Here is a 576,716-nt window from a genome sequence, read left to right as displayed (position 1 = left end):
AGTGCATTGCTGTATTCCAGTTTGCTGGTGATGAGTGCATGGGAGACTGTCTTCTTCATATTGGGGGGAATCCATTTGAAAATCTTCTGCAGGAGACTGAGGGTGTGGAAGCTTGATGAGGAGTCGGCATTAACTTGGCAGGTCAGCGATATAGAGGAGTCTAGGATGATGCCCAGGTTGCGCGCATGAACAAAACAAGCATTGGCGGGTAGAGACAGATTTAACCTAAGTTATAAGCACAGTCTTGAATTCTGTTACTATTGAGTTTATTTCTTACTCAGAATTATTTCAAAACCAATTATAATAGTCAAAAAACGATAGAGAAATTAGAAAAATGAAAAGGCTTGTATGCAATACAATGACTGAAAACACATAACAAATTGTACTTTACTAGGTATAACAATCGACCTACACAAACACAGGACTTATACAATCACAATTAATGGTATTACAGGAGGACAGAAACACAAACATAAGCCCTATACATTTGAATAGTGGTCACCGTTAACATTTCACATGTAATCCACTTCTGCATGCTAAGGTACTGGGCTTCTACGTACACTTACTAATCTAGTGTTAAATATTGCTTTCACACTAGTGTATTCTAGTGTACCTACACTCTTTATATTCTCATCAATTATTTAATGAACCCAGTGCTCTTGCACTCTATAAAGTCAACGCGTTTCGGCCTTTCAATTTAAGGCCTCATCAGGACTGGAAAAGGGCAGAAGGAATTCTTAGTTCTTATAGCCCGCATCTGGGGAACCGAACTTGTTTAAAATCAATTCCTGTTCAGAGCCGACTGAAGATGCTTCTAGTCGCCTTTCTCGTGACCGGCGTCTAAATTGGGAACGCTCGCGTTTAGGAACACGTGCAATTTTGAAGCCGTGTTCCGTGCAGCACTCGCTACTCGGCGGCAGGCTGCTCGCGTCCTTAGCTGGCGTCTTTCCGAATGCTGTCTGGTTGCCTTGGCGACCCCATCAGGTTGCGCGCATGGCCAGGAGTCATTCCAGGTCAAAGGGGTGGAGCCGATCACGAGGATCTCTGTCTTGTCCGAGTTGAGCTTGAGGCAGCTGGCCTCCATTCAGGCGGTGACTGCTCTCCTCCCGTTGTGGAAATTCCTCTTGGCTTGCGCAGAGTCCTCGGACAGGGAGAGGATCAGTTGGGTGTCATCGCCGTAGGAGACTATGTTTAGCTTGTGTTGTTTGGTGATCTTAGCAAGTGGTGCCATGTAGATGTTGAAAAGAGGTGGGCTGAGTGAGGATCCTTGGGGCATTACACAGTAAGTGTCTTTAGGTTCTGATGTGAATGGTGGTAGTCTGACCCTCTGTGTTCTTCCAGTGAGGAAGGACCTGATCCAGTTCAGGGCTTTGTCTCGGATGCCAGCATTGTGCAGTCTGTCGCAGAGGGCGTAGTGGGAGACGGTGTCAAATGCAGCAGAGAAGTTGAGAAGAATGAGTGCGGCAGTGCCTCCGTGGTCCAGTATGAGGTGTATGTCATTGGTGGCTGCTAAGAATGTGGTTCTGGTGCAGTGGTTGCTTCTGAATCTGGACTGGGAACAATCTAGGATACGGTGTGTCTTGAGGAACTCGGTGAGTTGCTAGTTGATGGTTTTCTCCGTTACCTTGGCTGGGAAAGGGAGCAGAGAGATGGGTCTGTAGTTGTTCAGCTCCCTAGGGTCGGTGGTGGGCTTCTTGAGTAGCGGGCTGATTGCGGCTTGTTTCCAGTCTGAGGGGATTGTGGCTGTCTTGAAAGATAGGTTGATGGTTTGGCAGAGCTCTGAAACTATGGTGGCGCTGGCCAGGTTGAGGATGTGATGAGGACATGGATCAATGGGTGCTCCTGAGTGGAAGGAGTCTATCAGTCTTTGGGTGTCCTCTATGGTGATGGGGGTCCAGGAGCCCAGGAGTTCAGTATCTGGTGGGGTGCTAGGTCCGTGGTGGTGAGCGGTGCTGCTGGGCTTTGGTTTATGAAGCCTTCGTAGATGTCCTGGATCTTAGGGTGAAAGAAGGTGGCAAGGTCGTTGCAGAGGTCTTGGGAGGGAGGGATGGATGAGGTGTCTGCTCTGGGGTTCATGAATTCGTTGACTGTGGTCGAAGAGCTCTTTGCTGTTGTGAGTGCTGGTGTTGAGGCGTTCTTGAAAGGAGGCTTTTTTGGCGGCTCTGATGTTCTGGTGGTGTGTGGTGACTGCATTTTTGTAGGCTGTGCGGTCTTCGGTGGATTTGCTGAGCCTCCATTTACTTACCAATCGTCTGCAGGCGCACTTGGATTCCTGTAGGCCTGGCATAAACCACTTGGGTGTTTTGCTCTGTCGATTCCCTGCTGATATCCTTAGGGGGGCTACGTTGTTGGCAGAGTTTGAGAGCCAGTGATGTAGTTTGCTTGCAGCTTCATTAGCGTCCGCTGCTTCCGGTGGGAGGGAGTAGGAGGGAGTCATGACTTGGACACTCCATCCACCTGGTGACCAATGTGCTTGATTTGACTCTCATGTGTTTTGAGCGAAGGCTTAGCTCTCCGTAGCAATTGCATAAGCATCTTCAGGTAGGCCAAGTGGTATACCTAGCTTTTACAGATGATTGCTGTAGAAAGCTGGCTCTGCATATACTATATCAAAATGAGATATCGTGTGCACAGAGTTCAGGGGTTCCCCAGAGGCTTGACAGAGGCAATAATAGATAATACTAATGCTCTATTTGTGGTAGTGTGGTCGAGCAGTTAGGCTTATCAGAGGGTAGTACTAAGCATTTGTTGTACACACACACAAGCAAGCAATAGGAGAAACACACACTCAATGACAACTCCAGACCAATGGGTTTTTATATGGAAAAATATATTTTGTTAATTTATTTCTAGAACCACAAGACTCAGTTTGCAGGTAAGTAGATTAAATGAAATGTACTTTGCATAGGTAAGTTTAGAACTTTGAATCAAATCGACAATACATACAGTTTTCTTTAAAATGGCAAAAAGCTATTTTAAAAGTGGACACTGCACTTTTCAACAGTTCCTGGGGGAGACAAGTAAAGTACAGTTACTGAGGTAAGTAACAAACTTACAGGTTTAGTCTCTGGGGCATAGGAAGCCCACTGTTGGGGGTTCAAGATAACCCCAAGCACCCAGCACCAGCAACTCAGGGCCAGTTAGGTGCAGAGGCCAAACAAGAGCCAAAATAACATGGGCCCCTATGGAGACAGGGGGTAATCCGGTTCTGGTCTGCTTGCAGGTAAGTACCCGCGTTGTCAGAGGGCAGACCAGGGGGGTTTAGAGGAACACTGGAGGGGCCCCAAGTAGCCACCAGTCCCACACCTTCAGCAGCACAGGGGTGGCCGGGTGCAGGGAGCAAACAGGGCATCGGGTTCCCAATGGTACTTTATGAGGGGACCCCAGGGGTCACTTAGGCGCTGCAAGCAAGGCACAGGGGGGCTTCTCAGGCAAGCACTGACTGGATAGGGAGGAGGGTCGTCTGCTGGTTGTAGCTGCACCAGTGGTCGGTTTCTCTTGAGTCTGGGGGCTGCGGGTGCCGTGCTTCTCCAGGCATCGGATATCTCTGTCCCGGGCAGTCGCAGTCAGGGGGGTCCTCGGGATTCCCTCTGCAGGCATCGTCGTGGAGTGGTCAGCCCAGGGTGGACACTCAGTCCGAATCGCCTAGGGGACCTCTCTGGCTAGTTGAGCCACTTGGACACAGGCCGTGGGTGACGGGTGCAGAGTAGTTTAGGACTCACGCTTCTGGAGTCCTATAGGAGCAGTTTCTTCTTCTTTCTTGTTGGACAAGTCCAGGAGTTTCTTGGTCCTCTGTGATGTAGGCAGTCCCCTGGAGGCTTTTCAGGGGTAGCTGGACCTGCAGAACACGTCGCTCCTTTTTTTGCAGCTTTTTGAAGGTGAAGACAGGGTGGTAGGGCTGGGGCCTAGTCAGTTGTTGTCTCCTTCTCTTCTCTGCTGGGTTTTAATCTCAGCTTCTTATTCTTGTGAGGTCATCAGGAATCTGGTGAGCTGGGTTCAGGGAGGGCCCTAAATTCTAAATTTAGGGGTGTGTTAGGGTCAGGGGGCAGTAGCCAATGGCTACTGTCCCTGAGGGTGGATACACCCTCCTTGTGCCCACTCCCTTTGGGGAGGGGGCACATTCCTATCCCTATTGGTCCCTGTCCTCCAAACCAAGATGGAAGATTCTGCAGGGAGGGGTCACCTCAGCTCTGAATACCTAAGGGGTGGTCCTGGCTGAGGTGGTCACACCTCCCTGTTTTCCTAATTTTCCCGCCGGACTTGCCACCAAAAGTGGGGCTTTGTCAAGGGGCGGGCATCTCCACTAGCTGGAGTGCCCGGGGGGCACTGTAATCTGAGGCTTGAGCCTTTCAGGCTCACCGCCAGGTGTTACAGTTCCTGCAGGGGGACGTGTGAAGCATTGTTTCTGACCACAGAGTGCACAAAGGTCCTCACCCCATGTGGTCAGAAACTCATCTGAAAGTGGCAGGCTGTCACAGACCGTTCAGTCGTACACTAGCAGTTGGGCTAACATACAGGGGACATCTCTCAGATACCCTCTGTGTGCATTTTTCAGTAAATCCCACACTGGCATCCATTTGGGCTTATTGTGCTGAGCAGTTTGATACCAAACTTCCCAGTATTCAGTGAAGCCATGGTGCTGTGGAGTTTGTAATGACAAATTCCCAGACCATATACTTAATATGGCTACACTGCATTTACAATGTCTAAGCGTGGACTTAGACACTGTAGGGGCATATTGCTCATGCAGCTATGCCCTCATCTGTGGTATAGTGCACCCAGCCTTTGGGCTGTAAGGCCTGCTAGAGGGGTGACTTACCTATGCCACAGGCAGTGGTTTGTGGGCATGGTACCCTGAGAAGGGTGCCATGTCGACTTAGCCTTTTTCTCCCCATCAGCACACACAAGCTGCAAGGCAGTGTGCATGTGCTGAGTGAGAGGTCCCCATGGTGGCATAATACCTGCTGCAGCCCTTCGAGACCTTTCCTTGCCACAGGGCTCTTGGTACCATCGGTACCTTTTACCAGGGGCTTAACTGTGTGCCAGGGCTGTGCCAATTGTGGGATCAAAGGTACAGTTTTAGGGAAATAACACTGGTGCTGGGGCCTGGTTAGCAGAGTCCCAGCCCACTTTCAATCAAAGTTGGCAGCAACACTAGGCAAAAAGTGTGGGGGGGGGTAACCATGCCAACAGTGCCATTTTCCTACAATTGCTATGATGTATAGGTGCCACAATAGATCTCTGTTCCTGCAAGGATGCCACGCACAAATATTTCAAACATGACATGGGTATTTTTGCAGCCCAAGAGTACGAGCTGGAATTGGTAGGCCCAACAGAGACACAAATACCTTTTTCTTAGTGCAAGGGATCACCTAAATGGTCAGATCAAAGGTGCTCTAAACTTTGCTGCAGCAACCTTGTCCACAAGCTCATCTGTTCTTAGGACTGGGTAGTGGGCAGTGGATTAATTCAAAATGATGCTCCTCCCTTGCAGAATGTGAAGTGGGGCTCTTGGGTTTCCCGTAGCTCACAGATTTTCCTTGGCTTTGGTTTGAAGAGGCCCCCATGAAGGGTTGGTGGCCCCTGAAAGCTTGCACTGCATCTACATCCTACATCCCTGTCTGGGATATAGCCCAATAGCACTTGTTCCTGGGCTCTGACTTCCCAATCACACCCAGGGCCAGCATCTTAGCCTGCACTTTCTTGATGAAACCTTGTACTTTATCCAGCATTCTGTAAATTCAGCTGTTCGCAGAGGATTGTCTCCACTGTTGATGCCCATGCACAGTAATGCCTGACGGGACACTGAGAGGAGAACAGATATGAAAATAGTCCCAGCACTGCCCCGCACTCCTCCTTTTGTGAATGATCATGAGACAGATTGACTCTCTCCAGTGAACCATCATTGGTTTCTCTTTGCAGCAAGTGAGAAAGGTAAGCATTGTCCTCCTCACTGTTTCTCAGGCTACAAGAATGGTAGCCACCTCCATCATGCAGTGGAATATTCACATGATAATATGTGAAGGGATTCACAGTCAAAGTCAAATTAAACAAATTACTTGAAATCATTGATTTTTTTAGGTCAGTGCAGGGCCCGGTCCACCTGTTTTCCAGAAGTAAAGGACTCACAGGTTTTTATTATCAAGACGTCTTATTCTTTATTGTAGCGCGCCAGCCTTACTTTCTGGACATTTCACATGTTCAGCTGCCCTTGGCTCACATCATTGTTGCTCATCACGTTGTCCTTCAATTGAGCCATCTGAGACCCAGCACATATTCAACTGCATAAAATGTGGGGGACCTCAGGTTCCTTTTCTACCTTTCTATCGCCAAAGTTAGAGGGCCGTAGCACCAGTAAAAAAGGTGAAATAAGCCAAAGCTCACATTTTTCTGTGTCACTTCCTAATTTGTGAAAAGTAATTATGGAAGAAGAATGGACCGCTCCCTCAGCAGTGGTTGCTACTAAACACCATCATGCTTTTGAGATTTTTGTTGAACCTTTCAGCTATTCCTTTTCTTTGGGGTTCATAAGAGGTGTTACATTCATAAGCTATTCCAACCTTATCCCGAAGTGTCTTCATGTAGGTTAACTTGACTTTTATTCCAAAAGCCTGAAACCACCTGTCTAAGGAAGTCAATCTATGAAGAGATGCAAATCATAGCCGTGCATACCAAAATTAAATTTGTGCTCTTCAACGCAATTGCCTATGGTATCATGAGAAAACAAAAAGCGATGCTTGACTTAATCCCAACTGCTAAATATTGCTCTGTGGGTGGCATGACAATACATGTGTTTTTGATCACTATGCTACTAAAGACAGGGATTCGCTAATGCAAATAAGCTTTTGTCCTTCCCCTACAGGAATAGTTCAGCCCAACTACTCTCCTCTGAACAGGAACACAAGCAACTGTACTATGGATTCAACTTTGTTGGGCCTGGTCAGTAAGGTGCAGGTTGAGTCCTATGTAACGGTAAGCTATGGGATTCATGTCTAGGCATATCCATTACAATTACGAAATCTAACAGAGTAAAAAAACATGATGGGCTGAATGCTTAAATTAATCTTAGCTACCAACTGCATTCTAGTCCATCATCTTTTGCTGTTAGTGCCACTCCAGACAGGGACCAGCTTTATGCAAGTCTGCCTTGTGATAAATTGCCATATGTGTACAAGAGGTGAATTCCCTCATCAGAACTGAACAGGTCTGAGGAATAATTTCCTTTGAGAGGTGATATGGGCCACCACCTATACTGATTTAATTCCCTTTAACACCTGGGGCTATCAGGCATAGTTTTCACTTACTTTCTTGAAGCGTCTACTTTTCTCTACGTTCCATATTTGTGATTTTTTTTGCTATTCTGTCTTCTGGAATGTGACCATTGGCTTGATTGTTTGAGCAATTCCAACAATTTCATATAAGTCTGATTGGAACAACGAATATTTTCATGCTAATCTTATGCTCTGCATGAGTTAGCTGCACCTAAGGTGACTCTGATAGCACTGCTAATCGCACAGTATCAGAAGCGGTAAGTGCTTTACACAGACTACGACTACTAAGCCCTTGTCCAACTGACCTCTTCCTTATGATTTATACCTAAGTTCCAATCCATCAAAAATATGTTGCTCTGATAGTATTCCTGCTCATTATGAGAGGATTCGTGGATCCACACACTTACCAACTTGGTCAAGCTACCAACTGTGGGACTGTAATGAACATCACATAACAGGAAATACCCTAATAATGCAACTCTATAAAGCTAAGTAATATAAACTAAGATTTGCATCTGGGCGGAAGAAAATTAGGCCCTCATTATGTCATTGGTGGTAATGACCTCCTACCACCGCAGCGAAGGCCGCCAAAACACCGTCGCTGCGGCTACCTACCGTCTGCCATATTATGACCGTAGCTGAAATTCCGGCAGAAGGCTGGTGGAATTCCGGTTACGGTCATGGCAGCGGACGGCGGTAAGGTGGCGCTGCTGCCAGCAGCTGCGCCACAACAGTAGACCCCTGCAGACCACATCATGACCCATGAAATGGCCTGGCGATGTTCTGCTGGCAGACCCTGCTGCTGGCAGCAGCGCCACATCCCATCTCCTGCCAGAGTACCCCCTGCAAGCAGGTAAGCTGGGTGCTCCCACAGGGGAAGGGGGTGTTGTGTGTGTGGGTGTATGTTTGTGAGTGCGTGCATGAGGGTGTGTGGCATGTGGAATGCATGTGTGCATGAATGGGTGTGAGTGTGCGTGTATGTGGTGTGTGAATGCGTGGGTGCTTGTATGTATGTCAGTGTGTGTGGATGTGTGTGTGAATGTATGTATGCATGCATGGGTGAATGTGGGTATGATTGTATGCGTGTGTATGTTGGTGCGTGAATGTGCGTGTATGTCGTGGGGGGGATTGGGAGGGGGGGTTGGGGGAGGACTCTGGGGATGGGGCTTGAGCCAAATTGCGTATGTCATATTTTGGGGAGAGGTACCGCCAGCCTGTTGGCAGTACCTTTCTCCAAAACACCGTCGCCGAGGCTACCTACAGTCTGCCATATTATGACTGTAGCTGGAATTCCGCCAGAAGGCTGGTGGAATTCCAGCTACGGTCATGGCAGCGGATGGCAGTAAGGTGGCGCTGCTGCCAGCAGCAGCGCCACAACAGTAGACCCCTGCAGACCACATCATGACCCATGATATGGCCTGGTGGTGTTCTGCTGGTGGACCCTGCTGCTGGCAGCAGCGCCACATTCCATCTCCTGCCAGAGGACCCCCTGCAAGCAGGTAAGCTGGGTGCTCCGACGGGGGGGGTTGTTGTGTGTGTGTGTGCGGGGGTGTGGGTGTATGTTTGTGAGTGCGTGCATGAGGGTGTATGGCATAAGGAATGCGTGTGTGCATGAATGGGTGTGAGTGTGCGTGTATGTGGTGTGTGAATGCATGGGTGCTTGGATGTATGTCAGTGTGTGTGGAAGTGTGTGTGAATGTATGTATGCATGCGTGGGTGAATGTGGGTATGATTGTTTGTATGCGTGTGTATGTTGGTGCTGAATGTGCGTGTATGTCGTGGGGGGATTGGGGAGGACTCTGGGGATGGGGCTTGAGCCAAACCACGTATTTCAAATTTTGGGGAGAGGTACCGCCAGCCTGTTGGCAGTACCTTTCTCCAAAATACCGCCGTCCGCCAGGGTTGTAATGAGGGCCTTAGTGTCTTGGTCTTTCTTGCATCAATTCTACAGCAATATGTTTGCTAAATATTTGCCGTGAGGCAAATTTTCATGAGACCATTTACACCAGAACATCATAGTTAGAAGAACAAAAGTAATTGCTAGGGTAATCAGCTTTTGGGTATACCCTTGGGTATTTTTGTCCTTTACACCTGCACCTCTGCATGTGTCCTGTAAAACAAATTAAGAACTCACTCAATAGTTGAGTCCACCAAAGTGACATTGTTCTACTCTGGTGTGGGGGGCCACCAAGGATGAAGCATGCCACAATAAGTTGTAGGTGAGGCAACCTCTCAAAATATCTTGTTTGATCCCTCAAACGATTGTGTGCTGTGACCTGCTTGTGAGTTTCACTGCTGGCTTTTCTTCACTCAAGCACCAGTTGTGATATTATGTGAGACGTTAAGAGGACTTTCTTGTTTTTTTCTCCTTTTCTCTCATTGTGATTGTGATTAACTTGCCAGATTTCATTTGGTGGAAGTGCAGTATTACGTTCGGGAATATAACACATGCATCTCTGAATGCCAGCTCAGAGAGGCTTGACAGTGTCTCATTGTCATTTGGCAGCTCCTGGTCCCAAATCTTAATGTTTCTGTTCATGCCCCCTTAGCAGGGTTAGTGAAGATATTTTGAATTAGGTGTAAGATGTAGGCAGCCCTCTATAGAATGCAAGATGTCTATGTCTACCTATTAAATAGAGGTGGCATTTATACATTGAAGAAATGGAGAGTAAAGATGCACCTTCCAGCTCCACTACAGTTCATGTCACTCAGCCTTTCCACTAAAGGTTTCCTTGGTGTGCGTCTCTCCCCTCTCATGCTCCGATTTGCTCTCTCTTATCCACATGATACCTCCGCTACTGTCTTTTGTTTCTTTTTTACTTAAGCACTCCACAAGTGTATGTGTTTTCCAGCTGTCTTAGTTATGTTTTTCTCTCCTCCATCTGGTGCCATGCTGCTGTCTCTCTCACTATCCTGCTCTTTTTCATCCATGTGCTCTCTTCCCCACCCTAATGCTCAATTATGCTGCTTTTCGCCTCTGTGCTTCAGTGGTGTTCTCTACCTCTTCTCCAAGCTCTCCATGTGCTGCTCTTCCCTTTCCCTCAATGCATCATCAATTATCCCCACCACCCCAACATCCGTGGTAATTTTTTAGGTTGAGCGTAAGGGTACGACCTCTTGTATACTTTTAGGTATACTTCTTCTATGGGCTTAAAGCTATTTCATTTGTTCATTTCAGTGTCCTTTAAAAATCCTTGCTTGCTAGTGGTCAGTCATGCCCTTTTGTCCCTCCTTTTACTCTTTGGGAGCAGGGACCCACTGCTGTATAATTACGCTTTGTCGTGTTTATCTGTTCTTTGGGGGACTTTTTTTCCTTCGTTTCCTGCTCATGTTTTGCACAAGTCTAACACACATTCCGGCTATAGTTTGCTTTCTGTAAATAAATATTGCACCACATTCGTCCTTTAATCATCTTCTTGGACATGAATTACAGAACGACAATGGCCAGACCGGATGCTTCGGAACTGTGGCGGACATCTTGAAACTCTGGGTTAAGTAGTAGGTCTGGTCCAAACGCAGACAGAACAATGAAAACAGGCACACAAAAACAGGCGCAGTCCTACCCTTTGTATTGGAACTAGCTTTATTTTACCTCCATCCTGTGGTAAACATCGCGCTGATACATGATGCAAGGCAGTTTGTGAATGCCAATTCCAAGCCTGACCCATACAAATTTCCATGTTAACATGGAGGCTATTTTCAGTTGTGGTTTTCTCGAGTTGTTTAAAAGCTGCATTGTTTACACACAAATTAACCTGTGGGGACGGAAGGTGCAAAAAGTATTTTTGGGAACAGAGCAAAATAATTATTTACCATGTATCAAATACAAGCGTTATTCTCTGAGCCTTCAGAAACAAACTGATTTCATTATCTGTTGTGTTTTCTACAAATAATTACTTTCAAGTATCTAGAACAATCACCATTTTCAAGATGGCTGCTGTTCCTACTTGTGCCTAGTGATTTCTGTGGCCTGCACACATTCTCTTATTAACAACCTTGGAGCAGTCTCAGGCTCCATTCCATTCCTTATTCTATTGCCGTTGATGCTACGAGGGACTCTAAGAAACAAATTATCCAATGGATGGCTGAAGCAGAGGCTGAAATGCTGGTGGGTGTTGGCTTAAGTCTTGCTTCTGATTGACTGGTGTCCTCCCCATCCATAAATGGATAATTACACTGGGTTGAGGAAGTGTCAGAAATAGAAGGCACAGAAGGAGGCAGCGTAGATAGAGCTCGAGTACGCTCCCAGTAGGAAACACGGTTTGATTGTACTCCACTGCGGACTTTACACCATTTGCAGAACACAGAGGGGCAACCGTGTACGTGTCATATCTGTGATCTGTCATTTAATAAAATAACTGGAAATAAATAAATAAACCCCTTATTTACTGTTTTATCAGCTTTGTGACCCTCAGGAATGAGTGTTGCAAGACCTTAGTAAGTAATTATCACATAACTTGTAATTCCAGTCCCATATATATATATATATATATATATATATATATATCACAAAAGCAATGTGGTTGAAATGGAGGCGCGCTCTTCAGCTGGTGCGGAGCCTAAGGGCAGACCGTCCCCTCAATTAAAATAAACATTTTTAAATTTTGGAACTTGGAAGAAGACCGTTTGGTGGAAACGCGTTGCTTTGTTTTGTTGCACTGATTAAAGTGGAAGAACAAGTCATAAACCTCAACGGAGTGCGTTGCCATTATTTTGTTTTATATATATATATATATATATATATATATATATATATATATATATATATATGTGTGCGTGAGAAAACAGGGCTGATTGCAGAGGCCCCCTAACTTTTTGCCCCCATTTTCCACTTTCTGCTGGTGTTTTCCTGACTCTGATGGTGCCCTTGGTACTGCTAACCAGTCCCAGGGCCTGTGCTCTGTGAAAAATCAATATGTAAATTAGGCTAATTATAATTGGCCAAGTCAACCTACCTATAAGTCCCTAGTATATGGTAGGGCATGTAGGTTTAGGGACCACAGCATAGGTAGTGCACCCATAGGTGCACTGCTGAGGTGCCCAGTGTCATTTTAAAGGCAGGCCTGCCTTGCTGGCTGCTTTTAAATTAAAGTTTTATACAAATTCGACTTTGGAATTAAAAGTAGTTCCAAATTCTTAAACTACCTTATTTTTACATATAAGTCACCCCTAAGGTGTGCCCTATGTGCCCCTAGGGCTGGGTGCCATGTAACTATAAACAGGGACCTTATAAAAATAGTTGTATAAGCCCTGGTGAGGTAAAAACAGCCACATTCGTTTTCCCTCATTGTAGTGAATGGCCTCCATAGGCTAGATTGGGGAAACTTTATTTTAATTTTGAAAGTCCCCTTAAGTAATGGATACCAAGAGTTTGGTATCAAATTAATTGTTATAATAAATCCCACAACTTCCAGTTGTGGGATTTAATATAACTTGTTCAGGTAAAGAGTTTTAAACTTTAGCCGAAAAGTTGCCAATTTCAGTCCTCCATTGTTTTTGCTGCTGTGCTCTGATTGACCAGTCTCTGGCAGCCTGGCCAGGCTGCCTTGATGAGGTGTGAAGTGGTGTGACTTCACACAAAGAGATGTGCCTGTGGGAGGGGATCTCCCCTCAGCAGATGGTGAGGCAGGAAGGGGGAGGGCTGCCAAACTGGACTTCAAAGGCAGAGAAGGACATTTGGAGCAACCCAGCAACACCCCCACATCCTGCAACCCCAGACAACTAGGTGCCCCCTTGATTAGATTAGGAGAGGGCAGGAGAGGGGTGTGTTTATGAGTTTTAGCCACACCAGTGGGTGAGCTCAGCCAGATGTAACCTCCAAAAATCAGATTCAGCCATGATGGATTTTTGAAGAATGTTGCCTCCTGAGATTGATTTTTGCCACACTTCCCAGGGAGTGGTCATCACAGGGGGAAGGACCCTGCTCCTGATTGGAGAATCAGGACCCCCTTGTTTTTCACCTAGGAGCAAAGGATAAAACTGACAGACCTGCACCCACACCTCAGTTCCCTACCACATCCCTACCAGGAAGAACTACAGAAGAAGAAGGTCTGCCCTGCTGGACCCCGGGCCTGCACCTGGAACCTGCACTCAGAAGGACTGCACCAGCTGCACACTTGGGCTTCACCACAAGAAGGACTTTGCCTGGCTTCAACTGGTTCAAGGAGGGACTCCCTGTTTGCTACAGGTAAAAAATTGCTAACCAGAGTCCCCTGCACCAACTCCTGAAGAAATCAACGAGCTGACCACTGCCCAGTGGCCAAAAAAGAGTTTGTGCCAGGTGCATTCTGGGAGTTGTAGTCCGCACCCCCAAGGATCATCTCAGAGCTTCTGGACCGTTGGGGTGAGCTGTGGACCCCAAAAGAACCTTAAAAGAACATCTGGGAGAAGACCCTGAAGTTTGGAGAAGTTTGGAGAACTTTTGAAAAAAAGCTCCATAGAGGGACCGACCCTCCGCGGCAACTCTAGCCGGCTTGCCTCAACCGTGACCCGGCCTGATTTGCAGGTTCGTCCCGGTAAAGAACATCTCCGAAAAAGAGACTAAGTCCGAAGGCAAAAAGTTGACTGGGGCCTCCCAGCCAGCGTATCCGAGGAGGGCTCCAAGGACGTCGGATCAAGATCCAGTTTTACCCCGGTCGAAGGATTTTCACCTCAAAAAAATGACTAAGTCCAAAGGTAAAAATATCCAACGAGGATACCCGCGACGCGAATCCGGAGAAGAGTTCCAGGAGGTCGGATTGGACTGGTAGGTTCGTCCCGCTGAAGAAAATCTTCAGAAAAGAGACTCAGGGCCTCATTATGACCCTGGCGGGCGGCGGAGGCCGCCCGCCAGGATGCCGCCCTCCAAAATACCGCGCCGTGGTCAAAAGACCGCGGCGGGTATTACAAGTTTTCCCCTGGGCTGGCGGGCGGTTGCTGAAAAACCGCCCGCCAGCCCAGGGGAAAACGACCTTCCCACGAGGATGCCGGCTCGTAATCGAGCCGGCGGAGTGGGAAGGTGCGACGGGTGCAGTGGCACCCGTCGCGTATTTCAGTGTCTGCAAGGCAGACACTGAAATACTTTGCGGGGCCCTCTTACGGGGGCCCCTGCCGTGCCCATGCCATTGGCATGGGCACGGCAGGGGCCCCCAGGGGCCCCGCGACCCCCCCTACCGCCATCCTGTTCATGGCGGCTTTCCCGCCATGAACAGGATGGCGGTAGGGGGGGTCAGAATCCTCATGGCTGCGGAGCGCGCTCCGCAGCCATGGAGGATTCCCCCGAGCAGCGGAAAGTCAGCGGGAGACTGCTGACTTTCCGCTTCTGACCGCGGCTGAACCGCCGCGGTCAGAATGCTCGTTGGAGCACCGCCAGCCTGTTGGCGGTGCTCCCGTGGTCGGTGGCCCTGGCGGCCACCGGCCGCCAGGGTCAGAATGACCCTCTAAGTCCGAAGGTAAACTTTTGACAAGGCCTCCCGTGAGCTGTAGCCGAGCAGGGCTCCATTGTGGTCGGCCTTAAACTTTGACTTTGCCCCGGTCGAGGTGCAACCAGATGACCCGATTGGCGCTTTTTGTTTCTAGGCGCTAAAAAACTATAATTCTTAAAAAATTCATATCTCCGGTTCCCCTTATGCGATTTTATTCGGTTTTGTGTCATTTTAAAGATAAAAATATAATCTATTTTTCTAAATTGGTTTTGGATTTATAAACTGTTTCTGTGTTTTATTTAATTACTGTTTTGTGATATTTGAATGCTTTACACTATCCGCCACAGTCCCGCCGACAAATGACCGCACCGCGGTCAAAAGACCGCAGCGGCCATTCTTACATTTCCGCTGGGCCGGCGGGTGCTCTCCAAAAGAGCGCCCGCTGGCCCAGCGGAAATGCCCCTGCAACGAGGATGCCGGCTCCGAATGGAGCCGGCGGAGTTGCAGGGGTGCGACGGGTGCAGTGGCACCCGTCGCGTATTTCAGTGTCTGCTTTGCAGACACTGAAATACTTTGCGGGGCCCTCTTACGGGGGCCCCTGCGGCACCCCCTACCGCCATCCTGTTCCTGGCAGGAGACCCGCCAGGAACAGGATGGCGGTAGGGGGTGTCAGAATCCCCATGGCGGCGGAGCGCGCTCCGCCGCCATGGAGGATTCTCCCGAGCAGCGGAAAGTCGGCGGGAGACCGCCGACTTTCCGTTTCTGACCGCGGCTGAACCGTCGCGGTCAGAATGCTCGAGGGAGCACCGCCAGCCTGTTGGCGGTGCTCCCGTGGTCGGTGACCCTGGCGGTCACCGGCCGCCAGGGTCAGAATGACCCCCTATGTCTCCTAAAGTTAAGCCTTGTCGCTTGTTGCCAAGCTACCAAGGGTTGAGCTGGGTTTAATTTACTGAGACCTAACTGCACCTAAGTGGAGGTTAGTGGCCTATTGCTAAGTGTAGGTACCTACCTGCCCTTACCAATTACCCATTTTCCAACAATATATATATACACATATATCTATATATATATATGTGTATATATATATATATATATATTTATACACACACTGGAATTTAAATTTGCGCTTTTAAGGAGGGTGTAAGTGTAAGACTTGCTGGCGATCAACTTGTATTGGGCGATTGAGCGTCTGGAAATGTTTCTCTGTTCAGCTTGGCACGGTATGTTAGATCACATAGTATCCTTAAACACCATTTATACTTTTTTAGGGCTGCATTTGCGTCCTTTTTTGACCCAAAAGCAGCGCAAACTTACAAAATTCAAATATTATAAATATTGTAAAAAGTATAAATCAGGCCCTATGTCTTCTATTATAATGAATATATTTCACCCAGGAATATATAAATACCTCCCTTGCTGTAAAATAATATGCTCAGAAATATTTAGTTAAGAAAAAACCTTTCCATTCTGCCTAATATTAGCCTAGATCTTGAATAAGATGGTTTATTTTGGTGTGCATTGTACACAAAAAGATAATGATTAAGTTGTGCTTGAAATCCAGTATATGTCAACATCTCTTGGTCTGGTTATACCACCCACATCTGAGTTTCTGTATTTCGACTCCTGTGGGTTTGTCACAGATTGACTGTATCAGAAAGAAGAGAACTGTATGTTTTTTAATTGTTATGTTTCAGGTCTCACTCAAACAAACCTCGGTTTTTATTGGATTTACATGATGATTGTAAATGTTTTATTAATCTCTACTTATTGCAGTTAGGACCATTTTTCAGGCCAATGTAACATCCTTATTACACTATGACTGTTTGAACACACTTCATATGTTTGGGTGACCATTCTTGTTTATTTCTATTGTTACTTCTCTGTGTCTTGTGTCTTTTTTGGGGGAATTGTGTTCGCCAGCGAGCTACTCTGATGGTGGAGTGGTGAAAGTGAGATTCTATTGTAATTAGCATGACAAATTTAAATTAGGATGCTAAATGGTAACATTTTCAATTTTTGCTGCAGATAGACGAAGAAGGTAAATGGAAGTGCTTTAGTTATATACAGGGCCAGTGGAATTATGTGGCAGGAAAGGACAAAGTTATGAAGCAGGGTTGACCAGTTTCTGTGGCAAGAAACGTCAAATTAGGTATTTACAATACCAACAGCACTAACTCTTGCAAATGCGAGACCTATTGCATTACAAATGCTTGTTTTTTTTAATTAGTGCTTTTGCCTTAAACACTCTCAATTTTTTAGTTACTGATCCAAATGGCAGCCACGATCTTGGATCTGTAAATAAAAAATGAAAGCACGTGGGACCTGTGTCATTCTGATGGCTCACGCATGCACTGTGATGCATACAGGCATCACTGGAATGACACGAACACCAGTGTGTCTTTTAAAAAATATATAAATATATGTTTTGAGTGCTAGACAGGGTCCCAACGCGGTGTATCACCAACAAAAGCAATTCACGAAACCAATGGCCCCAAAGGAAAGACCCGTTAGCTTTGCAAATGCTTGTTCTTTGTTTAATGTCTGCTTTGAAATGTATTGGTTTAAAGTAATTTCATATTGAATGTAAAATACCACATTGTTTGTTTAGAGTTAAAAAGAAAGGTTGCTTTGCTGAAGCACTTCCACTTATGGACAGATCCATGCCTGATTATTATTTTCAAGTTTAACTTAAAATACACTGAGAATTTTGTTTTAAGTATAATGAACGCTGTCTTTCATCCTTGTATACTGGGTAACTATTTTCAAGTATCTGTATATTATGTCTATGTGAAATGTCACAGCACAAATTGTACGGTTGTTCGGTGTCACATTGGGAGGCGTTTAAATCTGCAGTTGCATAGCAGAGAGTGTCTCTAGATGTATCATTAGTGCAGTCTCATGATGGTGTGTAGTTTCAGATGGCAGTGTCAACTTCTGCAGTGTCAGTAAGCGTTATCAGAATGTCAGTATTAGACTGTATTCACAGGGGCTGATGTGTCAGTCGATGGTATTTGAAAGTAAAGTGATGGTGCATACTTATGGTATTAAGAATGCCTGAGGTCAAGGGAGCAGGCATGTTCTGAGAGCTTTACCCTGTTCTAAAAGTAAAGGTTCTGCGCATAAAAGATTTCCTGTAGAGAGAAGAGGGATACGTTATCACACACTTATTTTTGTGAGGGCAGGCTGAGAGCCCAGCTGGGTAACAGACAATTGTGAAAAATATATATACATATAAACACCCTGGTCCTAATGAAAACACTATACCATGTGTGAAAACATGAAGGTAAGGTACAAAATCATAATAAATAGTTATTTGCCTTCAATTATTTACCTTCTGTAACGCTCTTTCTTGCAGTTACAGATTGCTCACTGTAGGAAAGTGCCACTGTTGGCATGGTTACCCTCCCACCTTTTGCCTAGTGCTGATGCCAACTTTAATTGAAAGTGTGCTTGGACCCTGCTAACCAGGCCTCAGCACCAGTGTTCTTTCCCTAAAACTCTATCTTTGTTTCCACAATTGGCACAGCCCTGGCACACAGTTAAGTCCCTTGTAAAAGGTACCCATGTTACCAAGGGCCCTGTGGCCAGAGAAGATCTCTAAGGGCTGCAGCATGTATTATGCCGCCCTAGAGGACCCCTCACTCAGCACATGTTGAGAAAAAAGACAAAGTCGACATGGCACTCCTTTCAGGGTTCCATGCCCACAAACTACTGCCTGTGGCACAGGTAAGTTACCCTCTAGCAGGCCTTACATCCCTAAGGCAGGGTGCACTATACCACAGGTGAGGGCATAGCTGCATGAGAAATATGCCCCTACAATGTCTAAGTCCATTCTTAGACATTGTAAGTGCAGTGTAGCCATATTATGTATATGGTCTGGGAGTTTGTCAGTACAAACTCCACAGCACCAAATGGCTTCACTGAATACTGGGAAGTTTGGTATTAAACTACTCAGCACAATAAACCTACATGGATGCCGGTGTGGGATTTATTGAAAAATGCACCCAGAGGGTATCTGAGAGCTGGCCCCTGTATGTTAGCCAAACTACTAGTGTAGGACTGACCGGTCTGTGCCAGCCTGCCACTTTCAGACAAGTTTCTGACCACTTGGGGTGAGTGCCTTTGTGCAGAAACAAAGCTTCACACCTCCCCCTTGTGATGCTATTAATTGTATTTGAGCAATGACTTTGTGTTTCACCACTGCGCATATTAGTTGCTCAATGTTCACGATGTGGCACATTACATGTTGTGTTCAGTTTAGCTGCTTATTGGCTTTAACGTGGCATTAGACATTACATTTGGTATTTGGGTTAGCTGCCTATTGGCTTTAACATGGCATTAGCCATTACATTCTGTATTCAGTTTAGCTGCCTATTGGCTTTGACATGGTATTAGACATTACATTTGGTATTTAGGTTAGCTGCCTATTGGCTTTAACGTGGAGTTAGACATTGCAGTTGAGACATTGCAGATGAGCTGTGTTTTTCCAAGCTGTTTTTTTCCACATGGTAGACCAAGCTGTGTTTTTCACACCAAAGTCTAGCTGATAAGAGAGCGTACATTTGGTGTTTTCCTTTCTGCTCAGCCTTGGGAAGAGGAGGGGTCTAGGAGAGCTGGCCAGTCTCCAAAGACTTGCCTTCCTTTCCCGAGTCTGAGAGGAGGGGGCATGCTTTTGGAACGATGGCCCTGGGCAACAGCGAGAGGAGAAATATCTTGACTTCAGACAGGAACGGACGTCTGTTGCCTGTCCCCGTTTGGGTAGAAAATCTCTTTCTCGCAGTTGAAGCGGAGTCATCAACTTGCAGGTCCCAGAAAGATGAAGCAGTGATAGACCCTACGGTGATGCAATTTTGACTTTTATGCTTTGCTTTGAAGTTATGCTATAATATAATCATATGTATTTGCTGTGTACATTGCAACTGAGAAGTACTTTGATATATTTTGCTTTCATTGCTGCGACTACTTTTGAACGTGTGCTTCCAACCTACTAATTTCGTCTTTCAGGAACCTCGTGGTGAAGTAATAATAACAATAAATGTCTTCTTTAAACTGAGAAGTGCATTCCAGAGAGGTTTTGTAAGGTCGGTCATAAGATAAGAGAAGGAAAGCAGGACACCCCTATAGGAACTGTAACAGCTGGCGGTGAGCCAAAAAGGCTCAAGCCTCTGGTTACAGTTCCCCAGGGCACTCCAGCTAGTAGAGATGTCCACCCCATGGAGAAAGCTCCACTTTTGGAGGCAAGTCCGGTGGGAAAATTAGGGAAAACAGGGAGGAGTGACCACCATAGCCAGGACCACCCCTAAGGTGTCCAGAGCTGAGGTGACCCCCTCCCTGCAGAATCCTCAATCCTGGTTCGGAGGACAGGGACCAATAGGGATAAGAATGTCCCCCCTCCCCAAAGGAAGTGGACACAAGGAGGGTGTTGCCACCCTCAGGGACAGTAGCCATTGAAATGTCCCTAAATCTAGGATTTAAGGGCCTCCCTGAACCCAGCTTACCAGATTCCTGGTGACCTATAAGAAGAAGAAGGACTGCTAAATTGAAACCCCCATCAGAGAAGAAGGAAGACGACAACTGCTTTGGCCCCAGCCCTACCTGCCTGCCTCCTGCTTCAAAGAACCTGTAAAAAGACCACGACATGTCCAGCGGGACCAGAGTCCTCTGCCAACTCCAGAGGACTGCCCTGCACTGAAGAGGACCAAGAACTCCTGAGGACAGTGGCTCTGTCTAACGAAACTAACAACTAAGGACTCTCACCTCACTCCAGATGCATGAGTCTTGATCCCTGTGCACCCCACGCCAACGGTCCATGTCCAGGTGGTCCATTCAGCAAGAGAGGGTTCCCAGGTGATTGCTAGCCAGTGCCCTGCTTAGGTTGACCTCTCCACCCCTCCACGATGAGGCCTGCAGAGGGAATCCCAAGGACCCCCATGACCGTGAAGCTCTGGCGCCTAGAACACACTTCACCCGCAGCCCCGAGGCCTTGGAGAAACCAGCCCCCGGTGCCTCAACATCCAAAAGGTGGCTCTCTTCCCTGTCCAACTGGTGGTGTGCCTGAGACACCACCCTGGACCTGCATTGGATACCCGACGTCCTGTCGAGGCTCACTCAGGGGAGGTGGTATGGGCTAGTAATCCCCATGGCATGCAATAAATGATTGTCAAGTCTGTGATTTTTCTTTTGATATAGTAAAAGTACATTTATTACACACACTACCCAATACTATTCAACAATTTACAAATATACACAAATGGATGGAATTACCCTGGGATGACATTGAGTAATCTCTCATGCCTCCCCCTAGGGGAAATATAATCCAACCACCTACATGCCAAAGCAGTCCCTGGTATCCCAATGCAACATTTGCCTGTTATATAGATTAAACGCGCCAAAGCCTGACAATGAGCATAAAAGTTTTAATTACTGTACAAGAGAGCAGGTATCAACAATTGCTGTACAGGAACGTGGGTATTAGTCTTATTACACAGCTCAACATTATTAGGAACACCTAAAGACATGATTAAAAACTTTAAACCATAAAGATTATTGTTGAACTAGTTTTAAATTATTTCTGGATTACACTGGTATAACCTCATACATTTGATCATTTTTGTCTAATACTAATTTACAACCCTAGAAAATGCAATTATACAAGCTAAGAACAAAAGTTCTAACATACTAGTGATTTACATTTGCTTGTAACCCTTGGGGGGTTATATTTCCTTGGTCCCACCTAACCTAGGGTGGGGGCCATAAGCTTGGCATTGGGGGGAATGCTGCGCTGTTCCTGCAGCTCCCCCTGACAATGGGCACTTGGTTTATGGTGGCCCCATATTCCACAAGCTGAACAAGGTGTCCTGGAGGCCTTAGGCCCACAAGGCTGTATGGGCCATATGCATTTTTAATGAGTGGCTCTCCCGCTGTGCCTGGGAGTGCCTCTTCATATTTCCTGTTCTGCGTTCCTGGGGGAGAGGGCAGCGTGGGGAGCCCACCCCTGGCTGTCCTCATCATTGGGGGGGGGTCCGGTCCCACCTGGACACCCTCATCATGCTGCCTGCTCGTTGGAGGGCAGCGCGCGGAGCCCACATCCGCCTGCCCTCATCGGTTGGGGGTGCCTGGTCCAGTCCAGTGATAGGGGGCCAGTCCCACTGGCTCCCTGCGCCAGCCTTTTCTCAGTCTTTCCCCCAACTAGTCCTCAGGAGGATTAAGGGGGCCATCTTACCTGGCCCTGGTCTGCGCCTCGCTGGGACTGAAGTCCTTCAGGGTCAGAGTCCCTGCCCCAGGGGGAAGTCAGGGGGTTCTTCTTTCCAGTTGTCCATGACGCAGTCCCAGTGTGAAGCACAGCCAAGAGAGAGAGCTCTCCCCTGTGCAGGACCTTTTAAGTGGGGGCGGAAGTGTCCAGCAGACCTGCACCTCTGGCCCATCCAGACGTGCCACATTGCTGCCTTGCCCCTGTCCCCTCCTTCCTGCACAGTCTTCTGGGATAGGCTAAAAAATGGTGCCATCCAGGAGCTTGGGCCACATGTGCTCTGAAACTCAGCCCCTTCTACTTAGCATTCCTTTCAGGGCTTTTCCGCCCATTTCCTGGCAGGGGCTGACAGCTGGCTGATTGATGCAAGGCCCTGCTCAGGTAGCTGGGCATAGCAGTAATTGACCCTAATCCTGAGCTGAGTCAGAGAAAGACGACATTCCTGGATGACCCATAAATTGTACAACTATGCTTTTGTAACCTCATGTATCATTCCTTTCATACAGGTTACAGCATACATTGGTGCAACTCTAGTCTCTGTGGGCCCTAGGGGACCTGAATTATGCCCTAGGCCACTCTTTCCTATTGATATTGAATGGAGTGTCCCTACAGTGAAAAGACAGTAAGCACACGGATGTTGACATATACGGGAGTGTCCCTACGATAAAAATACAGTAAGCACACTGACTATCCCTCCCTTGGGTACACCCATCTCACGAGGCCTACTCCAGGTTACCACCCACTCTGCATAGTTCCTTCTGCGCCAGGATACCTGAGCGCAGTTCTGGGGCTGCGCACACCAGGATCCCTCACTGCACAGCCCTTATATGTGCACACATGATCCTGTGTAGCCCACCTGGAGACTCCTACTCTTGCGGCGCCACAGCAGCCTTGCTTTAACAAGGCAGCACTGGGGATCACACACGCAGTCCATATTACCATGAACTTACTGTAGGTGAGTCCCTGACTAGGAGGCTCCCTCACAGTAAAAGGTCAGAAACCAGGTGGTCAAAAAGCGAAAACAATCAGAGCAGACCAGATGGTCAGAACCGTCTTCTCACAATGCCATAGCAGTACCTCCCAAACATGGAGGATCTGTGGATTGGGCTCAGTCCAAAAACTCAGAGAGGGCAAAGTAATTTTATCACCATACCTGATGTCAAGGCAGAAATATTTTGTGAATATATGCAGCAACGCCCATGTCACAGCCTAGCAGATGTGTAGCATAGGCACTCCTCACTACTCATCGGAACAGCTTTGCCCTTGGTGAAATGGTCCCTCAGACCTTCATGGGGTTGAATCTTTGCCAGAGTGTAGAATATTTTGATGAAGAAGACTATGGGGGTCATTCTGACCCTGGCGGCCGGTGACCGCCAGGGTCACCGACCACGGGAGCACCGCCAACAGGCTGGCGGTGCTCCCAAGGGCATTCTGACCGCGGCGGTTCAGCCGCGGCCAGAAAGGGTAAACCGGCGGTCTCCCACCGGTTTACCACTGCCCTACAGAATCCTCCATGGCGGCGGAGCGCGCTCCGCCGCCATGGGGATTCTGACACCCCCTACTGCCATCCTGTTCCTGGCGGGTCTCCCGCCAGGAACAGGATGGCGGTAGGGGGTGCCGCGGGGCCCCTGGGGGCCCCTGCAGTGCCCATGCCAATGGCATGGGCACTGCAGGGGCCCCCGTAAGAGGGCCCCACAAAGTATTTCAGTGTCTGCTGTGCAGACACTGAAATACGCGATGGGTGCAACTGCACCCGTCGCACCTTCCCACTACGCCGGCTCAATTCTGAGCCGGCGTCCTCGTGGGAAGGTAGATTTGCCCTGGGCTGGCGGGCGGCCTTTTGGCGGCCACCCGCCCGCCAGCCCAGGACAAATCTCAAAATACCCTCAGCGGTCTTGCGACCGCGGAGCGGTATTTTGACGGGGAAACATTGGCGGGCGGCCTCCGCCGCCCGCCACTGTTAGAATCACCCCCTATGCTCCTTAACAGGTACCTCCTTTACATTTCTTTGCACCTGAGAATCCAATGAAAAGTTAATTATACATGTGAAAGTCTTTCATGTAGTCAACGTAAAAGCTCAATGCTCTACTCAAGGGGTAAGACAGAGCAAAAATCACTGGCAGAGTTATCAATTGGCCAAATTGGAAAGGAGTCACAGCCTATGGTAGCAAGGCCTCCTGAGTTCTTCCTACCAATTTGTCTGGAAAGATGGTGGTGTAAGGCGGTTGCACCAAAAACACTTGCAGTTCACTCACCTAGCATGCTGCCTTATTCTCAGTGAGAAAGATGTGTTTAGTGGGAAAAGTTGCACAGAGCTGCTGTGAAGAGATTTGAAGTCCTTGCACATGATAAATAATAAGATCAAGTTTAAGTCTCATTGTGACATAACAAATGGCGTGGGGCGAAACACATGAGTCAACCCTTTTACAAAACTCATTAGAATTGGAGACTTAAACAGAGATGATTGATCAGGTAAGCACAGAAAGGAAATGAGGGAGTGAAAAAAGGAGGGTGGTAGGGATGAAAGGATGGACGTATGAAGGATGGAGAGAAGGTAATGGGAGATGTATATATGGATGCAGAAATAGATGGATGGAAGAATGGCTGGATTTAGAGAATGATGGATCGAGGGTGAATGGGGATATGATAGATGGATGATTAGACATTTTTAAGAGTAGATGAGAGAAGGATAAAAGGATGACTGGACAGAAAGAAGGGTAGGGAAGCTAGATGAAGAGAAGGTCGAATGGATGGAAAGGGTGCAGTAAAGAAGGAAAATAGGATGGAGACAGAAAGAAGTATGAATAAGAAAGTATGAATGAAAAATTATGGAAAGAAAGATTTAAAGACAGACAAAAGGAAATAAAGATGGCAAAATGGAAAGATGGAAAGAAAGGACAAAATGATTAAACAAGGATAGAGAGAGGAAAGGAGTTTCTGAATTCCTTCAGAAAGAACAGTCTCCTGATGGCTGGGTTCACATGCTAAGTGCCATTTGAGATAGGGTCAAAAGTGCATTATTTTCCTTGCTATTCCCTTGCTGCAGATAACACCTGTGCAACTGCAGGATGGGGGACGATATCCAGTCACTTGTGTCCAGAGCTGGAACGATCTGAGCCAGAGTGAACATTTGGATTTGTTCTTCTTTAAAAATGCATTCAGCTGGTGAAGGTCCAACAAGGGTTTGAGACCTTCGACGAAGGAAATAGAGCCAGTAGCATCCATCTCCCTTTCCTGAGTCTGACACCTGCTCAGTGGCACCAGTGGACAGCATAAGGTTGACTTCCTGCATCAGGACTGCTGACTGCTCTTCCGAAATTTGCTCTGTTGGAGGAGGACATATATGGGAAGAGATAAAAGGCAGTTTGTAACCCCTTTGAACAATCTGCAAGACCCTACAACCTGATGTGATGGATCTTCAGCCACAGCGTGAATGCCATATTCTTCCTTATAAAGGCCGGGCATGGGCTTTTGATAGCAAACTAAAGCAGCATGTCAACCACTGCAGTAAGAGGATTGCTGCCCCTAGTGGTGCACACAGTTTAATTTGTTGCCACACACTCGGCCTCAAAAAGGCTAGGTAAATTGTTGTAGTACAGGCAGTGATGGTTGTCATTGTCTCTTAGCTACCCCCCTGAAAAAACCACACAGCTTCCTGTATTTTTGCGAAACTGCTTAGCTGACCTAAGCAGTGAACTGTGGGGTTTGTGTCTTCAAATCATTTTAGTACCAAACAAGCCTTTTTTTCGAATAGCCTGGCACCATCACAAGGCATGTCCATTAAGGATGCCTGCACATACCCTGAAACAATAGTTGATATCATATAGGTGTGCAGTCTGAACATGACACCGGATCCAAAAGCTCTGCCTACATAATTATAGTGTCCCTGCCAGTTTGGAGAACACACTTTTCATCATTGTAGGAGGCTTGCCTGGTTTGTAGTGGGTACCTAAGGTACTTACACCTTATACTAGGTCCAGTTATCCCTTATTAGTGAAATGTAAACAGTGTAATGCAGCTTAGGCTGTCTAGGGGTAGCTGTAGCAGGGCAGCCAAGGCTGAATTATGAGACATGCAAATCTCATGTAATACCACTATAGTTACAAAGTATGTATACACAATAAAAGACAAAACTCAGTGTTACCAAAAATAAAGGTACTTTATTTTAGTGACACAAGGCCAAAAATATCTTAGAGGCAATACTCCTTCTGGAGGTAAGTATTATACACAATATATACACCACTAACCAAAATCAGGTAAGTAAACAGTCATAGAATAGTGCAAACAGTAGAAAATAGAATAGATTGCAATAGGCCTAGGGTCAACACAAACCATACACTATAATGGTGGAATGCGAATGTCGAATTCCCCCCTAGGCAAGTGTAGTGTGGAGATGGGCGCTTGGAGTGTAGGAAAACACCAAAGGTAAGTAAAGTACCCCACCCCAGAGCCCAGGAAAACAGGAATAAAGTACAGCAAGTTTCCTCAAAACACTCTACAAGTGGTGATGAAGAATTATGCAAGAACCAAGCAAGACTGCAAGCAAGCCAACGGTGGATTCCTGGACCTGAAGACCTGTGGAGAGAGGAGACCAAGTCCAGAAGTTGAAGAAGAGTCCAGGAAGAACCGGAGCCACTGTCCACCTGGAAGAAAGTGCAAAAGTGGATTCCCCGGTTGGAAGAAAAGTACAGAAATGCACCAGAGAAGACAGCTGCGAGTTCCTGCTTGGTACAAGAGATGTCCCATGTTGATTTGTTGGATGCAGGCTGTTTGTGTTGCTCGATTCTGCCAACAAGCCTTGGATCACGCAAGTACACGGTTTGCGTCAAAGAGGAGATGCCTGGGCCCACGAGGGACCTGGGGGTCTCAACTCAGACTGAGGAGACAGAGGGGACTCTCAGCAGTTCAGAGAACCCTCAGAAGGCCAGGCAGCGCCCACGGGAGTCCCAGAACATGGGGACAAAGGAGTTGCAAAGTGCGGTCATCACAGCACTACACAGGAGGGTCCCACGCCGCCGGAGAACAACTCAGAGAGCTGTGCGTCTCAAGATGGAGTGCTTGGGACCTGGGCTACGCTGTGCATGAAGAACTTTTGGAAGAAGTGCACAGAAGCCCAAGGAGCTGCAGAAGATGCGGTGCACAGTGGTACTGTCGCTGCACAGGGAGGCAAGCTCTTACCTCCACCAAGTTTGGACAGCTGGACCTTTGCACAGTCTGGGTGACTTCGGTGACATATGTTGCCTCCAGCACTGCATCTGAATCTGATCCAAAGAGAACCTCAAGCCTCTGTTAGTACTGGTGTCGCAGCAGAGATGTTTCATTAGAGTCTGGTTGTAGAATAATGTGGTTGCACTTTTGTGATTTCATAGGTTGACTCTGAGGGGTGTATTTATACTCTGTTTGCGCCGGAATTGCATCATTTTTTTTTTAACGCAAATCCAGCACAAACTTAACTCCATATTTATCGTTTGACCCTAGACCCATCTAGCGTCAAAAATATGGAGTTAATGTCACTTTAAGGATGCATGAAACAAGCTTGCATCAATGAGATGCAAGTTAGGCGTTGCCATCCAAAAAATGACTCAAATCCCCTAGCGCAATATTTATCCAACAAAGCAAAATGATGCACGGGTGGGAGGCGGCCCCAAAAAATGACGTTAACTCTGATTTGTGTAAAATGTTAACACCTGGGTCAGGGCAGGCGTTAAAATGAGGCAAACACACCACTACTTAAGGAAAACATACACAAGCAACATTACAGACCAACAGGACAACATGGAGGTGCTACTGATGCAGCTTGTAAGACACCGCTGAGCACAGGACAAATGGCAGCAACCACCACTACCTCAACACGGCCCACAAAGGCAACACAGAAGGCAGGAGAGACTTTTCAGAAACAGGATAACCCTCATTGGCCTCAGGGAACAGGACATCATTTGGAGCTATCGACTCAACTGGCAAGCCATACTGCAGCTGCTGCGCCATATTGAGCCACAACTAACAGCTAGCCTGCAGACACCACACAATATAACACCTGTGACCAAGCTGCTAGCTGTCCTGCGTATGTTGGCAAGTGGCTCCTTCCAGACAACGGGTGCCGTGGTCACTGGGGTATCACAGCCCTCTTTCTCGGCTTTCCTGCCGAAGGTGTTAGATGCTAAAATCCCCCGCCACATCAGCTTCCCCAACACCCAGCAGAAGCACCACAAGATAATAGAGGGGTTTACCAAATCCATGGCTTCTTGCATGTGCTCGGTACAATTGACTGCACCGATGTCTGGTTCGTCCCACCTGCAGCAACAGAGCACCTATTCAGGAACAGAAAGCACACGTATTCTATCAATGTGCAGGCCATATTTAACCACCAGGAACTGTTCACAAACATCTTGGCCAAGTATCCTGGGAGTGTCCATGACTCCTTCATGTTCCGGCACAGTAGGATCAAAGAGCACTTCCAGGATGAACAATATGGCAATGGCCTACTTGTTGGTAAGTCAACAAACCTAGCAATATACACACAGCACAACAACCCTGTAGGACACCCAAGACATGCACCACTACGTTTACACGTTGGCAGGGTGACACTCAGGTGTGAAACTGGTAGTTACGTTGTACACCCTGACACAATGGGATACACACCTCTGGACAACTGACGGCTGTTACAAACATTAGCTGCCACTTTAGAGCACCAAGGGACCAATGTTAAATCCCACAGTGACAATGACATGGCCTGCACGGTAAGTACAACTTGGAAGATGAACTATTTACAATTACTTTAGGCCACATAGTCAACTGGCCACCCTCCCAAGCAGTATGTAGCGTGGAAGGGTTGTGCAATGTGTGTTGCAGCAGGTCTAACACCATGAGACACATAGCATGCTGATGCTGACTCAGATGTAGGTGACACGGAAATACTGAAGCAGTGCCAACATCAAACACCACTCCTGGGGTGCCATTTGCAGGTTGCAATAAGTAAGTATACTGTGGAAATATTGATGGGCCACCAATGCAAACTGCACATTGCTGCACACACTGAAAGAGCCAATTGTCAATTAAAACAGCATTTGTAGAGGGAGATGGCCCTTCCTGTACAGATACATCCACCTCCACAAGGCAGTTAGCCAGGTTCCCTGGTGCAAGGTCAGTAGTATAGGTGCACGGTTACACATGAGCAACTGGCAGAGGGAACAACAAAGGGTTTCCTATAAACAAGTCACACATGGGACAGTCGTGCATTGTCAATACTGAACAGCTCAGTGCTGCCAACTTCTGGAGATGTGTTGTGCATTGTCACCTACCCAATTCAAAGGGCCTCACTGTCGCATTTCATCTGCAATGATACATGTCTAAATGGATGGGATGTCCAGGCCATGTAGTGCAACCATGTTACCACCACATCTGAACCCTTTGTGTGTGTGGATGTATCATGTCCCCTCCAGAGAAAGCACACTGATACATATGGGACACTACACAACGCATGGTACATACATACTGACCAACAGTTAGGAAACCAAATCATATATCCCAGGTCCATGAGCCAAAAACAAGTTGTCAACGCCAACAACCCAGTGCTGAGAAGACCTCACAGAAGCCCAGTAACTCACACCATACCACAAACCCATATGAGTCACAGACAACATAAGATATCAACTGCCATGCTACATGACAATCGTGTTGCAAGCACTAACAAAATAGTCACTCCTATTATCTTTTGCAGCGGATCAGGGTTATGGGATCCAGCCACGGATCATGACCCCATTCCTCAACCCAATCACAGCAGCAGAGCATGCTTATAATGAGGCACATCGAAGGACATGCACCAGGTGGAAAGGACTTTTGGCATCCTGAAGTCCAGATTCAGGTACCTGGATATCACAGGAGGCAGCCTCCTATATGCCCCATACATTGTGTGTAAAATTATACTGACCTGTGCTATCCTGCACAACATTTGTGTGAGGATGAACATCCCATTATATGAGCCGGACCAAGAACTGCCTGAGGTGGAGGTGGATGGTGGCAGGGAAAATGAGGGGGAACAGCAGAACACAGCTGCAGGAATGCGCCGCAGACAGCAAATCGTACACAACTTTTTCACTTTATAGTCACTCTACACACCTTGTTAAGATATGTAAATAAACACCTTACTTGGTCACACAATCCTGCTCTGGTGTCTTCATTCTCCATCACATGTAACTTAGGAATGTGAGTATTACCTCAGGGAGCATGTCACAAATAGAAATATGACAACTTCTGATGCAACATCACATGTGATGCGTATGATTGTACAACAACCATCACACACATAACAAAAAGACTCATCACTTGAATGTCACAAATGAAGGACACAATCAATGGACCACAACATGGGTCACATCCATTTTGCTAACATGTTCAATTGTAGCACATGACGCACAACTTTGACATCTCCAATTATAAGGTAAACAAGGGCCCCATACATGAGGAAGTGGATGTGAAATATCAGAAGGACAGGAATGTGTGAATAGACCACTGACATTATGTCTGCAAGAAGCTTGTGTGATAAGGGGGAAGCATCATTTGTGACAATGGATAGCATGATTGTCCCAGGTATGACAAGCAATGTTCACAACACTTGCCCTGCACAGTCCATCCCTGGAAATCAGTCCTGCCACTGCCATGGAGCCCAATCCTGACACAGTAATGTCCTGTAAGTCAAACACCTACACACATCACATGAGTCAACACATTTCACAAACACATACCATGACTGTTGAAGATCACTGAATGCCATCAAATGTGGATACACAGTTGGCACACATTCATACATATGTATGACGTCCAAAGTATTGCATGCCATTCATTCAGAAATACACACATTGTTGTAACAGATCATACACACCCAAATCACAAAGTTGCATGCTCTACCATATGTGGCCATACACAATATTACACACTGCAGCCCATAACATCCCATTTGCATGTTGATACAGGGTGCATCCATGGTAAATAGAACAAAATGTCTCCATCACAGATATAGTCTAAAATGTTGACGCTAATGTGTTGAAAAGACCCGCAAACGCAAACTACTGATACATGGGCCCTTATCGTGAATTCCACCCTCACACTACACTCACTCGAATATCCTGTGAAATCAGAGTCTACAGGTAATGTGTTGTATATTGCCGTACACGTAGGTAATGCATCGAAAATAGTCACGCAAACATCTTATGTGTCAAAAAAATACACACATGATGTAAAACGTGTCACAAGGGGACAGGAATTGATGTAATAGGAAATCTTGTTTACAGGCATGGGACAGTGGGTGTACTTTCACTTTCACTTTACAGTCTGCATTTGTTGACTGTGTGGCTGTGGCTTGGTGTTGCTGGTGTGTTGTAGGCGATTTTTGTATCTTGTGGTGTCTCTCTTGTCGTGTCTATTGTGAAATCTGATTATTACTTGTACCAGTGTCTGTGATTTTGTGTAGTTTACTGTATTTCACTTTGTACTTGTACTGTGGGGTGTCTGTCTGGGTATTAGATGAGTTGGGTTAGTTGGGGTTCATAAGTTTAGGCTGTAAGTTTCCTTTTTTGTCATTTTTTTTTTTTTTTTTACTATTTACTCTTTCATATTGTGCATGAGGGACATGTCAGGAAGGGAGAGGCTGACACGGATGGAGAGGAGGAGCTTGGGGGCCTCATGTGGCTGGTGTGCCGCTTCTTACCTATGATGCTTGGGATGGGTAGCAGAGTGATACAGGGGTATCAGACAGAGGGGAAGTGGGTGCGGTGGGGTAAGGTGCTCCACCACCTGAAGAGGGTGACCGTACCAGCTGTAATGAACACCAGCTAAAGCACCGCTGGCCTGACCTAGTGGCTAGAGAGCAGAATCTGCTTAACCACCTGGGTGTGGTGATTGGTGGCCCAGTTGGTGAGTATCCCATTGACATACATGTACAGTAGAATGCTCCTGAGTGACAGTAGGAGATGTGTTGGTGTGCTGCATGCAATGCTTGTGGATAGGTTGAATGCAACTGTCCCAGTACTGAGATGGAGTCCACATGTCTATACATGTTAACAATGCAGGTCAGAGGTTTGTTGAGTCATGTACGACTATCACTTACTCACACATTTCAGGGGCCATGGCAACACCTGTGCCCGTGCATTCTGGCTATGATGATAAGGCAAGACACCGGCAGCATACCATATTTCACTGGATCCTGACAGAAAAGTGGGCAATCCATGTATAGCACTACATTGTCATCATTACACACATATGTTCCCTGCCATTATGTTGGCATAGGGGGCATACCCGCCTTAGGGGACACTGGCAATGGGGCATTTCTTACCAACATAAAACAGTGCCACATCAGTCATGGACCACTGAATGCATGATGATTGCAGACTAAAAATTGAGCCCGATGTCCATCAAACAGTTACTCAGTGTGCCTTGATGCACAAGCCACAAAACCTGAGTCATTTCTATTGCAGTGCACCAGGGAAGTGCCATGGATTGTTCACCCAAATACAAATCATGCCATGGAGTACCATCTTAAATAGATTGGCCACACATGGTTGTTGTAGGGTATAGTACTACATGAGTCTTAGGCCCAATGCATAAGTGACCGGAGTGTCAGTGTCAATGTGAGTTTGCAGTGGTATGTCTGTTGTACTGTGTTCAAGCAGGATCACTAGCTCACTCATCTAAAATGTTACACACTGTGATATGTTGTCCACTAGTAGTGACAGTGATATGACACTGAGCATGTTTTTCCATCCATGTCTTACAGGTGGACCTTCCCCCTACACCATTGGAGAAGTTGCAAGATTTCAGGACTCAGATATATCCAGTAAGTGTGATAATGTCTGTCCTGTGTAGTGATTGCGGCTGTTGTGTGAGTGACTCTTGTCTGTTGCACTCAAAGCTAGATATGATAAGCTGGCACATAAGATTTCAACGTAGGCTGCATGGTGACATTGTGTCCAATGCAGGGTTACTTATTCACAAGCAGAAAATCATATCTTGGAAGTGCACCACTGGCAGTATATTGGCACTCGGTCATACCTCATACCGTCATTCTCACAACACAGTGATGCACCAATTTTCCACACAAATTGGTGCATCCCTGTATTGTAATGTACATGTAGGACTGGGTGGGTAACTGTCCCCCAGCATGGTGCCCCACAAGTTGTACTCCATTTACGTAACACTTATGTGGAATGTAATGTGCACTGGCATCAATGTGGGTGTTTAGAGAATTGTGTTGGCAGATCAGTTGTTGATGGGTGTCCACACCTGGACACATGAATGTAGATGTGAATGACCTACGGGTACCTGCTTCCTAGGTGGCAGCCCTACTCACATGTGATCCACTCCCTAACTCCATGTATAAGTGGACATGCCTTAGTGGTTGACCTCAACAGTTATGATGATGGATTGCATGCCCATCCCCCCAAGGCACAGGGGTAGGGGAACAACGCATATGTAGGTAGATGTGATCGTCACAGTATAACTGACAGTCATCTCAATCAGGCTTGCATGTGTCCCAATCGACACTGACCCCTTATGATTACCAACTGCATACCATACTCCCAATGACATTTACTAGTTACTGGTATTACGTGGTTTAAAGTTGACTCAGATGATGAAGGTGAGTGGGCCTGGCCCATGTGAAGTTGTTGCTGCTTTTGCATTGTGACACATTGCACTAAATCAATGCACAGATTCTTTTTTTTGGTTCCAACTCTTATTGTGCATTGCTTTGGTGTCAATGACATGATGGGTAGGCAGCGTTGCCGTTACATTCATCAGGGACATTGTATTATCTGGAATGTGATTCGGAGTGCATATGCAAATCCAGGTAGAGTATTATCTGTACATACATCACGCAATGCTGACACTGATGATTGACTGTCTCAATTTAACAGCTGCCAACATGGACAGTGAGGAACTCAGGGTCTTCCAGAAGAGGGCAGTGCGCTATTGCCACATATTGGATGTGGAGTCTGCGTACCGCAGGATGACATGACGCTATCGAAAGGAGCGAGCCACTGGGGAATGGTGGGCATTCAGCCAGGGGGGACCCGCACTTCCCACAAAGAGTGGACCGAGCACCACAGCTACACAGGGAGCCACAGCCGCCACCATCACTTCTGCCCCACCTTCAACACCCTCTACATCGGCACCACAGTCCACCACGCCTACTGCAATGGACATGTCGGCAATAAAGGACCTACAGAGGGACATGAAACGTGTCCTCAAGAAACTGGACAGCCTAAAGAACGAGGTTGACCGCAACACAAAGAGACCGGAGGCCATCAAGAGGACACTCAAGAGGGCCAACCTCTGAACTGATGCGTCCTGTTCACCTTCAGTTCAGTCCCCTCCCTTCTCATATTTTGTAGTGGGCTTTAGGGGGTTAGTGATAGGTTAGATTAGGTTGGGTTTTTAGATAGGATGAGTATGGCTGGGGGTGGGTTTTCAAAATATTACATGTTAGTTTGTGGGTGGGTGGGTGGGGGGTAATGTTGGGGCAATTGTGTTTAAAAAAAAAAACTAATTACAAAATATGATAAAATATACAAAAAAATATATATTTGTTTAGGATTAGATAGTATATGTTTAGGTTAGTATATGTTGTCCTGCATGTGCCTCATGATATAAGTGGGTGGGGGGGCAATGTTTAAAGTGTGTTGTTAAATGTAAGTAAGTTTAGCATGGGCAGTTAGGGACAGTTGTGGGTAATGTATAAGTATGATATATTAGGTTAGGATAGGCGTTTAACATAGTTTTCAGTTCACTTTTCTACATATATAATAAATGTTTGGGTACTCCCTTACTGCATGTGTCATATGCTTGAGTCTCATGGTCTTCCCGTGAGTGTGCAGTGCCAATTGTCTGTTGGCCTTGGGATTCCGTCCTGCATCCAGATCCCTCTCTTGAGATGTTCATTCCCACTTCCAACTGAGCTGTCACATTGGCAGCTACAACACATCTACTTCTCAATGCATCTGCCATCCAATGTACCCACCACTCAAGGTGACTAAGGTTTCCATGTATTGGACAGGTAGGTGTGTTTTTTAAGCTGTCATTCTTTGGGTCCTGTGTCAGAATGTTGTGCACTGTGGGACATCTGCCTGCAGCATGACGTTCATGTCAGCACTGCTAAACTGAGCAGTGCCAATTTCAGATGAGGTTAAGTATAGCTATTTCACATCAATGTGTTTCACTGGTACTCCCAGCTGACGATATTGCCCGAGCATTCTTACACAGCCATTCCTACTGTATGTAGTGGGTGAGGCATATATGTGTTAAACATATTTCACATACACAGTGACTTGCTTGTAGGGGATATGGGCAGCATTGACGTTCATCATGTAGGTAACTTGTGCGTAGATATGTGCCCCCAATATTTCCGCACTCTTGTACAGACACTCTGTGACTATAGACATGTAACCTGCATCACAAATCAACAGCAAGGTAGATGTGTCACATTACACAGAGACAATGTGGTTGTGTAGGTGCTGTTTATTTCAAAGTGCTGTAGTGCAATATTTACATTGTCCAGGTCTGTGACCCCATTAGTGAAAACCATGCTATTGTGACACAACATAAGTCAAGGGTTGAGGGACATGTCATTGAACATGCTGGGGTGAAGTGCCATTCAATGCAGGGGAAAATGAATTGCCAATTGAGTTGTGAGAGACAATTGCAGTCCATAGTGGAAAGGTTAACAGTGTGTCAGTGAAGAGTGCATGTCACCAACTGTAACAACACTGGCATGATGTCAAGCACAGGATTAAGGGAAATCACTGCCCATGTGGCATGGCCTGGTGCTACCGGGTACTCCTACGGGTGAAGATGATCTGTTCCACATCATCCTCTGATGTGTGTGTTGTCTCCTCTGTTCTTGATGGTGGTGGTGGTGAGGTAGAGGGAGCCACCCACACTTCAATGGTTGGAGAAGTGGACACCAAATTCCCGGCAGCTGCCATCTGTGGAACTACATATGGCATCACTGCAGCAAGGAGGAGCTGCTTATTATTGAGTATGGCAGCAACATCCTTGTGGTAGGCAGCCATGTTGTCATGAGGGAGGCCAGTTCCCAGTCCATGGAGTCCAGCTTGGTGTCATGCATGCAGCAGCGAGATTGGGAGGGCAGGTGTTGTGTCAACTCCCGCGCGCCAGTGGTTAGGTCCTTCACACACTGTTGGACTCCATGCAGTGGGGATTGTGTGCCTTGTTTGGCTGCTGTCTGTTCAGTGGCTGTTATGATGTACATGCGCATACCCTCAAGGCTGGCTGCCATACTTTTGCATCAACACCGGCACCTCCTTGGCCAGCTCCCACTGGACTCCGACTACTGTCCTCTCAAAGGTGGTCCCTATGTCCTCGGAGTCTTCAGCTGTGTTGGAGCTGGCAGGTCGTACTATTGGGGAGCTGGATGGGGCCTCTGGGATGGCTGCCCCATGAATGCTCCTACTGGAGGTGGTGTCTGGAGGGTTCCCAGGACATCTTGGAGGGTGTCCTGGCCAATGGTTGTCAGCTGGTCATCTAAGTCATCAGGGTAGTCCAGGACAGGCAGATCCACAGGAGAGCCATCGTCCTCTGCAATGAGATATTGTACAATTAGTGTCTCTGTGTTGTGGCAGTTGATATGTAAAGTCACTGACTTTCTATTGGTGGCACATTGTCATCTTGGTTCCCATACATTGTTCCTGTACTTAATGTTTGCAGTCTCTCAGCCCTATGCCCCACCTGCATGTCACATGTAGGAAAGGGCGGTTTGCACAATTGTCTGAGTCACATCTTCTAGGTGTGGGTTATGTCCTAATTGTGGCTTGCCACATTCTTGTCCTCACCAACCCTCCCTATGCTTCCATTTGCACAGTGAGGCCTTGCAATGGGTGTTGCTGTGCTGATGCCACAGCACCACACATGACAATATGGCCCTGTCCCAGTCGTTCATGTTTCACATACACCTATGCGGTGCTGAGACCTAGCACCATCCGATGCATCGCATTGCCAAGACACCATGCACTTGTTACCATTGCTAGTTTCTCATGTTGATGTTTGCGTATGTGTGCTACATTGCATTGTACTGATGGATCTGGCAGAGATCCATTTCCTCTTGTGACTGTGCGGGTGTGTTCACCTTCCTACACACATCTTTCCTCCCCCTCAATGCAGTCATCCTTGCACTATGATACCTGAGATGCTGCATGGTGGCATTGCTGCTAATGTGACACAGGCACAGGGATAAACCCAGGGATGGCCAGCATGAGTATGTGATTACTGCTGTGTACATCATTATGTATGTGACAGTGCCTGATGGTTATTGAGTCTATGGACATGACCAGTTGACAGGAGTTGCACTTGGATAGGGATTGATGGGGATTGATCACGTAGTAAAACTGAACCCACATTTCGGGTGTGTTTGTTCTATGGGCACCTAACTGCCATTTCCTAAATGACCAGCGCCAACAGCACAGGTTGTAGTGGCAACTGTTGTCAATGGGAAATGCCCCTTGGGCCAATGGCCTGACACTGGGCAGTTTCCTGCAGTTTACATTCTGGCACTACCAGCTGTCCTGTGATACCAGACCAGTTTGACGTTCAAGGCTACCCTCCTGGTCTGTTTCAGCATTGCCACCAGCCTTGGCATGGCGGTAAACCCCCAAGCAGAGGTTGTTGGTGTTGTGTTGTCCCCCTGGGTGCCCCTGCACAGCCCATGCCCTGGCTCTTTGCCCTTTCCACTGCCTGATTTGCAGGGCTAACATGCATTGTGAACGAGCTATGTGCCTTCCTCTTCTTGCACTTGACATTTTGGCATATTTTTCCCTCATGCAACCTACCCTGAATATGTGTTGTATCCAGTAGTCAGCACTGTCCTGCGATACCAGTGACAATTTCTTCCAGGATGACCACTGCAACCATCTCGTCCAGGTCCTCTTGTGGTGCTGAACTCCCACCTCCGGTCTGCAGTGCTGCCTTCCTGTTCCTTGCCATTTTTTCCTTTGGCCTCTGTCTGCATTCATGCCAGCGTTTTTTGCTCTCAGTGACAGTTCCCCTGACCTCTGCCACAGTGTTAATCTTGTCCACTATCTGCTGCCAAATTGACTCTCTCCTTCCAATTGGCAATTTAGAGGTAATGAAGAGTTGATGTTGGTGCTCCGTCACCTCTCTCACCAGTATTTCATGCTCCTCTTCACTGAAACAACACTTCATCTTTTTCTTGTCTCTCCCCTGGGTTTTGTCAATGTCCTCCTGGCTGGTTCCTAGTTGTCTGGGGTCTCCCTGGGGTCTGTCCTGGCTTTGTAGGTCCATCTTGCCTTTCCTTTGCACTGTTTGCTCCGTTAGCATCACTTTTTGATGCTATTGCAGGCAAAAATGGTGCATTTCCATTTTGCAACATGTATACGTCTTAAATGGATTAGATTCATTTTTCCCGCGTTAACGTCATTTTGCTTTACAACAAGGCGCAATGGTTAGCGTCAGGAAAAATGACTCTAACCTATTCTTTGCGCCACCCAGCATCATAGTATAAATATGACGCCCGGGTGGCGTTAAGTAATAGCACTCGTCAGCGCTAAACTTTTTCACACTGAGTTAGCGCAGGTTTGCGTCAAAAAGTATAAATATGGGCCTGAGTGGGTTGCAGTCGGTTTAGGGTCAGAAATCTGCATCTGAATCAGAACTTGGGCTGGCTCCAGCAGATTCAAAACCAGTGTAAATGAGACAAGCATTGGCCTTGGTTCCAGTGTAGAATTCAAAACTGGATTCAGTGCAGACCTTGTATTGGATTCCCATGGGCCAGATGGCATTGGGGGAAAACCCAGTGGAGGATGTCAGGCTCAAGGCACCGGTAGCCCAAAGGCACCTCAAAGGGAGCAAAAATCACACTAAAGGTCTGCAACATAGTCTTTTAGTAGGCCACTATTTGCTGCAGGGTCACAGGCTTGTGAAATTCAGGGCATGCCGGGACTAGTTGTGGAATTGGGTCAGATTTGGCTACACAGGAGGAGGGCAATATTTATATTGATGCTCTTACACATTCTTGCTAGATTCGCAGTGGTGGGATGGGGTCAAGTCCCATTTGGCCTTCTTGTGCTTATGACTACACTTTGACTTACCAGAAGACTTTAACTTGGAAGTGGACTTTTCATAGGAGTGATCTTGTGATCAGGAACGAGATCGGACCTGTGACTTGGAGTGGGACTTTTGCTTCAACCAAGACAACCATGTTCAGCGGCATCGAGTTTCACCTCCCACTCCTGGATCACCTTTAATTGCATAAGCACACTTTTGTCCTTCAATTTGAAATCATGTTTGGAGACCACTGAGGTAAACAAAAAAAGCAATGGTTGGAATGCTTGAATTAATCTCAGCCAGTGGTAATTATTCAAGTCTGCGTCCCTGTGCACTTATATTTTGTTTGCATGCCACCTCAGACTAGGCCCAGCTATGTACAAATCAGCCAATCCAAGCCCTCTCGGACCCAGATCACAAGGAAACCATGACCTGTTTTGCCCTGATCTAGGCTTGTCAGTTGGGTGCAGCTTGGCTCCAGTTGTACAGTGAGCACAGGATCCAGGTCAGAGCTTACCCATCACATTTCGGGCGTCACACTGTAGTAAACAGAACAGCAACAAGTTGAATGTTTGAATTATTCTCAGTAACTGGTAATTACTTAGGGCCGCATTCCAGCCCATCATTATTTTGCTCATCATGTCTCTTATCATGTCACCTCAGATTAAACCGCGATATATGAAAATCAGCATGTGTCCTCCTTCAAAAGGAACAGTTCAGCCCAAAATGCCAAGTCTGACCCTTTCAAAATTTGAACACAAGCAAACCAAGCCTAGCTTTGCCATGATTGGGGCTGGTCAGTCAGGTGCAACCTTGGCTCCTGTGGCACATTGAGCATGGGACCCATGTCTGAGCATATACTTCACACTCAGGGCATTGCACTTAAGTAAACAAAACAGAGATGGGTGGAATAGTTGAACTAATCTCAGTCACTGGTAATTACTCCGCATCACAGGCCATGATTATTTTGCTCAGCATGCCACCTCAGAATATGCCCAGCTATATGCAAATCAGCCTAGGTCCTGTGTCAATAGGATCAGACCAGCCTGAACTGCCAAGCCAGGCCCTCTCCGAACCAGAACATAAGCGACCCAAGACCACTTTTGCCCTGATAGTGTTTCATTAGTCAGTGAAGTTTGTTCTAGTGGCACAGTGAGCACATGATACACATCTGGGCATACCCGTTGCACTTAGGGTATCCCACTGTACATCGTTTTACTCAGTCTTCTTACTCTAAATGTCCTACAAATGCCTGGGACTGGCTGCGCCTCACTTCTCCTGAACAGAAACCCCTCCTGTCGGGTTGGTACCCTTTGTTGGCAGAGATTCAGGAATATAGGTGCTTCAGTTCAGGTATACAACTTTTCCATCAAGGGATCAGACTTGGTGATGACCCCTCACCTCTGGGAAGCTAGCAATGAGGCAGACAACATATATAACATGTACATATAGCATCAAGGTACATAGATGTGGAGTTAATAAGAGTAAATCTATACTTACCAATATGTATTGACCCTGTTGTGCTAAGCTGTTTTGGTAGTACATTAATAAGTACTAGATAGACTAACATACCAACAATGGAGTTTCATTCTGATTACTAAGAAAATCATTTTTAGGGTGTGAAAATCGAAACATTGACATCAAATTGAAAGCTGTCTGCATTAGACGTGTGTACCCACACCATTAGAGAAACTCCTGTTTACCAGAAGGCACTATGTTTATAAATTTGATGAGACATGAAATAAATTTTTGGATCTCTATATTGTTGTATAAGTTTGTACAACTTTGGTGTAACTCTACAAGCTGGGCTTTCCCACCTATGGGTGACACAAGTGAACTTGGTTCAATGCACCAGTGATGAATGTGAAAGACAAATTATTGTAGTCCCACAAAACGCTATTTAATGTGTAATTGACATAGAAGCATTGCTTTTGGGTTACTAACAATCCCATAAAGGGATCTGGGGCACAGTAGAAACAGCAACAAACCTTATTTTGTTATTCACTGAATCACACACATTGCACTGAGAAGCCTGAAAGTTAAAAATATTTATTACTGCAGGAACAATCTGTTTCTCAGTACATCTAAAATAACTATACAGAATATTATAAAAGCAGCAAGAAGGCATGTTATGAATACAGAATTGACATTTCCAGCATTTTTAAAATGTGATTAAATATGTAATCTAGAATTGTCGCGTAGGTTCTCATTATTCTAATGAGACTACTGGATTTTGAGAGGCAGACTCGCTCGCGGAGTGGGAGACTAAGTCTGACCCACTGTGGGTGACGCCTGTCGCTCCAATCCGGGTGTTGCTCCGGCCAACTAGCTGTGCCTCATCTCCACCCAAGGGCAGGGATGACTGGGCAGCCGAGCGCATGACATAATTGGTTTCTCAGGGAAGCCGTGGTCACTCAGGTCTTATCCGTTTCTCTCAGTTACCTTAGTCTCATATATAAATGACAAACAGAGGCAGTATATGTTTTAGTAAAGATTTGAATAAAATGACTGCATCTTAGATAGCAAAGCGTGAGCTGCAATAACCAGGAGGACACAGCATTACAGTAGTAAAATTGTGACGAGTAGAGTGAAGCATAGAAATAACGCTAGCATATTGTCACTATAGTCAATAGACTAAATCCTACCTAGGCTATAAGAGAGCACAGCATGTTAAGCTCTAATTCTGCCCTTCAGGTTCCCCTGGGAAGACATCATCCCCCATACCTGAGCAAAGGCCTGCAGTCTGCGTTAGCATCTGTAGCTAAGCATTCATTAATCAGCATACAGTTGTCGTTCCCTGGCTGGAATCTCCCTCTTAACGTGTAAGGGACAGAGAAGTGTTTTATAATAAAACAGCTGATGTTCTAAGAAAATGTCCCTACGTAAGTGTGCAAGAATGTCTTGTTTGAGAACAGAGTGCTGGCCTAGGCAAAAACAGTTAGATAAACAGAAAATAAAACAAGACCGTAAAAGCGGCTATTGTAACAATAATGAAATAAAGCCAAATAAAATATATCTAGGTTAGAGTGCACAGCGGCTTGGCCCAGTGTGTTAAAATAACGTGCATGGAGCTATAGCTAAAATGGCTACACAGCAGAATCTGACACCCCAAAGCTTACTTCTATGTGCTGTTCTAAGAGAACATGGAAGGCAGAGCAACTTGCAGTCTAGAGTTTCTTAGATAGAAGAACACACTGCTTATCTTGTTCATAGCAAAGGCTGTCTTTATCGGGGAGGTGCAAAGACAGTGTTCCCCACGAAGGGCAAACACATGCTGCGGTAGCAGTAAGTGATTCTTTCTCCGGGACTCAGAGTTACCAGCTTCAGGTGAGATATGGCATCTGTGAAGTGCGATGTGCGCTGGTGAGATTGTCTCTGGCAGAATCTTGGGCGATATTCTGGACAAAAGACCTCTTCTGGCAAGTGGTCAAGTGGTCGCCCTTATATACCAAGGCCCATATTTATACTTTTTCACGCAAAACTGCACTTACCCAGTTTTGTGTGAAAACGTTTACCGCCAGCTAGCGCGATTACAGGGCGCCAGCCGAGCGGCATATTCAAGGAATGGTGCAAGCCGGTGCTGAGGGTGGGCTAACATCAAGGAAAATTACGTTGGCTGGGTGAAGGTGGCGGAATGGGGAAAGGGGGTTTTGCACTGAAGAATGACGTTAGGCTGGTTAGAGTAAAAAAATAAAATGACTCTAACCAGTCAAGCATCATTTCTCAACACAAAACCTACCATACCACATGACTCCTGTCTTAGAAAAGACAGGAGTCATGCCCACCACCCCATTGGCCAGCTCAGGGGACAAGGGTCCCCTGGGCATGGCCATTGCACCCGGAGCCGTGTAGGGGGGCCAGTTTCAGGGCCCCCAATGGCACTTTTAAAAATCAAACCAAATACTTACCTCTACTTACCTGGGATGGGGTCCCTCATTCTCCTCTGTCCCTCTGGTGTGGGTGGGGGTGCCCCTGGGGCCTGTGGAGAGCACCTGTGGGCTTATTCCATGGTGTTAAAATAACATGCATGGAGCTATAGCTAAAATGGCTACACAACACCCTCCCCTTGTCGGTTGAAGGTGGTTCAAAGCCTAAGGACATATAAAATTGCTTCCAAAAGCTCAACCTAAGAAATATATTTAAAAATTAGCGTCAATTATGACAAGTCGAAAGGACACGTGAGCATATAAAGGGACAATTTAAAATATGAAAATGTGGCATAAAAAGACCGAATTTCAAAAGGCAAAGTTATTTTTGAAAAGTTCCAATCGATTCCGGGACCATAGAGGACAGGAAATCTTCCACTTCGGCAGATGTTAAAGTTGGAAAGGCATCGCCTAGATGGATCAAGGAGCACTCGTGTTCCATAGCCTCAGCTTCAGCCAAGGCGGCATTCCATGGTGTATCCAAAGATGTGTTGAGAGCCACATCCTCCAGAAAGGGCAAGTAGCTTCCTGTAGCAAACGCCACCTCAACGCGCATGTCCGGTAATAAGCCCTCAGTGAGCACATCAACAGATCAGCATCCAATGAAGCAAGCGCTGCGTAGAAAGACAGACTTCCAGTGCTTGTTCGAAAGAGCACCAGAGGCACCAAAACACGGGCTGCACACAATGTAGAACTGGTCTGAATGACAGAGACCAGCAACACTCCAATTGCTTCAGGAGTGTTGCTCCAAAATACTGCATCATGCGTTCACAACACAGCTGCGCTGATGGGAACGCTTTCATTCCTCCTTATTGTGGCGGGACAGCCATTGCGCATAAAAAATAGCAACAGCAAAATGCCAGCTAATGAAGCCAAAGTTATTGGAAATCCCCCGAAAATGCTAAATAAAATTGAGTGGATGGCTGATGGTATCAAACCGAATATGGAGGTGAAGGTGTGAATGAAACCAGAACCAACAGCCTTAAAGAAATGTGCAATTGCAGTTGTACTGGACGCATTAAATATCCGTCCCACAAGTTCACCAAAGTGTCTCGGAAAGTTTGTACTTAAAATGGACTGTATTTCTGCTGTCGACCTTGCAACCTGAAGTGCGTAGGTCTTGCGTGCAGATGTAAGGGAAATATGCTTTTGAAACAATAAAGCCTTGAGTCTGCTCAACTTGTCAAAATTCACGTTCGGAGTAGCAATATGAGGCCAAATGTCAGCTACCTCTTTTATCTTAGTGGGGGGAAAAAGTACGTTCCCGCAGCATGTAACGATCTTAGAGACCGAGACAACATAAACTATTCCGGCTCGCATCCCACAACAGTCTCTACTGTTGAGGAGGACATAGCTGCTGTTTGAAAGCACCTGGAACATAGGTCTAATCAAGGGGACTGGAACTCCCTTCAGATAACAAGCCAAGTTCGCTGCAGACGCGTTACACGCCCCATGCAAGGACAGCTGTTTAAAAACCATTGAATGGATGAATGAAGTCTTGCATTCACTACCGCTAAGAAAGACTTCTTTCATGCCACTGAGACTTTTATATGAGAAGGGAAGCTCCCACACCTCATGGATGTAACTATCTTCCAGCCTTTCATATCTGCCTACCGGAATGTGTTTTAAACAGGAGGTGAATTGAAGTGTAGAAATAGGCAGATTGATGACCCCATGTATTAGCCACTCAGCAGATGGTATTTCAGCCACAGAAAAAGGCAACTTTTCTAATTTCTCAATGTTTAGCATGATATAAGTTGCTTCTTTCTTAGCCATTAGTTGTTGTTGTCGCGTTAGATTAAAGGAAGAAAATATTTACCTTGCGCTGACATGCTGCCAGGGACTGTGACCCGCCTTCAATGTTTGAAGTGTCCAACCCAACTGCATAATGGACCTTAGCTGACTCTGTCCATGGTGTAAAGAAGACATATCTGTTTGTATAATGTCTATAGCAGAAAAGACGGTGTTATTTAAGGTGTATATTCGGTCAGACAGGGTATTGATCCCATTATCCACAACAGCTAATGCCTTTTGTAGATTTTCCTGGTCTATTTGCCTTAACCGGGCAGCTGCTTCTTGTTGGGAAAGCTTCTAAATTTAATTATATACTTCATATAAGAAACGCTTTCTGCAGTGTTTTCTGGGGCCTAACAGGAAATCCTGTAAGTCAGTATTATTAGACAGGAGACTGAGATGTTCTCTAACCACATCTAGTGAGGAAGTTCTTAACCATTGCTGGCATAGTTTCCCTACACTGTATGTTGTAACTATACTTGCATGTTCAGCTGATATATAGCGAGGGTCCGGCCTATTAGTTCTAAAACCCCCCAAGGACTTGATAAAACATTAGTGACACCCATTGGTATCTATTGGCCACAATAACCACCCACCAGGACATGTCAGTGAAACATTAAATGTACCATTTTGGAAGCATTCATCGAGCTGATCTTCAGTTGTATTTGTATATTTTTGCCATTTATAAAATTTTGCAGGGGCAGGTATACTCGGCCTGTTTAATTCCTTAATCTTTGCTAAGCCTAAACAACTTGTTTGTTGTACTGTTTCATTTAAAAATATCATTTGTAGCGAGGAGAGAACGGAGAGCAAGATGGCGGCCGCGTAACGCAGCCGCGAAGCGTCTGCTCCGACCAAGGAAACCTCCCAGTGTTGCGGCAGCTCTCCCGCGGGTCGGAGCTTTCTTCGGCAGTCGCGCTTAGAGGAAAACAATGTAGCGGCATTTTAGCAACATTGTGCTGACTCGCGTTGCTTCACCTGCTCCCTCTTTTTTTTGGGGATGACTGTCCCAGGACTCTCAGGAGGGGCGGCACAGGGGAAATATTGCGGGTGACATTGCTTTTTGAAGGACTGCTTTTCATGTGAGGATTGTTCTAGGCTACTTGGCTCTTGGTTTCTGCGGGGCCTTTTTTTTTCCCCTGGGAGAAGTAAAACTACGTGGATTTGCTGACGGAGGCTAAAAGGATTGCAAAGTGTTTTCCCGGGATGCGGTCTGGACTGCTCCTGCTCCTACCTGAAGACAACTACAGGTCTGTGCTCACGGGTCCCAATTGGGGGCAATTTTCGACGTGGACTCAAAAAACGGTCAGAGTTTCTTTATTTTATTACAAGTATTTGACACTGGGCGTATATTATAATAACGCATTTTGCATTAAAAAGCAAAAAAAAAAGGTAAAAATGCCACCTAAAGGAGTGAAAAATGTGACTCTGTCTGGACGAGGCAAGCCGGTAAGAGTAAGCCTGTCGGCACGGCAGGGGGGGGGGTACGGATATAAAACAAGGCTTAGGTGAGAAGGTTGTCTCCAAAAACAAGAGTGCTTCACTGGACAGGTATTTTGAGAAAGGGAAGGACATACTGGTGGGGGGCATAGATACCCCCCCCCGCCGCCGTGGAGGAGGCTGATCCTCTAGTAAACGAACAGATGAGGGCTATAGATGTGCCCCCCCGCATGAAAGTGGGCAGAGTGATGCTGAAGATGTGGCAACTTTACAAAAACAAGCTACCGGGAGTCAGATGGAGCAGAGGGAGCAGAGGGAGGGCGCACAAGGCGCTAGGTCATTATTACAGGTGGAGCGGAGGCCAGTGGAATTACGCGATAATGAGACAATACAAGGAGACAAGTTTTTCTCACTATCAGATCATTCAAGTTGGTCAAGCAACGAGCAGCTGGATTTGGAGGCGGATAAAACTTCTTCTGAATTCGAATCTGAGGTGTCCTCTTTGGCACTGGGAAAGGAATTACAGGAGAGTGGCAGGAGTGCCACTGTTAGGAAAAAACAGAGGAAGAGAAGTGAGCAAGTAGGACCTAATAAGCACTCCACTAACCCATTGGACACTAAGGGTCTTCAGGGGCTTCAGTGGGAGTATTCCAAGGATGATTTAACTCTATATGATAATGGTGAAAAACAGCCTAATCCTGTGTCACTGGAAACCATATATCAAAGCATTATGGAACATCGAGAGGAATCTAAATTAGAGAGCCGTAGGACTCAAATGGCTTGCCGCAAGATGCAAATCCAAATTCGTCGAGTAGCTAAGACATGTTCAGAGTTTACTACACGGATGGAAGAAGCAGAGACCCGGATCTCGCGTCTGGAGGATGAGGCTGGAGCTCGCCAGTCATCTCGAGAAATGATGGAGAAACAACTTGAGGACACTCAGTGGAAATTGACAGATTTAGAGGACAGAATGAGGAGGAATAATCTGCGCGTCCTGGGTGTACCAGAAGGACTTGAAGGATCAGATATACATAGCTTTATGGTCGCACTTTTTAAGGAAGCTTTTCCGGACTTACACCAGTGGGACTGGGACAAAGAGGTTCAAAGAGCCCATCGATTTCCTTTTAGCAAAATAGGACCAAACTCAGAAGGAGGAAGTGGTAGACCTAGAGCAATATTAATCTCTTTGCTTAATTATCAGGCAAGGCAGGCTATATACGATTGAGCTCGACCCAATGCTAGAAGTAAGGCTAAGGGATGTGAGTTTTTTGTGAGACCAGACTATTGCCATATTACTGTTGAAAAAAGGTGGAGGCTCCGGCAGTTAATTCAGCCACTTCAAAGTAAGGGGGCACAGGTTTTTTTATTAAATCCGGCTAAACTGAAAGTAGTAATGGATAATAGGACTTACTTCTTCACGACAGAGGAGAAAGCAAGGGCTTTTTTGGGTGGACTTAACGGTCCGGTTCCCTAAGATAGATTTTCTGGACTGGGACAAAGGGGTGGGGGTAAAGTAGAGAGGGTTAGGAGTTAAGCCCGGAGAAGTCGAGCCGGGGGTAAGATATTGTTTTGGCTGAAACAGGGTTAGATAGAGAGAGATAAAGACAAAGAAAGGGAGAAAAGGTAAAAGAAAAAAAGAAAAAGAAAATCATGCACTGGGTAGGGACGGTCGGAGCGGAAGCTTTACCATCATTAGGGACAGTGAGATCCCATACTCTCCATAAATTGGGTGTAAGGGTAGGGGTAAGGGGTGTAGGGGGGTGGGTGGTTGGTAGCAGGGTTGGGGTACAAGGGGTGGGAGGATGGGAGAGGGGGGAGAGGGGGGAGAGGGGTGGTGGGGAGTGGGGGGGGCACTAATATAGGTAGAAATGTTCAGAACAATTTAATGAAGACATATCAAAAGAAGAGGATGTATAGGATTCAATATCAACAAGTTAGTTTCTTTAAGGGAGAAAGTATTGACGTGAGTTTGGTACATCAAACTGAGTGATATGGCAAATAGATTAAGGATTTGTACACTGAATATTTGCGGTCTAAATAGCCCCCAGAAAAGGAAAAGAGTGGCAGCTGGTCTTAAACTAATTAAATCAGATTTATATTGCTTGCAGGAAACACACATTGCATGGAGTAAGCGAGAGCTCATACGAGAGCTTGGGTTGACGCCTCTTGTTTGTACCAGACAGGAGGTTTCGACACGTGGGGTGACGATACTTGCCAGAAATAACAATGTACAAGTTTGTAGATCTCGAGCAAGTAACGATGGGCGGTGGGCTCTCTTAGAATTATCCGTGAATACATTTAAATTTACCCTCTGCACTATATATGGATCAGTTTTGGACGAGGCTGAGCCTCTGGATACGTTGAATATGGAACTAGTTGGATGGCCCTTACCAATAATTATTTGTGGCGACTTAAATATTCATTTAGAGGTAGGTAGCAGGAGCATGGACACCCAGAGTTTATATCAGGGACGAAAGCCTAATGTATGGAAAGCTCTAAGGAGGTTAGTAAGGGAACATGGGTTGAGAGATGTCTGGGAAAATATTAAAACTGTAGATCCAGGGTATACCTATTACTCGTTCCTACATGCTAAATTGGTAAGGTTGGATTATTTTTTCGTATCACAAAACTTAATCCATGGGGCTGAAATAGAATGCAAACCCAGATTCTTATCAGATCATAATCCATTAATATTGTCCATAACAATTAAGGGACCATCTAATCCGCGTCGTGTATGGACATTTGATAGGAAATTGTTGGTTGACCCAGGATATATATCCCATATGAAAGAGTGGATTCACCACTTTTTTTATATCAATAGGAATACGGCAGATCCGGGGATGGTATGGGATTCATTTAAAGCTGCAGTGAGAGGTGAAACTCTTAGCTATAGTTTGGGAATACAGAAAATTAGGGGGAAGGAAATTGTAGAACTTCAAGAAAGATTAATAACAAAAGAGAGGGAATTAGCTAGTAAAATTACTAGTAGAGAAGACATTACTCTCACTCAGACCCAAATGGTGATTCTTAAGGCTAAAATAAATGCTTACTTGAATAAAACAGTGGCAGCCGTCTATCAAAGTCACCGATTGGAGTGTTATGAATATGGTGAATCCACAGGAAAAGTCTTAGCTAGACGGGTCAGACAAAAGGCAGTTAAACAGAATGTTTTGAATATAATTGATGGTAATGGGCGGAAACATACAGAGTTAGAAGGAATTCTAGAGGTTTTTAAGGGTTACTATCAGGAGCTGTATAGTGAAGATATAGTGTATTCTGAACAGCTACAAAAAAAGGTTAGTGAATTTCTGGGGGGATTAAAGAGTACAAGGCTCTCTTCTGAGGAACAAATTACATTAGATGCACCAATTCGTATTGATGAGATAATTGAGGCAGTAAGCTCCCTGGCAACAGGGAAAGCTGCTGGACCGGATGCAATACCACTTGAATTTTACAAGACCTTCCTGATAGACATTAAAAAGGATATGCATAGCATTTTTTGTATAGCGCAGGCAGGTCAGGCACCCTTGTCGTGGGAATGTGCAAGTATTATAGTGCTAAAAAAAAAGGATAAATCAACAGAGTTCCCCAGTTCATATAGACCCATATCTTTGTTAAACGTAGATGGAAAGATTTATGCAAAGATTTTGGCCAGTAGATTGGCAAATGTGATAGTCAGGCTGGTTAGAAAACAACAACATGGGTTTATTCCGGGTAGAGATACAATAGATCATATAAGAAGAATAATAGCCATGTTTGATCTTGCAGAACTATATCAAACAAATTTAGGATTATTACTTTTGGATGCCGAGAAGGCATTTGATCGTGTATCGTGGAAGTTTCTATGGGAAGTCATGCGCTGGAAAGGTATAGGGAGTGGATATATCACAGCTATAAAAACTTTATATGTAGCCCCAAAAGCTAGAATTTGCATTGCTGGTTTGGAATCAGATACTATCTTAATCTCTAGGGGGACTAGACAAGGGTGTCCATGTTCCCCCTTGCTCTTTGCTCTATATATTGATTCTTTCTTGCTGAGATTAGAAGAATGCAAAAATATTCAACCTCTATTATATCATGGAGAAACATATAAGGTGTTTGCATATGCTGATGATGTAGCTATAGTGACAAGCAACACGGAGGAAGCTATTAAGGCAATAGAAATAGAGGCAAGAGAGTTCGGAAAATACTCCGGATATAAGCTGAACTCAGATAAAACACAAATAGTATGTTCTGGGCACGTTTCACTAGTAGATAGACGATTGGTATCTGAAGCAGTGTATTTGGGGGTGAAGATTACATCAGTGGTTAATCGGTTGGTGGAAATTAATTTTATCCCATTATTAAATAGAATAAAGAGGGATTTAGACCGAATGCATAATTTGCACTTATCGCTAGAGGGTCGCTGCAATGTATTGAAAATGATGGTTCTGCCAAAAATCCTATATTTATTTCGGGCTATTCCCCTTGAGGTTGATAAAAAAATGGCTTAAAAGATTGGAAAAGATGGGGAATAATTTTTTATGGGGATATGCTAAAACGAGAAGGGCAATGAAGTATATGACACTTCCCAAAGATCGAGGCGGGTGGTCAGTCCCTAATTTTACACTGTATTACTACGCCTGTTGCCTTCAACATATGGATGAACTTATAAGGGGAAGTTTTAAGGGTAATGAAGAAGTAAAATCAACCCCTATTTATACTATGATGGCGGGTGGGGAGGCAAGTGGTTGGTTATCAAAATTTGAGGAACCAAGTTACTTTAAAAAAGTAAGATTTAAGCCTTTTTTGTCCGCCTTCAAGGTTTGGGCTCAGATAAAACAGAGTATGGGACTGGGAAAGATTACGGCTTATACACCAGTGAAATTTTCAGCTATCCCAAATCATATCTTTAGGGATCCCATACTAGATTTTTGGCGTTCTAGGGGAATAAATAAAGTCGGAGACTTGTATTGTAAATCCGGTTATAAATCATTTACGGATCTGCAGTCTCAATTTGGCTTACCTAAGACCCATTTTTTTAAATTTTTGCAAATACGAAATTTTTTACAGTCTCAGAAGTGCGTTACAGTACAGTTGTCGGAGATCCCGGTAGTTGAGGCTGTTAAAAATGGGGCAAAGATTGGCAAGTTATATAAGTTATTAACAGAGTTACAAGTAGATGATATGGCACAACAGAATGAGAGATGGATTGCACGATTTGGGGTGGCTGGAGAGTGGGTGGACCAATCCTTAGCCATGGCTGAGACAACATTTCTATCAGCTAATTTGAAAACCCAGCATTACAAAACACTGATGGATTTATATTATACTCCAGCAAAACTGAAAAAGTGGGGGATATCCTCTGGAAGCTGCAATCGATGTGGGGAAGTTGAAGCTGAGATAATGCATATGTTTTTTGTATGCCCAATGTTGCAGGGAATATTAAATGAGATAGAGGTATTCCTTAAGAAGATCACGCATTGCAATATTCAGGTTACTGTTATGCTGGTAGTATTGGGAGTCGTGGACTCACCTGAAAGTACGGAACCTGCACTGTATAAAATAAGGCGATTTTTATTTTTGTCCATGGCAATATACCGCTTATGTATTGCTACAGATTGGCTCAAAAAAGAACCCCCCACGTTTGAGAATTGGCGCTCTAGATTACTTACCATCTATAATACTGAATTAAGTCTTTATAAGTTAAAGGGTCATAAGAAGAGACATAGAGGAGAACGAATGTGGGCACCACTGACTAGATGGTTGGAATATCAAGACACAGTTTAAACAAAAAAAAAAAAAAAAAAGCTAATTGTTTCGATATGTGATATATATAACTGAGGTTTTTTTAAAGGTCTTCTTTCTCCCGTTGTTTTGTTTACTTTACTTTCTTCGCACGGATATAAAATGAAAAAAAAATAAAATATCATTTGTACAAGTATCACGCATGCTCTGAATAAAGCTTCATTCCCCCTTATTTGCCAATGTCTAGTTCCCCATACACTTTTTAAGTCAATAGACTTCAGCCAATATTCATAGCCTTCTATAGTCAACCAGGAAACAAAGGATTCCGAATATATACATTTTGTATTCGTCAATAATATGTGTATATCTTTAGTTGGTGGCAATTTAAAATAATACGATTCAGCATTTTTTACATCATGCCCAGAAAAATACGTAAACTTTTCAGAATAAGTTTTAGAACTCCCTTGTGGTGGAGTCGGACAATGTTCCTATTGTGTATAATTAAATCAGTTTTTGGGCTACTTGTTCTGTGTATGAAATGGTGCCCATAATAATTATAGCAAAACATATCACCATCATTTCCTTTAGATTGATAAACATCTTCGTTTTCAAATACACTATAATACTGCAATTCAGTCATCATAGAATCAACTGTTTTCACATCCCAATCATCAGAATCAATGCCTGGTATTATTATATCATTCATTGATAGTTTGAATACATATGGTATTTGAATAACCTTCGTGGGACCGTATATGTCAAATATTACTTTATCCCAAACAATCCCATCAGGAATTGGTATTGCGGAAATGTTCACAAAAGATAAGTCTCTTCGGACCTTGTGTGATGAAAAATGTGGTTTTAGGACCTCATACACCAATTCAACTGTTGATTTTTCCGGAAGAAAATGACCATGTATTAGTAAAAAGGAAGTGATGACAAAACCAATCTAAAGTGGGAAAGCTAGTACAGTCAAGGAAAGCCATAGATAGTTCCATGGAAAAATAAAGTATGTTATTTTAAGCAAGTTCATTAGCTTACGTGCGTTTGACAGTTCAGGTGTCGAAGAGGCGAATGAGTCTGAGACGTCATCATTGATGTCGGCAAAATATCCTGAAGTAGTTTGTGCAAAAACTGGAGCTGTGGTAATTGGTGGAGTTGGTGTTTCTCGTGGTGGCACAGAATAAATATCATCACCCGTTTGTGTTAAAGCTGTATCGAATCGATCAATCATTTCTGTATTATTTTATGTTAGTGGAGCCAATGCAAGATCATTTTCCACCCTCCCCAAGCTCGGATAGGTGTCAGTGTTGCTGCTTACAACTGGTAGAGGGACTTATTGACCAGGAGTGAGAGGGATTCTGGAACTACTGGTTGTTCCTCTTGGTCTGCTGTGCAGGATCGGCCACATTGTGTAGTTTGACATTGTCGATGGAGACAAAATGATCTTCTTTGGCACCTGCCAACAGCGGTAGAATTACAGTTCTGGTACCATGTATCCCCAAGACTGGGACTGCTGCTCGATAAGAAGGCCCAAATTCCTTTTCCACAGCAACCTTTTCACATAATAGATCCCCGATTCTAGGAATCCAGCCGGTAGGCGTTACAGGCACATCCTTGATTCCTGTGGAGGCAGCATTTATAGAAGAATTGTCGTCAGTGAACTGTTGTAATTCCTGTAAGACAGTGACACGTTCATTTATGTCAAAAGGTGTTTCTGCCACCTCCACGCCAGGACCATCAAGATCTGGAACATACATTTGAGTTCCGAACAGGCACTCATATGAAGTACGATCCCCCAGGGACCTTCTAGGCAGATTGTTAGGTGCTCTCTGAACTCCATACAGGTGATTAAGCCAACTACGACCTGTACCTAAGTCTCTTTCTGTTAAGGATTGCTTTAAATCACGGTTTAATCGCTCCACTACGCTATTTCCCTTGGGATGAAAAGGAGACGAGTACTGGAGATGGACCCCCAACGAAGCCATGGCGTCCCTGAATGTCTGAGTGGGAAGCCGCAACCGCGCATGTACCGATAAAGACTCGCAAATCTTTAATAACAGTCTGAGCGTCAGCCGAGCATTGTGGCCACACCCATAAAAATCTGGAGCAAGAATCAACAGCGACTAATATATACTTGTATGCACTATCCGTTGTTAGGGGACCGCAATGGTCCAAGTACACACATTGTAAGGGTTTGTTTGAAATCAAGAGGGGTGTCTGCGGCGGGCATTTGGCAGTTGAAACTTTAATTTGTTGGCAGATGTCACAACAAAGGACATACTGCTTGGTCTCTTTGTAGAGGCCTGGCCACCAATAACGGGCTTGTAAAATTGAGATTGTAGCCGCCACACCAGCATGGGTAGATGCTACCCCTTCAGGCGCTGCTTTGATCAATTGTGGTTTCGTATCTCTGTTGGGAATATCTCATAGCCTTATGCCTGGTATCTTAACTTCAGTGTTCTGCATACCTCCCATTTGGTAGGAATATTTGTCAGGAAATACTTTTGGATAGGGCGTACAATCCACCATAGCTGTCACGGCAGCCCATCTGTCTGCGTCCAAACGAGTTACTGCAGCAACAGCAGCCACAGCCACTGCTGACTTTGCGGCTTCATCAGCCAATGTATTCCCAGCAACGTATATTCCAACGCGCTGGTGTCCAAGTGTGTGTACAACATGGACATTTGGTAGCATTTCTTTCAGATCTGCTACTTTCCCCCACAGAAGTCTGTGTTTAATGGTGTTGCCTTTAGAATCTCTGAACCCATTCTGGCGCCAGTAATGCAGGGATTCAGTGAAGGACTGGACACAATAGTACGAATCACAAACAATCAGCGTTGGCTGAACAGGATCCGTATGTTCCAGCGCCATCAACAGAGCTTTTAGCTCTGCCAGCTGTGCTGTGCAATCTCCTAGGGTTTGCGTGAAGGTGTGTAGAGGACAAAATGTATTGTCCTCCATATACCCGCTTACGACTGCGCACACAGCGGAATATTGGGGCTTTGTTCCAATTGCAGGTTGTGCAGAGCCATCGGTATACATAACTCTATGGCATTGTTTAATAGGTAGTGTATTTGCTGTAACTGGGTATTCTAGTTCATACTGCAAAAAATCTTGAGATTGTAATTTTGGGTCAAAAATGTAGTCTACATCAGTGGCTGTCAAAGACGTGGCCCATTGTATCCAGCGTGGATGTAATGCTTTTGCATTTGAAACGCTGGCTTTTGTAACAGCCTCTAGGGCTGGGATTGGGGAAACAACAATTATGCGTTTGCCCTGAGCTAGAGGTCTTTCTTTAATGACTGCCATCTGTACAGCAGTGAGTATTTTCTCAGTGGGAGCAAAGTGTTGTTCTGCTGCTGAGTACAAGTGTGATTTGTATGCAATCGGGACTGTCTCACCTTCATTAAATGTCACATAGGTGAAACCGATGGCACCAGCAATTACTCTGATGACCAAATGTGTTTTGTTGTCCCTTGTGTGTAAATGTTGTGCTTCAAGCATGTCTGTCTGCAGTTCTCTGAGAATGCATGTATGTTCACTTGTCCAAAATTTACTTGAAAAATCAGGACGTATAAAATCATATAAAGGTTTTATGCATGAAGCATAATCTGGAATGTAAGTTCTGCCAAAATTTAGGAAACCCAATAAAGATTGGAGTTTTTTTTCGTGCTTGGGGGTTGTAGTTGTGCGCATTTTTCTAAGAATTGTAGCGCTAGGCTCTTTCCTTCACTTGACAGCTCATATCCCAGAAACAGGACCCTGAGGACGGCAATTTTTGTTTATTTGAAGTTGAATTTGTAGCCAAATTCAGCAAATCCAACAACAATGCGGGCAACCCGTCTTAAATGTTGTAGCAATTCATCATCCATAAGATAAATATCATCTATATTGGACAATGCTTCAGGGTCAATATCGTGCAAAATTGCAGTAACACGAGCTGCGAACAGTCCTGGGCTGTTCTTATATCCCTGGGGTAAACAACATAATTTTTTCTGGGAGCCCAGTGCACTGAAACTTGTTAAGTCTCTACTCTCAGGTGCTATATTCTGGCAGAAGAAACCATTGGAAATGTCCAGTGTTGTTTTGTATTTTTTACGCACTGTATAGTTCATTAGTGCTGTGCTATGTGAGTTTTGTATAGCATATGTGCATGTATGACTGTTTAAGTGTCTGTAGTCTAAGACTATTCTCTATGAATGGTCTGGTTTAGCTACTGGGAATAATGGATTATTCAATGGGGGAGACATAGGGTTCAATTACGCCCTGGTACTCTAGTCGTGTGAGTATTTCCCTCACAGGTGCTTTAGCATCATGTTTTATTGGATACTGAGGTTGTGGTTGGGGTTGATTTTTAATAGGAATGGTTTCGACCGCCGTGTTCATAATGAGGGCCTATGGAACTGAACATGATTTATTTTTATGTGCGAGACTGCTACCACTAAAGATTGCTGGGGCTATTGTGACTGCGTATTTCATCCTCTGTTTCATCCTGTTTTGTGTATGTGCCACAGATTAAATCACCCTGTGCATGTGTGATTTTCCTGTATGATTTGTTGGCTTTTACTTTACTTTATAGTATGGTGTCTGGAGATATATAGGTATATGTAGTTCTGACATGTGTGCTTGTGAGTATGCGGTTGTCAAATTGCAGATTATGAGTAGTATGTGAGTGTAATTAAATATACTTGATGTAACGGCTTGCCTCCATGATATTAACATGTGAGCCCTTCAGAGTCCTTTTATTTTTTTTAAATAAAAATTAAATACAAAGTATAATCCAAAAACAACATTTGGGCAATATGTAGTGACCAGGATTCCCTATGGATTCTTCGTCTGCTACAGTCACAGCTGAAGTCACTTTGGCAGTGGTGTTTAGAGTTGGAGTAATGGTATAAATGGTGGAAAAGAACAAAGAAGTGGAATGCTATGTCCACGATAGTGAAGGCTTTAGTGAGATTAAAGCTAATCATCAAGCTGCTACAGGATTACTTTCACTTCCAGTACTGCTGTTTACCCAGTAGGCAGCAGGCTAGTGGTTTCCTTTCAGAGTAGGATGGGCTGCCATGACCCAGTCATGAAAACCCCTATGGCCCTTTTAAGGTCGAGCCTAGGCAGCATGCATACGCTGTCTGCAAGACCTGCTGCTTTCAGTGAAAGGACTTTGATCCCACCTGCTGTTTTCCATGGGTTGACTGCAGTGTTGCTCTTCTTTGCTGCCTCCTAACAGCCACCCAGCCAATACATTACTTCCGTTCTTGGCTGAGGAGCACTGGCCAAATACAGTTTCCTTATGCTTTGAGCTGTTTATCTGTTGTTTGGGGGAACCCTTTTTTTTATTGTTTCCTGCCTCGGCTCATGTTCTGATTTCGAAATGTCATTTTACTTCCTTTACGTGTATACCTAAAGGAAGTACTTGTATTTATATTTATTAAAACATTTTTTAGGCACAAGAGAACCGATGCCAAGACTCAAACCTGGCTCCCAGTTCTAAAGTCGGCAGCTCTGGATGTTACATCACGTATTCTCTCTAAATATTGCTGATAAAAAAAACACTCACATAACGGAGAGTAATGTCGAAGGCTTGGCTTGTGCTAAACTGTTCCAGGCTATTGTGTCCTGCAAACCACACCGTATTTTTGTTTTATGTTTGCCATTTATTTTTTATTAATTAATATTTGTGGTCCCTTCTTCAGTTTCCTCACCAGTGCGTCTTTCTGCAGTCCTTTGTTTGTTTGTTCCTTTTCTTACTCTGTGCTCTATTTCCATCTCCCGGCAGTGCGAAGTAGCCGATGTGGGTCCAGTTTCAGGTGAATTCCAAAGACTGAACATATTTATTTATAGTGATTCTGTGGTGCAAACTTTTTTGCACGCAATTAGAAATGTATGTGCGCTCCAGGAAATATAAGCCAATGCAAATAAGTAATAAAATAGGTTTTGTGTAATGCTGCACACTGAACTGAATGGCCTTCCTCACTTCCCACAATGTTTGTTTGCCCCGGACGCTTTCCTTCCAGTTCCGCCCCCGCAATGTTTTATTTTATGTTTGTGACCCCTTCTTCCATTTCCTCACCCGTATGTCCTTCTGTAGTTCTTTGTTTGCTGGCTCCTTTTCTTACTCTCTCCTCTATTTCCAGCTCCGAGAGGTGCGGAGCAGCTGATGCAGGACCGATTTCAGGTAAGAGAGTCCCAAAGACAGAACATAATTCTTTATGATGATTCTGTGGTGCATGTTTTTTTGTACGCATACTGCACCGAGCACATACCAGTCGGACATGCCTGAGCGTTAGTGGTGCCCTTGTGTTTGGCAGCGGGAGATGTGGTTAATTTAACTCACACTTCAGAGGGAAAGCCAACATAATTAGAAATGTATGTGTGCTCTAGGAAATATGTGTTAGAAATGGGGTCCCTAATTGTTAGTGGTGTGTACCCTGTCCAAGTAGGGACCCTCACTCTAGTCAGGGTAAGGGAGTCACACACCTAAGATAACCCTTCCTCACCCCCTTGGTAGCTTCGCATGAGCAGTCAGGCTTATATCAGAGGCAATGTGTAAATTATTTGTACACACACGCACAGTAACACAGTGAAAACACTACATAAGGACTCCACACAATTTTAAAAAAGTAGCCAATATTTATATGAATAAAACAAGATCAAAACAACAAAAATCAAACATACAGAAGTTAAGAAATCACTTTTTAAAAGTTGAGAAGAGTCATAATCCAGAGAAACCAATGATTGTCTCTTTTTAACACACAGTACCTGGGATGTATCAAAAACAAAGACGATGCAGGCCGCAGAGGAGGTGAGGTGCCAGAAACAAAGTGATGCATCGGTTCCTTACAGTGCAGGGGAGGTGATGCATTGGTTACTTACTGGCAGGGGAGATGATGCATCAAATCTCTCCTCGCATAATGTTTGTAAGAAAAAAACAGCATGTGGTTGAATAATGGTGTGCAACATGGAAGTAGTGTACACCAATCATTGTATGTCAAGTACAAATACAAGTCTTATCCCACTGCTCCCACCAATGTTAGAAATGGGGTCATTAATTGGTAGTGGTTTGTACCCTGTCCAAGTAGTGACCCTCACTCTAGTCTAAGTAAGAGAGTCACACACCTAAGGTAACTCCTGATCACTCACTTGGTAGCTTAGCACGAGTAGTCAGGCTTATCTGAGGCAATGTGTAAAGTATTTGTATATACACACACACACTCACACAGTAACACAGTGAAAACACTACAAAAGGACTCCATACCAGTTTAGAGAAGTAGCCAATATATATCTGAATAAAAAAAAGACCTAAATGGCAAAAATCCAACATACAAAAGTAAAGAAATCACTTTTTAAAAGTTGGAAAGAGTCTTAATTCAGAGAAATCAATGATTGTCTCTTTTTAACACACAGTACTTGGGATGCGTCAAAAACAAAGACAATGTGGGCTGCAGAGCAGGTGAGGCGCTGAAAAACAAAGTGATGTGTCGGTTCCTTTCTGCGCAGGGCAGGTGACACGTCAGTTCCTTACTGGCAGGGGAGGTGATGTGTTGATTATCTCCTTGCAGGAGAGATGACGCCTCGGTTTCCAGTTACACAGCCTCGGTTCCTTGCTGCCATGCGGGGTCGATGCGAAAGTGATGACCAGGAACAATGCATGGGAAAATTCAGACACACTGTGATGATAGAGCCGGAGTAGAACAGGTGCTGCATCATTTCTTCCACTGCAAGACAGGTGCTGCATCGATTTTCAGCCGCCACGGTCTTATGCATAGATTGTCTTTCTCAGGACACCAGTTTCCACTTCCAAGGGCCCAGGGACTGGATTTGGCACCACTTGGCAAGTCAGGACTCTCAGCAGAAGAGTCCAGGCACTGGCAGATGAAGTCTTTGATTTCCCTGAGACATGAGGCAAGCTCAGTTCAAGCCCTTGGAGTACCTTGGAGAGCAGGATGTAGAAAGCAAAGACCAGTCCTTTCTCTCCCAGGACAGAAGCAGCAGGCTAGCACAACAAAGCAACTGGCAAAGTGCAGTTCCTCCTACAGCATCCAGGTCTTCTTCCTGGCAGAATGTCCTCAGTCTATAAGCATTCTGAAGTTGTGGTCTCAGAGGCCCAATACTTATCCTCATTTCTGCCTTTGAAGTAGACAAACTTCAAAGGAAAGTATTTGTAATGCACAAGACCCTGCCTTTCCTGCCCTGGCCACAGACACACTCCACAGGGTTGGAGACTGCTTTGTGTAAGGACAGGCACAGCCATATTGGGGTGCAAGTGTCAGCTTCTCCCAGCACTCTAGGTCAGGGAGACCCATCAGGATATGCAGGGCACACCTCAGCCACCTTTGTGTGACTGTCTAGAGTGAATTCACTAACAGCCCAATGGTCATCCTTGCCCAGATGCCTATTCCATAGCCAGGCAGAGGCACAGAATGGTTAAGCAAGAAAATGGCCACTTCCTGAAAGTTCATTAAAAGAATGTCCTCTCCTGTTGGGAGAGTTTTCTATCCTCCAGGTATTTTAGGTCCTTTGTAGAAGGGTGTTAGAACTATTGAGTAGACAGTGGGTACTTCATTAATATTATAAGTGATGAGTACATATTGTTTTGTTGTCTTTTGTTTCTTCTTTTTTTTGTTTTAGTGACATCAATGTGTTCTGTGTCCTGAGAAGAACCCTTCAGTTGTGTTGGTTTGAAATGCGTTGACATCACTGAGCATATGGAGAGTGATTGTGAAGATGGATGGGCCTTCAGGGGGAATTTAAAAGCAATGCTTTTTAATATACAATACCCCTGTTTTGGTCAGGCATGAAAACACTTGCAATTAACGCCTCCATTTCCAGTTCATGAGTGTGGAGCTTATAAATGTTTGAGAATCATTTCTGCTCTGTTCCTCTCTTATAGATTTGGTTCAGAACCTGGATTCTTGTTTTTAGAAATGTGTGTTATTTTATGCATGTGTTTTGATTGTCACAAACGTCGTTGTACATTGCTTGCTTATCTTTTTGTGTATGGCAGTTTACTGTATGTATTGGATTAAATTCCTATGACTGCCTTGCTTTGTCGTGGCTTTTGACAAACATCATTATTGCAAAAGCTGCTGGGTTTTCATCAGTCTAAAAGATTGATAAGGGCCCAGTGTTTTGGTGTTGAAAAAATGCACCTATTGCCATAATAGTCCCTGCACTTAAGGGAGCTACGTTGCATGAATGTGCTCCTTGTGAAAAGGTAGAATGCTAGTATGGTTTCATTTTATGGTAAAAAGGTATTTACATAGCACTTGTTAACCCCTTTGTGTGGTGTTAATGCGCTTGTCAATGAGGTTAGTTTGCTACACCATGTGGGTGTGGGGTTGAAAGAGTGTGGTCTGTCTTTTGAACCATTTTTGGAAGTGTTTCCATTTTGAGTGTGATGACCACAGATGTGTGGTTATCATGTAATGGGATGCAGTGTGATGGATGAGGAAGTGTGAAAGACAGAGTTGCATTTTTATATAAATGTTATGCCAGAGGCTCTAATTAGCTCTAAGGTCCCTTTATAGTATTGATATTTAATGTTCTTGAGCCTATTTCTGGTGCTGACTAGGGCAGTAGCTTATTTATGCTGTGATGTTATGGATCCTGCCAAAGGTAACAAGCGTTGATAGACAGTGAGGCAGGATCTGAGATCTGCTTGGATAAACTGCATTATAATGCTATTTCTTATGAGTACTATTAGTAGGTGTCATTTAAAGAGATTTGATAGACTGTCTTACTGTCATTTCTAAATGTTTTTGTCATAAAAGGATATCCTTGCTCATAGTACTGAATGTTTGGGACCTGCAGGGCAGACAATGTCCATCATTTGTTGGCCAGCAATTTAATCTCTTTGGTCTCAGCAGGACCCCGAGTTAGTATTGATTGGTTATTTAAGCGTGTTTATATAGCCTGAATCTGTGCCGTGCCGTTGCCAGCCAGGTTCCACAGGACCGTTCATGCCTCTTCTTAGTTGTTGGTTGTTAGAAATGAAGTCTTTGGTTGGCAGTCAGGTTACCCCCTGTCCAAGCAAGGACCCTCACTCTAGTCAGGGAAAGGAGAAACACACCTGGTTAACCACCACTCACCCCCTCCATAGCTTGGCATGAGCAGGCAGGCTTAACTCAGAAGCATTGTGTAAAGTATTTGTACCAACACACACAGTAATACAGTGAAAACACTACAAAATATACACCACACCAATTTAGAAAAATAGGCAATATGTATCTAAATCAAACAAGACCAAAACAACAAAAACCCAACACACACTAGTTAAAATATGAATTTTCAAAACAATAAGAGTCTTACTCCATAGAAAACAATGGAAACGTTGATTTATACAAAGTACCTGGTTAGCGTAAAAAATAAAGCCGCACGGGTGATCGTGCATCCGAAAGGGCAGCGATGTGTCAATTCCTTCCTGGCAAGGGAGGCTGTGCATCATTTCTTCTCCCTCACAAGACAGCGAGGTGTCAATTTCCGGATAGGGCACATCGGATCCGCACAGAGTCGGGTTGACTTTGATGCCCTGGGACGATGTGTGGAAAATACGGTTGCACGGTGTTATAAAACCGAGGGGTTTGCATCGTTATCAGCAGCCGCAGGCAGGTGTTGCGTGTCGTTTCTCCAGCTGCGATACTTCGATCTCCCAGCAGCGATGTAGGTGGAGTGTTGATTTTAGCCTCAAAGCCGGCGGTGCATCATTTATCAGCCGCATTGCAGATAGTGCATTGAAAATTTCCCTGCACGGCGTTCTATGCATGGATTTTCAACTCTTGGTCTGCCAGCTTCACCTTTCAAGGGCCCAGGGACTGGATAGGGCACCAACTGGCAGGGCAGGAGTCTCAGCAGAAAGTCCAGGTGCTGGCAGAGGAAATCTTTGATGGACAAAAGACTTCAAAACAGAAGGCAAGCTCAGTTCAAGCACCTGGAGATTCTTCCCAAGCAGGAATATACCACAAAGTCCAGTCTTTGTCCACTTTCACAGGCAGAAGCAGAAACTGCAGGCTAGCCCAACAAAGCACAGTCACAGGCAGGGGCAGCACTTCTCAGCTCTTCAGCTCTTCTCCTTGGCAGAGGTTCCTCTTGGTTCCAGAAATGATGTAATTTTCAGGGGCTTGGGTCCAGTACTTATACCTGTTTCTGCTTTTGAAGTTGGTAAACTTCAAAGGGAAGTCTCTCTTGTTTGCAATATCCTGCCATGCCCAGGTCAGGCCCCAGGCACACACCAGGGGGTTGGAAACTGCATTGTGAGAGGGCAGGACCAGCCCATTCAGGTGTAAGTGACCACTCCTCCCTCCACTCTAGCACAGATAGCTCATTAGGATATTCAGGCTACACCCCAGCTCCCTTTGTCTCACTTTCTATACGGGATTCACAAACAGCCCAACTGTCAAACTGACCCAGACAGAGAATCCACAAACAGGCAGAGTTACAGAATAGTAAAAGCAAGAAAATGCCTTCTTTCTAAAAGTGGCATTTTCAAACTAACAATCTAAAAACCAACTTTACCAAAAGATGTATTTTTAAATTGTGAGTTTGGAGACCCCGATCTCCATATGTCTTTCTGCTCTTAAAGGGAATCTGAACTTTAATAATATGTAAAGGCAGCCCCCATGTTAACTTATGAGAGAGATAGTCCTTGCAACAGTGAAGACTGAATTTAGCAGTATTTCACTGTCAGGACATGTAACAACACATCAGTATACATCCCACCTTTAACATACACTGCTTCCTGCCCATGGGGCTACTTAGGGCCTACCTTAGGAGTGTCTTACATGTATGAAAAGAGAAGGTTTAGGCCTGGCAAGTCAGTACACTTGCCATGTCGAATGGGCAGTTTAAAATTGCACACACCGACACTGCAGTGGCAGGTCTGAGCCATGTTTACAGGGCTACTAATGTGGGTGGCACAACCAGTACTGCAGGCCCACTAGTAGCATTTAATTTACAGGCCCTTGGCACCTCTTGTGCACTTTAGTAGGGACTTACTAGTAAATCAGATATGCCAATCATGGATAAGCCAATTCACACATACACTTTACACAGGAGCACTTGCACTTTAGCACTGGTTAGCAGTGGTAAACTGCCCAGAGTATTAAAAAACAGCATAAACAGAGTCCAGCACACATCAACAACCTGGGAAGCAGAGGCAAAATGTAAGGGGTGACCATGCCAAGGATGCCAAGTCTAACACATGCCCCCCCCCAGCTGAAAGTGGGGAGCACCTACCCAACCTCATGGGAGTTCTCATCACTAAGGCAGAAGAATCTGGTCAGACTATCAGCATTGGCGTGTTCTGTGTCAGGGCAGTGTTCCACTGTAAAGTCCATTCCCTGTAGGGAATTAGACGGCCTCAACAGTTTTGGATTCTCAACCCTCAACTACATTAACCATCTGAAGGGCCTGTGGTCTGTCTGAACCCGGAAGTGAATCCCAAACAAGTAGGGTCTTATCTTCTTCAGCGTCCAGACAACAGCAAAAGCTTCATGCTCAATTGCACTCCATGTACGTTCCCTGGGAAGTAACCTCCTGCTTATGAAGGCTACAGGTTGATCTAGGCCCTCTTCATTTAGCTGTGATAACACTGCTCTAATACCATGCTCTGAAGCATCAGTTTGCACAACAGGTGCTGTGCACATGGCAGCCTTCAGGGCATCAAAAGCTGCCTGGCAAGTCTCAGTCCAGATCACCTTCTTTAGTTGCTTGTTGGAAGTCAACTCATTCAAGGGAGCAGCAATGGTGCCATACCCCTTGACAAACCTCCTATGATAGCCAGTGAGGCCTAAAAAGGCCATCACCTCTGTCTGGGTCTTGGAAGGTTCCCAAGCCAGAATAGTGCCAATATTTGGATTTAGGGGTGCCACCTGAACACTCCCCATCTGGTGTCCCAAGTACACCTCAGAACCCTGCCCTATTTGGCACTTCCTAGCCTTAATAGTGAGGCCTGCCTTTTGCAGGACCACCAACATTTTACAGAGGCGCTGCAAGTGTTCCTCCCAAGTAGAACTGAACACAGCAAGGTCGTTCAGGTAGGCTGCACTGAAATCATCCAGTCCAACCAACACCTGGTTGACCAACCTCTGAAAGGTGGCAGGGGCATTTTTTTATCCCAAAAGGCATCACTTTAAACTGATAGTGCCTATCTAGGGAAGAAAATGCTGACCTCTCCTTTGCCCCCTCAGTTAGCTCAATCTACCAATACCCAGACGTCAAGTCAAAGGTGCTAAGGTATTGGCCAGCTCCTAACCGATCAATGAGCTCATCAGCTCAGAGGATTGGGTGAGCATCTGTCATAGTGACCGCATTGAGACCCCAGTAATCCACACAGAACCAGACTTCTGATATGGCAACAGGAGCAGCAACCTTTGGGACAAAGACCACTGGGCTGGCCAAAGGACTACTGGAAAACTCAATTACTCCTAGAGTTAACATCTTTGATACCTCAACTTTGATGCTAGCCCTGACCTTGTCAGTCACTCTGTAAACCTTCTGTTTAACAGGTGAACGGTCCCAAATGTCCACATCATGTGTTCACAAGTGCGTGACCCCTGGGATTAAGGAGAACAGGGAGGCAAACTGACCCAACACCTGGCAACAGTCCCTCTGTTGTTTTGGGGTCGAGGGGGAGAGGTTCACACCCTCCACAGACCCATCCTTCTCTCCAGTAGACAGGAGACCAGGAACAGGCTCACTCACTTCCTCCACCCCATCATCTGTTGCTAGGAGCATAGACAATTCAGTTTGCTCAAAGTGCGGCTTGAGGCGTTTCACATGCAGGGCCCTCAAGGGGTTCCTGGGAGTCCGCAAGTTCACCAGGTAGGTGACTTTGCTCTTGCGCTCCACCACTTCGAATCACTTGTCCTGGAGCACCCTAGGCTCCACTGGTGCCATCACCCACACTTTCTGACTAGGTTGAAGCTCAACCTGAGCCGCATTGTGGTCATACCGGCGTTTCATGTCTTCCTGGCTTGCTTCTAGGTTCTCTTGTGCGAGAGTTCTGAAGCTGCAGTCTTGTTCCTAAAAGCCAGCTTGTAACTGAAGACATCCTGGGGGTGTTTATTGGCTACTTCCTCCAAGCCCTCCTTTACCAGACTCAAAGGTCCTCTGACAGGGTGGCCATACAGTAACTCAAAAGGACTACATCCAAGTCATTTTTCGAGGCCTCTCCCTGTAGGCGAACAGGAGACACGGCAAGAGGACGTTCCACTTACGTCTCAAGGCCTCTGACATGCCCATGATCATGCCTTTTAAGGTGCAGTTGAACCTTTCAACCAGACCATTGCTTTGGGTGTAGTAAGGAATGGTGAACTTATACGTTACCCCACACTCCTGCCACAGAGACTTCATATAAGTAGATATTAAGTTGGTACCCCTATCAGATTCTACTTCCTTGGGGAACCCCACGCGGGTAAAATCCCCTATCAAAGCACATCCCACCACAGGGGAAGTGATTGACCTCTGAGGAATGGCTTCTGGGTTCTGGGTGGCATGGTACACCAAGACCCAGATAAACCTGTTGCCCATGGCTGTCTTGGGATCCAAAGGCCCCACAATGTCAATACCAACCCTTTCAAAGGGGGTACTAACTGCAGGAAAAGGTTAGAGGGGAGCCTTGCATTTCCCTCCACTCTTGCCACTTGCCTAACAAGTCTGGCAAGACCTACAATGTGCATTTGAGTGCCTGCCCATTAGGGGCCAGTAAAGGTGGGAGACAAGACTGCCAAAGGTCTAGTCTTTCCCAAAATGTTCAGGTAAAGGCCCATCATGAGCCACACCCAGTAGGAAGGCTATGAAGCACTGGGGTACTACTCACACATGGGCTGACCCAGCCTCAGCAACCTTAGGCTCACTATATGGGAGGCCATCCTCCAAATAGATCAGGTGTGATCCTGGCTCCTTGCCAGCCGCCTGATCTGTAGCCTGCTGCCGCAAACCCTCCAAAGTAGGGGATACTTTCTGTGCCTCACAGAATGCCTCCCTGGTGGGCCCCCCTTCCTGCTCCCACTGTGACAGCTCAGGGACCTCCCGCAGCTCAGCCATCTGTTCCCCTGTAGGTTTTGGGGTGTCACCCTCAGGTTCAGCCTCCTCCCAGACCGTGGAAACTTCTGGGGCCGGTTTCCCGTGCCCCTTGCACATATTCCTTTTGGTGGACCCCTGGGCCACTGTTTCAGGCTCCGGGGCCTTCTGACCTCCCTGGTGGCTTCCATTAACAGGGTAGACACACACACCCACCCAGGCAGACCCAACATCTCCAAATGTGCCCTGTGTACCACCTCCGTCCAAGGGGAATCCTCCAGGTCATTGCCAATCAAACAATCTACAGGCCTGGCTAGACTCACAGCTACTTTCAAGGAAATGGACCCCCCCCTCCATTCAAAGGGAACTTGCACCACTCTGCACAGGTGCTCTGAGTTGTCCACTGCAACTACTTGGTGAAGTACACAGGGGTCTATCTGCTCTTCAGACACCAGGTGACTCCTCACCGTAGTCACACTGGCTTCCCTGTTTCTCAGAGCCTCCACCCTCTGTCCATTGATGGTCACCCACTGCCTGTACATCTTAGTGTTCCGAGGCATGAGGGTTCTCTGGACCATCTCACTGCTGTCCCCTAGTGAGGCAAGGGTGATTTCAGCTGGCTCCCACCCACCTAGAACCAACTCCTCCCCAAGAGCTACACTGGCCAAACACTGTGACTGAGCACCATTGGGTGCCGGTGTCCCCTTGGGTAATTTGGGATCCCCTCTCACATGACCCACCTGGTCATATGCATAACACTTGCAGGGATCCCCCTCTGTAGGTTTCCCTTTGGAGAACCATAGCTTTTTCTCACTGTGGGGCTGGGAATCCTTACTCTGTAAACTAGGTTGGGGCCCTTTAGAGAACTTCCCCTGTTTACCCTTACTCCCCCCTTTCTTCTGAGAGGGACTCTGCCCACCCTTGGCGTGGTCTACCCATATCTCTTGTGGACCCTGCTGCTCTCCCAATGGTCCGCTTCATGCGCAAGCTTCCTGGGGTCAGTCTACTTGCTGTCAATCAGGTGCTGGCGCAGCTCTGGAAAACAAAGACTGTGCAAGTGCTCCCAAGCAATCAAATTGTAAAGCCCTCATAAGTTGTTACCTTACTGCCCTTCACCCAACCATTCAGTGACCTGCAAAAGGAATCTACACACTCCAACAAAGTTTAGGACTCTTTCTTTTTGTAGGACCTAAAATTGTTCTTATACTGCTCAGGGGTCAGACGATATCTTGTGAGTAGGGCATCCTCTGTTATGGTGTAGGCGAGACCCTGAAGATCCCCTAAGGATGTCAGAGTGTCCCTCCACTCTACCTCAAAGTGCTTCCACAGACCTGCCCCTCAATGTGCCTCATGGGACTAGGTTCATATGAAGAGCAGACTCATACCCCTTGAACCACAAATATATGTCATCCTCCCTCTTATAGTCCTTCACTAAGTCCTTCGGAATGTGTATCTTTCTCTCAGTCTGCACTAAGGTACTGCTGCCACCATCCCTACTGGATTGGCTCCTCCGATCTAGCTCCCTCAAGCTGAGCTCATGAGCCAGCAGTAACTTTTTCTCTTCTATAGCTAACCTCCTCCCTTCCATCTCCATTTTGAGCCTCTCCAGTTCCATCTGGTGACTCCTCTCTGTCTGTCTGTTCTGTAACTTTACAGAGGTCAGACCCTTGGATGACACACTGCTACCTGCCCTGGAGACCCTCCCTCCAGGCATAACAGGTCCATCCACTACACCATTGTGTGTATACTCTGCACCTCCTCCTCATCCTCCTCCTCTCTGTGCCCCCCAGCCTACTTGGCTTACACCCAGGCCCTCAGTGCCTTTTGCAGCTCCTCCTTCCTACTGGAGCTCTTAATGGGACAGGAAGGATCCTTACAGAACTGTTTCAACTGAGCAACTGTGTAACTTTCCAGTTTTCCTAATTCATAAACAGCTCTAGCTGGTGCATCTCCACATTGGGACATGATGGCAAATCAAAAGTGCAAAGTTCCTAGGCAGAAAAAGAGTCCCCAAAGAGAAGTTCAAGAATCAAGACAACATCACAAAAAATATGAAGTAGAAAAAAGAAGTCCAAAAAGAGCAAAAAGAGCAAAAGAGCAAAACAAGTAGAATGTGGTCACGTAATGGTCTGCACTGAAAACAGTAGTGTACACTTAATCACTGTATGTCAAGTACGGAATAGAAGTCTAATCCTCACCGCTGATCACCAAAGTTAGAAATGGGGTCTTTGGTTGGCAGTCAGGTTACCCCCTGTCCAGGCAAGGACCCTCACTCTAGTGAGGGCAAAGCAGAAACACACATGGTTAACCCTGACTCATCCCCTTTGTAGCTTGGCACAAGCAGGCAGGCTTAACTGTATTTGCCACATAATCCTTCATATGCTGCATAATCTGTAGATTTTAACAAAAAAGGTTTTGTTTCAAGCTCATGTAGATCAAATGTTACTAAAACATGGCATCACATGTTTCTGAGTGTTGAAAGACCCTTTGCAAAGATTGACTGACCATCTTTCAGTTGCTTATTGCTGTGTTTGCATAAACTGGCACCAATATGGTGAAATCTGTGCCCAGGTTGTGCTAATATTTATAAAAATGACAAATTAATAACTAATACCATCACAAAATGTGTTGCATTATTCCACCTAACTTGCCTTTTCTTGTCCCATTATTTAGTCAATGCTACCATATATTCTGCCCTCTCCTGCTGCATAATTCCAGTGACCCTGGTCTTTGGCCCCAGAGAATCCATCAGTATGTCTACTGCGACTTTTACTCCCCCTGCGGTCCTGGTAGTAACAGTCTAGCGACTTCATTGTGGGAGAAAACAAGGGCCACATGTATGAACGATTTGTGACTTGCAAATCGGTGGCAAATCGTTTTGTGAATGCTAAAACTGCTACATGCGATGTACAACAGCCATTCGCAAAACGAAAATAGCGATGCCACCGAATTGTGAATTGGTTTTTTTTGCAACCAGGATTTGTGAGTCTCAATTAGGAAATCCCTAATTTCGAGTAGCAAACAGTATATTCCAGCGAGTCACATATAGCGAATAGTCACAAAATGACGTGTTTGCACAAGTAATTTACCACCAATTCAATTCAGGTGGTAACTGGTTCAAAACTATAACATCTGTCCCAGAATGCATCAGGGGCTTCTACAATGGCTGCCCTGTATGTGATAGTGAGGAGGTTGCACATACTGGCTCCTCAGCAGAAGAGCAGGTGGAGACAGGAGAGGATATTCAGAGTCAGGCTGACTATGTTTGCAAAGACAGAGGAAGAAATCTATGAAAAATACGTGCTGAGTAGCAATGTAATTGTGGAGTTAATAGCCCTCTTAAAGCCTCACATTGAAAGCAGTATGCAGCGCAGCAATTCAATCCCCACCCATCTTCATGTATTGTGCTCGCTTCACCTATTGGCCAGCGGCAGTTACCAAAATGTGTTAGCTCTGACTGAAGGGGTGTCGCAGAGTGTGCTCTCACGATTTTTTCACACTTTCATAGATGCCATGCTCCCCAACATACATCCCCACATTAACCTGCCCTGGAATTCTGGTGAAATGCAAACTACAAAACTGCAATTATACCAGATAGCCAGATTGCCACAGGTCGTAAGGTGTATAGATGGGATCCATATGCCCATATGGCCCAATCCCATCTGGAATACCTATTCAGGAAACGCAGGAACACCCATTTCCTGAACATCCAAGTGGTCTGCAATGCCCACAATATCACCACAGATATTGTGGTACAATATCCAGGAAGCACACATGACTCCTACATGTTCAAGTACAGTGGGATTTACAGACGTCTGAAAAGAGGGGAGTTTGATTAAGGTTACCTATTGGGTGGTGTAAGATAATGATAACACATATATGTTATGTCATCAATATTTGTATGTTCTTTCACACAGATATTTGCTTTGTCTGGTGACAATCCAGTCTGGATGCCCTGCTTGTCTCCCACCAACCCACATGAAAGGAGATATAACATGGCAAATAGGCGCATCAGGTCAGTGATCGAGCAGACATTCGGGCTCCTCAAGTCCCACTTTAGGTGCCTGCACAAGACTGGAGGTGCCTTGCAGTATGCGCCAGACACATCTTGCAAGATTGAGGCAACCTGTGCCACACAACATTACTTGCAGGGGAGGCCTACCTATTGAAGTGTCCGGAAGTGACTCCAAAGAAGAGGATCCTAGGCCACCTGCCCAGCAGCCAACCAAGGCAAGCAGAGCAGCGGAGGGGAGAAGGTACAGGGACCACATAGACAGACATTATTTTGCACAGTAAGTCATGTTCATATACACAATACTGTAACAAAATGCAATAACAAATGATTGATTGCTTAAATAAAGCTACTTTTAATGGAAGGTGTTAACAAACATTGACAGATAACCTGTCCTTCTCAAAAAAGCATTAGCCTAAGTAAACATGTATGTCAGTTACATCACTAACACTAAAGTAATGAACAAATATCCCCAATTTGCACCCATCATTTATTTTTGGGAAATGCATCCAGTATGTGAGGGGGCACCAAGTTGAGGTGCAAGAGTGAGGCTTCTACTGGGTCGCAGCACATGGTCATCTGAGGCAGAAATGCTCCTGACGCTGGACAACTCACTGTCCGGAGCCTCTGCACCTACACCACTAGCAATGTGGGCTGTTTGAATTGCTTCCACTGCTGAAGTTATCTGGCAAAGCCCCGTGAGACATCCCTACTGAAGTGGCCCATCTCCACCTGTAGCGCTACAGAACTCTTGGATAGTGTAATCGTGGCCTATGCAAGTCTTCCAACAGCCCTAGCCATCGCATCCATGCGCATAGCACTGCTCCTCTCCCTACGTTGTTGCATGCGCCTGTCCTGTAAGTTTGGTTGTGGCACCTTTTAGTTGATCAATTTTTGTGTCCACGTGGGTCTGCTTTTCTGCCAACTGCTTTCACAATGTGATGAGCCCCACTGTCAATTTGTGGTTTATCATCCTCATCTGTTTGTGCTGTGGGGCTGAGCTTGCAGCATCACTTCTTCAAGCCTGCCATACAAAGCATGTTGGTCAGAAGTCACCTGGGACCCAGAAGCTTGCCTTGAGTGATTGGGCCTATGCCCATGCAGATTGGAGCATTGCTGTTGGGACCTTGTGCTTAGCAGCTGGTGACACCTGCTCCACCTGCATCTAGAAAGCTAGATAATACCTGGCAGAGGTCTGCTCCAAGTTGGCATGCAGCACACTGATGGTTGTGAAGTGGGTAGGAGGGTGCGTTCACTCCCATCATCTACACCGAGTCCAAAGAGTTGAACTCCACCCTTTTACATATCTTGCCTCTCGCTAGTTTTCGTGGTGTAAAGAAGTCATCTTCCCAGATACATTTTAAGGCATGGGTAAAGTGGGCAGTTATGCAGGGCCTCCACATTCCAAGGGCCCCCTGGGAAAGTCAACTTTCTGTCTCGCTCACTTCTGTGTATTTTTGCATCTTGATATTTAATTTTTAATTCAATATTGGTAGGAAACGTAAGGCTTGAATTAGCATTAAATGGGTAATAAAGTTCAAAGTTGCTCCAAACAGGATCACCAAAATATTTCTTGAATGGGCCCCCTAAAATCCTAAAAATGACACTGCATCTTCCTAATTCTGTTTGCTGGTGGTGTCTTGATTTGTGCAAGGAGCCACTTGGGGATCTGTTTAGTTCAGGCCCCACACCAGTGTCTACTCATGGGTCTTAGACCTTGAATGGTAGAGAGAGTTATTTCTTGAGCTTCTCCTTCTCCACGCTGTTGTTGACTCATTCCAGAATCTATGATAGAGGAGGTGGCACCTGCTGTCCTAGAGGCAGGAGAGTCCCCAAAGGAACCGGTGAGAGTGTGTTCATGACACCAGTCACCATTCACATGGCATTTCTCTGCCTGCTGCACTACTTGGTGCCAAGGAATATTATCACAGTAGCTCTGGTCTCATTGCAGGGGTGACAAGTAGTGCACTTCTCATAATACATCATCAGATGCCAGGTCTTTTGGTGTGACTCTGCATCCATCCAAGTAGTGCCCGCCAGACCCCGGAGCTCGCCATTGCAGGCACAGTATTGATAGGTATGCAGCCACCTCAGAATTCCTGCCAGTGGAGGTGGAGGAAGGTTCATATTAAGATTACCCATCCTGGATTCACTTCAAATTTCTTTCTCATCAGATTCTCCAGTGCCTTCACTCCACTACACCAGGTCAGGACCCTTCAGAAAGTGATTACCGACAGGATGGAGCCGTGCCATGAATACCAAAGAAGCTTGGCCATCTTGAGTCACGTCCCCTCCTGTATAGCTGAATTTAAACAAATAAACAGCCATCAGAATAAAACTCTATTTCGATCACAAGGACCTTAAAAAGTACATTGTACACAAATACATAATATAAATAACAGTTGTAGAGAAAGAATAAAACGAAAAAGAGCTCAAGAAACAAAATAATACATCAACAACTAAAAACAAAAACAAAATATACAAACTCACTCTGTTGTGAGTGTTTTAACAGCATGAGGGTTGATGCCTATAGCATAAAAACCATAAAAGCAATAATTACAATAATAAAACCATCACATGATATTAGATAATAATGTCACTTAATAGACTTCAAATGTCTTATCCAAAGGGCTATCATAAATATTGCTATTCCAAACACCACAACATTCCTTGTGTCAATGCTCAGAATTCTGAACACCTCAAGATGGTGTCTGGAGCCAATGGACCTACATAAGGAGACTATCCACTTAGACCTCAGGTGCTTATAATACGGAGAGAAAAAAAGTAAGCGCACCAAGGATTCAAGTCCTCCTTCACAATCTGGACACTGGTCATCAGAGGGAATCTGGGTGTGCCATTTACTACAGAATAATTTTGTAGGAAGTGTTCTGTATTTGAATTGGAGGAATAGGTTCCTCACCATGGGTGGAACAATCTCGACAATTGTATGTTCATATTGGGGGTGGGGTTTATGATCCATAAACGCTAAGGTAAGCGATCCCATGGATTTGGTTACACTTTCCACCATGGTTGATTCCTAATAAATTTGGTCAAGATGTACTCTAGATATCTGGGACAACTTCACTGAGTCTTTCCAGTACCTTTTTAGCTCCAGTCTCCACAAAAGCATCCTAAGAGAGATCAGCCAGGGGATATTACTAGCTCACGGGGATAGGATAAGATCATTTAACCCCCACCCAATAGGAGGCCAGTGCATCTACGGACCACAGCTGATGCCAGAACGTTAGGAGTCTACACTCAATTTTATGTGGTGATTTAACTATCGTCCAGATCTAAAAAAAACAGGAGTTAAGTAAGTGTTCACCGGGAGATTTAGTAAAGATCTTATGACGCGATGCTCATTTGCTGATAGACCAGTGGTATTCCCGCAACCCCACAGATGTGCTCCATACATGACTGATCCCTGGGCATTAGTGTTACAGGTTTCAAGTGCTGGGGCTACTTTCCTTGAAACTGCCTTACTTTGAATGTTTATTATATTGGTGGTTTGCTGGAATGCGAGTAGATGCGCTTTCTCGACATGTGGTGACCAACGCAAACTTGGGGTGAACCTCACACCTAAATAATCAAAAGAAGAAACCAGTTCAATAGGGTTCTCCTCAACATGCATACATCTCGTAGTTGACTTCACTGCACCATTTGTAAATACCATATACTTAGCCTTGGTGTCATTGAATCCCAGTCCACACTCATCGCAGAAAGACTTAAAGTCATTCAATAGATGTTGGAGCTCTTGAGGTGATTTTGATAGCAATAAGGTGTTGTCGGCAAAGAGTAGGGCCAGGGTCCTTTCCCCCTACCTTAGGAGCACTGCACCCATTCTCTGTCCAAATAGCTCACAACCCTATTAATGAATAACAAAAACAGGGTGGGGTATAGAACACACCCCTGTCTAACTCCACGTTGGATCTTAAAAGGCTCAGTGAGCTGCCCATACTCCCCCACCTAACCTGGGCCAAGTTGCCTGCATGACTTCTCCTTAAAATTTCCAACAGGTTAGCAGGGATTGCCATCTCGACCAACACTTTCTAGAGTTTGTCCCTAGGCACCAGATCAAATGCTGTTTGCAGGTCCACAAACTCTACAAACAGTTTACCTCTATTTAATATCACTTCCTTCCAATAAATACAAATGAGGCGAAAGCCCTGGGTCCAAAGTACTAACATTGGCACAAAACCCTGCTTGAAAATCAGAAAGAATATTTTCTTTTGAAATTCACTCCTGGAGTTGTGCCAGTGTTTGCTAGCAAAAAATGTCTTCACAAAATCTATTAAACTAATGGACCTGTAGCACCCACGGAGGGCCCTGTCCCCCTTCTTAAAAGTTGGTATGATTGCCACTAACTTCCAGGAAGCAGGGATCTCTATGCAGAAGAACTGCGTTGAACAAATGATTAGTATAGGCTCCCCACATTTCTAAATCTTCCATACATAAATCATTAGGAATCCTATCTGGGCCTGGGGATCTAGCTGGAATACATGAACTAATTGCTCCTTGGGTTTCTCTGAAGGAATATACAAGAGCATGTTGCTTATAGATTCTGGCCATTTCCAGTGTCTTGTAATCTTCCTAATTTTCACCACTTACAAATAAATAAGTAAATACCCACTGGTGATTCAGATGTGAACGTGATGTCGGCAATGCACGGCTGCCACATCCAATCCGCATTCAATTTAAGACGTAGAATGTTTTTATCATTTGACCCTGGCAAGTCGACTGTTAGGTTCATCCAACCATTTTTCGCAGGACCAGGACTCACTGTTCTTCCGATTGTTAAAAGCCAAAGAGATCTGTCTTCAAGTTCTACATTAGCAAAATAAAACCATTCAAAGTCATGACAGATTAATTCCCTGGAATGGATCCATAATCAGTTAAAGTGTATAGTGCTGTAAGGACTTTACTGCATCCTATTCAACCAAAATAAACAGTATCTAGATAAGTTAATTCCTTTAGGAGAACTGTGCAAATACTGTCTATTAATAGATCAATCACCATCCCTTTCTATTTTCCAAGGTTTGAAGAATAGTCATATTTCAACACATGACATGATGTTACTGATTTGAAGCACACGCAAACCCAACAAAGCGGATGAATTAAAGTAGGGTACTCTGTCAAAGACTAGAGATGTGCGTTGGGCCAGTAAACATCACTTAAATCCGGAGTACGGGTCCTCCATGAGAGAAATGAAGTATTTTACTCCATCGCCCTGATGGAGTAGAAGCCGTACTCCAAACCTTAAATCAGGCACAAAGTCTTAACTATCCTCCAGTGCTTTCACTCAAGACCCCTAGCTCTCTGATACAATCTTATAAGTGACCACTACAACTCCCCTCCCTCCCCACACACACACACAGACGTACTGGGCAATTCCATTGGCACAACACCGCTTGCAAGGTATCTTCCTACACAAAACATATGCCATGAAAGAAGCAGCTTCCCAATGATACCCAATGCATGTTAGTATGTGGCAATTTACATGTCATGTAAGCCTACTCCCTGCCTCTATAGGTGCCTGCATTACAATATTTGTTATCATGTACAGCATAGATGATACTCGTACCACTTACATACACAAACCTACCTGAACCTAATGCCTGGTCATAATACACTACGTGCAATCCACCCAAGCGTCTGAATAGCTGATGTTATACCACCCAAGAAAGCACGTGAATAATTGATGCTATGTAATTCACCAAGCCACACGAATGTCTGGTGCAAAACAATCCACGCAAACACAGGGATAACAGATACAACACATAACCAAAGTCTGACAGGATTAACAAAAGAGACGTTAAAAGTCTGTGAAACACATATTCTGTCGGTTAGAGAGTCTCCCCTACAGTGTGCTGGCGCAGGCTTGACAAATAAAGGCAAAGAACAACTTTCTCGAAGTGCACACACGGGTCTGTCATGGAGGCAAGTGATGCATTAACACGAAGAGAACATGTGGAGGCCTGAGGCTAATATTATTAGAAATGAAGAAGGCACCCTTCGGATTGCCAACAAGTATGTAAACAGATCGGCTGAGCAAGCTAATCAATACTTTATTTCCCTGGAGCCAAGCTGTGGAAAAGAGGCTGGAGACCTAATAATCAGACACTTCATTTAGGCAGTTCTTAGGGAGAGCAGAAAACAGACCTGAATCGATTTACAGTTATGCTAATGAAAATTATACTCCACACACATCCGATACACACTCCTGCAATCTCTCCGACCCCCAATACAATACACAGAAACATGAACTTGATTGCCTAATACAATGCAAGCAAAAGCGTGAATATCTGAACTCAGCTGCATATCACTTGAGGCAAAATAAAAACTTTATTAGTGTTTTTCTTTTATAGTCTCAAGCCTGTGGCTGCAAAATCTAAGAAAACTGCAAAGACAATCTATGGAATTTGAATTCTGAAAGCCTCTTTTTTTTAAGCTAGTCTCTAGTATAGCTGCCTTCATGAAAACACCAAGGGCTCACTTATTCAGAACTACTGTTTAACTTGGCTGCTCTTTCTTGAAATGTGATCATCCTCAATATCTCCTCAGCCTTCCCAATCTGACACGTCCATCCTTTTCCCTTCTGCCCTGGTTGGTGCTATCTTCCGGTAGCACTTTGAAACAATGTTGCTTTGGCATGAAGTATTACTAAGCGAGCGAATAAATACATAAATAAATGAAATGCATATTATTAGTATGATGGAAATATCTCCTTCGCCCCTTGTCTGTTATCACCACAATTTAGAGCTCTTTGACGCCCAAGAGGTTCTGATTCTCATTCCATAAAACTACAGAAACAAAGGGACAGATTTACAATGTTTTTGCGCAGGGCAGCTCCGCAAGCCTTCTTACTGCGCTGCCCTGCGTCAAAACAAAAGGGCAGGAATGTGCCATATCTATACGGTGTGTTCTTCTCCTTTTCCTCTGCGCTGTCGCACAAATTATTGCAGCGCAACAACATTGGCACCCTTGGACCCTGGTGCAAGGGTGCCTGCGTTGCAGGGATGTTTGTTTTTGAGAAGGAAGGAGCGCCTCCCTGCTCAAAAACAATCCCAAGAGGATTTTTCATTTTTCTTTGTGTGCTGCAAACTGCAGCACACATAGAAAGAGGAAAAAACGGGGAGAAAACAAGATATTTCTCCCCGCTGCGGCACTTCAACACTACCCCTGGGGTGGCATAGGTTTTTGACGCATTCCTAGGTTTACAAAACCTTGTAAATCTGGGAATGCGTCAAAATCCATGGGTGTTAAGTAGGAACACCCATGGAAATGCCCCCTGACTCAAAGTAAGGCAATTCAGCGATTGTGCTGCGTTGCCTTACTCCATATCTACAAGGGCATGTAACGCCATGCAAAGCAGCTTAGCGTAACCTTATCGATATAGGTCAGCAGCCTGCTCCGCCAATGCATCAAAAAAATGAGGCATTAGGGGCGCGTGCCACTTGTAAATCAGGGCCAAAGTTAAAGTAAAAGTGTAATTTTCTTCAGCAGAAAACTATATTATTTTTAAGCAACCGAAATGTAGCTAATCCACAATACCACAGCTAATTACTGAGGCAGTTCTATAAGTAACATTAGTAAAACAGACCGCTTTCAGCTGCGCTTTCGTGATCTGGTCGCAGGCATCTGATCTCTATGGATTTGTGTACCAGATGTACTCGTGTGACAATCTGTTTCAAGCCGGTGTAGCAGCTTTTATTGTGTGACTTAAACGGCTGGGCCATACCTCATGTTACTCTAACCCACTTTGTGAATTAGTTGTACTGCGCTTCCTATTACTAGGTATCTTGGGTTTTACTTTCCTCTTTACTTCTTTACTTTGTTTCTATTTCATACTCTTTTTATGCACGTACAGAGCATTTATGGGCAACTTTGTGGTCTGTTTTTTGTGATCTGTTTTTTTGTGGTCACAAGGTTTTGTCACAATCATTAATAGCAACCATACTAGAAAGAAATCCACAAGGCAAAGTGACCAAGAATCTGCGCTCTTGCTCTCACCTGGCCTTCATTTCCCTTCGTGAGAACTGACAATACATGGAGCTCCAGCAGCGGAAGGAATAATGCTGACAGTTATGTCTTTGCCTGCTTTACCTACTCATGTACACAAATGATCATATAAGACTTCATCGTGGATCGTAGCCGTACAGCTTTAGCTTCCCATCTTTCAATTATGGTAATCTGAGCCGTGCTTGCAAGATAATGCACTTTCATAACCACATGGGCGGAGAAAAGAAGAGGAGTAGGGCTTTAAATGGGATGAAAAAGGCGGGGGTCTCTAAAGAGGATGTGGACAAATAAGCGTAACATTGAATCATTTCCAGAATTATTATTAATATTGCATATAAGGGCATGTTTTAAACATGTAAACACAATTATTGTGCTTCACACAGCATGCCATCTGATTAGTACTCTAGGCGCTCTCTGTGAGCGTTGTGTTATTGCATTCAAATCCATCCCACAATAACAGACGTGTGCCTGGAACGAGTCAAAACTAATGGTTTTGCCAAAGCTTGTTAACAGTACCAGATACACGAGTAATGCTAATGATATTATTCAGAAAAATAAGAAATAAAATGTTTCAGTTCTGAAAATATTAGACTATCAACTAACCCTTGCGGAGGTCTTTGGAAGGGGTAGGAGGCCTCACTCAGTGTGTCTCAGTCACTCCTGGTCTCCCCTTCACACCACTTTCCTCTGCAGTCTCTCTGGAAGACACTTATGTTCTTTTTATCTCCACATCTTTATGCTATCCTCCATCTACATTTTCCACCTCATCTGTTTCATCTTTTGCATCAAGTCGTTCTCTTATTTAGCAGATATTTACTTGCATTTCCTTTACTTGTCCGTCTCCCCCATACAAATGAAACACACCAATTCAACCTGTAAACAATGTATTTTCCTCATGCTCATGACAATATTTCAACAGGTTTGTACCTGGTTGGTACTCACGTATAATCACAATTACAATTGGCACATTTTACTATTGCTGTCTGTACTGTGCAGAGGCCAAGGATTGGATGAGCAGATATTTTGAACACCTTTAAGACCCACTGCAGGCACTGTTAGAGCGTTCCACTGCCTCTAGCTTCGTAGATGTCTTGGTAAACACAGCTTTGGAAACATCAGCGGTGGGCAGATTTTTTAACTCCACTGGCAGAATTGAAGGAATTTAGAAATCCTGCGCTGCTCTTGTGACGCGGAATTACTAATAAATTCTGCCGCTTCTCTTCACAAGGGGAGGTCCATTAATCTGCACTGTTTTTGTCCTGCACTGACAGTAACACCCACTGCTGGCACATACTTGTAGCTGGGCCAGCATACTAGAGCCCTAGTCTCTGATCAGTGTACACAGGCTGAGAGGAGCAGTCTGTTGTCTCTGCCTATGTATACAGTTTACCTTTTGTCTGTTGTTTGCGTCCTAACTCCCTACTAGCTTTCCGGAAAGTGAAGGTTGGTGGAGTCCCTATTGAGCCGGGGCCGGTCGCAACTCAAGAAAGAGTAAGGGGCATATTTATACCCCATTTGTGCCGAATTTGTGTAATTTGTTTTAATGCAAATTTGGCGCTAAACTAGCTCCATATTTATATTTTGACGTTAGACATGTCTAACGTCAAATTACTGGAGTTTGCACCATTTTTTAGATGCGTGAACCTATTTTGCGTCAATGAGATGCAAGGCAGAAGTTCCCATCTAAAAAATGGTGCTAACCTGATAGCCCCATATTTATACCCTCATGCTAAAATGACACACGGGTGGGAGGAGGGGATAAATAATGGTGCATTATTTAACACCTAGGTCAGAACAGGCGTTAAGGGATCTGTGGACCCATTTCCATGGTTAAACACCTTCTCAAGCCCCAGGAAACTCCCACCCACACCAGGGGGGCATCCAGAGGATGGGGGCCCCATTCCAGCTAATTAGGGTAAGTATAGGTAAATATTTTTTTAAAAAAATTAAATTGCCATCGGGGGCCCAACTTTGGGCCCCCTGCATGGCACAGAGTGCAATGGCCATGCCCAGGGACACTGGTCCCATGTGCTGGCCATTGGGGTGGTGGACACGACCCCTGTCTTTTCTAAGACAGGAGTCATGTGGTATTGATGGTTTTGCGTCAGAAAATTACGCTAGGCTGGTAAGAGTCATCTTTTTTAACTTTAACCAGCCTAACGTTATTTTTGGTGCAAACCCCCCTTCTTCCATACCGCCAGCCCCACCCGGCTATGGTCATTTTTTTTACGCTAGCCTACCCTTTGCACCGGCTTGCACCATTCCATAAATATGGTGCCAGGCTGGTGCTCAGAAGTGGTGCAAGCCGGTGCTAAACTTTTTGGTGCAAAACTGCGTTAGTGCAGATTTGCACCAAAAAGTATAAATTAGGGCCTCAGTGAAATCGCTGAGCGCAAACTCTTCCTGGCTGCAAAACTAATGGGCGGACGAGCGATGTTTATCCACTGTGTACACAGGAACAGGCCAGGCACAGGAAAGGTGGCCATACACCTTCTGGGGTTCTTAAATACTGAAGGAAATGTTGTCTTTCGATCCAACCGGATGCTAAATTGTACAGGCAGTGTGCGTGTAACATGGTGTGCCTCCCGCCAGTGAGTTAGCGGTTACCCTGACTAGTAGGTTATAGGCGCTGCAGAATTTCTTCACACAGAGCAGACTCAGCAGGACACTGGATTAATGGAGGAATTAACTATGATTTCAAAAGAGCAGCATTAATTCACTTGGACTAATTGAATAGTGATGTTAAATATGGTATATTAAGCTTACTGCACCTTTAAAACTATTTTGCTACTTTTTAGAGGCATTGCCGCAGTGAAAATGTAGTAAAATAGCATTTGTACATATAAAACCATGCCCGTTCGCACAAGCAAAAGGTGTGTGCTAACACTACAGATTTAAATGCAGAACAATAAAATAAAACACTGTTCCCGAATGTTATTCGTAATTTAAAGCTACATTTTCAGTACCATCATCATTATCTCGACTTGCAACTCAATTACCTCTCTGTTGTATTACAGCAAAAAGCTCCAACCATTCATTGATGAAGTGCTGTAGGAGCATTGGTTTATGGTAACATAGCAGAAGAATCCTCTTTCGATCACTGGTCAACCAGCTTTGATATTGAAACCCATGTCCCGAAATATATTTTTCAAAATTGCCTGATTTGTTTATTTCAATATGTGTTGGGTTGCAGGGGTGACATCTGCCCCACTCACATGCAAGAGAGCCACATTCGAGGTTATATGGGCCTTATATGGGCATTCTGGCGCCCGCTGCTGATGGTGCGCTAGTATTGACTTGCCCTGGGTCTGTTATAGCCCTCCCAGACTAGTTACACTGGCCTGATCGTGTCCCAGACACCTGGTGCCGGGCAGTGAGAGCTCGGCCTTGTCCTGCCAGCTCAGAGAGACCATTAAACATGTACAAGTGACTGAACCTGACATTGAGCAGTTTAATCTTGTTATCGAGGCTCATAGGAGGCACTGGTCCCCTGAATAGCATGCAAGCCTACAGGGCATGCCGGTGACCTCAGATAGAGATTCGCAATATCTTTGCCTATGGTTTAACTGAATAACACATGAGTGAAATGCATAGATGAAACACGTCTGTATGCATGGGATTCCAGCTAGGTCGTTCCCGGCAATGCTGTTTAATCGTTTTCACCTAGCAGTTCTATGTGAAGATGCAGGGAAAAGAGGGAGGGCAGTGGAGTTATTCAACTTGTTGCCGCTCGATTTTTCAGTCTCACCTAGAAACAACGCTGTTATTTTTGCCTGTTTCAAGCGGGCCGAAAAATCATAAAAATCAGCTCCACTCGCCCACGGAACTCTTCAGAATTTCATGGAATTTTTCGGTAACTGTGGAATTCCGGTGAGTGAAACTCTGCCAACTCCATCCAGGCCTGGTAAACAACCATCCACAAACTGAACTGGTAGACTCCTACAGGCGACCCAGAACGCAGTATGCACAATACAAGATTAGTATGCTGCATGATTTTTTTTTACAAAACATAATGAAAAGATCAAATACTCTTAGGAACGCAAATTAAGTAAAATGTATGAAATATAGACATGAGTTACCCCACTTACATGGATTATCTCAATGATTTTTACTGCTACTGATGAGGCAATGATGTTAGGATATCTAGCAGTGTTTTCCCCTGGAAACAACATCAATATAGGGCAGTGCTTAATTTGTAAATGAAAGCGTTCTGGTGCTCAAAGCTCTCCTCTGAAACACGTGGCTGCTGCAATTACGTGTGCGAGCACAGAATACTGAGGCAGTGTAATCCTGAAGCCATCTCGGGCCTCTATAATCTATTTACAGCCACTCCCTGCCACTCCAGCTCACTCTTGCATCTTTCTACTTTATCCCTTTGTGACGCTTTTTTGTTTTTCCCTTCCTCCGTCTTTCCCAAATGTGTCTTTTGCTTGCAGCAAATGCTTGAAGCAGAAGAATAAGCTTCGGCCTGCAAATATAAGTGCCAGTGCTCAGCACCGGAAACAACAAGCACAAATTAAGCACTGATATAGGGGCTGGAAGGGACCCGTTCGAAAGTCAGTTCTTAATTACTGCTTGGTCTGAGACTTGGAGGGACATGCTCCACTGAAAGCCCTAGAGATAAGTTGGGTGGAAGGTGTAGCGTCCTACCTAGCCCAGGAGCATACAAAAGAACGAATCACACTTAGATCTTCATTAGACATCTTTATTATTCAGAATACAATCACACACTATTCACTGATCACATTATAACCCTTAATAACCACACCTTAATACCTCCCAGCAAGTTATTTGGTCTCTCTGTTGAGCCTGTCCAGAACAGCAAGAGTCCTAGCACACCTTGGCCCAGATTTACAAGTGGCCTGCACTCCAGATGCATCACTTTTTTTGACGCATTGGCGGTGCAGGCTTCTGATCCATATCTACAAGGCCACTCAAAGCCATTTTGCGTGGCTTTATGTTGCCTTGTAGATATGGAGTAAGGCAACGCAGCACAAGTCGCTGCATTGTCTTACTTTGTGTCTGGGTGGAGTTTTCATGGTTGTTGCCTGGGTGTTCCCACACGAGACCTTTGGATTTTGACGTATTCCCAGATTTACCGGGTTTTATAAATCAGGAAATGTGTCGAAAGTCTATGTCACCCCAGGGGTGCTGTAGAAGTGACACAACGGGGAAACATATCTTTATTTCTCACTATTTTTTCCTCTATCTATGTGTGCTGCAATTTGCAGCACACAAAGAAAAAGGAAAACTCCTCCTTGGATTGTTTTTGTGCAGGAAGGTACCTCTTCCTGCACAAAAACAATCATTCCTGCAACAAAACACACCCTTGCACCATGGTGCATGGGTGCCTGCGTTGGCGCACAGGAGCAACTTGTGCACCAGTGCAGGGGAAAAGGACAGGAATGTGCTGTATATCTTAGATATGGCACCTTCCACCACTTTTTTTTTTACGCAGGGCAGTGCAGCAAGAAGGCTTGCGGCGCTGATCTGTGCCAAAACATTGTAAATCTGGCCCCTAGTCTCATGGCACGACACTTTCCCTTTCTTAAAGAAACAGTACAAACAACAGTTACATCATATCTTTTCAATAAGTGGTTGAGGTACTGGCACTAGTCGGCCAGATCAAGTTGTATAGAGTAGTTGAGTTGCACTCTAGTTGTACACTGATGACACAGGTTCTGCTGCTTGATTTGGACTGTCAGGCGGGATCACTTTATTCCTAATTGCGGGAGCTGACGAACGTCGAGGTAGGTGCTTAAAATATGACGAGTCCCATGTGATGGGCCTTCTAGGATGATGTGCTGTCACGACGTGTCCTTTGCACGTCACCACCTTCAGAGTATCGACAGCAAACGGAGTGTCTGTTTTCCGCTTTTGTTTCTGCATGACCAGGACCCAGTCACCTTCATCAAAGATTGTTTCCTGAGCTCATCTTTGCTGATTGGCGTATGTTTTCATCTTGCAATTTTGAGACGTGTCCAGGAAACAAATCTTATCAGCATTTAAGGATTGGTCCACTGTCTACTGTGGCGATTTGGTTCTGATGGCTCGCCCAAATAGCAAAGTGGCAGGGTTCTCATCAGTTGTGGAGTGAGGAGTTGAGCAATAAGCACAGAGAGCTTGACACACAGCTTGTCTTAGCTCGATACCGTTCATCAATGCCAGTTGAATTACCCTCTTGAAGGTACCTATGAATCACTCAACAACGCCATTGGCTTAGGGCCACAGAAGGGTATTCTTCTGGTGCTTGACATTTGGTTTGATTAGAAACTCCTTTAATTTTCTGCTATTAAACAGTGGGTCATTGTCAGATTTGAGAATAGAGGGATACCCCCAGAGTGAAAAGATGTCCAGCTGCTCGATGACCTTGTCATTGGTGGCTAATGACAATTCCTCCACTAAAGGAAAGCATGAGTACTCATCAGTGATTACCATGAGATGATGTCCTTTTCCTAAAGCCCCAAAGAAATTAACTGCAATTCTTCCCCAAGCCTATGTAGGAAGATCAGCCATTGTCAATGGGTGTTGCGTCAGTTTAGGCAAAAAGCAGTTGCAAAGATGGCACTCCTTTATTTCCTTCTCAACTTGCTCGTCTAGGCACATCAACCACACTCAGGGGGTCATTCTGACCTCAGCGGTAAAAGGCCCTTACCGCCGGCCAGAAGACCGCCATAACGCCGCCGCGGTAAACCGCCACAGTCATTCTGACCCGCAACTGGCAAACCGCCAAAAACCCGACATCCACAAAAGTCCGCCACACCCAAGGTCAGCGAAAAAATGGCGATGACCAAACCTCCACTGTCACGCCAACAGAAATACGCCCATACCATTCCGACCCACAAATCCACGCGGCGCTCTTTCAAACGCGGTATTCCATTGGTGGTACACACCGCCGCGGTCAAAATACACACACACATAGAAAACTCAGCCACATTGGTCAGTTTGAAATACACACACCTGATACACATACTAACACCACTCCCACACACCCAACACAATATAAAACACACACCCACATCACCCACAAGCCCCTACGACCCGAAATCATTAACGAAGGCTAGAGAGAGAGCACAGAATAGACAATCCCACAACACAGAGGCACACAACACCATCACCCACACAGAATCCACGCACCAAACACCACACACCACCACACGCACCACACTCATCACCACAAACGCCACCCCACACCTCAACCACACCACCCCATGGCACCCCAAAGACACCCCAGGTTCAGTGACGCCGAACTCAGGGTCATGGTGGAGGAAATAGTCCGTGTAGAGCCCCAGCTCTTCGGGGCACAGGTGCAGCACACCACAATTGCCAGGAAGATGGAGCTATGGCAAAGGATAGTGGACAGGGTTAACGCGGTGGGACAGCATCCACGCAATCGGGAGGACATCAGGAAGAGATGGAACGACCTACGGGGGAAGGTGCGTTCCATGGTATCAAGGGACAACATTGCGGTGCAGAAGACTGGCGGCGGACCCCCACCTACTCCCCCCGAATTTACCGCATGGGAGGAGGAAGTCTTGCACATCCTGCATCCTGAGGGCCTCGCAGGAGTAGGCGGAGGAATGGACTCTGGTAAGTCAAATCTTCACTACTGCTTCCCACCCCCACCCCACCTGCATACCAAATCATACCCCCACCCTCACCCCCACCCCCATCACACCAACTCCTTGCAAATGGCTCACCATCACAACCCACCCATCCCAACACCAAGCCCTGCATGCGACCACAAAGCATGGACACCCATCACCAAAGCATGCCCACTGCACACACACATCACCCCCACAAGCCACCCTCACAAAAGCCCCCACAAGGGAATGCCTACACTTGGGTACACGGACACCCACCCATCACACAAAATGCCACACACAGAAGCAATAACCATACCTTTATACCCCTGCAGGACCCGAACGCCACCACACCGCCACGGAGGGTCCAGAGATGTCCATCCCACCCCCAGAAGAGGCCCCCAGCGATGACAGCAGCTCTGTCTCCCTGGAGCCAGATGACCAGCCCGGCCCATCGGGGACCTCTGGACAGTTGGTTCCCCACAGACAGCCACAGGCTACACCAGATTCAACCCCCTCTGGGAACACCAGCACAGCTCCCACCCAGCGGGCCCATGCCTCTGTCTCCAGGACACGTAAATCAGCGGTGTGTCCACCACTACAGGGCACCCAGGTTGACCCACCACCCCAACAACAACAGGGACCTGGGGGCAGTGGTAGTGGGCACACCGTCCAGGGGACAGAGGCCCAGGAACACAGGGGAACTGGGAGGGCTGCTGTGCGACAGGGGGGGGACAGGCCCGGGGAACCGACTCTCCAAGAGGCCCTCTCCTCCATCATGGGAGCATACCACCGCTCCCAGGAGACGATGGCGACGGTACTGGCCCGGTTCCAGGAGATCCAGGAACTGCAGGAGGAACGGTACATGGGGTTCAGGGAGGAACTGAGGAACATCGGTTCCGCAATGGGGACCATCGTCGTGGCCCTTACCCAGATCGTCACCACATTGCGGGACCATGTGGCACCCCAAAGGGCCCCTGTCACTAGCCCAGGCCAGGAACAGCCTACCACCTCCGCCGGCGCTAGTGGACAGGAGGCCCCCACACAACGACAGGCCACCAGAATCCCACCTCCTGCAGAAGAAGAACCACCCCGCAAGCGGAACCTGAGATCTCACAAGAAGACAGAGTAGGATTGCAAGACCCCCGCCAGCCTAAGATACCCCCTGATGTCATCCCACTGTCCCACATTGTCACCCTGTCCAACCTTGAACTGTCCCTGCTCCATCCTTCCCCAGGCATATGGACAATGCACCTGTGCGACTGAGAACTGGACTCTGCCATGGACATTACTCCACCCCCACCAATCACCGTTTCCCAATCATGAACCTATATGTAGCACTTAAAATAAATCACTTATTGCACTTAAAATAACAGGAGTCTGCTTGTATTCTTAACAAATGTATTACACATAACGGTGCAATAATGTCCAGTTACTTTGTGATGACAACATACCAATTTCAATAAGCTTTAGTCCATGGGCAAACAAAGCTGAAGTCAGGCAGTGGGTCATACAGCTCTGAAAAGGGAAGGGAAAGTCACAAATCAGTTAACAGGAACTGGGGGGAAACACAGACAGTGGAGACGCATGAGGCCTTAAGTAAATGTAAAATGGCGTGGCTGATTCTTACCTGTGTGCTACTGAAAATATTGTTGTATGACTGTCTCCCTGTTGTCCGTGTCGTCCCCGTCGTCTTCCTCCTCTTCACTCTCCACAGGCTCCACAGCTGCTACAACACCACCATCTGGACCATCCTCCTGCAGAAAAGGCACCTGGCGTCGCAAAGCAAGATTGTGAAGCATACAGCAGGCCACGATGATCTGGCACACCTTCTTTGGTGAGTACATTAGGGATCCCCCTGTTATATGCAGGCACCTAAACCTGGCCTTCAGGACCCCGAAGGTCCTTTCTATGATCCTCCTAGTGCGCCCATGGGCCTCATTGTACTGTTCCTCTGCCCTGGTCTGGGGATTCCTCACTGGGGTCAGTAGCCACGACAGGTTGGGGTAACCAGAGTCACCAATTAGCCACACACGGTGTCTCTGTAGCTGTTCCATCACATAAGGGATGCTGCTATTTCGCATGACATACGCGTCATGCACTGACCCAGGGAACTTGGCATTTACATGGGAGATGTACTGGTCAGCCAAACAGACCACCTGGACATTCATCAAATGATAACATTTTCTGTTTCTGTACACTTGCTCACTTTCTTTGGGGGGAACCAAAGCCACATGGGTCCCATCAATGGCACCAATGATGTTGGGGATATGTCCAAGGGCATAGAAATCACCCTTCACTGTAGCCAATTCGCCCACCTCAGGGAAAATAATGTAGCTCCGCATGTATTTCATCAGGGCAGACAACACTCTGGACAAAACCTTAGAAAACATAGGCTGATACATCCCAGATGATATGGCCACTGTTGTCTGAAAAGACCCACTTGCCAAAAAATGGAGTACTGACAGAACCTGCACCAGAGGGGGAATCCCTGTGGGTTGGCGGATGGGGGACATCAGGTCTGGCTCCAGCTGGGCACATAGTTCATGTATAGTTGCTCTGTCAAGCCTGTATGTAAGTATGATATGTCGTTCTTCCATTGTCGACAGGTCCACCAGCGGTCGGTACACGAGAGGATTCATCCTTCTCCTCGCAAGTCCCAGCGGACGGTGCCTAGGAAGGACAACATGGAGCACAGAGTCAAGCAACCCACAGGTTCGTTCACACAGCTTGCACAGTACACGAATCGCTATGCATTGAAAGGCTTGTATGAGTGGCAATGCAAGGCCTAGGCCTGTGTGACGCAGTAGAAATCATGCCATGTGGGCCCTTGAAATGGCGGCTGCCTGACCTGTGAAGTGTGACAGTGGGATGTGAGGTCACTGCGCTGGCGTGGCACACCGTGGCGGTAGGCGGTCGAAGACCGCGGCGCAAAGCAGCATTGGTTAACATTGAACCCTATGGGTCTCAAGAGCCAATGACGATGTGCGCCGGCGGTCGCGGCACGCACCGCCGCGGTACGCACCGCCGCGGGCGTGACCGCCATTTTCTATCTGATTATTCACTCGAGACCTGATCATCCACAGGAGAGGACCTATACTGCAAGTGCTGCTGTGACCTCGGTCTGGGAGATACAATGGCTGCTGCGACCGGGGAAAGGGCCCCTGCCTTCACTTCCGAAGAATTGGAGAAACTTGTTGATGGGGTCCTCCCCCAGTATGCGCTACTCTACGGTCCTCCAGACCAACAGGTTAGTACACACGGTGCACGTTGAATGGGCTATGCCTGTGTTGAGTGGGGTGTATGTAAGATGGTGGGGAGGGGAGCGAATGAGGAGTGCAACGCACAAAAGATGAGAGCATGTGCCACATGGCAAGGTTGGGGAGGGGGGGGCACTCACATTGACCAGGCAGAAAACTGATGCGATTTCCTTTACCACCCTGTACATGTCACATAGGTCAGCGCCCATCAGAAGATCGACATTTGACGTGCCATCGCCAAGGACATCCGGGCCCTGGGGGTCCACAACAGACGGGGCACCCACTGCCGAAAGAGGTGGGAGGACATCCGCCGCGGGACCAGAAAGACCGCCGAGTCTCTGCTGGGGATGGCCTCCCAACGTAGGAGGGGTGCCAGCCGCCAATTGACCCCCCTGATGTCCCGGATCCTGGCGGTGGCCTACCCCGATTTGGATGGGCGCGTGAGGACATCACAGCAGACACAAGGGGGTGAGTATCAGCACATTCTGCTATCTTTGCGTGCAGTGAAGGTGTCTGGGTGGGGGAGGAGGGCTGTGGCTATCTCCAGGCCAGGGCGCATTCTGTAGGCTAGGCCCCTCCGTTAGACACGGCCCTGTGCCCCCGCCCCCCCACCTCTGTAGGATGCCAAGTACAGCTATCCATGGTCCGGCCTCACCCATGTGTGCATTTGTCGTCCATAGACCTGTAGGCCTAGTCACAATAACTGAGTAGTGTACTCCGATTCCGCGGCCTAGTTCAGGGGGCTTCTGTGTCTGTCCTCTCCGACAACGGTGTTGCCAATGCATGCACTCAACCTGTCTTCATTTCTCCCCCCCTCCCCCATTTTCTTTGTCTTCCTGTTCATGTGTGCATTAGCATCATCAGGCGGAGGAGAAGTGGCATCGGCGCACGAGGGAGCTGCATCTCACATGGCCCCGGAGGGCCATACAACAGACTCCGAGTACACCAGTGAGACGGAGGGCGAGTGGAGCTCCACAACGGGGACCCGTGGAGACGTCAGCGACACCGACACGTCCTCGGAAGGGAGCTCCCTAGCGGTGGCGGCAACATCCGTGCCCACCGCCACAACAGGTACAGCCGCCACCCAGCGCACCAGCCCCGCCCTCCCAGCAGCCCCTCAGCCTTCGCTCCGTGCCCGCTCGCCCAGGAAGGCGGGCATCTCCTTCGCCCTAGGCACCTCAGGCCCTGCCCCAGTTACCCCTGCTGCCCTCAGTGAGGAGGTCATTGACCTCCTCAGGACACTCATTGTTGGGCAGTCTACCCTTTTGAATGCCATCCAGGGTGTAGAAAGGGAGGTGCATCGGAGCAATGCATACCTGGAGGGCATTCATTCGGGTCAGGCTGCCCATCAGCGATCGTTCAACGCTCTGGCCTCAGCACTGACGGCAGCCATTGTCCCTGTCTCCAGCCTCCCTCTTCTGACTCCCTCCACCCAGTCCCAGTCTCCTGTTCCTCTGCCTATCCCATCCACACCATCAGACCAGCCTGCACACACCTCTACACCCAAGGGCAGCTCATCCAGACATAAGCACCACAGATCCCACAAGCATTCACCCAAGCAACATCCAGATGCAGACATGCCAACAGTCACTACCACCTCTGTGTCCCCCACCTCCTCATCTCCCTCCTCCCTCCCTGTGACGTCTCCACTCACACCTGCATGCACACCACCATCAGCCAGTACTTCCATCACCAGCACACCCTCCATTACAGTCCGCACACGTGCAGTCACCACCCCCACTGCCATTTACACGACCCCTGTGTCCTCTCCCAGTGTGTCTGTCACCCCCTCTTCCAAACCACACAAACGCAGGCAGCCACCCACCCAACAGCCATCCACCTCACGACAGCCTCCGTCACAAGCACCTGCACCCAAAGACAGCACACTTGACTCTCCTACAACCACATCCTCTTCCTCCACTCCCATACCCACTACACCTACCCGTCCCTGTCCTTCCCAAGTCGTTTTCCTTTCCAACCTTGAGCTCGTTCCAATCACTGACCCACCCCCTCCATCTGGTAAGAGTAAAAAAAGCACCTCAGCCACCACCAGCCCTGCATCTACTGTGACCATAGTGCAGGGCTATTGGAGTCCACCAGCTCCTAGGGCAGGAACATCGGCCAGCAGCAAGGGGACAGCCAGCCCACACCCTGGGAAGAGGACAAAAAAAAAAAGGCCCGGCGCGACAAGACTGAGACGGCTGCCACCAAGGACAGTAGCCTTGCCCCGTCACCTGCCACATCATCCAAGGGAGGCAAGGGCCACAGAGCTTCAGCGAAGGTCTCGCGGTTTTCAATGGTCTTACCGTCGAAGCTGAGAGGCGTAGGGGAACGACCCTTGTTCCGGCAGGTTCTGCTCTGGCCGAGGTAGGGGCGACCCCTTCCAGTAGCCACGGTGCTGTTGGGTATGAGCAAACCACTACAGTCCGTGCCCTCCAGAAGGAGTCCCAGAGGAAAAACCCCCGTATGTAAAAAACCTCCACAGGAACTCCCTGAAATGAAAGGAGGACACCAGGGCGTTAGGACCAAGGATCAGGAAGACTGGAAAACAAGGCAGGACAGGAACAGACAGGATTCGCAGGAGGAGATCAATCGGAGCGTGACTACCACCAAGGAGTGTTGCAACGCAATGGACAAGCAGTTGGAATCCCCTTATATACCCCTGGACAGGAAATAGAAAACAGGAAGTAGAACACCACCATCTTGGATTGGGAAAAAGAAAACAATAATTAATTAGATATGTGTGTTTAAAAATGCATGCTGGGCAGAGAGGAAGTGGTAAGCATGCTGGGAAGAGAAAAAGGCGAGTATAAAGAACCCCAAGTGTAAGGGTTCGGTTTGTCCTAGGAACATCGGTAAGTGGTGGGCAGGAAATGACATGCAAGAAAATAAATGTTAAGCGCATGATGCGCTGTGTGCGGCCATGCCTGAAACCCCCTCGGGGCTTCAGGCTCTGCCGCGTCTGCCTTTATGGCAGAACTTGAAAAAAGGAAAGCGGCGAGCGCCGCGGCCCCCAGACCGGCTCTCTGGAGCCTCCATGGCTCTCGCCGGAGCCGCGGCAACCCCCGCGACCTGGGCGTCCGCCGCGGCGTCTACCGCGACCCGGGCGCCGGCCGTGGCAGATTTAACGTGCCGCACCGCGGCAACCTGAGCCCGCGGACGCGGCGAGTGCCGCGGCATAACAGAAGGAGGGCAAGGGCAGCAGGGCGGAGAAGTCAGGCAGCAAGCGAGCTGCCCAGGAGGGCCCCACCAGCCCCATTCCGGTTGTGACGGACGACACCCACGGGCCCAGGACTCCATCACAGGAGGGCCCCGCGACCGCAAGGTCGGATGGCGAATGAGCGGGAAGTCTTGCCCAGGTCTGGCTCCCTAGACACACAGGACAAGCACCGCCGAACAGGGCCCCGCCGGGAGGAGCAAAGCTGAACAGGGCCCCGCCGGGAGGAGCACCGCTGAACAGGGCCCCACCGGGAGAAGCACCGCTGAACAGGGGCCCGCCGGGACAACATCCGCTGAACAGGGGCCCGCCGGGACAAGAACCGCTGAACAGGGGCCCGCCGGGAAGAGCACCGCTGAACAGGACCCCGCCGGGAGGAGCACCGCTGAACAGGGGCCCGCCGGGACAACATCCGCTGAACAGGGGCCCGCCGGGACAAGAACTGCTGAACAGGGGCCCGCCGGGACAAGAACCGCTGAACATGGGCCCGCCGGGACAAGAACCGCTGAACAGGGGCCCGCCGGGACAAGAACCGCTGAACAGGGCCCCGCCGGGAGGAGCACCGCTGAACAGGGGCCCGCCGGGACAAGAACCGCTGAACAGGGCCCCGCCGGGAGGAGCACTGCTGAACAGGGGCCCGCCGGGACAACATCTGCTGAACAGGGGCCCGCCGGGACAAGAACCGCTCAACAGGGGCCAGCCGGGACAAGAAATGCTGAACAGGGGCCCGCCGGGACAAGAACCGCTGAACAGGGCCCCGCCGGGAGGAGCACCGCTGAACAGGGGCCCCCCGGGACAACAACGGCTGAACAGGGGCCTGCCGGGACAAGAACCGCTGAACAGGGGCCCGCCGGGACAAGAACCGCTGTACAGGGGCCCGCCGGGACAAGAACCGCTGAACAGGGCCCCGCCGGGAGGAGCACCGCTGAACAGGGGCCCGCCGGGACAAGAACTGCTGAACAGGGGCCCGCCGGGACAAGAACCGCTCCGCTGGGGCCTTCATCTCAAGCACCGCTCCGCTGGGCCCTTCCTGTCAAGCACCGCTCTGCTGGGCCCGCCGTCTCTGCACCGCTCCGCTGGGCCCCACTGTCTCTGCACCGCTCCGCTGGGCCCTTCCTGTCAAGCACCGCGCCGCTGGGCCCCGCCGTCTCTGCACCGCTCCGCAGGGCCCTTCATCTCAAGCCCCGCTCCGCTGGGCCCTTCATCTCAAGCACCGCTCCGCTGGGGCCTTCATCTCAAGCACCGCTCCGCTGGGGCCTTCATCTCAAGCACCGCTCCGCTGGGGCCTTTATCTCAAGCACCGCTCCGCTGGGGCCTTCATCTCAAGCACCGCTCCGCTGGGCCCTTCATCTCAAGCACCGCTCCGCTGGGCCCCGCGGTCTCTGCACCGCTCCGCTGGGCCCCGCCGTCTCTGCACCGCTCCGCTGGGCCCTTCCTGTCAAGCACCGCTCCGCTGGGCCCCGCCGTCTCTGCACCGCTCCACTGGGCCCCGCCGTCTCTGCACCTCTCCGCTGGGCCCTTCCTGTCAAGCACCGCTCCGCTGGGCCCTGCCGTCTCTGCACCGCTCCGCTGGGCCCCGCCGTCTCTGCACCGCTTCGCTGGGGCCTTCATCTCAAGCACCGCTGGCCCATTGACAGTGCCGGTTCTGTGTTGAGCAGGGCTTCAGGAAGCACTCTGGGCACCATGCCTCCTCCATTAACAGTGGAGTCGGTAATCCATCTGATGGACTGTGGCTTGGCACTTCCCAGGATGGAACAGTGGGCAAGCCACCCACTGTAGAGACTTGAGAGACTGTGGCTTTGCACTCCCCAGGATGGAACAGTGGGCAAGCCACCCACTGTAGAGACTTGAGAGACTGTGGCTTTGCACTCCCCAGGATGGAACAGTGGGCAAGCCACCCACTGTAGAGACTTGTGAGACTGTGGCTTTGCACTCCCCAGGATGGGACAGTGGGCAAGCCACCCACTGTAGGGACTTGAGAGACTGTGGCTTTGCACTCCCCAGGATGGGACAGTGGGCAACCCACCCACTGTAGAGACTTGTAAGACTGTGGCTTTGCACTCCCCAGGATGGGACAGTGGGCATGGAGGCCCCTCGTGAATCTGGCGTCAAGGACTCATGTGGCTGAGGTGCCCCCCCTTCCCTTCCCCCTGAGGTGCCTGTAGTTTTATCATCTGATGCCCCAGCAGTGTTCTCTCCAATGGTATCTGGTCTCCTGTGTGGGCTTTGCCCATGTGTTTGTGCACATTGGCCCACGGACTATGGAACTTTGAGGGAATGTGCAGGACTTATTGCCTATGTATATATTGTTGACTATGTTCATTCCTTATTTTTGTATCTTTTATATGGCATATTTCCCATACCTTTAATGGAGCTATTTCTACATATATTTTATAGATCATTTTAATTGTGTCTTTGCATTATTCCGGTGGGTTTGGGGGGTGTCACTCTGACTTGTTGCTCGGCATTGGGGTGTAGGTATTTGTGGTGGGGGGTGGGTGTATGGCGCATGTGTGTGCGCGTAAGCTTTCCTCCTCCCCCCTCCCCTGTGTCGTAGGTGCAGTACTCACCGTTGTCGTCTGCGCCGGCGTTCGTACTCCTGGTAGATGAGCAGGTAGACAATAGCTGGTAGGATGTTTAATTCGGGTTCCATGCTGTCCTCCTTCCTCGTGGAGTGTGTATAGGTGAGCGTTTTCCCGTTCGTAGTCTGTTTCCGCTGTGTTCTTATCGGCGGGGCTCCCGCCCCGGAAAAGGTGGCGGATTGGTGAGTTGTGATAGGGTGGGCGGTACATTGTCTGCCGCCTGCCTGTTGGCGGTGACCGCCACGCTGTTTGTCTGTCCCGCCGTGGCGGTCGGAGTGTTAAAGTAGCGGGCTGTGTTGGCGGTTCCCGCCAGGGTCAGAATTCCTTTTTTTGGACCGCCTGCCTGTTGGCGGGTTGGCCGCCGCTTTATCACCGCCCGCCAGGGTCAGAATGACCCCCTCAGTCTCTTAGGGCTTTTATGGTGCCTACAATGTCACAATGTCCTTCATGGGCTAGTTCAGTGATTTGTTGTCTTAGGCTCTCAGGTATGATGATTCTTGCGCATATCAATACAATGCCTTCCTTGGTCACAGACAGTTCGTCCTGTAAAGTTTAAATTTTTTTAATTCAATATCGTCAGCAAGAGGTTAAACACTCTTCTTCCACTAATGAGTTGAAATGAGATCTTGAAAAATGAGCGTGTGCTTAATAGCGTTAGTAGCAGGAATAATCTGATTGATGGATAGGGCTGCCGGTGTGCTGGACCTCACAATGAATTTAATGTACTCTTCAGCTGTTTTGGATGTCAAACTGTGTCTGTGTAGAGGTACTTGTGAAAAGTAATCAACAGGGTTCTGATATTTACTCAGCTTCTGTACAACCTTTACCTCTTCAATGTGAGGGGGCATCTTGGCTTTCAGTTTCCCAAAAATAGTGAGCTACACTTGGTGGTATGTAATGAAAATGAAACAGTTTCAGAATAGAAACACAGGAAAATGTTTGCAGACCTGTACTACAGCTTGTGTCAGACAGGCTTCGACTGGCATAGGCCACAATGTGTCTCTGAGCATTCGGATACCTATTATATTGAGCAAGGATTGCCCTTAGCCCCACCGGTCTCGCTTCCACAGTGATCTCAGTATGTAACTTGGGGTCAAAATAGGCCACCTCAGTAGCATTTTCAATTGCATCTTTTATTTTTTTGAAACTCTGGTCACATTTACCAGAACATCAAAAAGGGACATTTCATTTTGTCAACTCTCAATGGGGCACTCACTGCAGCAAAGTCACAAATGTACCTTGAGCAATAACTGGCCATAGCTAAGGAGGATCGCAGCATGGTGACGTCTTGTGGTGGCAAGTAGCTGACAGTGTTTGTACTTTATCTGGGTCAGGAGTCATTCTCCCATCAGAGAATATGTGCCCAAAGAATTTAAGCTTATTCTTGTGAAACTCATACTTTGCTGCGTTTAGAATGAGACCTGCATCAACAAGTAATTGGTACGCTTGTGTAAGGGCTTTGTCATGCTCCCCTAGTGTTGCTCCAAATATCAGTATGTCATCACTGTAAATAAAAACATGCATGACAGGTTGAATTAATAATTCAACGTATAACATCCTGAAATATTTCTGCAGCTGACAACACTCCAAACCTCAACCTTTTATGTCTGAGCAAACCAACATGAGTCAAAAAAGTAGTGCTTTACCTGTGATTCTCTTTCAGTTCAATTTGGTGATATCCCTTGTTCAGATCAAGATGGGAGAAAACTTTGGCACTGTTCATTTATATGATCATTTCCACTATGTGTGAACCAGGTTGTGTTTCTCTCTCAATTGCTTTGTTGGCCTGGTGCACATCAACACAGATGTGCATTACACCTCCACTGTCCTTTTTGGCACCACCACTATGGGCAAAACCCATGGTGTAGGACCGGTGGAGCACTCAATGATGTCTTGCTTCACAACATTTTCAGTTCTTTTTCAATAGCTTCTTACAAGTGAAAGGCAATTCTATGTGCCACTGGGCAACATGGCCATTGTCCTCATTAATGTGAATTTATACTTTTTGGTGCAAAACTGCACTAAGGCAGTTTTGCCCCAAAAAGTTTTGCACCGGCTTGCACCGTTTTTTAGCACCAGCTGGGCACCATATTTATGGAATGGTGCAAGCCGGTGCAAAGGGTAGGCTAGCTTAAAAAGAAATGACGTTAGGCAGTTTTGAGTTAAAATAAATGATTTTGACCAGATTAGCATCATTTTTTGACGCTAAGGGGCATGTTTATACTCTGTTTGCACTGAATTAGCGTAATTTTTTTTTACTCTAATTCAGTGCAAAACTAACTCCATATTTATACTTTGGTGCTAGACCCGTCTAGCACCAAATTTATGGAGTTAAAGTCATTTTTTGGAAGTGGAAACCTACATTGCCTTAATAAGATGCAAGGTAGGCGTTCCCGTGCAAAAAAATTACTCTATGGCCTTAACACCATATTTATACTCCCTTGTAAAAATGGTGCAAGGGAGGGAGGACGGGTCAAAAAATGGGGCAAAGCTTGCTTTTCCCCATTTTTTAAGACCAGGGTCAGGGCAGGCGTTAGGGGACCTGTGGCCCTATTTCCATGGTGGAATACCATGGAATAAGCCCAGAGGTGCCGTCCCTAGGCCCTAGGGGCACCCCCACCCACACTAGAGGGACTGCAAGGATGGGGGACCCCATCCCAGGTAAGTACAGGTAAGTGCATTTTATTTTTTAAAGTGCCAAAGGAGGCCCTGAAATGGGCCCCCATACATGGCACAGGGTGCAATGGCCATGCCCAGGGGACCCCTGTCCTCTGTGCTGGCCACTGGGGTGGTGGGCATGACTCCTGCCTTTTCTAAGGCAGGAGTCATGTGGCATGGTAGGTTTAGCACCATAAAATGACGCTAATCTGGTTAGAGTAATTTTTTTTTACTCTAACCTGCCTAAAGCCATTTTTTGGTGCTAAACCCTCTTCTTCTATACTGCCAGCCCCACCCGACTAAAGTCATTTTTTTTAACTCTAGCCTACCCTTTGCACCGGCTTGCACCATTCCATAAATATGGTGCCCGGCTGGTGCACAGAAATGGTGCAAGCCGGTGCTAAACTTTTTGGTGCAAAACTGAGTTAGTGCAGTTTTGCAGCAAAAAGTATAAATAAGGGCCAATATTTTGTAAGTTTGCGCCACTTTTGCATCATAAAATGACGTTAATGCGGTGCAAAAAAAGTTTAAATTAGGGCCTTGGTGCTAGATGGGTCTAGCACCAAAGTATAAATATGGAGTTAGTTTTGCACCGAATTAGAGTAAAAAAAAATGACACTAATTCGGTGCAAACAGAGTATAAATATGCCGCAGAGTATAAATATGCCCCTAAAGATGGCGTTAAGGCCATAGAGTCATTTTTTACACGGGAACGCCTACCTTGCATCTCATTAAGGCAAAGTAGGTCTGCACTTTCAAAAAATGACTTTAACTCCATAAATTTGGTGCTAGAGGGGTCTAGCACCAAAGTATAAATATGGAGTTAGTTTTGCACCGAATTAGAGTTAAAAAAAATGACACTAATTCGGTGCAAAGAGAGTATAAATATGCCCCTCATTGTCTTGAGTCGCCTAGGCCATGAAACAACCACTGAAAATGATTTACAATTTTGGAATGAGTGTGTAGGTTGTAATTGAGAGATATCAGTCCCATGTCAGCAGCAGTGGCAAAACTGAGTTGGCATACTGGATGAAGTTACTTGAAGAACGTGAATTGGCACCTGCACGGACACTGCCATGTATCACATTGTCGCTGTGAGTGACCCTTGACTTTTCATCAGTTTAGAAGCAGCCCATGTATGTACCTTCATGTTTGATGGGTTGAGGCCTGGACACAAGTCCGGTTATTAAACTTTTCAGCTGGCAAGATGTTAATGACGCACCACTGTTTATGATGAAGGTTATGGGGTAACCGTTGAACTTTATTGTAATCTTGGGGCAGTGTCCAAATGAACCTGGTTGTTTTGTCCTATTGCTAGACATTTACATTCGTGGAGATGTGAAAACCGACATCGGAAACAACCTTTCTTTCTTTAAAGATGTCGACTTGCATGCATCTTACTGGTACTTGTGCTTGCTTTTCATGACCAACGCTGATTCACTTTTTGCTGTTCCAGTTTCCATATGAGCAGCTTGTCAGTCTGCTCTTTCATCGGCTCTTGCAGCCATTAGTATTTTTTTCTAAATTGAGCATTTTCTGAAAGAGCCTTACAGATAGCTATCAATTACTCTAAGGCATATGGCTTCTTCATCATTAAGTTCAGTAAATTTACAGCGTTTGATGAGCACATTAAGGGCCTGATTTAGATACTAGCAGATGTGTTACTCCGTCATAATGGTGACGGATATCCTGTCCACAGAAATCTGAATCCCATAGGATAAAATGAGATTTATATTTTGGCTGAGGAGATATTTCTCACCATTGTGATGGAGTAACCCATCTGCCAATATCTAAATCAGGCCCTAACTCTTTCACCAAATTTATCCATTGTTTCTCCAGCTTGCTGTCTTTCATAGTCAACATTCGGCAGTGGATTGAACTTGGTGTTAAATGTTTCTTTTATTTGACGGTACAATATTGCATCAGTCTGGAAGATTTTCTTCAATACTTCTAACACTCCATCACCGGCAAGGTTCTTTAAATACTTACTGATTTTCTAATCATCTACTTCTTCTAGGGTCCACCTGGCACCAATATTATGTTTCTTGACAGTGTCAAATGGCAGTAGTAGTTTCAGAAACACAGCTGCAGTGTACTTCATGCTCTTTTCTACTGCAGTTGAGAGCATATGGTGTTCAGAAGGCAGCCACTATTCACCCGGAGCTGCAATTTCTGCAAGTACTAGCCTATGCCTACGCTTGCACTTGATCATCGCAACCAAACTGAGGTTGTAGATCACCGACCTCTTTTATGACGGTGAGTAACGGTTCTGTTTCTCGCACTTGATCACTGTTGCATTTAGCTTTTTGCATCGTATCTGGTTGTCACTGCCTTTAGCATTTCACTTTGTATCGATGATGGCTCTGTTTTATGGGGCGACACAGTCTTTCTTCTCTAAGCTTACCAATGGACTCTGGGGTGCCTTTTAAATGCTGTTCTCTCCTGAACCTTCAACTCCTTTGAGGACTGTATAAGAGCTGGAGAGGGGCTTCAACCCTATATACACAAACTGCTTCTCAATGACTTGAAGCATGTGGCACGCACAAGCAGTTCGCATTGTTGTCGCAAACTCTGAGGGAGAGCACTCTTGTTCCTTCAGGACATACATCCCATCCACGTCACCCATTGTAGCATCCTCCCCAGCCCGGGAGCATAGAAAAGAACACACCACACATGGAGCTTCAGATTAGACTTCTTTATTGTTCAGCATACGATCACATGCTATTCACTGATTTTATCAGAACCATTAATAACCACACCTTAACACCTCCCAGCACATTACGTGATCTCTCAGTTGAGTCTGCCCAGAACCACAAGGGTCCTAGCACACTTAGGGGGTCATTACAAGCATGGAGCCATGCTGTAACCGCAATGCGGCCGCACTCCCGCGGTCGCCAATGTGGCCGCACTCCCGCGGTCCCCATTACAACATCCCCGCTGGGCCGGCGGGCGCAAACCTAGTTTACGCCCGCCGGCCCAGCGGGGATGCGGCCGCAACATAGGAGCCGGCTCCTAATGGAGCCGGCGGTGTTGCGGCCGTGCAACGGGTGCAGTAGCACCCGTCGCGCTTTTCACTGTCTGCTAAGCTGTTAGGGGGCCCCTGCACTGCCCATGCCAGTGCAAACCGCCAGAAACAGGCTGGCGGTAGGGGAGTCATAATCCCCAGGGCAGCGCTGCTTGCAGCGCTGCCCTGGCGGATTATCACCGCCGGGGCTAAAACGGCAGGAAACCGCCGGCCCCGGCGGTGCGACCGCGGCGCTACCGCTGCGGTCAAAATATGGGTATCCGTACCGCCAGCCTGTTGGCGGTACAGATGCCACTTTAGCCCTGGCGGTCTCCGACCGCCAGGGTTAAAATGACCACCTTAGTCTCACGTCACTACATAAGGGAGGTTCTGGCATCAATATGCCCTCTCTCCTTCCACCCACATGCGAATAAGCACACACTCAGGAGGCATGCACTGGCTACTTTGGAATTCATGGAGGGTGGGGTTACAAATTAATGTGCAGCACTTGCACTGCAGCTGTCCACCTCCATGCAGGCTCCTTTTGTGATTCAACATCTGCAGCCTGATAGAAGGTCAGTGTACCTTTGGGAAAAGAGGAGCATCCGGAGAGGCGCAATTAGACCATGGAGGTGCCGTGGCTAACATGTCCCACGAACTAGGTGGTGGTATAGGCAGGCTCTGTCCTTTGCATGCAGAGGTGGGGGGAGGGGCAGGCCTGGAACCATTTCTGCCCTTCCCTGCACAGAAATGGTGACTTGACTCAGTGGGGAAAACGTGACCGTGCCATTGATCAGAATCTGTTTGAATGGGCCAATTAGAGGCAGGAAGGAAGGGCCTCCCGACTTATTTGAGGCAGCGTACAGGTTGAGCAGCATTTGTGTTGCTGTTTGCCTTGTAATTGTCCACATTGTCACTATGCTCATACCTTCATCAGAGAAGAGTTTCCCTCTAATCACAGTGGCACTTGGACCCGAAGCGGGTAGTAACAACAGGTACCGAGGCAGTAGGGGAGCACTGTGAGCCACTCTGAGCGTGTGAGCAGGAGTTAATTAAATAGCATAGGGACTCAAGGCTAAGCAGAGACCCAGCACAGCCTTTCCTGCCTGATTGGGCGGTGGCTAAGAACTGTAACTGGTGGGAAACTGGCAAACATATTGCCTCTCAGCAAAGACATTGAGTGCAGTGGCGCTAACAGGGAGCGTGAGCTGAAGCAAGGCATTTGAGCAGCAGATCCAAACCCCCTTTTCCTGCCAATGAGGCGCAGCCATGAGAGGTGGTGATAGACCCAAAAATGGGATGTGCAGTGTGTGGACCACAAGGAGGCAGCAGCGGAAACCCGTGCAGTATTGGATGGATGAGGAGGAGGCTGAAGGTAGCCACGGGGCAGACCAGACAGTGCACAGGGACCGGAGTTGGGAGGATGATGAGCTTCAGCTTCTGAGTCAGAAAGCCAGGAAGGCAGCTGTGAACCACAGACAGGACTGATTCCTGAGCCAAGTGCTTGGGAAACAGCAAGAGGATTGCACTGTTGTTGGAGCATAACATTTTAGTAATGCTTTTAGTGACCCAGACGTCTGCATTAGGTGAATTTATATTCACATTTTAAAAGCCTAATGGTGAAAAAAGTTGCACTGACACGGATTTCAAAAGTGCTTTGTGGCGGCCATTGTGCCTACCAGAATTGACAATGTGTGAACAAGATTAGAATAATTTCGAAGTATGTTTTATACATTAGAGTAACTGCTAGTAGTGAAATGAGTTTGGTTTATAATGTTTAGTATGATTTATTAGTATAGTCATGTGTGCAGAAAAATAAATGTACTTCTCTTATACTTAATGTGATGCTTTAACAAAGATTGCAATTATTAATGAAATGCTTTTACATATTCTGGTGATATTATTAAAGCTGAATTTATATGTTTGCATATATAGTGTGTTTTATTAATAACAATAATAATGCATTGTATTAGCCTAACTAGACTTGAAGACTTCGTATTTGCAGTCATGCAAAAGTGATGAATCATTTCTTTCCTCTAACATGTTTTTTTCCATTAGGTTGTTTCTCAGGAATAGTAAAGGGTCCCATTTTTCAGTGTCAAAGACTTGTTACCCAATGACCTTGATTCTGGAACATTTAGGACTGTGGACTGAACGCTAAAGCAATTGATACTGGTAAACTGAACATTTCTCACAAGAATTGTTAACATCGTCTTACACCATGGGAAGAATGTGCAATGTATTAAGTGATACACAAAATTGTATTAAACTACTGGATTCACAGGGAAAGAAGAAACAACTTCGTACCAAACATGAGACTTTTCTATCTTGTTGCAAGTTCGATTTGTGCTCAAATTCTAAATGTCCATTGCCCCTTTTGTATGATATGGACTCATCAATCTGACCAATAAAGCTGTTTTGACTATTTCTAATTAGGGAAAGACTTCCTAGGTCTCAGTCAGTCCCCCTTAGAGTCTTGTTCTGTTTCTTGCCCCTTGGATGTTTCCTGATTATTTCCCTGTGCAGCCCATGCTCTACATTTCCCCTGATGGTGCTCCTAGTGGACTTTGCTGATGATCTACATGCTTTGATAACAAAACTAAATTGAATGCTGACCCTCGGATAGGTATTTTCTATTGAAAATGTCATTTTCCCCATACCTGCGTTTCTTTAGTAGAAGTTAGCATGCTGACACCTGCCTATTTTATGTTGCTAGTTATTTTTACTCAGCCCAAGGTAGATGATTTTCCAAATTATTTTGCCTTTCTTTTTGGCTTTTGGCAGCACATGTTAGCTCGTTCCCAGACACGCTTGTACTAATTTGGCTAGAAGTAGGGATAACCTATATTCAAACTCCTGATTTCTCAGTCTTTTGATTTCACTAAAATATTCACAGTCTGATTTAAAGCATGTTTCTGTCTCTCAAGTGATCTCATTATTAATATGCATTACTTTTCTTGAATGTCTGATGGTGTTGCTGTTGAACAGATTAAACTTGTTTCGTATATTTAGTCACCGCATGTTTTTTATTTATCTTTACAATCTGATTTTGTGCGCTATTTATATGACTTTTGCTTTGTGGTTATAAAATAAAGCTTTGAAACATTTATTGATTGGAGTTTTCTTCCGTGACCACATAGGTCATGGTGTTTAAATTTATTGTTGCGTTTGAATTGATTGTGTATGGTTAAGCACACTCTTCACTGGGTCCAAAGATTCCTCGGCCTCAGAGAAGCATTTTCGAATCATGTGAAGGATGAGAAAAATGCATTAACACTGTTTGTGATGAGCAGGGTATAGTGGACAAGGTTAGGAGACATACGAAATCTCATGCTAAGTCGGTGGGAGGTCTGAGCACAAACAGAACAACAGCCCGCTCCTGCAGCACCTGTAACTTGGATGGCAATGTGGGCAAAAAAAGGCAGAGGCCCCCAGCAACACCAGCAGCAGAGCTGGCAGCGATTCAGAGGACCAGTTGCCAGTTCCTGGGGTAGCACCCAAAGCTAGCTTGGCAGCACCTGCTCCACACAAACCCACAATAGGAGGCTGGTGAGCAACAGGGCATGGGAGTGTTGAGAAGTGAGGGTAGAAATGCTGCAGCTGGTCTTGAGGCGTCAGGGGCGGAGCAACCCCTGGCAGGTGGCGGGGTCTTTAAAGGTATCCTTAACTGCGGCACAAAAGTAGAGGTATTAAATAACGTTGCAACTACTCCATTTTGGCCACCAAGCATGCATGTGGAAGCAGTAGGCTTTCATGGCTGGGGCAGCAGACTATGGCATGGCACCTCTGTATGAAAGTACCATCTTGCCTGGCATGTTACCCCCATATTTCAATGTATATATGTTCTTTTAGTTGTATGTGTCACTGGGACCCTGCCAGCCAGGGCCCCAGTGCTCATAAGTGTGCCCTGTATGTGTTCCCTGTGTGATGACTAACTGTATCACTGAGGCTCTGCTAACCAGAACCTCAGTGGTTATGCTCTCTCTTTGCTTTCCAAATTGTCCCTAACAGGCTAGTGACCAATTTCACCAATTCACATTGGCATACTGGAACACCCTTATAATTCCCTAGTATATGGTACTGAGGTACCCAGGGTATTGGGGTTCCAGGAGATCCCTATGGGCTGCAGCATTTCTTTTGCCACCCATAGGGAGCTCTGACAATTCTTACACAGGCCTGCCACTGCAGCCTGAGTGAAATAACGTCCACGTTATTTCACAGCCATTTACCACTGCACTTAAGTAACTTATAAGTCACCTATATGTCTAACCTTTACCTGGTAAAGGTTGGGTGCTACGTTACTTAGTGTGTAGGCACCCTGGCACTAGCCAAGGTGCCCCCACATTGTTCAGGGCAAATTTCCCAGACTTTGTGAGTGCGGGGACACCTTTACACGCGTGCACTATACATAGGTCACTACCTATATATAGCGTCACAATGGTAACTCCGAACATGGCCATGTAACATGTCTAAGATCATGGAATTGTCACCCCAATGCCACCCTGGCATTGGGGAGACAATTCCATGATCCCTTGAGTCTCTAGCACAGACCCGGGTACTGCCAAACTGCCTTTCCTGGGGTTTCACTGCAGCTGCTGCTGCTGCCAACCCCTCAGACAGGTTTCTGCCCCCCTGGGGTCCAGCAAGGCTTGGCCCAGGAAGGCAGAACAAAGGACTTCCTCAGAGAGAGGGTGTTACACCCTCTCCCTTTGGAAAAGGTGTCAGGGCTGGGGAGGAGTAGACTCCCCCAGCCTCTAGAAATGCTTTGATGGGCACAGATGGTGCCCATCTCTGTATACGCCAGTCTACACCGGTTCAGGGATCCTCCAGCCATGCTCTGGGGCGAAACTGGACAAAGGAAAGGGGAGTGACCACTCCCCTGACCTGCACCTCCCCTGGGAGGTGCCCAGAGCTCCTCCAGTGTGCTCCAGACCTCTGCCATCTTGGAAATAGAGGTGCTGCTGGCACACTGGACTGCTCTGAGTGGCCAGTGCCAGCAGGTGATGTCAGAGACTCCTCCTGATAGGCTCTTACCTGTGTTGCTAGCCTATCCTCCTTCCTAATTAGCCAAACCTCCTTTTCTGGCTATTTAGGTTCTCTGCTTTGGGGAATTCTTCAGATAACGAATGCAAGAGCTCATCAGAGTTCCTCTGCATCTCTCTCTTCACCTTCTGCCACGGAATCGACCGCTGACTGCTCAGGACTCCTGCAAAACCGCAACAAAGTAGCAAAGACGACTACTGCAACCTTGTATCGCTGATCCTGCCGCCTTCTCGACTGTTTTTCTGGTGGTGCATGCTGTGGGGGTAGTCTGCCTCCTCTCTGCACTAGAAGCTCCGAAGAAATCTCCTGTGGGTCGACAGAATCTTCCCCCTGCAACCGCAGACAACAAAAGACTGCATCACCGGTCCTCTGGGTCCCCTCTCAGCACGACGAGCGTGGTCCCTGGAACTCAGCAACTCTGTCCAAGAGACTCCCACAGTCCAGTGACTCTTCAGTCCAAGTTTGGTGGCGGTAAGTCCTTGCCTCCCCACACTAGACTGCATTGCTGGGTACCGCGTGATTTGCAGCTGCTCCGGCTCCTGTGCACTCTTCCAGGATTTCCTTTGTGCACAGCCAAGCCTGGGTCCCCGACACTCTAACCTGCAGTGCACAACCTCCTGAGTTGTCCTCCGGCGTCGTGGGATCTTCTTTTGTGACTTTGGGTGAGCTCCAGTTCACTCCTCTTTGTAGTGCCTGTTCTGGCACTTCTGCGGGTGCTGCCTGCTTCTGAGAGGGTTCCTTGTCTTGCTGGACGCCCCCTCTGTCTCCTCACGCAATTGGCGACATCCTGGTCCCTCCTGGACCACAGCAGCATTCAAAATCCCTAACCGTGACCCTTGCAGCTAGCAAGGCTTGTTTGCGGTATTTCTGCATGGGAACACCTCTGCAAGCTTCTTCACAACGTGGGACATCTATCCTCCGAAGGGGAAGTTCCTAGTCCTCTTCGTTCTTGCAGAATCCACAGCTTCTACCATCCGGTGGCAGCTTCTTTGCACCCTCAGCTGGCATTTCCTGGGCATCTGCCCAATCTCGACTTTGTCGCGACTCTTGGACTTGGTCCCCTTATTCCACAGGTACTCTCGTCTGGAAATCCACTTTGGTTGCATTGCTGGTCTTGTTCTTTCTTGCAGAATTCCCCTATCACGACTTCTGTGCTCTCTGGGGAATATAGGTGCACTTTACACCTACTTTTCAGGGTCTTGGGGTGGGCTATTTTTCTAACCCTCACTGTTTTCTTACAGTCCCAGCGACCCTCTACAAGCTCACATAGGTTTGGGGTCCATACGTGATCCGCATTCCACTTTTGGAGTATATGGTTTGTGTTGCCCCTATACCTATGTGCTCTCATTGCAATCTATTGTGACTGTACATTGCTTGCATTGCTTTCTATTTGCTATTACTGCATATTTTTGGTATTGTGTACATATATCTTGTGTATATTTGGCATCCTCATACTGAGGGTACTCACTGAGATACTTTTGGCCTATTGTCATAAAAATAAAGTACCGTTATTTTTAGTATATCTGTGTATTGTGTTTTCTTATGATATTGTGCATATGACACCAGTGGTATAGTAGGAGCTTTGCATGTCTCCTAGTTCAGCCTAAGCTGCTCTGCTAAGCTACCTTTTCTATCAGCCTAAGCTGCTAAACACCTCTTCTACACTAATAAGGGATAAGTGGACCTGTTACAAAGTGTAAGTACCCCTTGGTACCCACTACAAGCCAGGCCAGCCTCCTACATTGGTTGTGCAGCGGTGGGATAAGTACTTGCAACTACTTACCACTTTGTCATATTGTACTTTTCATAAGAGAAAAATATACAAAACAAGTTCAGTGTGTGTACACCTAACTAAAAAGTTTTGCTTTTCTCCTCTTACTCTATTTGCTAAGTGCTGAAAAGTACCTCTAAACTTTCTAAAAAGTTCTAAAAAGTTGAAAAAGTTTTTTTTCTGTTTCCTTAAAAAGTTCTGAAACTTTTTCTTTCTTTTTCTGTCCCTGAAACCCTTTTCTATCATGTCTGGTACAGGTCCTACTCTTAACCTGGCCAGCACAGCTTATGATCTCCTTAGCTGGAAAATTTTGAGGAGTCTCTGCATTGATAGAGGTTTAGGGGTAGGGAAGAATCCCTCTAGAGAACTGTTGATTAACATGCTCATTGAAAATGATAAGGCCTTAGCTGGCACATCAGGTGAGAGGTTAGCAGATGGTTCACACTCTGATTCTGGGGTAACCCCAGCAAGAATGTTAGATGGTATTCTTTCCAACCTGCCCCTTAGCAGACCCCCTAGCATAACTGGTACTAATGTGAGCTCTCATCACAGTAGGGATGGCATTCCTTTAGGCTAGGTTGTTAGGGTGCTAACTGTTAGGGACAGGTCTCCTTCTGTTGTTTCAAATCATTCTTCTGTGTCAAAGCATACCCAACCCACCCACCCTGATGACAGAATGTTAGAAAGGGAGCTCAATAGATTGAGAGTGGAAGAGACCAGGCTGAAGCTTAAACGGCAACAGCTGGTTCTAGACAGGGAATCTTTAGACTTAGAAAAAGAAAGACAGAAGTTGGGGTTTGGACCCCATGGTGGCAGCAGCAGTATTACAGATAGTAATCCTGTGAAAGAGCATGATTCTAGGAATCTGCATAAGATAGTTCCCCCTTACAAGGAGGGGGATGACATTAATAAGTGGTTTGCTGCACTTGAGAGGGCCTGTGTTGTACAGGGGGTCCATCAAAGGCAGTGGGCTGCTATCCTATGGCTATCTTTCAGTGGAAAGGGTAGGGATAGACTCCTTACTGTGAAGGAAAGTGATGCCAATAATTTTACAGTTTTGAAGAATGCACTCTTGGATGGATTTGGCTTAACCACTGAACAATACAGGATTAAGTTCAGAGAAACCAGAAAAGAGTCGTTGACTATGCAGTGAAGGCATTGGAGGGGTGGTTACATGGCAGTAAAGTTTCTGACTATGAAAGCCTGTATAATCTGATCCTGAGAGAGCATTTTCTTAATAACTGTACGTCTGATTTGTTATACCAATATCTAGTGGACTCAGATCTGACCTCTCCCTAAGAATTGGGAAAGAAGGCAGACAAATGGGTCAGAACAAGAGTGAACAGCAAAGTTCATACAGGGGGTGACAAGGATGGCAAGAAGAAGGATGGTAAGTCTTCTGACAAGGGTGGGGACAAATCTAAAAATGAGTCTTCATCAGGCCCATAAAAACACTCTGGTGGGGGGTGGTGGGCCCAAATCCTCTTCAAATCAACTAAAGAAACCATGGTGCTATTTATGTAAAATAAAAGGCCATTGGACAACTGATCCCAGTTGTCCAAAGAAAAGCACCAAGCCTCCCACTACCACAACCCCTACTGCTACACCTAGTGCCCCTAGTAATAGCAGTGGTGGTGGGAGCAAACCTACTAATAGCCAATCCAAGGGAGTAGCTGGGCTCACTTTTGGTAATTTAGTTGGGGTTGGTCTTGTTAGGGAGACCACAGAGGCTGTGTTAGTCTCTGAGGGTGCCATTGATTTGGCCACCTTGGTTGCTTGTCCCCTTAATATGGATAAGTACAAGCAACTTCCCCTAATAAATGGTGTTGAGGTTCAGGCCTACAGGGACACAGGTGCCAGTGTTACCATGGTAATAGAGAAACTGGTACACCCTGAACAACACCTACTTGGTCACCAGTACCAAGTGACTGATGCTCATAACAACACTCTTAGCCACCCCATGGCTGTTGTGAATCTCAACTGGGGGGGGGGTTACTGGTCCAAAGAAAGTTGTGGTTGCCTCAGATTTACCTGTAGACTGTCTACTAGGGAACGATTTAGAGACATCAGCTTGGGCAGAAGTGGAGTTGGAGGCTCATGCAGCAATGCTGGGCATTCCTGGGCATATTTTTGCTTTAACCAGGGCTCAGGCCAAAAAGCAAAAAGGACAGGGTGACTTGGATCCTGGAATAATGGACCAAGTGCTCCCTAAAGCTAGGGTTAGTAAAGGTAAATCCCTACCTACTATCCCTCCCTCTACAGTGGATTCAACTTCTGAGGAAGACGAATTCCCCCCCTGTGCAGAACCTTCACCAGAGGAGCTGGAAGCAGACACTGCTGAGATTTTGGGTGGAGGGGGGCTGGCAGGGAGGAGCTGAGTGTGGCACAGCAGACCTGTCCCACACTAGAGGGTCTAAGACAGCAAGCTGTCAAACAGCAAAATGGGGATGTCAGTCACTCTCACAGAGTTTACTGGGAGGACAACCTCTTGTATACTGAAGCAAGGGATCCAAACCCTGGAGCAGCCAGGAGATTGGTGACCCCCCTGCAATACAGAGAGTTCCTCCTAACTCTAGCTCACGACATTCCTTTGGCTGGACATCTTGGGCAAATTAAAACGTACGAAAGGCTTGTCCCCCTGTTTCATTGGCCTAGGATGTCAGAGGACACAAAAGATTTTTGTAAGTCCTGTCTCACCTGTCAAGCTAGTGGCAAGACTGGTGGCACCCCAAAGGCTCCCCTTATTCCACTGCCTGTGGTTGGGGTTCCCTTTGAAAAGGTAGGGGTTGACATAGTTGGCCCCCTTGACCCTCCTACTGCTTCAGGCAATAGGTTTATCTTGGTGGTAGTGGACCATGCCACAAGATATCCTGAAGCAATTCCTCTTAGGACCACTACAGCACCTGCAGTGGCAAAGGCCCTCCTGGGAATCTTTTCCAGGGTGGGTTTCCCAAAAGAGGTGGCATCAGACAGGGGTAGCAACTTTATGTCTGCATACTTAAAGGCCATGTGGAAGGAATGTGGTGTAACATACAAATTCACCACACCTTATCATCCACAAACAAATGGACTGGTTGAGCGGTTTAACAAAACTCTCAAAGGAATGATAATCGGACTCCCTGAAAAACTCAGGAGGAGATGGGATGTCCTGTTACCTTGCCTCCTTTTTGCTTACAGGGAGGTACCCCAGAAAGGAGTGGGCTTCAGCCCCTTTGAACTCCTATTTGGGCACCCTGTAAGAGGTCCTCTAACACTTGTAAAGGAGGGTTGGGAACAACCTTTAAAAGCTCCTAAGCAAGACATAGTGGACTATGTACTTGGCCTAAGATCCAGAATGGCTGAGTATATGAAAAAGGCCAGTAAAAACCTTCAGGCCAGCCAAGAGCTCCAAAAGCAATGGCATGACCAGAAGGCTGTTCTGATTCAGTACCATTCAGGGCAGAAAGTGTGGGTCTTGGAGCCTGTGGCCCCAAGAGCACTCCAAGACAAATGGAGTGGACCCCACATTATTGTTGAAAGGAAGGGAGAAGTCACCTACTTGGTTGACTTGGGCACTGTCAGGAGTCCCCTTAGGATGCTCCATGTCAATCGCCTAAAACCCTACTATGAAAGGGCTGATCTCACCCTGCTCATGGCAACATATGAAGGACAAGAAGAAGAGAGTGACCCTCTCCCTGATCTCTTCTCTTCCACAGAACAAGATGCTCTAGTGGAAGGTGTAGTTTTGGCAGATTGTCTTACTGCTGAGCAGAAAGACCACTGCATAAATCTCCTGGGTCCGTTTTCTAAACTCTTTTCTACTGTGCCAGGCACCACTTCTTGGTGTGAGCACACTATAGATTCTGGAGACAGCATGCCTGTCAAAAGTAAGATCTATAGGCAGCCTGACCATGTCAGAGACTGCATAAAACAAGAGGTCCAGAAAATGCTTGAACTGGGAGTGGTTGAGCACTCTGAAAGTCCATGGGCCTCTCCTGTGGTACTTGTACCAAAGCCTCATTCCAAAGATGGAAAGAAGGAAATGAGGTTTTGTGTAGATTACAGAGGTCTCAACCAGGTAACTAAAACTGATGCTCACCCTATACCCAGGGCAGATGAGCTAATAGATACACTGGCATCTGCCAAGTATCTAAGCACCTTTGATTTGACTGCAGGGTATTGGCAGATCAAGTTATCACAGGATGCTAAAGCAAAAACTGCATTTTTGACTATTGGAGGACACTACCAATTCACAGTAATGCCCTTTGGTTTGAAAAATGCACCTGCCACTTTTCAGAGGTTGGTGAATACAGTCCTGCAAGGGTTGGAGGCTTTTAGTGCAGCATATCTAGATGATATAGCTGTCTTTAGCTCCACCTGGGATGATCACCTGGTCCACCTATGGAAAGTTTTGGAGGCCCTGCAAAAGGCAGGCCTCACTATCAAGGCTTCAAAGTGCCAGATAGGGCAGGGGAAAGTGGTTTATCTGGGACACCTGGTAGGTGGAGAACAGATTGCACCACTTCAGGGGAAAATCCAAACTATCATAGATTGGGTTCCCCCTACAACTCAGACCCAGGTGAGAGCCTTCTTAGGCCTCACTGGGTATTACAGGAGGTTCATAAAGAACTATGGCTCCATAGCAGCCCCTCTTAATGACCTCACTTCAAAGAAAATGCCTAAAAAGGTATTGTGGACAGCTAACTGTCAGAAAGCTTTTGAGGAGCTGAAACAGGCCATGTGCTCTGCACCTGTCCTAAAAAGCCCATGTTACTCCAAGAAATTCATTGTTCAAACTGATGCATCTCAATTAGGGGTAGGGGCAGTCTTATCACAACTCAATTCTGAGGGCCAGGATCAACCTGTTGCTTTTATCAGCAGGAGGTTGACCCCTAGAGAAAAGTGTTGGTCTGCCATAGAGAGGGAGGCCTTTGCTGTGGTCTGGGCACTGAAGAAGTTGAGGCTATACCTGTTTGGCACTCACTTCATTGTTCAGACAGACCACAAACCTCTACTTTGGCTAAAACAAATGAAAGGTGAAAACCCTAAATTGTTCAGGTGGTCCATATCTCTACAGGGAATGGACTATACAGTGGAACATAGACCTGGGAGTACCCACTCCAATGCAGATGGACTCTCCAGATATTTCCACTTAGACAATGAAGACTCATCAGGTCATGGCTAGTCTTATTGTCCTTCGTTTGGGGGTGGGGGGTTGTGTAGGAAAGTACCATCTTGCCTGGCATGTTACCCCCATATTTCACTGTATATATGTTGTTTTAGTCTATGTGTCACTGGGACCCTGCCAGGCAGGGCCTCAGTGCTCATAAGTATGTGCCCTGTTTGTGTTCCCTGTGTGATGCCTAACTGTCTCACTGAGGCTCTGCTAACCAGAACCTCAGTGGTTATGCTCTCTCTGCTTTCCAGATTTGTCACTAACAGGCTAGTGACTAAATTTACCAATTCACATTTGCATACTGGTACACCCATATAATTCCCTTGTATATGGTACTGAGGTACCCAGGGTATTGGGGTTCCAGGAGATCCCTATGGGCTGCAGCATTTCTTTTGCCACCCATGGGAAGCTCTGACAATTCTTACACAGGCCTGCCAGTGCAGCCTGCGTGAAATAACGTCCACGTTATTTCACAGCCATTTACCACTGCACTTAAGCAACTTATAAGTCACCTATATGTCTAACCTTCACCTGGTGAAGGTTGGGTGCAAAGTTACTTAGTGTGTGGGCACCCTGGCACTATCCAAGGTGCCCCACATCGCTCAGGGCAAATTCCCCGGACTTTGTGAGTGCGGGGACACCATTACATGCGTGCACTATACATAGGTCTCTATCTATGTGTAGCATCACAATGGTAACTCCGAACATGGCCATGTAACATGTCTAAGATCATGGAATTGTCACCCCAATACCATTCTGGTATTTGGGGGACAATTCCATGATCCCCCGGGTCTCTAGCACAGAACCCGGGTACTGTCAAACTGCCTTTCCGGGGTCTCCACTGCAGATGCTGCTGCTGCCAACCCCTCAGACAGGTTTCTGCCCTCCTGGGTTCCAGGCAGCCCTGGCCCAGGAAGGCAGAATAGAGGATTTCCTCTGAGAGAGGGTGTTACACCCTCTCCCTTTGGAAATAGGTGTGAAGGGCTGGGGAGGAGTAGCCTCCTCCAGCCTCTGGGAATGCTTTGATGGGCACAGATGTTGCCCATCTCTGCATAAGCCAGTCTACACCGGTTCAGGGATCCCCCAGCCTGCTCTGTCGCGAAACTGGACAAAGGAAAGGGGAGTGACCACTCCCCTGACCAGTACCTCCCAAGGGAGGTGCCCAGAGCTCCTCCAGTGTGCTCCAGACCTCTGCCATCTTGGAAACAGAGGTGCTGCTGGCACACTGGACTGCTCTGAGTGGCCAGTGCCAGCAGGTGACGTCAGAGACTCCTGATAGGCTCTTACCTGTGTTGCTAGCCTATCCTCCTTCCTAAGTAGCCAAACCTCCTTTTCTGGCTATTTAGGGTCTCTGCTTTGGGGAATTCTTCAGATAACGAATGCAAGAGCTCATCAGAGTTCCTCTGCATCTCTCTCTTCACCTTCTGCCACAGAATCGACCGCTGACTGCTCAGGACTCCTGCAGAACCGCAACAAAGTAGCACAGACGACTACTGCAACCTTGTATCGCTGATCCTGCCGCCTTCTCGACTGTTTTCCTGGTGGTGCATGCTGTGGGGGTAGTCTGCCTCCTCTCTGCACTAGAAGCTCCAAAGAAATCTCCAGTGGGTCGACGGAATCTTCCCCCTGCAACTGCAGGCAACAAAAGACTGTATCACCGGTCCTCTGGGTCCCCTCTCAGCACAACGGACATGGTCCCTGGAACTCAGCAACTCTGTCCAAGTGACTCACACAGTCCAGTGACTCTTCAGTCCAAGTTTGGTGGAGGTAAGTCCTTGCCTCCCCACGCTAGACTGCATTGCTGGGTACCGCGTGATTTGCAGCTGCTCCGGCTCCTGTGCACTCTTCCAGGATTTCCTTTGTGCACACCCAAGCCTGGGTCCCCGACACTCTAACCTGCAGTGCACAACCTCCTGAGTTGACCTCCGGCGTCGTGGGATCTTCTTTTGTGACTTTGGGTGAGCTCCGGTTCACTCCTCTTTGTAGTGCCTGTTCCGGCACTTCTGCGGGTGCTGCCTGCTTCTGAGAGGGCTCTTTGTCTTACTGGATGCCCCCTCTGTCTCCTCACGCAATTGGCGACATCCTGGTCCCTCCTGGGCCACAGCAGCATCCAAAAACCCTAACCGTGACCCTTGCAGCTAGCAAGGCTTGTTTGCGGTCTTTCTGCGTGGGAACACCTCTGCAAGCTTCTTCACGACGTGGGACATCCATCCTCCAAAGGGGAAGTTCCTAGTCTTCTTCATTCTTGCAGAATCCACAGCTTCTACCATCCAGTGGCAGCTTCTTTGCACCCTCAGCTGGCATTTCCTGGGCATCTGCCCAATCTCGACTTTGTCGCGACTCTTGGACTTGGTCCCCTTGTTCCACAGGTACTCTCGTCCGGAAATCCACTTTGGTTGCATTGCTGGTCTTGTTCTTTCTTGCAGAATTCCCCTATCACGACTTCTGTGCTCTCTGGGGAACATAGGTGCACTTTACACCTACTTTTCAGGGTCTTGGGGTGGGCTATTTTTCTAACCCTCACTGTTTTCTTACAGTCCCAGCGACCCTCTACAAGCTCACATAGGTTTGGGGTCCATACGTGATTCGCATTCCACTTTTGGAGTATATGGTTTGTGTTGCCCCTATACCTATGTGCTCTCATTGCAATCTATTGTGACTGTACATTGCTTGCATTGCTTTCTACTTGCTATTACTGCATATTTTTGGTTTTGTGTACATATATCTTGTGTATATTTGGCATCCTCATACTGAGGGTACTCACTGAGATACTTTTGGCATATTGTCATAAAAATAAAGTACCTTTATTTTTAGTATATCTGTGTATTGTGTTTTCTTATGATATTGTGCATATGACATCAGTGGTATAGTAGGAGCTTTGCATGTCTCCTAGTTCAGCCTAAGCTGCTCTGCTAAGCTACCTTTTCTATCAGCCTAAGTTGCTAGACACCTCTTCTACACTAATAAGGGATAACTGGACCTGGTACAAAGTGTAAGTACCCCTTGGTACCCACTACAAGCCAGGCCAGCCTCCTACAACCTCCCTATATGGAACCTCAGGCTGGCACCGCCAACAGCACACTAGCAGCAGTGTATGCTCATAGAATGCACAATTTGTGCTGTTATTGGCCACATATGCAAGGTTGGTGGCCAGTCCCATGGCAAATGCAACACCCGCAGCCACAAGATCAGACACCTATCACAAGCCAGGGTGTGAGGCAGAACACCAACTTAGCAGAAAAAGTGTGTGTGGTAGGGGCAAAGAGGAAGGCACCAGATGCTCGTCTGGCTGCACGGTAATCACAATGTTCAGGTCAGAACAGGCAGGGGTAAAGCAAGGAAGTTCTGGACATATAGCACAGTAACAGCTGACCACACTACAGCATCGGGGATGATGTGATGCAGGAAATGCTGGTGGGTAAACCAGCTAGGACAAGTGAGGGCATCCCACGTCAACCCACCTAAGTTCACCAAGGAAACTGGAATGGCCACCCTTGTCTCCATGAGAGTCAAAAAAAGAGGATATGGAGAAAGGAGTTTATAGATAGCTTTTCACTACTGGAGATCAAGAGGGGGACCTACATCTGGTTGCCTTAGGCGAAGAAGGATGAGGATAAGAGGGAGTGACACAAACCTAGGGTAGAGTGCACCATAGAGAACTGGCTGCATACTTTTAGGACCCTGGATTGTGTAGTAGTAGAGAAGTTCTTGCAAAGAACAGCAGTGTTATTCCTGTGTGAGCAGAAGATTCATAAAGCACAGTGCAAATATTAAGTCAATGCCTGGCTTAGCTATGACAAGGGATTAAGAGAAAAGATGCAAGCATGGCCTCTAATTGAATGGGACAGTCAGGATGTGGCTGGATACACCAAAATAATAGTGGCAGCAAGGGAAGGCGTGAACAAGGAAGAATATCCTTTTTGTGCATCATGAAGTACATAGAAGTAGGAGGGTGTCCAGCAATGGTGGAAATCAAAGACCTATGAGGGACCTAAGCCAGCTAGAGGTGGGGCAGCCATATGCTGGACATTTTACAAGGGAGAGTGCAGGTGGGTCCCCATATGGAAGTTCAGACATGCCTGTGGAAACTGTGGGGCAGCACATGCAGCAAGAAAATGCATGACAGGGAAGCCTGCAGAGAAAAAAATAGCGTAGAGGTGACAAGCTTGGAGACCATCTGGGAATGGGAGAGGGACATGTTCAAAGCACCAACACCCATTAACATTGTCAGGCTTCTGTAGATGTTTAATGGGTACCACGTGGCATGGAGGGTCCATTTCACGGGCCCCTTCTGGAGCATTTCAAGGGTTTCAGGGTTTCTCCTCTGGAGTTGAGCCCATAGAAGAGGCCAGGACTTTCAGATGTATTCACCATCTGTCGCAACCATATGGGCCCTCAGTCAATGAAAGTGTTAGAAATTGGGTTTCTGGTTAGCAGAGGTATGCAACCTGTCCAAGCAGGAACCACAATCCTAGTCAGGGTAAGTCGCTAACACACCCTAAATTAGCCTATGCTCACCCCTTGATAGCTTGGCACAGACCAGTCAGACCTAGATTTAGAGTCAATGTGTAAAATATTTGTGCAACACTTCAAACAGTAAAACACCACATAAAAAAGATATCACTCCTGGCTAGAAAAATAGGGTTTTATTTAGTAAACATAATAAAATCCAATGAGAAGTGGAGATATACATTTTTAAAGATTAAATTGTGGTATAGGGCCTAAAAACATAAAGCACCAACCAGGGATATCTGGCTGTACTAGACTGTGTTAAATCCAAAAGTTCAGGTTGACTGTGATAGAGTGCAGTTTAGAAACAGTCCCAGGCACGTTCTGCTGAAGTTTTACCTTCTCAGAGTTAAGGCAAGATTCCCATTCTTGGGGAAGAAGTTTGCCGAGAGCAAGGAAAGCATCGCTGTGGTGGCCCACAGGCACCAAGAGTCGGCCGGGTGTCGCACACAGGCGGACTGGAGCCTCGTTGTCGCAGGTGGTGATGCTTGCTGTGCAAACTTGCGGCAGCTCAAGCTTATTTTTCATGTTAGCAGTGCAGTTCTGGTGTGAGCGGGCCCATTCGTGGTCACGAACAGCCCAAAAGCTTGCTTTCAAGGGCCAAAAAAACACTTCCAAGGCCTAGGACTTGAGAGACGCCTCTTGGGGGTCAAGAGCTCATTGAGGATGGGTCCAAGAGCTGTGGGCAGCTTGTTATGTCCCTGAGGTTCAGATGAGGAGGCCAGCAGACTAGCCTTTTGCATTACTCTGGGGCCCTGGGAGCAAGATGGAGATGCAGGTCGGGTTCTTCTTCCCCAGGCAGGAAGGCAGCAGGTTAACACAGCAAGGCAGCAGCACTTTCAGGGTATCAGTCCAGCAAAGTAGCATCTCTTGTGGAGCACGGGTCCAGATATGTACTGAAGTGGTGGTGACTGTGGTCCAGTATTTATACTTTGATGCCCTGGTTCTGGAAGGTAGGAGAAGCTTCTAGGCGGTGGCTTTGAAGTGCAAAGACTTCCAATTCCTCCCTTGCCCTGGCTCCAAGCCAGCTGGAGTGACAATACTCAGTTGTTAAGCCCTTTGTGTGTGTGCAGGACGCAGCCTAATCAGGTGTAAGTGTGAGGCTGGGGCAACTCCTCTCTCCCTTCCTGTCCAGGTTGGCCCATCAGGATGTTGGTGGCCGATCAGTCACACCTAAGCTCCTTTGTGTCTGTCTCTCTGGAGAGAACACAAAAGCTCAGCTACCACCCCACCCTGGATGTTTATTGGAGACAGGCACAAGACTCACAGGTCTTAGTGGTAGGAAATGCCAACTTTCTAAAAGTGGCATTTTCAAAATTGTAATAAGTAAATTCGACTTTACCATTAAAGAGGATTTATCACTACAATCCTATAGGCACTAAATATCACAGGTCTACCCCTTCCCAATCAGGAATTGCAGCTTATTAAATGTAATAAGGAATCCCCAATGTTATCCTATGGCAGGGGTAGGCTTCAGACACAAGCAGTGCTTACAGGCCCTGGGCACATCTAGTGCACATTACTAGGGACTTATGAGTCAATTAAGTATGCCAATCAGGTATATACCAATTAGACTGTGTTTTAGGGAGAGAGCACATGCAATTCAGCACTAGTTAGTTGTGGTAAAGTGCTCATAGTCCTAAGGCCAACGGAAAGAAAATAGGCAAAAATGGAGGAGGAGAGGCAAAAAGTCTGAGGAAAAGACCACCTTAAGGCTGACAGGTCTAACAGACAGCAAAACAAACGACCAATGCTTGTTGCAGATGTGTCCAGAGATGAATCAGTGGACCACATGAAAATAAGGGGCAAGGCAGCCCTCATAGCAAAGGTCGACTTTGAATCTGCCTTTAGGTTGGTGCCTGGTCATCCTAAGAGCTTCCACTTGCTGGATTTCCAGCTGGGTGGCCAGTACTATTTTGGCAAGTGCTGTCCATGGGCTGGGCCATAGCCTGCTCTTACTTTGAGGTGTTCAGCATGTTTACAGAGTAGGCTGTCAGCGAGTTGTACCTGGCCAGAGGAAAATAGGGCAACTGATGGAAGTCTTAGGCCTTCAGGATTTACATCAGGCCAGATGTATGCTAAGGTTTGGTTGTTGATCCCTGCTTACAGGATCCGTAAATTTCAAGGGCCCAGTGTTGGACAAATGGGAGGAGACAATACAAGGGGATATGGCTGAAGAACACTAATATAGCTTGGCTGGGCATACCAGGAATGAAATAGGCACAGCTATTACCTGCAGTGGCAGCAGCTTTAGAAGCACAAGGCCTTCTGGATGTCATAGTAATTTACCTGGGGGGAGTTGTAATGGCCTCATGACCCCAGGCAGGAGATCACTGCTGGCTGAACTGAAAAAAGGCCTGATGGAGGTGGTCAGAATGGTGTGACCTCTGGATGTGCTGTGGCTGGAGATCACAGCTCATGTGGAATCGAGGGGTCTGAGAACCATTGCATGGTAAAGCATTGAAGGAGGAAGCTTAGCATAGTGATGAGCAAGTCTTGCAGGTGAATTGGCTGGGAATTCATCAGACAAGGGCTGATTAACTTGAGAGTGCCTGGTTACTAAATGCATGAGTGAGTCCACCTTTCAGGTATGGGTATGTTAGTCCTGGTGGGATTAACATAGTGGGGGCAATGGGTCCAGTAAGAAAGGGAGGAGCTGGAGCTGCCATAGGTTGTGAAACCATCAACAGTGAGGGGAGCCGGGAAACATCCTTTTTTACTACTTTTTTTTCCCGAAAGTCGTGGTTAACGAAAGCACAACAACGCTTTTTTTAACCACGACTCCGGTTTTTTGTGCCTTAACTACGTATGTTCTGAACAACGAACATGCATGGTTAAGGTACAAAGAAGGGAGTTGGCGAAGGTAAGTGGTGGGTTTAGGTTTTGGGGAGGGGGTGGGGGGTTAGGGGGTTTTAGGATTCGGGGTGGGGTTGGGGGGGTGGGGCGTTTTTGGTTTTGGGGAGTGGGTGGGGGGTCAGGGGGTTTTAGGTTTTAGGGTGGGGTTGGGCGATTTTGGTTTTGTGGAGTGGGTGGGGGGTCAGGGGGTTTTAGGTTTTGGGGTGGGGTTGGGGGGGTGGGGCGTTTTTGGTTTTGGGGAGGGGGTGGGGGGTCAGGGGGTTTTAGGTTTTGGGGTGGGGTTGGGGGGGTGGGGCGTTTTGGTTTTGGGGAGTGGGTGGGAGGTCAGGGGGTTTTAGGTTTTAGGGTGGGGTTGGGGGGTGGGGCGTTTTTGGTTTTGGGGAGTGGGTGGGGGTCAGGGGCTTTTAGGTTTTGGGGTGGGGTTGGGGGGTGGGGCGTTTTTGGTTTTGGGGAGGGGGTGGGGGTCAGGGGAGTTAGGTTTTGGGGTGGGGTTGGTGGGGTGGGGCGTTTTTGGTTTTGGGGAGTGGGTGGGGGGTCAGGGGGTTTTAGGTTTTAGGGTGGGGTTGGGGGGTGGGGCGTTTTTGGTTTTGGGGAGTGGGTGGGGGGTCAGGGGTTTTTAGGTTTTAGGGTGGGGTTGGGGGGGTGGGGCGTTTTTGGTTTTGGGGAGTGGGTGGGGGGGTCAGGGGTTTTCAGGTTTTGGGGTGGGGTTGGAGGGGTGGGTGAGGGATGTAGGGTGAATGGTGCCTATTGCTAATGATTTTATCAGGAATGCCTTTACAACTAAATATCGTTGTTAAGGCATTCGTGGTAAAATCATTAGTAGTAGCAACGAGGTCGGTGTTCCGACCTCGTTGTTAAGGCAGTAGTTGTTTTTTAATTCGTTGTTTCGTCGTACAATCAGGGGAGTCAGCATCAGTTATCTTGCATCAAGTAACCTCGGAGGGCAGCTGATAGGCTGATGGAGGATAAGGAGTTGCCAGATAGGTAGTATTTAGGATACCCCATGGCAGGGACACTGAGGGGCAAGAAAGTGACCAAAGGGAGAGTGGAAGGGTAGACACAGCACTTGCAGCCCGGGCGCTGCCACAGAAAGGAGACAATGCTGCAAATATGTAGCAAAAGAAGCCTAGATCTGTGGTATGCCAGATGACCAAAATGATGATTGATAGCTTGATAACTTATGTTTTTGCTGTAAACAGCACTGACTGGTGTTTTAGGGCCTGAAGAATAACAGCAATGTACTATGTATGTCTGGTTGATGACTGATTATTATTTGCTGATTTAATAATTTGATTGAACACATTGCTGAGTGTAAACAAACTCTGACCTTTTACCACCACCCCCTTGTCCATGCTCTGTCTGAGGGGAGGGCAGGGGGAAGTGGTGGGTAAAAGGGCAAGTTGTAGCCTGGGAAGCAGCAGTTAGCCTAGCTGGGGCATGCTGAAGAGTAGCTGGGGAGGCGTAGTCAGACCATCGAGGGGCCTCTGCTAACATGTTCAGTGAGCTAAAATGTGAGACAGCCAGCTCTTTCCTTCACGTGTGAAGGTGGGGGAAGGGGCAGGCCTGGAACCGCTTCCGCTCTTCCTCATAGCAGCAGCCAATTTGGAAAACCTGAGCGTGCCCTTAGTAAGAGCGCATTTGAACAGGCCAATCCTTGTAAACTTGTGAGCGGAGAGTTTTGGATTTTTTGGGAATCAGGCCTTTTATGTTTGTAAATATATAGTAGTTATTACATTGCTAGCATTGATCATATATAGAATATAGAAAATGCATTGATAGATGTTAACTGTACATTTCATTCCACATTAATTATTGTTTTACAGGTCACCACTTTCTAAATAATTCCTGTGAATACTGCAGGGTTTGGTGCACTTCACTGCTCTCCCTGCAAAATTTACATCAGGTTTATTTAGATGTAAACTAAGTGCTCAGCTAAGTGTGGAGACTGCATTCCAAAAACGTAAATTTCCCAAAAGCCTATTGGAGGGGAAAAAGAAGGTCCCATGAACCACACACGCTCCCCTTTCAGCTGGGAGCAGTCACTCACTGCATTCGCCTGCAAGGGGATCTCTCTCTCCTCTTGAAAGTGCATGCAGGTTGCCACCTGCACTGTGAAACATGGAGCATATTTCAATTGAATGCGCTGCCCCAAGGGCAGCACGAGGTTGTGACTTCCCTAGGGTCACCACATTATTTCTAATAAGGCGCACTGTCCCTGTTTGCAACGGTGAAGCTTTTGAAAGATGCGCCACAGTGCAAACAGAGAAAGTGAGCGATATTCATAATATCGCTCCTGATGTGTTCTGGATGTGTTGCTGGAAGAGTGCCACATAGACACTGTTAGAGACAACACAGCTCCAGCTATAGACCTCTTCCAGCACCCTCTGAGAAGTACACCTCCATGATGTTTCACTAAAGTCCATGTTATACATTGTAACTAAAAAATACACCCTCCTCATTACACAATGATAGTCCCTCTGGTCACCTGCTCATCATCTCATCACAATTGGTTGTTTGGAGAAAGATGACTGCATCCAGTATCTTGTTTTGTAACACTTTTCCTATCTACACTGTTCCTCTTTGTGAATATTGATCAATTATTGGCTAAATGAACATAAAAATGTAATCTTGAAATTTCAGTTTTGAGAGATGACTGTTGACCATTGAAACTGTGAAATGAAATGCTGAATTTTCACTGCTTGAACTCGGCAACATGACTTAGCATGCTGATAACATTGTGAGGTGCAGACACATCACAGCTTATCCGTTATTTCCAAATTTAGGGTTTACAATCGGCTATGAGTTAACTGCTCAGAACGTATATTAATTAAAGCACAAAGTAGCTCCAACCAACCCCGAATGCCTCATCCATGAATTTTAATACTACTTAAGCTGACCAAATAAGAAGATTTTTGCGTGAGGAACCGACCTGGGCAATGAGTTGGTTCCCTCTCATAACAGAGAAGAGCGAGTTGTACGCTTGAGGTATCTGGATTGACATGGCGAGTTACCCTCCATCTGAAGAGATCTGGTGGGGAGAATGTAAAATACCACGATACTTCACCACTTCATTACAGATTTTTTCCCATTTAAGCCGTCAGAGAATTTTTGATGGCATGAACATGTACTGCTTTTTTCAAACCCATGAAAGAAGGAAAGTGCTCAATTTAATGGCAGATTCCTAAATGTTATATGTCTCTAATGTATCTATGTATGGATAGATCTTCAGTTTCTTTCTGAGTTCGCGAAAGTGGTGGGCTGTTTTGATGCTGACTGGGATGTTGTTTCACATCCTGGGAGCACAGATGGAGCAGTCTGGTTTTCTGTTTTTTGCTGTTTTTGTTTGCAGACTGGCGATGTCTTTGCTTCTGGTATGATATTGTCTTGGACATCAATTCATCAAAATGCCAGGGTAGCAGAAAGTGACATCACACGCCCTTTGACCTTCTCTTTTACTCACGCACACACATGCTTACACCCACATACACACACATTCACACGTCTGTCACATAAACACTCTCACCGTCAAGCCCCCACACAACATACATACAAAAGCAAATTTCACTTACCTCAGCTACTAGGGAAGACCAGATTCCAGCTAATTGTACTTCATTTTTTATTACATTAATAGTGAATTAAGTAATATTATCCACTATAAGCGTAATAAAATAAATTGCTGAAAAAGAAGGAGACGACCCCTGTGATCGTGGCACCGCTTTTGCCACCTCGGAGGCCAGGGGTGTCAAAAGCAGTGCAAGTGGTCGCAAAGGGCAAAACAGGGGTTGCAGCTGCAATCCCATTAGGACCCTTAAATTACATCATGGGCACTGCCCATCTGAGGTAGTTAATTTCTGAGTCAGGTATGGAGGGGGTCAGTTCTGGCAGCTCTTAATGCAGCTCTTTATGCAGTGCTGCTTATACTGAAGATGATCCTTGCTTGGACGGGGAGCCAGTCAGTTACATACAAGTTGAAGTGGTATGCTCGAACTTTGTTAGGCCTTTGAAGAGCTGTACTGCTTCATGAGGTGTTGTCCAGGATACCCTCCCGGTGATAACGCATGCCTAGCAGATTGTTCATCGCTTCCTTCTAGGTGCCAATGGGCTAAGGTTTAAATTTGTTCTGAAGCCTGATTTGCCAAAGACCCTTTTACTTTCTTTGGTAGAGAAAATTGGGAATTGCTGAGGAAAACTCTGGGCCACTCCAGTCTTCTGCTGCTGGCCCTATTACGACTTTCCCGCTGGGCCAGCCGGAAACTCACCACAACATTGACGCTGACTAATAATTGAGCCGGCGGCAATGTTGCGGTGCGTCGGGTGTGAGAGCACCCATCACACTTTTTACTGCCTGTAAATCAGGCAGTGAAAAGCGTGACAGGGCTGTCCCTGGAGCCCCCCTGCACCCTGTCTCCGCCAGCATTTGCATGGTGGTAGAATCTGGCAGACACGGCAGTCATAATCCCCAGGGCAGCACTGCTAAAAGTGGCAGTGCCGACGGTCCGACCATGACGCTTTCACCACAGTGGTAATGTGGAGGTCGGACCACTACTTTGTCAGCAGTCCAACCACCACTGCAAGTGTGGCGGTCTTAAGACCGCCACACTCGTAATAAGGGCCCCTGTGTCCAGTGTGAAACAAAGTGATTTTGCATGCAGTGTCGGGGGTGGCGGCTGTACCTGTAGCTGGGGTGGGCACAGAGGTGTCTGCCACCACCGGGGAGCTTCCATTGGAGGAGGAATTCGTGTCCAAACTGTCCCCTCCTGTCTCCCCCGTGGTGCTCCCCTCGCCCTCTGTCCCACTGGTGCCCTCACCGTCGGTGGATTCGGCCTCCTGGGCCCTGTGGGATGCAGCTCCCTCCGTTGCCGGTGCCTCAGCTAGTCTGCCAGATGATGCCAATGCACATAAGGACAGGGTGACAAAACAAAGAGGGTGGGAAGAGACAAAGGATACACTTGGTCGATGGCGGCATCAAAACCACCGTTGGGGTACACGACACACACACACACAGGGAACAGCCCTATGCACTAGGCAATGCACTACCAGTCACAATGCTAGTCACCAGCCCATGAATAGGGACACCTAACGCCAATTGCAGCCTACCTGAGACACACAGACCCCTGCCCAGTAGTGGATGCCTACTAGCTTGGTTGGAGGTATTTTACATCAGAACCCTGCCCAACATGGGACCTACTCTGCAATGTCAGGCCTGGCTTAGAGGCACCCATAGGCCCACATCCCCCACCCGGATACCACCCCACCAGGTGCAAGTTGTATATTGGGGCACTGTACTCACCCCCTTGTGGCTGCTGTGATGCCCCCAAGCGCCCATCCAGCTCCGGATAGGCCACCACCAGTATGTGGGCCATCAGGGTGTTCAGGGTTCGACGGGCACGCCTTCCTCATTGGGTGGCCATCCCGAGCTGGGCCTCCGCCATCTTCCGTGCCCAGCGTCTCAGGTCCTCCCACTGTTTGCGACAGTGGGTGTTCCTCCTGCCGTAGACCCCCAGGGTTCGCACATCCTTGGCGATGGCACGCCATATACCCTTTTTCTGATGGGCGCTGACCTGCAGGGAAATGGACACAGGGGAAGATATTAGCTGACTGTCCTGCCTGTTACACTCATGGACCACCATGCCCCTTCCCATTAGCACAGACATGGCCCACCATACATGCAGCACGCTGCCCAGGGCCCACCCACCAACCCCCCCCTACATGAGGCCTTCGCACACAGCACTCCATGCATTCACGCCCCATGCATCGTACTCACGGTGTACTCACCTGTTGGTCTCGAGGCCCATACAGCATTCGGGACTGGGGTAGGACCCCATCCACCAGTCGCTCCAACTCCGCCAAGGTGAAGGCAGGGGCCCTTTCCCCAGTGACACGAGCCAAGGTCAGTTCCAGACACAGGTCACAGCAGCACTTGCAGTGTAGGTCCTCTCCTGTTGAAGGTCAGGTAGCAAGTGAGTGAACAGATAGAAAATGGCGGTGATGTCCGTGGCGGTGCATACTGTCACCGCCGGCATACATCACCATTGGCCACTTTACCCCATAGGGTCCAATGTTAACCAATGAGGAGTTGCACGGCGGTTTTCGACCGCCTCCCGCTATGGCGTACAACGTCAGCGGAATTACCTCATTTCCACCTGTCCCTCCAAACAGGACAGGCGGATGCCATTTTGGGGGGAGGGGTGAGCAGGACATGGCTCCTAACTGCTTCACAGTACACATATGTACCATTTGGACCTCTCCAACAAAATACTGTTGCAATCACGACATGCATATAAGTGTAGTGGTTGGAAATAAGAGATACTGACCAGCTGTTCAACATTTTGCCCTATAGATTGCAACCGCTGCGGTTGAATATGAGATGGAGACACACTCCCGTGTACAGACTCCTGGTGGACTTGACAACAATGGAGGACAGGCACATTATCCTCACCTATAGACTGGACAGGGCCACAATCACAGAGCTGTGCGCCCAATTGGAGCCTGACCTAATATCTGATATCCATCACCCACCCCCCCCGGGGCCCGCCCTCTTGTGTAAATGCTATAAGTGCTCCATTTCCTGGCAACTGGCTCCTTCCAAGTGACAGTGGGCTTGGCAGCAGGAATGTATCAGCCAGTGTTCTCAATAGTGCTGACCAGAGTGTTGTCTGCCCTGATTAAACACATGCGCAGCTACATCATTTTCCCCCAGGTGGAGGATTTGGCCACAGTGAAAGCTGATTTCTATGCAATGGGACATATCCCCAACATTATTGGGGCAATTGATGGCACACATATAGCACTTGTTCACCCCCCCCCGGTGAAATGAACAGGTGTTCAGAAATCGAAAGAGCTTTCACTTGATGAATGTGCAGATGGTGTACCTGGCGGACCAGTACATCTCCCACATCAATGCAAAATATCATGGGTCTGTGAATGATGCCTTTATCCTGAAGAATAGCAGCATCCCAACTGTGATGGCTCAACTCCAGAGGCACAGGGTGTGGCTAATAGGTGAGCCCTGGTCCCCACCCAGTGGATGTTGGTCTATGGGTATGGCGTAGGCTCTAAGGGTTGGTGTGTGGCTAACAGTTGTCCCACGATATTTGCAGGTGACTCTGGTTACCCCAACCTCTCATGGCTACTGACCCCTGTGAGGAATCCCAGGACAAGGGCAGAGGAATGTTACAATGAGGCACATGGGCGAACAAGAAGAATTATAGAGAGGACCTTTGGCCTCCTGAAGGCCAGGTTACGTTGCCTCCACCTAACAGGTGGATCCCTGTACTACTCACCCAAGAAGGTCTGCCAGATCATCGAGGCCTGCTGTATGTTGCACAACCTTGCCTTACATCGCCAGGTGCCTTTTCTGCAGGAGGATGAGGCTGGAGATGGCCGTGTGGAAGCAGTGGACCCTGTGGACAGTGAAGATGAGGAGGCAAAGGATGTGGATGAGGACAACAGAAGTGCTATAATTAGTCAATACTTCCAATGACACACAGGTAAGACAGTGTAACTTCACATTTAATTGACAGTTTTGTGTTTGACATTGTCACTGGCAGTCTGATTTTCCCACTTCTTTGGCCACTCACTGTAGCCTTTAGCATCTCTATTTTCAGATATTTGTGCCCCACTATCGCTCCTGGTGTGTTGACTGCATCCAACTACAGGTCATTCCTATGTATACATTTCTGTACAGTTGATTTTCAATGTTTAAACCTTGCTTCACGAATACATACTTAAATCATTTGACATACTCCATACTTGCATTTTTTCAAAGGGTGTTTATTTAAGTGCTAAGAGGTAGAGGGAGATGTGCAATGGGCTGGGGGGATGATGGAGGAAAGTCCAGGTTGGAGTCCAGTCTATTTGTATCACAAGTGCATTGCCCAAGGGGGCACGGGAAGGGGAGAAATGGCAGTTCAAGTTGGACAGGGTGACAGTCAGGAGAGTCTTATTTCCTGACAGGGGTCTTGGCAATAGTCTCTATTCTCCTGGATCACAGGGAACGTTTGTGGGGTGGTTCACCTTCTGCAGGGGGAGGGGTGCTGGTGGCCTGTTGTTCCTGTGGCGGGGCCTCCTGTCCACTAGCGGCAGTGGAGGTGGAGGGCTGTTCATCGGTTTAGCTAGTGGCAGAGGCCCAGTGGGGTGCCACTGGCTCCCTCATAATGTTGGCCATGTCTGCCAGCACACCTGCAATGGAGACCAGGGTGGTGTTGATGTCCTTCAAGTCCTCCCTGATCCTCAGGTACTGTCCCTCCTGCAGCCGCATTTTCTCCTACAACTTGTCCAGTATCTGGCCCATAGTCTCCTGGGAATGGTGGTATGCTCCCAGGATCGCGGTGAGTGCCTCCTGGACAGTCGGTTCCCTGGGCCTGTCCCCCCCCTGTCGCACAGCACTCCTCCCAGCTTCCCTGTTGTCCTTTGCCTCTGTCCCCTGAACCGTGTGCCCACGGCCACTGACCCCAGATCCCTGATCGTCCTGTTTTTGTGGGGTGGCCTGGGGTCTCTGTAGTGGTGGGCACACTGCTGATTGACGTGTCCTGGGGACAGAGGTATGTGCCTGCAGTGTGGGTGCTGTGGTGGTGTTTCCTGAGAGGGGAGGCTCTGTGGTGGTGTGAGAGTGTGCCTGGGTAACCGACTGTCCAGAGGTCCCTGATAGGCCAGGTTGGTCATCCAGATCCAGGCGAGCAGAGCTGCTGTCATCACTGTGGGCCTCTTATGTGGGGGGACTGGATGTTGCTGGCACCTCTTCTCCGGTGACATTGGCTGGGGGGCCTGTGGGGATGTAAATGCAGTGTTATTGTTTCTGCGTGTGACATTTTGTGCATGGGTGTGTTGCCCTCTATGGTTGTTGTTGCCCTGGCAGATTTGCCTTTGAGTGAGTAGCTATTTGGTGGGCTAGGTGATTCTCTCTGATGTGCATGCTTTAGTGATGGGTGTCCATGCAGGTCTGTCAGTGGTGTCCATGCAATGGTGTTACATGCAGGGCTTTCTATTGGGATGAGTGGGTTGTGATGGTGGGGTATGTGGGAGGTGGTGAAGTGATGGGAGTGAGGGTGAGGGTAGGGGTTTGTGATGGCATGCAGGTAGGGGGGGGTGTTAGTAAAAGAGATTTGACTTACCAGAGTCCAGTCCTCCTCCTACTCCTGCCAGGCCCTCAGGAGGCATGATTGCCAAGACATGCTCCTCCCATGTTGTTAGTTGTGGGGGAGGAGGTGGGGATCCACCGCCAATCCTCTGTACAGCTAGTTGGTGTCTTGCTGCTGTGGAACATACCTTCCCCCGTAGGTCGTTCCACCTCTTCCTGATGTCGTCCCTTGTTCTGGGGTGCTGTCCCACGGCGTTGACCCTGTCCACGATTCTCTGCCATAGCTCCATCTTCCTAGCAATGGATGTCTGCTACACCTGTGCTCCAAATAGCAGTGGCTCTACCCTGATGATTTCCTCCACCATGACCCTCAGCTCCTCCTCAGAGAATCTGGGGTGTTGTTGTGGTGCCATGGGTGAGGTGTGAGTGGTGTGGGTGAGGGTGTGTGGGGCGATGTGTTGGGGTGTGTGATGCAAGGTGCGTGGATGGTGTATAGGTGATGATGTTATGTGGCTCTGGTTGTTGTGTGCTCTTGCTGTCTCTCTCTGGTGGCAATTCTTTCTAGTCGTAAAGGGTTGTGGGTAGTGTGGGTGTGTGTTTTATAGTGGTGTGGTGTGTGTATGAGTGTCAGGTGTGTGTAGTTTGAACTGTTCAATGTGGTGTAGTTTTGTTTGAGTGTGTGTATTTTGAGCGCAGCGGTATGTACCCCCAATGGTTTTGTGCCATTGAATGTCCGCCACGGTAATTCGTGGGTCATAATGCTGTGGGCGTAGTTCTGTTTGCGTAACGGTGTGGGTTTGGATACCACCAGTTTTTCACTGACCTTTGGACTGGCGGACTTGTGTGTGGTTGTATAGTGACGGATTGGTATGTGTGTGTCATAATATGGTTTTCCGCTGCAGCGGCGTTATGTTGGCAGAAGTCGGCATGGCGGTTAGTGGGCTTTACCACCAATGTCATAATGAGGGCCATAGTTTGCAAAAGCCTCCAGCACTCTCTGCATGCCAACTAGGGTAAGATCCATAATGACTGCATCATTGCACAAAATAGGTATGGTATTTCAGCAAGCCCCAGCTTTGGTGGAAAAGGCTCATCAATGCGCTTGGGATGTCTGCTATATTTAAAAAAACAGAAGAGGGTAAGCATACAGCCATGCCAAAGGCTATATGGGGGTTTAAAAAAAATTATACAGAGCTCCGCTACTCCACAGCTCTATTTGTGTCCGTGGACACTCGAGTAGTTCACCTAGCAGGGCCAGTAACCCATTCCCCTAAAAATACCCCAGCTTTCCACTTTTTTCCTCAGCCTTGGCCGATTAATGGTATTGAAGGTGGATGTCAAATCAATGTATGTCATATATACCTCTTGATGCCCCAGTCCAAGATCATTTCAAAGACCTATACTAGTATGGATATTATTTGCATCGTCTATTGGCAAGAGAGAAAGGTTCAAGAACGTCGCAAAGCTTACAACAGCCCCTTTGCACATTCAAGCCAAAATCCCCAGAAGAAGCCTGAACTATTTGTTGCCCTTAAATACTTAAACGTTGTCCTTTATCCATTTCATACCATCAGAAAATTCATTCAGTTACATTGTTCCCAGAACCACTGTCATCAGCCAGTCCTGCCAAGTACTAACCAGCACACTTTAGTTTAACACATTTTAGTGTTGGTGTCCACATTACTGCACTAGAATTCTAATGTCACATTATAATCACATTACATTACATTCATATCCTGTGTGACAAGGAGCTTCAGCTAACTTAGTTGATGGTCTGCTGTAGCAAATACTCTCAGGACCAGATTTACCAACGCTTTACGTCATGGTTACACCACTTTTGTGGTGCAGCTACAATGCAAAATGGTAATAGATATGTAAAAGGCCACACACAAGAGGCAATTTGTGCCACCTTGTGTGGCATTGTAAAGAAATGTAACCCAGTGCAGTGGCTTGTGCTGCATTTCGTTACATTTCGTTTTGGGAGGCATTCCATAAGCAGAGCTTGGGTGTATCTGTGCATCCACCCATGAGTTTGTATACACAGGACCGTGTGAAATCGCTACACTGCCCATTGAATGCGTGACAAGGAGAAAAATCTTTTTGTTCTACTCTTTGTTTCCCTATTCTGCAGCACAAATAGAAAGAGGGAAAATGCCTCAAGGGATTGTTTTTGTGCAATAAGGTATTCTTTCCTGCACAAACAACATTTTCCTTGTAGCGCAGGCATCCTTGCACTGTAGTGCAAGGGTACCTGTGTTGGCGCTAGGCTATCTGAAGTGAATCACCACTATGAGGGAGCAGATGTGTGTCGTATCTTAGTAGATATGGTGTATTTCTGCATTATCCCTTTCACGTAACACAGCACAGCAAGTTGCCTTGCCGCACTGCATTGTGTGAAAGGTTAGTAAATCTGGCCCTCAGTGTGAGCCAGTCCCAGATCGAGCAGAGGCGAGTTGCTAGAAAAACATCTCAACCTAGGATGAGCTAAGTTTTTTACTTTAAAGTAATTATTTTTGTAGTAACAGGAGGTGCCTCCAGACATAGCCCACCCTCGTCTCCTGACATGACACTACACATTCATAACCATCTTGTTCTGGTCCAGCCCACACAGTGCTCTGCTTGGGCTTGAAAACCTGTTTTCGCCTGCTACCATGTCCAAACAGGGAGGTATCATGTGGTCCTGGCCCTGCAGGTGATCTGAAATTATTGGGTGCACCAAACAGGTGAGGTCTCCTCTCCCTGACTGTGTGCATGCCAGAGCTGGTGTGGTGGGTGCAGAAATTGATGGATGTTTTCAAACATCTTCTTCCTCACGCAAGCGGCCAGCAATAGGGTTGGGATGTTGCATCCTAACACCCTGATCAGCCATACCATAGCAGCACCCACTAATCCTACTTTGGAAAGATATTTGTGTGTAACTTTTACTGCAGCCAACAAGATCACCAACAAACTAAAAGCTGCTGCCTACCTTCTGATGCTTGTGATATAAACAATATGAAATGTTGCCAGCTTGCTATTACCTAGTTCATTTTAAGGTTTGTCAACATATCCCTGTTTCTGGAGTTGTCCGTCTTAAACACAAAGCATGTCACTCTAATTAAGTTTCTTACCAAATTGACCATCAACAAAGTGACCCTGTCTAATTATAGACCAATCTCTAGCCACTCATCTGTTACCAAAATCCTCAAACTGTGGTTAACTCACAATTCTCCAATGACCTTGAATTGAACAACCCCCTATAACAGAGTGATACTGAAACCACTTTAATGGAAATCAAAGACTGTGTCCCAATTGCAAAGATTGATGACTCCCAATGTCCATTGCATCAGTGGAGAAAATGCAGAGATCCTGTTCTTCTGCCTAGGAATTTGTTGAGCTCTTTCCGTGTCATGGCCCCACATATCTCCTCTAATACTTCAAATGTTCTCACAAATATCTGGGCCATTTGAGACATCATCTTTTTCACATAACTTAATACCATGACCAGGAATGTGTTCTGAAATCCCTCTTGCATCTTTGGATTAACAACCTACTGTAGATAGATGGCCCATCTGCCCTTTTCCTTGCTGTGGCTCAAGCATCAACCATTGAAATGTAGTGTATGAAGTCCTTCAAATACATGTCTGGGGAAGATCACATTATGTTGCACCATCCTTGAAGTCTCTTAATTTCCTTCCTTTCCAACAAAGGGTCAAGTTTAACATTTTCTGCTCAATTTGGGGGAAGGCTCTTCCCTCTGAATGTCATCCCTTTAATTCTTTGTTTTCAACAGACCTCAGACAATCCCATAAACATGCGAAAACCCACATCTTCTGGCAAAAGTGTAAACTAGAATTGCTTTAATGGTCATTTCAGCCAAGTCAACGTTATCAGCTGTATTACTTTTTAGTTCATTGTTGAACCAGTGCTCTAAAGCATACTCTGGTCACCTTAGAATTTTATTAAAGTAAATATAGAAAATAAATATGAGGTTGTAGTCTAGGGGGCCTATCCACAAACTGAATTTTGTAGTTTGTGAACAGGGGTGTATCTTGGTCAGTAAGACTGGGGTGTGTGAGCTTCATGTTTTCCAACAATCACACTTTCATATAAAGTTTAAAAAAACATTATCCGGCAAGCAGGGTGCATGAGAGGGGCTTAAGAGGCAATGGAAAGGGAGAAGAATGCAGATTGGTAGGAGTACTAAGTGACAGAAAACACATTATTTTGTAAAATAGTCAACACTTTTGAGGACTTCAAAAACAAGTGTGTGTGTGTGCCTTTTTTGTCTGTGTGTATGTAACGCATGTAAAATTTCCTGGTGAAATCTGACAGAGCTCACCACACCCAACTGAACCAAACTATTTACCAGAAAAATAATATATTAGGGGTGTAACTCCCAAACACCCCTCCCTTAAACTACACCCCTGATGATGGAGTAGTAGAAGAGTAGTACTACTCACATATATCAAAATGTTATTTAATAACTTATGGGCATAGACGTCCACCTCTGCCTTTCATATGTTTTCTATGTCGAGAACTCAACCACAGATGTGGGGATCTCTGCCTAAGAGATCAAAGCCTATGTTTTAGTAAATTTGGGAGGAATAAGGGAGAATTGCTGGATAATGAGGTATACTTATTGCAAAATTGGAAGGGTTTAGGGAAAAGGAAGGAGGATTTTAGGGAGGAACAGGCTTTACAAATACCAACCCACAAAAGAGTAACTCCATTGCTGTTTACAAACTACATTCCTCATGTTAGTAAGTGTACTTCAGCCCCTCCTTGGATTAATTAAAGGACCATACATGGCAACTCACAGATACTGCAACAAACTACCACAGAAAATTATTGATTCTTACATTTATGGAGTTATGCTATCCTATAGAGTCTCCTTCCAGTGTAGCCAAATAATTTTTCTATTTTAATCTATGCATATTGGTGACGTTTAGGGTGAAGAGGGGTGGTTGTTCACCCCTGGTGGTCTGTGTTGACAAAGTAAGCACTACCAGAGCAGTTATAATTTGATATATTGTACATATAGGCACTGTTCCTGATGTCCTGAGGAGGCCAGATTTATCAAGACAGAAACACGTCGACTACAACTGTGGAGGAATGGATGTGGGAATTTTCGAAAAATTGGATGATAAAAACATTGGATCGTATCGGATATTTACACCAGCGATAGACGTTTGGCTGACGGACGATACGCTCTTTTCATTATTTGCATTACCTCGATTAAATACTGCTCGCCACCGAATGGCTAAGCAGCTTCTAGGCTAAAATACAACTATGCTTAAAGGAACTATTCGCTCGTATGTTTTTAATATTGTTTTGTTGTGTATAGCACTTCTATATTGGTTTTTGTCATTTTAGCTTCTTGTTTGTATAATACACTTGGTGATTACATTGTTTGTTAGTGCGTTACACAGTTCCAAGAGTGTGACTTGTAGACACTAAGCATAATTTAATTTAATTGATTTAATTCAAATAAAGAAATATTTTTTTCAGTAAATAATTCATGTTTTCACTGCGGTATTTGGTTGTGTATCTATCCCTACTGGATATTTGTATTTTGGTTTTGCCCCTGATCCAGTGGGGTTAATGGGTTTCCCCTCTTTGTTTATTCTTTTCATGGTGCTCAAGATCGCCACCTATGTGTCAAAAGTTACTAGTATTAATTTCACACTCATAAATCCTGTTGTAGGAGGCTTCACCAGGGGTAGAGACATCTAAGTCTATACTTTGGTGTAAACCTGCACTCGTAAATAGTAAATAGCAAAACAGTGTAGATTTGCATCTAGATGCATTCGTAGATGTATACATAAATAAGTTTACACGTGAATTTAACTTTATTTAGAGACCTACTAGTCTGCATCTTGCTCAATGCCAAAGGAGTCAAAAGCGAATCAAATATATTTACAAACTCTTCTCTGTGTATAAGAAAACACTGACATAATTACTGGGGGCCCGGCACAATTATTTTGCTGATTTCGACCAGATTAATAGGTAATAAAGAGGATTAAATCATCGATTGAATGGGAGGTCCCAATGATGTCCTTGCCCTACTATAGATTTATGTTGCAAAAATATGTTCCCATTGTGTGCCACATTTATACCCAACTACAGAAGCAGTGTGTGCTCCCATTTCAAAGACAATTTAGGTAAGTTCCCACCGTCACGTTTTACGATGCTGCTTATCTGGAATAGGGACAATGGACAACCTTAAACAATTCGAATGTTATTTTTTCCTTGACCTGGTGTGTGAAAAGAGCTTATAATAAAGAACGAGGATTCAAGCTGGGTTTTTGTGCTGAAGTTAATTGTCTCTAATGTGAAAAACACATTCTTCCAGCCAACAGAGTCAAAAGCCTTTAAAGCAACCAATGAGAAAGCAGCTACGTTGAAATTAGACTCAAACATCTGATGTAGGAGATGGAAAAACACGCAAGACTAATACTAGTGGTCTGCCTGGGATAAAGCCCTTCTGCCTACTTGTACTAGACCTATTAGCAACCTTTGTATTTTGGCCACTAGTATTCATGAATGCAAAGGAAATGGATTCCCTATATCGCTTAACAATTTGAACTACAACTAGTCATTTTGATTTCCCCTTCTTCAGTGCTTCACTGGACACTGCTAGCATTGGGCCTGAGTGCATAATCTCCTTTTCCAAGGAGTGAACCTTAGTGGAATAGTTATTCCAGTCTCTTCCAAGTAATGAATGCAGCCCCTGTAAGTATCACCTTAAAAACCTACCATTGAAGGGACTACTTCCTACTCTGCTGTTCCCTAATGCAGCATCTTGCAAGGTCTGATCCTTTATTCTCATTAGAAGGGGTAAAGATGGGAACCCTAACCATTCTCATAATACAGATGAACGAAGAGTGATTGAATAGTGCCCTTGACAGACTTTTAACCTCAGCGAGGTCGTGCTGTATAACTCATTGTGATCAGACAATAATCCAGCCAAACACAGATTCAGTACACCCTCCGGGTCCTCAAGTCACTTCCTCCAACGGCCTACAAGGTTCCGTTTTGGGTCAGCTCATTAAGTTGAGTACATTATTCTTTTCTAACGTGAAGAGGAGAGCTTACTCTATTTTAAGATAAATTAAAGGATCAACTGAGATTACCTCCTAATATGAACTGATTTTCCCTGAATTCTACACTTTTTGATATCAAATGCGGAAAATAGGCTCTATCATTATTTTAGGTGCTTACACATTTACTACCTGAAGTGTTCTTTACCACCAGGCTCTCTATCCAAGAAGATATATCTACCTACCTCATTTGCATTTACTAATAGCATCCTAAATGTGGTCTCTTGTGCAGTTCGTGTTGCTGCCACTTAGAGCTCTGTTTCTTACTGAATGTAGTGGTATCCTGTTGGAGCGTGATGTGTACATTGTGTCTGTAAGATACACATCACCTCTACTCCGTTTTAATGGGGTTAATCATGCCTCCTGGTTTCCCCGTGATTCCTTTATATTCTTCCGTGTTCACCACTGCAGGTTTCGCCTAACATTCCCCAAGACTGTGGATCTCACCAACCAGTTGTGCTTTGTAATCAAGGCTTAAATCCTCGATGAAAGACTGGAATGGCTATAGCCCTGGTAATTTGACATCACATCAGTGGTTTTCTAGATGGTGAAATGTATTCCTAGAGGAAACCCGGCCTGGCCCTTTAATTCTACACCTTCACGGAACATTCTATGGCTGCCAAGGGAAACACTGTAAACATCAATTGGAACGCTTTTATGTTCTTTGGACTTTCAGATCAACTGTAAGTAATGAAAATAATGAGTGCTTTTGTCACTAAGAAATGAAAGGAAGTAGATACCGGCCGTGGTTTTGGTGTGTGAAATACAAAATCTGAGTTGAGTTCATGGACTTTAATTTATTTTAAACTATAACGTAGCGCATTTTTAGAGACTAGTAAAACGCTCATTGAAACACCTTTATTGCTCCACTGTTTCAGAAGCATCGTTTGTCCTTCATACTTAATTGACTTGGTTTAGAATATAGAGCCTGTGCCATTCAATTGATCTGAAAGGCATTTCACATGAGATTTGATGGACACACATTCCTCTTTCGCGTTGCCAAAACTGAGACCTGATAATGTGGTTGTTCAATTGAGTCAAAAATATACTCTTGCCATTCTTAGTTTGCATTTAACCTTCATTTTTCTTGTCACTATCCTGAGTTGTTGTGTACGGTGTTCTGTGTAGAGGTTACGTCACCCCCTTCTTCATAAGGCAAGGTAGATAACTTATAAAACAGTTTGGTGTCTTTGCTCTGGTCACACGTGTAGTATGGGAGTGTGGCATCAAGTGGCCAGAACCTCTAGAGGGTAGAGCTGTTCCCAGCCTGTGTTACCCATGGAGCCAATGCATCCCTGAATCAACACATTCCAACTGGACAGTTGGGCCAAATGGTCCATACAGTGGCATAACACAAAATAAGGGCCCCACCTGCAGAATGTGATGAGGGGCCCTTGAGTCTCCCATGTCTCATAGATATTCATTTGCCTTTGGTTCAATGGGGGCCTGTGAAGAGTTTGCCTCCCCCGACCACAGGGGCTACACAGGCCCGCGGTATACCCCAGGTCCATGCTTCTCAGTGCCTTTAGACCTACTTGCACCCATGCTTCAGTCGTTCCCCTGCTTAGGACATTTCTTCTTGGATGGCTGCTGCTTTATGCTTCACATTCTTCCAATCACGTAAAGCCGCTTTTCTCCAGATCCTAAATGTAGTCTTAGCCTTGAGGAAATCATCAACCATGAGGCTCCTGCTTACATTAGAAATAGTGCACATAGTCTCAATGTAAACTTCCCAGGCACACCTGCTATTGGGCCAACTGATGGCAGATGTGGAGAGTGCAGGCCTGAGATGGTGGCAGGTTGTTTGCGGTCCACTTCCTGGCTGAAGTCTGCATCCCTGTGCAGGGCCACCAAGGGGAAGCCCCACCCGAGGATTTGCATCCTGGGAAAATGGAGTGACTGAAGTAGGGACTGTGAATCTGTGGCAAGACCATATCCCACACTGCATTCCTGTTTGTGTTTGCTCAAGAAAATATCAGGCTTGCCCTTGGCTGCTGCCGACCTTACTAACTTTTGCTGCCCAGAAGGACAAGCTTCTGAGGAAGATCAGATTGGTGGTGTTGCAAGTGGAGTTGTCGAAATGGGTTGGATCCCTGTCTTTGTCATTGCTATGATAGTTGTCTGGGCTGTCTGGCAGAATCCCAAAATTACTCCAGAGGGGCGTGCTCCATCGCAGCAGGAGCAAGACCTTGCTGGTTAAAAGTACAGTCGATAATGTGAAATTGAGGAGCTATGACCATCCCTCTTAACCCATTGAGTCCCGCATTTCTGAGAGTAAACCGGACAGGAGCCCACAACAATACTGACCCTCAGTTAGAATTTGGTGGGCTAGCTCACAAGTCTCTGAGGCGGTGGTCGCACCCCCGGAATAGCAGAACATCGCTTTTCAACAACTGTTTGCATTATCATTCTCTACGAGTACCAACTTGTGCTCAGAATAGTGAATAGATGGTGCACATTGCTCACTGGCACTGGTGAAAATCTGGATAGGGTATGAGATGTGGTATCACAGCAAGAGGTGCCAACTTTGGCACTGGCGAACCAGATTTTAGTCTTGGCATTGGCTCAACATCCTGTGATTCTGAGAAAATCAACTAATCTTCCCAGGCCCAAAAACATTAATGTGACCTTGTGTAGTGGAACTGGTACTCATGTAAAACATCCAGTAACTTCAAGTTGAGTTTGTGCTATATAAAACTGTGAAGAAAAAGAGTTAGGGTCACAGGCAGCACCACTGGAATTATGCAGCAGGAGAGGATCAAATTATGCTGCAGGGTTGAGTAAAATATGCAGCAAGAAAAGGCAAATTATGCAGCCGATTTTGTGATAGTATTGCTTCATTATTTTGTCATTTTCAAACTAGTTAACACTGTCTGAGCACTAGTTGCACCTCGTTACTACCTGTTTAACACCCAAATATGACAATAAGCTACAGAAGGGTGACCAGTCGACCTTTGCAAAGGGCCATCCACTGTCTGGTAACATGTGTCTCTGCATATTTACACATTTTTAAACCTTTTGAGTTAGAACCATTTTTTTTTTTAAATCTACAGATTATGCGGCAGATGATGGATTATGTGGCAAATGCTGCAAATCTACAATTATGCAAAAATCGCCACGGCCACGTAATCGCATAATTCCGGTGGCCCTGGACATAGGGTGGAGCTACACTGACCCAAAATAATATTTTCTCCAACAGTATCTACTGGATATATGTTTGTATGTTAACACCAATCAACCTTTAAAAATGACAGCTAGGGCAAAACCTCAGTGCATATACTCTTAATCAGGTGCATGTATTCATGGCTCCGTGTAATCCCTTCCACAGATCACATAACCACATGCATGAAATGGGTTTGAGTCCCTCAGCCTTCATACTCTCGTCATCATTTGACTTCTGAATCTCCCGATGTTTGTATCCCAGAAATTAATGTCTATCAATTTGCCTTTCTCGCAGAACTTTCTTTATGATGAATGCTTCAAGGCTTTGTTTGTTATAAGTGCCCAATAAATGTCAAGATGACTATGAGCAATAGTATAATAATAATCATTATAATTATAATAAACTGGTGTGATAATTTAGGAAAATTCCAAGTGAAATTATCTTCCTTATGTACTTGTTTACTGTGAGTATGCTTTTGATGGTGTCTCCTATTTTCAAACACCTACCGTATTCTCACTTATTTACTATTTCTATTTCTTTGCATAACAGGCACCTGAAAAGGGTAATTGTGAGTGTTTGTCCCGATCATGTGAGCGATTCTAGGTCTCACTCACATCCCCGCAAGAGCACTGAATATTGGCAATGAGAAGCAAGCATCCTCTGCACCTGGCTGGACCTTGCTTCTTTCTCCTTGGATGCAATGGTTTATTTCCATGACGTCAGCTACTCAGCTTGCCCATTCATGACCATGTCTACAAGCGACGTCGTCTCTCTGAAGCTGCCCCCACTGGTGAAGTTACATCTTCCACGACCATGTGAGAACAAAACGGAGGTGTGCGAGGTGTTCAGAAAGCTCTCAAAACTACACAACAGGCTGCAGGATCCGTTGAAAAAACTACTTTATCAATGTGCCAAGTATGAAGGTGACTTGGAAAGTAAAACAGGTATATATTTTGTCCCGTCCTCCAATATCATACGTTCTGCTTTTCTGCCACTTCACCATAAATGTAAATACGGTTGCTAAATAATAGATAAATAACACCTTAAAATACTATTAATATCTCCGTATTCCTAGGACATTAAAGGACCTACTATTATAACGTGTTAGAGTTGAAATCTTACTCATGCCACTCACAGGAGGTTCGGATGGCTCTTTACCTCCGTACACTATTCTCAGACTTAAAAACAGGACCGTGGCCTCATTAACACAAGTGTGGCCTCAACACTAATGGCATTTGCATTGCATGGGGCGCATATTAATATTTTAGAAGTAGGCACAAGGGCCATTGCCATTTGCTACATAGAAGAAAGATAACCTGCGCACCAGGTAAGTTCAGCAACAAGCTTATGAGATATCACTTCACAACAGGAGGTTGCGGAGTCTTATTGCAGTAAGTTGCTTCACCAGTTCACTCCTCAGCAATTACCACTTCAAACTAAATTTAATTCTTCTCCCCTTTCAGTTCTTCACTTTATCTTCCAGCCACCTAGAATTTCACCTCATAAACCGAAGATACGATACACCATCCCTCTTCATAATCTAGCAAAATAAAGAATAAGGAAATATAAGGAAACTAAGACAAAAAGATTTACTTCAACACATGATCATTACATTTGGCTAGAAGCACTCTACGCCATTCGTTAACCCTCAAGTTAGAATCTACTGAGGACAAGCACCCATGCCCCTCTTACATGGAAGCACCCTGAGTCACCATAATCCTCACTCTCTTAGGGTTCGCAGTCTTGTAACTAACTAATACATCAGTATGAGAAAGTCATCCTTTTAGCATGTTTACTCTGATCTTTCAGACTGATACTTGTGGTAGCTGACCCGACTGTACCCTGGGCTCTGCTAAACAGGCCCAGGACCAGAGCTCTGAATGAAAGGTATATAGTACAGTGGCAGAATTACAATTGGTAATGGCCATGGAAGTCCCTAGTAGATAATATGGCAAGGGGAATTCAAACTACCTACAGCTCTCTAATATATAATAGGGCAGGGAAGCTTAGAGGCCCAGTAGATTTCTTGCACTGGAGTGTTCACTGATGTGTTGCTGCTGTTATTTTTAAAGGCAGCCCTGCCTTGCAGACTGTTTTTTAAAAAGTAAAATGTGTTCAAATTCGACTGTAATTAAAGGTACTTCTAAAGTGATAATCTACCTTATTTTTACATATGTCACCCCTAAGGTCTCCCCTAGGTGCCCCAGGGGTCAGGTGCCATGTAACTATAAGCAGGGACAGTATCAACGATGATTTATATCCCCTGGTGAGGGAAAAAACGTACTCTTCATTTTTCCTCATTGTAGAAACTTAGCTCCATAGACTAACATGGAAGTATTGCTAGGAAGGAGCTCAAAGTGTTATGAAAGGACTCAAAATAATGGTAATGATAGATTAAACAGCCTGCCAGTCTTGAGTTTATCATAACTAATACAGAAAATAAGTTATAAGCAAAATTCCAGCCTGCTGGGGAATTCTCCTGATTGGTCAGCCTTTAGAGGATTAGGCAGGCTGCTTTGATGAGGTGATAAGGGGCCTGCAATGAGCATAGATTACCTTATGGGGGAGGTTGGCAGATGCTGAGGCCCCAGGCCAGAAAGGGGGCTCTGTAAATCAAACTGGGTTTCAAAGGAAGCAGGACAGAAAGGAATGCCAGCCAGGCCTGCCCTCTCACCCTATACCCAATGGATAGATAGCAGGCCCAGGAAAGGAATTTGCAGATGTCCAGAGGGGGAGTGTTAATGGAAATGAGCCCCATCAATAGGTTGGTTTAGCCAGGTCTTGCTCCTCTGGAGGAAAGTCGTCCAACTTGGAATTTTAAAGTGAGGTGCTTTATGGGACAAGAAATTGCCAAACTTTGGAGAAAGCTGTTGTGCTTTTGGGTGGCACCCTGCAGCTCATTAGACAAGGGTGCCCCTTTCCTTTTTCCCCCAAGATGACTGAATAAAAGTGATTGATATGCATTTCAACTCAGATCTGCTGCCTGAAAGAAGAAGGAGGACTGCCTGCTGGAGCCCTGGTCTGCAATCCAGAGGGCTGCACAGTGAAGTACTGCTCCTGTTGCACAGTAGAACACCCCGCTAAGGACTTTGCCTTGCCTCAAGAAGGACTCAGGAGTGTACTCTCTGAAAGCAACAGGTTCACAGAGCTTCCCTGCACCAATTGTTACAAACGTCCCCAGCCTGGAATGTGTCTAGTAGACTTTTAAGGATTTGGCCAGGTACATTGTGGTCCTATACTTCCAAGGACCATCTCAGAGCTTCTAGACCTTTGGATGTGCTTTAGACACCTCAAACCCTCAAGAGGAACTTCAGGAAGAAGTTCTAAAAGTTTGGAGACGTTTGGGGCAACTTTTGAAAAAAGCTTCACAAGTAGACCGACTCGCCATCGTGAGTCAAGCCGACTCCCTCCAACCGTGACCCAGCCAGGATTTCCGGTTCATCCTGCTGATAGCTCTGGAGCTTTAAACTTCCAGGATTTGACTGGGGCCCTGGAAAAAAGAAGTCCAATGACGTTGGATTGAAATCGGCCTGCTGAGGAGGACCGCATAATGCCAAGAGAGAAAAACACCCAGAAACTTTCTAAGTGTGGAGGCACAATTTTGACCAAGACCTCCCGCTCAGAGTATCAGAGCAGGGTCTCATTGTGGTTGGCCTCAAACTTTGACTTTGTCCTGGTCACGCGCGACCAGACGTCCCTGGTTGGTACTATTGAGTGGTAAGAACTAGAAAGCAATTTTTTTTATTTAATCTTCGAAAATGTATAACTTGAGTTCCCTATGAGTTTTATCATTTTGGTGTCATTTTAAAGATAAAAATACTTATTATTTTTCTAAATTAGTATGGGATTTCTATTGTGTGTCGTGTCTTACTTATTTACTGAATTGGTGTATTTAAATGCTTTACATACCTGTCTCCTAAGTTAAGACTGCCTGCTCGTTGCCAGACTACTAGGGGTTGAGCCAGGGGCTAATGTTTTGAGACCTTGACTGGACCTAACAGAGGCTTTTGGGTATTATTGATAGTGGTAGGTGTGTACTTACCTTTACTAATAACCAGCATCCAACATAGTTGATGTTTAGCGTTGTGGTTGTGGACTTGTGTATGAATTACACCATACAGTAAAGTGAATGAAGATCAGCAAAACTCTGCTAAATTGACTTAGAACACAGTTTGATTTCGAATTTTTGAAATTTGGACTAAAACTGATTTTTAATCCAGTCTTTTGAATTTTCAAAATTTGTTCTATTTCTGATTGTGTGACCCAAAACTATGGCTACCATGGAGCTGGCTAAACTGAGCTTAGGGTTCAGTGTAGGTCCAGGGGGTTACCTAACAACAACAAGATCAGAAAGGCAGAGTTGATCAGGTCCCTAAAGGCCTGTGCACAGACAGCTCCAGATAATGAAGGGGAAAGGGATAGTAGCCCCTCCAACAACCTCCCCCAGGAGGAGGAGGAGGAGGAGGATGACACCCTGTCCACAACTTCCTGTAATAGATTCATGCTCCCAGCTAGGAGAGAGAGGTAAGGCTCTTTCAGAGGGGAACCAAAACTGTCTCTTGAAGAAAGAATGCTTCAGGCCCAGTTGGAAGCCTTAACTATAGAGAACGAGAAGCTAGAGCTGGAGAAGAAGTGGGCAAGGGAAGAAGAGAGAAGAAATGGTGGCAGCAACAGTAAAGAAAGTGCTGAGACGTCCAATGGGAAAGGGGTAATTCCAGGCTTCCCAATGGAATAATTCCCATGTACACACAGGGGGATGATATTGACAAATGGTTGACTGTATTTGAGAGGGCCCTTGAGATGAGAGAGGTCCACTCCAAGTATTGGGATTCACCCCTGTGAGAAATGATTCCAATAGCTGGAAGGGATAGGCTCCTGACCCTACAGTGTGATGAGGCAAACTATTATTCCCACATGAAGCAATGTTTAATCAACAAATTTGGTGGAACCCCAGAACAGTACAGGGTGAAGTTCAGGGACACCCAGAAGGTGAGCACACAGTCCTGGATGGACTTTGTAGACGTTGGAAATGTCCCCTTTTGCAGGGTTATCCCCAAACATTTTGCCTTCTTCCTCCTATTTTGCAGGTCTGTTTTTGCTGGTTTATTGTCTCTGTACACTTTACCACTGCTAATCAGTGCTAAAGTGCAAGTGCTCCTTAGGTAAATTGCATTGGTGATTGGTTTATCCATGATTGGCATACTTGATTTACTGGTAAGTTCCTAGTACAGTGCACTAGAGATGCCCAGGGCCTGTAAATCAAAAGCTACTAGTGGGCCTGCAGCACTGGTTGTGCCACCCACATTAGCAGCCCTGTAAACATGGCTCAGACCTGCCACTGCAGTGTCTGTGTGTGCAGTTTTAAACTGCCAATTCGACTTGACAAGTGAACCCACCCGCCAGGCCTAAACCATTCCTTTTTACACATATAAGGCACCCATAAGGTAGACCCTAGGTAGCCCCATTGGCAGGGTACAGTGTATTTAAAAGGTGGAACATGTACCGGTGTGGTCTACATGTCCTAACAGTGAAATACGGCCAAATACGGGTTTCACTGTTGCAAGGCCTATCTCTCTCATAGGTTAACATGGAGGCTGCCTAAGAAATCTTAAAGCGCAGATTCCCTTTGACAGCAGATAGAAATATGGAGTTTAGGGTCTCTGAACTCACAATTAAAAAATATAACTTTTAGGGAAGTTGGTTTCTGGATTGTGAGTTTGAAAGGCCACTTTTAGAAAGTAGGCATTTTCTTGCTTAAACCATTCAGTGACTCTGCCTGTTTGTGGATTCCCCATCTGGGTCAGTTTGACAGTTGGGCTGTTTATACCTCTCCTCTAGACAGTGACACAAAAGGAGCTGGTATGTAGCCTGCATATCCTGATGCGCCATCTGAGCTGGAGTGGAGGGAGAATTGGTCACTTGTACCTGAAAGGACTGTGCCTGCCCTCACACAATGCAGACTCCAACCCCCCTGGTGTGTGTCTGGGGCCTGGCCTGGCCAAGGAAGGATTTTGCAAACACTTGAGAGTTTGCTTTGAAGTTTGCCAACTTCAAAGGCAGAAAGGGGTATAAGAAGAGGACCCAAAACCCTAGACATTTAGAATATTTCTGGAACCAAGAGGAACCTCTGCCCAGGAGAAAAGTTGACGAGCTGGAGGAGGAGTATTGTCCCTTTGCTGTGTTGCTTTGCTGGATTGGCCTACAGTTGCTGCTTCTGCCTGAAAAGAGTGCAAAGGATTAACTTTGCTGCGTGTCCTGCTTGAGAAAGTTCTCCAAGGGCTTGGAGTAGAGCTTGCCTACTGTTGGAAGTCTCAGGGACACCAAAGACTTCAGTTTCCTCTACCTGCAGCACTGGGAATTGTGTGGTTTGTGCTGTTCAAGAGGAGAAACCACTGCGATGCCACCAATGACACCGCTGGCCTGCACCGTGACCTGCTGATGTTGCACGGAGCTGCACTGCCCTGCTTCGCACAGCGACTTTGGTCTCACCGACGTCATAATTGGACGACTTCACTGAGCTGCTGCTCACACCGCAACCGGTGGGCCCCGCACTCCAGCATCACCGGCTCACACCGCAGCCTGGGCATCCCCGATGATGACATTCCTGCTGACACCAGCGCCATTGCCTGCATGTGGCCTGGGGACACCGCTCGTGAGGGTACACAAAGCACCGTCCGGTCACCCACCGCCGGCTTGGGCCTATCGATGACAGCGCTTCAGCAACGCCACCGCCGCTGCCTGCACCGTGACCTTGTGACACCGCACGTCGCACTGCCCTGCTTCACAAAGCAGCCCTGGTCTCACTGACGCCGCTGGATGCCGTCACCGAGCCGCTGACTGCACCATGACCTGTGGGCACCGCACGTCGCATCATCATGCTTCGCACCACAGTCCCGACGCCATCCACGGCAATGCTGACTTCATCAGCCTGGAATTCAATTTGCAACACGTGTGACTTCAAGGGCCGATGACCTCCGCACCAACTCTGGAATCGACACTGCGACGCCAGCAACGCCGCTCTCTGGAGCTCACTGCGAGGATCATGACGCCTTGCAATTTCAAAGGTACTGATTGTGGGTCTCCCCAACACCCAACACCATAGCTGGCCTGAACTGTTGGTTTTGTTGATCACGACGCCGTGATAGCCCCAGGAGGAGCTATCGACTTCAAGGAACTGTATTTTTGAATAAATCATATTTTTTATTGCTATATGTTGGATTTTTTGTCATATTGGGTCTTGTTTTATATAGATAAATATTGGCTATTTTTTCTAAAACTGCTATGGTGTCCTTTTGTAGTGTTTTCATCTATTACTGCGTGTTATGTGCAAATGCTTTACAAATTGCTTCTGAGATAAGCCTGACTGCTTGTGCCAAACTACCAAGGGGGTGAGCAGGGGTTATCTGAGTGGGTACCTCCCTTATCCTGACTAGAGTGAGGGTCCCTACTTGAACTGGGTGCAAACCAACTGCTAACTAGAGACCCCATTTCTAACAGTAGACATCTCAGTGAAGGCACTAGAGGGCTGGATTAAGGGTAACAAAGTGAGTACCTATGAGGGGTTGTATAATTTACACCAGTATCTAGTGGACTCAAAGTTGTCTGGTCCTAAGGAACTGGGGGAGACAAATGAGTGGGTGAGAACCCAGGTTTCTAATCAACACCAGGGAGATGACCAAAAGAAAGGAGGATAGGTCCCATAGGAAGGAAGGTCAAAAAGAGAAATAGTCCTCACAAGGCCCACAAACATCTGCATAAGGGGTTGGGACCCCAGGCCATGCTACTTTTGAGAAAATTGGGTATTTGGGAAATAATTGAGATCCTACAAAGGCAGGAAAGTTTTATGACCTGATGTAGACAAGACAGCATTTTGACTGTTATCAGCCAGCACACAAAAGAGGGGATGTTGTGTGCACAAAGAAGCTCCCAACTGGTGGGCAGTCCACAAGGATTGCTAGTGTAGGTTTGGGGGTGGAGATTGTCCCAGAGATGGGGAAGGGGTTAACAGAGGCAGCCTTGGTGTCTTTGAGTGTGATGGAAATTGCAGCACTGACCCCCTTGCCTCCCAGCATGGAAAGGTATAGGCAGAGGCCTAAAATCAACGGGAATTAGGTTGAGGCTCTGAGGGATACAGAAGCCAGTGTGAATATGGTAACAGAGAAACTGGTTTCTCCAGAGCAGATCATACCCGATGTGTACCACCAGGTAACCTACGCAGACAGCAAAGCCAAACTCCATCCCATGGCAGTGGTGAGTTTGGAATGGGCAGGTGTGACAGGCCCTAAGCAGGTAATTGTGTCTACTGCGCTCCAAGTGGAGTGGCTATTGAGAAATGATCTTGAAGCTTTTGACTGGTCAGGAATGGAGAGAATGGCCCATGCAAGGATGCTGGATCTCCCCGAGTAGGTATGTGCTGTGACCAGGTCACAGGCTGCTCAGCAGGTAAAGGTTGGACACTTGGACTCTGGAATAATGGGCTAAGCATCCAATTACAAGAGTAAGGGCACTGGGTCTGGTGAGCCAACCCAGAGAACTCCAGAGGTGCAGGAATCTAACCAAGTTAGATGATCTGACCTCTGAGGGTGGAATTCCACCCCTGCAAGATCTGTCTGACTTGTCAGAATTGACAGGAGCTGGTGGATCTACCAGAGAGGAGTTTTGCCACGAACAGAGTGAGTGTCCCACTCTTAAGAGCGTGAGGCAGACTGCTTCTGAGCAAGAGGAGGCTGATGTTATTGGATCACATAAAGTTTACTGGGATGAGGGAGTCCTATACACTGAGGACAGAGACCTCAGGGAGGGAGCCACCAGGAGATTGGTGAAACCTTCAAAGTATAGAGAATCCCTCCTCATACTGAACCATGACATTCCCTTGGCAGATCATTTAGGTCAGAATAATACTTGGAACTGGTTGGTAAACCGTTTCTATTGGCCTAACATGTCTGCCAAAGTGAAGGAGTTTTGTAGCTCATGTGCCACCCGTCAGGGCAGCGGAAAGACAGGGGGAAAACCAAAGGCTTCCTTGATGCCACTGCCAGTGGTTGGGACTCCCTTTGAGAGAGTGGGGATAGACACTGCTCGTCCCCTGGACCCAACAACTGCATCAGGGAACAGGTACATCTTGGTGGTAGTGGACCATGCCACAAGGTACCCTGAGGCAATTCCCCTCAGAATAGTCACTGCACCTTCAGTGGGTATGGCCCTACTTGGTGTGTTCACCAGAGAGGATTTCCCAAAGGAGGTTGTTTCATATGGGCACGCATTTCATGTCCAACTATCTGAAGGCAATGTGGGAAGAATGCAGTGTTACCTACAAGTTCACCACCCCATATCACCCCCAGACTAATGGTCAGGTAGAAAGGTTCAATAAGACCCTGAAGGGCATGATCAATGGTTTGTCTGACAATTCAGGAGGAGATGGGATGCTCTCCTACCATGCCTACTGTTTGCATACAGGGAGGCTCCACAAAAAGGGATTGGCTTTAGTCTCTTTGAATTGTTTTTTGGCTACCCTGTAGAGACCCATTGTACCTGGTGAAAGAGCCTTGGGAAAAGCCTCTCAAAGAAATCAAGGACAATGTGCTGGACTATGTACTAGCCCTGGGATCTTGCATGGCAGAGTACATGTACAAAGCAAACAGGAACTTGGAGGCCAACCAAGAGCTCATGAAGCTCTGGTATGACCAGAAGACTACCATGCCTGAGTACAAACCAGGACAATTGGTGTGGGTGTTAGAGTTTGTGGCGCGTAGAACCCTCCAGGGCAGGTGAACTGGGCCCTATCCAAACCTAGAGAAGAAGGGTGAAGTTACCTATTTGGTAGACTTAACACCCCCAGGAACCCTCACAGGGTCCTGCATGTCAATAGGTTGAAACCCCTCCAAGACAGGGTAGACATGACCACGCTGATGGTCACAGATGAAGGAGGAGAAGAGGAAAATGAGCCACTGCCAGACCTCCTCTTCCATGATGTGCAAGATGGATCAGTGGAGGGAGTTGTACTCTATCTAAAATTGACAGCCCAATAGCACAGAGACTGCAAGCAGGTGCTGGAGCAGTTTGCTGGCCTGTTCTCCCTGAACCCTGGATCCAGCTCTTTGTGTGTCTATAACATTGACACTGGTGACAGCCTACCTGTCAAAGGCAAGCTGTACAGGTTGTCTGATCAAGTCAGAGCCAGTATCAATGCTGAGGTAGCTAAGATGGTGGAAGTGATAATGAGGTGCATAGAAGGGTGTGGGAAGGTGTGGGAAGTGGGGATAATTGAGCCTTATGACTGTCCATGGGCCAGTCCAGTGGTGTTGGTATTCATAACTAATCCCCAGGGTGAAAAGAAAACGTTGAGGGTCTGTGTGGATTACAGGAGACTGAATGCAGTCACAAAGACTGATGCTCAGCCTATACCTAGAACTGAAAGCTCAATGAAAGGTTAGGGGCTGCTAAATACCTAAGAACATTTGATTTGACTTACAACTACTGGCAGATTGTTCTAAGTAAAGTAGCAAAGGAAAGTTCAGCATTCTCCAACCCAGAGAGACATTACCAGTTTAAAGTACTGCCTTTTGGCTTAAAGGATCTCCCTGCCACCTTCCAAACGTTGGTGAACAGGGCCCTGTCTGGACTGGAGCAGTTCAGTGCAGCTGGTTTTGATGATGTAGCTGTCTACAGTTCCACCTGGGAGGATCACCTGACCCACCTGAAGGAAGTGCTTCAGGACCTGCAGCAGACTTTTGAGGCCAATAAGTGTCAAATAGGGCAGAGATCAGTTGTGTACCTGGGTCACCTTATAGGTGGAGGCCATGTACAACCTCTCCAGGCTAGAATCCAAACCATATTGGACAGGACTGCTCCTACAACCCAGACACAGGTCAGCACCTTCCTTAGTCTGACCGGGTATTATAGAAGATTTGTTCAGAACTATGGGACCATTGTGGCTCCCCTGACTCAAATAATTTCTTAAAAGAGGCCAAAGAGAGTCATACGGACTTCAGAGTATCAGGAGGCCTTTGACACTTTGAAATAAGCTATGTGTTAAGCACCAGTGTTGCTGGCCCCTGATCACACAAAGGAATTTGTGGTTTAGACAGATGCTTCAGATCATGGGATTGGGGTAGTGTTGGCACAGGTAAGAAGAAAGCCTTGATCAGCCAGTTGCCTGCATCAGCAGCCGACTGCTCCCCAGAAAGCAAAGATGGAGTGCCACTGAGAGGGAAGCATTTTCTGTGGTTTGGACCCTGAAAAAGCCGAGACCATACTTGTTTGGTACTCACATTCATGTTCAAACTGACCACAGACCTCTCAGATGACTCTTGCAGACGAGGGGGCAGAATCGTACATTTTTTAGGTGGTCCATTTCCCAACAGAGGATGGACTTCACAGTGAAACACAGACCAGGGGTGGCCCATGCTAATGCAGAAGACTTTCCAGATTTTTCCACTTAGCTGATGAGGACTACCAGGGTGTAGGTTAGGTATCCATCACCTTTTGTTAGGGAGGGGGCCATGTGAGAAAGTCATCCTTTCAGCATGTTCACCCCAGTGTTTCTGCCTGATCCTTGTGGTGACCAACCCTGATTGTGCCCTGGGCTCTGCAAAACAGGCCCAGGGCCAGTGCTCTGAATTCAAGATATATGGTAAAGTGGCAAAATTACAATTAGCAATGACAAACTCCTTTAAGTCCCTAGTAGATAATAAGGCAAGGGGGGGGGGGTTACAATGACTTATAACTCCCTAGTATATACTAGACGAGGCAGATTGAGAGTTTATCAAAGGCTGCCCTGCCTTGCAGACTATCTTTAAAAAGTAAAATGTGTACATATTTGACTTTGGAATTAAAGGTACTTCCAAAGTGATAATCTACCTTATTTTGACATATACGTCACCCCTAAGATCCCCCCCCCAGGTGCCCCAGGTGTGGGCGCCATGTAACTATAAGCGGGGACATTATGAAAGATGGTTTATATGCCCTGGTGAGGGAAAAACTGTGCCTTTCATGTTTGCTCATTGTAGATACTTAGCTCCTTAGACTAACAATAGAATATATTCCATAAACTAAGTATTGCTAGGAAGGAGCTAAATGTCATGAAAGGACTCAAAAGAATGGTAGTCCTAAATCCAACAACATGCCACTATTGAATTTATCATAATGAATACACAAAAGAAGTTATAAGACTTTATTTTCTGTAAGCCAAATTCCAGCCTGATTGGTCAGCCTTAACAGGCTGCTTTGATGAGGTGATAAGTGGCCTGCGTCGATCAAAGGTTATTTGATAGAGGAGGTTGGCAGATGCTAAGGCGAGGCCAGGAAAGGGGCTGGGTAAATCAAACTAGGCTTCAAAGGAAGTAGGACAGAAAGGAATGCCAGCCAGGCCTGCGATCTCCACCCAGTACCCCCACTGATAGGTAGCAGACCCAGGACTGCTTGTCCCCCAAGGTGATTGAGTAAAAGTGGGTGCTCTGCATTGCAACTCAGATCTGCTGCCTGAAGCCAAAAGAAGAAGAAGGACTGCCCTGCTGGAACCCTGGTCTGCAACCCAGAGGACTGCACACTGCAGTACTGCTCCTGTTGCACACTGAAACAACTGTCCTAAGGACTTTGCCTTAGAGTGGACTCCCTGTAAGCAACGGGTTAACAGATCTTGCCTGCACCAACTATCACAAAATTCCCCAGCCTGGAGCATGTTCCATGCACTTTTAAGGATTTGGCCATTTGCATTGTGGGAATATATGGTCCTAAACCATTAGACCCTTGGATTTTTGTTTTGGACACTTTGAACCTTCACGAGGAACTTCAGGAAGAAGCTCCAGAAGTTTGGAGCAACTTTTGGAAAAACCTCCATAAGTGGACCGACTCACTGTTGTGAGTCAGGCCAACTACCATCAACAGTGACCTGGCCAGGATTTCAGGTTTGCCCTGCTGAAAGCTCTGAAGCTCTAGAGTTCCAGGATTTGACCGTGTCCCTGCTGAAAAGCAGTCTGATGATGTTGTACCGAAATTGGCTTGCTGAGGAGGACTGCACAACGTTGAGAGAGAAAAGTTCAAGAAAAGTTTCTCAGTTCGAAGGTAAAATTTTCACTTTGACCAAGGCCTCAGCTCAGTGAATCCAAGAAGGGCTCCATCGCGGTCAGCCTCAAACTTTGACTTTGTCCCAATCAAGAGCGACCAGATGTCCCCGGTTAGCGCTATTGATTTCTAGAAAGCATATTTTTAAAATTTATTCTTTAAAATTCATAACTCTGGTTCCCTATATTGGATTTTTGACGTTTTGGTGTAATTTTAAAGTTTTACAAATTGGTGTGTGATGTTTGTTATTGTGTGTTGTGTCTTACTTATTTACTGTATTGGTGTATTTAAAAGCTTTACATACCTGTCTACGAAGTTAAGCTTTCATACTTGTTGCCAAGCTACTAGGGGTTGAGCCAGGGGCTAATGTTTTGAAACTTTGACTGGACCTAATATTGGCTTGGGGGTTCCAAATCTAGTCGGTGTGTACTTACATCTACTAATAATCAGCTTCCAACATACAGTCACAGACACATCAAGAAACAAACATGCTCCTTTCACCAAATAGCACATTCCTCTTTTCCTTATCATGCCCCTTTCTTCTAAGATCATCTTGAGACCCTCGAACACTCCGTTTCCACAGCCTACCTCCGTCACCTAGCACCTCATTCCCAAACACCTCCTCAACTCTCTCAGAATCTAACCAAATAGAAGAACCTTTCCCAGAATTAGATGCCTGTCAACTTTGACAATTTCACACTTCCCAAGAAACAACTGGCTACATTTTCCTCTCCTAAAATGTATGCTCTTGTTTGTCTTACATTTGTACACCTCCATCTCTTTCACTATTCTACACTTGGATCTTTTCCACATTTCATTTTTGAACCATCAAGGTACCAATTTTGAACCCAGTTTGCGTCCTCTTAGGAGTTCAAACACAGGCACTAACGATTTACTTTGCCATTCATTCTTTATCGAGAATTTGACATATATTGCTCATGCTCCTCTTTTGCTGACATGATATTGCAAATACTGTTAAGGCATGTTTGACCAACAATGCTTGTTGTCAGGCCATTGAGTTCTAATACTTTGCCATCCTCCTGCTTGTGTAGGTATCACTATCTATTCGGTTTGTAAATGCCAACACTTGCCATTTGAATATTTTTGTTGTTGACTAGACCTGTTTACATGGGCATTTATGATTGACAGCTCACGGGCAGTCATGTGGCATATTATGTTGCCTATAATTACAGGCTGCATATGTGTGGTGTATCCCTCACAAATATATATATATATATCATGTTAACACTCGCTTCATCCAAGAAATTAGGTCTATATTAGATCGAAGGGAAACATTTTCTTGGGTCTGTCGCCTCAATGGGCAGCTTGACCTTTACTATTTTTGAAGAACCTAATTAATATTTGTGTTTTTTTAACAATAATGATAACATGTATTTTCCATTTTAATGACTCATTCTTTTATATTGATCGCTATTCTTTACCAATGCCCCTCTGAGATGCCCAGTACTGTGGGATGGTGATTTTCTCGTATACACTAGGGCTTTGTTAAGTAGCATGAACTGAATAAGATTCTGTTCATGATTTTCATCTGGATGAGATAATGTTTTTTGTTAGATTTAGCTTTCAATTATTTTATTATCCATCTTTTCACAGAAATTACTCCTTGTTTGTGCTACAATGCACAATGTAGGATGCACACCCCTACCTAATAGTGATTTGCAAACCCTATCTAGCAAGTCAGTGAAAGGTGACAGACTTGCAAAATAGGGTTTGTACATGTCAAAAAGCATTTTGCTGGTGGCTATTTGCCCGATGGGCCATCTCCGACCGGTAAAAAGCATCATACATCTGGGGCCAGATGTAGCAAAGGGTTTTTCCCATTCTGTGTCAATGGGAAAATGTGTTCCTACATATGGCCCCTGGTCCCTAAAGCTTGCAATTTCTGTATCACAGAAAAAGGGACAATATTGTAAATTCTCAATTGCCTCCATGAATCTTCTGATAGATGCATTTGTTGAATTACCATAACACATGCTTTAGTCTATTTGTCTCTTCTCATACTCAAGTCACACTCCCTAACCCATATGTCTATCATACTAACCATCGCCAACAGGTAAAACTACTTGCGTACCTGCCTTCTGGAATTCTGATATACTCAATTGGATTCTGTCTCCATTTCTGAAATCCACACTTCCTCATAAATAACTTGCATGCAGCCACTTTTTCCCTCTGATTGTCCACGTCTGCATGCATTGCTACACACACCACACCAAAATCATCACATTCCTAAGGTAATCTGGACATGCAGTCGGCATGAATATTAGTCTTCCCGAGCACATACTCTATGTTGTACTGAAACACTTAAACTTTTGATGCAAGTCTCGCTAATATCTGCATCATAATTCTCTCACCACCAGGAAACAATATATTAATGAGAAGCTTATAATCAGTACTCAAAATTAATTTCGACCTGCACTGAAAAATTAGGTTCAGCCCCTCACCACACATACAATAAATACATTATTTCTCATTAACTGCGTATTTCCTTTTTGCCTGTCTCGAAGCCCTGGCAATATCAGGCACAAACCACCGTTTTTTTGCACACACGTTGCTTCAACACGCAACGCTGCTAGCAGATGCTAGCATCCACTTCGACAATGCATTCCTTTCCCTCAATAAATGGTTTTAGACTTGACACACTGATTATTTTGTCCTTGAGTAACTTAAATATCTGCACTCGAGCTTCCTCACAAAACAGACTATGCATGCTTCTTCATGAAGGCTGTGAAACGTTCCAATTTAGTTGATTAACCAGCAACAAATCTGGAATAGAATTCCGCTAGCCTTGAGAAAGCAATACGTTGTTATTTGGATTCAGGACTGGTCCATCCATAATGGCATTAAGATGACAATTGTCCCCAAGTTACATATAGAGTACCCATGATATTTGACCTAATGACATCGAAACGTGTACTTGCTGAGTTTTAGAGATAATCCCTTATCAGCTAGAACATTCAACACTTTTTCAAGATTGCGGTCACATTCTTCCAGATCTTTACCAGGCACCAACATATCATCTTGGAAAGCTACAGGGATCCCGTGAGGTGAAGGTGTGTTGATCCAGGGTGATAGTGAGTTGGTCAAGTCAAGTCAAGTCATTAACATTTATAAAGCGCGCTACTCACCCGTGCGGGTCTCAAGGCGCTAGGGGGGAAAGGGGGGGTTATCGCTGCTCGAACAGCCAAGTCTTTAGGAGTCTCCGGAAAGCGGAGTGGTCCTGGGTGATCCTGAGGCTGGTGGGGAGGGAGTTCCAGGTCTTGGCCGCCAGGAAGGAGAAAGATCTCCCACCCGCCGTTGGTGACGGGTAAAAGTGTGGTGGAATGGTTCTTTTGTGAGTTGGTAATTTGCAGAATCAGAGGTGATACGGCAGTGCTGGTTAGTAGGTTGTAAGTAATGTGAGGTGATAGTACATTAATGTAACGTTGCAGTAGAGAGGTGCATGTGTCAGTTAAGTGGTGGTGGCTGGTAGTACAGTTGTGTGCCTTCGTGTAGGAATGAGATGCAGTGTGATGGGGGTCTAGAGCAAGGCTGGGCTGGTATTGCTGTGATGGACCATTGCAGTGTGTGGTGGTAAGTATGGAAGGGTGCATCTGGCTGTATCTGTGTCATAGGGTGTGGTAATGTGGTCCTGGACAGCAGTTGTTAAGCTCTATGTGGTGTTAAAGTGATGATGGGCTGGTAGCACAGTGGTGATAGCTATGAGGGTGTACATTTGAAGCAAGTGTGCTGTGGGAGCTCATCTGAAATTGTAGAGCTCAGCTGTGGGGTGTCTCAGGGCTCTGTCATTGTCTTCTTACTGTTCAATTCGTAAATGTTGCCTCTGGTGGGATAGGCTATTTGTGTGGAATGGATTTCCTAATACCTAATTAATGGTTTACCTGGAGGATGAAAGCAAGAAGTGAATCCATTACTGCATGACTGTGACTAATTGGTGAATGTGAGCTATTAAGCTATCCTTTAATGGTAGTAAAACTGACATTTTATATAGGGCTGGCTTCTCTTTCCCTACCTCCTGTTTCCTGGCTATATGTACTGGGGCTGCACTGCTGATTTTTTCTACTATAAAAAACCTAACCTGAGCATCCACGTGGATCACCAATTCTCAGAGTGCTCACAATTCAAGCTAGTGGTGTAAAACCTCAGTTTCCAGCTAAGTTATCAAAAAAGCATTATCATTTATAGGCCTGGCTAACACAGCTATGCTCATTTGGCTGGTTATTTGCTTTCCTCTGGACTATGTAAGTGTCCTGTGTATAGTGATACTGATGATACTATTCTAAATACTCCAAACATAACAAAATAGGGCTATTCAGCTTGTTTACATATTCCAGAAAGGTGCCTAGGATACTTCTTTTCATAAACACCTGCACCGAACTTCTGTGAAATGGTGCTTTGAGTTCAGGCCATCAAATTCCATTTTAGTTTTAATAATAAACTGGCTATCTACGACAGTCTATGGGTAGTCTTAGTAATCCTTTCGAGCATGGCCGTGCTTCGACGTGCTAGAAATAATACCTAACTGGTTTGAAAGAGCTGCCATGGGGAAACTGACAATGTGGGGTACAAATTTTAGAGATCCAGGGTTGTCAATGCTTTAATTCCCAAGGAGCCCCTCATATGCAGAGGTAGGCCCTTAGGGGACAATTAGAAGTTAGATGCAATGGTATCTCTGGGTGGAATACTGCTTCATTCAATTATAACTTGTCAAGTATTCTAGGGTGCGGTAACATTGGGCCCAATTTTAGCAGACAATCTATTTGGTAAAATCTCTTTAGGCTGTGTAGTAGCCACCCCCAAAAATTCATCTGAACCCCATTATTTAATCGTCCAGATATTTTACCAAAATAATTTGTCTCCAGAGTCTCCAGTTGATCTAGTGATTAGAGACTACACTCCTCATCAAGTAAACACAATTTAGTGGCAAATTAGTTAAATAGAATAAATGCATTAATTTCTAGCTAGGCAGAATCTAAGCAAAAAAATTAAGTGTCAAACACATAAAGAGCACTAACAGCATCCCAATGCCAAGTTTTAAAGGGCAAAAGAGGAGCACTGCAAGTCAACTGCAAGTGGTAAAACAAGAAAAATCTCCAGTGAAAGACAGAAATGTAAAGGTTTCATAGACATATTACACTATCTATTAATAGATTATGCAAATTCAGCATGGTAAGATCATTGTTAGGGTTGCACTGGCAAATCAGAAACAACAAAAATATTTTGTTAATTATTATCACTAACCCATTTCTTAAGGTAAGAGAAATCTTCTGCTTGCTCCCTCATCAAATGAACTCCACAATTGTACTGCACAAATGTAACATTTCTTAAACAATGCCCCACAGAATTAACACAACTAAACTAATACTTTGCGCAAACGTCCTTAAAACTGAAACTTCAAGCACAATGATGAAAGCTCCATTCACAGTATATGTTTTCAAACAATGTTGTATATCGCTATTACATTGATGTCATACACTTGAAGCTCCACGGAAACAGGAGGGATGCCTTTGCAGCGGGACACTGATTTTGAGGGGGAAGTTCAGGAGAAAGTTGAGTAGAACACCAGAAACGACATACATTTTAAGAATAATGATGTGTTACACAAACATGTGGCATAAATATTCATGGCATTGTTTGCACTTCTAAGTGACTCTATGCGTGAGTGAAAACACTCATTATAAGAAACAATTTTCATGACATTTGAACATTTTGCATATTTTGAAAATGCTTCAACAGTTGTAAGTACTCCCCAGCCACTGTCCAGAGCCCCCACCCAACTGCCTCATATGGCACAGATGCCAGGCCTCAATTTCCACTGCCCCTTCACCCTACCGCCCCCTTTCATTTAAGGCCAGTTCAGAGCAGGAATTTGACATTTGTGCAGAATATGGCATGGGAAAATGTGTGTGCAGCTATTCCCCATTCATGCAATTAGTAACAGCCAGACTGATGTGGAGGAATATTAGCAAGAAACTTTATTTCCAGCCAAGTCATAACCCCACATACAAATCTGAGGTGTGTGTAAAAAGGGCTTTTGTAGAAAAACTTTCTCTTGCAGTTGCGGAGTTCCTAAATAGGTCAGAATTTCCTTTTTCAGTGGGGCGTAAGTTAATTATGCAATTAGAGCACTGAATAAGGCCATGCATCTCCCTTTCTTGGTGTCCTTTTATAGGCACCATCAGAAAGACTACGCCTACAGAATAATTTATGGAGTTACCTTTTCACCCTTGAAACACAGCCCTAAATGTACACGATGGCCAAGTCCAAAGACTGTGCAATGCTCTGAAAGCTTTTTAGGGTATTATAGGAATGAGGTATAGGCTATGGGTGTTTTGCTTCACTATGGACCTAGATGAAACACTCATGCACTGACAAAAATCTCTGGAATGTGCTTCTTAGTCTAAAGAAGACATTTATTAAATCCCTCTGCAAGGTTCGTAGAGGAGATTAGCATGCTGAAAGCACACATTTAAAAATGCTCACAGCAGTGAAATAAAAACATGTACAAATGATTCTCCACTGCAGTATACACAGGAAACCTATATATATATATAAGTATGTATATATGTCACAATGCAAAGCAGATAACAAGAATTAAAAAATGCATCACCATGAGGCACAGGCAAATCTGCATCATCTCCCTCCTTATCAGCATTAGACCGCCAGATCCCAGAATCAATAGTGGAGAGAGAGATCAATTATCCTCACAGGAAGGATGACACATCTTTGCGTCCTGAGCATGTCCGAGATCTGAGTCACTCCCCGGTCCATCCTGATCTCGGTCTCTTATATACTTTAAACAAACAAGAGAGGAGAATTATAGAAACCTCCTCCCACTCTATACCTTTATTATTAAAAAAATACTGGCTACATCAGGTCAGTTTTGAAAGGAACACGTCCGGAATTGGCCAAGATCCAAAGGTGCCCTCTCTCAAAACAAAAGCGTTCCCTGCTGTACCATAAACATCATTCTAGTGCATTCTTATCAGCCTAAGCCCTTGGTGAGAAAGAACACGCAAACACGCAGAATAAAAACATGAGCACATTGTATAACGTGAACATAGAAAAATACTTGCAGCTTTTAACGTGACGGTGGCTAATGCTAAAATAAAGTCAATAGGCAAAATGAAGTTTGTGGGCACCAATGTGATGATGTGCTGCTAGGCTAAGTGCAACGTGGAGTCAGTGGTCAAAACACAAATATCATTACAATGGGTCCCCAGTCCTAATATGGCATGGGCAATACATTGTGGAAGTGTATTTCTTACCCCTGATCATTTACAGGTGCTGCAGTCACGGGTACTCAAGTTTAGGGAGACTATGTGCCTGATTTAGATGTTGATGGTAATGGTCGCGCCGTGGACTTTTGAAGGGAAACCCGCCCGTCGTATTTAGATGTCAGCAGGAGAATAGGGGAAAGACTGCCGATGGTCCACCGTCACGACCATGAATCTTCCCCTACATCAACGGCGCCATAGGCTAAAGCGGCTGGTGGCAGGATGACAGCCCCTTGTACTGCTGAGGCAATCACGATGTGAAGTCTTGCCGACTCAACTGTCACGGCTAAACCTCCACACCTGAATTTGCGGTTTGGGAGCAATATAAACACAAAGCTCACCTTTTTAATGCTTTCTACGTATCCTGCACCATGATCCTGCTGCTATAAGTCCTCCTGTTGCTCCTGGGCCAGCTCCAAGATGGAAATCAACCACATCTTCACCGGAACAGAAGGAAAATCACAGGTATTCCTGTTACCCTACCAGTTGTAGCTTCACAGTACTACTGGACTCATGCATGGCTCATTAATTTATGTAAACACGACCATAATGTTGCACAGTGCTGAAGTTTGTAATGTTGAAGTCTGAAAATATATCAGAACAGAGGTCGAGATATAAGTAGCACTCACCAATCTGGTATGGACTGCCTTAATGGCAATGGATACCTACACAAAAAGTCTCAAAAATCAAAATAGATATGTGTCTGTAAAGGTATGTGGAATAATGTCCCCAAAATATTGTAAGTATCAACTTAAACAGTATCCCCATTTTGAAGCAAACAATCCCATGATAATGGAGCAATTACACTAGAACATGCTACAGGTGAGTGTACACAGAATGTAATACAATTTTTACTGGTGAACTGCAAACATGGCAGAGATGTATGAATGTCACATGTCCCCTTGGTGTGTGAAATATATCACAAACAAAAGATCCCATTCAACTGTAAAGTGCCAGTTTATCTGTGTAAGGCATATGTGCATAGTATTGACATACCATGTCAAAATAAACACTCATGCATTCTCCACTCACAAAAACAGAAACACATATAATTTGGTGTACGTGTCAGTAACAACATGAATGCCTGCACCAAAATTAATATGTCCATCACTAATGTACAACACTAATGTATGCATTAATAAACTAAAATATACAACCTGTGTTTGTCACTGTTACAAAGGAGAGTAAGTGCATGGCACACCCATAAGCAGAAAGAACATCATCAGCAAACATTTAGCAACAATAAAAAAAATAAGGCGAGGACAAAGGTATTTTCAAAATATTTTTTTTTAATAAGAATGAGATAAGTCTCTCTGTGAGAAATAAGAAAAGTCCACCTGGACAAATGAAAAAATATATATACAAAGGTATTATCCCATGCGGGCCGTAATGGCCGTCAGGCCCATCACTTGCCCCCTAAATTCACTACCAGAATATACCCCCTCTGGAATGGGCATCAGAGAGCAGGCACCTCAATGATCTTAGGGGGATGGGAGTCCTTGGGTTTTAATGGGAGGGTTTGGGTTTCAAAGGGGAGGATTTGGGATTGGTGGGTTTGGGAGGGGTGGGTTTGGTACAGGTGGTTTGGGATTTGGAAGGGGTACATTTATGGTTGGTAGGGGTGGGGCGGGATGTGTAAGGGGTCAGGGCCAGGGAAAAAAAGTTTGCTCTTCATAGGAAAATGGGTAGGGTGTTCAGGACAGAGTTGGGTTTGGAAGGTAGAGGGAGTATCTGTGTCTGTTGTGCATGTGTGTGTTGAAGGTATGGGTGCTTGAGGGTCTGGTGTATATGCTGTAATTTTAGATTTGTGTCTAGTGTGGATGTGGTATGTGTTGGTGTGGTGTCTGTGGGTGTACTTGTGCATGCGTGTGTGGTAGTGGGCATGCTTAAGGTGGGTGTGCTTGTGGTGTGTGGGTGTTGCTGAAGTGGTGTGCATTGTGTTGGTGGGTGTGCTAGTGGCGGGGGGTGTGGTTGTGTCATGGTGGTAGAACTAACTGGGGGGGTGTTTGTGGTGTGTGGGGGTGTTGCTGCAGTGGTGGGTGTTGTGTATGTGGAAGGAGTGTGTGGTTGTGTTGTGGTAGGTGCACTGGCTGGGGTGTGACTGTGGTGGTGGGATATCATGTTTGCTTGAGTGTCTGTGTTTGTAGTTTTTGCTGTGTTGGAATGTGCTGCTTGTGGTTGTTGTGGGTGTGTGTACATGTTTGTGTGTGCTTTGGACAGGGCTGGGTTGAGGGATTTGGGGTGGGAAAGGGGTGGGAGTCAGGGCATGAGGTTGGGGTGGCATCTCACTGCAGCCAGTGAGAAGGCCAGAACCTGGAATGACCGCAGTGGGCCAGAAAGGGCACCACCAGTTAAGCCAGCATCTGGGTGTTCTAGCCAGCCAGCCCCTGGATGGCATTCAAGAGTGTGGTCTGGCCTACAGTGATCATTCTTAAAAGATCAACAGCCTTCTCAGTGAGGGCAGCCTGGGACACCGGGGCAGGGGCACAGGTGGCTGCAGCAAAAGTGAGGCCACCCTGTTTAGAAGGGCAGCTATGGTCAACTGGGGGTGGAGATTGGAATGGGGGTGGACAAAGATGCAGGAGTCACAGTCTTTCCAGGGTCCGGTCCTACTAGGGACTGGTCTTCTTTGGATGTCTCCGAGGAAGATGTAGAGTCACTGGTGGCCTTCCGTGCCAGTTTCCTCACCCTCAATGCCACTGAGTCCCTCAGTGTCTGTGGTGTCCACACCTGATCCCCAGTAGGCAGCTTCATTCCCGCTGATGTGGTCGCTGTCACTTTCACCTTGCCTAGTTGATGGTAAAAATACAGTTATAGTGTATCTGTGAGAATACAATTGGACATCAATGTACATCACACAACATTTGCAACAAGTTCAGAAATCCTGCATCTCAGCTCCCATATCATATATGACTTTGTCACTTATACACTCATAGATCACTCTATAACAAAGGATTTCAACAGCATTAGTAAACACATAGGCCTGGTTACATCGCTGAACCACTGCAGTACAGAGCTAAATTTGGTTCACTTCTCTCAAAGGGTAAGATTTTTGGATGGAAATTGACTGCTCAAGATGGGACACCACAACATCTATGCAATGTTACCTTCCATATGCAAATGTCCCTTTCAGTATTACATTGCTGTCTATCATCAATTTATCCTATGGGCAGGAATAAGGACACCAAAATGTTGTCTATGGGATGCACAGCTCCCTCACCAATGTGGACACATTCCTGTCTGTTGCAAACAATATCGTTTGGCACAGAAATTCACGTTGGCAATCACAGACTGGCTTACATGCACATTTTCTGAATGACTAAGGGCCTAGGTCCACCTGCTACTGTCCATTTTAACTTACTAGACGTTTGCTGGACGAACATGAGTCAGATAAGGAATGATGCCACTGTACACAGAATACCAATATTTGTGGTGCAGATGCACATTCACATATTGTCATAGCTCCAACTTAGCAGTGTCATGACTGATATATCAGCTACATCATAATTGTGTAGCTTTCCAGAGTTACCAGTAATGAAACCTACATTCACTACACACATTTGTGACGTACCACCCCACCTTACCCAATCATGACATGGGACATGTTTTGTGAAACTGTCCCTCATGTCATTGTGAAATGCTGGCAATCCCTTTGTTTGCATGCAGCCATGTGTCTGCCTACAACAGTACTTGCCTTGTAAGGAGGAATCTAGTGGCATCCTTCAACACAAAGCAGTACACCACATACAGCATCAGACAATGTCTGATCAACTTACATCTCGAGAATTCCTCATGGGCTTTGGATGTCTGTCAGCCTCAAAGTTGATGGCATACAACATTGCTGGAAAGTAAATATGTTAAACCACAACAATATCTACAGACAATGACTTACCCCCTTGGTTGCTGGTGCTGGGCCCTCAACTGCCCATCAAGCTCTGGGTAAGCCACAGCAAGGATGTGGGCCATTAGGGGGTTTAGGGTGCAGTGCACCCACCTAGATCACTGGGAGGACTACCCAATTTGGCTCTCGGTTGACTTTCTTGTTGCCCGATGCTGGTCCTCCTACCTCTTCCAACAGTGCAGGCTACGCCACTTGTGAACCCCCAGGGCCTGCCACCTTCTTGCCAATGACCTTCCAGGTATCCTGCTTCTGATGGGCATTGACCTGTACAGATGACATAAAAGAACAAGAAAAGAAAATTCTGTGTTACTGTTGGGCAGTACTGCTGTGAGATTACATTTTGGATTTTCACACGTATATTGACCAAACAGTTACTATATTTTTTTTTACCAGCAAATTGTTACAGGTAGAGCGGAAATACTGATTTGCAGTGATCTCATGTGCACCATCAATACTTGCTAGCTTCTCATGATACCTAATCAGGCCTACAACATCATTTTGGCCAGAGCTATGCAACCAATCCTGTTGTGGTTACAATCATTGTGTACTACTAAAGGCCAAACTACCTGTACAATCATTGCACATAATCATTCTCACAGCTACATTGGCTTCCTGCCCAAACTCCCAAGAGTCAGAACCCACTGTCTGCATCACATACAGTGACGGAGGGCAGGATAAAAAGACTGCTCTGTGTCAATGAGAGCAGGGATTTGTGGGTTGTTTGAGCTAGTGTTTTGGAATGGGACAGACTGGGATCGATGATGGTGAACCAGTGTCATCTGAGCTTGCTGCACCTAAAATAAGGGTATCTATATGTGGCCCCATGACAGGTTTAAACCATACAAAGCAACCTAATAAACATTATGTGCTGGAATCCAACGTAACAGTACAGCATCAGACAACTCCAGACCCTCTACATTTTTCCCTCAACATCATTATCATTTAAACATTGGCTGTATGTTGTCAGTCATACTACAGGTACAATGTTTATTGTCCACTGGTAGTCAGTGGCCTGCAGTTTGTGTGATGAGTTAGGATTTGTGTGTTACATGGACATACATTACAATCTCTACTTTCAGGTGACTTAACATTGCTATGCACAGACATTTCAGACATTGGTCAAAAAAGTCTCTCCCAACTACATCATTCTGGCAACTCCAATCACAACACTACCCACGTTACCAAAAAAGGAACCAAATAGCCTGTGAATCAGAAAGGAAGTGGTTACTCAGTCAGACATTCCCCAATTAGACATGTACCTCTTCCTCTGGGGTCCCATAGAGCTGGCTGTACAAGGACAGAACCTCCCTGGCAAGGAGTTCCAGCTCCTCAGGGGAGAGGGTAGGGGCCTGTAACAGCAGCAAAAAACAAAGAGGTATTTATGGCTACAGTGCTCGGGGGCGAGTGAGTTTTTTTTCACAATGTGATGTACATGCGATCTGTGACAGAGACGGACACAGCCATTGGCTTTCTTGTGTAGCCGTCACACACGTTAGCCTATGGCATGGCCCGTTGTGAAGGCTACCACCTACTACGTGGTCAACTTCCACTGATGGCTGTCATGTAGCGAAGGCCCTGGCGGAAAGGTCAGGCAGTCGTCATTGAAGGCTGTGAAGCTGCACATTTTTCAATTTAGTGCATCACCAGCACTATAAATGGAGGCTAATGCAATTCTAAATGTCAGATATGAACAACACTTTCCTTGGAAATATATGACACAATAAAATGTTAACCTTGACAGTGTTTGACTACAAAAGTGCCACAGGGGAAGTACTAGCTCCGTTGATGGTATTAATTAAAAAATATATATATGTGTAAACAATACGATTCAAATGTATTACTTGGACATAAAAACAAAAAACTATATAAAAAAGCTTTAATTCAGATTTTTTAAGTCCAAATAGTCGGTGTCAATGTGTGTACATGTATTACCTAATGACATTTCTACTGTTACCAAAATGTCAGATGTGTTTTCACATTAAAATTATGATGTGTCCATTTCATCTGATCTTTTCTTTTCCATGCATACAGACAGACAGCCATGTGTAGGAGGTGACAGCCTCAGCTTTTTCTGACCCTTTCCAGACCTTGCCACTATGGAGGAAAGGGATGTCATCAAGCAAAATCGTCTAAATAGGCAAACTATCCTGGATTTGTGTCAACAGTTGGAGCCCGATCTCTGCCTCACAATATGATTCCAACAGCCATAACACTAATAGTAAAACTCATGGCAGTACTGCATTTTGTAGCCACTGGCACCTTTTAATACATTGTGGCAGTATTTGGGGACATCTCCCAACCAACTTTCAGTAGTATGCTACAAGAAGTCTTTGCTTCTTTGATGAAAACCATCAACAGCTACATCCAATTCCCACACCCACAGGATTTGACCACAGTGAAGCCGGAATTGTATTCTTTGGGTGGACTCCCACATGTTGTTGGAGCAATAGATAGCACACATATTGCTTTGTTGCCACCAAACTAAATTAAACAAGTCTACCACAACCAGAAGAACTTCCATTCTATCAATGTGCAAGTTGTCTGCTTACCAGACTTATACATCTCAAGTGTGTATGCCCTCTTCCCTGAGTCAACACATGATTCATTCATACTACAGAACAGCAATGTACCCATGCAGATGTCACAACTTGGACCAGAGAGGTCCTGGCTTGTTGGTAAATACAATATGATTTATTGATCTTTCGCATGAATCCTAGTTTAGGAAGGGATAATGGCTTGATATGTGAGTAATCTGTTGATGTGTTGCTTCCGTGTAACAGACTCAGTGTGTCCTAACCAAACCTAGGTTATTGGCATCGCTGAGGAATCCAACAACACCAGGAGAAGTTTGCTTCAGTGAGGCCCATGGAAGAACATAAGGCCTGATTTATACTTTTTTAGTGCCGCATTTGAGTAATTTCTTGATGCAAAAGCGGAGCAAACATACAAAATCTAATAGAATTTTGTAAGTTTGCGCTGCTTTCGCTTCAAAAAATGACACAAATGCGGTGCTAAAAAAGTATAAACCAGGCCCAGAGGCCAGTGGAGTGGGCTTTTGGGCTCCTGACAGCTAGGTTTAGGTTCATGGACAAGACCAGTGTAACCTTCCATTACTCACACAATTAGGTGTGCCAAATCACGGTTGCCTGGTGCATTCTCCAAAACATCAGCCTGAGGAGAGGCATCCCTATAATTACAGAGAAGGGAGACCGTGATGAGCCCTCGGGTGAGGATGTTGAAATGACCAATGAAGATGACAGTGGTGAAGAAGAAGGAGTTGACTTACGTCAAGATGTGGTTGACCACTTTTTCACCTAAGTTTACCTTTAGAAATTGTAACCTCCAACGTTAGTACAACCTGTAACCCAGGGAACATATATGTCTGCTATGGTAATTTGTTAGGAATGGTTAGTGCAGGAAAGTTCAAGGCAAAGATGTTAATGGGTCAGAGTTTCCCTATTGTGGGTAATTTGGTCATTGACAAAGATGAAATGTGCTTGTGCTAAGTATGTGTGTCCTCATGACTTGTCAATTGAGTTTGTTTTAATAGGTGGTAAAATTATTTTCCCCTTGTTATTGTGTTTTAGGGTCCTTCACTATGTCATCTTCATTTGGACATTCCAAAGTTGTGACATTTGCTGTGATATGCTGCTGTCTGGAAGTACAAAGTGAACATGTGTTGATCCTAGGACAGACACTCACTTGGGATGGACAAATCTTTTACAGAGACAACTTGCACTCCGGTAGTATGGAAGTTCAGAAGATTGTATCTGACCTGTTTTCTGTGTGATGCTGCCATCAAGGCAATGTGTGCCACTTGAGTTGCTCAAACTACATGTGGATGTAAAGCCCTAGCATACTGTTCTTCCTTCACATTGGCTAATTATTCAATTTGTGGACAGTGGTGGTAGGTGTTAATGTGTTTCATCATAGGTGATTGAACTTTTTGTTAGCACACCACTGAATGGTGAATGTGTCATTGCATCAGATACTGCCACAGTGTCCTGTACTGGTCATGTGGCCTCAAATGTTGTTACTGCGATGTTGTAGAATATTGGTGTTATTGATCTAGGATTCCTATTGTGAGGGCAGGATGTAGGGCTCAAACTGAGGCCATGCATCAATGATAGTTTGCCTATTTAATTTATTCCCTTTCCTACATGGTTTCAAGGTTGTGGAACATATAACCATGAATGGCACAGAATATTGGGGTTAGGACTGTTTTTTGTAACCCAGGTTCCATTTCTATAAGGACCTGTTGCTAAAATTTGAATGTTCCAAATATATTCTGAGTTGACTTTATTTTCTTTTAATAAATTGGTTAACGCTTTGTAATTGCAAAATTTTTTCCCTACTGAATGCTCAAACGATTTGGCACCATTATAGTGAAAGATGGACATTATAAAGTAAATGCCACAAATAATCCAACAAGAGTCTTGAGCTCTGTGTCCATTACATTTATTTTCATTACATAAAAACAAGAGTGAGGTGTATTATAGAAAATGAAATAAACAAAAAAGACTATCATGGTGGACGGAAACATGGTAGTAGAGTCAAAACAGTTTGAAGCAAAATGTCCAAAATACAGATGTCCTCAGAAAAAGTAAATGTGTCCATGAAATTGTCCACAGACACAAAAGGAGGAAATTAGGTTCTGTGTCTCTCAGAGGTGATGATGTTGGTCTTGCCATCCTCTCCTGCTGGTCCAGATGACCATCCCCTTCAGGGAGAAAGGGGAGATGCAGAGGGGATGGAACTGGGGTGGTAGGAGCAGGCTCCTCATGTGGCCGGGCCTCCCTGTCTGTGGCTGGCAGTGGTGTAATTTGCCCAGGTGTGGAGGGATCACAGACAGGGGCAGATGGTACAGGAAAAGCCCTGCACATATGTTGGTAAATGTCATATAGCACACCAGTCAGGGAGCTTAATTTTTCATTTTGGTTCTGTAGTTCCAACCAATGCTCCCTCTGCACTTCTTTGATTTCCTGGAGGTTATAACCTGGTCCATTGTGTCTTGGAAATGTTGGGCTGAAATGTTGGGCTGATCCCAAGACTTGTTCAGTGGTGGACTGGCTAATAAAAACCCCAGTGGCCTCCCTTGGCTGGCCCACAGATTCCCTCCCATTAGCCCTATCCACACTAGCCTGTGCCCCAAACCACTGTGTCCTAGCAGAACTGGAGGTTGTCTTGTTGGTGTCTTAACAGGACCCTGGACTGGGGGGCACAGGATTGGTGTGTAGGTTCTCAGTGCACAGGAAGTGGAGGTGTCCTCATGCTGAGGTGTTGTTGCAGATGTGATGGGAGGTGTAGGTATAGGCTGCGTTCGACTCACTGGAGGTGTCCAGCCAGACAGACCAAATGAACCAGCTGGCTTGTGGTCATCCTGACTTGCAGCATTGGAGTTCTCACTGAAGGCTTGCTCCTGGGCTGATGTGGAGGTGCCTTGGCTGACAGACGGTGGTGCACTGGGCCGGGTGTTTGTACCTGTCAAGGTTACAGAGGATATGTAATTAAAATATAGTTGTGCATGTCATGTGTCTTTGTCTACAAAAGGGCCAACCTAAAAACTAGAAAGAAAGTGATAGACTGATTAGGCCTTTGTGTTTTCATTATTTTACCCAGTGTTGGCCTTGGAGAGATGTCCTGAAATACGTGATTTCATATTTGTAGGTTACACATGACAGACATTGAACCAGACACAGAGGTAGGAAGATTGGAGTACTAGACCATTCCAAGGCTTACTAGGATGCAAATCATTGGATAAAAAGTGGTTCATAATGCACATAAAACGGTAATTGGTCATCATATGGACAGTGAAATTTGGCGTGTGTGGCTACTAATGCTATTCAGCATGCCACAACACATTTTTGGATATCTTGGATTCAAAAGACAATGAATAATGTAAGCATTTTAATCACTTCAATGTAGCTATGAGCAGGTGCCAAGATGGTTGAGATACATAAGAAGTGATATTTAAATCTATAGCATAACACGGTGACTGTCAAATGCACTGGTTTTGAAATGTGTGCTCATATGGGAGTAACAGACCGTGGAACAACATTATATTCTGGAATTGTTTTTCAGATCCAAAAACAGAGCATCATGGTAGTTGCAGTCAAGTTACATATACCACTTTCAATGACTATATTGAAGATAAACACACATTTGCAATAGTACACACATTTAGATATGATGTGACTAGGAGAAAATACAACTTAGAAACACCATAGTTTCCTGTGAAAATGGATGTAGTGTTGCACCGTTTTTTGGAAGAACAACAACATACATTGATAGACAGGAATGGACAGAGCCCATGCAAGGGATGATCCATGGGGAACTACACACAATCTGACTATACACATTGCATTATGTTAGAAGACGAGCTACAACTATGCTGCTAGTAATTGTATGACAACATATTTTGTTTAGTGAAAAATAGTTATATCTGTGTTGCTAAGGCTGTTGCAGAATTCTAAATGTCTAACTTAGGGGCAGGACTTCATTAGTGATTAAAGAGACATACATGGGTTGAACTTACCAGTCTGCACTCCACCAGGGATTCCAGTCAAGCCTTCAGGATGGAGGATTTGCAAAACCTTCTCTTCCCAGGGAAAGAGTTGTAACGGGGGGAGAAGAGAACCAGCACCAGTCCCCTGGGCCCCCAGGTGATGCTTGGAGGCTAGTGATGAATTTTCCCCAGCAGGTAGTTCCACCTCTTCCTAATCTGCTATGTGTGCAGGTTCTTAGTTACAGCATTCACTCTGTCAGCTATTCTGGACTACATCTGCCTTTTTTGGAAAATGATAATATGTTGGACTTGTGCTTCAAACAATTGTGGCTCTACTCTAATGATTTCATCCACCATGACAGACAATTCTCCCTCCTTGAAATGGGGATTCCTCCTCTCTGCCATTGTGAATTTTAGCAAAATGAAAAAAATACAGTCCTCAAAAAATTAAGGGTGCTGAAATAAGGTCAATTTTAACAAAAAACACAGAGGAAGAGGAAAACAGAAAAAACTGTATCCTGTGCTGAGAAATCTGGTGCCTGTCTGGTCTACTGCAGTGTGATGGCAAAGGATCCTGGTCTGAAATGGTGAGTTTCATAGTGTGTTTAGCAGGTGTTCACAACTGTACAATTTACAACAGGTGTGGGCTACTTACATCCAACCAAAGGCCACAGCCATAGTACTATACTGAACGGGTCCCTTGACAGACTCTGCCATCATGGGCCCGCCCCTGACACACCACCACCATCGTCGGTATTGGAGTCTGCCACGTGGGCTGCGAGATGCCGCTGGCGCGATGGAGTACACTCAGTTGTGGCAGTCTTTGGCTTAGCCGCAATACATCTAAACACGGATGGCAAGAGACCGTCGACGTGACCGTCTTTTTGGGCCCACTACTGACATGGCTTGTCGGTAATACCACCAAGATCTAAATCGGACCCTTATATGTCTTAAATACCCTTCCTAGAACATTCTGTTTCCTGTACCCATGGCTGCTGCCAGGAACATTGTATTGTGTTTGGCCATGTCATTATCTTCCTAATTGTTTTAGAACCAGCTTTTTTTACTTTCGACAGAGACCAAAAGAAGTAAATAGACGTAAATGTTCCACTCCATTACTCTCATAGCATCACTATATCATAGGTCTATCGGGCATCATTGCCATAATGATGGACATCTCCATATCAAAGTTACATAATGTGATATGACATTACCCTCCATTAGCAGTTGTTCCCTTTTCTACCTGCTCTGAAAGCACGGGGAGAAATGTTTTGTTTTGGTTCGTGGGATCCGTCAAATCTCTTGATGACCGAGCATCTCGAAGGGTGCCAAGAATCGCTTTAAAACATGGTGAAACTTTAAATGGAAATGCTGAAATTCCTTTCCGAGTTTTGAGCAAGCGCCCAGAATTGTCCAATTTGTGTGATAAATTTGAGCGTGCGCAGGCAAGAAGCACGGTTGGCATGTAGTCTCCATTTTCATAGGTCGGAAGCAAGAGGAAAGATTTGATGTAAAATAATTTTTAATGGAAAATAAAGTGGAACAAAAGCTCATTTTTTAAACATTCCTCCACTTTGTCAATGCAGGTGCATTAAGCCATTCTTCTTTTTTAGAGGGGTATGAAGGAAATGATTTCCCATCAACATTACTTTTCAAAAAGAGGACCTAAAATATAAAGCTTAAGTTTCTCTAATTCGTTAACCATGTAAGTGTAAGAGCAGTAAGTGAGGGAGAATGTACCATTCTTCTTTATTCGCATATGCGGTGCTGGGGAGGAATGTGTTAATTTCAAAAGCTCTTTTACATGAAAGGATAAATTAACAAGGCATATATGGATTTTTAAAATTAACTTCTTAACCCAGCAACTTAAACAGAGACCTCCTGTTTTTACCGAGGGTATTATTTTTAACGTATATCCTTTGTGTGGTCGACAAAAAAAGAATGTTTACGTTACTCGGTATACACAAAATAAACCCAGTAGTCTATAATTATAACCAATTTAGGCCATACAGACTCCTTTAATTGTATTTTATATTACATTTACAGAAAGACAGATAAAAGCACCCACAGACACTAGTTGATGGAAGTGTTATTCACATATTCAGCAGTAATCATCTGATTTTAACTCTCGATTTGGAATAAGAGAGTTTTCCTCTTCACAGCCATACCACAATTTAATTGGAACAGTAGTTGTTTAAGTCCTTTTGGGGAGCGGCATCAATTTTTTCTGTGCAAGCGGGACACCATAGGCGAAATACAGCAAACCATAATACCAATACAAAGCAGTGGTGCAGGAATTTTCTATATTGCGTAGGTGCTTTTTACTACCTCCTGGGATGAGGAAATGACGGGAAACTCAGGTAAAAATTAGTTTAAAAAGTTGTCAATCTCCCTTGTCATGGTCCCGCCAGAGTAATTGATGTTACTTGGCATGTGAGACATTGGTTTGGGATATCCGATCCCTGGAACTAGCCGACACCACAGACAGCATTGTTCTCTTGTAACATAGGGAGAAGCTGTTTGGGGCATTAGAGTTTGGAGTTATTGCAAAAAAACAAGCATTTGCAATGCAATGGGTCTTGCGTTTGCTCAAGTTAGAGCTATTAGCGTTGTAAGCTCCTAGCCAGACTTTTCTTGCCACATAAACTGAAAATGAAAAGTGAACCAGTTTCACATAAGCGAGCCGAGGGCTGCCTTGAGCATGAAGTAGACAAACAAAGGAAAACAGAGGTTTGCTTGCAGTGAAACGTTACGGCAAAAGTGCAATTATCCATGTAAGTGGCAAAAGTGCAATTATCCATGTAACAGGGTCGATGTCATGCAAAGTGCTCGACTACTGGCCAGCGAGACTGCGCTGCCTATGAAATAAAAAGAAAAAGCATGGGACATTAGCCCAATAATTTACGGAAAACATGGAGCCTCATATGTTTTCAGTAGTTGGCCAGTGCACTCGAGAAGGGCTTAACACCGGAAAAGGCATGACGTATGTATGCCTTTCTCTAATGAAATCAAGCGAATTTTAAAAGGCAAGCCCACAAACCAATCAACCTGATGGGCGTGACATAGGCATGGTTAAAAACCCACAGAGAGATTACACCAGGGACAGAGTGCTTTGCGCGCTCAACCCTAAAACCAGAACTGGGGATACATGAAAAAACTGCTATCACAAACAGTACTAATTTGGGTCAAAAAGCATGGGACATTACCCCAATAATTTTAACTGAGAGGCATGAAATGATTTCTATAAAACACTAAAAAAGACACAATCTAAAGACTCAAAGGCTTTGAGTAAACGGAAACACAACACTACAAAATATGATATGTTTGATTTGAAAGTGAGTCTAATATTTTTTTTATTTTTTTTACAGAAAATCAAAAAAATACCTAATGAAAAAGTGATTTAAATTCAATTTAAAGATAATCTTTGGAAGAGGGAAACTGAAGAAATGTGTTGACTAAACATTGACAAGGGAGATAGTATACATATGAGTAAGTTAACAACATTACAAATTGAGTTGAAGATTACAAATAACATTATTTTGATGAAAAGGGTCCAAGATATTTGGAAGTGAAATGGATAGACAATCCATCAAGAGTGTAGCTGGTGGACTGGGAGTAATCCAAACTTCTAGCAGATTTTAACACTGCAGTGGTGTGAGGTTGTAGGAGAGAGGACTCTCAAATGTTAATTAGGTTCTTGGCCTTGTCTGTTACATTGAAGGCAGCAGTTTCTGTCAGTGACCTGATCTGAAACATGATTGGAGTTCTTCAATTAAAATATTTTACTAGATGCAGTTTTTCAGTTGATCAGCTACACATTTTGGCCATATATGGTATATAGGTGATGGTGGCTCTGTAGTTTTAGTATGTGAGTTTAGTATTCATTATTACTTTGTGGAGCTACAGTGTGCTAATAGGTGTCAATGCTGACCATCTGGCATTGGATTTCCCTTTGGCCTCATACACAAGAAATCAACTTTCTTTGATTAAAAAATGTGCCTAATGTATGGAGACCATTTCAGTGAAAAGTTCAGCTGGGTTGATGGAGCTGTAACCTGATGCTATATGATTATCATGCAACTGTGTAATTGCAATTTTTACACAAACTGAACATTTTCTGTTTTCCCTTGGTTGCTCTGGGTGCTGAAGCACCTGGTCTTTGCATTTTACATGTTGTTTTTATATAGTTGTCTTCTCTGTTTTATGGAGTGCGGTAGCAGGTGCAAATGTTTCTGCTTTATTCTTTCAAGTTGCCAAATGCCTTTCCTGTGGTTATTTTATTTTTTTCTTATTTGCGTCTGGGCTAGAAGATCTAAGGCGCCTGGCGCGTCTTGTGATAAATAGACACTAGGTATATGTGGTATCTTGGAATGTGGGCTGGAACTGAGGAAATCATACAGTTCTTAATGACTGTGGGTTCCACACTCTGTGGCAGTTGAGCCAGAGAGCCAGAGCTGGTGGACGGATAAAGCATTATTGTAGATTAAGACAAATAAAACACCTTGTTTAAACCGGAGTTTGAACCTTCCTACATTAGCTATGATCTAAGCATTAAAGCTCAGTAGTCAAGGCCTCAACACCCTGATTAGTCACTGGCTGTCTGTGGAGCAGTAAGGACTCGGCTGGGAGTAAGGATTCTACCAACTACAGTCCTTGGGCCAGAGCTGTGTGCAGGGCAGCGTGGCAGGGAAAGTCGACTAAGCGGAACAGAAAGGGTGAGAGTCGTAGACACACGGGCCCTGGGTTATTTGAATGACCGGCCATAGGCCCCGGGGTATTTGAAGGACTGCCTGCTATGGCTCGAGCTGAATTCATACCAGGAACATTGCAGCTCCGTGCACAAGACTACAGCGCAGCACAGGACAGGAGCATGCTTCTTCTCGGTACGCAGGTAGCAGCTAGCGTCATCGCAGGGTCGATTGCTTCAGGTGGGATCAGACTGGAAGTTTCTTGCAGCAGGGCAGCAGTGCTTTCCCCATAAACGTTGCTATGGCCCTGGAGCCATTTGAAGTAATTGGGAGTCGGCGTATGGCAGGAGCAGAGTGAGCTGGGGTTATGCCATAATACTACTGGTCAAGTGAGCTGGGTGTGAGCCAAAATGCTATTGGTCCAGCCAGATTAGAGGAAAGTCCCCAAGAAATAGGCCTATCCTAGTTAGAAGAATATCCTTGTACTCTCTGGCTTTGCTTGTTTTGTTTGCCAGCGTGTTATTTGTTCAGCCTGAGTAGTGCATTTTTCTGAACTAGCGCTCAGGCTCCTCGATCATACTTGAAAGATATTTTTGATGCTGTAGAAAGTGAAGGCTCAATTGCGTTTTGTGGCAATTTAAGGAGTTCTAGTCCTGTGCAACATATGGCACACTGCAGATCAGTGTAGTGGGCCTGGGATTTTCAGCTACTAAGCCAAGTACAGGTGAGTATTTGTTGGGCTAAACACAATTGGAGAGTGGTAAGCCTCCTGTTCAGCATAGTGGGTGTTCACAGCAGAACCCAGGTGCCTAATTGGGTACTGGTGAGTTTCAAACAACACATTTGGAAGTCATTTGGAGCATATTTGGAAGGCATAGATAGACTAATAGTACAGTCTGAAGAATATTGAACCACCTCTGTTTTTTTTGTGTCACCTGGGGAACATGTTTTGAAATGGGCAAACTGAAAAAGGTGTTTATACATTACTTAAGAGTTTGTGGAACATCTTTGCGTGGCAAAATGAGGACCTCTCTGCATCTTCACTGCCTGGGTCCTGAAGGGCAAGAGTTGTTCGAACATCTTCTGGACTTGAATAATGCATAAGTTGAAGGTCTGAATGAGTTTGAAGTGTACATAAAAGGTCAATGGATAATGTGTTAGAGGGTCTGGTGGGTGTCTAGATCTATCAAGATGATGTGTTGGTCTTTGGTAGTACACAGGAGTAAAATGTCAATCGCTTGAGGTGGTACTGGAAAGATTTAGAGACAGATGGTTATCTAGAGATAGATTAAAAGATGGTAAATGCAAATTGAACAGTGTTGGGACATAGGCTGTCAGAGGAAGGTGTAAAACCTAATGAGGAGTTTGTGGATGCCAATAGCAATTAGACAGTCTCAGAGAATGAGGAGGGCTAGGTCAAATTTTTAAGAATGGCCAAGTACTATCATAAGTTTATTCTTCACTTTGCTACTCGGACCTAAAGCATGAGGAAACTTTTAAAAAAGGGGGTGTAAATTGGTTGGTCTGCACAGTGTGACATGGAATTTAAGGATCTGAAAGAGGCATTGTCTTATGCACCCTCATCAAAAAGTTTTAGGCTGCTGGAAAGTTCCATTTTGATCACAGACGCAAGTGCTGAGGGACTGGGAGCAGTCTTAAAACAAGGGGAAGGTAATGATAAAAAAAACTATCATGTTTATTACAAAGAGTTTTAACGGTCCGGAACACTGGTATCCTATGATAGAAAGGGAGGCCCTTTGCATCATTTGGGCTTTAAAGAAATCACAAAACATTTGTGGGGCACCAACTTTGTAGTGAGAACAGATCACAACCACTTAGATATTTTTTTGATAAGAATGGCTTGGATGCTGTCTCAAGCAGGGTTGCAGATTACCTTTCAAGGATGGTAGATATGAAAGAAAGGAACATGAAATGTGGATGGAAGAGGATCCATGGGAATTGGATGAGTTTAGTGACTGTAAGCTCATGGAGGGTGTTGTAAGTGGAAAAGAGTGGAAGGATCAGATCCTAAAAGATTAGGAATTGAGGCAATTGACTAAGCTGGTCAAAGGTGTGTGGAGTGAGCGCAATATATATATATATATTTAAAAACCTTTATTTTTTAAATTTTTGATTAAACAAACAAACAGTAGTGAAAAAAGTATCAGATACATATTTCTGCATGCAAGTACGGGATAGTACCTTAGTAGGTAATTATTGATCATACAAGTTGCAATAACCTAGCCAAAGGCCAAGCCCTCCCCACATTTTGACACATTAGTCTCATACATGCCCCTATGTTGAGTCTCCCCTCACTCCCCCATGGCATTCCAACCAACCTCCCCATCATCCATCATGCTGTTGCTATCGGAGGCACTTGTAGAGTCCTCTGGATTCAGATATTTGTCACAGAGGGCTTGCCAAACCTCGAGGTTCTCCACCACCTTTTCGACTTCATATGTGATCCTTCTGCTAAAGCCCATTCCTTAATGTCACCTTGCCAACAATTTCTATCAGGTAATGTTTGTCTCATCCAAGAGATGGCGACCCGACGCTTAGCTAGCACCAGGGCCAATTGCGGAAATTTGTATGCTATCTTCCTCCCTTTCGAGTGCTGTATGTTCCCAGAAGGCAAGACAGTGGCATGAGGTCCAGATTAATTTTCACAGTCCTTTTTAAGTCAGTTACAACTTGTTCCCAATACCTATGTGCCTCCCAGCATTCCCATGCCAGATGTAAAAAAAACACATTATTATTCCCTCATCTAGGACAGCTGTCCGATCGGGAGGCAGACATTCTGTGGAGGTCCCTGGGGGTAAGGTAAGCTCTGTGCAGGTAATTATAGTGGATTAACTTTAAACAGGCATTACAGGAGACGGAGTGGGTGAGGGTATTAATATGTATCCAGTCCACGTACCCCAGTTGCTCATCCAGGTCATGTTCCCAGGTGACCCAGGACTGTGGATAAGGTCCTCCCCTGTCTATTCTCATTGCCTTATATAACATTGTGATCAGGTGGCGCCCGTCCCCACAGGATAAGAGTATTCACAGGGTGTGCGTGATTCCAGGGCCCTCAGGGAAAGTAGGCCAGGTTCATCTCCCTATATCGGCCAATCTTGCATTATGTAAGAAATGGCCCTGACCCAGTGTGAATGTGCTGCATGCCTCCTTAAATGATATAAGGGTCTCCCCAGTGTATAGGTCTCCGAGATTGTTACAGCCACCCATGCTCAAATCCTGAAAGGACACTTTTTCTATCAATTGTCGGACGGGTTTCAATATCCAGAACGGGAGCTCCTGATGGAATGGGGCTCTCTTTAGCTCTTTTTGGGCAAACAGTTAACAGATGGAGGCTGTATGCGGGCTATCTGGTGGGAGTCCTGCCCCCCTTCATCAGGAACTCGGGTAGGTGCTCTACCACCACTCTTCCCAACAGTAGGCACTTCTCCCATTTATTGTTGGGATCCAGCCAATGGGCCACATGGTGTAGATGCACTGCATGGTAATACAAGTCAAGGCTCAGGGCATCCTGTTGCCCCTCTTTATAAGTGTTCCCTGCATCGCTTACGAGCCCACAGGAGAGTTACGAGTAGAAAGTACAGTTGTTTGAAGACCCTTACTGGAAGTGGACATAGCAAATTCTGCAGCACATACAGACACCTTGGAAGCAGCACCATCTTGGAGACAGCTAAATGACCCATCAGAGAGAGGAGCAGAGTGTTCCAGAAAAGGATGGAGGATCTAACGCCATTTAGAACCCTGTCGACATTAAGGCTAAGCTGTTGGGCCGCCGTATGTGCTACTTTGATGCCAGGTATCTAAATTGAACCATTTCCCAATGCAGGTTCAGCGGTGGCAACACTTCTGTTAAGTCGAAGTCCCAAAAGACCTCCAAAACCCTCCAACAACCGAGGCAGTGGTATGGAAATCCGAGGAGAAAACATATAGAACAGGGCATCATCAGCGTACAGTGAAACTAAATGTTAGACAACCTCCAGTTGTATGGTCCAGACATGCATCTCCTGGCACGTCCAAATCGCCAATGGCTCTATTAAGATCACAAACAGGAGCAGCAAGAGTGGGCAACCCTGTCTTGTTCTGTGTCCCGGTAGCCACACCTCTGAGTAAGTATTCCCCACCCTAACTCTTGCCCTTTGCTCAGAGTAGAGAAGACAAACCCAGCTGTAGAACTGAGGACCAAACCCCATGACCGTAGCACTGCAAGCAAATAACCCCAGTCCACTGTATCAAATGCTTTTTTCAAGTCAATAGCGACTATCACCATCTCTTTTTTGAAGCCCTGGAGCTCATGCAGTATATGGATTAGACATCTCAGGTTCATCCTGGAATGAAACTGCACTGGCCTTCATGCACCAGAAGAGGAATGTGTGTGATCAAGCATGAAGCAAGCATTTTTCAGACCACCTTCATATCTGAATTAATTACTGTCATGGGCCTATATGCGGCTGGGTCTGCCTGTGGCCGCCCCTCTTCAAGAGCATGCAAGTCACCCCCTCTCTCGTGGTTGGTGGCAAAATGCCCTCACCCTTGGCCTCCAGGAACACCTTTCAAGAGCCTCTGCGTCAGTGATGATGAGAATATCTGATAAAATTCAAGCGGGAAGCTTTTACCCCAGGGGCTTCCTGGAGCACGTTTAATGCTGACCAAACCTCTTTCACATTTAGGGGGGCTTCTAAAGCTTCTACTGCCAGTGGACTAAGTTTTGGGATGTCTAAACATTCCTGGAACCTTGTCTATTGCTGTGCCTCAATACCTGGATCAAGAGCATAAACTTGCTGTTGGTGCTGTTTGAAAGTTTGCACTATATTCACCTTTGAGGTGACCCTATTTCCCTCGGGAGTCATTAGATGTGTCATGAGTGAAAGGGCAGTCTCCCGGTGCAGTATCCAGGCTACCAGTTTGCTCGATTGTTCCCCTTTCCAGTGCAGTCTTTGTCGGTATTTTTATAAAGTATACTTATCTAGCTGGTCCCAAATATCTGCAATTCGATGACGGATGAGGTATTCCCGATCATGTGCATTGGGGCGACTAGGTCCTTGAGCCTGTGTTTGTGCAGAGTGTAAGAACTTGACCTTGAAATGCTTAACGTTTTAGGAAGTGAGGAATGAACTGTTGTTACATCATGGACTGTTGTGGAGAGCCACAAAACTGATTCCCCTTGGAAAGTATGATGTAAACTGGATGACTTGGCACATCAAGGACACTTGGGCATCAGTACGACAAAAGAGAGGATCAGACTGAGTATTTGGTGGTTGGGATTAAACAGACAGGTGGAAAGGGTAATTACAGAATGTTTAGATTGCAAGAACAGTGATAAGGTCTGCAAGGCAAGGACACAACCCATGGGGGTGAGGAAACAACCAGAAAGGCCATGGGAACAAGTAGCCCTAGACATTTTAGGATCTGTAACAAATAAAACTGGGCAATATGTACTGGTATTAAGTGATTTGTTTTCTAGGTGGCTGAAGATTTGGGTCACTCAGGGGGTGAAGACTAGGACAGTGGTGAGATTTTTAAAAGAAGTATTTTCCAGAGAGAGTGTTCCGGATTCAATACTGCCAGATAATGGGGTACAGTTAGTTTCCAAGGAGATGGAAAATTTCCTATCACTAAAAGGGATTCAGCATAAAAAATGTTCCCTGTACCTCCCAGAATCCAATTGGGTCATTGGAGATTTATAAGGTGCTGAAGGAGGCTATAGACTGCAGGAGACTGGCAGAATAAATTCACCCAAGATTGGAGATTTATCGCCTCACTCCACATTTGGTCACAGAGGGTTATGTTTGAACATTTTACAGGGAGGGGAACTTAACTCGCTGATGTGTCCTCCTTGGATCATTCACCTTAAAGAAATAACTGTGGAGGAGGTCAATGACTGGAGAGTGAAACAGCAAGGGAAGTTGCTTCACAGAAAAGAGCTTTATGACCTCAGGCATGCTATAAGACGAGCTCTGGGTGATTGGGTCAGAATAAAATTACCACAGGATTGATCAAGTTGGGGTACTTCTGAAGGTGTTCAAACTAGTTAAGAATTCAGTAAAACTCGAGGACAATAGTATTTGGAATCGGAGTAGGGTGGCTGTGGTGAAGCGTGGCCAGAAGGAGGTGCTGGTGAAGCAGGGAGAAGAGAAGGATGATGGGGAGGTGCGAAAGAAAACACGTGAAAACAAATGACCCACAGGATGTACAGTTATCATTTTCAAAGTTACAAATTTGGTTTTCTCGCACAGGTTACACTCCAATTCAAGATGTCATTGGTATCTGTAGGCCAAGGAGAAGTGAAACTACATTCTAAGGCAGTTCACTCCCTATGTGTATAATGGAGTGTCACTACAGTTAAAACAGTAAAGCACACTGACTTTTCCTAATAGCATACACTACCCTCATCAGGCCTATCCCAGGTGAATACCAAACACTGCAGAGTACCAATTGTGCCAGGCTACCTGTGTGCTGTTACCGGCCTGTGTACAACAGTAGTTCCCACGCAAAGTCCACACACATGTGCCCACAGGTAAGTGTAACTAGCCAAGTGCCCCTTACCCTTGCTGCATCACAGCAGCCTTATCTTAAAAGGCGGACACTGGTATTAAACATGTGCAGTCGGTTTACCATGTGATTACAGTGGATGAGACTGCGGTAGTGAGGTTCACCCACATTGGAAAGTATAAAAACCGTGTGATGAGAAAAACAAAAGATCCAGGTGTACCTTAGGGGCAGAACCCAGTGCAACAGGAACCTATCACCCTCCCTGTTCCAAGAAGAAGGCTCTTCCCTTTTGCAGCTTTTGGTTTTAGCACAGAGAAGCTCCATCCATACATGTATCAACATGCACCAAAAGAGGTCATTTACAGCACAGTTTTAGACTGTGCCAGATTGAGCTCTGTGCAGTCTGTTGTCCGAAACGTGCAGTGGCATCATCAAAGTCTCATTTCTTGTACAGGATGCAAACAGGCAGTGCTACGGGATAAAGGCGCTAGCACACTGGTGTCCAGATGTTTAATAGAGGCAACTGTTGCAAAAGATACCAATTTACATAAAGCTTGTGGTAAGCAAATACATTTCTCAAGTAATAAGGTCCAGAGATATGCAACAGATGCCAACGCATGGAAATTACCCTATATTTAAGAAGTTGGAAACATGTAAGATGGTGCACAAATACACTATAAGGGATATCAATGACTTCTTAGCTATTTAAGAGGATTCAATTTCATCTGTTTTAATAAGATGCACTTGAATAGATTTTGAAGACTCCTGTACAGGTTCAGAATCATGTTTTGAGATGTTTTGCACAACTGTGTGTTTGTGGCGTCTGTAGATCAGTCATATTATTACAAGTCAAGTAATCAAAGGCAGTTGTCAACAAAGATGTCAAATTATAACAATGGAGCTATCCTAATATTTTATGCATTTATCAGCAGGATCCCTGGTTTCTTGCACTGAAAACCTTATGGCTCGAGAGGCGCTGCCATGTGAAGTGTATTCTTCCCCACCACCAGAGCATGGCTCATTTGGGTCAAGAAGCATCTTCAGGCAAAAAAGCAAAGCATGTCACGACGGCAGTGTAAGGGCAACTCCAATGACAACTGTCCTTGTGAGGTACTGGATCATTGTTATTTTTGGGGCAACTTCAATCAATAAGTCCAGTGAGTTGAAGGTAGGATTACAAGAAAAATAATCAAATCAAAACAATATTTATAAATCAAATATAGATCAAGGGCATCAGGGCGCTGGAGTACTTCTTATTCAAACAAATAAACCATTAATGCTCTCCAGAATGGGAAAATCTGTTGCAAATGTATAAAGCAATCTGGAAGAGAACTCCACAGAAACCAAGTGACAGACGAAAAAAACCTCCTTCCAGATGCTTTCCTAGGGCTCTTCTAGGGAAACAAAAGCTGCTTCCCAACAGATGGTAGGCCTCTTTTGGGGTGGTAGGCAGTAAAACTTTATTATGCTGGGGCACTGCCGTGTAAAATGTTATGTTCCCATGTGAGCATTTTACACATGATCTCAAAGGCCACTGGCTACCAATATAACTTATGGCGGGGTTCAGAGAGATGAATAGGGTTGAGAAGACTGAATACTCCTCTTACTGCAAAGTTTTGCAACATTTGCGTTTTTTTTTTTTAGGTCAAGTGTAAGCGTACAACCTCTTGTATACTTTTAAGTATACTTCTGTGGGCTTAAGCCTTTTTATTTGTTCGTTTCAGTGTCATTTATAAATTCTTGCTTGCTAGTGGTCAGTCATGCCTCTTTGTCCCTCCTTTTTCTCTTTGGGAGCAGGGACCAACTACTGTATAATTATGCTTTGTTGTGTTCACCTATTCTTTAGGGGACTTTTTTTCTCTTCGTTTACTGCTCATGTTCGGTGAAGCTTCCCTTTTCATTTAGAGAGCATTCTTGCACACAGCTTATCTTCGCTGTAAACAGGGATGTAAATTAGGCTTTTCTCTTGGTCACATTTCCTCTTTGTCAGCTCTCTGCGTCCTCTCTCACTGCTTTCTCTCAGCTGCCTGGCTCCCACCCTTCTTTGGCTTCGATTCTCTTTACCAAGTGTGCCTTCATGTGGTCCCCAGTGGTGGGAGTGGGGGCGTAAGCCTGCTTATTTAATAGTATTGTTCTTTCTGTGGCTTGCAGAGCAGCTATGTTATGCTGGGAAGCCTGAAACACGCTATTGTGTTCCAGCTGTGTTTCATGACCCGGTGCTTGACACATTAGCTCGATTTTTTATTGTTATAGCTATGGAATGCATGTCTGTGAATGACGCAGCTACACCGCCTAACACACATGTGGCTGGGAGCCATGTTGGGTACGTATAAGACTACATTAATGTTTAGTTCAACTTACTTACTTCAGAGTCAAAACTTTGCACATTAGGTTCCAGGGTATGACAATTAGCAAAGGCATTGGGACTTTAAAGGAACCTTACTGTGCCGGGTAAAAACTTGTCTGCTCATTAGTTTTCAGAGCCGCCATTACCACACGGGTCCCAAGTCCTACTTAAATGCAATTTCAAATCAACTCACCTAGAAATGATCTGCATGTTCATTTCTAGAGCCTGACCTTTTGAACCAGTGGCAGAACTACAAAAGAACCAGAGTGTGCCCAGTCACAATTGGCCATCACACTGAATTTTGACACTGGTGATATAAAAGAGCCCCTTGTTTGCAAATATGCGAACAGTTAAAGTGCATGAAGCGGTCAGCATGCGGCCTTCTGCTACAGGAGCGGAATGTTAATGCCTAGTTTCCTGGCATACCCTCCCATAATGTGTTGGCAAATTTTCGGGCCCCCATTGTCACCACCCACTGTCCCAGTCCTTTAATTGAATCAGAAACATATTCTACTGTATCACTTCAAAGAAACCCATACATTGCAGACAGGACCCCCGTCATGTTATCCCATTAGCACTTGTGCATGCAAACAGTGATGGACACTCATTGCCTCCCGGACCTTGCTCCAGGATCAGCTCGCAGATGGGGGTCCTGCACCCCTTTACAATTCTGAGACCTTTTGATATCGGCTTCAGGTGCTAACCCTGCTTCATATTGCATTATGGGACTTGTAGTCCTCGACTACTTATGTAAATGCAAGTACCAGAATGCAAAGAAGAAAAAAAATAATTGCTTTGTTTACTGCTAACACCTGGAATGGGGGAAGGTTAGTGATCTGACAGTGCTTAGCATTCCCACACCCCATCACGTGAAATGCCTTGCTAATGAGAGATTAAATACTTCAGACTGTCACACTGTACTTTCCGATTCACCATAACTTTCTCCTCTTTATCGACTCCCCATCACCTAGGTGCAAAGAGGGCCAACAGCATGTTAAACTACAGGAATCCCTGGGTTTGCAGAGTGCCACTATGTGAGCAGGAATACACACCATAAACAAAGGCTCACCACATGCCCTGAGAGGGGGACAAAGGCTAACACTACACACAGTCTGAGACACCACAGGCTACCTACGCAGAGAATGAATAAGGGAGCACAGGCTCGCCTCACACACAGACTTGTATGGCAGCACTACAGACATGCTGAGGGTGCAAAGGCTAACCACCCCATGACTAACAAAAGGCTCACCTGGGTTACTCGTATGAGTTCAACTGAAACAAGACAAGGGTACAACACCCACAATGCATCAGGCTATCACACATACGCCCAGGGCTAGAAACAGCACCTGTAATTATCTACAAGGAGATAGTTGCACTCATCACTGAGGTACAACAGGCTGCACTACACCCTCTAGAGGCTAAATATATGGTTACACTGCATTAAATGCTGCCGTTGTTTTCATGTGGTTATGCACTGTAGGGGCTGAGTATATGGTTACATGACCATGTTTCTTACATATGTTATTTTTTATAAAGGTGCCCTCTAGGGGCTCTTCTGAGCATTACAGTCAAGATATCACAATATTTGCGGCACCCGGAAAATTGTCCCATTCCTTTTACAAAACATTTTTGCCCATAACTCACCGCACAATGTGCTCTTTCTGTCTAGGTCATCTGTGGGTCCCCACACTAGGTTAGGGGGACCCCAAAATAATAATATAAAAAATATAATAAATTATGGCAATATTTTCATTTTTTTGCTGCAGATAGAGGAATAAAGTAAATAGAAGTGCTTTAATTATATGCAGGGACACTGGAATTATGTGGGAGAGGGGATCAAATTATGGAGCAGGGTTGACTAATTTATGTGGCAGGAAAAGTCCAGTTATGAATTTACAATGCCAATAGCTCTAACTCAAGCAAATGCTTTACCTATTGCATTGCAAATGCTTGTTAACATATGCTTTCCAACTACAAACCAATAAAGCATTATCTTAGTCACCTTTAGGGCACATTACAACATTACAGTGGTCGCATGATTTTCCTTTAAAAGCAGATCTTTAATTTTTCACAATAGTTTAAGAGGATAATAAGCAGACCAGATGATCCTGTCCTATATTTCAACCTCAGAGGTTTCCCCAGATATGGAGAAGTATTCAGCTGTGAATAATGTCGTAGACCCAACCTGGCCACTATCCTGAACAATTTGCAAGACAACCTGAGGGGCTGCCATATAAGCTTTCATCAAAATTATCGTGCTTTCAAGACTGTTTTCCACACTCCAAAATTACCCCTTCGAGATAGATGTGTGTTTGTTTTATATAATACCCAGACATGGCTGGACAAATAGCCCAGAGTGTCCTCCCTTAAATGTGTCCCGTCAAATTAAAGTGGTGGATTGGCCATAAATAACTTCAATCTCTACTATTGGGTCATCAAGCTCACCATGGCCAATGACCGCCTTTTTGGTTGGAGAGTGGACCCTGCAATGACGTTACACCTCTACTTGTTTTTTGGGCTCACTACTTCTGGGGTTCATGTATGGTGCCACCATTCCTCAGGGACTTCCTGTGGTGCGAGTATACCCTGTGCAGCTGGCAATGGCCTCTCTGGTGGAAGGACTAAGGAACAAACTCATGCTGGAGACCACCTTTTGTTATGCTACATGACTAGCCCATGTGGACTCGGTGAAGGGCTTTAGAGCCTGGTATCTCATTGGATTCTTCAATCTTGGGGCTATACGAGTACTACAAGATGACTTTCAGCTTCACAACTCGCAGTTCTATGAATACAATTACGACATGCATTAGGACGTTACAAATCAGAATGGCCATTTTTCCCAAAGTTTAGCCTTCCTGAAGTGAAAATTACACTAGAAGCTATGAATGGAATATCTCTTGTTTATATTGCTCTGGTAATAAATGTGCCAGACACGACCAGTCAATGGAGGCCAAGCTGGCCTCCTGCGTGTTAGGAATAGCTACCCACTTTTGTCTGATCCAATTAACCTTTCCCCATAGGGTGTAATATACACAACATGCAAAGCTATGAAAAACGGTAGGAGGTTGATCCCGTGGTTGTGAATGGTGCCAGCCTGCTATTATGAACTTTATCCATATGGTATGGAAATACCTGATTATCTCAGCAGGCCTGGGAAAAGATGTGAAAACGAATCACACACCTGCCCCTTTACTCCCTAAAGCAACCATTGATCCCCATCCCACTGACTCTGCTAACCCAGACTGCAACCCTTCTGAGATGTTTGAACAGATGAGGCACATACACCATGGGGGATCTCTTCCCATCTGCCCACTTTCTGTACTATCCTACTGAGGAGGAGGATGATGATGCAATCACCCCAATGGACACATTTACATATTAATGATTTCTGGCAGTGTGTAGACACCACTATCCGACCTTCCATCAAGAACCTCCAGAATCGAACATATTGACGATGTTTCTGACCACCCCAACCGTCAAACGTTTGGTGACTACCCTATACTTCAGTGTACAGACTGGGATTCCCTCACCAACCACTAGTGCCAGATGACAATGTGAAGTAGACCTGGAACCGATCTTTCAGAGAAAATATGGGCTTATTTCTGTGGCCAACAGGGAACACTCACCCCCAATGGCAGGCACTGGCTAATCCACTTCAAATACATTTATCAAGTCTGCCACTGTTGTAGGGCCCACCGCTTAGTCTCCATTTTAGATTTCAGTTTTATCTTGACATCCTTTTCTAATGGTAACTTTTTACATATTTCTTAACTAACACGATAACGTGCTACATACACATTTATTCTTGGTAGGCATTGTTGCCCTTTAGTCTGCACATTTAGTCAAGAGATGTACAATCAGAATGCAATACCATTGTTTTGTTTTCCTGTGTGCTCATTAGGAGACAACCTGCGTATGTATGCTTCATAAACCAAAGTAGCTGTTCTGCGCCTCTGACATTGTGCGATAAGGACAGTGTATTATTATATAAAAAGCAGCACTGCTATACTCGGTGAGAGGAGAACCTTATGCTGGATTATCATGGAACCCTGTGAACTGTGACTGAGATGCATCCCTACTGATTCTGAATGTCATTCTGGGAGGGAAGATAGCCTGTCACTTAGACTGATTTCCTGACATCTAAGACCCAGGTATGGGGGTCAGACTATCCCAGATGATCAGGTAGTGGGTACTCCTGCTATCCTCTCTTTAGTATAGTATTAGTAACAGATAGGAGTCAGATAACATTAGTAACAATTAAGCATGGCTGAATTTTTTGTATTTTTCACCATTCTAATAATGATGATTAAAGTAGAATCTCATCCTTGTAATAGCAGCAGCTCATGCTTTCTTCGCAAGAAAACATTAAATGTATTTTCATATCTTTCTTGTGTATACCTTGGGCATGCAAGAATAACACGACATAAGGACTAGACCTGTTTCCATGATTTCCTTGGGAATCCGAGTGGTCATGCTTGAGGTTGCCATTGACATCTATTACCCTGGTCAGTTTAGGGGTTTGGATGTGGTACTGTGAGCTAGCCAAAACAAACCAACATTTACTGATATATGTAGATTAAGGGACTGATTTAGATATTGGTGGACAAGTTACTCTGTCACAACGATGACAGATATCCCGTCCTCCAATATCTAAATTCTGTAGGATATAATGGGATTAAGATGTTGGGTGGGATTCCATCACCGTTGTGACGGAGTAACTTATCCGCCAATATATAAATCAAGCCCCAAGTCTTTATATTGTGAAGTTCTTGTTGATGCATACACAGACCTACTAAACTCGTAGGAATCGTATACCACCACCCTCCCCTAAAACTCTTCTCACACAAAATACGCGTGCACACCCAATGTGCTAGATGCAGCGCACCGGAGGCTGGTTTTCAGCACGTTATGTGGCAATGTCCTATAATAGCTACATTTTGGCACGATGTGAGCCGGGTGCTGTCTGACATGGTAGTGGGAGTTTCAGCACTGACCTCAAAGGTTGCCTTGTTGGACTACACTGAGGTAGTACCACGCACAATGCACCGCTTCATCTTGGTGGCACGGTCATTGGGAAAGCAACATGAGTCCATGGTGTGGGGCTGGGACTATAGACCCAGGGTTTGAGACTGGCTACAAGATATGTTGGTTTGTAATGATTAACTGAAGCTCTACTACACCATGCTACCTCCGACCCAACACCCAATAAAACATTTGGGACCCACTGCAAGCATATTTAATAAGTTATCATACCAGTGACACTGTAGTGGACCGATCTGTTGAGTGCTAAGAACAGAGAATGATACTTGGGAAAGGCGATACTGCATCGCTATGGACAACTGGGCGAGAGACTGATGAAACAGTTGAAGGAGTAGATATATGTGATATTAAGGACCAAAAGGCCGCTGCTAGAATCAAGTCTTTATAGATATCATTTTGTGTGCACCCCATAGCTAGGCAAGAACACAGGATTATGTTGGTATTGTCGAACTCTGCCGATAACATATTGCCGAGCTGTGCCAGTTTGATTGCTATTTTTAAATCAATTCTTTCTCCTTCACATCTGTGTTGTGTTATTGATGGAAATCAATAAAAAGAATAAACAAAAAGAAATACCTGATAATCCAAGCATATTGAGGTAGCATCCAGAAAACATTATCAATAACAAGTAATGGTCGGCCAGTAGAATTAGTTCTGAAAATGGGATTTCTGGGGATTATGAAGGATCTGGGGAGGGGAACTGCATGGAGGGGCACATCTCCCTGATATGGAAGTCCTTTCTACTAGTAAATGGAGAACAGCAAGATATTGGTGCATAGCTGGATCCTCCAGCTCCCTTTGGATGGTTACATGAGAATAATGGATCACTTCTCCACTGTAGAGGAAAAATATATCAGAGCATGGATTGCCCTGGGAAACATAAGAAAATGTGGGAGCAATGGTGCAATCACTTCCACAATATCAATCTCTGAATCACATTAGACAGCAAACAGCCCTAGGTATGGGTACGAAATTAAGGTGTACATGGTACAACATCCTTATGTTTACTCCACAGTCTCTGTACTGTAACAAATTCTAATTCTGTATTTTATGACCTGATCTACATACTGCTTTTCGATTGAAACCTCATAAAAAAGAATGTTATAAAAAGAATAATGTCAGAGTCTAGCTAGTCTGTCTGAACTATAGGCTTTGGACAATTGAAACACAAATTCAGTGTAATCTGCATCTGAGTGAAAATTCACTCTGAGATTAAATAGTAGTTCCTGGATTGGTTGTATCTAGTGACATCAAAGGAAAGTGGGGATGAAAAGCAGTTGTAAGGTACCTCAGAGGTAATCGTTATAATGTTGGCAAGGTACTGATCCACCACCACTCTAACCTTCTGGTTAGACAGAAAATAGTTTAGCTATCTTGGCACACTCCCCCCCCAGCACTTGCCATTCTAACTAGTCTCTCAAGCAAGTTAAAGTAGTCAAGGATGTCAAAAGCCACAGAGAAGTCCAGCAATATCAAGAAATCCTAGTCCCCAGAATCTACAATGTTGACAATAGTTGACTGAACATAAATCAAAGAAGACTCCATACACCTACGTGGATGGAAACCTGAATGACTGTCCCTAAGAATACTGAATTTTCCTGTATGCTCTTGGAGTTGCAGTTGCCAAAATGTTAAGAAACCTAGGGATATTATAGATAGGACAATAGCGGAAGGGCGCCTAAGCATCTGCACAATCTTTCTTCAGAACTGGACAATCCAATCTTCCTTTTGGGTCACAGGTATTAAGTCTTCCTTTAGCGAGCAATCTTCTGTATGCAAGAGGTAACATCAACTGACATTGTTAAACCACATGAGAAAAGCATGATAAACTGGGCATGAAGTAGGTTTAGAGATGGTTTCGCTAGAGAGTTATGACTCAGAAGGCAAAGCTTATAGGGGATATACTAGTGTGTCCCTATAGATGCAGTTGTCTCTTCTGTTGCAGACTTTTTTTTCAGAAACAAAAGTCAGCAGGGTAAGGTGGGGGAGCAGAGAGACACAGGCATGCAGTTAAGTCTAGTACTGGAGGGTTAAATCATGTTAGAACCTCATATACAGAAGAACACATGTATAACATACTACAGTGGTTAAAGTCCACAAAGAGCTATGTCTTTGGAAAGAGGAATAAGTCCTTACAACAGTGATGAATAGAGCAGTAAAGTGAGGAACACTGCAAGAAAAAACAGAAATGTGATGGGCATTGCACCTCCTGCAGTCGAGATGTGATCACAAACAGGTTAAAATAATGACCAATGCTGCTAAGTGCAAGCAAAATAAACACATCATGGTACCTTATGGCCAAATTAAGTGTTGCCTGTCGCTGGCAACATTTAGAGCAATACTTTTGTGCAGTAATACTAGAGAAGAGTCTTATTGTAGTCAATGAAACTGGATGTCATGTTTTGTGTAGTAATACCATAGTCTTACTGTAGTCATTAAAACTGTGGTCGCTATCTCAAGCACAGATCTACCCTACTTTAGGGTAGCACAGTGATTTCAGTTAATGATAGCCTGAAGTAAATGGCTTCATTAGCTATCTTGGCAGTTAAAGCACCAAAACTACAAAACCCGAGTTCGTTAAACATTAAACCAACACCTTTCAAAACTACGATCAAAAGAAAAAATTGGTCTGGGTACTGAGAGTCAACAGCCTTCTGTTAGGAGGAGTTATTGCCAGGCAGATTTGCATTCCCACACAGAAAGAAGTAACATAAAGGGGCCTTCCTTATGCAGAAATGTGAATGTTCCTAATGGAAATGACAGCACACCAACTACACTTCTGACCTGTTATATCTTAATTACCATGAAGGTCTATGCACTACGGAAACCCATTTCCTTCTGGTCTTTAGAAAACAAAGGGCTACCTCACTCAGCCATACCTTCAGTCCCAATGAAACTCAGACATGAGATAAAGAACATAAAGAACTTTGATGAGGCAACAAAGCAAAGGTGCACAAAAGGGCAAAAAAGTGTAGCTGTTGTAAAAGGCCTACTGTCTTCGAGGGAAACCACCATTTTGGTTCTGATCACTGCATAAGGTAGCGTGTATGTGCACACATACAGTCTTCACGAGTCTGACCATTTGTCTCTCTCATTTGTCCACCTTTCTTCTCTTTCTCAGTTTCTTTCTCCTGCCACTAACTTTAAACTCCATCTAGGATTCCCTAACGACCACTGTCAAACTGAGTAGATACATTCCCGCTACTGGATCCCTCATCAACTATTGGGTGTTGTGCATTATCCTAAAATACTTAGATAGACTTAACGGCTGTCTTAGACTGGATTTTCACTTGAGTCAAGTAAAGATATAACATTGTCTCCATTCCTCCTTCTGCTTGGCACCTTTTATCTCTGTCGCCCGCATTCCACAAAGATCCTCCATTTATTCTCTTGTCTTCATCAAATAGGTTGACTCCCCCAAATCTCATCAAACACTTCAATCTTAACTGCTACAAACATGTTGACTCTTGGCAACACTCTGGTATTCCCTTTTGAGTGCCCTGCCACCAACCACCTGCACTCCTTCTCTCTAATAGGTAAGTGCATGTAGTGAGATAAAGATTTACATCTACGTAACTTGAAGATACATACATCAACAAGGTATGTATATGTGGAGCTTGGTTTAGGTAATGTACAGAAATGTACTTTTCAAAATCTTGGCCTTTGATATTGTTGTCATGAAATTGTGACTCGTCAATATTTTCAATTTGATATTCCCACCCACACCCTGTGGGTCTACAGGCCTTGGGACCTCCCATCTGCTTAGTGAGAACCTTTAGAGTGTCTCCTGTTGAACAGCAATGAGAGAGAATTTAGAACATAGAATCCTAAGTTTAAATGCTCTTTACTATAAGGGTGGCTATTTTTTCTTTAAAAAGATTTAATGTTACCAAATGGCAGTCGCCACTGGGTAGTAACATTCAACACCATGCTTTTTGTTATTTGGGATAAAACTGTTTAATAGTTTTTGAAAAATAAATGTTCAAAAAGTATGTATATTTCAAGCTGTGGAGGATCTGTGGACCCATTAGATTGAAAGATAAGATCTGATTGGCTACCAAGATGTAGTGGTGGACATTTTAGGATTTGGGGGCCTGCAAACAGAAAGAAAAAAAAACATATGGGGTACCGTAGGGCTACGCCAACTCCCTAGGCCTGGTACAGGGGGTGGGGGGCCCTTGGGCAAAAAACACATTTCTTTTAACAATATTGTGGACCTGCAGTAAAGTCACAAAAGACAAAAGGCAGGCCGATGCCCTTTTGAAATAAATGCCCTCCCACTGGGTGGTCAGAAGAAACGTCATTTTTGGGGAGGGGGCATTTGGTCTGCATTCTGGAGCCATTTTAAGGCCCCATGGACCCCACTGCCCTGGGCCACTTCCATTTTAATAAGTGGGATTGGGGTGGGGGGATGGGGAGTGCCCTGTCACAGAGCCATTTAAATGCCCAGGGACCCAATCCTTCAGGTACAATTTGCTTTTTATGCACCCCCCCTCACCCACCCACCCACGGTACGGCCCCAGGGACCAAATCCCCTGGGGCCTGCTGTGGTTTTTGTTTGGGAAGTGGGTTGGTTTTCAAACATCCTGATGAAAGCCAACAATGAACGCAGGTGTAAGGATACTAATCACATTAGAACACCTTTGAACCATGCCTATGATTTCCAATGATAAAGGGATCCCAGGGTATCTCAAGGCATCTTTATCTTTCTCATTCCTCATTTCACAATATCTAAAAGTGCTCCCTGGAATATGGTTGAGTCCATCCTGGGTTTTAGGGTCCAGTATGAGACCCGATAATGAAGCATGATACCAATATAGCATGTGAGGGTGTTACAAACAACTTATCAACTGATCCTGGAACTTGGCTGTTCCTGTTAAATAACAGAGTAAAACTGGGGGTGCAGGATAAATTAGAGTATGGAGTTCTAGACTGAAAGGGAGAATTTGTCATGCTCCCTAAGTAAAGATTAGAGAAAGCTTTCTCTCCCCTGCTTCCTGAATTCATGCAACCCAGGAATGTTTAGTGAGATATATGTATGAGCAGCGTGCAGCTGTGGGGCTGAATAATATAGTTCAAATTGAACACATACAGAAATAATTGTGTTCAAAGATCCAGCTAAAACGTGTCTATCACCTAGAGTCATCAAACACCATGACAGAGCAGCTTGGTTTATGCTTCTTGGATCAGATAGTATCATTAATATTGTCAGAACTACCACTCTCATTAATGACACCAACACCACCCAAGTCTTAGCACAGTTGGAAGGGTGGGAGTCATTACCAAAGCTTAAAAAAGAACAAGTAAAGACACTATAACACTGGATTATTATGATAAAATATTTAGGGGCCAAAGTGCCACCAGTAGGACTAAGAGTAAATAATGACTTTGTTGCTCGAATGTGAATTTACCTTGAAAAAACAAAAGACAAGAGGTGTTTAAAAAAAGAGGAATGGTTTGTTTAATTAAACATTACGGCAGGAGAACAGTTACGGAACCAGGGTGTGAGGACTGTCTCAAGGTACATGTGTTCTGCGCGATGTTTTATAAATTTATTTCGGTACAATAAAACAATAACAGCATTCTTTTTGGGGTGAAGAATGTGAACAGTTGTCATGGAGTCATAAATAAGGTCCTGATGATAAATGTAGGTGGGCCTCAACCTTGCTTGGACACTATGTGGGCCCGCTGGTAACGTGTCCAGATGTCCAGCCTGAGGGTGTTTGACTGCTGTGTGTTACTGTGCTCTAATTGGCTGTGTTCCTAATTTCATGTGACATTTGACTTTATGGTGTATGGGAATGCCTGCACCCCTCTGGCCATCTGTGTTTTATGAAGGTTAATCTCCTGAGAACATTGTGGTGTCGCTGCCTATCTATGATCTGAGTTTCCTGTTTGCACGTTTGTCTGACAGGTATGTGCTGCCCCACCTGTGACCTATCAGTCAGTAACCTCAGGCCTAGGTCTCAGAGACTGCCTGACCATGTATCTTGGAGTTGGGGTTGATGGAGAGTTCATGCCAGGTGGATTAACTAATAGTGATGAGATTTGTTTTGGTATATGTGATCGTATCATAGTTCACATTGACATTGACTTTCCCAATATTAACAAGCCTTGCAACTTCCTAGATGGCAAACAGTTTAAAAAAATGACTGGTCACTGATAGCTTAGAGATACTCAAGAGACTGGCTCATCCTAATACTCAACACTGCAAGGCGACTGTCAGAAACAACCTTGAACAAAATTAAGACTAGTGAAGATAATCTGAAAACTAGGGGTGGGAGAGGAGCTTCACTCCACTGGCGGAGCTAAAGGAATTTTTGGTATTCAAGCATGGAGTTCGCCAAAAACTCCACTGGCCCCGCTAGTGGAGCAGAGCTCGCCCGGTGCGCACTGCAGCCCAGTTATGGGCTACACAGCGCAAGCACAGACAGTCTGCGCTTGTGCTGTGTAGCCCACAACTGGGCTGCAGTGCTCACTGGCAACGGTTCCAGGGCCTGTCCTCCCTCTGCCAGCAGCCCAAGAGCAGGGGGCAGAGGGAGTCAGAAAGCCAGGCCACTGGGAAGGATGACATGGACCCCCTGGAGGACCAAGGTAAGTCCTTGTATCTTTTCTTTCTTTTTCTTGTTTGTGCACACTGGTGCATTAACATGGACCGAAACAGCAGTTTATACTGCCTACTGCCCTGGCCTGAATTCAGGCCAGGGCCGTAGCTAGTGAAAGCTGCAGTTTCAGGCCTCTTGTGCACCATCCTGACCTGTGTACAGTGCACACAGGCCGGCCGTTGCACAAGCGGCCTGGCAGCTTTTGCAGCCTACGGCCCTGGCTTGAATTCAGGCCAGGGCCACAGGCAGTGAAGAAAGGTGCCATTTCAGGCCTCTTGTGCACTGGTCTGCTTCGTGCGCAGTCCACACTGGACAGGCCAGTAGCTAACCCGGCCCGAACCAGCTTAGCGCTTCCGAGATCAGGCGCATTCAGTACTCTGCGGGTCATGGAACTCCGCTACCGTGGAATTCCACTGAGTTTTTAATCAGTTCCGCGGAATTCCGCAGAGTGGAACTCTGCCAAGGCCTACTTGAAACACAATTACCAATCACAGCATTTATGAAAAAAAAATGGAAGAAGTTAATAGAGAGGTCCGTGACCTGAAGGACTTTCTCACTTAGAGTACGATTAACAAACTGCAAAAGGACAGCAAAACATTTAGTTAAGATAAGATCAAGCCCTACATTAATGATGCCTATTTCAATGGGTTTTATGTAAATCTGGGCACACTGAACAAGAACAACTTGGTTTCTGGTTCAGATTCAGAGAGTTGGTCCAGCGATAACTCTGGGAGCAGTGCAAAACTCAAGGCAAACATCAGAAGAGTGAGAAAGTTCAAAAACTGCTATTACCAGCAGATGCTGCCACAAAGTTAATTTTGGCCCATTTCTTATGGGCTGCCCCCAGCTGGCCCACTTTCACCTCCCTTGCAAGGAAATCACTCTTTTTTTGGGAGAGGAGGATGGAGGGGAAAAAGAGTAGACCGGAAGGTCCAATAGGATGACAGAGAAGCAGTAACAAGAAGCACAGCAAAGGACAATCAACTAGTGACAGGTAAGATGTAAGTCTACAGGCCAATTTGACACTAAGGCCCATATTTATACTTTTTTAATGCCGCATTTGTGTCATTTTTTTAATGCAAAATCGGCACAAACGTACAAATTATAATTGTATTTTGTAAGTTTGCGCCGCTTTTGCATAAAAAAATGACACAAATGCGGCACTAAAGAAGTATAAATATGGCCGAAGTATACTTACCCCAGATGAAGACAGTGTACTGAACAAGGGATTAGGCTTCGTCCTAGCCCCTACCAGGGATAAAATCAAGCCTAGGTGGCAGCTGGCTGTGTTCCTTAGAAAAATAGGAGTCAAAGCTTTCTTTAGAAACACACCAGAAATACAAAAACTCTACACATACTGACTTGAAGAAAACAATCTTTGTTTTTCCACACCACCGGAGATAGAAGTATTTGAGTGGGCAGTAATCACAAACATTGATACCATTGAGTCCAAACTTGACCCATCACAAATATATTACTACAAAAAAAGTATTGCCCAAGAATCATTGAGTAGCAGGAATGATTTATTTATAAAACCAGCAGATAAGGGTGGAGCCATAGTCCTCCAAACCAAAGAAGCCTACTAAAACAGCATAGGAATTATCTAATACTCAAACAAGTTCCTACAATGGAAAGGAATTACAGATTGAAATTAACAAACTATTTACAGAAGCAGGAGGCATTTCTAACACAAAGTCCTTGGATACCATATCGTTATACCATTCCCAAATTCAAAAGGGTTGGATGCCTCCGCCAGGCTGCCCCTTAGGTTTGGGGATAGGCTCTGTACTAGAGCCCTTTTCCACATTTGTGGATTGGTTTCCTAAACCTTTGGTAACAAATATGCCATCCTACATCAAAGATACAAAAGGTGTGCTAAAAACCATATGAAACATGACTTTTGATCCTACAAATGAGGTCATGATCTGTTCCAGAAGTTGAAGCACTATATACAACCATTCAGCAAGAAGAAAGCCTGTGTATCGTTTCAGACCTACTGCATCCAGGGCAATGGCCTTTTAAAACACCTATTGAGTTCATCCTGAAACTTGCCTGGCTTGTCATTACTAGGAAATATTCTGAGGATGATGATACAATATACCAATAACAGTAGAGGACTTCCATGGGCAGTACTTTTGCCCCTAGCCTGGATTGTCTGTATGTTCACCAATTCAAAGAAGATAACATCTGGACAAATAACACTTACCACATGCAAGTGTGCCTTTTGGCACAGATAGATGACACAATTCCTTTTACTAATGACGCTCATATACTACAGTACACTTTGCCAATGCAGAGTGTAACACTACATGGGCATGTCGGTCTCGCCTTCCTAATAAAAGAGCCAACTAGCCAAGAATAATTAGGCTGCAACTACACTTTAACTTGTTATACAAGTCTACTTCCCATCACAAGTTTGCAGTGCAATGCATCACATGTGACTACCGCATGTTTTCCACATGTTGTTCTGAGCCATTCAGCATGCATGCAATTGTTTGTTTGTCTTGTTTTACATCAGACTTATAATACCTGTTATATGTGCCAGGGATGCAATACCCTAGGAATCATTGATTGTTTAATACTTTATTCTTTATAGTCACTAATAGGTGGTCGACTTATGGGGCAAAGTAAGATCACATGATTGTATGTATGCTTGTCCTTGTTCTCACATAGACGTTAGGGGCAGGACTATGCATTAAAACAGGGTGTTTTTCAAATGTTTTGATGCAAACTTAGGACCCTAGGAGGCCACTGTGAAAAGATGAAACATATCTTGAGGAAACAAGTGTAAGGATACCGATCCCCATAGAAACACGTATAATTTTTTACTTTTAACCTTGCCTGTGATGCCCAATAAGAAAGGGGCACTGGGTATTTTAAGGCATTTATATTTTATCACTTCCAGTTGCACAACACCTAAAAGTGCTCCCAGGAATATGATTGGGCCGATCCTGGTTTTTAGTGACCAGAATGAGATCCGATGATGAAGCATCCCACTAAAAGAGTGTGCATGGGTCTTACAAACAAAATAAAAACAAATGACCCTGGAAACTGCCAGTACTTGTTCCTGAATAAATAACAGGTAAAACTAGGGTCACAGGATACATTTGTGTGTGTGCGGAGTTCTTGATTGAAAAGGAGATTTTTTTCCTCTTACCCACACAAATATTAGAGGTACATCTCTCCCTCCTCCTTACTGGATTCATGTAGCCCACGAGGGTGTAGTGAGATAAAAGTTGTAGGATCTTCAAGGATTGTTATGACTGCTTCTCTAGTGAAAAGATGCAGAAACCCTATCTCTAACTGTTTCATATACTGCCAGTATGTGCGTGACCGGAACATCTTTATGTTATTTATAGAATTTGGCCATTTTGGCCATCGAGGGCATTGGTGTTACAGTTTGCTAGGCTGTCAATTGCATTAATTAATTCTTCTTTATTAGGAGGCTCAAGTAAGGGGAACCTGTATGCCTTATCTATCCGTGCCAGTGCTATCTTCTCTAAATAAAAGTCCAATTGTGTGATGTTGCTTGTTTCTTGGAACAGATATCTGTAAATAAGTTGATAAATGTGTTAATTATGTCTACACTGGCAGTGGCTCGGCTCCTGCCTGTCTTCTAAGGGGATGGCACAATTGTGTGTCTAACGGTCTGCCTCAGAACCCAAACTAGAGTTTTACTTGGCCTCTTCCCTTTCACATATTTCCTTGCCTGGACATGCTTCCCTAACAACTCAACTTCAACCGTTTCACTGAAGAGAATCAAGCTCCATTTATATCCGCCAACAAGGCCTCCGGATGTCCCTTTGTGTACTGATCTTCAAGCGTCTTTTGTGAACATTCCAGCTGGTGAAACTTCGTCCTCATTGATTTCATGACGCCTGCCTGTTTTAAAATTGAGATCCTATGTATGTGCGTTTTCACTGACTCCCACACTATAAAATATTGAGTTACTATGCCAACATGTTTTTCAAAGTATATAATTAAGTAGGTTCAGGGAAGATAGAACACAAACACATGTAATGTCAAAAGCAATCTGAAATTCAATATATCAAGGTATCATTTATTTCCACAACTTTTAATAAGATTCAACTAACAAAATGTAACTTTGCTCCTAGTACAATGTTAAGCAAGAACAAGGAAAACAATTCCATAATACAGTGCAATTTATGACGTTTGTTATATATCACATAATACAGTCTTCAAGTATGTTGGAAGCCAATTTCGTCCGGACTCCGGTAGGCAGAGAATCCTAATATCGTTCCGTCTGGATTTAGGCCTCATATTGACATTGGCGGAAAATGGCGCTTACAGCAGTGCTGACGGCCGCCAACTAACCGCCGCGCTGGCGAATATCTGTCCACCATATTATGACACACACACACCAATCCGACAGAATACAGCCACATACACAAATCTGCCAACCCAAAAGGTCAGTGTTAAAGTGGCAGTCCAAAAACCCACACTGTTACGCCAACAGAACAACGCCCATCACATTATGACCCACGAATCACCATGGTGGACATTCAATGGCGGTAAACCATTGGCAATACATACTGCTGCTCTCACAATGGACACCCACAGACAAAATAACACTACATTGGACAACTCAAACACCACACCCACACCACTATAAAACACCCACCCACATTACCCACAACCCTTTATGAATACAGATCATTGCCACCAGACTGACACCAAGACCACTTTGACAACTAGACACACACACCACTCACACCCATACACCCCTCATGCACTCCACATCACACACCCCAGCACATTACCCAACACGCCCTCACCAACACACATCACATAACACCCATGGCACCACAAAGGCACCCCGATTTCACTGAGGAGGAGTTAAGTGTCATGGTGGAGGAAATCGTCAGGGTAGAGCCACAGCTATTTGGAGCACAGGTGCAGCATTTAGCAATAGCAAGGAAGATGGAGCTATGCAGAGAATCGTGGACAGGTTCAACGCCATGGGACAGCACCCAAGAACAAGGGGCGACATCAGGAAGAGGTGGAACGACTTACGGGGGAAGGTACGTTACATAGCAGCAAGATACCAGCTCACTATACAGAGGACTGGCGGTGGACCCCCACCTCCTCTCCCACAACTCACAGCATGGGAGGAGCAGGCACTGGCAATACTGCATCCTGAGGGCCTGGCCGGAGTTGGAGGAGGACTGGATACTGGTAAGTCAACTTTCAACAATTATCATCCCCCATACCTGCATGCCATCACACACCCTCACTCCCATCACTCCACTCCACTCCACTCCATCCCACACACTCCATCATCACATCACACTGATCCCAATGCCAAGCCCTGCAAGATGTACCAGTGCATGGATACCCCTCACAGCCCTGCATGGACACTCATCACCAAAGCATAGCCCCTACCACTAGCCAGTCAACTGAACAGCACTCCACTTCCGCTGCTGCCAGTGGCCAGGAGGCCCAGCCACAGGACCAACAGGCCACCAGCACCCCTCCCCCTGCAGAAGGTGAACCACCCCGCAAGCGTTCCCTGTGAACCAGACAGAAGCCAGAGACACTTGCCAAGACCACCGCCTGGAAATTAGACTCTCCTGATTGTCCCCCATGTGTCCCATTCAGTCACCATGACCACCTTGAACTGCAATAGCTCCCCTTCCTATGTTCCTATGTCCTCATGGACAATGCACCTGTGCTACAAACAGACTGGAACAATACCCTGGACTTTACTCCATCATCACCCCATGCCATTGCACTTTCCCCTCTAGATATTCGCACTACAATAAACACCCTTGGATAAAAATCGACTATGAGTAATTCATGTTTTGCAAATTTGTATTGATTGAAACAGCAACAACCATTCCAAATAAACTGTACATACAATGAACATAGAAACAATGACCTGTAGCTGGCTGTTGTGATCAGACCAAGAGAATGTGTCATATCACCAACATCTGCAAAATCAATATCCAGAAGAAGTGGGTAATGCCAGCATGGCCATGCCACACAGAATACAACAATAGTCATAGAAATGTAAAGTTGCACTGTCGCACCTGTGTGTCATTGGAAGTACTGACGGTTCACTAATGTTCTGTTGTCCACATCCTCATCCTCACTATCCTCAGGGTCCACTGCTGCCACAGGGGCATTTCCAGTCTCCTCCTCCTGCAGAAAACTTACATGGCTTCTGAGGGCCAGGTTGTGCAACATGCAGCATGCCACTACTATCTGGCAGACCTTCTTGGGTGAGTAGCACAGGGATCCACCAGTCAGATGGAGGTACCTCATTGGTTAATATTGGGTCCTATAGGGTACAGTGGCCAATGGTGATCTACGTCAGCAGTGACGGTATACACCGCAGTGGATGTGACTGCCATTTTCTATCTGATTCCTCACTTATTTCCTGATCTTCCATAGGAGAGGACCTACACTGCATGTGCTGCTGTGACCTGTGTCTGGAATCTACCATAGCCTGTGTGGCCGGGGAAAGGGCCTCAGCCTTCACTTCGGAGGAGTTGGAGAAACTGGTGGATGGGGTCATACCCCAGAATGGACTGCTGCACTGTGGGCACGATGCATGTGGCCTGAATGCTTGGAGTTGTGTGTGAAGACCTTGTGTAAGGGGGGAGGGTGGATGTCCTCTTGGTGGTGTACCTGTTGTGGGCTGGGCAAAGTGTATGCCAATGGTGATGGAAACGTGTATGGTGGGCCATGTGTGTGACAGGCTGGACAGTTAGTTTAATGGTGTTCTCCTGTCTGTATTGCCTCGGCTGGTCAGCGCCCATCAAAAGAAGGGATTATGGCGTGCCATTGTCAAGGAGGTGCGGACCCTGGGGGTCTATGGTAGGCAGAGCATCCAGTTTTGGAAACGGTGGGAGGACCTGAGACGCTGGGCATTGAAGACCGCGGAGGCCCAGTTTGGTATTGCCTCCCAATGGGGAAAGGGTGCCCGTCGGTCCCTGACCCCCCTGATGGCCCACATACTGGTGGTGGCCTACCCTGAGCTGGATGGGCACTTGAGGGCATCACAGCAGCCACAGGGGGGCGAGTACACCCACTTGAGAGACTGCTGCCTTGCACTCCACAGGACAAGGCACAGGGCATGTTGCCCCCTCCAGAACCAGTGGGGCAAGACACCCACTCGAGAGGCTGTGGCCTTGCACTCCCCAGAACCAAGAGTACAGGGCATGTTACCCCCTCCAGAACCAGTGGGCTTTTTCCTGCATCCGGCTGAGGTGCCACCCCCTCCCCCCCAGGTGCCTGCCTATTTCGCAACTGATGCCCCTGCAGTGTTCTCTCCGGATTGGTGCAGGTTTCGAGTGGGGCCTTGGACTGTGCCCTGTGGCCATGTTGGCCCTTTGCTCTAAGGGCTGGGCAGTGTCCCTTTGTTATATATATATATGTACAGATCTGTATCATGGCCAAATCGGAATAACAATTTTATTGTTGGACTGATTACAATCATTTTCGTCAATTCCTGTTGTCCTTGCATTATTCAGCAGATTTTTGTGAACAGATTGTTTTTGTAATGCATCTGGTTGTGTGTATGGTGTGTGTATGTCGGGTGTGTGTGGTGCGTCACTCGCTTTTTCCTCCTCCCCTCCCTTGTGTGCTAAGCGGCTGTACTCACCACTGTCGTCTTCGCCGGTGTTCCAGGTGGAACATAACGTAGAATGTCATCGGGAAAACTTGCAGTTCGGGTTTCATGGTGGCATGGTTATTCCCTGTGTCTCCAATGGTGAGTCCTTTCACTTTTTCTTCTGTTTCCGACAGGCTTTTGATGGCCTTGGTATCGCCCCGGAAAAGGAGGCGGATTGTGGTGTCATAATATGGTGGGTGGAACTTTGTCTTCTGCTTGATTGTAGGCGGCTACCGCCGTGGTGACTGTTGTTTCCGTCCTGGCGGTCGGTGTGGTACATTGGCTGTCTATCGGAGATAACACCGCAATGGTCATATTTTGGCGGTAATTACCACCAGCATGTTGGCGGTATTACAGCCACTTTATCACCGACCGCCAGGGTGGTAATGGGTGCCTTAATGTCCTACATTTTTGTTTTGATTACTGCAAGAATTTATTATGTATTCAACAAGGTTTCAAAGGATTGTGCCAGCTTCCAACTTTATATTTCAGTGGTTCGGTTGATCAATTCTTGTGCCATGTCCTTTGAGCCTTTCCTGCGTTCTGTCAATGTGGCATGTTAGCATGTCGATCATGGAACCTATTACTTTTAGACATCTCTTAATTTCCAGCAGTATTGAACTCTTCTCACACTCTGCTTTACAGATTGTATGTATCAAGTGAGTGTACTCCAAGGCCTCTGAGCATCACCAGTTGATCTAGTGTTTTTTCTGTGTTCAAACACTAATTTGCTTTGTTTGGGGGTCTGACTTCCCCATTGTGCATCTATGCAACCATGGACACGAGTGGTGTGCAAAGGTGTCAATTTTGATCTCCTCAGCCAGCTACCATTTAGGGCCAGTTTATCAGTCAATATCCAGGGCCAACAAGGTGCTAGCACATGCAGATGTTTCATATGCTGAGGAGGTGTAGGCAGTAATGAAAAATTTCCTATGTATTGTAAAGGAAACTTTGAATTCTATTACGGACACAGGGGTGAGGATTAGGCTGTCTCTCTTAGCTTTATTTTAAACCAGCAGCCTTTAATAAACTTATAAAAAGGATCAACAATATAAGAAAACTATAAGTCCCATGAATCCTGTAGGCAGAGAACCATCCAATCCAGGAACATCATCCCCTTTAAGAGCCTCTCCTGACATTTGTTCCTCTCTTGACATTTGTTCCTCCTCTTTCATCCTGTGACTTCAGCTTAAAGTCCTTAGATCAATCCTGTTTGCCTGAGTCCATTCCTAAAAACAGAAACAAATTAATATTTCTCTTCCTAAAGAACATTGACTCATCATGATAATCATAAACATTATATGAGATCATTTGCTTCTCCTTGCCATTAAATATAAAACCATAATTCCAGAACATCTTAAATAGTTATTTCACTTCTTATGCTGAGATGCATGAAATTTACATAAATATAAAATAAGCAGAATAGCCAATATTATCAGAATACAGTACTTACACATAACTCGAAACCAAGACTGATAAACTCGGATTCTCTGTTGGGTGGGGTTTAAGCATGTTTCAGGAAGGACTAATCTTTGCCACTGTGTCCTTAACAGAATTTAAACTTTCTGTTACAATAGCTAGGAAGGATTTTTAGTTTTATGGCAGGACCGCAAGTGAGAATTAGATTGGTTTAAAGCTTGTCTACAATCAGTGTTACCATATTCTGCACTGGCTTAAAGTATAATATCTTATAGAGTCAGAGAACCAATCCACCACTTTGAGAATATCCTCCAGGCGAACCCCCAAAGGAAAAGCTTTTGAGGCCATAGCCCCAATCAGTGAATGAGCTCCAAATATGGAGACATAAATTTCTGCTTCCTGCAATACCCACCTGACCCATCAAGCGACATCAGGGTGAACGCTGTGGGGAACCATCCACGCACAATGGAGGACATTAGGAAAAGGTGGAAAGACTTATGGGAGAAGGTCCGGACCATGGCTTCCAGGCACCAAATCATGAGGACTGGTGTTGGGCCCCCACCACCTCCACCAGAATTATCATTGTGGGAGGAGAAGGTCTTGGCCATCCTACACCCAGAGGGGCTGGCGGACTGGACACTGGTAAGTAAACTAAACTGTCCGGCCAACATGTCCCTGTGCACAGCATGTACCCCCACAACCCTCTCACCCGCTCACACCACCATAACATGCACAAACTCACCATGGACCCAATACCCATCCTTGCATGCCACAGCTCCCTGCTAACACCATTCCTTCACAGGCCCACCTAGTGAATGGATACCCCAACACTGCAATAAACACCAATTTGCACAAGTCACGGTGCATATGTCTTCATTCTTTAAAGTGGCATTTCTGATTACAAGCAACAATCAAATACACATATCAGCACTACAAGAATGTCAAAGTGACAGATATAGCAGGAATCTTCAGCAGGTGTGTAAATACATCCATATTGTAATAACATCCAGTGTCAACAATGCCAACAGGCATATCAGTAATCAGCTTGCAAACAGATGTGAAGAGGGAAAATTACATGGAATTAGGCTCAATGTTGTAAGGCATGTACTCCATACTCATACATCAACAGAAGTTCAACACAGAATGACTGCCCTAGCAGCTATGATACCACATATGTAAGGACCTGCATTGTCAATCACACCCATGTGTAGGAAAGTAAAGATTTCACATAGGTAACATCCTCTACAGATCACCTCCCTGAGTAGTCAGGAACAGTTAGTTGCCACACAGCAGCTGACAATGCAGCATGATAGGCTTACACAGCAGGACAAGACTGAAAAGTCCCCCTTACATTTACCCAAACAGGCAGACTGAGGATCCATAACTTTTGTTACAACCATAAGGATATTCCGGTATGGCACCAGCATTTCACACGTCATTGGCAGCAATGTATTTCCACTACTCCTCATGGTAAGTCAGCTACCTTTCAGGGTCGGAAACCAAGATGGAAGACAGAAGGCCCCACACACACCTTGATGCATGCAAAATCTGAGAACAGACTGGCTTTACCAATACATAGTCCAAGTGCACATGACATACGAATTACACATACCTGTTCATCATTGAAAGTAGTGACAAATCAGGCCACTCCTGTTGTCATGTGCCTCATCCTCGTATGCCTCCTCCTCAGTATCAGAGTCACTGGCACCAACCACTGCTCCAGCCTCAATGTCCTCCTCCTCCAACAGTGGGATGTGCCTTCTAAGGGCCAGATTATGGAGCATGCAGCATGCAACAAAGATCTTGCAGACTTTCCCTGGTAGGTATTGTAGGGTACCACCGGACACAAGGAGACAATGAAATCTAGCTTTCAAGAGGCCGAAAGTTCTCTCAATCTCCCACCTCGTCCAGCCATGTGCCTCATTGTACCTGTTCTCCCCTCCTATAGTTGGATGTCTAACAGGTGTCAGGAGCCAGGGCAGGTTGGGGTATCCGGAGTCACTTGTGTGGAAAGGGAGATATGATGATAGGTAACTATGCTAGGCAGAGTGCAGACTGTTTAGGGAGGGGTATCAAACGTCTGACACGGAGAGCAGTACACATGCCTATTAGCCAGGCCCTTTCTCCCTGTAGCTGTCACATCAATGCAGGGACAATGCTGTTCCACAGGACGTAGGAATCATGTAACGATCCAGGGAATTTCACGTTTACATGAGTTATGTACTCGTCTGCAAGACACACCATTTGTACATTGAGCAAATATGTCCTCTTCCGGTTTCTGTAGACCTGTTCATTGGCCCTCGGAGGTACCAAGGCGAAGTGAGTTCCATCAATGGCCCCTACTACATGTGGGACATGTGATATATTGTAGAAGGCTGCTTTAACAGTGGGCAATTCAGCACATTGTGGGAACCTTATGTACCTGTTCAAATGCTTGAGTACGGCATCCAGCACATCCTGTAACACCTTACTTAACATGAGCTGTTACATCCCTGCAGCCAGTCCCACAGTCACCTAAACCGAGCCACTCACCAGAAAATGCAGGACTGCCAACACCTGGACTCTTGGAGAGATGGCATGGGGATTTCTCAAAGCAAGCAGGAGGTCTGGCTCCCACTGGGCGACCAGTTCCCTGATGGACACACGGTTCAGTCAATAGGTCAGGATGACGTGGTGCTCTTCCATGGTTGCAAGATCTATTAGGGGCCAGTAAACTGGTGCATTCCTCATCACTCCATTTTGGCGGTATCTAGGCAGAGAGACAAACAACAATCTGGGCACCTCTCACAATGCTGTGCACCAAGTATGACATACAACAATCATGAAGTATTAGTCATGTAAGTTGGCTGTCATGTTGTGGAAAGACACATTACTCCACACTCCATTCCTAGCCAGGCAATGCCACACAATCCCTGTGACAAGGGATGTGTATAGGACATGTAAACATACACTTTCCATGTGTTCCATCATACGAATTGCCAACACAGACATATAGTGACAAGTGTGGTGATGTCACCTGACACCCACTAAATATGTGATTATTCACAAAACGTAACCTACATGAATCATTTTATAACGATATGCAGGTAATGACGCAGTATGAACGCAGGACAGTCATGTAACATACTAAAATGGCATCCGCCTCTCCTGCATGCATTGGACAGATGGAAGTGACCTCATTCCGCCGCCGGCAGTCATCATGGCAGAAGGCAGTCGGAACTGCAGTGCAACTCCACATTGGTTAACATTGACGTCTATGGGAAACTGGGACCAACGACGATCACCGCCGGCACTGAAGGTCATGACCGCTGCGGTCGTAACCATGATTTTGTATGGGCAAGCTCACTTGACTCCTGGCATTCGGGCAAGGAAGACCTCCACTTCATGTGCTGCCGTTTCCTGAATCTTGGAGCAATTATGGCGTGCACTGCAGGGGATAAGGCCCTAGCCTTCAGAGCTGAGGAGCTGGATAAACTGGTGGAAGGGGTCCTACCCCTGTATTAGCAGTTGTATGGGGCTCCAGGGTAACAGGTCAGTGCAACATCCTTTGTCCCACAATTCGGGTGGTGTTTGATGGTGAATGTGTGTTCACATTGACATGTGATGACTGATTTGGAGTTCTGCATCCACATTGTGTGTGGCGAGTGGTATATTGGCAGTGTGCATGGTCCGTGCATGTTGTGTGTCGCCAAAGGTTGCAGATGTATTGTTATCATTTACATCATGTGCTCCATTTTCGGAATGTTTCCCATGTAGGTCAGCACCCACCAGAAAAAAGGGTTGTGGAGAGCCATCGCGAAGGATATGCGGACCCTGGGGGTCCATAGCTGGAGGGGGAGCACCCACTGCAGGAAGTGTGGGAGGACCTGAGACACTGGGCCTGGAAGACCACAGAGGCCCAGCTGGGGAAAGGCCTCCCAACGTGGAAGAGGTGCCTATCGGACCCTGACCCCCCACCCCCCATGGCCCGCATACTGGCGGTGGCCTACCCAGAGTTGGATGGGCGCTTGAGGGAAGCACAGCAGCCACAATAGAGTAAGTGTAGACTGTTAGGTGAGATCTGCATGGTTGTCTACTGTGACCCTCACTGGACTTGGGATTTCGTGGTCAGATGAAATTTGGGGAGTGTACAGTCCTGGTTGTCACACCAATCATGTTGGAGTGTGACACGTTAGCTATGCAGAGCCATGCAGGAACAGAAGTGGTGGTACTGTAACACACATTCTACTGTACATATGGGTTACTCAAATGTTCAGGCATTTTATGGGCTTCATACTCCATCTCTGCGTATACTGTAGTAGTCCAAAGTGATCTCATTGGCACTATATTTGGGTATTGACAGGTATGTTTAGTTAACATTGCAGTTGATTTAATAATGGACATCTGTACCAAATGTAATCCACACATACCTGTCATTTAGTTTGTGTGCACAGTTCCTCTGAGGTCAGATTTGTTTAATCCGGTCATGACTGACGAGGTTGGGTGTGTTATTGGGTTAAATTGTTAGATTGGTCATTTAGCCAATTGACAGGAATGTAGGACTTTTTAATCAGGTGTCTAGGCTCCAGGGATGAGGTAATCGGTGATAAGTTTGGGTATGGCTTGCAAGACTCTATTGTTCATGACTGCAAAATGGTCTCTTGTTTTCCCAAAATGGGCAAATGTAAGTATTGTTTGTATGTGAAATGATGTGTGGGTTATTATCATTTCCTCCCTTTCTTTTTCTCCCACCCTCCTTCTCTCTCCACCTCTTTCTATGTGTGCATTAACATCATCTGGCGAAGGAGGAAGGGCACCGGCGAGTGAGGATGCAGCAGCTCATGGGACCCAGGAGGCTGGCACTAGCAAAGCCGAGGGGGATCAGTGGGACGGAGGGTGAGGAGACTGGAGCTACCACAACATCTAATTCAGATTCCTCCTCCGATGGCGGTCCCCTGGTGGTGGCGGATCCTTCTGGGACCACCCCAGCACCATCCTTGTCTGCCACCCCCTTACCAGCACTGCCCTCCCTGTAGCTCCCCACCCAATTGCCCGCTCATCCAAGAGGGTGGGTGTCTCCTTCGCCGCAGGCACCTCTGCCCCTGCCCCAGTCAGCCCTGCTGCCCTCAATGAGGAGGCTATTGACCTCCCGAGGTCCATCTCTGTGGGGCAGGCAACCATCATGAATGCCACCTAGTGACTGGCATCCCAGATGCAGCAGTCCAATGCCTACCTGGAAGGCATTCACGATGCCTTGTCTGGCCGACAGAGATTGTTTCAGGCTCTGGCCTCCTTGTTGACGGCAGCCAATGTCCCTTCATCTTATGACCCCCTCCAGCTACCTGTTCCCAATCCACAACCCCTTTCCCTACACCTGTTCAGGGCACACCTACAGACCTGCATACACCCACTACAACAGACAAGGTGTGCAAAGACAAACATAAGCACCCCAAACAGGCATGCACACATAACACACGTCTGCATACACAACACACTTCCCACACTGCCTCCCTTTCAGTCACATCACCACTCACACCTGCCAGCACTGCAGCATCACATACTGGTCCTGCTAGCATTCCTGTCATACCCTCAATCACCACAACAGCAGACTCACAGACACCCACCTCACACACCACATCCACACTCACCACAACCACCTTCTTTGCCACCTGCAGCACATCCACCTCATTTGTACACACCACCCCAACATTCACTCACACGTCTTCCATTCCCTCTCCCTGCATCTCTACCCCCTCCTCCCAAGATTTGCACATACACCCACTCACCCACCCAACAAACCCCAACCACGGACATGCACACATTGCACACACCGGCATTCACATACAGTACACCAACACGTCACACTAGCGCTCCCTCTACCTCCACTCCCATCCCTCATTCATGTGATCGCACGTGTACCTAAAAAAGTATTTCTTGTCACCCTTGACCTCTTTCTCCCCTACCCCGTGTTACCCCTAAATATCATGTCCCCCCACCACTCCCAGGCCCTTCCACCTCACATTCATCTGGTGCCCCCTATGGTGTTTCCCCTACTCATTCACCCAGCAAAAAATCCACCCCACCTAGAGCCAAAAACCCCCTCCCAAGCTCAAACAAAGACATCCCCTTCCAATTCCAAGCCACCCCCAAACCCCTCAGGTGCCTGCATGTCCCATTGATGCCCCTATGACTTGGAGGCCCATTTGCTGTCAGGAGTCAAGTTGAGGCCATGAAATATGGATTAAGGGCCAGATGTAGTATGCATTTTGCATGGTGCAAACTGTGAAAATCGCAGTTTGCGCCATGCAAAATGCTGAATGTGATGCTCATTCACAATTTGCGAGTCGGTACCGACTCGCAAATTGTGAATGCGACTTGCAAATAGGAAGGGGTTTCCCCTTCCTATTTGCGACTCGCATCGTTATGCTGAATTGCTTTGTGACCGCGAATGCGGTCGCAAAGCAATTTGCAGTTACCACCAGTGTCACACTGGTGGTAGCCCATTTGCAAAAGGGAAGGGGTCCCTATGGGACCCCTTCCCCTTTGTGAATGTTGCCCAAAAGGGCTTTTCAGAGCAGGCAGTGGTCCAATGGACCACTGCCTACTCTGAAAAACCGAAACCAAATGGTTTCGTTATTTTTTTTATTTTGCAACTCGTTTTCCTTTAAGGATAACGGGCTGCAAACATTTTTAAGAAACTGCTTTATTGAAAAAGCAGTCACAGACATGGAGGTCTGCTGACATCAGCAGGCCACCATCCCTGCGAGTGCAAGGACTCGCTATGGGGTCGCAAAATGCGACCCACCTCATTAATATTAATGAGGTGGGTCTTTGCAACCCCATAGCGACTCGCAGTCGGTGTCTGAGACACCGTACTGCATCCAATTTTGCGAATCGGAAAGTGTGATTCGCACCGACTCACAATTTCCGATTCGCAAAATCGGAAAATGCTACATCTGGCCCTTAGTGTCCTGCATTTCTGCAAATTGGACTTGCCATTTGGCACATTTTGCATATATTGCATTTGTTTTTGATGGTCCCAAATACATCTGCCCATATTGCTGTGGCTGGCCAGATGAGATGCTTGTCCTGATTCCTTGTACATGGTGGTGTGACATCTGTGTGCAACTGTGTGTGAGGTCTGTGTATGGGTGGTGTCTGTGTTGTTGCATGCGCTGGGTAGATGGGTTGTGCCATGATTGTATGCTGTTATGTGTCGGACTGCTTGCTTGTGGGATCGTATAGGGTGTTTTGTGCGTCCGTGTATATGATGCAGCATCTGTGGATTTCCTCGTATGTTGGTTGTACGTGATTTGTCACCTGTTTCATTGTTTGGATGTGAGCTCACTGCTATTGATTGTGTGTCATTGCTAGTTGTCCTTGTGTGATTAGGGAGTGTTGTGTATGGATATGTATGACTGTGTTGGTGGTGTTTGTGTGCATTGTCTGTGTGTTTGGCACATATTTGCTTGGCTTTGTGTGTGTATTGGGTACTTGGCATTTAAGTATTTTGTGTGTGCGTATATGTGTGTGCTGTTACAGTACGTTTGTATGCGCACATGTGTGTGGCCTCCGCTGTCCATGCTGGGAATGTGTGTTATGTGTGGGTGTGTATCACTGCCCTTTTCTCCACTCTGCTAGGCGTACTTACGGTTGTCTTCATCGTTGTCGCTGTCCCTGAAGGTGTATGGCGAGAATCAACGCTGGGAGGACTTGCAGTTTGTTTGCCATGGCGGCCTCAGACGCGTCTGTGTACCTGGAGGTGAGTGTCTCCTTTTGTACTTTATGTTTCTGCCAAGATTTTCATGGCGGTCAGCCTGCCCCGGATATACTGGCAGTCTGGTGACTCATAATAAAGTGGGCGGGACATTGATCCCGCCAGCCTGAAGTTGACTACCGCTGCTGGATGCTGCTCTTCGGCGGTGGCGGTACTGGCCGAAAGTTGTCTGTGTTGCTTTGGGTTCACCGCCTTACTCGTTATGTGGCAGTCTGCACCGCCACCCTGCTGGCGGTCTCACTGCCACCGGAGGCATGGCGGTCCGCCTACCGCCAAACTCAGAATGACCACCTTAGTGTTAATTGGACCGAGTCCACCACAAAACCCAGAAAATGTATGGACAGGGTTGGAGGATGGGAAGATTTTGTGTTGTTGACCACAAATTCGAGGGATTATAGCAAGGAGATGGTCTGTTGAAGATGTCCCACTAATCTCTGGGGACTAATAAAAGGATGTCTTTCAAATAAACAAGTCTCCTGCTCCCTAGAGCTCGGCGGTGTTCCACCACTGGCTTCAAGACCTTGGTGAAGTACCACGGAACAGAGGGTAGACCAAAAGGGAGAGAAGTGAATTCGAAAATTCTACCCCTCCCTTAAAACTCGAGGAAACGCTCATGGGGAGGAAAAATGGGAACTGTCAGGTATGAGTCCCTTAGATCCAGGTGCACCATCCAATCGTTTACTTGTAAGAGATCGCCGAGAAGGTGGATCCCTTCCATTTTGAAGTGGCAGAAAACCAGCCACTCATTGAATTCCTTGAGATTAATCACTGGACGTTGACCCCCATCCCTCTTTTCTACAAAGAAGAGATTGCTGAGAAATCCGAAGGGATGTAGCGGGTTGGAACAATCGCCCCTTTTTCCAAAAGCTGGCCAATCTCTGTATCCACCAGCGTCGCCTGAGGACGAAAAGTTTAGGGGACCCGGCCCTCAACGTCTGAATTGTTGGCATCTCCTGCCATGTCTAAGACTTTCATGTGGGGGGGGGGGGCAGTGACATCCAACAACTTGTCCTGACATTAAAACAGGACCAGTCGGATCCCTCACAAAGTTCGCCACAAAAGTGGCCATCTTAGGGTCGATGTCCGGAGCGGTGGTGACATTACCCTCCATAAAGGGATGGGGGCATTCTGCTCTTAAGCAGTTCCGGACATCTTTGTCCAGGGCCTGCCTGAGACGGCTCGCTACATAAATGCAACCTTTGTGGCCAGAGACAATTGATTAGATCGTGGATGCAAAAGCTCATCAGGATCCAGCATATCCGAGAGCGAGAGAGAATGGTCTCTGTCTGACTTATGGTCCTCTAAAAGGGAAGAAGTAGCAGCAGATGGTCACCAAGGTCTAGAGTGTTCCCCGTCACCCTCTCCATCGGTAGCCGAAGGGGAATCAAATCCGTCCTGTGGTTGGAGGGGAGCCTTGGTGGTACTGGGAAGTGGTGAGGGAGACCTGGGAGTAGGATGGGACTCCATTAAAGATTTATTTAGCCTTGTAAAGGCATCCAGGTCCACACCTGGTTCATGAGCGCCTTTGCATGTTGTATCTGAAGATGCCTGGGGCTGCCCTGGAGGTGAGAAGGCCAAAGGCCTAGATCGATTGCCCCTTACAGAGAGGGGTTGCAGGCACTGTGTTTGTAAATGAAGAATTTTCTTCTCTAAGGGCGCCACGCCTTGTGAGACTGTCTTGAAGATGGACTTATCCATAATATGACAGAACTCACTGTCGATGGGGAGGTAAGTAATCTCCTCCTCCTACAAATATTCCTGGGAGATGGCTGTGAGCCAATAGAAGAGAGCAATAAACTGGACTATGACCAGAACAGACTATCTATAGAATAGGCCTGAAGGCCTTGGGACACTCTGGACCCCGTGCACTGGAAGGGGTTAATATATTGCCTGGGTCATGTCCCACATAAACACACAACCGTAATTCCTACTCGTTAACAAAAATGGGTGTTCGGACTCCTGGCCCTCTGAGATGGTAATAAGAGATCGCACAGCCGGTTGAGCGGCCCCTGCCTCGAAAATACTTTCTTTATGGATGACTGGGCCTTATCAAGGTAGGTGAAGGTGTTCACAAATTTTCCAAGCTCTTTAATGAAAGGATCGCCGGAGAGTCCCCAGGGCAATAGGACCCGCTCTGAAGTCACCAGTTCGCAGAGCTTCTGGTCTACGTTAATCAACATGGAATGGCACTGTTCGGCAGACAGCGCACAATTTGTGTTACCTAAGATGATAATAGCGTGCTGAGCCCATCGCAACAGGGTCTCCAGGGAAATAAGAGCACCCGTAGTCTTTGCATCCTCAGCCATACCTAGGATCATGGTAACTGGGCCCATAGCATCCAAAAGCATGTCCAGGTAAGCACTCCAGGAACTCCAGTCTATGTCCTTCTTTGGATCTTTTATTAATTTTGCCATGAAAGTGGTCATTTTAGGGTCAATGTTGGGGGTCAGGGCAACTTTACCCTCCAAGACAGGGTATAGGCATTTCACTCGGAGGTGGTTATGGCCTTCTTCCTCCAGGGGCTTCCTGGGGTGGCCTGCCACATAGTTGGCCATTTTCTCTGCCAGGACCCTCTCGAAGAAACAGGGGTAGAGGATGTCATTAGGATCAAGCATGTCCGAACCCTGGTCTTGGGCTGTGGGGTCTGCAGGGCAAGGGGTAAACGTGCAACAGGGTCTGGAGGAACCCGCTTCATCCTCAGAACCCATGGGTGATTCATCATCCTGACGTTTTGGAGAAAGGAGGACTGGGGGTTCTAAGGATGGATCCGAAGGACCCGGGAAAGAGGCGGGGGTGAAGGTTGTAGACAGGAAAGCATGCTTAAGGCAAGCAAAAGAGTCATGGTCAGCGCTGTCTTTGCGAGAGCACTTAGTTGGGATTGGGTCTGGGTCCGGGGCAGGGAAGGAGCCGCCTGAAGGTCCAGGGGGTGTAATGGGGTCTTTACTGGGATTAGTGATGTGGTGTGCAATTTGATCTACTAGGCACTGTTCCAAGGGGCCATGGCCTAAATTGAGGCGTCAACCGCGTCATAAAATTTGTCACCTAAGGGATCCCCTTGTGGCTGATGGTCCCCAGAAACCTCCATGAAGGCTTGAAAATTTAACACAATGCTTGTGAAACGGTGCTCCAATATTTGAAAGAAAAAGTGCTAGAATAACTAGGGAAGTGCTGCAAGCGCCAAGGATGGTTAGAACCTGGAGGAGGCAGGCAACGCTGTGGAATTTATAACCACATAAGAGTTCTGGCAAATAGGCTATGATAGGAACGGAGCAACATTGATGATTTCTAGCTCCAGAGGAGTCCTGGCAGGCAAGCTGCAATGTGGGGTTGGAGATCCAGTAAAAGCTTTTTAAGTGAGAGAAGCCACACAATGAGGGTCAAAGCCCAGGGACACTCACCCCAGGTGCACGCACTATGTAAGGAGGGATGTGGCCTGGTAGCGTGTCCCAAGAATAAGTAATACAGACCGAAGGGTGCAGGAGTACACAATACAGACCTTTATGCACAGGGCATCCAATAATTCTTCTGCAATTAAAGACCCCAATCTGAGAGGGGCTCCTCTCTCCAGGCCGAAGGATCAAGGTGATGCGGCAAGCAAATCTGACTTCACCGACAGGAGAAGTCAAAAGTCGCTCTCCCCACCGCTCTCAGGCACCACCTAGCGGGCAGATGACCGCACTGTGGTGAGAGCTGCACCTACAGTAGGCCATGAAGGGAGCAGGAATGTTCCTGCGGTCAATGCCAAATGCGTTAAGTACACTGGCAATAACAATAAAAAATACAAAAACGCACTTATTTGTTGCAAAGTAAAGGCAACGAGAAATGTGACATAGCTTTGGTGGCGAGCAGTGAAGAAAGAGGCTGAGTCAACATGGATAATGGACTATATGGGGCTCTGAAGTGTCCTGATTGTCCATGGACTAATGCTTAAGTTTGATTAGATGTTTTTTTCTGTTACATTCCCAAGGGTTCTTGGGACTTGTATTTTGTTATAAAAGAAGTTTGAATGTGGCTGCAGTTGATTAAAACAAAAAAGTAAACATAATTTTCACCTCCAGTCCTTAATAGAATTCCCTAAACCGATCGTCAAGTACCTTAGAGAGATATCAGGTAATCAAAGGAAGTCATCTGAAGAGCATTCTGAATGAAATATTGAATGACCAAAACCCTTTTTTAATTTCACCAATCTCTTTATTTTTGTGGGAATATTTTAAAGACCTATTTCTGCCCCCTTCCCATGAGTTGAATTCAAAGTGTGAAAGAGGGAAGTTTTTAGGTAAGCATAGAGAATATATGGGAGAGTTAGTTCAGTATGGACTTGCACCAGATTTTGTTGAGGTTTACACACTGTCTTTTGCGTTGGTATGTGCATGTGTAAATTTCATTGTCAGTACCTAGAGTGGGAATCACTAAGGAGATGTTTTAAATACACTGAAGGACCAGCCTGAGCAGAGGCCATTTTTTCTTTTTTCTAATCCACCTTCCCCTTTCCCCTGGGCACTGGTTTTGCCTCGATCATAAAAATTATTTGGGCCGTGGCAGTGTTGGGGGGCATTGGGAATAACCTTTGTTGGATATATGACGTTTCTAGAGAATCAAATGACCAAGAAACATGTTGGTTCTCCAGTGTTACATCCTGCCACTTGGTCCCAGACAGGGCGCTCACCCAATGTCGAGGCAGATTTGTTTTGCTGTTTGCCCAGCAGTTGGCTAGAGGTCCAGGTTACGTATTGAGAGACTTAACAATGGCAGATGCAAGCAGAGACAACAGGAGCTTGAAGTACACACAGGAAAGGGGAGAGAGCTCTTAGTTAGGCAACCATCTTGGTCGGCAGCAAGCCACACTCACAACTGTAGTGTTGCGCCCGTGACGCAACAGTGTCACAACCACTACTATGTGGGGTTCGATCGGAGGAGTACACTGGCGACGAGGGTGTCCTACCATGTGTCTCCATGATGCGGCGGCCGATGCCTTGTCTCGTGGCTTGTGGTGCTCGTGCCGGTCAGTTGGAGCCGCTGGGCAATTCGTGCCTCATGATAGACATGCTGCCGGCACCGAAGTGATAGAGTGCCTCAGCGGTATGAAAGGTGTCTCCCGGCCTGCAGAAAGCAGCACGTGTGCAGCGAAAGGCCGGTGAGTCAGATTAGGCCCCGCTCATCCCAGTGAAGAAGCTTCTTAAAGGGGGAGCGTCCCAAAAGACTGGTGCTGCCGGTCTCCATAGTAAAACTGCCCAGTGTTGCACACTTCTTTCCCTTGACTGGCCAGGATCTAGTGCAGAACACAACACAAACTATTTGAACTGTGCAATCAGCCGGTGAAGGGGAGAGAGCAGGTTGACTCTGAGGAAGTAGTGCAGAGCTGGGTCCACAAAAAAAAGAAAGAAGAAACACAAGATGAATACGATACCCCCCATATAACCATTCATAGTGGAAGGTGCCCCATCGGCACAGGCAGCCAGTTGGAAGGACTGGGTTGAGAGAGTGCTGATATTTTTCGAAGCCATGAAAATCGAAAATGCCCAAGAGAGGGCCATGTTACTGCATCTAGGAGGTAAAGATATATATTGGATATCGAAAGCGATTGGTAAAGCAACACCAAAAACACACCTGACCCTCATCGCTGCCCTTTAAGTCCACTTTGGGCCCATGGTCAATGTCGACTACGAAAGATTAATATTCAGGCAAGCCCGGCAAAGGCCAGAGGAGTCCATTGCCACATTCTAAATGAGACTCAAAGAATTGGCCACCACGTGCAACTTCCAAGGTGAAAACAATGGGCAAATTATTCAAGGGTGTGCCTCATCAAAATTACGGGAACAAATCCTGGAGGAGTCAGGAGGGTCCTTAGCGGACATCTTGACAATGGGAAGAACAAGAGAACTGTCAAAAGCGAGAGCCTTACACATGGAGGCAGTGCTCCAGAGCCCAGCCAAGGTAGAGCAAGAGGCCGCAGTTACGCCCACACCCTATACACCCAAACCTAAAAAACAAACACAGTCGCAAAGGACATGCTGACGATGCGGAGGATCGCCACACCCCTTGTCAGGCTGTCCAGCCAATGGAAAGACATGCGCAGGATGCGGCAAGTGAAACCATTTTATCAAAGTGAACCGCCTGACGAAAAGTACACCAACCAAAAGCACTGTAAATACAGCCCTCGAAGTTCAAACCCAGAACAGTGACAAGGACGACGATGAAGACGAAACACAAACAGTGCACTCCATCTTCATGGTCAGCGCTGCCGCACAGGAAAACAAGAGACTGTCCAAGTGCAAAGTACTCATAGCAGGATGTCTGGTAGTGGCTACAGTAGACACCGGGGCATCCATCAATGTTGTGGCAGATGCCACGTATCAAAGCTTGCAGCCGCGATGACCCCGGACGCCAACCCGTATTAGAGTGTTTGCCTATGGACAAGCTCAGCCACTCACCATGAGAGGAAGGTTCCGATATCCCATCTCTCATGGACCACACAAGATAGAGGCATATGTATACGTTGCGGCGGAGGGCCAGCGCACACTTCTGGAATATCACACGGCTGAAGCTCTAGGCATCGTGACTTTCACATTTGGTGTCTATGTCAAATCTCTCAGTGACATTCCCACAGGTTTTTAAAGGAATAGGGTGCCTCAAAACCAAGGAAATCATCCTACACACATAGATCAGTCGGTTCAACCCGTGGCACTCTGCCATAGACAGATTGCCTTCCACCTCAGGCTTCTCGTTGAACGAGAACTGGAGAAACTGGAGGCTGCAGGCATTATCAAAAAGGTAAAGGGCCCAATGCTCTGGGTGTCGTCGATTGTAGTGGCCAGGAAACCAAAACAACCAGGAGAAGTCAGAATCTGCATAGACATGAGGTTACCCAATGCCGCGATCAAGAGAGAATGCCATTTGACTCCTGCCGGGTTCTCAAAATTAGACATTTGGTCGGGGTATCACCAACTAATCTCAGTGGAAGAGTCGAGATACATCACGACTTTCACAAATTATGTGGGACTTCGCCGCTACCGACTAATACATTTTGGAATTTCCAGCGCGGCAGAAGTCTTTCAGAACACCATCTGCAAATTACTAATAGACTTACCTGGAGTCATCAAAGTTAGTGATGACATTTTGATTTATGCCAAAACTATTCCAGAACACAATGTGCAACTACAGAAGGTCCTTCAGCGCATCCACAAATCTGGCCTGACTCTTCACAGAGAAAAATGTGAATTCCTAAAGAACAAACTGCAGTTTTTTGGCTATGTATTTTCATCTGAGGGAGTTGCCCCTGACCCCACCTAAGTTGCAGAAATCAAGAACACTCTCCTGCCCACCAGCATAACAGAAGTCCGTAGCTTTCTAGGCATGGTGAACTACTGTGGGAGATTCAATAAGGACCTCACGCCCCTCACGCAACCATTGATGGACCTGACTAAAGCCACCACAGCGTGGTCATGGGGTCCGGCACAAGAGAGTGTGTTCCAGGCGACAAAAGATGCCTTGTCTGCGGACACCATACTGCAATATTTTGACCCCGGAGGTACACCACTTTAGCAGTAGATGCCAGCCTGACAGGGCTAGGAGCAGTACTCCTGCAGAAGCTGGGAGAGGACGAGTGGGCTCCAGTGCATACGCCAGCAGGTCACTAACGAACACAGAAAGAAGATATTCGCAGATCGAACAAGAAGCGCTTGCTATTCATTGGGGGTGCAAGCATTTTCATCTCTATGTATATAGGCACCCGTTCACGGTCACAACTGACCACAAACCACTGATCCCCCTATTCAATGGCACCGCTTACAAGCCACCCCCTCACATCGAAAAGTGGATGCTACAACTGCAGGAGTATAACTGTAAGGTGGAATATCACCCGGGCATGAGCAACCCACCGGACTATCTCTCAAGGTATACGAGGCCAGCCACTCTCACCGAAGAAAGTGAGGCTCATGAAACAGAACAATATGTGAAATGTGTAGTTGAGAGGTCTAGACCTCTGCCCATCTCTGTCCAGGTCATCCAGCAAGCAACGGCCCAGGATGAAAACCTACAACGAGTCATGCGAGCGATAGAAACCCAGGCATGTCACACGATGCAGAAACAATGGAGTAGTCTCACCCCAGACCCGCAGGCCACTATGGAAGCGCTATACGTGTCCATCAAGAGTTGACTGTCAGTGGTGAAGGCTGCCTCCTTTGAGGACACCGGCTGGTGATCCCTGCCAGCCTGGCCAAACAGAGCGGTTCAACCACCGCATGCTGGCCATCAATGTATAGTAAAGACTAAGAGTCACTTGAGGACCAAAGTCTGGTTCCCAATGATGGACTTGTTGAAGTTGAAGAGCTAGTACGCTTCTGCCATTGGTGTCAAGTGACCGGACAGCAAAGTACGCCAGTCCCAATAGAAATCGAAGAGTAACATAAGAGACCTTGGGTTGCAGCCAGTCTTGATTTCGAGGACCTTTCCGATGGCAAACACATGATGGTACTAATTGATGATTTCTCCCGATATCCGGAGGTGGAGATCATCCAGTCTTTGACAGCAAAGGAGGTAATACCGAAACTGGAAACAATACTTGCCACTCACATAGTGCTCCAGGAGATTAGAACTGATGATGGCCCACCTTTTCAAGGAATGGAGTTTTCAGAATACATCACTTCTCTTCGCATCAGACACCAGAGAATAACACCACGATAGCCGCAAGCCAATGGAGAGGTAGAACGATTCATGCAAACATTGAACAAGGTGGTACGAATTGCTGTTGCAAAGAAAGAAATGCCTGTACTAGCGGTATACTCGTTTCTGCGAGATTACCGTCAGACACCACACTCCACGATGGGGGTTGCCGCAAGTCACCTCTCCATGGGGCGGGTTGTTGCGAATGTCATTCCTCACCATGAATCATGGACTCCTGAAATGGTTGATGAAGCAAAAAAATATCTCAACAGAAAGCGCTCCAATGACCGTGCCAGCGTTTGGTGGGGGTCTCATCTTTCAGACTTGCAGGCCAGAGATTGTGCCCTCCTAAAGGATTAGGTTCCCAGGCAGCAAGTTCTGAGCACCATTCGAGGATCGCCCATGGATCATAGCTCGGTGACAAGAATCCTTGGTAGTTGCGCAAAGGGTAACAGAACAGGTTGCCGAAACATCACACATTTAAAAAGATTCTGTCCCCCGGTCTCTCCCACTGAGGTAGACACTGCGAGTAATCCCATCTCACTGGACACTGATGACATTCAAGATGATGACCAACTGGAGAAGCCCGTCTCGAGAAATAAACACATGGGTGGCGTTCCTGAATCCCCTGATCAGGAGAGCAATCCTGGTGCCAGTCATGACAATGCCCTGTCGCCCACCAGGAGAAAGGTGGGGTCACGGTATGAGTTGAGAAGCAACCCTGCACCTTTGACTCGATTGCGAGATCACCTTGTATGAATGTTTATTGCTACACCTGTGAACAGTTTAAACCCTGTTACTGTTTTGTGTTTTGGGATGGATGTAGTGTTGCACCCGTGATGCAACGGTGTTGTGATCACTACCATGTGGGGTTCGATTGGAGTATTGGGACTGCAGCAGTCCACACCGCCAAAGGCTTACCACTGTTGAATGACAGCTGTGCTGATTTGTGGGTCGTCATTTGGAGGGCGGTATCTTCTTGGCGTGGCGGTGAGGGTTGTGGGACAGCCTCTCTCCTGCCATAGTTCAGCTTGGTGGTGTCAGATTTGTGGCTGCTTTCTGGTGGTTTTGTGTTTGTGACTCATAATACAGCGGTCGATTTACTGCAGTGGTCTTTCGGCGGCCGCCAGCACGGAGGTCTTGGGTAAAGACCGCCAAAATCATAATGACCACCATAGTTTCTGAATTGAGATGGCTTCTCCACAGGTATAGCGTTAATTTGAATGGCAGGGAACTATTTCCTGTACATCGAATCTACTTCCAGGGGTTTGCCACCCTATAGAAGCAGTGCTGGTGCTCAAGAGGTTGTGTTGCAACGCTTTAGCTTCTTCGTTGAGGTTGCATTTTTTCCCTGATTATCCTTGCCAGTATTTTTGACTGCCTTTGATTCTTAGGAATCACATTTACTATCCGGTGCTTGGTGTTCTTCTCCCTGCTTGTTCGTACTGAGTTTTTTTTGTCAGTGGCTTTTTCCTCCTCAGCATCAGTTTCATTCCAGGATCACCCGCCCACTGTTGTTGTTTCCTTCACCTGTTGGCACAGTGGCTTCAAAAAGGAATTGGCCCTTACTCAGGGTCAAACTGTCATGGATAAGAAGACACCTGTCACAACCAGCCTAACAGGGCCATGTAGCATGGATAACATCTTTCACATATGTTGGGAAATATACTCAGTGGAGGTTACTAGACTGGATATTGTGGAATGTGTCACCATCACATTGTCATGCTGGGCCATACTGGTTTCCTGGTACTCCCCATCCTCCAGAAACCCAAATCTTATGTGCATGCCTCTCTCAGTCATAGAAAGGTGCTGGGAATATCTATCATTAAGGATTTGTATAAATAGGAGATTATAACTTTACCCTTATGACCTACTAACAGTTTTTCCTATGGGGCTGAACTCTGATAAGTCTGAATTATATGCATATCATTCCTTGTAAGTCCCTGACAGAACACAGTTGATACTGACTATTACGTTTTCAAGCTTTGACATTCCAATGTTGGCCCATCGCCTAAACTCTGGAAGGAATGGACCTGTCCCAACCATGTTGTCAACCACGGGGGTTCTTGTATTAAACCATACCACCAGCAAGCCGCTCAAAGGGTGTACCTCAACAGACTTAATGACAAAGTTGTTGCTTGACGAAAATCAGGATTCAGCTTCGTATCATATAGATAGGGTGAGGGAAGTATTGCCCAAGGTGTTTAGATAAAATATTGAGTTAAACATATCAGGAGACAGAACTATGGGAGATGAAATATATATATATTTTTTAACACATTTTATTGGGTTTTCAATTGACATACACTTCGACAGGCAGGCGTCATACTACCGCATATATACAAGAAGTACAATATTATCAGAAGTTCACAAAATTAGCCAGCATATTACAGTATTCAGTGGAATAGTTCAAGAATGTTCTACGACAGCAGTACGTTGACCCTGACCATGCCATGTGGAAGTGGTCCCAGTTAGCCCCGCATGCCATACCCGGTCCCTCATAAACGTCTGCTTCTCCTGTCCTCAAATGCATAGGTTCTGCGGGGGACTGCCTGCTCACTACTTATATCCTGCATCTAGGGGGTAAGAAGCTGTTATGCCTCAGGGACGTCCACATCTCTGCAAAAAAAACGGTCACTAACTTGTCAAGCTCTTCAAAAAAGGCTTGAGGGATCCACACCGTTAATACTACAAAAAAGTATAACAATCTGGGAAGAGCTGCCATTTTCAACAGGGCCCCTTGGCCCGCCACAGAGAGGGGTATCGTTCTCCAAAACTCTACACTGGAACAAAACGTTCTCATGGCCTTACCTACGTTCGCATCCACTAGGTGTGTCGGCTCACAGTAGAATTGTACATCTATATAGGGCAAATAATGGATAGTGGGCTCCCATTGCAGCCTGCTCAAATCTACTGGAGGCCCTCTAGAGCCCAGCGCAGGGAACAGACACAATTTATGCTAATTTACCAAAAGCCCGGATAGGAAGCCAAAGCACCCAAGAAGCTTTTAGGCCCCATCAACGCATCCTCCACATCATAAAGAAATAGCAGAAGGTCATAAGTATACAATGCAATATGGTATTCCTGTGTTCCCACCACCATACCTCAGCATGCCTCTCCCATCCTGGCATGACAAGGCAAAAAGTCCATTGCCAGGGCAAAGAGCAGAGGCAACAGAGGGCAACCCTGTTGAGTACCCCGTTCCACTCCCTAACCTGATCTAACTCGACCTGTGGCAACTCTGGTCAATGGATTTGTGTACAAGAATTGTATCCAAGACACAAAAAGCCCCTTTAGGAGTTCCACGGATTGTTTGCACCATTCGCCGAACCTCCGACAGGGAGGTTGCCACCACATTGGCTGCCTCCCCGTCGGACCCATTTAGAGTTTCCTGCTAGGCTGGCGGGCAGAAACCAAGGTTTCTGCCCGCTAGCCTACTGGGAAACAGGCTACAGCATTGTCTCCGGCTCGTAATTGAGCTGGCGGCAATGCGGCAATGCTGTAGCCAGAAGGGTGCACCAGCACCCTGCCAATGTTCACTGCCTGCAAAGCAGACAGTGAATATTGCGACGGTGCTGGGCAGGGGGCCCCTGCACGGCCCATTCCAAATGGACGGGCAGTGCAGGAGGCCCCTCTGTGGCCCCCTGCTCTCCACCAGTTTTTTCATGCCAGTGTTACCACCATGAAAAGGCTGGCAGAGAACGTGGTAGTAATCCACAGGCTAGTGCTGCCCTGGCCGATTAGGATCTCCACCACCACCAGACCGCAGGGATCCAAGATCCTGGCGGAGCTGACAGTTCCCTAGCGCATAGGCGGCGGTCCAGACCACCACACTCGTAATGAGGCACAATGTCTGTTCCAAGGCCTAAATGCATCACCACCTAATAGAGGTTGGCCCACTCTAGACTATCAAAAGCCTTTTCGATAATTACCACAAAAATTGCTGCTCGTCCTTTGTCATATGCATTTGCCACTAACAGCATGAGAATCCTGTGAATATTAAGGGCCGTATTGCAACTCGGTATAAATCCTGCCTGATCTCGGTGGATAAGGCGCAGTATATGATGGAGCCGTTGAGTGGTTTTGACTAAGTATTTTATAATCAATGTTAAGCATCGAGAGGGGACGGTAATCCTTCACTTTGGGGGCCGGCTTTCCTCATTTCAATAAAGGTAAAATCAAGGCCTCTTGTATGGAAGATGGCAACAACCCTGTCTCCCTACATGTCTTGTAAAGGTCAACCAATCTAGAAGGTAGGTCCTCCACATAGGCAGAGTAGAATTCGAATGGCAATCCATCCGTGCCTGGAGTTTTATTTCACGCCATGTTCTTGATAGCCGCACAAATTTCTGGGAGCGTAATATCTTTTTCAATTCCTCAGTCTCAGCGGGATATATCATGAAAAGCGTCACTGATGTCAGAAATGCCTCAACATCATCTATTGTGCAATGGAGTAAAATTTATACAAGTTTTTGTTAATGTAATCCTGCCAATAAATTTCAGAACCCTCATCAGTGATCCGGTGCAGTCCCTCTCAGCATGTGCCCTAATCATTTAATTCTTATAATCAAAGCACTGGAGGCGCGCTACTCTTTCAACCACTTTCTCCTTGGCCTCAAGAAGCTCAGGCTGTATTTCTGGGTGTTCCAGCTGCCGCCATTCGAGTGTCCACGGTTCTTCCTTGGTGGATAACGCTTCTGTCAACAAGGTCCTCTGGACACCGGGCAATTCAGAAATACATCTAACCCTAAGCACAGATTTAAATGTGTCACACTCCACTCAAGGGGATGATGCTGAACTGGTGTTCTAAGCTAAATAGTTTTTGATGGCAGTAGCAATTGTGTCTCTATATGCCGGGTCTTCCAACTATTCTGGTCTCAGCTTCCATGTCTGCATCAGGCAAACACAAGAGCGCATCTGTAGATCGTATAATGGGGAAAAGGATAAATATTCTTGTTCCGTCTGGTGAAGGGAACACCAGGAGTCTATCAGTCCCCATTCCGCTTACCAGGCTGAGAATTCCCTGGCCACTCAAAATGTTGGAGAATCCTGCGACCGGGGTGCGATCTGTCGAGCACCTGGTCCGCTATGCAGTTATACTCTCCACCCAATGGGAAATTAAATATTATGACACATAATTATTGTAATGCACTAATATAGTTGAAAAGAATACAGCTGTTTGAAGTAATATTTTAAATAAGATATTTTTAATACCATTTTTAATAATATAGTAGTTAACATATCGTTTATTTGAATTTGATTTAGTTGATATATTAATTGTATGTGTTACTATTGTTTATATAAATGTTATTCATTGCTTGTATTTTGTGTTTTAGAATTTGCTATTTAATTTTTAATAGTAACCCAGTGTGTCATAGCAGGGTGTTGGGTTTGGTGGGGGATAGGGTGGGAAGTTAATTAGGTAATAATTATGAATTATTTAATAAATGTTATTTAATTATATGATTGACTTTTATTATGTAAATTATGTACTACTGATTTAGTTTTGTTATATTTGGGCTAGGTTTGCAGGGTTATAGGGTGGGGCATTAATAATTAACAATGAATTATTAATTGTTATTTATTTATTTTGACTTAATATGTAATTTACGCAATAGTTATTTACTTAACTTATATTTTAGTTGTGGGCTGGTAGGTTTGTAGGGGTCTGGATGGGAAGTCAATTACATTTTAACAATTATTATTTGTAAATTAATTATTTAATTGAATTTTAAGTATGTAAATGTTGGAATACTCATTTATTTTAATTATATATTTAGTTGTGGGCTGCTAGATTTGTAGGGGTATAGGATGGGAAGTTAATTAAATGATTAATAGATAATTGTTTTATTGAATAGTGCTTATTTAAATTGTTTTTTTTTTTATATATACATATATATCATGTAATTAATTTTTATATTAAGATGTTCATATTCTTTCTACATTCATGGGGTTACTGAAATTAGTAATGTGTTTGAATTGAAGTTCTTTCCCTATTCCTGTTTAGACTGCTGTAAGATTAGTAAAATTAACCTCTTTGCAGATCAGCACTTTCCCTATTGTTGCACAGACTGGAGTAGGGATGGCAAATTTTACCCCACTGAAGTTCAATGCTTTCCCTACTGTTTCTTAGACTGGAGTGGGAATAGCAAATCTAACCCCTCTGAAGTGTCGTAGTTGGACTCTTGCTCTAGGCAAGACTTCTGGATGACAGTACTAATGTTTGTAGGTGACTATGCCAGTCCTACAACAAAACACAACTGTCTTCCCAACCCTTCTGGCTCACAAGCTAAACCTCACCGATAACCCAAATAGTAAAAGGTGATTGGTGGCAGCCTTTACGCATAGACTCAAGAGTGTGACATCTCAAGGAGTGTTGTGGTTAAACGGAGATTACCCCTTTCTCACATTAACAACATGCCTCAATCAAACACAGGCAATGAAGGAGATGTAGTAAAGTTTCAATAGGTTTTATTTAGCAAAACTGCATTCTGCGATAAGTTGCATGGGCTGTGATGATTAGGATAGTGAACAGTGAAAGAAACAGAATGGTAAAGACAAGAGTCATTCATACAAAGACCCCCACTATCTTGTAATTTCATGAAATGACATGAAGTGTGTGATATGTCCTAATACCCTAGCATGTTAGGCCTAACCTCTAACCTAAAAGAGAGCTAGTTATGTTAAATCTCAATCTGCCAATGCTGTGTTCATGAGAAGAGCCCCCAACCCTTGTTACCTAGGAATGAGGTATCTCGCTTAGACTCCATAGGAACACAAAGGATGGGTCAGCGTCAAGGCGACGTGCAGCATCGATAGCAGCAATGGCATCTGGTCGGAATCCCTTTGATTATCTGTTAAAGTGAGGAGTATTTATACAGATCTATTTGGACCCCTGACGTAGGTTTGTTCCCAAATAATAGATAACAAGGCGTGCTTGGGACGGTAATTAATATAAAAAATTCCCTTGAAAGCATGAAGAGGAAAGGTACCTAAATTAAACACCTACAGTTTGTCTTTGTCGCTTGATCTTGATGCCTTAGTGCGGTAACACTGATAACGCAAACTAAAACATGGGCCTAACCCAAAACAAGGCAGCCTTCTTAAAAGATTTAATTAAATAAATACGCTAAAACAAAGCAAGCTAAGTAGCGTAAAAGTCACTGGGTGACGGGGTCACGAGTCTGCAAGCCACAGGCTAAGCTAACTACTGTATCCCATTAAAACAAACTAGGATTCACTACAGAAGTCCAACACTTCCCCTACTCTTGCATAAACTACAGTGGGAATAGTATATTTAATATTCTTAGATTCCAATAGTTTGCAGCCATTCTCCCCTCTGCGGGCTGATGCGGCCTATGTTTGGCTTTCAGGCTGCAGAAACACAATTTCACTGGTTATTTGTTTTTTTTAAAGGGGGTTGGGGCCCACTTCCCTGAGCATTATTAGGCCCCAGAGACCTTACATCCTGGGGCCCCATTCCATAATTATAAGGGGAAGGGGTGTGCGGCCTCCTCCCTGAGCCTTTTTGGGTCCAGGGACCCCATTCCCTGGGGACTCTCTTTTGAGTGCTGGGGGCCACACAGGGCACCCACAAGCAACATTTTGAGGGTCACAGGGGGAGCCCCAGCTGGCTATCTGTATAGTGTGGGAGCCTGCTCTGCTCCCACCAAGAGATTGCAAGTAATTATTTATGCTCCTTCTGGGCTTGAGCAATATGTGTTCTGTCAAAAAGAACAGAAGTCTGCTCTCAGCTGGAGGGAGCACTTTTAAATCTTCAGTCGGCTGAGAGCAGACTTGCAGGTTTGTTCCCGTCTAGCAGGAGATTTAAAAATGCTACGGACAGGCGGGAACAAACGCATGTGTCCATGCTAGTTCGGGCAATAAAAAAACTACTGTGCCCTGGAGGTGGGTTCCCTGGGACTCAGTCACTGAGCCTGCTTTGGGGAATGGTGTTCTTGGGGCCTTGAAAAGCTCAGGGAGGGGGGCCAACTCACTTTCCCCTCCCAAAATTATTAATTTAATGGTGGGCTGCCATTTTGTTTGGTTTTACCGCAATCCTGTGAGATTGTGGCAAAAATTGCAGATTTTTTTATTTTGGCCCTAGGAGAATGGGGGGGGGGGGGGGGCTCTGGGTTTACCCCCACAGGGCCTACGGTGGAAGGATATCCCTACCCTGCCCCTTATATTATGTTTTATTACTTCATGATCGGAGACCAAGTCCACGAGTCCTGTAATGGCTGCCAGCAGTATTTTCTCATGCTGCTGGCAATCAGTGCACTTGCTCTTGTGGGAGCCTGACTACCACGAAAACGAATTGGCCCCAGGGAAAAAAAGTTCCCTGGGTCAATCAGAATACTCTTAATATTCATATGTATGTGTGTATATAAGAATATATTTATACATAGTATTAAATATTAGTGGAGAATAATTAACACCATAGTAAATGTAAATATTGAAATATTTAACATTTACTACTTTAAACTGTATCTATCATTTTGAAAAATCAATATTTTTGTCTATGTTTAGATGATATTGGTGTCAATGATATTGTTTCCGATATTTTGGTACTATTATAAGTATAGGAGCACAATATTGCAGTGAACAATATAGTTGACACAATATTTTGTCAGTGACTCATTGCTCCGGTTGTCCACTTTTCAGTCACGTATGCCGGGTCTTACATCGTATCGTTCAGCCAATCACCACTAAGTGGGCTGCTCAATAATACACTGTAATATCAGCAGATACAATCCCATTGTCCTAAGAATACTTTTTACATTTACTCAAAGAAATACAGGGTGCTCGGTTCCCCGACAATACGCCTGCACCATTGCAGTTATCTGGAAGAAAAAGTTGCAGGGAATTTTGTATGGATTGTTCTGCAATTGGAAGAATGTGTGAGGCAGTGAAACCATCTTGGTAATGCCTGCTCTTCTCAAGAGGGAGAAAAGCAACGAAGAGCAGTAATTCAGCTCCGATTTCAGCCTGTCCATCTGGAACAAGAGATCGTGCTACCGTGCAAGAGACATATCCTTTGCTATGTAGATCCCAAAGTATTTGAAGCCGTATCACTATCACCAAGCCAGACTCCCATTGCATGTCAGCCTCATTGACCTTGAATGAGTAGACAACTAATGTATTTACATTTATTTAAATTGTGAGGTCAGCGTATTTGCAGAATATGTGGAACATTGGCTATGTTTGTGGCTTGTAAGTAAATCAAACTTTTTCATGAAGCCACTTCGCCAAGGGTTCGATCACATTGGTGAAGACCTCAGATGGTAAATGGCAGCTCTGCCGAGTGGCCGTACACACAGGAAACAATTGTGATAGACTCCCTCCTTTGCACTCACAATGGTGTTCAGGTTTGTGTATACAAGTGTATCCAATAAATGTAGGCTTAAGTTCATCACCTACCAAATCAAGGACAAGTATACACATTTCACTGAATCAAATGTGCATTCAAAGTTCAGCATCAAGAGGGCCAAAGGACCCTCCAGTTTGGGAATCGGTGCAACTGCATTACACAGCTCTCTAATATTTTGTCTAGTCCCTTAGGCTGGCATGAAGTCACTTTGATCTGGGTGTATCACTTGGTAAGAACAATAGCCAGTACTTTGGTCCAGTACTGCATAATGAAATTGGGCAGTAACCATGACATGCCTCCAAGGGCTTATCTGGTTTAGGTATGAGGACTATTTCAGAAATTCACAAGTCTGGCAGAAGCTCTGCATTCTCAATTGCCTCTTCCAGAATACACAGTATGGGGGAAATATGACATGTGAGAGTTTTGGAGAATTCTGATGAACCTTGGTGTCTTGCCACCCTGCAGCTGCTGGAGAGCCGAACCCACTTCGTCCTCCACTAGGTCCTGTCCCAAGAAATCTTAAATGTGGAGTTTCATTTGTTAGAGAAGTCTGAAAGGAATTCCCCCAGTTCTAAAGGGGACTGGGGCATGGGGGAGCATGCACCCATACACCTGCCGATTTCCCAAATGCCGGAGCAATAACCGCCTTGCCCAAGACCATATGTCTGTCAGGGTGACTTACCGGAATAATACACCCACTTGTATCTCATCTCGGATGCAATCTATGGAGTAATTTGCTGGATTTGTTACTCCCATTGATAGATGCAGCTACAAAAGGCAAGTCAGGTCGTCTTGGCTTTCCCCAATGCTTCTTGGGAGAGTTTAGCCTTGTAGTCAATATTTCCTATAATTTGTGCAGTTCAGTTTAGTTACAAACTGTGCTTCCAAACCCAGTTATTGGGCCTTCAGCCATATCACCTCCTCCCTTTGCCATATTTCCTTTCATGCAGTATATGCTTATATTTCTACTGAAAGTAAATACCTTGAAGGGTTCCCCGACAGTGACGTTGGATCACTATGGATTACTGTTTATGGCAAAATAATTATTTGCCTATTTTGTTATGTACGTTTTTAAGATTAAGGCTGCATTCAATAAATGAAATGCATTCAGTTGCCACCTCTCTCTTTTTCTGCCCTCACATAATTTGAGCATAATTTCCACTGGCGAATGTTCAGAGAAACCAAGTGCCAGGATTTGTGGTGGTGACCTAACACTCTCTGATTGGCTGGCCACAACTTGAGAAAAATATTGCTGCCACTATTACAGGACTCTCAGCCTCTGTCCCAGGGACCTGAAAAAAATCTGAAAAGATCCAGAAACGGGCAGCAACTCCTAACAGCCTGGCTCAGTTGGCAAGGTCCCAAAGAGACCCCATACTCTCACAGCAAAATGAAAAACAGCACTGATTTTGCCACGCCGTGAAGAATCCAGAGGTTGGGTTTGCAAATCCCAGTGCAACCCTGAGGTCCTGACTACACAACAAGAGTCTTGGACCCATATTGGACTTCGCTCGGTTTTTGTGGACCAATCATAAATAATAAATAAAAAGAAACAAACCGTGACTGCCCACTGTCCAAGGCCTGTGGCCATTCTGTGCCAAGCAAGGTTATATGGGAGTTAGATGCCCCACAGTGCCTGTATGCAGGACCTGGCCACTGGCCAGCCTCTGCAGCAAACTCCTGATGGGCACAGCCTTAGGCAGTGTGAGGCATGATTCGGCCGCCAACAGTGGACACATGAAAGGCCAGAAATGTGGGCAGGGCGAGTACACCTGACTGCAAGGCCTTAGTATTGGGGCCCTAAAAGGGGCCCCACCATCCCAAATGTTAAAAAATAAGAAAAAATAGTCTGCGTAGTGGGCTCTGTGGTCTGTTTTTCAAGAGTGCAGGCAGGTCACACCTAAGATGGCACCCACAGTTCATGGCCTTCATAACTAAACCACAGACCACCTACGTCTGCGGCCTATTGTCCATGGACTATACAGACTGATGCTGGGGTCCCCTTCATAGTCTGCAGTCTCAGTATGGAGGCTGAGGACTATAGGCTACAGTCTTAAGGCAACTGTGTTTTTTAGGGGTCGGCAGTCTAAATATTGAGGCCAGGGACTATGGATGGCATTTTAGGTGTGTCATTACTGCGTCCTCAAAAAATAGACTGTTATCAATAACTTTAGGGTGCAAAGTCAAAAAAATTCTAACTTCCCCACCTAAAAAGATCCACTTAAATCTGCCATGGCACCAGAGGGGGTTATTTATACAGAACTCAACTTTTCTTGGTGCTCCAGGGCCGAAGTCTATTGCATGAGACCGCAGACAAAGCAAACCTAGCTAAGACAGGAAGACTTTGTGTAAAGTATGCTAAGGTCCACTGATTAGTTTACATATTCAAAGGCATTCTGAGCTTCTTATGGACTGACAGCTCCAAGAAAAGTGCCTTTTCCTTGCCAACAGAAGGCACATCCACCATGTTTTAGAATCAGGAAACCAGACAAGGTATCACTAGCACTCCCTGCTCCATCTGGCTCAACCATTCACAATTTGGTGGTGCTGACAATGAAGGACCATCCTCCGCTGCTGCACAGGAAGAGGAAGAAGATGTGTAATGTATTGGAGATATTGGAGACACAGGGAAACGGTTTGACAAGTGGGGATTTATCACTCATATGACTGGGGATAAGAAATTAATCCAGAAAGGGGACAAAGAGGCTAATACTCCCTTCACATGTCAATCGTGGAAGGCACATAAGGTTGCAGCATGAGGTGTATTCCAAGTCTCACCAGCAGAAAATGTGCTGAGACACAGGAAGATAACACTATCAATTGTTCCTGGCTAGCTCAACTACACTGCAGTTCCATCAATACAAAAAGTTTAAACGTTGCCATTTACAACACCAGTTTTCAGAAAAAAACTGAAAACACTAAATAAAACCAAAACCCACCACTCCTCACCCCCCAGAAAATATTCTTTTGAGAACCATCAATGAAAATCAAACAAAAAGCTTGTTGTTACTAACTATGAGGTCCTCTAAGGATGTCCATGCTAAGTTGGCTGCAGAGAAGGGTAAGGCCTTGTTGCCAACCTCTGCTACACACCTACAAAGGCTATGCGCAGTGGGAGTTGGACGTGCGCTCACCCTCAGCAGACTTGGCACAGAGACTGGCCGCAGGCTTGGTCTTATGGCCAAATTCCACTGCACATGGCCTTGCACATTGGGGGGATAAAAGACTGTGGCTGGTTGGGTGTAGGGCCTGGCTGCAGCTCAGTCCCTGTGGCTAACAGCTGCGCATGCTTGAAAGCTGAGCTCAGCTGGGCTTGATCACATGTGGCAGGTTGGAAGCAAGTACTGGAGAGTTGGATGTCAGGCCCTACACACTCAATTGTTGCATACAGGATATGATGAAAAAAAAATCACAGAAAAACATAAGTTAAAATGTATTGATGGTATGGTTAACTTTTGTTAGAATAAGTTAACACATGTTTAACCCCTTGGGTGCCAAGGACGTAATGGTTAGGTCCAGTGGCACGGTGCTCGTGTGCCACTGATGTAACCATTACAGCCTGGCACTGGCCCTTGGGGGAAGCGCTGGCACTCTCCCCCCCCACCCCAAGGGCCTCCCACCAACCTCCCCTGGGCAGGGATTGAAGGGGAGGAGCTTCCCCTACCACCTGACCCCCCCAGTGACTTCTGGTGACGTCACCGTGTGATCGCGCCCTGACCTCATCAGAGGTCACCCCCATCGCGCTAGAAGTTCACCAGCATGATCGGAAGAGAAAAGCTTTTGATTCTCTTCCATTCAGGGAGTGGTGGGGATCGGAGAGGCATGAAAGGAAAGGAAAGGGTTTTCCTTTCCTTTCATGTGCCTCTGAGCATTCCTGCAGCATGATCGCATAGCGATCCACTAGACACAAGGGAGGTTTTTTTTTTTTTTCTTTTTTAATATAAACAATGAAGGCGAGCGACCCCTTGGGTAAGGGTCTCTCCCCTGGGGGGCATTTTCTTTTAAGGCCTTTTCTGTCCCTAAGCACCAGGGATAATTATTTTTTTTTTTTAACTTTTTTACGGGTGGGGAGTGACTCCTTAGGCAAGGGTTGCTCCTCAAGACGGCCAAATTTATTTTAGGCCATTTCTGGCGGATCGGCCCATTTGTAAAGGCAAATCTGCCCTCAAGGGGGGCAGAAACCACAAGATAGCATTTTTTTTTTTTTTTTTACATTTTACATAAGGGGAGCGACCCCTTAGGCAAGGTCACTCCACGGGGGGCATAGTATATTAGGCTACTTTTAACAGGCCAATCTGCCCAAGGGGGACAGAAACCACTAGATACCGGGGTTATTTATTATTAGTATTTTTTTTTTTATGGGGGGGGGGGAGCAGCCTCTTAGGTAAGGGTCACTCCCGAAGGGGGCCAAATTTATTTTAGGCCATTTCTGCTCCTGTGGTTGCAGTTCGGCCTATTTTTATTAGGCAACTCTGCCCCCAAGCGGACAGAAACCACTATATACCAGGGATTTTTTATTCTTTACTATTTTACGTAAGGGGACTAGCCCCTTGGGTAAGGGCCATTCCCCCTGGGGGCAAATTATTTCGGGCAATTTGATCGCCATATTTCTATTAGGCCCATCTGTCCCCAAGGGGATTGGTGTGTGTGTGTTAGTGTTTTGTTTGGGGGCAGCCCCTTGGGCAAGGGTCGCTCCCCATGGGGGCACATTACTGTTGGCCATTTCTGTCCCCATTGGGGGCAGATCGGCCTATTTTTATATGGCCTATCTGCCCCCAAGGGGGGGCAAAAAGCAGAGTAAACACCAGGAAAGAATATTTTTTTTTTTTAAAAGAGGGTGGGGTTATGGCCATAACCCCACCCCAAATAAATGGGGACAAAGCTGTTCTGCCCACCAGTGGGCAGATGGGGCAATTACTCCCAATCCACTCCCTGGAGGTGGGGGGGAAAAGGAGGGGCAGAAAGCCTACTGGATGCCAGGGAATTAAAAAAACAAAAGTGGGGTGGTGGCTACCAATCAGTATGGGCATGGTTATGCCCCCAACCAACTGAAGGGGGTAACAGTCTTTCAGCTCTCCCCCACCCCTCTGCACACTAAAAGATCTTATCCCAACAGCAAGCAAGAAAGAAAGAAGACATTTGATTATTTTGGGTTTTGATTGCACATTTGAGCCATGAGAGCTTGGCTAACTCTCAAAATCGTCCCACTTGGAACGGTGAGGGCTGCACTTTTTGGACTTTGGGATGCTGCCATCTAGAAAAATCTACAAAACCTAGACACATCTGAAAACTAAACATCTGGGTGAGTCCAGGGTGGTGTGCTTCACATGCACCATGCACCACTTTCTTACTCACAATGTCCTGCAAACCTCCAACTTTGCTTCAAATCACACATTTTCCCATAAATGTTTGTGATAGAACCTTCCGGAATCTGCACAAGTCCACAAAATTCCTACCACCCAGCATTGTCGCATGTATATCGATACAAATTCTGCCCCACTTGTCAGCCTAAAAATGTTTTTTTTTTTCACACTGCCCTTTTGGACCTGATTTGGTTTCCCCTCAATTTCAACATGTTTTGGCTCTTCCCTGTCACGTGCAATTGGCCCACCTACACAAGTGAAGTATAATTTTTATCGGGAGACTGAGAAGAACATTGGGTAGTAGGGAATTTGTGCCAGTGCAGTGATCCCACGCAGAAATGTGGGAAAAATGTAATTTGTTTTTAGCTAAATTTGAGGTTTGCTGAGGATTCTGGGTAAGAAAACATTAGCAGATCCACGCAAGCCACACCTCCCTGGACTCCCTTGAGTGTCTAGTTTTCAGAAATGTGTGAGTTTGGTAGGTTTTCCTAGAAGGCTGCTGAGCCCAGGACCAAAAACGCAGGTGCACCCTCCCCCCGCAAAAACAGGTAGTTTTGTAATTGATAATTTTGATGTGTCCACATAGTATTTTTGGGCCACTTACTGTTGCGGGCCAGAGGCCTATCCACAAAAGTGAGGTACCATTTTTATCGGGAGGTGTGGGGGAATGCTGGGTGCAGGGAAGTTTGTGGCTCCCCTCAGATTCCAGAACTTTGCAGCACCAAGATGTGAGGACAAAGGGGGTTATTCTAACTTTGGAGGAGGTGTTAATCCGTCCCAAAAGTGACGGAAAAGTGACGGATTTACCACCAGCCGTTTATGAGTCCATTATATCCTATGGAACTCGTAATACGGCTGGTGGTATATCCGTCACTTTACCGTCACTTTTGGGACGGATTAACACTCCTCCAAAGTTAGAATAACCCCCAAAGTGTTTTTTTTGCCAAATGTTGAGGTTTGCAATGGATTCTGCGTAACAGAACCTGGTGTGAGCGCCACATGTTACCCCATCCTGGGTTCCACTAGGTGTCTAGTTTACAGAAATGCTCAGGTTTGCTACATTTTCATAGGTGCCAGATGAGCTAGAGGCCAAACTCCACAGCTAGGCACTTTGATGTGTCCATGTTGTGTTTTGGGCTGTTTCCTGTCGCGGGCACTAGGCCTACCAACTCAAGTGAGGTACCATTTTTATCGGGAGACTTGGGGGAATGCTGGGTGGAATGAAGTTTGTGGCTCTCCTCAGATTCCAGAACTTTGCAGCACCCGAATGTGAGGAAAAAGTGTTTTTTGTAGACACATTTTGAGGTTTTCAAAGGATTCTGGGTGCCAGAACCTGGTGTGAGCCCCACAAGTTACCTCATCCTGGATTCCCCTAGGTGTCTAGTTTTCAAACATGTATAGGTTTGCTAGGTTTCCCTAGGTGCTGGCTGAACTTTAAGCCAAAATCCATAGCTAGGCACTTTGCAAAAAACAGGGCAGTTTTCTTTGGTATGTGCTGTGTCCACGTTGTGTTTTGTCGCATTTCCTGTCGTGGGCACTAGGCCTACCCACACAAGTGAGGTACCATTTTTATTGGGAGACTTGGGGGAATGCTGAGTGGAAGGAAGTTTGTGACTCCTCTCAGATTCCAGACCTTTCCATCACCGAAATGTGCAGAAAAAGTGTTTTTTTGTGCCAAATTTTGAGGTTTGCAAAGGATTCTGGGTAATAGAACCTGGTGAGAGCCCCACAAGTCAACCCATCCTGGATTCCCCTAGGTGCCTAGTTTTAAAAAAATACACAGGTTTGCGAGGTTTCCCTAGGTGCCAGCTGAGCTAGAGGCCAAAATCCACAGCTAGGCACTTTCCAAAAAACAGGTTAGATTTCAATGTAAAAATGTGATATGTCCATGTTGTGTTTCCTGTCGTGGGTACTAGGCCTCACAAGTGAGGTACCATTTTTACTGGGAGACTTGGGGGAACACAGAATAGAAGAACAAGTGTTATTGTCCCTGGTCTTTCTCTAATTTTTTTCCTTCCAATCATAAGACAGTGTGTAAAAAAGAAGTCTATTTGAGAAATGCCCTGTAAATCACATGCTAGTATGGGCACCCCCGAATTCAGAGATGTGCAAATAACGACTGCCTCTCACCTCCGTCTCTTGTGCCCATTTTGGTAATACAAAGGTTTCCTTGAAATGTATTTTTCACTTTTTATATTTTCCCAAATTAATTGCTGTATACCCGGCATACAATTAAAACCCAGTGCAAGTTGCAGCTCATTTATTGGCTGTGGGTACCTAGGGTTCTTGATGAACCTACAAGCCCTATATATCCCCGCAACCAGAAGAGTCCAGCAGATGTAACAGTATATTCTTTCAAAAATCTGCCATAGCTGGAAAAAGTTATTTAAGAAAACGTGGACAGAAATGTATCTTTTTTTACCCCAGTTTCAATATTTGTATTAATTTAGCTGTTACTTTCTGTAGGAAAACTTGAAGGATATACACATATGACCCCTTGCTGAATTCAGAACTTTGTCTACTTTACAGAAATGTTTAGCTCTCCAGGATCCAGTATTGATTTCACACCCATTTCTGTCACTAACTGGAAGGAGGCTGAAAGCACTAAATATAGTAAACAAGGGGTATGTCCCAGTAAAATGCCAAAATTGTGCTTAAAAATTTGGTTTTCTGATTCAAGTCTGCCTGTTCCTGAAAGCTGGGAGGATGGTGATTTTTGCAATGCAAACCCTTTGTTGTTGCCATTTTCAGGGGGAAAAAACACAAGCTTTCTTCTGCAGCACTTTTTCCCAATTTTTCTGAAAAAATGAAATTTTTGCTGTATTTTGGCTAATTTCTTGATCTCCTCTAGGGGAACCCACAAACTCTGGGTACCTTTAGAATCCCTATGATGTTGGGAAACAAGGAAACAAATTTGGCATGGATAGCTTATGTGGACAAAAAGTTATGAGGGCCTAAGTGCAAACTACCCCAAATAGCCAAACAAAAAGGCTTTGGCACAAGAGGGGGAATGGCCTGGCAGCGAAGGGGTTAAAAAAAAACTTTAAATTCACTGGAAAAAAACAAAGTTAAAGAGACGTTATAGTTACAAAACAAAACCTAACAACCACCAAAATTTGCCGGTTATGGTTAGGCTTGTTAACTACAACTTGCACCCCCATCATGCAATGATGACGACCTCACATATAACATCACTTATGACATTTTAATTTACATCACTGTTGATGTGTTGGGTATTAATATAATGGTGGGTGTGACAGCTTATGTAATTTATGATGTTGTAGTGCATGATGGGAGTGGGAGTTAATGTGCTGTTTTTACTCTGCTTCACTATACCAACATTAACTCATGAATGTCACGACTTTCTCTTTTTTTATGGAAACACCACCAATAACATATTGCTAAGCTTAAGTCCACCTTACATCCCTTTCAAGTTTACCTTTTTTGAAACTTTTATAAAACACATACATTTTCAAATATATTATAAAGTTTGAAAAAAATATAATTTGTGGATGTTTCAAGAGTGAAGTCAGGAGTGTGTTTTACTACTGCATGTATAAAGGCTCATGAGTGTGTCTGTTTTATAAGTGTCTGTATCATGACTCACGAGAGTGCCTTTAAACTGTGTGGTTGACTGTAAGATTAGGAGTGTATGTTATTTTACAGGTCTTGTTTTCCTCTTACATGTAGCATGTACAGGGAGTGCAGAATTATTAGGCAAATGAGTATTTTGACCACATCATCCTCTTTATGCATGTTGTCTTACTCCAAGCTGTATAGGCTCGAAAGCCTACTACCAATTAAGCATATTAGGTGATGTGCATCTCTGTAATGAGAAGGGGTGTGGTCTAATGACATCAACACCCTATATCAGGTGTGCATAATTATTAGGCAACTTCCTTTCCTTTGGCAAAATGGGTCAAAAGAAGGACTTGACAGGCTCAGAAAAGTCAAAAATAGTGAGATATCTTGCAGAGGGATGCAGCACTCTTAAAATTGCAAAGCTTCTGAAGCGTGATCATCGAACAATCAAGCGTTTCATTCAAAATAGTCAACAGGGTCGCAAGAAGCGTGTGGAAAAACCAAGGCGCAAAATAACTGCCCATGAACTGAGAAAAGTCAAGCGTGCAGCTGCCACGATGCCACTTGCCACCAGTTTGGCCATATTTCAGAGCTGCAACATCACTGAAGTGCCCAAAAGCACAAGGTGTGCAATACTCAGAGACATGGCCAAGGTAAGAAAGGCTGAAAGACGACCACCACTGAACAAGACACACAAGCTGAAACGTCAAGACTGGGCCAAGAAATATCTCAAGACTGATTTTTCTAAGGTTTTATGGACTGATGAAATGAGAGTGAGTCTTGATGGGCCAGATTGATGGGCCCGTGGCTGGATTGGTAAAAGGCAGAGAGCTCCAGTCCGACTCAGACGCCAGCAAGGTGGAGGTGGAGTACTGGTTTGGGCTGGTATCATCAAAGATGAGCTTGTGGGGCCTTTTCGGGTTGAGGATGGAGTCAAGCTCAACTCCCAGTCCTACTGCCAGTTCCTGGAAGACACCTTCTTCAAGCAGTGGTACAGGAAGAAGTCTGCATCCTTCAAGAAAAACATGATTTTCATGCAGGACAATGCTCCATCACACGAGTCCAAGTACTCCACAGCGTGGCTGGCAAGAAAGGGTATAAAAGAAGGAAATTTAATGACATGGCCTCCTTGTTCACCTGATCTGAACCCCATTGAGAACCTGTGGTCCATCATCAAATGTGAGATTTACAAGGAGGGAAAACAGTACACCTCTCTGAACAGTGTCTGGGAGGCTGTGGTTGCTGCTGCACGCAATGTTGATGGTGAACAGATCAAAACACTGACAGAATCCATGGATGGCAGGCTTTTGAGTGTCCTTGCGAAGAAAGGTGGCTATATTGGTCACTGATTTTTTTTTGTTTTGTTTTTGAATGTCAGAAATGTATATTTGTGAATGTTGAGATGTTATATTGGTTTCACTGGTAATAATAAATAATTGAAATGGGTATATATTTTTTTTTGTTGAGTTGCCTAATAATTATGCACAGTAATAGTCACCTGCACACACAGATATCCCCCTAACATAGCTAAAACTAAAAACAAACTAAAAACTACTTCCAAAAATATTCAGCTTTGATATTAATGAGTTTTTTGGGTTCATTGAGAACATGGTTGTTGTTCAATAATAAAATTAATCCTCAAAAATACAACTTGCCTAATAATTCTGCACTCCCTGTATATATTAGCAGTTTGTATCGTGTGGAGTCCCAGTGTTCCAGGAATGCATGTGTTTTATCAGAGAGTGAGAGAGAGATAGAGTGTGTGTGGAGTCTACCAAGTGCACCTCCTGAGTGTGTAGAGTGAGCGGTATGTAGTAGGGAATATGTGTTAATGTGAACATTTAGAACTATGGAGTCAGAAATGTGTGCTTTGAGTGTGCCAGGCATGCTTCTGTTTTGCATGGACTTTATGTGTGGTTTGTGTATGAGGTTGAGTAAAAAGTGTGTATCTGTAATGTGTGTTGGGAGTGTTTATCAGGCTAAGGTATGTACAGTCAGGAGTGTGTGTTTTATGAGTCAGCAATCAGGAGAGATGTCTTCAAGTGTGTGTGTCTCTATGAAGTCAGGAGTGGGGTGACTATCTTACATGACTGTCTTTGGTGAGAGTTTTTATCACTTACAGTGTGTGTATATCAAGCCTTGTGGAATGTGTGCATATCGTTTAGATTTGTTGGGTGCCTATCAGTCTGAGAGTACACTGAGCTAGGTGTGTGTGTTTGTTTTCCGGAGGTGTTTGTCAAAAATCATTGACTGTGTGCCATTCAAGAGTGGGGACAATTGACTAAATCACATTTAATGTATGTGTGTATGTGTGTTTAGTGTGTTGAATATGTATATCCATTAAAATGTGGGTATATTTATATATATGGTAAATGTCACTTACCCAGTGTACATCTGTTTGTGGCATGAGACGCTGCAGATTCACATGCTGTGCACTGTTCCTGCCATCTAGTGTTGGGCTCGGAGTGTTACAAGTTGTTTTTCTTCGAAGAAGTCTTTTCGAGTCACGGGACCGAGTGACTCCTCCCTTTTGGCTCCATTGAGCATGGGTGTCGACTCCATCTTAGATTGTTTTCACCGCAAAGGGTGAGGTAGGCGTTGTGAGTATACTAGAGGTGCCCATGCAATGGAGTAGTAATGTATGTACATATTGTGTATTAAAATAATATTTATTTACAATTTTCATGCAACTAAAAACAGCTAGAAGCTCCCAGGGAGGTGTGAGGGCGCATGTGAATCTGCAGCGTCTCATGCCACGAACAGATGTACACTGGGTAAGTGACATTTACCGTTCGATGGCATGTGTAGCTGCAGATACACATGCTGTGCATAGACTACAAAGCAGTATTCTCCCCAAAAGCGGTGGTTAGCCTGTACGAGTTGAAGTTGTCTGAAATAATGTTCTTAATACAGCCTGTCCTACTGTGGCTTGTTGTGTTGCTAACAAATCTACACAGTAATGCTAAGTAAATGTATGAGGCGTAGACCAGGTGGCTGCCTTACAAATTTCTGTCATTGGTATATTTCCAAGAAAAGCCATTGTGGCGCCTTTCTTTCTAGTGGAATATGCTCTTGGTGTAATGGGTAATTCTCTTTTTGCTTTAAGATAACAGGTTTGAATGCATTTAACTATCCATCGGGCAATGCCTTGTTTGGATATAGGGTTACCTGCATGAGGTTTCTGGAAAGCTACAAACAATTGTTTTGTTTTACGAAATTGTTTTGTTCTGTCAATGTAATACATTAGTGCTCTTTTTATGTCTAATGTATGCAAGGCCCTTTCAGCTACTGAGTCTGGTTGTGGAAAGAAGACTGGGAGTTCCACAGTTTGGTTTAGATGGAATGGTGATATGCCCTTTGCTAAGAATTTTGTATTTGTACGGAGAACCACTTTATGTTTATGTATTTGTATAAAGGGTTCTTGAATAGTAAATGCGTGTATTTCACTCACCCTTCTAAGTGATGTGATGGCTATTGGAAAGGCTACTTTCCAAGTCAGAAATTGGATTTGACAAGAATGCATGGGTTCGAATGGTGGGCCCATGAGTCGTGTTAATACAATATTAAGGTTCCACAAAGTACTGGTGGTGTCCTTGGGGGTATGATTCTTTTTAGTCCTTCCATAAATGCTTTAATAACTGGGATTCTAAAAAGCAATGTTGTATGTGTAATCTGCAGATAGGCAGATATTGCAGTGAGATGGATTTTAATGGAAGGGAAAGCTAGATTAGACTTTTGTAAGTGTAATAAATAACTTATGATGTCTTGTGTTGAGGCATTTAGTGGCATAATTTGATTAGTGTGACACTAGCAAACAAATCTTTTCCATTTGTTTGCGTAACAATGTCTTGTTGTAGGTTTTCTTGCTTGTTTAATGACCTCCATACAATCTTGTGAAAGGTTTAAATGTCCGAATTCTAAGACTTCAGGAGCCAGATTGCTAGATTGAGCGATGCTGGATTCGGGTGTCTGATCTGTTGTTTGTGTTGTGTTAACAGATCTGGTCTGTTTGGTAGTTTGATGTGGGTCACTATTGATAAGTCCAACAGTGTTGTGTACCACGGTTGACGAGCCCAGGTTGGTGCTATGAGTATTAGTTTGTGTTTGTTTTGACTCAGTTTGTTGACCAGATAAGGAATGAGCGGGAGAGGGGGAAAAGTATAAGCAAATATCCCTGACCAGCTGATCCATAGAGCATTGCCCTTGGGCTGAGGGTGTAGGTACCTGGATGCGAAGGTTTGGCATTTTGCGTTTTCTTTTGTTGCAAATAGGTCTATGTTTGGTGTTCCCCAGCTGTGGAAGTGATTTTGTAGGATCTGGGGATGTATTTCCCATTCGTGAGTTTGCTGTTGATCTCGACTGAGATTGTCTGCTAACTGATTCTGAATGCCTGGTATGTATTGTGCTATTGGGCGAATGTTGTTGTGAACTGCCCAATGCCAAATCCTTTGTGCTAAGAGACACAGTTGTGACGAGTGTGCCCCCCGTTTGTTGAGATAATACATTGTTGTCATATTGTCTGTCTTGATAAGAATGCGTTTGTGGGCTATTAGTGGTTGAAACGCTTTTAATGCTAGAAATACCGCTAGCAGTTACAAGTGATTTATGCGAAGTAGTTTTTTTTTTTATTGTCCCATTGACCTTGTATGCTGTGATTGTTGAGGTGTGCTCCCCACCTAACCATGGAAGCATCTGTTGTGATAATTGCATGAGGCACTGGGTCTTGGAATGGCCGCCCTTTGTTTAAATGTATAGGGTTCCACCATTGAAGCGAAGAGTGTGTTTGGCGGTCTATCAACACTAGATCTTGTAGTTGACCCTGTGCTTGCGTCCATTGTTTTGCTAGGCACTGTTGTAAGGGCCGCATGTGCAGTCTTGCGTTTGGGACAATGGCTATGCATGAGGACATCATGCCTAGTAGTTTCATTACAAACCTTACCATGTATTGTTGGTTTGGTTGTATGCTTGATCTTACATTTTGGAACGATTGGACTCTTTGTGGACTTGGAGTGGCAATTGCTCTTTGTGTGTTGAGTGTTGCTCCCAAGTATTGTTGTATTTGGGATGGTAGCAGATGTGATTTTTGGTAATTTATAGAGAACCCAAGTTTGTGTAGAGTTTCTATGACGTATTGCGTGTGAAATTGACATTGTTGTTGAGTGTTGGCTTTTATTAGCCAGTCATCCAAATATGGGAATACGTGCATGTGCTGTCTCCTTATGTGAGCTGCTACTACTGCTAGGCATTTTGTGAATACTCAGGGGGCTGTTGGTATCCCGAACCGTAGCACTTTGAATTGATAGTGTTTGCCTTGAATTGCAAACCTTAGGTATTTTCTGTAAGAAGGATGGATGGGTATGTGGAAATACGCATCCTTGAGATCCAGTGTTGTCATATATTCCCCTTTTTTTAGTAAGGGAACTACGTCTTGAAGTGTTACTATGTGGAAATGATCTGATTTGATGAAGAGATTCAGTGTTCTGAGATCTAAGATAGGCCTTAACGTTTTGTCCTTTTTTAGAATGAGGAAATATAGTGAGCAAACGCCTGTTCCTTTTTCGTGATTGGGTACGAGCTCTATTGCTTGTTTTTGTAACAGTGCATGGACCTCTATATGTAATAGGTCTAAGTGTTGTTGAGACAGTCTGTGTGTTCTTGGTGGCACATCTGGAGGGAATGTTGTGAATTCTATGCAATAACTATGTTAGATAATTGATAGGACCCATGTGTCTGTGGTAATATGTGTCCAATTGTGGTAGTATCTGGTTAGCCTCCCCCCACTGGTGACAAGTGTTGGGGTGTTGTGACATTAAAGTCACTGCTTGCTAGGGCTTGGTTTGGCGGGCTAGAATTTTCCCCTTCCTCTTGGGAATTGTCCTCTATAGGAACCACAAAACCCCACCCTCTGGTATTGTGATTGATAGGTGGGTTTTGTTTGGGAGGTGGAAGGTTCAGATGTTTGTTGCCGAAAACCCCCTCTAAATTGTGGTTTCCTAAAAGTGCCTCTGAATTGTGGGGAATAGAGCGCGCCCATGGCTTTGGCCGTGTCCGTGTCTTTTTTCGATGGCAGTATCGACTTCCGGCCCAAACAACTGTTGTTGGTTAAACGGCATATTTAAAACCGCTTGTTGAATTTCTGGTTTGAATCCAGAACTCTGCAGCCATGCACGTCTGAGAATGGTTACAGCCGTGTTGACAGTCCATGCTGCTGTATCTGCCGAGTCTAATGCGGACCTTATCTGATTGTTCGATATGGCCTGTCCCTCTTCAACTACTTGCTGGGCACGTTTTTGGTGTTCCTCGGGCAAGTGCTGTATGATGTCTTGCATCTCGTCCCAGTGTGCCCTGTCGTAGCGTGCAAGTAGGGCTTGCGAATTTGCAATTTGCCATTGATTGGCTGCTTGTGATGCCACTCGCTTGCCTGCTGCGTCGAATTTCAAACTTTCTTTGTCAGGTGGTGGAGCATCCCCTGACGATTGAGAGTTTGCTCTTTTCCTTGCTGCCCCTACAACCACTGAGTCCGGTGTGAGCTGCTGCGTTATAAACACTGGGTCTGTTGGAGGTGGTTTGTATTTCTTTTTGACCCTAGGCGTGATAGCTCTTCCCTTTACAGGCTCTTGGAAGACCTGTTGTGCGTGCTTGAGCATGCCCAGTAGCACTGGCAGGCTTTGCTAGGATGCGAGGGTGGATGCCAGTGTGTTAAAAAGGAAGTCATCGTCCACTAGCTCAGTGTGCATTGCTACATTGTGGAACATAGCTGCCCTTGATAGTACCTGCGTATATGCAGTACTGTCTTCTGGTGGTGACGGCTTGGTTGGATAACACTCTGGGCTGTTATCCGATATTGGTGGATCATATAAATCCCATGCATCAGCATCATCTTGGGTCATCCCAGTATGTGTGGGTGACTGCATTATTGGTGTTCCCACTGGTGACAATTGTGGTGAGTGCAATGGGGATGTTTGTGGTGAGACCTGTGGTGTTGGTGACTTGTCTCTAACCACCTTAGCCTTTGGTTGCAATTCTGTTTCTTGAAATGCAAGTTTTCTTTTAGATTTGAGTGGAGGTAAAGTCTGAATCTTGCCAGTATCATTTTGGATATGTAACCTCTGTTGTCTTTGGTCAGGTTCTTCTACATCCAACTCTTGCTCAAATTATGTCTTTCCTTGAGTTGCATGGAAGGCCCTTGCTCCTCTGTGTATGAGCTTCTTTTCGGCTCCGAGGCCGCTTTTTTCAGTACCTAAGATTCTGATGGCATAGTCTTTTTCGGTTCCGAGGAGCTTTTACAGGGTTTGTTCGATTCAATCACTCTGTGTCGAAATCTTTCGGTGCCTGAATCTCAACCGGAGTCGGAAGTCTTCGGCAACTCTATGGCCTTTTTCGGTGCTGATGTTTGGTCACCTTCCTTTCGGTGGGTTGAGCTATGGCCTGCTGGCGGTGGCGTCCCTATGGCCTTAAGTTTTTTGGTGTGACCCTGAGTTTGGGACGGGGCAGGTTTACTCACGGTTTGTTGCACCGTCAAGGGTTGTTCACTGTCGGATTCATCCGAGTCCGTCTCTTGGATGGAGATTCTTTCCTCCTCCTCGACGTCGAGCTGTTCTTTCGGTTTCGACGCTATTTGCAGTCTCTCAAGGTCTTCTTTGATCAAAACGCTAGGCAAGCTTCACAAGTATCCTCTCTGTGTTCGGGTGACAAACACAGATTACAGACCCGATGCTGGTCTGTATAAGGATACTTTGCGTGACACTTACGACAGAAACGGATGGGGGTCCGGTCCATTAGTCTGGGAAGATGTGTGTAGTCGGGCCGACTAGGCCTCGGTGAAGAGTTGAAGCCCCGAAGGGCTGCCGAAGTGGTCTTGATGTCGGTGCCGATACCCTATTACTAAACCGGTACCAAGCGATAACAATACCATAGAATTTTTGATACTTTAGCTAACTTTCCCGATTTGAAATACGAAGCGAAGAGGAACACGTCCGAACCCGATGGCGGAAAGAAAACAATCTAAGATGGAGTTGACGTCCATGCGCAATGGAGCCGAAAGGGAGGAGTCACTCGGTCCCGTGACTCGAAAAGACTTCTTCGAAAAAAAACAACTTGTAATACTCCGAGCCCAACATTAGATGGCAGGAACAGTGCATAGCATGTGTATCTGCAGCTACACATGCCATCAAACATATATATACATATAGTTTTGTCGACTGTGGCGTATCACATAACTGTGTCAGGTGTGAATATACTAAGTGAGAGCTGGGTGTGTGTACCATAGATCATGTCTACTAGGCATGTGTATCAATAATGCGGACTATGTGCATTAGGTATAGTCTGTGTGGTGTTCCCCAGCTCAAAATGATTTCCTAATTTCAACTGTACTCACTTCAACCTCTCGGTGAGCGGTAGCCATCAACATTCCAAAAAAAAGACTCAGCGCGCACCCCCACCGCTACCCCAACACCTATGCCAAAACTACCCCGCTCTAAGGTAAAAGACTGACCGACCAGGACCATGAGGTCAGGTAAAGCACGAAGCAACATCACCAACCATCCCTCAAAACAAGCAAAGAGGAAAAGAAAAAGAGACCTGGCTCTGGATGAAGCAACAGCAAAAAGGAGAGCGAGTAGCGACGTAGACCACCCTCTCCCATGCAGAAGGCAGAGCCTAAGAAACAGAACAAGCGGGGGCGCTGAGCAAAACTCCAGCATGGAAGAAATTAACTGGGGAAAGCTGGACTTTTGGAAAACTGGGACCTCTCTAGAGGGGGCACCAGGGTCCGCAGTCTCACTCAATCATCGTAAGATAACTGATTACTTCACTGCAGGAACTCATGCTGCCAGGAAAAGGATTGAATTACCGGCTTCAATCCAAGCAAGCTCAGGGGAGGTTAACATCATCCATCCAAGACTTGCAAAGTCAAGGAAGCAATGAAAAGAAAACTAGAATGAATCCACCCGCTCCCCCTCCCCTATCTCCAGCAGTAGTGATTGTGAGAAAGCAGCCTACGAAAGTAGACGCACCGAGCACAGCCCAGGAAGATGTGGTAGCCACCACTCCTGCAACAGGACCCCCTTATAATCTCGGGAAAGACATAAGCCCAAGTAGCAACCTCTCAGGTCCCACCAAGTATCAACGGACATCTAGCCCAGCTAAACTACCCATTCTGGACACAGAGATGGTAGCAATCACGGAAAACCTAGAACAAGAATCCCAGGAAGGAGGCTCATTCTGTCAAAGCCCCAAACTCCACTCTTTTCCAAAGTACGACTGCGAAAGAGAGGAACAGGAGCTCTGGGCTCCAGGACAGGTTTTCCGAAATAGAACACCAAAGGCAGAAATAGTGATAGCCATACAGAAAGACCCCTACAAAGAAAATACAACAGAAGGAGTATTAAGCGGTGACCAAGAGCCCAACTCACAGACACAATCTCCGGTGGCAATCAGGTCAGAAGAAATGTGGGCGGCAATCCTAAACTCAATGCAAGCAATGGTCATGGCGCTGCAGTTTCACTCAAATAAAATGGTCATCCAAGTTGACTTGCTAAATACATTGGCAGTAAGCCGGAAAAATTAAATGCCCTGATAACAAGGGCACAAGCTAATCACTCTGATGACTTTACTATCTGCTCCTGCAAGGAGGTGGTAGATAAGATATCTCAACTGCCGCAAATCCTAGAAGGAATACTGCAAGAAATATGCTGCACCCAGAAGGATGAACACACACATACCAACCCACTATGTTAACATCTGCACCGCTGGAGCAGAAACAAGAGGAGATGCCCCATTCCCCTCTTATGCCCACAAGTGAGAAAAGAAAGTAACATCTCAGCAAGTCCCAGTATGGAATCCTTGGAGTATCATTCTCCATTAGAAACCACCAATAAGCCCGGGAACAATGAGAATCCCAAAACTCGGGTTTTATCAAAACGGGAACGAAAGCGGGGAAGAAAAGGAAGGAAGTCCGCACAATTTCATCAATTAACTATCATAAAAGCCACAGATATTAGCCCAAAGGAACCAAGCAAGGATCACACGGCATTAAGTGGAAGGTATAACAGAGAAATTACCACCCACACAAGCACAAGCACCAACATAATAGCAGATGTAAAAACACTCCCTGATTCAGCAGGCACCGCGCAGTTAACAAGGTCTCCTTTGAGGCCACGTGCAGCAGTTGGCATATGAACGGACACAAGATCAAGCCCCCAAAGGGATCAGCAGAGTATAAAGCCAAAATCTACTGGGCAGCTTAGCCAACTAACACTGGTTAACTTAAGCAGCAAGAGAAACGAACTTGGTATTAGACAATGTGAAGGGGGTTACAAAGATCAAAACTGGCACAGAGAGCAAAACCAGTCCTTTATAACAGGTGCAAATACTTACGAACCCATCCACCAGCTGCTTTGGATCCCAAATTTCACCTCAAGGTCCCACACAGATGTTCTTAATTGCTCTACTATTTTAAGAATTATAAAAGCCCAACCTTATGTGCTTTCAACAGGCACTGTCCCAGCAACCTGGAGAGGCTCTATAATCCACCCCATATTCAAGGGTGGGAACGTGGCCTCCCCAAGCAATTACAGACTAATCGCTCTCTTAGACGTTGACCTCAAGTATTCCTCGTCCTGGTTGCTAAAACACCTAGAAGCCTGGATCACAGATAAAAACATTTTACCCCTAAATCAAACTGGCTTCACCAAGGAACATTGACAAACTTTATGGCACTGGGACTGATCACCAACAAAGAAAAGGCAACTGAGACTCCTACCTATTTGTGCTTTGTTGATTTTAAAGCTGCTTTTGATTGTGTCCCCTGTGGCAAACTGTGGGGCAAACTACAACTCTGGGGGTTACCACACACTATTTTAAATGCCATCACAATGATCTACTCCGATACCTGGGTGAAGGTTAAACTGGGGGGAGACTCTCACCTATCTAGGGCAGTTAAAACAACAGTTGGGGTTAAACAAGGCTGTGTATTGGCCTCCACACACTTTAATCTCTACATAGCAGATTTGCCCGCCAAGTTAACCTATCAATCATTTCATTCTCCCTCCCTCGGTGGCCAACAACTATCTAATATGTTATATGCAGATGATCTATTACTAATTAGTAACACCAGAACAGGCAAGCAGAAACTACTAAACAAATTAGAAGAATATGCAGGAGCAAACGAATTAGAAATCGACCATAACAAATCTAAAATGATTACTTTAAACTGCAGATCCACTAGCCAACGTAAATGGTACTTGATTGGGAAGACCCTAGAGGAAGTAAGTTCATACAGATTCCTAGGAGTCATGGTCGATGCCAGATGTAACTATGCGCTACAAAAAGAAGCAATAAAAAATAAGACGTAGGCACTTACCCACGCTTTTTGCAAGCTATCAAACTCAATCTGTGGTCATGATCTGAACCCATTAACAGCCATAATGAGAGCAAAATTACTTCCAACCCTCACCTATGGGACTAAAATAATGAGGGGGAATGGAAGTAGATCTCCTGGATAAGCTACTGATAAAGACATACAAGTGTGTTTTTCGGCTACCTGTGCGTGCCTCGCCAGCCCAGGTCAGACTGGAATTTATGCTGGTCAAGCAGTCGCTAGCCCGTCCGGCGGCATATACCAAATGCTGTTACAAACTGAGTCGTGCCCCAAAAGGGTCTTTAGCTAATCTAGTCTGGCAGGAAATCATCTCAGAAAGAGGGGATTGCAATAATTTAAGGTATCTAGAAAAGAGTAAAAGTCTTTTGAACTTCGGTGAGGTATGGGACCAGTTGCTCCCCACCCCAGCTTTTAACAAAGCTGTGAATAAATCAAGTAAATTACAGAGCTAGCTAGAAGATAGGGAGGCTCTGGCTAAAAGGGCGTATAGTTGATTGATCCTTAATTTTTATAAAACGTTCAAAAAATCACCACTTATGGCTGGCCCCTACTCACGGAAAATCAAGCAACGCTTTCTAAGACTCAGGCTGGGTGAAGTTCCAACGCTGGACCTCATGCCAAAATGGAAGAAAGAGCAGCGAGTAGGCTCCCAGGAGTGCCGTCTATGTCACCTGGCAGAAGAAAACTTGGTGCACGTGCTCTCCATCTGCCCGGCTTTGGCTGCTGAAAGAAGACTTACTGAAAAAAAAATTAAATGGTTTAAGGATCAGATCCTGTAGACAAGCATTCATCGAAGCTTTTAACCCACGAAATACCATATTGAATATTAGGCTGGTTCAATTTTTGGACATTTTTTCATTCAAAACTTCTGTCTCATGAAACAACCCAGTCACAGGGAGGGTGAAAATGGCAACAAAATCCTTTAACTCAGTATGAACACCTTAAAGAATGGAAGGTTCTTAGGCAGCACTGCAGAGTGCTCAGCCAGCGCTGTAACAAATGCTGGTACCAAACAATCGGATCTAAGTAGGGGCAAACCAAACCTGTAGAATGTATCATGCCATTTTCTTCTTACAACTTTTACTGCACTAAAAAAAATGTACTGCACCAATATCGTATTATAGAGTACTCAAGCCAGCGCTGAAACAAAGTCTTGTACTAACATTCGGATTCAAGTAGGGGTAAACCAAATCTGTAGAATGTATCATATAATTTCTATGTCATGACTTTTACTGTACTATAAATCTCTTATTGCACTAATTATTTGTTAAATTTTATGTGGAAGGAACTTATTTTTATGGTTTTAATTAACTAATAAAATACATTTTCATCATCATCACTTAAACCTTTTGCAAACGCCTGTGAATATAACTATTAGAGATGTCCACTAGACAGAACCATTCGCTGATTAACGGTGCCTCTCTAACTTTTTAACCCTTTTGAAACCCACCCACACAATTGTGTAACGTTATATTCTCGAAAACTACTTAAGGGGGGGGATTACACCAAACCAAGCAAAGGCCTGTTCTGTACTTTTGGAATGTAAATGTGGAATCACTGTGAACCAAACTTTACAACTGCTGCAACCTTGAAATGATGGGAATTAAAGCCCATCCCAATCTATTTCAACAATAAACATTTTGATCAGATGGCATACGGACACTTGTTTAATAAAGTTCTTTTTTTTTTTAATAGGTGGCAGTTTACTGAAGAAAGAGGAATGTACAATCACCAGTTTCACCAGTTGAAGCAATCTGTTCTTGATGAGCTGTCCAAATTTGGTTCCATCAACTCAGTGATAGCCACAGGCCGAAGTTCTGCGCTAGTCGTGTTCCAGAGTATCACAGCTGCATGTAAAGCTATCAAAGCATATCCAGGGGGCAACCCAGGGAAAAACATACAGTGTTACTGGTACAACAAGATCATGTCAAAGTACACATTTCTGCCAACAGGTGAATTGAAGAAGTAAAGCTTTTTTCGAGGAACAATGGCTTTATTAAACTCTGAATTGTAAGTTACTTTGAACTAATAATGCCCAATATTAAGCACTTCATTTGGCAGTATTATCTAGTGTTAATGAAAGGCACCGTTGGTTTTACTCTCCTTCCAAAAGAACCAAGCTATCCGAGTACATTAATACAGTAGACTTGCTAGTATCTCAGTCCCCCGCCCCTTTACTGGTTAGGAACAAGTTTAGGGTATTTGCCTGTCTCACAAATGGTTAAAAGAGACTAGGGGCTTTGACGATTAATTTTGATCGCCTTTCTGTCCTTCAGAATGTGTTTTTGTTCGTGTTGGTGCACTGCAGGAAGGGTTCCAGCTGTTGTTTAAGATCAGAGATTGGACTTCTTCTGGAAAAAGCTTAGAACGGCATTCATGCATTCATCAGACGTCCATCTTTCGACGAGGCGTTCACACTCTTGACTATTGACGGCGTGGAGCTTCTCCTTTTCTACTCCTCGCATCATCTGTTTGCTGAAAGCCAAAGACTGCAGGGGTATACAGAAATAAATGTTATTACAATAATTAGAGAATGGTACCGTATTTTCTCATGCAGGATTCTCTTTCAACCTGCATACATTGTGTGCAAAAATGACTTGTATATGACTGTTATTTCCTATAAGAAATAGAAAGCGGAATTGGCTTCTGAAATACCTTTTAAAACACAGGGCACAACAATATTTGTATCGGCGAGTCTTCTGGCGAAGTATTTTAGGAAGATTCCTTCGTAAATAATCATGAATACGAAAACCCAATTAAAGTGATTAAATAATCTTACACGTGTTGATGTAAATCTTATATTGTTTCAGTAGGTTTTGTCACTACAGGACTAATCACAAGGTGTATGCCTTTCAGTGGTGGCTTGATGTGGACGTTCACACTGTACCCGAAGCTCCGATCAGATCACCAAGGTTTATGGGAGATAGTTAGAAATCCGTTTCCCTCACTCTCGCTGGACTAATCCTTACCCTTATTTCAAAATGGCAACCAGCCCCTGCCATCTCCCATTATTACCAGATAAGTTAATGAATTCTGTTCCGCGAGGTTCTGCTGCACGAGAACTACTGCACCCTTATAGCATTCAAAAGAATGCTTATTCCCCCACACCTCCCACCCCCCACCCCAACCAACTGCTGGGTCCCCGAAGGCGAAACTTAAGTGCTTATCTTGTTTTATCGCGCTATTTTTTATCCACGCTGCTAAAGACCACTATTTCTACACCCCCCTGGTAATACTTTCAAAATGCTTCAGTTATTAGGCTAATCAGGTAATCTCTCTGATTTTTTAAAGATATCGCGGTCTTGATTTTCAGAAGTAATATAACGATAAATGTTGGTACTTTTCGCTTCATCCGTTATCCAACGGACGCTGTGAAGAATAATAGAAAATTACATGTGCGCTATCGTAAGAAAGAAAACAAATAAACATAGGAGTAATGCCCAGCATTGGTGGGTCCTCTGTTCCAGATGCAAGCATGCAATTTGTGTAAATAATCTCCAGAAACCACCGATCCAGTTCTTCTAATGAACCGTATCTGCAGACTGTTCGTAAGGTTACAAAACTGCAAGTAATGCTTTGGAACTGAAGTACTCAGGATGGGAGGAAGGGCGAATGAATGTACCATGGACATCAAGGGAGCGCAGTCTCCATTCCTTTCTGCTTTCTATTCCACAATAATTTTTGCCTGTGCCTTTTGCAGCGTCCTTCCGAGCCGGAGAACATGCAAAGAATACACCACACACTGAGCTCCCGATTTGACGTCTTTATTCCTCTGCATACGATCACACACTAATTCGCTGATTACATCATAAGCATTAATAACGACACATTAATACCTCCCGGCAGATTACGCAATCTCACTCTTAGGTCCTCTCAGAACCGCGAGAGTCCTAGTGCCGCAGTCTCCCGTCACTACATCTCCCCCCTTGTGAAATAAAAAGCACAAATAGTTATATCAGATCTCTTCAATAAGTCGATGAGGCGCTGGCACTAGTCGGCCAGATCAAGTGGTCTGAAGTGGTTGAGATACACTGTGGCCGAGCACCGACGTTGTAGGTTCTGATGCCCGATCTCTGGATTGTCAGGTGGAATCACCCCATTGAAGATTGCAGGAGCTGACAAACGTCAACGTAGGTGCTTGAAATGTGACAAGTCCAGTGTGATGGGTTTTCCAAGACGATGGGCTGTTACCATGTGTCCTTCACATGTAATCACTCTCAGAGGTTCGCCTGTTTTCTGCTTTTGTTTCTGCTTGACCAGGACTCAGTGACCTTCATCGAAGACTGTCTCCTGAGCTTGTTGACATCGATCGGCTTACATTTTCATCTTGTGCTTTTGAGAAGTATCCAGGGCCTGAACCTTATCTGCATCCAAGGATCAATCCACTGCCACTGTGGCAACTTGGTTCGAATAGCTCCCAAAGAGTAAGGTGGCAGTACTCTCACTAGCTGTGGAGTGATGAGTTGAGCAATAAGCAGGGAGGGCTTGGCACAGGGCTCGTTTCATTTCATTTCCCTCCACTGATGCTAACTGAATTACTTTCTTGAGGGTGCCCAAGAATCGTTCAACAATACCATTGGCTTGGGGCCACAGCGGTGTGCTTTTTTAATGCTTAGAATTCAGTTTGATTAGAAACTCCTAGAACTCTACACTTTTGAATGGTGGGCCATTGTCAGATTTGACAATGGCAGGTACACCCCACGCCGTGAAGATTATGTCCAGCTGCTCAACTACCTTGTCATGGGTGGTCGATGACATCTCCACGAGTGGAAAGCACGAGTACTCATTAGTGACTACCATCAGATGAGGTCCGTTCCCTAAAGGCCCAAAGAAATCAATGGCAACCCTTTCCCAAGCCTGTGTAGGAAGGTCAGATATTGTCAATGGGTGTTGAGTCACTTTAGGAGAAAGGCAGTTGTATAGGTGACACTCCTTTACTTCCCTCTCAACTTGCTTGTCTAAGAGCGCGAACCACACTCTGGCCCTCATTATGACACTGGTGGTAAGTGCCGCTTACCGCCATGCTAACTGCCACCAACATACTGTAACGGTATACCGCTACGCGTATTATGACCCACACATAGAAATCTGCCAATATACAGCCACACACACACAAGTCCACCAGTCCAAAGTTCAGTGATAAACTGGCGGTACCAAATCCCACACCGTTACACCAACAGAAATACACCCACAGCATTATGACCCACGAATCACCGCAGCGGACATTCAACCGTGGTAAACCATTGGCGGTACATACCGCCGCGCTCAAAATACACACACACTAACAAAACACCACCACATTGGGCCATTCAAACTACACACACCTGACACACATACACCCACTCACCCACACCACTATAAAACACACACCCACATTACCCACAACCCCTTACAACTCAGGAAAATTGACAACTGAGGGACAGACAAGCCAGGAGCACCCACAAAATCAGAGCCACAGAACACCACCACCCATACACCATCCACGCACCTCACAGCACACACCCCAACACATCACCCACACACCCCAACACATCACCCCCACAACCTCACACACACCACTCACACTACACCCATGGAACCATAAAGACACCCGGAGGAGCTAATGGTCATGGTGGAGGAAATCATCAGGGTAGAGCCACAGCTATTCGGATCACAGGTGCAGCAGACGTCCATTGCTAGGAAGGTGGAGCTATGGCAGAGAGTCGTGGACAGGGTCAACGCCGTGGGACAGCACCCCACAACAAGGGATGACATCAGGAAGAGGTGGAACGACCTATGGGAGAAGGTGCGTTCCGTGGTTGCAAGACACCAGATAGCTGTACAGAGGACTGGCGGTGAACCCCCACCTCCTCCCCAACAACTAACAACATGGGAGGAGCAAGTCTTTGCGATCATGCATCCTGAGGGCCTGGCAGGAGTAGGACAAGGACTAGAATCTGGTATGTCAACTCTCTATTACTCTCACCCCCTACCTGTACGCCATCACAAACCCCCACCCCTGCCCTCACCCCATCACCTCACATACACCCCACCATCACAGCCCACTCATCCCAATACCAAGCCCTGCATGCAAGACCAATGCATGGACCCCCACCACAGACCTGCATGGACCCCCATCACCACAGCATGCACACTAGTGACAATCACTTAGCCAACCAAATCACAACTCAAACAAGCCAAAGCTGCCTTGGCAATAACAACCATAGAGGGGGAACATACCCATGCACAAGATGTCACACACAGAAACAATAACACTGCATTTACATCCCTACAGGACCCCCACACAACGTCACCGGAGAGGAGGTGCCAGTAACATCCAGCCCTCCCCAGAAGAGGCCCACAGTGATGACAGCAGCTCTGCATGCCTGTATCAGGATGACCAACCTGGCCCATCAGGGACCTCTGGACAGTTGGTGACCCAGGCACAGTCCCATACCACCACAGAGCCTCCCCCTCAGGAAACACCACCACAGCACCCACCCAGCGGGCCCATACCTCTGTCCCCAGGATATATCAATCAGCAGTGTGTTCACCACTACAGGGACCCCAGGCAACCCCACAAGCACAGGACAATCAGGGACCTTGGGGCAGTGGGCACCTCCTCTTCGTCACTGTCTACATGCTCCACCGCTGCCACACGACCATCTCCAGCCTCATCCTCCTGCAGAAAAGGCACCTGGAGTCTCAAGGCCAGGTTGTGCAGCATGCAACGATGATCTGGCACACCTTCTTTAGTGAGTAGCACAGGGATCCACCTGTCAGATGGAGGCACCGGTATCTGGCCTTCAGGAGGCCAAAGGTGCGCTCAATGATCCTCCTTGTTCGCCCATGTGCCTCACTGTAACGTTCCTCTGCCCTTGTCCTGGCATTCCTCACTAGGGTCAGTAGCCATGAGAGAGTGGGGTATCCAGAGTCACCTGTAAATATCGAGGGATACCTGTTAGCCAGACACTCACCCTTAGGGCCAAACCCACACCCATATACCAACAGACACTGGGTGGGGACCATGGGCTCACCTATTAGCCACACCCTGTGCCTCTGGAGTTGAGACATCACATATGGGATGCTGCTATTCCTCAAGATAAAGGCATCATGCACAGAGCCAGTATACTTTGCATTGACATGGGAGATGTACTGGTCCGCACATTCGGACAGTGAAAGCTCTTTTGATTTCTGATCACCTGTTCATTTCTCTGGGGGGGGGGGTGGTGACAAAGGCAATATGTGTACCATCAATAGCACCAATGATGTTGGGGCTATGTCCCAGTGCATAGACGTCAGCCTTCACTGTGGCCAAATCCTCCACCGGGGGCAATACGATGTAGCTGTGCATGTGTTTCATCAGGGCAGACAACACTCTGGCCAGCACGTTTGAGAACATAGGCTGTGACATGCCTGCTGCCATGGCCACTTTCGCTTGGAAGGACCCACTTGCTAAGAAATGGAGCACTGACAGGACCTGCACAAGAGGGGGGATACCAGTGGGGTGGCGGATAGCTGAGATCAGGTCTGGCTCCAATTGTGCACACAGCTCATGGATTGTTGCCCTATCAAGTCTGTAGGTTAGGATAATGTGCCTGTCCTCCATTGTCGCCAGGTCCACCAGGGGTCTGTACACGGGGGTATGTCTCCATCTCCTATCCATCCTCACCGGTTGAACTCTAGGGTGAAAAACAGTGAGCAGATGGTCATATTAAAAAATGTACTAGGATTAATATGCCTTGCATTTTTTTTTTACAGAAACAATATGTGAACGTGTAGGTCCGTTGATGTGCCTATTTCTGCTGTGATGCAGTTAGGTGCCAGGGCCTGTTCCTCCCTGAAATGGCGCTCGCCTGACCTGTGAGGAGAGACAAGTAGAAATGAGGTAATTCCGCCGACGTTGTGCACCGTTGCGGAAGGCGGTTGATGACCGCCGTGCAACAAATCATTGGTTATCATTGGGGCCTACGGGTTCCAGGAGCCAATGGTGATGTACGCCGGCGGTGACGGTACGCACCGCCGCTGACGTGACCGCCATTTTCTATCTGTTCACTCACTTGCTACCTGACCTTCAACAGGAGAGGACCTACACTGCAAGTGCTGCTGTGACCTGTGTCTGGAATCCACCATGGCTCGAGTGTCTGGGGAAAGGGCCCCTGCTTTCACTTCCGAGGAGCTGGAGAGACTAGTGGATGGGGTCCTACTCCAGTAACCTTTACTTTATGGTCCTCCAGACAAACAGGTGAGTACACTGTGAGCACAATGCGTGGGGCATGAATGTATGGAGTGCTGTGTGTGTAAGTCTCATGTGGGAGGGGGGCTGAGGGGTCTAGGGCAGAGTGCTGCATGTTTGGTGGGCAATGTCTTTGCGTAGGGATATGGTGGGCCATGAGTATAACAGTCCGGACGGTATGACTAATAACTTTTCTTATGTACCTTTTTCTGCAGGTCAGCGCCCATCAGAAAAAGGGTATTTGGCGTGCCATCGCCAAGGAGGTGTGGACCCTGGGGGTCTTTGACAGGCAGATCACCCACTGTCAAAAACGCTGGGAGGCCCTGCGCCGCTGGACAAAGAAGACAGCGGAGGCCCAGCTGGGGATGGCCTCCCAACGAGGAAGGGGTGCCTGTCGTACCGTGACCCCCCCTGATGTTTCGCATCCTGGCGGTGGCCTATCCATTGTTGGATTGGCGCTTGAAGCCATCACAGCAGCCACAAGGGGGTGAGTACAGATTCAGAATCATGAAGTTGCATGCGTTAAGGTGTTACCTGGGTAGGGGATGAGGGTCTGTGGGTGCACCTAGGACAGGGCGAACATTGTAGGGTAGGTTCCATGATGGGCAAGCTGAGATGCACTCCAACCCCAATAATGCTGGTGGGTATCTACTACTGGGCAGGGTCCTGTGGGTTTCAGGTGTGCAGCTAATGGCGTTAGGCATTGTACCCCGTGGCCTGGTGACTAGTATTGTAATTGGTATTGCATGGCCTAGTGCATAGGGCTGTTCCCTGTGAGTTGTGTACATCAACGGTAGTGTTGTTGCTGGCATTGACCAAGTGTATATCATCACAAATGGTGTGGGGTAGTAGGAACTGAAGGTAAGACTAGGTCAGTCTTTTTTCAGTGGTATTAGTAAGGTCACTTTAGATCCTCAGGTAGGGAAGTCATAGTTGGAAAATGTCCAAGCTAGGGGGTGCTGTGTTGTCCTACAGGGGGAAGGGGGGTTTCCCTTACGGACTAGGTGGTCTCACACACATAATAGTGTCTTGCTTCATCATATGACCACCTAGCCCCACCCAAGTAAGATGGTACTACTTGGGCGGACTCAACCTCTTGGTTAAAAGAACCAGAGGGAGTGCTGAAATTAAACTGACTGGATAGTTACATTGATCCAGAAGGGGTGAATAATAAAATTACCAAACATGTCACCAGTGGCAACTGCTAGTTTTAATAAAGGTGCATGCTGGTAAGACTAATACCAAGGGGGAGAGGCTCGTTGGAGAATAATGTCTCTTGGAGTCTAAAAAGAAAAATGGATGACCAACATGTTTCTGCCCTCACTAAGTGCTGGTAGGTCAGGGGCATTCGTCCGGGTCGGAGCACACGCAGTAAGTGGGGTGCTCAACTGTGAAATATATTGACCAAGTGTATCCTCGGTCTCCCTCCCCCCCCTTTTTGTTTTGTCACCCTGTCCTTGTGTGCATTAGCATCATCTGGCAGAGGAGCGGAGGCACCGGCGACGGAGGGAGCTGCATTCCACATGGGCATGGAGTCCGAACCCACCAACAGTGAGGGCACCAGTGGGACGGAGGGCGAGGGGAGCACCACGACAGAGACAGGAGGGGACAGTTCTGACAGCGACACCTCCTCCGATGGAAGCACCCTGGCGGTTGCGGACACCTCTGTGGCAACCTCAACTACAGGTACATCAGCCACCCCTGTACCAGCACCGCCCTCCCAGCAGCCCTTCAGCGAGTTTCCCGTGCCCGTTCAACCAGGAGGGTGGGCATCTCCTTCGCCCCTGGCGCCTCAGGCACTGCCCCAGTCAGTCCTGCTGCCCTCAGTGAGGAGGCTATTGACCTCCTGAGATCCCTCTGCTGGGCAGTCAACCATACTGAATGCCAATCCAGGGTCGAGCAGGGCATTTGCAACAAACAAATGCATTCCTGGAGGGCATTCACTCTGGTGTGGCGGCCCAACAGAGATCATTCCAGGCTCTGGCAACTCACTGATGGCAGCCATTGTTCCTGTCTATAGCCTCCCACCTCCAACTCCAACTCCCTCTACCCAGTCCCATTCCCCTCAACCCCAGCCTATCCCAAGCACACCTTCAGACCAGCAATCACCCAAATCAACACGCATAAGTGGCTCAGGCAAACATAAGCACCACACTTCATCCCACAGGCACTCACACAAGCACCATCCAGATGCAGGCACACCAACATCCACTGCCTCCACTGTGTCCCCCTCCTCGTCGTCCACCTCCCTCCCAGATGCATCTCCACTCACACCTGCATGCACTACATCCTCATCCACTACCTCCATCACCAGCACGCTTATCACTACACGCCCCTCACTGGCAGTCAACACCCCCACATCCATGCACACATCCCCTGTGTCCTCTCCCACTGTGTCTGTGCCCCCTCCTCCCAAAGTACACAAACGCAAGCACTCAGACACCCAACAGCCATCCACCTCACAACAGCATCCAGCCCTTGCACCGGCACCCAAACACAGCAGACAGACACCTCCTACAACCACTCCCTCTTCCTCCACTCTCAAACCTTCACCCTCTTCCAGCCCCAGTGTCATTAAAAGGCTTTTCCTCTCCACCCTCGACCTATTCCCTGCCCCTTCCCACCCGTCCTTCGCTTCGGGCCGGGGTGGGCAGAACCCTGGCCAGCACCTCAGCCACCCAGTCCACAGCCAGTGTAGTTTCTGCAGCTACTGCATGTGTGAGAGGCTCCAAAGAGGCACCTCTCAGCACAGCCAGTGTGCCTGCACCACCTGCCAAGGGCAAGAAGGGGCCACCAGCTAGCAAGGGCAGGAAGGGAACACCAGCCAGAAAGGAGAAGGATGCACCACCAGCCAGCAAGGGCAGGAAGAGAACACCAGCTGGCAGAAGCAAGGAGGCACCACTAGCTGCCAAGGGCAGGAAGGGAACAATACATGCCAAGGCCAATGTAAATGGAACAGATGCTGCAGGCAGGATGGATCTGGTGTCTGGGGCTGAAGCAGCGTCTGGGCAAACAAACACCAGCCATGGCAATTCAGCTGTCCGAGGCTGCAGGGGAAGAGCTGGAGCCTCCCCCCCACCACTGACAGCACCGCCACCTGCACCACTGCTAGGAGCACCACTGCCAACAGCAACAGGCCCAGTGGGCAGCTGTCCGAGGCTGCAGGGGAAGAGCTGGAGCCTCCCCCCACCACTGACAGCACTGCCGCCAGCACTGTCACCTGCCATCACTGAGCAACAGTCACCGCCAGTGAGCAGTGTGTAGTCGTGCCTACATGGGCTGTAGTGCGTCCTGGCCCCTGCAACAACTGTAGGTGTGACATCCATGATCTGCATCACAGGGCACAAGGCCTCCTCCAGAACCAGTGGAAGAAGGCATCCACTCACCCCCTCCTTGCCAGGATGAAGCACACTGGGCACAAGGCCCTCTCCAGAACCAGTGGAAGAAGGCATCCACTCACCCCCTCCTTACCAGAACGAAGCACACTGGGCACAAGGCCCCCTCCAGAACCAGTGGAAGAAGGTATCCACTCACCCCCTCCTTGCCAGGATGAAGCACACTGGGCACAAGGCCCCCTCCAGAACCAGTAAAAGAAGGCACCCACTTGAGAGACTGTGGCCTTGCACTCCCCAGGACCAAGCAGTGGGCAAGCCACCCACTAGAGAGACTGTGGCTTTGCACTCCCCAGGACCAAACAGTGGGCAAACCACCCACTAGAGAGAATGTGGCTTTGCACTCCTCAGAACATCGCAGAGGGCATGTAGGCCCCTCCAGGAGCAGTGGCGTTGTACCATCTTCCAGCTGAGATACCCCCCCATTCCCCTTCCCCCTGAGGTGCCTGTGTATCTTCGACCTGATGCCCCAACAGTGTTCTCTCCCTATTGAGGCAGGAGTCAAGCGTGGCCTTGTCCTAAGTGTTCTGGCCCTGTGGGCCACGGACATTTTGGAGACCGCATAGTCCCTCCATTTGTATCTATTGTACATACTGTTTCATGCTTTAAAGACATATTTAGCTATATTTTTAATATTACACTCACTTTAATCAATTCCTTTTGTCCTTGCTTTATTCCTGAGAGTTACGCGGTGGATATGTAATGTTGTTGCATCTGTTTGTGTGTATTGTGTTGGGGGTGGGGGTGTTGCGTGTCACTCTCTTTTTCCTCCTCCCCTCCCTTGTGTGCTAGGTGCTGTACTCACCGTGGTCGTCTTTGCTGCCGTTTGTGTTCCTGGTGTAGGAGGAGGTAGACCAGCATTGGAAATATGTGCAACTCGGGCTCCATGGCGTTGTGGTTCTTCCTTGAGTGTCGAGAGGGGAGTCGTTTCCCTTCTGTGTACTGTTTCCCCCATGCTTTTGATGGCGTTGGTACCGCCCCGGAAAAGGTGGCGGATTGGCCTCTCATAATACAGTGGGCAGTACATTGTCTTCCGTCCGGCTGTTGGCGGTTACTGTCGCTGTGCTTGTTGCCACCGCTGTGTCGGTCGGAGTGTTAAAGTGGCTGTCTGTGTTGGCGGTTTCCGCCGTGGCCAAAATTCTATTTCCCCCCCCCCGCTGGCCTGGTGGCGGTATTACCGCTGCTTTATCACCGACTGCCAGGGTTGTAATGAGGGCCTCTGTCTCTTTTGGTGGTTACTATGCCATGATGTCCTTAATTGGCCAGGACAATGACTTGCTGTCAAAGGCACTCAGGTATGATGTCAAGCCTCTCAGCACAACGCTCTCCTTGGTTACAGACAGTTAATCCTGTACATTTTTTAAAATCTGAAATTCAATGTTATCCTCAAGAGGTTTAATACTCTTCTTCTACAACTGAGTTGAAATGCTGCAGCAATAATCTGTTCAATGGATAACGCTGCCGGTGAGCAGGACCTCAAAATGAAATTAATATACGCTTCAGCTGTCTTAGATATTGAACGGTTTCAGGGTAGAGGTACTCATGAAAAGTAATCAGCAGGGTTCTGATCTTTACCTGGCATGTGCACAATCACGTAGTTGTACTCTTGCAGTCACATTCCCCACTTCTCCATGAGAGGGGCATCTTGGCTTTCAGGTTCCCACAGATAGTGAGTAGCGCTCAGTGATTTGCCATAATGGAGAAACATTTTCCATATAGGAACACATGAAAATGTTTGCGGGCCCAGACAACAGCCAGACTCTCCTCTCCTCTCTCTGGCTGAGAAGAGGTAGATTCTGTGTCAGACACGCTTCGGCTGGCATAGGCCACAATGTGCCCCCGAGCATTCAGATGACTATTATGTTGACCAAGGATCGCCCCCAACCCCACCGGGCTCACATCTCTGGTGATTTCCGGTGTGCAGCTGGGAGACGAAATAGGCCATCTTGGTTGCATTCTCAATCCCATCTTTTATTTTTTTGAAGCTCTGATCACACTCAACAGACCACTGAAAAAGAACATCTCATTTTGTCAACTCTCTCAACGGGGCCACTCACTGTAGCAAAGTCACAAAGGTACCTCAAGCAGTAACTGCCCATGCCCAAGAAGGATCACAGCATGGTGACATCTTGTCGGGGGTAAGTAGCTGAAAATGCTTGCACTTTATCTGGACCATGAGTCATTCCCCCTTCAGAGAATATGTAACCAAAGAATTTAAGTTTGTTGTTGTGAAACTCTCACCTTGTGGCATTCAGAGAAAGACCCCCAACCACAGGGAGAGTTACCCACGTATGCCAGAAGGGACGGGGTAGGTTATACCTGTAAACAAATAGATTCCCTCCTGTACAAACGCTTATCCTGTTCACAACTGATTTAAAATTCAAATAGGATGCACTAAAACACTCACAATTTAATTACACGTCATACCATAATGCAGGGCACAGTCTGGCTTACCTTTGGGACGCCCACTGCACAGCGAGTGCCTTTTTGAGATTTTGCCAGTAAAGGTGGGAGCAGGCAATGACTATGGCCTGCCCAGGCAACCAGTTGGAAGTCAGGCAGTAAAGCAGCAAATTAAAACACAATAAAGACAAAGTAAAACAAAAAGAGACCAGTCTTGAAGGGCAAAGTCAAGAACTGAAAAAGTATAAGAGAAATAAAAGGAAATTGCCATGTTTTGGAAACACAATTGCTATAACTCTGACAAATGTAAATCTTTGTTGAGTTCTACAAGCCAGTGTGGGAACAGGAAGAAATGACTTGCACCAATAGATTTCTTCAGTTGCATGGAAGTAGAAAATATATGTTTTAATAATGTCCATATTGTCCTGAGTTTGTTATCTGTCACCAAATGAACAATGCACACAGTGATACTCCTCCCACAATTTGGTGATCTGCTCTAATATTACATAATTGATTGTGCAGACTACTTTTCCTCAGAAACCCCACACATATTTCATATTGGTGTACTTCAGACATTCAGGGCAGCATTTCTGTTGTCCTGAGGACATCTCCTGGAGAATAAAAAAAATGTATCTCTTTTTCATTGTATCTTCAGGCTGCCATGAAATATTGATGCAGGGCTTGCTCCTATACTTGGCACTCAATGTGCTAAAAACATATAGTTTATGGGTGCACAAAGAGATACATGTGTTCAAACAACAACACTGATTATCTGGAAACATTTGCAGCACAAAGGTGTGGAAACATGCCAGCTATGAAAGGGTTACAAATATGATGCTTTTGCTAGTGAAGTCCTTCAGCTGAGGACCATGTTTCAGTGGGATGTGAGGACTGTTTAAGTTTGTATTTGCTAGCTCAGCCTTTTGGAACCTGCACCAGCAGTCCTCGTTAAATATTCTGTAGATTCCCACTTTCAGAAAAATTTCACAGGCGGCATTTATATTTATCAGCTTGAGTGACCATTACCTTGTGTGTCTCTAAAATGGTGGCTGTCCTGCAAGACTCGTGTGGGACGTTACACTTCATTCTGCTGGTTGCTAGTCAAAGCGGGAAGCGTTTCATTCTTTTGACCTGTAAGAAGATGCTCCAGAAAGCAGTAGCATGAGGACAGCCATTTCTCTGTCTCATCCACTACTGAAGAAGCTGAGCAAACAGCTGCTCCTCTGTAGGCTGATTATTTGAGAACGTTACAACATATTATCAAGCAGGCCGCAGTTTTTTTTTTTTTTTTAAGGGAAGGGCCCACAAATCTTCCCAAACCTTCAAGACGGGACGTTTTGCATAATGATGATCATGAACCTGAGGTGAGAGGGAGCTTCATCCAAAGGTCCAATCAATCTGATATTTTATTGGCATTTTAGAACCAGCATAACCTTCCCTGAGCCTTCTTTATGACTGGAGAAGAAAGATTTCTTTGTTTAATTTCAAAGAAAGGAACCTGAAACTCTACCTCTTTCGTTCTTAATGGCCTGCCTCGTGAACAGAAGGACCTTTAGAGGCATACGTTTCCCAGATTCCGGACTAAATATTACCCTTTGCAAAGCATTGTGGAACATTTTCACTCTGTGGGCACAGTTGAATCCTTGATGGTTGTAATATATTCACAAGTGCCCACATTTCAGAGGATAACTTGCTAGCAAATGCAGTACATAAGAAGGTGGAAGTAGCTGTGAAGTGATGATTTTCACCATCAAGCTTTGCAATTCGCACTAGTGCATACATGAACTATATTATTCAGTCACTACTAAGAGAAGTCCAGGTTCTGGGAGAGCAAACGCATCATGGAAAATAATTTACTCCAATGATCTCCATGATGACACAACAAGTACGCATCTCCAATATTTTTTGATTATGTGTGCTGTTGGTCATCTTTTGTGGCCAGGAGGCACATTTGGACGAGTTCATAGAAGGCTGATACAGCTCAGAACCCCCTATTTAGGCATTGTCTGTTTACAGCTAAACTATTTGGTTCTCAACTGGAACATTTAGTAGAGAAATCTGCGGAAGACAAAAGATTCAGATGGGCATAGGTCATAATTTTAGATCCAAAAGGAATATGAACCTGCTTTCACTTACAGGGAATCCCCTTCGAGGCAGGGTTTATGGCCAGGAGGCAAAATTTTCAGACAAATCCCGATTTGAACAGCTGCCATGTCAGTCCCCTCCAAAAGCAGGACTATTCTCTGTTTTGCCTGAGCTTCCAGTAGTGAAGGAATAATCAATTTGTTTTGAGAGTAGGAACTCCTCAATTTCAGTTACTTGTCCAGGAAATGATAAGATCAAGATAACAAATTTCAGTCTCTGGATCGTCTAAAAGATTTTTTCAACAGATGCCAGTGTATTAATGTGCTTTTATTCAACAATATTTACCAAAGGCCATCCAAGATTTATTGAATGAGTATCCCAATCTCAGTGGCTTAAGTTGCTACTCAATTCTGTTCCGAGAACTGAAAGCTTTGGCCACTGCTGGATTTAAAATCTGTGAATACCTACATTCCTCATCAGACCTTCAATGTCTCTTTAGGGCATTATTTTATTTCATGTAACAAAGTGATTTTCTTGTATGATTGGCTTGGTTGGACACCTCCCTCCTCATTCTAATTCACTCATTTTCTCAAAAGCAGCTTTGCTTTTGTATCCAAAAGCAGCCTTTTCAGGTGTAAGTGCTGTCCCTTTGGCCCAACGTCTCTTCCGAGAATATTTACAATAGTAATAGCACCTTTGATGGGGAGGACTCATTCTAAAGCCATAACTCAACCTAAAAATGACAGTTGATACCTGTTAAAAATCTCAAATTTTTAGGGCTGTCTTTCAAACACACTTGTGTCAGATTTTTCTTGTAACAGCGAAAAAAAGAGAAACTAGTGGTTCGGGGGATATCACTTTAACTATCATTCCCTGGGTCCATTTTCATCTGCAGCCGTAAGTGGATCATCTGCTGCTCCACTGGATCTGCTCCTTCTTACCATAGAACACAAGCTGTCAGCTTGGCACCTTCCTCCTCGGAAGCCAGTAAATTCCTCTGTGGAGTGCCCAAAGGTTCATTTTTCTGTCTCTCCCTCTTCAACACATACAGGGTCCCTCTGGCCAACTTCATCTGCACACACAACATAAACATCCTCTACTACGCAGACGACAACGCATTCGCCCTCTCTGGCAAGACTCGCAACACAGTAAACAAGTTCACCACCTGCATGACCGAAGTTCCTAACTGGATGAAAGACACTGGTCTCAAACTCAACAAAAACAAGACAGAAATACTGATCTTCTGCAACAACATCCCACCCCAGAATTTTAACTGGTGGCTGGCAAAACTCAAGAGCCATACCTAACAACCACACAAGGAACGTTGAAATAATCATCAACCGAAAACTGGACATGACTGCAAAAGTCAACGCAGCTCCTGCATTCTGCTTCCACACCCTGAAGATGTTGAGAAAGATCTCCAAATTGCTCCTGAGGAACACTAGAAAAACTGTCACTCATGCTCTAGTCACCAGCTATGGGAACACCCTCTATGCCGGGATTACCAAGCAACACACTAGAAGACTACAAACCATTCAGAACCCGATATCCAGACTCATCTTCAACCACCCACACACATCTCCCATCACACCACACCACGCCTCAGGGACGCTCCACTGGCCCCTGATAAACAAAGTGCTTATTTCAAACTCCTCACACACAATTAAGGCATTACACAACTTAGGTCCGCCTACCTGAACAATCGCATCTTCTTCCACCAACCACCCAGACACATTCACTCCGCATGATTACTACTGGAACACACAGGTCTGGTTTTAGCACTGATGACGCCCTGTGCGACAGCCTTTTTTGATGCCCCTGAACCCCATTACCACCTCCTCGGACTGCTCATTACCACCCAGTAAATGTGCTCCTCATCTCTCCATAGCTCCCCTTTCACATACATTCATTTGTTTTAAAGCACTTAATCCACTCAGCTATCCACATAAAGTATAGTTCTGTTCTTTGCCGCAAGCACATTAACCCTGTATGCTACTTTATGACGAGTCAAAGCTGCAGCTAGACAAACCTCCCATCTCTCTCCCTAGGAACATTAATCACAAGAGATATCTTGACATTTCTACTGCTTCCTGATGGCTGGACGCACAAGGAACTTTTCAGCAGGTGCTTTTAAATCACGAGTTCCTAAGTTATTGCTAGACACAGAGCCCCCCCTGTGGTCAGCACCCCCAATTCAGGACAGCACCCATTGCGACTGCACCGCTCACACTGCCCTAAAGCCTACCCTGGGCACACACCCCAAGTATACACAGAAAAAGATCAGGAGGACTGGTATTCCCTTAAATTGCTCCTAATGCGTGGAAAGGCCTTCCACTACATATCAGAGCCTCCTCCTCTCTTCTTGAATTCCGCAAGAAGGTGAAACTTGGATTTTCAACTAACCAACCTACTATATGAAAGGCTAGGCATACACCTGCTTAATACCAGGATACTCTCAAGGGTGGTAGCACCCATAACAAATACACGTCACATAACAGGAAGGGCAACCTCTTGGGCATTATTTAAAGGTTAAACAGGCTTAAACGAAGCAGACTTGTAATCTACTACTTGCTACATGTGAGTCGCATGTTTTCATCATTTGGTAGTCATGTTTTGAATTCAACTATTTACCATTCAGAACTACCACTGTAAATAAAACCATGGCATGTTTCATTTTTTCCCCAGTGTGGTGCAGTTGTTTATTTGGGCCTTTTTTCTGGCCCCCATGTTTTCTGCTTGGGTATAAGCTCAAAAGGTAAGGACCAGGAATAAGAATATGAACGAAGCAGCAAAGGCATGGTTACTTGATAGTAATCATTACTATTCTGAGTCCTGGTTTTCCTCATGGCAATCCTAGTTAACCATCCCTAACTCCTAGGAGATCTATTTTCTTTTGGACTTTGAATAGTCTGTGTTCAGTATTAAAGGAAGTGTTGGGGTGGCTTCCCCCTTTTCTAAAGTAGAAAAAGCCTACAGTTACAGACAAAGCCACATTTGAGAGGTGGGTGGATAGAGAAACAATATAGGTAGATAGGAATAAATGTTCAGAAAGTAAGGACTGTGACAAGGAAGACCAGGACCAAGGGTAATGAAGCTTAACAGTAAGGGACCAAAACATTCACTCTATTCTGAGAGACCATGGAGAGTGATGTGTTTAGGATAGTTGCCCCTTCCTGTGTGATCATATGACTAAGTATACTCACTGAGTACTAAGCCTATATAACAACCGCCCAATTCACAATTATGGTATAACATACTACAAAAATGAAGAAATGACCTATTCGTTAATTTTACCCATCAGAAGACTTTACTTGACCAAAATAAATACACAATTGGTGGGTTTTGGGTGTGAGATGTTTAAAGTTACAATAACATTTCATGGATCTCTTTGCAGATTTGTATCTAGTTTCTTTTAAATTAAAGCTACATTGTAGTATTACTGTTTAAGCCATGTATGTTCATATAAATATATGGAGATATTTGTAAATATTTATTGTATTTTGGGCAGTTTTGTAATTTAACAGTGACCTGCAGTTGTGGGTGACATTACCAAGGCAGTAAAAACAATTTGTTAAATTATATATATTTTTTTACATTTCTTTTTTTTTTTTTTTAAGCAATGTTATTCACAACTACTGGTCACTTTTTAGTCGTCAAAGTAATCTATATATTTCTATTTTTGCTTTTAAAGGTAGGGGCCTCTTTTCTTTTAGACTGTTCAATTTTAAAAGTAGTTTTGTTTCAACCCTTACTTGTTTAATTAACAGTTCCAAATGTGAGGACCTAGTGATACAATTGGGAACCAGAAAAGCCTACCTCAGTGTGGTAAACATGCTCATATCCAAATGTAAATTTATAAAACATAGCATTTTAAAGAAATGTAATGCCGACCTGACGTGGAAGTTGCGCATAATCATTTATTTTTGCCCAAACTTGGTTCTGGAAAGTGCTGTCGGGGAACACCTCAGTCACAAGCCCCAAGTCACAGGCTTCCACAGCTGTCAACTTCTTGTTGAAGAGAAGTACTTCACTGGCCTGAAAGACAAAAAAAAGTAATAACCATATTTGGTAATGCCCACATTGCAATACTTGCAATGCCCTAAAAGCATTTGTGAGAAAGTGAATTATAAGTTGGGATGAATGGTCTTCCACCACAAGTAATAATCTCACTATACTTGTTAGGTCAAGTAAAGTTTTCATTAATTTAAACCGGAGCTCAACTCCGGATAGATATGGCACAGACCAGACAGGCTTAACTTAAGAAAATTAGTAAACTATTTAGAAGTATCAAAACAGTTAAAAAAGTTTAAAACATAACACAATAAAAATCCCAGTACAATTTATAAAAATAGAGAGTATGTTAAATAACAGAATTACACCAATACGACAAAAATCCAACAAGGGGAATCAGAGATATGAACTTATAAAGTTTTAAACAAAAGTAGTGCCAAAAATTGTAAAGTGCCAACTGGGAGCAACTGGTTGTACCAGACACGGAAAAAGGTACATTTTGAGGCCAACTGCGAAGGAGTAAGATATAAGGACCAATCTGGCCCCTGTCAAAAAGGGGGTCATGGAAAAGTTGTCTTCAGGGCAAGCTGCAAGATGGATCCAATTTGGGATTCAATGACAGCGGATTGCTGAAGAGCAGGTTCCAGGTGCGGTTGTCGATGAAGGCAAGAAAGCTCAGAGAGGGCAACGTTCCCATGTCTGTGCCCTGAAATGTCTCAACATCAACTGACTTTGGCTTGGCCTTATTCTTAGTCAAGCCTTCTGAGTGCAGACTTGAAAACTGTTCTGAAGTTAGATCTCATTCAGTGGGATGGACCACTGAGTTTGATCCGATGGTGATTCAACATAGTTTGGCCCAGTCTCCCATCACTTCTTCAGAGGATAAGTTGGCAAAAACTTTGTAAGTCCTAGAATTTGCAGTGCACTCTGACATCAGCCAAGAGTTCTAGGACTTCAGTAACAGCACTTGGGGGGATCAGAATCACTCCAAAAGAAGGCACCGGCAGATTCCAGGTCATGTCCAGTTGGACCAGTGAAAAAACGCTTCGGAGGTATTTCACTACCAGGAGGAGTAAAACATCAAATATGTAGGTCCAAAGTTTTAAATATTATGCATCCAGGGAATTTAGGGCCTATATTAGGGGTGACTTATAAGTAGTCAAAACGAAGGCTTAGGCTTGGCAAACATTTTATTTTGCCAGATCAAATTTGCAGTTTTAAAACTGCACACCCAGTCTCCAGGGCCCAGCCTGGAAACATGCTTTGCATAGTCACTTTAGTGGTGGCACAATATGTGTGCAGTCCACTAGTGACATTTTAGTTACAGGCCCTGGTTACACTTTTGTTTGTAGACCAATAGGGACGTTAAATATAAATATCAGGATTTTAGTCAATGTTAACATGTTTTAGGGGCCTGGTGAGTAATGCTCCAGTGTGCAGAGTCTAAAAAGAAACATCATCAGTCCAAAGTAAATGGGGGGAAATGTGCAAAGAAAATAATTTTCTCACAGCAAGGACACGTCAATAAAAGTTGCTCTAGTTGAACCTTTATCAAGCCAAGATCAGACACTGGACAACCACACAGCCTTCAAAAACGCCATCAGCAGACACCACCAACTCATCCGAGCCGCCAAAAGGACCACCTTAAAAGACCGAATCAACAACAACGCACACAGCCACAAAGAGCTCTTCAACGTCGTGAAGGAACTCTCCAACCCCAGTTCCAACGCCAATGACATCTCACCATCCCAAGCCATTTGCAACTCCCTGGCCTCCTACTGCCACAGCAAGATTTCAGACATCCATGACAGCTTCTGCACCCAGACCCCCCCACCCCGGCAACCACCAACACCACAGATTCACCTCCTACGCTCTCCTGGACCCCTGTCATCGACAACGACACCATCGAAATCATGAACACTATCCACTTTGGCTCTCCATCTGACCCCTGCCCTCACCACATCCTCAACAAAGCAAGCTCCGTCATCACACCCCACCTACGGAAGATCATCAACAGCTCCTTCGAGTCTGCCCCCTTCCCAGAGAGCTGGAAACATGCCGAGATCAACAACCTCCTCAAAAAACCCAAGGCAGACCCAAAGGACCTAAAGAACTTCTGGCCTATCGCCCTGCTCCCCTTCCTGGCAAAAGTCATCGATAAGGCCGTCAACAGACAACTAACCCTCTTCCTAGAGGAGAACCTCACCCTCGACCAGTCCCAATCCGGATTCCGCAGCAACTACAGCACCAAAACCGCCCTCATCGCTGCCACCGACAACATCAGAACCATACTGGACAGCGGGGAAACCGCGGCCCTCATCCTCCTGGACCTCTCGGCCACGTTTGACACCGTCTGCCACCACACCCTACGCTTATGCCTCAGCAATGCTGGAATCTGCGATAGAGCCCTGGACTGGGTCACCTTCTTTCCCACCGGCAGAACCCAGAGAGTCCGCCTCCACCCATTCCACTCGGAGGCCACTGAAATCATCTGCGGCGTACCCCAGGGTTCGTCCCTCAGCCCGATCCTCTCCAACGTCTACATGGCTCCGCTCGCTAACATCGCTCGATCCCACAACCTGAACATCATCTCATATGCCGACAACACCCAGCTGATCCTCTTCCTCACCAAGGATTCCGCCAAGACCTACCTCCACGAAGGAATGAAGGCCATCGCCGAATGGATGAAGAGCAGCTGCCTCAAACTCAATTCTGACAAGGCGGAAGTCCTCATCTTTGGCTCCACCCACTCCCCATGGGATGACTACTGGTGGCCTGCCACTCTCGGAATGCTCAGACTTCCACCGACCACGCACGCAACCTAGGATTTATCTTGGACCCCTCACTATCCATTACCCAGCAAGTCAACGCTATCTCCTCCTCCTGCTTCAACACCCTCCGCATGCTCCGAAAGATCTACAAATGGATACTCACTGAAACCAGAAGAACAGTCACCCAAGCCCTCGTAAGCAGCAAGCTGGACTACGGCAATGCCCTCTACGCAGGAACCACGGCCAAACTCCAGAAGAGGCTGCAACGCATTCAGAACGCCTCCGCACGCCTCATCCTGGACATCCCCCACCACATCACAGATCACCTGAAAAATCTGCACTGGCTCCTAGTCAACAAGAGAATCACCTTCACACTCCTCACCCACGCTCACAAAGCACTGCACAACACCGGACCAGAATACCTCAACAGATGACTCTCCTTCTACACCCCGACCCGGCATCTCCGCTCAGCCGACCTCGCCCTCGCAACCGGTAGATCATTCTCGCACCTTACTGCCAAAACGTGGAACAGTCTTCCCACCCACCTGCGCCAGACCAAAGACCTCCTTACCTTCAGGAAACTTCTCAAGACCTGGCTGTTCTAGCAGTAGCAGCACCTCGCCCCGCCTTCTCCCCCCCTTCCCTCCTCAGCGCATTGAACCCTCACGGGTGAGTAGTGCGCTTTACAAATCCCTGATTGATTGACTACGTGCATAACACTTGTAGCCACAAACCTCAGATATTGTGCTATTCCATATTTAAGTGTTTTTCCAGTTACACTTACCTAAATGCGTCTCTAAAAGAAGCATGGCCTCATTTAATCTAGACATTATCACTTTTTACATTAATGTTTTTTCTGACTGTATTGTACATTCTCGCATTATAGTTTAGGCCATGAATTTGTTTTTATAAATTGAACAAGACGTTCCTAAATATGTGCTGAATGTTTAGACATTTTCAAACTTTAATAATTGCAGTTGTGGGTCTCATTGCCATGGCAATAGCCACAATTCACTGAATTACATTTTAATAAAATCTAATTTGCATTTTGGTTTAGTGAAGGTATTCTCAGAAGTGCGTGACAATTTTTAGCTGTAAATGAAATCAAAATGAAGACAGCGTTTAACTAACATTTCATGTTTTGCAGAGCAATTTGATAGACATGCAAGGGAAGGCAAACTATCAGCTTAATTGACTAGAATAAATTAAAGCACATCAAATCACGTAAATACGATGCCTAATATAATAAATCTGTTGTTCGCAGCTCTCAAGCTTTTGATTCAGTACACTGCCCGCATAGTCATGAAACAAGATTAAATGCGAAAGTAATATTTTTGTGAAATTCAACATTTTTTTTTTTTTTTTAACAACTGCTTCGTTATGCTCAAATAACCGGGGTAACACGGTAAATAATATCTTTTGAATTTTTGGATCATTGTATTATCATGAAGCACTGAGTCAGCCCAATTCAACCATTTGCTCTTTTGCACAGTGATTGCATTTTACCTGATCGCATATGCACACCTGTATAAAAAGAAGCACACCTCAATGCCACGACTGGTAGCCAATATTTTACTTTGCAGAAGCATTTTTCTTTCCAATATTCATCCTTTTGTAAAAAATTTTTAGTTACATTATTTTTGTTCAAACTCTGTCAGCAGGCTACAGTAAATCAAAGCTAAAGACAACTTTTCTTTGCATCAATATGAATCGTACTATACTGTAACATACATTAAAAAATAAAAATGGTTTTACACCTATTCCAAGTTCAATTGCACGCATGGAGGCCTCCTTCATGCTGTTTTTTGTAAAATGTATTTTTGTGGCAAGCGTATGGCTGGCAGTTTCAGCCTGCATTATGGTTTTTCTTCTTTTTATAGTTCATGCTTCAATGATAAAACATAAAAATGCACCGGCTTCTAAAGGCCAGACCTATTGGCTTTACCAATGCTTGTTCCATTTCCGGAAGTCTTAGGAGAGCTACAAAATCCTATCAGGGATTATATTAGTAAATATGTCATTTGTAGAATGTAGCCAAAAACATTGTTCTTCGTTTGACGTGCAAGCAATTTAGAAAGTCGTATAAAGACCATTGTTTGCTCAGATTCTCACCCATATCTTTGATGTACAAGCAAGTTCAGTAGCTCTCCTCTCCTAATTGAGCAAAGGGGGTATAGTTTTGTAGGTGGGTGTGAGAAATGCTCTATTTTCAGCAGCGCTTCCATTTTCGTGAGTGATTTTGCTGTTTTTTGGCTCTGTGTGTTCTATCACTGCTAAGCAGTAGTAAAGCGCTAGTGCTATTACCTTGAAACATGCTGGTCAATGGAACTTCCTGTTTGGCCTATTTATCTTCCCTATAAATCTTTTGTAAATAGTGGCTGTAATGTACCCATGGAAGGTTCAAAGTCACATGTGGGCTGCAGTGTGTATTTACACCACCCACTTGTATGACCGGAAGCAGTTTAAATTCACTGCAGTGACGCTGCAAGGAAAAGTGCCTTGGTCAAGTACGAAAAGCCTATTTTTATATTCATAGCTTACCCCCTAAAAAGTTTGTAATCTCATTGAGCATGGTGCCAATGCAAAAACATAGGGCACAGTACATATTGGGGTTAGTGTGCTCTCACAGTTAAATAGAACCAAAAAACTATTGCAATGTTTACGCCTTGCTAGATGTTTGACCTCACAGCTTAAGTATGGTCTTCCCCTAGCCTTTTTGACTTTCACCTCCTGTTTGTCTTGTATCCTTTTGTTGGCCTTAGGACTCTGAGCACTTTACCACTGTTGACCAGTGCTAAAGTGCACATGCTTTTCCCCTAAACATAGTAACACTTTTGTATCCACAACTGGTATATTCAATTTATTTGTAAGTCCCTTGTAAAGAGGTATACCATATACACAGGCCCCGTAAATTAAATGATGCTAGTGGGCCGCAGCAATGATTGTGCCATCCACACAAGTAGCCTTTCAAACCTGCCTCACGCCTGCCACTGCACAGCCTGTATGTGCAGTTTTATTTGACACATCAACTTGGCAATTAAAACCTCTTTAGCAACACAAAAAGATGATGGACTGAGTGTTAAAACTTTTCAAACACTCACCCCCAGTCACGAATATGGGTTTAATCCATTGTTTTTTTTCTCACCATGCCACCCAAAGTTTGGACTGAGCCATATGCAAATCAACCTTCACTCTGTTCCCTATGGGAACAGTCCAAACCGAACTGCCAGGCCAGGTCCTCCCTGGACCAGAAACAAGCATCCTGGGATTGGTTTTGGGGTATCACCTCTCATCAGCCATGCTTCCTTGAATCCAGTGTCACAGTGAGCAAGGGGCCTATGTCTGGGCATACCCTGGCCACTTAGGGTGACTTTAGCAACACAAAAGGATGATGGGCAGTGTTTTGAAATTTTTCAAACACTCACCCCCAGACACGGATCCAGGTTTAATGCATTGTTCTTTTACTCACCATGCCACCCCACCCGATGATCACCTTGTTATGTTGCCAATTAGAACCTCTTGTGAAGCCTTAAACTCCACTTTTATTACATCTAAGCCACCTTCAGGTAAGCCCCTAGGTAGTCATTAGGACAGGGTGATATGCAAGAAAAAGCAGGACATGTATTTTCCCGTTTTACATGCCCTGGTAGTAAAAAAAAAACTCCCAAAGTAATTTTTCACTACTGTGAGGCCTACTCCTGTCATAGACCAGCATTAGGAATTGTTTGATATACTTTTAAGCTGTAATTACTGATCAGAAAGGAGTAGCTAGGTCTTGTTTTATATCTTTGGACTGGTAATGATAAATCCTCTTTAATGGTAAAGTTGGATTCAACATTACTATTTTAGAAATGCCACTTTTAGAAAGTAGGCATTTCTCCGCTCTTACTGCACTGTGTACCTTACAGCCTGTCTCCAATATATGTCTGGAGTAGGTGACAGCTACACCTTGTGCATTCCCTCTAGACAGCCACAAACACAGGAAGGTTGGAGTGTGTCTGAGCACTCATCTGCATTTTGATGGGCCCTCCTGGGCAGGAAGGGTGGAGGGGAGCTGACACACACAACTAGGGAAGTGTCTGTCCCCATACAAAGGACTGATTAACCCCTCCTGGTTGTCTGGAGCTGAGACTAGGAAGAAAGGATCTCTGTGAACCTTAAAAATCCTCCTTTGAAGTTACTCCCACATAAAAGACGCTTTTGGGTATAAGTACTGGGTTTGTGACCTCCTAAAATCAGACACTTTTGGACTTCTCTGCCACTCTGCCAGAGAAACTGCGGTGCTGCTTAAAGGACTCAACTGGGCTGCTTTTCTGCTTTGTTGCCCTGCTGCTTGTTGCTCCTCGACTCTGTTGAAGGAGAACTGAACTCTGCCTTCTTCCCATGTCACCTGTTCACGAAGTCTCTGCTGTACTGATGGACGCCACAGTGCCAAGGGAAAACCTTCCAGTGCAGCCCTAAAGGTGCAGTAAGTGGGAATGGTATTTAAAAAGCTGGACATGCAAGCTTAAGTTTTACATGTCCTGACAGTGAAAAACTCCTAAAGTATTTTCTTTTTCTTTGTAGCTAGGCTTACCCTCCCATAGACTAACACTGGACTATCTTATTTATTTTAATTAGTGATAACTTAAGGTTTGGAGTAGATACAAAAATACGTCTTCCACTTATTTGAATTATAATTTAAAATCTTCTTTAATGGTAACAGCTGATTAAGTTACTTTCATAAAGTTAGCATTTTTATTCTTAAACGAAATGTGCCTTTTATTCCAGTGTACAGGATCATATTACTGTTAGTGGCTATCATGTAGTGTGATGTGTATTCCTTCTAGGCAGGGGACAAAAGGAGCCTGGGTATAGACAGAGTGGGTTTTCCCCAACAAGATGGCTGGGGAGGAGTTGTGCCCTACCTGATTACACATTAAAGGAAGCTGCCTACAGCACATACAAAGGAACCTGACACCAGACTTGTCATTTCCTGTGTCCCCTTACTAAGACTGGAGCCAAACCCATGGAAGACGGAAGTACTGGTAAGAAAATAATTTGGTAGTTGGCCAGGAATTGACCCTGGGTATAAAAGTGGCACCCTCAAAACCTAGAACTAGAACACTCCTGGACCTGCGGAGACTCAGAAGGACTACCCTATTGTTTAAAGCCTGAAGGAAGACTGAGCCTGCTTGCCTTGAACCCTGGATCCCAGAAGTGACTCAAAGTTGCTGACCTTCTGAATGAGCCACAGAACGTCTTCTGGAGGCCTTCCCCACAACTGCTTAGCTGAACATCACAAACTGGACCTGCCTTCACTTGTCTGAGCCCTGCTGCTGGCCTCTGCTGGAGTGAGACCTGACACCTAAGAGTTATCCTTCCCAAGTCCGGAAACCCTTCTTGGAGATAGAGTGTACTCCCCGAACCTGCACACTGCAAGAAGTGGACTACACATGAAAATTCAGAGGTCCCGTTTTGGCGTCACCTTATAAAAACGTACTCAATTTTCCAAATTTGTTTTGGATTTTTCTTGTGTTGTGTTTTAACTTTCTTACTGTATGACTCATGCCTACATAAATCTACACATTAGTTCTTTTTAAGCTTGCCTGCTTTTGTGCCATGCTACCTGAGGATTAAGTGCAGGTTTATTTAGTGGCTTTTGTGTTTCACCTGTTGAGAGGACCTCTTCGGCCAGCGTTGGTTCCCCCTGTTGTAGCTTCGTTTAGCTTCATTTTATATTTTATTCGTTTTTAGCAAGGATGCTTTTAACAGTAACCTTGTACATATTTTACCAATGTGATTTATTCAAGGAATATAGAGAATACACTGCTTGTTTACGTAGCCTTTGGATAACAGTAATATATGTACTTTCTGTCCAAGGCTAAAAATATGGTACACAATATGCTAGTTTGTGTTGCCCCCTCAGGTGACAGCTCCTAGCACCTAGACACAGCTTTACATCAAGACTGTGCTTTCAATGCAGCATGATTTCATTATATAAGTGATACACTGACCTGGGAGGGGCAGAGGGCATTCCAGCCACAACCATCCTGGGATGAACGCTTTCTGACATGCTGGTCAGCTGGCACTAATCTACCAGTCCCCGAAAAGATTTCCATTGACACTGCAGGTTAACTCCACTGTCTCTAGGAGAACATGGGATTGGGGCGAATTCCTTAGATTGGGTCAGGCAGAATGGTAAACCCTCTATGCTCTCGAGGATAGGCTTAGGTTTAGGTAGGAATCTCTAAAATATCTAGAACCACATGCACCATAGTTGGACTGTTTATTTTCTTTACCATGTTTGTAACGCTGATTATTTTGCTTTGTACCATCTGCCTAATTATCGCAGCTCACTTGCTATATACTAGATTGCGATTGTTTCAATAAATGTACTGAAAGCTTATCTTGCATCTCTTTTCGTGTCTTGCCTAAGCATGCATGATTAACACAACAAAAGGGTAAAATCTGTTTCCACAGCATTCCTGGGGAGTCAGAGTGCCATGTTTAGGTTGCCATAATCATCTTCCACCCCGGTTGGTTTGGAGTCCAGGTGAGGTACTGTGAGCTAGCCAAAAATTGGGCCACCAGTTTCTGATGGTGTGGACCGGCTTAGTCTCCCATATCCTGAAGTTATGTTGTCCTAATATGCAGTCCTATTATCATAGTAGGAACCGTATACCACACCATGACAAGGACTGTGTTTGTAAATTGAATGGGGCTCTCATCCTTTTGAACTAATAACCCAATTTCTTACAGAAATCACTGGTAGGTCAGTGCATTCTAAAGCAATGCCACAATACGTCTTCATACCCATGGGATTCATCTGCACTATTCTAATGGCTACATATTTGTGAGTAGCAAGCACAGGCTAAACGTTAGTTCCGCATTACCTACCAAAGGCTTTAACCATGGCTCACTTGGTGCTCAGTAAGTTTTACAACTCTATTCATTAAGCAGCACAATTTAAGATGAGATTTTTTTATAAAACGTATCACTTTGAGAAATGAGTCTAAAGTACATTAGATCATTATTGGTCCCGAGACCTTTTACTAGGCATCATTTAGAGTCAAGCTTAAGTTCTAAAAATGGGCGTAAATATCATCTGAACTGTAAAATGTACCAACTTCCATATTTACATTAATACCCATATTTAACCTGGTGTTAGATGCACTTTAAAAACCCTGCGCTAAATATAATAACAGGTGTAAAATGGACACCACCGCTATCTGATCACGTTATTCATTCTTTTTGAGCTAATGTGTAATATCCACATTCTGGAGCTAATGTTTTTGCCACTGTATATTTTAACACTGATATATTGTCAATGACATCCTTTTGGTGCTTCCTCATATTTCAATACCACTTGATACCAACATTTAGCTAGTTTCCTAATACTCTCTATACTGCAAATATATGAACAAAAAAAGGGCAACGATAAAGGAATGTGTTTTGGATCACACCACACCATGTACGTGGACACATGGAGTCAGTTTACAATTTACTCATTTACACATTCACATCACATTTTTATAAGAATATAAAATAACCTCTGATTTTACAAGAGGCACCAACTACTACTTTAAAATTTAGGTTTTTTTAACAACTTTACTTTTCGTTTTTTGACAAAACAAACACACAGCATCATACAGTATTTCAGTACACTGGTTGTCGAATCCATCAAGTACCTGTAATATACTTGCTGGACTAGGGTGCCCCCTCCCCACAAGATCTTACTTATTCTGCTTTGGTGAGACCTGTCTTCTTTTCCAGTTCGTCTCCATCATGATGCACCTATTTTTGTGCAAGCACTGGGCCCCTCTCTCTAGTTCACATTGCGATATGAATCATCCAGTGATGTGGATCCCTGCTCTGAATCGTCCAGGTTCAAGAGACACTCACTAAGCATTTGCCAACTGCCAGGATCCTTCTCCACCTTCTCGTCTCGCCTGGCTAGTCTAATGTGCATTTCCTCTTCTATGAACCATTCCCCACGTCCCCCAACACTTTTGTCATGTGTGGTGTATTTGTGGCCATCCAATTAATGGCCCCTCTGGGTTTGGCTAGGACCTGTGCTAGTTGCAGGTGTTAGTAGGCCATTTTCTTGCCCTTCGGGCGCACAATGTCTCCCAGTAGGCAGCTCGCCGGGGCTTTCTGAATCCGGATACCCACTGCCCTTTTGATTCACGCCACCACCTGTACCCAATACGTCTGTATCTCCTTGCATCCCATGCCAGGTGTAGAAAACCCACATTATCCCTCCTGCACATTGGGCAACTGTCCGGTCTTGAGGGAGAAAATCTGTGGAGAGCCCCAGGAGCCAGGTACGTCCAGTGCAGGAAATTAAAATGTACCAGTTTAAAGCTCGCATTGCAGGATATTGTGTGTGTGAGGGAATTCATGCGAGACCATTCCACTTCCCCTAGCTGATCTTCCAATTCACTTTCCCATGCTGCTCTAGAGCGTGGTGTGTGTACTGCTCTATCCTCTCTCATAGCTTTGTACAGTAGAGAGACCAAATGACATTCACAAGACAAAAGGATCCCCCAAGATGAAGTGTCTGGCGCATCGGGGAAGATTGGCCAAACCAATCTCAGGATGTCAGATAAACCTGTAAGATGCAAGAAGTGCTCTTGTCTAACACAAAGGTAACATGCCTCCTCAAATGAGATAAATGTATCCCCAAGATATAGGTCACCTAATGCAAACCATAACCCCTCCACACTTCCCCCTCCAGTCTTGGAAGGAGACACTCTCCAGTAGCTTCTTGTTCGATTGCACTATCCAGGTCCGGAGATCTCTATGAAACTGGGCCCTTTTCAGGATTTTTTAACAAATGTTTGCCAAAGAGATGCTGTAGCAAGGGCCATCCTTGGGACCATAGAGGGGTGCTCCATCCATTAATATCACTGGTAATTGATCTGCTGGGACTTCCCCTGCCAGAAGGCGTGTCTCCCAATTGTCTTCGGGTGCTAACCAGCACGCTGCATGCTGCAGTTGCACAGCATAGTAGTATAGGTCAAAACATGGGACCTTCAAGCCTCCTTCCTCGAATGTTATTTTTAGACTCCATAATGCCACCCTGCTTCTCCTGTCCCCAAAGGAGTCAGACTAACATGGAGTTCAATTGTTTGAAGACCCTGACTGGTGTTGCGCACAGTGAGTTTTGAAGTGTGTTTATAGGCACCTCAGCAGCATTACCATCTTTGAGATGGCTAGAAGGCCAACAATAAGATGGGGAGGGTGTTCCAGAAGGCGATGGAAGCGTTAAGGCCTGTTAATATCTTGTCTATGTTCAGGCTCAGTTGTCCGTCCGCTGAATGAGTTACCCTGATACCCAGGTACCTAAAATTATCTAACTCCCACTTGAGGCACAAGTGCAGGAGGCTCTCCCCCTCTATTCTCACCAGTGTTGTAAGTGGGAAAACCATGGATTTGTCTCTATGGATTCAGAGAACAGATATATTTCCAAATGTCTCCAGCAGTTGTAACAACAGGGTGTCATCGGTATACGAGGAGACAACATGCCATGCATTCCTAATCTGAATACCTGATGCAGCAACTGGCCACAAAGCCAAATGGCCAGGGCCTCAATAGCGAGGGCAAAGAGCAGTGGCGATAAGGGTCATCCCCGTCTCGTGCCCTGTCCCAGTGCCCAGCACTCTGATCATATAGTCCCAGTCCTAACTCTTGCACGGGGATTAGTGTAAAGCACACATACCCAGCGGCTGTATTGGGGACCAAATCCCATGGCCTTCAGGACCTCTAACGTACCCCCAGTCTACACTGTCAAATGCTTTTTCGAAGTCTATGGAAGCCAGGACTAGCTCTTGCTCTAGATCACTGGCCTCGGACATGAGTTATGCTAGCTGTCTAAGGTGCATGCCGGTGTAACGCCCAGGAATAAAATTGCACTGATCCTCATGGACCATTTGCGGCATATATGGGAGTAAGCCTACTGCCAATACTTTAAACAGTATTTTCATGTCCGCATTCATAATGGTTATGGGCAAAGGGGTCGTCCTGAGCTCCACCCGATTTTAGTAGCATGCAGATCCCTCCATCGTTCATGAAGGGGGGGGGGGAGCGTTCCCCTGTCTCGCGTTTCAAGGAAGACCTTGAGAAGTTTTTGGGTCAGTATGTCTTAATGAGCCTGACAGAATTCTGAGAGGAGACCATTGCTCCCTGGCGCCTTTGATCATGGGAGTGCCTTTGGCGCCATCTGCAGCTCTTCGAGGCTTAGTGGAGCCTCCAGCTGTTCAACCACTGCAGAGGAGAGTTTGGGGATCACTAGTGTCTCCAAGAAGGGGGTATACCCATGGACTTGCACTCTTGGGTCTGGTATGTAAACCTTTTGTAAATGTTGTTGGAATAATGAGCATCATCTGCCCTGGTTGTGGCTCTACTGCCATCAGGTGCCCTTAAGTATAATACTTATGTTGGGGCTGTTTCTCTGCTGAGTATCCAGGCCAACAGCTTTTCTAGCTTGTCCCCTTTCGGTGAAGCCTCTGCCTGTATCGCTTGAGGGTATATTTGTTGAGCCTGTCCCAAATTTCTATCATCCTACATTTAATTTGCTATTCCCTCTGGGGCGTAGTGGAGTGCGTTTACGCAGTGGACTGGAGCTGTGTTAGAATTGCTTCTTCCCTCTGTAAGTCGGCTTTAAGTTGTCAATGTACCCTGCAGGTAAGGCCCATACAGGCCCACCCCCCCGGACCACTACCTTTAGTGCTTCCCATTCCACGGCCGTATGGGCTGTGGACCCCCAGATGTTTTCTAGATACTCTGTGACTACCTTTGATATGGCATCCCTCTCTTACGTATCGACTAGGATATCCATCGGTAGGCTCCACGGCTGGGGGCCTCTTTGTGCCTCCCCCCCATTTGAAGTTACATGTAACAGGGGAATGGTCGGACAAGCATCTGGCCAGGTGATTAACCGTTAGATCCCCAATATGTGGGATCCCTGCTACCAGGATCCTATCAAGACCACTGTAAGCATTATGTGTGGTGGAGTGACAGGTGAATCCTATTAGCTCGGGGTAATGTAATCACCAAACGCCGGTGAGGTCCAAGTTGTGCATCACTTCCCTTAGGGTTTCTGACGTGCAGTTTTTTATCTATCTTCAGCAGTAGTCTGTCCACAACGGGATTTAGGACACAATTGGAAGTCAATGAGCCTGAATTTTGGGGGACTAGTATCCTGCACTAATAAATCTTGTATATTGCGGAAGAACCCCCGATCGTCATTGTTAGGGGTGTAAGTATTGAGTATGATAATTGGCATCAAGGGTGCTCTGCAAGAGGACATATCTCCCACCCACATCAGCGTCTAAATATGTAAGGACGAACGGTACTCCTGGAGCCACCCAGGTCAGTGTTCCCCTTTGAATGGTAAAACTGGCCCGCCATTTGTTTGGCACGTGTTGGGCCGCTGCATCAGTGTGTCTCCTGGAGACATGCTATTTGGACCTTATGCTGCTTCAAGAAGGATAAAACCCTATATCACTTGACGTATGTCCTTAGTTCCCTCACATTCCATGTCAGCAGTTTTATGTCCATCCCGGCCCTGTTGTAGTGTCGTCAGGTATAAGTGACCGACCCATTTTTGCTGCCCTGAAATCTGAAACATGACGTGTGCAAAAGCAACAACTCAAATGATCCCAACTCCTCAACCTACCCACGGACAGATCTAGACATAACTTTGTCTAAAAGGTGTCTCCTTCATGTAGTGTACCAGGAATCGCACCACATCCCTGTCCGCCCAACAGGGGCCAGCAAACTAGTATAACAATTATTACTCCAGGCCAGCCTGGCTCCCACCCCAACTCATTCCCCTATAATAAAATGTTAATTGCTTGCTTTGGACCTATGAGGCTCTCAAGCTCCTGGGCCCTGGTTCCCTGCGCTCCCTTCCTCAAGAGGCCCGAGTGGTCATGTTGGATCTCAGTTTTAAGTCTGTCATAGCCGGAGTGGAGGGCTTCCTCTTCAGAACTGAGCTATGGCTTAGTGCCCACCGCCACGATCCCTTCCAGGCAATCCCACAGCTCCAATGCTTTTAAGCCTAGTCCTGGGTGTCCGTCTCATCCGTTGATGGCTCCTAATACATAGCCGCAGTCCGGGAGAGGGTCGTCGACCTGCCAGGCACCTCTGTTTGCTACGTGTCTTCTGCGCCTGGTTCCTCCTGTGGTGGAGTCTCATCCAATTGCATCATTCCATCATCAGCTACTGTGATCTTGCGGACGCCCATGGGGGAGAAACTGGGGTTCTCCATTGTTGTCTGCCCTCCGGAGAGGGCTCCTCTAGACCTCGTCCCCCAGAGGCAACCCCTGCCTCATCCTGCATTAGCCCCTCAGCTATCCCCCCGGGAAGTGGAGCCACTCCCACACCTCCTCCTGAATCTTAAAATAGTGCGCCTTCCCCTGGAAGATGACTTTGAACTTGGTGGGACAGAGGAGCATATAGTGCAGCTGCATGACCCGCAGCTTTTGTCTGACTCCGTGAATGTTTTCCGCTGCTCCTGCATGTTGTTGGTGTAGTCTGGGTAGATTGCAATCATGTGATTTCCGTGCGGTAGCATCATCTGCTCCCTGGCAGCCCTTAGAATACAGTCCCTGTCCCTACAGTTTAACAGTTTCTTTATTATTGCCCACAGAGGGGCCCCAGAGGGTGGAGGGACCAATATCCTATTTGTTCTTTCCACTATGAAGAAATCAGAGAGACCTGAGGTAGTAGCGCATTTTTAATCCAGTTTTCCAACAACCACTCATCAGTGGGGCCCTCCACTCACTTTAGGGACTCCAGCACCCTGATGTTATTTCGACGCAATCTGCCCTCAAAGCCTTCAGCTCGTTGCTTCAGTTCAAGGGAGGCTGACGATATTTGGGCCGGTTGTAATTTCATGGACTTTATTTCAACCTGGAGTTCAGTGATGTCCAATTCCACTGTTGTGACTTTATCGGCTATTTTTCTAAGGTTCACCCGAAGTAGGCTGACGTCTATGACCACTGCATCTATACAATGTTCAAGTGCCACTCAGGCTCCATGGATAGCCACCACCAGCTCTGCCCGAGATTGTTCTGCCATCACCGGCGGTTGTGCTTCCATGTTGATCTCCCCCGATTATCGTGTTGCGTGGGGTGTAGCGGAGTGGTGCATTGCGTAATGGTGTTGGAAGCCTGGGACCGGGTGATCTTGTCTTTGCCCATGTTGAAGTCAGTTCTGGGCCTGCTGGATGGTATTTGGAAGGGGGGGCTGGTGTGTCTTGGTTTCTTTGTGACAGAAGAGGTTTTCCGCCCCATGCAGCGAGGAGCCCAGGCAACCTTCAAGTCTCTGCCAGGTTCAGGGCCAATACTGTGTACTAGCCCTCGTGCCAATCCGGGCCAGCCAGGCCCTATTCTCCGCCTCTGTTGCTGATGCGGTGCACTGAAACTGCACCAAACTAGGTGTGGGTAGAGGTCTACACCCGCTGGGTTCCTTTCCACTGTGTATTGCCTTGTAGTTGAGTGTCTCGAATGTGGTCCCCCAGAGAATTTGTGGTGTGAAACTGGGCCACTGGTGCCACCCTTACATGTGGATGCCCCTCGTTCCCCCACAGTCTCTGCAGAGGGTCTGTCCTCAAAACAGCCCAGGTAGGAGACCTCAACAAGTTCACTTTAGGCGTATCAGCAAGGCCTAGATGAGCCCTCCTCTAAGCTGGCTCCAGTGTTCAGGGAGGCAGCCATGTGAGGGGCCCTGGCTCCCTCGCCCGCCGTGACCCTCAACCGCGGGCCCCACCCTCCTGGATCTTTGACCACGTTCCGCTGGGGAGGCAGGGTGAGTTCATAGAACAGGTGGGCCCGTGCCCCCCCCCTCGTGCTGCCGTGGAGAGGCCTCCATCTGCCAGGTCCATGCAGCAGTGCAGGCGACTCCCACAGGGGAGGCGCACCACCAGGGACCCCACCGCTAGGCCCATCGGCCGGCAGACCTCCTCTCCCCAAGTCGCAGAGCTACCTCTTGCGTCACAGCAGGCAGGTCCGGCCGCCAAGCTCCTCGTGCCCCATCTGCCGTGGCCCAGGAGGGATGCCGGCAGCTGGTGGTCCGCTGCAAGTCATGCTCACGCCTGTCACACGCCTCGTCGACTCTCCGGCGGCTGGGGGACAGGACTCTGGCTGGGCTTCGGTTACACCGCTTCCTCTCTGCCTCTCGCAAGCTGCAAGCGACTTGCGACCCACGGCTCCAATTATGTAGATTCCAGGATCCGCTCAGCCCAGGGTCCCGAGAATGACTCAGGATTTGCCCCTACTTCAGGGGGTTAGGAGGATGGAGGATGCTCCAGGATTAGGGGTGACAAACAGTAGCTCTGGGGATAATGTCCTGGCAGCCATGTTCCCAGGCCACGCCGCCTCACTCACCAATTACCACTTTAGCAGGTTTTTTATTTCTTAATGTGTCAGCTTCAGTGAAGGGATTTAGGATTTTTCAAGTATTTCAACTGCCTTAATTCCTATGTATTTGCCAACAGTTCTATTACACCCAATTGTAACATTTGTTATATTGATATAGATATGTCACAAAACAACTTAATTTCACATTAACTAAACAATACTGAGGAGTTGGAGGCAGCTTTGTGTTAGCCTTCACAGCTCTTACAGTTCTGCAATAGGCTTCGGTGGTAGAGAGGAACTTATGGCACAACTTAGGTCTATCAAAAAATGTCATGAGAACTACAAAGATGGCATGTTATTTACTGTCAACGTGTCTTTATCCATTCACAAAATATCCTTGATTAAGTGGGATTAACAGAAAGAAGTGATTGTAATTTATGAATATATTTTAAAATTATAATATTGCATTTCCCAAGAATTGTATTGTAAAAGTTGTACTTATCTTTTGAACCAATTGGCTTAATAGTGTGTGACTCCAGGAGACATCTCAATTTTTTTGAATGAGGGGCACTCAATACATAATGTACGGCCCAAAGGAGAGGAATCATGCACACCCAATAATATATGCTAGCTCTCTTCTGTTACTGGTGCACACTGACAAAGATGCAGAATTGCACCCCTCCATCTTTGTCAGGAGATTACCCATTAAATCAAACTTCCACAGGAGCAGATGCCTTTTACCCACCTCTGTCCAACAGATGCCTGCTCAGACTTTACAGATTATCTGAACCCTGAATCCGCTAGGGGGGAAAGGGAAATGTGAATAGAAAAAGAGACCGCCTCGAGATCCAGTTCTAGCCTGTGTTTACCACTTGAACATAGGATATTCAGTTTGTGCTTCTGTAACCTGCACCTTTCTTCTTATTGATTTCTTTAAAGGAAGGACCTGCAGTTGGGTGATAAGAGCATAAGTAAGTACATTCCTACTGCGCATTCAACTGTTCAGCTATTCACATTCACCCAATTCTATCGTTCTCCTAACCTGGATCTTTTGAGAGACTAGCCTCTCTCTAAGAGAACAATGTTAACTTAATATCTTCTTTTTCTCCAGGCATCAGAGGTATCCAAGGTTCTCTGGAGAACAGTTCAAAGGTTCACAAATATACAACATACTAATGTCTTTTACAGGAAACGAAAACTCCTTCTCAAGGTTCAGTTTTCTCAATCACAGTCCCTAAGAATTAGTCTGAGCACTCAGGTTTGTCTCTAAGACTGGCAAGTCGGCAAGGCGAAGAGTTTTTGAATATATATGTACATATATATATTGGCAAGTCTGGAAATCATACAAAAGGATTCCTTACTGCAGTTGCTTGAAGTTCTGTTAAGCCAAAACAAATTCTCCTCAGAAAGGTGTTGGAAGAAGGAAGAAATTCAGCTTCTCCAGAAGGAAAAAAGTAGCTGGTGGGCACACCGCAACAAGAAAAAGAATTACTCAAAACTGGTAGAATTCTCTATGAAACAAAGCACCTAAGGAACACTGCTCATTCTACTCAGGATGACAGTTGAAGTGCACAGCTCCCAGAGAGAAACCGCTGGAGGGAAGCTTCAGCACAAGACTAAGGTAGAAACACTAGAGTGCTGACCTCACAAAGATTTGCGGCCACCATCTTGAGTGGCAGTTAAACCTGAATAAGCTAGTTCTAAGAACTGCCTCTACAAGAGCCACGGGGAGTGAGGCTGCCGCTGCAACCAACGTGGGTTCAAGGAAAAGGGGAACTGTTTTTTGCTGAGGGAAGAACTTAACAACACTATCAATAGTATCCCTGACAATCCTGCCTTCTTGCTGCTCTACCAGGACTCCCTCTAAGATTAAGAATATTGTCTGTGCCCCTAAGTGAATACTGTGGAGGAGCATTCAATAGTCTCTCACAACCTCTTCAGAGAGGCTCCACCGTAGAGATTGAGAATTAACACCACATGAGCTTTACTGACACAGAACAGGACCCCAGAGCTCCTTTCTGGGGCTGAATCATACAGAATACTTATGGCTGATGTTTTGTGACTAGGATGAAGGTCAGACAGATAGTGGAAACTATAAGTCATAACAGATTCAGTGTGGGGACCAGAAGGATCCCCATCTGCCCAATTTGTTGTTCCAGGTTTTTGGGGACTCATGATTATTTCACTCTGCTGTGGTCTGAAGCCTATTCAGATATAAGTCACTACATGCATTTTAAATTACCACCTGGCAGGCCTTGTTAACAGAGTAAATGGCTTGAATAACTGATTCAAGGTGTCAAAATGTAAATAACTAGTACTTAGGAAACAGACCGCGAAGTTCAAAGCCACACCTGTCTAGATTTCTGTGTACATGTATTAGGTGGTTGGGAAGTGAAAGTCAAAATGTTGTCATGTAGCCTTTTGATTCATACATAGTGCTTTGAGGGCCCAAAATTCAGTTCAGCTTTTCTTCAGATGTATTTTAACCACAACCAAATTTCTTTGGTCCCATGAAAGCAAACTGAGATGACATTTGGAAGTTTTTTGATGTGGGGACCAAATCTGTGTGAAATAAAATGTGCATGCATCATGACATTCCAGTGCCACGATGTAATCTCAGAATGTTTTTCATTAGTATGTTTACAAAAATCATGATACTGTTTTGTTTAAGATGCTTTGCGTGTATTCTTTCCTATACTGAAAATCTTGGATCAAAATGTTAAGGCCTGTAATTATATACAGTCTAACCAATTAGGAAAAACTCTCGACCCGCACTTTCTCCCCCTTAACAATTCAAAAGGAGAGATGCCTGTTGTAGAATGTGGTGTTGACTGATATGCACGGAGTTTGTCTTTCAAGAATTTAATTACATTAATGCCAGAGCGGAGAGCAGACTGAATGCCTTTAAGAAAGCGATTCATTCTCTTTACCAATCCATTGGCAGAAGGACTGTACAAAGCTACCTGAAAATGTTTAATGTCATGTTTGATGAGGAAGGTTTTCATTTAATTGGAAAGGAAATAAATCCCATTGTCACTATTTCTTTGGGGATTTCCGCTAAAGAAAAAACATCTTCAAGGAAATGAATAAGTGATTGTGTAATGGCCATTACAACAAATTAATAATAAATTCATCTGGAATAGTAATCAATCAACACAATCAAAAATCTGTTGTAAGAAGGTAGCAACCAAAATGGACTCATGAAATCCAAGGGAATCTTGTGCCATGGTTGATCAGGTAATGGAAGAGGATGAACTGGCTTGTCTACTGTCCTACAATGCTTGTCAGAAACTAATTGAAATGAATTAATAAACGAAGTAAATGGCTGTCAATAGCAGGCCACCAATAGTGTTTTCTAAGTTTCTTGTGGCAGTGATACCCAAATGGCCCTCATGTGCTAATGCAATAAACTGTTCTCTTGACCCACTAGGGGGAATAAAACTACCGTCACTATTACAAATATCAATTTCACAAGCAGAAGAAAAATGTAATTCGACATCATCTTGGGCAGTATCTTCCACCCACTCTTTCTCAGAAATAGCTCGTCTGAGTTCAGACACAGCTTTAATAGTTGTGAGAACACACTTGTAATCTTCTATAATGTCATTGCCCAGACACAGGCCAATGCCTCCCTTTTGATAGTGCTATAATTCATTTCTGCTTTCATCAGACCTTTTGAAGCGAATGCTATGGTGTTTCCTCGCCATTGACTTTTTGACCGCACAATGCTCCAAATCCCTTTCATGCTGGCAGCCACTGAAATAAAAGGACTTAAAGCAGGATCTTCACCAAATTTTTTATGGTGCCAGAAGCCAAATCAACATCTGTAGTTCAAGTAAGTTTCTCAAGGGTTGAACAGTAGGGGCATAGTTGGGTACACAATGATCGTAATACTCACATAGGCCCAGAATTGATCTTAAGGCATATCTTTGTCAGTAGGTGCAGAAGCTATTAAGTATGGCATCAACATTGCAGAATTTGGGTTTGATACCTTCAGCGGGCATGGTATTACCAAGATAATGGATTTGTTCGACCAAGACTTTGCATTTTTCAGGTTTGATGGTAGTTCCTCTACCATTCAAAGTACTAAGCACCTTTTCCACGACAACAAGATGTTCGCCCCTACTTTTGGTGAAAATAAGGATATCATCTTGGAAGGCTTATACATTGCTTAAATCTTTGAATAGACCGAAAGACGCTCACTGCAGAGACTAGACCAAAAGGTAGCCTTAAATTCTTGTAAGCTCCAAAAGGTATTATAAATGTAGTGAATTCTAGAGACTCTGTATTCAAAGATATCTGATGTTATGCAGTGGGTTAGTCAATTGCCGAAAAGCATTTAGCCTCTCCTATGTTAGCCAGCATTTCCTGTATGCAAGGCAATGGATGGCAGTCAACTAATATGTTACTGTTAAGTGATCTCAGGTCTACGCTTAGATGAAAATCCCCTGTCTTTTTCGTAGCAAGGACAATGGGAGAGACCCATTCACAAGATTCAGTGGGAGAAATAATTACTTCTTGTTTTAAATTCACCAACACTTTTTTGTAAAAACAGTTCTCCAGGACACCAATAGGTACTGATGATTCCTTGTGAACAGCTGGTTTAGCTGTAGGTTTCAGTCTGATCTTGTGCTCAAATCCTTGCACAGTATCTATTTCACTTCTGAAAACATTTGGAAATTTAGAAATCATACTAGGCAGTACACAAGCGTCAATTTTCATAGACAAAACAGGTATCTCTCCAAGTACAACAGGATTATCGTGGCCTGGTTTGAGATAAATTCCTAATTTGGCTAAGTCAATCCAAGCAACTAGATTCCTACCATTAACAGCAACATATTTTGGTCCAGACACTTCTACACAATATTTGTGGTAGGTAAGGAAAGTAAGCAAGTAATTCAATATTTTTGTCTCCAAATGCTTTGGGACTAATGTCAAGGGTTTCAAGTTTTAAAGTAGTGGGCCAAAAAGAGAAGAATTTGCTGTCAGCCAAAACAGTGAGAGGTGCCCCTGAATCCGCCATGGCTTGGAGAGATTTACCACTTATTAAAACTTGACAAATGGGACCTTTTACTTTGACATCCTTCTGATCAATATTAATAATAAGAACCACATTAGTGAATCTATTAGAACTTGAACATCAACATTGTGCTCTGTTAATTTGTTCCAGAATGTTAAGCTCCACAAACACCTTGGAAATGACAATTTTTTTGCATTTCATACACTTCTTGCCAATGGCAGGACATGACTGATTGTTGCCTATGTGATTCCTGGAGCCACAATGATGACAAAAGGTTTGCTTCTTTCTATCTTTTCCGCTCCTGATTGCAGAAATGATATTCGCACCTGAAATGCACGATACTGGTGAGAGTCCTTCATGATTTGCCAACATCTGCGTGGAAACTACGGATCTTTCAATACTCTTAGCAATGTCTAGAACCTTTGAAAGAGAAGGGTACCAGCAAGTGAGCAGTCTTTCCAGCATTTGTTTTAAAAAAAAAATTTGAAAACGAGCTGGTCCCTGATGTAAATATCAAGAGTTCTCCAATTCGCACGATGCAGCTAGGACACGTATTGCTGCAACATATTCTTCAACTGATTCATCACTGGCTTGTTTACGTTTAAAAAAAACTATGTCTTTCTAAAAATAGTGTCTTCAGACAACCGCTTTCACAGTCTTTTTTTGGCTTCAATTTATATATTCCACACACCATCACCACCAGGAGATGGTACTTGGGGTAGGATGTCAAAAATATTCTGACCAGCTCCACCCAAGTGATTAAATAACAAAGCAAAATGTCTTTGCGGTTTATAAGCTAGACCATCTATGGCTGCTAAATAATTTTCAAATATGCACAGCCATTGTTTCCACTTTATTTCCAGTTTGCCAGGTTTAAAAAAAAAAAAAATGAGTGCAGAGTTATGGTGTTTTGGGATGTAACCATGACAGAATCGCAAAGAACTATTAAAAATGTTTGAGAATCCACAGAAATGGATATGTATGTGAGAAGGTAACAGTTTTCTAGAAAAGGGTGATGGCAAAGTTGGTTTAAAAAAATACTGAATGAATATGAGAAAAGTATACATCGTGTAGGTCATAGAATGTCTGAATAGCGACCAATAAAAAATGGCCGCTGACCATATGTCGTCATTAAGTGATGCCCCATAATTCACTGCTCTCGATGTCTTGATCAGAAAGTTCAGGTTAAAGAGTGCGCATCACTGAGAGAGCGCAGGAAGCAGAAAATGGAAGGTGTGGGCAAAGAAATACAAAATGTAGAATGGTTGGAGCAAGACTAACATTGCACGAGAGCAGTGTCCTAGAGCTCCCACAACCAGACACCCGCTGTTGACACCAGGTAAGAGAAGCGAGCAAACAAAGGCAATGAGGGTGGGCAAACAATGGCAGGAAGAGAAAGGCTGGAGCGAGACTGACACTGCACGAGAGCAGTGTTCTCGAGCTCCCACAGCTGGAGATGCCACAACTGGGCATGAGGCACTTTCAAAAACAAGCTGTATGCGCCAGAAGAGTAAAACTGCCAAAAGGTGAACAAAGTTCAGCCTGCAGATTAGACCCAGAAAATAAATGCATCATAGGATGCAATAGTCACACACATTTTTCTTCTTTTCAAATCACTTTGGAAATGAAGTCTGCAATCTCCTGTCTAATTCAGGAAACACTGTACGACGATCAGAGTCAGCCTGTGGTTCTCCTGATAAATCTTGAGTTCTCCAACTGAATACGGTAACTCCACTCCTGGTACCAGCATGTAGTGGTGGGGTTACCAGATTAAGACGTCTTCAGATGAAAAGGCAGGGAACAAAGAAGTTTATTTCTTAGGAGCAACCTGCCTAGATGAAAAGCCAGTAACCAACTGACCCTCACCTAGCAGCCAGAGAGGAGCATTCTGTGTTGAATAGAATGGGCATGCATCATGACATTCCAATGTCACAATGTAATCCCACAATATAAAGAATGACGTAAGAACATGTGTATAAACATCAACAGACTACAATCCTGCATTATAGTGTTCCAAATCCACAAGTGCCTGGAAACAAAACAGGTCTAGGATGGAGGAGGAGCAGTCCACTGAGAAGAATATCTCAGTCTGCCAACAGCAGAAAAAACAGCTTTAAAAAAAAAAATCTATAACCAAGGAGGTTTCTGCAGTACCCAGAAAATGCAACTTTACTCGCAGGGAATACTTCTCTTACTCAGGGGTAATCAATTGTCTCAGATGCATTCCAGCTTTTGCTGTGACCAGAACCTTTGAGGTTTCCATATGGCAAATATCTAGACCTCAATTACATTATGTGGCTCCATTTGAATTACTATATTCATTTCTATTTTGTACTCCAGTGTTACTGTACTCCTTGCTGAATTTTGGCACTGGCGAGTAGCTTTGCCACCCTATCCTGATGAGGACCTTGACCCAACCTGAACACAGAGGTCACAGCATTGACTAACTCATCCTAGCAGACCTCTCATCAAACAATACATTTTTCTTATAGCACTCTTGTACAAATGTTGGGATTGTTCTTATTCCTTCATTATGTAATTTTATCCCTTTACCTACGCCTTCACTGGTGTCTGCGCCACATGCACATTATTATTTTGTTGTCACTTACTGTCAAAATTCTCTTTGTTAATAAAATAAAACTTAAGGGTACAGACTCTGCAGAATTTGACATTTGTTTTCTCTTATCACCATGGGTCTTTTTATTCATTCTTTGCACATGAATGATGTTAAACACATAGGCCCTCATTTTAACCTCGACGGTCTTTTTGCAAGACCGCGAGGTACCACTGTGCTGCAGACCACCAGTGCAGGCGGCTTTCTGCACAGCGTATTATGACTGCTGCCAGCCCTCCGTTCTTTTTCGGACAGAGAGCTGCCAGCAGCCATACTGGCGGTCGGCGGGGAAGTGGAGGCTGCTCCACCTCCACCGCCACGTCATCAGAACACCGCCCACCGAATCACGTCCCATGATTCGGTGTGGCGGTGTTCTGGTGACGGGGAGCTGGCGGCGGAGCAGCCCCCATGGATCCCGTTACCTCCCGGAGGATCACCGGACCAGGTAAGGTGATCGTCCGTTAGGGGAGGGGGATGGGGAGATGTTATGTGTTTTGTGCGTGCATGGGGGTGTGCCTGTGAGTATGTGGAGGTGGTGTGTGAGTGCTTGTATGCATGCGTGGGGTGTTGTGTGTTTTGAAAATGTGTGCGTGTCTGTCTGTATGTCTGTGAGTATGTGTGCATGTATGTCTGAGTATGTGTACGTGTATGTCTGTGTGTGTGTGTGTGTCTGTTGGAATGTCTGTATGTGTGTGGGTATGTGTAGTTGTAGTGTATGTGTGCGTGTGGGGGGTGTGTGTCGATGTTGGGGGTGGGAAGGGGGGTTCTGCCACCTTTGGAGGGTGGCAGGGGGGTCTCGGGTGTGGGGGAGGACTGGAGGGTGGGGGTAGACCCCTATCAGTGCCAAGGAAGGAATTCCCTGGCACTGATAGTGCCTACCGCCATGAATTTCGTGGCGGTACAGAACCCCACAAAATCCATGGCGATATGTGGGGTTGTGATACCGCCGGCGGTGTAGTGACAGCCGCTGGTCTGGTGACCGAAGTCTCCAGTCCATCGGTCGTTACCACCCTGGCGGTCGGAGTGGAGAAGTGGCTGTTTAGCATGGCCAATTTTTTTCCGGCGGCCTGTTGCCGGTATTACCGCCATTTCTCCACCGACAGCCAGGGTTGTAATGGCGACCATAGTTATATTCAAGTCATAATTTGTTCAGAGTCTTTTCTAAACATTGTTTTAGTACAAATTAACATTTAGCTCCCATATTCCAGCATTTTATTCACAGCGCCACAGGATTAATCTTTGTTCTTACAGTTGCAGGTCTATGTTGCTATGCAGAGTCCGGATTTAAGCCTATGATTCTACATATTCGCAAGTCTATGATCTTAGATCTACAATTAGGGTATAGGCCTACGAGGCAGGAAGTTAAAACTTCAATACTTACCCACGTTTGTTGATTACTTACAGACAAATATCACTAGTCATATAAAATACAAAATAATAAGATATCAGAAATTTAAGAACCAAATAATATGCAATTTATCAAAAATCCAAATGAGATTTAAATTCTATTATACGATTCTGTCATAGTTGTACCTTTGTTCATCCATTAAACTATAAAAAGCAATAACTACCTAGACAATCTGACTCTACTCTGTATGAAGGACTCTTAGTTTTTTGTACAGATCAATAACTGTGAAAGACGTGCAAGGGGCTATTATTTCCTTTGGTCAGGAAAGAAAAAAATATGCAGGAAGGACGTAATACAACAGAACACACCGTTTTGTGCATATTGTGTTCATCCTTTTCCAAGAAACACCCTCTTGACTTAGATGAACTAATTACTTATGCTCTGGAGAAGGGTATATGTACCCTTCATTTGAAAAAGGACCCGTTTTCATATAAAAAAACGAAATACAAAGTAGATTACACTACATAAAGACTTTAAAACATTTACAAGATTCTCAAAGTCGATCTAGCAAAGCCATCACGACTATTTCTGCCCCTAAATAAATGGGATTCACCAGCATACAGTAACGCAAGAAGCTAAAAGGAAACATGTACATTTCACATCCTTGCTGAATGCTGAAAAATATTTAACATGGTAGACTAGAGATTTTAACAATAGCAATGAAAACGATTTGTGTCTACTACCCTAACACCACAATTCCCCAGGTCAGTTCTGTGTATTTGACAGTGTTCCTGTGCAGAGTTAATGAGCAGGAAGGTGACACAGCAGTACAATAAGGAATCAGACAGGAATGTCCCTTTTCATTTCTCCCGTTCTTAACCTTTATAACACCTGCTTGGATTTGGTGATTCATAAAGGTTTATTTTTAATTCAAGGCCTCCTATGCTAAATGGTATGTACTTCATTCTGACTGTATCTGGCAACAGTCAGATTAGTCAAAGGTTTTTGAATGCTGCACAAAAAAAGGGACAATTATGATTACTACTGTTGTTCCACGTTTTCTTTATCCTAGATGACCAACCAACCCCATGTTAATAATGCCTTATTATTCTGAATCAGAAAGTATGGTTTCTCCACAAGATCACATCCATTGAAGGGATTTCTGTAGAAATTCAAAAATAATAAGTTTCCAGCAAATATAAAATGTAAGATTATTCTGGGAATATTTGAAGCATGTGAGCTAGGATTAGAAACTGATTATCCCTTCCTGATTAGCAATAAAACACACCCCATTGGGAGAATCTCTTTATCAATTCTTTCATCACCAAAGCAAAATGTCTTGGTAAAACTCTGATTTATAAGAAAGCGTAGGAATCACTGAAAACAGCAATTTGTGTGATTTGTATCCATTCAACTTGTTTTCTTCAATTCAAGAAGAATTTGGAATAGTCAAAAAAGGGGATTTCTTTTCATTTACAGGTGGGAACATATTTAATGGAGAGAATACAATATATATATATATATATATATATATATATATATATATATATATATATATATATATATATATATATATAGTGCAACATAACCAAATGAGTGTCAGTGTGCTTTACAGACAATGTAACAGATGAGGTATATCTCTCTTACATCAAACAAGGTACTATAAAAAGACAATGACTGAACTCTGGAAGAGATACTGCTAATGAATTTTAACTGACGACTATGGGGACTATAATTTTGGAGAAGCAAAAGCTTTGGAGAGGAAGGCTTAACATAAGAAAGGGGCTGCCAGGAGGAAGAAATGGAATCTAGAGAATCCCAGAGGCCTAGTAATCAGGGAGAAGTGTTAGAAAGGGATGAGAAGATGAAAGCTAGGGGAATGAAAGGTACCGAGAACAGAGACGCAGAGTAGGCAATAGAAGAAGAAAAATAATACACCCCCCCCTTAACCCTACCTCCCCCCCAATCTCCTACCCAGAGAATGATGGATGGCATGAACGAGAAAATAGGTGGGTCTTAGTAACAAAAGGAGACATTTAGTACCATGAGAAGCATTTTAGCTATTTAATTGAGTCATGAGGAAGGGGAAGATTTAAAATACATAAGAAAGGAACACAAAAATATGTGCAACGTAACCTGGAGCTTCATGAGTGAAAAGGAAAGAAAATAATGACGGCAGGAATGTGCTGTAAATAAAGGGCAATTAAGTGATCAGTGGGAGCAGAAACGGACACGTTTTGAGGTTTTTTTTTCAGAATAAAGGCAAATCATCAGTACAACCCGTGTCTTCTGGTACAGAATTCCAGAGGTTTGGGGCAGCATTAGAGAAAGACTGGTTGGTAACCCACTAACATACAAATTATTGAATGCAGGCAAGCACCAGTAAAAATTAATAACATCTCTCAAATGTACTATCTTTTTAAAACACAAGAATTAGTCAACCGGAATTTGATTCATGACACTTGGGTAAAGAAATATAATAAGATATTACTTCTTTCTAAAAGGGAAAATCGGCTTAAATTTTTACATTCAGGTTTCAAATCTGCACTGGATATATTTGTTTGTATGTATCACTTATATTAAACTCCGGTTAGAATTCTTGAATTATGGTCTGCTGTTGTGGACTACCTGTTGTCACCACACCGGAATCTGGCATCATGACTTTCGCCAGCCGAACTAGCCTATGGCTCAGTACTGGATATTCTTGGAGCACTTCTATCGTCTAGCGAGTACTTGCATACAAGAGACTTTTATATTACTATATATTAAACAAGAGCTATTTTGTTGAGAATTATGATATATTTTTGACCTATTTTCTTTATTGTTGATATATTTGTTATATTAAATGTTTCTATTTTTACTTAAATTTGACATGGTGCTTGGAGTTCTTTTTTCTAACTCAATAACTTTTTCTTTCACACAAAGCCTCAAATGTTATTCGTCCTATGGATTACATAGCTGCCCATGCCAGGCTATCAAATATTTGCCATAAATGTTCTCACTGAATCTAGTTTAGCTCTGTCGATTCCCTTGCATGGCCAGTGTGGAAAGCTCAGCCTCTTGTCATTTCTCTCCCACAGCCTTCTAGTGAATTTTCCTGCAGCGATATCACGTACTTGTAATATTGCACCATCTGATGCTGCATATGACCAAAATAGGTGTAAAATGACAGATAACATCCTGAAATTACATTGAGTCAGACGAGAACCAACGCTATTTCTAAGAACGAATACGCACACTTGAGTTTTAATAAACATGAGTTTCAAGAAAGGCAAGACATAGTTATTTATTTTCCAAGCACACAAAATATAACGTTGCCACTCATTTTTTTTTACATGTTTAAGAGTAACTATATTCGGAAGGCATGGAATTACAGAAATTGTATTGATTGTACACATGGGAATCTCAACAAAGTACCTCAGGGTATTAAGCATGCATTCATTTGATTCGCTTACCTTGGAATGTCCCATTATTTTAGGGAAGGTGTAAGAGGAACACCCCTCTGGGCTCTGCCCCAGCTGGCTGAAAGGGGCATGAAAGGTAGCCTGTATAAATAAAAGGTACAGACGTTTTAGTAAAGTAATTTTGGCATGTCACTTATAGTTCTACCAATACTGCAAACGCATTTTGCATCATCAGACGCTGCTGGATGTCTTGATGTACCGTTGTACACTCTTCTTAAGTAGCTCTATCTAATGTGTCGGCAACAAATGAGCACGTAGTTAACGCAGAAAACAAATGGCTGTGACATACTTGTATCAGAGATATTGCTGGTGGTTTCCACACTACTCAGACTTTTGCATTTATGATAGTGTCAGCATGCTCCCTCATATCCATGTTAGAGCTCTTTTTTACAAAAGAAAGACAAAATATAATATGACATCCATTCATAGATCACAAAAGAATCGGTATTGTACACTGAGATAGAACATTGTTCATAACTATCAAGGAAGTCACAAAAGGAAAGAAAGCCGTAGGAAGGTTGTAGGTTGAGTAAGCTTGAATATGGCAGAGAATGGGTCCGCCCTGTGCACAATTAATCAGTGTGTCCCATTTATAAAGTTGGACCATGTTTCAGACGTTTCCTGAATAACAGATGATTTGGCAGTACTCTTAAGGGTGAGTCGAGGGGTTTTCCAGGCCACCAGCACTCTACTTAGAGACTAATGCCCCATTGTTTCTGCTTGAGTTTCAGGTGGCTGATTTTCGGGGTTCCACAATGTGAAGTTAATTTACTGTAATCATTCTTGTACTGGTAACTCATTAGTTCCCTTTTGACCATGTTCATTGATGTCTTGAGCTACTTACTGGCAAGCTGAGCTGGCCACAATTGCACTACAAGAGTGAAGTTTCTAGGGGCCAGGTGCGCGTGTACTGTAGATTTTTACTGCGTTTGTCTGCTCCAAAACTCCAGTACTTCTCTCATTGTCCACAACTATGGGTACGGGGCACAGAGGGAGACGTTGGGGAGGATTTGTCTGGAGGAAGCACTACTGGCACCCTTTAACTAGGGTGTGTAAATACTGCTTCTTACTGAAGACTCGCTGTATGAATGACATTCATTTTCGAACATCAAACAGTGTAAAACTCAGTAAAAAGGGCTCTTGCGTAGAACGGACTGGAATATCAGCTCTTATACAGGCTTCCATCACATGGTGTTAAAAGATGTTTGTGTTGTAACATACACAGCTGTTTAGTGAATGGAAGCTAGGAAGCTGAACAAAAGGCACTTTGGAAGTAGTGCATGGTCAGATATGCCCCCGAAAATGAAATAGTCAAACAGCAACCCCGAAGCATTGAGAGATGCATCAAACCACTGAATGAGCAATCAAGATCTTGAATATCCCCCACAGACGCGCAACTACGTGTGACATACAATATGTCCAAGAATCAAACAGTACTGGCCTTGTGAAATTAAAGCAGGTGTGCCCAATGCAGGTCTAGGAGGGCCGGATACATACCAGACTTTCATGATAACCAATGACTGTGTAAATAACTTGCATTTATAGTCACTATACTGAAATGTTTCTTACATAGCTATTCTGAAAATCTTCACATGGATAAAGCTCTTCTGAATGTGCGTTGGGAATGCCTGAGATAAAAAGGATATGGTATGACACTGGGTGTGTACAGGGTCAGAATCAGGGCATATATTTACTAAAAATACATTCCTAAATGAAATCAACCCCATACTCTTTGTTAATGAGAAATTTCAGCTGTACATTTGAAAGGAAAGACACAATTATGAAGGTCAACTATTTTTCCATGAAAGACAGAGGACGGATCAGAGTACACCATGAGAGGCTCTAACTTCCTAAGCCAGCAAACTGATGCCATTGCAACCAGAAACATTTAGGCACACCAGTTCATACCCACTGGTGGCCAGCTCTTCAAAGATTTAGTAAGCTAGAACAGAAAGAGTGACAAAAAACAGAGCATGTTGAGACCTCAAGTCTATAGCCACTCAAAGTCACACTGCACTAAAGTACAGAGAAATACATTCCAATTTCAGTTATTAGTAGCCACAAAGGCAGATAAATAGTAACACACACAGTGAATCCCTGATGTGGGTGGGTGAAACAAGAAACAAGGATGTTTAGTGTACCAACATAGCTGTAGGCTACAGAATTCGTTACTGCAACAAAATGGGCTCTGTCTATTTAATCTACCCACTTAATTCACCCGGACTTTCTGTTTTTTTAATCACCCGGTTTTGGACTTTTTTGTGGACGTGTCTTGCTGTTGGTTTTTCACTCATGGTAATCATATGGTAAATAGACTGTATCTGTTTACCGCCAGTGTCCACCTTTTAAGATAATGCTGTTGCGACATAGCAAGGTTAAGAGGCACTTGGCTTGTTAAACATGAGCACTTGGGTCCACAGGTAAGTGTTGTGCAGGTGAAAGCACAGTTGTGCATAGCCCTGTAAATGCATACAGGCCTCCGGCGCAGAGCAGACTTAGGTTAGATGTTGATCTGGAGTAGGCCTTATAATATTAATGCAAAAAAAATCAAATGATGGACAGAATGCGGGACAAACCAAACATTCACCTCCAGTGACAGATCTGGGTTTAATCCATCAATTCTTTTGCTCACCATGCTACCCCAGTCATATGCAAATCAGTCTTGACTCTGTTCCCCATGGGAACAGTCCAGCCCAAATTGCCAGGCCAGGTCCTCCCTGGACCCGAAACAAGTTCCTGGGACCTATCACCTCTGATCAGCCAGGATAGTTACACTCGCAAAACCATATAAACCCAGCTGTTAGAGTTATTTCAAGTAACTATATCTTGTGCACAATCTTCTCATCAATACTTTTACTGCAAATGTTAGTGATATTATCAATGATGTCATGAGTGATTTAATATCTGGGGTAATTAGCAGTGCAATGGGAGGGCGTGAGTTATAGTTACCTTAGGGAACAAGTTTTAATGACTTGAAATAACTAGCTACAACAGCTGAATTTCTATAGTTTTGTGTGTAAAATCTGAACCTAACTATAAAGTCCCTATAACCTTTGGTTTATTTTAGTGAATTTTCAAGCTTGCTGCTCCGCCCCCCCTCCAACTCCTTACCATCCACTGTCCAAGTCCATGCCTCTGCTCCCTCATTACAGCCCTGTGTGGCTGTTGTTCTGCCACTATCCCTTCCTGCCCGACCTGAACAGTTAGCTTGCTGCCTAAGTCACCTCCTCCCTACCCTCTGTTGCCCGAGTCCATGCACAAGCCCCTCCCTCCTGCCCTGCATGGTCTGATGTGCTGTCACTGCCCTCCATTTAGCTTGATATTCCTGCCCACTCCTCAAGCCCTCCGTTGCCCAGTTCTATGTCCCATCATTACCCTTCTGCTTAGCCACTGTGCTTAGCTTGCTGCCCCTTCCCTACCCCATCCTGCCCTCTGATGTCTGTTTGCATGCCCCTGTTCCCTCCTTTTTGCCCACCGTGTTCCATGGTCTACCACTGCCCCTCATATCTACTCTGAGTCATCTGTTAAGCTTCCACTGCCCCCTCCCACCTGCCCCGCAAGGTCAGATGGCTGCTGCCTTTCCCTGCCATCTAGACCCTGCCTGTCCTAGTTCCATGCCCCTTATCCCCTCCCTTCTGTCATGCATGGTCCATTTTGCTGCCACTCTCTTCTGCACTCCATGCTTTGTTGTGCTGCAACTGCTCCTCCTTCCTGCCCTGTGTGGTCTGTTGTGAAGTCCCTTCTCCTGCCCCCTCTTGTCTGTGTCCAGCCCCTACTTCTCCCTTCTGCCCTCCATGGTAATTTATGCATGTCCCTGCCTCCTACCTCTTGCCCACCATGGCGGCTGTGCTGCCACTGACCCTCCTGCTTGCAATGCATGGTCTTCTGTGCTGCCACAGCCCCTTCCATCTGCCTTGTGTGGTCAGCTTGCTGCCCCTGATCCCCTCACACCTTTCCTCGGTTGTATGTGTGTATGCCATTATATTCTCACTGTTGCCCTCCATGGTATGTTGTGCTTCCAGTGCCCATCCTACCTGCCCTCCATGGCCAGCTTGTTGCTCCTGCCCTGCCCCTTGCTCCCTGCCCTGTGTTTTCCATGTGCAGGCCCAAATCCCCTCTCAACTGACTTGTCTAGTCCGTTGTTGTGCCCCTTCCTCCTCCCTCCGCCCTTCATGGTCTGTTACGCTGTATCTGTCCCTCCTGTCTCTCCAGTATGGTCAGCTTGCTGCCGTTGTCTCTTTCCCCTCTGCTCTCTGTTGTCCATGTGCATAGCCCTGTCCCTTCCCCAATACTTTCCATGGCCTGTTGTGCTGCACTGTCATCCTGCTTGTCCTGTGTGGTGTATTTTGTTGCTGCAACACCTGGTGCCTGCCCTGTAAGGTCTGTTTGGGGCCCCTGCTCATCACCCCCTGCCCTCTGCCCTCTGTTTTCTGAGTCCATATCCCTACCCCATTCCTCCTGTCCTCTGGGATCGGATGTACCATACTTGCCACATTTTGAACTTGGTAAGAGGGAGATTTTGAAGAAAAAACCTGAGGAATTGATTTTCCCCATAGACTTATGTTGAAAAAGAGGAGAATATATGAAGGAAACAGATAAAATAAAACCTTTCTGGGCTTAAAAACATCGGGTGTCTCCTGCCACAATCAGGTCTGTTTGCATGTATGGTTGTACTGCCACTGTCTCTTACTTCTGCCCTCAATGGTCTGTTATATTGCCACAGCCGCTATTGTCTGTCCTGCATGGTTGTTTTTTTGCCCCTGCCCCCATCTCCCCTGCCCTCCATGGTCCGTTGTGCTGCCATTGCCCCTCCCACCTGCTGAGGGTCCTCATCTTGTTGCCGCTGAACCCTCCTCCCTGCCCTAAATTATCAGAGTCTGTGCCCCTGACCTCTGCCTCCCCACAGTATTCTAATGAACATCTAGATTGCTACCATTCTATATTTACTTTAACAAATGTGGCACACCTGACTTCATCTTTATGTAATCAGAACGGTAATACCTAAAACATTTCCTTTGAAATGAAACCAAGAGGGTCTCTTTCCTATAGAAATTATGGTTAGTGTTCTAAAAAACTAAAATGAGGACATATTTTCTGAGTGCTCAAATAGCAACAAAGTACTTTTAAATTATTTGCTATCTTTATTCTTTTTTTTATCCAGGTGATCACCTGATTATTTGTTACACTTAGGGGAGAGGATATGGCATTACGGCCAGGGATACAGACTTTGCAGCTGGAGAACCAGGTTTGAGTTTCAGCGCCAGCTCGACATCCTGGGATTCTGGGCAGATCACTTAATATACCCATGCCTAAAAACAAAAAAAATGTGTCCTTGTGTAATGTCGCTGTTGTTTTTGTAAAGCAGTCCAATACCTTCGGGTCAAGACTGCACTATATAAAACTGCAAAAAACAAAACAAAAAACAAACAAATTAAGTGTTTTGCATACTTCTGTCATTGAGCTATATCTGGGTGATATTTGTGCTACATCTGGGTTCTTTTTCCTCTGGTGGCCATCTTGGGAGACTTATTTGTTACATACCACTTAGAACAAAATGCATTCAGTTTTCCACTTTGATTCCATCAAGATGGCATTCAGACGCGCCACACTTTTGGCATAAATTCATAATGTTAGCACTTTAGTTGCTTATTAGAACATGGCAAACTGCTGATTACCATGGAGTAAACACACAGCCTGCTGATGCTGTTGAAAGTGCAGACTCCAATCTGCATGTCGGAATATTTTAATGAGATAGAAGAGGAAGACAATTGAGAACTCACTTAAAGTGTGTCCTCATTTTGCTTTCTACAGCAATAACCATAATTTCTATGACAAAATGAACACCTACATTTTGTTTCTTTGTAAATTAAATGTTTTAGGTTTTACCACTTAGAATCAATTAAGATGGCTTCAGGTGTGCCACAGTTTGTAATACGTAAGACTCTTAGGCGGTCATTCCAACCGCGGCGGGCGGCGGTAGCCGGCCGCTTGGCGGGAACCGCCGAATGACCGCACCGCGGTCACAAGACCGCGGCGGCCATTCTGGCCTTCCCGCTGTGCCGGCGTGTGACCGCCAAAAGGCCGCCCGCCGGCCCAGCGGGAAAGACCCAGCAACGATGAAGCCGGCTCCGAATGGAGCCGGCGGAGTTGCTGGGGTGCTACGGGTGCAGTGGCACCCGTCGCGATTTTCAGTGTCTGCAAAGCAGACACTGAAAATCATCATGGGGCCCTGTTAGGGGGCCCCTGCACTGCCCATGCCAGTGGCATGGGCAGTGCAGGGGCCCCCAGGGGCCCCACGACACCCGTTCCCGTCATCCTGTTCCTGGCAGTAAAAACCGCCAGGAACAGGATGGCGGGAAGGGGGTCGGAATCCCCATGGCGGCGCTGCTTGCAGCGCCGCCATGGAGGATTCCCTGGGCCAGGGGTAAACCGCCCGGAAACCGCCGGTTCCCCTTTTCTGACCGCGGCTTTACCGCCGCAGTCAGAATGGCCCAGGAAGCACCGCCAGCCTGTTGGCGGTGCTTCCGCGGTCGTTGGCCCTGGCGGTCGGTGACCGCCAGGGTCAGAATGACCCCCTTAGTGTTCTAGTTGTTCTTTAGAACACTCTGGGATGTTGCAGTAGAACACAAGGGAATCAACTGAGCAGGCTGCTCTTGTTGGAAGTACACATTTTACAGAGATTGTTGGGTTTCATTCTCATATGGTCGAGAAAGATAGTGTGAATTTACAGAAAATTTGTTCTCATTTTAGCTTCTGGGACATCTTCCATAACCTATCTGGGAAAATCATGAGAAAACAGTTTTCTCTCAAACATGATTCATGAAATCCCAGCAAAAGGCTTTTTCACTGGGTAAAATCACCTTATAACAAACCACAATTCCTAAAATTAGTATGGCACCAGCAATAAATGATTTATATTGTAACTAAAATCTGTTAACACAATTTATACACTCTCCTTTTAGTGACCCTCAAAACCTGCCATTCACTACAATTCATTTCAATGGGGTGCTAAGATGGCTGCCAGCACTTCCTGGTTGAAGTGTTGACAGCCAATCAGATCTCACCATGAGATCTGTGCCTAGGCTCCGCCCAGATATACACATCTCTTTTTCCTTTATTATCTCAAAAACTACTAAACGGATTTACACCAAATCACAAAAGGGATGCTTTATGGACCAAAAGTTAATATTCTGCCAAATTGGGTGTATATTCTGTCCAATGGTTCAGGCTCTAGTTGTGTCTAAAAACCCTTATGGAAATTGCATGGGGAAAAAGCATTTTGGGCCCACCCCCCAGTTTCTCACTGCAAACTTGATTGCGGCGCCAGACAGGAGGACCCCATGCAATACAAGGAACATGCATTGGTGTAGCCAGCTGTGGGTTGGAGGACAGCAAGACCACCCTGAGAAATGTGGGGTGCCGGCCTATGGGGGTGGTGGCCCTCCCACCCCGCGTCAGCCTGCTGGGCTCCTGCCCTGTACAGCAATCAATCAATCATAGCGTTTGTAAAGCACACTACTCACCTGTGAGGGTCAAGTGGTTGAGGTGGTGGGGGGGGGGGGTGCTGCTACTGCTCGAACAGCCAGGTCTCCTGAAGGTTAGCATGTCCTGTGTCTGTCGCAGGTGGATAGGAAGAGTGTTCCACGCCTTGGCGACAAGGTGGGAGAACGATCTGCTCAGGCAGTCATTCTGTGGATGTGTGGAACGGTGGCGAGGGCAAGGTCAGCGGAGCGAAGCTGGCGGGTTGGAGTGTAGAAGGAGAGTCCGTCGGTTGAGGTATTCTGGTATGGTGTTGTGCAGTGCTTTGTGAGCCTGGGTAAGGAGCTTGAAAGTGATCGTCTTGTTGACTGGGAGCCAGTGCACGTCTCTCAGGTGGGCTGTGATGTGGGTGTGGATGTCCAGGATGAGGCGTGAGAAGACGTTCTGTATGCGTTGCAATCTGTATGACAGCAGCAAAGGGAGCCGCGGCCAGCATGTGTGGGTGACTAGCAACACCGAGTAAAGGGGTGCTGGGAGAATCCCTTATGGCCCTATGTGACTGGGAACTGGGAACCTGGCCCTGGATGGAGAACCCCTGGCAAAAACAGTGGTGCGCCTCCACATGGACCCCCCGCTCCTAGGGGGGGATTTAAAGTTCACCTCCCCCTTATACTGCTAAATTGCCTGTGACTGGGCCCGTGAACAATGTTGCTCCCCTAGCGGAGTGTGCCTGCGATGGTCTGCACCCGCCTCGTATTGGGCTTCATCTGGGACCCTCCAGGACTGGTCTGAGCGTGGCCAGGCCCTAGCCGAGGGATTGCTTGCCCTGAAGATGGTACCGGCCCAGCTCACAGCTGAAAGGGGACCTCCCCCCCTTGGTGCTAGAACTGATGGGCATCAACTGGGCTTGACCCCAACTGTCTTGTTCCCGATCTCCTGGCTGAACTAAAATCAGCGACTGCGCCTTGTGGGGCTTTGGCCATTGTGGAAGTGGGCCTCAGCGGTAGTGACATCCAGCAGTGTGAGTGGCGATGGCGGTGGACTACTGGACTGTGGGGAACCCCATCAGATGCTGTAGAAGCGGTAGCCGCATACCACCAGGGAGAGGATATTCCCCTTCTTCCAGTCGAGCTTAGGTGGGTTGACAGCTTCCCCTCCTGGGGAGAACAACTTGGTGAGGTGACTGGGTGAACCCGTGCCATCCAAGTCACTCCAAAAGGTCCAGATGGTTGGGACAGAGTCTGCCCTTGGTGGTCCCGGAGAGTGAACAGGTGACCATCGTAACACAACATCGGTAAGAACAGACCAGCACGCTCGCAAACACCGAATACCATTACCCAATTTATCACCCCTGTGCTATACCACCCAGAGAATAGCATAACAAACGGAGGGCCAACAACTCAGGGGGCACATCAGAAGGAGACACAGAGCCTTCCAGGGCCGAACTCCTAGCGGCTATCCAGGATTGCCGGACTGCGCTCAAGCACGATATAGAGGCAGTAGCTACTGATGTTGACCTCCTGTGAGCAAACCTGAGGAAAGTCGCAGACAAAGTTATGACTGCTGAGGGCAACATCACGGAGCTGCAGGGTGAAGTAGCTGTCCTTAAGCATCAGATGGCCCAGATGACCACAGTTACGGAGGAGCTAGAACGTCGAGTAGAAGATGCAGAGAGCCTCTCCCCCCGTAGCAGCATACGCATCGTGGGGTTCCCAAAAAGGGTGGAGGGGTTCTCTACAGAAAAGTTTCCTGGATGACTGGGTGCAAAAAAAACTTAAGCCTAAGGGCCTGTCTGAAGTCTTTGTTGTGAAAGAGCGTATGTGTTTGGGGGGTGCCCCCTTGGGCAAGGGTCGCCCCTAAGGGGCAAAAAGTACTATTGGGTAGTTTGGCCCATTTTTTTTTAGGCCTTTCTGGCAGAATCCACTTAATGCCAGGGATCACGTGTGTGTGTGTACTTTGTGTGGGGGGAGGGGGGTGGCCCCTTGGGGAATGTAGGCCATTTCTGCCACCCTTGGAGGCAGATTGGCCTAGTTTATGTCCCCTGGGGGGGGGGGGGGGGGCAAAAACCATGAAGACGCCAGGGATTTTTTTTTCTTTCTTTTTTTTTGTGTTGGGGGGGGCGCCCCTTGGGCAAGGGTTGCCCCCAAGGGGCAAAAAGCACTATTGGGCAGTTCTGCCCCACTTGGCGCAGATTGGCCTAATTTTTTAGGCCTTTCTGCCACTAGCGCCAGGGATCGTATGTGTGTGTGTGCTTTGTGTGGGGGTGTGGCCCCTTGGGCAAGGGTCGCCCCCCAAAGGGGGCAATGTAATGTAGGCTATTTCTGCCCCGCTTGGGGGCAGATTGGCCTAGTTTGTGTAGGCCCTTAACCATGGAGACCCCAAGGATTTTTTTTATTTTTTCTTTTTGTGGTGGGGGTGTGCCACCTTGGGCAAGGGTCGCCCCCAAGGGGCAAAAAGCCCTATTGGGCAGTTCTGCCCCCCTTGGGGTCAAATTGACCTATTTCTTTTTTTTTTTTTAGGCCCATCTGCTCTCAAGGGGGGCATAATCCACTTTGCGCCAGGGGTCATGTGTATGTTTTCTGCGGGGGGTGGCCCCTTGGGCAAGGGTCGCCCTCCAAAGGAGGCAATATATTCTATGGCATTTCTACCCCCCTTTGGGGCAGATTGGCCTATTTCTTTAGGCCCATCTGCCCCTAAGCAGAGAACACTAGACACAAGAGAACATTTAAAAATGTTTGGTGGCGGGGTGTTTGTCAACTGGCGAAGTATTTGCATTTATGATAATAACAGTTTATTTCTTCTTTTTGTTCTAGTTCAAAGCTTTTGCTTCCTTTGCTGTGGCTTGTTGAAGTTTTGGCAGTGGTTGTCCAGAGGTATGCGTAGTTGCATGTTTTAGGTAAGTAAATAAATTTACTCCAAAGGAGTATTTTTGCCATGCATGAATGACATGTTTGTAGGTGGTGTACTGAATGCAGAATTGTGTGTGAAATTGTCTTTGGATTTATGCACAATGATTTTTGTGTTGTGTTGTCTTATGTCTAATTTGCTTTTTTTCTCTTTTTAGTGGGATATCATTGGTGATTGCTGTGGCTGTGCAGAGTAGTTGCTGGTGAGTCAAGCTTTTCAGGGAAGTGAGCGGTATAGTTTTTGAGTTTACAACTCTTAGTGATAAAGCTACACTTTGTTTTTTACTTATCTTACACAGTGCTGGTTGTTGGTGGTGCATTTGTCCAGTTAATTTTTGTAGGGAGGATCATGGCTAGCCATAGGATGACCGCTCAGCAGGTTGTTGGTGTGCTTTTTGAGTCGTCTTCTGACCATGATTATGAGACTGACTCTGCATCTGAGGCAGAGGAGGAAGTGCAAGATTCTGGAAGTGAATTTTCTGTCAGAGAGGAATCATCTGATGATGAAGCCACTCTCAGTGCTGATGAAGGGCCTGTTTTAGAGGAGGACACTGATGTGCCGATGGTTCAGGAGCCAGCGGCTGAAAGGCTTCCCATTGGACGTGACACGTGGGTTGCACCAAACCTGGAGCAGCCACAGTTGCCTGCGTTTACTGGTTTCCCAGGGTGTCGAGTTAATACTGAAAACGTTTTGCCCATCAACTTTTTTGAGTTGTTTATAGACAATATATTTTTGCAACAGATTGTTAGTGAGAAAATTGTGTGGGAACTTGGTAGACGACTGTTTAACAAAGGTCACCATTTATATGTAGATAACTTCTACACTGGAGTTCAGTTGTTCAAGGAGTTGTTCACAGTGGACACTGTTACTTGTGGCACAATCCTCTCTAATCGGAAAGGCTATCGAAGAGAGCTTGTCTGTAAAAAACCTGAGAAGGGACAGTGCAGTGCCTTGCGGAATGATGAGCTGCTAGCTCTGAAATTTATAGACAAGAGGGATGTGTACATGCTAAGTATCATCCATGATGAGAGTACTTCACCTGTAGCTGTTTGGGGTCAGGTTGCCGAAGTGCGCAAACCTGTGTGCATTTTAGACTATAGTAAGCACATGGGTGGTGCTGATAGAGTAGATCAAAGGTTGGAACCTTACACTGCTGCTCGTAAGTCTTATGTTTGGTATAAGAAATTAGCAGTTCACCTGTTCCACTTGGCAACTTTTAATGCTTTTGTTGTGTTCAAGGATAGTTCTCCAGAATCAAGGATGACATTTGTGAAATTTCAGGAGTGAAATTTCAGGAGTCTATCATAGCGAGCATTGTTTTGCTGGAACAGGCAAGAGATCCTAGAGGAGCAGTGGTGGAGGATGTGGCTAGACTGAAAGATCGTCACTTTGCTGAGCACATTCCTCCCACGGCCCAAAAAAAACTTTCCTGCTAAGAGGTGTAGAGTCTGTGCTCGAAGAGGTATCAGGAAGGAGACTAGGATGTACTGCCCCGATTGTCCTTCAAAGCCTGGGCTGTGTGTGGGTGGCTGTTTCGGGAGCTACCACACACAGAATTATTGGGAAATTCCGTGAGCGTAAACTGCTGTTTTATATTTTTATATGTTTAGTTTCACAGTTGGCATTACTGTCATGTATTCAGTTAGAGCTTTTGTGTTTGTAGTTTTGTACTTATTTATAATTAGTGGTTTCTTTGTTGTTTAAAAACAAAAAAAAAGTGATGGCGGTGTGTGTGGGGTGGCGCTTGGCTAGCGGTGTTCGTGGGGTGGTGCTTGGCTGGCGGTGTGAGTCGGGTGGCGCTTGGCTGGCGGTGTGAGTGGGGTGGCGCTTGGCTGGCGGTGTGAGTGGGGTGGCGCTTGGCTGGCGGTGTGCGTGGGGTGGCGCTTGGCTGGCGGTGTTCGTGGGGTGGCGCTTGGCTGGCGGCGTGCGTGGGGTGGCGCTTGGCTTGCGGTGTCAGCCAAATGCCAGTCCACACACTCATCAACTGGTGTGATTGCTGTATCAGGCATGTGGGCGTATGAAAGTGATGGGCCCTTGAGTGGCGCGTGTTGATGCGAGTGTTGTAATGTGCTGGGCCTGTGGCTGGACCTGTGGCTGGCGGCGTGAATGGTCTTGTGCATGTCATGTATGGAAGGTGTGTGAATGGACTGTAAAGCGGTTGGTGCCTTGTCGTGGCTTTACAGCTCATAAGCTGTGAGTCATTGGTTCAGTTTTTTGGCCTTTCAGTTATTAACAGTGCATTTCATTTTTGTGAAATCTTTTGATAATAAAATTTGATCCACTGAACCATCACTCACCCTTGTGCCAAATCCAACAAGTATGTGTGGTAAAAATGACAAAACCTGCTCCGCTGTAATCAGGCGTCGCAGCACACCTGTGACATGCTAGGTGTCTCTTGTGGGACCCCGATGATGAAGCATGCCACCAACTTAGTTGGTGGGTGAGGGGTCTTTTTAACATAACCAAAGTGCCTTTCTTTTCACAATTTTATTGTTTGGAACAACACATAAGTAGGTGGACACATCAAATTTATCTATTGCAAAACTACGTGTGTTTGGGGGGGGCACCTATGTTTTTGGTCCCAGGTGCGGCCTTCATCTAGGGAAACCTACCAAACCCAGACATGTTATAAAAATAGACACCCCAAGGAGTCCAAGGAGGTGTGGCTTGCCTAGATACCCCAAAACTTTCTTACCCAGAGTCCTCTGCAAACCTCAACATTTGCTTAAAAAAGCATATTTTCCTCACTTTTCTTTGTAGGATCACCGCTGCGGCACAAATTTCCTACCACCCAGAGTTCCCCTCAGTCTCCGAAGTAAAATGATACCTCACTTGTGTGGGTCCCCAAATCAGAGTCAGCCTAAAAGATGTATAAAAGAAAAATATGTGCTTATCAAAGTCGCTGTGCTATCTCCTCAATCTCTACAGGTTTTTGGCATTTTTCTGTTGCAGGCACCTGGGCCACCCACACAAGTGAGGTACCATTTTTATCGGGAGACTTGGGGGGATGCTGGGTGGAAGGAAATTTGTGGCTCCTCTCAGATTCCAGAACTTTCTGTCACCGAAATGAGAGGAAAAAGTGTATTTTTTGATAAAATGTTGAGGTTTGCAAAGGATTCTGGGTAACAGAACCTGGTCAGAGCCCCACAAGTCACCCCATCTTGGATTCCCCTAGGTGTCTTGTTTTAAAAAATGCACTAGTTTTCCAGGTTTCCCCAGGTGCCGGCTGAGCTAGAGGCCAAAATCCACAGCTAGGCACTTTGTAAAATGCAGCTCTGTTTTCTTTGTGAAAATGTGGTGTGTCCACATTGTGTTTTGGGGCATTTCCTTTTGCAGGTGCTAGGGCTACCCACACAAGTGAGGTACCATTTTTATCAGACTTGGGGGAACGCTGGTTGGAAGGAAATTTGTGGCTCCTCTCAGATTCCAGAACTTTCTGTCACCGAAATGTAAGGAAAATGTGTTTTTGGGCCAAATTTTGAGGTTTGCAAAGGATTCTGGGTAACAGAATCTGGTCAGAGCACAACAAGTCACCCTATCTTGGATTCCCATAGGTGTCTAGTTTAAAAAAAATGCACAGGTTTGCTAGGTTTCCACAGGTGCCGGCTGAGCTAGAGGTCAAATCCACAGCTACGCACTTTGTAAAAAACAGCTCTATTTTCTTTGTGAAAATGTGATGTGTCCACGCTGTGTTTTGGGGCATCTCCTTTCGCGGGCGCTAGGCCTACCCACACAAGTGAGGTACCATTGTTATCGGGAGACTTGGGGGAACGCTGGGTGGAAGGACACTTGTGGCTCCTTTCAGATTCCAGAACTTTCTGTCACCGAAATGAGAGGAAAAGTATTTTTTTGCCCACATTTTGAGGTTTGCAAAGGATTCTGGGTAACAGAACCTGGTCAGAGCCCCACAAGTCACCTCATCTTGGATTCCCCTAGGTGTCTAGTTTTAAAAAATGCGCAGGTATGCTAGGTTTCCCTAGGTGCCGGCTGAGCTAGAGGCCAAAATCTACAGTTAGGCACTTTCCAAAAAACATGTTAGATTTCAATGTAAAAATATGATGTGTTCATTTTGTGTTTCCTTTCGCGAGCATTAGGCCTAACCACGCAAGTGAGGTACCATTTTTATCGGGAGACTTAGAGGAACACAGAATAGCAAAACAAGTGTTATTGCCCCTTGTCTTTCGCTAAATGTTTTCCTTCCAAATGTAAGACTGTGTAAAAAATAAGTCTATTTGAGAAATGCCCTGTAATTCACATGTAGTATGGGCACCCCGGAATTCAGAGAAATAAACACTGCTTCTCAACACCTTATCTTGTGCCCATTATGGAAATACAAAGGTTTTCTTGATACCTATTTTTCACATTTTATATTTCAGCAAATTAATTGCTGTATACCTGGTACAGAATGAAAACCCATTGCAAGGTGCAGCTCATTTATTGGCTCTGGGTTCCTAGGGTTCTTGATGAACCTACAAGCCCTATATATCCCCGCAACCAGAAGAGTCCAGCAGACGTAACAATATATTGCTTTAAAAAAATCTGACATCGCAGGAAAAAGTTACAGAGTAAAACGTGGAGAAAAATGGCTGGTTTTTTTTACCTCAATTTCAATATTCTTTTATTTCAGTTGTTTTCTGTAGGAAACACTTGTAGGATCTACACGAATGACCCCTTGCTGAATTCAGAATGTAGTCTAATTTTCAGAAATGCTTAGCTTTTTGGGACTCAGCATTGGTTTCTCACCCAGTTTTGTCAATAACTGGAAGGAGGCTGAAAGCACCAAAAATAGTAAAAATGGGTTATGTCCCAGTAACATGTCGGAATTGTGTTGAAAAATGGGGTTTTCTCATTCAACTCTGCCTGTTCCTGGAAGCTGGGAAGATTGTGATTTTACCACCGCAAACCCTGTGTTGATGCCATTTTCAGGGGAAAAACTACAAGCCTTCTTCTGCAGCCCTTTTCCCCCTTTTTTTGGAAAAAAAACTAACTTTTCGCTGTATTTTGGCAAATTTCTTGGTCTCCTTCAGGGCAACCCACAAAGTCTGGGTACCTCTAGAATCCCTAGGATGTTGGAAAAAAAAAGGATGCAACTTTGACGTGGGTAGCTTATGTGGAGAAAAAGTTATGAGGGCCTAAGCGCAAACTACCCCAAGTAGCCAAAAAAAGGCTTGGCACCGGAGGGGGGAAAAGGCCTGGCAGCGAAGGGGTTAATTGCATATTAGACACAAACCTGGAAAGGACACCCCCCAGAACAGGCACCAAACTACTTATGCCTGCAGCACTTTGTGGAATAATGCAAAATATGGAATTAGAAGATGTCTGACAGTTGAGCCACCCTACTTAGAGAGCATACACCTCTCATTTTGCGACACATACAGCAGATTGGATAGGGTACTGGTGGCAGGATTCTCGCATACAGAAGACATTGAAGTAGTATGAAATATGACATTTAGCGTGCTTCGTCTCAGATCACTGTCTGGTGAGTTGGGCCATGATATGGGGCTCCATGGCCTGTATGACCACGGAATGAGAGGCCCTAAAAGCAGTATCGAGAGGAACCTGCATGGGTCTAACCTGCGGAGTGCATTGACAGCTGTGTACAGAGTTAAGCAGAGAGGAGGCAGCACTGGCAGTGATACAAGCTGGAACCCAGGAGCACCCGGAAGTGCGCAGGAGGGAGCACGCTCTGGCGCATAATAAACAACAGGAACCAACTGGACAACTATACCCTAAAACTATTTAGGCAGAGGCTAGAGGGAGGGCTACAAATCGGGCAGACTATTGGCATGGATCCTGGGTGGAGAGCATACAGCGCCACTCACGACATACCTCATGGTGCCTGACGGCAATAGGGTCACTTCTAGAACAGGTACAATAGGCGCGTTCTATTACATCTACAGTATGTGTATACAACAGATCCAGACATATCCCTGCACCAATACACCCCGTTCTCGGAAAGCCTGGACATTCCCAAGCTTGAACTGGTGGCATCCGAGGCACTAGGCACCCACATAGAACTAGAAGAGCTTAGATCTGCGCTGAATATGCTCCCACGGGCTAAGGCGCAAGTGGGCGACGGCTTCCCATCTAAATTTTACCAGATGTTCCCGACCACAATAAAACAGTGGCTTCTGGAGGTATTCCTAGAGGCGCCTGACATTGGGATACTGCCGCAACAAGGATGGCCCTACAGGCTATAGGCCGCTCACAATGATCAACTCAGATTTGAAGGTACTCTGTAAATTACTCGCCAATCGACTGGCCACTCACAAGACTCATCTAGTACATGAAGATCAGAGCAGGTTTATACTGGGCAGAAACATTGGAATGAACCTCAGGCGCTTTGTCCATGTCCTTCACGAAGTCGAACATCATGATGAGGAATTGGCATTTGCCTCTACTAACCTCGAAAAAGCCTTTAACACTGTGGACTGCGGTTATTTATTTGAGGGCTTTGGCCCCAATTTCACAGTTGGTCTGGCTGTTGTATAATGAACCCAGTGTTAGAGTGCACGTGAGACGCAGTCCATGAGACGTGTGGACCTTAGGCCGTGGGACGCAACAGGGCTGCCATATTCGTTGCTCCTATTCGTGCTTGTGATGGAGCAGTTGGCGATACAGGCGCATCAGGAGCTATGGGACTGGGGAATCCAGCCTGGTGATGTTTGTCACATTATATCACTGTATGCAGATGATGTGTTATTTTATCTCTCCTCCCCCCGCACTGCTTTGCCGATATTGCTGTGACTGTTAAATGAGTTTGGAGACTTCTCCCGTCTCTGACTCAGCCGTACCAAATCATTGCTGTTCCCCCTTGTAGCCCTAGTTGGAAACCCAGTGGACTGTCTCCCAAATATTGGCTTGTGTTGGGAGCTGGCACGATTAAGATATTTAGGGATCATCATGGCGCACACCAGATCACAGCAATTATGCCTCAACATAGACAGGGTACCAGATGGGTTAAGAAAGTCAGTGGATACCATTTCCCTATCCTTGATGGGCAGACTGGCCATGGCCAAAATGGTGGTACCGCTGAGATGGCTGTATACTCTATAGAACTTGTGATGCCCTCTCCCCATGAAAGTGTTCTGACAATTCAACTCCTTCCTCATTTCGCTGCTGTGGGCAGGGAGGCCTTGCAGAGTGGCCCTAACAATGCTGACCAGATGGTACAAAGAGGGGTAACTAGAGGGGCCACGACTCAACTACAGCACCCGGCCCGATGGTTGGGCACGGGTGACAACTGGGAAAAACTCCTGCTTGCCGGGATGGGGGAGGCAGGCCGACTGCCGGAATTTTTTTAATGGAGGGTGCAGGAGTCTCTAAAGATACCCCATACTTACTCCGGCAAACAATGAAGATATGGCAACGCTTCTATGAGACAGTAGTAAAACGGGACCCATTACACTGAGAACTCCCGATTAGGACATTAGTGCTGGTTTGGCAAATGAGGGACAATGTGTCCTTCTAAGCTTGGAGAGAGGGTGGCTGTGTCCTCCGTGGGAATTTATACCCCAAAGAGACCTTCATAACTTTTGAACAGTCTCGCAAGAACTTTGCACTCAGACCCAGGTACTTCATACACCACGCCAGACTAGCTCAAATAGCCAAGACGACCTGGCCGTCATACCCCACCGCCCCCAAGCCTACCCACACCCTGGAGATCTAATGGTCCTGTAGAACAGCTAGAAATTTGATTACGCTGCTATATAAGGCAATGCACGCTGATGCGGCGGGCCCACTTCACGGGCCCATGCGGCTTGGGATGCCGATCTCGAAGCTCCATTGGACGACAGAGACTGGACACAAGTCTTTGACCTCACCCGCACAGTCTCCTGTAATGCCCGCTTTAAGTTAGTGGACTACAATTACTTGCATCGGACATATCTAACCCCCAAAGACCATCACTGCATGTCCCCAACATGACTGAAAAGTTGCCTGTGTTGTAGGGTGGTTGGGCCAGACTATCTACACCTGGCCTGGCAGTGCCATGCTGTGCAGGGCTATTGGACCTTAGTGGTGGAAGTCTTAATGAGAACCACACACCTCAAATTAGAACTCACATCGCAGAACTGTTTACTGGGCAGTGTCAGAAGGCCATAGGGCCAAAAAATGGCATACAAACTTTTACAACTGCACTGTGCTAGCCAGGCGTAGAGTCGCTATCACCTGGATGTGCCAGAGGATGCCTGAGATCGAACTATAGCACAGAGACGTACAAAAGTGGTCTCTAGCAGAGAAGACTAATATGAAACTCAGCAGGCGTGATGAAAAAGTAAAAAAGACCTCTCAGACTGGCAGACCCATGTGAAAAACTCCTAGCCCCAGATACCGACACCTACACAACAGACAGCACAGGCACCAATGAGCACACAGGGAATGACTCAAACTCAGGAGAGAATGGGTAGCAGACTTAACACCACCAAGGTAAATTGCTTGAAAGAAGGGCAAATTGTGTTTTACCCTGGAGGGTACTCAAGAAACCAAGTGGGTGATGGGATTGTGGATGGAACTCCTTCTCATGTCATCCACTTCATATCATGTGTATCATTCTCCACTAACTGCTGTATTGTGTTTTCTAAAATTTGAAAATAACGTTTTTAAAAAAATACTGCAGATGAGGTACTTAGCAGGTGCATCTAATTAAGGTAAATATTCATCAAACACCCTTTTGCTTTATATCCAAGGTTTAATAAATTGCTGATTGCATTAGTGTCAGAGACATTACCGCAGCAATTCACAAAGGTAATTTACACTTGTGAACAATTTACCTGTGTAGGTGTATTCTTATATACACTGCTGATATCGATGTCTACAGAGACATTAACTTTCACATGCACTTAAATACCAATGTTTTTATTTTTTATAAAGCATAATATCTACTAAATGTGGGTGATTTTACAGGGATTCATGTTCTGCATTCTGCTAAAGGTAACACCTATTATCACTACAGAGGTTCTATAAAATTGCATCTAGATGTATCTTACTAAACACCTTCCAGTAAGAAAAGCGTACAGCCAACTGTCACACTGATTTGATGATGACATCACTAATGTTATGTAACATTTCATGAATGATAAAATATTTAAAGTCATAAGCAAGGCAAGCTGGGTCACTGAACTATATAACTGGTGAATGTTAGTGGTGTTTCGGTTTATAAACTTTAGTTTTTCAACCTTTTCAACGCCAACTAGAATGTCACTTTAACCTTTGGTGAATTTCTGAAAGAGAAATTCATATGACCAAACTAAAATGCCTCTTTAACTTGTTTTCTTCAGTGAATTTCAGTTTTTTAAATATATTCAGCCAATACCCCACATGTGCAAGGGTTTGAACTAGACGGGGCTGCCTCTGCCCTGCCCAGCATGCAGTTCTCTGTCTGCGTGCTCCTGCCACCTCCCCATGCACTACCTGGTCAGGTTACAGCTGCTGTTTATGCTGGCTGGCTCTATGTGGCCAGACTGGTGCCCAAACCCTTCCTGCCTTCCATACATCCTCTGTTTGTGTGTGCCGATCCCTCCCTTCTGCCCTCCATGATCCTTTGTGCTGCCAATGCTGGACTGCCCTCCATGGTCGTCTTGCTGCCCCTGCCCTTTCCCATCCTTTCTGTGTGCGTGTGTGCGCACCTGCTCTTTTTCTCCCTCCTGCCCTGTGGTCCGCTGTGTTACCTTTGCCTAGGCCAGCCTGCCCTCCATGTTTACCTTGCTGTCCCTGCCTCCATTTCCCAGTCCTCCAGTCTGCGCATCACTGCCCCTCCTTCTTCAGGTCTGTAATCAGCTTGGTGCATTGCTGATGCTAGCCTCCCCTTCGTGATCATTTTGCTGCCTCTGCCCCCCCACCCTCCGTTTTGAATGTGAGTGCCCCTGCAAATTTGTAGTCCATTGTGCTGCCACTGCTCAGGCATGCCTGCCCTGAATGGTCAGCTTGTTGCCTCTGCCTCCTTCTTTCAGTCCTCCATAATCAACTGGCTAGTCCTGCCTATGATGACCTGCCCTCCTTGGTACGTTTGCTGTCTTTGTCCCATTTTCCATGCCCTACCTTCTCCATGTGCATGCTCCTTCCCTCTCCCTCCATGGTCTGTTGTGTTTGTGCAACTAGTGCTGTAGATTCACATGGTTTGCATGCTCCTGCTAGCTATTGTTGGACTAGCAGGTGACCTTAAATATGTAGCCTTAGATAGGAAAGTGTGAGGACCATGCAAGAAGTTAAATACAAAGAGTTTAGATGAAAGGATGTACATCTGCAACAACCAAAGGCTTCTTGGGAGTTGGAGGCTTCATATAAATCTACAGCAATACATGCCACAAACTAACAGACGCTTACAAGGAAGGTAACATATTTTGTTTGTAGCATGTGTGGCTGTAAATACATATGCCCTGCATAAACTGTAAAGCAGTACTCTCCGAAACGGTGGTTAGCCAGTGGATGTTGCCGAAGACTCAAACAGAGTTCTAAAGACAGCTTGTCCAACTGTTGCTTGGTAGAGTGGTAAGGCATCCACAGTACTGTTTGGTAAATGTGTCTGGAGAGAACCATGTAGCTGCCTACAAATGTCAGCTATGGGTATATTCCAGGTAAAGTAATTGTGGCTCATTTTTCCCCAAGTGGGATGAGATCCGGATGAGGCAGGCAAATGTATTTTAGCCTTAATGTAGCAGCTGTGGATACATTTGGCAATCCATCTGGCTATGCCTGCTTTAGATTGAGCATGCAATTTATGAAGTTTGGCAAAAGCAACAAAAAGTGTCTGAGTTCTGCAAAAAAGGTTTGGTCCTACCAATAACATACATGAGGGCATGCGTTCTCAAGTGTGTGAAGGGCCCTTTCTGCTACAGAGTCAGACTGAAAGAAAATGACCAGTAAGTCAATGGTTTGGTTGAGAGGGAATGGATATACCACCTTTGGGAAGAATCTAGGGTTGGTTCTGAGGACAATTCTGTTATGAATTTGAAAGATGAGGGCCTGCAATTCACTAATGCACCTCAAAGATGTAATGGTGACAAGGAAAGCCAACTTGCAGGAAATGAATTGTAAAGAGCATAACTGTTGGGGGCCCAATGAGTCTTGTAAGGACACTGTTAAGGTTCTAAGCAGGGGTAGGTGGTACGTGGGTGGAATAACGTGTGAGTCCTTCCATGAAAGCTTTGAGGACAGATTTTGAATGAAGAAAAGTGTAGTCTGATCTCCAAGTAGGCTGCAACAGCGGTTAAGTGGGGGCGAATGAAGTGCCAGCTAGATTTGACTTTTTGAACACAGAAACGGTAAGAGACGATATCTTGAACTGCAGGTTTGAGTGGGTATATATATATTTTGTGTGTTGTATTGTTTTTAAAAGTGATTGTGCACAATTCAAACTGTTAGTTATGAAAAAGATCTCCGTGATCGAAACGCGTAGCGGGCATACATTTTAATTGTAAAACCTGGTCCTGGAGTCCGAGTTTGGTATTTGTATAATATTTTGCAGCAGTGCTACTTCAGATTAACGTGGGACCCCGTCCCTCCGACTTGCACCAGTCCCGTAAGGGGGCGGTAACCAGAAGAAATCGGTGTTACACTGTGTGTATATATATATATATATATATATATATATATTTATATATATATATATATATATATATATATATATATATATATATATATATATATATATATATATTATCACTGTGCTTCGGCGTGGTCACTCCGCACCAAATCGCCAGTGGTGCTGCTATGGGGGAAATATTGAAAATATTGAGAAAAAAGACGATTGTGTCGAAAGTGCATAAATAATTAATTAAGATGGCGGCCGGCAGGCCAATGAAGGCAGTTATGCCGAAACGCGTTCCTGTTGCGTCCAAGCAATAAAAGTTTGAATACACGCTCCGGAGTGCTGCTTCCTGAATATATGATTGAAGGCAAGTGTGGATATATATATATATATACATATATACATATATATATATATATATATATATATATATATATATATAAATATAAAACATATATTCATCTTGCCACTCAAAAACCCTACCCACCATAAACCCTAAAAATACCCTTACCACCCTAAAACCCATACCCACTCTAAACCCAAAAAACCCATACCACCCAAGAACCATGCCCACCCTGAAACCTAAAAGCGCCCTTATCACCCAAAAACCCATACCCACCCTAAAAATACCCTTAGCACTCTAAATCCCATACCCACCCTAAAACCTAAAAATGCCCTTAACACCCAAAAACCCATAGTCACCCTAAAACCTAAAAATACCCTTGTCACCCAAAAACCTGTCTCCACCCTAAAACCTAAAAAATACCCTTACCACCAAAAACCCACACTAAAAAACGCCCTTACCACCCAAAAACCCAGACCCGCCCTTAACCCTAACATACTCTTATCGCCCTAAATCCCATACCCACCCTATCCTAAATCCCATACCCACCCTAACCCCTAAAAACTACTTGTTAGAAATGGGGTCTTTGGTTGACAGTCAGGTTACCCCCTGATCAAGCAAGGACCCTCACTCTAGTCAGGGTAAAAGAGAATCACCCTCAGCTAACCCCTGCTTACCCCCTTGGTAGCTTGGCAGAGCAGTAGGCTTAACTTCAGAGTGCTAGGTGTAAAGTATTTGTACCATTACACACAGTAACTTAATGAAAACACTACAAAATGACACAACACAGGTTTAGAAAAATAGGAAATATTTATCTAAACAAAACAAGACCAAAACGACAAAAACCCACCATATACAAGTCAAGTTATCAATTAAAAATCAAAAAGAGTCTTTAAGTAGTTTTAAAAACACACTAGCGCTGCTAGAGTGAAAATGTACCTGGTGCGCGTCAAAAATAACCCCGCACGGGCGAGTGTGCGTCAAAAATAACTCCGCGTGGCGGTACGCGAGTCGAAAATGCAGCCGCACGATGATCCGAAAATCCCGCAGCACAGGTTGTGATCTCCCAGCCTCCGTCAGCGATGCTGCGCGTCGTTTCTCCTGCTCCGTGCGTCGATTCTTCGGTCGCGTTTCTCAGCTGCGGAGCCGGCGGCACGTTGTTTTTCTCAGCCGCAGACTGGATTTGCGTCAATCTTTTCCCCGCACGGCGCTCTGTGCGTGGATTTTCTTGTCTTTAGGCTGCCAGCTTCTCCTTTCAGGGTCCCAGGAACTGGGTGGGCACCACAGGGCAGAGTAGGAGTCTCTCCAGAGACTCCAGGTGCTGGCAGAGAGAAGTCTTTGCTTTCCCTGAGACTTCAAACAGGAGGCAAACTCTAGATCAAGCCCTTGGAGATTTCTTCTCAAGATGGAAGGCACACAAAGTCCAGTCTTTGCCCTCTTACTCTGGCAGAAGCAGCAACTGCAGGATAGCTCCACAAAGCACAGTCACAGCCAGGGCTGCTCTTCTTCCTCAGCTATTCAGCTCTTCTCCAGGCAGAGGTCCATCTTGGTTCCAGAAGTGTTTCTAAAGTCTGTGGTTTTGGGTGCCCTTCTTATACCCAATTTCTCCTTTGAAGTAGGCCTACTTCAAAGTAAAGTCTCTTTGGAATGTGAAATCCTGCCTTGCCCAGGCCAGGCCCCAGACAGTCACCAGGGGGTTGGAGACTGCATTGTGTGAGGGCAGGCACAGCCCTTTCAGGTGTGAATGACCACTCCTCCCCTCCCTCCTAGCACAGATGGCTCATCAGGATATGCAGGCTACACCCCAGCTCCCTTTGTGTCACTGTCTAGTGTGAGGTGCAACCAGCCCAACTGTCAAACTGACCCAGACAGGGAATCCACAAACAGGCAGAGTCACAGAAATGGTATAAGCAAGAAAATGCTTACTTTCTAAAAGTGGCATTTTCAAACACACAATCTAAAAATCAACTTTACTAAAAGATGTATTTTTAAATTGTGAGCTCAGAGACCCCAAACTCCACATGTCCATCCGCTCCCAAAGGGAATCAACACTTTAATCAGATTTAAAGGTAGCCCCCATGTTAACCTATGAGAGGGACAGGCCTTGCAATAGTGAAAAACGAATTTAGCAATATTTCACTGTCAGGACATATAAAACACATTATTATATGTCCTACCTTAACCATACACTGCACCCTGCCCTTGGGGCTGCCTAGGGCCTACCTTAGGGGTGTCTTACATGTTAGAAAAGGGAAGGTTTAGGCCTGCCAAGTGGGTACACTTGCCAAGTCGAAGTTACAGTTAAAACTGCACACACAGACACTGCAGTGGCAGGTCTGAGACATGATTACAGAGCTACTTATGTGGGTGGCACAACCAGTGCTGCAGGCCCACTAGTAGCATTTGATTTACAGGCCCTGGGCACCTTTAGTGCACTGTACTAGGGACTTACTAATAAATCAAATATGCCAATCATGGATAAACCAATCACATACACATTTTGTAAAGGAGCACTTGCAGTTTAGCACTGGTTAGCAGTGGTAAAGTGCCCAGAGTAACAAAAACAGTAAAATCAGAGTCCAGCACACATCAACAACCTGGGGAACAGAGGCAAAAAGTTAAGGGAGACCACGCCAAGGATGAAAAGTCTAACACTACTTACCACTCAAAACCCCATAACAACCCAGAAACCTAAAAATGCCTTACTACCCAAAAACCCATACCCATCCTAAAAGCTAAAGCACCCTTACCACCCATAAACCCATATCCACCCTAAAACCTAAAAAAGCCCTTACCACTCAAAAACTCATACACACATTCTAAAACCTAAAAAAAACCTCACCGCCCAAAAACGCATACCCACCCTATAATTTAAAAATACTCTTACCACCTAAAACCCTATACCCAACCTAAAGCCTAAAAACACCCTTGCCACCCATACCCACTCTAAAACCTAAAAACGCTCTTACCACCCAAAAACCAATACCCCCTTTAACCCCTAAAAACCCTATACATACACACATATATAAATAGATAGATAAGTAGATAGATAGATACAAACACTTAATACTTACTCTGCTGGGATATGTTGCAGATCTCCCTAAACAAAAAAGAAGGTTCACCGCTCTGGCGCAACTGCTTGCTAAACGGCTGATAGCTATGCACGGGGGGCCAGGACCGCCCCGGGGGTGGAAGCCTGGATCCGTAGTTTAATATATTGTGACACAAACAGTGAGCTATATGCCTACCCACATCCCGGCCCCTAAATATATGGCAGCCTTTGCTAGATTTATTGGTGGAACATCCTGGCGGATGGGGTAAGGGAATAGCGAGTGGACTTGGACTGTGCTGCTATCTTGGGCGGATGCTGCGCTGTTGTTGGGTGGCAAGCTTTTGTGACCTCACCTTGAGAGCAAATGAGGGGAAGCACACACCCCCGGGCCTTCTCCCCTCTGTGGCCAGTCACTGTGTATACTTGTGTCACACATATGTTTTGACTGTTTCCTCTGCCTCATAAGCCTGATGTTTCACCGTGTGACGAGGATTACTCCGGTCTTATGTGTCATGTTTTTTTTTTTGTTTAAAAAAAACCCATATATATTACCTGTAAAACTGTTACCACGCATATACCGTTATCATTCATGCCTTTACAAAATTAAAAAAAGAATAATACTTACCTTCGAAACGTTTACTAAGCATATGCCTTTCCCATTCAGGCCTTTAGAAAGAAATTAGTAGTAAAGGCATGCGTGGTAAAGGTATGTTTGTGGTAAAGGCATGAGTGGTAAAGGGAAATGCGTAGTATTGGCTTCTTGATAACAGTCATACATGGTAATGACTATGTTGTAATAGCTGTTCCCCCTCAATACAAATGCGACCAGCAGAAGGGCACCTATAAGAAAACAAGTAATACGTGGTCCATGCTCCATCGAAGGGATGAAGACACATGAAGAGAAAGTGAAACTGGCTGCACTCACCGATGAGAAGCAAGAAAATAAGAGTGACCACAAAACCAGCCAATGGTAAGTAATGGACAAGTGTAAGCTCCTATTTTTTCACACCTTAAGTGTTACCCCTTTCTCACTCTTCAGTATCCATGTGGGCCACTTGGCACAGCTCCGCAATCAGTACAAAGTAAACTTCAAAATGTACACAAAGGACCCCAAATCACCCTGAGCTGGCTACCAGGAGCGACCATCAGGCCAACATGACTTTATACCTGCAACATGTGTTATACTGGATGAAGCAGAGCTTCCTTTGCATAAACTAAACAAAAAACTACAGCTCAGTTACCAAAGCTGAGCGAAATCACTGTACTTCATCTGGCCCAAGGGCCTCAGAAACAGTTCATGACCTTTATGACACTAAGATCTGGAACTCCCCTGGTCTCTAAACACTCGTTTATATCTCAAGTCAATTCGATTGCTAAAGACATCAACATGCAATTCTCTCTTCTGAAAAATGTTCCCATTGTTCCAAATAAACAGCTAGCTGGAGGTCATAAAAGCTCTATTATTGTCACATGTTGATTCCAGCAACGTCACCTACACAGGGATTCCAATGAAATTAATGGACAAGTTAGAAAAACTACAAAAATAGACAGCCGGAATGTGCCTGAAACTTCATAAATACAACAAACCAGCTTTGAAGTAGCTCAACGGACGTCCCCTACAATCATGCTCAAGATCCTCCGAATGGTTAACAACGCCTACCCAGGAGAAAGCCAAAAAAACCTTCACAAACTGGCCACCGCTTTATTCGTCAACCAAAAACACACTTTCAGCCACTGCACATTTAATCTATCAATGGACCATTAAACAAATTCAATACGTAGAAAGATCCTTGGGAGTCCAAGTAAATAGGCTAAGTCAGCAGTTCTTAAACTGGGGTCTGTGAAGTTTTCTCAGGGGGTCCAAGACTGATTAGAAAATGAAATCATTTTAACAAATAAATAAAGTGTATATAAATGAAGAATCAAAATGTCCAACTTAAATGTTCCAGTAATAATTAAGTGGGGGTCTATAGAAGTCAAAAAGTTAAAAACCACTGGACTATGAATGCCATGTACCCATACCTCTGAGCCAACTGAAATTACATGCAGTTTTAAAAACGCCTAAAAACTCGATTTTCAGATTCTTGTCCAACTGAACTTCTGGGAGAACAGGGACAGGTAACGTTCCCCACCGCACCCAATCACACAAACCTCTCCACGCTTTTTAAAAGTAGACATTTTTCAAATCTTTGAGCACACTGAAGTAAAGCAAGATGTTCAACGGAAGTTAGATAATCGTGCTGTCACTCTGCTAGTTCTTCATTGTATAATAATATAATTAAATATTTAAAAAGCCTTGGGGGTGAACAAAAAAGAAACCTTGGACTAACGGCTCTAAATAGCCAAGTAAACGCGGATAAATTTTTAACATACCCATATGTACTTGTGTAGTTTTTACTGCAATACCTTCATTTTGATGTCAAAGCATAACATCCTTCATTGTAATCTTCCCAAAAATACTTTAGTACTGAATTCCAAACCATGCTTACACATTCTCCTGAATCACTAAGTTTTTCCCCATTTAGTAAGCATGATTCATTTCTAGGAATAAGGACTAATTCACACCAAAAACAGTATTGGCACATATCTCCTCACAGAAAAAAACCTTTGTGAACAGGGTCCTATTCACCCCAACATAGCAGGGGGTTTGTAAATTTACTGTGATGTTTTTCCTTCATTGCTGGATGGAGTGCCCGACCACACGGGGAGTTTTTTCAAACACAAAACATAGAATCAGGAGGTCATAAGCACTCAAAATTATGGTAACAACCATAATATGTTTAATATAGGAAAGGTCGATCTATCACAATGTTTGCACACAACTGGAGAATCATCAAAGAACATTTAACAACTCAGGATTCCTAATTAAATATGAGCAGCAACTCAAAACCTAAATAGTTCTTGAATGAAAAAATACTCAGACGAAGTAAATGAGAAGCAGGAGGGAATCTACATTTATAGAGAGAAAAATAGACAACTGTACATCTGCCACAAAGCATGTTTATAGTAGCAAAAGCTCCAAATACTTTTGCAACCATAAAAATGCTTTATAAGACGTACTAATCCCATTTTAGGAATAAAAAAAAAGTTTTTCTGACTCTTAAAATGGGATTGCAAATGGATGCCGATTCAGTATTTGAACGGGGCATGTTTCAGGTGCCTCTTCCAAATGCTTAATCGTTATAGTGCAAATCAATGATTTGCAACCAAAATTTGGCAGCAAAATTTTGAAAGATTACCAAGACTGTAAAGTAATCGTAAACAGCGGTGTCCACTGCACATGTCAAGGGGGTGGAGGTGGTGTGGAGGGGGAAGACGGGGACAGGGGAATCGTAATAAAAATTAAAAAAAATTACAAAAAAAAAAAAACTTACAGTTCCAGCCGCCTCACTCCTCTGCTCTCCTGGTGTCCCAGCAGTCCCTGGGACACTGGCACAGACTCCCCCCTCCCCCCACACACAATCCTGGTGCTGCTCTCATGCTATGCCTAGCATGAGAGCAGAGTCAGAATTGGTTTGAGTGGCTTGGTCTGCCGCTCAGACAGTGCACTTGAGTCTGTGCAGTTTTTCCAACCCTAATTGCGCATGTCAGTTTGGCTGGCCTAAGATGAGGGGAAAATAGATTTATTGAATGAAGCTGTAATTCCTAAAAGTGCTATCTGCTCTCAGACCTTTCAGTGCCACAGGCCAACATATACAGATTAGGTGAAGAAAGAAAGGCCTTCAAACAGTGCTTGATTTTTTAAAAGTTACTGCTAGGGTAAAGGTACTTCACATGGTTTCACTAAAGCTGACTCAACCAACAACCCTGCCACTGCAACCGAATGCCAGTACCAGCATTACCTACATGCTAGATATATCACTGTTAAATAAACACAGCACTGATAATTTAGGTTTGAAATAAACAGATGGCACTACCATGTGAAGTAATTCCATAAATCTGTGCCGGTGTTAAGAAGGGTGGCAGTGCAGAGCACCAGAAAACACTGGCATAAATTAAGTACTTCCTTAACGCTTCCACCCATCAGGCCTTAGTGGGTATAAACACCATGTAACACGTTTCAAAGAACTTACCCTGTCAGTAGCATACACAATATCGAACAATCCCAGTAAGGTGACAGAGATTCCAACAGCTGGGCCATTTACTACTGCAATAAGTGGCTTGGGGAAATCGATGAAACTACTCACAAATCTCCTGTAAATGAAGAGTGGAACATTAAGTTTCTTTTTTTGAATTTGATTAGAATGTTGATAGCGCGAACATCGCAAAGTGCATTAGAAAACATGAACAATTTTAAGTTTGATTTCAGATTTCTTATTGTAACGCTTTCTGCATTGTCTATCAACTTACAAAAAACAACTTTTTGCAAAAATTAGCAGAGTTTGCATATATCTAAACCCCAGGGAAAAGGATGTAAAGCGTCAACATGAAAGGCATAGAATGGAAAATTTCAAATTTTAATCATTTAAAAAAACTTTGGAGGCCACAATTTAACAAAAGCTCACATCCAAATGTTTATTTATTATGAAAACCTATTTTATAAAAAAAAAAAACCATTGGCCAACGATATTATTTGTAAGTCCATTAAAGGAAGAATCACCATATGATTCCTAAGATTTGTGAAAAACAAATGTATCCAACAAAAACTTTTCTTGCTCATTCTGGTGGTCATTACGAGTCTGGTGGTAACTTGACCACCAGACTCGGGATGGCGGTCGGACCACTGCCAATGGGGCAGTCCAAGCGCCACATTATGACCATGGCGGTGTTGTCACTAGTTGGACTGTCATCACTGCCAGGATTAGTGATCCCGGCGGTCTGGCGGTCCTAAACTGCCAGGAATGCGCTGCAGTGGGGATTACGACCTCATTCTCCACCAGCAATTTCATGGTGGTAATACAGCCATGAAAAGGCTGGTGGGAAAATGGGTGCAGGGGACACCAGGGGGGACCCTGCACTATCCATGCACTTGGCATGGGCAGTACAGGGCCCCCTTGGCCAGCAGGGGGGCCCTGTACTGCCCGCTTTGCAGACCGTGAACACTGCATCCTACAGCATTACCACTGGCTCGATTGCAAGCCAGAGACAATGCTGAAAGTTGTTCCCCGCTAGGTGAGCGGGCGGAAACTCAGGTTTCACCCACCAACCTAGCAGAAAACTCGTAATAGGCCCAGCGGGGAGGTAGTCACCATGGCAGCAACGTCCCGCTCGGAAGTTCGGCAGACTGGCAACCGTCTGCCGAACTCATAATCAGGCCCTCAATATCAATTTGCTCAAATTCCACATCTAGCTTTCTTGTAGTGCTGCAAGTTTTAATGTGTTACAGTGATTAAAGTTAAATGGAATGAAGTCATGGGACTTTGTGACAACAGCAGAGCCATGGCTTGGTTGCATGGTTGTAATTATTTGGAAAGCAGTCCCAGTATCCACCTGTGAAATTTAGCACTATATTAGCTATGCTTAAGAAGGAGGCCTACTGATGTCTGGATAACACATTGTTAGTAATCATGTGTCATTCACCCATGCCTTACTTTAATTTTCGCCTAAACTTTCAAGAGCCACATCTACTCATAGAAAAAAGCTTGCAATATTGATTGGCAGCTGACCTCAATAGGGTTTAGCTGCAACTCTGTTGGCCACTAGTTGGATACGTCTTCTGTATCAGCCATTCAGTGGAGACATAGAGTACACAACAGATACTGAAGAGAGAAAGGTAAATGAAATGATTGAAATTAGCTACTTTTACTAACAAATAACACGTTCTTCAGGGCTGGCTGCCTAACAGATGCTTGAACCCTCCATTGTCTACCATGGGACTTATTTATCAACACCCCAAAAGAGATATAAAGATGTGACAGAAAGTAACACTTGTCACGATTAACACTTTTTTCTGAGACAGGTTGAAACATGCATTGGCAAAGCCAATAGGTCTCACCTATAAAAGAGCTTCGCCATTGTTTGTTAGTCATGTTGTACTGCAGGCACGGCTGGTGTGGAGCATAAGTGAATGTTTAAAAAAAAAAAAAAAAAGGAGCCCAGCATTGGTTGCGTGATAGTGCCTTTTTTAGGTGTGGCATCAGCCAAGTCCTTTTGATTTTACTAAAGTTTGTATAATATATTTACGTAAAGGGGTTTTCAGACATCCCTTCACATTCTTGCGTCATTCACATTTTGCTTCTGCCCACTACTGCATATAGCAAGGGGCAGTGGGTCAGCCTACTTAAGACACCAGTTAACTTCACTGTGAGAGGCTGCATTGCGTTCTCTCACCAGAAGCACATCCACACACAAGCTAGTTCTCTTCAGTGCTAGTGTTTTTGTTTTTACTTTAATGAGGCCTTTGTGTTAACGGCCAGATATGCTGATGCACATTCCATCTGCATCAGGTTCCATCTCCTGCCAAAACTGTAGTATATTCCTTTTCAACTGTTTTGCTTTTCTTACTGTTGCCATTTAACAGTATACCAGAATGTGTCCATTTAAAACTGTTCTTTATTAAATTATGTTCTTTTTAACTTTTTCCTTTCTCTTTCCTTCTATCTCATCTTTTGTCCCTTCTTTCATCCTTGCCTTCTCTCATTTTTCTCTTTTGTCTTTTAGTTTTTTCATTCTCTTTTGTTCATTTTTTCCTTCTTTCTTTCCTCCTTGCTCTCATTCTCGTTCTTTCTTTGATTCCCTTAACTTCTACCTCTCTTCTTTCACTTTTCTTCCTTCTTTCTCTTTTCCTCATTCTTCCCTGTTTCGGTCCTGACTTTTCTTGCTAATCTTCTTTCTTCCCTTCTTTATTGCCTGACTTCTTTCTTTCTTGCCTGCGCTATTTCTTACTTTTTATCTTGATGCTTTCTTTCTTGTCAGCCTTTCTCTTTCCTTCTCTCTTTATCCTTCTCTTACCTTCTTCTCCTTTTCCTTTCCTTCTTTATCTTATTCTTTCTTTTTCACTTTCCTTCTTTCGTTCTCTTTTCTTCCTTTGAGCCTTTTTTCTTGCCTTGCTTATTTCTTGACTTTTCTTGTCTTTTTTCTTTACTGCGTTTTTTCTTTCTTGCCTGCCTTTCTCTTTTGTTCATTCTCTCCTTTTTTTTTTCTCTCTTTCTTCTTTATTTCACTTTCCTTCAGTCTTTCCCTTTTCTTCCTTCTTTCTTACCTGTCTTTTTTGCCTACCTTTTTTCTTTCTAGCCTGCCTTCTATGTTGCCTGTCTCTTTTCTTGCCTGTCTTCTTTCTTTCCTGTCTGTCGTTCTTTTTTCCCGCCTGCTTTCTTTCTTTCTTGCCTGCTTTCTTTAAAGCAAGGGGCTTTCAGTCAGGGGCAGACTGATTGACTTTTTTAGGTCTGTGTTCGACAAGACCTTCTGATTTTACTAACGTTATAGCTTAGTTACTTATACTTTCAGTAGGATGTCATCAATTAGACTGTGGCTGGTGCCATTTACATTTTTCTTCCACCCCCTCCAGCATACATTAAGAAGCAATGTATCAGTCCACTTCAGCCATTGTCAGACGTCATAATGAGTTATGTCATACCACACTAACAAGGAACACATTCACACAAAAAGTAGTTCCCTTAGGTGCAAGGTAGTACTATCGTAATGTATGTTTGTTACTTTTTTTAACACCCCAAAAACTTTTTTGCTTGTAGCAATTATTTTTGTAAATTTTTTTACATTGATGAGGGGGGCAGAATATTCCCAAGCAATAAAGTTTTGCGAAACAAAACACGAATTGCCAGAATTCTGGCAGCCAACACCATACCTATTAGCTTTGCCAAAGCTTAATTTTGTTTACCTTTCAGTAATGGATGAACAGCAGACGCGCTGTTGTACAAAATGACTAACATCATCAAAGCCAATAGTTCTTGTAGACAATACCTATTGGCTTTGCCAATTCTAACAGGCAAGACCTACAGGATTTGCCAATTCTTGATTTAATTGTAATGAGATACAGTACCTAATGCTATGGGTGGGCTTTAAGGCCTTTTTACTTTTTTTTTGTTTTAAGGAACAAGAGACTCACAAGCAACAGTGCGGCTGGTGTCTCAGGCGAGACCTAAATAGTATTTGTACACCCAAGTTCCACTTTGGTATGCAAGAACAACAGATTGTGAGAGCAAACTTACAGAATCAAAATACATTTATAATTTTACACAAAGAAGCTTAATGAACCTGCAAAGTTTCTCAATGTGGAGAATTGTTCACATTAAAAAAAATAGGGAGGACTGGGTAGTAATGGAGACATACTCATTTACATCCCGAATTTGAAAAGGGTGTGCGCATTTAGAATGTCATTAGATGTGCAAGAACACCGATTTGCAAGGACAATTTTCCAAAATTTCTACAAAAACGCCATTTAGGAACAGAAATTACAACATTATGGTAGATTTTCAACACTGATAGACGTAGGAGAAGTGATGGGAACAGAGGTGATATCTCGGGAAGGACACCTTGAAACAGGTGAACACCTACAAGTTTGTATGATCGGAGGTTTTCACGTACTTATTGCAGGCAATTCTGTACCCCGTATATGCACACAAATATGCTTCTATGAGAGTAAGAACACTTCCAAACTGGGACGGAGAAGGAACACCACCATATTTTAAGTGGTTGGAAGGATAATATTTTCAATAGAAAAATATGCCTTCAACCCACAGAAAAAACGAAAACAGCGACTTTTATGCATGAATAACACACCCAACAGGTACAGGTGCAACTACTAAATGCATACATTTTGTACACAACCATTCGTGGTAGTTTTAACAGTCCTAGATTTTGTAGAATTACACATGGTGTTCTTTCGGACATTCATGAAATTTGGAAATTTACTCCAAACACAGGTGTAACCTTATGAATCGCCACATTGTATGCAGGGTGCATTCTGTGGAATTCAATACAGAATTTAGAGACATTTGCTTAACTAGTGTTGTCAAACCAGGGAATACCACCTGACAATGAAAGTTGTCCCCAACTCCAACCATAAAAATCCATATACAACCTTAGCAAGACTAGTTTCCAGTTTCTTCATAATTTAATGAGCTGTGTACTGCAGCAAGGAAATCTATTTTCTTTTGACCATTTGCAGAACATTCTTAAAATGTTGGAATGATGGGGACCAGTGCAAAATACATTTGTTTGCAAAAGCAAATTATACAGCCAATTTCCATCACTGGGCAAGCATGCACAACCACTAACATGGTCTCTTCACCTAATGGTTATTTCGTTTTCCATGTCTTTCTGCCAATGACCACCAGGCCAGACCATCAATCATATTTTGTCTTTACACATACTAAAACCATGATCAACAATTAATACTTGTGTTCACAATGTAGTCCTTAAGGTGTCTTTTATAGTTTTGCAATCCGTGGCATGTACGGTAAACTAAGAACCCTATTCAGAATGATTTTTCTAGGCACAATTAAATTATGCCAGAAAAAGTCAAATTTACTCAAAGTATCAAAAGAGGCTGAAATGAAATGACCATTCTCCAGGGGCTGGAAGAATGGGCAGGTAAATACAATGCAGATGTGGAAAGACCACCTACTGACTCAGGGCCTGATTACGACCTTGGTGGATAGGATACTCTTATCCTGCCATTTTACAAGTTTCATAGGATATATTGGAACTTGTAATGTGGAGGATGGCATATCTGTCACGTTTGTGACAGTATCTGATCCGTCAAGGTCGTAATCAGGCCCTAAGTGTATTGGATTTGTATTGCAACATTTACAAAGCTCTCACTACTCCTATGCAAGGCAATGAAGTGCATGGGTATCGTGCTACATCACATATATGGGGTCATTCTGACCCTGGCGGTAGACTACCGCCAGGCCAACGACCGCGGATGCACCGCCAACAGGCTGGCGGTGCATCCATGGGCATTGAAACGGAAAACCGGCGGTGTCCCGCCGGTTTCCCGCTGCCCTGGGGAATCCTCCATGGCGGCGCTGCAGGTAGCGCCGCCATGGGGATTCCGACCCCCTTACCGCCAGCCTGGCTCTGGCGGTTCTGACCGCCAGAACCTGGATGGCGGTAACGGGTGTCGCGGGGCCCCTGGGGGCCCCTGCAGTGCCCATGCCACTGGCATGGGCACTGCAGGGGCCCCCTAACAGGGCCCCACCAAGATTTTCAGTGTCTGCCAAGCAGACACTGAAAATCGCGACGGGTGCAACTGCACCCGTCACACCCCTTCCACTCCGCCGGCTCCATTCAGAGCCGGCATCCTCATGGAAGGGGGTTTCCCGCTGGGCTGGCGGGCGGCCTTCTGGCGGTCGCCCGCCAGCCCAGCGGGAAAATCAGAATTACCGCGGCGGTCTTTGGACCGCGCAGCGGTATTCTGACGGCGGTACTTTGGCGGGTCAGAATGACCCCCATAGTGTGTGGACGGAAGGGTGCTGTCTGTTTTGATCCTGTGGTAAGTGTTTCCATGCTGTGCCAACCGAGATTACCACAGTGGTGCTGTTATCTTGTTATGCACTCCAACGATTAGCAATGAGACAGTTGAAGAAGTGCGAGAGATAGGACCATAATTTATGATTTTCAGTAAGATGGAAGCTTTGCAGGCCTTTTTATGGTAATCCTTTGGTCACAGTCGGCTAAGCTGGTGACTGAAGTTTGGCCAATCTAAGATTTGTATTTATGGTCCTGAGCAGGCATTGGTGGGAAGTAGAGATGGTCACAGGCAATCGTTTGGGATGGACTTCATTACCACCATCCCTTTTGCGACTGAAACCGTGTATGTCAAGAAACATCCTAGTATGTAGTAGTTAGGACCCGCAGTGCAGTGGTGAACTAATTTAGAGTCCTCTGGTGACCAGTGGTATGTTGCAGATCTCTTCAGCTATCCCATTCCTATTTAGTTAACGAAGAGTGGCTCGTTGATGTAGACTGGTAATGTACTCTGTGACCGGCATTACTTTTAGCGATTGTGTCTCATTTGAGTGTAAGAGGGCCAACCAGTAAAAGGGAATTATTATGCAACCTGTTTCACCTACATTAGGCTGCATGACTCCAGACTGTCGTAGTTGTAGTATTAATGAGGGGCAGGTAGGGTTATGTATGAATTTACGAGGACGAAGAGAAAGATGGAAAAGCTGTGACAAAGAGAGAACGCAGGAACCTACAAGAGGAAGATAAAGGGGCAGGGATTGTGAGGTGGTGGATTACAGAGGCATGAGGTGAAATAAAAGCCCATTATTTTCACATAAAAAAAGGATCTCTTACTCAAATCTGGTGGCCAAGGTGCTTTAAGAAGGTGCAGTTCAAATCTGAACTTGTATTTTACCAAGTTTTCATTGATATGATAAATTATTGTACGACACCTTCTGTCCATGCTGTACCCATTATTTGTGGCCACTGTTTACAGCCATCAATTTTTAGCGCTGGACATTGCCAGGCTTGAAAAGCAAGTTCACTACAACACATTTATCAATACTTTGAAACAGAAAATTCAAATCATTTCTGCAGCTATGATGCGTACTTGGGATTCGTGAGTAGGATTTTTAAAATGATATCCAAACAAGAGGTTATTTATCACATAAAGGGTTCTTTTGGAGTGCCTGGACAGTGTTCTTGTTACCAGGGGCTAACAGGCGGTTATCACTGATTAAGTACTGAATACTGCACCATCTGAGATGTGCTGAGGAAAACAATGTCTCTTATTTATTGATTTATTTATATATTTATTTAGGAGAATTGCAGTACTCTCATATTAGTTTTAGCTTCAAAGCACTAAACATGTTTACATACCACTAACATTTAATGCTTTCATGAGGCTGAGGAAAAGGCAGTTCCTTATTTTTGCAACATTAATATTATCAGGAAATCGAGGTAGTATAATGCAGATTAGGTAGGAGAGTAATACATATATACATGAGGTTGATGTGTTAATTTAAATTGTTTCTCTTTTTAAGCAAATAAGCCAAATTTTCTTTAAATAGGTATAATAAAGTGATGAAGTGCACGCACCCCTGTTGCTTTCATTTTAAAAATACACGCACATTTAAAATTGTTCATAGAGATTGACCAATTAACCAGTTCAATAGTGCAATACTGCTTATAACTGACAAAACGTGCAAGAGAGAAGACAGTTTAACTGGGGGGGGTCATATATTTAACCCATCAGACATTGCTGCCACATAAACTGGCACGTCTTTGGTTTTGTCCTTTAGCCTGAAAAGGCGGCACAGTAGATTGTTAAAAGAGAGATTGATGGGTGCCCCTCCTAGAAAGTACTCAAAATTTGAAATCACTTTCCATTCCTGGCCCAAGAGGTCCTCGTTTCCATAAAATTAGGAATTGAGAGGCGAAAATATCTGTAAATTATGTTTTCATGATTTTTTGAATTGTGATATCACGACACTTTATAGGCCTCTTCACCAAAAAATAAAAATAAAAATAAAATCTGATTGCATTCTCCAAATTAAGCAGGCACGTTTGTAAAAATCGCAGCCTTTAACCGATTTTACGATGTTTGTGCAAACCGTGAACATCTGTTGGGTCTGAAAAGTCAAGTGTGTTTTCTAGCACTTGGAGATTGTGTTGATCGGCTGTTAGGGGCTGCAAATTGTACTTGAAACAACAATTATTGTTATGAGTTCTAGCTCAGTGTTTTGAGATTGTGTAGTTATCTTGGAAACAGCCATAGTTGTATCTCTCTAGTGAACAATAAACAGTATTGTGTTTGCATTGCTTGGCTATAATTTTCGAGAGTAGTGGTCCTTTTCCAGGTGAGGCTCCAGGGATGAAGCTTGAACATTGCTTGCCTACCTACAGGTAGCCAGGGTAGTGCTTGCATGACTTGTGCCTTGCATTCTCAGAGGTGAAGGCGCAGATGGAGTCTTGCAGCAAGCAGCATTTGAGGATTAGGTGCATTTTGCAGATGATGAAACTAGGGGAGCCATTGCATAGGAAATTGAAAAAAGTTGAGCTTGACGTTTATGAGAGTGAGGATACACTGTGCCTTTTGTTAGTATCCAAGGTACAGGGAGATGTGTCTTAGTCCATTCATTGCGTATAAGTTGCTCTCTGTGACTTGATTGACAAGTAGTAACAAGAATATGGTTGGGTCCAAACTGAGGTGGCACGGTGAGCAAAATAATGATGGGTGGAATTCTACAACGAGTCATTGCCAGTGGTTAGAAAAATTGCTAGCATTCCCCATTACCTTTTTTGTGTTCAATGTACCGCCATTCGTGAGGAGGGTATGCTCAGATGTGTCTACTGCTCATTCTGCCACTGAATTCAAGCTGTACCCAGCTGATGAACCCTTATCAGGGCAAAAACAATCCTAGTTTCTTGTGTTCAGGTTCTGTGAGGACCTGGCTTGGCAGTCTGGGCTGGACAGTTCCCATGTAGAGCAGGGCAAAGGCCAATTTTTATGTGGCTGAGTCCAAACTGAGGTGGCAGGGTGACAAAAAAAACGATGGTCTGGAGTGCTACCTCGAGGGAATGCAAGTGGTTAAACAAATCCCAAGCATTCCTCTCATCACTTTTTGTGTTTTCTGTTGAAAGTGGCAAACCATAACTGGATATAGGAAGGGAGAGATGTAAAGGGGAAAAAAGTGCTTGAAAAAGTGAAATTCCTGACATTTCGTAACTTCAAGCATGCTTACTGCACACGTTGTGCAAAGGCACTGGAATTGTGTGATTCTGCTGTGTTATCCATATAGTTTTACTCACAGAGTGAGAGAAGCCAGTACTGATTAAATGGAATCCTTGTGTTTCCAAACAAGACAAAAACCATTCAATGTTGGTAAATAATTTCCCAAAAATATTTGCCGATTGTGTGCAGTTTTCTTCTTTATGAAAACTGTACGTTTAAAAAAAAACATTTTGTACCAATGTGGTTTGAAGTGTCAGAATTGCTAGTTAATGCGAGAGAATGTAACTGTGCTGCTGCTCCAGAAGGTACAGCACAACCATCGCTCCATGCAGTACAGGATGGGCCTCGGTAGCATTTACCCAATGTGTGGGTTCAATGCAGACTTTGGGCCTGATTTTGATCTTGGCAGTATTAACGCCAATCACCTCCTGCGGCAGATTCGAAAATACCATCAAGACGACGGTGCTCCACCTGCTGTATTTAGATGTACAACGGCTGAGCCGCAGACCGCCACAATGGAGTGCTCGACCTAACGAAAAGAAGGCAGGTTCCTGCCGACCCTATTAAGATGTTACAGTTCTGTAGGTGGTGTGCTGGCAGGGGATTGCTAACGGTGGGAGACCCTTCTGGGAGCCAGTGGGCATTGTACAATGACAGTGGCTATCGCATAGAGGCAAGTGACACGCACACTGCATGTGAGCCATATGTGTCCACCTGTACAACACACACCCTATTATCGATTGCCATTTGACCACAACACATCTAGATGCAGAAAACACACAATGCATACATCCATGACACAACATACACACACCAATGATACTACACACATACACAACAACCAATACAATGACACACCCATCTACACAAACACAAGCAGACATAACCACAATTGCACACATCACAATGTTACACACAGCAACAAAACACACAACACAAAAAAAACTGCAGACATCAGACCCACATGCATGTGGCACACAGACAGACACAATCAGATCATCCACTCCAGCTCCCTCAACCAGCCAATCCAATCTCACACATACGTACTGACTCACATACACAAATGAACTCACAATGTCACAGATACAGGTTCACTTGCAATGTGCACCCACAGATGTGGTGAGGTGTGATGCTGTTGCTATTGTGCTGCTAACATTCATTTGGCAATGAATACTGACACCACAATAACAATTGTGTATGTATGTGATATGTGTGATGTACTAGTGTGCCCCCATTATTCTCTGACACAAACGTGTTCCCGACATATGCATGTCAGAGGTATATGAAAAAATAACTGTGGCATGTATATTTCTGCAGAGGTCCAAAACTCATGTTAAGTGACCACACAACATACCCAGTTCATGCAGAGCCCCTACCTTTTAGTCCGGCGACTGCAGGGTTGTTTGCCCTCAGCAGTCCTGTGGCAGCAGCGACAGCGTGTGAGGTCCAGTTGAGTCTAGTCCAAATCGGAAGCACAAACATGGAAAAAGGTTGGTTTTGTACCTCTTCCTCCTCCAATTCACCAACTCCGGTGTGGAAGTAAAACCGCCACATATAGGTTAGCGGGAAGGCACATTGTAATCTGCTGAGTGGGAAAGGTGGCTGTAGTCCCGCCGCCAGTCCCCATCTCCAATCCCACTATCGACGGGGCTGGAGATTCATTACTGAATCGGCAGGACTCAGGGGGTATTTTGCCTATGGTACCGCCCAACATCTAAATCAGGCGGGCAGACCGCCAAGGTGGCGGACAGGTTTTCGAATGGAAATCCAGTGGTGTGACCGTTACCGCCAACTTCTAAATCCATCCCGGTTAGACATGCCATCCGTGGCGTGATCTCCCCTAACGTTTTGCCTCTGCTTCCCAGGTTGCTGATGTGTGCTGGACTCGGTTTTTAATACTCTCAGCACTTTACCACTGCTAACCAGCGCTAAAGTGCAGGTGCTCTTGTGTAAAATGTATGTGTAATTGGTGATCCATGAATGGCATATCTGATTTACTAATAAGTCCCTGGTAAAGTGCACTAAAGGTGCCTAGGGCATGTAAATCAAATGCTACCAGTGGGCCTGCAGCCCTGGTTGTGCACCCATATTAGTGGCCCTGTAAACATGGCTCAGTCCTGCCACTGCAGTGTCTCTGTGTGCAATTTTAATCTGCCAAGTCGACTTGGCAAGTGTACCCACTTGCCAGGCCTAAACCTTCAATTTTCATACATGTAAGGCCCTCCTAAGGTAGGCCTTAGGTAGCCCCATAGGCAGGATGTAGTGTATGTTAAAGGTAGGACATGCACTGATGTGTTTTACATGTCCCAACAGTGAAATACTGTTAAATTATGTTTTCACTGTTGCAAGGCCTCTCTCATAAGTTAACATGGGGTCTGCCTTTAAATATTATTAAAGTGAAGATTCCCTTTGAGAGCAGATAGAAATGTGGAGTTTGGAGTCTCTGAACTCACAATTTAAAAATACATCTTTTAGTGAAGTTGGTTTTTAGATTGTTAGTTTGAAAATGCCACTTTTAGAAAGTAGGCATTTTCTTGGCTTAAACCATTCTGTGACTCTGCATGTTTGTGGATTCCCTGTCTGGGTCAATTTGACAATTGGGCTGTTTGCGAATGCCCTCTAGACAGTGAGACAAAGAGAGCTGGGTTCTAGCCTGCATATTCTGATGAGCCATCTGAGCTAGAGTGGAGGGAGGAGTGGTCACTTACACCAGAGTGGGCTGTGCCTGCCCTCTCGCAATACAGTCTCCAACCCCCTGATGTGCGTCTGGGGCCTAGCATGGGCAAGGAAGGATCTTGCAAACAAGAGAGACTTCCCTTTGAAGTTTACCAACTTCAAAGGCAGAAAGGGGTATAAGTATTGGACCCAAAACCAAGGAATCAAGAGGAACCTCTGCCAAGGAGAAGAGCTGAAGAGCTGAGAAGTGCTGCCCCTGCCTGTGACTGTGCTTTGTTGGGCTATCCTGCAGATGCTGCTTCTGCCTGTGGAAGTGGACAAAGACTAGACGTTTTTTTACATTCCTGCTTGAGAGGTATCTCCAAGGGACTTTGAGTAGAGTCTGCCTCCTATTTTGAAGCCTCAGGGACAGTATAGGCTTCACTATCCAGTACTGAGTCTACATGCTGTGGACTCTAGCTTGCTAGAGGGTGCCATTCCAGTTCCTGGGCCCTGGAAGTGAATTTCTCGTAAAATCCTGTCTAACAACGGCAGACGATGCCGTGTGCTTTCGCTAAGGACGCCGCTGCACGGAAACCACAATGCCACCTGCCCTAAAGCCATGGACCTCACAGAGGCACGACAGCCCCAACGACTCTTCAGGCCTCGCGTCGCTGCAGTCACTGATCCTGCATGACTTCGCTGAGATCAGAGTGTCGTAAGTCCAAAGTCCGTGACATCCAACGCCACTGCAGCGTCTGCGGCCTTGTGACTTCATCGCGACTCCATGAGGTTGCCCTGCAGCATTGTGACTTCTCCGGACTTTGTATCTGCCAGAACCAAGGGACCAACACCTCGCAACTGACACCGCCTCACCTCCACTGCTCTGCAGTAAGGACCTGATGTCTCTTCACGACGCCTCTGCTCCTCTGCCCCGTAGCACCGGCACAGCTTTGGAGTCAGCGACGCCTCGCTCCTAGACTCCGTGCACCAGACCGTTTTTGACTTGTTACACAGGTACTGTACATGGGGGTCCGTACGACTCTGTAAACTGCGCCAGTGGCATTGCATTGTGGGAAACGACTAGGCTTAATACCAACCTGCAGCATTTGGGCATCCAGGCACTATTTTTGTGTTTTTAAGTGCTAAAATCATATTTTAAGTGTTTATTTTTATTGTATTTGGTCTTGTTCATTTAGATAAAATAATAATTATTTTTCTAAACCTGTGTTGTGCTATTTTGTAGTGGTTCACTGAATTACTGTGCGTGTTGGTACAAATACTTTATACATTGCTTCTTAGTTAAGCCTGCCTGTTCACGCCAAGCTACCAAGGGGGTGAGTGGGGTTAACTGAGTGTAAATCTCCTCTACCCTGACTAAAGTGAGGGTCCTTGCTAGGACAGGGGGCAACCTGACTGCCAACTAAAGACCACATTTCTAACAGGCCCTTAGTATCTTTCACTGTACTTCCTCATGTGCACACAAAGAGCGTGAGGAGTGGCTCCACCTGGTCTCTTGATATTGTTAATTAGACAGCTGTTGCCCTGTCTTTTTTCAAGAAATACACTACTGAAAAAGTGACACTGTCACAAATATTAAAATGAAAGCCCGAGACCCAAGCTCCTTTCTGAGCTTCAAATGGGATACCTGGGAAAGTTGTAGCTATGCACCGGGAGGCTGATACGATGGAAGAGAATGTGAAAAGAATCAGCCTATCATGCATTGAGAATGGCCGGGTAAGGACTGGAGGTGAAGAGTAAGGAGCATGTGAAAGAACAAATTAATCTGGCTTTTATGGGCGAATATTGCTACTTACTGGTATTGTGATTGTTAGAAAACAGACGTAGCGGACAGTGCAGAACCGCAGCGCTGTGTTCTCCAGGCTTTTCCCCTCCGAGTACAAAATTGTCCTTCTAAAGGGAAAGTCTTCGCGATTGAGTATTGCCCTGGTGGTTGTGGTCTATGCAGTCAGCATGATCTGCTAACTTGCTGTGCAGAGGCTGTTTTCACTTGTAATACTAACTCCACTCTTTTTCATAAAGAATTACTTTTAGAAAAATAAGAGGATCACAGTTAACGCCAGTACTTTTTAGGACGTTTAAAAAAGTGCACTGAAAATGACTGTGTTGAATAATTACATGTATACGTGAAAAAGCAAAGAATGAGAAGTGATGGACAACATTACGGGGTGGGTGAAATTGTAAAACTCTGCCTACTTCTACTTCGTGAAGATTCTGTAACTAGACAACTTTGTCATCTTCAGAAGGTGAAAGAAAAAGAAAAAAAAAATAGAAAAATCAGCCAAAAGTATCGTTTTTGCATGGGAAAATCGATGCAAAACCCACTTTGAGATAGGGAATAAACGGCACAAATTGTGCAGCATTTTTTAGAGCAAAACTACAAATACAAATAAAAACAATTAACTTTACGACTGGATTAAATGCTCACCTTTGACCAAGGAAAACATGAGATCTCTGATGCTTCAGCTCATGTGAGTAAATATGTGCGAGACCTGTTGCAGTTCCCTGAATTGCCTATAGCACACACCTAGTTTGGTGCAAGCCATGGATGGGCTTGTGGGCGTGAATTTTAAAATCTAGTAATTTTGTGCTTTAAATTGATATGAGACACAATTGAAATGTTTACATTGGATTTTAACATAATGAAAGGCTTAAGGTGGTTTAAGTTGACCTTGCATGTTTTCAAATTTATTTGAACTGCACAATCACACATAACTTAAAAGTGTCATGTTTTCTCTTTCATTATTATATTAATTATACGAAATTCAAATAACGTGACAGTCCTGTTAGCTATTTAACAATTTTATATGTTTCTCCTTTGTTCTTTCTTCAGGTTGAAGTTTGAATGTATGAAAGTTAAGGCCACTCACTTTCTTTGGCTAAATGGATGTTTTCTTTATATATTGAAAGATGCTTTTGTTTTCTTTAGAAGCCATAATGCAGGCCTCATTCATTATAAGTAGAGTAAAAGTAAGATTATCATATGGTCTGCTTTCTGATTTACTATTGGATAGTTCAATGTTTCTTTTAATGACAAAGCACATTGACCGTGTGATTTCTCAGTCTTAAAGTGTATAAAGGAAGCACCAAGATTTTTCCTCTTGTTTTTCTTAGAGGGAAACTCTATGCCAAACCTCTTATTTCACCAGATTCTTTATTTTGTTCCCTTTGAGGTCAGACTCCATGGTAGTAGGTTTATCGGTCTGCACCTAAAGTATCTTCTACCTAATACTGAGAAATCTCTACGACACATTGCTCTTTGGCTCTTTAATTCCTTTTGCTAGATCGTATTGGGTTTTGGCTACAGAATAGATTAGGGCCCAGCTTCCTCTGACAATGATAGTTGCATTTCACAAACTCTGAATTGATTGGCTAACCATAAACCTCAGATGTAAGATCAGGCTGCTCTTTAAGGGTCTGGAAATCTTAATTTTATTTCAGAATCCGGCACAGAATTAATTAACGTGCGCCTACCTCAAGGTTTTGATCCTATGATGAGAGAAAATGCTATGACATGTTTAGAGTATGGATTCAATAATATATATATATTAACAATAGTAGCTAGAAGCAGTCAAAAAGTGTGGTTCGAAAAAAAATACAGTCAAAACCAGAGGAAAAAGCAAATCATCACTCACTCCAACAATACTCCACCATCTCTTGCACTTTTTTCTTTAGTATCCAGAGAGACATTGGCAAAATTATTCAGGTCATTTCCGCTGCAATAGTAATCACCGTTTCCTGCAGTCAAAAGTAGAAAATGAAATGATTATTGCTGGTCATGAAAAAGATCATAATTATTTACTGTTCTCGGCATTTGCCAAAACAAATACATTATAATACATACAAAGATAATTAAAAGAAAACACCTCGGTAAAAATTACAAGACATAATAAATGCAACACAATAAAATTTAAAAACAGTTATTTTTCCATTTCCCTTTCATGATCCAAGCACTCCAAATATACATAGATACCGCACAATAGATATCTGGGTGATCGGTCCTATAATAGAGCGCTAAGGTATCTGTCTAATTGAAACCATTAGTGAAGAATAAGGGGGCAAACCATTTCATGTGCACATTTACTGCATGTAGACAATGTAACATGAAATGGGTAATAGTTTCAGTTTCTCCACTGGCACAATCACGCGCTTAACCAATCTCCCCTGTCTTACTCAATTTGGCAATATGAGCCTTCTGTGGAAGGGTCCCTAGGTGTGATTTTATATATAATGAGCGCCATAGCACAGGGTAGACAGATGTCATCCAAATACGGTTCAAAGTCAACAATGGATTTGTGCTTTAAGAATCCCTGGACCAGGATCCCACTCTTCCTAGACTCATCTAATTTTATTTTTATTTTGAGAATAAGCCTCGTTAATCTTAGTTATCATTTCCCATTAATCGCTGTGGGATCCTTACAAATACTGTAGAGTTTCAGCTGCTTTAAGATGCTGCAAACCTGGTTCCAACAGGGCATCCTAGGAAGACCGGGATAATGGGCTACCTCCCTTAGCGTCCAAGTACGTGCCAGCTAAACAATTTCTCTGTAGCCAAACCCAGTAAATTATTGGGGCTAGGTCAATATTATCAGAAGTAAGTCTAATGCTCAATTCTAAATACAGTGGTGCTAAAGGGCAGCGTACCCCGCCACAGCATCAGTAATGTCCTCAGAAACCTATTCTCAATTTTCTGAAGTACATATAAAGCTGTTTAGCCCCAAATTTCAGCTCCATTTATCACTACTGTAACAGCCTTTGCTCTATAAACATGTGGTAATGTACTCAATGACGGCCCCCTATTCTTTGTTTACATCTAATTACTGTGGTTGCGGCCTACTTTAAAATTGGAGTCGCTTTTTCCCTTTGCTGCTTCCAAGACAGTTTAGCGTCATACCAAATTCCCAGATAGAATATTTTACATGTTCCACAATCTCCCGGTTCACTGAAAAAAGGGCTTTTTAACTCAATCCTTTGTTCTCATATCATAAATATAATCTTAGAAACATTGATAGGTGTTTCTTAGCACAATAATCAAGGAAATCCTTAATCAATTTATGCATAGGAGCTTGGTAACAACAAGCAAAACTGTGCTGTCTGCATATAACAACACAGATGTATGTAAATTATCGGGCTTCAGGCAATCTAAATTCAGATTAGCGAGATATGGTCTGACGTTATTCATAAACAAGGAAGGAAGCATATGGGTCAACACGCACCCTTACTACACACCAGTATTTGAACAAATGTACCTCTATGAAAATTCTTTTCAGATTCTGCAAGATTGTGATCAAATACTGGTGCAGATCCTGCTGTTCTAATGCTAGCCAATGTAAGACCCTACTAAATCAAAAGCTGACTTCAAATCAACAAAAGGTAAAAACAATAGGACCTTCCTTTGTGTCATAAATGTAATACATAAAGATTTTACGTGCATTGTTTGTTGCACCGTTCCAATGCCCCTTCTGAAGCTTGCTTGACTGACTCCTAGATATTTTCCATCTTCAACACATTTGTAAGTGTGATTGGAAAGCACCCTCCCATAGATCTTACTAACCCCATCTAATAATGAAATAAGGCGGTAATTTTATGGTACTATTTTGGCGTTTCTCCAAGTCACAAATAGCATTAAATACCTCAGTGAGAAGCAGAACCCATAACAAAGGATCAGCCTCATATAAATCTGTGGGTATCAAATCAGGGACCGGGGCTTCATCAGGCTTTTGCTGTAATATAGCTTCTTTAATCTCAGATTCAGTGAAACCTCAAGCATCCGCTGCTAGGGGAAATTGGTCGGACCAAGTTATATAACCTGTTGGGGACAGTTCATCTCTCTGAGTAGAGGCAGAAAGACTAGTGACATGTAAAACGTGCACTCCTATACACGTAGCCTTCTTGTCCCTACACTGGTTATAACCCATGTAATAAGCGACCAAAGTTTTTACAATTCTTTTGCATGGCGCCTGTATGATCTTGTCCCTGATCTTAAGTCGCATTTCACACTTCTTACTCTAGATCAATTCTTTGTACTCCTTTCTCAATCAAATAAAAAGTACAATCCATGGCTGTGCTGTCATGGCACCTCACAAGGGCATAACATAACTTCTTACTTAACCAACGTTCATAGTCATACCAATTGCCAGTATGATTAATAACATTTGTATACTCCATACTCTTTGAGGCCATCATAAAGGGTGAAATATTCTCAATGGCTTGCTCAAATAACCTTCTACCATCGGATTCCTCATCCTCTTTCATTAACATCTCCTAAATGTTAGCCTGAAATGAATTTCTCAAACTTTGTGCAAAATAAATGTATTTTCCAATATTCCATCTAACCACTCTTCTCAGATCTCCTCCCTTTGATGCTCTTTCTGGAGTATGTACTTCCACATTAGGTCAGACAAAAAGGGATACAACAGGTGGGTTATGCTCACTATCTGGGCAAAGTACAACCCGCATATTCCTCACCACCGGCCAGGATTCAATATTAATTAGAGTGGAACCAATTACAGATGATCTGCTAATGCTGTGGAAGGGCTCAATTGCAACGGTATCAAAAGGGGTGCAGCCATTCAGTTGTCTTACGCTGCAAAACAAGATCAAGGACGTAAGCCTATGCCCCCCACCTCCACTGGAGCCATGAAAGAGCTGTCCATGAAAGAAAGCAAAAAGAGGAAAATAATAGCCCTAAACTGCTACAATTAGTTAAGAGTTTATCTCTCACACCTAAATAATAATCTACATTCTGTATAGTGCTAAAAAAATCAGACTTTAAAAGTTCTTTAAAGGAATGTCACTATAACCCAACATAGCTGATTTCTTTTTTTTAGGGGAAGAGGTTTTATGTTCAGATTCCAGCACATGCTAAGGACTCTTTTAGAGTCTTAAAGTCGACATTTCCAGATTAAGCAACACTTACTTCAGATGTTTAGAAATGTCCTTGCAAATACAAGTTTGTGACTCAAGCACAACTGTTAACTGTTGTAAAGGTCCGTGTATACTAAGCAACCCTGAAAGGAATCTTGTCCTCTAGGAGGAGCCAGTGTGGACTCCTTACTAATAACCATGGCAGACAAGTAGCCAATTGGCGAACTCATTTTACTGGATCGAGTGGAAATATAAGGACACTGGCCAGCACAGAGTAACCTTCTATTAAGGTGTACTAAAACCACAGCTAAAACAACTGCTCTGTGTTATAACCTGGTGCTAGTTACAATTCATTCTCCTCAGATTCTCTGTTTCCTGCTGTTCAGCCAGTGTGTGATGTTGGAATGTTGATGAGTGCCTGAAGTACAAGTTACTTACCTTCGGTAACGAAATATCTGGTAGAGACATATTCTAGTTGCTGATTCCTTACCTTAGAATTTCCCCCAGGCGTCAGACTGGATCCAGAGATTTTTTCTTCGATCAATACCCTTGTGCGTCGGTGAGTGGCGTCGGTCTACTTCGCAGGCGGCGTAGGCGTCGTGGTCGCCGTGATGACGTCGGGAGTAGTACATAGACGCCACCCTCGCACAGTGACGTCAGTTTCTTTTAACGACTTTCCACGCCAGAGCACAGAGCCGCTAAGAACACTGATATTGGTGCGCCAGAGCTAAGGACCCGAAAGGATGAATCCCTGTCCCTAGAAATCAGTTCGCAAGCGGGGAGGATGGGTGGGCAGTAAGGAATCTGCAACTAGAATATGTCTCTACCAGATATTTCGTTACCAAAGATAAGTAACTTGTACATCTGATAGAGACTTCTAGTTGCAGATTGCTTACCTTAGAATAGATACCCAAGCAATGCCATCCTCGGTGGTGGGCTGCGAACTAAGATCATACTAGAAAGTCCTGCAGGACCGAACGACCAAAGTAGCCATCCCGACGGACTTGACTGTCCAGGCAGTAATGTTTAGCAAACGTGTGCAGGCATGCCCACGTAGCTGCCTGACAGATATCCAGGACAGGAACTCTGCGTGCTAACGCAGTGGATGCAGCAGTGGCCCTGGTAGAATGAGCCCGCAAGCCTTCAGGAGGTTGCTTTTTCGCCAAAGCGTAGCACATTTTGATGCAGAGAAGCACCCATTGAGAGATGGTACGTTTCTGCATCGCCTTCCCTTTCTTCGAACCCACATAGCCAACAAAGAGTTGATCGTCCACCCAGAAGTCTTTAGTACGATTGAGATAGAACGCCAACGCTCTTTTTGGGTCCAGGCAGTGGAGTCTCTCCTCCTCCTGGGAAGGATGTGGGGGTGCGTAGAAGGTAGGCAAAGTGATGGACTGGCCAACATGAAATGGTGTAACCACCTTAGGAAAGAAGAAAGCTCTAGTGTGTAACACCACTTTGTCGGGGTGTACGGACAAGTACGGAGGTTTTGAAGAAAGGGCCTGAAGCTCACTCACCCTGCGAGCAGAGGTGATGGCGATGAGAAAGACAGTTTTGAATGTGAGGAGCCGTAAGGGACAATTATGCACAGGTTCAAAGGGAGTACACATTAAGAAAGTAAGCACAAGATTAAGATCCCACTGAGGCATGATGAAGGGAGTGGGAGGAAATAAGTGGGTGAGCCCCTTTAAGAATCTACTCACAAGATAACATTGCAGACTTCGGGTGGAAGGGCAAATGCCGTCAACTGTTGCCGCTCAATCTCCACGCATGAAGGCGGAGGTTGGACAGGTTCGAGTGGAGGACCGTCCCCTGCTGCTGCGACAGAAGATCCGCCCGAAGAGGAAGTCTGAGTGGAGGATCGATGGACATGCTCAGTAGCTCGGGATACCACACTCTTCGAGTCCAGTCCAGAGCCACCAAGATAATTTGGGGCCGGTGGCTCTTGACCTTCTTGAGAACTCTGGGCAGAAGAGGGATAGGCCGGAAGGCGTAAAGGAAGCCAGAGTTCCACTCGAGACGAAAAGCATCTCCGAGCGAGTGCCACCTTGGAAACTCCAACGCGCAAAATAGCTGACATTGCGCGTTCTCTGCAGAGGCGAACAGATCTAACCAAGGCTCTCCCCACTTGAGAAAGAGACCTTGCGCCACCTCCGGATGGAGACACCATTCGTGATCGACAGTGCGTCGGTGGCTGAGTTCGCCTGCTCTGGTGTTGAGAGAGCCTGCCAGATGTTGAACCATCAGGGTAATGCCCTGATGTTCCAGCCATGTCCAGAGGCGTAGTGCCTCCTGACATAGGGTCCAGGACCCTACCCCACCTTGTTTGTTGGAGTACCACATAGCGGTAGTGTTGTCCGTGAACACCTGCAGCACTTTCCCTTTGAGAGAAGGAAGGAATGCTTTCAACGCAAGTCTGATTGCTCGGAGCTCCAGCATGTTTATTTGGAGTCCCGACTCCGCCGGAGACCAGAGGCCTCTGATCTCCGCCTCTCCCATGTGGCCGCCCCAACCGAGAAGCGACGCATCTGTCACTATTGAGAGATCTGGTTGGGGAAGGGAGAGGGATCTGCCATTGACCCAATTGGGATTTGAAAGCCACCACTGCAGGTCTTCCGCAGTCCCCTCTGAGATCTGGACCATGTCGGAGAGATTCCCCTGATGCTGTGCCCACTGGAACTTCAAGTCCCACTGCAGAGCCCGCATATGCCACCTGGCATGTGTTACTAGCAGGATGCAGGAGGCCAAGAGGCCCAGCAGCCTCAGAGTCTGTCTCACCGAAACCCAAGACCAAGGCTGAAAGATCGGAATCATAGCCTGAATGTCTTGGACTCGCTTTTGGGGAGGATAAGCCCGAAACCGCACTGTGTCCAGAACTGCCCCGATGAAAGGAAGCGTGTGAGAGGGAGTCAGGTGTGACTTCGGCACGTTGATAGTGAACCCCAGCTGGTGCAGGAGGTTCGCCGTAGTCTGGAGGTGTGAGACCACTGTCTGGGGCGAAGGCGCCTTCAACAGCCAGTCGTCTATGTAGGGGAAGACTGAGACCCCTAACCTGCACAGCTGAGCTGCAACCACCGACATCACTTCCGCGAACACCCGAGGGGCACTGGTAGGGCCGAAAAGGAGCACAGTAAACTGAAAGTGCTCTTGAACTACCACGAATCGTAGGTAACGTCTGTGGGCAGGCAGGATGGGGATGTGGAAATAAGCATCCTGCAAGTCCAACGCTACCATCCAGTCTTCTGGGTCCAAGGCAGACGGAACCTGAGCCAGGGTGAGCATTTTGAACTTCTTCTTGAGGAAGTAGTTCAGGTCCCGAAGATCTAGGATAGGGCGCAAGCCTTTGTCCTTCTTTGGTATCAGAAAGTAGTGGGAATAACAACCACGACCTACATCTGGCACAGGGACCCTTTCTATAGCTCCCTTGGCCAAGAGAGCCACGACTTCCTGGCGGAGAAGCACCCTCCGAAAGGGGATGGAAGGATGGTGGCATGTGTGGTGGTGCGGATTCGAAAGGGAGGGAGTACCTTCCGAATTATTTGCAAAGCCCACCTGTCCGTGGTGATATGTTCCCAGTGGGGCAGGTGATGGTGGATTCTGCCTCCTACTGGGTGGGAGTGAGGGGATGGACTAGGAAGGTTTGGAGGCTGCTGCGAGGGCAGGGGTGGACTGGGCAAACCTCTGGTTCCCTGTCCCACGACCACGTGGGGTTCCACGACCCCGGCCATGCATAGGCTGTCCAGCGTGCATAGCCCGGTGGCTGGGTTGAGGACGCGACAGGGCACCCCTTCCGTGGCCACGAAAAGGACGAAAAGCAGACTGTGGGGGGTGTGTGACGGCAGAAAGGCCAAGGGACCGAGCCGTAGCCCTGGACTCCTTGAACCTCTCCAAGGCCGAGTCCGCTTTGTCTCTGAAGAGACGGGTGCCATCAAAGGGCATGTCCATGAGTGACTGTTGGACATCCCCCGAAAAAGCAGAAGTACGTAACCAGGCATGGCGCCTCAAGGCCACTGTCGTAGCAACCGATCTGCCCAGAGAGTCGGTCGTATTCAGCCCACAACGGATGGTGAACTTTGCCACGTTTCTCCCGTCTTTGACTGCTTGGAATACGATAGCACAGGCCTCCTCCGGTATCTGCGGCAGGACTTGCGCAACCGTATCCCACAGGGAGTGGGAATAACGGCCCAAAAGGCAAGCGGTGTTCACGGACCGCAGCGCGAGGCTGGAGGAAGAAAACTACTTCTTACCAAACTGTTCCAGCCTTTGGGATTCCCTATCTGGGGGTGCGCCAGAAGAAGAAGACGCCTGGATAACAAGACTCTCAGGCGTAGGATGTTGGGACAGGAACTTCGGGTCGTTCGGCGCATGCCGATGGCGGCGAGCGATCGTCCTGTTCACAGTAGCCCCTGTGTTGGGTTTGGACCACGTACCCAAAAGGACGTCATTAAATGGAAGAAGGGGTTCAGAAGTAGAAGCCCCAGGCTGAAGCACCTCTGTCAGGAGGTTAGACCTGACTTTGACAGTAGGTAGCTCAAGGCCAAGGACCTCAGCCGCCCTACCAACCACCATACCATAGGTAGCTCCCTCCGCCGTAGCCACGGTAGGAGGAGACAGCATGCCAGAGTCAGGAGAAGTATCAAGACCACTGGCTTTGCCCAAGTCCTGTGCCCAGTCCATAGTAGGGTCTTCTTGGTATTCATAAGGGTCCAGGGACCCCTCCAATTCCTCCCCATATTCATGCCCATAGGAAAATGGGTCAGAATCAGACCTCGGGCGAATAGGGCCCACCGAAGCTGATGGCGGCGTCGGCCGACGCCGCTTCGACTAAGAGTCGTCGGGGATGAGAATTGGGTCGACGTCGATAGTGGGCACTACCGACGTCAAGAACGTCGCTAAACGACCTGGCGCCGGGGAAGGTCTCGAGTGTGCGACCGGTGTCGGGGCAGATCCGCGCATGGATCCAGAGGCGACCTCGGTGGCCGGGGCCGAAGCTGCTGGCGTGGAACCCGAAGGCCCCTTGGGCCCGAAGGCACCATATCGGGGTCGGCACGTCCAAAGATGAGGCGAATGGCCTCGTAAAACTCTTTGAGTTGGACGGGGGTCGCTCTGACTCTGGGATACTCAGGGAAGCGCGGAGCCGACCCAGGCGTAGGCTCCGAGGACAGAGGCCTAATTCGTTGATGCTCGTCCCGCGTCGCGTCGGCCGAGCGACGGGGTGAAGTCGGAGAGCAATGGGACTTCTTCGACGACTTCTTTTTCTTACCGTGACCCGACGATTTCGATGACGGCGAGTGGTGGTGGCTCCGCGACCGATCGAGGCCTTCCTCTCGAGCGAGATCGGGACTTACGCGGAGTTGAGTGCCGGGCCGCCATCAGCTTGAGGGACGGCTCCTTCAAAGTCTTCGGATGCATCGCCCGGCACTCGGAGCACGACTTCGGGTTGTGGTCGCGCTCGAGGCACCACAGACAGACACGATGAGGGTCCGTCACCGACATCATGCAGTGACAGTCCTCGCAGTCCTTGAATCCGGTCTTCGGGGACATCCTCAACGCACCAAGTTCGCACCAAAAAAGTCAACAAAACGGTTGAATTCAGCCAAAAAATATCCGAGGGTAGCTCTCTCTCGGATCAGCCCGTGGCCCGGAAAGAAAAGAACTGAAGTCACAGCGCGAAGGCGGCGTCTATGTACTACTCCCGACGTCATCATGGCGACCACGACGCCTACGACATCGACCGACGCCACCTACCGACGCGCAAGGGTATTGCTCGAAGAAAAAATCTCCGGAGCCAGTCTGACGCCTGGGGGAAAATTCTAAGGTAAGGAATCTGCAACTAGAAGTCTCTATCAGATGAGACAGACAGAGAGGCTGCTGCTCCTGGTGTTTTTTTTTACTATGTAACCTACACGTAAGGAAACTCATGAAACAAAGGAGTGAAGAAAAAGTGACGGCACAGAGGAAAAGAAATGCAAGAAAAGGAGATGTCCTGAACCCCCCTAGTGTCTTAACCCATCAGATAGCCTGCAGACTGAGATGGTGGACTACTTAACTGTACACATATGAACAGACGCTGTCAAGCAGTCACTAATTTTGAGTCAGGCCTGCTGTGCCTGATAGGAACTGTGTCAGATGCAGATTCAATTGATTTGATATTAAAGGGACTGCGAATACTGAAGAAGAGGCCTGCTGAACTTCGCATGCACACAGTTGATTTAATCTGTGGAGTGCAGTGAACTGGAAAGCAGTCAGCATTCCTGGTGGTGAGTGAACTGGCAGCAAGGATAACAGTATATCAGAGGACAGCAGCATGTGTCACCTAATTTGGAGGCTGACCCATGAGGTGCGTTGTTGTTAGAGCTAAGACTGAGTATTTACAATTGATTTACTGTGAGCCCCTTCGTGCGAGTGACTTGATGTACTGTTATTTGGGGGCATGGACTGTTGCTATATGATTACAAGCATTGCCATGGGAAGGTGGTTGCTCACACGTGCACAAAGATAAAGCGATCGCAGCATCATGTGGTGAAGGCAGTGCGTGTCATCAAGGGCACATGCTCTGCTACTAAGCAAGATTTACCTCATGTTGTCATAGCGGAGGAGCGAGCACTTGCATATCAACTTTAATTCTTCCATTATCTGTAGGAATTACAAGCACGTGCTCCTAGGCTAGAGGGAACAAAATCCTGAGGGCGCCCACATTGTGATCAGTGTTTTCTGGGAATGCGTCAGGGCCACAAGTGATGTAGCAGCTAAAGACTAGTGCGGGAATCATTGGTGTCAGAATTATTGTGTAAACATGTCAAAGCGGCGTGCAGCGTTGCTATTTGAAGTCAAGCCACTTTGCAGGATCAATTTCGGAGACATGCAGTTTTGCTGATGCTCGCTTGTTTTGCAGGGATAGGTGGTGTATACATTTGTGCACATAGGAGCACCTAAGGAACTGTAAAGAGTCTTTAAGTACTGCATCTACGTCCAGGTTATTGTGTGTAGTTTGGATGAGACGGAGTGGAGAACTTTGTGTTACCTCCCATGGTTATTTTTTTAATGTCATGCTGATTTTGCTGCAACATATACTGTCATGGGTTCTGTTTGGCATATTGGGTGATATATAGCTCACCATAGTGGAGAAGTTTGGGTTTGTAATTTTTATTTTTAAATGTCATGCTAATTTTCCTGCCACAGTATATATTTTCAATTGTGCCACTTTGACTGAAGTTGGGTCAGGGTGGGTGATCGGATGATCAGGCGGCCATTGACTTGTACCTTTGGGACTGCCTTTGGCCATCCTTAGACACACAGACAGCACAAGACCTGGAGGCGCCATTCACAGCAACGGAACTTAAAAGACCCCTTGGAGAGCTCCCTGTGAGGAAGACACCAGATCCTGGCGGCTTACCGGTTACTTTTTACAAAGTCTTCCACTCCTATTTAAAGGATCATTTGCTTAGGCTCTACAACTTACATACTCATGTCACTGGCCTCACACCCACCATGTCAGATGTGGAAATTACGTTGCTCCCCAAACTCGGCAAGGATCCTACTCTTTGCTCCTCGTATTGTCCAACATATTTACTGAACACGGATGCCAACATTTACACCAAGATGCTGGCCAACCGGCTAGAGTCTCTCCTGATGGATTTGACTGAACCATATTAAGTGGGTTTCAACCAACACTGGCAAGGCCCTGATAACACTAGATGCCTTGTGCACCTAGTGGAAAAGGCTTGTATGCACAACATTCCTGTCCTCCTCCTTTCCCTAGAGGCTGAGAAGTCTTTTGATAGAGTCAGCTGGGCCTTCGTACGTGCAGTACTTCTTAAGACAGGTCTCAGCCCTTATATGATCAGCAAGATCATGGCCTCATATATCGAGTCCACTGCATGCATCAGGGTGAATGGCCGGCTCACTAGATCTTTTGTGCTCCTGTGGGGTACCCTCCAGGGCTGTCCCTTATCCCCCTTACATTTCACCCTAGTGGTACAGACTTTTGTGATTTGCCTTTGGCTGTCCTGGGACACATCAGGCATCCAGTTTGGGGGCAAGAATAGAGTGGTCCCATAAAGTTTCCCTTTCTGACAAGAAATTCACTCCCTTTGGCAGCCTCTGATAGATTACAAGTCCAGATTGGAACACCTCTCCTTCCTCCTGCCTGGGATTTGTGCCCTCTATTTGTTTGACTGAAAGCTTTCCACACTAGAGCCACTAACTTCCTAAACACTGGAGATGGCCTCGGGTGTTCCTGGCACTTCCAATTTGCCCGTCTTCCTCCCCCAGTAACTCCTCCTTCTTGCCTCTTCCTTTCCCCTTGCTTGTAGCTTACGACTGCACTATTGCCTGGTCTGGGTGGACAGGGGTGGGGGGTGAGGGAATGGAGGAGAGAGTATGTACTGTAGGGCACAGGTTTTAAACATTGTGGTTTCCCCATTATATCTGGTTGGGCCTGTTGGCCTTGTGCCTCCCGCCTTAGGGCAATTCTGGCTACAGTTTCATGACCATCCCGCCTTCGCCTCATTGCTGCCTTTGGGCTCTCCTCATCGGTGCTAGGAGTGTAGCTCATGGCAAGTCTGTTTTCTCATACACGCAAGACAGGTTACGTGGATTCCGAGTTTCCCGGATGCACATTGCACACATAGACCATGGTGTCCCTTTACACCCTTTGTAGACGCTCTCTCAAGTAGTAACTTTGTTACTGGTCCATCTCTCCCTGGTGGAGCATTGTGCATGCGTCATGGCAACAGAGTAATGTCAATGTGACCAAATGCCAATGCTTACATGTCTCTTTGCGGCATGTTTCTTGCACTTGTACTGACAGTATGATTTGCTGAAAATTCAAACAAATTATTAACAAAGTGCTAGTGTCTACTATGGCAATATGTGTTTTTTTGGGTCTAAAAATGTTTTTGCCATTTTGTTTAGATTGATGAGGGCACACCAACTTTCCCCAACTGTTTTGCAAAAAAAATTTTTTTAAACCACGACAAAGCAAAAATGCTGGAGGCCAAAACCAGACCATTGGAAATGCTTGTTACAAGTGTACTCTTTAAACTAAACAGCATGACATGGAACAGTAGAGAGGCTCAGAATTAACAATGGAACTGCTTTTCATGGAAAAAAAATGATGAATGTATAATATGGTCTCCACAGAGTAGTGGCACAAAACCAATAAATTTAAGTTTTGTTTATTAAAGTAAATTAAATCATTCTGAATATGAAGCATCATAACAAAATTAGTAAAAACTGAAAGTTAACGCTTGAGATAACATAGGGCTTCTGTGTCATCAGTACAAAACAAATGGACACCACAGAGTTTTCCAGAAAATGTATTTAAAATACGCCTGCGAACAAACATTGTGAGAAAGCCTCTAAGATGGTTCAGGAGGATAAACATTCACCATTGCAATCAACTGTGATCAGCAGGTCATGAGCTCAATGCCAACTCAATCTTTCATTCTTCTGAGATTGGTAAATGAATTACCCTTTCATTTCGTCATGGTCACAGCCTTATTTAGAAATCAGAGGTGTGGTACAAACTGCAAATCATAAGCAAGAAATTATAAAGCAAAGGTGAATCTTAGGAACAAGTAAGACCTGTGAGTTAAGAAGCAGCAGGGACTGGGTAGACCGAATGGGACTGGTCTTTTTCTGTGGTCACATTCCATTTTTCTATGAACCATCGTACACTGGACCTTCGCAGAGTTGCCATTTACTCTTGTAGAAATAACAAGTATTGTCAAAACCAAAAGGTATGTTTTTTTTTTTTTGTTAGGCAACGTGCTTGGCAAAAGCTGGAGAACTGTGTCGTGCCCAGGGCCTCTATCCTGAACAGACTGCATTAGCACACATACATTGTATTCTCAAGGAACAGTGTTATGAAAAGGAGCCAGAAGATTAACTTTGCATTGTAAGTAGCCAAAAAGGCATACACAAAGAATATTGAATTTAGACACTTTTGGTAAAGGACCAGTATTTTTGTAAGAAAGTCTATGAAAAAAAGCTGTAAATCCACAAACACAGTATGGCAGAAAAGCAAAACAAATGAAAACATAAGGGCAATAAGTGAAGAGCACTGCGTTGTTAAAATAGGCTAACACATCCATACAGCCCATACCTCTTAACTAACAAAAAGTCAGAAATCAGCAATTAGAATGTCATCGTGTCAACAAACAGAATATGTCAAAGAGCAGAAACTACAGCCAAACTCTGCTGAGTGAGTTTGTGACACATACATTACTATGATGTTCTAAAAGAAGTCACGAGTGCTGTAATATCAAGGTTTAATTAGCAAATGGCGAGGGCGCAAATTATAGTTACCTTAGAGCATGAGTTATAGTTACTTGAAATATGTCTAACTGTAACGGCTGAATTTCTACGGTTTTGTACATTTAAAATGTGAGAATAACTGTCACGTCCCTGTAACCTTCGTTTTTTTCAGTGAATTTCTATATTTTTTTTATTTTACATAAAGTAATTTTAATTACTATACATCAATCCAACCACCACGGTGCACAGTGGGACTTGGCCACATGGCCTGCAGCCATCCCCCTATAACCACCCAAACCTGTGCCTCGCAAGGCCTACGGCCGTGTGCAGAGGGGGTTGGCTGCAGAGCCTGGCCTGTGTCCAGGTTCTGCAGTCAACAAACTTAAGGCTCCAAACTACAGTGTCACACACGGCCGAAGGGGTTTGGAGCTTAAAGGTGGCAACATTAAATATATATATTTAGGGGGGGTTTGCACGGGCCCCCTACCCATGCCACCTCCGCCCTGGGGCTGCAAAATAAAAAAATAAAAAAAACTTGGGATGCACGCAGATCCCCCCACCCCGGCGAGCACAACCTCCATGGGACATCATAAAAAAAATATGGGGGGGGGGGGCACACAGACCCCCGGGCCCTGGAGACCACCACTTCCTTGGGGCTACATAATAAAAAAAACTTAGGGGGTGCACAGACCCTTCCCTCCGTTCAGGGGCCCACCACTTCCCTGGGACAACACAAAAAAGAATATGGGTGGGACGACTACCTGCCTGGGGCTTCATACTAAAAAGAAACAAGCTTAGGGGGGCCATGCAGACCCCCCACAGGGACCACCACCTCCCCAGGGCAACATTTAAATAATATATAGGGGGCCTCACGGCCCCCCCCCCCCCCAGTGACCTCCACTTCCCCAGGGCTACATTTTGAAACTATGTGGGAGGGGGGTGGCGGGATGTAGGCTTGCAGACCTCCCCCTCTACGCTGGGGACCACCACCTTCCATGGGCTATTTAAAAAATAATAATGGGGGCCTCAAGGACCCCCTAGGATCCCCTGGGGACCAGCAACTCCCCAGGGCCAAAGACCTTACTTCAAATAGAGAAGGGGGGGCGGTGGTGGTCCCCGGGGACGATGGTCCAGGGACAGCCCCTCTAAAAAATAATTTTGTAGCCCTGGGGAGGTGGCAGTTCCCTGGGGGGAGGGTGCGGCACTATTACTTTTTATATATGTTGTCCAGGGGAGGTGGTGGCCCTGCATACTTCTAATACATAGCCCCGAAGGGTCCACAGGACTATTCCATTAAATTATTTTATGTTGAGCCCCAGGGAGGTCGTAGTCTCTGGGGCACGGAAGGAGTGACCACTGCATATTTATTAAGCATCGACCCGGGAAAGTGGTGGTCCCCAGGGCTTGTAAGAGGGCTTGTAAAAGCCCTAGGAGGGGGACCAGTACGCCCCTTCCTTTTTTTTTTTTTTTTTACCCCATAGAGCCCCCCGAGACCTGGCCTATCCAGGGAGTGTTTTTTTTTTTTTTTTATCTTGGCAAAATTCACAGATCCATTCGTGAATATCACCAAGATTTTTTTTTTTTTTTAAAGTAAAGAATTTTAATTCTGTGGTGGGGGGGGTAGTACCAAGACTAGGGAGTTAGGGTAAACCTATAAAGCCCACTTTTTAAAAAAAAGTTTATATTTCAGACATGGCTGAAGCCGAATCTCAAAATTGCTGCCAACACTTGCTGGTTGCAGTGCTGGCAGCCAATCAGATCTCTGCACGATGCTAGGGAGGATTCGCAAAGCTTTCGTGCCTCTAGAAAATAGCAAATCCATGCGCCAACAGCAATGCAGTGATTGACCGTCCACAACTTGAAAGAAACGTTGTGGCTGACATTTTGTTCATCAGGACTCGGTTCCCAGCGGGTAAAATAAAGATCAAAGGTAACAGAAGGGGTGAGGGTAGAGTTACCCTGGCTTCATGGGACCTAATGGAGGGTCTGACATGGGCAAGGAATTGTCCAAAACCTTTTTTTTTTTTTTTTTAACCACACAATGAGCTGCTGATCCTCCCCAATCCTCACAGATTCAGGTGGATCCAGAGATCCAGACCACAATTAAAAAAATATATATATAAAAAAAAATATATATATATCAATCTGCAGATGGACCCACAGATTTTTCTGAGAAAAAAAAATGGTCTCCTGCTCTCTTCTTTTATGTTTCTCCGGGTGTGGCAGGTCCCGGGGGCATTGGGAGCTGATAAAAAGAGGGGGCGCATGGGGTCCCCCCCATCCTAGGGCTTACAGTAGCCTCAGGGACCACCACCTCCCAGACACAAAAATATGCAGGGGGGGGTTACTCCCCCCAACCCCATGCCCCGGGAACCACCACCTCCCAGGAGCAAGATACATTTATCTTGATAAACTTCTAGACCTGCGAAGGACACTCAGAGGACTGCCATGCTGCCTGTGGCCTGCTGTGTAGTTAAGAGGACTGCCTGACTGCAACAAGGGGAGTGCCCTGCTGCCTGCCCTGTACCCTCAGAGGATGACACTGCTGCTTAAGGCCTGCTTTTGTGCTGGAACCCAGGACAAACAGAGTGATGCCAAGGGCTAACTGACTGGCCTCTTGATCACAGCCTCAGGGACAGAAAAGACCCCAATCATATTGACCTTGCACCTGGTCCCAGCATGAGGATGTCCTGACCATTCAAGTGGTGCCCCTCTATACCTGGCCCTTGGAAGTGGTGCTAAATGTGCCAAGATAGCCCAAATCGAAACCTTAGGACTTAGAAAGTTTTCAGGCAAAAACAGTTCTGAAAACCGAGAGGAGACTGGGACCTACCTGCTCCCTGATTCGCCCAAGGTGCATAGCTGCTACGTTCTTCTTTGCAGCAGCAAATCCTGTTCAGCAGCTCCTCGCAGAAGAGATATCCAGCCTCATAGAGCCCTCATCCTGCAGGTCTAGTAAAATTTTTAAGCTTTTTCAAGCCCTGGTATAGATGGAGAGTGCAATATATTATTTATTGACATTGTTTGGTGTGGGGAGGGGGCCATTTTCATAAAAGGCAAAGTGATGGAGGAGGACGTTGAGGAGGACGTCTGGGAGGGAATGTGTCCGGGCGGTCCACCACCACGCCAGCAGGACACTGCCAAGGCATATTACAGCTCATAATATGGTGGGCGGAGTCCTGCTGGTGTGGCGGTATCGGCAAGAGAACAGCCTCTGCACCGCCGAGCGCCAGAACGAATAATGGCTACTCTCCAGCTCAAAAATGGCAGTGAGCAGCCACCACTCATAATATAGCGGTCTGCTGACTGTCAGCACTGGGGGTCGTATGGCGGGTTCGGCTTTGGCAGTCAATGGAATTGACCGCCAAAGTCGTAATGAGGGCTCTTGTGTCCATTTCGGAACTGCATAACTTGACAGCTATTATTCACTCTTTATATTTTACCAAATGAATTGACTCTGGGTACCTTGAGTTCTTGATGAACCTACAAGCCCTATGTAACCCCACAACCAAAAGAGTCCAGCAGATGTACCCAAAAATCTCCCAGAGCTGAAAACATTTACAATAGAAAACATAGAAAGAAATGGCTGTTTTTTTAACTCAATTTCAATATTTATTTTTCCCACCTTGAAGAATCTACACAAATGACCCCTTTCTAAATTCAGAATTTTGTCTACTTTTCAGAACTGTTTAGCTGTCTGGGATCAACCATTGATTTCATACCCATTTCTGTCACTAACTGGAAGGAGGCTGAAAGCACAAAACATAGTAAAAATGGGATATGTCTCAGTAAAATGCCAAAACTGTGTTGAAAAATTTGTTTTTTTGACTCAAGTCTGCCTGTTCCTGAAAGTTGGGAAGATGGTGATTTTAGCACATTAAACCCTTCGTTGATACCATTTGCAGGGGAAAAAACAGAAGCTTTCATCTGCAGCACTTTTTCCATTATTCCCTAAAAACCCAAATTTTAGCTGTATTTTGGTGTAAATTTCTCGGTCTCCTACAGAGGAGCCAGCAACATCGGGGGACCTTTAGAATCCCAGGATGTTGGGGGAAAAAAAGAAAAATTTGGCGTGGATAGCTTACGTGGACAAAATGTTAGGGGGGGTCTAAGTGCGAACTACCCCAAATGGACAAAAAAGGGGTTAAAACACAGGGGAGGGGCGCAAGAGGGGGCAGCCTCTAGGGGTTAAACATGGCAACTGCTCCACAAACAAGTGCACTTACAAAGATTACAAAGGAGGCAAAACCAAAACTTCTTTCTCTATGATGCGTTTTTGTTCGTTTTTTTACGACTGCATGAACTCTGACAAATAAGTAATCCAGTCTCTACCCTGCTCTAGTTACGGCTTTGCAGTTTCTGAATAAACCAAGCTTTGTAGAAAGTCGAGCAGATAAGTGTCTCAAAAAGGCATGTTTGAGTCTAACCTTTTCGAGGTCCTTGAGCATTAGTTAGGGGCAGCCTCTGCAGGTTGTAGCATAAAAGGGTCCTTGACTTGTGGTTAACCAGAGGCATCATATCATGATAATGCGAAAGGATCAGAGTCCTTAAATGTTAATGATAAACCAATGGAAAAAGATAAGATAGTAGAGCAGGAAAACAAACTTACAGGAAAGCCCAGCCACACTCTCTCTACTCATTCGTCTTACTGTCCTGTCGCTAATCGTAGTAGAAGAAATATCATTATTATTGTAGCTTTGTCAAAAGCAGAGGAAGAGGGGTGACATATCCACATAAATATCGTATAAATGTCGGTTTTATTTTATTAAAATGCACGTGTCTGGCAGAAAGGAACGCCTTTCTACCAGATACGTGGATTTCAATAAAAAAGACATTTGAACAGCAACCCTGAAGTGCGGGTTTTCTTCCGTTCGACAAAGGCAAGGAAGGTATGCAATCTTTTTATAATATATAGGTGTTAATTCATAAATAACACAAATGCAGATGTTATCAAATTACTGCACTGGGCAAAGACAGCTAGCAATCACGTGACCCAAAATAAAAAATGGAAAGAACACAACTAAATGGCAGTTTCATATCTCATGTCAGATAACCTAAAGCAATGGTTATGGGAAGTCATGTGAAACTACGGAATACCTCATACAAGAATCTCCCAATTTAACACAAAATCATGCTCTAACCATATGCAATCCTTTCTACTATACATGAGCCCTTCTAGAATGTTCCATCCTACCCACAAGTTAATAGGACTGGAAAAAACCCTTGTCAGCGGAACTCAAGATAACATAGTGAGGTCTTGGTCTGATAATGCTTAGTTATTGGTATCCTCCTTCACCTGCCATGGATCCAGAGGAACAAGGACAGTCTGTTAAATCCATTGGTTCGCTTCTGGCAAAACTCTTCAGCAATAATATGACTACAACCTTATATCAATCCACAACATGAATCACGTATCCATCACTTTCTTGCTGCTATGGGCTTGTGCAAGGGGGTTGGGATCAAATGTTATCAAATACACTGGAAATACATGTTGATGTTAACAAAAAGAAAATGGAACAGTAATGTCATGATCGCAACAGGTTTCTACAAAACAGACGCTTTAACTCTTTCCTTGCCTGTCCCTCCTAGCTTCCAGTCGAGATTGTTCCACAAGCTTCTCTTACACTATTCAGCAAGTCCCCTCTCCTAACACAAAAACTAAAAGCAGAAAACAGGAAAAAGTTTAGGTACGAAGTGGAGAGTATGAACAGAGCTGAGAATCAGGGCACACAACAGATGAAAGCAGGAAACGGAGTAAATTACACGGTCATCGTGAGCAGCCGAGTAAAAACTAGGTGAAAAGGAGGAAGTGGCTTATTGTTCCAGGACGGAGTTGTAAGCAGGTGGCGGAACAGAAAGAAGGGAAAAGATTAAGTACCAAGAAGGAGCAGAGTAATGGAGTAAATACGGAGTAAGGGTGAACGGCGGGAGGGGGGAGATCAGCGAAAGCATGTGGAGACTGTATTGGGAAGGATGAAGGGCAGAGCAAGCGATTGCACAGAGAGCCCTTACCATGAAATAGAGATATCCCCTCTATGGTTTTCAAATGAGGATTTTCCCACGTACCTGAATATAAGTACCTATGCTACTCTTGGGCCCCACCAGCCGTAGCCATTGAGCAAGGAGTTTAAAACTGTACAGAACTGATCTGCAATGCTTGCAAGATTGGGAACGAGCTTCAAAACTTTGTAAAGGTTAATAGAGGCAAAATAAAACTCAACCCCCTCTTCATTCCACGAAGAGTGAATTCTTCTGTTAAGGAACAATGATCACAGACAAAATTTGTCCTTTTTTTCTGTTCTAAACATTTTATTGTTTTGCAAAAAACAAAACACAGGCAGAATATGTGAGATAGAGCAACAATCAGCGATAAATGAAGGGTTACAATTATCAAGAAATAACGGTAAATCCTAGTGGCATGTAGTATATTCGGTGGTGAGTGAACCTTGTTGGCACATTAGATACAGGACTGGTAACAGGACGAGTCTGTAAGAGGTGTGACCAGGAACTAACAGAGACTTAAGCTATACATATAGATCACATAAAAGTTATTGTCGGCTACCAATAAACCAGGGGGGAGGGAAGAAGGAGTAGATGGGAACAAAGGGGTAGAAGAGTGCAGTGGAAGTTGCAAGAGGTCCAGGAGGCCAAAGAGGTTTGGACCTCAAGGGTCTACAGGAAGCAAGTTTCCTCCAGTTTGCTCCATAAATTTGTCAAGTGTTCGCCAGATAGCACTGGATATCTTAGGGAGACATGGGTTTGCATCATTGGAGTTGTGTGCTTCTCCGAGTTAGGAGACCCATGCCCACCATATGTGATATGAGATATGATTGAAAGACTTCCATTTGGAGAGAATGACTTTAACTGCAAATGTTAAGAGGAGGTCCAACAGGGCTCTATCATTATGTGTAAGGTTAAGTGTGGTAGGGGAAGCTCACAGTCCGCAGCCGTGCCAGAGACTTTGCCCTGCAAGGCAAAATGGTCTAAAACGTTTTTAAGATGATCAATGATGGTATTTTGGAATGTCTTATAAAAGGTGATCTGTAAGCCATCAGGGCCTGGTGCCTTCCGAGTTAATTGAGTTGATGGCTTTGATGATTTCAGTGGTGTCTAGCAGTTTGTTAAGAGAGGTACTGTCTGTGCTTGGAAGTGTAGTGATATTTAATGGGGGGAGGAAAGCAACGAAGTCCGATTTGGTGCATGACTTCTGGGAGGTTAATTTCAAGGATTTTGCGTGTTTTACATTTCTGAGACCCATCTGGTGTTTTAATATGTGTAATATTATTGATTTCATGTGTTTTACATTTCTGAGACCATCTGGTGTTCAATATGTGTAATGTTATTGAAGAAGCTTCTGAGTTTGAGGGTGGCTGCTAGTGTTTTACCAGCTCCCTTTAGGAGTAGCAGACATTGTGACTTTTGAGCATGAACCCAGAGGAAGGTCATCTTACTTACAATGGAGTTGTACTTGTATTTCTGTTGAGTAATTTCACTAAATAGGTTCTTATTTTTAGTGTTTCTAATTGTTGACTGTGGTGGTGGTTGATGAGAAAGTGTACTCATTGCTCGTTGGGTCGTGTAGTCTCCAAACATCTAGTAGGCTATATGTCGTGAATAGATTTAACATTTGTTTGTGAGATTTGGGTATTCTAAAATCAAAACCACAATGGTGATCTAAAATAGGATCCACTGGGAGATTGAAATTGCCTCCTATTATCATCTTGGCGTGTTGTGGGATATCAGTAAACTTCTTATTGACTGCGCGCCATAATGTCAGATCATCAATATTGGGGGCATATATGTTCATAACATATAGGTCCTGCTTACCATTATTCAGACTGGTAAGCAGCCACCTACCATTGATATTGTGCTCTGAAGCTATTATGGATAGTCCTGAGTTTCTAGAGACAAGAGTAATTACCCCATACTTTTTCCTACATTCATCAGAACATTTTACATCCATAACACAGCCCTTTCTCATTGTTAAAGCGTCATTGAAGCATATCTTAGTTTATTGAAGGAGGTCTATGTCTCATGATAAACCTTTGCAGTAATCTAGACTCTTGGATCTTTACACTGGCTGGTTGAGTCCTTTGGTGTTTACTGAGAACGTTTAGGGAAGACATTGGTGGCTGTAAAAACCGATTGGGAGATATTCTGGTCTAGCAGGCCTGGAATAGGCCAACAGTGGCCAATGAGGCCAGATCGCTGGTATAAAACTCCCACTGCAGGAGTATGGATGGGACGTGTAGGAAGGAAAAGAGCGGGTGGGGGGACACACAAGATTGTAAACTTACAGTGAGAAAGCCAGGCCCTATCCCAATTAAGGGGAGTCTCTAAGAGACAATGTGCATTGGGGCAAACATGGTGGAGAACGCATGACGGCTAGTCCGATGCCAGGGCTACCCAGTAGGTCACATCTGCAAGAAGGTGTTCGAACAGTAGAACGATAAAAGGGGTGTGTATCTATGTCTGCATTCATGAACCTAAACGGAGGTAAACAACATTTAAGTAGCAGACTCACCGTAATGAGGTATGTGAGGGAATGAGACATAGCTTTAGGGAAACCAGTAGCTCTATTGTGTGTCTGGGCAATGCGTAGAGAGTTGTCACCGTTAGTATCTCTGGGTGTATAAAAAGAGAGTTGAGACACCTATAAACCAGTAACAATTTCACCATCATGAGAACATAATTTCGACCTATTGTTTCTGCTAGCAAAGTACTAATGTAGTTAGCAACCATTGATAAGTGAAGTAAAAAGACTAAAGACATTTGAAACAGGCCGATGCAGTCTTAGAACATGATATTGAGAGTCAAAACATTTAAAGAAATTGTACATAAAAAGGAATCTAAGAAGAAGTGTGTCAGAGGTATCACATGTAAGACACAGTATTTAGTAGACTGTGCTAGGTATTGGTGACCTTTAAGAGACAGAAAATTTCTGGCCTAAATAATTATGAGACATATGACTCTGCATGAATATGCACATACAGTAACACTTTAAAAAACATCATAATTCAAAGCATGTGATTTCTATGTCCGTGAGTCTTTGTCTTAAAGCCAGGAACCCCTTCCAACAGACAACTGTTTCCTTGGCATAATCCTAAGAGGTGGAGAGTCTGTGGTTCTGCCACATGAGTGGTCTAATTTTTCTGATATGAGCCAGAATTTGTTCAGTGTACTGATGCCGCGATGGTTTGAAAATCAGTGGACTTGGTGTGGTCGAGTGTCTTGGTTTAAAGGTTGGGACCCGATGGGCCTGTCAAATTTCAAAGTCTTTGATAAAGGGAAGCTGTAATGTATTGGGCATCCAGGCGATTAGGAAGTCTGCAACAGACTTGGATGAATCTTCAAATGCCTTTCGGTTATCCAAAGATGCTGAGATTGCTCCTTTGGGTTAGACCTTCTTGGCTCCATTAGTTAATGTCTTAGAGCAGTTATAGAGCATTTCAAACCTTTCAGACGTTTCGAGTGAGAATTACTGTAGTCTTCAACTGTGCTAATCCTAGACTGCGCATTGGAAATTCTTACTGTCAGGTCTTTTAGGTCTTTGCATATTCCAGCAACTTCGCATTGGAGTAGGTCAGTTTGTTTTGATGCTTTGTGTAATGTCAGGTACTGTGTTTAGCTTGAATACAAACAGCGTCCAATCTGGAAGAGGAATCCGATTTTTCTTTGACAGGGGAATTCAGGAATAGGGGGCAATTGCTTTGACAGTTTCAGATTACCTTTCAATTCCCTTTCCTTAATGGTGGATTCTCTGGTATCTGACATATTGGGATTGAGTGGCAGACCAAAATCGTAGGACTGACAGAAATTGGCAGTGACAGTAGACTACTGCACCTCATGGTGAAAGACAAGGTAGCGCAAAATACTTTACCGTTCATATTCAAGATAACCCTGCAGAGGTGGAAAGAGAAAAATGTTGAAGAGCAACTTTGCATATGGGTTAAACTTGGCCCCAGCTTTGTTAAGATGTAGCCAGTCGCTGAATGAATACAGTGAGAATACTTTCGGTATTCGTGCTAGGGGAGCACTGCATACCAAAGATGTTTTTCTACAGGGCCTCCCGATCGATGCTAAAGCCTTGTTGGTGTCGTTTTGGGTCTCCCAAGGGTAAGACATAGTAATGTACAAGCGCACTGTATTGACACCTGGAGTGATAATCTCGACTCGAAATGTTCTGTTTTTGTACTGATAGCTTATGAGCAGAGACACTGAAATTATGCGGCTGGGGAGAACACTGGATGTGGACACATGTGTTTCACACCGTCTACTATCTATGGCCACGTGCGCTTCACACATTGTGACAACCACCACAGGCTGAACTGAGGAAGTTTAAAAGGACAGTGCAGTTTTGGGGGTACTGCTAATGTCGGAAAACAAGTGTTTTTTACGCATCTTTGTGAAATACGAATGTGAGATTAGTCATGAAAACTAAAAGTGGCACGCTTTCAGATCTTCGTTCTGGGGTTTTCTCTCTCTTCACGTGTTGGCTCTAGAAATTTGCAAATACTGGAATGGAAGATTCCTCAGCTTTTATGAGCATCATTGTAATTGCAAGGTTTTGAAAGGATAAAGAAGTGGACCTCCGCTCTCCCTTCCACCACCGGGGCCACACAAAGGCACACATGGCTCCACGAACAACAAATGTGACCAAGAGGGCAGCTTGCTTTACTGCCTTGTTTAGAGGGAAGCAACGTTAAGCTGAGAGCAAGAATGCTCTGCAAATGAAAACTAAAGCTGCTCGGAACACGAGCAGGCAGTGAAGAACAAAAAAGTTCCCTACAGAAGAGATAAACAGGACAAAGCGTAACTATACAGTAGTTGGTTCCTGCTCCCAAACAGAAAAAGGAGAGACAAAGAGACATGACTGACCACTAGCAAGCATGAATGTTTTAATGAAACTGAAACTACAGTCATGGCTCGTGGGAGTGAGAAGGGGTGGGCGGCACGGGGGGAGCATGACCAAAACAAAAACACGTTTTTTTTTTTAAACGTACATGTTTCACCACGCAGCGCCACCCCACCCCATAACTGCTCCTCATCTGCAGGGACAGGCTCAGACTCCCAGCCTGTCCTGCATCCAATCCTACAACTGCTTTCATGCTGCTAGCAGCATGAAAGCAGCGGTAGGATTGGACAGAGTGCCCTGGCTAGGCACTCCGAGGCAGAGTGGGAGCCCCTACCTGCTCTCTCCAATCCAGCACTGTGTTGCCGGATTGGACAGAGCCTACTGCGCATGTATGTTTGGCCGGCCCAAGACGCCCGGCCAAACATACATGCGCACTGAGGGGGGGTGCTGTGCACGACCCCTCAGTCCCTGTCACGCCAGTGGCCCTGCCCCTTTTGCAGTAAAAACATAGTTTATTATGTTTTTACTGTAAAAGTTTTGCATCTGCTGCAGCAGGCGGAGGGGCCATACTCCTCCGCCATAGCGGAGGAACCACCCCTGAGAAACTAACAAATGAAATAGCTTTAAGCCCACAGTTAGTATACTATACAAGAGGCCCTATGCTTACACTCAACCTAAAAACAGAAGCTGCTGCCCCAACAAGTGTGAGTTTTTGGCTGTGTACGTAAGGAGTAACCATCTGCACTTGCATTGTTTTAAAATATACAAAGACACACAGAGAGTCCAAATGTGCATGTACACAAGCATGCGTACAGTTACACACCGAATGTTGTTGGTGCTATATATCTGTGTAATTGTTACTAATTAGTATGTATATCTCAAACAAATGACTAGCTCCCCTTGCTCAGCTCCCTATGTGTAAAGCGACACACGCAGTGCTGAAATCGTGCTTGCAGGTGAAGGGTACAGCAACAGTGAGAAAAGGAAGAAAGAAGTAGGAAGTGATAGAAAGGAATGCAGCCACAAATGGAGTAAGCAGGGAGAACAAAAAAGAATCTCCAAGTGTCTCCCAAAAAACAATGATCACTAATGGGATCATCAATACTATATACCACACATCCTTCAATGCACCATCCTCCTGCACTGAGCCATGCAAATCTCTTTCCCTTGCATACACATACAGTTTCCATATACACATACAGTTGCCATTGAGAATGCACATAAATATTCATTTCTCTTCACAGCGGAGCACATCTGTTAATGAGTTAGGAGCAGCACTGGATCACACTCTTACCAAATGGATTTACATTTATTCACCCTTTCAAGCTCGATTTTGTTCTCCTGTCTGTCTTTAAATGTCACAAATATGGTCGCTTCAGCCACTTCCTTTTTGAGAAATTTAGGAGTTTCAGCTGAATGTTCTTTGCCCTTTGCAGTACAGAAAGCCTGAGCCACCTAAGCAACATCTCCTGTGTCCTGTGAATGCACCAGTGAACCGCTATGTGGTCATGTAGAGTCATGACCCTTCAAGAAGTCATCCCTCAGCTTCAGCTCAGAAGTAAAGACAGTGAAGATGGAGTTATACTGAAATACATAAGACAACTGCAGCTACCTCATCACATTTAGTACAGAGCTCAGTGCCTGTGGTGCAGTTCAACTGCAGCAAAATGTAGACACATTTCAAAAGCTGGTAAAGTATTGACTTTGCTTACTCTCTTCTGCACAGTAGCACACAACAATGACAAAGCAAGGGATGGCTTCTGCATAGAGTAAGATTACAAAATTAGGCAAGAAACAAGGCATACATAGTTAAACTCCTTTCCACTGAAGAATGGGAAGCACAATACCTAAGATGTTTCCCAGGTGTCGGTTATCTAAAAACAACAAAACTATTTTTTTCTGGGTAGCGCTGTGAAGTGCAGCACCATGTAGGCCATTTACATAGTATATGTGTCTCACAGTACTCACTACTCCTTTTTTCAAACTTAGCAAAGAGGTCCCTTTGTGAGACTCAGAGCATACTCTACCGAGGATGCTGAGCCTCTTCATGAAGACAGTGGGTCCTGGTAGTTCAGCATATTATTACAATCCCTTCGCTCTCTTTTGTGCATAAAAACAAAAGTTTGAGAACGGTAGACCACACTAGTAAACGTGTTGTGGGCAATGTGTTCAGTTTCATTATTAATTTTAATGCAGACCTGGACAGAGAAAGTCACTTAGGGCACACTGACTGCACCTATATATCTAACCTACAGAAGAAGTACCTGCCAGTGAAGTGAGCAACGGGTTACACTACAACAGTAAACAAAGAGCTTGGTTGAGACACACTCAACATGGACAACCAACGTTTTCAGTAACTACAAACCAGGGCTGTCAATTATCAAAATAACTTGCACACCAGCAGTCAGAGGAAGAACAGCATTGTAGTAGATCAGGTAATAGAGTACCATGTCGGCGTAATGAGGCCAGTCTAGTAGGATGAGAAATCAAACCCCATCACCGTTAGAGTAGTAGCCAAGACACAGTGGAGACAGTGTAGGCCAAGATGGACCCTTCACTAGCACAAGAGCATCCTAAAACACCAAGTATGGCTTGTGACACTCTGAGGTAGAAGTACAAGAGGGCTGCACACAATAGGATTTTTGTAGCCACAAAGTCATATGGGAAGCTATATGGAGCAGAGTGCTCAACTACTCCTCACCAAAATGTCATCTTCTTACTGGAGGAAGACACTGTGCCAAGATATCAAGACAGTCCTGTTTATTCAGAGTTAATACAACAGGTTCTTCCTCAAGTAGCTCTCAAGTTACTCCCTTTGTTTCCATTAATGATGATGACTGGCACATTCTGAAAGGCACACGCAGGCAGGGCATTAGGGTAACATACCACAATTTGCTCCGTGCATAACTAGTTTAGTGTTTTAGAGTATGTCAGTTCTTCTAAGGTAGGTCACTGAAAGAACTGCTGCGGTTACCCTTGCGCATAGCTCGGAGGGTCTCCTAAAAACCCCAGTTTATGAATCTATCCTGTACTCAACAACTATGGTAGCAATAGGGTAAACAGCTTGAAGGCAGATAACTCCTGGACCTCCCACATTCAGGGACAGTTTTAGAGCTACTTGTAGCCAGGGAAGCAATTAGAAGATGTGGCACTGGGGTCATGAATGAATAACAATTTAGAGCTACTTTTGGATCCGTAAAAGATGTATAAAAGCAGTAGGAAGGAACTCTATGTAGATCATAAATATTCAAGTAGGAAGCTGTTATTTGTCAGATTTGACAAGTCAAATGTTGTGGAAATACAATCAAATATTACTATGGATTCTTGGTTATGTTTTGATACAATTCACTTTCTGTTAGACCATGACCAGAGTGAGCATTTGCAAAGCCAAAAAGACGCATGTTGGCAAACTGGTGCAATAGTTATTTTTAATGCCACAAAACTGAAGTGAAACAAATGCTTTCACCTAGATGTGGCCATCGTACACTTGCAATACAAAAACTTCATTCAAACAACATTTACTGATGTGGCTGTTGTACTAGTGTTGCTTTTTTTTAAAAACAAGCGTTCACTTGTGCTGTGCAATTTGTTATTATTACAATTTTTGAAGGCGACAAGGATAACTGAAGACCTGACCAAGCACTCAAATTGCAGGCAGCTACAATGTGACAATGTCACATACACACTTTATAACATCAACTTTGAAAATGAGAGAGAAAATATATCCCTATCTAACTGGGAACTTGACGTGAAGGCAAAAACAGTCAAATGTTATTTAAAGGTAAAAATAAATATACATAAAAGGACATATTTAACCAACTTTGTTGCTGCAGAGAAAGAAGCTATTCCCAGGCAGACAACAATGTTGCCAGGTTTTTTTTTTTAAGCTGTCACCCATAACGAAGGGGGGCCATGTATAAGGTGGGCTGATTCTCTGCCTCATGCTATATGATGTTTTGGGAGGAAGCTTGTTATTGACAATTTAACCTGGTTAGCAAAAGCCACTCTAGGTATGGATATTGTGTGATTTGGTTGGGAAAAGCAATAGTTTGGCAAAACAGCTTAAGCGGTCTCAAAAGCTAGACATAGAGAGCTAAAAAATAAGGTGAATGTGGAAAACAGAATACAGAGCAATGTGTATGAAACATATAACTAAGGCTCCCGGGTTTGCCGTTTTTACAGATTTATACAGATAAATGCAGACAGTAAGCAATCTGTTCGTCATCTGTATTTATTTACTTATATGAATGGAAAAATGTGGAAAATGCCTAACAAGTTTTACTTCTCAGTGGGTGGTTGTTGGCGAAATGAAGGTTTTTGGGAGGTTCTGGCTAGTAGCAGAAAGGATGGCATTTGGCTAATTAAACAACATTCTTAAAAGCTATCCATGTTTTGGAGGTACCTATGTTCAAAGAAAGAAGCTTAAGAAATATGTCGCTGGAGTCAATTGCAGGTTACAGTCTTCATTTTCAAAACAACTGCTCAGAGGGTTGAGTTTCTGCTGTAATGACTCGTGCATAGCTGCCAAGTAAATGGTTATAATGCAGTAAAACAGCTTTGCTGGACTGTCCACCTGCTGCAAATATGTGTTTGAAGAAGGTCACAGGTTCTGATATTTTATGTTAAACATCTGATGTAACATGAATTTAACTCCAGCAAGCATATATTGTCATAGTATTCCTGCTCCTCCAACTCTAAATATCTCTTTAAAAAATACATTTGTAAAAACGTCTTCACTTGTGGAAGAAATTATGTGAATGAGAAACACTTCTCTGCAAAAGAGCCATCAGGCCTTCACCGGTCTTAATTATTACTTTTGTATTACACTGTCCTTTAGTGACTATAGTGTAGTCTGACCATTTATGGTGCTGGATAGGTCCTTCACAGACTGTGACCTAGTGGGTCTCATGCTTAGAATCCTTTTACATTCAAAAATGATGTTTCACATCTTTCCTGCCACTGGTGAAAAATTTACCCTTGGTCATTTTATGATGAGCTATATCAACACTTGGAGGCTTAGATAAATACAATGTCACAACATACGTGCTGCAATGTGGTAGCCGTTATACATGTTCTCTGCGAGGGTGAGACGCATATTGCGAAAACGTGGAAAGTTTGCAATCAAGCGTCTTAATTAAATACTGTGCGCATAAATATTCTCTTGAAAAAAATGTGGAAAAATGCCAGTTGCAGCTTCTGTTTTCCCCAACATGAAAACACATAAATGTGGATAAATACTGCTACAATGAACAATAAATATGGATAAATACAGACTGAAATGTTAAATAAATAAATATCATAAACAGGGAGCCCTAATTATCACTGTTAATATAGATAATTTTGGAAAAATGTAGAGATTATCCTATTCTTCGCTCATATAGTAACTATATATTGTACAATGTAGTAAGCATCATAACGGTTGCTGATAAAACAGTGACAGCCCCTGTTCAAGAACAAAGCTATGAATGGAAAATAATGTGATTTTTAAACAAAAGCACACCCACACTCTAGCCAGTGCCATCTCAAAAGAAGCATATGAAAAAAAAACTTAAGAACTCCCGGAGTCGCTATTGGTATGCACTAATGTGTACCATAGGGTGACCACAATTGCCCTTTTTTGCACATGTGCCAAATGAATACTGACCCGTCATCGCAGGTAGCTAGAAAACAGCCACAATTGTCGCATATTAATAGTACCTGTTAAAACAGTTAGAACAGAGTCGTCTTTGCCAGCTTCATCAAGTGCCTGAATTACTTCATTGTACATCTAAGAAAAAAAAAATAAGGAAAGGAAATAATTCACACCGAGGTTCATTTGGAAATAACGATAACCATTTACAAGATTGTTAATGTTTTAATTAAGCATATCTACATAATTCTTATGTAGTCACTAGGGAAACGCATGGAAACGCATACACAATTAAGGCTGTATAAGTACCAGTAAAGGAATATTATTATGAAGTGTCCCTATGATACAACAACAAAAACCAGGACATTAAGAATGGGCCAGCTTCGTTAAATGAGAAGAGGCCTTTAGAGGAGGAATTTGCTTCCCGGAAGAAGAGTCAGATTATTCAATACAAACAAGGGAGTAGTGAGGAGGTGGTGGTGCTGATGGGGTGGACGGGCTTCAGTGGTGTGTGTGAGACATGGCAGAGTAATAGTGAAAATGGTTGCAGAATGTAATGTGTGTAACCGGAGCTTACATAACATTAACGTTTCAACACAAACTTCAAAACCCCAAAGAGTGGCTAATGACGTACACAAAAGCCGTCGCTGAACACATCACACACTGTATGACATCACCTCTACGTTTAAGTAAATGCAGAACCAAGAAAACAATGCTACGCCAACAAGTTGGGCTATTTTACAAGTGAAAAAAATATTTTTCAGTGACTGATCTTTGTCTTGTTTCGCGGATGGACAAGTGGGTGAAGGAGAGAACGTGCCAACAGATGAATAGACGCAGAGGCGAATCAAGACCCGAACTTCAGGTGGGGGGCTAACACTTCACGCAAGTGGTGCAGGTTATGCATTTCATGCAATGCGGGAACAGCTATCCTTATTGTCACCTAGAGGGAAAGAAGTGACAAACTGTGCAGTTTAAACATAATGGACAAACCCAATCTGAATATGATTGATAGATTGGAGTCTATGGTTACTCCGGTTTCTCACCTGCCTGAGTTGTTTGGTGTCAGGCCAGGTTCCTGAGGTCATCTTGTCGCGCTTGATCCATTTGCTGCATAAGTATATTTTGATTTGTTACATGTTTATTTTCCTGTGATTAGAGATCAACCTTTATTTGTCCATTTGAGGCATTGTCCATTTAAGTATGAGTCAAAGTCAGATGTGTTTTCATACTTAAATGTGATTTGTGTATTATATCAATAACAGCAATAGTAGAAATTAAAGAAGATTAGGTCTGGTGCAGAGCGAAGGCAAGTGCTATAGAGGAAGTAGAACTGTTAGGTACATTAGTTGTGAATTGAAAGGAGTTGAACTGTAGGGATAATGTGAGATGATGATCTGTTGGATAGAAAAGAAGCAATCTGCTTCAGTTCGTCCCTCTTTGTTTTGAAATTTCTGTAGAATATTGGGATGATGAATAGGAAAGGAAGAGTTCCACTAATAAGCATGCTCGGACTCCAATGCAGATATTTGTCTTAAAGCAGATTTGTTTATCTTTTTTTTCTTTTTTTACTAAAACAGCCTGTTATTGATCAGTATGGCATGTTTGTTTTAGGAAGGGTTTATGTAAGACACTTAGAATTCCTTTGGGAAGATACCTGTATTCAAGGAGTTGTTGACCGTTCTGGCTGGATTGCCTACAGAGATATTTAAGGGGACATTTGTCTGCAGAGAGGTAGCTTAGTGGGTGAGATTCAGGGGATGTGAATTTCACATTTCCCAACTAAACAAGTGTGAAATATCAACACAGGTGTAGCAGATTCGATTCTGGGCTCTCAGACCCAACTGTCAAGCCAAAAATGCATTTATTTAGCTGAGGTGTCACACCCCAAAAAACCTCCCTGAAGCTATGTCCTTGTTGGTCTGCTGGTGATTCTGCTGGCCTACAAGTGTTTGCAGGGTTGATGAAGTCTTCTGTGGTCAAGAGATTAAAGGGGTTAACTATAGTTGTATTTGTGTTTTATCAGGTAAACTGAGCTGCGTTGCTAGAATTGTGGTTGAGCAGTGGGAAGGCAAAGAGGGAGACTGACTCTGGTGGGTAGGAAGCAATTCAGGTGTGTAATGCAATCAGGAAGGGTCAATGATGAGGAGGCCTTTAGCTTTGTTGCCAATGAACCAAGATGCCCTAAAGTACTACTACTTAAGGTATTGCGGTTGAATTACCCTTTTTTCTCTGAACTCTTCTACATGGGTTGTTGTTTGTGATGTTTAGGCCCCTGCATCAGGTCTACAGGTCTCTCAACAGCTCTCCCTGTTCAGATCTCCTTTCCTCTGGTACGTCCTCTTGGCCACTGTCAGCTCACAAGGACACAGGACAGGTCTCCCTGAAGCAAAGCAGGCATCAGCTATTGTGGTGTGTTACCCTTCCTTGCTGCAGTCAGCTTTCCTCACAACTACCCTCTCCAGAAAAAAAAAAATGAAACACCCACTTGCCTCACCAGATAAATGCAGTGGAGTGACTATTACTGCATGTGTGCATGAAATTATGTACATTTAGACCAACGACTTTACTCTGAGATGCACTTGTTCAGTATCCACAAAACATCGGATTTACAGGAGTAAACTGAACATGTACCGAGCGAAAAGACCATAGTAGAAGCCATATTAATTTAGGAAAATATAATATTGCCTGAGCATGATGTTGGGATGTGAATGTCCCCTGCAAGGGATACGGTCATGTTGCCCTAAACTGAATGCAAATTTGTAAGTATCTAGTTTCCCAGATTACGTTTCTAGCCTCATGCTAATTTAATGTACAGAAGCCTATGCTGCCCCTTGACATGACTGAGGTCCTAGATCTGTCCTGTGACCTGGACGGGCACACTAAGCATGTCTTCATTTTGCTAACAGTAGACTATTAGCTTGTCACAAGTTTAGGGTCGGACTGGAACAGAAAATAAACGTAGGCATCAAAATAAAAGTGGCCCCTATTATTGAATTTGAGAGCTAAAAAAGTGGCCCATATTCGCAAATTGTGTCAGTTTTGAACTTGTACAAACATGCTGAATAGTTATTTTTAAAGATATGGAAGGCTGCATGGATTTGCCACAAGCAATGTTTGTTTTAATATCAGGGAAATCAACAGTAAAAACTACCCATCAGACTACAATACAGAGAAAAAACAGCCCACAAAGTGATACGTCATAGCAGCCTTTTGGGCACTGCCTTATTGCCCTATAGGCCAGTCCAACCCTGCACAGGTTTAGCATTTAAATCAATGGTGAAGCATAATGTGTTTTGTGAATCCATAGAAAGTGTGTCCCTGACATTCCTGAAGCTGGAGGGAGGAAGCCTAGACAATGAAGTGGGTACAGAGCAGACTAGACCCCTTTAGAAATTCACGAAGGCCATTTTGCCGGGAGGAGCTGCTCATTAATCTTTCTGCAGTACTGCAATGTGGAAGATGGTTGGGATGAAGTTTGGGACTGAAGTCTCTTTTCAGTGTGGAAAGGATCTTTTTAGGTGAGCCAACTTTTTGCATTTCCCATGATCATTGTACAGTGTGGCTGGTGATAAGCCAGGCATAGAAAGTGCATGCCTATTTGTTGTGGGCACTCCAGTCTGGGGACTACCCTGCTATGAGGAGCATCACTCTGCTTTACAGCATACTCTGATGACTGCTGTGCAACCAGAGCTGGCTTCTGCCTGACAACCAGCTTCTCAGGTGAGAGGGTTTATTCCCTGGAGTCTTACCTAACTGGAAGAACTGTATCTCTGAACTCAGTGCCTGGAAGCCAACCGCCGCCTACTCAGAGAGGGAAAGATCTAGCCAGAATGTGGTGTTGATGGTCTATCCAGGGGCAAGGAGACTGCACTGAGAGATTGGTGAGCCTGAAAGTATGGGTGCTGTATATCCAGAAGTGAAGGGCCAAGTGGGAATTGCAGAATGGCGGCTAATCTCACTGCTGTGCAATAAGAGCAATTGTGATTAAAGCGATTGAAGCCAAGGCCCGTGCCTATGGCTGTCACCACTGCTGCTAGCAGGCCACTGTGTCCCTGTCTATGTGGCTGCCCATCTGCTGCTCAACACAAAGTAACCAAGAAGTGGGCCCAATGCCTACCCCCAGCCCCCACCAACAACAGTATCTACGTTCATCAAAGGGCTCTGGGGCTACTAATCACTGGCAACCCCCAAGCTACCCCCTGGAGATGCTTGTCACTACTTTCCATGGAAACCAATGAGCCCTAAATGCTGAAGGGGATGTACTTGACCCTGTTTGCCCAGCTGTGATAGGAGATATTCCTGGACATCAGAAGCAATTAACCCCAACACCAAGGGTGGACCACAGTCCCCTGAACATGGTCTTACCAGTCCTCTAATAGAAAGGATATGCATTAGAACTGATCAGCTTTACACTGTGAGCCTCCTAACCCTATAAAGTCACTGCAATCGACTTAATACTACATTATCAGTGGGAGTCCAGGGGACAATGGGTGCAGAAAGGCTCTCCACACTAAGGCATAGGAGTGAAAACAGGGTGAGTCTGAATAAAGCTAATAGTGCTATTAAAACCAGTTCACTGATTCTGGAAACCATGATGCAGGCCAATGGGGCACAGATGGTGGTCTACATTGTTGCATCAGAAGCAGCAAAAGGGGTCTGGCCACCTGTGACCCACCACCTCAGTTATTCACAGCAGCCAGTATAATGGCCAACATGGCTGAAGTATAGGATCCACAAGTAGACCTACAACCTGTGCCCGCACACACACTTAGCCTGCAGTCCTCACTCAATTCTCACACTATCCCACGGCCTCAGATGAGTGCTTCACTCTTAGACCTCCGTTAGCTTTTTCCTGCATTCCCCATTTGTACCACAATACCACTCCCTCCTGGCTCATCCCCACAGACTGAGACTGATCTCGCCACCACACCAGCCCACTCGCCTTGACCCAATCACACTGCCTGTTTTATCCACCAAACTCAGAATACTCTTCCCTCTTGCACTTGCCCTGTGGTCCTGCGGGTTGTGGATGGAACTAGATAGGCATTTAGTAATATGGGAAGAACAAATATTCTGCAAGTGCATTTGTGGACATATGTGCATGTTTAGGAGTGTTGGGTAATTTAATGTGCGATGTGTGAGAGGTGTTCCCATGTAAGTGCTGAGTGACTGAGTGGTGTGAATGCATTGTTAGCATTGGGAGTGCTGAGTGAAAGGTGCGCCTATAAGAATGCTGAGTCAGTGGCATGCCAATGTGACGGCTGGATGACTACTGTGTGTATGTAGGAGGAGAGTGATTTGTGTGCCTCATGGCTGAGCAGACAATCATTGTGAATGCAAGACAATGGAACTCGAGACGCTTTTCTGGAACTCACCATGTCATTGACGGTTGACAAGTGCATTTTCAGGTGCAATTTAAACTAGGATTATGATGATGTCAATCAGGGATTTAGGGTAGAGCAAATAAATTATCAGCTGATCCTGCAATAAAATGTCAGCTTTTTGGACGAATTCACTTTTTAAGGTGTCTGAGCCACTGAAGCCAAATCTAGAACTCTGACTCAGTAAGATGTATTTTTGGAACCTCAACTAAGACTTCAAGTGGACTCTGCCACCCATTCCCCTTTGTCAATAAACAAGCCCCCTGCCGCTTCATCCAGTGGCTAAATTGTGCAACATGAAACAAGGATCCTAGTTTACCTGCTTGACTAAATTGTAGGATACTAGGGAATTACCTTACATCAATATGCCTCCTTTCCCTTTGACCTCTCATTTGAGTGTACCTTTAAAAAAATAATCATTTTAGGATGCATGCTCTACAAAAAACATACTTATATATGTTTGATAGTTTTTAATGGGGCTCCATATGTTATTGAATTCTTGAAAGGTTAACAGGGTTGCAGAGTTAACATTAATTCACTTGTACCTTTGTTCTCTAATAGCAAAATATTATATCTAGGTTTACGTTTGGAAACTATGGGGTAGATTTACTGAAAACCAATGCAGCGCAGCAACCAAAGCTGCAGCACTCCATTGCTTGAGAGTAGAGAGCAGGACAGCGCTAAGTTCGCTATGATGAACAATCCATGCAAGACCCACATCTCTGCACGATAAGGAGGGAGGGGTGGGTGTCCTAAGGCCCTTTCAGCCCAATGGACGTTGCTTGCCTGGATAGACTAGTGACAATGTATAGAATCATTCATGGGCGAGTGCACGGATGTATGAATGGGCATGTGCACGGACGAGTGCTCGAGGGTGCGGCACTGCATTAGTAATTAAAGGGGGAGGAGGTGCATGGATTGATTAAAAGACGAGTGCATGAGTCGAGAAGATTGATGCAGACTGGTTACACCACACGTACCAGCTGAAGCTACAAACAGCAGTAATGCAAAAGCAAAAGAATAAACCAATAACAATACCATGCCAAAACATAAAGAATAGTCACTATTATTCCAGAACAAACTACTGTGCTGCCTTCACACAATATGTGATGAATTTCCACCACTATGGCAACGCAAGCATGAAGGAGTGAGCAACACTGTGCACAATGAATGCCAACAGTGTCAACAAGCATTGGCAAAGCCAATAGGTTTCACCTATGCAAGATTTATTGGCTTTGGCAGTGTATTCTTTTTTTTTTTTTCGACATGCTGCACAGCAGCGCAGGCTGTGGTCCAGCGTGGCTTAACCTAAAGAAAAAAGTGCTGTGGCATGGCTCTACTTTTTAGCCATGCTGCACAGCAGCGACCCTGACATGCCAGCTTTGGAACGTGGGAACCAGGTTAGCGTTTCGCCCTCGGATCAACATCCTGTGATTCTGAGGAAATCACGTAATCTCTCTGTGTATACAAAATAATGTGTCCCTGTGTAATGTAACTGATGTTCATGTTAAGCACTCCAATACCGTCTAACGACATGAGAGCAGAGGAAGGCTGGAGTAGCACACTACCAAAATACACACAGTAGATCCAAAGTGAGCAGAGGAGACCTACGTGGGAATAACGGTCAACAAGCATTGGCAAAGGCAATAGGTCTTGCTTGTGCGAGAGCTATTGGATTTGGCAATGTGTTTTAACCCCTTCGCTGCCAGGCCTTTTCCCCTCCTGTGCCAAGCCTTTTTTTGGGCTATTTGGGGCAGTTCGCGCTTAGCACCCCATAACCTTTTCTCCACACAAGTTACCCATGCCAAATTTGCGTCCTTTTTTTCCCAACATCCTAGGGATTCTAGAGGTACCCAGACTTTGTGGGTTCCCACAAAGGAGACCACAAAATTAGCCAAAATACAGCAAAAATTTCATAAAAAAAAAAAAAAAGGGAAAATAGAGCTGCAGAAGAAGGCTTGTGGTTTTTCCCCTGAAAATGGCATCAACAAAGGGTTTGCGGTGGTAAAATCAAAATCTTCCCAGCTTTCAGGAACAGGCAGACTTGAATTAGAAAACCCAATTTCTCAACACAATTTTGCCATTTTACCGGGTCATACCCCATTTTTACTATTTTTTGTGCTTCCAGCCTCCTTCCAGTTAGTGACAGAAATGGGTGAGAAACCAATGCTGGATCCCGGAAAGCTAAACAGTTCTGAAAAGTAGACAAAATTCTGAATTCAGTAAAGAGTCATTTGTGTAGATCCTACAAGTGTTTCCTACAGAAAATAACAGCTGAAATAAAAGAATATTGAAATTGAGGTGAAAAAACAGCCATTTTTCTCCATGTTTTACTCTAACTTTTTCCTGCGATCTCAGATTTTTGAAAGCAATATACTGTTACTTCTGCTGGACTCTTCTGGTTGCGGGGATATATACGGTTTGTAGGTTCATCAGGAACCCTAGGCACCCAGAGCAAATAAATGAGCTGCACCTTGCAATGGGTTTTCATTCTATACTGGGTATACTGCAATTAATTTGCTGAAATATAAAAAGTGAAAAATAAGTATCAAGAAAGCCTTTGTATTTCCAAAATAGCCACAAAATAAGGTGCTGAGAAGCAGTGGTTATCTGCACATCTTTGAATTTCACGGTGCCCATACTAGCATGTGAATTACAGGGCATTTCTCAAACAGACGTCTTTTTTACACACTGTCTTTCATTTGGAAGGAAAAAAGGTAGAGAAAGACAAGGGGCAAAAACACTTGTTATGCTATTCTGTGTTCCCCCAAGTCTCCCGATAAAAATTGTACCTCACTTGCGTGGGTAGGCCTAGCGCCCCGACAGGAAACGCCCCAAAACACAACGTGGACACATCACATTTTCACAAAGAAAACAGAGCAGTTTTTTGCCTAGCTGTGGATTTTGGCCTCTCGCTCAGCCGGCACCTAGGGAAACCTAGCAAACCTGGGCAGTTTGGAAAACTAGACACCTAGGGGAATCCAAGATAGGGTGACTTGTGGGGCTCTGACCAGATTCTGTTATCCAGAATCCTTTGCAAACCTCAAAATTTGGCCCAAAAAAACAAAAAACTTTTTCCTCTCATTTAGGTGACAGAAAGTTCTGGAATCTGAGAGGAGCCACAACTTTCCCTCCACCCAGCATTCCCCCAAGTCTCATGATAAAAATGGTAACTCACTTTTGTGGGTAGGCCTACTGCCTGCGAAAGGAAATGCCGCAAAACACTAGCTGGACACATCAAAACGATCAAATACAGAACTACCTGTTTTTGCAGGGGTGGGGGAGGGGCACCTGCGTTTTTGGTCCGGGCTCAGCAGCCATCTAGGGAAACCTACCAAACCCTGCTACCATTTCTGAAAACTAGGCACCCGAGGGAGTCCAGGGAGATGTGACTTGCGTGGATCCCCCAATGTTTTCTTACCCAGAATCCTCAGCAAACCTCAAATTTAGCTAAAAAAAATAAAAATCAAATTTTTCCCACATTTCTGTGTGGGATCACCGCACTGGGACAAATTTCATACCATCCCACCCAACGTTACCCTCAGTCTTCCGGTAAAAATGACACCTCATTTGTGTAGGTGGGCCAAGTGCTTGTGACAGGGAAGAGCCAAAAACATGTCGAAATTGAGGGGGGGAACCAAAGCGGGTCCAAAAGGGCAGTTTGAAAAAAAACATTTTTAGGCTGACAAGTGCAGCAGAATTTTTATCGGTTTAGATGAGACAATGCTGGGTGGTAGGAATTTTGTGGATTCCTGCAGATTCCGGAAGGTTCCATCACAAAAATGTGGGGAAAATGTGTGATATTCAGGAAAGTTGGAGGTTTGCAGGGCATTGTGGGTAAGAAAATGGTGCGTGGTGCATGTGACACACACCACCCTGGAATCACCCAGCTGTTTAGTTTTCAGATGTGCTAGGTCTTGTGGATTGTTCTACATGGCAGCGTCCCAAAGTCCATAAAGTGCAGCCCTCACCATTCCAAGTGGGAAGATTGAGAGTTAGCCAAGCTCTCATGGCACAAATGTAAAACCAAAACCAAAAATAATCAAATGTCTTCTTGCTTGCTGTGGGATAAGATGTTTTAGTGTGCAGGGGAGAGCTGAAAGACTGTAGCCACCACTCCACTATTTTTTTTGTTTTGTTTATTCCCTGGCATCTAGTAGACTTTCTGCCCCCCACGGGGTGTGGATCAGGGGTAATTGCCCCATCTGCCCACTGGTGGGCAGAACAACTTTGGCCCCATTTATTTGGGGTGGGGGTATGGCCATACCCCCACCCTCCTATTTTGGAAAAAAAAAACTTCCCTGGTCTCTGGTGGGCTTTGGGCCTTCCAAAAATAGGTGGCCAACAGTAACGTGCCCCATGGGGAGCGACTCTTACCCAAGGGGCTGCCCCCCTCAAGAAAACACACACATACACACACACACACACACCAATCCCTGGTGCCTAAGTGGTTTCTGCCCCTCCCGGGAGGCAGATCCGCCAAACAGAAATACACCGATCTGCCCCCAAGGGGAGCAGAAATGGCCTAAAATTAATTTGCCCCCCCAGGGGAGCGACCCTTGCCTACGGGGTCGCTCCCCTTGTGTGAAATTGGCGCAAAAAAATAAAATTCCCGGTGCCTAGTGGTTTCTGCCCCCCTTGGGGGCCGATTGGCAAAACAAAAATTGGCCGATCTGCCCCCAAGGGGAGCAGAAATGGTCTAAATACAATTTGCCGCCCAGGGGAGCGGCCCTTGCATAAGGGGTCGCTCCCCACCTTTAAAAAACAAAACAAAAAAAAACCCAGAAAAAATTATCCCTGTCGCCTAGAGGTTTCTGCCCCCCTCCGTGGGGGCAGATCGGCCTAATAACAATAGGCCGATTTGCCCCTGGGGGGGGGGTGCAGAAGTGGCCTAAAATAAATTTGACCCCCGGGGTGCGACCCTTGCCTAAGGGGTCGCTCCCCTTCTGTGAATTTGCCGTAAAAAAAAAAAAAAAAAAAAACCCTAGTGTCTACTGGTTTCTGCCCCCCCCACCTTGGGGGCAGATTGGCCTAAATATAATTTGCCCCCTAGGGGAGCGACCCTTGCCCAAGGGGTCGCTCCCCACCTCTGAAAAAACAAAAAAACAAGTGATTCCTGACGCCTAGAGGTTTCTGCCCCCCTTGGGGGCAGATCGGCCTAATAACAATAGGCCGATCTGCCCCCAGGGGTGGCAGAAAAGGCCTTGAAAAAAACTGCCCCCCTGGGGAGCGACCCTTGCCCAAGGGGTCGCTCCCCTTATGCCAATTTCCTTTTTTATTTTTTAAATCCCTGGTGTCTAGTGGGCATGTCAGAATGATCTGAGAGACTTCAAAGGGAAGGACATTCCTTTCCTTCCCTTTGAAGCCTCTCAGGCCGCCATCACACGATCGGAAGAGAAATGCTGAGCATTTCTCTTCCGATCGCGCTGGAAGTTCAGCTTCCAGCACGATGGGAAGTGGCCTCTGATGAGGTCAGCACGCGAATGCGCACTGACGTAATCAGACGTCACTGGGAGGGTTCAGGGGGGGGTGGGGGGTGAGTCGGGGGTGGAAGGGTAAGGTCTTCCCCTTACATCCCTGCCTTGAAAGAGTGGGAGGGAAGCCCACGGAGTGAGTACTAGCGCTCCCTCCGAGCTCCAGGCTGAGGACGTAATGGTTATGTCCTCGGTGCAGGAGCACTGTGGACGTAACCATTTGTCTCCGGCACAGAAGGGGTTAACCAGCATGGTTGCTGTTCAGCATGGCCAAAAGTTAGTGGCGTGAAGTGCATTGTGTTGGGGTAGAGTGGAATGGGGTAGACGGGTGGTGTAATGGCGTAGACTAGCCTGGAGTGGAGTGGGTGTAGAATGGAGTGGGGCAGATTGGAGCAGGTGAGTTAGGTAGATTAGAGTGGGGTAGATTGAAATGGGGTACACTGGGGTTGAGTAGGGTAGATTGGGATGAGTGCAGTAGATAAGAGTGGGGTAGATTGGTGTTGGATATATTAGAGTAGATTAGAGTGGAGTGGGGTAGACTGGAGTGGAGTCAGATACACTTGAGAGGGGTAGATTGGGTGAAATACAGTAGGGTTGAATGGAGTGGGGTTAGACTGGAGTAGATTGGAGTGGGCTACACTGGGGTAGATTAGAGTGGAGTAGATTGGGGTGTGGTATAGATTGTAGTGGAGTATATTAGAGTGGGGTAGAATGGGGTAGATTGCAGTGGAGTAGATTGGAGTGGAGTAGATCGGATAAATTCAGAAGCAGGTAGCCTGGAATGGAGTGGATTGGAGTGGGGTAGATTGGGGTGAAGTGGAGTAGGTTGGGTTGGAGTGAGGTAGAGTGGGGTGGAGTAGATTGGGTGGATATGGTAGGGCAGACTGGAGAGGAGTGAGGTAGACTGGAGTGATATAGATAGGAGTGGGGCAGCTTGCAGAGGGGTAGATTGAAGTGGAATGGGTAGATTAGGGTGGAGTAGATTTGAGTTCACTTGGATAGAATGCTGTGGGGTAGATTGAGATAGGGTGGGCTATACTGGGAAAGGGTAGATTGGAGTGGGGTAGTGTGGGGTGGAGTGGGATAGGGAAGATTAGAGTGGGGCTGGATTGGGGTAGAGTGGGTTAGATTGGACTGGAATGGGGTAGATATGAGCGGCATGTGGTAACATGGAGTGGAGTGGGGTAAAATGTGTAGAGTAGAATGGTGTGTGGTAGAGTGGAGTGGGATAGATCAGCATAGAGTAGAGTGGGTTAGAATGGAGTGGGGTTAACTGGAGCGGGGCGTTAAGTAGATTGTAATCATAGACTGGAGTGGGGTAGATTGAACTGGGGTACACTTGGGTGGAGTGGGGTAGACTAGAGTGGGGTAGATTGAGGTAGATTAGAATGGGGTAGATTGGAGTGGGGTGGATAACAGTGGGGTAGAGTGGAGTTGGATATATTATGGTAGAGTGGAGTGGTCTTTCAAAGCTACTGAAATATATTTGAAATGTTTGTAAAGTTGGCTTAGTTATATAAATGTTGTGTGTTAGGAAAAACCTGATACCCACAGGCTTTTATTTCACACAGGTCAGTTCACCTTACAAAATCCTGGAACTCAGCAGTCACAAGTAAAAGTAATTGCATTGCATGAAGACAAACTGACTTTTGACCTCTGTCTCTGATCACTGAGCAAATGTGGCAAGAATGAGATTTAAAGGCATCTTAATTGCTAATTCAATTTCTGACTGAACAGAACACATGTTCTTTGTCAACTCACCAGGAGGGGCAAGTAGGTTCTACAAATAGCTCCACCTGATAAAATATGACTCGCCATAGCAAGTGGATTTTTCGAGCCCTGAGTGGGGTAGTGTGGGTTAGACTTGACTGGAGTAGATTGGAGTGAAGTAGACCGAGGTAGATTGGAGTGGGGTAGACTGGGGTGCAGTAGATTGGGGAGGGGAGATTGGAGTGCAGTGGGATAGATCATAGTGGGGTGGAGTGCGTTAAATTGGAGTGGAGTGAGGTAGATTTGAGTGGAGTGTGTTGATTGGAGTGGGGACGACTGAAGTGGAGTGTGGTAGATTAGGGGAATTTGATAGACTGGAGTAGAGTAGATAGAGGTAGATTGCAGTGGGGTAGATTGAGGTGGGGTACATTACAGTAGGGTGGACTGGGTTAGATTGGAATGGAGTAAGGTAGATTTGAGTGGAGTGAGGAAGATTTGATTGGAGAGGCATAAATTGGACTGGGGAAATGGGTGAAGTGCAGCAGAGTGACGTGGGGTAGACTGGAGTGGAGTCAGGTAGACCAGAGTGGGTTGGGTTGGGGTACACTGGAATGGGGTGGATTGAGGTAGATTGGAGGGGACTGGAGTGGAGTATACTGGGGCAGATTGGAGCAGAGTGGAATAGATTTGAGTGAAGTGCGGGAGACTGGTGTGGTGTGGGGGTAGACTGGGGTGGGGTTGATTGGGTAAGATTGAGTGGAGTGGGACAGACTGGAGTGAAGCAGAGTTGAGTGGGGTAGATTGGAGTGGGGTAGAGTGGAATAGGATAGATTGGAGTAGAGTGAGGGTAGACTAGATCATAGTGGAGTAGATTGGTCAAGACTGGAGTGTAGTGGCGTAGACTGGGTTAGAGTAGAATAGATTGAAGTGGAGAAGATTGGAGTTGTGTGGGGTAGATTGGGGTGGGGTTGGTAAATTGGGGTTGGGTAGACTGGAGTGGAGAGGGTATATAAGTGGGGTGAGGTAGACTGAGGTACACTGGAGTAAAGTGGGATAGATTGGAGTGGAGTGGGGTAGAGTAGAGTAGAGTGAGAGTGGTGTGTTGTGCCATGGAGTGAGTAGCATAGATAGGAGCAGCATAGAGTTGAGTGCTGTGGCGAATTGCAAACATGAAGGTTGTAGAGTGAGTGGCATGTCGTAGAATGGAATGGAGTTTTGTAGAATAGAGTGGCGTGGCACGGACTGGAAGATCACAGAGTGAGTGAAGTGGTGTGGAGTGTGAATGGTGTAATAGCGCACTGCCACTACAGACACCACATTTTCAATTGAAAGGACCATTACATGTACACCGAAATACAATATGGTCTTATTGCACACAAACAATAATGTGTGCAAATGTCATCACCTAGTGTATGGATGTATTTTGATCGTATTCAAATATTTGTTTCCATAACACTTCAGAATTACCAAAAAAAGTGCTTTATATTGACTAATTCTGATATATTCTGAAACGTCACAACAGTAAAAAAAAAAAATGAAATTTGTTGTGTGCTAGAAAAAAAAACTCCTACTCTTACATAGGAACTCGAGATGGAATGTTTAATACATTTTCTCACTTTGAAGTCAAAGAATGAAAAATAAACACCAGGCTCCCTGGAACAGAGAGCCTGACATTTGCCCTCTAACTTAGAATGCACTGGCAAATGTGACAAGATAAGAACAAGATTTAAAGGCCTGTTTACTGAAGGGACAAACTCAAGCTGGACAGCCTAAAGCAAATAAAGCCAACAAATAGAAAGCCAGAAAATGTGGGTTACAAACCACAAAGCCAATGGTAAGCAAATGCATTCTTAGGACAGCTTTCTGAATGTTGCCAAGATGTCTTAGTGAACCAGAGAGCTGCGACCTAAAAAGGGGAAATGCTTGAAATTTGCTTTCCGACAGGCAGTGGGAGGCTGGAAAGGCTAAATGAAGTATTTAGTAATGATGAATGGACTGTAATGTATGCAAATGAGGCAAAGTTGAAAAATATCATCAGGAAAATGTAGCCTGAAAAGACAATGGGCTCGAATGCAGTTCCAGAATAGGATGAAGCAAACAGTAATGATTAGAGACTAAGGTAAGAAGTGAGGGTGTTAAAGATGCTGCAATGAAGGTGGTAGACAAAAGCCTGGTGTGATAGCTGAGAGCACTGTCCAAAATGGGTACCAATAAGATTCTGCTAAGTGGGAAAAAAACCCACAGAGGGAGGAATAGATGTGTGTCAACACAACAGGCAACAGTGCATCCAGTGGCAAACTGCTGCACATACTAAGGGAGAAATAGAGGAGACCATGCACGGAAAGAAATCACTGGCAAGGTGTCAGAGTGGAAAAGGCAGGGAAAAAGAAGGTGAATACAGCGGGAATGCAGTGTGAGAGAAGCAGAGCGCAGCAGAGGGTGCGTAGAGGTGGGGAAAGAGAGGCAGGGAGGCTGACAGCAAAAGCAGGCTTGAAGAGAGAGCAGACGAAAGCGTGGGCAGAGAGATAGTGAGGTTAAACAAAGAGCGGACATAAGGGAAGAGCCCACAGATGGGGAATGAGAGAAAAGAAAGAACCAATATCTGGGAAGAGAAAAAGAGAAAGGTAAGAGAAGTAGGTCGAGAGAAAGAGAGAGAACACATTAGGGACAGAGAGCGGAAGCAGGGAGGTGGAGGGAGAGCAGGGGCAGAAAGGGAAGAGTACTTGCAGGAGACAGAGGCCAGTGAAAGGGCACTGGCAGGAGTACTTGGACCAAGTTCCATGCCAGGACGAAAGCTGGAAGCAGAAAGTGAGTAGGAAGAGGCACTGACCAATAGGAAGCAAGGAAACAAATGACTTGGTAGCCAACCAATAGTAAGTAAAAGGTAAGTAATGGATGGGCTCAAAGCCCTTTTTACGATTTTGTTTTATTTACAAGAGATTTGTCAAGCACAGTGCAAGCACTATACAAGCTAAAAATAAAAATCACCAACATTATCAATGTTCCAAAGGTTTCTGGGTATATCTCACTAAACATCCCTTCGAATGGATGGGTATACAGGATTTAGTAATAATATCACACACTAAGGAAAGTTGCAATTGAATGTTCTACTTTAAGGATAAATGGAACGGGAAGTGAGAAGCTTATAAGTCTTGTGATTATGTTCTTGCTGGAGAAAGAGATCAGACTTTGGTCTAGTGGTAGTTTTGATGCCATAAAGTAGCACAGAAGGTTTAAATGCCGCTGCAAAGAACAAATCTGTATTTTATATAAATAGCTGAGTGGAGTAGTAAAAGCCAGCCATTACCTGCATTAAAAAAAAAAAATGAAATGTATGTGTGAGGGGGGCTACGGAGAGCACTTTTGCTGGGTGGTAGTGAGGGAATCTGAGGAGGAGGTCTTGGAAGTGGGGGCACCAAAAATGAGAGTCAGACTGGAAGCCACAGGCGCTAAAGACTGTGATGATGGGCATATGGCAAGGTGAAGTAATAGTGTGATTTTTTTGGGGTTTTTCATTGTCTTCCGAGAACCTGCTGATTGAGCGAAGAAGCGAAGGTAAGGTGACTGACATTTACTGTTGCACACATCACACACACATGCACACCAGCAACTTTGTGACCATCTACTTAGGCTAGTGTTTTAGAGGGACAGTTTAACCAGTAGCAGAGATAGCGTCTTATTGGATGACTGCTGCTCAAGCCCTAACTCTGGTTATGGAGGACAGCTCTGACACAGGATCAGAGACTGAGACAGCAGATACTGAGACAGCACCTGAGGAAGAGGACAATGGAACAGACTCTAGAAGAGATTATCCAGTCAGAGGAGACCCATCCGACAACTCCTCTTCCAGTGATTCTGAGGGAGGCAATGAGGACATTTGTGTTGTCCCTTCACAAGCACAGTCTGTGCAGTGGGACAACCACTGGTTAGCTCAACCCAGAGAGCAGGTGCGTGCGGCAGCAAGCACAGATAGAGTGTTCTCTTGACAACTCCCCAATTTAGTTTGGCCCCAAATTCCACCGCCCAAATCGTATTGTGGAGACATCAATATTATCTATTGTAAAGCGGCCACCTGCATTTTTGGTCCTGGGCTCAGTGATCATTTAGGGAAACCTACCTTATCCAGACATGTCTGACAACTAGACACCCAGCGGAATCCACAGAGGTGCGGTTTGTATGGACTTGTCAAAGTTTTCTTACCCAGAATACCCTGCAAAGTGAAATGTTGAATAAAAACTAAATTTTTCCCTGAATTTCTGTCACACAAACTATAGGAATATGCAGGGATCCTCAAAATTCCTACCACCCAGCATTTCCCCACTTGTCCTGATAAAAACACTACCCCACTTGTGTGCCTGTGGCTAGAGCCTGCGTCAGGAATGGATCACCCCAGGGTCAACAGTTGCCCTCATGTAAGGACTACCATTGACCGTTATGTGATCCATTCCAGTCACAGGCACTAGGCCTACCCACACAAGTGAGGTACCATTTTAACAGGAGACTTGGGAGAATGCTGGGTGGAAGGAAGTTGTGGCTCCCCTCAGATTCCAGTATTTTGCATCACTGAAACGTGAGGAAAATGTGTTTTACACATTTGAGGTTTGCAAAGGATTCAGGGTGACAAAACCTGGTGAGCTGGTTAGAGCCCCAAAAGTCACCCCATTCTGGATTCCCCCAGGTGTCTAATTTCAAAACATATATAGGTTTGCTAGGTTTCCTGACGTGCCGGCTAAGCTAGAGCTCAAAATCCACAGCTAGGCACTTTGCAAAAAACACATCTGTTTTCATTGGAAAAATGATGTGTCCACATAGTGTTTTGGGCGTTCCCTGTCCCTGGCACTAGGCTTTCCCACACAAGTGAGGTACCATTTTTATCAGGGGACTTGGGGGAATGCTGGGTAGAAGGACGTTTGTGGCTCCCCTCAGAGTCCAGAACTTTGCATTGCTGAAATGTGAGGAAAATGTGATTTTAGACAAATGTTGAAGTGTGCAAATTATTTTGGGTGACAGAACCTGGTGAGAGCCCCACAAGTCACCCTCTTCTGAATTCCCCTTGATGTCTAGGTTTTAAAAAATATATAGGTTTGCTAGGTTTCTCTCTGTGGCGGCTGAGCTAGATGCTAAAATCCACTGCTAGACACGTTGCAAAAAATCTTGTCAGTTTTCAACGGAAAAAGTTGATGCGTTCTTGTTGTGATTTTGGGGTGTTTTCTGGTGCGGGCACTAGGCCTACTCACACAAGTGAGGTACCATTTTTATCAGAAGACTTAGGAAACACAGAATAGAAGAATAAGTGTCATTGCCAATTGTCTTTCTCTACATGCTTGCCTTCCAAATGTAAGACAGTGAGTAAGAAAGACGTCATTTTGAGAAATGACATGTAATTCACATGCGAGTATGGAGATCCCTGAATTCAGATATGTGCATATAACCACTGCTTCTAAGCTCCTTATCTGGTGCCCATTTTGGAAGTACACAGGTTTCCTTGATACCTATTTTTCACTCTCTATATTTTACCAAATGAATTGCTGTGTACCTGGAATACAATGAAAACCTATTGCAATATGCAGCTCATTTAATGGTTCTGGGTAACTTGAATGCTTGATGAACCCAACAAGACCTATTTATCCCCGCAACCAGAAAGGTCCACCAGACATAACAGTATATTGCTTGAAAAAAATCTGCCATAGCAGGAAAAATTTACAATAGCTGTTTTTTCAACTCAACATAAATATTTTTTTATTTCAACTGTTACTTTCTATACAGAAACCTTGAAGGATCTACATAAATGCCCTCTTGCTGAATTTAGAAATGTTTCTACTTTTCAGAAATGTTTAGCTGTCCAGAATCCACCATTGGTTTCACACCTATTTCTGTCACTAACTGAAAGGAGGCTGAAAGCACAAAAATAGTAAAAAAACGGGGTATGTCCCAGTAAAATGCCAAAACTTTGTTGAAAAGTGTGGTTTTCTGATTCAAGTCCACCTGTTCCTGAACGCTGTGAAGATGGTGATTTTAGCACTGCAAACCCTTTGTTGATCCCAGTTGCAGGGAAAAAAAGATGTTTTCTTCTGCAGCACTTTGTTTCCCAAAAAACACACATTTAAGCTGTATTTAGGCTAATTTCTTGTTCTTCTCCAGGGGAACCCACAAACTCTGGGTACCTTTAGAATCCCCTCGATGTTGGGAAAAAAGGATGCTAATTTGGCTTTGAAAGGTTATGTGGACAAAAGGTTATGGGGGCCTAAGCGCAAAGTACTGCAAATAGCCAAAAAAGGGCTCAGCACGGGTGTGGTGGTGGTAGAGGCAGCTAAGGGGTTGAGCCTTTGCTTTGTACCTGTCTCATGCAACCAATGTGCCCATGGTTGTCACTTTGCACTTTTTGGTGCTAAAATTTCATTCAAACTTTAGACATGCTTATTTCTGGTTCACCTTATTTGTTGCTTTGGTGTAATTTTGTTAATTGAAATTATATTCTTTATTTTGATAAAATTGAAGTTACATTTTTACTGTGTTGTGTTTTTAATTTTAACTGTTTCGGTACTTCTAAATGCTTTACACATTTTCTTAGGTAAGGCCTGTTTTCTCTGTACAATAGCTACGAGGGGTAAGCTCAGGTTTAAATTACTGAAACCTCTACTGGACCTAGCAGGACTGCAACATTATTACTTATGGGGAGTGACTGTCCACCCAACTCATTTACTTCCTTACAGTGAACAACCAATGAAAAGGATCACAGACCTCATTTGTTCACTGGGAAAAATAATGTTCTGTGCCATTAGTCGGATCTTTTTATTATGAGGCTTTTCCCAGACTTATGGTTTGTGAAAAGCATTTGATAAAGACGATAGGACTTTAAGAGTGGCTTGTCAGTAAACTGAGTTAAAACATGCAAAGTAAAATTGCTTTCATAGAATTCCTCAGATTACTATAAAAAGCAAATGTTTTTAGTGTTGTTTATCCACTCTGACATATCCTGGGGGGGCGGTTGATTTGTGCTTTGACCATCCCCCTAAGGAAGGTTCTGCCTTCTCTAAACGTGTATATAAATGTGGTTTTCTGACATTATATCTGATGTTTACCCTGAGGGAAAGCTCAATACAGAAGGCCCAAGTTGGTAATCGCGACAAGCCACTGATAAAGGCTACATGCCTCATTAGTTCACTCAAAAAAGTTATGTTTGATGCCAGAGGTTTATTATCAAAGTTATGACTGAGACTGTAGGGCTTGCCTATTTATTTCTATTCTGAAAAGCTTTTATTCATGCCAACAGGTTTTTTATCAGTGATGGGTATTACCACTGTGTTAAAAGCTGTAGACAAGTGTTTAGTTACACAGAATGTCACTGATTTTGTGGTACCAACTCTCACTGGAAAGGTTTGGACGTAGAGGATTTTAACAGTGATAATCCCAGTTACCACTCGGACTATGAAATATATTTTGTTTAGTTACAGCATTTTATATATTTGTGATTTATAAGTGTATGCCTGATGGTTGCCTTGTGGAAAAGATTATGCTCAATGCAATAGGCCTGAGCTGGTTATGGCTCAATAGCTATTGATAAAGGCTACAGATCCGCATTTGTTGACTGGGAAATGTTATGCTAGATCCCACATGTCTGATCTGTTTATCACGAAATATTACAATAAAGTCAACAGGCTAGGCCTATATACTGTGAAAAGCATACATTAAACAAATACTTCGACTGTTTAAAAGAGAGTGGGTAAATATTTTTCTACATGTAATCTCACAGACCATTTGAGATTTGATATGTGGAATTCAATGAGTGAGGAAGAGGCATTTAAGTGCCGCCTCCTCATTCGAATGTTGCCATAATTTGCCACCTCACTGCATGGCACCAGATAGGGCAGGTGAACTTTTTACAGGACAAGTAGATCTGTGAACCATATAGTCCCCTGGACATGTAGATAGTTTATAAAATTCAACACACCAAAACACCTTTTGCAGTACTATGATATTGAGTGTAGCTTTGAGAAAAATCTTGCATCTAACACCTCAGATCACTTAAACCTGTAGTGAAACAGACAAAGATGTGTGTAAAACATTTGAACCCAATTTGTAACATGTTTTGCCCAACTAAAATAAACAAGGGTACTCAAAAAAGATCTTTAGGTGAATTCCATAGATTCTGATATACCGATTTAAGAAGTGCAGACATTAACCCAATGCTGAGTTTAGGGTTAGGAGTGGGTACTTGGGCCTTCCCATGAGAAAGACTGGAAGTGGCTGTGAGTTCAAGTTCTCACAACTATTTCCATTGGTTTTAAAGCTCATTTACGCACAAAAAAAAATGTACCTGCAAAAAAAAAAAAAAAGAGTCAAGAGTGGGAAGGCTTCCTAAACAGACCTAGTTCCTAGATCTGGCTAAAGGCAGCTTTAAGTACTCACCAGATATCATGTCAATACAACACACAATAATAGCATACAGAGGGAGCTTTGGAGCACCCCTTCAGCCACTGACTTGTTTGGGTGCGCCCAAAACGTGTGTTCAGATTTTGTGTCTGCTCATAGCATTTTTATATTTTCTACTGTTATATCTTCCATTGGTTATTGGCTGGAGCTCCTGTAAAGCATTAAATGGTCCCTTGCAAGATGTATAAAACATACATAATGACTAAAACATACAAGAGTAGCTGTATAAGATGGTCTTCGGCCTCATGATTTATCTTGTCACCCGAACCCCTGGATGACATTATAGTACCATAATACGTGTGTGTGCATGTGACAATGCAGATTTTCTACCACTGGGCTTGGTCAAAGGGGATAACTGACACTAACTACTTGGGCTACTAACAGAAAATCCACATTAAAAAAATGGACTACAGGCTTTATCAGGGTGTAATAACAATCAGCCATTATGGGCTATTGGCCCCAAAAAATGTTTTTCATAATAAATAAGTTAATTCTACTGCCTTTGCCATAGCTTTTCATAATAAACAGATCAGAACAGTGACATTTTTAATTAACTTTAGCCAATGAACCAATCGGGTCTGTGTCCATTACAGTTTGCTTATTATCCAACACAATTTCAGCTTCCTGCATTGAGCGTAAGCTTTCCTCAGGGCAACCATTAGAAATACAGTCATAAAATTTAAAAAATGTACAAATTGCAGTTAACAATACAATCTACAACATGTATTACTGGGACCTAACATGGATTCTAAGAATACAAATGTTCTACTTCCAGGGTTTGACAAAGGGGTTAACCAACATCAGCATAGTTGACTAGTACAAATGATCAGTGATCTTTCATGTAAGAAAATACTTGTACTACCTTTAAGACTGTAAAACACATCTACCCTTAAAGACCTATTGGTTGTATCAAATGGTTTTTACAGCAGATAACTTAGGCCTACTGCCTTTGTCATAACTTTAAATACTAAACAGAGCAAACCTGTGGATTCTGACATAACATTTCCCAATGAACCAATCACACCTTCAGCCTTCATCACTGGCTTCTCACCATAAGTTGCTCAAGCCTACTGAACTGCGCATAAGCTGGCAACCATCAGCCATACAGTGCTAAGATTACGAATATAACTGTTGGCAGACCAATATGCAAAATTATTCTAAAGGTCTAACAATGATTATCTAATTCTAGGTCTTCAGCCTCAAGGGTTTGTCAAAGGGTGTGAGCAACACCAAAAACACTTGCCTATTCACCTCTTGAATTCCACAAGAACCACCTTTTGTTTTTTTAGTAGGTCCACTAGGCCCTATGTGTGTCTAAACTCACACCTGCACAGTGCAAGGGATACCCTCCAGGGTGATAGTTATGATATGCACATTTGCAGAGTGTACTATGTCAGAGCTATGATAATAGCCTGAGTATCCCAGACCTCATGTTAGGTCAGGGTTTGATTCTAGCAAGGCTCTGATCATGCATATTTCTAATAATAATACCAGGGTCTGAACGTGCTCCTGTTTATATCAAATATCGAACAATCCGTGAGATTGCAAGCTACCCACTCTCTTTTAAACAATGTAATAACAATCGCCCCCCTTTAAAAGTGTAATTCAATCAATTGTAGGGCAAAGCTTGAATTTATAACTCCACCCAGATGTCATCAATATGTTGATTAAATCCATCCTATCATGTAGTCCAAATGGTTTCCTTTACACCCTTTGGGCTTCAACAATGTGTTTTTTCTTAAATAGTGAAATCTCTAGTGGAATCTATGTTTCTTGTCCCCACACGAATCTAATAACCATATTGCTGTTTCTCTTGAGGTCCCCAAGACTGGGGAGTTTTTAAATCCGTGGGACAACTTAAAAGGAAAGCTCCCAAACCTTTGCAGATTTTTCTTGTTTTTAAATACACTGTTACCTCCTACACCAGAAGCCTTTCTGCTTGGGCTGCCTGAACTAGATCACAAAACATTCTCTCCTATGATTTCACCTTCTGTTGTTGAACAAGTAGACCCCAACTAGAGTATCAAGTATTTGCCCTGTCTTTTTTGGTATGGTGAGAAAAGGCAGGCTCTTTCAAGAACGATGTTCAAGTTGTCAAAAATGTGAAGAAAACTTTGAGAAGGCTTGGACATTTTCTTCCAAATTTATTCTCTACTTTACTTTATATTTCAGGCTATGAAGACAGTTTTAGAGGGGGGGCGTGGCCGGCAGCCGATGAGGCTGCAAGCTTAGTGCAGAGCTCCGGGGCTGAACCGGGGCCCGGCCGGCATATCTACCGCACTGAATCCAACAATTTAACAGCAGACCACTGTGGGCCCTTCCAGAGCTCGGCTGATCCTAGATGTGCTATTTTTTCTTGAGTATTGCACCCTATTAGAGGAGAGTTTTGTGAAACTCTCGGTCGGCCGGAGAAAGTTGCGTGAAAACAAAATGGCGACTGCGTCCTACGCGGCACCTATGGAAGGCCAGAGAACGAGAGGAAACCCCTGAGCAAACGCAGCAACCGGAACCTGAAGCCGGGTCCAAAAAAGTGCAACAGAGAACCCGGTGAGTGGAGAAGGGCGTGTGCAAAAGAGAGCAGTGCAGCGCCGCCGGGGAATGGGGAGAGCGCGGAGGGCCCCAGTCGGAATGGGGGTATGGAAAAGAAAAGAAATAGATGATCCCCGAGACCGGTCTGACACAGGGGAAGACCCGACGAACCACCGCCACATTTCCAATCTGAACTGAGCGGAGATCACCCATCCCTGGCTAGTAGAGGCGGGGGAAAAACCTGAACTATCCCATCGAAGGTCCACTAACAACCACAAGCAAAGCAGAGACCCCCCCCATTCCAAGAATAGGACCCACGAACCACTACTCCTGCATGACTCAGTAGAAAAAGAAGGTTCAGAGGAGCTGGAATAAAATACCTCCGCTTCGGAACCTGAGCGATAAAGAACCTAAGACTCTACACACCAGGGCGAACCCATGACTCGTGGGTCCTCTCACCTGACTCACTGCTCTGATTCAGAACCTCGCACTAGCTTCGCCGAGAAACAAACACATAAACACGAGGCGAGGCACAGCAGCGTATCCCAGACGCGGCCCTCAGATCCTTCCCTGAAAATTGGAGCCGACCCCCCGGAGGCACACTAGATAACCGACGAGTCAATGCAAAGGGAGTAATCATTAACAGCAAAGGGGCTACATTGAAAGATCCCAATAGTAAACAGCTATAAAACGCCCGATACACCCCAACGAAATCAGACCCCGTACGAACATCCCAAACAGATCGCGCAGGGGGTCGCAGAGTAAAAAGCGGAGAAGACCCGAACACTCCTCCTATCGATGATAGAAACTTGCGATCAGTAGTGATTGGATGGGGAAAAAGACAGGCAACCAGAGCTGAAACCGCTAAGTCAAACCCATGCACTGAAGAATTTGCACAACTCGCCCACTTTATTGCACAATTCCAACCATGGGGAAACCCAAGAAGAGAGACGACCAGGCCCAAACGGAATGTACAAATGTACATCAATCCACCCAGTCCACCAGCCAGAACTCCTCACACGACCCTGCCACTCAGGAAGCAACGTTGGACACGATACTCCTGGCTATCGATGAATACCAGGAAGCACTCGAGGGGAAAATCGACCACCTCTCATCTGAACTCTCACTACTCAGACGATCACCGCAAATTGAAAGAAAAAGTGGACGCAAGTGAAAAATCGTTAACTAATATCGACCTCAAGCAACAAACTGCATCTAAAGAAATGGCACATTTGACTTCCCGAATTAAGACATTGGAAACCAGAGCAGAGGATGCCGAAAACCGTGCACGTAGGAATAACCTTAGACTTAGTGGAATACCGGAAGGCATGGAATCCTCAGCAACCAGCATTGAGGCCTTTCTGGAGGAGTGGATTAGAACTAGTATGGCACCAGAGGGCCTGACGAAATACTTCGCAATAGAAAGAGCTCATAGGATCCCCAACAAAGCACCGCCCCCAGGAGCTAGAAAGAGCACAATCATAGCTAAACTGTTGCACTACAAAGACCAAGACCACATCCTCGCCCAGTCAAGACAACTAGGCGAAATACTATGCAACAACCAACGGGTCATGATCTTCCCGGATTTCACGAGAGAGACACAGATGCAGAGGGCTTCCTTCAACTGACATAAACGCACTCTAAGAGACAATGGGATTAAATATGCAATGCTCTTCCCTACCAAGCTCAGAATAGAACATGAAGGGAAGACACGTTTTTTCTCATCACCGCAGCTGGTGGAGGAATGGCTAGAGTCAATGAACCTGACCCAATCGACGATGCCCTCCGGCCCACTCAATAACCCGATGAAGAAGCGCAGTAGATCATCTAAACGGTTAACGGTGGCGGCTCCCCCTAAGCACCAATCCTTATGGGAAATGTGAGATGCAGTAGAAGCGGCAGCGGCCCTCAGCAAGGGACCTAATCCTAGACACCGAACATCGAGCAACTTGTCAGATCCTGACTCCAGCGAAGGGGGTACCTCCGTATCCTCTCGGGACACGACCACAAGCCTACCTAGAATAACTCAAGGAACATCTGAAGAAATCATCTGACGCCAACTAGAGTGGGTTCTCGGATCCGTGAGTACTTAAGAGAAAAACTTATAAACCTGGTTGGGATCCTTGCCCAGCAGTCGGTCCGGGACAATAATTGTTGATTCTTGGGATAAAAGAGCACACTACTCTGATCCTGACATTCTGAGGCCGGGCCCCGGAGGGCTCGGGGCGCGCACTCTCGGTCCCTTCCACGCCACCCTCCTATAGGATTATAGAACTGAATGCTATCAGTTTGCACGGGAAAAGTTTCTGTAACAGGTCCTGGGGAGTGGGAGTTGGGATTTCTGTTTTTTCAATTAGTTATAAGGGTACTTCGTGCACTGAGACCTAAAATGAAAGACATATCTAGTCCCAAACTTTTACTAGAAAGTTGTAGCGAAAAAACACCCCTAAAACACACCTACATTATTCACCAACAACTAATGAACCAAATCCATGACTTCAAATTACAAGCTAATAACCTGGAATGTTAGGGGGTTAAATAATATAGCTAAGCGATATAAGGTACACAACTTCATCAAACGCAGAGGGGCACATATTGCTATTTTACAGGAAACCCATTTGATAGAGCAGGAAGTGGTAGCGCTACGGAAAAGGTGGAGAGGCCAAATATTTGCCACTAACTACTCAGCATTTGCGAGAGGAGTACTAGTTTGGATACGCCCGGGTATCCCTTTTCAAGCATTACATACATACATAGATAAAGAAGGCAGATATGTAGTCATTTCGGGCAGGCTAGATGGGAAAGAAATAACCATTGGAGGCCTCTATGCCCCGAACCAAGACCAGAAGAAATTCTTTGACAAAATGTCTGGGGAACTAAGTCCAATTCTGGCGAATCCGAAAATTATAGGAGGTGACTTTAACTGCATTTCTGATATTACGATGGACAGATCACACCCCCCCCCCCTCACAGACTCAATCGATAAAAGCAGCCAAGGCCCTTTCAGAATGGCAACAAGGCTGGCAAATTAGAGACTGCTGGAGACACCTCTACCCACATAATAGAGAATATTCCTTTTATTCTGCGGTTCATGATCTACACGTAAGATTAGACGCAATACTAGTCTTACTGGAGCTGCAACCCGTTGTAACTTCAGCTGAATCTCTAAGCCGTACCATATCAGACCACAACCCCCTATTAATATCAATTAATTGGCATAAAGAAAAACCAGTAATACCCTCTTGGAGACTCAGTACTGAAATATTAGAGGACGAGGCCTTTAAACATCACCTCCTCAATAGCATCAACGATTATTTTAAACTAAATGCAGAAACTGCATCCTCTAGAGCAGAGGTCTTCAAACTTTTTGATGCCGGGACCCCCTCTTAAACAAATTTAGGTGTAAGGACCCCCTCCTGATAAAAATGTGTAGAAGCTGGTACTCCTCATCATCAACAATAATAAACATCCCCATTTCGCACAGCAAATCATTTTTACTGTGAGGAAATAATATTAAACAGTGTTTAGCAAAACATAGATCAGTGAGTGTGGGGGAGTGGTCAAGGGTGTGGCTAAAAACAAAGGTCCTCATTTATTAGGAATTGACATGGGGCAGAGCTGCAAGTCTTCTTGCTACACTGACACACTCCAATACAAAAGGGCAGGAATGGACGGTCTTTATGAAATACAGTACATTTCTGTCCTTTCCCCCTGTGCTGGCGCACAATTGCTGCCTAGTGCCAACATAGGCAGGATTGTATTTGTGCAGGAAGGGGCACCTTCCTGCACAAAAAAAAAATCCAGAAAGGCATTGTACCTCTTTCTACATGTGCGGCAGATAGCAGCACACATGGAAAGAGAAAAAAACAAGGAGAAATTAAAACATTTCTCCTCATTATGCCTGCTTTGGGGAGACGTAAGGTTTTGGTACTGCTCCAGTTTACGTGATATTGTAAATCTGGGGCAGTGTCAAAATCCATCTGTGTTGCATAGGAACACCCACCACTACGCCCGTGGAACGCCTCCTTGACGCAAAGTAAGGCAATGCAGCAGCTTGCACTGCCTTGCCTTACTCCATATCTACAAGGCCATTCAATCCACTCAGGGTGGCTTTGAGTCAGCTCACAGGTACGATTGAGAGGCTTGTGATGCTGGAGCATCAAAAAAAGTGATGCTCCAGCACCGCAAGCCTCTCATAAATAAACCCAAAATATTCTCTAAACTTTTTTAAGTCTTTCACCGCCAGGTAGCTACATATAAAATAATAGCCAGCTGAAATGAAAAAAAAAAAAAAGTTGTTACTCATTGGGAAATGCACTGTAGTGTATTATGAAACCTCTATTAGTTAATACACTGCAGAGGTCTGTGTTTAACCGGAGAGCTAAATCTCTGTTAGTATAGTTGAGAATAGTGACTTGTGTATTTTTTGTGCCATGAGGTCACAGCCTGTGACAGAAAGCACTGTGAATATATAAAAAGGCATTATTTTATACTTGCATTGCACACAGTATAATATAGGCCACTACAAAAAGGATTATTATAAAACTGTGCTTCCAAAATGTGGATTTAAGTAATATCAGAGCATATACAATACCTTTTTTTTTTTTTTTTAATAGCTGTCCCTTCAACACCTCCAGGTGAAGTGAGCGCTGTGTAAATATAATTACAATTAAAAGCATGCACTTCACAGCTCAGTTGTTAACTCTTCGCACTACCCATCAAAAGAAATAAATGTTTGTCCTCACAAAGCTTTGATCATTTATTTAAAGCTGCTCCCAAGCACCCTTTACATTTGCAGATCAGCTCGTAGAGCACATTTGCTTTTCATTCAGGAAGCAGAAGCCCTGGGCTGAAAGTCTCCTTAGCTGTCTGTGCGGCTGAGCCGGACGCCCGGGACATCTTGTTTGGGGTCAAGGGCAACAAGTTTTTATGTTTACTTTGTCCTTGGGTCAAGTAGGCCCAACCCCCTGCAGCACAAACCCTTTGGCTGCCTGTTTACAGAGAGTTGAACTCTCTGCAGTTGAGGTAATGTGTTTCCTAAAGATAATGCTGTTTGAACTTGTATTTATGGTTCATTATTTGAAAGCCTTCATTATTAGGGTGCGTGCTGTAAATAAATGTTTTAAGGTCACACTTCACTACTGACGTTGGTTCCAGTACAAAAAAAAAAACGTGTACACACATGTTTGAAAAGTTTAGGCTAAGAGGCTAAGTATAATGCTCCCAGAATGCTCTCTGATTATATGCAAATGAAGTGTCATTTAGTAAAATGTGTTGATGCATGCTAGTATTTCCCCAAAATATTTCTAATGGAAAATCAGTGTAACCATTTTCAACACGATTATGGGAAGCATGAAAATAAACAAACACTGACAAAGCCAACTGATCTGACATATTTTTATAAGTCTTTTAGTTTCATCAATGCGTGTCTTGTTTTGACATGGCTTTTGTAACACTTTATTGTTGTGGGAGCTACCAGGCCCTCAACATTGTAACAAACATTGGCAAAACCCCCCCAAAAAGTTTTTGAACTCTTAAAGCACACGTTGCCACCAGCGGCATAACAAAGGCCCCGCAGCCGCCCTCCAGGGGGCCCCGTCAGCACAGCACCTGCCCTGAGTGAGTCTGGAGAGGGGGCTCCTCCATGTTCTTTTCAAAGGGGCACCCTCCAGTTTCGTTACGTCACTGATTGCCACTGTAGTTCCTGACACTGAACAAAACTACTTTGTGTGGCAATATGCTCCTTGTGGAAGAGCAGAATGCGATCACTCACAGTAAAGCCAGCCGAAAGAGAGAGAAATAGAAGTTTAATAAAAACAAAATGTCTTTGTTAACACCAGACCTAATTAGGGACCAAGACCCACATGTAGGTAGCTTTTTGCATGTCGCAAATAGCGACTTTCATTGTTTGCGACGTGCAAAAAGCACATTGCGATGCACAAACCCAGTTTTGCGATTCAGTAACCTGGTTACCGAATCACAAAACGGGTTTGCGACTCGCAATTAGTAAGGGGTGTTCCCTTCCTAATTGCAACTCGCAGTGCAATGTAGGATTGTTTTGTGACCGCGAACGCGGGCGCAAACCAATCGCAGTTTGCACCCATTTCAAATAGGTGCTAACACTTTCGCAAAAGGGAAGGGATCCCCATGGGACCCCTTTCCCATTGTGAATGTCACTGTAAACATTTTTTCAGAGCAAGCAGTGGTCCTGTGGACCACTGCCTGCTCTGAAAAAATGAAACGAAAACGTTTCATTTTTCGTTTTTGTTATGCATCTCGTTTTCCTTTAAGGAAAACTGGCTGCATTACAAAAAAATAAAGCAGTCACAGACATGGTGGTCTGCTGTCTCCAGCAGGCCACCATTCGTGAGGGGGTCGCAAATTGCGACCCACCTCATGATTATTCATGATGTGGGCATTTGCGAAGCCCTTGCGAATCACAGATGGTGTCAATGACACCATCCTACATTCGGATTTGCGACTCGCAATTTGCAGGTCACAAATCTGAACCTACCTACTTGTGGCCCCAAATTCTTAAAGAAAGTCACAAAAGTGCACCCATGGTGTATGTCGTACCCCTATAAAATATTTGTGAACTGTATTTTAGCGTGGGTAAATACGATGTGTAGATTTGCTCATGTGAAAATCTATTGAGCATTTGCAAGTTCATTTTCCCTCCAGCCAGTTTCTTCCCAACCCTGGAAGTTCTAATTCTGCCATTGTCAGGAGTAAATGTCCAACCTTTCTTATTATGGGAAAATATTAGAGAGAAGCTGGTAAAAATCTTTAAAACATGCAGGTTAGTAGGTTTGCAGACTCAAAGGCATTCCAGCCCTGGAACTATTGCTTACTGCTTCCTCCAGCCCCAGTATGCAGATCTGCAGAAAGGTGGCAAAATAAGGAAATTGCTACAGTAGGGATTGAAACTCCAAGTATTCAAGCCCTACTATGGTAGTAGCCCTGGCATAATCAGAGAGGCTATTAATTGCTGCCATAATTTGTCGCCACACTACATGGCACCAAAGGGACAAGTAGATCTTTTTACAGGACAAGTAGATTTGAGAAGCAACCTGTCCCCTGGACAAGTAGATATTTTAATAAATTCCACACCCCTGTAAGGATCAGCTGGGGGAATGTGCGACCCCCTTTCCAGGTCTCCACGGCCCCCCTGGGGGTCCCGACCCCCAGATTGAAGACCTCTGCTCTAGAGCAATAGAATGGGAAACCTTTAAAATAGTAACTAGGGGTAATTGTATTGGGGAAAGTATTGGAGTGTGCAGCTCTATCGAAACAGAGCTTAATAAATTAGAAGACTCCCTAAGAGATATCGAGTGCAAGCTCCCCTCTGACCCTGAACTGTCCTCTCTTTTGAGGGAAACTAAAACGAAAATAATAGAGGAGAATATTAGACTTTCTCGCTTCAACTATAAACAATACTTAATTAGACAGCATACGGAAGGAGATAAAGCAAGCGCTCTTCTGGCTTGGCTAGCTAAACCCCCCAAACACCAAACTATTATACTTGAAATAGAGACAGATCCAGGGATTAGAGCACTTAGCCAAAAATAAATTAATAATTGCTTTTTTGAATACTACTCCTCTCTATACGCCCCCACCTTCCGAAACAATTAAAGGTACCCAAATCGCGGAACTGGAGTCACTGAGACTCCCTAAATTGGAAGCTACAGAAAGTACAACCCTAGCAGCCTCTATATCGATTATAGAAATCAAAACTGCAATACAAATCATGGTAAAGGGTAAAATACCAGGAGCAGACGGCCTCCCAACAGAGTTCTATCAGCTATATCCGGACACATTAGCACCCAGACTTTGCACACTATATACAGAAGCCTGGCAAAATAACAAATTACCGCAATCCACTAATGAGGCCATAATGATTCCCTTATTAAAACCAGACAAACCTGCTACCGATGTCCGCTCATACCGCCCGCTCTCAATGCTGAATTTAGACTATAAAATATTAAGTAGAGTACTAGCTAACAGACTTCTACTACACATGACCTCTTTGATTCACCAGGATCAATCGGGATTTATTCCACTGCGCAGCACAGCACTAAACATCAGGCGATTAATATCACTTCTTCATTCCCTACCTGACACCTTACCACAAGCTGCTATAATCTCGATAGACATCGAAAAAGCCTTCGACAGCCTGAGATGGGATTATCAAGAGCAAGTCATCTAAAACTTGGACTGGGAGAGGGCTTCATCCACTGGACAAAATTGCTATACACAAACCCCACAGCAAGAGTATGTACGGGCAATACCTTCTCTGAGCCATTCATGGTGGGAAGAGGGACTAGACAAGGCTGCCCACTCTCCCCTCTTATTCGCAATCGCAGTGGAGCCCCTGGCACAAACTGCAAGATCCAAAGGTCACTTTGAAGGCATCTCAATTAACAATTGGACACACCACATCGTGCTATATGCTGATGACATGCTACTATTTCTTAAAAACTTGGTGGCGGATCTCCCTGGGGTGATAGAAATGCTAGACAATTTCGGCTCGGTCTCGGGATTTAGGATTAATTGGAGAAAATCCTCTATTTTCCCAACCTCCAAAGACACCCCAAAACCCCCTGACACTAAGGGCTTACCCTGGGCCTCATCCACCTTCAAATATCTTGGAGTCAATATCGATCATTCAGTAGAAGATTTACTAGAAGGGAACATACAAAGCGCAATCAGGGGAATTAAAGCTAGCATGCAATTCTGGAGCACCTTACCCCTTACAGTCGCTGGAAGAATTGCACTGATCAAAATGATAGTACTGCCCAGGCTTCTATACTACTTCTCAACGCTACCCCTAATAATTCCCAACTCGATATTTAAAAGTGCTGAATCATTAATTGCAAGCTTCATTTGGGGTCCCAGTAGACACAGAATAGCACTTCGGACCCTCCAAAGACCTACCTCGGAAGGGGGACTAGCTACACCTGTACCTAACTTAGAAATCTATTATTGGGCGGGACAATTGCAATGGTTAGCAAGACTGATTAATAAACCACAAATCGCTGCTGACTTACAAATACCATTAACATGCCCATTAAGCAAAATCCTGCAAATAATACTGATCTCCAGAAAACAGAAAGAACCGCTTCCTATAGAATGGGAATCCATCAGACACTGCTGGGAACAGTACCTCAAACGCTCCTGTTTAAAAACACCTTATGCTCCTGAAATCCCTTTGGAGGCTCTGAATTGTTCCCCAAATAAACAAATCTTTAAACACATTAACAAATTGACCCCGTTCAACATCACGAAAATAGGTGAGCTGTATGGTGATGGGAAACTTCGTCCCTACGTGGAGCTACAGGAACAATTTGATCTCCCTCCTGGATTGTTTCTCACACACACTGCCATTGTAAGAAGCATTCAAAAAATATGGGGCAAGGGAACCTGTAAACCCCCAGCACATAAGGGATGCGAACTCCTATGCTCAATGGGCGAGCAGAGGAGGTTAATCTCTGGTATATACAAACTCTTGCAAGGTGACACCTGCACTCCGCTAAATAAACTCAAGATAAAATGGCAAAATGACCTTGACATGATATTAGAAGACAGTCAATGGGACAGAATTACATCCCACATCTACACTATCTCTAGAAATGTAAGATTTAAATTGATAAACTTGTACATTTTCCACAGAGCTTACCTAACTCCTAAAAGGATAGCCAAAATATATAATACAAATAAATCTGATTGCCCACGTTGCTCAGATCCAGCAGCAGACATAATACATATGTTTTGGAAATGCCCCCTCATTAGCGCATACTGGTCGGAAGTATTCGAGAAGCTAGCTAACTGCACTGATAGAACGCTATCACCTACCCCGATGGCAGCAATCCTGGGGGACTTCCCACGCCCATCGACACATAAGATGTCAAACAAATTCATAGACCTAGCTTTGATGTTAGCGAGGAGAGAAATAACATTACATTGGAAGGACCCAGGTGGCCCACTAATAATTAGATGGCTAGGTGCACTGGTAAAATGGGCTGAAATAGAGAGCACAGTATTAATGAGAGAAGCATCCCGAGGCCAAAGACCCAGAGAGAGTGTTACGCAATGGGACTTACTGCTTGAAAACCTAAAACTAACCGATGCCACCTCCTCGGATGAAGACAGCTCTTTATCGAATTCAGACTCCGAACACGACACTACAACTACTTAATAACAACGCCGGAGCGTTTACCTACCTCGAGACTTTTGAGACTTTTCATCATAAGAAATATATTGAAGGACTCAGTGCACGATGGAGGGCGGGAGGGTTCAAGTTACCGGGGACTTTCACACAGTGTTTTGATTCATGTTATCACCTTTATAAAAGTAATAAAATATATATTTTTTTTTAAATGAAGACAGTTTTAGATTGGTCTGGTCTCTGCATCAACAACTATGCCTGTCTGTCCTAGAGGGCACTAAATTCCCTAACTTCACTTCAACTGCCATGATGCTCTTGCAAATACTGGAAGGTGCAGTTCTCCTTTTGCATTTAGCCATCATTCAGCTTCCACATTGTTTGCTTCAATAAACTCAAATTAATCCCAGTCACAATTGTCCTTTTTGCCTGCTCCAACAGAGGTTGGGCATTTGAGCTCAAAGCCCATTTCAACCATACTTGTAGAAGGATAACTCTTCAAATGTTTAAAAAGCCATGAGAGTTCCAAGACAAAACCAAGAAAAAAAAAGAACTGAATATAGGATATACTGACATAAATCTTTCTCTGTATGAAGGGACCGCTACAGGCTTCAGTGCAGTATCACAGGTTAGCGGCTGTAAAGAGCTCTTTGGACCTCCAGTGTCACGGGTATCTTCCCTACCAAAAAGCACAAGGATGGGAGCTGGCTATGTCATCCACAAAATCACCAACATGCTTTGATGGATGAGGAACACGGATGAGGTGACATGAATCTAACAAGGCCATGCCTAGCTCACAACATCCATGACGACAAGGGACATTCTTTAGTAAGCCACTTGAGAATGCAACATGAAGGACTGACCCATCACCAAGTCCTTTCACTGGGCCTGAATCAACGGAAGGCCTATGCCCTCAGTTTTTTTTTCTCTCCCTCTGTCTCTCAGTGGGAGGTATGGTTGGGGGGGGGTCACTCAACCAGCCAGGCCATTTCTTAATGCTACCCTTAGTTTCTGAGCCATTGCAATCACTGTTGCAGTCCCTGGAAAGAACATTTTCACAGACAGTGTAGCAGCCCAGCCACTGTGGGCAACTTTGGAACATGTTTTGGCATTTTCAGAAGGTAAATCAGACTTTTTGTGGCATATAACTCACCTACTCTAATGATGTTACTAGTACATTGTGTTCAAATAATTCTGGAGAAGTACAACGTTTTGCCAGATATGGTTCTGGGCCAAGAAGCAACAGAAAGGCATCTAGTTGAGTGTCTGGATGGTGACACTCATATAATGATGTAGAATTATTGCTGAAGTGCATTGACAGGACAACCTAAATTGGGATCGTTTTCTCCTGTGGATCTATATACTTTTACTACTGTACCCAGTCTTTATAAAGTCCACCAAAGTACAAAACACACATTGGTGTGGATCCTTGTACTAATTTTTCTCGACTTTGAAGTCTGCACTAATTGAATAACCAAGAGGAAATTTTTTAAATTGTATATTGCCTAACAGTGCTTAAATTTAAAATTTATTTGGAATTTGCAAATTCAGGATACTAAAAGTTATCTGGAGCCAATTGTAAATCATCGTTGAAAGGGTATTTGTTGTTTTGCACTTTGTCATGATATTTTGGAAGCAAACACTTTGGAAAGAGTTTTTTTTTTTAAGTATTTATTTTTAGATCTAATAATTAAGAAGCGTTATTTTTAGGAAATACGGTGGAATCCATTCCTAAGTGCATTCATTAGAATAAATTCAAAATAAATGGTAGGTATAAAAAGGCTTCACCAAATTGCGAAAAAGTGTTTGTTTAACACGCATTCACCAAATATTCCCACCAGACTCCCTCAACCGCTTTGCTGAAATCTAAAGTGACCATGCTATTTTTCATAAAAGCGTCCATGCAACTAAACAAAATCCATCGTATTCCCATAGAAAACAATTCTGCTGTGGGGCATGTAGGTTTCTCATTCACCCAGTGCTGGTTGCCTAAACTTTGCTTCTGTTTGTCAATTTGAGATTTGGTAGGAAACCTTAGCCAATTCTTAGTCCCTCCCCAAATCTGAACTCTCTTCAATACAGAGAAATAATTTCAAAGCTCTGCATCAAATGTTTTGGCGATATCCAACACCAAGACTGCACCTGCTTTACATATGTTTTCTCATCTGTACAATACAGTCTAAAATAGGCGTTCTACATGTAAGTAGCTATACCAATGCCAGTGGTAAAATCATTTCAAAGTCTGAGGATGCATCAAGTCCCGAGGACATTAATCCCATGATCAATACCATCACTATAAAAGGTAGAGCTAGAGTGTAGTTTTCCCAGCAAGAGCCTTATTTTTACTCATGAGAAACAGACTCCTTTCATGGATTTCTTTAAAAGCATGCAGCCTTTCCTTTCAAGAATGGGAACCTTGGATATTTCCAGGAAACCTAAACCTCCCAGAAACCTCCCATAAATGTTCTGTAGAAGTCGCAAGAATGTTCAGGAGGTTGCACAGGAGATACTGGCTGCAGACTGGCATTGTGGACACGGGATGCCTCTCTGAAGTTGAGTCATGGACTGCACTCAAAGACTGAGTCTATGTTGAAGTCCTTGGTAACAAGTGGAGACCCCAAACAGAAGGGGACTCCCTCAATGTCAGAGGAATAATCGCCATTGATGATGGGACAGAATGTTAACGCAAAAGTTGAACAGCAGGTATCCGCCAAATTGGAAAGACCACTATGGTGCCAGATAAGATGCAAGGATAAGAACAAGAAAGCATTAATTCTCTTTACAAGTAGCCGATTTCGAGTCGGTTTGCAGCTCACAGCGTTTAGTATTTCACTGACTTCTTATCTTGTGGTGGTCGGACACGTTAGGAGGCCAGCATTCTGACTGATCTTCTCCGCACACAATAGGCTGTAGAAATAGAGCTCATTCCTTCCGGACCCACAAGTATTCAGCTCTTTTCTCTGTGAGATTAACAGGTTGCACTGGTAATGAGTCACGAGCAGAAGGGCAACAGCAAAAAGTATAACCCCTGGCCTTTGCACATTTAAAATATTTGAGACACGCCCAAACTAAGCTGAAAATAACAAAATAGTCTGTATATCTATTTTGTCTGTATGTATTTCACCTACAATAGCTGTTAGTGGAAGGCCAACAAGTAACTGCAAATACATGATGTGGTCAAACCACACGCTTCACTGATAAGAAACCAAATAAAAATATGTTTTACTAAGTGTAGATGTTTGACATTTAATATCCACAAATGTTAAACGCTTGCCAATTTTCAACAGAGAACAGATATTGTTCCACGTGGTCAGTGATCTGTTTCTTAATTCTCCACAACTGGATTGGGTTATTTGAAATGTCTACTAATTAAACCGTCAATAAAATGTGCGTCCCACCGAAATGCCATCGTAGATTTTTTTTTACCTTCGTAGTGATTGCATTTTTCTTCTCTGGCCGGTTTAATATTATCTTGGTAATATTATTTCCAGTGTTCACCAGCAGTGTCTCATATTTATGTTGACTGCCCGTAGAGGATGTTTCTATCTGCCTCGAGGATTCCGGAGGCACCAAACTGGAAACAAGGTTGACATAGGTTTCCTCAGCACTGTCCTGTTGTAAAAAAATAAAATAAATAAATAATTACAATCCTCTCCAATTACATCAGCTCACGTTCAGTAAGCTTAAAATAAAGGAGCAAAACATGTGAGTGACAAAATGAAACAAAGGTCTGCGCCCAACAAAAGCTACGGAGGGACCACAATTCATTTAAATGGTTCCGAGGACTGGAGATCAGTAATATACAAACCTTTAATATGTGGAGGCCAGTGTTCTGTATATAGGTATGGCATGCGTGTCAGAAGAATTCCCTAGAAGCCACGGAGTCAACACAAAATGTGGTCTTCCGTAATTGAACAGAACTTGTTGTGGCTACCACACGCTTTGTATGTTTGTACTTAACAGCCGAGAGAGTCGTACAATAATACTACTGGGTCAAGTAACAAAAATAATCACTAGCCCTACATAAATAAAAAGAAGTGTTATGTAACAGGCCGTTTACATATACATTAATGTACAGCTGTTTGAAATACCACGAAGGGGTGGATTGTAAATGCTGCATTGAACTGAGCTTCTGCCCGCTTAACTCAGAAGTACACACTTGCAGAAGTTGACACACAAGTTATATTTCTACCGCTTTATATCAACTATACTCAAAACTCAAATTTCCCGCACATGTTCATTAATAACCAGATTCACATCATAGTAATCACGTGCTCCTACCCAGAAGTCTAAGTGGTTGTCACACTTGGTCAGTGCAAGGTGACCTTTGGTGCCTAACTCGGAAAGGTGAAAGTTAAGGGAGGATGCCAGGAGCTGTAAAAAAGTTTGTACTGCTCTCGATCGCATGAATTGCTTCAAATGGAATTCCCATGATTCAAATAAATCTGCTCAGGAAAATTGTGAAATAAATATACTGAGGAATATGTGAAAACTTGATACAGCATGATGGCAAATTATGCCTTTCAGACATATCTTGAAAGACCGAAAACTCCAATAAAACGTTCTTACACAAAAACATATTGTAGTGCCCTTCGTCCCTTTGATTCTGAGCTGGTGTCTGGACTGCAGTTGGAGGAAGAATGAAGGTCTAAAAAGGACCTATCTGCTGTTGCTGTAAGCTAAGGGCCTAACATGAATAAAACAATGATGAAGGCTGCCCACCAACTTCAACACAGCTTTTTAAAAACTAGGACAATTTTAGTTGTAAATAATGCATAAAAAAGTTTGGTGCAGTTACATAAATAGGATTGTCTTTGGTTTAAAATGTACGTTTGGGTGGTCAAGATGGCAGACAGATGAGACATGGGATACAGGGGGTCATTATGAACACGGCGGTAAACACTGCCGTGTTCATGCTGGCGGTCTTTTCATAGACCTCCAGCCCCCCTGATACCCTGCCGGCTGCACAAAGAACATTCGGCTGGGCCGGCCCACTGTTTCCGCCCGCCGGCCCAGCATAATGCAGGGCCGGGACATTGCTGACGGCTCCACATGGAGCTGCCGTCAATGCCACTGTGCGGCGGCTGCAGCAGCACCCGTCGCACAGATCACTGCCCATGCAGCGCTGCCCTGTCAGATAATGTAATCTGCCATTGTCAGGCTGCCTGTCGGTGGTAGCCTGGCGCTGGCAGAGGGTCGCCACAGGCGTCCCTCCCTGTGTTAATAATATGGCGGTTCAGGCCGCCATGCCAGAGGTGGTCTTTTCTGCCACCATGGCGGTCAGAACCGCCAAGTTCATAATGAGGGCCATAGTCTCTCTGTCCCCGCCAAACTATAGCCATGCACAAGGCAATGCGTGCCCACACTGATTGTTTCTGAGCTGTGGGGCGAGTGGCTGGAGATTGCCAGAGGGTTGACGGAGCGGCTCGGGGAGGACGCGGGGGTCAAAAAGCACCACTAGGATTGATGGCCTGTCTCTGGGCCTGGGCTGCGTGGCAGGCCTAGTTGGCCGCCCACTGTGGCTGGGATGTGCCCACGGCTCTGTCCCGCCCGGGGCTGGGGCTGAATTACTCCGGGGCTGAGAAAGGAACAGCTGGTGTTTGCTGAGGTCGCCGGAGCCACCCAGAGGGGAGCTCGATGGGCGAACGAGGCTCCAGCCGCCTGCTTCTGGGCATGGACTGCGTGGTGGGTCTTTGCGAGTGCCCTCTGCGGCTTGGGCATCCCCGTGGCTCTGTGCGGGAGTGGCAAAAGGCAGTGGCACCCAGACCTGGTATCTCCATCATGGGCTGGTTGCCAGGAGATTTCGTGACAGCCCTCTCCGACCCCGAGTGTGATCGCCAACGCAAGCCCTGACTGTCCTGGTGCCCAGGTGGAGCAGGCATTGCTCCCGGAGGATCAGCAGACCTAAAAGGTAGGAGGCACCCCCTTCCCGGACCCATATTGCACCTGATCTGAACCCATCACCAACAGTGCTGATTCTCAGAACCCCCAGTGACCCAGCTTGAGGCACCCAAACGGTGTGACATAGCTGTGATCTGGCCCCGACCTGGCCTTTCCCACAATTGACATTGCTGCCTACCTGCAGGGGCCCTCCCAACTTTTTGTGACTTGGCACGGTGATGACCCCTTACTCAAGCAAATGCATTGCTGGGGTCCAGAGGCATGGTGGAAGGGGGGGGGGGGGGGGAAATCGCGCTGACCTAATGCTGTTCCTTTATTCCCTTGAAACCTGGATGTGACGGGGGGCCTCTCAACTGCGGTGATTTGTGCTGGCAAAACACAGACTCCTCCCGGCTACCTGAGACATTGGTGTGACCCTTGCAGCTCCTTGAGATCTGTGGTAGCAGAGACGAAATTGGATAAAGAACTGTGTGGTGCATTGAATGGCAGTGTGTCCAGTAGCCAAGCAACAGATCTGATCCTTCTTTCTTCTTCCGCCTTGGGAACCTTCAGGGCGTGGACCGGGACCAAGAAAGTCACCGGAAGACATGGCATCTAAGACCAAAAGGGACTGATCCCTGCGGAATATGCTGGCAAAGACAGCTGGGACCCCCTAGAGAGGGGAGGATGCTCGCTCGCTGGACATGGAGGAAACTGAAGGTCTGATAACACGCACTTTCTTGGAGGCCTTGTTCTCTTTGTTGCGAGAGGACCTGCAGGAGATTAAGAGGGACCTCTCCTGGGATCTACAAGAGGTGCAGCAGGACCTGGATGAGGTTGAAGAGAGGGTCGCTTCGCTAGAAAGTAAAGATGATGATCGACATGAAGAGCTTGAGACGATGCAGCACGATATCCTTTGCCTTCAAGAGCAACAAATCAAGCTCCAGGCTCATGCTGAAGATTTTGTAAACCGCTCTAGGTGGAATAACATTTGCATATGGGGGTCCCTACCGCGATGGAGGGAGCTGACCTTGAAGCTTATGTGACAGCCCTATTTGACTCCATTTTGGGGTACACATCGCCTTCAGCTATGAAGCTTGGCCAATGCCACTGAGTGGGGCTGCTGCATCAGGCACTGGTAACAGCTCACTTGCGGAACACTGGGGTCTCCTACTCGTAGGAGCATCCTTTCAGGATCATCTTCCGCTATAATGGCATACTGCACCAATTGCAATCCCTGCGCAAGCCTGCACAGTGCTGGGCATGGAGTCACCTGAGACAGGGGTAGTCTCAACAAGGTCTCAGCTGCAGGGCCAACCAAAACGCTGCCGGAAGTAAAAACCAAGGCTACTATGGCACTTGAAAGAGAGGCACTTTTGGAAACCTTGACTGGCGACTCAGGCCAAGCAGCTGTGTCATGAATGGGGGCCCCCATATGGATTGTTTTTACGAGCAGGCACAATGGACATTGGTGGGGATGGAGAGTGAACTGTTGTGAAAAGTGCTAGACTCCCTCTTTGGAAGGATGGCGTTGTGTCTGCCTCAAACTAATGAAGTTGGCCTTCCCAGCCCAATGGGGCCTATTCCATTTTTTTTTAACCAGCTGTTTTTGGCTTATTTACACAGTTCCCAGAGTTATATTGGTTAAGTGGGTCTGATGTATTAGTTGATTACCTATCCCTGTGCTTCAACCACACTTTCCACCCAATGACAAGAGGGTCCTATAGGGATAGCAGGGGCCTTAGTGGAATTCTACACTGGCGAACAGGGCCTGCCTCGCTCTTCACAATGGATCTAAAGTTGCCCAACCAAGCGCCTAGCTACCCTTTCCCTCCTGAAGTAAACTGTGGCCAATGTGTGCCTCCTACAAGAAACACACTTGCTCTTGAAAGACGGGCACAGAATGCGCTAACAATGGTTCCCCAAGCACCTTTGGTCCTGTGGCACATCCAAAAAAGGTGGGATGGCTATACTCTTTTCCTGGGGATTCCGGGGTGCGGTCCAGTCAACTTCTAGGGAGATCAAAGGCCATGTACTTGCAATTTGCATTAAACTCCACACATTTATGCTGACAACGTGAATGTTTATGCCCCAAATGAGCTACAGGAGACCTTTCTGACTTCCTCACTCACGCCAATCCTGCAGACACCAGACGAGGCTATTCAACCTGGTTATGGACTTGACCCTAGATAGGTCTGGGCAAGGGTTCAGCCAGATGCTATAGGTCACCAGTGGCTTGCTGACTGTGACCTGCTGGATGTCTGGCGGGGTCTTCATCCCACAGCCAGAGATTATACTTTATACTCTGCAGCGCACAAAACATGTGCGCTAATCAACTATTTTCTAGCCTCTCCCACCCCCCCTAATGAGCTTGATTACTGACGCTGCTATAAGACCAAGGTCCTTGTCAGACCATGCACCGATACACCTGTTGCTTTAACTTCCCTCTGCTCGGATGACAAGGCCTGCCCTGGTTACTAAGATATAACCTACTACACTTCCGGGCTAATGTCACCGCTCTTAGACAGTTGATAACATTGTATTTACAAATTAATGATACAAATGGCATGTCCTTAGCGTCAGTTTGGGAAACCCTGCAATTAGTAATCGGGGGGAGCTGACTGCGATGGCGACAGCGGACAACCAACGCAGACAGGAGAAATGAACAGCCCTGGAAACTGAGATGCTGTCTTTGGAGGCTACTCATAAGCGCAATGGCGAGCAGAAAGTGTGGAGGAACTTGGAAAAAGCTCAACTCGACTTCAAACGCCTTGCTCTGGACCAGGGTGAATATGCCATACCGCACCCAAAACATAAATTCTACTTGAGCAATAACCGCAGCAGTCAAATGCTGGTTCGTCGCTTGCATATCAAAATGCATGCTGGGGCAGTAACAGTGATCCGTATTGGGCCCACTTCTATGACAGACGGCATCAGAAGCAGCAAATGCGTTTTGAGTCTTCTATAGTACTCTCTACTCGTCCTCGGACTCTCCAGGTGCCGACCCATTAGTGTATCTTGACACCAGTGCTCTCACACCACTGCCGGAGGCGAAGGCTGCGGCCCTCGATGACCCCATTTGCATTGAGGAAGTCATCTCAGGAATACCTGCCTGAAAGCCATGAAAGCCCCTGGTCAGACAGCTTTACTTCCTAGTTTTACAAAACCCTCTGCCACAAGCTAGTGCCATTCTTGAATTGGCTATTCAGCTCCTTCTCTGAAAAAAAGTGCAATCACCGACACTATGTAGGAGTCCACTATTCCTGTAATGCCGAAGCTGGGCAAAGATTACTTTGTATGTGGTTCATATCGGTCGATTTCATTATTGAATATGGACGTAAACCTCTTTATAGTGTCCTAGCCGCTCGCCTCAATCCCCTAATACCTGGCCTGATTGACCCTGACCAGGCAGGGTTCATACTAACCTGGCAAGGATGTGACAATACCACACTTAATAGACTGACCGGTCTAACGCTGCCATAATAATATTGTTCTAGGCTCAGGCAACACTGGACAAACACATATAACATAGTTAGTGCTCCAAGTAATCAAATTGCAAAAACATTTTCTACAAGGCAGTTGTTTCAAGAACTGACCTAACTGGTGAAGCTCTGATCCTAATAGAAAAATAAATAAATATCCTGTTCCTGTCCATTTAATATAGCCAGAGTTGACCAGGACACAGAGAATTAACTAAAAAGTAATATGATTTAAAGTGAGACAGTGCTGAATGTCTTGACTAAAACAAACATCTAAAATGTCATCGTTTTAATTTCGTTAGGGGATGGAGAAGAATCTTTGTGGCACAAGGAAGGTAGAAAAATATAACCTTTGCACCGTGCAAGCATATTCAATTCTCTCAACGTACCCAATCAAGTGTGTAATATCCGATAATGCCATCTTATGATGGCTGCAAGACCTCCTGTAGGTGCTAAAAAGGCAAGATTCATGTCTCAATGCTTGGACTGGGGTCAACTTTCTCTGAGAGCAAAACAATCAAAATCTTTTGCTTTCAGTTTTATATAAAAATAAAAAACTTTGGTAATGTAGATATTCTATACAATGAAGTAGGATAGAGGGAACTTTTGCTTTGTAAACATTTAGTAGGTCTAAGAAGTGCCTTTGCCTTCAAAACTTCAAAAACCTTCCATACCTCCACCATGTGCTATAGCTTTGGAGGAAAAATAATTTGTCTAATTAGAAGTTACAGACTTTCCTATGTATATGTTTTTACCTTCCTAATCCTTTCTCCATCTAGATACCAATTAAAGTATGTGTTAAGTGATGAAAATTTTGCTTTCAATAGTTGTAACTTTTAAGAAATTAATGTACTGCTGGGGTATATTCAATGAATATTGGTAACCTTTATGGGTTTAATTGAAGACTTCAATGTTATCTGCTACATTCATATATGCAGGAAGCATTTGCATATCACTGGAGGAAGCGTGGCACTGGTATCTAAGCTTTTAGGAAAATCATATAGATTTGAAGAGAAAAAGAGGCAAAGAGACAGCCAGGCTTCAATCCATTTTCAACTGGAAGGCAGGACGAAAGACCTCTTGCAGGCCAGAACACACTCCTGTCTATCCCCTCTTGCAATAGTAATTGAGGATGTCAAGTCGCCACCTTGGGTCCATCTGACCCTTGCATAAGTTCCCTCTTGGAGATGTTTTATCAACCTCAGCAATTCGCTGTCTAGTTTATAAGATTCCAAGATGCTCCATAGGAGCTCACGTGGAACTAAGTCAAATGCTGCCTTTAAATCAATAAAAGGCAACATACAAATGGTTCCTTTTTAGCGTTAGGTAATTTCAACACAGAAGTTTAAATCTAAGGACCTGGTCTATCATGCTTACCCCCTTCCTGAAGCCAGCCTGAAAATCTGAAAGGATAGAATGATCACTGATCCAAGAATGTAACCTAGCCAGTACCCGTTTACAGAACACTTTTTGGCTGATATTGATTAGGCTTATTGGTCTTTAATTACCTGGTGAACCTTTAGCCCCCTTTTTATGAATAGGGACTATTGTTGCTCCTCGCCACGTTGGGGGGTGGGTAAATCACCTTCCCTCAGAATGGCGTTACTTGAAATATTTAGGTACAACATACTAGTTAAAGGACGTGAAAGATACAAATTGCCTGGTATACCATCTGCTCCCGGAGTTTTCCTTTACACAATGATTGGAGAGCCAGAACGGCTTCCTTCAAAGCAAAATGGGCCAAATCAAAGCCTGACAAACCTGAGTTAGTGACAAGTGATTTAGAGACAATGTAGTTCTCTGAGGGTGTTGATGGAGGTGCATTGCTACTACAAGAACCTACTCTATAAAGGTCCTCGAAATATGACACCCACCTTTCAGGCTGGATTAATGAATCACTCCTCTTTCTGAGGGTTTTTCCTCTCTGCCACAATCTTCCAAAATGATTTAATGTCACCTTCACGGAGGGCATCGACTAAGATTTCCCATTTGATGTTTTCCCACTCGTTTTTGGCCTTTTTTTAAAGTCTTTTTATATGAATTCCTCGCCACCCTTATCTCAAAGTTATTCCCAGTTTGCAATGCTCTCAACAGCTGGGATTTTGCCTGGCGACAAGAACTGGGAAAGCACCTCAACGGTCTGCCCGTATCTTCCCCTCTTTTCCTTACTACCACAAAGAGGGGTCTTAACCGATTCATCAGGGAGCAGTCTAGCTGAATAAAGTCCACAGATAAAAAGTTGGAAGCCATCAAGGGGGAATAGACTCTCTTTGACTACATGATAAATTGAAGCTTGGACCTTTGTGTCGTTTGCCACCGCTGCCCACCTAACATTCTCATTGTCATTGGTCGCCTTTACATTGTTGCCCGTCACCCATATGGACAAGCTGTTACTTCTGAATAGGGAAGCTGTGAAGACTGCACAGAGGGCTTGATGATCACTGCCAGCTTTAGGGATAACTACCATATCACTAAGGAATTGCCAAAGCATATCACCTACAAAGATGTAATCAAGAAGACTCGCATAGGTTCCTTTTTATACGTGGGTGCAGCCGGGGTATCTGACTTGGTGTTCCCATTGACTTGTCTTAGCCCTGCGTTGGTTATTAAGTTCTCTAGCGGGGCTGCCACTCCCACAGTATGTCTTATCACTTTCTGCACTGGGCCTGTTCTGTCCCAAGGGTCTGCATAATGATTTCCTAGTCGTAAGGGATCTTCCTTGAAACATAGTTGAGTGTTGCAATCCCCTGCTATAATTAGGCCCGCTCCCCCAGGCAACTGGGACAACATATCTGAGAGACAATTCAGCATAGAAATTTGTGTACTTAGTGACGCAGGTCTGATATAGATGTTTACGATAACTATATAGGTATACCTTCTTTGTTTCTTAATACTTAGTTCCACAGCGTAATATCACTGTTAGAACAGTGTATCTCTTTTGCCTTTGGGAATAAGTCTTGTTTTAACCAGATTACCAACCCTCCCAAGGCTCGCCCAGATGGAGATGGGAGAGCAAGGGTCTGGAAGGTCAGGTAACCTTTTCTATGCACCACTTGTGATGCCCACTTTTCTGGAGCAGAACACCTTGGTGCTGATCCATAAAGTTGCATCATTCTGGGTCACTTGTTTTTTATTTCAAACCTGCAACGTTCCAAGATAACAATTTTATTGAATCGTGGTCATGCCCTCCCAGCTCTAACCCCTGCTTTTATTCCCCAGGTAAGTTAGTAGTTGCTTCCCTCCCCCTCTGGTCCCAATGGGCATAAAAGGGGATCCGGTAAGTTGTTTCCTTCTCTCCAATGCTGCTTGCTGTAAGTCTAGTTGTTTTGTAACTCAACAAAGGACTGCTGGATATAAGGCACATGTCCAATGTAGTTGGGAGCTGGGCCTTTAATCAGTCAACATTAGATGTTTCACCAATTACATCTGAGTTGGCACGGTGTGGATGTTGGGGGAGTGAAGTTCTTCGGTTATTCCCACAGCCACTATTTCCCGGTGGTAGAGGAATGGTAAGTTTGACTCTTATTTGTGAAGGGGTACAAGATCTTGATCTTTGCTCGAGGGATAATAGCCCCTCTACTAAATATTGGTTGGCTTACTTCAAGCCTATGAAATCCGACCCTGAGCCTTCTCCTAAATATCTCTGAGCATGGGTTATGTCTTCTGGTATGATTGATCTGCATTCCCTTGTTTTCCTGATCCAGTAGACTACTTTATTTATAAGTGAGCCCCGGGGTTCATTGGTACCCTGGGTTAATTTAGGGACATTCATCAGATATAAGTCATACTGTCTTCCACTGTTATGGGTCTGGGAGGATTTCCATGATTTATCTCCATTCCGAATGGCCTGCCACCCTGGTTTATGGTGAAGGACTTGCCCATCCTCCCCTACTGGTTTGGAGCCACTTGATCTTGTTGTGGCTACTACTGGGGCTACACACCCATATCGGTAGTATTTTGTGCAATCTCCTGTTGGCACCATGTTTACTCTCTCTTCCTTGCTCTCTGCAGGGGTATAGATTTTGCTGTATGGACTTAGAGGTACAAGTAGCTGCTCAGATTCAAACACTGAGGATATTTTCCTTAACTTCACGATTTTAGCAGTTATACCATCCAGTTTCTTATGCAACATCTTACTCAAGGTTTTGATATAATCTCGTAGAATCACAATATCACCCTGCAGGTGGGTTAGTTGGGTCCCAATAAAATCGCCCCCCAATGTTTCTACTTGGTTGAGGGTATCCTCTGTTCGCATAGCTTTACAATCATCATTGCTATACCTTGGATCTGCGAGTGCTGAAAAACTAATGGAACACTCTATTATAGGGTCTACAAGCACTTGTAAAACTGACAACCGCTGATCAGTAGGAGATACAAGAATTGTAGGGGAAACGACCTCTAAGTGGTTCCTCTTTATTGTCTTAACCTGGGGCTCTCTGCTCAAGGTTTCAAAGAATGACTTAACGTCTTTCATCAATACATCAGCCTCTCTCTTCCTAGGAATTTTGAATTTTGGGCTAGTAGGCTTTCCACTTCCTCAATGAGGTCGTCTATTTGAGCACATGGTGCAGTTCTCAGCAGAATGTCTGGGGAACTTTCTAGTCCCTCCCAGCCCATTTTGTTTGCCACTCGCTTTCCTTTTCCACATTCCTTCTCACAGAGCCAAGAATCAGATGGTTTCAAGTATCCCCCTTTAATAAACCGGAGGGGGACGGGCCACTAGAGAGGGCCAAAACGTAAACGTTGAATTGTTTGCAGCGACTCACCAGTGTAGAAGAATTGCTGTTGGGAAATCAAAAGGGGGAGCCCAGCCCTGCCTCTTCCTGGCACGGACGGGCCCGCCCTTGGCCCACGCGCCGCGATGGAGGAGCGGCGCGTTCAGCACAATGGTCAGCTCCTCCCCTTTCTGGCCCAACCTCCTGGCACAGACGCAAGACTTCCTGGGCTTCCCTCCTTCGATGGGCGTGTGTCCCACGAAGCGGTGGGGAAGTGGCGCTTTCAGCGCGATGGTCAGCTTCCTCCTTCAGAGAGCTTGCGTCCCCACACTCAAGCAGCAAGGCCCGTAACTGTCAATGATCAGGAGGGAGACTGGGAACAACCAGGCGTGAGAGCAGCAGGGGGCTGCGAAGAGTAGGGAAAAATCTCAGATGGAACAAAATGCAAAACAGCACCACGGATGCCGCCAGCTCTGTAGCACTGCCGGGCCACAGGTGTATTCCCTCCTCTAATGGCCAGCAACGAACAGCAGTGAACACAGGCTCACCCCCACTACAGGGAGCTGAGAGCCAGTGACGTGAGCAGGCGCCAGCCTAGGTGAGCCACTGGTGCCACTAATGGCAGCCACCCGTGGCAGGCCACAGGCATGCAACAGGCCGTGTACTCCACAGGCCCACGTGGTACTGCCCACGAAGTACGGTCAGGGCTTACTCCACACAGCAGACCGCATCAGCCCCACACGCTCACGGCAACACCTGAGTCCCGGGCCCATGGTCAGCCACACTCCCAGAGGGCCCGCTCTCACAGCTCTGCAGCTCCACAGCCACGCCGCCGGGATCCCAGGCTCCTCCTCCCTGCTATATCATTATCTATCTCATTTTGCCGTAACAGTCCGATGTCCTATGAGTGGATCTGATTTATTACTCCACTATCAGAACTCTATGAATCCTTATGTTACTTGTCACAATAGGTTTAAAGGACTGAAAGGATGAAATTGTGTGAGTTGGACTCATTAAGTGGGAACTCCCTCATGGTGTTTCCATGTGTACAGGGTACAACAGATGTACTCTGATCAACAGGCATTACATCAATTCTTAAAGGTTGTAAAATACCTGTGGTGTTTGTGAAAGAATTAGAGAAGGAACCCTATTAGAAACAAATTCCACCATAGAAAGCTTTTGGAGTGATCTACAGGCTTTAGTCTTACTAGCTTAATATCATGAATGCATAGTGACTGGAGCTCTGGAATTAAATGTAATGCATTGATTATCCTCAATTTACCTAAAAGAGTAATATCATCTGAGTAAACATTCATCACCTTGACGGTTGTCATTGGGGAACTCATGAATAAATCAGATTTTAAAACTTTGAAGACGTTGGCCAACCGGTGTCTTAGGATCAGGGCACATAAAGTCTGAGATAAATAAAAAAGCATTTGGATTGAGAGCCTGAATGGGATGTTTGATTATATTTTCCTTTGTAATACTGGAATTGAACTGCACTTCCAAAACAATAGAGATATCCTTATAACGATCTGGCATGGGTGTTTGTATTCGGAACTTCACATGGCTTTTATGAGTAATGCTTCTTTTCTTTAGCTGAGGTTTTCCCTCTTTCTTTTTCCCCCCTGCAAAGCGCTGATAAGCATTAGACATGGAAAAGATAGAAAAATATATTGATAATGCGTTTAGTCTATGTTTTACCCCCACTACCTCTGATGGCGAGAGGCCCAAAGGTTAAGTCAGGGAATTGCGCCATCAGAGCCTCATCTGCAATGTCAGAAACAGACTCATGTAAATAAAAACTCACACCCTTTAACATAATAGAAAAAATGTATACATGTTTCTTGGAAAGAGAGAGGGAAGATGGAACTCAGATTTTCCCACTTCGGTCAATCTGTGCATCTGAGAGCGAGGAAGAGAAACTGAATTAAGGCTCACAGATATGGAGAAGGAAGCTTTTGGAGAGGAGCAAAGATCAACATCTGAAGTATGAGTTTTAGACAAGGACCTATCTACTTCTTCTCAGGGAAGGGCGGATGTGGTTATAAAAGCATGATCAACCCCAGGATGCTCAAGGGAGCCAGAGTAATTTTAGGGAAAGATGAAATGCCATCATGCAGAATAGCAATAACAAAGATTTCTACCACCCTCTAATGATACGTTTACGTTCCTAAACAGGTGGGGATCACTGGAACTTTACAATATTTTGATCTCAGAGCTGTGTGATGTCCAACGTGTGCCTGTTGAGAAACTCATATACAGAAATGCATGCAGGTTGAGGATGTAAAAAACAAAAGGACACAAACATGCAAACACTCAAAGACTATTTTCTACAGTAATAAAATGGCACTGCTAAGCAAGACAATTCTCTACATGCTTACCTTTGATAAGCTACCCAGAGACTTCCATGCATCCCATTTGGCCTTATTGACAAAGTCCATCATGCCTGGCTTTGGTGCATTACAAGGACCTTCAGTAGCCTGGAGAAATAATGGAGCACACTTTAACAGGCTTGCCAAAGACAAATCCAGTAGTCAAAACACATGTGCATATTTTAGATGAGCAACGTGCTAACCTTACAAAAGGCACACCACAGAACATACTATAAACATTAGAATCAGTAAAAGTAAATTTTGTCCTCAATGCTTTCATCAAACAGCTGGATGCATTTTGTTAACCAGCCAACAGGAAGCATTACACACACTAGTTCACAACATTTACATAATAGGAGGAAGGAAGATTTTCAATTCAGTTTATGATTTATTTTAGCCATTTTAGCCCTGGGAAGCCTTTGGGTAGTCATGAACTCTATAAATATATGAACATAAACAAATACTCCTTCCTTTCTCTATGTCGAAATTTTAAGGACACTGAGTACAAAAGGATTAGCAAAACCTGAAGTAAGAAGTCTTACTCTTAGTGGTTACATAAGAACACACCAATCAACAAACACTTTGGAGTGCCTCATGATGCAGGTGAGCAGGTCATGAAGAAGATAGCAGTAGCTGCCACAGCAGCCTTTGGACTTCCCTCTGATACCGGCAGTACAATTATGAAATAGTGCACCAGATTCGAACACAGAGACAGAAGGAGGTACATAGAACAAAGGCAAGCATGGTCAATAATCAATTATTTAAATTATGCACGTGTAGGGACCCGGGATGAGGTACTGTGGCATACCAAAGTGCAGAGGCACACCTACCAAGTGTAAAATGTCTTAATAATTTTCTGGTTTTATGACAACATGAGGACTGTGTTGCATAATGTAGTGTACAATTTACTGACACTGCATGATTACAGGCCAGTCTCAAGTTCAAGGATGGAAAGTAACACGAGTGCCACTTTGTTTAATTTACTTTCCTTTATGCAGGTATAATACAAACCTTTCAAACAAATAAATTATGCATATGTAGACTTTTAAGCTGATTTCGTGCAAGAACATTTTGTGAGGAGAAACTACAAAATAACAAATAAAAAGAGAATATGATACCAAAAAATAATACCAGACACAGTCAGGCAAGGACATTGCCTGCTCGCTTCACACAGAGACCCTCCGTGGTCTCTGGTTTTGCACTTGAGTTTTCACAAGTGCTGGTCATCTATTTCCGTAGCAGGCCGTTTTATATTCCTATGTCCACCGCTTCTGCTGAGTAAAAAACCTATTCTAAAACAAAATGCTCTCCCGAGGCGCTGGTCACGTGGAAAATGCACCATTTTCAGACGTGTGGTGATATTCTAAGGGAAAGCCACTGCTGCAGTGGCTCTACTGTGTCTCTGAATTGAAATGGGAAAGCGCTGAACAGAGAGAGGAAGATGAATGTCCACTGAACAAATGAAATTTACTTTGAGTTAACCAACCATAATTGTGGCAAGGTTTTCAACATAAGGTTCATATTTATAAGCTGTGAAATCAACCAGAACACCTGGGGTGAACATCCTTTGTCTACAGTAAATTCAAAATCCTATCAATTTGCATATTAATTGCCAGCAGCTAACAATAAGGTACTTGAGCCAGTGAGATTGCATAAAGATAAAATGATCTGCTACATTGATTATCCGATAATCTATTTATTAATGGTTCAAAGCCTGTCCATTTGTTGTCTGATGTAATCTGTGGCGGCGAGGAGAGCGGTCTCGGTGCTATGGTTGCGTCTGAAGCCGGACTGGGAGGGGTCCAGGATGGAGTTGTCCTCGAGGTGGTGGGTGAGCTGCGTGTTGACGATCTTCTCGATGACCTTCGCTGGGAAGGGGAGGAGGGAGATCGGGCGGAAGTTTTTGAGGACGTTGGGGTCTGCCTTGGGTTTCTTGAGGAGGGCGTGGATTTCGGCGTGCTTCCAGCTGTACGGGAAGGTCGCGGTATCGAAGGATAAGTTGATGACCTTTCGAATTTGGGGTGCGATGGTAGAGTCGGCTTTGTTGTAAACGTGGTGTGGGCATGGGTCTGAGGGGGATCCTGAGTGAATGGAGTTCATGATCTTGCAGGTTTCGGCGTCGTCTACGTGGGTCCAGGCGGTGAGGCGGTTGGCGCTGGAGGAGTTGTCGGGGGTGGGGTCCGGCGGAGGCGTGGTGTTGAGGCTGTTGTGGAGGTTGGCGATCTTCTGATGGAAGAAGGTGGACAGGGCGTCGCAGAGTTCTTGGGAAGGTGGGATGTCGTTGACGTTGGCGCTGGGGTTGGAGAGCTCTCTCACGATGCAGAAGAGTTCTTTGCTGTCATGTGTGTTGTTGTTTAGGCGTTCTGTGAAATGGGAGCGTTTGGCGAGTCGGATTAGTTGGTGGTGCTTGCGTGTGGCTTCCTTGTGGGTCGTCAGGCTGGTAGGTTTTTGTTCGAGGAGCCATTTCTTCTTTAGTTTCTGGCAGGTGCGTTTGGAGGTGATGAGTTCGTCTGTGAACCAGGCGGCTTTTTTCTTTTCTTGGTTGACGGTGGGTCTCTTGAGTGGTGTGAGGGTGTTGGCGCAGTCGTGGATCCACCGTCGGAGGTTGATGGCGGCGGTGTCAGGGTCGGTGAGGTCGGTAGGTGGGTTCTGGGCGAGGGTGCTGGTCAGTTGGTCTTCGGTGACTTTGCTCCAGCGGCGGAGAGGAGGTAGTGGGGTGCGGTGGTGTTCGGTGTGTTTCTTGAATGTGAAGTGGACGCAGTGGTGGTCAGTCCAGTGGAGTTCGGTGGTGTGGCTGAAGGTGACGTGGTTGCTTGCAGAGAAGATAGGATCGAGCGTGTGGCCAGCCATGTGGATGTGCATGTGCATGGTCTCCTATGTTGCGGGGGGAATTTAAAAAAGTTTCCACTTTCTCATACAAATAGCTTTTACTCAGCGGTGATGGACAGTGAAAACTGTCCATTCTACTGCCCACTTTAAATCACACAGGCAAATCAACAAAACTATGACAGTCCAAACTCCATCAGAGAGATACTGAAGGTTGGTCTGCCTGTAAATCTAGCACTCGGACCCAGGGTTTGGCTGAAAGGGTGTTTTTTTGCCTTTGCAAAAAAGTACCCTCTCTGCAGAACTCTAAATCAGGCCCAAGTCCAGAAGAAAGCTAAGCTAACTGAAGTCTTCATGGATGATGACTTCACAATACAGATCTAGCAATTAAGTGACCAAGGTCAAGGACCTGAAGCGATGTATTTCAGGACTGAAAATGTGTTGCAGACTGCACTATCCTTGATCTACCTTTTAAAATAACTGACTAGAAAGGAAACCACACCTCCTACTTTCTAACCCATCAGGTTTTCTTCTTCACACCTGGTTGTGGTAGGAGTTTACAACTCAAATAGCTCTAACTCGAACAAATGCGCGACCCATTGCATTTCAAATGCTTGTTTTAATATCCTCTCAATACAGTCAAACACAGGTGAAGGAGCAGAACACTACTTTAACACACTGTCAGCAAATAAGACATGGGATTGTGCCATATGTCACCTAAAGTGGACAGGGAGACTAATGAGGGAAACACCACTGTAAGTATGCGTCGTGTTAGAAAGTGGGTACCCTCCAGGGATTTAAAACATGGGAGATTAGAGGCATTAGCAACTGAGGAGTTTTGGTGGGAAGGGGCGATGGTCCTAAGCCACTGGAGGTCATCTCAAAAGGAATATGAATACTCAGAAGCATACAAATATCTACAGTTACGGCATGCCTTGGCAGCCCCTACAAGAGAGGATTGATAATAATGGATGCCTCTCAAATGGAAGACCCAGTATTCTCCAGGACCCATCCACAGAAAGCGATCTCCTTAATATACAGGAAAATAATCAACAACACACCAGACCTGGTAAGAGGATTTACAGGGAAACTGGAAGAACATGTAGGGACTTTCCTAAAGGAGGGACTGGGAAGAGGATCTCAATGCTCCTGGAGAGGTATCTGTAAGGACTGGTTTCTGAGTGGCACTACTAAAATTACAGCACAGACACTATACCATGGAGCATACCGCACCAGAACACTCCTTGCGAAAATTGGTAGCAGTACAACTGATTGTTGCCTAAGAGGATGTGGGCAAAAAAGCAACTGTATCCATACTCCATGGGACTGTCTCCAACAGAAGATCTTTAACAGAGGGTGGTAGAAGTATTTTACCGATGATAAAAACCTCTTGCGACCGTTACTGACGAAATCGGATATAATGAACATCTACTGGGAAATTTGCAAGGATGCCGCAAAATTATTTACATGCTGGGCTCATTAGGGCCAGGAAGATTGCCGTCCAGTGTTGGCGGTGTGTGTGCTGGGGGAGGGGGGAGGGGGGGGGGGGGGGGGGAGGGGTTGTCAGCCTCTCCCCTGAGCTGAAGCAATGAAAAGCAGACAGGGACTGGTGTTCGCTGACCGATGAGCAGTTATAGGAAGAGAGTAGATTGGCTTGAACTCTGTGGGTCGAAAGATCTCTTGGACCTTGGGCTGGATAAGGGGGAGGGAGGGGGCACCAAGATTGCGATGAAGGACAAAGACAAACGGTACATTTAGTGTGATCCACGTGGTACATACAGATAAAATACTGTGTTGGCCGTTGTTGTTCGTTGCAATTTTGCAATAAAGCGAGGTTGAAAAAAACAGCACAATCAAACATTTCAACACATTCACTTCTGATATCTACTGTTCCCACCTATTCTGTATTGCACCAAGAAAGTGAAGAAGACAAAGTACCTGTTTGAATAAGGCGTACAGCTTCAACTTTACTTCATTGCCCGGGTCGGTCTTTAAAAGCTTCAGCTGCTCTTTCGCCTTTTCAAAGTCTCCTGCGTTGACCTGCATTGCGGCCCCAGTTGTATGCAGTTGCTGTGGTGAGGAAACAACAGCGTGTCCTGCTCTGCTGCAAGGGAAGAAAACATTGAAACAAATATATACTTTGAAAAAAATAAATAAAGCTTGACCTTTCACCTCCTAGAGTCAAGTTAATATCTAACCAAACGGCCGTTCAAATCCAACATTCATCGTTGTAAAGTAATTAACTGTTAAGAGGCAGGAATGTACACTTTGTAACACGGAAAAAGCTTGCAGCAAACAAATGACGAAGATCTGAAAGAAGACGGATTTGATTAGATGTTAAAGGTGGCCAAACCGGGCATAAAAATGAACACACAATTGTATACACGAATTAACATTGTTAGCCTGCAAATCAAATACGGCCTATCAAAGGCAATCCGCTAATGTAACACAGCACTACAAACACACATTCTAATCCAATCTAATGCACGTAATCTACGTTTTTCAGTCTGTATAAATATACACTTTTAGAATACCTGCAGAGCATTAGCCCATAAGGATACTTCAGAAGTGTAGTATTTTTCCTTTTCTGCTAATGCATTCCTTCCATTTTCTAAATCGATTTTAAATTTGTATCTCGTATGAGAATTTTGGGAACATCAGCTGCAGAGGCTGCACTTCATTTTCTTTTTCTGCCCTCGTCGTTTCACCTTTACCGCTATTTCTTTTTTTCTATACACAGTGGGTTAAAGGACCCAAGTCTGTATTGGCTTCCAGTCCATGCAGTTTTATGCATCCAAAAGGACGAATGTTGAATGGGCAACTTCCTGAAAACTGCTTCCAGCTCTTTAGCTGACCAAAGATCTATGAGGGGTGTTGTGGAAGTACTTTCAGAGGTCCTGGGATGGCTGATCACTTTCACACCAAAGCTAGTGGTATTCAATATTTCACACTTTCCGTGTGCCAATAAATACTCCAAAACCTTCATTAACTAGGGGCTGGTTTTGGCAAAAAGGGTATTGCAGAAGGAGCTGGTGCCAGATGGCTCTTCGAAAGGGAGGATGGAATGGAGTTATGGATAAATGCTCACAGATGACTGATGTGCTCCTTCTGCAGAAATAGACATGCCCCACCTGACATGGGTAAAGGGTACCTGTTAGAAATGGGGTCTCCAGTTGGCAGAGGTATACATCATTGCCCAAACAGGGATCACAATCCTAGTCAGAGTAAGTAACACACAATCCAAATTATCCTGTGCCCACCCTCTTGTAGCTTGGCACTGAGCAGTCAGGCTTAACTTAGAAGGTAAAGTGTAAAGTATTTGTGCAATAAATCATGCAATAACACAGTGAGAACAGACAGCACAAAAAGACACCACACAGGTTTAGAAAAATATAGGATATTTATCTGATTAAATGAAGGTCAAAACGATCAAGATTTGATAATCACAATTTGAAATATTACTTTGCAATGATAAAAAGAGTCTTTAGTTCTTAAAACCAATAATTGTCTCTTGCAAGCACAAAGTACCTGGTTTGCGTCAAAATTACATGCACGAGGACCGCAGAGGAGGAGATTCGTGGAAAAAAGTTGGTGTGCATCCGATTTCCGAGCGCACTCAGACGATGTGTCTATTCTTTTCCACGCGACAAGGGCTTTGCGCCGAATTCTGGTATGTAGGCTTGAATCCTCTTTGTGATGTGGTGTCTTTTGATGCCCAGGGACGAGGCGTGGAAATCCTGGGTGTGCGGGGCAAAGCCACAGCTGTTGCATCGATCCGGAGGGTGATGCGGCTGAATTTCTGCCACCCGGCTGGCGCTGCATCGATTCCTCTCTCAGGAAGTCGGGCTGCGTCGTTATGGCTCGGCGATGTGTTGATCTGGTGGGGTGTGCATTGAAGTTCCAGTCACAATCTTGGCGCTGCGTCACTCTCCACTTGGGGAACCGGGCTGCGTCGTTCCGGTTCAGCGATGCAGTGATTTTCTCACCGTTGGACAGGCTATGTGTCGATTTTCACCGCACAAAGAGCTTCTTTGCATAGATGAAGTTTTTTTTTGGCTTGAGACTTCAGGAAACAGGAGGCCAGCTCAATCCAAGCCCTTGGAGAGCACTTCTCAGCAGAGCCGGAGGCCAGAAAGGCAGCAGGGCAAAAGCAAGGCAGCAGTCCTTTACAGCAAAGTAGTCCAGCTGAGTCCTTTGGGCAGCCAGGTAGCGTCTCTTGGCAGGTTGCAGGTTCTGGTGCAGAGTGTCTGTCCCAAGAAGTGTCTGATCTGGTAGGGTCAGGGACCCAGTTTATATACCCAAAAGTGCCTTTGAAATGGGGGAGACTTCAAAGAGTGGTTTTGAAGTGCACAAGGTCCCCTTTCAGTACAACCCTGTCTGCCGGGGTCCCAGTAGGGGGTTTGGCAGTCTTTTGTGTGAGGGCATGCTACTGTCCTTTGAAATGAAAGTGTCAGGCCCTCCATCCTTCCAGCCCAGGAAGACCCACTCAGGGGTTTGGCAGTCTTTTGTGTGAGGGCAGGCTACTGTCCTTTGAAATGAAAGTGTCAGGCCCTCCATCCTTCCAGCCCAGGAAGACCCACTCAGTAGATGTGTGTAGGTGTGACTGAGCATCCTGCGTTTGTGGTTGTCTTGGTGAAATGCACAAGGGAGCTGTCAACCAGCCAAGCCCAGACGTGGATTGGAAACAGGCTGTAAGGCACAGAAGAATTTAAGTGCAGAGAAATGCTCACTTTCTAAAAGTAGCGTTTCTAAAATAGTAATATTAAATCCAACCTCACAAGTCAGCAGGGTTTTGTATTACCATTCTGGCCATACTACATATGACCTATTTACCCCTTTCTATAGCAGGACATATAAAACACACAGATATATGTCCTGCCTTTTACCTACACAGCACCCTGCCCTCTGGGTCACCTAGGGCTTAACTTAGGGGTGACATAGGTAGAAAAAGGGAAGTTTGAGGCTTGGCAAGTACTTTTAAATGACAAGTCAAAGTGGCAGTGAAACTGCACACACAGGCCTTGCAATGGCAGGCTTTAGTTATGGTTAAGGTGCTACTTATGTGGGTGGCACAATCAGTGCTGCAGGCCCACTAGTAGCATTTAAATTACAGGCACTGGGCACATGCAGTCCACTTTACTAGGGACTTACAAATAAATTAAATATTCCAACTGGGTATTAGCCAATGTCACCATGTTTTAAGGGAGAGACCATATGCACTTTAGCACTGGTTAGCAGTGGTAAAGTGTGCAGAGTCCTAAAACCAGCAAAAACAGCGTCAGTAAAGTGGAGGGTGGCAGGCAAAAAGTTGGGGGTGACCACCCTAAGGCTGTCAGGTCTAACAGTACCATATCCAAATATTTATTACCTAGTGGTGCTCGCAACTAGATAGTTATAGTTAGGACCCAGTTTCCATACATGGAGCGTTTGGACTATACCTGTGGCGCCTCTTAACGAATCTTAACAACATTTTCAAAACTTATACTTAGGTTTTGAAAGTTTCAGGATGGTTCGTCAAGCAGGGGCCAAGAAAAAGGGGGAGTCCCAAACCCGTTTCTACCATTAATTTTTCCAAAGGGTCTTTAGACACGCCTACAGTCCAAACTGCTGAATGGAATTACACCAAATTGGCAGGAATCCAGATCCTGTTCCGCAGATAAAATTTTTTGTGGTTTGGTGTAAATTTGTTCAGTAGTTTTGGAATAATCTAAGGCCAAATATATAGATATATATAGGGATGTGGATCCTCCCCTGATCCAACTGTCCCCATGCCGATGTCTGGTTGGCTGCCAATACTTCAACAAGGAAGTGTTGTCAGCCATCTTGGGACTCTGCTTCAGCCGAATCCCAGAAAAAAAAAAAATTAGGAAAGGGGCCAGGGAAGAGTCATCCTGATCCCTTAGATCTGGTGCTGGCAGTCCCTCAGGGACACTGCCAGGGCTAAAAAGCATTTTTCTTAATAAAAAAAAAAAAAAAAAAAGAAAATCTTGAAAAAAAATCTGCGGATCTGGATCTGTGGGTTTTTCAGAGGGTGGCCTCCTGCTCTTTTCTTTTTATTAGCCCGAGGTGGCACAGATCCCGGGGGCATTGAGGACTTTAATAAGGAGGGAGGGGTGCATGGGGCCCTCCTCAGGGCTTCCATTAGCCCTGGGGCCGCCACCCCCCCCCGGAGATGAGTAATTAGAGGGCACTTCTTACAAATAGAATATGGGGGGTGGACACCTAACCCCCTGCAGCCCCAGGAACCACCACCTCCCTAGGGCACTTCTGCAAATTGAATGTGGCGGGCTGTGTGTCCCCACTAACCCACAGCCCCGGGGACCACCACCTCCCGGGCCAATGTTTGTTGAACAGGGGGACTGAGCAACCGCCCTCATGGAGCAATAGATGGCCCTTGGGACCGCCCACCCACAGGGCCGGCTCCTGCTATGTCCTAGGGTGCCCACCCCCAGGACACAGCTGTTTGCTGTGGCTTGACCTCAGCTTAAGACCCGTGTTAGACTTGGCATCCTTGGTGTGGTCTCCCCTAACTTTTTGCCTCTGTTCCCCAGTTTGTTGATGTGTGCTGTTTTTGTTACTCTTGGCACTTTACTACCGCTATCCAGTGCAAAAGCAAAGTGCTCCTATGTAAAATGTATGTGTAATTGACTTTCCATGATTGGCATATTCGATTTACTAGTAAGTCCCTAGTACGGTGCACTAGAAGTGCCCAGGGCATGTAAATCAAACGCTACTACTGGGCCTGCAGCACTGGTTGTGCCACCCACATTAGTAACCCTGTAAACATGGCTCAGAACTGCCACTGCATTGTCTGTGTGTGCAGTTTTAAACTGGCAATTCAACTTGGCAAGTGTACCCACTTGCCAGGCCTAAACCTTCCCTTTTTATACATGTAACACACCCCTAAGGTAGGCCCTAGGTAGCCCTATGGGCAGGTTGCAGTGTATGTTCAAGGTGGGGCATGTACTTATGTGTTTTACATGCCCTAACAGTGAAATACTGCCAAATGTGTTTTTCAGTGTTGCAAGGCCTATCTGTCTCATAGGTTAACATGGGGGCTGCTTTAAAAATGATTAAAGCGTGGATTCCCTTTGGGAGCAGATAGACATGTGGAGTTTGGGATCTCTGAACTTACAATTTAAAAATACATCTTTTAGCGAAGTTAGTTTTTTGATTCTGTGTTTGAAAATGTCACTTTTAGAAAGTAGGCATTTTCTTGCTTAAACCATTCTGTGACTCTGCCTGTTTGTGGATTCCCTGTCTGGGTCAGTTTGACAGTTGGGCTGTTTCCACCTCTCTCTAGACAGTGACACAAAGGGAGCTGGGGTGTAGCCTGCATATCTTGATGAGCAATCTGTGCTGGGAAGGAGGGGAGGAGTGGTCACTCACACCTGAAAGGGCTGTGCCTGCCCTCACCAAATGCAGTCACCAACCCCCTGGTGTGCGCCTGGGGCCTGGCCTGGGCAAGGCAGGATCTCACAAATATGAGAGGCTTTCCTTTGAAGTAGGCCTACTTCAAAGGCAGTAAGGGGTATGAGAAGAGCACCCAAAACCCCTGAAGATCAGATCACTTTTGGAACCAAGAGGAACCTCTGCCAAGGAGAAGAGCTGAAGAGCAGTGCTGCCCTGCCTGTGACTGTGCTTTGTGGGGCTAGCCTGCAGTTGCTGCTTCTGCCTGTGAAAGGGGATAAAGACTGGACTTTGTGGTATATTCCTGCTTGAGAAGAATCTCCAAGGGCTTGGACTGAGCTTGACCCCTACTCTGAAGTCTCAAGGCCATCAAAGACTCCCCCCCCCCCTACGAGCACCTGGACTCTCTGCTGAGACTGCTGCCCTGACAAGTGGTGCCCTATCCAGTCAGTGGGCGCTTGAAAGGACAAGCTGGTGAAAATCCAAGAAAACCGACTTCGGACAACTCTGAACCGATGCGGCTGCCGAATCCCGTAACGTCGACTGCAACCGAATCCGTGGCCCTTGCTGGAGTGTGAGGACCCTCGCAGGCCCGACATCGCTGCAGCCCCGCCGAAGTCCGCAGAAGTCGCTGCACCACGCTGTGACCGCCGGATATTGACTCCGCCTGAAGTGCGTGGATTCAACGCTTCGCACTGACGCCACCTCACCTCCACCGCTCCAAGGACCCTACGCCTCTTTGTAACGCCTCCAGGTCCTTTGCCCCGCAGCACTGGAACCAAATCCGCCTCAGATTCAGCGACACCGTGATCCCCGACTTTCGCGCACCGGCTTATTTTCACACTTTACTAAGGGACTCTACCTAGAGTTCTGCGTGACTCCGTACCCAGCGCTATTGGCGTCAGATTGTTGGGAACAACTCTGTCACAACGCTGTGTAATCACATCATCGAAGCATTTTGTGTTTCTAATCGCTTTTTTTTAGTTTAATCCTTAACAATTCATAACTCGACTTATGTATGTTAGATGCTTGTCATTTTGGTCTTGTTTTGTTTAAATAAATATTGGCTATTTTTCTAAACCTTTGTTGAGTCATTTTTTAGTGTTTTCACTACATCACTGTGTGTGTTGGTACAAATACTTTACACCTGGTCTCTGAAGTTAAGCCTGCCTGCTCGTGCCAAGCTACCGAGGGGGTGATCTGGGGTTAACCAAGGGTGATTCTCCTTTACCCTGGTTAGAGTGAGGGTCCTTGCTTGGACAGGGGGTAACCTGACTGCCAACCAAAGACCCCATTTCTAACAACCAGGCCCTGAGGGATGGGGTCCTTGGGGCTGAGATCGACCTGGGGAGGGGGCTGCGGGTTCCATCCTGCCCCCCAAAAATGTAATATGAAGGTCGGGCCCTGGAGAGGGCGGCCGCTCAGTCCCCCTCTCCAAAAAATAACATTTAATGTTTAGGCCAGGCTCCAGGTAATGGGGTCTAGAGGGCTAAGATCGGCCTGGGAAGGGGGCTGTGGGGCCCCCTCACCCCCAAAAAATTATATTTAGGACAGGCCCTGGAGGATGGGGTCCCCGGGTCCAAAATCGGCCTGGGGAGGGAGGCCATGTGCCCCCTCCCAAAAATGTAAATGTTTAGTCCACGCCCACGGAATAGGATCCCCGGGGCCAAGTTTTGCTTTGGAAACGTGGCCCCCACAGCCCCAAAAAATAAAATGTTTAGTCCAGGTGCAGGGAGATTAGGTCCCCGGGACCGAGATCGGCCTGGGGATTGGTGTGGTGGTGTGGGGGTGGGGGTGGGAGGCCATGCAGAGTTTGGTTGGTAATTGGGGTTGGCCGCAACTGCTCATAGGTCAGGCCCTGAGGCCAACACCTGCTGAGCACAGCTGGGTTGTTATAGGGGTTGGCCACAGTGCCTGGCCTACCCCAGCTGGGTTGTTATAGGGGTTGGCTGCAGGCCCTGTGGCCAACCGCCGCTGCGCGCAGCCAAAGGCCATGCGTGGCGGTAGTTAGATTAACGTAGAGTAATGAAAATTAAACACAGAAATTCACTGAAGTAAACCAAAGTTTACAGAGATGTTATAGTTAGGAAATATAATGAAAAGAACCCTAGAAATTCCCTTACAAAAACAAAGGGTACAGGCTAGTTATAACTAGGTTCACATCTTAAACATACAAAACCATAGAAAGTCACCTGTTTTATTTAGAGTTCTCAAGTGACTAACTCGTGCCCTTGCCATGCACTGCTAATTACCCCACAAATTCCGGCACTCACAACATCTTTGATAACATCATGTATAACATCAATGTAATATTTGCAGTAAAATTTTTGTCGAACAAACTGTGCATGGCGGGGGCACGAGTTATAGTTACCTTAGGGCATGAGTTATAGTTACTTGAGATAACAGGTGAATTTCTATGGTTTTATATGTTTAAAACGTGAACCTAACTGTAACGTCCCAGTAACCTTTGTTTTTTTAAGTGAGTCTATATATACATACACATGCAAAGACATGCAACTAAATCGGTCCATTTGAATGAAAACTTTCCTAGCTATCGTAACGGAAAGTTTCACTTCTATTAAGGACAAGGAGGTGAGGATTATGCCTTCTTTCTTCACCACTTTATTTCACAGCAGCCAGTAGAAAATTACATTTCCCAAGAACAGTGGGAAACTTAACCAATAACGAGTCAACAACCAATCAGCAGTCCATCCGAGATATATAGTCCTTCTCCAGTGTTGCCACGTCCTCTTTCTTTGTGCGACCGAAAGCAACTTGTCACTTCTCTCAGTCTTGCTTGGACCCATCAAATCCTGACTGAGGAGGAAAACAACCAACATCAGGTCCCATCCTAGAGGAGAGTACAGCATAAACTAACTGTAATTCCAATTACCTTCAATAAACAAAGCTTATTCTACACATTTGTCTGTGCATATACTTGCAGTAAGACCTCAATCCAAGATGTCAACATTAAGCAGTAGTTATTCTTACCCTTACGTAGAGTGGTTCCAGCAAGGGATGAGGTTTTCCAAAGTGTGTGTGTGGGGGAGGGGGGGGGGGGGTTGGGGTGGAGGGAGAGGAGTTTAATCCTCGCCTGCAAGACCTTAAAAGGATTGAAACTTTCCGTTACAACACATAGGACATTTTTTATTCTATGTCAGGACGGGAGGCGAGGATTATGCTACTTTAAAGCTTACCTACTATGAGTGAAGTCATATTGAGGACCAGCTTAAAGTAAAATTTCTTAAAAGTGGAGTGCGAGGACCAGTCCGCTGCACTGAGGAGGTCTTCCAATTGAGCTCCAAGGGAGAATGCTTTGGACGCCGTAGCCCCTCTGGCCGAATGAGCCCCAAAAATGTTGGTGACGTTACCAGCCTCCTGCATCGCCTAGCGGACCCACCTGCCGATTGTTGGTGAAGACATGGCCCTAAGAAGTTTCCTGAAAGCAATCATCAGCTGTCTTTCCCCAGGGGGTCCGAGTTCCACCGTCATGGCCTTATAGCATTTGATACATCTGACCATACATAACTTAAGGGAATCTGGGAACAAAGGGTAGGATACCACCTTTGAACTGCACTCAGTCCTTCTAGTAATGTGGAATGTAACCCCATCTGGAATAAACACTCTACCTGTGACCTCCAAAGCCCGAACATCCAACACCTGCCTGCAAGAAATAAGACACAATAGCGTGGCCAGTTTAGCTGAGAGCTCCTTATGTGAAAGATATTTGTTGGCTGGCCCAGAAAGGAAGAGGTTGAGGACTTGATTGAGTGACATCCCACAGAGCAGAGTACTGAGGTTCAAGAGGCAAGGACAAGCAAATAGCCCTCATCAGTTTACGCACCAATGGGTGCTCCCCCACTGGGGAATGACCTGTAGAGATTGCAGACCTGAATGTGTTGATCAACCTGTAAGCGAGGCCAAAGAGGCAAGGAAATTTCGGATGTGCACAACTTGCGCCTCCACCGGATCTAGGTGTCGCCGATGATACCAGCCGAGCCATCAAGACCAATCCAACAAATATTGCGTAATGTTGCTGTCTGCCCATTTCTCAGAGAGGACGGTCGCAGCCTGTTCCAAAATTCCTGGGACTTTAAAGCATTCCTTGTAAGCCGCTAAGCCATAAATGACAGAGATCTCTCCCTCACTAGAGGGTGGGACTGCCTTTGGCATTCGTAAGAAGATCTGGAAGGTGGGGTAGAAGGATTGGAAAAACCCAAGAAAGTTTCAGAATAGCTGAAACCCAAGCTTGAGCTGTCCAAACCGGAGTTAGCAATACCAGCTCCGCTTGTTGCCACCGCACCTGGGCCGTGAGGCGAGTGATCATGGCAAATGGGGGAAAGGCATACCCTTGTTCCAAGCACCAGTTCTGAAGGAAACATATGTGGCAGTCGTTTCTGGGTCTGGTCTCCCAATGAAATACCTGGGAAGGTGGTGATCCATGCGTGATGCAAATAGGTTGATCAAAAACGGACCCCAGTGTGACTGAAGGGCCTGGAAGATGGAGGGCTTTAGTTGCCAAAGACTGGAGTCCTTCAAGTGTCGGGGGTACCAATCTGCTACCTGGTTGGCTATCCCCAGTAAATGCTACACTGTCCCTAGGATTTGGTTGGACAGGCAATAATCCCAGAACGACCTGGCCAGATCCAAAAGGGCCTTCGAGCGAGTGCCCCCCCAGGTAGTTTATATATCTCACAGCTGCCACATTGTCAATTTTGAGGAGGACACAGCATTTTGCTTGATCTTTGGTCTAGCATTTGACCGCGAGTGAACCTGCCAGGAGCTCAAGGCAGTTGATGTGTAAGGATTTTTCTCAAGTGGACCATAGACCTCCTGTGCAGAACGCACCACAACATGTGCCCCATCCCAAGCCACTGGTGTTGGATTCTATGCTGAGGTCGGGAAGGGATCCAAAGATTCCGCGGCCGTTCCAGGACTCCATGTGATCGAGCCACCACTGTATCTCCTCCTGAGCTTCGTCTGACAACAGGACTACTTGAGAGTACTTCAGGCCTCTTCGGACATGAACAGCTTTGAGGCGTTGCAGGGCACGATAGTGGAGAGGGACCGGGAATATGGCCTGGATGGAAGAGGACAACAAGCCCATAACTCATGCGATCTGGCAGAGAGGTTGATGACTTGGCCAGCAAGAGGCGCAGCTTGTGCCTGAACTTGTTCATCATCCTGGAGGGGAGACCAAGATTAGCCTGTACTGAGTCCACCACAAAGCCCAGGAATACAAGATTCTGGGTAGGAGGGAGGATTGACTTTGGGCCGTTGATGATGAATCCAAGAGACTCCAAGGGGGAAACTGCCATCTGAAGAAGTGACGGTAGGGTCTGAGGAGATTGATCCATCAGGAGATCGTCTAGATAAATGATCAAGCAGACTCCTACTGCCCTAAGGAATTCCACTACCCGATGCATGACCTGGTAAAGCACCAGGTGGCGGATGACAGATTGAATGGGAGGGACATGAATTCAAAGGTTTGCCCCTGCAACTGAAATTGGAGGAATCGAATGTTGGGGGTGGGGGGGAATATCAGAACCATCAGGTACGCCACCTTGAGGTTGAGGAGCGCCATCCAGTTGTTGGGCTGTAGAATGTCCTGTAGTAGATGGATGCCCTCCATCTTGAAGTGGCAGTAAACCAGCCATCATTGAACTCTCTTAAGTTGATGACTGGGCGTTCCCTGACATTCCTTTTTTCCACAAGGAACAGGTTGCTGAGGAAACCTGCTGGGTGAGGAGATGTTCTGGCGACCGCCCTTTTTTGAATTAACTCAGAAATCTCTGAGGCCACCAATTGTTTGGCGGTGGCGGAAAAGACCATCAGAGTGGGGGGTTGCAGTTGAATGGGCAAGCCAAAAAAGTTATAAGGAAACCTTGGACGGTTTGGAGTACCCAAGCATTGGAAGTGTGAGCTGCCCAGTTGTCGAGGAAGCCTGCCCTCTAGAGCGTGCAAAGGAAAGGAAAGTACACTTACCTTGGGAGGAGCCGAAGGAGCCCCCACCATTTTGGGCACCTCTGTATTTGGGGTGGGGTCCGCGGGATCGAATGATCCAAATTTGGAAGTGTCCTCGTACTGCCCACGCTTAAAGCCTTGTCCTCTGCCAGAGAATGGGTGTTGCGAGCGGCCGGCTGAGCGTCCCCTGCCTCGACCAGCCCCAGCAAAACCCTGGGGTGTGAAAATCTGATCGAAGACTGTGCCTTGTCAAGAGAGTTGAAGGTCTGGACGAACTTGACCAATTCCCAGACAAAGGCTTTCCCAAACAATCTGCCTCTCAAGTTGCCATATCCCCCAGTTTAGGGTCTATCTTGATGAGGAGCGAGCAGCGCCTCTCCGTTGAGATGGCGCAGTTCACATTCCCGAAGTAGATAAATCGCTTGCTAAGCCCATCTGGAGAGCACCTCTAGCGAAATCAGGATGCCTGAAGCCTTGGCATCCTCCCTCCGCCATGTCCAGGATGTGCGTTAGAGGCCCAGAGATGACAAACAACTTGTCCTGGCACGCACACCAGGACCGGTCTATCCCTTTTTTGGGGTTGTGCATAAATTTCCCCAAAAATGTCTATTTCAGGGTTCAGTGCCACCTTATGTCCTAATGATGGGAGGGGGCATTTGGCACGCAGGCTATTCCAGACCTCTTCGTCAAGCGGCTTGCGCAGCTGGCCCGTGACGTACGTTGCCACCTTGTGAGCGGGGAGAAGGTGAAGGAGGGGGGGGGGGGGTCCGGTGATCTAGGGTGGATTAGAAGCTCGGGTTCGAGCAGGTCAGATGACCCCTGGGGGGCAGTGTCTGGAGAGGCCTCTCGTGTTTGTGAGGAGGGGCGCCATGAGTGTGACCTCTCATCTTGGTCCCCTTCCAAGCCGGACTGAAGGGCCCAAGAATGGAAGGTCATTCTCTTGAGGCAGTCCCTGAGCCAAAAAGGCCAGTTTCAGACTATCAAAGGCACCAAAGTCAACTCCTGAATTGTAGTTTCTCTTGCGTTTTGGAAGTTTTGCCAGTTGAGCCACCAGACCTGGAAGTGGGGGGCATTAGCCTCTTAAGGTCTTCCCTCCCTGAGAGGGATTTGTTGTATAGCTCTGTGTAGTGCAGTAATTTCTGCTCCAGGCGGGGCACTGCGTGCTGCACCACATTCCAGATGGAGCATCCATGATCTTGCAGAAGCGGTCATCAATTGGCAGGTAGGTAACCTGTTCCTCCTCTGCATAGGACTCCTCAATGTCACTCATGGTGGGTTTCTGTGAACTGGAATACCCACTGGCAGGGAGTTAATGTAGATCTAAAGTTAGGGGGTGCATAGGGTGATAGGGTGTGAGAACGATCTGGTTACCAGGGCCTGCTATAAAGGGCAAAGTCACTGGGTGATTGTCTCAAATCTTTATTTGTGGTCAGAAAGCCAGGGCAGCACCAAGGTATTTAGGGAAAGAAATCCTTGCCAGGGCCAAAAGTATGAGGGCTGGAGGCACCAAACGCCCTGGACTCACCCAGGCTTCTACCGCCTGGGCTGGTGCAGAGTGAGGCGTGTTTACCGTATGCGGAGCGCTCTTCGCACTTACTAATAATACAGTCCCCCGGTGTGGGGCGTTGAGCTCCAGGTGGGCATGGGGACAAGGCACAGTCACGGGCACCAAGCCAGTCACATTGCTGATCCGACTCGGTCGGGTTGAAAAACACGCCGGTCGGGAAACCCCAACAAGCCTCGGGCGTAGGTCGTGCAGCAGTTGCAGTACTCACTGGTGGCCGGATGACCACACTGCACTGGCCCCCAGGCAGCGCACTGCAATTGACTCAGCGACCGCGGAGGGGCACCACGCGTTCCCGCGGCTGACCCTACAAAGGAAAATAGTTAACAATACACCAGTAAAGAAATAACATGTATCCAAGTAACAACATGGAAGATATATATAAAGAGAATCAGCCAAAGGCCACAGCACTTATCTCGGCTGCGAGAGCAAAACTGGCAAAACGTGGCAAAACTGGTGAAGAACTATGTATCTGAGATGGACTGATGATTGGTTTTTGACTCGTTGTTATTGGTTGAGTTTCCCACTGTTCGTGGGAAATGTAGTTTTCTACTGGCTGCTGTGAAATAAAGTGGTGAAGAAAGAAGGCATAATCCTCGACTCCGGTCCTGACAGAATTTGTTTTGTGAAATATATAGAGAGTAAAATGGTTTATAAAAAAAATATAAAGACAGAATTGATCTTTAAGTTTGGAGCCAACAGCGACATTTTGAATATTACAGACCATGTATTTGCTATTTTATTTTAAAGGTTTTGTTAATACTCTCCCGTGAATAATTAATTTATATGCAGCCATTACCATGTGTGTTTTTATGTGCTCCTCTCCTACCCTTAATCACGTATGCATATATAAGAAGCACTGGGCAGTTTTCACTTAGTCATTAAGCACCCCGATGATACTCATCTTTGGGTATCAGCATATGGTATCTTGAAATGCTAATGTTTACACAACATTTTCTATTTACTGCTTAGTCCTAGGCACTTCTAAATTTTAGTTTCATTTATGGAAATGTGCCTTTGAAAAGGAATTCTGACAGCTTGAATTTTCCAGACTGTCTGCTCAAATGTTTGTCATCTCAATTGTTCACAATACGTTCCTCGGCCTCCTAGGGTGACAGGGTCTGCCCCCTCAATTTAACACAACTACAACTTCATGGCTCAATTCTTTTTAATTATTTTCCCAAAAATTATAGAATTCACACTCCAACTGTTTACTTATTGTTTTCCGTTCTGTTGAAAACTCTATAATTTTTAGGTCTGGCCTAGAGCCAGCATTAGCTGTTTTGCCAGTTTCTAGTAAAAACATTCTAAGCATAACGTATAGAAAGATGTAAACATACAGGAATAATTGGCACAGCCCTTTTCATCCACGGTTTTAATGTCCACCAAGGCATACAGAAGGAAACGGGTCAGGACATTTCAATCACTGACTCTTGCCCTGTACGTCATGGGATTTTTCTTGATCACATGTGCACATCTACCTACAAACTAGTGCACTCCAGAGCCAGGGCAGAAAGGCCAAATGTTCTACTTTGTCATTGCCTTGTTTTCTTTCTATTCTTTATCCATGTTTTAGAAGTCTGAGTGTTTAGACCAGATCCTTAGGTTACAGCAATTCAAAGCCAATAATGTATTTCCTTTGCAGCGGTACGAATCATATTTTCCCGTGATGTGCAGGAACTCTTTAAATTGTTTATATACCTATTGTAAGTACACCTGCCAACTAGGAATCACCTGGACTGTTCCATGAAAAATAAAGACAATGGTTAGTTTATTACTAAACTTAACATTTTTCTTGCATGCATACTGCAGCCTCATATAGTTTTTCCCACTTTCTTTGTGCCACGTTTGAAATAAAAAATAAAAACAAAAATTAACCCATGCACCAGCTTGATAATGCCAGTCTTATTAGCTTTGACAATGCTTGCGTCTTTCATGGCATGGTACGTCAAAGTATACAGAGAGACCAGAATGTAATACAAACATTAGTTCTAACGATGCTCAATATACGACCTGCCTAATAGTGTTTCTGTCTACTGATTTTTGTACAACTGCAGAAATTATACTATTGCTGCATGCAATCATGAGCAACATGTCGCAGATCTCTTAATTAATTTGGGCCTGTCAAATAAGCCATTGTGTTAAGGTTCATATTTTTAGACAATAATTTGCCCTTGTATCATTAATTGCGCTCAGCTTGGGGATAAGCTGCCCTAGATCGCTGGAGGTTGATGCACAACTAGATCATACTCCCTGTTCCTATGTAAACATTAATTCTCTCAAAAAGGTCCACCGGGACTATAGTTCATACCAGAGGCTACGCTATTGTGGCTGGAAGTGTAAAACGGAACTAACAATGGATAAGGAATGACTCTCCAATGTTCAATAATGCTATTGCTTGTGAGCAATACAAGTGTATTGAAAAACAGATTTTTCTGTTCTAGAGTGACTATAACAATCGAATAGAGAGATGTGCAATGTGAAAACTCTGCGCGTATCTCAGAAGAGACGTAGCTGTGTATGCTGCAGTTCAGGAAAGAGGTAAGTTACTGAAGCTGAGCGAGTCTATCGGCATTAGGCTATAAAGGCACAGCGCAAGCCAAAGCAGGAATACACTGTAAGAGATCTGCGAATGCCACAATACTGGGATCGCTAATGTGTGCAGACGGGAAAGAGGGGCACAGTGAAAGATCTGACTGCAGAAACATTAACATATTAGTGTGTATGTTTTCGAAGACTGTTGAGTGCTTTGGAAAAAAGGGCATTTTCTAAGTGATACCTTATGTAGCGAAGATGTACTCTAAGTGGTTGGCGGCATCACACTACATAGCACTGCCAAATGAAAATGGTTCTATTTTGATTACAACAAAATTATGGGTTCAATTCCTGAATTAATCTAAGCCACTCATTGGTAATTACTCGGGACACATCCCAGTCCAATGCTTTTTTGCCTACCATCGTACCTCAAGCAGGATCCATGTATATGCAAGTCAGACATGGGTCTCCTCTAATAGAAACAGTCCACCCGAACTGCCAGTCTAGGTCCATTTTGAACGGGAATACAACCACAGACAGATTGTTGTCTATTTCGGCCTCTGCAATAGGATGCAGTTGGTTCTAAAGGCACAGTGAGTAAGAGAACCATTTCTAATAATACCTGTTGCTTAACACTCTAAGTGGCCAAGGGTATGCCCAACATGGGTCACTTTCTTGCTGTGCCACAGGACCCAAGCTGTATCTCACTGACAGGTCTAACAATCCAAAACTGGTCTGAGGTAGCTTAATTTTCTTCTGCAGGGGGCCGTGTCCGTCAGGTCAACATGGTTCCTACTAGGAATAGTTATTACTGATTTGCAAAAGGCAGACCTCTCAGAGTGGCACAGTGGGTCAAAAAGATGGTTTGGAATGTGTTTTGCTTTCCTGCTCTTATCTCATAACCGAGCTTATAGAACCTCTCTGGAATACACTTCTGAGTTTAAAGAAGACATTTATTGTTATTATTTCTTCACCACGAGGTTCTTGAGAGACAAAATTAGTAGATTGGAAGCACATGTTCAAAAGTAGTCGCAGCAATGAAAGCAAAATATATCAAAGTACTTCTCAGTTGCAATGTACACAGCAAATACATGTGATTATATTATAGCATAACTTCAAAGCAAAGCATAAAAGTCAAAATTCATCACTGTAGGGCCTATAGCTCAGCTTCATCTTTCTGGGGTCTGCAAGTTGATGACTCCGGTCAACTGCGAGAAAGAGATTTTCTACCCAAACGGGAGACAGGCAACTGACGTCTAGTTCCTGTCTGAAGTCAAGCAGATTCAATCTACCCCTGCTGTAGTCCAGAGTCATCCTTAAAAGCAAACTCAGTGTGAGAACCGAAGAAACTTGGAGAGTGGCTAATTCTCCGAGCTCACTTGTTCTCAGACTGGATTGCGAGGTAAACACAAAATCTACGTGCTCTTATCAGCTAAGGTCTGGTGTGAAAAACACTGCTTGGTCTACCATGTGGAAAAACACAGCTCTTCTGCAATGTCTCAACTGCAATGTCTAACCCTGGTTACAGATAATTTGCTGTTGAAGCCAGAACTTCTTTTGACACCTTACACAAGCACTGCAGGCTGTTTTTTCTTGTGAAGCACAACTGAACTCAAAGATGAATACAGAGAAGTATTTCAAGGAATTTAATTGTACTTTGGAAATTAACCTGAATAATTTAAAATACAATTCCAGAGATAAAGATTGAAGCATGGACTCTACTTTTGGGTCACACTGAAAACCAAGCTACATGATGAATGGGAAAGATCTTCATCACTTAAATAGGATGTTGATGTTTTCACAATGTACACTGAGTTTCGAGACACAATCTCAAACATATATCACAGCCACAGAGCTTGTACTTGCATAAGTTCCAGGAATGCAGAGTGCCATCAATATCGAAGAGTCTGAGGCATAGACATATCCTGGATATCCAATACAGCCCAGGAGAGTGATAAGACAAAGTGTGGATATAAAGTACCTCAGTCCAGTCAACACTTCACTGGAAGTTACAGCTTCTGTGACAGAAGGTTAATTGTTTATTTGCAACTCCTACAACTTGAATTTGTTTTCCAAAGAGGGGTAGGTTGAGAACCTCTGCTGTTCTTACAGTAGAGTGGGTAGCACCAGTGCCAATTAAAAATTACACAGGTGGCCATTCACCACACCATCTACAAATTGACCTCTCAGAATGCACCAAGTATGCAATAATCCTGCCCCCTCAGGCACAGTCATTGTGATAGATCAGAATTGTAATCCTCATCTGTTGGGATCATAGGGTACTGTTGGAACTTTCCGTATTTTACAGAGGGACTGCTATTCACATTTAGGACTTGATTCAAATTAGACCAGAGAGCCTTTTGTTAGGGCTTGGGGGCTTGTGGAACTTGCATCATTTGTCCTTGGGGCACATTCAAATTTTGCATTCAATGTCTATGCATATGTTGTGACTGAATGGGATTGTTTTCCTGAGACTGTACAAATCCACATTCTGTACTTGACTTTCATTTGTCATATTGTTCAAATTAAAGCGAAAGTCCCTTTTTTCAATGGCCCACTTTCTGCAAACATGACATGGATTAGTCCTTTTCAAAGTTGCCCCATCCACTCCTGCTGTTGGGCCTATTGGAACACCTTGTCCTCTACCCTGCAGTTTAAATCCATTACCTCCTTGCACCCTCGCAACTCCCTGCCGATACACTCCCTGCATAGCACCAAAATTCCCTATCAATTGTGAATTCTGACTCCTTTCTGTAGCTTTCATCTGTGCCACCATCAACTTTTCTTTTACATTTCTTCTATCTCATCTCCAATTCATCACTGCAATATTTTGCATATCTCAGAAAAAAATCAAATGCTGCTGAATCATTGTATTAACTTTAGAATTCTACCCTGCACAAATCTGAACAAAACATTTCTCATGTCTTTTGCCTCAATAGCCTCTGTGCCACTCTACTGTTTGATCACCTGTAACAAAATCTCACATTAAGAACGTATCAGCTCTTTAGACTCTTGGGTCGTTTTGTCAATCTTAACACAATCAATGTCTTTAGGAGACTCTAACTGGGACATGTTAAGAATTTCAGGTATTATTTAATTCAATTCTATTTTCAATTTAGCCACATCTATTGCTCTTTCTCTCTCTGAGATTTGAAATGCCCATCCACTAAATCCTGAACTTCCAGCTTCATTTGGAACGTTTATACCTGTGAGCCAATCATCTAATTCTTGAGCAGTGAGACTTGGTTGTTCTGCTGTGGTATTTAGTATTATCTCTCCTCAGGAAATATTCGGATTTGCATGTTGTGGTGTATTTACAATGGACTTTGCAGAATTTGGCATATTCAAAGATATCATGTCCTAGGAGTACTACAGTTGGTATTCAGGAAAGTATTGGTTTTGGGTACAAAAATGGTGGCAATCCCTGAGGAAACCTTGTATTAGAGGAAACTCCAGTCTGACTTGTTGTTGGGTCTGTGTTTGTGATACTTGTATTGTTTGTTTGCACTGGGACTGAAGGAAGTCTCCATATTGCTGTGTTCCCCAAATTTATATTATCTAGGCCACCCCTTTCTACAGAACAGTCAGTGAATGTGTGTTATTCCATCATTCCCGGTTCATACAGTTGGTCCAGTAGTTCCCCTGTAACGGGAACAATCAATGAATCTGGAGCAGCTGGAGTATTCAGCCTCTGAGGAACCGTCATCCCTAAACTTTCTCCTGTCTGATTTGGATTTAGTTCTACTGGTGCATTAGGTATATCAATGTTTTCATTTCCAATTGTTTTAGTTTCTCCTCCTGTTTGGATCCTGTTATAAGGAGGTGGATGATTCAACAACAGCTCTGTTGTGAAATAGTCATTTGAATAACTATCACTGTTTACACCCCTATTCTCAGTGTTTTTTGTCTCTTTTTCTTGCCTTTTGGTATAGTTTTCCTGTCTTCTTCACTCAATAAGGCACAATATAGTTTAGTTCCCTCAATTATATATGTTCTTCAAGCTTTTTTTGACTATCCCATCTAGCATATGCACAAGTACCCAACCCTTTCCTGACCTTTCCCTCATATTTCTCTCTCCATTTCTGATGAGCTATGTATTCCCTAACATTAAGTCAGGTCGCGAAAAATCATAAAAATGTTACTAGACCTGCAGGTTGAATAACCTGAATAATCTACTCGACTTAACTGCAATGTACTTGACCTGTAAACTGGCCTCAAATAGTGTGATCCTAGGCAAATATTTTATTTTACAGAGCCACTTTTTCCTTCATTCTCACATATGAGTGCACCTTCAACTATGTGAGTTCAGCATGTAAGCTGTACAAAAAACACTTCTGTTTGATTAAGTAGACTAAACATTTGCTCCATGCATTGTAAGAATATAGCCCACATAAAGGGTACACATGATCCAGGATTTTAGTAGCAAAATATTGATAAACCCATGCATCAACCAATTAGTTAATGTCTTCAATTTTCCAGTTTTAATTAAGGTCAATACATCCATTCCAGTCAAACATTCCAATGAAAGTTTATTTTGAACTTCATGGATAACAAAGAGCCAGTTCAACATACATGGATAATGAGCAGGTGCAACACGTGTTTCGCCCCCAAAGTGGTCTGTACACCTGGGGCTTTCTCAAGGCTGTACAGGTGTTCTTATAGTAGATTCATGTAGAGCCACATTAACATATAGGTTAATCAAGGACCAGGCAAATTCACGGGATAAATCCCTGGAGAAAGAACCGGCTAACCGGGTTTTCAAAATGAACTTTCATTTGAATTTGTGACTGGAATGGATGTATTGACCATAATTGAAACTGGAAAATTGAAGACATGAACTAATTGATTGAAGCCCGAGTTTACCAATATTTTGCTACTAAAAGTCATTTACAGGGGTCAACTTAAGGGGTCCACACCTCCTTGGTTATAATTGTCAAAGAACAGGGCATTTAGAAAGAGAGTTATGGACCCTTCCTTGGAGTACACATGATCCAGGACTTGCCTCTTAGTTTATTAATAGCATTGCCATAAGAGCAGGAGTTTTTCTCAGTTTGCTTAGACACTCACTTTTAATAAATGTATTACTAAAGCATGATGTGGTAGTGCACTGTTATTTACAGACAGTACATTTCCAAGATATGTCCAGAAGCCTTACCACTAATTTGCAGCTTTACTGATAAAACAATATAGTGTATTAACAATAATTGTGAAGAATTTGCTTTCCTCCTATTTTTTCTGACCAGTTTTTGTTGGCTTTAGGACTCTGAGCACTTTACCACTGCTAACCAGAGCTAAAGTGCATATGCTCTCTGTCTAAATTGTATTGGTAATTGGTTTATCCCTGATTGGCATATTTGATTTACTAGTAAGTCCCTGGTAAAGTGCACTAGGGGGGCCAGGGCCTACAAATCAAATGCTACTAGGGGGCCTGCAGTCCTGGTTGTGCGGTCCACATGAGTAGCCCTGTAAACATGGCTCAGACCTGCCAGTGCAGTGTCTGTGTGTGCAGTTTTAAACTGCTAACTCAACATGACAAGTGTACCCACTTGCCAGGCTCAAACCTTCCCTTTTGTACATGTAAGGCACCCCTAAGGTAGGCCCTAGGTAGCCCCATGGGCAGGATGCAGTGTATGTTAAAGGTGGGACATGTACTTATGTGTTTCACATGTCCTATAAAACTGTGAAATACTGCCAAATTCGGTTAACATGGCGGCTGCCTTTTAAAATCTCTTAAGCTCAGTTTCCCTTTAGGAGCAGATAGAGACATGGAGTTTGGGGACTCTGAACTCACAATTTAAAAATACATGTTTTGGTAAAGCTGGTTTTTAGACTGTCAGTTTGAAAATACCACTTTTAGAAAGTAAGCATTTTCTTGCTTAACCATTCTGTGCCTCTCTCTGCCTGTCTGTGGAATCCACGTCTGGGTCAGAGTGACAGTTGGGATGTGTGTGATTCCCTCTAGACATTGACACAAAGGGAGCTGAAGAGTGTCCTGTATACTCTGATGAGTCATCCTGGGGTAGAGTGAGGGGTAAGAGGAGCTGACACCTGCACCTGAAAAGGCTGTGCCTGCCCTCACACAATGCAGTCTCCAACCCCCTAGTGTGCGTCTGGGTCCAGGCCTAGGAAAGGCAGGATCTTGTGAACAACAGAGAGTTTCCCATTAAGTTTGCCTACTTCCACGGCAGAAATGAGTATACGTAGTGGACCCAAAACCCCAGATTTTTAGAACACGTCTGGACCAAGGGGAACCTCTGCCAAAGAGAAGGGCTGAAGAGCTGGATGAGGAGTACTGCCCCTTAGCTGTGTGAGCTTTGCTGGGTTGGCCTGCAGTTGCTGCTTCTGCCTTAAAGAAGACAAAGACTGGACTTTGCTGTGTATCCTGCTTGTGAAGATTCCAAGGGCTTGGACTGAGTTTGCCTCCTGTTAAGAAGTTTCAGGGACATCAAAGACTTCATCTGTCAGCATGTGGGCTCTCTTGCTGAGACACCCTGACATGCTAAGTGGTGCCACATCCAGTCCCTGGGCACCTGGAAGGAGAAGCTGGAAGAACCAGAGAGAAAATCCATGCACAGGGCCAAGCGGCAGAAAAATAGATCAGTGCCTGCACCGTGGCTGAATAATCGATGCAGCGCTGGTGAGAACATATCACCAGCTCAGCGTGGATTCATTGCTGCCATGTGTCCGAATTTTCTACGCATCGTCCCTGGGGGTCAAAATCTTCAACATCACCGCACAGACCTGAGGCTGCGTGTCCGGAAATAGACGCATCACTTACACGGTGGAGAAATAATGGACCATGGCCTCACTTGCGAGTAAGGAATCAAAGCATCACTTGCTTTTCCAACGCACGTTCACCCGTGGGGCTTTATTTTTGACACATACCAGGTACTTTGTGCTAAAACAACACTTCCATTGATTTCTATGGATTAAGACTATTTTAACTTTAAATATTCATATCTTTGCTTGTGAAAATTTTACTTTTGTTGTCTTGGTCTTTTTTGATTTAGATAAATACTGGCTATTTTTCCTAAACTGGTGTGTTGGTTTTTTGTAGTGTTTTTACTGTGTTACTGTGTGTGTTGGTACAAACACTCTACTCATTGCTTCGGAGATAACCCTTGACTGCATGTGCCAAACTACCAAGGGGAAGAACAGGGGCTATCTGAGCTGTGTATCTCCCTAACCCGGACGAGAGTGAGGGTCCCTATTGGGACAGGGTGTAAACTGGCTGCCAACTAGAGATCTCATTTCTAACAACAGGCCCCAGCACTGATTTTCATGGGAGAAGTATTGGTGTAAAAGGGGAGGATCTCCCCTTTCCAATGGTACCTCTGCCTAGTAGATCCCTGCTTGGGGACTGGCACAGGAGAGCAGACCCTAAACAGGGATCCATACACTAGCCACCAGGGATGCGGGAGCAGCCCTGTAGGCAAGGGCTTGAGCTCCCCCTAGGGGGAAATGTATAATTTCAGTCTTTCTGCACCACCCCCCCCCCCCAAATGGGGCAGATGGAATAATCACTAGAAAGCCTAGAGCCAAATACACTCTCAGTCCCTCCTTGGGGAGTGAATATGGTATTCACTCCCAATCGGTCAAACACCCCACCCCGGGGCAGAAACCCCACTAGATACCAGGGTTTTCAAAATGGTGGCAAAACAAAGAAAAGGATGGGGCGGCTCACCCTGGCATCAATCACACCCCTACCCCAGTTGGGTCAATACTGTCTTTCTGCCCTCCTGGAGGCAGATAGGAAGCTTATCCTAATAAGAGAGGCTGCCCCAATCTTGCCCCCCAAGAGGGATGGGGTTAAAAAAAAATCCATCTGGCAACAGGGATTTACCCTTTGGGGGAAAAAGAAAGTGATGCGGGTACTGCACTCTGAAACTGGTCACATCCCACCCCAACAGGGACAAACCAGCCTTTTTTAACCACCAGGGGCAGACAAGTGTGCCTCTAATTTGCCCCTCGGGGCAGAAAGCCCACTATATGACAGGAATATATATATTTTATAATAAAATTATGGGGTGGATCTTGCCCATCCAAACTTCAAGCCCCATTGTCACCTGTAAAACCTCAGTCTTTCTGCTCCCCTGCAGACTAAAGCATCCCATCCCAATGGCAAGCAAGAGGACATTTGATTCTTTTGGGTGTTGTTTTCACATACGGGCAGGAGAGTGTGTTAGCTCCCAATATCGTTTTATTTTGCAATCATGGCTGCACATTTTGGGCTTAGGTAGGCTGTCACTAGGCCCAAACAGAATTACAATTCTGCTTGCGGATTTGGCGGAATTCGTATGTAACACAGAGCTCTTGCCAAATTCACCCGGCCGGCACGTGGCGGAATAATATGCCGCGCGAGCCTCGCGATGATCATGGAAACAATGTGTGGCCCTGTAATGCACGTGTGCAAGTGTAAGCGAGATTTGTTGCCCGCTAGCATGATTTTCTCAGTCGCCATGGAGCTTTCCACCGCCATTTTATGACACCGGCAAAGGCAAGTGGTTGCAGCTGCTTCTCAAGTAATTAACTACTTTTCAAATAAATGTTCTATCTGAACAGACAGTACAGGTTGTTTTTTATTAGTCAAAAAGCTTTTTCTTTTATTTAACTTTCCCCCCCCCCACAACAGGAGGTAAGCCCCACAGAGACTCAAACTTCCTATTCCTGTCCACAAGTTTCCCCCTCAGTGCTTTGTCCATCCCGGGTCACTTTTCCTTTGGATTTTGAGGTGAAAGCATCTCTCTGTCCGCAATTCCTGCTGCATATGTATTATTGGATTTGAAGGTCTTTTTATTTTGTGACATCACAAGTGAGTTAAAACACTTTTTGAAAAGGGTGCAGTTTGATAGAGGGCATGAACCAGTGTATATCTGTACTTTTATTCAACTTTTAAATTTGGTTGTGGTGGCTGGCCTGTAGTTGTAGTAGGGGCCTAGTATTTTTTTTCCTTTGATTTGTAAGCTTTTATAAGAGGAAAAGGATGCAAACTGAAGTACATTTCATCTATCTTTTTAAATTCACACTAATCAATTATATCACCATGTGGCCTAGTCTGTTCACAGGCCATTTAGCCAGTACTAGCCACGGGGTACATGTTTCTGTAGTTTTTGTTGCTTTAAAACATCTATGACGTAGATCAGGGATGACACTGGATTAAATGCATTTTTTGTTTTGTATTTCATGTTTTTTCCTGCAAAAAGTGTATTTTGATGGAGTAATATATTTTGATGTCTTGGGAGGATGTGTGGTGGTGTTAAAAATGTTTTTTGAAAGCCGGATTAATTTTCATTTTTTGGCACTGTTGAAACAATGGTAGTGTTGTCTTCATTGTTTGCCATGTCTCCTTCTTCTGGGGTGGGTGTGTGAGTTTCATAGACCACCATTTTGTCTTTGTTCTCCATGCCATGTGGCCTGCAGACATTTTGTGTAGTCAGTGTTCACAGGCCTACATGAGTTCTTTTTTGTCCATGCCTCCTTGCTCTTTTTGTGGTCGGCAGCCATTTTTGTAGCTAGCCAGTGTGCTCTGATTTTGCCATAGGCCTGTATGTGGTCTTTTTTGTTCATGCCTCCTTGCTTGTTGTTGTTTGAACATGTGGCCAGCTGCTATTTTGGGTAGCCAGCCAGTGTGCTTTTGCCATAGGCCTGCATGTGATCTTTGGTGTCTACAAGTCCTTGCTTCTTGTTGTTTGAACATGTGACTGGCGGCCGTTATGTATAGCCAGACAGTGTCCTCTGCTTTTGCCATAGGCCTTCATGTGTTCTTTGTTGTCCATGCCTGCTTGCCTGTTGTTGTTTGAACATGTAAGCCTGTAGTCATTTTATGTAGCCAACCACTGTGTTTTTGCCATAGGCCTGCATGTGTTGTTAGCCGTGCTTCCTTACTTGTTGGTGTTTGAACATGTGACCTGTGGCCATTTAGTGTAGCCAGACAGTTTCTAGATGATGGAAGAGTGCCTTTCTGTCGTTTGTTCATTTTTTACTTTTTTCCCTAAAATCAGTTTCATGTGCTTGTGGATCACTGTAATATGTATGTACATTGTTTATATAATAGTATATGCATTTTTCCAATCTCCCCTGCACCTCCTTGCCTCCCAAAGGATTTCTCATAATCCCTAGTGAGACACCAGCAAATACGCTTTTTTGGTATTATTTGATATTTCCCTCTACCCCTTGCCTGCCATAGGTCTCTTAGACCATAGGCCCACACCAGCATTCACTTTAATTTTTTTTTTTTTTTTTTAACAATTATTAAATTTTTCACTGCACCCCTAGCCCGACATAGGTCGGAGTCTTAGGAGCACATCACATTCACTTTTTTAAGGATTATCATTAAATTTTTCCCTGTATCCCCCGACTGCCATAGGTATCTTAGGCCATAGGTGCACCCGAGCATTGACTTTTTTTTTATTTTAAGGATTATTCGATTTTTTCCCTGTACCCCCAGCCGGCCATAAGTCTGCATCTTAGGCCATAGGTGAACACCAGCATTCACTATTTTTAAGGGTCATTCAATTTTTCCTTGCACCTGTCTTGTCTTACTGCCACCGGTGCCTCACCTTAGAGGCACAGAAAGTAAACATTTAAATCTGTTTGTTATTGTTCACCTGACTGAAATATTATTATATGGTTTGAACTGGAATGGATACACTGTTGTTAATTATTTGGGTTAACCTCACTATTGTCTGTATGAATAATTCAAACTGCCACGTTTCACTGAGTGTTTTTCTTGTTTGTTTGCTTAGGTGCCCAAGAGACATCACCTATAGTACTGCCAAACAGAAGTCCGGAAAAAAGCCACACCACCCGAGTCCTTCTCTGCCTGTTTCTGCTTGTGCAGCTAAGTACCAACTGACAGAGCTTGAAGATGGCCCCAAGGAAAGGTGTTCCTGCCAAGAAAGTAGCCAGTGAGGAGGAGAAGAAGCAACCACAGATAGGCACACCAGTGGTGTCAATCTCCACCTGCAGCACCATCCCCCTGCATCAAGCTGGAAGCAGCACTCCAGCCTCAACAACACCACCCCAACTTAAGCAAAAGGCCATGTCTCACAGCAAGACAGCCACTGCAGTTATGGCGACAAGCAGCGAGTCTGAACGGGATTTGTCTCAGCCACAAAGTACCCAATTGTTGCAAGAAACTGAGCAAAATGGACAACAGAAGGCACAGCTAGCAACAGTTCTTCCTAAAGTAGCATCAGAACAAGGGCTTCCTGTTGTGCAAGGTGTAGCTCTTGAACAAATGGCTTCTTGGCCCCCAGCAAGAAAAAGAAAGGGTATTTAACAATCTTCTCCAAGCCCCCCCTTCTGATAATCTGGACATGGATTGGACCCTAGCCAAGTCCGTAACCTCCCATGAGAGAAAAGGGAAGTTCTTGAACACCTTAGAGTTATGTAAAGTGACAATGATAAGGATGGGCCAGTTGTTGTCAGTATGGAATAATGCAACTCAGAGGACGCTGAAATTACGCCTCCTATTCAACCTTCTCAAAGGAATGTGGCACTAATTCCACCACCACCACACATATTTGTGAAGGCCCGCTGAGACATGCGTCCACTACTACCTCAATCAAAAGTATGCCCTGCAGAGAGGCCAATGACACAGCCACCTACCTCCAGCTCTTCAGGCATAGGTAGGGGCACACTAAGAAAAGTTCTCCTCCCCAGTTTGGTACTTCTTTACAATTAGCAAGCAGGAAGTAAACATCCAATATGCTCTATTTGCTACATCAGTGCTTGCCAAGGTAAGCCTGGGGCACACTATGGCACTGGAGACCAAACATCCCATATGAGGAAACTCATGCAATTTGGTGGGAGGAGCACCTTAAAAAGGTAGCTGCTGGTGGTGGTGTTCATGAGACAGGGGAAGTAGCTTCAATCAATGTGATAGAAGGTGATGAGGATGAAGAGGATGACCGCTTTACACAAAGCAGCCCTGTCCCCAGTAATGTGCCAGCATCACCTGCAATAGCAACCTCCAAATGGCACAAGACTCAAACGCACACACCACCTCATAAAGTGATTCCCCCAAGACACACACTTAGTCTACCACCTCCTAGATCTGTCTAGAAGTCACATGTGTCAGTGGCACCACAAAAGAAAAAAATCCAAGCTACTATTATAAGAATGTTTAGGCAGGAAGGGCCCTATGAATGCAATCACCCAGTGGCACGTTTGTACAACCGGAAGGTGGCTAAAATGTTAGTGTTGGACCGTCTCACTTTTGGGGAAAGAGAGGGATTTTTAGAGTTTGTGGCTCTTATCTGCTAGAAATGGAAGGTTTACAGGTAGACCAGAGTTACTGTTCCCAGCGCTCCATCATGGTGTGTTGCAATTGGTTGGCCAATCTTTGCTGCAGGGTGCTGTTCACACTATTGACCTGACAACAGATATGTGGACCAGTTGTCAAGCAACTGATTACATGTGTGACACAGCACACTGGATCTCTTTTGTGAGGAGTGTGGGGGGGGGTCAGCAAAAGCTATCTGGAGGTCTCCTCTCTGAAGAAAGTTTTAATGCTGTTTGGCAGCATGCAACATTAGCGATGTTTGCCATTGAGGAATCCTACACAGCTGTAAACATCTTGAAAAGCTTTAATAGCAAGGTGTTTGAATAGCTGCGACCTAGAGTTCTTAAAATTGTATTTGTTGCCACGGACAATTGCAGTAATATAGCCATGGCCATGGCAGATGGTGGATATTTCAGGATCCAGTGTTTGGTGCACTGCATGAACCAGATTGCTCAGTACCTTATTAAAAATTAAGCTATCTGGAGGTCTCCTCTCTGAAGAAAGTTTTAATGCTGTTTGGCAGCATGCAACATTAGCGATGTTTGCCATTGAGGAATCCTACACAGCTGTAAACATCTTGAAAAGCTTTAACAGCAAGGTGTTTGAATAGCTGCGACCTAGAGGTCTTAAAATTGTATTTGTTGCCACGGACAATTGCAGTAATATAGCCATGGCCATGGCAGATGGTGGATATTTCAGGATCCAGTGTTTGGTGCACTGCATGAACCAGATTGCTCAGTACCTTATTAAAAATTAAGACATAGTCCGCAACATACTGGCCACCTACAGAAGAATCTGCGCTCATTTCAGTCATTCTTTTAAAGCCCGGAAGCAGCTGAGGATCATTCAGCATGGTAACAGAGTGCCAGTTAAAGCCCTTCATATAAGAGATCCCAACACGTTAGAACTCAACCCATAAATGTTGCAACATCTGTTTGAGCAGTACAGACCAATCACCAACCATGTACTTCAAAGAGGAGGGGATGCAACTGGGAAAAGCATCTGCATGGAGATGGAAAAATGTGGGCTAGTTAAATGCCTGACACCATATGCTACTTCCCTTTGAGGTTTTCACACAGGACATCAGTAAGGAGGACAGAACAATGAGCCAAGCAATCCTGTTGTTGCACCTGCTACAGGGCCAGTTAAAAAAAGGTGTTGGAAAGATTTGCCGATGTGAACGAAGAAGCATATGAGTTGGTTCAGAGCTTAATTCTTTTGTTAGCAGTTAATCCAATGCTGCAAAGACAAATCATGTCCTCTAAAGAGGTCATCTGCGCCACAATAATTGATCAATGGTACAAAAAATACTGCCCTCCTTTTTCAGAAGGGGAGGTTTCACAATACAAGAGTTGGATTGTTGAGCAAGCTAGACCTGGAGAAGAACGGCTGGAAGTTAGAGTCCTGGGCAGATGTTCTGGCGTGCAGCCTTCAACCTCCAGAGACGGCAGAGCTGTCATCTCACAGCAGTCAACACCAGCCACAACAAAACCAGGAACAGAAGAATCGGACCCAACTTTGGCAACGGTTTGGTTTTAAGTGGCAGAGCAGTTGCGAAGGCAACAGAGGTTGAGCAAATGGCAGCACCAATGACCATTCCGAGGATGGCCCAAGACTTTCTGGATGACCCAAAAGACATCTCCCTGGTTCAAAACCCATTGATCTATAAGTATAGGATGATGCGCAAATTTCCAGAGCTAAGCAGGCCCGGCAATAAAGAATCAGGCTTGTCCGGTAGCCAGTTGGTCTGCTGAGTGTATGTTCTGTGCAGCAGGCTCACTTGTCAGAATCAGAAGGACCAGTTTCTCACCACAATACGTGGGGAGACTGACCATGATTAAAATTAACCAACACTTCATTCCACAAGAATACACTGCTCCTCAAACAGCACTGGAGGAGGATGATTGGTAAGACTTAAGTGCGTTAGCCGAACAACTTCTGGGCGAATCCCTGAGTTTGAGGACAAACTCTACTTCTCTGAGTGAATGGGCCACAAAAGAACTTTCACCATTACCATCTAACTGCTTTGCAAAAATAAAAATATGGATATAGCTAGAGGGGCATTTATATATTTGGTGTCTGATTTATGCAGACCCACCATATATTCACATGTATGGCCGGATTGGAGCTGGACCAGTGCACAGAGAAGAAGCCTCCCCATTTGCTTAAGGACATGAAGACAATGCCTGCACCAGTCCCATCCCTATCTTTCTGTTTTTATTCCCTAACCAAACCACCCCCCAAAAAAAATCATTAATTTACAAGACTGCTATTGTATTGCTTCTATGGGACAAGTGGAGCTACAACAGACAAATGTGTACCATTATTATTGGATTGGAACAGGTAACTATTTTATATATTTAGTTAGTGAGTGTGAGTGATGATTCCTGTGGATGCATAGAGTGAGGGAGTCCAACTAATATTTGCAATCTTGATTTCGACTAATTCCTATGTTTGGGGATTGATGGGTGATTCTCCCTGAATGCGATTGCCCCTTTCGCACGTAGCTAGATTTACTTGCATGATGCACTCCTTGCTGTACTTTGCATTTTGCGTGCTCTACAGAGACCCGACCAGTCAGTTTAGTTAACTTATCTCCACAAAATGCTCTTCTTCTTTTGCTATTCTTGTTCATTAACACTAGTCCACTACAGGTCTATCTCTCTCGATCTCATTTGGGTTGGGAGTCGGACTGGGTTGGTACTCAGATAGAAACTACCCCAACAGCCAGAAGAAGGAAGTTATAAACATTGCCCATCTACTTCAAAGGGAAAACAACATGGCTCAAAGAGTCATGCCTGTGGACTGGAGAGAGGTTCATTAATTGGAAAATCTGAGTAGTGTGCTGGCTCAAATGTCAAACTCCTCTCATCTAATGGAAGGGTTGTGGGGGAGGTGCTGTAAAGGGAGACAGACATCTCACATGATGGACCCACACGGTTAAATGTTATGCCAGTTGTGAGATTGATCAGTCAGGTACATACAGCTACTTGTCTGGGTTTGGTTGTAAAATTGTTCTCATTTCGTTAATCGGACATGAGTCACCATGATTGTACTGCAGGAGCCTATGCTCTTGCTCTGCCTCTTGATCCACTTCTCATGAAGCTTACCTTCTCCTTGACTCTATAATATCAACATGTACTGTTTTACAATCCACAGGCCTCCTGTTCTTTTGAACAAAAGCTCCATAACACTCATGCTTACCTTACTGGACCAATTCAGCCATGCCCCCAAGACTGACATTCTGAGAAGAAGAATCCATGTGTACTGCCCACTTAGGCATTTATATACAGTATCACTGCTCTTTTCACAATCATAATTTTTAGAACTGTGCGAGTTCAGTGCTCCATAATATATATTTTTCAAACGTAGATGACTGAATAATTAGATAATAACTTGGGCCTGTAGGGCTAAAGGACTGTTTGCAATTCATTTAAATGAATTGTGTGATTTCTTAATTTCTTTCCACAACAGACTTGACGATGTGCTGCTTATTGACCCAAAGAATACTGTTGTTGTGTAGTAGTTGTCTTTTTCACACCTTTCTCTCAACTCCACATTCCCATCCATACATCAAACCCCTAAACCTCTTCTCATAGTCTGTGTGATATACTGAGGTGTGACTTATGAATTTACACCATAAATGGATCACACACACGATGAGACGGATGTGGTGAAAGGGACACAAACTCACTGCAGGAGCTTCTCTGACCTGAGCAAAACAATAGCCCATGCCAGCTCCACTTACCCACCCTGACATGAAATGGACAACAATATCAACATGGTGCAGAGTCTTAGTTGAACATAGTCTGCCCCCACAAGAGGTAGTACTAGTGTGCACTTTCTGGTCTGATTCACAAAGGTAAAATTGCACATTTGTTGTAAGTTCACACTTGCAGTTTAAATAAATTACCAGAACTTTACAGTTTTGAGTAGTAACCTTACAAGCAGTAATTAACTAGCAGTAGTAAATGCAATTCATTTTAAAGTGACAGGGATTACAAACTACTTGCAAAGTTACTAACCATAAAGTTACTGATGGAAAAGTTACTCATTATAAACTTGCACTGCAAGAGTCAGTAAGCTAACACCAAAAGTGTAACTTTACCTTTGCGAATTAGGCCCTCTGTGTTACATACAAAATCTGTGCATATGGAGTAATTAAAGCTTCTCCTCCCGAGTCCTGACTTATGGATTTTGTAAGCTTAGTTTTAGTCTTTTTTTTATTATATATAAATCAGAGGGTAGGACAGAGCCAGCAACTACACTAACTAGTATATTATACAATGAAATTGGTTGGAGTCTGGATGCTGCAAAACCTAATCAAGTGAAACTGAATGAAATGAACTACTCTTCTGTTCCTGACAGTGCCACTCTGGTAGTGGGGTATAATTAATTACTGGACTGTAGGAGGAGGTAAGTAACTTACTGAACTCCACAAATATGGCAAGGGACTTAAGGGTGGGAAAGTCTAAAGGGAAAAATTGATGTATAATCTATGACAATTTCAGAGGACAGCTGTGTCGCACTCTTGTGTCAACACTCAACAAAGCTATACTACGCCAACTAGCAATGGAAAGACAGATAATGATGACTGGGGAATAAAAAACATAGTGCATTTATTTATATCTTTTCAAACCCACTCTCTCCACCCTTAACAGTCCAACACCCTCCTCAAACAAATAAGTTCAAAACCCTTTCCCCAACTTTCCTCCCTTCCCCTGTCTCCACCCACAACATGCCCTTCCACAAACAAAAACAAAATAAAATAAAAAGGGCTACATCAGCCCTGGCTCACTGAGTTAGTGTCTGCATCACAGTTCCCAGAGCTTGATGTTCAATCCCTGCTGTGGGGTCCTTGCCTGCCGGTAGTTTAGCTGCATTGTTCTGTCTTGACTGTCGCTTTGTGTTACTGTGGTTTGTTTTGCCTCGGTTTGTCCTGCCTTATTTCTTTTTTTATTTGTTTTACTGGCTGTCTTTGCTGATATGTTGGTATCAGACCACCATGAATATAAATGGAAAAATTAGAATTTTGAGATTTTCCCTTCAGTTAACACCAGGAGCTCTTGCCAAGTGATAGGGGCTTCCCCATCTCTAAAGTCAGTCAGAGGTTTCAGTAGAGTACCAAATAGATGCACTGTTGGTGTAATAGGGGATTCCCAACACTCTCTTTAAGTATACCCAGAATCTGAGTGCTGCAAGTAAGAGTTTTAGCCTGACTTGCTTGAAAACTTTCAGATCCCCGAACCTGTACAAACTTTTTCGAACAAACAAACATTTTTGAATGCCCAGATGTGTTAAAATGGCAGTATACATATGTCCTAGATAAGAACATACTGGAGTCCTTGCCAGAAGTTGAAAGTTTTTGTTTTTTTAATAAATGTTTTTATTTGAGTTTTAACAGAAACATAGCATAGCCAGTTAGACATTATATATAGCAATCTCTATGCAATGCATCAAAAATAAAAACATATGTCAAACATCCCCAGCCCTCCCTCTTCACCCAAACCCCAACACAACAACCACTCAGCAGTCCCTAAGTTTATGTCTCTCATCCCACTCATCATTCTCTGCGGTCTCTCCTGTTGCCAAATGTCAAGGAGTGCCTCCCTCCTCTCCCCAGGAGTCCCTATACGACAGTCAGCTATATCTCCAAGGAGTAATGCGCCATCCATGCTCCCCAAATCTTTTGAAACTTCCACGGGCATCCTCTATTTGTGTACGTCACTTTTTCCCCTATTATGAGAAGCTGAAAGTTTTTAAACTGGAATGCATTGTATTAAATTTGAAAATAAGGCCATGCTAGCACTCCTTTTTTAGTTTTCTTCTGCCCCCCCCCCCCCCCGTTTTAGTTTTCACTTGAGGAGATCCTTGCACACTTGGATTCCCAAATGAAACTAGTTATTCTTCCTTGCAGTTTCCTGATCTGCTTGTCTGGAAATTATATCAGTGAGGAATCAAATAAAAGGTCACTTTAGTCATCTATATAAGAGTTACTCTCCCATAGATATTCAATGGCATACCCCCCCCCCCAATCTCCTTAACACCCTTTACATTTCCTTATTAGCTTTGGCCAGATGTTTCCCAGGAAGCTCTAATAGCTTATGCATTATTAACACACCCCAAATACCTAGTCTGTCCCTTGAGGCAGTGGATCAAGCTTACATTCGGCTATGTCATTACTTCAGTTTTTTCTTTTTTATTGAGTGCCCAGATATTTCCCTAAACTTCCCAGAATGTTGTTCTAGTCTTGATATGAAGTGCTCCAGATTAGTGGTGTATAATATTAGATCATCTGCATATAATGCTACCTTGAAAGAGAAGCCTGAAAACTCAAAAGGGGACATAGTTTGGTCTAGTAGGATTATCTCTGCAAATGATTCTATGCAAAAATTGGAGAGTACTGGGGAAGGAGGGCAGCCTTGTCTGATGCCTCTATAAAGTAAGAAGGCTTACATAAGGTCCTCATTTACCAGTATCTTCTCTGTGGGTGGCTTATATAGCTTTTGCATTGTCTTCACCACGTTGGTGGTGACGCCAAACATCTTTGATACTTTTCCAAAGGTATACCCAATTGACCCTGTCAAAAGCCTTGGCTGCATCGACAGTTGCTACTGTCAGAGGAGAGATAGAAGATCCAGCCAGATCGATTGCACCAATCAGGAGGTTAGTTAGCTCATGGAGCTGCCTGCCCGGGATAAAACCCTTTTGGCCAGAATGGAAAGTTGTATGGATAACATGCAACAGTCTCTTGGCCATAACCCCCGTAAAGATTATGTAATTACACTTCAATAATGATATGGGTCTACTTGATTCTGCTTTCTTGGGGTCCTTTCCCAGTTTCAAAATCATGACAACTGTGGCTTCATACCAGAAGAAGGGAAGCTCTTTGTTCTCTAAGTATATCTCATTAATGAGGGTTCTCCATAGTGAAACTACTTTCATGATTACCTGCTATTATATTTCAGAGGGGATCTCATAGGGGCCGCGGTTTTCCCATTCTTCAAGCTATTAAACTGGTTTTCTTATTTTTCCTCTGTGATTTCTGTCCAAAGAAAAGCTCTATGTTCCTTAGTGAGTGTGGGTAAACCATTATTTGATAGTTAGCTTACAGTGTTCGGAGGACTGGAGTCAATGTTTTCCCGATTAATATTTCTGCTTTTCTTGATCTCTCTCTCACTTCAAAACCCATCACATACCTACTTCAAGTAATGAGTCAATATATGATTTCTGACTATTTCTATCTTGGCATTCCATGTGAACAGCGCACCACTTTTCTCTCCATATTTGAAATGCTGCAGCTTACTAGCTTCCCACTTATCCCATAACATTTTCTCTAAAATGTCTTTATATTCACCCTACAACTCTAACTCTCTTCTTATGTCAAATATTGTGTAGTTGTGGTGTTCTGTGTCTCAAGTGTTCTGTAACTAGGTGATGATGTGGCATCTGTAACCACCTTAACATCGCTTGAATGGTGAAAATGGAAAGAAGAGAGACCCATTGCAGCAGGAGACACCACGAAGAGCTGACCTGTAAGCAGCTTTTCATGTGGCTGATGTGTCTGTTGCTTGTGAGCACAATAAAGAACTTTGGACTTTGGCTACTGTTGTGAAAGACTTTCATTTGGATCTTAACATTGGCAATGAGCAACGCTCTTAAGATCGACAGTGAGCTGCATACTTTGAGCTTTGTGAACAGCAGTTTAAAAAAAATAAAAAGAAGAACAAAAAAGAGAAGGAAAAGGCAGAAAAAAAAGAGAACATAACCATCGCAAGTAGAAACTTACCTCCTCGACACAGGACGATGAGAGGTACCCTTACCATTTTTTAATACATTGGGCTCTAAGGATCGAGAGCCGATGACCAACGGCGAAAGTGGTGAGAGATAAGCAGGCAAAGGTTGCACAGGCAGGCACTTGTCACAAATCAAGCGACAGGCAGCAGACGGCGCGAGCACAAGGACCCACATAACAGGCCCCCTCTTAGTAGGCAATAAACAAGCATCAGGAACTGCATGTCAAGCTCCCTGTTAACAGGCAACGCGAAGCGCTGGCAAGTGATGACAAAGAAGCAGCGTCACAAACCTGCCTGGGTCGCTACGGAAGGACGTCTAGGATACACAGAACAATCTCCCTGTTACCAGGCATCATTACGTGCAGGGAGGTGACAAATGCCTCTAACGTTCCTGGTGGTGGCAGTGGATCAGAGTGCAAGACAATAAGAGTTAAAGAGTTTTGCGGTGTGTTGTCAATTTATCAATCACAGCAAGTTTCTCAGTGATAAGCAGCACCCTCACACATAACAGCACTCACCGCTAATACCTCCCTGAATAACAGGGTACAACCTCTGCTGACATGCAGAATGTCACTGCGCTGCCGTCCTTCCTTGCATTACCAGGTGATCCACTTATACCGCACATAAAGTGGAAAAGGGTATTCACTCATTAAGCAAGGGTTTGTGGTACTTCACTCAGTGCTGGAAGAAGAAGGTCATTGTTGATGCACTATCTGGGTCCTGAAGGCAAACACATATTTGAGCATCTTCCTGACCTATCAGACAGTGAAGCCACAAACCTGAATGAATATGAAGTTTAAAAAAAAAAAATGGATTTGCATTACCTTCCCATGTTGAGCACAATTCTTGAGCGCTATCACTTCAGGAATAGTAAGCAACACTAAGGGGAAACCGTTGAGTAACACATAACGGAGTTACGTAGGTTGACAACCGCATGCATCTTTGGGGGTTCCACTGAAGAACACCTACAGGACCAACTTATGTTGGGGTGCATGCTGGAAAAAGCCAAGGTAAATATGTGACAAAAGGACAGGTCCTAACGATAGCTAAAACACAAGAGGATTCAAAGGCATGTGTTGAGGTTATTCATAGTGAAGTTTCTCTTGTAAATAAAGGGGATGGTGCAGCAGTTGCACTTGTGCAAGGTAAGCCAACTCTGAACAAAGAAACTCAGGGTAAGGCGGGAGTACACTACGAAGTCACTAAGGTATTTTTTGGCAAGTACTTCTGGTGTGGGAATGTATGCCATATGGCAAACTATTAAGAGTGTCTTGGGTGGAAAAGGGTATGCAAGAACTGTGGGAGGAAAGGCCACTCGGTACAATGCTGTTCAACATCATACAACACGAAGAAAGTATGGGAAGTAGACTGCAAAGAAAATGACAGAGTGCTCTGAAATGTTACAGTAGTATAGACAAAACAGGGAGTGTCTGAACACCCTCTTGAGGTTATTCAGGTTAATGGTGAACTGGTCAAGATATTATTTGACTCTGGTGCTAAGATTACACTGATACCAGCAAAATTCTATGAACAAAACATAAAATGGAAAGTAAAGCTGTTGAAACCAGATATAAAACCCAAGGGGTATGGTGGTGAGCCAATCAAACTATTAGGATACTTTTGGGGGACAACTTGAATACAAAGATCGCCTTATACCAGGGAAAATGTATGTTTCTCTCAAAGGAGATTCTCTTATAAGTTGGCTTCTCTGGTGTGACCAGTTTGTTTATCTGGACCCCAGTGAGAACCCCTTGTCAGAGTAAAAGGACAGTGCAGTGACTGGGTGTGTTTCAGAGGGATGTGATGAATTGTTGTGCGTTTTCCCCGAATGTTTTAGAAAGAGTCTGGAGTGCCTTAAAGATTTTGTACACATGATCAGGCCCAAAGCAAGGGCCATATGTACCAACGAATTTTCCCATAGACACAGAATGGGTAAAACCCTTTGCTACATCTGGCCCCAAATGCCCAACCAAAGATTTCCAAATGCCCAACCAAAGATTTCCAAAGTTAGCAATGTACCATTGTTGGTGAGAGAAAGCATAAGGAAAGAATTAGACAAGTTGATTGAGAGTGGAATCATCCAGGAGGTAGAAGCCTCGGAATGCCTTGCATCCATTGTGATTGCCCACAAAGCCAATGGGGAGGCAAGATTATGTCTGGACCTTACAGAGCTCAACAAGTCAGAGGTGGTGGATCACTAACCACTTCCCAATATCAGTGAAATGTTGTGTTCTCTTAAAGGTGCCAAGCATTTTTCCTTACTAGATCTAAGCTCAGCATATCACCAGATAAAATTACACTGACACTGGAAGATCTTAAAACTTCTGCAACTACCTTTGACTCCTTCAAATTTCTAAAGATGTCATTTTGGTTGATATCAGTCGCTTCCCTTTTCTCAGAGGGCCACTGAAAGGATATTGAAGGGTGTACTGGGTGTGAAAGTTTACCAAGATGGTTTGTTGGCGTTTGGGACTCATATAGGCGAACACAATGGAAGAGTGCGTGAAGTGTTAGAGAGATTGCAGAAAATGGATTAACATTACAATTTGAGAAATGCAAGTTTAGTGTTCCAGGGATTGAATATTTGGGACATGTGATAATGAGGTCTAGCATTCGGTCCAAAAGTGGGTTGATTGATGCCACTAAAAATTTACCATCTCCCTAGAATAAAGAAGAATTGGTAAAATGTCTTGGTATGGCAGAATTCTGCAACAAATGTGTTCACGGACAGAACAGAATGCATGAGGGTTTTTCTAAGGAAGGCAAGGAATTTGTTTGGTGCAAGTTATGCAAGAAAGAATTTGAGAATGCGAAGTAAAATTTAGGGAATGCATCGGATTTAGGTAGTTTTGATACCAAGGATGAAACATTCATCATGACCGACACCAACTCTAAAGGTTTAGGGGCGATTCTGATGCATAGGTCAGATGATGTGAGCAAAACCATATTATTTGCATCCACCCTGAAGTCCCCTCCTACCAGACAGGGGGAAGCAGAGTCAAATGCCGCTTTAGGATATTCAAATAATGGGGGTCATCATAATAAGGGCATCTAGCACATGTCCAATTACATTCTTCCATTCCCAAAGTAGCCATTACCCATCTACCTGACCCATCCGTTCTGCATCCTAGTACTCTGATCCTATGATTCTTTTTTGTCCAGAATAGCCAGTCTCTTTGCTGCCCCTCTGCTCTGAACGTACTACATCCTGCACCCAGGGGCACCTTTGGAAACACAAAACACACTCCGGTGTCTCCTGGAATATAATAACCTGGGCTTTTACTTCCTTTAACAGTTCCTGCATCAGCCGTTGTCTTTTCCTGGCTTTTAAACCATTCATATTCCAAGAGATTACTTAAATCCCCAGCATTAACGTTGGATATTCTCCACAGGATTTGACTACCCCACATGCAAACGTTTTCCGATCTTTCTCTAAAGGTTTGAGGACTTTTTTATTTTCTCCGATATGCTTCCTTCCCATTGCACTCCCCTTTGAGGAACCCACCCAATCATGTATGGCCCCAACTTCACACTTATGGGCCTACTGGGCCTAAAACCAGCAGCCGCACACCCTGGCCCTCCGTGTGTCTAACTTAACTTATTAATAGACTGAGCACCCACATCCAATCATCTACATTTTGATGGTCCTGTTCCTGACCACCCACCATACCCCAGCCATAAGATATAGTCTGATCTTTGCCTGACCTTGCCTGTGGTTTACCCTGTCTTTAGCATATTTCGGTGTTGGAGCCCACCAATGCTCTGATTTTTCTAATTAGGTCCTCTACTTCATCTCTCCCACCAACGTTATGCACTTAGTCTCTTCACATTACTTTAAGTAAGGCTGGGAACTTAAGCTGGACCGTGGCTCCCAAATCTCAAAGCTTCCCCATTTTCTTCCCTAGCTTCCACTGTGCTGTGAGCCTGCCCACATCTTTTGACCTGATCAGGTAAGTGAAACCTTCATATGACACAGTTTTGCACTCCAAGGCTGCTGACAGGTTCAGTTTTTTAAGGCGTAAGTTTGAGAATTCACTAAACTCTTCCTCAGTGCCTTATGGTTTGGATTCATCCTAAAAGGGTCCTGTGGACTCTCTGAATATCAACTGCTAAATGTATGTCTAATCTGTTCTTATAAATCCCGGTCTCTCAGAAGCTGTACAACAAATGTCATGATGTTGGTTCCTTCCACCTCCTTGGGGATGTTCATAAACCTCAGGTTGTTCCAGCCATTTAGCTATCCCCACCCCTCAAGTTGTCTCTTCTGCTCTTGCAAAGTCTCCATTTCCTGTGTATTCTTTCTTTACCTTTCACTCACCTGACCCATCCTCTCTTCCAAAAGTATGAACACTGTGCTAAATCATCCAACATATCGCCCAAGGCTTCACATACACCACATGTCTCTTTTTGATTTCACTCTGAAATCTCAAATTTCGGCACAACCTCAGTTTTGAGATTTTAGAGAAGTTCTACAATGGACAGGCTTTCATCTTGAGGAATTTGGCCATCTTCAGCCCATTTAGATGTATAATATACTTGGAGGTAGGCACCTTTACCCCGGTGGGCTTAATGAACTGCTCCGTCAGCAGTAGCAAGGCCCCATCACCTCCAGATACTGGGCCGGTGTCTACAGCAGGGTCAGTGATATTCAGGCCAGACAAGACTGGATATCTATTCGCTAAAGAGATACTAGGGGCTGTTGGGGTGATACCTGGGGGTCTGCAGGGAGTGGGGCATCTATGGCCTTCATGGCTACTTCATGGTACTAAAGTGTCAGGCATGTGGCTACTCATCTCTGGCTGTCTGTCCTCTTGATTTTGTAAACATGTTTCCACAGCTGCATGGTGCTCATTATCCATTCCCCCTTTGCACTTTCTCGCCAAAATCCTTAAAGAGGAATTTAGAGTGGGGGGTAGGTCTATTATGAGGATGTTTTAGCCTGGCTTTTGTGGTCTTTGAATTCCCCAGCTTACCCTGCACTTCTGTAGGGAGGCCATTTCCTGAGGGTATGGTTACCGTGCTGGTCCTGCCACTTCAAGGTTCTATGGAAACTACCAGGTCCTCCGCCCTCGAGATGCTTAGCGAACATCTTCTTCCCCACTTCACTGTGGATGTGACTAGTCTAGGGGTTGTGAACACGGGCTACACCCAGGGCAAACTCTCCCTGTGTGTTTCCATTCTCCACTTGCCGGGTTCCAGTCAGCTCAACTTCCTCGGTACCAGGCACTTACTTGGGCTTACACATGTACCTCCGCATTAGGGTCTTTGGAGACTCTCCTTATCAGCGATGGGCTGGTGTTCACTAAAAAAAAGGCTGGATCAGATGAAACTCCTGGGGCAATAAGACAGCACCCTCCTCCTCCACCATTGTCTGCAATATACGTGTTGCGTACTTTACAGGCGATGGAGCAGGTGCTGCGCTGCCGGCTCTTTACCGGAAGGAGATGCAAGCTGCAAAAGATCATCTTCGCATCCAAAGCGGGGCATGGCAACAGGAGGAAGGTAAAGCACTGAACTCCCTTTTTAGGGTCGAGCCTGCGTTGCATGCGCTTGCGCATGCGTAACGTTTGCGAGACGCTTTAGGAATTAGAAGAGGGCTCAAAGCCCCGTCCACGTCACATCAGTGTCTTTCATTGGTTCGTAGGCTTGCCTGTTGAAATCTGCTTGCTTTCATTAGTTGAAGGCATGCATACGTCATGCCTTTTCCAGTGGTTAGCCCTCCTCAAGTACAGAAAACATGCGAGGCTCGCTGTTTCCTGTCAGGTTTGTGGACTCCTTTATCCTCTATTTTCGCAGCGCGATCTCACTTGGCAGAAGTCGAGTGCTTTGCATAACATCGACCATGTTACATAGTTAATTGCACTTTTGCCGGTTACGTACATAATTGCACCTTTGCCGATAGGTTTCATTACGAGTGAACTGTAGCAGCGCGATCGCACTGTTTTTTTCTTTTTTTAAACTTATTTTCTCCTTTGCCAATATGCTCTGTACAGTTGATCATTCAGATCTCTCACTCACAACTGTTTACACAATGTATGCCCGATATGAAGATGTGTTGTTTAATTGTTGATTTATAACCTGCTGATTTAAACTCTATGTGCCAAGCTACAATCATACATTGGGTATTTCACGCGCACTTGGGTGTTTATGATGTTTTGAAAACGAACAAAGAAAGATTTTAAAAACCTGCTTTCTGGGCGCCTCAGTACAGCTCTTCATTTTCCATTCTCCTAGTTGATCAAAAAACAAATCTAAAAGGTAGAAAAGATGATAGTCTCTCAATTATTTCACAAACTCAGACATCCAGCATCTCTCTCATTTTATGCCATAGGACGCCTTTTGCAAACTTTCGATAATGCCAATTTACTCCAAACTACGATTTAATCTTGATAATGCACGATGCTATATGATGGGTTATTAGATTTGCAATGCCCGGCAAAAATGAGTTTCTATACTGTAGAGGTGGCATTAGTAATACCTGTCTATTTACGTGAAAATCAAACAACAATACTTAAAATGTTCAAATGTTACTCGTGATTACTCTGAAATCATGCACATGTTGCACAAAACAATCTGAAACCTTGCCTGCTCTGCTGACGAATTTCTCCTGTTCGGATGATCAGATGAAACCAGTGAGCGTTTAAGCGTTTATTACAGACATGCAAACTCCCTTTAGGTGGCACTGCCAATTATTTAATGAAGAAAGACTGATGCTTTACAGATAAACAAACTACAAAGACATTCTTCACCTCTGAAGTGCTGTTATGGGACTGGCAAATACCATTCAGTAGATGATGTCACAAACTAAGGGAAATATATGTTTAACGATACGTTCTATTTCATATAGTTTAATGTACCACAATTGAGGGTGTAGCTCGGCATCAAAATAGCATTCATCTTTTTTTCTGCACGTGTTTAAGCATCTTTTACCTTGTGGCAAGCCTAGCGCCAATTGCCCCAACTGGGAGCAAAACTGGCATCTTGCTTGTAATGTGTCTTGTCTTGGAAAGTCAGGGTATTATCAGGGCATATTTATTGATCTGCAAATTGTTTGTTCCCCTTACAGTGGACTAGTGGTTAAGAATAGATGAGATGTTGACATACTCACTCTTGGTATAGCTGGGATAAGTGTTCTAAGTGGGATGCTCCGCATCCTCTAACTACTTCCCATGCACCTACTTTCCAACTTTCACTATTCCATGAATCTGAACCTTCGTGTTTCCCTCGGATCATTCTTTGGCCACCTCTACATCCTTCCTTGTACATTTCTCATTCTTCCTACTTTGCTACTTCGTCCACCTCTCTACTCTCCCTTGTATTTCTGTTTTTCCCTCTTACATTCTCTTCTTTTTCTATTTCCCCTCTTCACTTGCTACTTTCCATTATTTCCTTTATTTCTTCTATATGCCCCTACTTTTTATCCCCTCTGTCTCTTCACTATTCCTTTCCAGTCTTCTTTGTATGTTTCTAGCCTCATCTTTTCCTCAGTCCCTCTACCTTCTGGTCATTTCTTTTGATCTCCATGTAGTTCTCCATTCTTCCGTGCATCTCTTTATGATCTCTGCTCAGCTTCCCTTTATCTCACATTTATTCCCTTTATCTCTCCACCCCCTTTCATTCGCTCTCATTTTTCACTGTAGTGTATCTCACTTTGAAGCGCCTCTGGTGCCTGAGCTGTCTCAGTGAGCTCCAAGCACTGTAATAACAAGGAAATGTCCAGGTACTAATCCTAAAGTATTAAAATGATCCAACCCGCACTGCTTAGCCATTCCTCCAGCTCCATTTTTTTATTTGAATACTTTGCGCGATAGCACAGCAGCTTCACATTGCTACTGGACTGCTCACTTCCCCACTTCCTATTACACCCTGCACTCTCCTCCCCACACACCAACTGCCCTCTTATCTTTCTCGCTCTCTCTCACTGCCACTACAACCTCTCATCTCGCAATACCACTGCTCCCCTCCCTCTCATCCCTCCCTTACATTACCTATCTCCTCTCTATACTGCCTACTAACACAGGCTACCTAACTGTACCTCCTCATACTGTGCACTGGTCCACCTTTCCATCCCCATTCCCTCCATGTGCCCCTTCCACTTCTCCCTCTATCGCTCTCTCTTTTACCCTGTCTTTCCTGTCTATCTCGCTCTCTCATTCACTATCTTCACTAAAATTCCACAACACACCACCTACATCTGTACACTACAAAACAGGACAAATAGGTAAAACATTATCATTTACAATACCAATAGCTCTAACTCTCACAAATGCGAGACCCATTGCATTGCAAATGCTTGTTGATACATAGCAGGCAGATCACAGTCCCTTCTAACCTTGGAGGTGGGTATTGGAGAAGTCTGCAATATGAGGGCATTCCTTTGGTTTCTTTCATCAGAGCATGAGGATGTGTAGCTCGCTACCCTATGACAGGTGTAAACTGCTGCTACATTCTGCCTATTGGTCACCCATGAGTCTGGCTACATTTTCCAGAGAGACACCAGAATGTAAGAGATACAATTTGGTAGGAGCGGATGATAAACATATGTTTGCGGATTACGCTAGACTTGAACCCTATTGGAATGAAGTGGCCTATTGAAAGACATTTTTCACGCCAAAATCAAGGTCGCCCACAATTTAGTATTGTTTAGGACTGACAAAACACCAAATAAGTGGACTAAGTCCCAAACAAAATTATCGTTCTTCTCGATGTTGACAGCAAGGATAGAAATTGTCAGGACATGGATTTTACCCGAGTCTTCTACATGGTTAAAGGGGGGTAACATCTGTAAAATACGTGAGCAAATTAGATTTGGTGTGCCACAAAAGAGACGTTAAAAAGGCTCTGGCACCCGTTTCTAGCATGGTATAAGAAAACAGGTACAGTCCAAGCATTAATCAATAGATTTTCCGAGGTGTGGTTGGAAACGATTTAGACAGAGCTATTCAGCAAAACATGCAGCCAGAAAATTAGAGAAGGAGGAACTAAGCTCAAATTCCAGAATTGGGCATGGAAACTGGCACTGGAATGAGAACAAAAAAGTTTAAAAAAAATAAAAATAAAATACTAGACTATGCAACATTAATGGAGCCATACTGTTGGGTCTGCTTACTCTACAGCATATTTTTGGGGCAGTGTAGCTGTAGCAAGTTATGTTATTAACTTATAACTCAAATGGCTCTCGCTTCTCCAACTCCCTCTTCAATTCTACCACCCTAAATCCAAACCTACGTTACAGGTTTCGGCTGAAAAACTCTCACAGATGGAACACACTTGGCAGGTAATGGATATCCCAACCGGCGTACTACAATAGACAGTGCCTAGAAGACTATAAGTGATGAAATGCAGTGCAGAGAACAGGATAATTAATTTGACACAGAGTATCCTATCCGACTAATTCTAAATTAGGCCCTCAGTCCCACAATACACCCAGGCCTCCAACACAGATTATTCTCAAGACATCCTTCACTTGGCAATGGGAAAAGTTAATTATAAGGGATGGGCTAGGTAGCGGTTTAGCTATGGAATGGTTGGGTGTCACGGATCATGTACTTCTCTTTCGCTTCTTAGTCACATTGACTGATGGGAGGAAAAATAATGGAACTGTCAATCCGTAGGTCCTAAAGGTAACTATAACTCGCACCATTCCCATGCACTGCTAATTACCCCACATAGTACAACACTTATAACACCTTCTATGACATAATTGATAATATCACTGCAATATTTCCTGTGAAATTATTGATGAGAAAACAGTGGTTGGCAAAGGCACGATTTATAGTTACCTTGGGGCAGACGTTATAGTTACTTAAGATAACTAACTATAAATGCTTAATTTCTATGGTTTTGTGCCTGTAAAAGTAAATTGTGAACCTAACTCTCTCTCTCTCTATATATATATATATATATATATACACATATATATATATATATACACACACACACACAACTTATATATTACATTCTTAAATGTATAAAAATAATGTGATATATATATATATACACACACACACACACATATATATACACACACACACACATTATCACATAAGCTTACCTTACCTAAGTGTGGTCATGCCGCTTGAGAAAAAAAATATATAGAATTTGTAGAAAACAAAAATCTAATTTACTCACTGAGTCACGCAACCTCCACATCGAGCAGCCCAAGTGTGTCCTCTTGTCAATGACATTTGCCCAGCGGTGCGTCAGCTCAGTGAGTGATGCCAGTGCAGCGGCGCACACAGCGCACAGCATTGCACTCACCCCCCAACCACCATAGCCCTTTTTGAGTCTGCCATCGGCATGCGGAGGAGGTGGTGCTACACTCAAATGAGTGCCGCCACCTCCACGTCACCAAAGACGGTACAGGGTTGCACTCCTGCACATCTGCGCTACGTGCATCGGCCTGTTTCTGCCATTGGGAATGCGTCAGTGGGGTTGGAGTTGGGAGGGAAAGTAAGAAACAGGCAGAGAGGACAGGCCAGAAAAGGAAAAAAAATACAGTACAAAAAAAGTCATAGCAACATAAAATAAATACAGGGAAAGTGGGACAAGAACACATAAGGTTCAAATAACTGGAGATTGGGAATAGGGAAAAGTAGATGAAGGTGGATTATGTTGTATGGAAGAAAAGGCAGCCAGCAAGGAGAGAGGAACAGAAGCAGGCAAGACAAAATGGTTGTGCCCTTACGCATTGCATGGTGCCGTTTGAGCTGATTTTTCAGTGCAGAATACGCTACTGGCCAGAAAAAGCAATGCAAATGGCTACATGAGCATTTTTCACCAGTGTGAGGAATTCAGTGGAATCCAGCGGAGTTTTTTTTTGTGATTCCACAGAATTACGTGGACTAAAACTCAGAGAGTTCCTCCCAGGCTTAGCTGCCACCTAGACCTGACAGACCCAGACAGTTCTGAAAGCTATCCATCCAGAAGTTCAGCGTGTTGTGTTTCACATGCATCACACATTTTCTTACCAACATTGCCCTGAAAACCTCAAATTTTGACTAATAATATGCATTTTCCTCACATTTCTGTGATGAAAATTTCTGCTATCTGCACATTTCCTACCACACAGCATTCCCCAATGTCTCCCAATAAAAATTATACCTCCTTTGTACGGGTGGGCCAAGAGACATTGACACAAAAGGCCCATGGAGAGATAAGCAGTAGCTGCAAGATTTGGGGCTGTGCTCAGCCGCCACCCAAAGAAACTTACCAACTATTCCAGAAGCTTTCATCACAGAAATAGGATACATAATTTCAGGCAATGTTTGAGGTTTGCCAGGCAATGTGGGTTAGGAATGGTTGTGTGGTGCATGCAAAGCAAATTACCCTGGACTCCCCACCCGCCAGCCGGCAATCATTTTGAGATTACCTGGTACCTACACTACTTAAATTTTCTTCTGGAAGCAGAACTCACAAAAACTCTTACCAAGTTCCACTAAAGGCTTGGACTGTGTCCATCCCATCAACTGATGTAGCTGACCTTCATCATATGGTCCATGCATAGGACAATCAAACAGAACAACTTACCTTGTCTTGTCTTGTCTTTTGCAAAGCTCTGTATTACAAAGGATCCTGAAAGCATCTCTAAACAGTTCATGTGCAGATGCGACTCCTTTCTTGACCATGTACCCAAAGTCAAAAACAGGCCAAAACCTGCACCCCAACCTATTAGGCTTTCATCAGGTTCTAATAAAATATTTGGGGCAGCAAAAACATTGCTCTGCCGTTCAATGTTTCTAGTTGATCGAGACTCCAGTAAAGGTCCAAACGGGATTCTTGGTCTAAACTTATGTCTGAATAAGAGAGACCTCACTGAAAGTGGCACTAAAGGGTTTGATAATGAAAAGAACCCCAAATTACTTAGATGGAAGAGGCTAATAGACTCACTAGAGGAGAAAGCAATCTGATGGAGGAAGATGCCAAGCTCAGCACCTGCAGTAGCCCTTTCTTTACCAAGGCCACAACAAAATATGGAAGCTGTAAGATGGACTTGCTGGAGTCTATAAGAAATCCTAAAACTCGGTTTAGAATCAATGCAAGATGATTTCTCCGGACTTATCAAAAACCCTACGTTCTGTAATAGTTTGATCAATTATGACAAGATGTGGACATAAAAGCTCTCTGCCCTGAGATAACAGTAAAATATTGCCCAAACAGATGAACAGACGCTTTTCCTGAGCCCTCAAAAGGAGCAACTATTTACATTTGTAAAAAACCACGGGCCAAAAAACGTTTGCAATTAAGCCGACTTACCAATTTACCAACAAAAATGCAGAGATTTTTCTTAAGAATTGTGGACTAGCATTATGAGGCATGCATCTGGAAGATTTAAACTGTCCAACTACCCTCTAACACACAGTCCCTTACATGAATAATAGTCTCCATCTTGAAATGATGGTAGATTTGTTTGAGATTTAATATCAGAAGGAACTTTTTGTTTTTCTTCTCACTAGAAAAAATGTAGTTAAAAAACAAAGGGAATTGAAAGAGGTTTACTCTGTCACTTTCATTGGAGGGAATGTGTCCCTCCAACAATTTTTCATGATTTGCAAAATAAAGCGGCAGAGAACTAACTGACATAAAAGAGACTCTGGCCATATAGCACTGTGGAATATTTCTATACCATTTGTAGAACCCAAGAGTCTGCTGTAATGCTCTGCCAAGTAGGAAGGAAAAACGAAAGGTGATCCCCTACAGGAAGTAGGCCAGAATTTAAAATGTTCAACTGAAGTTTTGCCCTCCTCTTGGACACTGGCAGGTCTTTTCTCCTAAAACACTGACTTGAATTCCTCTTGATAGCTGAAAGAACCTCTATCCTGTTTGCTCTCCTTGAGGAACAGTGGCTGGCAAAATGGTACTTACCTTGGCCAGCCTTGCCAAAAACCAAGATCCAAATCTCCTTTGAACTGAATTTTGTGCTTCAACAATAGAGTTTAAAGTAGATACATAATTGTTTATCTCCTTAATGAAGGCACAATGGACTATTAGCCTATAGGCCCACCTCCTTTACTTCCAAATTTCCTAATTTAGGATCTATCATTAATAACAGACTCTTCAGTCTTTCCTGAACCCTAGCTGCCTGTCCTAACAGGCATAAAGTGCTCTGTGCCAAACTGAATAAAATAGCTGAACTCTTTCTAATCTTGCCGCCTCTGCTAAACCCACAATCCTAGTTAAGAGGATCTGTCAATCTAACAATGTCTTGACAATTTGTCCGGCCTTTGTTTTTTTTCCCCAAAATTTGGTATTTACTCAGCTCTATAGTCGGATTGGCCGCTACATTATTCGGAAGTGAAGGTCGAGGACGTTTTGACTGAAGTCTATTTCCAGATAATTTATCAAGGGGTTGTCTCAATATAGCACAAAAAATACTGCACCAGGTGATCAGATGGGACCCATTCCATGGATTTAGGCTGCAATATACAAATAAAGAGGCATAACTAGGCTCTCCCACTGTATCTAAGACAGTCACACTGTTTTTCTGGGAAGACTCTCTTGTATCAAATGTTTTTGCATCTTGTCCAAGGCCCAAACCAGATAACTTCCTCTGGGTCCTGATCAATTGTACTTATTTCTGTGCCAGTCTAATAATGATCCATGTAATTGTCTGTATCTGTGCAATATTTATGGGAAGGTGTACATCAGTAACAAAATTAACAGCCTCTTGGTTGGAGGCCCAAAATGTAATAAGTCACAAAACGTGGCTATATTCCTCCACTTTTTTTTTTTTACACCTTAGACCTAGTAAAACATAACACAGAAGAGGGTTTCTGTGGCTAAATCCTTTGAACTGAAATTTCTATATTTCTGGTAATATCGGATGCAGAAGAAATAGTAATCTGTTGCACTGAATTCTAATAAAGGCATTTATGTGCTATTTAAATATTTGAGCCTCTTCATCTTGCTAGAGCGAGTAGTCCCCTCTTGTCAATTTGATGTGGTAAGTAATTTACAATAAGAAATAACCTGGCTATTCTTAAACAAGTTGCAACAATGAACTAATAATGAATCAGTAATACATAAAGAGGAAGCAAGCTGAAGGAAATCAAAGTGAATGCAAGAAACACAATGTAAATATATTTAAAAATTATTATGGGCCTACCATAAAAAATGTTGTAGACTCTCACTATCGGAAGACATTCTCGAACTTCACTTTGCCTGGAAAGCATAAGCTAAAGAAAAAGGTTTTCCTCACCTGCCATCAGGAAAAAGAGAAGAATGGACGGCGTCTTCTGATAAACAACCTGCCCCCCAGCCAAGCTTTAACAATGACAAAACTGGGAACCGGTCCAGTTGTGCCTTCTACCACAGGGAGGTACCAGGTGAAAAGAGTGCTAGCCCAGATTATCAACTGAAAGTACACTTGTGAGGGAGCATGTATGCAAAACAGCTGCTCCTCAAGATAAGGTACCAACAGGGGAAAACACGCCCCTGCTGACTGTTCAACAAAGGTTACAACATTCTGAAGGGGAAATAAACAGAACGGGCGAAAGGTCTTTTTTCTGCAGAGGAAAAAAGAGTGAATTCAAACAGTAAGAGCTATAGAGAAAACTACAATGACAAACTGATGTAATGAAATATCATATGTAAAGATACTAAGCTTAACTGTGAGCAGCAAAAAAGAGGGCTTGTTGTCAAGAGTAGGCCTGAAGTGGCTTGGTGCCTATTAGTGGGGATTATTTATTTATTACTTCATTTACAATTTCTGTCTCCCTAGGTTTCATGGGATATGCAGTTTTTATGCCATCTTGGCTGTGGTTAAATTAAAGAAGAGAATTACATAATGTTAGCGCGCCTAACCTTATTTGGTTTCTTATCGTTAGATATAAGGGACAGCATAGAGGTTCGATAGACCTTTTGACTGCGCTTAGAGTAGTTCCCACCTTAACACCCAGTTCCCAAAACAAATCAACAGCAATACCAATCAAGAACATCAATAATCTTGGGAGCCAATAATTTCCACGCACCATGACCCCTTGGCCATGAATAACCACACCTTTATGTGAAAGTTAGAATGTTTATTTCCCAATTTTAACAGTGCAAATATCACGTAAGTTAGTTTAAAAATCAAATGATAAACATAAAGAAACAATACTGGTGGACCAAATCTCCTAAAGAATCGCAATTTAATCAAAGCTTGGACCACTACATATTCTAAAGTTACAGTACAAATTGTTAGCAAGAATAACTGTGCAAAGGAAATGGCATACGTTTAGATTCAGCAAAGAAAAGACATCAACTGTTAATATTTAGTAAGCATCATTAGTGAGTATCCTAACTAACCTTCAGATTGTAAAAGCATGTTTCGGCTTCATGCAAAACAATTTAATCAACACAAATTTAGAAAACAATTAACTATGGCTCTATCAAAATTAGCGGTTGGCAGCTAAGGACAAAAGCAAATAGACATAATAATCAGTAACATCACCTTATACCTTGCCTCAGTATGGTTCAGCAAGCGGTAACAGTCTTTGTCAATCGGACATCTTGTTCGGTGGGCAAAGCATCCGAATTCAGCAACAAAGTTCAAGATAGAGCTGTCTCAAGAATAGACATAATAGAATGTCGCTTCTAAGCAACAAAGTTAAGGAAAGTTAAGCACATCTCCTCTCAGGACGGTCAAGAAGGATAATACGGAATGGCATGTCTCCTCTTGGAGCAGCCTGGCTAAGTTAGATTTCCTAAAACTACTTCCGACGTTGCTATTGGCCAAATAATCATAAGTTTACGCTTAGTCCAATGAAAGTAGAATGTCAAATATAAGAATTTACTAAACCCTTGTTCACATCTCTATGATTGGCTCTTCTTCTCCTGTTCCCGTTGTTGTGCTCGTCAGATAACAAAGTTGTGTTGGCTTATTCTCCAGTCAATGCTTCCATTGTCCGTTCCTGGGAACCCCGATTTTACACACACTAAGTTATACAAAGCATCTATAGCTAGTACAACATTTTCTAGCACGGAGTTATCATGGGAAGGAATTTCAACTACTAGCATTCGGTCACCGCAGTGGAAAATCACAATTTAATTCTCCAAGCAGCCATTTTATGATTCGTTTAGGCAATGCAACTTGACATGAGCCCTTGTAACTAGGCCCAAAACCTCGCTAAATTAAGGCCTATGATTAATAAAGCAAATACATAATACATACCCATTAATATGACATTCTACAACATGAATCCAAATATAAGCTCAATATTTTACATTATTAAGCTGTTAATAAGTACACTTTGTGAATATGGCTGGTGACTCAAGTAGGCACATTTTCCACTTGTGTATTCATTTTCTACGTTAACTCATTTTCTATGCAGATTCAACATTCAGAATGCATGAATATTCATTAGTAAAATTTGAGCGTTAACAATCAGTGGCGTAGCGTGGGTTGTCAGCACCCGGGGCAAGGCAAGTAATTTGCGCCCCCTAACCCGTGGATTTTAGCACTCGCGAGTGCGAGCGCGCAACCCCCCAGATGTTGCGCCCGGCCCCCCCTGCACCCCACATGCTACGCCACTGTTAACAATAACAAACGCCTCCAGTTTTGTAATCAAATGGTCCTTTATATGTTACACTCAGTTTATTCAAAAATGTGATATTGACTCCAAATTGAGCATTACAAGTTAACTATCAGAAAAACTATACTGCGACAATAATTAGAAGTCCTAAATCCAACAGAACTAGGAATACAAATCATCAATATGGAAAGCCAAAAACAGAATTTAAAAAGCGTATTTGCTGTATTCACACGGTAATTATAGGTGTCATACACAGGTTACAGTTACAACATTTCCATCACCGAAACGTCCAGCTCCTCTAAATAACCCTATCAGATGCAAAAGGCTGACCGTCTTGCAGTGTATAGTGACTGCATAACTCACTGAGCCATTTTACCCTTTTCAAGTCTGTGACCTGTATGGTAAATAATGATACTGGCAGCAAAAACACCAGAGCACAGAACCTCTGTGGCCAAAACATTGCATATCATTCTTGGCAACGGATTCATAGACTTTTTGAACTATTTAATGATGCAAACCTCTGACCAGACACTATACAGACCTTTCCTATCTAGTGCATAAATCACATGAATGATTTACTTGTATTACAATCTGCAAAATAGAGCCATGCAATAGGTAAATTAACTGCCCACGCTACGGTAAACTCCAGTCTATTTATCTGCAACTAAGTAAAACAGAATAACTTTACGATCACTTTTTCGATATGGAAATTGTTTTGGGGGTCAGAGTTTGTAATAGGCAATACCTACTGTGTCCGCCAGAGAACACTTACTTAGGATTTCAATTCTTCCGAACCCACGCCTACGCCTAAACACTCATACGTCCGATCTGTGAGTGCCTATGCCCGAAAGTATGATTTACAATTGTCATCAGCACTGCACTGTAACCGCTAAAATGAAATGCTGCGAGAACAATGCAGGGCAACCTGTTTTTATTACAAACTTTTTTCCTCCAATAAAATCACTGACCTTTTTCGATGACCCACAATGCCCTTCTCCTGATTTTCAAAGGACAAACTAACGTATCGGTCACTACTAGCGATAAAATTTGATGGGCACCTCTAAAACAAAAGTGAGATAAGCAAACAACGGGAAACGACTCACCTGTTTGCACGTGTGAGTGACAAGAGCCGGCGTCCGGCTGTCAGTAGAGTTGCAGCCATCAGCTGGAATCACACCGTACCTTCCTTCCGCGTCTTCTTTACTGACAGTGAGTGGTACTTACGTTGCTCGAAGCGTCAGTCGGCGGCCTCTACACAAGTCTGGAGGAAATGTAAGCTCCTTTCCGATTGGACTCTGCTGGCCGCTTCCGTGTAGTAGTATTGTGATCAGTTAATGATTGGTACTGGCGGTTCAGCGTTTATGGGGCAGCGTGCTTCTACGATTGGCATCTTGGTCATCGAGCCTGTTGCATGAGATTACTTTCGTTGTTAAGGTTTTCGGTGATCAGAGCAATCTTAACGATGTTTTGTAGTGCTTGCCCTTCTGATCGTGTGGATTCTTGTAGCTTAAACTCAATAGCAATTGTTGGTTTCTTAGATGAGTGGTATGTGATAATGTATGTTTGAGCAGAACGGGTGAAATAAAAAGGTATTTTTCATATTTATAACAGGTCATGGGACCATCTGCAGACAATTATTAGTACTGGTAGTGCAGTTGTTTTAATAAAAATTCTTAATGAGTGCTCATGTATTCAGAATAAGGGGTTTGTGTAGAGAAAATAATGTAGAAAAATAATGCACGCTTTTGAAAATGTGATTACGATGAGTGGCCACCAGTGTTCACGAAGTATACTTATTAATATTCTAATACTGTGAAATTTTGAATATATGTTTGACTTATGTAGTAATATGTCATATTAACCCCTTCGCTGCCAGGCCTTTTCCCCCTCAGGTGCCAGGCCTTTTTTTGGCTATTTGGAGCAGGGCGCGCTTAGGCCCTCAAGCTACCCACGCCAAATTTGCGTCCTTTTTTTCCAACATCCTAGGGATTCTAGAGGTACCCAGACTTTGTGGGTTCCCCTGAAGGAGACCAAGAAATTAGCCAAAATACAGTGAAAATTTCTTTTTTTTTAAACAAATTGGAAAAAAGGGCTGCAGAAGAAGGCTTGTGTTTTTTTCCTGAAATTGGCATCAACAAAGGGTTTGCAGTGCTATAATCACCAGCTTCCCAGCTTTCAGGAACAGGCAGACTTGAATTAGAAAACCCAATTTTTCAACACAATTCTGGCATTTTACTGGGACATTCCCCATTTTGACAATTTGTTGTGCTTTCAGCCTCCTTCCAGTCAGTGACAGAAATGGGTGTGAAACCAATGCTGGATCCCAGAAACCTAAACATTTCTGAAAAGTAGACAAACTTCTGAATTCAGCAATGGGTAATTTGTATAGATCCTACAAGGGTTTCCTACAGAAAATAACAACTGAAATAAAAAAATATTGAAATTGAGGTGAAAAAAACAGCCATTTTTCTCTACGTTTTACTCTGTAACTTTTTCCTGCAATGTCAGATTTTTGAAAGCAATATACCATTACTTCTGCTGGACTCTTCTGGTTGCGGGGATATATAGGGGTTGTAGGTTCATCAAGAACCCCAGGTACCCAAAGCCAATAAATGAGCTGCACCTTGCAGTGGGTTTTCATTCTATACCGGGTATACAGCAATTAATTTGCTGAAATATAAAGAATCAAAAATAGGGATCAAGAAACCCTTTGTATTTCCAAAATGGGCACAAGATAAGGTGTTGAGGAGCAGTGGTTATTTGCACATCTCTGAATTCTGGGGTGCACATACTAGCATGTGAATTACAGGGCATTTCTGAAATAGACGTCTTTTTTACACACTGTCTTATTTTTGGAAGGAAAAAATGTAGAGAAAGACAAGGGGCAATAACACTTGTTTTGCTATTCTATGTTCCCTCAAGTCTCCTGATAAAAATGGTACCTCACTTGTGTGGGTAGGCCTGGTGCCCGCAACAGGATATGCCCCAAAACACAAAGTGGGCACATCACATTTTCTCAAAGAAAACAGAGGTGTTTTTTGCAAAGTGCCTACCTGTGGATTTTGGCCTCTAGCTCAGCCGCCACCTAGGGAAACCTACCAAACCTGTGCATTTTTTAAAACTAGAGACCTAGGGGAATCCAAGACGGGGTGACTTGTCGGGCTCTCACCAGGTTCTGTTACCCAGAATCCTTTGCAAACCTCAAAATGTGGCTAAAAAAACACTTTTTCTTCCCATTTGGGTGACAGAAAGTTCTGGAATCTGAGACGAGCCACAAATTCCCTTCCTCCCAGCGTTCCCCCAAGTATCCCGATAAAAATGGTACCTCACTTGTGTGGGTAGGCCTAGTGCCCGCGACAGGAAATGCCCCAAAACACAAAGTGGACACATCACATTTTCTCAAAGAAAACAGAGGTGTTTTTTGCAAAGTGCCTACCTGTGGATTTTGGCCTCTAGCTCAGCCTCCACCTAGGGAAACCTACCAAACCTGTGCATTTTTGAAAACTAGAGACCTAGAGGAATTCAAGACTGGGTGACTTGTGGGGCTCTCACCAGGTTCTGTTACCCAGAATCCTTTGCAAACCTCAAAATGTGGCTAAAAAAACACTTTTTCCTCACATTTTGGTGACAGAAAGTTCTAGAATCTGAGCGGAGCCACAAATTTCCTTCCATCTAACGTTCCCCCAAGTCTCCTGATAATAATGGTACCTCACTTGTGTGGGTAGGCCTAGGGCCCGTGACAGGAAATGCCCCAAAACACAAAGTGGACACATCACATTTTCTCAAAGAAAACAGAGGTGTTTTTTGCAAAGTGCCTACCTGTGGATTTTGGCCTCTAGCTCAGTCACCACCTAGGGAAACCTGCCAAACCTGTGCATTTTTGAAAACTAGAGACCTAGGGGAATCCAAGATGGGGTGACTTGTGGGGCTCTCACCAGGTTCTGTTACCCAGTATCCTTAGCAATCCTCAAAATTTGGTTAAAAAACACTTTTTCCTCCCATTTCGGTGACAGAAAGTTCTGAAATCTGAGAGGAGCCCCAAATTTCCTACCACCCAGTGTTCCCCCAAGTCTCCCGATAAAAATGGTACCTCACTTGTGTGGGTGGGCCAAGTGTTTGTGACAGAGAAGAGCCAAAAACACGTCGATTTTGAGGGGGAACCAAAGTGGGTTCAAAAGGGTAGTTTGAAAAAAAACATTTTTAGGCTGACAAGTGCAGCAGAAATTTTATTGGTATAGATGAGACAATGCTGGGTGGTAGGAATTTTGTGGATTCCTGCAGATTCCGGAATGTTCCATCACAAAAATGTGGGAAATATGTGTGCTTTCCAGCAAAGTTGCAGGTTTGCAGGGCATTGTGGGTAAGGAAAGGGTACGGGGTGCATGTGAAGCACACCACCCTGGAATCAACTACATGTTTAGTTTTCAGATGTGTCTAGGTCTTGTGGATTTTTCTACATGGCAGCTTCCCAAAGTAAAAAAAAAACAAAGTGCAGCCCTCACCATTCACAGTGGGACAATTTTGAGAGTTACCAAGCTCTCATGGCCCAAATGTAAAACAAAAACAAAAATAATCAAATGTCCTCTTGCTTGCCATGGGATAAGATGTTTTAGTGTGCGGGGGAGTGCTGAATGACTGTTAGCCCCTTCAGTTCGGGTGAGGGCATAACCAGGCCCATACTGGTTGGTAGCCACCACCCCACTATTTTCTTTTATTGTTTTTATTCCCTGGCATCTAGTAGACTTTCTGTCCCCCCGTGGCGTGGATCGGGGGTAATTTCCCAATCTGCCCACTGGTGGGCAGAACAACTTTGGCCCCATTTATTTGGGGTGGGGGTATGGCCATATGGCAACATCCTATTTTGAAAAAAAATCTTCCCTGGTCTCTGGTGGGCTTTCTGCCCCCCTTGGAGGCAGATGGGCCTTCCAAAAATAGGCCAATCTGCCCGAAGGGGGGCAGTTATGGCCAGCAGTAATGTGCCCCCATGGGGAGCGACCCTTGCCCAAGGGGCTGCCTCCCAAAACAAAACACACACATACACACACACCAATCCTTGGTGTCTAGAGGTTTCTGCCTAACAAAAATAGGCCGATCTTCCCCCAGGGGAGGCAGAAATGGCCTAATAATAATTTGCCCCCCCCCCCCGGCAGCGACCCTTGCCCAGGGGTCGCTCCCCAAACATAAAAAAATACAAATAAACAAAAATTATCCCTGGTGTCTAGTGGTTGGATAAGAAATGGCCTAAAAGTAATTTGCCCCCCTGGGGAGTGGCCCTTGCCCAAGGGGCCACTCCCCTTATGCGCAAGTACAACAAAAAAAGAGGTATTTCCTCTCCTATCATGCCTCTCTGCCCCCTCCACGTGATCGGAGGAGAAATGCTTTTGCATTTCTCCTTTGATCGGCACTGGAAGCTAAGCTTCCAGCACCGGGGGGAAGGCCTCTGATGAGGTCAGTGTGCGAAAGCGCACTGACGTCATCAGACGCCACGGGGGGGGGTCATGGAGGGGTTGGGGGTGTAAGGGGAAGCAATTCTCCTTCCATCTAAGCCCAGGGGAGGGGGGTGTGCGGCCATCTGGGGAAGCACTAGCGCTCCCCCCGGGGGCCCATAGCCGGACGAGGTGGTCTCGTCCCGAGGACGAGACCACCTCGGCCGGGGCACCCAAGCGGTTAAGGGTTATACATTACGTCCTAACTTTATTGTTGGCCTTAACTTAGCGCAGGTCTTGGCCTAATTGCCAGGGGTCATGTCAAAGCTATATTTCTTAACGTTTAATAAATGGCTGTCCTAGAGAGTTAGACTGTGATTTTCCATTTGCATTGTTTAAATGTGCTCATAACTGAAAGTTTCTCATGAGAACTGACTGCTAGAAGATGCTGTTCTTGCTAATGTAACATTTTGCTTGTAATGTGTGTGAGACTGACTTTCTCAGGAGGAGAACAATGGAGATACTGACTGGAGTAGAAGCTGCAGAAATATTGTTACCTGACAAGCCGGATGATGAGGACATTGCAGGACAACCAGTCAGCGACATGTGAACAGAGTACTAGTATAATTCATAGATTTGAAGTTTTAGTTTTATTGGACAAAGTGTGAACATGCGATTAATTGACCAATAGGGAGTTGGGAAATAGTTTTACTTGTTTTGATTTAACGACACTGCATGGAGAGAAGACAGATTCAATGCCCATTCTCTTGCTGGCCGAAAGGTCAATAATTTCTAGTGTGCGTCTTGACAAGAGACATGCTTAACTTTAATGCTTAAAGACTTTGCATTTTATGAACTTTGATGCTGGATCCTGATTCCTTGCTGATGTCCTGAGGACGAAGACTGACTCTGCTTGCTGATCCACAATGAGGATAGGTATTATGAATTAGACTGTTGATTATTATGCATATTTGCTTTTCCTTTCTAGGTGCCAACTGCACTGTTTTGATAGAGCCACAGTTAGATGTTTTTCCAAATTGGTGTTACTAAAATGTTTTGTATGAAGCCCAACATAATGATGCTAATCAGGTGTTAGTTAAGGATCCTCACTAATGAAATTATGCTAACAGGGAATAATGCTTGATGAATTTCTCTGCTGAACACGAATGTATGTAATCACTCTGACACAGTTGACGTCGTTATTACTTTGTACCATAACCTTAGAATGTGTCAGAGTTCAAGCTTTGATTAGATTACATTTCATCCGCCGCTTTTGACAGCCAGTATTGTTTCTGTATGTGTTTCATTTGATATTGAGATTAATCTACATGACCTTAGCATTGTTAATATAGGGAATTAAATATTCTAACTTTTACTAAAAGGTGTGGTTATTCATGACTGAAAGGTCATGGTGTGTGACAATTACTGACTCTGTTGATTATTACTGTTATTGATTATTGCTGATGATTGATATTGTGTATTGGTTATTGATTGTTGATTTGCTTTTACTGGAGACATGATAAGAACATCTTAATTGCGAGTCAAAAGGTTCATCGACCTATTTGCGTCCCCTTGTACGTTTACTTATTAAGGCAGATGCGCTAACAGATATGGTAGCAGAGGTAATGGTTAGTCTCCTTAAGAGCTTATCATAGATGTCTGGTACAGGATAACAGGTGCTAACAGTGTTGGTAAAGAGAGGTGAAGGTTTGTCTCCTTAAGAGCCCATGATAGATGTCCAGAGATAGTAACTGAGGTGAAGGTTCATTATTATTGAGATTTGGATTTTATTGTTCTATGATGCTACTTGGAGAAACAATGTTCCCTTAAGCCCAGAAATGACTTTTCCAGAATCCTGGATCTTTCTTATGGTTGTTTGAGGATGTTCTCGGCATTCTTGTGACAGTGTGAATGAAGTAGGTTGCGCTTGCACAGCTTATGCAAATTGCAGGTGAATTGTGAGGTTTGTGATTGTTTAGGGAGTTTGTGTACTCCAAATGAAGTTGTAGTTGGAGTGTGCATACTCCGTAGTGTGAGAGTAGGGAAGCCGTCGAACTTCATATGTGTGTGGCGCTTTGTGCTCAAAAATTGTCCATGTGGTTGTTGATGTACGGATCGTGCGTGGTCTAAGACTCCGGAGTATATTGAAAAGTGTATGAGACACTTGGTTTTATGTTGTAATCTCTCTGGTTTAGTAGGTTGATTGGGTGTGGTCTACAAGTCAGAGTGTGAGTCAAAGTGAGTGAAAGAAAATTTCGACTGAGATTTGGCGAGTCCTATGTGCATCAAGACAGACCCATTGATCAGTTGAGAGTAAAATTTGTGGGTCGGATATTGCTTGCGAATCTGGGAGACTGAGAAAGAAGGAGTAGCTGTAAGTGCGGGAAGAGCTGTCAGTGAAAAATCCGTAAGGTTTCTGAAGCGACTGTGTTACCTTTCCTATAGTGTACCAGCAGATTTGTTTTTTTGGTTTTTGATTTGTGCTAGCAATTTTTGCATTAGTTTGTGTGAATCAGAGTTTGGGAGGACAAGCCGCAAGACTTTGTCAGCTGCAGTATGTGTGAGCGTGACGTCAGTGGAGCCGTGCTAGGATGGGTTGTTTAGTGAGAAGTGTCGTGCACGGACTGGCAGCCGTCCGTTAGAGTCAATTGGTTGAGAAAGTAGGTGAAAGGAATCTTGGGATTAAAAGTCACTTCCTGATTTGATTTTGAATAGCAAAAAGGTCAAAAAGATACATTTTTTCAAAGCTTTAAAGAGTGCTTAAAGGGGAGATATGTATATTACAACGAGTATAGGCGAGGCTACACCACCAGAAAATATACCAGCTTACATTGTAATGGAAGAGAAGGGTGTTGCACCTTGTCTTTGGCTAAAGCAGTGGTGCAAATTCCCAGAGAAGGATGTCAATTTAGCATTTCCTACAAATAGGACGTTCCATTTGAGGGTTTTGGAGCATTTAAGGATGGTGCTATATGAATCGAAGCCCATTCCGAGACCAGCGAAGCTTGAGGCATTAGCGATTTGGGAGCAAGTAGCCAGACAGCAACAGAAATTCGAGAGGCGGATGAGAAAGGCAGAACAGTCTTTAGCAGGGGCTAAGTGGGAGAGTGATCAGAGAGTATGGAGGATGGAGACTTTGCATGGAATTAAGTTGTTTCCGGCAATTATGCAGGACAATGAGAAGGAAGGAAGGAAAGCTACTAGGAAGACAAACAGAAGTCCGTCAGAGAGTAGGGAGGCTAGAAGGTTCTCAACAGCGGAGGTGGAATCGGATGATGATGAGTTTATTACACAGTTATTGAGAAATCGCCCACCACCATACACAGTACATGAGAGTGGTCTGAGCACCAGTACTGATCCGACAGCCCCGACACAGGTTAATGTGACAATGATTCCGATGTAGGGCAATGCTATCCTGACACAGAATGCGATGCACAGTGGTCTTAACGTGCCTACTACTCCTGTAGTGCAAAATCAGGTGCATCCGCCACAGGTTCAGAGAATTTATCCTGATGTGCCCATTATGGAAAAGACTTCAAACGTAATGGTGCCTACGGAACAGGTTTACCAGAGACCGATGTTGGTTCAGACTGAACCAACTCCACTTTTACTGTCTCAAGTGCGGCCGCCGGTAATGGCAAGATTCACTCCAGTAACAGGGACACAGTCAGATATGACTCCGATGATGAATCAGAATATGGAAGTTACTCTCCCACTGAGCGTAAGTGCCAGACCAACCCCAGATGCTATATCGCTACCTATTACTGTTGGTCCAGCCGTACCCTTATTTGCACAGAAAAAAACAACTGTAGGTGAAGAGGGAGCAATGTCCCAGAGTATAATGAGGGGAGGAGATAATGAAAATGCTCGAGTAGGCTCTCCTGTGGGACAGACTTTTGATGGATCAAGATCATTGTTAGACCTTAGTCCATTTGTAGCACTTCCTTCCAATTACTATGGCAGGGTCAAAGTTAGCCATAGTTTGAAATTGTTGACACCGCATACCCCGAATGCAGTTGCACAGCAGGTGCTACCAGTCCAAGCAAATAACATTTTGCTGCAAGGATTGTCAGCTCAGCAGTTGACTGAATGGTTAGACAAGCTGAATACCCCGCAGAGTGTTCCTAAAGGAGCGGAGTGTCTGAATTATGCTAGGCTAAGCATGGAAGTGGGTGAACTCATTGAGGGAACTACAGGTGTGAACAGATTAGAATCCTACACAGAGGCATAGTTGAGGTACTTGTGCCTGAAGATTACAAGGGAAGTGAGCAATGTGCATCAGAAATTAACATACTTGGCAGAGAAGTACGGCATAGAAATAGAGAAAACAAAGCATTTGAAAAGGAGTTACAGATTAGATTTTGAGGCTAAAGATTTTGAACATATGAGATCTGCCTGAATGAAGGCACACCTTTAGGAATTGCTTCAAAGTGCTGAGACCCGGGGAGCATTAGACAAATGGGAAGGCAGATGGGTAAAGAAAAGAGACAAGAGAAAAAGGGATTCTGAGGAGCTGACTACAAATGTGCAGCAGGATAAAGATCCAGTGAAAATTTTACCAATGAGAGAGATTTCAGGAGGAAATTTTGTTCATTTCCATTGGAGCAGAAGTGACATGTTATCGTTTACAAATGATTATCCAAGACTGAGAGAGAAGCCAATCGAGTGGTATCAGCAGACAGACAGGTTTGTGAAACTTGCGAAGTGCCTGTGGGAGGACTTGAACACATTACTAGAGATAGTGGTTCCAGCTGATCTGTGGATTGAGTGTAAAAGGAATGAAGATTGGCCAACAAGCGAACCAGAGAGAGACAAAAATACAGGTGCACCATCTCCTGAGGTAATACAATATTACTATAAGGTGATTGAATTCTTGAAAACGAGCATCTCACCCAAGAATATTGATTGGCAGAGGACTGACAGGATAGCTCAGGAAGGAGAGGAGACAATACATGCATATTATTATGAGAGATTGTTGCAGGCGTTCAAGCATTACCGTGGTACAGAGACAATTGAGGCAAGAGACATGATTCATTTTGTGTTCAGATTTGTGGAAGGGTTGAGACCTGAAATTGGCAAAATGATTAAGAGTCATTTGATTTGCTGGCAAACAAAGCCAATTGATGAGGTGTTACAGTATGCAAAATACTGTAGTGATGAGATTGAGTTGAAGCAGAAACAGTTGAAAGAGAAGGCAATGGTGATGCAGATTGAAGCAGCTCAAACAGGAAGGCAAGGGAATTTTCTGCAGCAGTTACCGCAGGAGCAGCAGATAAACATGATATTTCAGCCCCAGTATTCACTAATTGAAGGGTAGACATATAGGTGACTTATAAGTTACTTAAGTGCAGTTAATATGAGATGTGCACTATTTCCCGCAGGCTGCAGTAGCAGTCCTGAAGAAGGGTTTGTCTGAGCTCCTTATGGGTGGCAAAAAAAAAGCTGCAGCCCACAAGGATCTCCTGTGACCCCAATGCCCTGGGTACATAGGTGCCATATACTAGGGACTTACAAGGGTTGGGGTGTAGTGTGCCAGTTGGAAGTGGAATATGAAGTCACTAAACTATAGTGACTCATTTGGAAGTAGAGAGAGAATAAGCACTGGAATTCCGGTTAGCAGAACTTCAGTGACACAGTTAATCACTACTGACAACACACACATTAGCCCACAAACTATGAGCACTGGGGTCCTGACCAGCAGGATCCCAGTGAGCCAGGCAAAACATACTGACAAACAGGTAGAAATTGGGGATAACATGCCAAGAAAGATGGTACTTTCCTACACCGGGGGCATCAGCAAATAAGTGACATTAATTGCTCCCTTGCCTTCGTGCAGATTTCAGAAAACACACCTACAACAGGCCCTGGTTCAGGCTTGTTGCTGAGACTGAGCTCAAACTGAGCCCTGCAGTTCACCACAAGCTGGACTAGGACATCTTTTGCAATCAACATCCCTCCAATTCTGTTGTATCCCCTATTCCTGGTGTATTTAATTGGCCAGTCCATCCTGTCTACAGGTATCAGGGATAGCTCCACATTTAGATATAAGACCAACAGATTGGGGGCTCTGATCGCACAATTCTGAATCTGAAAATGTAAAAACCTTCCTAGACCAAAACCTGGACAGTGCAACAAAATCAATTGTGAAACCACTACCTCTCCCTGTAATGTTACTTCCTGTAGGATTTTGCTCGCCACTAAGTCTACTCCAAGGATAAGATCATAGGTCATAAGAAGCCTGTTCAGTTTGTATCCACATGGGCTGTGGACCAAATGCGAAATATTGGAACAATCATTAACCACTAAACCATAAACATGGTCATCATTGATTGGACAAAGTCTAAGATTAAAATTTCCACCCCAACATATTTTATAATCCTCTTTCAAACTTGATGGGAACACACCTACAGTGCAAGCTAGTGATCCAATTAAGTCAACATTGCTACTACTAAAGGTATTATGTAAAAAATTAATGAGAACTACTACAGGTGCCTCAGACAATGAACAGCAGATTATTTGAAAATAAGGGGAGTCCACAAAAGTCTTTGCCACCAAGTATCTAATCCATAAGAAACCGAGGTGCTAAAAGAAAGGGGGGCAGCGTCAGTAGGCCAGCTCATTGCACAGTGCATGACCTGTACTAGGCACAATGCAGTCTCATTTCTTTAACTCAAATGTAACTTACCCTTCCTAAAGTAAAGGTGCTTTAAGGGGAGCCACTGAAAACATGATCCAGATGCCCAATCGTTAATATGTTTCAACAATTTGAAAAAAAAAAGTCATTCTTAAATATGTGGAAGCGTTTCACCTTAGTCCATCAGATTATATCACAGCTTTGAGCGACATTTGTTCAAAATTACAGTTTCTAAACATGAATTTAGAGACATTCCTTCCCCCACCATGACAACAGTGTTGCTAGTGAACTAAGAGGCAAGTCAGTTGTCATGTACGTCCTAGATTTGGCTAGATTCCTATAATACTTGAAGTAGCATTGTAGTCTAATAAATCAATCTGCAAACACTCTGACATACAATATAGCCTCTGTTGAGGAGTGCTATTGACTTACAGGAAACACAGATAATAGGTCCTTTATTATGGCGAGGGAGTGCCCAGAAGGATCTTCTTCTCTCCTAGATTTAAACAGGACATTAAGAACGATAACCCAATTGCTTCTCTCTGTCCCTTAGCCAAGTAAAAGTTTGAACCAACTTACTGTCTTTGGCGGGAGAAACAACCAGGCTGTGAACCATGCAGTTCTCATCACCTACCTCGAGATCAGGTGCATCAATCCAGCCATTGTGTCAGGAATACATTATACTTAGATTTGGGTTACTGGAATACCTTTTGCTGAAGGAAGCACACACATAAGACACCCACATATTATTTTGATAGGCTTTATTAACAAATTAAAGTCTGTTTTTTTATATTATTATAGTATATACGTAAGGGTAATATGAGCAGTTACAGATCGAAACAGATAAAAATATTGAAGTAAGGAAATTGAAGACAGTACATGCAAACATGATGACAATTGGCAACCTGTTAATATTACACATGGCAATCTTTGAATCATATAAATAACTGAATCTCTTTTTCTGCAGCCTTGGAAAATTCCTACATTAGCACTGAGATCTTGTCAACAATCTGAACTTTCAAAGTGGCCTGCAGAACCCATACATGCTGAGTAGTTGGTGTTTTTACAGCCTGCTCAGAGAAGCAAAGCCAATGTTGCTGTTCATTTGAGAAACAGATATTAGTGCCAGGAGGTACCCGAAGGCAAACTATTGTATTATTGATGCTCCATCTGGAATGCCTGAAGCTTCACTCTTCTAAAGAGGATCTTGATTTGACTATAAATACTATTTCTTAGCATTATTGTGACAAAAAATGAGCCTCATGATTTATGGTTTAAGGTGTAAATAGAAACATATGAACTCCATTGCACACTTGTCTACGACAACTGCATTTCTCTCTAAATATTATGATGTATGAATATATCACATATCAACTTACTGATATCTTATCAATCTTTAAGATATATTATTATTCAGTGAGTAAATGTAAATGAAAATATAAACAAAATCATGCATTGTAACATATACATACATGATCATAAGAACATGAATAAATATATGCCTTAAGGTGGCTCAGAAGCAGGAATAAGGCATGGCACATGACATGCTGGGAGCTAGTATAGTTTAATGCCCCCTTCAAAGGAAATTTGCTTTGCACTTGTAAGAAGCTTGCCCTTTATGTGGTATGTGAATACCATGTTAGGGGCCCAGGGGTTCCCCAGAGAGTGAATATGGCTTGCTGTGCAATCCCAAAGTGCTCTATTTAGGGGTAGTGTGGTCAAGCAGGCTTAGGCTCAACACAGAGGAGTGGAAGACATCTACAAATATACACAATAGTCAATAAATGAGACACATGACTCAAGAAGGAGATCCACACCAATTTATGAAGATAGCAAGCATCTTTATATAAATTTAGGCATCATAGAAAAATCGTTCATGTAAGTATGTCTTTAAATAGGAATTCTTTTCACTTTAAAAAGTGGACGCAGTGCAATTTCTGAGTTCTTTAATGTTATCCTTTGGCAGGAAAAACAAGTTAGTATAGCGACCTACAAGACCAATTTCCTGGGGTTAAGGTGAGTAGTGGTCAAGGTCCAAGGCAGCACCCACAGTACACCCTCAGAGGCATGGGGGCGGCCAGGTGCAGAGTGCAAAACAGCATTGGGTGTCCAATGCGTTCCTATGTAGATCGGTCACTGTGAAAAGAGGCTGCAGGCTAGAACTAGGCATCCGGTTTGGGTGAGCCACCAAGTGGGCTCAGTCCTTGTGATACTCAGGGATGTAGGTACACCAGTGGTCCTCCTCTCCTCAGTCTGGGGCATTCGGGTGCAGAGAGTTCTTGGACTGTCAGGTGTCCGTCACTGGAGGTGGTCGCGGTGGAGGGGGTCTACAGAACAGGCTGCAGGCATGGACTGGGAAATCACTCCGGTGTACCAACAAGTGGGCTCAAGTCTCACGAGCCTGGAGGATCCAAAGACACCAGTGGTCCTCTTCTCCTTGGTCTGAGGCATTCAGGTGCAGAGGACCGTTGAGGTTGTGGTCACCAAGGTGGTTGACGGAGGCCTGCACAAAGAGGCTGCAGGCATTGGTGTAAGGGTCACAGTGGGGAACCCACTGTGAACTTTCTTTCTGGAGAAGTTGGGAACAGAGTTGGCACCATTGGCACACTTCAGCACGGGCCTTGGGGTCACTATGCCCCCTATATGAGCACTTCCTGTGGAAAGCCGGCAAAACCTTGTCCCAGAATTCCTACATACGATATCAAGAAGATGGCTACTTCTGAAAAATCGTGTCTACCTTGCAGTAGTCCATCTTGTGGATGGTACTAGCCTGGGGATGACACACCATTCTGACTAGCTAATTATCCCTCCTGTCCAGGTGCCAAATGGGGTCAGGACGGGGGTGGCTTCCTCTCCTGTGAGGGGAGCCAGATTGGCATTTCAAAGGTGGCAGCCCTCTGAGGCTTCCCACCTTTAAAAGGCTAATCAGCAGGTCATCCTGTGGGAGGGGGTGTTACACCCTCTTCCCGGACAGGCTTTTGTTCTAGACCTCCTGAGAGCAGAGGGTTCTGACCCTAGGGGTCCAGAATGGTTTCTCTGGTGGCCGGCTGGCAGAAACTGGTCAGCAAGAACACCAGAGGTTGGTTAGGTTCCCTAAGTAAGCCATTGTGAATATGGCTACTTCTGAATAATCGTGTCCACCTCACAGTAGAGGTGTCACTCCCTAGGGGTTCAGAACGATGTCTTGGGTGGCAGGATGGCAGAATCCTGTCGCGAGCACACCAGTGGTTGGTTAGGTTTCAGGGGGCACCTCTAAGGTGTCCTCTGGTTGCATGTATTGGTAAATCCAACACTGGCATCAGTATGGGATCCCCAATACAAGATGTTTGATACTCGTATTAACCAGTGCCCAGCACATGCATTTAAGATGGCTTCCCTGGTCACTTATTATGGCTGAGAATCAAAAAAGTTTAGATCCTAGCAGCCATCACCTTTGCTGAAGCAGGTGTCTTAACTAGAAATAATGAATTAATGTTTATGTGTTTTGAATAATGAATTTTGTAGAAAATGAATAACATAGAGAAAAATAATGCACGCTTTTGAAAATGTGACCTCAGAAAATGGCCACCAGTGTTCACGAAATGTACTAAGTGATGATTAATACTTATGAAATATTAAAATGTTTTAGATTAATGTAGTAATATGTCATGGTTATACGACGGAACACCGACTTCCGAAACAACTAGTGCCTTAACAACAAGGTCGGAACACCCACCTCGTTGTTACTACTAATGCCTTTACCACGAATGCCTTAACAACGATATTTCGTTGTAAAGGCATTCCTGATAAAAGCATGAGTAATAGGCACCATTGATCCTACATCTCTCACCCCAACCCCCCAACCCAACCCCACCCCAAAACCTAAAACCCCCCAGACCCCCCACCCCTCCCCAAAACCAAAAACGCTCCATCCCCCCAACCCCGCCCCAAAACCTAAAACCCCCTGACCCCCCACCCCCTCCCCAAAACCAAAACGCCCCAACCCCACCCCAAAACCTAAAACCCCCTGACCCCCACCCCCTCCCCAAAACCAAAAATGCCCCACCGCCCCCACTCCGCCCCAAAACCTAAAACCCCCTGACCACCCACCTCCTCCCCAAAACCAAAAACGCCCCACCCCACAACCCCGCCCCAAAATCTAAAACCCCCTGACCCCCACCCCCTCCCCAAAACCTATAACGCCCCACCCCCCCAACCCCACCACAAAACCTAAAACCCTCTGACTCCCCACCCCTCCCCAAAACCTAAAACACCCCACCCCAAAACCGCCTGACCCCCCACCCCGCCCCAAAACCAAAACGCCCCACCCCCAACCCCACCCCAAAACCTAAAACCCCCTGACCCCCACCCCCTCCCCAAAACCAAAAATGCCCCACCCCCCCAACTCCACCCCAAAACCTAAAACCCCCTGACCCCCTCCCCAAAACCTAAAACACCCCACCCCCCAACCCCACCCCAAAACCTAAAACACCCTGACCCCCCCTACCCCCTCCCCAAAACCTAAAACTCCCCACTTACCTTAGTCGTCCCCTCGTCACCTGCTTCGTCCTCCTTAGCCGACTCCCTTCTTTGTACCTTAACCACGTATGTTCGTTGTTCAGAACATACGTAGTTAAGGAACGAAATAACATAGTCGTGGTTAAAAAAAGCGTTGTTGCGCTTTCGTTAACCACAACTTCGTCATTAAAACTTCAGCGTAAAGGATGTTTCCCATATGTCATATTTAGGGTTATGAAGTATGCTCCAGTTTATTAATTATAGGCCTTAATTTAGCGAGTGTCTTGGCCTAGTTTTGCCAGGCCTCATGCAGAAGCTGTATTTCTTAGCGTTTAATAAAATGCTGACAGATTGAACTAAACTGTGAAATGTCCCTTGTCTTGTTAAAAGTGCTTAACAGAAGCTTTCTGTGAGAACCAACGGACAGGAGACAATATTCCTAGTAATGTATCAAAATGTGTGTAATGTGTGTGAGATGTACTTTCCCAGGACGCAAACAAAGAAGACACTGACTCGAGATAAAGATGCAACAAATTTGTTATCTGACGAGCCGGATGATGAGGACATCGTAAAGTGGACCAATCAACTTCGTGTGAAGAGTGAAATATTAGAATTCATAGATTTGGCATAGAAATATTATTGGATAGTGTATAAACGTATGATTGACTGACCAAAAGGGAATTAGGGGATAGTTTAGGTGATTTTGATATAACAATGTGACAGAGGGAAAAGACTTAAGACTTTATTCAGATTTACTGCGATATTGAGAGAAGAAGAGACTTTAGAAGAGATTCAAGATTTTTTCATTGGGCTCATACTCTCTGACTGAGAGCCTGATGCTTTGCTGATCGATTGATGACCTGAGGATGAAGACTGATTCTGCTTGCTGACCCATTCCGTGGATAGGTAGATATGATAATGTGACTGAATTGCATTTTTATGCCTTTTCTTTCTAGGTACCAACTTCGCTGTCTTAATAGTTTCCTTAGCTAGATGTTTTTCTAAATTTGTGTTCTAAATTGTTTTGCATGAAGCCCAACATGCTGATGCTAATCTGGATTAGGTGAGGGTATTCACATAATGACTGATAAATTACATGGGCTAATGTTTGACAAGCTATCTTGCTGAATTCTATGTATCACATATCTCTATTGCAGCTGACTGTTTTTGAGTTGCACCGTTGCCTTAGAATGTGTTGTGATTCAAGCTTTGATTAGACTGCGTTTCTTCCGTCTCTTTAGTCAACCAGGATTGTTCTTATATGTGTTTCATTTGATTTTGAGATTAATCTACATGACTTTAGCATTGTTTATATAAGGGAAATAAAAGTACTAAACCTTTACTAAAGGCGTGGTTATTCGTGGCTGAAAAGTCATGGTGCGTGATATTTACTGACTCCATTGATTATTGATTTTGACTGATGATTATTGATTATTGCTTATTGCTTATTGTTTATGTATTGGAGCTATGGTGAGAACATCTTAAATGAGTCAAAAGGTTAATCGACCTGTTTGCGTCCCCATGTAAGTTTACTTATTAAGATCAGACGCATTACCATATATGGTAGCAGACTGATGGTTAGTCTCTTTAGGAGCTTGCCATAGGTGTCCCGAGCAGAGTGATAGGTGATTACGGTTATGATAGTAGTTTGAAGTTGGTTCTTTTGAAGATTCAGTATTTTTGAGATTTGGATAGTGTTTTCAAAATGATAATTGGAGAGAAAATTATGTTCCCCTAAGCCTAGAAATGACTTTCACAGATCCTGGATCCTGCTAGTGGTGTTGGGTATGTGCGCTTGCACAGCTTATGAAAATCGCAGGTGAATTGTGAAGCATGTGAGGATTTTAGGGAGTTTGCGTACTCCAAATTAAGTTTTAGTAGGAGTGTGCGTACTCCGCAGTATGCGAGTAGGGAAGTCGCTGGGATAGGTTGGTTAGTGAGAAGGGTTGCGCACGGATTGACAGCCGTCTGTGAGAGGCAATTGGTGGAGAACGTGAGTGAAAGGAATCTTGGATTAAAAGTCATTTCCTGATTCAATTTGAATAAACAAAAGTAGAAAAGATGAAGTTTTTAAAGGCAATGAAAAGTGCCCCAAGGGGAGATATGTATATTAGAGTGAGTGTAGGAGAGCCTACCCTGCCAGAGAATACACCTGCTTACATTGTAATGGAGAGGTGAGGTGTTGCCCCATGTCTTTGGTTAAAGCAGTGATACAAGTTGAGAGAGAAAAACAGGAGTTTAACGTTCCCTGAAAATGGGACATTTAATTTTAGGATTTTGGAGCAATTGCGGATGGTGCTATATGAATCAAAGCCCCTTCTGAGACCATCACAGTCTGAGGCATTAGCAGTTTGGGAGCTGGTAGCTAGATAGCAACGACAAATGAAATTCGAGAGGAGAATAAGAAGGGTAGAAAAGACTTTAGCGGAGGCTAAATGGGATTGGGAGCAGAAAAGGTGGTGATCAGAGACTTTGCAGGGAGTTAAGTTGTTTCCAACGATTACGCAGGAGGCATGAGACGGAAGGAAAGAAAGCGACTAGAAAAACGAATAGAAGTTCGTCTGAGAGTAAGGAAGCAAGAAGGTCTTCTGTAGTGGAGGAGAAATCAGATGCTGAAGATCTTGTTACACAGATACTGAGAGACCAACCAACACCGTATATGGTGCATGAAAGTGGTCTGAGTACTAGTATTGATCCAACAGCCCCGACACAGGCAGCAGGGACAGTGAGTCCGGTACAGGTTAATGCCAACCTGACACAGAGTGTGGTGCAAAGTAGTCTTAATGTGTTGACTACTCCTTTAGTGGAGACACAGATGCAGCCGCCACAGATACAGAGAATTTATCCTGATGTGCCTATTCTAGAGACAACTGCGAATTTAGTGGTGCCTACGGAATAGGTGGTTCCGAGACCAATGCTGGTCCAGACTGAGCCGACTCTGATCTTGTTGCCCCAAGTGCAGCCACAGGTAATGCCGAGATTTAGGCCATTGACAGGGACACAATCAGACTTGACTCCGATAATGAATCAGAGTATGGAAGTTACTCTCCCACAGAGAACAGGTGCCAGAGCAGCCCCGGATGCAATATCGCTACCGATTACTGTTGGTCCAACAGTAGCAATATTTGCGCAAAAGAAACAATTTATTAATGAACAGGGAGCAATGACTCAGAGTCTAATGAGGAGGGCACCAAGTGAACAAGTTCAGGTAGTGTCTTCCGTGGGTCAGACTTTTGATGGATCAAGATCATTGTTAGATCTTAGTCCACTTGTTGCACTACCAGATTCTGTGACTGGACCAAATGCAGGTCAGAGCTTGAAATTATGGACACCGCAGACTCCAAATGCAGAGTAACATTTTGTTACAGGGACTGACAGCTCAGCAGCTGACTGAATGGTTACACAGGCTGAATACCCCCACAGAATGCTTCTAAGGATGAGAACAATTAAATTGTGTCAGAGTAAGCATGGACACAGGTGAACTAGTTGAGAGTACAATGGGGGTGCATAGATTAGAATCTTACACAGAAGTAGAGTTGAGATACTTATCCCCAAGGATTACAAGAGGTGTGGGCAAAGTACATCAAAGATTGGCAGATTTGGCAGTGACGCATGGCATAGAAATTGAGAAAATGAAGCATTTGAAGAGAAGTTACAGATTAGATTTTGAGACAAAGGATTTTGAAAACATGAGGTCTGCCGGAATGAAGGTGCATCTTAAAGAATTCCTGCAGAGTGCTCAGGTTTGGGCAGCATTTGATAAGTGGGAAGGCAGATGGGTAAAGAAAAGAGATAAGAGGCAAAGAGATTCTCTAGAAGTGACTGAGAGTGTACAACAGGACAAAGATCCGGTGAAGATTTTACCAATGAGGGAGATTCCAGGGGGAAATTTTGTTCACGTTCCCTGGAGTAGGGATGACATTCTATCATTTACGAATGATTATCCAGAATTGAGGGAGAAGCCAGTAGAGTGGTATCAGCAGACAGACAGGTTTGTGAAACTTGCAAAGTGTTTGTGGGAGGACTTGAACACATTACTGGAGATAGTGGTTGCAGCTGACTTATGGGTAGAGTGTAAGAGGATTGTAGATTGGCCAACAAGTGAACCGGAGAGAGATAAGAATACAGGTGCACCGTCTCCTGAGGTAATGAAATATTACTATAAGGTGACTGAGTTTCTGAAAACAAGGATTTCGCCCAAGAATATTGATTGGCAGAGAATTGACAGGACAGTGCAGGAAGCAAAGGAGTTGATACACGCGTACTATGAGAGATTGTTGAAGGCGTTCACGGAGTATAGTGGCAAAGAAGCAATTGAGCCGCAAGACATGCTGCATTTTGTGTTTCAGATTTGTAGAAGGACTGAGACCTGAAATAGGGCAGATGATTAAGATTAATTTGATTTGCTGGCAAGCTAAGCCGATTGATGAGGTGTTGCAGTATGTGAAATATTGTAGTGATGAGATCGAGTTGAAGCAGAAAAAGTTGAAAGAGAAGGCGATGGTGATGCAGATTAAGGCAGCTCAAACAGGAGTGCAAGGACATTTTGTGCAGCAGATGCCGCAGGGAAAAATGTTTCAGCCTCAGATGAGAGTTAGGGGTCGTGGAGGCAATATGAATTGTGGTCCAGATCTGAATACTGTAGCGGTTCAGAATGATGTGCAGGGGATGAAGAAGCTATTGCTGTGTCACATTTGCAGAGCCATGGGACATTGGAAGCTGGAGTGTCCGATGATGGTGCAGGAGGGTGTTGTTCAGCAAGGTAATGACATCAGTACATTTCAAAATGTGAGAGGACCAAGATTAAGGGGTATCAATGCGAATTTTCTGAAGAATGTGAATCAAGTGCAGAATTTTCGGCCCATGCAACAGGTGCAAATGCCCCGTGCACAAGTGTCACAGTTGCAGCTGATGCAGCAGCAGGTTCCCATGGTACCTAGACAGCAAATGCAGATACCTGAAGCCCTGATGGAACAGCAAAAGATGATGGTTTTTCTACAGGTCAGAGACAAGAAAGAAGTAGTAACCCAGTGCACCAATTCTCGTTACACAGTGAGAATGAAATAAATGGTGAATGGATGAGTGACAGTTCAGATGAGGAGCCATGTGTGCTTGCGGCCTCTTTAGAAGTAGATCATAGAGGAACCTATGAGGGGAAAAGTTATGGGTCACAGAGTTTCATTCTTGGTGGACACAGGAGCTACACGCTGTACAGTGAGAAGTGCAGAAGTTCCTAATTTGCCCCTTACAGGTTGTAGGGGTAGCAAATCAGTATTTGACAAATCCGATTACAGATCCAGTGCTAGTTGAGATTGGCAATTTCCAGAGACTGCATACATTTGTAGTCTGGGATTCGAGTCCAGTATTCCTACGGGGAAGGGACTTGCTGTGTAAGACAAAGGCCCCTATTACAACCCTGGCGGTCAGTCATAAAGCGGCGGTAATACCGCCAACAGGCCGGCGGTAACAAAAATGGAATTATGACCACAGCAGACACCACTCAGACATACAGCCACTTTAACACACCGACTGCCACGGCGGTAGCAACAAGAACCACGGCGGTAACCGCCAACAGCCAGGCAGAAGCCAATGTAAGCCAATGTGCTGGCAGTGGTGGAGGGAGGCTCCAGCCCATCCCCTGCAGCCTCGGATGGCTGCCCACTGGGGCTGCTGCTGCTGGCAGTGGTGCTGGTAGCAGTGCTGGTAGTTGTGGGGGGAGGCTCCAGCCCATCCCCTGCAGCCTTGGATGGCTGCCCACTGGGGCTGCTGCTGCTGGCGGTGGTGCTGGTGGCGGTTCTGGCAGTGGTGGGTGGAAGCTCCAGCGCATCCCCTGCAGCCTCGGATGACTGCCCACTGGGGCTGCTGCTGGTGCTGGCAGTGGTGGGGGGAGGATCCAGCCCATCCCCTGCAACCTCGGACGGCTGCCCACTGGGGCTGCTGCTGCTGGCGGCGGTGCTGGCAGTGGTGGGGGGAGGCTCCAGCCTATCCCCTGCAGCCTCGGACGGCTGAACCGCCATGGTTGGTGGTGGGGGCTCCGAATGAGTCCCAGGACCAGGCCTCCTGTCCTTCCTGCCTGCTGGTGCAGGCCCCTTGCCCTTCCTGTCAGCAGCCAGGGATTGCCCCTCGCCCTTCACACCTGCAGCTGGTGGTTCCTCCGTGCCCTGCCTATTCGCAGCTGGTGGTGCCTCCTTGCCCTTCCTTGATGCACCTGGTGCAGGCACCCTGTCAGTGTTGCTGCCTGGTGCCTGGGATCCTCTCCCACCTTCAGTTGCTGTCGACACTACTGTGCCCCTGGTCTGGGTGGCTGAGGTGCTTGCCTGGGTTTTCTTCACCCTGGCGTGACGTGGAGGACTGGGGAGAGGGGGGGTATGGAAGAGGTCAGTGGTGGAGAGGAAAAGCCTCTTAGGGACATTGGGGTGGGAAGAGGGTGAAGGTTTGGGAGTGGAGGAAGAGGAAGTGGTTGTAAGAGGTGTCTGTCTGCTGTGTTTGGGTGCTGGTGCATGGGCTGGATGCTGTTGTGAGGTGGATGGCTTGGGTACCTTGGGAGGAGGGGGCACAGACATAGTGGGAGAGGACACAGGGGATGTTGTGCATGGAAGTGGGGTGGTGACTGCCAGTGAGGGGCGTGTTGTGATAGGCGTGATGGTGGTAGGGGATGAGGACGTAGTGCATGCAGGTGTGAATGTAGACGATACTGGGAGGGAGGTGGACGGCGAGGAGGAGGGGGACACAGTGGAGGCAGTGGATGTTGGTATGTCTGCATCTGGATGGTGTTTGTGTGAGTGCCTGTGTGATGATGTGTGGTGCTTGTGTTTGCCTGAACCACTCCTGTGTGTTGTCCTGGGTGCATGCTGGTCTGTCTGTGTGCTTAGGATAGGTTGGGGTTGAAGGGAATGGGATTGGGCAGAGGAGGTTGGAGAGGGGAGGCTAGAAACAAGGACAATGGCTGCCATCAGGGAGAAGGTCACAGCCTGGATTGATCTCTGTTGGGCCGCCATGCCAAAGTGAATGCCCTCCAGGAATGCATTTGTTTGTTGCAAATGGGCTGCCTGCCCCTGGATGGCATTCACAATGGTTGACTGCCCAACAGAGATGGATTGCAGGAGGTCAATAGCCTCCTCACTCAGGGCAGCAGGGCTAACTGGGGCAGGGCCTGAGGTGCCTGGGGCGAAGGAGATGCCCACCCTCCTGGGTGAGCGGGCACGGGAAACACACTGAGGGGCTGCTGGGAGGGCAGTGCTGGTACAGGGGGTGGCGGCTGTACCTGTAGTTCGGAGGGCACAGAGGTGTCCGCCACCACCAGGGAGCTTCCATCAGAGGAGGTATCACTGTCAGAACTGTCCTCTCCAGTCCCGGCGTGGTGCTCCCGTCGCCGTTCGTCCCACTGGTGCCCTCACTGTCGGTGGATTCGGCCTCCTGGGCCCTGTGCGATGCAGCTTTCCCCGTGCCGGTGCCTCTGCTCCTCCTCCAGATGATGCTAATGCACATAAGGACAGGGTGACAAAACAAAAAGGGAGAGGAAGAGACAAAGGATACCCTTGGTCAATGGCGGCAGCAACACCACCATTGGCGTACACAACACACTCACACGCAGGGAACGGCCTTACATACTAGGCAATGCACTACCAGTCACAATGCTAGTAACTAGCCCATGGACAGGGATACCTAACACCAATTGCAGCATACCTGAGACCCACAGACCCCTGCCCAGTAGTAGAGGCTTACTAGCTTGTTTGGAGGAGGTTGACATCAGACCCTGCCCAACATGGGCCCTACCCTGCACTGGCCGGCCTAGCCTAGGGGCACCCACAGGCCCACATCCCCCACCCAGATGCCACCCCACCACGTGCAAGTAGTATATTGGGCCACTGTACTCACCCCCTTGTGGCTGCTGTGATGCCCCCAAGCACCCATCCAGCTCTGGATAGGCCACTGCCAATATGCGGGCCATTAGGGGGGTCAGGGTTCGATGGGCACCCCTTCCTCTTTGGGAGGGCATCTGCAGCTGGGCCTCCGCCGTCTTCCATGCCCAGCGTCTCAGGTCCTCCCACTGTATGTGACAGTGGGTGCTCCGCCTGTCGTAGAACCCCAGGGTCCGCACGTCCTTGGCGATGGCACGCCCTATACCCTTTTTTTGATGGGCGCTGACCTGTAGAGAAATACTCATACGAAAAGGTATCATTCAGACCGCCCTGCCTGTTACACTCTTGGCCCACCATAGCCTTCACATCCCCTTGCGCACAGACATTGGCCACCATACATGCACGCTACCCAGGGCCCTTACCCCAACTCCCCCCACACAAGGCCCTCACACACAGCACTCCATGCATTCATGCCCCATTCATCGTGCTCACAGTATACTCACCTGTTGGTCTAGAGGCCCATAAAGCATTCGGTTCTGGGGTAGGACCCCATCCACCATTCTCTCCAACTACGCAGAGGTGAAGGCAGGGGCCCTTTCTCCAGTGACACAAGCCATGGTCGGTTCCAGACACAGGTCACAGCAGCATTTGCAGTGTAGGTCCTCTCCTGTTGAAGGTCAGGTAGCAAGTGGGTGAACAGATAGAAAATGGCAGTCAAGTCTGCGGTGGTGCATACTGTCACCGGCGGCGTACATCACCATTGGCCACTGTAACCCGTAGGGCCCAATGGGAATCAATGAGGATTTGCCCGGCAGTTTTCAACTGCCTCCCACAACGGCGCACAACGTCAGCAGAATTACCTCTTTTCCACCTGTCCCTCCATACAGGACAGGCGGATGCCATTTCAGGGGGGGCAGGCCATGGCACCTAACTGCGTCACAGTACACATAGGCACCATTTGGGCCTATACAACAATATTGTGTTACAGTCACAACATGCAATGCAGTGTAGTGTTTGGAAATATGGAATACTGACCAGCTACTCACCCTTTGCCCCCTAGATTGCAACCGCTGCGGATGAATAGGAGATGGAGACATCCCCCCGTGTACAGGCCCCTGGTGGACTTGACAACAATGGAGGACAGGCACATTATCCTCACCTATAGACTGGACAGGGCCACAATCACCAGAGCTGTGTGCCCAATTGGAACCTGACCTGAAATCTGCTCTCCGTCAGCCCACCGGGGTCCACCGTTTTGTGCAAGTCCTATCTGTGTTCCATTTCCTGGCAAGTGGCTACTTCCAAGTGACAGTGGGTTTGGCAGCAGGAATGTCTCAGCCAATGTTCTCAGTAGTGCTGACCAGAGTATTGTCTGCCCTGATTAAATACATGCTCAGCTACATCGTTTTCCCCCAAAAGCTGATTTCTATGCAATGGGACATATCCCCAACATTATTGGGGCTATTGATGGTACACATATAGCATTTGTCCCCCCCACCCCCTGGAGAAATGAACAGGTGTTCAGAAATCGAAAGAGCTTTCACTCCATGATTGTGCAGATAGTGTGCCTGGTGGACCAGTACATCTCCCATGTCAATGCAAATATCCTGGGTCTGTGCATGACGCCTTTATCCTGAGGAATAGCAGCATCCCATATGTGATGGCTCAACTCCAGAGGCACCGGGTGTGGCTAATAGGTGTGCCCTGGTTCCCACCAAGGGGTTGTTGGTGTGCTGGTATGGTGTGGGCCCTAAGGGTTAGTGTGTGTCTAACAGTTGTCCCTCGATATTTTCAGGTGACTCTGGTTACCCCAACCTGTCATGGCTACTGACCCTTGTGAGGAATCCCAGGACAAGGGCATAGGAACATTACAATGAGGCACATGGGCGAACAAAAGAAATAATAGAAAGGACATTCGGCCTCCGTAAGGCCAGGTTTCGTTGCCTCCATCTAACAGGTGGATCCCTGTACTGCTCACCCAAGAAGGTGTGCCAGATGATCGTGGCATGCTGTATGTTGCACAACCTTGCCTTACGTCGCCAGATGCCTTTCCTGCAGGAGGATGAGGCTGGAGATGGGCGTGTGGGAACAGTGGACCCTGTGGACAGTGAAGCTGAGGAGGATGAGGATGAGGCCATAGAAGTGCAATAATATAACAGTACTTCCAATGACACACAGGTAAGACACTGTAATTACACTTTACATTGACAGTTTTGTATTTGACATTGTCACTAGCAGGCTGATTTTCCCACTTTTATGGCCACTTACTGTACCCTTTGGCATCTCTATTTCTGATATATGTGCCCCACTATCGCTCCTGGTGTGTTGACTGCAGCCATCTACATGTCATTCCTATGTATACATTACTGTACAGTTACATTGCAGTGGTAAGGCTTGTTAAACAAATACATGGTTGAATGATTTGACAGACTTGTAATTATTCAAATTGTGTTTATTTAAGTGCTAATGATTAGAGGAGGATGTGCAATGGGCTGGGGTGATGATGGAGGAATGTCCAGGATAGAGTCCAGTCTATTTGTATCACAGGTGCATTGTCCAAGGTGGCATAGGAAGGGGAGCAATAGCAGTTCAAGGTGGACAGGGTGACAGAGTGGGAGACAAGAGTGACATTCAGGAGAGTCTTATTTCCTGACGGGGGTCTTGGCAATGTTCCCTGGCTTCTGCCTGGGTCGCAGGGACCATTTGCAGGGTGGTTCTCCTTCTGCAGGGGGTGGAGTGCTGGCGGCCTGTTGTTCCTGTGGCGGGGTCTCCTGTCCACTAGGGGCAGCAGAGGTGGAAGGCTGTTCATCAGTTTGGCTAGTGTCAGGGGCCCGGTGGTGTGCCACTGCCTCCCTCATGGTGTTGGTCATGTCTGCCAGCACCCCTGCAATGGAGACCAGGGTGGTGTTGATGTCCTTAAAGTCCTCTCTGATCCCCAGGTACTGTCCCTCCTGCAGCCGCCGGGTCTCTTGCAACTTGTCCAGTATCTGCCCCATCGTCTCCTGGGAATGGTGGTAAGCTCCCAGGATGTTGGTGAGTACCTCCTGGAGAGTCGGTTCCCTGAGCCTGTCCTCCCCCTGTCGCACAGCAGTCCTCCCAGCTTCCCTGTTGTCCTGTGCCACTGTCCCCTGAACCATGTGCCTACTGCCACTGACCCCAGGTCCCTGATCGTCCTGTTTTGTGGGGTGGCCTGGGGTCCCTGTAGTGGTGGACACACTGCTGATTGATGTGTCCTGGGGACAGAGGTATGGGCCCGCTGGGTGGGTACTGTGTCTGTGTTTCCTGAGGGGGGAGGCTCTGTGGTGGTATGGGATTGTGCCTGGGTAACCGACTGTCCGGAGATCCCTGATGGCCCAGGTTGGTCATCCAGATCCAGGCATCCAGGGCTGCTGTCATCACTGTGGGCCTCTTCTGGGGGTGGACTGGAAGTTGTTGGCACCTCCTCTCTGGTGACTTTGGGTGGGGGACCTGTGGGAATGTAAATGCAGTGTTATTGTTTCTTTGTGTGTCATCTTATGCATGGGTGTGTTGCCCTGTATAGTTGTTATTTCCCTGCCAGCTTTGCCTTGTGTGATTAGTGATTTTGTGGGCTAGGTGATTCTCTCTAATGTGCATGCTTTAGTGTTGAGTGTCCATGCAAGTCTGTGAGGGGTGTCCATGCATTGGTGTTGCATGCAGGGCTTGGTATTGGGATGAGTGGGTTGTGATGGTGGGGTATGTGGGAGGTGGTGAAGTGATGAGAGTGAGGGTAAGGGTGGGGGTTTGTGGTGGCATGCGGGTAGGGGGGGTGATAGTAATAGATATGTGACTTACCAGAGTCAAGTCCTCATCCTACTCCTGCCAGGCCCTCAGGATGCATGATTGCCAATATTTGCTCCTCCCATGTTGTTAGTTATGTGGGAGGAGGTGGGGGTCCACCGCCAGTCCTCTGTACAGCTAGTTGGTGTCTTGCTGTTGTGGAACGCACCTTCCCCCGTAGGTCGTTCCACCTCTTCCTGATGTCATCCCTTGTTCTAGGGTGCTGTCCCACGGCATTGACCCTGTCCACGGTTCTTCCCCATAGCTCCATCTTCCTAGCAATGGACGTCTGCTGCACCTGTGATCTGAATAGCTGTGGCTCTACCCAGATGATTTCCTCCACCATGACCCTTAGCTCCTCCTCAGAGAACCTGGGGTGTTGGTGCGGTGCCATGGGTGTATTGTGAGTGGTGTGGGAGAGTGTGTGTGGGGTGCTGTGTTGGGGTGTGTGATGTAGGGTGCATGGATGGTGTATAGGTGAAGGTTGTGTGTGTCTGTGGTCTTGGTATTTATCTTGTGGCACTTGTTTGTATTGGTAAAGGGTTGTGGATAATGTGGGTGGGTGTTTTATAGTGGTGTGGGTGTGTGAGTGTGGTGTGTGTATGTGTTAGGTGTGTGTAGTTTGAATTGTTCAATGTGGTGGTGTTTTGTTTGAGTGTGTGTATTTTGAGCGCAGCGGTATGTACCGCCATTGGTTTAGCGCCATTAAAAGTCCGCCATGGTGATTCGTGGGTCATAATGCTGTGGGCTTAGTTATGTTGGCGTAACGGTGTGGGTTTTGCTACCGCCAGTTTATCACTGACCTTTGGTCTGGCGGACTTGTGTGTGTGGCTGTATAGTGACGGATTGCTATGTGTGGGTCATTATATGGGTGGCGGTAATCCGCTGCGGAGGTGGTATGTTGGCGGCAGTCAGCATGGCAGTAAGCGGTACTGACCGCCAATGTCATAATGAGGGCCAAAGTGTTTGATTAATTGCTCGAATTATGGAATTGAGATCCAGACAAATGGTGATGATGAAGAAGACCCAGCCCCAGAAACTGAGTGTGAAACTACAAGTGAGGAGTACCCCTTGATTTAGTTTTTCCCAATGTTCACAGTGAAAGAACTCCATTCTGATTTGGAGGGAACAGTACAAGAGAATGTATGGGATTTGGCAGGAAAAGAAGTAGGGTCAATCAAAGGAGTGGAGCCAATCAAGGTTACCTTAAAAAACGAATGCAGTGTTTCCGCAGCTTCCACAGTACAACATGACACAAGTGATGGCTGATGAAAGTGGCTCAGATAATTGCAGATTTTGTGAAGCAGGGAGTGCTAAAAGAGGTATTGAGCAGCCCATGTAATTCACAGCTAATGGGTTTAAAGAAGCCATGTGGAAAGGTTTGAATTGTTCAGGATTTGAGAAAAATATATGAGATTGTGGTCAAGTGTTGTCCCGTAGTGCCCAATCCAGCTGTGATAATGTTCCAGATTCCATGTGATGCAGAGTGGTTTACAGTCATTGATTTGTCACAAACGTTCTTTTCTTTGCCCCTTCATGAGGATAGCCAATTTCTCTTTTGTTTCAAATTTTTAGATAAGGCTGGTGTAGGCTTCCTCAAGGGTACACAGAATCACCTTCCTTGTTTAACCGGATCTTGAAAAAGAAATTGGAATCATTAGAATTCCCTTTCCAATTGACTCTAGTGCAGTACATTGATGACTTATTGATTGCGTCCAAGACAAGGGATGAGTGTAAGTATGACTTGATTGCCCTGTTGAATCATTTGGGAAAGTATGGTCATAAGGTGTCTCCACTGAAATTACAGTACTGTCAGAAGGTAGTGAAGTATTTGGGTCACCAAATTGAGAAAGGGTCGAGGAAAATATCCAGAGAGAGGATTACGATGATATTGCAGATAAGTCCCCCGACCACACAGAGAGATGTCAGGATGTTCCTGGGAATGGTGGGTTACTGTCGCCAATGGATCCCGAATTTTTCTGAAATTTCAATACCACTGCCGAAGTTGACACATAACGATGTTACAGATCCCATAGTGCTAGACCAGGATGAGATGAAAATGTTCACTGAGTTGAGAGAAAGTTTGTGCAGAGCTCCAGAGTTGGGTATGCTTGACTACACGAAGCCTTTCCTATTGTTTTGTCAGGAGCGTGATGCATGTTCATTGTCTGTTTTGACTCAGGTCCATGGAGGTGCTCATCGCACAGTAGCATATTTTTCAGCTACCTTGGACCCAGTTGCAGCAGCCTTACCAGGTTGTTTGCGTGCAGTTGAAGCAGTTGGTCAGTCTTTCACAGTGTGAAGGTGTGGTGATTGGATATCCCCTGACTGTAAGGGTCCCTCACTCAATTGAGATTTTACTGACAAAGACGAAAACCCAATACTTGACGGGTGCTAGGTTGACTAGGTTTGAGACGAGTATTTTGGGAGTACCAAATGTGACACTAAAAAGGTGTACAATGCTGAACGCAGCAACCTTACTTCCAAGTGATACTACCGAAATTGGGACATTGAGAGCAGGATTTGCTGTGTGCACAATTACAGGTACATTGGAAGCTTCCTGGTTATGAGGAGTGTATTCTGCCCAGGTGGTGGAATTCGTAGCTCTTACTAGGGTGTGCCATGTCTCTGCTCGATTGACAGTCACTATCTGCACAGATAACCAATATGGATTGGGGATAGTTCATGCTTTTGGTCAATTGTGGTCGCAGAGAGGTTTGCTGACCTCTTCTGGTACACCAGTGAGAAATGGTGAAAGAATAAAGGAGCTGTTATATGCAATTCAATTACCTGAAGAGATTGCCATGGTAAAATGCAGTGCACATCTAAAGTCGCAGGACTATGGGTCATTGGGGAATGGATATGCAGATCAAGTCGCAAGGTTTTGTGCATTGAACTGTATATCATTTATTCAAGGACAAGTGGGAATTGTTATCTGAAGAAGACACCAAATGTACGAGTTGTGCATTAAAGATGATTGACACTTTGGAAGAGTTAAAATCGTTGCAGAGTAATGTCGACAAGGAGGAGAAACATTCATGGAGTAAAATGAAATGTGTCCAAAGACAGAATTAATTTTTGGTTTCTGAAGAGGGTCAGTTGGTTTTGCCAAATAGCCTGTTGTCTTGAAGGGCAAGGTACTATCATGGTCAGGCACACAATGGGAGGGATGCCATGGTTCATCTGTTCAAAATTGATTAGTTCAACCCTAAGTTTAGACAAGCCGCTGAAGCAGTTTGCCATTGTTGTGTCATTTGTCAGCAATTAAATGCGGGGAAAGGGACAGTAGTTAACTTGATCCACATTGGAAGAGCAGGAGGTCCATTCAGAAGAATGCAATTGGATTTTATAGAGATGTTGTGTGTGGAGGTTTGAGATATGTGTTGGTGATTCTTTGCATATTCACTCATTGGATCAAAGCATACCCTACTCGGAGAAATGATAGTCTCACAGTGGAGAAAATGCTGCTTAAGGAACTGATACCGCGTTTTGGGTTTCCAATCTCTTTAGAATCAGATAGAGGAAGTCCCTTCAGCAATGAAGTGATTAAACTACTGTGTGCAGCACTGAACATTGAGCAGAAGTTGCATTTTAGTTACCGCCCTGAAGCATCAGGACTAGTGGAGAAGATGAATGGTACCTTGAAATCAAGAATTGCAAAGATGTGTGCAGCTACGAATCTGAAATGGCCTAACACATTGCCTTTGTTGTTGATGTCAATGAGAAACATGCCTGATAGGAAGACAGGATTGTTTCCCCACGAGATCCTCATGGGCAGAGCAATGAGATAACCATTGGTGCAAGCAAATGCACTTGTCAACATTACAGATGATATGCTGTTGGATTACTGCAAGGGTCTGGTTGATGTAGTACGCTCTTTCTCTCAGCAGGTGAAGGCCACCACACTGCCACCGATCCATGACCCAGGGCACAACCTGAGTGCTGGAGACAGAGTTGTTGTCCGAAAGCATGTGCGAAAGACGTGTTTGGAGCCTCATTGGAAGGGACCGTACCAGGTGGTCCTAACGACTACGACAGCTGTGAAGTGTGCTGGGATCCCGAACTGGATTCATGCAAGTCTCACAAAAAAAGTGGCATGTCCACTGGATCATGAAGAAGCTTTGTTGAGAGTGCCAACAACAGTGAGGCAAATCACAGCATCAGAAAAAGAACTAAGAGGAACTGAGACTGGATCTGCGCTTGTTGAGGACGGTTCAGTTACTCCTCTGAGAGATGAGGGTGGAGACCTCCAGGAGAATATCGAGAACCTATCTCAACTGAAGCAGCAGGAGAGCCTAATCCAGAAGGGGTTCTCCCAGAAGTAGACGATTCTGAGAGACAAAGAGAGCAATTGCCATACCGAGAAGGGGAAGAAGTTGAGGTGGATCAAAGTCAAGGTGATCTGACTCCTCCTGAACCGTTTGCAGGTCCGTCAAGAGAAAACACCACAGAGAAAGACAAGGGTTCAAGTTCAATCTTGAAAAGAATACTGACAGAAGGTTCGCTGAAAGGAGATAAGTGGCCGAAATCACAAGTGGAGAAGAGGAAAGAGGTGGTTGTTGAACCAACAATATAGGAAGAAGTAGACACTACGAGGAAAGAGGAACTAAGTGAAGGAGATCTGAATGGTGATCGAAAGTTGAAAAGAAAGAGAATAGCAAGTCAAAGATACGCAGGTCCTGAATGGGCGTATGCAACTACAAACGAATGGCAACAGGAGTTCATGTCTTTCTGTTTTGATAGGGAAGTTCTAAGTCAATATTTTGAGGTGACGTGAACTGAACTGTTGAAACAATCTGAGAGATATTTTTTGAGAAAGAGACTGTTGAAAGTAACTGGAAAAGACATTAATAACCTAATTTGACTACTTTTGAAACCTGATTTTGACAACCTGCTAATTGATTTTGACAAGGAAGAAGGGTTCCTGGAAGTGAAACTGAACTGCTAAAAGAACAATTGTCTATTTTTGAATTTTTTGCTACAAGTTTTTCTAAATTCCTTCTGCTTTCTGGTTCTTTACAGATCATGGCTGACTTAGATAAGCAGGTTAGAGATGCTAGGCGCTGTAAATATATGAGCATTGGTTTGGCAATTATGTGTGGGATATTGTTTATGGTATTGATTGTGGGTATGTCTGTTCTTGATTCGAAAGGAGCCAACCATACTTCTGCTTTTGAGTCTACTACACTAACGGCTTTAGAGAAATTTAAGTTGGATGAGAAGTATTTGCATGATTATACTAATGTTCAGGGAGAACTTTCTTCTAACATTTTCTATCGTTTATTGAGTGAGTATGTTGAGACGATGGATAAGAAGGATTGTCTTGTGTGTATGCAGATTCCTTCATCAGTCGAGGAAGGAGTCACCAATCATAGCTTGCCATTAACTTATGGGATAAGTTGTAGTCTGCTACTAACAAGGTTCTATACCCAGGAGTATATTCAATATTTCTATTCTAATCATGATGTTGTGTTTTCGTTTGTTCCTATCATTAGGTATTTAAGTAGCGTAGCTAAGGATAATAACATAGTGTTAGTTTGAGGATTCTTTGAACCTATATTGACGTTTGGCACAGCTTATGCGCACAAGAATAACCTAGCATGCTTGCTTACACCCTTAGGGAAGAGCTTCTTAGATCATACTGATGACAGGAGAAAGGTGCTAAAAGAGAAATTAGAAAAGGGCTTAGAGAAAAGGACTTACAAGAATGATTATGTTTGTACCACAATTAAAACACAAGGGAAATTAGCTTTAGATGCATTGCACGTAGGGAAGCTTTGTATATATAGGACAAAGTCGCTCACTGACACTTTATTTGTGGGTACGAGTGAATGCAGGCATGTGTTTTTGTTTCAGGGTAAATGGACATTTATGTTGAATGGGCAGGACCCTGCGGTTTCAGGGATCTATTATATTTGTGGAATTAATGATTTTTACCGTCTTCCAAGAGGATGGTACGGGACATGTTATTTGGGGATAGTTTTCCCAAAGATTTATCAAATGGAGGATTTGAAAAAGTTTCCAAAAGGGACTGAATTACATCATAAGAGAGAGGAGGCAGTCCTCTTCTGCGATAGTGGGAGATATATTGGGTGTTGTGATTCCTTCAGTGGGAGTCATCCTGAATTCGATCAAGATTCAAAAGTTGTCTACTATTGTAGATAACATGCTGACACATTTTTCAGGGGCCATACTCCTGATAGATATTGAATTAGCTGCGGATAGAGCTATGACTCTTGAAAATCGTCTTGCTTTAGACATTCTTTTAGCGTAGGATGGCGGAGTCTGTAAAATGATTAATTCAAGGCATTGCTGCTCGTATATTCCTCACAATAATAAAGAGATAAGATACTTACTTACTAATCTGACTAATGCAAGTAGTGATTTGAAAGAATTGAAATAACCAGGTGTTTGGGAAATGGATAGTAAAGGGTTTGCTTCAGTGGGAAATTGTCTCAGCAACATTTGGAATGGGGTACTATTGAAAATAATATAGGGAATTTTACTTGTTGTGGGTTTTCTATTAGGGTTATGGGTATTATGCAAATTACATAAAAGAATTCAATTGAAAAGGTCTAGGAATAATCAGAGTAGGGAAGAAAAGGAAAGGAAAATAATTTATAGGGAAAATTCAAGAAGGCAACATTTTGAAGAAATCGAATTCTAAAATTGTGGTTGGTAATTGGTGTGATGACACATTTAGTCATCAGAGGTGGGATTGCTGAAGCATGAATCTTAACTACAAATAATTAATAAATGTTTATGTGTTTTGAATAATTATTTTTTTAGAAAATGAATAATGTCGAGAAAATAATGCATGTATTTGAAAATGTGACCTCGGAGAATGGCCACCAATGTTCACTAAATGTACTAATTGATGATTAATACTTATGAAATATTGAAAATGTATTAGATTAATGTAGTAATATTTAATATTTAGTGTTACGAAGTATGCTCTAGCTTATTAATTATAGGCCTTAACTTAGCGAGTGTCTTGGCCTAGTTTTCCCAGGCCTCATGCAGAAGCTGTATTTCTTAGTGTTTAATAAAATGCTGCCAGAGTGAACTAAACTGTGAAATGTCCATTGTCTTGTTAAAAGTGATTAACTGAAGCTTTCTGTGAGAACCAACGGACAGGAGACGATATTCATAGCAATGTATCAAAATGTGTGTAATGTGCGTGAGATGTACTTTCCTAGGACTGGAACAATGAAAACACTGACTGGAGATGAGGATGCAACAAATTTGTTACCTGACGAGCCGGATGATGAGGACATTGTAAAGTGGACCAATCAACTTCTTGTGAAGAGCGAAATATTAGAATTCATAGATTTGGTATAGAAATATTTTTGCGTAGCGTATAAACATACAATTGACTGACCAATAGGGAATTAGGGGATAGTTAGGTGACTTTTATATAACAACGCAACACAGGTAAAAGACTTCAGACTTTATTCAGGTTTTCTGCGATATTGAGAGAAGAAGAGACTTTAGAAGAGATTTGAGATTATGTCATTGGGCTCATACTCTCTGACTGAGAGCTTGATGCTTTGCTGATCGATTGATGACCTGAGGATGAAGACTGATTCTGCTTGCTGACCCATACCGTGGATAGGTAGATATGACAATGTGACTGAATTGCATTTTTATGCCTTTTCATTCTAGGTACCAACTGTGCTGTCTTAATAGTTTCCCTTGTTAGATGTTTTTCTAAATTTGTATTCTAAATTGTTTTGCTTGAAGCCCAACATGCTAATGCTAATCTGGATTAGATGAGGGTATTTACAAAATGGCTGACAAATTACAGGGACTAATGTTTGATGAGCTATCTAGCACATATTTTTATTGCAGCTGACTCTGCTTTTGCGTTGCACCGTTGCCTTATAATGTGTTGTGATTCAAGCTTTGATTAAATTACGTTTCTTCCTTTGCTTTGGTCAACCAGTATTGTTCTTATATGTGTTTCATTTGATTTTGAGATTAATTTACATTACTTTAGCATTGGTAATATAAGGGAAATAAAAGTACTAAACCTTTACTATGGCTGAAAAGTCATGGTGCATGATATGTACTGACTCCATTGATTATTGATTTTGACTGATGATTATTGATTATTGCATATTGATTATTGTTTATGTATTGGAGCTATGGCGAGAACATCTTAAACGAGTCAAAAGGTTCATCGACCTATTTGCGTCCCCTTGTAAGTTTATTTATGAAGGTAATTTGCGCTAACAACTTTACTCTAGCTAGGAGGGTGGCAATGCTTACAGCAACCCTGCTGCTGAGGGGTATACCTTGAAGGCACTGAACTTTAGGGACCAGGCACCATGTTTTTGTGCCCACTCAGCAAAAGAGCCTCATGTAAAAGAAGTTTACTCCCTACGAGTCTAGGATCAGACACTAAGGGTGCATGAGTAACCACGAGGTTCAGGAAAGGAAAGCTTTGCGTCATCGCTTTAGGGTCAGTTGGCAGTTGCAGTTTGGAGTTCTCTGTTGTAGGACTTCGTTTGGATTCCAGTTTTCATTGAATTCACGTTGCTATGTTATCAGTTGTTTGCAAAGAAAGAGGAAGGACTGTGATCTAAAAGACACACACATATATATATATATATATATATATATATATATATATATATATATACAGAGTAGACATAAGATTGGATAGAGTATGGACTACTGGGGATCTTGGTAAAAGTAGTTTTTTTGTGTTTAAACATTTTGATTGGCTGCTGTTTATTTCTCAGTAAAGAAAGAGAAGCATAATCATCACCTCTGTTCCTGACATAGAATCAAAAACTGCTTTTTATTTTGGTTTTCATGCAGCTGACAGGAAGCCTCAAGTAATAAATAACACATTGCACTCTGTAGTTTGTAGTTTTGCTTTTGAGACTGACAAAAGAATCTCAAACATGGTAACATGCATTGCGGTGTTTGCTAAAAAGCTTAGAATGACCGAAGGTGGCACGAAGCCTCTCGGCCGCTGTATTTTAACATTTTACAAAATGTTTTCCATTTACAAAAACGTCAAATGTTTATTGCAAACGCAAAACCGAACTTTGTTTTTTTGTTTTGTGAGAGTTTGTGCTTAGCATCAGGCATCGAAATGAACATTCAATGCACAGCATTTTGCCAATTTTTCAGTGAAAAGGTTTACATCAAGCATCATTAACACACGTCAGGCAGCAAGCAGTACAAGCGTTCCTAACCCAAAATATAGGAATAGAACATGCAGCAATATGCTAATCACGCACAAACATACAACAATCACAACATAGTAAACAACAGTGCAAGCATGCAGCGACACAGAGCAATTACAACTGAAAAATCATCAGTTTCAGCTTAACTCCCTCACAAAATAGGCACGCATCGAGCAGCTCTTTTCTGTAGGCCAGGCAAAGCAGAGCAGGACAAGTCCAAGCTTCCAACCCTCGCAGAACAAGCTCACCATAGATGTAGTAGTGCCAATGCAGCGTAAGCTTCCGTCCTTCACAGAACAGCAGCACATCAGGCAGCAGCCTTCCTCACACAACTGGTACAGCATGGCAGCAGCAGAACAAGTTGCTGTCTCTTGTGCTGTTGAGGGCAATTGCTGTGCAAGGTTCCTTTCACTACAGACGTCTTTGGCATGGCAGCAGCGGTGCACTCTTCCATTCTATCCTTCTCTTTCTGATTCGACCTTATGGTTTCCTCTTTGCTGCTCTTCCTCTGCCCCTCTATTCCCCTCTCTAAAGTCTGTATCCCTCTCTCTTTCTTCCACTCTGTCCAAGCTGATTAGATGTCCTGATCTGCTGAGGCAGGCTGGGCTTTTCACTATGGGCCCAACCAGGGCTTCAAGTGGGATGAAAAACTGTGTGTTGGGGGATACAAAGGGGCGTGGTCGGTGTATTCAAGGGCGTGGCTTAAAAAAGCCTGAGTATGAGGGCAAAAAAAGAGAGCCTGATAGAGACCCTTTTCAGCACCTGTTTTTTAGGGTCGAGCGCTCATGTTTTCTAGTCTGCTGTAATCTCTCTGTGGGCTTTTAATCACACCCACTGCATGCCCATCAGTTTTGCGGTACATGGGCTTGCCTTTTAAAAATCGCTTGATTTAATTTGTGAAAGGCATGCACGCATCATGCCTTTTCCAGTGTTTAGCCCTCCTCCAGCGCACCGGGAAAACTACTGAAAAGATACGAGACTCAATGTTTTCTGCATGGCTTCTGGACTACTTTTTATTTTTACTTTCCTATGCAGCGTGAGTTTGCTGGACAGTAGTCAAGCGCTTTGCATGACATCAACCCTGTTACATCAACCCTGTATAACTACCGATATATTTGACTGCGAGCAAACTTTTGTTTCCTTTTGTGTGCTCCTTCACGCTCATGCTCATGTAAACAAGTCAATTCAAAGTGCCATGCTATGAGCACTCTAGCCTGTTGTTATCCCTCTGTGGGATTTTTACTACGCCCATCAATTTCGTTGGTTTGTGGGCTTGCCTTTTAAAAATCACTTGATTTCATATGTGAAAGGCATGCATACATAATGCCTTTTCCGGTGTGTAGCCCTCCTCGAGCGCACCGACCAGCTACTGAAAACATACGAGGCTCCATGTTTTCTGCATGGCTTCTGGACTACTTTTTCTGTTTATTTCGTACGCAACGTGATCTCGCTGGGCAGCAATCTAGTGCTTTGCATGACATCGACCCTGTTACATGGATAATTGCATAACTGCCTACAGGTTTGACTGTAAGCAGACTTCTGTTTCCTTTTGTTTCTGTCCTTCGCGCTTCACGCTCATGCCGAGGCGCTTTAAATCGCTTATTTGAAACTTTTACTGTTCATTTTCAATTTATGTGGCAAGAAAAGTCTGGTTAGGACTATACAACACTAATAGCTTTAAGCTTCGAGCACATGTGAGACCCATTGTATTGCAAATGCTTGTTAGAACTGCCACTTAAAGACCTGGACCAGGCTCTTTTGTTTTTGAATGAAACACGTGTCCTGATATTCAAAGAGAGGACAGGCTGAGCATACACTTATCATGAAATACTAATCATGCTTGCATTTTCTCTCAGCCCATTGCCCTTATGCCACAGCAGGGTCAGGAGTCAACTACTTTAAAGAGTCCTCTGTTTGCTCTGCCTCACCGGATTCATGCAGCACAACAGCATGTAAAGATAGATGTAACAAGAGCCATTTAACCAATCCCCTCCTGCCCCCCAACCTTCCTTTGGGTCTTATAGCATGGGGGAGGGTTATTTAAGGAAAACATTACATGACTGTGATGGCTTCTTTGGGGTTTGTTCATGGAAGACACAGAAATGAGTATAGCCCTGGTTATTTTCATGGATTAATTTATTTGAAGTGCTGTATCACAGAAAAAAAATCTTAGTTCATTGTCTTTATCTTTTTATAGTCTCTCTCTCTCTCTGCTTGTTTTTATTCTTTTGTCTTTTTGGTCATTGGGTTTCCTCGGTTTGTTGTTTCTGTTAATCCTCCGATTTCTTCTCCTCTTTTTAGGTATATCTCATCCGCAGTTCAGCTCCCAGATTGGCGGGACCCTGCGGGAAGAGAGAACCATGGAAAGAAAAGGTAAGTGGATCCTGTTTGTTTTCTTTGTCTTTATATAGAAATAATTGAGTGGGGAGGAGCGGTCAAAACAGTGTGAGGAGAAACATAAAACAAAAACAACAAAGAAAACAAATTCCGTGTGAATATGGGAGGGACCCGTATAGTCACTGTATAGTGTGTGCGTATAAATCAACTTCTTAAAGCATAGCAGTGCTTTTAGTGCAAACTCAGATGTACAGGATTTCTTCCCCTTCTTCTGCTCCTCGTCTTAAAATTATCCCTCCCACTTCCACCAAAATCCCGTGGTACAGGGAATACATACACGTACCTGCATGAGCCACTTCCCTTGAGGGACGTGGCTCGGTTCCTTGTTTTGTCCCGCGCTGGTATCACCATAACGCGTACCGGGTTCCTCACTCTGCACAGTGTTCTCTGTCCTCCTTCCCTCCTTCTGCCCTCCGACGTCTCCATTCGTGTCTCCCGGTGCGTCTGCCCTCTCCTCCTGCTCCGTCACGGACCTTTCAGTCTCTGTGGTTTTCCCTTCTGTCACTCTTCCCCTCGCTGGCGTCTCCTCCTTATCTCCTTCCTCCCTTGCGCCATCTTCTGCCGCTATATCTTCGGTTGTCCGGATATCCAGGAACCGGCCCTCTTTTCCCTCGCTAGGACCCCCGGGGTACAATAACATTGGCCCGTTTCATTATTCTGTGACAGGGTTACTGCAACCCTGTTACAATGACATTGTTTTCATTTAGCCCCGGACGGGCTTTTAAGTGGGAAGGGTTTTCCAGGGTCCAAGACTCGACAGTAGTTAAAAGCTGACGTTGAAATGGACCTTTGTAGAGAAAAAACATTAATTGATTCCTGAACCATGTCTGCACAAACCATTAGGTCAACCCATGTAAGAGAGGTAGATCCAATTTAGAGTTTACATGTTTAACTTAATTTAATTTCCCATGAATATTTTCTTTTACCCAGGTGTTGATTTTTTGTGATTTTTCTTTTTACGTAGCATACTATCTCTTTAACAGCACGTACTGTGAAATGGGTTGCCCACAGGAGTCTGCTTGAGTCAGGTTGTAGGCGGCTCATTTGAGAGTTCTGGAGCCAGGGCCGGTTTTAGGGCAGTGAGATGGGTGCAACCGCACTGGGCACTGACCTAGGGAGGGAAGGGGGGAGTAACAGTGATAACTCCTGTGATTAATGTTCCTGCTAGAGAGAGACATGGAATTTTATTGAGTGACTGTGAGGTCGGAACAACTGCTTTTCGCAGGAGGGAGGAGTAAGAAGCCACAAAACAGCAGGAGTGCCCTCATCCAGAGGCAAACAAGATCTGTCAGCAAAAGACTCTTGGCAGAGGCGAAAGAGGCAACTGGTAGGAGATGTGGGATGTGCACCTCACCAGTGAGGAGGTGGCAGATCTTGGTGCTTCACCTGACCTAGAGCAACCCCAGCAACCAGTGGCGTCTGAAGAGCAGGCCCCACCACCATCTGGGCCTTCATCCATTCTCTCTTAATCTTCAGGGCCTCCACCTGCACCCCTCCACCTCCCAGTGGCCAACTAGAAGAACACCAGCAGCCAAGGGGCCCTTTCGCCCCAACATCCCAAATGTTTCCTGTCAGCCGTCTCCCTTCCCACAGATTATGGTGGTCATTACAACCCTGGCGGTCGGTGTTAAAGCAGCGGTAAGACCGCCAACAGGCCGGCGGAAAATAATTTGGAATTACGACCGTGGCGGAAACCGCCAACAAAGACAGCCACTTTAACACTCTGACCGCCACGGCGGTACAAACAAACAGCGCGGCGGTCACCGCCAACAGACAGGCGGAAGACAATGTACCACCCACACTATTATGACAGGCCAATCCGCCACCTTTTCCGGGGCGGATTCACCGCGGATAAAAACACGGCGGAAACAGGAATCCCGAAGGGAAAACGCTCACCTCTGCACACTCCACGAGGAACGAGGACGCCATGGAACCAGAGCTCCACATTTTCCCAGCCTTTATCTTCTTGCTCCTCTACCAGGATCACGAACGCCGGTGGCGAAGACCACGGTGAGTACTGCACCTACGACACAGGGGAGGGAAAAAACAGGTAGACACACACGCAACACCCCCACCCTCACCCACAACAACACACAAACAATGCATATCAATACATCACAGTTACACCCCCCAAACCCCACAGAAGAATGCAAAGACAATAGAAAATGAGTGTAACCATTGTAATATATTAAAAGCAAGTAGGCAGAAATATATATATACACCATGTACATAATATATACCAAGCATAGTAGTCCAGGTAGTGTTCTGAGAAAGTCCGTGGAACACTGGGACCACACGGTATGGGCGAGGCCCGCACAAGATCCCCGACCATGACGGAGAGAACACTGCAGGGGCATCAGACAGCAATTAAACAGGCACCTCAGTGGGAGGGAAAGGGGGGGCACCTCAGCCGGATGAGTGCACAATGCCGAATCCACAAGGGGGCCACATGCCCACTGTTCAATCCTGGGGAGTGCAAAGCCACAGTCTCTCAAGTCTCTATAGTGGGTGGGTTGCCCACTGTTACATCCTGGGGAGTGCAAAGCCACAGTCTCTCAAGTCTCACAAGTGGGTGGGTTGCCCACTGTTCCATACTGGGGAGTGCAAAGCCACAGTCTCTCAAGTGGATGCCTTCTCCACTGGTTCTGGAGGGGGCTTTGTGCCCAGAGTGCTTCATCCTGCTAAGGACAGAGGTAGTGGATGGATCTCTCCACTGGTTCTGGAGGGGGCGTTGTGCCCAGAGTGCTTCATCCTGCTAAGGACAGAGGGAGTGGATGGATCTCCACTGGTTCTGGAGGGGGCTTTGTGCCCAGAGTGCTTCATCCTGCTAAGGACAGAGGGAGTGGATGGATCTCTCCACTGGTCCTGGAGGGGGCTTTGTGCCCAGAGTGCTTCATTCACCCCGTGACGGACTCAGTTGCGTCAGTGCCCTTGCCGCTCATGGGCCAGAGGTGCTTGAGATGGTGGTGCCCTGTGCAGCAGTGCTTGAGATGGCGGTCTCCATTGCAGGGTCTCAGCTGCTGGCGGTCCTTCATGGCCCAACGGGGCTTGTGCTGGCGGTCCTTCATGGCCCAACGGGGCCTTTGCTGGTGGTCCTTCATGGCCAAACGGGGCCTTTGCTGGTGGTCCTTCATGGCCCAACGGGGCTTGTGCTGGCAGTCCTTCATGGCCCAACGGGGCCTTTGCTGGCGGTCTTGTCCTGGGCAGCTGGGCTGGTGCTGGCGGTCTTGTCCTGGGCAGCTGGGCTGGTGCTGGCGGTCTTGTCCTGGGCAGCTGTGCTGGGGCTGGCGGTCTTGTCCTGGGCAGCTGGGCTGGTGCTGGCGGTGGCCTCCTGGGCAGCTGGGCTGGTGCTGGAGGTGGCCTCCTGGGCAGTGGGGATGATGGCGGTCTTCTCCGCCGTGCTGCTCTTCCCAGACTTGCCGGGTTTCTTGTGGCCCTTCCCCACCTTGGAAGGTGTCACAACTGACTCCCCACTCCCACCGGGACCCCTGGGAGCGGCTTTGGTGGCTGGAGTCTTCCCCCTCTCCCGCCGGGCACTGGCCAACTTCTGATGCTTCGCAGGTGGGGGACTGTCTGTGCTGTGGCTCCGTGCCACACTGGCTGCCCTGGTGGCCGGTGCACTCCAGATTCCAGTGACTACAGGCACCACTGGTCCCGGAGAGGTTGTGGCTGAGGCGCTAGTTCGGGACCTATGAGACGGACGGGGTGGGGGAGGTGAGGGAAAGAGGTCAAGGCTGGCCAGGAAAAGTTTCTTAGGAACACTGGGACGGGTAGCTGGAGGGGGTTTGGGAGTGGAGGAAGAGGTGGTGGTTGTAGGAGGTGTACGTTTGCTGACTTTGGGTGAAGGTGCATGCGCTGGAGGCTGTCGTGAGGTGGATGGCTGTTGGGTGGGTATGTGGCTGCGTTTGTGTATCTTGGGAGGGGGCGTCACAGACACACTGGGAGAGGACACAGGGGACGTGTGAATGGTAGTGAGGGTGGTGACTGCACGTGAGCGGGGTGTGGTGGTGGGTGTGCTGGAGAGGGACGTAGTGGCTGTAGATGTAGTGCATGCAGGTGTGAGTGTAGACATCACTGGGAGGGAGGAGGGAGACGAGGAGGAGGAGGACACAGTGGAGGCAGTGGATGTTGGAGTGTCTGCATGTGTGTGATGCTTGAGTAAATGCCTGTGGGATGTGTGGTGCTTATGTTTGCCTGAGCTACCCTTGGGTGTTGAGGTGTGTGCATGTTGGTCTGTAGGTGTGCTTGGGATAGGCTGAGGTACAGGGGATTGGGTCGGGGTGGAGGAAGTTGGAGGGGGGAGGCTAGAGACAGGTACAATAGCTGCCATCAGTGCTGAGGCCACAGTCTGAAAAGCTTGGTGAAGGGCCGCCTGACCAGAATGAATGCCCTCCAGGAATGCATTTGTTTGTTGCAACTGCCTCTCTACACCCTGGATGGCATTAAAAATGGTAGACTGCCCAACAGTGAGGGACCTGAGGAGGTCAATGGCCTCCTCACTGAGGGCAGCAGACGTGACTGGGGCAGGGCCTGAGGTGCCTGGGCGAAGGTGATGACCACCCTCCTGGGTGAGCGGGCACGGGGCAAAGGGTGAGGGGCTGCTGGGAGGGCGGTGCTGGTAGGGGGGGTGGTGGCTGTACCTGTAGATGCGGGGGGCACAGATGTTGCCGCCACCACAAGGGAGCTCCCATCAGAGGACGAGTCCGTGTCGCTGGTCTCAGCTCTTGTCACCGCCGTGGAGCTCCCCTCGCCCTCCGTCCCACTGGTGAATTCAGACTCCGTAGTGTCACCCTCCAGGGCCATGTGGGATGCAGCTCCCTTGTGCTCCGGTGCCACTTCTCCTCCGCCTGATGATGCTAATGCACACAAGAACAGGGAGACCACAAAAAGGGGGGGGGGGAAGACAGGAGAGAGACATGTTGAGTGCATGCATTACCGCTACCGTTGGCGGACACGACAGACACAGAAGCCCCCTGCACTACGCCGCGCTCTTGGGCTCCACTGTTCAATTCCTGGGAAATGGCCTACAAGGCTATGGACGACACCTGCACACATAGATGACACAGGGGCATGACTAGGTGTACTTGGCACTCTACAGAGGTGTGCTGGGGTGCCACATGGCCTGCATTATGGAGGGGCCTTGCCTATGGAACTCGCCCTGGCCTAGGGAAACCCACAGCCCACCTCCCCCACCCAGACACCTCCACTGCGCGCAAAGTCAGCAGAATGAGAGTGTACTCACCCCCTTGTGTCTGCTGTGATGCCCTCAAGCGCCCATCCAACTCTGGGTAGGCCACCGCCAAGATCCTGAACATCAGGGGGGTCATGGTGCGACGGGCACCCCTCCCACGTTGGGAGGTCATCCCCAGCTGAGCCTCCGCCGTCTTCTTGTTCCAGCGGCGAATGTCCTCCCATCTTTTCCGGCAGTGGGTGCTCGGTCTGTGGTAGACCCCCAGGGTCCAAACATCCTTGGCGATGGCACGCCAAATATCTTTTTTCTGGTGGGCGCTGACCTACATGAAATGTACAGGGGAAAAAGAGAAGTTATTACCAACTGCACCGTCAAAGTGATTGGCCCCCATCCCTACCCTTGCCATGTGGCACATGCATTCACCGTCTTTCATGCATGCAGCACTCTCCCCCCTTCCTTCTTACATCCAGCCCTCTCCACACAGGCATGGCCCATACAACATGCTCCCTGTGTACATACCTGTTTGTCTGGAGGACCGTAGAGTAGCGTGTACTTGGGGAGGAGCCCATCTACGAGCTTCTCCAACTCCTCCGATGTGAAGACAGGGGCCCTTTCCCCAGACACTCAAGCCATTGTCTTTTCCAGACTGAGGTCCCAGCAGCACTTGCAGTGTAGGTCCTCTCCTGTCAAAGATCAGGTATCGAGTGATTGAACAGATAGAAAATGGCGGTCGCGTCCGCGGTGGTGTGTACCGTCACCGCCGGCGCACATCGTCATTGGCTCCTGGGACCCATAGGGTCCAATGTTAACCAATGCAGCATTGCGCCGCGGTCTTCGACCGCCTACCGCGACGATGTACAATGCCAGCACAGTTACCTCACATCCCATTGTCCCACTCTAGAGGTCAGGCAGCCGCCATTTCAGGGGCCCACATGGCTTCATTTCCAACTGCGTCACACATACCTAGGTCTAGACTCAACACACATACAGGCTACCTTTTGTGTATGAATGGTGTTCTGTGTAAACTGTGGGTACGTACCTCTGAGTTGTTTGACTCTGTGCTCGCTGTTGTCCTTCATAGACACCGTCCGCTGGGACATGTGAGGAGATAGCGGCATCCTCCGGTGTACCGACCGTTGGTGGACCTGTCGACAATGGAGGAGCGACATGTCATAATCACATACAGGCTTGACCGTGCCACAATCCAGGAACTGTGTACCCAGTTGGAGCCAGACCTGATGTCAGCAATCCGCCATCCCACAGGAATCCCCCTTCAAGTGCAGGTGCTGTCAGTGCTCCATTTCCTAGCAAGTGGGTCATTTCAAACAACAGTGGCCATAGCATCAGGGATGTCCCAGCCTATGTTTTTTAACGTATTGTCCAGAGTGTTGTCTGCCCTTCTGAAACACATGCAGAGCTACATCGTTTTCTCTCAGGTGGAGGATTTGCCTACACTGAAAGGTGATTTCTATGCCCTGGGACATATCCCCAACATCATAGGTGCCATTGATGGGACCCATGTGGCTTTGGTCCCCCCCGCAGGAGTGAACAGGTGTACAGAAACCGGAAGAGTTATCATTCCATGAATGTACAGATGGTATGTTTGGCAGACCAGTACATCTCCCATGTGAATGCTAAGTTCCCTGGCTCAGTGCATGACGCCTACATCCTGCGGAATAGCAGCATCCCTTATGTGATGGGTCAACTCCAGAGGCACTGTGTGTGGCTATTAGGTGAATACCTGGAAGCAAGACAGTGGGAATGGTTGTCTGGGTCTGGGGTTACCCTCCAGGTTAGTGTGTGTCTAACAGTTGTCCCTCGACATTTGCAGGTGTTTCTGGTTACCCCAACCTGTCATGGCTACTGACCCCAGTGAGGAATCCCAGGACAAGGGCAGAGGAACGCTACAATGAGGCCCATGGGCGAACTAGGAGGGTGATCGAGCGGACCTTCGGCCTCCTGAAGGCCAGGTTCCGGTGCCTCCATATGACAGGTGGATCCCTATTCTACTCACCAAAGAAGGTGTGCCAGATCATCGCGGCCTGCTGTATGCTTCATAACTTGCCATTGCGACGACAGGTGCCTTTTCTGCAGGAGGATGGTCCAGCTGGCGGTGTTGTGGCAGCTGTGGAGCCTGTGGATAGTGAAGACGAGGAAGCAGAGGAAGAAGACATGAACAACAGGGTCTCAGTGATCCTGCAATATTTCCAGTGAGACACAGGTAAGAGTACAGACCTGCCTACTACATGTACTTAAACACTGCTACCTCTCTACTGTCTGTCGTTTTCACCCAGTGTATGGTCACTGAGTTGTCACTTTCCCTTAAGATATCACAGATGTGGGTCCCACTGTGACATCTGCTTTGATTCCTCATGGACTTGAGCTGTGTGACATAGGTATGTTGACATTACTATTGAAAGAGCATTTTGTCACTGTATTTGCTAATACACTATTTTGAAATCACAGACAGACTGCAGATTCTTTTATGTTTTAAGTGTATTTATTTAAGTGCTCAATATTGGAGGGGGTGGTGAAATGGTGAGGGGTGATGGTGGAGGAATGTCCATGTCAGAGTCCAGTCTATTAGTCTCACAGGTGCATTGCCCAAATGGGCTTAGGAAGTGGAGCTGGGGCAGTTTAAGGATGGACAGGGTGACAAAGTGGGACAGTAGGATGACAATCAGGGTGGTCTCATTTCTTGGCGGGGGTCTTGGCATTGTGCTCTGTCTTTGTCCTGGATCTCAGGGACCGCTTGCGGAGTGGTTCTCCATCTGCAGGGGGTGGGGTGCTGGTGTGGTGGTTCTGTGGCGGGGCGTCCTGTCCACTAGCGCCGGCGGAGGTGGTGGGCAGTTAATCGTCAGTGCTAGTGTCAGGGGCCCCTTGTAGTGCCACAGTGTCCCTCCTGGTGTTGACGAGTTCCTTTAGCACCCCTACGATGGTGCCCAGGGTGGAGCTGATGGTTCTGAGTTCCTCCCTGAAGCCCATATACTGTTCCTCCTGCAGGCGCTCGGTCTCCTGAAACTTGGCCAGTACCGTTGCCATCGTCTCCTGGGAGTGGTGGTAGGCTCCCATGATGGAGGAGAGGGCCTCGTGGAGAGTGGGTTCCCTTGGCCTGTCCGCCCCCTGTCGCACAGCAGCCCTCCCAGTTCCCCTGTGTTCCTGGGCCTCCGTCCCCTGGGCCGTGTGCCCAGTGCCACTGCCCCCAGGTCCCTGTTGTTGTTGGGGTGGTGGGTTAGCCTGGGTTCCCTGTAGTGGTGGACACACTGCTGATTGACGTGTCCTGGGGACGGAGGTATGGGCCCGCTGGGTGGGTGCTGTGCTGGTGTTTCCAGAGGGGGGAAGGTGTGTGGTGGCCTGTGACTGTGTGAGGGGAACCGACTGTCCCGAGGTCCCCGATGGGCCGGGCTGGTCATCTAGATCCAGTTGGACAGAGGTGCTGTCATCACTGTGGGCCTCTTCTGTTGATGGTGTGGACATGTGTGGACCCTCCTGTCCGGTGTCGTTGGGTAGGGGTCCTGCAGGGGTATAAGAGGATGGTTATTATATCTGTGTGTGCCATGGTGTGCAATGGGTGGGTGAGCGTGTACCCCAGTGCTTGCATTCCTGTGTGGGAGCTTGTGTGATGGTGGTTTAGGGGGTTGTATGGGTATGTGCAGTGGACATGCTTTGGTGATGCGTTGTTGTTGCATGCAGGGCTTTGTGTTGGGATGGGTGTTTTGAGATGTTGGGACATATGTGAGGAGTTGGGGTGCTGGGGGTGAGGGTGGGGGTGTGTCATAGCATGCAGGTAGGGTGGGGGATGTAATAGTTAAGATTTGACTTACCAAAGTCCATTCCTCCGCCTACTCCTGCGAGGCCCTCAGGATGCAGAATCGCCAAGACCTGCTCCTCCCATGTTGTTAGTTGTGGGTGAGGAGGTGGGGGTCCGCCGCCAGTCCTCTGAATCGCCAGGTGGTGTCTTGAGACCACGGAACGCACCTTCCCCCATAGGTCGTTCCACCTCTTCCTGATATCCTCCCGATTTCTTGGGTGCTGTCCCACTGCATTGAACCTGTCCACTATTCTTCGCCATAGCTCCATCTTCCTTGCAATGGAGGTGTGCTGCACCTGTGCTCCGAATAGCTGTGGCTCTACCCGGACGATTTCCTCCACCATGACCCTGAGCTCCTCCTCCGAGAACCTGGGCTGTCTTTGCCGTGCCATGGGTTGGTGTAGGTGATGTGTGGGGTGGATTGTGTGGTGATAAGTGTGCTGATATGTAGTGGTGTGTTGTGTGAGGTGCGTGGAAGTTGTGTGGGTGATGGTATTGTGTGCCTGTGGATGCTGTTGTTCTTGCTGGTGGTGTCTCTCTCTGGCCTTCTTTCAGAATTTTTTGGTTGTAGGGGTTTGTGGGTGTGTTTTATATTGTATTGGGTGTGTGGGAGTGGTGTATGTATGTGTATCAGGTGTGTGTATTTGGAATTGTCCAATGTGGTTGTGTTTTGTAAATGTGTGTGTATTTTGAGCGCGGCGGTGTGTACTGCCAATGGAATACCGCGCTTGAAAGACCGCCGCGTGGATTTGTGGGTCGTGATAGTGTGGGTGTATTTCTGTTGACGTGGCGGTGTCGGTTTCGTTTTCGCCAGTTTATCACTGACCTTTGGTGTGGCGGACTTGTGTGGGTGTCTAAATTTTGGCGGATTCCGAGCTGTGGGTCATAATAGCTGTGGTGGTTTTCTGCGGCCGCGGCGGTGTGTTGGCGGTCTTCTGCACGGCGGTAAGCGGCTTTTACCGCCAATGTTGTAACGACCCCCTATGTGTCTTTAGCTACTCTCAGTGATGTCCTGGGGCAAATCGAAGAAGTTTAGGTAGTGATTTCTCAGGATATCTGTACACCCAACACACCTCCTGTTGTCCCATCGCTCAGTTCATCTGTCATGCCTGCTTCCCCTACAACTCTGTTATTTTCTTCGTATGGAGTGTCTGTCCTGCCACAAACAGCAATTTAACATTGGTGTCAGAGGAGGACTTCACCATCATTGTGATGAAGACAGAGAAAGGATGGCCAGGAACCTTTGCCCCCACACCAGGAACATTGCTCAGCAACCCACTCTGGCTTGAGAAATGGCTTAGTTACATTTTCAGACACTGGACATTTTTTTTGACTATTTATGGACTTTTTGCTTTCATTATACCTTTTATATGTTTTTCTTTTCCCTTGACATTTGTCATTTGGTTAGATTATTTACTCACCCGCGTACAAGATTGCATTTTCCCTCTGCTTTAAGACTCAATTTTATTACATTTTGCACATTCCCACAGAGAGTTTTTAGTTTCCCCCAACTATAGGAAAGTAGCCTCTTTCTAGCATGGGTACCCTCACTTTTGGCCTGTTTGTGAGTGTGTGTCAGTGTGTTTTTACTGTGTCACTGGGGTCCTGCTAGTCAGGACCCCAGTGCTCATAGATAAAAACCCATAGGTCACTATATTTTGCCTGTCTCACTGGGATCCTGCTAACCAGGAACCCAGTGCTCATAGTTTGTGGCCTAATGTGTATACCTGTGTAGTGCCTAACTGTGTCACTGAGGCTCTGCTAACAAGAACCTCAGTGCTTATGCTCTCTCTGCTTTTAAATTTGTCACTGTAGGCCAGTTACTTCATTTACCAATTTCAATTGGGATACTGGACCCCCCGTATAAGTCCCTAGTATATGGTACTCAGGGCATTGGGGTTCCAGGAGATCCATATGGGCTGCAGCATTTCTTTTGCCACCCATAGGGAGCTCAGACAAACCCTTGCACAGGACTGCCACTGCAGCCTGCGTGAAATAGTGCACAAACTATTTCATAGCCATTTTCACTGCACTTAAGTAACTTATAAGTCACCCATATGTCGAACCTTCACTTGCTGAAGGTTAGGTGCAAAGTGTTAGGGCACCCCTGCACTAGCAAAGGTGCCCCCCCAATAGTTCAGGGCCATTTCCCCAGACTTTGTGAGTGCAGGGACGCCATTACACGTGTGCACTACATATAGGTCAATACCTATATGTAGCTTCACAATGGTAAATCCGAATATGGCCATGTAAAATGTCTAAGATCATGGAATTGTCCCCCCATTCCAAATCTGGTATTGGGGAGCCAATTCCATGCCTCCTGGGGGCTCCCCCTTGGACCCCCAGTACTGCCAAACCAGCTCTCTGAGGCTTGCACTGCAGCTACGGCTGCTGCCACCTCACAGACAGGGTTCTGCCCTCCTGGGGTCTGGGCAGCCCAGTCCCCGGAAGGCAGAACAAAGCATTTCCTCTGAGAGCAGGGTGTTACACCCTCTCCCTTTGGAAATAGGTGTTACAGGCTGGGGAGGGGTAGCCTCCCCCAGCCTCTGGAAATGCTTTGAAGGGCAAAGATGTTGCCCTCCTTGCATAAACCAGTCTACACCGGTTCAGGGACCCCTTCTCCCCTGCTCTGGCAGGAAACTGAACAAAGGAAAGGTGAGTGACCACTCCCCTGTCCATCACCACCCCAGGGGTGGTGCCCACAGCTGCTCCATTGTGTCCTAGACTTCAGCCATCTTGCTTTGCATAGTGTGGGGGCACTCTGGAGTCCTGTCAGTAATATAGGGGTTAGATCTAAAGGCAAACCAGAAGACCTTTCATTTACCAGTTTCTTCAATTTGCGTGTTGTGTGTTGCCATCTGCATTTTGGTGCAGAAATAGGAGAAGCAGTTGTTGTTGTGTTGCAGGACCTTAATAAGGTTGCAATTTAATTATGAGTTTAAAATAGTATATAACGGTCAAGATTAGATTTGATTGCAATTTGAATACAATTAGGTCATTATAATTTGTAATCCCTGTATAAACGGCAGTCATTAATTTTTATATAATATGTGACTTGTGATGCACCAAGTTGCAGATTATGAAGAAAAGACGTCAGAAGTCGACTATTATAGGGCCATTACAGTCGAGTTCTGACATCAAGGTGCCTGCTGTTAGAGCCAGCTTCTGAGGTGAAAGGTAGGTCCCCTTATGGAGCATAATTAAAGCAGCCGTTTAGATCAAAAAAAGGAATGTTTTCTTTTATTTCTTCTGCTTTATTTTAATAGCTTACAATGACAAGCAGATAGAATATGTTTATTTGTTGCACTACTTAGAGAAACGCTAGAATCTTTCTGCATCTTTCTACACATTTCCAGCTACTGCAGCTTTTTTTTAAGTGAATTGCATTGAACTGTTTCTAACATCTGTTTGCAACAAAAATCTAACAGGTTTTTGATGTGTTTAATTTTGCACTAGAGGTTTTATTTTTATTCCTCATCTCTGCAAAAATGCTCGCTCTTTCACATGAAAGAGCTACACACCAAGGTTATAGGGTGTGTGTGGGATAGGTGATCGTGTGACCATGGTATATGGGATGAAGTACCACCAGAATACGATAACGATATTTCAAGTCACCTTGGAGTTCTATACCCTTATAAAGGAGCTCTACCTTCAGCCCTGTTCCTTTATATGCTTATGGGACTCCTCAGCGACTTGCAATATCCTTATAATGTACGGCAGGGTACTTCATTCTTAATACAAAACATTTTGTAAAATATAGTGTTAGTGTTTAACAAAACAATGAGAGAAATCTCTTATAGTGTGTTAGTAATATTGTTAGCATAAGGACATACCTATAGGTCTTTTTTCAGATTGGAAAGTCTGTATTCCACTGGCCCAGCAGCAACTATACAAGAGGATATGCTACCTAAGCCCCACTAAACTTTTCAGCACCAGTGAATTCAACACTTCCAAGATGCCGGGGGTGCACGGAGGTGCGGGGGGAGGATAAATAAATTAGGATTGGAGGAAAGGTAATAGAGAGTGATGAACTTGTTGTTTTCTATCTCACTCCCTCTTCTAAAGTCCTTTGCACTGTACAGTTATTCAGATTTACAATGTTATGTGACAAGAAAGCACAGCATTAACTATTAACCCTTGCAAGAATCTTTTGATTTCAGTCTAAAGTTATCTTTTCACAGATTTACGTACCTTGCACTTAGTTGTTTGGAATTAAAGTGACGCTAAGATTCCATCCTTAGTTCGTATGTCTGCTACGAGCCCAACAACAGTCTTTTAACGTGCTGCTAAAATCAGAGATCTTTGAGTTCTCTTGTAGGACTCCAATTGTGCAATTAAGTTGTTTGCAAGTCTTTCAAGCACTGGAATTTTAACTCTGTAGAATTCAAATCCAGTCTGCATTTCTTTCTGTTTATTTGTCCCTTTTATCAACCTCAGGCAGCATTTATGTTTCCAATTACTTGTGGTTAGTCTAGGATTTATATATACATTCTCTGAGAGTGTAAACAAACGTTGACAAATAATCTGTTCTTGACTTTGCCTTGTGTGTGTACACTTATGTATAAAAGGTTTGACTCCTCTGAATATATGTATTTTTTGCAGTACTTAGAGAAAAGCTAGAATATTTCTGCATCTTTCTACACATTTCCAGCTACTGCGGCTTTTTTTTTTAAAGTGAATTGCATTGAACTGTTTCTAACATCTGTTTGCAACAAAAATCTAACAGGTTTTTGATGTGTTTAATTTTGCACTAGAGGTTTTATTTTTATTCCTCATGTCTGCAAACATGCTCATTCTTTCACACGAAAGAGCTACACACCAAGGTTATAGGGTGTGTGTGGGATAGGTGGTCGTGTGACCATGTTATATGGGATAAAGTACCACCAGAGTACATGATAAGGATATTTCAAGTCACCTTGGAATTGTATAACCTTATAAAGGAGCTCTACCTTCAGCCCTGTTCCTTTATATGCTTATGGGACTCCTCAGCGACTTGCAATATCCTTATAATGTACGGCAGGGTACTTCATTCTTAATACAAAACATTTTGTAAAATATAGTGTTAGTGTTTAACAAAACAATGAGAGAAATCTCTTATAGTGTGTTAGTAATATTGTTAGCATAAGGACATACCTATAGGTCTTTTTTCAGATTGGAAAGTCTGTATTCCACTGGCCCAGCAGCAACTATACAAGAGGATATGCTACCTAAGCCCCACTAAACTTTTCAGCACCAGTGAATTCAACACTTCCAAGATGCCGGGGGTGCACGGAGGTGCGGGGGGAGGATAAATAAATTAGGATTGGAGGAAAGGTAATAGAGAGTGATGAACTTGTTGTTTTCTATCTCACTCCCTCTTCTAAAGTCCTTTGCACGGTACAGTTATTCAGATTTACAATGTTATGTGACAAGAAAGCACAGCATTAACTATTAACCCTTGCAAGAATCTTTTGATTTCAGTCTAAAGTTATCTTTTCACAGATTTACGTACCTTGCACTTAGTTGTTTGGAATTAAAGTGACGCTAAGATTCCATCCTTAGTTCGTATGTCTGCTACGAGCCCAACAACAGTCTTTTAACGTGCTGCTAAAATCTGAGATCTTTGAGTTCTCTTGTAGGACTCCAATTGTGCAATTAAGTTGTTTGCAAGTCTTTCAAGCATTGGAATTTTAACTCTGTAGAATTCAAATCCAGTCTGCATTTCTTTCTGTTTATTTGTCCCTTTTATCAACCTCAGGCAGCATTTATGTTTCCAATTACTTGTGGTTAGTCTAGGATTTATATATACATTCTCTGAGAGTGTAAACAAACGTTGACAAATAATCTGTTCTTGACTTTGCCTTGTGTGTGTACACTTATGTATAAAAGGTTTGACTCCTCTGAATATATGTATTTTTTGCAGTACTTAGAGAAAAGCTAGAATATTTCTGCATCTTTCTACACATTTCCAGCTACTGCGGCTTTTTTTTAAAAAGTGAATTGCATTGAACTGTTTCTAACATCTGTTTGCAACAAAAATCTAACAGGTTTTTGATGTGTTTAATTTTGCACTAGAGGTTTTATTTTTATTCCTCATGTCTGCAAACATGCTCATTCTTTCACACGAAAGAGCTACACACCAAGGTTATAGGGTGTGTGTGGGATAGGTGGTCGTGTGACCATGTTATATGGGATAAAGTACCACCAGAGTACATGATAAGGATATTTCAAGTCACCTTGGAATTGTATAACCTTATAAAGGAGCTCAACCTTCAGCCCTGTTCCTTTATATGCTTATGGAACTCCTCAGCGACTTGCAATATCCTTATAATGTACGACAGGGGTACTTCATCCTTAATACAAAACACTTTGTGAAATATAGTGTTAGTGTTTAACAAAACAATGAGAGAAATCATTGTTAGCATAAGGACATACCTGTGTGTAGGTGGGTTGCACTACAATACCTGTCCTGTGTTTCCCTGCTGCACTTGCAATGACTACTGCCCCAGCTGAAGTAACCAGTCAACTCGAAAGAGTGGCTGCATGAAAAGAATAAAATTAGCTCGAATATAATGAAGCATGTATATTTCCATCCTTTATATTTCTATGGCGTGTTAGTGGTTGCTTTACAGTGGGATGTATGTGATGTGGGCCTAACAGTATAGGTATGCTGAAGGACAGATGTGGGTGAGTTTTTGTAGATTTGCTTTTAGTGTGAAAGAGAGAGTGAGAGGTTTAGTCTTATCTGGTATCACATTAGTTTTGTAGGAAAGAGGCAGTCCGTAAAGTATCTCACTCCCTCTTCTAAAGTCCTATGCACTGTACAGTTATTCAGATTTACAATGTTATGTGACAAGAATGCACATAATTAATTTTAAACCCTTGCAAGAATCTTTTGATTGCAGTCTAAAGTTATCTTTTCACAGATTTACATACCTTGCCTTTAGTTGTTTGGAATTACTATTTCACTGGGTTAGTGTCGCTAGGATTCCATCTTTAGTTCGTACGTCTGCTAGGAGCCCAACAACAGTCTTTTAACGTGCTGCTAAAATCAGAGATTTTTTGAGTTCTCTTGTAGGACTCCAATTGTGCAATTAAAGTGTTTGCAAGTCTTTCAAGCACTGGGATTTTAACTCTGTAGAATTCAAATCCAGCCTGCATTTCTTTCTGTTTATTTCTCCCTTTTATCAACCTCGGGGAGCATTTATGTTTCCAATTACTTGTGGTTAGTCTTGGATTTATATGTACATTCACTGAGAGTGTAAACAAACATTGACAAATAATCTGTTCTTGACTTTGCCTTGTGTGTGTACACTTATGTATACAAGGTTTGACTCCTCTGATAATAATCACTGCCCTTCTTTTCTTTTCTAGATTACCTCTAAGACTGGCACAGATGGCTGGAGAGAAAATGTGGGCTTTATCAGGACCGACTTATGGGCAGCTTCTTCAGCCTTTGTATGCTGACTGCCTAGCAAAGGTGTGGTGGGAAGAGCATACTATATATATACTTGTTTTGCTGCAGACATCTTGTAATTTTACGTGATTTGGGATAGAATGTTCCGGTGTTACTAAGCTCATTTCACATAGTTCTTGTATGTTAATCTTTGTGTGCTCCAGGTTGGTATCTCTGATAGCAACTATGAAACTAATATACCTTCCCCTGCTAAACCTTGAACTGTACATGTTGTTTCAGAACACTGAGTAGAATGTCTTCTTCATGCCTCAACTTTGTGTTGATTGCTGACTGTAATATACTTTTATTTGCTGTGTCAGTGTGTAGCCAGAGCACGAGACAACTGGGGATGCATTGTGGAGACGGAGATGGGATCCAGGTGCCTCTCCTGGAAGCCCTTTGACCAGTTGAATCCTAGAGAACTTCTCCTTCAACCGGCTCCTTTCATCTTGCCATTTTTTTATATTCCTTATGGCGCATGCCTTCTACCCCAAAGCATTGACAGAGTCTGTAACCTCTGAGGATGAATGGTGGTAGCCCCATGTAGGTTTTTTGTAATGTTTTATTGAAACTTTTGCTACAATGGCTGTCTTCCACTTCCACAAATTATTTTCCTCTTGAGAAATCTTGTCTGCATCCTTCTGGTAGACTCCGGTATCTGTATCAGCTGAAAGACAAAGAGGAAAAAATCACATCCTATGGCTTGGTCAGTATACATGTTGTTGGAATGTAACGGGTATGAGGTGTTTATGAATTGGTTTAAGTGAATATAATTCTCCTATCACCTTCCACGAGAAATTTCCCATTTCTTACACTTACTCCGCCCCAGGTGTGGATTTCAATGTCCCAGGTCTGAGGCAGCCGAACAAAGCCCATGTATGCACAGACATGCATCTTCCCAGTGCCACCATCAAGAGGAAATGACTGTTTACATCCACAGTTGATGATCTGATGGTGCCTGGTAGTTTTCTAACGTTGACTTAAACTCTGAGTACCACCAGATTTTCCTCAACCCAGATACTAGATACATAACATTTTTCTCTGTTCACCTGGGCTTGAGGATGTATAATAGATAAAGGGCCTGATTTGGAAATCGGCGATACCTTGAGGTAGAAACCACTAGGCCACAGGTGACACCTTACTCTTTAGTGTACAGACATATTTTTGACATCCGACCCAAAGATTTTGATGGGAAAAAGCTGTAAATGTTTCAGCACTATGCATTGTTAATGTTAAAAAAAAACTAGTAAATAAACAGCCACTACTTCAAGGCTAACATCATATCACAGTCAATCTAGGGTTAATCCCTTCACGCATTAATCCATCAGCAAGCCAGAGTACGCCAACCTGCATCTCAGAATTAACCCCAGATTGACTGTGATATGATGTTAGCCCTGAAGCAATGACTGTCACAACTCACAATACTCCAATGCAGACTTGATACGTTTTCACCATAGGGATTGGGATTCGTGAAGAAAGTGATTACCTTCATACTGACCAAGATAGGAGTTTTGCCCTGAAGCAATGGTTGTTATACCTCGTTTTATTTTGAACGAGCTACATCCTCATTAAAGAAAATACCTGTGATGATGATGACCCATTTTTGATTGAACCTTTAGGTTGGGTCGAAATGTCGGCATCATTTTGATGTGGACTATTTTACAAATGAAAAGTGGCTTCTGGACACCTGGATTGAAGGGGTCATTTTGAAGACCACTTTTATTATTTTTAGCCACACTTCTGTAACTATTGTATATAACACCGGTGCACTTTATCTTTTCACCTTCATTACTTTCACTGCGCCACTATTTTAGGAGCACATTAATGGAATTAATGTAAAGCAGTCTGATTCTGAGCCAATATTGAACTATAAATTAAATAAATTATGCGATTAACAATCTGATCGTTTTGAAAGATTGATAAAAATATTGCTGTGGGAGTTAAGGGCTACACTTCCCCTGTGATCTTTTGCAATAAAGTTATACCCCGGGGTCCGAGGGTTACTGGGTTTGCCCCTTTTTTTCAATTGCCTTGATAGTGAGGCCTGCCTTTTTCAGAGCCTCAAGTACCTTTCTCAGGTGGCTCAGGTGATCCTGCCAGGTAAAGCTGAAGACAGCAATATCATCAAGATATGCTGCACCAAAGGAGACCAGGAAGAGTATCACTCTCAATTTCCTGTCCTTCATCTTTGACCATGAGCATGGCCACTTCAGCTCTGTCATGGTAGGGTTTCAGGCGGTTAACATGGATCACCCAATTGGGGTTCCTACAACTGGCAAAGTCGACTAGAAAGGTGACTTTTCCTTTTCTCTCACTTCACTTGTCTTGGAGGGCCCTAGGGGCCACAGGCTCCAACACCCATACCTTCTGCCCTGGTTGGTAAACAACAAGTGCAGCTTTTTGGTCAAACCAGAGCTTCTGGAGTTCCAGACTGGCCTCAAGATTTTTGTTTTCATGTAGTCAGCCATCCTAGAACGAAGACCAAGCACATATTCCACTATGTCTTGATTAGGCTTTCTGAGAGATCTCTCCCATCCCTCCTTCACAAGGCAAAGTGATCCCCTAACAGGATGCCCAAACAAAAGTTCAAATTGGGAACAAACACTCCTTGTAGGCAAAAAGGAGGCAAAGAAATAGAACATCCCACTTCCTTCTGAGTTTTTCAGGGAGCCCACCAATCATGATTTTGAAGGTTTTGTTACATCTCTCAATAAGACCATTGCACTGGAGATTGTACGTGGTTGTGAACCTATAGGTCACCCCACAGTCAGCCCACATGTGCCTCAGGTAGCCAGACATGAAGTTGGTAACTCTGTCTGACGCCACTTTCTTAGGAAAGCCCACTGTGGTAATGATACCAATGAGGGCCCTGGCTAATACAGGAGCAGGAGTAGTCCTTGGGGGAATTGCTTCAGGGTACCTGATAGCATGATCCACTACCAACAATATAAATATGTTCCCTGACACTGTTGGAGGGTCAAGGGGACCAACAACATCGATCACAACTCTTTCAAAGTGAAATTAAGAGGGCCTTTGGTTGTCCACCTGTCTTGCCACTGGCTTGACAGGTGACACAGGAGTTACAAAACTCCTTTACTTTCTGGGACATGCCTGGCCAGTAGAAGTGGTTGACCATCCAACTCCATGTTGTTGTCTGGCCAAGATGCCCAGCTAAGGGGATGTCATTGCCCAATGTTAGGCGCAACTCTCTGCATTGCTAAGGCACTACCAATCTCCTGATGGCACAAGGTTTAAGGTCTTTGGCCTCAGTATAGGAGTTCCTCCTCCCAATAGGTCCCGTGGGTACCATTAACCTCACATTTTTCCTGTGCAGTAGCCTGCTGCCTCAGGCCTTCAAGAGTGGGACACGTTTGTTGTCTGTGGCTCAGATCTTCGTTACAGGGTCTCTCTGGGCCTAAGAGCTCTGCTGTGTAAGGCCCAAGCTCCTGAGGCTCAGTTCCCTCTGGGGCTCTTAGGTCTTCTCCCTGAGGAGAGAGATCCTGCTCTGTGATCTGTGGAGAAGCTGGTCCCCCAGTCTTCTTGCCTTTTCTCTTAGTAGGATGGGCCATTAATCCAGGCTCCAGATGTGCTTTGCTCTGTGTTCTGGTTTTGATGCGCACCCACTTAGAGATACACAGCATAGCTGCATGGGTCGTTCTTTCCACCTCAGCCTAGGCTGAAGACTCCAGATCATTCCCACCATACAGGTATAGCAGGAGATACCACCACCTACTTTTGGCCAGTAGCCGCTCCCAATTCTAAGGCCACCATTGACATGGGATGGACCTTAGCTTGATTGTCAGTGTTGAGGACAGTAAATGTCTCTCCAGGAAGATATTGGTCTGAGGACACAAGTTGCTCAGTCACTATGGTGACACTGGCACTAGTGTCTCTCAGTGCTTCAACGTGAATCCCATTTATATGGGGTTGTTGTCTGTACTTCTCCAGACTACTGGGCCAGCCAGCTAGGGCAGCTATATCTACCCCAACCTCTGAGACTAAAGTTGCCTCAGTAGGGTCACTGGCATGGCAAAGACCTACTTGAAATCCCATCTGGAGACTTATCACTGCAAGTACTGCAGGTGCACTAGAGATACTGTTTTTGTTAGGACAGTTAAGATCTCCAGTTAGGAGCCCATTGGTTTTACAAGTGTGACACAAAGCATTTCTTTAATCCCACTTTATCCCCTTGTGTCCCCCCTTGGGCTAGGAAGAGTCTCAGGGCCCACCCTCCTGTGCAGGTTTTTGGGGCCTTTTAGAAGAGTCTTTGTCCTTGATTTGGTTACCAGCTTTTCCTTGTGGGGGCTTTTTGGCCTCTTTCTTGTGGACCCCCCACCAGGAGAAGTTCTGGTCACCCTTGTTGTGACACAGTGGTCTACCTTCTTCCCCAATTCTTGAGACGAAAGTGGACCTAGGTTTACCAGGTACTGGTGCAACCTTTTCTGAACACAATTACTCAAAATGGGCTCTTTGATTACTACATTATAAGGCCCTTCGTGATCATGCACATTGTTATCTTCTGACCAACCACCTAATGTTCTCACTGAGAAGTCCACAAATTCAACCCAGGACTGACTCTGGGTTTTTCGAATCTCCCTCAACTTGATTTTGTATTCCTCAGGAGTCAACCCAAATCCGTCAATGAGGGTAGCCTTCATGAGATCATAGGGGGTTGCATCTGACTCATTCAGTGTAAGGAGTCTATTCCTTTACTTTCCTGAGGACAGTTCCCAAAGAGGAGTTCCCCAGTGCTCTTTCTTAAGTAAGTCTTCTGGAAACACAGGCCCTCTCGTAGGCTGTAAATCATATGGTGATATTATCACGCTCGTCATGTTTGAGGACAATCCCTTAGGTGATTTGAGGATAAAAGTACTCTACTCTGTCCATAGCTATAATATTACTGCCACCATTCATGGGTGCTAAACCCATTTATTTTCTTTCCCTCTCTATTTCTAGAATCCTGTCCACCAGGGATATTTTTCTTGCCAGTTTCTCTAAAAGCATCTCCTGTTCAGAAAGTATATCTCTGGATTTGGGACAACGTGTACCATCCTCTCTAGAGGGGTGTGTCCTGGACACACTGGGTGCAAGTTCTACCCTTTCTATTTGAGGGGTATCTGGATCCACCTTTTCCTCACTTTCTTGAGTTATCAGGTCAGTTGCCTCCTGAGAAGGATTGGCTAGGTCATACTCTGCCAGAAACTCCTGGAGGTGAACACTGGTAGCGTGCAAACCTATTTTGGTCTGTTTTGTTTTACAGAGGGCCCTCAGATCTTTGTGTGAAAGCTAAAGGTAGAGGGTGAGGTTGAGTGCCACAACCCTGTCCTCTGAGGTGCTCATTATTTTACTCAAGTTGAGTCCTTTTTGAGTAAGAAAAAGAAAATCCTATCACAGGTTTTGCAGTCCTAACTACAGTAATTTTTCTAAACACTTTAAGCCAAAGGGATCTAATCAGGGACCTAACAGTTACTTTTAGGAATTTGAAAAAATATCCAATTCAAAAATGCAGTCTAGCTAAAAGCAAATATTGGATTTATTTGGGTATTCATCTATTGACCAAGTGGTATCAGGAAATGCAAAGTCGCAGATCCCACCTCTGTTCCCCCAATGTAGGAAGCTGGCTCTCTATATGGTGCACTAAAATGAAGTATACCGTGCAGAGAGTCCAGTGGATCCCGAAAGGTTTGCAGAGGCAGAAATAGATAGGTCTAATGCTCTGTTTGTAGTAGTGTAGGCGAGCAGTGAGGCTTATCAAGGAGTCATGTTAAGCATTTGTTGTGCTCATAGAGGCAATAAATGAGTCACACACTCAAAGAATAAATCCGAGACCAAATTAGAAAAATAACATTTGCTTTTATATATGCTTTGAACCAAAGAACGTCCTTATAAGGTAAGCAGTTTTTAAATTAAAAATTATTTTCAGTTTCAGAAATCGACAGTGCAATTTTTCAGAATCTTCAATGTTAACCTATCGGAGGAAAACAAGAATGCAGTTTTACAGGTAAAGTACTTGATTTACAAATCCAGTCTTAGGGGTTTTAGGTCAACGCTGATCAAGGTTCAAATCACCACCAACAATGCACCCTGAGCAAAACTGGGGCGGACGGATGTAAAGGTCAAATTCGGGATTGGGTGCCCAATATTAACCAATGGAGACTGGGGCAAATGAAGATTCACTGCTCACAGGTGAGTAAAGAGGTGTCAGGGGTCGATCTCCTGGGGTTGAGGTAAGTACAAGGGGGGCAACAAGGCAGCATCAAACTTACACCCTCAGCAGCACAGGGTCGGCTGGGTGCAGAGTGCCAACACAGCATTAGGCGCTCAATGAGAACCAATGGAGATAGTGGGTGACCAAAGATGTGCTGCTCCAAGGTGAGTAAAGCAGTGTCAGGGGTTGATCTTCTAGGGCTGAGGCAAGCACTGGGGGGCACAAGGCAGCACCAAACTTACACCCTCAGTGGCACAGGGGCGACCGAGTGCAGAGTGCCAACACAACTTTGGGTTCCCTATGCAAGTCAAAGGAGGAGGTCGGTTTTGTAAAAAAGCTGCAGGCTCGGGCAAGGAGGCTGAATGAAGAGACTCCACAGCTTCCCATGTAAGTTTCGATGTTGAAGGACTCGGGGACACCATCGGTCCAGCTCCACACGGTTCAGGGTCTCCTGATGCAGGGATGTCCGTTGACATTGGAAAACAGCTTACTTGGCGGTCGCAGTCAGGGGGAGTCTTTGGATTTAAACTGCAGGCTTCGAGGCAGAGTCTGGCAGGGGTCAACCCACGGTGGACTCGGGCTCAGAATTGCTGGTAAACCTTAACAGGACCAGTGGGCCACTTGGAGTCAGGCTGTGGGTGTTGGGTGCAGAGGTGTGTCTGGGTGTGGTTTTGCAGTTCCTCCGGACAGAGTTCTTTCTCTTTAAAGTTGTTTTCCTCTGGACAGGTCCTCTGTCCACAGGAGATCTTAGTCTTTGTCGAAGGCAGGCAATCCTCCCAGGGTTTTGGAGGTCACTGGGCTGCAGGATGGGTCATCTTTTGATGTAGAATAGTTGGGGTCTGCATATAGGCAGGTAGGGCTGGGGCCAAGTCAGTTGGTTTTTGCAGTCTTCTCTGCTGGTGCAACGCTGTAGTATCTGGCTCTTCTTAGGTTGTCAGAAATCTGAGTTCTAGAGTTCAGGGGTACACCTAAATGCTGTATTCAGGGGGGTTACCGGGAGGCCACGTGGTACCCAATAGGATACTCACCTTTACAGTGACTACACCCTTCTTATGATCACTTCCTTTAGGAAGTGGGCTTAGCCCTAACCCTATTGGCCTAATCCCTTCCAAACAAGATGGAGTAATTTAAAAAGTAGTGTCCACTTCAGCTCGTCCACCTTAGGTGTGGGACTGGCATGAAGTAGTCATTCCTCCTAATTTAATTTATTTTCCCACCAAAAGTGGGGTCAGGAACTGGGGTCAGCCTTCTCTACATTTGAAGAGGCCTTGGTTGCATTTCAAAGGCGGTAAGACCTTTGTAGTTCCCCACCCTGGAATGTCTGTCCTGCCTGGACAAGGTGTTATCACCTCATCTCAGATCAAGCGTTTGTTCTGAGCCGTCGAAAGCATTGGCTCTCACTGCAGGGGGCCAGAACACTGTCTAAGATGGCTGCACTGGTTTGCACCAGTCAGTGACCACTCTAGGGGTATGTAGGTTTTCATGGGGCACCTCTAAGGTGCACTCTGTGTGCATGCATTAATAAATCCGTCACTGGATTCAGTGAGGGTTTAAATATACAATATGTATGATACCATACATTCCTATCTTCAGTGAAGCTATCATGTAGCTGGGGAACTTATAATGACCAGTGTCCAGCACATGTACTTAAAATGGGTTCACTGGTCACTTGCTATTTCTGAGAATCGACAAAGAATTCATGCAGCTGCGCCTACCCATGTAATATAAGGCACTCTGCCTTAGAGCTGCAAGGCCTGCCAGAGGGGTGGCTTACATATTTTGCATGCAGTGTTAGGGAACATGGCACACAGGCTGTGGGCCATGTCATGTTTTCATTTTATCTCTGCACCAAGACGCGCAGTCTGCAATGGCAGCACTGCGTGCAGTTGGTGAGAGGGTCCTTGAGGGTGGCACAGTCTGTGCTAAAGCCCTGAAGTGCCTTCTTTAGTGCCCCATACCCTAGGTACCAAGGGTACCATTTACTTCAGACATACCATGTTAATTAAGGGTTTGCTAATTGGAAAAACTACTATGAAATTTTGGGAGAAAGAGATCTGGCACTGACAACCTGTTGAGCAAGTGCTAAATGTACTTTTAGTTGAAATTGCACCATAAACCTGGCAAGAAGCAGGGGGTAACATGTCAAAAGAGGTACTTTCCTACAATAGCAATGACATTGGGACCAAACATCTTGCTAGTGTCACACCATGAAGTCATTGTATGGAGAGACCATTGTAATAACAATCTCTATTTCTCTCTCTTCCATCTCATTATGGGATAGAAGAGAGAGAGGAACGTCAGATATTGGGAGAGAGAGACATTTTGAGTAAGATTGACAGAGACAAATTGAAAGAAAGAGGGGGAGAGGGAAAGAGAGAGAGTTATTTTAGGCTTTGATGAATGATATACCTAGAATGAGATGTTTCTGGACAAAATGAAAAGAAAAATGTATTTGTCAAGTAAAAACAATTAGATCACCTTTTTGTATGTACGTTAAATATTTGAAGTTGAAAAGCAAATAAAGCAGGGAATTGATGACTGATACCCCTCGACTAGAAGACTCCACCATCGTGGAGGAGGTCTGACACCATAACCACTAGGCCACACGGGACTCATTACTTTTTAGTCTCCAGACATATCTATGACATGTGACTCAAAGTGTGTGACAGGACAAAAACATACATATTCCATCACTAAGCATCTTTAATATTCAAACAACTAGTATATAAAAAAAAATACTACAATTGCAATACCAGGATTTGAACCTTCAACCTATATAGTCATATTGCATGCGCTTTGCTGACAGACCACCCTATATTTCAATACAGCAAAACATAACTATGACATTGGAACCAAACATTTTTTTAGTGTGACACTTTGAAGACATTATACTGTGAGATCATTGCAATAACAATCTCAATTATGGGTTGGAAGAGAGAGAGAGAGAGGGATTGTTATCCCACGATGGGATGGAAGAGAGAGAGAGAGAGAAAGTCAGAGCTAAGTGATTGACAGAGACAAATTGAAATAGAGAGAGAGAGATGGAGAGAGTTTTTTATGTTTTGATGAACAATATACTTAGAATGAGATGTTTCCGGACAAATTGAAAAGAAAAATGTATTTGTCAAGTAAAAAGAGTCAGATGACCTTTTGGTATGTTCTTTAGACATTTGAAGTTGAAAAGAAAATGAAGCAGGGAAACAAACACTGATACACCTAGTCTACAACACTTAACTTTCATGGTGGAGGTCTAACACTGTAACCACTAGGTCACAGGTGACTCTTACTTTCTAGCGTTCAGATATAGCTATGACAGGTGACCCATAGATTTTCATGGGAAAAAGCTGCAAATGTTCCATCACTAATCATCTTTAATATTAAAAAAACTAGTAAATAAACAGAAACACTACCATGCGATACCAGAAATCGAACCTTCAACTGACAGAGTCACACTTCATGCACTTTACCAGGAGACCACAAGTGACCCTGTACTTCAGCTGCCAGTGACCTTCTATTTCAGGGCAGAACAACATACCTATGACTTTGGAACCAAACAGTAGTGTGACTCTTTGAAGTCATGGTATGGAGAGACCATTGCAATGACAATCTCTCTCTTTCTCTCTCTACCATTCTATTATGGAATGGAAGAGAGAGAAAGAGAGAGAGAGAGAGAGAGAGAGAGAAAGTCAGAGATTGCAAGAGAGAGAGAGAGAAAGAGAGTAGCAAGTATTTTTTGGTATGACTGGAAAGTCATACCATGTAATACTAGCAAGTTACCCAGTAGTGGACCTCGGGTTCACACCAGTAAACCATAGCTCATTCCTGATAGTGTGGAAAAGAACAGTCAGGCTACTTAGAGGAACATGTGTAAAACATTGCACAGGCCCAACGTGGACAGTAAGTAAATGACATGACTCAAAAAGAAATCCAACACCAATTTAGAAAAATAAAACTTATTTTTATATAAATTAAGACACCAGAATCAGCGTTTTAAATTACACACAACCAGAGTTATCTGAAAGCATTGATAAATCACAGCAATTCACTCTGTAATACATCTATCTTTGGAGTCAATGGGGAAATTCAAGGTGTGCACTCATGCACTTGCAGAGTGAGTTCCTTGGAGCCCACTTAGACTCAAGGTTCTGCAGGGACCTAGACCAAGTACAGCCGTCAGGTTTTGGTTGCCTTTCCCAGGGAGTCTAGGTTGCAGAAGTGCTTTGGCTGTCCTTGGTGCTGAACAGGTCTGCGGCTGCTGGTAAGTTGGTACCACTTAGCAAACGGGTACTTGGGGGTGGACACACGCCCTACACTTGCGATATAGAGGTCCTTAGGGGCCCAGGACCAGGACTCAACAGTTGGATCGATGCCACCTTGTCCGGTGACTCCAGGTGCAGAGGAGGTTTCTAGCTGCCAAATCACAGGAGCTGGTTGTGCCAAATATGCTTTGCTGCTTTACTCAAGGTCACCTCCTTCAGGATGCAGAACTACAGTAGAGGAGCCATTGCAGGCATCGGTCTTTGTGCTGGAGGTCTGCCCTGGAGTCAGTGATGTGTAAGAGGTTGTCGGTTTCCAGGTAGATGACAATCAAGCCTTGGTAGCTCATAGGTGTTCCACGGGTGTATCTTTGACTGGATGTCATCTGGCGGGAAGTAGAGACTTGAGATTGGGTGGAGACCTCACTCCCACTCTTTGGAGGCTGGACACCGAGTTTCCTTAGGCTCAGACATATGGAGCCTGTCGGGTCGCAGTTCTTTGGTTGCAGAGGATTTGTGCCACCAGTCTTGCGTGGTTACTCTGTGTCCACAGGGGTCCCTCTGGCTGGGACCAACAAGCTGTCACCTTGGGTACACGTCAAACACTCGGTTCCAGTACTGGGCTCCACAGGTCACTTCTTAGTCCTCTTCTATGCACTCGTGCTGGAGTCCAGGTCTTGTTGCTTGTGGCGACATCTCTTCAAGCCTCTTCTTCTTTTCCTGGTAAGAACTGAGGATCTGATGTCAGGGGATGCCCTTAAATCCTTGTTTTGGGAAAGTTAAGGGTGTGAGGGACAGTGGCCAATGGTTTACTGGTCCCTGATGTTAGTCCGCCCCAGTAGTGACAACTTCCTGTGGGATGATGTCACTTTTTACCCAGAACCCACTATTCCTAAGGGTTGCTGGCATGGCAGAACCCTTGCACAGCCGTATAGACCTCTTAGCCCACCCTAAAGGTGTGGCTAGCCTTTTGGAGGTGTATGCCTCCTGTATATTTAATGTTCCCACGTGTCGAGCTGTACAGGGCGGGAAGGGCTTTGTCCTTCACTGGGGGACAGGGGCCTGTACATCAAGGGCAGTGAAGTCTTTGATGCTCATTGCCTTGATTGCATTTGTTTTTCTAGGCCCTTTGTCTCTGTCCCCTGGATGAGCTAGCATGGCCTGCAGGAGGGCAGATATCTGTCTGTGGTGGCAGAAGCTCAAGAGAGCCCGCCAAACAGCAGATGATTGGTTAACTTGGTGGGCACCTTCTAAGGATGCCACCAGGATGTGTACAATTTGATCCTGGGTACTGGCATTGTACTCAGGGCTAAAAAGCACGGTGTTTGATACCAAACACGGTGGAAATCGTCTGGGCCATTATGGAGCTGGACATCAGGGTAGAGCCCAGATGCCAACCCACTTTATCCGATAGATGGCCGGTTACTTGTGTCAGGATTAACTTTTACATGTTAACAATGGGGTCATATGTGCTTGTGCACATATGTTCTTACTAATAGAACAGTGCACCCTGCCACCTGGGCTATAGCTATAGGAGGCCTGCCATAAGGGAACCTGACCTTTCTATGGGGAGTAAAGGGGACTCTGACTGCACCTGGTGTGGGTAGAGCCTTACTCGAGCAGCAGGCTGGTCGTACAGGCTGACATAGCAGCTCTGCAGTCGACCTTTTAAACAGGGACACCCAGGGTGGCACAATCAGTTCTGCAGCGCTGGTGACTCCTTTACCACCCTTGCCCTGTGTACCACTGGTACCATTTACTAGGGACTTACAGGGGTGGTAAAGCCTTTCCCAATTGGCGTAAGCAATTCAACATAAAGTTTAAGGGAAAGAGCATAAGTATTGAGGTCTGGTTAGCAGGTCTTAGTACACTAAGAGGTAAAAAACAACAGCATCAGGCAGCAGAAATTTGGGGGTGACCACCCTGAAAGGGGCACTTTATAATAAATACAGTTTTTCTTTACAATTTGTCTGGAATCTCCTCCCATTTAAGTAAATCAATCATCAAAGCCTGAAAAAACTCTTCTCTCCCTCTTTCTCTCCCCCTCTGTCTTTCAATTTGTCTGTGTCAATCTATTTATCTAAATGCCTCTCTCCCTCTCAATCTCTGGCTTTCTTTCTCTCTCTCATGATGGAATGGGAGAGAGAGAGAGAAAGATTGTTATTGCAATGGTCTCTCCATACAGTGACTTCATAATGTCACACTTGGAAGATGTTTGGTTCCAGTGTCAGATATGTTTTGCTGCACTAAAGTACAGGATCACTGTCGGTCTTCTGGTAAAGTGCATAGAGTGAGACTCTGTAGATAGAAGATTCAAATTCTGGTATCGCATGTTAGTCTTTCTGTTTCTTTACTTCTTTCGTGAATATTAAAGATGCTTAGTGATGGACCATTTACGTCTTTTTCCTTTTAAAATCTTCAGGTCGCATGTCATAGCTATGTCTGGATTCTAAAAGCTAAGGGTTTACCTGAGGTTTAGTGATTGTGGTACCTGACCTTCACCATAAAATATGAGTGTTCTAGTCTAGGTGAGTCAGTTGTCAATCCCCTTTTTTATTTTATTTTCAACATAAAATATTAAATTCTCCTACCGAAAGGTGAATTCACTCTTTTTACTTCACAAATATATTTTTCTTTACAGTTTGTCTGGAAATATCTCATTCTAAGTTAATCATTCACCAAAGTCTAAAAAAACTCTCTCCCCCCCTCTTTCTTTCGTTTTTTCTCTGTCAATCTCTTTCTCTAAATGTCTCTCTCTCTCTCTCTCTCTTCCATCCCTTAATGGATGGAAGAGAGAGAAAGAGAGAGAGAGAAAAGTCGTTATTGCAATGGTCTCTCCATATATTGACTTCAGTGTGTCACACGAACAAGATGTTCAGTTCCAATGTTATAGGTATGTTTTGCTGCCCTGAAGTACATGGCCACTGGTGGTCAAAGCTGTGACTCTGTAAGTTGAAGGTTCACATCTTGGTATGGTAATGTTTTGGTTTATTTACTAGTTTTTTTTTAATATTAAAGATGCTTAGTGGTGGAACATTTACTGCTTTTTCTCATGACAATCTTTGGGTTGCATGTCATAGCCATGTCTGGACACTACAGAAAAAGGGTCACATGCTTTTCTTTTCAAATTGACTAGAAGCATCTCACTCTAAGTGAATCAATCAACAAAAGCTAGAACAACTCTCTCTCCCTCTTTCTCTCCCCCTGTCTTCAATTTTTCTCTGTCAACCTCTTTCTCTAAATGCCCCTCTCTCTCAATCTCTGACTTTCCCTCTCCCTCACTTCCATCCTATAATGGGATGAAAGCAATAGAGAAAGACTGTTATTGCAGTGGTCTCTCCATACAATGACTTCAAAGTTTCACACTAGCAAAATGTTTGGTTCCACTGTCATAGGTATGTTTTTGCTGGAATAAAGCACAGGGACACTGGAGGTCTGATTGTAAAGCACATAGTGGGTTATTACAACTTTGGAGGAGGTGTTAATCCGTCCCAAAAGTGACGGTAAAGTTACGGATATACCACCAGCCGTATTACGAGTCCATTATATCCTATGGAACTCGTAATACGGCTGGTGGTATATCTGTTAACACCTCCTCCAAAGTTGTAATAACCCCCATAATGTGTGACTCTGCAGGTTGAAGGTTCAGATCTTGGCATGGTAGTGTTTCTGTTTATTTACTAGTTTTTTTTAATGTTAAAGATGCTTATGAAAATGTACAGCTTTTTATAATGAAAATCTGGTGGGTCGCATGTCATAGCTATGTCAGGACACAAGTTAGTAAGGCCTACCTGTGGCCTAGTGATTATGGTATCAAACCTCCACCCTGAAAATTGAGTGTTCTATTCTAGGTATGTAGCTAGTTATTTTCCTGTTTTAGTTTCTTTTCAACTTCAGATATTTAAGGTATATACCAAAAGGTAATCTGACTCTTTTTACTTGACAAGTGTTTTATTCAGTTTGTCCAGAATCATTTCTCTATATATATCAATATATATCAATCATCAAAATCTAAAAGAAAACTCTCTCCTCCCCACTGTCTTTCAATGTGTCTCTGGCACTCTCTTTCTCTAAATGTCTCTCTCTCTCTTTCTCTCTCAGTCTGTGACTTTCTCTCTCTCTCAGGATGGAAGAGAGAGATAGATCGTTGTTGCAATGGCCTCTCCATACGATGAGTTCAAGGTGACTCACTAGCAATATACTTAGTTCCAAAGTCATAGGTATGTTTTGCTACACCAAAATACATTGTCAGTGGTGGTCTGCTGGTAAAGCCCTAAATGGTGCCTCTGTAGATTGAAGGTTGTGTGTTAGTGTTACTGTTCATTTACTTTTTTTTAATATGAAAGGTGCTTGGTGATGGAACGTTTATAGATTTTTCCCATGAAAATCTTTGGGTCACATGTCATAGCTATTTCTGGACACTAAAGAATAAGGTGTCACCTGTGGCCTAATAGTAATGACGTCAGACTTCCTCCATGAAGAATGAGTGTTGTGGTCTATGTGTGCCAGAGGTCATTTTCCTGCTTTATTTTCTTTTCGACTTTAAATATTCAAGGTACATACCAAAGGTGATCTGACTCCTTTTACTTGACAAATACTTTTGTCTTTTCAAATTGTTCAGAATTATCTCACTCTAACTAAATCAATCATCAAAGCCTAAAAAAAACTCTCTCTCTCCCTCTTTCTGTCCCCCTCTGTCTTTTAGTTTGCCTCTGTCAATCTCATTCTCTAAATCTCCCTCTCTCTTTCTGAATCTCTGACTCTCTCTCTCTCTCTCTCTCTCTCTCTCTCTCTCTCTCTCTCTCTATCTTTCTCTCTTCCCTCCTATAATGGGATGGAATAGAGAGAGATTGTTATTGCAATGGTTTATTGACACAATGCCTTCAAACTGTTACTCTAGCAAGTTGTTTGGTTCCAGTGTCATAGGTATGTTTGCTGCACTGCATTACAGAGTTACTGGTGGTCTGCTGGTCAAGTACCTGAAGTGTAATTCTGTAGGTTAAAGGTTCAAGTTCTGGTATGACTTGGTAGTGTTACTAGTTTTGTGAATATTAAAGTTGCTTAGTGTTGGAACATTTATAGCTTTTTTCCATGAGAATTGTTGGTTCGCATGTGATAGCGATGACTGGACACTAAGGTGCAAAGGTCACCTATGACTTAGTGGTTACGCTGTCAACCCTCTGCCGTAAAGGTTGAGTGTTGTAGTCTGGGTGTGCCAGTGGTAATTTCCATTTCCTATTTTCTTTTCAACTTCAAATTTTTAAGGTCCATACCGAAAGGTGGTCTGACTCTTTTTACCTGAAAAATACATTTTTCTTTTTAAATTGTCCAGAATACTCTCACTCTAAATAAATAAATCAATCATCAAAGCCCAATCTCTCTCTCTCTCTTTCTCTCCCTCTCTGACTTTCAGTTTGTCTCTGGCAATCTCTTTCTCTAAATGTCTCTCTTTCCCAATCTCTGACTCTCTCTCTCTCTCTCTCTCTCTCTCTCTCTTTCATCGAGAGAGAGAGAGATTGGTATTGCAGCGGTCTCGCCATACAATGTCTTAAAGTGTCACACTAGTGTTGTGCATGCTGTGCTGGGGCTGATTTTTCTCCTGGCTCCGGGCTCAACAACCACCAGCGTATGAGTGAGACACCTTCACTATTCTCACCTATGGAGGTCGACTGAAGGTAATCAGAATCATTCAACCACAAACCAATGACATTATATCATAAACAATTCTAAACACCAAAAAGAATTTAACACTCAGTCAGACTCCAAACCAAATAAAGTTTCAAAGCTTCATTACAATCCCAATTTCAATATTACATATATGATGCGCAAAACTAAGTTATAAGCACACATGAAAACCATAGGCTGACCGAAACGTCTGTTAAACACCAATACTGTTAGACACTCAAAAAGAATAATCTATTTAGCAATAACACAATATGAACACTTTTGTTAGAAGTCAGAGCAGATGATGGTGACATCAGTAAATCATCAAAATACAATTTACCATTCAATTTAACGCATCTAACGAGGGCAACACACTATGAAAATATGCTGGTGCATCAAAACAGAGAGAGCGCAACCACTGCGTTCATGACAAAACAATGCAAAACCTTTTGTGTAATCAGACATTCCCAAAGCTGGAGCTCTGCACAAACTCTCTCTCAACTCAGTGAAAGCTTTCATGCATTCTTCATTGAAGGGGACTCGGTCTGTAACTTCTTTGTGTGTTAACTTCTGCAAAAGTTTGGAAATGACTGAGGAATTCGGGATCCATTGGCGACAATAGCTCACCATGCCCAAAAACATTCTGATATCTCTTTGTGTAACTTGGGCATTCATTTGCATAATTGCTGCAACTCTTCTCTAGACACTTTCCTTGCACCTTTCTCAATTTGGTGACCCAAATATGTTACTTCTTTCTGACAGTACTGTAGCTTAGCAGGGGAAACCTTATGTCCGTTTTCACCCAAATGATTCAATATCATCTTGGTATCTTGTCTGCAAGCTTCATGTGTATTGGACACAACCATCAGGTCATCAGTGTACTGCATTAAAGTGGACTGATATGGCATGTTCAGTGACTCTAAGTTCTTCTTCAGGTTCTCATTAAAAATTAACGGTGATTCCCAAAAACCCTGTGCATGCGACAACATGAATCCACATGGTTGCCAAATCTGAATGAAGGAATTGACAATCCTCATGCAAAGGCACTGAGAAAAATGCTCGTGACAAGTCGATAACTGAAAACCATTCTGCTTCACAAGGAATCTGAAATAAAATCACTGATGGATTTGGCACTACGGGGCAACAGGATACCACAATTTTGTTCACATTTCTCAAATCATGTACTATGCGAGATTTCCCACTAGTCTTTCGCAGTCCCATAATTGGTCAATTACATGGGTTGCCTCACACTTCTTTTAGCACTCCCTGCTCAAAAAGTCTGCAATTACTGAGGTAATTCCTTCAATCACTTCTGGAGTCATGTTATATTGTGGTGTTTTGGGGAAAACTGCGTTTGGCTTAACACTCACTTTGACTGGTTTAACACCTCGAATAAGTCCAATATCTTTTCCAGAGAGATCCCAAACTCTTAGCGTTACTGTCTTTAGTATTTCATTAGCCAAGTCTTTAACTGTCGTGGGAGGAAACAATGGGGGTCATTCTGACCCCGGCGGTCAGAGACCGCCGGGGCCAGGGTCGGCGGGAGCACCGCCGACAGGCCGGCGGTGCCCCGCAGGGCATTCTGACCGCGGCGGTTCGGCCGCGGTCAGATGCGGAAAACCGGCGGTCTCCCGCCGGTTTTCCGCTGCCCTTTAGAATCCTCCATGGCGGCGGAGCGCGCTCCGCCGCCATGGGGATTCTGACACCCCCTACCGCCATCCTGTTCCTGGCGGGTCTCCCTCCAGGAACAGGATGGCGGTAGGGGGTGCCGCGGGGCCCCTGGGGGCCCCTGCAGTGCCCATGCCAATGGCATGGGCACTGCAGGGGCCCCCGTAAGAGGGCCCCACTTTGTATTTCAGTGTCTGCTATGCAGACACTGAAATACGCGACGGGTGCCACTGCACACGTCGCACCTTCCCACTCCGCCGGCTCAATTCTGAGCCGGCGTCCTCGTGGGAAGGATGATTTGCCCTGGGCTGGCGGGCGGCCTTTTGGCGGTCGCCCGCCAGCCCAGGGCAATTCCCAAAATACCCTCAGCGGTCTTTCGACCGCGGAGCGGTATTTTGGTGGGGGAAGTCTGGCGGGCGGCACCCCCAATGTAATGAGAGGATACACCTCATCAGTTTGACGAGAAGTTTCATCACCGATATTAGTTTGAATTACTATCCCTTTCATGCGTACAAGTGATGGAACCTTTTAGTTTCCATAGAAAGTCTCTTCCTAAGAGAATCACAAACTACAAATCGGTGGAGACCTTCAAAGTTTCCTATCTTAGCTGGAATGGGCTCTGTAATGGGGTTTACTAAATGCTAGTTTGCTACTCCGATAACCTGAACTGTCCTTCCTGAAAGGGACACATTAAGGACTTCTGCAGATCTTGACAGTGGAATGAGTTGTTCCAGTGTCAACCAGAAATGAAACATCATGACCGCTAACATTTGCATTCACATAAGGACCATGCTGATCTACCTCCAATGAGGCAGTGAATACACATTCTTCCTCTTCTGAACGCTCGCTAATGTATTCTTGACTGATTTCACCAACACTGAACTCAATCAATGGGTATTGTATGATTAACTGGTTCACTTGTTCTTTGGTTCGCGTTCTGCTGAGGGCCCATGACCTGTTGCTGTGCTATCGGAGCTTGTCTTATCTGCATTTGAACACTCTGATTTTTAAATTCACTGTTGTCAACCATCTGTGCAACACCACCAACTTGCACCAGAATATTTACATTATTAAAGGGACCCTCCCATTTCCAATGTCAGACGTTGCCTCACAAGGAAGCATTTTCTTCATGTTGTGAACATCAGCCACATTCCGATTTACTCGAATTCTACGAACTCTACCTCTGAACTGAGGCACCAAATTTCTTTGCTGTTGCGTTTCCTGAATTCCTCCTACATTCACCATTACCTGCGGGCTCTGCACACCTGCTACTTGAGGAGACTTTATTTGCATCTCCATTGCCTTTTGCTTCAACCTTTTCTGCTTCAAAGCAATGTAATCACCACAGTATTTTGCATATTGCAACATTTCATCAATCGGCTTTCCTTGCCAAAAAATCTAATGATTCCTAATTATATTACTAATTTCAGGCTTCAACCCTTGAACAAATTGAAACACAAAATAAATTATGTATCTTGGTTCAACAGTCTCTGTGCCACTTTATTGTCTGATTGCTTTCAACAATCTCTCATAATAAGCATGAACAGACTCCTTTGCCTCCTGCGACTTCCTGTCAATTCTTTGTCAGTCAGTATCTTTAGGGGAAACTCTAGTTTTCAGAAACTCAATCACCTTGTAATAAGCTTTCATCACCTCTTCAGATGGCGCACCTGTTACTACATGTCTCGACGGCTCACGCGTTGACCAATCAATGCTCCCCTTGCGCTCAACCCACAAATCTGATGGAACCACAATCTCAAAGAAAGTGTTCAGATCTTCCCACAAACAATTCACAAACCTAACAAGCCTTTCTGTTTGTTGGTAGCATTTCACTGGTTTCTCCCTCAACTTTGGATAATCATTCATAAATGGCAGTATGTCCCTTCTGCTCCAAGGAACATGAACAAAATTCCCTCCTGGAATTTTTTCTCATTAGCCTCATTTCTACAGCTCTATTAGCCTGCTTGTCATCATTTTTCTTCTTATATCTTATCTTTGCACATCTGCCTTCCCATTTATCTCATGCCCCCACACGTTTGAATGCTTTGAATCAACTCCTTAATGTGAATTTCCATTCCAGGTGATCTCATGTTTGCAGTGTCTCTCACATCAAATTCTAATCTGTAACTCTTCTTCAACTGTTTGGATTCATCCATCTCGATTTCATATTTCTCAGCCAAGTTAATTAATTACTCATAGACATGTTGTGCTCAAAGAGTAACATCCTTGTACATGAAGTACAATTCATTTTCATTGTAAGAATCTAATCTGTCCAATTAAAGTGTCCCCTCAATCATTTCATTTAATTCCAATTTTAATCTAGCTATGTTCAACATCCTTTCTCCTTCATGTGTGTTTCCTAGAATTGATGCTCTGCTCAAATTATCTAGCCATTCAGTCACTTGTTGTTCTGATAACCCTTGTAAACTGATGTTGTTTCCTCGGGGCATGAACTGTGGTGCATTGTTTGGGGCTCTCATAACCTGCTCTTGAGCCATCCCTGGTGATCCCACGGAGAACGGGGGACATGTCACATCAATCAGTGGACCAGCTCCATTATGTGTCTGGTTTGAACCAAAATAATTCATAGGGGTCATGGCTGGCACAGTAGTGCTCAGTCTCTCCATTTCTGCATTAGTTCCAAAAGGTTAATTCATTGATGATACTGGATTTGGAATCTGGGGACCACTCTCATTATTATACTAGGCAAACACTGGGACTACTGGAACTATTGTTAAAGGAACTGTTCATGCTTCTGGTCCTGTCAAATTCGTCTGACTTCGTGGGAACATTAATCCTTTACCTTGGCCAGTTAATACTGTACCAAAAGCTTGATTTGACTGATTCAGGGTAACATTCTGTGGTGTTATCACAGGGTAATACATAGGCATTGTATGTCTCTGGTTCACAAATTGTGCAGGTGCACATTAGGTGTGGACTCAAACTGAGTTATTCCTGCATTCTGAACTGGCTGTGGCATAACTGGAACTGGGACATTCTGAACTGTATTAACATTTGGAACTGTCAGATAAACTCCTGGCACCTGTGCAACATTAGCAGTAGGCACATTTGCAATCATCTGAACCTGGCCTTGTGCACCTGGGGCTGTGCAAACACCCAGGACTCTGGTTTACTGATGTGACTGCACTATACGGTGGGGACGATTCTGCAACAACTGAGTTATAAATTAATCATCTGGATCACTCTCTACATCTGCTACCCTTTTACTTTCACCCAATTTCTGTTCAATATCTTCCTCAGATTTCTTTTTGGCTTTGAGATTAACACTTCCATCACCTTGCTGTGTAATTGCTGGAAACAACTTCACTGCATGTAATGTATCTGCTCTCCACATTCTCTGCTCTGCATCTCATCTAGCTTCTGCTAATGTCTTTTCTGATTTCCTTATACTCCTTTCTAATTTCTGTGCTTCCTTTTGTCTCCCAGCTAATTCCCAAACAGCAAGTGCTTCAAATTGTGCAGGTCGAGGAAAGGGGTTTGATTCATGCAACACTATCCTCAAATTCTCAAAAATTCTTAAATTAAAAGATGTGTAACAGGGAAAAGCAAAGGTACCTTCCTTCTCTGTTATTTTGCCCATTGATTTACCCAAAGACATGCTGAAACTCCTCTCTCTTCAATTACCTTGAATGCTGGTGTACCCTCAGGTGGAGTAGGCTCACCCTCCCTAACTGGAATAAAGACATCTCCTCTCAAAGCACTCCTTAAAGCCTTGAAAAACTTCTTTATCACACAAATGTAATTAAGAAGCACAAAATCTATGAAACCAGGAAGTAATTTTCAATTCCACAATCCCTTTCACAAACTCTTGTCAACCTATAGCAGCACAGTCTTGTTCACCAATTCGTGTGTGGGTTTTCCCCCTAACTGACCTATCCCAGAACTGACCAGGTGATGTCACATTCCCTTCACTCAGCAGCTGCAACTAATTTCAGAGCTGTCTCATACACCTCTCACCCAAAACCTAAATGCAAGTTTTGCGAGCACAAAACCAAAACCTGTCTGCTCACTATGTGTAGGACTCAAACGCTTTGAAAGCTGTATGGAGATTTAAACTGTGGCCCTTTGTACAATCAGCCACTCTTCCGGCCATGGCTTTCTCAGAAACGCAAGTAAGATTTGACCCACAAACCTCACTCTGATTGGTACGGATCCTCCTGTGCACTTAGGATTCACCTAATACCAACCAACAACACACATACTCAAAGGAACTACTAGTATTGTCGACAACGCTCAATCAACCAACACCTTACCTGCAGAAAATAAACTAACCAAGTGTCTCCATACACTTGTACAATAGTCTGGAGTCTTTGGCCTCACGGGACCCATTAACAACATCAACCACAGGGGCAATTTTTTAGCATAAAGTGTTACATTCATTTGGAGTATCCCCACTCTCTTACTTGGAGTATGCAAACTCCTTACTCAATTCCCTAATCACCTAATACATCACACTTCACAGCGATATGGCCAAACCATTGCAAGTGCAACCCTACACATACCGTATACTTGTAACACAATGCTGGAATTTCATCAACCCTTACACTACACCAAGAACAACTCACAAAGTCGGCAAATTCTGACTCTCCTCCTCAAAAGACAAAACCATAACTGTTCTACCAAAACTGTTGGCGCATGCTGGGCTCTGGGCTGATTTTTCTCCCTGCTCTGGGCTCAACAACCACCAGCGCGGGGGTGAGACACCATCACTATTCGCACCTATGGAGGTCGACAGAATCTTTGGTCTTGGTGAACAGTGTAGTAGTCAGAATCATTCATTCTCAAATCAATGACATTATAACATAAACAATTCTAAACACCATAAACAATTAGCACTCAATCCGACTCCAAACCGCATAAAGTTTCAAAGCTTTATTACAATCCCAAAATCAATGTTACATATATGGTCCTCTAAACTAAGTTATAAATATGCATGAAAACCATAGGCTGACGAAAAAGTCTGATAAGATTTAGCCTACTAAACATCAACACTGATAGACACTACAAAAGAATAATGTAAATTAGCAACAACACAATATGAACATTATTTTTTTAATTCAGAGCAGACGATGGTGACATCAGTAAATCATCAAACTACTGTTTCAGGTTTCAGAGCTGGGCCAGTCCTATCACTAACATGAATTTGGACTTCCATGTGTGGGAACCGCCTTACACATGCGGGCAAGAGCAAAAATAAAAGAAAGACAAAAATGATTTGGAAAAGATCTAACTAGGTCAACTCACTATAAAAATACGCTGGTGTAAGTACCTAACTAAAAGGAAACAAAAATCACATTTAGTTATACCTCTCCTCATGGGACAGCAGATAGCAATCATTTATCAGTCAGGACGGTCACCTTCTTCTGGCATCAGTTGACAGCAGCGTTAGGACAGTCCAGAACACGGGCTGCACATAGGACAGGTCAGCAGTTCAGAATTAGTTGGCCTTATTAGTACTGAACCACATAACAAAATAGGGCAGTTAAGACTAAGATGGGAAAACTCATTAGGGGACTTAAAGGATAGGAGGGTGACAGCAGACTTAAACACACTCCGACAAACTTCTAAACAGCATAGAGGTAGAAGTGGAACTAACTCAAACTTTCAAAATCTCTTGCTAATCAGCAATAGGCATGATCCATTCATTGGTCCTTCAGGTGGGCGCACTTCGGATGTCAAATTCAGCATCCAATGGCTGCAGATGACACCATCGAATTTGCAACTTTTCCGATTCTTCTCAGCAAGGTGTATTGTCAGCAATATGATTTCACACATTTCTAACACATATTACATTCTCTAATTATTTGTACTTGAGATCCTTTCTCAAGACACACAGTGAACTAAACTAATTCTTTTCACATGAGAACTACAGATTTTCTGTCTTGTTCGACAGCTAGAACAAATAGTGCTATTTTGTTATCCCTAAAACATGTTTCTTGACTTCATTACAATAGGACATTCAACATTCACATTTGCAGTCTAGGGAAAGAAATCAGGTCTGAGGGAATAGAATACACATGTGATTTTCAATTACTGCCGCAAAATGAATCTTTCAGGCCTAGTCAAGCTAAGAAAGCCTTAATACACATTAATACATTTTAACACATTAATAAACCTATTATTCCCCTTACAATTCATAAACGCAAAGCAAATTATTTAATTGCATACATTATTATTTGTAATGTTAGAACAATTTTACACGTGCATTTATGTTTCTGCGCACATGTAACTTGCAATAATAACATTAATTTAATTCAATATAAATGTGATTAATTCATATTCATTTAATACTTTCAATAACACGTTTTATATAAATTTAAATTAGTACTTCTTTTCATATGAATGCAAAACTCTCATATTAAAACATAGGGGGTCATTTTGACCCTGGCGGTCCGAGACCGCCAGGGCTAAAAGGACAGAAGCACCGCCAAGAGGCTGGCGGTGCTTCCAGCCCTATTACGCTTCCGCCGCAGTCGCACCGCCGGGGTCGGCGGTTTCCCGCCGTTTTAGCCCCGGCGTTGATAATGATTATGACACCCCTACCGCCAGCCTGTTTCTGGCGGTTTGCACCGCCAGGAAGAGGCTGGTGGTAGGGGGTGTCCTGCCCATGCCACTGGGACAGTAACAGGGCCCCAGCCAGCTTTTCACTGTCTGCATAGCTGACAGTGAAAAGCGCGACGGGTGCAACTGCACCCGTCGCACGGCCGCAACACCGCCGGCTCTATTAGGAGCCGGCTCCTATGTTGCGGCCTCAGCGCCCGCCGGCCCAGCAGGGATGTCGTAATGGGGGCCGCGTGAGTGCGGCTGCATTGGCGGCCGCATGGCGGTTACCGCCTGGCGGGCGGCGGTAGCCACCCGCCAAGGTCGTAATGACCCCCATAGTGTTTAATAGGAGTGGTGGCCACATGGTTCTCCATCATTCAAACATGCATATTTTACAACTCATGTTATTTTCTCTGTTAGGCTTTCAAATGTAAATTAATAAATCACCATATGCTAACATCTATGCAACTAACTTATTAATAACATTTGATCTCTCTAACTAGCAAGATGTTTTGTTCCACTGTCATAGATATGTTTTGATGTACTGCATGAAATACAGGATCACTGGTGGTCTGCTGGTAAAGTGCATAAAGTGTGACTCTGTAGGGTGAAGATTCAAATCCTGGTATGGCATGGTAGTCTTTCTGTTTATTTACTAGTTTTTTAATATTAAAGATACATTTACAGCTTTTTCCCATGAAAATCAATGGATCGCATGTGATAGGTATATCTGGACATTAGAGCACATGGGTCACCTGTGACTTAATGGTTATGCTGTCAGACCTCTGCCATAAATGTTGAGTGTTCTTATCTAGGTGTGCCAGTGGTTGTAAGAAAAGGCCTCTTTAGATATGGTTAGCCCCCATATTTTGCCTGGTAAATGATGTAGCCTTAAAGTTGTTAGTGCGCAGGTCCCTGCTAACTGGGTTCCCTGGGCCTGATCTCTTTCCCCAAACTGCTGTGCTGCATTGGCACGATTGGAGACACGTTTTGCTGCCACTAAAAGTTGTTAGTATATGGTGCTTAGGTACCCAGTGCATGGGGTACTAAGGGTAGGCCCCTGAGGACAGCAGCACTGATTGTTCTACATGTTAGGACCATGCATTCAGATGCACCCAGCACTGCCATTGCAGGCTGAGTGTCCTGATGCAATCCCAAAAGACAAACTCAACATGGCACACTGCTGGTGTGCCTGGTCACTACCCACTGCATGCAGTATAGGTAAAACACCCCTCTGACAGGCCTTCCAGCCCTAAGGCAGGGTGCACTACATTATATGTGAGGGCATAGCTGCATGAGCAATATGCCCCCACTGTGACCTTGCCAAACCTGGGACATAGTGAGTGAACAGAGCAGCCATTTTAAGTGCATCTCCATTTGAACTTTTGTTTGGGCATCCTGTTAGGGGACCATTAAGTCTTGTTAGGGAAGGCTGGGAGAAGCCTCTCAAAGATCCCAAGCAAGACACTATGGATTATGTACTAGACCTACGTGCAAGGATAGCAGAGTACATGGAGAAAGTCAGCCAAAATCTTCAGGCACCCTCTCAGAACAACAGCAGACTGATTGCAGGCAAAGCCTCAACAAGTATGCTGGGCTATTCTCCCTGACCCCTGGAAAGACAAATTGTTAGATTTGCTGGTCAAAAACAAAACCTACAGACAGTCAGACCATGTCAAGGAGAGCATCTAAGCAGAAGTTAAAAAGATGCTGGATTTGGGTGTCATTGAACCCTCGGAGAGTCCCTGGTTTAACCCAGTAGTCTTAGTCCCCAAACCTCACTCCAAAGGAGAGAAAAATGAAATGAGGTTTTGTGTGGATTACAGGGCCCTCAATTCTGTCACAAAAACTAATACACACCCAATTCCAAGAGCTAATGAGCTCATAGACAGGCTAGGGACAGCCAAATACCGGAGTACTTTTTACTTAACATCTGGTTACTGGCAGATTGGCCTAACCCCAGGGGCAAAAGAGAGGTCAGCATTTTCTACTCCTAATGGGCATTATCAGTTCATTGTTATGCACTTTGGACTAAAGAATGTACCTGACACCTTCCAGAGGTTGGTGAACCAAGCCCTTGCTGGATTGGAATCTTTTAGTGCAGCATACCTTGATGACATAGCTGTGTATAGTTCCATCTGGCAGGATCAACTGATCCATCTAGGGAAGGTCCTTGAGGCCCTGCAGAAGGCAAGCCTCACTATCAAGGACAATAAGTGCCAGATAGGGCCGCATGAGGTTGTTTACTTGGGCCACATGGTTGTTGGAGGCCAGGTTCATCCCCTCCAACTCAAGATCCAGACCATTCTGGCTTGGGAAGCTCCCAAAACCCAGACACAGGGCAGGGGATTCCTTGTTTTGATTGGGTACTATAGGTGATTTTTGAAGGATTATGGTCCCATAGTTGCCCCCTTACAGAGCTAACTTCCATGAAAATGCCCAAGAAGGTTAATTGGACAGTGAGTTGTCAAAGGGCCTTTGATGCTCTGAAGAAGGCTATGTGCTCTGCTCCAGTCCTGCCAGCTCCTTACTACTCCACGCAATCAATAATCCAAGCAGATGCTTCTGAAATGGGGGTAGGAGCAGTTGTAGCCCAAAAAATGATGAAGGACATGACCAGCCTGTTGCTTTCATAAGCAGGAGACGACTCCCTCAGGAACAGAAATGGAGTACCATAGAGAAGAGTGCTTTTGATGTGGTTTGGGCCCTGAAGTGGTTGAGGTCATACCTGTTTGGCTCTCACTTCATAGTTCAGACTGACCACAGGCCTCTCAGATGGCTACAACAGATGGAAGGTGAAAACCCCAAACAGGGGATGGACTTTCAAGTGGAACACAGACCTGGGAATGCCCATGCCAATGCAGATAGCCTTTTCAGGTTCTTCCACTTAGATGATGAAGACTCATAAGGAAAGGGTAGTCTCATTCTCTTTTGTTTAGGGGTGGTGGGTAGTGCGAAAAAAGGCCTCTTTTGACATGGTTAGCCCCCCACTTTTTTCCTGGTAAATGATGTAGCCTCAAAGCTATTAATGCCGAGGGCCCTGTTAACCAGGTTCCCTGGGACAGCTCTCTTTCCCCGCAAAGGATTCCTGCAGGAGCTTGTTTGCAAGAATCTCCAGAAATCCCAGAATACTGCGTTGCATTCCAACGAACTGCTCGCAGTCAAGTTCTTGGATAGGCGTGATGTATACGTGCTCACTACAATTCATGATGAGAGCACTTCTCCCGTCACGGTTTGGGGTCAGATGGCCGAAGTCCACAAGCCCATCTGTATATTTGATTACAATAAGTACATGAACGGAGTGGACAAGAACGACCAGGTTCTTCAACCACACAAAGCGTGTCGTAAACTCGCACATGGTACAAGAAACTGTTTACCCACCTGATCCAGATGGCAACATACAATCGGGATGTTGTTACCTTCAGACAAGACTCATGACTTTCCTTGACTTCCAGTTGTCTGCAATTGAAAGCCTCACTGCTGTTACAGAAGCAGCAGCAGCCTCCACCTCATATGTTCTCGAGGATGTGGCAAGGCTGCAGGAGTGACACTTTGCTGATCGCATTCCTAGAACACTTAAAAAGGATCATCCATGTTGTCGCCGTAAAGTGTGCTTGAAGCATGGAAAGAGGAAGGAGAGTTGGTATTACTGTCCCCAGTGCCCATCTCCACCAGGCCTCTCTGTTCCTGCTAGCTTTACATTGTATCATACTAAAGTAAAGTTCTGGGAAATCGATTGAGGTGGAGCTGCCATTGGGTAATCCTTTCAGTGGCTGTGCATGGATACCGAATGTCCATGGGCCATGGCTTCGTTAGGCAAGCTTCCACAGAATTTTACTTCATCTACTTCAAAAAATCATGGTCTTCCTTATGGCTTGCTTGACACCTATATCCACAGTCAGAACGTGGTAGGTGCACTGTTCAATTAACATGCATTGTAGTCCCCATACGGCACATACTAGTGGACAAAACATATGCCACATTGTCACAGAGTGCCCTGTGTGGCAAAATGTTGAAGGCATGATTGATTTTTTTAAAGTGCTTGTTAGGGAACTTATGTATGCTACACAAGGACCACTATGATTGCCAACGAAAACCAGAGTAAGTGTAATAAGTCAAACAATTGTCCTGGCAGACATATTCACAAACATTTCTACTTGTTTGAAAGTGTGCAAACTCAATTTGTAGCTTCACTTTCAAAGCATAAGTAGAAGTGTTGGTGAATGAGTCCCACAGGATATTTGTTTGACTTTTTACCTTAGAGACCTTAGGATTTCTTCACCAGCATGTCTGCCTTAGTTTCAATGGTAGATATGCTTGCTCAGTTAGAGGAATAGGCCTTCCTAGGCATACTCGGACTCCCACAACTTGCATCCATAAACTAGTATAGGCAATTATACAGTATTGGCAATTATATAGGATTAGTCAGGACTCTGATGAGGACAGAGACATGAACAGGTAAGGAAAGCTTATGATAGGTCTTCCTTCATAGGGATATTGCACAGGTAGAAGGCAGATAGTAAAGGTTGTACAGATGTACATCATCTACACCTATGGATTCAAATCCATTGGTGCCATCCCAGTGCTAAAGGACAATGACACGTATGGGTCAGTGTTTGACTTGCTTTTCATGTTCATCCTCCACCAGAACTTAGTAGATGTTCAATTTGCTGTATGATAAGTGCATTACAGTCACAGCACTGGACATAATGTTGCATGGGACATATGCTATGTTCTCACGGACTACCCTGTGTGCCAAACACTACCCTTTTTTGATAGCCTATGACCTTCTCTTTGGGGAACATCGCAAGAATTCCCCAGCATGTCTACCTTAGTTTCAAAGGTAGATATGCTCACTCAGTTCGAGGAATCGCTTCGCACTGCATACTCGGACACCCCCAACTTGCATCCACAAACTGGAAGGAGTTGGATTTAGCACAGTGAGTGTGCTAAAGGCACATGAAAAACATGTCTTTCTGAGACTTGAGTGGCTGTCATGGGAGTCACTAGTAAAGGTCCATTACGCATGCCTTCTGTAATGTTCAGGAAGAAGGAGGCGGTTATTTGACAGGTGGAGAAATGTAGTCAAACTTATTCTGTTCTGTGGCGTATGAATGTGATGGGCCCTTGTCTGGCAGCGGTAAGTTAATGTGAGTGCAGTGACTGGTTGGATTGGGCCCGGGGCCGGCGGTATGAAAGGGTTGTTTGTTGTGCGTGAATGACGTGTGAATGGACCATAAAGAGGTTGGTGCTTGGACATGGCTTTATGGCCCACATTCAGAAGGCTTGGTTTCAATATTCAGATACTTTGATAAGTATCCATGTCTTAAAACCATAATTTCTGTAGATGCTAAAACCAATCAGTGTAGGTGGTGGATTAACTTTAACATTCTAGTACCAGGGGAGTCCAAGGGTGCAGGACCTGGGTGGCTCTCACCAGTTTTCCTTCACCCAGAGTCCCCTTGAAATCACAAACTTTGCTTAAAAACACTTTTGCCTCGCATTTCATTGAGGGGAAGTCCTGGAATCTGCAGGCAGCCACAATTTTTCTACCACCCAGTGTTTGGCTAAGTCTCCAGAAAAAAACATTGCCTCACTTTAGTGGGTGGGCAAGTGACTGCAACAGGGAAGTACCCAAAACGGATTGTGGAGACATCAAATTTACCTACCACAAAATAGCCTTGTTTTGTAAGTCAGTCACCCGAGTATTTGGTCTTGGAGTCGGCGGCCATGTAGAGAAACCTACCAAACCCAGACATTTCTGAAAACTAGACACCCGGGGCAGTCCACAGAAGTGTGGCGTGATTGGATTTCACAAAGGTTTCTTACCCAGAATACCCTGCAAAAGTGAAACGTTGATTGAAAACACTATTTTCCTTCCATTTTCATCACAGAAACTACAGGAGTATGAAGGGATCCACAAAATTCTATCCACCCAGTGTTTCTCCACTTGTCCTGATAAAAACACAACTCCACTTGTGTGCCTGTACCTACTGCCTGCGACAGGAATGGATCACTCCAGGGTTAACAGTAGCCCTCATTCAAGGACAACCAATGACCATTTAGTGATACATTCCTGTCACGGGCACTAGCCTACCCACACAAGTGAGGTACCATTTTTATCGGGAGACTTAGGGGAATGCTGGGTGGAAGGAAGTTTGTGGCTCCCCTCAGATTCCAGAACTTTCCATCACCGAAATGTGAGGAAAAAGTGTTTCGTTTGCCAATTTTTGAGGTTTGCAAAGGATTCTGGTTAACAGAACCTGGTGAGAGCCCCACAAGTCCCCCCATCTTGGGTTCCCCTAGGTGTCTAGTTTTTAAAAATATGTGGGTTTGGTAGGTTTCCCTAAGTGCCTGCTGAACTACAGCCCAAAATCCACAGCTAGGCACTTTCCAAAAAACATCAGTATTCAATGTAAAAATGTGATGTGTCCATGTTGCGTTTATGGGCATTTCCTGTCGTGGGGACTAGGCCTACCCACACAAGTGAGGTACCATTTTTATCGGGAGACTTGGGGGAATGCTGACTGGAAGGAAGTTGGTGGCTACCCTCAGATTCCAGAACTTTCCGTCACCGAAATCTGAGGAAAAAGTATTTTTTTGCCAAATTTTGAGGTTTGCAAAGGATTCTGGGTAACAGGAACCAGGTGAGAGCTCCCCACGTCACCCCATCTTGGGTCCCCGAGGTGTCTAATTTTGAAAAATGCATGGGTTCCCCTAAGTGTTTGCTGAGCTACAGCCCAAAATCCACAGCTAGGCACTTTCCAAAAAACACATCAGTTTTCAGTGTAAAAATGTGATGTGTCCATGTTGTGTTATGGGGCATTTCCTGCCTGTTGTAGGCACTAGGCCTACCCACACAAGTGAGTTACCATTTTTATCGGGAGACTTGGTGGAGTCCTGGGTGGATGGAAGTTTGTGGCTCCCCTCAGATTCCAGAACTTTCTGTCACCGAAATGTGAGGAAAAAGTGTTTTTTTGCCAAATTGTGAGGTTTGCAAACGATTCTGGGTAACAGAATTCAATGAAAGCCCCACAAGTCACCCCATTCTAACGTTTCCTAAGTGACTAGTTGTTAAAAATGTATGGGTTTGCTAGGTTTCCCTAGGTGCTGGCTGAGCTAGAGGCCAAAATCCACAGCTAGGCACTTTGCAAAAAAAACAGGCCAGTTTTCTTTGGGAAAATGTGATGTGTCCACATTGTGTTTTGTGGCATTTGCTGTTGCGGGAACTAGGCCTACCCACACAAGTGAGGTAACATTTTTATCGGGAGACTTGGGGGAACACAGAATAGAAGAACAAGTGTTACTGCCCATTGTCTTTCTCTACATTGTCTCCTTCCAAATGTAAGACAGTGTATGGCATGGTAGTGTTTCTCTTTATTTACCATTTTTCTAAATATTAAAGATGCTTAGTGATGAAACATTTATGGCTTTTTCCCATGAAACCCTTTGGGTTGCATGTCATAGCTATGTCTGGACATAAGAGTAAGGGTCACCTGTGGCCTAGAGGTTACATTGTCAGACCTCTACCATAAAGGTTAGGTGTTATAGTCTAGCTGTGTCAGTGGTAGTTTCCCTGATTTATTTTCTTTTCAACTTCAAATATTTAAGGTAGATACTGAAAGGTGATCTGACTCTTTTTACTTGACAAATAGATTTTTGTTTTCAAATTGTCTGGAATCAACTCACTCTAGGTAAATCAATCACCAAAGCCTAAAACACTCTCTCTCCCTCTTCTTACCCCCTCTATTTTTCAGTTTGTCTCTACAATCTTGTTCTCAAAATGTCCCTCTCTCTCTCTCTCTCTCCCTCTCTCTCTCTCAATCTCTGACTTTCTCTCTCTCTCTTCCTCTGTTCCATCCCACTATGGGATGGATCTGAGAGAGAGATAGATTGTTATTGCAATGGTTTCGACATACAATGACTTCAAAGTGTCATTCTAGCAAGATGTTTGTTCCAATATCCTAGGTATGTTTTGCTGGACTGAAGTACAGTGTAAATGGTGGTCTGCTGGTGAAGTACATGAAGTGTGACTCTGCAGGTTGAAGGTTCATATCCTCGTATAACATAGTGATGTTTCTGTTTCCTTACTACTTTGTTTGAATATTAAAGATGCTTAGTGATGGAACATTTAAGGCTTTTTCCCATGAACATTGTTGGGTCCCATGAGATGGCTATGTCTGGACACAATAGAGGGAAGGTCACCTGTGGCTGGGTAGTTAAATTGTCAGACCTCTGCCATAAAGGTAAAGTGCCCTAATCTAGGTGTTTCAGTTGTCATTTCTGTGGTCTGTTTTCGTTTGAACTTCAAATATTTAAGCTGATTTAAACGTGCATTTATTTTTCTGCACACATGTAACTTGCATTAATGGAATCCATTTAATATAAATTCGACTAATTCATATTCATTTCATAATTCAATTCTTAATCTATATTTTAATGAAACATTCTTAATATTAATTCACATTATTACTTCATTTAATATAAACACCAAGCTCTCATGTTAAAACGTAGAGTTTAAGACAAATGGTGGCCACATGGTTCACCATCAATCAAACGTGGACATTTTACAGCTTATGTTATTTTCGTTGTTAGGCCTTTAAACGTAGATTAATTAATCACCATATGCTAACTTCTATGCCACTAATCTATTAATAAAATTTGATCTCTCTCATTGGTAATGCACCTGAAGAGTGACTCTGAAGGTTGGAGGTACAAATCCTGCTATAGTATGATAGTGTTTCTGTTTATTTACTAGTTTTTTAAATATTAAAGATACTTGGTGATGGAACATTTATGGCTTTTTCCCCATGAACATCTTTGGGTCGCATGTCATGGCTATGTTTGGAAACCATTGAGCTAGGGTCACCTGTGGCCTAATGGTTATGATGTCAGACCTCAGACATAAAAGTGGAGACTTCTAGTCTAGGTGTGTCAGTGGTCATTAGTTTGCTTTCTTTTCTTTTCACTTCAGATATTTTTGGTACATACCGAAAGGTGATCTGACTCATTTTACTTGACAAATACATTTTTCTTTTGAGATTGTCCAGATTCATCCGACTCCACGTAAATCAATCATCAAACCCTGAAGAAACACTCTCTCTCTCCCTCTTTCTACCCCCCTCTGTCTTTCAATTTGTCTCTGTCAATCTCTTTCTCTAAATGCCTCTCTCTCAATCTCTGACTTTCTCTCTCTCTCTTTTCTATCCCATAATGGGATAAAACAGAGAGACTGTTATTTCAATGGTCTCTCCATACAATGCGTTCAAATTGTCACAGTAGCAAGATGCTTGGTTCCGCTGTCATAGGTATGGTGTGCTGCACTGGATTATAAAGTCACTGGTGGATTGCTAGTAAAGTGCAAACGGTGTGACTCTGCAGGTTGAAGGTCCAAATCATGGTATCACATGGTAATGTTTCAAATTATTTACTATTTTTTTTATATATTAAAGATGCTTAGTAATGGGACATTTATGGCTTTTTCCTTGGAAAATCTTCTGGGTCGCATGTCAAAGCTATGTCTGGAGATGGCACACGTAGGGTCACCTGTGGCCTAGTGTTAATGGTATCAAACATCCACCATGCAGGTTGAGTGTTGTAGTCTAGGTGTGTCAGTGGTCAGTTCCCTGCTTTTTTTTTTCCAACTTCAAATAGTTGATGTACATCATACCCAAAGGTGATCTGTCTCATTTTACTTCACAATTACTTTTAAATTTTCAATTTGTCTGGAAACTTCTCGTTTTAGGTATATCAATCATCAAAGCCTTAAAGAAACTCTGTCTCTCCCCCTCTCTCTCCCCTATCTTTCAATTTGTCTCTGTCAATCTCTTTCTCTAAACTTTTCTCTTTCTCAATCCCTGACTTCCTTTCTCTCTGTCTCTTTCTCTCTCTCTTTTCCATCCCATAATGGGATAGAAGAGAGGGAGAAGGAGAGCTTGCTATTGCAATGGTCTCTCCATACAATGATGTCAAAGTGTCACACTAGCAAGAAGTTTGGTTCCAATGTCATAGGTATGGTTTGCTGCATTGAAGTACAGGGTCAATGGTGGTCTGCTGGTAAAGCACCTGAAGTGTGACTCTGTAGGTTGAAAGATTAAATCCTGATATGGCATGTGTTGGACCTGGCCCTTTTACAGGGCCATTCCCTAGACTTTTTGCCTTTTTCCTCCTTATTTTTTCTGACCCTTGTTTGCTGACGTTATGACTCTGAGCACTTTTTCACTGCTAATCAGTGCATGTGCTCTCCCTTGTAAACTTGGGATGATTGTCTTATACCTAATTGGCATATTTAATTTACCTGTAAGTCCCTTGTAAAGTGGTATCCCTATACCCAGGGCCTGTAAATTAAATTCTACTAGTGTGCCTGTAGCGCTGCTTGTGCCACCCACTGAAGTAGCCTTTCAAACCTGTCTCAGGCCTACTAGCGCAGGGCCTGTATGCGCAGTTTAATGCCACAGGGACCTGGCATCTAAATTTACTTGCCAGGCCCAGAACTCCCCTTCTACTACATGTAAGTCACCTCTAAGGTAGGCACTAGCTAGCCCTACGGGCAGGTTCCGTGTGTGTAGAAGGCAGGACATGTGCCTAGTAACGTGGCCTGTCCTGGTAGTGACAAACAGCCTATTTGGTTTCTCACTGCTGTGCGGGCTGCCTTCTTATATAATTGCATTGGAAATGACCTGCCTTATGTGTAGGGGGTATTGTCTGGTTTATGAGGGGTAGCATGGGCATGTTTGGTATTGTTGTAATGGTGATGAGAAATGCTGCTTACTGGTGTAAGTGGATTTTTATTACTATTACAGAAATGCCACTTCTAGAAAGTGAGCATTTCTCTGTGCTTATGACTCTGGTGTTTTGCAGCTTGACTCCAACCCACGCCTGGGCAGAGTGACAGTTGGGATTTGTGCATACTTTTCAGCCAGCCTGTACACAGGGAGGGTGGAGGTGTCACAGAGGTGCCTCTACATAGTGAATAGTCTTCCCGGGCTGGGAGATGGGAGAGGCGGGGTACACCTGCATTTGTAAAGGCTGTGACCTGGCCTCACACAAGAGGGTCGTTTACCCCCAACTGATGTTTGGAGCCTGTGCTGGAGGAGAGAGTTGGCACTCCCAGAACCAGTTCTAACTGGTTGAAACCTCCTCTCCGCTTCCCTTGTGAACACTGTTAAACTGAGTATAAGTACACAGGCATTTACCCCACAATTTAGACATGAATTGACATTCTTGGGACTCCAGAGACTCTTCTGGAACTGGACACAGGACGCTGCTGAATGGACCCACCTGGCTGCTGCAGTGCTGACCTGTGACCTGCCTGGTCACTAGGAGGAACTGCCACCATTTGCATTCCTTTGTGCTGGCCTCTGGTTGGGCTGGCTAGCCCCGTGCTTCCCTCCCCTCTTCTGTCTCCAGGGGCTGGGTGCCGTGGCCCCTGGCCCCTGACCCCTGCAACTGTGTGAAAGCGAGGAATGCTTCAGTTGATGGATTTAGCGCCTGGAGGATGCCCTGCTCATTCTTAAAGAGCAGCGCTTAGGAAAGTGCATTATTTTATAGCCCCCAGCTCTGGAGTGCGCTTTTTGTGCCCAAGAAACACTGCCGCGACCCGGACTTATCGGAGTGTCTTAGCGCTTGTAAGCGCGTTGTTGCCAGAATCACTGCCGCAGCCCAGGCGGCTGTATTCATTAAGCGCGAGTGTTGCGCTGACCCTGGGACCTCCGGGGCACCCTGGATTAAGGAAAAGGAGTGAGCGCGCTCCTACTGTGCCCCCGGGGCGAAACGCTCTCACAACGGCACCTGCTTTGGTGCTGCTTTCACCACCGCGACCCGGGAAGGGCAGAAGAGCGGCTCTTACACCGTGTCGGGTGCGGCCACTTCCCGAGCAGAGGGGAAGCCTCATTGGAGGCCCCCTGGTCCACCAGGCCCCATTTCCTTGAGGAGCGCAAGGCGAGGAGGGAGTCCTCAACGGAGGCTCTCCCCCCTCTCGTTTTGTTTGCACCAAAGATCGCGAGCGGTTGGATGCCTCAACAGAGGCCACCGCATTGCCAGGTCTCTTCTTCTCCCACCTTTCTTTTGCGGGGTTTGGATTTGGCCCCCCCTTGGTTGGAGGGCCAGTGGAGGCCCGGGGAAGCCCCCAGATATCGTGGGTCCCAGGAGGGGCCCGTTATAAGAATCAGAGGGGGTGCGTGCTGCCCTCCTCCCCCAGGATCAACACACGGCCCTCGTCTTGCGCAAGGAGCGCCGGGAGCCCTGCCTGTCCACATCGCAGCACTAGTGGTGCCTAGGTAGTATAAAACATGTACTTTCAAAAGACTTCAAATGTTCCTAGTATGGACGTGGTGAATGGATTATGTTAACCTGTGTCTTTTTGCGCCATATACTTGCTGATGTGCCTTTTATGGGCCGGACATGCTGTTTTGTGTTGATTACTTGCCATATGGTTTTACAATGTTCCTGATGTAGGCATGTCTGATACTTTTATGACAAGTGCATTAATTTCTTTACTGTGATTCCTAACTATTGGTTATGTTGCAGAACCCTGAATACTTACGTGTTCTAATGTGACTACTGCTTATTCTTGCAGAGTAATAGTAACCTGTGTAACGTTCTGACAACTGCTAAGGTAGCAGGGTATTCCTGACATGTAATGTTTGGTCTAATTATGTTTTGTTCAATACAGGTTATTTTTACATAGCTCAGTGTTGTGTTTACTTTGTGGAGGATATATTGCGTCGCGTGTGTTTTGTGTGTTGTGCAAACGCTTTACACATTGCCTCCGGGTTAGGCCTGACTGCTCGTGCCAAGCTACCAAGGGGGTGAGCAGGGGTTATCTTGAACATGTAACTCCCTTGCCCTGACTAGAGTGGGTGGGTTCTGCCTGGCTTAGATGCATACCCTAGCCAACCAGAAACCCAATTTCTAAAAGCATGGTAGTGTTTATGTTTATTTACTAGTTTTTTTACATCTTAAAGATGCTTAGTGATGGAACATTTACAGCATTTTCCCATGAAAAACTTTGGGTGGCATGTCATAACTATATCTGGACACTATGGTGGTTATTACGAGTCTGGCAGTCCGTGGACCGCCACAGTGGAAGTGGCAGTCACACCCCTGCGGCCCCGGCAGAACAGTCCGCCATATTATGAGCATGGGGATGGAACCAACAGAACACAGACAAGTTGTCACCAAAACCACCACTGCGGACGGACTGCCGTCG

At 45.0% G+C, this 576,716-nt stretch overlaps 1 protein-coding gene across 3 annotated transcripts; it reads right to left on the bottom strand.

Annotated features, from left to right (window-relative positions):
* Window positions 1-252,983: 252,983 nt before the first annotated feature.
* LOC138268128 (enoyl-CoA delta isomerase 2-like) lies at window positions 252,984-484,156 on the bottom strand. 3 transcript variants are annotated; one of them, XM_069217556.1, is made up of 11 exons: window positions 483,999-484,116; window positions 472,571-472,635; window positions 430,768-430,933; window positions 426,013-426,111; window positions 412,981-413,166; window positions 375,931-376,000; window positions 345,887-345,989; window positions 330,064-330,184; window positions 300,674-300,763; window positions 270,998-271,141; window positions 252,984-253,500 (listed from the first exon to the last, which is right to left on the bottom strand). In XM_069217556.1, the coding sequence occupies exons 3-11, from the start codon at window positions 430,873-430,875 to the stop codon at window positions 253,345-253,347; spliced, it is 1,077 nt and encodes a 358-aa protein (XP_069073657.1). In that variant the 5' UTR covers window positions 430,876-430,933; window positions 472,571-472,635; window positions 483,999-484,116; the 3' UTR covers window positions 252,984-253,344. The 3 variants fall into 3 exon arrangements, with proteins under 3 accessions (XP_069073657.1, XP_069073640.1, XP_069073649.1); XM_069217539.1 differs by lacking the exon at window positions 472,571-472,635 and having other exon boundaries at window positions 483,999-484,156; XM_069217548.1 differs by lacking the exon at window positions 472,571-472,635 and having other exon boundaries at window positions 430,768-430,930; window positions 483,999-484,155.
* Window positions 484,157-576,716: the final 92,560 nt, after the last annotated feature.

Source organism: Pleurodeles waltl, chromosome 2_1 (genome assembly GCF_031143425.1).
Source record: "Pleurodeles waltl isolate 20211129_DDA chromosome 2_1, aPleWal1.hap1.20221129, whole genome shotgun sequence".
Taxonomy (NCBI): domain Eukaryota; kingdom Metazoa; phylum Chordata; class Amphibia; order Caudata; family Salamandridae; genus Pleurodeles; species Pleurodeles waltl.
Note: the sequence above shows the minus strand (reverse complement) of the source record. Positions and strands in the feature narration are given on the sequence as shown.

Bases quoted from the DNA above. Each gene is read 5' to 3' on its own strand.
- LOC138268128 (XM_069217539.1), bottom strand. From the start codon at position 484,057: ATGGCTGCAACTCTACTGACAGCCGGACGCCGGCTCTTGTCACTCACA. The intron at 376,001-412,980 runs GTAAAAAAAAAT...TTTTTTTCTTAG, and splicing joins AAAATGCAATCACTACGAAG to ATGTACAATGAAGTAATTCA. The intron at 345,990-375,930 runs GTACTATTAATA...TTTTGACTGCAG, and splicing joins TGTTCTAACTGTTTTAACAG to GAAACGGTGATTACTATTGC.